This window comes from Rhinatrema bivittatum, chromosome 1, assembly GCF_901001135.1.
Source record: "Rhinatrema bivittatum chromosome 1, aRhiBiv1.1, whole genome shotgun sequence".
NCBI lineage: Eukaryota > Metazoa > Chordata > Amphibia > Gymnophiona > Rhinatrematidae > Rhinatrema > Rhinatrema bivittatum.
The window spans coordinates 196336408-196855640 of record NC_042615.1 but is presented as its reverse complement, the minus strand read 5'-3'; the positions used below and the strand labels follow the sequence as shown (position 1 = coordinate 196855640).

At 43.6% G+C, this 519233-nt stretch overlaps 3 protein-coding genes, 1 long non-coding RNA gene and 5 other non-coding genes across 15 annotated transcripts; 2 read left to right on the top strand and 7 right to left on the bottom strand.

Moving 5' to 3' along the window:
* Positions 1–300: 300 nt before the first annotated feature.
* Positions 301–373, bottom strand: TRNAK-CUU. The gene has a single exon. It is a non-coding gene; the product is annotated as a tRNA-Lys (tRNA).
* Positions 374–2790: 2417 nt separating this feature from the next.
* On the bottom strand, positions 2791–2863 carry TRNAK-CUU. Its single transcript has one exon. It is a non-coding gene; the product is annotated as a tRNA-Lys (tRNA).
* A 2420-nt stretch (positions 2864–5283) lies between these two features.
* Positions 5284–5356, bottom strand: TRNAK-CUU. The gene has a single exon. It is a non-coding gene; the product is annotated as a tRNA-Lys (tRNA).
* A 10688-nt stretch (positions 5357–16044) lies between these two features.
* TRNAK-CUU lies at positions 16045–16117 on the bottom strand. The gene has a single exon. It is a non-coding gene; the product is annotated as a tRNA-Lys (tRNA).
* Positions 16118–43075: 26958 nt separating this feature from the next.
* Positions 43076–44957, bottom strand: FGFBP1 (fibroblast growth factor binding protein 1). Of its 2 annotated transcripts, none has more exons than XM_029590679.1 (2): positions 44880–44957; positions 43076–44277 (listed from the first exon to the last, which is right to left on the bottom strand). In XM_029590679.1, the coding sequence occupies exon 2, from the start codon at positions 44258–44260 to the stop codon at positions 43523–43525; it is 738 nt and encodes a 245-aa protein (XP_029446539.1). In that variant the 5' UTR covers positions 44261–44277; positions 44880–44957; the 3' UTR covers positions 43076–43522. The 2 variants fall into 2 exon arrangements, with proteins under 2 accessions (XP_029446539.1, XP_029446546.1); XM_029590686.1 differs by having other exon boundaries at positions 43076–44274; positions 44880–44951.
* A 31174-nt stretch (positions 44958–76131) lies between these two features.
* Positions 76132–76735, bottom strand: FGFBP2 (fibroblast growth factor binding protein 2). The gene is given in 2 exon segments (XM_029606211.1): positions 76132–76318; positions 76320–76735. Coding segments are annotated over 2 exon segments (603 nt in total).
* Positions 76736–100116: 23381 nt separating this feature from the next.
* Positions 100117–442638, bottom strand: PROM1 (prominin 1). 6 transcript variants are annotated; one of them, XM_029590622.1, is made up of 28 exons: positions 442562–442638; positions 412536–412960; positions 341647–341705; positions 336935–336961; positions 324257–324462; positions 306443–306563; positions 298033–298096; positions 274569–274658; positions 263477–263694; positions 255080–255154; positions 244966–245029; positions 232888–233047; positions 213885–214037; positions 195128–195251; positions 181295–181398; positions 167606–167690; positions 164456–164602; positions 160015–160086; positions 149683–149775; positions 142605–142658; positions 129856–129936; positions 129699–129767; positions 128127–128219; positions 124401–124516; positions 118541–118564; positions 112196–112264; positions 101764–101803; positions 100117–101398 (listed from the first exon to the last, which is right to left on the bottom strand). In XM_029590622.1, exons 2-27 carry the CDS (start codon positions 412750–412752, stop codon positions 101785–101787), a joined length of 2604 nt encoding a protein of 867 aa, XP_029446482.1. In that variant the 5' UTR covers positions 412753–412960; positions 442562–442638; the 3' UTR covers positions 100117–101398; positions 101764–101784. The 6 variants fall into 6 exon arrangements, with proteins under 6 accessions (XP_029446482.1, XP_029446474.1, XP_029446501.1 ...); XM_029590614.1 differs by lacking the exon at positions 442562–442638 and adding an exon at positions 413281–413417; XM_029590641.1 differs by lacking the exons at positions 112196–112264; positions 442562–442638 and adding an exon at positions 413281–413417.
* Positions 268901–275486, top strand: LOC115085081. The gene is made up of 3 exons (XR_003854708.1): positions 268901–269104; positions 274434–274552; positions 275413–275486. It is a non-coding gene; the product is annotated as an uncharacterized LOC115085081 (long non-coding RNA).
* A 48850-nt stretch (positions 442639–491488) lies between the features above and the next one.
* On the top strand, positions 491489–491583 carry TRNAI-UAU. Its single transcript has 2 exons — positions 491489–491526; positions 491548–491583. It is a non-coding gene; the product is annotated as a tRNA-Ile (tRNA).
* The last annotated feature ends 27650 nt before the right edge of the window (positions 491584–519233 follow it).

Sequence of the window (519233 nt, the reverse complement as noted above, 5' to 3'; positions counted from 1 at the left end):
TTGTGATTTTGAACATGGATTCCTTTTTCTGAGAAGCATATGAAGTTGTCATTTCTGCCTCTGCAAGGTTGGAAACTGATAGTATATTTTTCTGGCACCTTAAGTTGCTTAATGTTCAGAAAAGGAGATACCCATAAGGACATGCCATACTGGGTCAGACCAGCCATACATCAAGAACAGCATCCTGTTTCCAACAGTTGCCAATTCAGGCCATAAGAACCTGCCAACCACCCAATGCTTCACTAACATTTTTGTAGGTTTCCTAATGAATTACTGAAATAGAAAAAGTGAATACCCATTCGCCCAACATGGGGCTTGAACCCATGACCCTGAGATTAAGAGTCTCATGCTCTACCGACTGAGCTAGTCAGGCTTGGAGAACAACAGTTTTTTCAGCAGAAATTGGCTCTCACAATCTTTGCCTAAGTCACATTCATACAGCTATAGGGATTCAAACAACTCAATATTTGCACCCATGTCGTAGGACACCTACCGAGTAGGAATAGCTGATTCAGCTCACCTTAATCTAAACATGATATTTTTGTGATTTCTCTGGGTTTGAGTTTCACCTCTTCTCTTATGTGTATAAAAGTCATATTTCACTTTTGTAAAATTATTCTTTCAATGAAGACACTGTATTACGATTCCTGTCTAAAACCTTTTTTCTGAGCATCAAGTGGCAATGGCATTTATGGCCACGAGGTTTCAAGCTGTTATTATATTTATTTCCAGTATTTTAATGAGCACAAGTTAATCAGCAAGTAGATAATAATATGGGCCATATACATTTGTACCGCAGGTTTGTTCTGCTAGAGAAAATTGACTGTGAAAATATTGACAGGATATTTACACAAGAAGGATTACGATTTTTGATATATTCTAGAAAGTGCTTCCAGTTGTGTGAATTATTTGGACATTTCAACATGGTTTAATTGTCATAAGAATAAAACATTTTTTTAAGCTGTGCACTCACAGTTGACACTAATATTAGATTTTGTACCTGCCAATTAGATCAATGGTAATTGTTATATGTTATTTCTGACATATTTTCATGGAGACCTCTCATTATAATAGTCATGCTGGTTATTATTGGGTGAAATGCTTCACAAAGCATGATCAGAAAGTTCACCTGAGAAGAATTACATTCTTTCTGAGAATTAAAGAGAATACTTCCTTCTCATTTGAACTATTTGACTAAATTCAATTTCAGGTGACTATATAACAAAAGTAACCCCCTATGAAACATAGTTATCATGTATCATCACCTTCGCTTAGCTACCGTTAAAAACTCCATAGAGAGGGGGTCTCTGTTCACTAGAAAAATAATACTTCTTTTAAACACTCATAAGGGTGCTGAATTTAATGCTAAACTGAAATTGAATTAAAACCTTTAGAGATTACTTTAAAGAAAACAGATGAGCTTGCAGAAACTATACCACATTGATCATAACAAACTGTTGCATTAAATTGTAAGCAAATGGTTAAAATCTGGCAAAATAGGTTTAAAATTAATATTCACTTTCAAGGTATTTCTCAAAGAGAGAAAGTGTGTTGAATATTAGCATTCTGGGTGCTAAGTTCATTGTCCATTCTTTGAGGCTTAATTAACTACCTTAAAAAGCATTTCACTGATCTTCATGGCCATTCACAGATATTCCTGGACCTTCACATCTACAGGATGTGATTCTGATCATCTTAATTAAGGGAAAAACCTGTAAAGTATCACAGAGCTTTGCAAGAGAGGGTCAAAGCTTCTCCATAAGAAGCCTTTGCTCTTCATTCATTATGAAATGGGTGGGTCCTACTTTAAGATCCTCTTTCATTCCCGTTTTAGCTGCTTGGAGGATCCTGTATATTTTCTCCCAAGTACTGAGGACATTTTACTCATAATGCAGCATGAAGATTCCAGGACGTCCACGACAACTACGGAACACAATGAGTGAGGAAATTCTCCATACTGAGTAGAAGCACCTCTGATTCAAAGTCACTGAGAATGAAAGTTTTGTGAACATTGAATTTTTCTTTGAATGTTTGAATTTTTCTGCTTTCATTATTTCAGTTTATGCTTCCTTGTAAATTCACTTCTAAGTTCATCCTGCCTTGTTTTCCTTTCTCAGTATATGACTTAATTTTTCTTCTCCTTTCTTCTCATTTTTATTAGATGTTCATGCCTTTTTCATAACACGGAAAGGTTTACAAAAATCTTGTAATCTTTTTTTTTCTGTAAATTGGTCCATCAATAGAAAGCAGCCCAGTATGGAGAGACTGAAATAAAATGTCAGAATTCTCATGGGAATACACAGTATTTCATTCAAGACACCATACTAGCTTTCCGGTCAAAATAGATTCTAGTAAAAGCCATATATTATGTATTGCAGATTTGCTCTGCTATCGCGAATTGATTGAGGAAACAGTGACAGCATGTTCACCCAGGAAGAAGTACAATTCCTTGCTAATTTCTAGAAAGTGGTTCCCCTTGGGAGAATATTTGTGATTTTGAACATGGATTCCTTTTTTCTGAGAAGCATATGAAGTTGTCATTTCTGCTCTGCAGGTTGGAAACTGATAGTATATTTTTTTCTGGCACCTTAAGTTGCTTAAATGTTCAGAAAAGGAGATACCCATAAGGACATGCCATACTGGGTCAGACCAGCCATACATCAAGAACAGCATCCTGTTTCCAACAGTTGCCAATTCAGGCCATAAGAACCTGCCAACCACCCAATGCTTCACTAACATTTTTGTAGGTTTCCTAATGAATTACTGAAATAGAAAAAGTGAATACCCATTCGCCCAACATGGGGCTTGAACCCATGACCCTGAGATTAAGAGTCTCATGCTCTACCGACTGAGCTAGTCAGGCTTGGAGAACAACAGTTTTTTCAGCAGAAATTGGCTCTCACAATCTTTGCCTAAGTCACAATTCATACAGCTATAGGGATTCAAACAACTCAATATTTGCACCCATGTCGTAGGACACCTACCGAGTAGGAATAGCTGATTCAGCTCACCTTAATCTAAACATGATATTTTTGTGATTTCTGTGGGTTTGAGTTTCACCTCTTCTCTTATGTGTATAAAAGTCATATTTCACTTTTGTAAAATTATTCTTTCAATGAAGACACTGTATTACGATTCCTGTCTAAAACCTTTTTTCTGAGTATCAAGTGGCAATGGCATTTATGGCCACGAGGTTTCAAGCTGTTATTATATTTATTTCCAGTATTTTAATGAGCACAAGTTAATCAGCAAGTAGATAATAATATGGGCCATATACATTTGTACCGCAGGTTTGTTCTGCTAGAGAAAATTGACTGTGAAAATATTGACAGGATATTTACACAAGAAGGATTACGATTTTTGATATATTCTAGAAAGTGCTTCCAGTTGTGTGAATTATTTGGACATTTCAACATGGTTTAATTGTCATAAGAATAAAACATTTTTTTAAGCTGTGCACTCACAGTTGACACTAATATTAGATTTTGTACCTGCCAATTAGATCAATGGTAATTGTTATATGTTATTTCTGACATATTTTCATGGAGACCTCTCATTATAATAGTCATGCTGGTTATTATTGGGTGAAATGCTTCACAAAGCATGATCAGAAAGTTCACCTGAGAAGAATTACATTCTTTCTGAGAATTAAAGAGAATAATTCCTTCTCATTTGAACTATTTGACTAAATTCAATTTCAGGTGACTATATAACAAAAGTAACCCCCTATGAAACATAGTTATCATGTATCATCACCTTCGCTTAGCTACCGTTAAAAACTCCATAGAGAGGGGGTCTCTGTTCACTAGAAAAATAATACTTCTTTTAAACACTCATAAGGGTGCTGAATTTAATGCTAAACTGAAATTGAATTAAAACCTTTAGAGATTACTTTAAAGAAAACAGATGAGCTTGCAGAAACTATACCACATTGATCATAACAAACTGTTGCATTAAATGGTAAGCAAATAGTTAAAATCTGGCAAAATAGGTTTAAAATTAATATTCACTTTCAAGGTATTTCTCAAAGAGAGAAAGAGTGTTGAATATTAGCATTCTGGGTGCTAAGTTCATTGTCCATTCTTTGAGGCTTAATTAACTACCTTAAAAAGCATTTCACTGATCTTCGTGGCCATTCACAGATATTCCTGGACCTTCACATCTACAGGATGTGATTCTGATCATCTTAATTAAGGGAAAAACCTGGAAAGTATCACAGAGCTTTGAAAGAGAGGGTCAAAGCTTCTCCATAAGAAGCCTTTGCTCTTCATTCATTATGAAATGGGTGGGTCCTACTTTAAGATCCTCTTTCATTCCCGTTTTAGCTGCTTGGAGGATCCTGTATATTTTCTCCCAAGTACTGAGGACATTTTGCTCATAATGCAGCATGAAGATTCCAGGACGTCCACGACAACTACGGAACACAATGAGTGAGGAAATTCTCCATACTGAGTAGAAGCACCTCTGATTCAAAGTCACTGAGAATGAAAGTTTTGTGAACATTGATTTTTTCTTTGAATGTTTGAATTTTTCTGCTTTCATTATTTCAGTTTATGCTTCCTTGTAAATTCTCTTCTAAGTTCATCCTGCCTTGTTTTCCTTTCTCAGTATATGACTTAATTTTTCTTCTCCTTTCTTCTCATTTTTATTAGATGTTCATGCCTTTTTCATAACACGGAAAGGTTTACAAACATCTTGTAATCTTTTTTTTTTCTGTAAATTGGTCCATCAATAGAAAACAGCCCAGTATGGAGAGAATGAAATAAAATGTCAGAATTCTCATGGGAATACACAGTATTTCATTCAAGACACCATACTAGCTTTCCGGTCAAAATAGATTCTAGTAAAAGCCATATATTATGTATTGCAGATTTGCTCTGCTATCGCGAATTGATTGAGGAAACAGCGACAGCATGTTCACCCAGGAAGAAGTACAATTCCTTGCTAATTTCTAGAAAGTGGTTCCCCTTGGGAGAATATTTGTGATTTTGAACATGGATTCCTTTTTTCTGAGAAGCATATGAAGTTGTCATTTCTGCTCTGCAGGTTGGAAACTGATAGTATATTTTTTTCTGGCAACTTAAGTTGCTTAAATGTTCAGAAAAGGAGATACCCATAAGGACATGCCATACTGGGTCAGACCAGCCATACATCAAGAACAGCATCCTGTTTCCAACAGTTGCCAATTCAGGCCATAAGAACCTGCCAACCACCCAATTGCTTCACTAACATTTTTGTAGGTTTCCTAATGAATTACTGAAATAGAAAAAGTGAATACCCATTCGCCCAACATGGGGCTTGAACCCATGACCCTGAGATTAAGAGTCTCATGCTCTACCGACTGAGCTAGTCAGGCTTGGAGAACAACTGTTTTTTCAGCAGAAATTGGCTCTCACAATCGTTGCCTAAGTCACATTTCATACAGCTAGGGGATTCAAACAACTCAATATTTGCACCCATGTCGTAGGACACCTACCGAGTAGGAATAGCTGATTCAGCTCACCTTAATCTATAGAAACATAGAAACATATAGAAACATAGAAATGACGGCAGAAGAAGACCAAACGGCCCATCCAGTCTGCCGAGCAAGCTTCACATTTTTTTCTCATACTTATCTGTTTCTCTTAGCTCTTTGGTTCTATTTCTCTTCCACCCCCACCATTAATGTAGAGAGCAGTGATGGAGCTGCAACCAAGTGAAATATCAAGCTTGATTAGTTATGGGTAGTAGGGGAAGTAACCGCCGCAATAAGCAAGCTACAGCCATGCTTATTTGTTTTACCCAGACTGTGTTGTTCAGCCCTTATTGGTTGTTTTTCTTCTCCCCTGCTGTTGAAGCAGGGAGCTATGCTGGATATGCTTGTAGTATCAGTTTTTCTTCTCCCCTGCCGTTGAAGCAGAGAGCTATGCTGGATATGCGTGAAGTATCAGTTTTTCTTCTCCCCTGCCGTTGAAGCAGAGAGCTATGCTGGATATGCGTGAAGTATCAGTTTTTCTTCTCCCCTGCCGTTGAAGCAGAGAGCTATGCTGGATATGCGTGAAGTATCAGTTTTTCTTCTCCCCTGCCGTTGAAGCAGGATATGCATTGAAAGTGAAGTATCAGGCTTATTTGGTTTGGGGTAGTAACCGCCGTAACAAGCCAGCTACTCCCCGCTTTGTGAGTGCGAATCCTTTTTTCTTCTCCCCTGCTGTTGAAGCAGAGAGCTATGCTGGATATGCGTGAAGTATCAGTTTTTCTTCTCCCCTGCCGTTGAAGCAGAGATCTATGCTGGATATGCGTGAAGTATCAGTTTTTCTTCTCCCCTGCCGTTGAAGCAGGATATGCATTGAAAGTGAAGTATCAGGCTTATTTGGTTTGGGGTAGTAACCGCCGTAACAAGCCAGCTACTCCCCGCTTTGTGAGTGCGAATCCTTTTTTCTTCTCCCCTGCCGTTGAAGCAGAGAGCTATGCTGGATATGCGTGAAGTATCAGTTTTTCTTCTCCCCTGCCGTTGAAGCAGAGAGCTATGCTGGATATGCGTGAAGTATCAGTTTTTCTTCTCCCCTGCCGTTGAAGCAGAGAGCTATGCTGGATATGCGTGAAGTATCAGTTTTTCTTCTCCCCTGCCGTTGAAGCAGAGAGCTATGCTGGATATGCGTGAAGTATCAGTTTTTCTTCTCCCCTGCCGTTGAAGCAGAGAGCTATGCTGGATATGCGTGAAGTATCAGGTTTTCTTCTCCCCTGCCGTTGAAGCAGGGAGCTATGCTGGATATGCGTGAAGTATCAGTTTTTCTTCTCCCCTGCTGTTGAAGCAGAGAGCTATGCTGGATATGCATTGAAAGTGAAGTATCAGGCTTATTTGGTTTGGGGTAGTAACCGCCGTAACAAGCCAGCTACTCCCCACTTTGTGAGTGCAAATCCTTTTTTCCACATTTCCTCTTGCTGTTGTAGCTTAGAGCGATGTTGGAGTCACAGTAACCATGTGTATGTTTATTGAATAAGGGTATTGTCTCCAGGCAGTAGCCGTCATTCTGGCTAGCCACCCACTCTTTATTGACGGCCTCTTGATTTTATGGATCCACAGTGTTTATCCCACGCCCCTTTGAAGTCCTTCACAGTTCTGGTCTTCACCACTTCCTCTGGAAGGGCATTCCAGGCATCCACCACCCTCTCCGTGAAGAAATACTTCCTGACATTGGTTCTGAATCTTCCTCCCTGGAGCTTCAAATCGTGACCCCTGGTTCTGCTGATTTTTTTCCTATGGAAAAGGTTTGTCGTTGTCTTTGGATCATTAAAACCTTTCAAGTATCTGAAAGTCTGTATCATATCACCTCTGCTCCTCCTTTCCTCCAGGGTGTACATATTTAGATTCTTCAATCTCTCCTCATAAGTCATTTGATGAAGACCTTCCACCTTTTTGGTCACCCTTCTCTGGACCGCCTCCATCTTGTCTCTGTCTCTTCGGAGATACGGTCTCCAGAACTGAACACAATACTCCAGGTGAGGTCTCACCAAGGACCTGTACAAGGGGATAATCACTTCCCTTTTCTTACTCAATATTCCTCTCTCTATGCAGCCCAGCATTCTTCTGGCTTTAGCTATCGCCTTGTCACATTGTTTCGCCGACTTCAGATCATTAGACACCATCACCCCAAGGTCTCTCTCCTGCTCCGTGCACATCAGCCTTTCTCCCCCCATTGAATACAGTTCATTCGGATTTCCATTCCCCATATGCATGACTTTGCACTTCTTGGCATTGAATGTCAGCTGCCATGTCTTCGACCACTCTTCCATCTTCCTTAAATCCCGTCTCATTCTCTCCACTCCTTCCGGCGAGTCCACTCTGTTGCAGATCTTAGTGTCATCCGCAAAAAGACATACCTTACCTTCTATCCCTTCCGCAATGTCGCTCACAAAGATATTGAAAAGGACCGGTCCCAACACCGATCCCTGCGGTACACCGCTTAAAACCGCTCTCTCTTCAGAGAGAGTTCCATTTACCATCACACATTGTCTTCTGTCCGTCAACCAGTTTGCAATCCAGGCCACCACCTCGGCACTCACTCCTAAGCTTTTCATTTTATTCACCAGTCTCCTGTGCGGGACAGTGTCAAAAGCTTTGCTGAAATCCAAGTAGATGACATCGAGTGCTCTTCCTCGATCCAATTCCTTGGTTACCCAGTCAAAAAAGTCAATCAGATTTGTCTGACAGGATCTTCCAATGGTGAATCCATGCTGCCTCTGGTCCAGCAATTCTCCCGACTGTAGATAGTTCACTATTCTCTCTTTCAACAGTGACTCCATTACTTTTCCCACCACCGAAGTGAGGCTAACCGGTCTGTAGTTACCAGCCTCTTCTCTGTTCCCACTCTTGTGAAGCGGGACCACCACCGCTCTCCTCCAATCATTCGGCACCACTCCCGTTTCTAGGGATCTATTGAATAGGTCACACAGCGGACCCGCCAGCACATCTCTGAGCTCCCTCAGTATTCTGGGATGAACTTCATCAGGCCCCATGGCTTTGTCCACTTTCAGTTTCACCAGCTCTTCCCATACATTTTCTACTGTGAATGGAGTTACATCTACTCCATTCCCCTCCAGTTTCTTGTTAACTAGTGTTGGTCCTTCTCCAGGGTCCTCTTTAGTGAACACAGAACTGAAGTATTCATTTAATATTTCTGCCATTTCTTCGTCTCTCTCCACACATTGATCCTTTCCACCTTTCAATTTCACTATACCACTTTGAACTTTTCTCTTTTCACTGATGTATCTGAAAAATGTTTTGTTACCACTCTTTACCTCTTTGGCAAACATGATATCTAAACATGATATTTTTGTGATTTCTGTGGGTTTGAGTTTCACCTCTTCTCTTATGTGTATAAAAGTCATATTTCACTTTTGTAAAATTATTCTTTCAATGAAGACACTGTATTACGATTCCTGTCTAAAACCTTTTTTCTGAGCATCAAGTGGCAATGGCATTTATGGCCATGAGGTTTCAAGCTGTTATTATATTTATTTCCAGTATTTTAATGAGCACAAGTTAATCAGCAAGTAGATAATAATATGGGCCATATACATTTGTACCGCAGGTTTGTTCTGCTAGAGAAAATTGACTGTGAAAATATTGACAGGATATTTACACAAGAAGGATTACTATTTTTTATATATTCTAGAAAGTGCTTCCAGTTGTGTGAATTATTTGGACATTTCAACATGGTTTAATTGTCATAAGAATAAAACATTATTTTAAGCTGTGCACTCACAGTTGACACTAATATTAGATTTTGTACCTGCCAATTAGATCAATGGTAATTGTTATGTTATTTCTGACATATTTTCATGGAGACCTCTCATTATAATAGTCATGCTGGTTATTATTGGGTGAAATGCTTCACAAAGCATGATCAGAAAGTTCACCTGAGAAGAATTACATTCTTTCTGAGAATTAAAGAGAATACTTCCTTCTCATTTGAACTATTTGACTAAATTCAATTTCAGGTGACTATATAACAAAAGTAACCCCCTATGAAACATAGTTATCATGTATCATCACCTTCGCTTAGCTACCGTTAAAAACTCCATAGAGAGGGGGTCTCTGTTCACTAGAAAAATAATACTTCTTTTAAACACTCATAAGGGTGCTGAATTTAATGCTAAACTGAAATTGAATTAAAACCTTTAGAGATTACCTTAAAGAAAACAGATGAGCTTGCAGAAACTATACCACATTGATCATAACAAACTGTTGCATTAAATTGTAAGCAAATGGTTAAAATCTGGCAAAATAGGTTTAAAATTAATATTCACTTTCAAGGTATTTCTCAAAGAGAGAAAGTGTGTTGAATATTAGCATTCTGGGTGCTAAGTTCATTGTCCATTCTTTGAGGCTTAATTAACTACCTTAAAAAGCATTTCACTGATCTTCGTGGCCATTCACAGATATTCCTGGACCTTCACATCTACAGGATGTGATTCTGATCATCTTAATTAAGGGAAAAACCTGTAAAGTATCACAGAGCTTTGCAAGAGAGGGTCAAAGCTTCTCCATAAGAAGCCTTTGCTCTTCATTCATTATGAAATGGGTGGGTCCTACTTTAAGATCCTCTTTCATTCCCGTTTTAGCTGCTTGGAGGATCCTGTATATTTTCTCCCAAGTACTGAGGACATTTTGCTCATAATGCAGCATGAAGATTCCAGGACGTCCACGACAACTACGGAACACAATGAGTGAGGAAATTCTCCATACTGAGTAGAAGCACCTCTGATTCAAAGTCACTGAGAATGAAAGTTTTGTGAACATTGAATTTTTCTTTGAATGTTTGAATTTTTCTGCTTTCATTATTTCAGTTTATGCTTCCTTGTAAATTCACTTCTAAGTTCATCCTGCCTTGTTTTCCTTTCTCAGTATATGACTTAATTTTTCTTCTCCTTTCTTCTCATTTTTATTAGATGTTCATGCCTTTTTCATAACACGTAAAGGTTTACAAAAATCTTGTAATCTTTTTTTTTTCTGTAAATTGGTCCATCAATAGAAAGCAGCCCAGTATGGAGAGAATGAAATAAAATGTCAGAATTCTCATGGGAATACACAGTATTTCATTCAAGACACCATACTAGCTTTCCGGTCAAAATAGATTCTAGTAAAAGCCATATATTATGTATTGCAGATTTGCTCTGCTATCGCGAATTGATTGAGGAAACAGCGACAGCATGTTCACCCAGGAAGAAGTACAATTCCTTGCTAATTTCTAGAAAGTGGTTCCCCTTGGGAGAATATTTGTGATTTTGAACATGGATTCCTTTTTTCTGAGAAGCATATGAAGTTGTCATTTCTGCTCTGCAGGTTGGAAACTGATAGTATATTTTTTTCTGGCACCTTAAGTTGCTTAAATGTTCAGAAAAGGAGATACCCATAAGGACATGCCATACTGGGTCAGACCAGCCATACATCAAGAACAGCATCCTGTTTCCAACAGTTGCCAATTCAGGCCATAAGAACCTGCCAACCTCCCAATGCTTCACTAACATTTTTGTAGGTTTCCTAATGAATTACTGAAATAGAAAAAGTGAATACCCATTCGCCCAAAATGGGGCTTGAACCCATGACCCTGAGATTTAGAGTCTCATACTCTACCGACTGAGCTAGTCAGGCTTGGAGAATAACAGTTTTTTCAGCAGAAATTGGCTCTCACAATCTTTGCCTAAGTCACATTTCATACAGCTATAGGGATTCAAACAACTCAATATTTGCACCCATGTCGTAGGACACCTACCGAGTAGGAATAGCTGATTCAGCTCACCTTAATCTAAACATGATATTTTTGTGATTTCTGTGGGTTTGAGTTTCACCTCTTCTCTTATGTGTATAAAAGTCATATTTCACTTTTGTAAAATTATTCTTTCAATGAAGACACTGTATTACGATTCCTGTCTAAAACCTTTTTTCTGAGCATCAAGTGGCAATGGCATTTATGGCCACGAGGTTTCAAGCTGTTATTATATTTATTTCCAGTATTTTAATGAGCACAAGTTAATCAGCAAGTAGATAATAATATGGGCCATATACATTTGTACCGCAGGTTTGTTCTGCTAGAGAAAATTGACTGTGAAAATATTGACAGGATATTTACACAAGAAGGATTACGATTTTTGATATATTCTAGAAAGTGCTTCCAGTTGTGTGAATTATTTGGACATTTCAACATGGTTTAATTGTCATAAGAATAAAACATTTTTTTAAGCTGTGCACTCACAGTTGACACTAATATTAGATTTTGTACCTGCCAATTAGATCAATGGTAATTGTTATATGTTATTTCTGACATATTTTCATGGAGACCTCTCATTATAATAGTCATGCTGGTTATTATTGGGTGAAATGCTTCACAAAGCATGATCAGAAAGTTCACCTGAGAAGAATTACATTCTTTCTGAGAATTAAAGAGAATACTTCCTTCTCATTTGAACTATTTGACTAAATTCATTTCAGGTGACTATATAACAAAAGTAACCCCCTATGAAACATAGTTATCATGTATCATCACCTTCGCTTAGCTACCGTTAAAAACTCCATAGAGAGGGGGTCTCTGTTCACTAGAAAAATAATACTTCTTTTAAACACTCATAAGGGTGCTGAATTTAATGCTAAACTGAAATTGAATTAAAACCTTTAGAGATTACTTTAAAGAAAACAGATGAGCTTGCAGAAACTATACCACATTGATCATAACAAACTGTTGCATTAAATTGTAAGCAAATAGTTAAAATCTGGCAAAATAGTTTTAAAATTAATATTCACTTTCAAGGTATTTCTCAAAGAGAGAAAGAGTGTTGAATATTAGCATTCTGGGTGCTAAGTTCATTGTCCATTCTTTGAGGCTTAATTAACTACCTTAAAAAGCATTTCACTGATCTTCGTGGCCATTCACAGATATTCCTGGACCTTCACATCTACAGGATGTGATTCTGATCATCTTAATTAAGGGAAAAACCTGTAAAGTATCACAGAGCTTTGCAAGAGAGGGTCAAAGCTTCTCCATAAGAAGCCTTTGCTCTTCATTCATTATGAAATGGGTGGGTCCTACTTTAAGATCCTCTTTCATTCCCGTTTTAGCTGCTTGGAGGATCCTGTATATTTTCTCCCAAGTACTGAGGACATTTTGCTCATAATGCAGCATGAAGATTCCAGGACGTCCACGACAACTACGGAACACAATGAGTGAGGAAATTCTCCATACTGAGTAGAAGCACCTCTGATTCAAAGTCACTGAGAATGAAAGTTTTGTGAACATTGATTTTTTCTTTGAATGTTTGAATTTTTCTGCTTTCATTATTTCAGTTTATGCTTCCTTGTAAATTCACTTCTAAGTTCATCCTGCCTTGTTTTCCTTTCTCAGTAAATGACTTAATTTTTCTTCTCCTTTCTTCTCCTTTTTATTAGATGTTCATGCCTTTTTCATAACACGGAAAGGTTTACAAAAATCTTGTAATCTTTTTTTTTTCTGTAAATTGGTCCATCAATAGAAAGCAGCCCAGTATGGAGAGACTGAAATAAAATGTCAGAATTCTCATGGGAATACACAGTATTTCATTCAAGACACCATACTAGCTTTCCGGTCAAAATAGATTCTAGTAAAAGCCATATATTATGTATTGCAGATTTGCTCTGCTATCGCGAATTGATTGAGGAAACAGCGACAGCATGTTCACCCAGGAAGAAGTACAATTCCTTGCTAATTTCTAGAAAGTGGTTCCCCTTGGGAGAATATTTGTGATTTTGAACATGGATTCCTTTTTTCTGAGAAGCATATGAAGTTGTCATTTCTGCTCTGCAGGTTGGAAACTGATAGTATTTTTTTTTCTGGCACCTTAAGTTGCTTAAATGTTCAGAAAAGGAGATACCCATAAGGACATGTCATACTGGGTCAGACCAGCCATACATCAAGAACAGCATCCTGTTTCCAACAGTTGCCAATTCAGGCCAGTAGAACCTGCCAACCACCCAATGCTTCACTAACATTTTTGTAGGTTTCCTAATGAATTACTGAAATAGAAAAAGTGAATACCCATTCGCCCAACATGGGGCTTGAACCCATGACCCTGAGATTTAGAGTCTCACGCTCTACCGACTGAGCTAGTCAGGCTTGGAGAATACCAGTTTTTTCAGCAGAAATTGGCTCTCACAATCTTTGCCTAAGGCACATTTCATACAGCTATAGGGATTCAAACAACTCAATATTTGCACCCATGTCGTAGGACACCTACCGAGTAGGAATAGCTGATTCAGCTCACCTTAATCTAAACATGATATTTTTGTGATTTCTGTGGGTTTGAGTTTCACCTCTTCTCTTATGTGTATAAAAGTCATATTTCACTTTTGTAAAATTATTCTTTCAATGAAGACACTGTATTACGATTCCTGTCTAAAACCTTTTTTCTGAGCATCAAGTGGCAATGGCATTTATGGCCACGAGGTTTCAAGCTGTTATTATATTTATTTCCAGTATTTTAATGAGCACAAGTTAATCAGCAAGTAGATAATAATATGGGCCATATACATTTGTACCGCAGGTTTGTTCTGCTAGAGAAAATTGACTGTGAAAATATTGACAGGATATTTACACAAGAAGGATTACGATTTTTGATATATTCTAGAAAGTGCTTCCAGTTGTGTGAATTATTTGGACATTTCAACATGGTTTAATTGTCATAAGAATAAAACATTATTTTAAGCTGTGCACTCACAGTTGACACTAATATTAGATTTTGTACCTGCCAATTAGATCAATGGTAATTGTTATATGTTATTTCTGACATATTTTCATGGAGACCTCTCATTATAATAGTCATGCTGGTTATTATTGGGTGAAATGCTTCACAAAGCATGATCAGAAAGTTCACCTGAGAAGAATTACATTCTTTCTGAGAATTAAAGAGAATACTTCCTTCTCATTTGAACTATTTGACTAAATTCATTTTCAGGTGACTATATAACAAAAGTAACCCCCTATGAAACATAGTTATCATGTATCATCACCTTCGCTTAGCTACCGTTAAAAACTCCATAGAGAGGGGGTCTCTGTTCACTAGAAAAATAATACTTCTTTTAAACACTCATAAGGGTGCTGAATTTAATGCTAAACTGAAATTGAATTAAAACCTTTAGAGATTACTTTAAAGAAAACAGATGAGCTTGCAGAAACTATACCACATTGATCATAACAAACTGTTGCATTAAATTGTAAGCAAATAGTTAAAATCTGGCAAAATAGGTTTAAAATTAATATTCACTTTCAAGGTATTTCTCAAAGAGAGAAAGTGTGTTGAATGTTAGCATTCTGGGTGCTAAGTTCATTGTCCATTCTTTGAGGCTTAATTAACTACCTTAAAAAGCATTTCACTGATCTTCGTGGCCATTCACAGATATTCCTGGACCTTCACATCTACAGGATGTGATTCTGATCATCTTAATTAAGGGAAAAACCTGTAAAGTATCACAGAGCTTTGCAAGAGAGGGTCATAGCTTCTCCATAAGAAGCCTTTGCTCTTCATTCATTATGAAATGGGTGGGTCCTACTTTAAGATCCTCTTTCATTCCCGTTTTAGCTGCTTGGAGGATCCTGTATATTTTCTCCCAAGTACTGAGGACATTTTGCTCATAATGCAGCATGAAGATTCCAGGACGTCCACGACAACTACGGAACACAATGAGTGAGGAAATTCTCCATACTGAGTAGAAGCACCTCTGTTTCAAAGTCACTGAGAATGAAAGTTTTGTGAACATTGATTTTGTCTTTGAATGTTTGAATTTTTCTGCTTTCATTATTTCAGTTTATGCTTCCTTTAAATTCACTTCTAAGTTCATCCTGCCTTGTTTTCCTTTCTCAGTAAATGACTTAATTTTTCTTCTCCTTTCTTCTCCTTTTTATTAGATGTTCATGCCTTTTTCATAACACGGAAAGGTTTACAAAAATCTTGTAATCTTTTTTTTTTTCTGTAAATTGGTCCATCAATAGAAAGCAGCCCAGTATGGAGAGACTGAAATAAAATGTCAGAATTCTCATGGGAATACACAGTATTTCATTCAAGACACCATACTAGCTTTCCGGTCAAAATAGATTCTAGTAAAAGCCATATATTATGTATTGCAGATTTGCTCTGCTATCGCGAATTGATTGAGGAAACAGCGACAGCATGTTCACCCAGGAAGAAGTACAATTCCTTGCTAATTTCTAGAAAGTGGTTCCCCTTGGGAGAATATTTGTGATTTTGAACATGGATTCCTTTTTTCTGAGAAGCATATGAAGTTGTCATTTCTGCTCTGCAGGTTGGAAACTGATAGTATTTTTTTTTCTGGCACCTTAAGTTGCTTAAATGTTCAGAAAAGGAGATACCCATAAGGACATGCCATACTGGGTCAGACCAGCCATACATCAAGAACAGCATCCTGTTTCCAACAGTTGCCAATTCAGGCCATAAGAACCTGCCAACCACCCAATGCTTCACTAACATTTTTGTAGGTTTCCTAATGAATTACTGAAATAGAAAAAGTGAATACCCATTCGCCCAACATGGGGCTTGAACCCATGACCCTGAGATTAAGAGTCTCATGCTCTACCGACTGAGCTAGTCAGGCTTGGAGTGCAACAGTTTTTTCAGCAGAAATTGGCTCTCACAATCTTTGCCTAAGTCACATTTCATACAGCTATAGGGATTCAAACAACTCAATATTTGCACCCATGTCGTAAGACACCTACCGAGTAGGAATAGCTGATTCAGCTCACCTTAATCTAAACATGATATTTTTGTGATTTCTGTGGGTTTGAGTTTCACCTCTTCTCTTCTGTGTATAAAAGTCATATTTCACTTTTGTAAAATTATTCTTTCAATGAAGACACTGTATCACGATTCCTGTCTAAAACCTTTTTTCTGAGCATCAAGTGGCAATGGCATTTATGGCCACGAGGTTTCAAGCTGTTATTATATTTATTTCCAGTATTTTAATGAGCACAAGTTAATCAGCAAGTAGATAATAATATGGGCCATATACATTTGTACCGCAGGTTTGTTCTGCTAGAGAAAATTGACTGTGAAAATATTGACAGGATATTTACACAAGAAGGATTACGATTTTTGATATATTCTAGAAAGTGCTTCCAGTTGTGTGAATTATTTGGACATTTCAACATGGTTTATTTGTCATAAGAAGAAAACATTTTTTTAAGCTGTGCACTCACAGTTGACACTAATATTAGATTTTGTACCTGCCAATTAGATCAATGGTAATTGTTATATGTTATTTCTGACATATTTTCATGGAGACCTCTCATTATAATAGTCATGCTGGTTATTATTGGGTGAAATGCTTCACAAAGCATGATCAGAAAGTTCACCTGAGAAGAATTACATTCTTTCTGAGAATTAAAGAGAATACTTCCTTCTCATTTGAACTATTTGACTAAATTCAATTTCAGGTGACTATATAACAAAAGTAACCCCCTATGAAACATAATTATCATGTACCATCACCTTCGCTTAGCTACCGTTAAAAACTCCATAGAGAGGGGGGTCTCTGTTCACTAGAAAAATAATACTTCTTTTAAACACTCATAAGGGTGCTGAATTTAATGCTAAACTGAAATTGAATTAAAACCTTTAGAGATTACTTTAAAGAAAACAGATGAGCTTGCAGAAACTATACCACATTGATCATAACAAACTGTTGCATTAAATTGTAAGCAAATAGTTAAAATCTGGCAAAATAGGTTTAAAATTAATATTCACTTTCAAGGTATTTCTCAAAGAGAGAAAGTGTGTTGAATATTAGCATTCTGGGTGCTAAGTTCATTGTCCATTCTTTGAGGCTTAATTAACTACCTTAAAAAGCATTTCACTGATCTTCGTGGCCATTCACAGATATTCCTGGACCTTCACATCTACAGGATGTGATTCTGTTCATCTTAATTAAGGGAAAAACCAGTTTCCAAGTCCATAAATCCTTCTGTCCTGCAAAATGGGGACCTTGTTCTCCCACAAGGTAGATTCCCAAAACAAGGCCCTACCATCCAGATATGAAAGGATGTAGGTCGTCTTGGAAAGAGCCGTTGGAAATAAAGATGGCTGGAAGGCAAAGTGCATGCAGCACTGGTTTAAGAAGCCCCTGGCATTCTGAATTTCACCGGAAAAGCGGATAGGAGCCGCCAGTGGTACAACAGTTTTTAAAGTTGCCTCCTGTAACTGACCTTCTTGGTTGGAAGCTATGCCTTGAATCTTCTGTGTGTGTAGCTAATGAAACGCTGAAGTAAGTTTCTCCAAGGTGTCTTGCTGCTCCAGAATGCGCTGGGCCAGGCCCGGTATGGCCTGCAAAGCACTGAGTTGTGCTGGATCCATGGAGTTAGCAATCTGTTGGTGTTTGAGGTAGATGTGGGTGGATCCTTGGGCTGGTGGCAGATGACCATGCCCCCGGGGGAAGATCCCTAGAGGGACCACCAGTCAGGCTCAGAGTATGGAGACAGACACACACTAATTCTTTTATTAAACAGTATATTGAACCACCAGAGGTGGCAGTAGTGAGCTGGAAGTGCCCGGCAGGGCTGTAGTCCCTCAGGTACTGGAACAGTGATCCTGGATAACTGAGCCGTAGAGAAACTGAATATAGTGAGTAGGCAGAGTATGCAAAGTTCAGGGACAGAACCTTGATGGTAACACTCACACAATAGTCTCTAGAAGTAGTCCAGGTGTTGGAATGAGTTAGGCCCTCGAGGAGCGAGTACCTGGTTCCAGGGAATGCTCTGAGAGAGAGAGAGTAACTTACTGGTGTAGTAGGCAGCGATGACTTCCAGGCAGAGTAAGCATTCAGTAACCAGTCTGGGAACATGGGCCCTCAATGAGCGAGTGCCGGGTCCTGACTGTGACCTGAAAAACAAAGAGAGAGCGAGGACCCCGAGGAGCGGGTACCCCTGGTAAGTCTGAGGAGGCAGAGTAGCTTAGGTAGAGTAAACCTTTCCTTTGCTAACTCGATTCGTTAGCGATTTCTAAGACCTTATATATCCGGTACTGCAGACATCATCTCAGGGGGACGCCCCTGAGGTTCATGCCATTGCTGGTACATCAGTTAGGGTCACGCCGCGCGTGCGCCCTTAGGCCCTTGTGAAACATGGCGGATTGCAGCATTGAGCCGCTCTGGAGACGCCAGAGGAAGATGGCAGAATGACGCCGCGGCAGCCAACCTTCCACTTGAGGAAGAGGGAGTCGCCAAGGAGGTGAGGGCGGAGTGGAGACATCGGGCAGCGATGGTCGCAACACCTAACAAATCTGCTTCATTTTTTTGAAGGGGTTAATAAACATGTGGATAAAGGTGAACCAGTAGATGTAGTATATTTGGATTTTCAGAAGGTGTTTGACAAAGTCCCTCATGAGAGGCTTCTACGAAAACTAAAAAGTCATGGGTTAGGAGGCGATGTCCTTTCGTGGATTACAAACTGGTTAAAAGACAGGAAACAGAGAGTAGGATTAAATGGTCAGCTTTCTCAGTGGAAAAGTGTAAACAGTGGAGTGCCTCAGGGATCTGTACTTGATCTGGAAAGGAATACGATGAGTGAGGTTATCAAAGTGATGAGTGAGGTTAGAGTAGTTAAATCACAAGCGGACTGTGATACATTACAGGAGGACCTTGCAAGACTGGAAGATTGGGCATCCAAATGGCAGATGAAATTTAATGTGGACAAGTGCAAGGTGTTGCATATAGGGAAATAACCCTTGCTGTAGTTACACGATGTTAGGTTCCATATTAGGAGCTATCACCCAGGAAAACAGATCTAGGCATCATAGTGGAAAATACTTTAAAATCGTCGGCTCAGTGTGCTGCAGCAGTCAATTATTAGGAAGGGAATGGTTAATAAAACGGAAAATGTCATCATGGCTCTATATCGCTCCATGGTGAGACTGCACCTTGAATACTGTGTACAATTCTGGTCGCTACATCTAAAAAAAGATATAGTTGCGATGGAGAATGTACAGAGAAGGGCAACCAAAATGATAAAGGGGATGGAACAGCTCCCCTATGAGGAAAGGCTGATGAAATTAGGGCTGTTCAGCTTGGAGAAGAGACGGCTGAGGGGGGATATGATAGAGGTCTTTAAGATCATGAGAGGTCTTGAACGAGTAGATGTGACTTGATTATTTACACTTTTGAATAATAGAAGGACTAGGGGGCATTCCATGAAGTTAGCAAGTAGCACATTTAAGACTAATCGGAGAAAATTCTTTTTCACTCAATGCACAATAAAGCTCTGGAATTTGTTGCCAGAGGATGTGGTTAGTGCAGCTGGGTTCAAAAAAGGTTTGGATAAGTTCTTGGAGGAGAAGTCCATTAACGGCTATTAATCAAGTTTACTTAGGGAATAGCCACTGCTATTAATTGCATCAGTAGCATGGGATCTTCTTAGTGTTTGGGTAATTGCCAGGTTCTTATGGCCTGGTTTGGCCTCTGTTGGAAACAGGATGATGGACTTGATGGACCCTTGGTCTGACCCAGCATGGCAATTTTTTATGTTCTTATGTTCTTAAGACTCAGTTATACATGCACAGTCTGGGGAATTTTGTTCAGCTTTGATCCAAGCATGTATCCTGTTGTTGAATCTATTTATGCCTGTGAGATGCATAAATGAACTTGAGTGTTTTTTGGATATTTTCTAATTCTGTTTTTATGTGCATACAAAAAATAAAAATAAAATAAGTACACCTTTCAGGACTTCTGATTTAAAAACCTAGATGGGTATTTATTCTGTGCACATATAGGCAATAATATATTTTATGAGCATCCCCAACTTTTCTAGAATTCTAACTTGTGTGATACTACTTTTGCCTGATGCCTTGGTTGATATGTGGTTTTTATGGCCTAGTTTTGCTTGTGATTTACTGATATCTCTATCAGACAGGGCAACATACTCAAAATGCTAATTTTGAGCTGACGCATCATGCTGTCCTTTTGTCACATATTTATTCATGACACTGATGGCAAATGGATAATTTTGCTCAACCATATTATTTCTGCTGCCCATTATTCCTCTTCCAAGCACATTTAAATTCTGTCACAGTATTTGTTTCCACCGCCTCTGTTAAGTTATTCTCGGCATCTGTCACCCTCTCACTAAAGAAGTATTTTCTCCTATTTCCTCTGAGCCTTCCTCCCACCAACTTCATATCATATAACCTCTTGCCCTTCAATTTCATTTTCTGTGGAAAATTACACTTTTTGGTTCTTTACTGAAAATCTGCTAAATATTTCTGATATATCTCCCTTCCCGTCTTTTCTCCAATAAATACATTTTGAATGTCTTAAGTCATTCTTTGTAAGGTCTGTGTTGCAGACCCTGTATCATTTTAGCAACCCTTCTCTGAGCTACTTCTTTCATCTCAATGCCCTTATTAAGGTATGACACCAGACTGAACGCAGCGCTAAAAGTGGGGTCTCTCTAGCGACTTATACAGGAGCAATATGACCTCCTTTTTCCTGCTGATACCTATAGATGTCAGTTCTGGGGATGCAGTGGGAGTTTGAGCACCCCCAATATTGAGCAAACTCTTTCACTGAGTCTAAGGAGGGATAATTTGTGTTGAGTTTAGCACGCCTAATTGTTTTGAAAAGTTGACTCCTGTGCCTCTCCTTATGTAACCAAGCTTTCTTTGTTGCTTTATTATATTACTGGCAATTTGCGGGTCATCTGAAAAGATCACTCCTAGGTCTCTTCCCTGTTGAACCGTTGCCGGTTCTTGTCTTTCTTATTGATAAGTAACTAATGGGTTTGTGTTTCATAGAAGCAGGCTTTCACTCTTTTTTGCAACAAAGCAGTTTCCAAACTTTTAACCATTCTTCCAGTTTTTTTTCATGTCCTCTTTCGTTTTCCACATCATTGGTGAGTCTATCCTGTTACGGATTTTTTTATCAACTGTAAACAAGAATATTTTTCCTTCATGTCACTCTGCAATGTCACTAAAAAAGACAGTGGCATAAACTGCAGTGCAGGGAGCTCAAGAAGAAGGAGGCCCACTTTTAACAGGTTCTGCATCATCCGAGGTGGTTTCTCCTGCTCTGGGGGCTCATTCTAATGTTGCTTGGGGGCCTTTAATTTGAACTTATGCTAAGTGCCTGATTCAGACTTTGGCATCCGAATGGAACTAGGCAATGTTTACAACAGGTTCATTTCTAATGGTGATAAACATAGAAACATAGAAATGACAGCAGAAAAGGACCAATGGTCCATCCAGTCTGCACAGTAAGCTTATGGTAGTTTCTGCTGCACCAAACAAGTCACCCCTTACTTATCAGTTTCCTAGACCATCAAAGTCAGGGCCCCTGTTGATTGCTATTTGAGTCCAATTTCCCAATACTTCTTGCTGTTGAAGCAGACAGCAATGTTGGAGTTGCACGAAAAGTATCAGGCTTATTAATTATGGATAGTAACAGTTGCATCAGCAAGCTACCTCTATGCTTTTTTGTTTTCCCAGACCACAAAATTCTATGTCCTTGTTGGTTGCTGTCTGAATCTAATTCCCCTTTTCCTCATTTCCCTCTGCCATTGAAGCAGAGAGCAATGATAGAGTTGCATCAACAGTATGAAGTCTTATTGGTTAAGCGTAGTAACTGCCACACCAGCAAGCTACCCCCATGCACTAATTTCTTCATTTCCATCCTCTAGCCTTTAGGGATCCACAGTGTTTATCCCATGCCCCTTTGAAATCTTTCACTGTTTTGTCTTCACCACCTCCTCCAGAAGAGCATTCCAGGCATCCACCAACCTCTCTGTGAAGAAATATTTCCTAACATTGGCTCTGAGTCATCCTCCCTGGAGTTTCATTTCGTGACCCCTAGTTCTGCTGATTTATTTCCAATAGAAAAGGTTTGTTGTTGATTGTCCATCATTACACCCTTTCAAGTATCTGAAGGTCTGTATCATATCTCCCCTGTACCTCCTCTCCTCCAGGGTATATATATTTAGGTCCTTCAACCTCTCCTTGTAAGTCATTTGATGAAGACCACCCACCATTTTGGTCATCCTTCTCTGGATCGCCTCCATTCTGTCTCTGTCCCTTTTGAGATGCGGGCTCCAGAACAGTACTCCAGGTAAGGCCTCACCAAAGACCTGTACAAGTTGATTATCACCTCCTTTTTCTTACTAGTTATTCCTCTCTCTATGCAGCCCAGCATTCTTCTGGCTTTAGCTATCGCCTTGTCACATTGCTGTCTTCAGATCACTAGACACCATCACCCCAAGTTCCCTCTCTTGCTCCATGCACAACAGCCCTTCACCCCCATCACATACAGTTCTTTTGGATTACCGCACCTCAGATGCATGACTCTGCACTTCTTGGTATTGAATCCCAGCTGCAATATCTTTGACCACTGTTCTAGCTTACTTAAATCACATCTCATTCTCTCTACTCCTTCCAGCTTGTTCACTCTGTTGCAGATTTTAATATTATCTGCAAACAGACAAACTCCACCTTCTATCCCTTCTACAATGTCGCTCACAAAGATATTGAACAGAACCAGTCCCAACACTGATTCTTGAAGCACTCCACTCAACACCACTCTCTCTTCAATGTAGGTTCCATTTACAATTACAAGCTGTCTTCTGTCCTTCAACTAGTTTGTAATCCATGCCACCACCTTGGTGCTCACTCCCAAGCTTCTCATTTTATTCACAAGCCTTCTATGCAGGACCATATCAAAAGCTTTGCTGAAATCCAAGTAGATCACATCGAGCGCTCTTCCTCGATCCAATTCTTTAGTCACCCAATAAAAAAAATCAATCAGATTTGTCTGACAGGACCTTCCCCTAGTGAATCCATGTTGCCTCAAGTCCAGCAATCCTCCTGACTACAGGTAGTTAACTATTCTTTCCTTCAGCAGAGACTTCATTAATTTTCTCACCACCAAGGTGAGACTAACTGGCCTGTAGTTTCCAGCTTCCTCTCTCCTACCACTCTTGTGAAGCATGACCACCACCACGCTTCTCCAGTCACTTAGCACCACTCCCGTTTCCAGGGATCTATTGAACAGGTCATGTGGTGGACCTGCCAGCATATCTCTGAGCTCATTTAGTAAACTTGGGATGAACCTCATCCGGCCCCATGGCCTTGTCCACTTTCAGTTTTCCTAGCTTTTCCCATACATTATCTTCTGTAAACAGAGTTTCATCTACCTCCATCTCCATCCATAGTCTTGTCAACCTCTCCAGGGTCGTCTTTAGTGAACACTGAACTGAAGTATTTGTTTAATATTTCTGGTATTTCTTCATCTCTCTCCAAACATTGAACATTGTTACCTATAATTAATTTCACTACACTACTTCGGACCTTTCTCCTTTCTCTGATATATCTGGAAAATGTTTTGTCACCTCTCTTTACCTCTTTGACAATCCTTTCTTCTGCCTGACTTTTAGCTTTCTTGATTTCCTTCTTTGTCACCCTCAGTTTCACCAGATATTCTTGCTTGTGTTCCTCATTTTGGGATCCTTTATATTTCTTGAACGTTGTTCTTTTTGCTTTTATTTTATCAGCCACCTCCTTTGAGAACTTGATCGGTTTCTTATTTCTCTTATTTTTGTTTACTTTTCTGACATATAGATGTGTTGCCTTTATAATTGCGCCTTTTAGTTTGGCCTACTGTTGTTCCACCTCTCCCATTTTCTCCCAGCCTTCTAGTTCTACCTCCGGGTATGTCCCCATTTTGACAAAGTTCATATTTTTGAAATTTAAAACCCGGGTCTTCTTGTGACTTCTCTGCATCCTGTTTGTGATCATCAAATCATACAATTTGATGATCACTAGTGCTGAGGTGGACACCCACCCGAACATTGGAGACATTATCCCCATTAGTGAGCACCAAGCCAAGTATCACATCTTCCCTAGTGTGTTCCATTACCATTTGTTTGAACAGAGCCCCTTGCAGGGCATTCACTATCTCTCTATATCTGGCAGATTCTACAGAAGAGATTATCCAGTCTACATCCAGCAGATTAAAATCTCCAATAAGCACGTAACACTGCTCCCTTCTTTCCCACCTTCTGGATGACTTCGACCAGATCTCTGTCTAGTTCTTTCATTTGAGTCAGAGGCCTGTAAACCACTCCAGTAAAAATGAATGCACCATCATCTTTTTTTAGGACGGTCCATAATGCTTCTTCTCTACCCCACCTTCCTTGCAGTTCAGTTGCTTGCATATTGTTTTTGACATAAAGAACTACTCCTCCACCTTTTCTGTCCTCTCTGTCCTTCCTTAACAAGTTATAGCCTGGTATGGCCGTATCCCAATCATGAGAACCTGCAAACCATGTCTCCATGACTGCAACAATGTCCAAGCCCATCTCCACCATTAGGGCCTGCAGATAAAACATCTTTCCCCACAAAAGTAGAAACATGCACATTCCAGACAGTCCATTGAACTCTATAAGGTTGCCTATTCTAGACAGACAAGGAATACTTTCAACAGAGACCTCAAAGAACAAGAGACCAGCCTGCCTGAAGAAATTTCAATGGAATTGTTTATATGTGCAGCAAATGAATAGGGTTCTCTTTGTAACCCATAACTCAGAATGCTCTGTTTGACCAGAAATTATCACTGAAGAATGAGGTCAATGGGTCCGTGCTTTCCATGTATAGTTAGTACAGCCTCTAGAGTATCCACTTCTTCAGCTAACCTAGGGAGTGGGTGTGGGTTTGAACCCAGAGCTTTTCATTCGTTAGTGTTGACATGGAGGCTGTGGGAAAGCTCCCTTCCTCCAAATGTTATTGTCTCTTCATGTTTTCTTTTACATCTCATTCTCTCTCTCTTCCTTAAATCCTCTTGATTTCTTCTTAAGAACATAAGAACATGCCATACTGGGTCAGACCAAGGGTCCATCAAGTCCAGCATCCTGTTTCCAACAGTGGCCAATCCAGGCCATAAGAACCTGGAAAGTACCCAAAAACTAAGTCTGTTCCATGTTACTGTTGCTAGTAATAGCAATGGCTATTTTCTAAGTCAACTTAATTAATAGCAGGTAATGGACTTCTCCTCCAAGAATTTATCCAATCCTTTTTTAAATACTACACTAACTGCACTAACCACATCCTCTGGCAACAAATTCTTCTCTCCTTTCTGCCTTCTACTACCTAGGTGAACACTATATGTATGCATTTGCATAGCAGTAATACTGGCTTGCCTTGCCACCAGTGGAATGTGGCGGATTAACTGGCATTACCGACTGCTTTGCTCATCACATGAAATGAATGCTAACAGCATATAGTACCTTTGTGTTCAACATACTGTGACTTAGGACTCTGTGGTCATATTTTTGTATTGTGTGTATTTAATCTCTGCTACTTAACCTCTATCATAATGTTTTATGTGTAGTTGGTTCTGCAGTTCAGAGTTGTAATTATATGACTATACCTTTAAGTGAGCGTGACATAAAAGATATCCTCTAGATGGGATATATAACACAGAGTCAGAAGGGTAGAAAAGGTTATTATTCCAGTGTTGTAGAATCCAGTCTCAGATCTGAGTTCAATAGAATCATGATGTGGGTGTCTGCTGTGGTTCTCTACCTGTCTTTTTGTTTTCTGTCCTCTCTGGCTTTATTTATTCTGTCATTGATACTAGATTGCCAAGACGAAGTTTCTAGGTGCTATTGCCTAGTTTTTCCTTATGGAACCGTAGGAGGAGGCATGGACATGGACTTCAGTCAGAACACTTTTTCCTTTTGGGATAATTCTCAACTTAATGGACTCATTATTCATGTGTGAGTATTTCTTGGTTTATTCTGAGATTGATGTTTATTGGTATCTAGATTAAAGGATGCTTTATTTGTTTTGCTGTTGATGTGTAGTGGACTTTTATTATTCTGTTTGTGTGATTATTTCTCTGTTTGAAAAACAGAGGCAAACCAACTCCAAAAGAAAGAGTACAAACAAAGAGTGGAGTTAACTGGCAATTGGGATTTCATATTGAATATTAATAAATCTGTATACACTCAATAGAGACCCAGCGAGGAAGACCACATCTTTATTTTAAGACTTCAAAAATGATAAAAATGAAAAACATAAAACCGGAGGCAGAGGCAGGAGTGTTCAGGGAGGCACTTTTTAATTTAATTTTTTAATTTTAATGTTTTTTGGAATCAATTGAAAATATCCCAAAAGTTTTTTGGGATATTTTCCAGCAAGTATATTTTCAGTTCATTCTTTTTGGAATGAACTAAAAATAGACTTTTTATTCCAAAAAAACATTCATCTACAAATGAATACACATCCTTATCTCCTTGCTTATTGGAGGAGAGGATAACTGTATGCATGCTACTTTACCCATCAAGGGCATTTTTCAGCCAGTAATGTTACCTGGTTAGCTGCTTAGTTAGTTTGAAAATTGTTCTCATGGGGATAAGGATGGAGCAGTTGCAGGAAGCATTCAATAGTAGGTGAGAGTATAATGTTTCTCCTAAAGAAATTAGGTCAGACAAGGCTTGAGGGTAAATGGTGGAGGGGCTGGAATACTATAGGTGGAAGTGAGTTCTAATAATGTGGTATAGAAAGGAAATGGAAATTCTTCATGACATCTGAGAAGGCTTAGTGGTGTAACCGTCTCTAAAAGTCAGGAAGAAGGTCCAGACAACTGATCCGTAAAGATAGACTTTTATTGCCAGCAAGATGCAGCTAAGACAAAGGCTTAGTACAACTGCATGCCACGCCCCCTCAGGAGCGGGCTCTTATACAGTCTAGATTTCTTATCTCTTACACATGCATTCTACTAAATTGCTGAGCAAGCATTTTCTAGCGTGGTTTTCAAGTAGGTGTAGCTTATAATCAGGCTATTGTTTCGTCATTTAATTGACGTGTTAGACATTTTATAGAAATGATCGTATTAATACAATACAAACTACTAGAATTACAAAATGGTGGTGCGTTCCACTGAATGTCAGTTCGTTAGCACGTAATTGCGTAATGCATGTCATTGCGGTTCAAATGTTAGTACATTCAAGATGGCTGTGCGTTTCAATGCGATCCATTGCTGGCAGTGTTAATAGGAAGGTCTCAGTGTTCTCATTCAGTGAAGGTCCATTAAATTGAACTCCTTCATTCCCCCCTTTGATACTTCAACTTCTTTAGAAGGCGCAAGTATCACTTCATCTATGAGGTAACTGAAAGACAAATAAAAATTAGTATTGAAGTCACTCAATGTGGGCCCTATTATGTTTGCTAGGTTGTTGGTTTCTTCACGGGTTTGAGACGGATGGGCCCTATTGGCTGCACCCCCCTTTGTAGCCCGACTTACCCCAACAAACAAGATGGCCCTGATTGTTAGTAACATGAATGGCATTATAGGTTAGTGTCAAGATATTCATCCTCTGATTCAGATGAATCCGATGAGGAAGATGTTGAGACTGAAGTATATTTGTTCATCATCATGATCTGGGCTGCTGCTCTCCGATCAGCAATAGTTTCAATCATTGAACGTAGACTTCTAAAAATAAGAGGGAGACATAAAGGAAATAAAATACAAGAAATTAAAAGAAGTAGCAAGGGAATAAAGAGCTCCTTCAGCCCTGGAATCGAGGTCAGCCAGCTGGGCAAGGATGCTGTCCAGTCAAGAACTCCGGACCAGGTTTGCACAGGAACATGAGCTAGTCGTACCATTCGATCAGTGATCTCCTCAATAACTTTGCTCTTATCATCAATCTGTAAACAACAATTAGAGAGATTAAATTTTCCACATACACCACCTTCCTGTGCTAGGAGATAGTCCAAGGCCAACTGATTTTGATAAACGGCTGTAATGATTTTTGTGTTCTGTTTGGCTAAAATGGTGAGAGCCAGGGCAGAATCATTGGTCAAGAGTTCTAGTACCGCTTGGAGTCGGATGATACGATTTAACATATAGATAGGGGTTCTGTATCCATATGATCCATCTTCTGCCCATGTAGCAGGTCCATAATACTGCACAATGCGCTCAGGTGGCCATTCTTGATCAGTCCAATCTCCTATTGAAACCTTATTACTCCTTCTGCGTCTGTTTGGCTTCATTGGACTATACACAGGGACTCCTAGTGTTTCACCAGCTGTAACTGGTAGGAGGAAGAAACTTGGGCGGATTGTTGCCAAAAAGCATGTTCCATACCAATTTGAGGGTAATTGTTCATAAGCCCGTCGACCGCATACAAAATAATATCCATCTGGGGCTATGAAGGAAGTTGAAGGTGTTCCAGCAACTGCCCATGTTTTATTCAGAGTTGGCTCAGTCCAAAAAGAAGCAGGTATGGTAAGGTTTTCTGTCTGCCACCATGTACGATTATCAGTTGTAACTGTAAGAACTCCTGTACACGGTGAATTCCCAATAGGTACCTTGTATAGTTTTGAATATTGTCGTGATATACACTGTCTTCCAATAACATCAGTCTGGAGGGCCCATTCATATGGACTGTTCTTGCGTTTATAGGTTATAGTTGTATTCAAAGCATTGAGGTCAGATTGGAATACCTCTTTGGCTTCCCACGGCCATTGCTCTCCCGTATTGTTACCTCCACATACAAAACAATTCTTGACTTCCAAGGAGAGAGCTATATTCTCAGCCAAGTTTACGAACATGTTCTTTGCTTGGTGTGAAATTGTATGTTTCTTTAATTCCTCAGTCAATTGGGATACTTCATCGAAGAACGATTGATAACCAACTACAGTGGTTTGATGGATGATTGGACGTGGTTTGTCTCTTCGCTGCGTGATTGTGATGTAAGTCATGGGATCTCTTCCGGTTCCGTCGATTCCGAATCCCCAAGTGTCCTGCCATAGAGATCCTTCACTTCGGATTGGCCATTGTAAAGAAACAAGGTTTCCAGTTTCTTTCACCAGTTTACCCACTCCTTGGCAACCTGGGTATCCTCCTCCAGTATAATCACATACTAAGGCCCATCCAGACAGGGTAAGGTCCCCCACGCATGGCAGCCAGCTAGATGGGTTAGCTGCTCGATTGTATGGGCAAAGGTATTTATGGTTGAGAGCATAGGAGTCTTTCCATGATTGAGACCCACAGTGGAGAGCATTGGGATGTTTATCAATCGCTTCACAGGCATCGAAGGTGAGTGTAACACTAGATCCTCCTCCCATGAAGATTTTGGTAGAGTTGATGTAGTACAGAATTCCTTTTCCCTCCGGTATGATACTAGTTGTGGGACTCTGGCAACCCAGCAGTGAGAGTAATGTTGTAGTATTTAGGAGTGGCTGGAGAATGGCAAATGACCTTGCTGTCAAGTAGGCATCGATGAAAGGATTGATATCCTTGAGTTGTATTTAAAGCACAGGCAGGTTGTGTTGTACAAGATGGTGGAGGTTGAGATTGATGTATGATTGTAGAAACAAGCTGGAATCCATCTTGAGTAGTAGTGCGTATTTGTTTGATACATTCGGTGCAATTCTTGCTCAAGGGGAGTTTAAGGGATGTTGTTGTTGTACATGTAATTAGTACCAGGATCTGCAGAATTCTTGACAGTCGAAGGAAAGAGTTGGAAGTAATGTAGGTCTGAGGATGTAGGCTATGGTGACATACCATTTCCAGAATTCCTGAAGCAGCTATTTAGCACTTAGTATTGTGATAAGGAGAGCTGGATTCATGTATTATAGCGCCTGCAAGGAAGGAAAGAAATAGATACATTAATATTTTTGCAGTATCCCACTTGGGTCTTTTATTCAAGAGTAACTCTCGGCCTGCCTCGGGTGAATTTCAATTTGTTGTCCCCAGTCCTGGAGACTTGCCAGCTAGAAGAGGCAGGTTTTAGTCGAGTCCAATGAATCCATGATGGACATCCAGAAACTTTCACGGCAGTAGGAGTGGTCAATAACACAGTGTATGGGCCTTTCCATCGCGGCTTGAGGAAATCAGATTCATCCCACTCTTTTATCCATACGGAATTTCCAATTTGAAATTGATGAGTTGGCGTAAGTAGGATTAAAGGTTCAGTTTCACAAGTATAATTACGGATGGCGACAACTGTGTCATACAGTCCTTTTAGTTGGTTGCTGAGAGACATTTCTCCTTGGATCTGCAAGGAGTCAGGAAAATATGGAAGAGGTGGAGGTCTTGCATACATCATCTCATAAGGTGTCAAACCAGATTTTCTGGGACTGCATCGCACATGTAGTAGAGCTAAAGGTAGGATGTCTGGCCATTTGGTCTTTGTTTCTTGACACAATTTAGCTATTTGATTTTTCAAAGTTCTGTTAGCTCGTTCAACTGCTCGTTCAACTGCTGTTCTGTTAGCTCGTTCAACTGCTTTGTGGTCTCCAGGCACAATGCAACTGCCATCTGATGCCCAGAGTTTTGCTTAATTGTTGAGTGACTTCACAGGTGAAAGCTGGTCCATTGTCAGAATTTATCTGTCTTGGTAATCCGTAGCGTGGTAGAATTTGGTGAAGAATTAGTGACACCACCTCTTTAGCTGTCTCAGTTCGTGTAGGTATAGCTTCAATCCATCCAGTGTAAGTACAGACTGCTACTAGCATAGCTTTATATCCTTTTGAAGGGGTCATGTGAGTGAAATCAATTTGACAAACTTGAAATGGTGTAGTTCCTCGTAAGATATGTCCTGGGGCAGGACCAGGTCCACTCCGAGGATTGTTTTTTGCACATGTGACACATTGGTTAATTGCGTACTTTGTTAACTGAGTAACTCGGTTGATGTAGTACGTTTTCTCCAGTAGTTTTGCTAAGGAATCTCGGCCAAGATGTGTCTTATTATGAGCTTCTTTAACTATAGTCCAAGCAATAGCTTCAGGTATCCATATTCGACCATCTTGTATAATCCACCAACCACTTTGCTGGTGAAACTGTTCATTTTGCGCCCATTCATTTTCTTCTGTGGAATAAACAGGACTTTCATTCGGGAATTGTAAGAGAGGGCATGCTTTTGTGGTTATTTGAAATGGCTGTTCACGTGCTGCTTCTTTCGCTGCTTTGTCTGCTCTTTGATTCCCTTTTGCAATGGGATCCGACTTCCCGGTGTGTGCTTTGCAATGCATGACAGCTACTTTCTTTGGTGCCCAGACTGCATTTAGTAAATCGTGTACTTCTGATGCGTTTGTCAGCTGCTTTCCTTCAGCAGTTAGAAATCCTCGTTCCTTATATAGAGCTCCATGTACTTGGATGGTGAGAAAAGCATACTTAGAATCAGTATAAATATTCACAGTTTTTCCTTCTGCTAACTGCAGAGCTCGAGTAAGGGCAATTAGTTCAGCTTTCTGTGCAGATGTACCAGGGGGAAGAGGTTCGGCCTCTATGATGTCATCTTCAGAAACTATGGCATATCCAGCGACTCGGATCCCATTTACAACCTGGCTACTTCCATCAGTGAATAAGGTCCAAGCTCCTTGCCAGGGTTGATCTCTCAAATCGGGTCGACTGGAGTGTACTGTAGCCATAACCTCTTCACAATTGTGAGCAACTGGTTTGGGTGCTGGCAACAAAGTTGCAGGGTTTAAGTTTTTACTGTCTTGTATTTGAATTTCAGGGGTTTCACATAACAAGGCTTGATACTTTACAAGACGAGAATTGGTCATCCATTTTGGTCCATGAGTTTCTAGCAATCCTTGGATAGTGTGAGGAGTTGTTACTTGCAAAGTTTGACCAAAGGTCAATTTAACAGCTTCTGGAATCAATAAGCATGCAGCAGCGATACTCCGAAGACAACCTGGCCATCCTTTTGCGACATTATCCATTCCTTTTGATAGATATGCAACAGGTCGTTCCCATGATCCTAAAGTTTGAGTCAATACCCCAATGGCCATGCCTTTTTTCTCATCTATGAACAAATGGAAGGGTTTCATTACATCAGGTAGTCCTAGAGCAGGGGGTGAGATCAAGGCTTCTTTCAGTTGCTGCAGGTTGGCTAGTTCGTGCCTTTCCCATTGAAAGGGTTGAGACTCTGCTTCTTTCCCCCGCAGCTTGTCGTACAGGGGCTGAGCAATAATTGCATAGTTTGCAATCCACAATCTACAGTATCCTGTGGCTCCAAGGAATGCACGAAGCTCTTTTTTACAAGTAGGTACAGGTTGATTTCTTACAGAACTAGTACGAGAGATTCCAAGACGACGAGTGCCTTCACGGATCTGGAAACCCAAATATTCTACTTCCAATTCGCAAAGCTGTGCTTTCTTTTTACTTGCACGATATCCTTTGGAGTACAAAGTCTTTAGTAGGTGGAGGGTGGATGTTGCACATTCAAGGTAAGTGTCTCTGAACAACAAAAGGTCATCCACATACTGTATAACCGGCCCGTACATGACTTGATACAGTTTTAAGTCTTTTGCCAATTGCTCGCCAAACAGAGTAGGTGAATGTTTGAATCCTTGAGGTAAGCGAGTCCAGGTGTACTGCTGCTTTATTCCAGTGGGGGCACTCTCCCACGTGAAGGCAAAAATTTTCTGACATTCCTCTGCTACTGGAACAGAGAAGAAAGCATCTTTGAGATCAATGACACTGTACCATTTGGATTTAGGAGAAACTTGAGCCAAGATTGAATATGGATTTGGCACGAGAGCCACTAGATCTGCTACTTGGTTGTTGACTTTTCTCAAGTTCTGTACTGGGCGATAATCATTAGATCCTGGTTTCTTTACAGGCAGTAAAGGAGTGTTCCAAGCAGATCGAATTCGCCGAAGAATGCCCAAATCAAATAGTCTTTGCAGATGTACTTGAATGCCCTGCCTGGCCATATACGGAATGGGGTATTGGGTTTGATTGATCACCTGTGCATTTTGTTTCATCTCTATCCATATAGGGGTAGCATCGATAGCTAATCCTCCTGGGTTATTTTCAGACCACACTTGAGGTATACTATCCATCAGTTGCCTTCGTTTCTCATTAAGGGGTGTGTTGTCTTCATAGCGGTGTTCAATGGTTCTTTCGACAATGGGGAGATGCAATCTCCATTCTTCTTGAAGGGGACAGATGAGAGAAACTGGGTTATCAGCAAAGGATGCCTTGATTTCACCACTCGAGTCAAATTGTAAGTTTGCTCTCAATTTGCAGAGAAGGTCTCTCCCTATAAGTGGCACTGGACATCCTGGGACGTAGAGAAACTGGTGGGACACTAATTGCCCTCCCACCCGAACTTGTCATTTCTGAAGGATGGGAGCTGCCAATGGTTTTCCAGAGGCTCCGACTATGGAGATACTTTTTGATGTGGGTGTGGTTATTGCGGTTGTCATTACTGATCTTTGTGCCCCAGTATCCAGTAATCCCTTGAATATTTTGGTTCCCACCTTTATTTCCACCAATGGATCAAGGGGAAGATTCTCCTTCTCTAGTCATGCCTCACTTTCTTCGCCAGATGTTTCATCCACTGCCATTTGCCACTCAGCCTCTTTTAATTTGGATGGAGTATATCCTTCCTGCTTCGGGTGAGGGTTCTCCGGACAATCAGACTTCCAATGTCCTTCTTGTTTGCAATATGCACATTGATTCATTCCCAGAGGCACTCTTCCTCCTCTGAACGGTCCTCCTCTACTCGGTCTTCCTCTAAACGGTCCTCTGGCTGGCGATCTGCCTCTCCCTCTGTATCCAGGATATCCTTGATAGTGCCTGGTCGAGTTTCCAAAATTAGTCTCCTCCAGTGCTGCGGCGAGCAAGCTAACACTTTCTCTTAACTTTCGACCACTTTCTTTTTTATCCTTCTTTACTCCGTCTGTTTCTCGATTTCCATAAACCTTATCTGCCATGACTTTTAACTGGCTGATGGTCATTCCCTCAAAACCCTCTGTCTTCTGCAATTTCCGGTGTATGTCTGGACAGGATTGTCCTACAAAGCTCATTACTATGATGGAATGATTTTTGGAATCTTCAGGATCAAACGGACTGTACTGACGATAGGCGTCCATCAAACGCTCCAGAAAATCTCCGGGAGTCTCATCCCTTTTCTGTACTACGTCCTGGATCTTTCCCATGTTTACAACCTTCTTTTTCCCCTTCTTCAATGCCTCAAGGAAAGCTTTTTGATAAGCAGCGATATGCTCTCGTCCCGTCGCGGTCTGATAGTCCCAGGCGGGATCTACAAGCGGTGCGAGTTCCTTTACTGTTTCATCGGGGTTCCCATCTGACCCAGCTCCCTCCCGAGCTGACTCTTCCATGTTTAATTGTATCTGTCGTCGTTCTTCGGTAGTGAAAAGGATGGAGGCTAAATGCCGAATATCAGCCCAGTTAGGATTATGGGCTGTAAAAATCCCACATAAAAAATCTATCAACTGATCAGGTTTATCAGCATAAGAGGGGCCGAGCTGTTTCCAGTTAAAAAGATCACTAGAAGTAAAGGGTATATATGTGAATAATTTTATAGTCTGTGTAGTGCGGTAATCATTTTCTTCGGTTGGGGCCACGGGCACTACTGTTGAAGTTTCCCTGATTGGTAATTGTAGACTCGCGGCTTGAGTCTTGCTGCGAGTGCTATCAGCAACAGACGGCTCTCCGCTTTCAACTTTCGCCGTTTCAATTTCGGGTCTTGCTTCGTGTGACGGTCCGGGTCCTGGAACAACTTGTTCAGTGGCGGGAGCCAGTGGCAAATTATACAATTGAGGATAACTGGGAACGTATGGAGGTGGCAAGAGATTTTCGGGTTCGGTTGTCAGTATGGACGGCGCTACGGGCAGCAGGGGTTTAACTTTTTTTTCTTGAGTCTCTAGATTCCCTTGCACTACAAATATGGCCGCCGCTGATGACGCATCTTCCTTGATGTCCAAAATGGCCGCCCTTTCCTTTCTCTTCCGGTTTGGGGACTTCCGGTCCTTCATTTTATGTGCCTGAGCCACCATTACGAGGGCGGCTCCCTCTACTAACTTCTTTGCCCACGACGGAGGATCTAAGATGACTACAATCCACGCCCTTATGTACGGTATGTCTTCGGGACAACCCGGATTCCCTTCTTTAATTACTATATTTTGGACTCTTGTGGCAGTTTGGAAATCGAAAGTCCCTATCGGAGGCCAATTCACACACAGACTAGGCCACTTATGGGTACATCGCTGAATCATTCCGGATTTTGTGCATTTATGTCTATCGAACACTTCGCCATAATGCTTCGTCATAGCTTTTAACGGAGTTGAACAGCTCCCTCCCATTTTAGGATAGAATCACAGACAGAGGAGGGAAGGGAAGACGGATAGGTAAGGGGTCCGTATCCGTCAGACACAAAAGGATCACACTCGCCTCGACTAGGACGCGGTCGCCCGGCCTAGAACTGCGAGGCCTTTCACTCTCTTTCACACAACAAGAAACCTGTTCCCGCTAGTCTATATGTATTATTAATTTTATTCCCAAGCGCGTGGCCTTCAGAGCGGGATTCCTACTAACCACTGCGCGGGGCTTGATCAAGGCCCCCTCGATTCGCTTGGTGACGAATTGGCTAGTAATTTAACTCCACCTAATCTCTAATTCTATTTCTTATCTCAATTATTATTTCCCCAAATACTCGCCTGCGAAGCTCTTCCGATCGTCGCGAAAGCCTTCTTCCCGGATCACCGGCCCAGAGGTCTCAGAAGATTTCCTGCGGAATGGTCCCCTCAGAAACCTGATCGCTGAACTCAGCGGTGGCCACTCACCAAGTAAGTCTGGGGGATTGCTCCGCTGCCAAACTACCGGACCAACTGGGGGGCTAAAATAGCGTCCCCGGTACCTCCTGGCTGGCTCGCCAAATGTAACCATCTCTAAAAGTCAGGAAGAAGGTCCAGACAACTGATCCGTAAAGATAGACTTTTATTGCCAGCAAGATGCAGCTAAGACAAAGGCTTAGTACAACTGCATGTCACGCCCCCTCAGGAGCGGGCTCTTATACATTCTAGATTTCTTATCTCTTACACATGCGTTCTACTAAATTGCTGAGCAAGCATTTTCTAGCGTGGTTTTCAAGTAGGTGTAGCTTATAATCAGGCTATTGTTTCGTCATTTAATTGACGTGTTAGACATTTTATAGAAATGATCGTATTAATACAATACAAACTACTAGAATTACAAAATGGTGGTGCGTTCCCCTGAATGTCAGTTCGTTAGCACGTAATTGCGTAATGCATGTCATTGTGGTTCAAATGTTAGTACATTCAAGATGGCTGTGCGTTTCAATGCGATCCATTGCTGGCAGTGTTAATAGGAAGGTCTCAGTGTTCTCATTCAGCGAAGGTCCATTAAATTGAACTCCTTCAGTGGCAGAACTAATGTTGCCCTATAAAGCAATTTAGAGGGTAATAATGTGAGTATAATGAAGAATGCTCTTAAAAACAGATTATCAAACAATGAGATATGCAGACCCAAGAATTTCATTTTGTTTCATTTTTTTTTGTTTTTTTGGGTGGTGCAGATTCAGTTTTTGGTTTGCTTTAACGTTCATTTTGGTTTGGTTTATTTGCTGAATTGAAATAAACATTAAAAAACAAAACAAAACAACCGAAATGGGACCCTCACAGGCCCTTGCCACCACGTTCTGGGGTATCCCCAGGCTCCACTCAGTTTTCACTGCTTGCCACTAAGAATGAGCTCAAGCATACCGTGTTGGGCTTAGCAAAGCCCAGCTGGGGCCTCCTTGGGCCCTTCCAACCCCTCTTACCCTCCCCCTTAAAGGAGCCAGGGCTGGGGACCTCTCCAGCCCCTATTTATCCCTTAGAGGGTCCTGTAGATGAAAGGGGCAGGAGTGATGCTAACTCACTTCTACCCCACCACAACTCTCTAAAAATGGCACCTGATCCTGAGAGTGGGGCCAAGATATGTCAAAATGGTTCAGTCTCAACGTGTCGCTGGTGCTATTTTTCTTGTATAGCTATAAAGCATACAGCCATTTAAGAAAATGGTGCCAGGAGTCTGAGACTGGTGCCATTTTGACATCAGTTTGGCACCAGGCTCAGGGCTGGGCACCATTTTTAAACAGTTATTTCAGAGTAGGTGTGAGTGGGCATCATGCCTGCTTCTTTCTTGCTACAGGACTTACCTGGAAGGGGTAAGTGGGGGCTGGTGAGGTCCCCTTGCTCACCATCCTTTAAGGATGGTGAGGAAGGGTTTGGAGAGGCACAGGGAGGTCCGCTGACAATTCCAATTGTGAACGTGTATCATTTTAGACTTACAAAAATTAATGTTTACCTGAACCATGCTTGCACTCTTTGTAATCCATAGTAGTAACAACTAGTCATGTGTCATTGAAAAGAAAAGTATGTTGGCAACTTATAAGACTAACAAAACATTAGAATTATTTTTTTCAAAAGTCAGATAGCGCCAGAAAGCTGCAGGTGGGCTCAAACTGCTTTCTTTTCTCTGTTTTACTTCTGTGAAAAAACAGTGGTCACCATAGCAACTTTTCTTTGTGAATGAATGAATAGCTGGAACAGGGCCAGGATGGAAGACTACACCAATACTTATCACTTAGCAGCTACAAAGTTGTAGGGAACCACAAACATTTCAAAGAAGATACACAGTGAACTGGTATTTTCAATTACAAGATATATAGGAGGAAAACCTTTACTTGCCTCTATCTCCACCAAATAAACTCCAGTGGCAAGAAGCAAACACAAATTTCATGCCAGATGTCAGTTTGTCATTGTTTACATGCTAGCAGCCAGCAGGATCAAACCAAAGGAAAAGAGAAGTGGCACCATGGATCCAGAATGAGTGGACAGCCAGAGACTAATGTAGCCCCCCCTTCTAATAGCCCATCCCATCCCAGAGCTGCGATTCAGAGGCCGGAGCTCCACACTTGACCCAATACAAGCATCCATTAAATAAAATAACTATTAGGGTCATTCATCAAAATGTGTTATGGCATTAATGCCTGCGATAACACCATACTGCCTGTGATACCATTAGTATCTCATTGTGTGAATGCAAATTTTTAAAGGGTGTAGGATAGGGAAGGGTTTGGGTGGGATTAATGAAAATGAAGGTTGCTTTTGCATGGTATGCTGGAAGTAACTACACATTTTGTCCTGGCATTAAGCTGTGTGAAATGCCAGAAGCAGCTGTAATGCAATTTGTGATAAAGATTGCACATTCTATTTTGGCCTTTTCTGGGCTTGGGAAGGGGAGTGGGGAGTAAGGTTGGGGGAGGGGGAGATGGAGATGGAGATGGAGATGCTTTAGGGATGCAGTCACAGTATTAAATTATTTATATCAGTATAAGAGGGCCAGCTAGTAACTCAAGGTGAGGTTTTGGTAGTGGTTTGGGGTTTTGGAGCCAGTTTTACATGCAGAGTGAGACGTACGAACAGCACAGTACACCTCAATGAAGATTTGACGTCATTTGGCGTGAGGAAAGTCTCACAAAGTTGAGGTTTCTACAATGATCTTTTGCCCTAGCTTGATAGTACCCTGGTAGGGAGCCCATCAAGCTAGGACGACAGCATTGTAGAAATCCCAACTTTATGAGACTTTCCTCACTCCAAATGACATCAGATTTTCACCGGGGTGTACTGTGCTGTTCGTACATCTCACGCTGCATGTAAAATGGCCCCAAAACCCTAAACCACCACCAAAACCCCACCTTGAGTTATTAGCTGGCCCTTCTCTCTCTCTCCTTTTCTTTTGCTCTTTCAATGGCGCTGGGTTATGACATCACACAAGAAAGTTGGCTTCTGAGCTGGGTGAATGTTCTGCCAGTGAATGTGGATAAATCACAGGCAGCCTCCATCTGTCACCTGGTAAAGAAGTCGCACAAACACTGTTCACGCCTACTTTCCACTCTCCCCCCACTTTGCAGAAACAGTGCTTAATAGCAGAATGTAATCTCTGAAGAGCTGTCACTGAGTAGGAGCTCCTTGAAGGCTGTGTTTCAAATTAAAATAATTTAAAATAAATAAATAAACTTATTAACTAATAAATGAATGTACTATGTTTTGTTGGGCCAAGGTAAAACTTACTAGAAAATGTACATGAAGTTTTTGGTCCACGCAGAGCTCCCTCTCGTGTCCTGATGTGGAGTTGACACCCTTGTGGACTTGGCACTCTTACATGATGTCCTCTTTGGGTAATATCTGTATTGGTCCAGTGTGCAGGTAGAATATGAAGCTTTCAACAAATACCTTCCCACAAAAAGGTAGAAAATATAGATTGTGGTAGCAGAGAGAAAATAGTGAAATTAGCAACAACTTGAAACAGATGGATAGTTACTTATTAAATAAAGGACGTAATTCTGGTAGGTAAGTGTCAGTTGGAGTATGCAGAGTAAATACCCTTAACTAATGCTATCCCAAATAAGTGCAGGCAAATGGAGTTGGTAGGTGGCTTATGCCTGCACATTCCATTGATACCATACTACCAACATACACCATGCTGAATAGCTGGCACACATTACAAAGGACTTGACCTGTCCTAACTATCTGTAAAAATGTGATCCCTCAATAGAAGGAAAGGCCATTGATATCAATGAACCACTAACATCCCTGTATTATTTCTAAGTCCCTATTGCTTGTGAGTGGGCTGCAAATAGTGATGCATTATGCTAAAAAGCCATCGGCTTGTGGGTCTTCTGCCCTTAGCACATCTCCATCCTGGGGATTCTCTGCCTGCACCCTAGTATGGAGTACTAGATTTCATGAGTACACTGATGAGATCAGCTATACTGGTGGTAGTCAGTCACTGCCATGGTCCTATGCTGAAGGAATGATGCATCTTGTCAGTGGTGCAAATTGTTGAGGGACACAAGGAGATATGACACAAAAAAATACTGTTTTCCTTTGTGTGTCTTATAATGCATCCTCAGTCTCTCTGTGATCTTGAGAGCTTATGTACACCCTCTTTGGATTGTTATGTTGATCGAAATGAAAGGTATCCTGCCAAACAAAGAATCTAGCATTCTCTGGGCAGGCCTGGATTTCTGCAAAGACCTAATGGACCTGTGCCTGGTATGTCAACATGCTGGAGGGTGGTGTGTGAAGTCTGCCACAAGGCTGAAATCTGCTTGCTTCCTGGCACCAGAGTTGTGCAAGAAGCAGCTGCTGGTACTGTGAACAGTGAAGTCTGAAAGGGGAGTGGGGGCTGGGTAGCACTGGAGTTGTGCGGGGAGTAGAAATAGAAAAAATTGGTGGTATGCAAGTGCTGGGGTAGCACCAGGTGACGGAGCAGAGCTGCCCAGCACTAAGAGTGCCTAAGGGAAGCTGACATTGAAATCTGCAACTGTCTCCAGGACCAGTCCAGCTCCTAGAGCATTATTGTATAATACTGAAATTAGCCTGTTTAATTGTTTTCCTAACTTCTGAAATATATAAAAGATAAATGGTTCCTTTCTTTGTAAATTGGCAAGAATGAGTGTCTTCTTATGTAATGAACAGATGAACGAGTGAAATATCACTGATGCAACAGTGTGCTTGAATTAGTCAACCCTGGAAAAAGAAAGATTCACCCTGAATGTTCACACGCATGCTTTCTGTGAAAAAGGTAAACCTATTTCTTTAGCAGCTTGCACAGATACTTCACCTGTTTCAGCTTTCCTCTATCTCTTCACCATTATTTACCAAATCAATTACCAATTAAATAGTTAGGAAGACACTTCTTATTTCAGTTTCTGAATTATTTATTTTGGCTTAGTTCACTCCTAAATGAACACCAAACATATGTCTTTTTAAATAAAAAGATACCCCCCCCCCCCCCTTTTTCCTCTGTGGCAGTATAAACCAATTAATCTTATAATATAGCACATGGCAAATATAAATAATGAGAACCACAAAATATTATTGAAAAGATTTTTTGAGACCATCATAAACAGACAGATCGTGTGATTTCTCACCAAACTCTTGTTGACCACACAAATGGTATTCCGCTCAAAAATCTTTAATCCTAGGTCTCTCTAGGTTTTTTTCAAAGTTTTTTATGCAATAAAAGAGATTTTAAAAAGAGTGACACTTATCTGTGTATAGAGTCGGTTGGAAAAAAAATGTGGTCAAGAACGCCAACCCGACACGAGCCATGTTTCATTGCTTTGTAAGGGGCTGTGTTTGACCAAGGATTAAATCAATGTTGCAATCTCAATACTACACATCGTCATCTTGAATCAAAATTTGTGTCATGTATAGCAGTTCACTGGTTTGTCGAGCATACGTTGGATGGCCAACAAGAGTTTGTAACCACTATTAGGTGAGAAATCACACTCTCTGTCTATGATGGTCTCATAAAAAAACCCTTTTTCTATAAAGTTTTGTGGTTCTCATTATTTATATTTGTCTGTGTGCTATATTATAAGATTCTTTTTAGATCAGTCAAATTTTTTTTAGGCATAAATGCGCTTTCAGTTTCAGAATTACAGTTTTTTCATTTTTTCAGGCAAATGGTTTATTTTTCGGCTTGACACAGATTGCTGGGATGTGTTGGGGGGCCGCTATTTTTCTTGTCATGGCAGGAGGATACTAATAGCCTGACTAGTAAACAGGGGACCGACTACCATTGCTCCTCTCCTACTCATGTCCTCACACAAACAAAAGAGAGGGCTTTTGTTTGGGGGGGGGGTGGCGCATCTTTTTCCTTCACCTGCTTGATTGTCCCTGTGGCTCCTCAAAAACAAAAAACAAAAAAAACCTAACACGCATCCTTCATGTGAGTACCAGCACCTTTTTTTTTTTTTTTCCAGAAAGAAAGCACCGCAAAAGAGGATTAATATGAGATAGAAGTTCATTGTATTGGAATACTGCTTGCAGGAAAAAGACAGAGGCACAGTATTATTACTATTTATAATTATTAAAACAGCATTTAAGTATGGTTTATGACAATTCCACTACAATTGCACTGCTATATTGTCATAGTCTGGAAATAGGAATATTATTGTTACATGCCAGTTATCACCTACTAATGCTGAAACTATTTTTCTCTTGTATTTTGGGAGCTGATTCTGGATGCTGCCTTTGGTGAGCCTTATCCCTCCTGCCCAAGCCCTCCCCTTCTTGTTTCATTTATGGTGTCTTGAAAGGGGTTTGGGGGTTTGAGAGTAGGAAGGCTCCTGACATGTGCTAACCCTCCCTCTCCCAATTAAGGGGGGAATATTTAGCAAGAGTGCTAATAAAGCAGCTGTGGTGAAATGGTGCCCTAAAACACGGAAGTGAAAAATTGATCAGAACTGTGGCCTTATCTCAGAAACATCTGTGTCCAGTAGATGAGGTGGAGGTTTGAAGCAGTGAGGCATGGTGATTAATATGCTTCCAGAGTGTCATGATAGTAACTAGAGCAGACTTTGAGATCTGTTATGCCTGACAATTGCTGTACATGTTGCAACAGTCTTGCACTTTGCTATTTGATTGCCTAAACATAACTTCCAGGAGGACCAGATACCGAGAGCAATCAGTAGTGCATGCAGCCAGTTTGCTCCAACACAAGTACAAAATTGTCAAAATGGTAAAGTTTTTTTTTTATTTTTCCTGTTTTACAATTGAAATACTTTTCTTGGCAATGTGCACAGTAAACTGGACACTAGCGGACCAGGAGTCTCTTCCTCTGAGTATAGGGTACTACTGTCTAATGTTAAAGGTCTTTTTGAAATAAGGCATTTATTGTTCCAGCCAACACAGAGAGAGAGAGAGAGAGAGAGAGAAAGAGAGAGGAGTAGAAAACTGTGCATGTATTTAAATATATTTAGAAAAGTTTATTCAATTTAGTTGTGCTGATGTTCATCAAAGTACTTAATGTTTAATACAAAAAAAGTGCATAGCACTGGAATCATCACTTTGGCTAATATACTGTAGCACAAAGAAAAATATTTCGTATACATTCCTTATGCACTACACATGCATCATGAGTCCAGTATCTGTTAACTATTGAACTATATCATATACGAAAATAAAAGGTAAAGCATCGTAAACCCTATGTGGCAAAACCATCCAGAAAATACAACACCACAAATAGATCATTCAGTGCAACACTGCACTCCTTTACACTTTTACAGGGTAAGATTCCTCTAAAATGCTGTGTAAAGCCTGAAAATCTGAAACGGTCGGAATGTACAGAGGAGCTTGAATGAAACAAGAAGCTATTGCAGTGCACAAGAGCTCAAGTGTGTTGGAGCTGTCAGCACTTTTTACTCTGCACCATTGAGAAGAAGACGGTGCAGACCGAGCCCCACGTTTTCCCACAGTACTCCTCAGCCAACTTTTTCTGGTCAATGGGATCCTCATCTTCAGAGCACTTGGTGTCATCCTTCACTAAGTCCTTCTCCATGGGCTCTGCATTGTGAGGTTTTGCTTTCTCATGGGCAGTTGCTTCATCTTTGTTTAGGTTTCCCATCTTCACAAGACTGGAGCTTGTGAGGCTGAGATGTGCCTCCTGTGGTCCTTTCTTGCACACTTTAGATTTCAGAACACTTTTTGGACTTTTGCAGAGCTGCTTCTGCTTCTTTACGGCTCGGCCAATCTGCTTCCAGTAGGATTTCGAATCTGCTTTAAAATGCATGCAGGAGGAAGGGTTTCCTGCAAACACACACCAGAAGCTGGCATTGCCCTGGGTGCATTCGACTTTCAAGTGAACAGTGTCCTCTCCAGTAACTGACCAGGTACACTCAGCCTTATCTTTGCTGGAAAACTTGCCATGCACTCCTTTTCCCCTGTTTGGTCTTTGCCCCTTTTCATTCTGGTCAGCTCCAACTTGCTTTCTTTCACCTTTCCCGGTACCTTTCTGTTTGCCAGCATCCTGGGGCTTTTCCTTATTTTCTTTTTTCTGCTTTCCTTCTTCGTGTTGGTTGCAGTTGACCAGGAGAAGCTGTGACAGCAGCACTAGGATGCACAGAAACGTGAGACTTCTGATTTTCATCCCTTCCACTCCTTCTGCTGTAACACAGACAAGGAAACATGAAACTTGAGCTTGTCAAATTCAAAGATCCTTTGAAGGTTAGAGAACAGCATGGTGTGAGGCAATGGGTCAATCCTGAACTAAGTATTTCTAGTACCAGTTGCATAGTGGTAGCCTAAGTGATGGGATATAGCAGGATTCATCTTGGTAGCATACAGGCTTTTAAAGGACTATTCATTTCAGCTTTGAAATTATTTGTGCTGCTTAGTTCAAGCTTATTTTACAGGAAGCCAAGCAGCTTGTTTCTAGGAGTAGTAACCACAGAAAGAAAAGCAAATGCATTTTTTGGTGCATTGAAAAGATTTGTCCTTAAAAATATATCAAGTTCTGGCATAGGCACAGCTGAGAAAAATTTAGTTTTAGTGTGTATAATTTCAGCTGGATTTTGTTGAGGTTTTATGAATGCTAACAGCCTTACCTGCCACACAACTCTTCCTTAGGTTTACGTATAAAAGCAATCACTAATATCAGGTTCAAGTAATGTGAAAAAAGCCCCCATGTAACAAAGTTTCCTTTAAGTTCTGAGACATCAGCATGCTTAAGTACAGATATGATGTCGAATATGAAATAAGCCACGTACCTTGCAGTCGCAGTTTATGGATATAAAGTATAAATCTGATCTGTGAAGGTTGTAAGGCAATGTGCTACTGAATATAAGATGGTATGCTATTTATAATGTGCCAGCAACACACCTACATAACAGTGTCGCAACACAACCAAATAGTAGCTTAACCCCTTCACTGCCAAGATTTTCAAACCAGAATTTCCATGCCTTATTTGGCTTGACAATTCGTGCAAATTTTTTTTTTCAGTGAAATGTTCACTGGCTGGTGGTTGAAACACAGCTCAGGGTTTGGTCACATGACCAAGATATTGTACAATAAGGGCCTGATTTTTAAAAGGATTAACAAAACAGAAACCCTAGGTTCTATATGTAAATCTCCATTTGAAAATCAGTCTAGGATCTATATTTATAGAAAAAAAAAAAAAGGGGGTGTTATTTCTGGTGCTACTGTCGGCAATAATGTGTAAAACATTATCACCCGCAGCGGTACTGGAAATATATTTTTTTTGCCTGCCCAAAGACAGTCCTAACCCTGCCCTAACCACTCCCCTTTCCTGAATTTAATAATACCGACACGATACGGTAGTTATCACATGTGTTAGGGCCCTAACGCATGCGATAATCTCCTATCGCGTTTTAAAGAATGAACCCCTAAATGTGAACAAAATTTTAAAATATGGGTTACTTTGCCAATCATGATACCTGCTATTGATCTACCATAAGAACTATCCAAGTTTCTTGCTGTACATGAATTTCAGAGACTAGACCATATGTTCTGACAAGATTATTTACAACACCACTATATAATTATAATTCGTTTTTTTTTTGACATAGCAGTTTCTTCCGACTCCTTTATTCTTCCAGCTCAGGTGAAACCAGAGCTGGGAGCAACTACTAATTTTTTTTTTTTTTTTAGAAATACACAAACAGTTCTTTTCAGAAATCTAATAAATCGATTTATTTAAAATTTTTTCTATTCCACCTATAGCGACCAATTGTACTAGGCGGATTACAATTAAATACATAACTAACATACATTCTTAAAAAATGTAACAATAAAATTAAACATAGTACATTACTAAATAAATCCCTGCTGAACATCAGTGCACAATATTTATCACTGCAATTTATATGCTTCCATAAATAGATGAGCCTTCACCTGTTTCATGAATAAACCAATATCTTTAATGCCTCACAACACTGGGGTCAAAAATTCCATATTTCAGGCCCTAACACTGAGAAATATCTAAGGCGTGGCTCTTTCAAATGTGCTGTCTTAAGTGACGGGACCAGCAATAAATTTTAAAGCTCGACCAGATACTTATTTTTGTAAGAGATTTGCTAAATAACCAGGGCCATCCATTTTTAATACCTTAAAAATCAAAACTAACATTTTAAACTTAATTCTGTAACCTACAGGAAGCCAATGGAGCTCAATCAGCTTTGGGGAAATATGCTCTCAGCGTTGTGTGGATGACATTAATCATGCAGCAGAATTTTGCAGTACTTGAATTGCCTGCAATGAGATGGCTGGTAACTCCATAAATAAAGAATTGCAATAATCACTCAGTGGAGCACAGCACAAATGCTTGAACCACAGTCCTAAAAGCCTTCACTTCCAGTACATATTTTAAATGTTTCAAAAGTTTATAATATCCAGATTGTATAACATAACAAAGATGATCCTTAAAGCTCAATCTATTATCAAATATTACAGAGGTTACGTACTTAGGGCCGGATTTTAATATCTACGCCCGATTTTATAACATGCGCGTGCAGGGGTAGATTTTCAAAGGGTTATGCACGTAACCCCTGAAAACCTACCCCAAACTGCCCCTGCGCGCGCCGAGTCTATCTTGCATAGGCTCGGCGGCGCGCGCAAGCCCCGGGACGCGCGTAAGTCCTGGGGCTTTCCTGGGGGGCGTGTCGGGGCGTGTCGCGGCGATGCGTCATCCGGGGGCAGGGCCGCGGGCGTGGTTCCAGCCCGGGGGTGCGGCCTCCGGACCAGCCCCCGGACCGGAACATGGTGTGCCGGCAACCGGCCTGCGAGCGCGAGTTATGCCTGCCTCGAGCAGGCGTAACTTCTGGAATAAAGGTAGGGGGGTATAGATAAGGCTGGGGGGGTGGGCTAGGTAGGGGAAGGGAGGGGAAGGTGCGGGAGGCAGAAGGAAAGTTCCCTCTGAGGCCGCTCCGACAGATGGGTTTAAAAAAGGTTTGGACAAGTTCCTGAGGGAGAAGTCCATGTTATTTACCAAATAGACTTGGAAGTAGCCACTGCTTATCCCTGGGCATTAGCAGCATGGGATCTATTTATTGTTTGAGATCCTGCCAAGTACTTGTGACCTGGATTGGCCACTGTTGGAAAAAGGAGCCTGGGCTTGATGGACCTTCAGTCTGACCCAGTATGGAAATTCTTACCTTATATTCTTATCTGCTGAGTGTTTTCGAGGTGGAAGAACTAAAAAGGAGAAAAAACTCAAACAATTGGAAATGGATCCTCATTGGTACCATAACTGAGATTGAACCGGCCCTCACTATGTCATACGGGCCGCCCATATGACTTAGTGAGGGCAAAGGTAGCGCCGGCGCCATTTTGAATATTGGCAATACGGCCCGTGTGCAGGAGGTCGCTCCCGGACCCCCGCTGGACTTTTGGCAAGTCTTGTGGGGGTCAGGAGGCCCCCCAAGCTGGCCAAAAGTCCCTGGGGGTCCAGCGGGGGTCCGGGAGCAATCTCCTGCACTCGTGACGTCAGGAGCCAAGAACCAAAATGGCGCCGGCGCTACCTTTGCCCTGTCACATGATAAGGGCAAAGGGCCACCGGCGCCATTTCTATTAACGCAGCCCTGGCCAGAGAGCGGGAGATCGCACTGGGACCCCCCCACTGGACCCCAGGTAATTTAAAACATTTTGGGGGGTTCGGGAGGGTGGGGGATTTATTTTAAAGGGTCGGGGTGGGTTTTAGGGCTGTTTTGGTGTGCCGGTTTTCCCCTCCCCCGATTTACGATTTTTTGACGATAAATCGGGGGAATTGCTATTGTATCGCGGCTCTAACGATTTTTGACGATTTAAAATATATCTGACGATTGTTTTAAATCGTCAAAAAACGATTCACATCCCTAATATATACTTCCTCCTAAACCATTGCCCTTATTGGACTGGGCCACCCTATCTGTCAAATGAATAGCTTACACATCCACTGGCCTCTTGCTACCCTTCCTATCCAGAAGCTTCCCAGTCTTAAAGTATAGGCACCCTTTGAATGAACTTTCCTGAAAAAGCAAATATGAGGTTAGAATTTGGGCCTTTCAAAGAATAGATTCCATAAACTACAAGTATCCAGATGCCATCTAGTGGCTAATAAGATTATTAAAAAGAATTTAATACTATATAGATCCAATTATTGACCTCCTGTCAATAATGGCAAAGAATTACAGAAAGATAACTTTAGCTTTCTCATTATGAAATTTTTCAAAAGGAGTAAATAACAAACATATCCCTTAATGCTGTGCTTAATACTGCACATCATGGACAATACTTTGAAATCCTCGGCGCAGTGTGCACAGTCAGTCAAAAAATCAAACAGAATGTTAGGAATTAGGAAAGGAATGCTGAATAAAATGGAGAATATCTAATAGTCTGTATTGCTCCATGGTGAGCCTGTACTTAGAGAACTATGTGCAATTCTGGTCGCCACATCTCGAAAAAAAAATATAGCTGAACAGGAAAAGGTACAAAGAAGGGAGACCAAAATAATAAAGGGGATGGAATGGCTCCCCTATAAGGAAAGGCTAAAGAGATTAGGGCTATTCAGCTTAGAGAAGAGACAGCTGAGTGGGATATGATAGAGGTCTATAAAATCATGAGTGGAATAGGATGGGTAAATAGAATTGGTTAAAAGTATCTAAAGAAGTGATACCCTTTAAAGTTCAGGCATACTATCTTCCCAACTATACTGTGGGCCGGATTTTAAAAGGGTTACGCGCATAGAGGTAGATCTTCAAAACATACGCGCGTGCGTACTTTTGTTCGCGCCGGTGGTGCGAACAAAAGTATACCAGATTTTATAAGATACGCACGTAGCTACGTGTATCTTATAAAATCCAGGGTTGGCATCCCCCCACCTTCCCCTCCCTTCCCCTATCTACCCCACCCCCCAGCCCTACCTAAATCCCCCCCCCTACCTTTGTTGGGCAAGTTACGCCTGCTTGAAGCAGGCGTAACTTGCGCGCACCGCCCCGGCATCTCCCGGCACAGGCCGCAGTGCCAGGGGACTCGGGACCGCCCTCCCGGCCCGCCCCGGAACCGTCACCACGCCCCCGGACCCGCCCCGGACCGCCCCTGCCCCGGACCGCCCCTGCCCCCGGACACGCCCCGGACCGCCCCTTTTACGAAGCCCCGGGACTTACGCGCGTCCCGGGGCTTTGCGCGCGCTGGCAGCTTATGCAAAATAGCCGCGCCGGCGCGCGAGTGCCCTGCACGCATAAATCCGGGAGGATTAAAAGTATCTAAAGAAGTGATACCCTTTAAAGTTCAGGCATACTATCTTCCCATCTACTAATCCGGGAGGAATTATGCATGCAGGGGTTTTAAAATCTATCCCACAAGGTATGTGCGTAACCCTTTTAAAACTCCCCTGCGTGCGCTGAGCCTATTTTGCATAGGCTCGGCGGCTTGCCTGGGGGGGGGGCATGTCGGGGGCGTGTTGGGAGTGACGCGGTGTTTTAGGGGCATGTCCGGGGGCGTGTTTCCGGCTCGGGGGCGTTTCACGGGCGTGGCCGAGTGCCCCAACACAGCGGCCTGTGTCGGGGCCTGCTGCGCTGGCACGCGTAAGTTACTACGGCCCAGAGGCAGTAGTAACTTTTAAGATAAAGGTAGGGAGGGGGTTTAGATAGGGCCGGGGGGGTGGGTTAGGGAGGGGAAGGTGCGGGGGGGGGGGTGAATGGAAAGTTCCCTCCGAGGACACTCCGATTTCGTGGCTACGCGCGTATCTTATAAAATCCCACGTACTTTTGTTCGCGCCTGGTGCGCGAACAAAAGTACGCACGCGCGTAGATTTGTAAAATCTACCCCTAAGGTTTCTTCTATATCTGAAGGTTCTCATGCTTCTGTTAATATGGACCTTGCCTTAAAAAGGTTCTAGCTCTGAAAACCTGGAAAGCGCCACTCTGCTGGTTATCTACTCTTAGGAGGTTGATAATGACTGGACCCTGAGATTGTTTTTCTGCCTCAGGGATAAGTCCTTTCTAGGTCTTCCTGTGGCTTCTTTTCCTGATGTGGTTAAAAATACCCAACAAAGAAGGAAGGTTTTTCTTGAAAAGAAACAAAGGGTACTGGATAATATATAGGATGTACTTTTTTACTTACATTTCCATGCAAATGTATTCAATATCAAAATGTTAATGTTTTATTTGATATTCCTCAGATTATTTTCTTCAGAATAAGACTATTCTGAGTCTGTATGCTCCAAAAGGATTTTCTGGACCTCTAATGTATTGGGTAATGAGTTTCTTTGTATTTTTCCTCTTTCTTTCTTCCCCAATATTTGTTCTTATGTGCAGTTCACTGCATTTTCTATTGTCAAGAATTCCTTGATGATGTATATTCTGCATTTATAAATGTTTTGTTTTGGGGTCAAAAGATGAGTATTTCCCCCAATGTATCTGAAATTACACAAAGCAAGTGTAAGCATTTTTTTGCAGATGTGCCAAGAATTATTAAGTATTGGCGTTGAATTTTTCTTACAACTTCCTTATAAATGTATTTTAAAATTTTAAAATAGAAAATAGATATTTTTTGACCCAGTAGATACCATTGATAGCAACGAGCTAATAGTAAATAATATGATAATGCTGCAAACCCAGAGGCTATATTTTTTGTTAATTTTTCTCTTGTTCTATTTCTTTTAGGATCTCCTTAAATTTATTTTGGGTTACATCGTTGGATCACAATTTTTTTAAATTTCCTTTTATTTTGTCTGGGTTGTTTCTTTTGGGGTTTCTAAATTTCTTATTCAATTTGATATTGAATTTGTAATGAAAACTATCAATAAATAAATAAAAGGTTTGCTTTGAATGGAAGTACCCAAAAATAGACTTACTCAAAAATATCTGAACATTTTCGGTTTGTTCCAAAATAGAATTCAAAATTAATACAATTATAAAGAGGCCTTCCCAGGTCCTCCTGGTGCTTCCTAAGTCTCAGAACCTCCTCAGTCCCCCTTTACTACCCTATACCCTCACCAATAACCCTAGGCTGGGGCCTTAGTGGCCCCTCTTTTTCCCTCTTGTGAGGTGTCTTGATACACGAGACCAGTACCAAATTTGACATCAACAAAATGGTATCAGTCATAGGGCTGGCTGGTGCCATTTTGTTGTATGGCCATATGTTTGTGTATGTATATATGTGCACATCTCTACTAAGTTATGCTGAAAAGCAAGAGTCCATCCGAGATAGTGATATAACCCATAACAAATTGGAAACACTGCAAAACTCTTCTAGAAGGCTCAATTTAAGGCTCACTTACTTTTCCAGTGCCCTGTTGTGGATTGGTAACTGGATAGTAGATGGGAAAAAGAGGGTAGGATTAAATGGTTAGTTTTCCAAATGGAGAAGAGTCATTAGTGGAGTGCCTCAGAGGACTGTATGGGGACCTGTGCTATTTAGCATATTCATATATGATATGAAGAAAGAAACAAGTGAGGTGACAAAATTTACAGATGACACAAAATTGTTTTGAGTCATTAAAACAAAAGCAGACTGTGAGGAACTGCAGAAGGTTCTTGTGAGACTAGGAGACTGGGCATCTAAACATCAGATGCAATTTAATGTGGAGAAGTGTAAAGTAACGTACGTAGGGAAAAATTATCCCAACTACAGGTACATGAGGCTGGGTTCCATGTTAGGAATCATCACCCAGGAAAAGGACCTAGGAGTCCTTGTGGACAATACCTTGAAATCTTCAGCTCAGTTCACAGCAGCGGTCAAAAAAGGCAAATAGAATGTTAGGAATTATTTGGAAAGAGAAAAGAAAACAAATCTGAAAATATCATAATACCTTTGTATAGATCCTTGTGTGACTGCACCTTGAGTATTGTGTGCAGTTTTAGTTGCCTCATCTCAAAAAAGACATAGAAGACATAGAAAAAAGTATGGAGAAGGGCAAAAAAAAAATAAAGATAAAAGGTACGGAAAAGCTCCCTTATTTAACTTAGGCCCAAATTTTCAAAGGCCTGCGCACGTAAAATATGGGGTTCATGCACGTGGCATGGCCATGAGTGCACCGCACGTATTTTAAAACGGGCCCAGCCACATGAGTAAACCCCGCTACGTGCACAAGTGCCAGGCCTCTCCAGGGGGGCAGAGGGTGGGCTGGAACAGCACCATTGTACGCTATCCTGTAAGTTGCTTCTGCTCTGGAGGAGCAGTAAGTAGAAAATAAAAAAAATTGTAGTAGGTTGGGGTAGAGAGGGGAAGGGGAAGGGGATTAGGGAAGATCCTTCCCATTCCGCAGACATGTTATAAAATTGGGACGGCTATGAGAGCTTGCCGGGAACCATGCGCGCTCCTTTTAAAATCAACCCCTTAGAAAAGAGATGACTGAGAATGGGTATGATTGAGATTTATAAAATCATGAGTGGGGTGGATCAAGTTAATTGGGAATGATTATTTATCCATTCACACAACACTGGGACAAGGGGATACTTCATAAAACTAGCAACCAGCATATTTAAATATTTAATAAAACTATATGAGCAATAAATCTTTACTATATAAGCAAGCCTCATATATGCAAAGCCTACCTACACGCCTGAAATTTCCAGCTACTGCAGCTACCAGGTTCTATTGAAAAAACTTGAGATTTCACCTTGCTAGAGGTTCCTACTCATACAACTTAATGGTAAAAACAACACAGATTTCTTTTCTTTCCCAGCATCTGCCCAACACAACATTGCCAGATAAAATTGTTAGGATTTGTGGGTTTCATGGACCCTTGGCCCGAGGTGATGGTTGTTACAGCCTGAAGGGTGAAGCCCCACAGGTCCACCCCATCGGGAGGCGAGGTCAGCTGCAACAGGGAACACAGTAGTAGACAGAACGTCCTGCGTCACTACCACGTGATCGCAGAGTAGGCCAGAGCACTGCCGTGAAGCAGACCCTGAGGAGCGGAGAGCACAAAGACAGAGTCTACTGTTGGCGAGTTGCAGAGGCTGTCCCGAGGGGCGGGACAGTACAGTAACAGAGTCTCTGGTATGATGACGTAGGGGCTGCCCCGAGGAGCGGGGAAGTGCAGAATCAATCTTGGCAGTAGTGACGTAGGCTGCCCCGCGGAGCAGGGAAATAGGAGCAAGTCACTCGTATGGAGACAGAGACACTGCCCCAAGGAGCGGGGAAGTGTAGAGCAAGTTGCAGATATAGAGATGTAGGCATTGCCCCAAGGAGCGTGGAAGTGCAGAGTGAGTCACTGTTGCAAAGACATAGACAGTGCCCCAAGGAGCGGGGATGCGTGAGCAGGTTGCAGGTGTAGAGATGCGGGCACTGCCCTAAGGAGCGGGGAACTGTGAGCAGGTCACTGGTGTACATATGAAGGCCCTGCCCCGAGGATTTGTGTATGATTGAGATTTATAATCCTGGGTATGGCAGAGCCAAGTCCAAGTTTCCAGTGGCAAGGCAGTTCTCAGGGCAACCTCGAGGAGCAGGGAGGCCAGCAGGCAGGACTTCTGAAAGTGCAGGGACCACCCCGAGGAGTGGGGAAGCCTGGAGACAAGACTCCTAAGGAAGCACATGTAGACCCCCAAGGAGCGCGTACCCGAGCCAGAGTCCAGCACCACAGGTAGAGATCCAAGATAGGCATCGATGTCCGAGGAGACAGGAACAAGCACAGTAGTGAAGGAACTCGATGCCTAGTCGATTAGCATAGGCTAAGGGAGGTGCTTATAAATCCCAACTTGTAATGTCATCAAGGTTCCCACCATAATGTCATCAAGGATCCCACCATAATGTCTTTAAAAAGAGACTTGGTGGTGTGTGTGCACACCTAGGAAGGCCCGGAGGAGGCATGGAGGTCAGCGGTGTCCCAGTCGCCATGAGAATTCTTGGGAGGCAGATGACATGTGGTGGCAGCGGCTAGCCACAGCCGCGAGTTCACTCCCTGGCAGTCACATCACTAACAGATTGTTATCCTTCTATTCTCAAGGAGTGATTTACTATAGATTACTATTCCTCCTGGCGGGGTTATCTATAACAGATGATAGCTCTTCTCTCTACAAGAGTATTCAGCAGCTAGATCATTACAAGATTGTTAACTCCTCCCCTTTGGGGAGTAGATCCATAGCAGCTCGCTAACTCCTCCCTCCTGACAGGGTGATTGACATCAGATTGCTAGCTCCACCCTTCGGGCTGGGAGATCAATAACAGTTTGCTAACCCCTTAGCAGTTTCCATAACAGATTACTAACTCCTCTCATCTCGAGGAGAGATTGGTAACAGATTGCTACTCCCTAGCAGATTGGTAACAGATTGCTAACTTCTTAGCAGATTGGTAACAGCTACATTCCCACTGCATCTCTGCCTCTGGCACTCCTGTTCATGTACCCTAGCTGCCAGTATCTACTTCATTTTTGTGAGATACTGGGATTGGAGAGCAAGACTCCCTTTCACCCATGGATCACTAAGTGTGATAAGCAAATAAGTATTGTTTTCTGTTAGCGGTGTCAGTATGACTTGTATCTACTGCTGCAAGGAGTCCACAAACTGCAACTCCTTTGCTTCCAGTCCCTTATTGAAATCCTCTGACTTTTCTTCCATAAGTTTTACTATGGGGATGCCCCTGCCCAGATTAGTACTTGTTAGGATATTGCAAGCCCACTGGTACCCTAATGCGCAGTCCCAGCTAGAACTGCTGTCTGCTTCTGTCTGGTCCAGTAGAGGTGTGCAGAGTCAAAACATTTGTTTTTGTTTTTATTTGTTAGTTTCATTTGTTTTATCATTTTACATTGAAGTCAATGGGGAAGCAATCCATAGCCCCATTGATTTCACTGTAAAAGAAAAAAAATAGAGGACAGAAAATATGCGGAGTAAACAGCACACACATATAATTAAATATCGAAGACAAAATAATGTGTGGCTTAAAAAATAAATCACTGTTTAATAGATGAGTCCCCGATTTTATTTGGTTAGAAGCAACAGAAGAGGCTCTCAAAATACAATGCACTTGGAATCAGGGAACCCCAACCAAGCAGTGTTTCACACCAAGGCTGTGTCAGGGGGAATGGCGAGCATTCATGTTGTCTGCAAAAGAAAATATTCATAGGTACTGAACAGTAGGCTAGTACAAGGGCATACTAACAATTTTAAGAGTTTAGTGCAACAAGAGGAACATACCAAGCGAAGAAGGTCTTATTGTAGATCCTGAAAAACCAGCAGTAACTGGGGTTTTTTAGGAGCAGTTGGTTTGCTTGGCTTGGCCGTTGGCCTGTGGATGTTATGCGGTTGTAAAGTCCAGTGTTATATTGAAGTTTTTATATAGAGATTGTCAGAATCAGGCTCTGAATTGGGAGCTTCGGTCAGAGACAACATGCTGGAGTAACACATGAAGGAAGAAAACATGCTGAGAGAAAAGTCAGGCAAGCTTGGGTGCTGTAGGGAGGCCCGGTAATAGGACAAAATGGGCCATTTTAGAGAAACGGTTGATCATGACCCAAATAACAGAGTAGCCATTTGAGAGATGGAGATCCACCACAAAGTTGGTAGACAAGTGGGTCCAGGGTTTCCTGGGTGCCGGCAATGGCTATAACAGCACCCAGGGTCATCCCGCCATCGGTTTCTGTTATGCACAGGTGGGACATGAGCCCACATAGGCTAAGACAACATGTTGCATTTGAGGCCACCAATCGTAGCACTGGAGAAGAGCGAAAGACCTAGCCCAACCAGGGTGACCTGCTACATAGGATTTGTGGGACAATCTCAAAAACAGAGAGCTATGCTGGATAAGCGTGAACTAATAATTCACGCTTATCCAGCATAGCTCTCTGCTACAATGGCAGGGGAGAAGACAAGCAACCAATAAGGGCTGAATAACATAGTCTGGGTAAATAAATAAGTATGTGCGTAGCTTGCTTATTGCAGTGGTTACTACCCCTAACTAATCAAGCTTGATATTTCACTTGGATGCAGCTCCATCACTGCTCTCTGCATTAATGGTGGGGGTGAAAGGGAAATAGAACCAAAGGTTACTAGGAGCCAAGAGAAACAGATAAGTATGAGAAAAAAAGAAGTGTGAGGCTTGCTGGGCAGACTGGATGGGCCGATTGGTCTTCTTCTGCGGTCATTTCTATGTTTCTATATGTTTCTATGTTTTCATGGAGCCTGCAGGGCATGACTGTTTTCCCCGGATGAACAGTCAACAAAGGAGACATGATGATTCGTGCTGAATCTATGATATGCTGCGGTTATTCAGGGAGATCCTCTGGCAGAAAGGAGTGGGAGAGTGCATCAGCCCGAGCATTCTTGTTCACCGGACGATACCTCAAATTGAAATTAAAGCGAGTGAAGAAGAGTGACCAGTGGGCCTGTCGGGCATTCAAGCATTGGGCTTGTTGAAGGTGTTCCTGATTCTTATGATTGGTATTAAGAACATAAGAAGTTGCCATGCTGGGTCAGACCAAGGGTCCATCAAGCCCAGCATCCTGTTTCCAACAGAGGCCAAACCAGGCCACAAGAACCTGGCAATTATCCAAACACTAAGAAGATCCCATGCTACTGATGCAATTAATAGCAGTGGTTATTAGGGATGTGAATCGGGCTTCGGACGATTGAAAATATCGTACGATATTTTCAAAATTGTCAGACATCGGGGGCTCCCCCAAAACAATAGGAAAACCCCACAAAATTGTTCGTGGGGGTTCTCTTATCATTTTGGGGGAGGGCGGGAAAAACGACATACAAAAATAACCCCTAAACCCACCCCGACCCTTTAAAACTAATCCCTTAGCTTCCCCCACCCTCCCAACCCCCCAAAAACGTTTTACAGGTACCTGGTGTCCAGTGGGGGTCCCGGGAGCGATCTCCCGCTCCCGGGCTGTCAGCTGCCACTAATCAAAATGGCGCCGATGGCCCTTTGTCCTTACCATGTGACAGGGTATCCGTGCCATTGGCTGGCCCCTGTCACATGGAGGGAGCACTGGATGGCCAGCGCCATCTTTAAAAATGGGGTATATGGACTTGTTGATCATGTGGAATTCGATTTCCTTGATATGTAATGCCCCGATGCACACGGTTACGGGGACCATGGTGAAGGTAATCTCTCCAGGCAAGGGATCACCTTTGTTCAAGGAAATGACCAGGGATAGTTCCTTAAGAATGATCAGAATGTGCAGGTTGTCCATAAGAGACTTCATAAGAAAATTCCCTCCTGCCCCCGAGTCCACGAGGGCTAACAATGGGAAGCTTAGATTGGCCAGGGTGATGGTTGCAAGAAGGGTTAGTTGAGTGGCTTGCGTCAAGAAGCCTAGGTTCAGGCCCCCATTATACCCTAATCTGGGAAGTTTCCCGGACGGACTGGGCATTGTGAGAGTCGGTGTCCTGCTCTGCCGCAATACAGACATAGACCTGCCTGTCATCTCCAAAGGTGCTTCTCAGAAGAAAGACGGCCATGACCCAATTACATGGGTTCCTCCATCGAGTTTGCTGGAGGAGGGCCTGAGGTGGAAGCTGGGATAGGTGTGGGTGAACGAGGCCTAGTTGTGGAGGATCTGTGGGAGGTCTGGAATTCTCGGACATGCTCCTGGAGATGGCGATCAATCCTTCCAGCTAGGGTGATTAAGTCTTCCAAAGGTGCTGTAAGGTCATGAGCTGCTAGTTCATCTTTGATACAAGCCAAATGTCCCTCCAACTCATCTTTGATACAAGCCAAAAGTCCCTCCAGGAAGTTGGGGTGTAAGCAATTCTCCCACCAGCCAAACTCTATGGCTAGGGTACAGAACTTTATGGTGTAGACAGTCAGTGAGCGATTCCCCTGAGGAAGATGAAGGAGATCCGCACTGGAAGTTGCTAGATGACCGGGGTCATGGAAAACCTTTTTGAAGGAGGAGATGATTTGAGATAGATCCTGCAGGAGCGGGTCAGAATGCTCCCAGAGTAGAGAGGCCCAAGCCAGAGCCTTGCCATCAAGGTGAGAGAGAATAAAGGTGACCTTTGTGGTGTCATCCTAGAAAAGAGTCTGCTGGAGAGAAAAGTGCATGTAGCACTGATTTATAAACCCCAGCACTGTTTCAGATCTCTTCCATATCATGGGGGTGCCAGCAAAGGAATCGAAGGATGAGGAGGTGTCACCAGATTTGGAAGATTCACTGCTGGAGATGACAGGCGGCCTGGATTGCAGTAGCGTCCAGCTGGGCATTGAGGCGTTCAATGGAGGCCACCAGAGCCACTAGGAAGAGCTGCTGATCCTGAACCTTATAGGCGAGACCTGGAATAACCTGAAGATCGGAAGCCATGGACTTGGCAACAGGTTGCCAAGTCCATGGCCTTGGCAACCTGTTGCGAATTGGGTCCTTGGACCGAGGGGGAGTTGACGCAACCTGCAGGAAGGAGCCCTGCAGGTCCCCACCGTTGACAGGTGGAGTAAGTCGAAGTGGAGGCCCAGCTGGGGCTTCATCACAACCAGCCCATGTTCCCCTTAGGTTGAAACTTCGGGTGCCAGGGCCGGCTGGATTTATGCTCGGGCCTCTGGGTAGATGAATCCTACGTAGTGCAAGATGGCAGGCCAGGACCTGAAGCAATCCAATGGTGACAAAATCCAAGAAGAAGGTCAGGGCCAGTGGCAAATCAGACAAAGTCAAAGAACCAGGCTGAAGGTCAGGATGGGTGGTGATCAGACGAAGTTGAAGAATCAGGCAGTGGATCAGCCAGAAGATCAAAGCATGGAATACTGGAAGCTGGAAGCAGGGAGCAAAGGCAGGAACCAGAGTGACATCCCAGGGGACCAGCGATGCAGGAAGCCAGCAATCAAGAGCGGAACCTGGTTGCCAAGGCGCTGGAAAGGGGGAGAGCTGGCGTTAAATAGGCCAGCTCTTCTGACATCAGAAAGGGAGCACCGCCAACCATTCCCGCCACTGGCCTTTAAATGTGAGGGACTCGGCCACGTGTGCACCTAGGAGGCGGGCTTAGCGTCGGGCCGTGCAGCAGCCCCGACGGCATCCTGCAACAAAGGAGGAGCACGGCTCAGCCTCCTGCTGTGCTCCGGAGAACCAGTCACACCGGGCAGGAAGAGCACGGCAGTACGAAACCACACAGTCAGGCCTGGCGAAAGTGTAAGGGCCGTGGTCTGAGGGTTGGCCCGCGGACCTCCACACGTAAAATGTAGATAGAGCATATTAGCAAATTTTATCCAGCGTTGTTTGGTGTGTCTGGTCAATAACAGCTTGTGGGTATATGTGCACTCTGTGTTTGCCATAGCCCTGTTTGTAAGCCTGTGTTTGTGTGCCTGTGTTTCCTGCTATCACCCAGGAAAGAGAACTAGGCATCATAGTGGATAATACATTGAAATTGTCAGCTCAGTGTGTTGCAGCAGTCAAAAAAGCAAACAGAATTTTAGGAATTATTAGGACGGGAATGGTGAATAAAGCAAAAATGCTATAATGCGTCTGTATCGTTCCATGGTGAGACCGCACCTTGAAAACTGTGTACAATTCTGGTCACAGCATCTCAAAAAAGATATAATTGTGATGGAGAAGGTACAGAGAAGGGCAACCAAAACGATATAGGGGATGGAACAGCTCCCCTATGAGGAAAAACTAAAGAGGTTAGGACTGATCGGCTTAAAGAAGAGACAGCTGAGGGGGGATATGATAGAGGTGTTTAAAATCATGAGACATCTAGAACGGGTAAATGTGAATCCGTTATTTACTCTTTCGGATAATAAAAGGACTAGGGGGAACTCCATGAAGTTAGCATGTAGCACATTTAAAACTAATCGGAGAAAGTTCTTTTTTACACAATGAACAATTAAACTCTGGAATTTGTTGCCAGGGGATGTGGTTAGTGCAGTTAGTGTAACTGGGTTTAAAATAGTTTTGGATAAGTTCTTGGAGGAGAAGTCCATTACCTGCTAGTAATCAAGTTGACTTAGAAAATAGCCACTGCTATTACTAGCATCAGTAGCATGGGATAGAATTAGTTTTTAGGTACTTGCCAGGTACTTATAGCCTGGATTGGCCACTATTGGAAACAGGATTCTGGACTTGATGGACCCTTGGTCTGACACAGTTTAGCATTTTCTTATGTTCTTATGGTGGGAAGGGGCATGTATATGTGTATGTTTGGGGGAACCTGTGTGTTTGTGTGCCTGTGTGTGTGTGTGGTGCGTGCGTTTGGGGGAACCTATGTGTTTGTGTGCCTGTGTGAGTGTACGTGTATGCGTACATGTGTGCCTGTATCCGTGTGTGTGACTGCCTGTGTTTGTGTGTGTGTTTGTGTGCGTGCCTGTGTTTTTGTGACAGTATTTTGGAGACAGAGAACTTTGCACTATCCACTGTTCTGGGGCCACAGACAGTTATGGGGATTTCTGATCAACTGATGGATCCAAGCCTTTTAAATTTAGATCTAGATGTCCGTTTGTATTCTATAATTTTGTGGACAAGAAATTTTAAAAAATAAATATATATTTTTATTTTTTGTGTAATTGGAAATGAATGGGCCGGTATGGATAAAAATCCTCCGGACCAATATTTTCCCACAATCCGCCCTTAGGGTGATGTATGGATGTGCAGTAAATTAAAAAGGATATGGGGATTGATCATATCTGATGTTCAAATGCGCTCACTCTGCAGCTCTTCATTACTTATCTTCTGATCTCTCTCCCTACACACTTGCTCAGGAACTTCATTTATTGGGCAAGTTTCTCTTATATGTGCCCTTCTCCACCACTAACTCCAGACTCAGTGCTTTCCACAATGCTGTGGCATATGCATGGAACAGACTTCCTGATTCGGTGCATCATGATCCATCTTAGGCCATTTTCAAGTCCAGTGTAAAAACTCACCTTTTAAAGCTACTTTTAAATCCTAAACACTACTCTACAGTAAATACATTTATTTATTTATCCATTTATTTATTCAATTTCTATTCCGAGATCTGGAAATCTCGGAGGATTACAGCTTCACATACATAGTTATACAACAATATAACTGCTTTGCATTGTGAACTATGATAAAACACGACAATACAAACAACACAAAACAATGCAATAATAGCATAATATTTACATAAGAACATAAGACTTGCCATACTGGCTCAGACTAGTCATCATGCCCAGTATCCTATTTCCAACAGTAGCCAATCCAGGTCACAAGTACCTGGCAAGATCCCAAGGGTTAGATAGATTTCAAGCTGCTTATCCCAAGAATAAGCAGTGGATTTCTGCAACTCTACCCTAATAATGGTTAATGGACTTTTCCTCCAGGAACTTGTCCAAAACCTTTTTAAATGTAGCTATACTAATAGCTTTCACCACATCCTCTGGCAATGAATTCCAGAACTTAATTATACATTGAGGGGTAGATTTTATAAATTTATGCGCGTGCGTACTTTTGTTCGTGCACCAGGCGTGAACAAAAGTACGCTGGATTTTATAAGATACGCGCGATCTTATAAAATCCGAGCCCGGCGCGCGCTGCCTGTTCCCTCCCCTCACCTTCCCCTCCCTTCCCCTACCTAACCCACCCCCCCCGGCCCTATCTAAACCCCCCCTACCTTTGTTGGCAGATTTACGCCTGCCGAAAGCAGGTGTAAATCTGTGCGCGCCAGCGGGCTGCTGGCGCGCCATCACCCGACCCGGGGGCTGGTCCGGAGGCCTCGACCACGCCCCGGTCCCGCCCCAAACCGCCCCCTGACACGCCCCCCTCCCCCGCCCCTTTTACGAAGCCCCAGGACTTACGCACGTCCCGGGGCTGTGCGCGCACGCCGGGGCCTATGCAAAAGAGGCTTGCCGGCGTGCGAGTGCCCTGCGCGCGTAAATCCGGCCGGATTTACGCGCGCAGGGCTTTTAAAATCCAGCCCTGAGTAAACAAATAGGGGTAGATTTTATAAATTTACGCACACGTACTTTTGTTCGTGCAGCTGGAGCGAACAAAAGTACGCTGGATTTTATAAGATACGCGCATAGGGCTTTTAAAATCCGGCCCATATTTTCTCTTATTAGTTTTAAATGTACAACTTAGTAACTTCATTGTGTGTCCCCTAGTCTTTGTACTTTTTGAAAGAGTAAACAACTGATTAATGTTCCATTCCTCTCATTTTAAAGACCTCTATAATATCTCTCCTCAGCCTCTCTTCTCCAAGCTGAAGAATCTTAACCTCTTCAGCCTTTCTTCATAGGGGAATTCTTCCATCCCCACTATCATTTTGGTCACCCTTCTCTGTACCTTATCTAATTCTGTTATATCTTTTTTAAGATGTGGTGACCAGAACTGCACACAATACTCAAGATAAGGTCGCACCATGGAACGATACAGAGGCGTTATGATATTCTGTTTTATTCTCCATTCCTTTCCTAATAATCCCTAGCATTCTATTTGCTTTATTGGCTGCTGCTGCTGTACACTGAGCAGACGATTTCAACATATTTTCAATGATGACACCTAGATCTTTTTCCTGTATTGTGACTCCAAATGTGGAACCTTGCATTATGTAGCCATAATTAGGGTTACTCTTCCCTAAGTACATCACTTTTCACTTGTCTACATTACATTTCATTTTCCATTTGCATTCCCAGTCTCCCAGTTTTGCAGTGTTATCTTGCAATTTCTCATAATCCTCTTGTGAATTAACAATTTTGAATAATTTTGTGACATCAGTAAATTTGATCACTTCACTTGTTATTCCCATTTCCAGGTTGTTTATAAAAAGAAGTGGTCCCATAACAGATCCCTGGAACACTTCACTATTCACCTTTCGCCATTGGGAACATTTACCATTTAACCCCATTCTATGTTTTCTATTTTTTAACCAATTGGCAATCCACAGTAGGACACTGCCCCCTATCCCATGACTTTTTAATTTTCTAAGAAGTCTCTCATAAGGTACCTTGTCAAATGCTTTATGGAAATCCAGATGCACTATATCAATTGGCTCACCTTTATCCACATGTTTATTTACTCCCTCAAAAAAATGTTGCAAATTTGTGAGGCAAGGCTTCCTTTGGCTAAATCCTTGTTGACTTTGTCCCATTAAACTATGGCTATTTATCTGTTCAGAAATTTTGTTTTTTATGATAGTTTCTATCATTTTGCCTGGCACAGATGTCAGACTCACTGGTTTGTAATTTCCTGGATCATCCATTGATCCCCTTTTAGAAATTGACATTACATTGTCAACCCTCCGGTCTTCAGGTACCATAGACGATTATACTGATAGTTTATACATTTTCAATAGCAGGTCTGCAATTTAATTTCTCAGTTCTTTCAGCACTCTGGGATGTATACCATCTGGTCGATGCGATTTGCTACTTTTTAGTTTGTCAATTTGCACTGGTACATCTTTCATGTTCACTGAGATTTGTTTCATTTCCTCTGAATCATCACCTTTGAATATCATTTTTGGCATAGGTATATCTCTTATATCTTCCTCAGTGATTACCGCAGCAAATAAGTAATTTAATCTCTCTTTTAGACTGTCTTTTATATGTATCTGTACAGTGCTGAACATATCTAGAAGTACTTTAAAATGATATGTAGTAATAGTAGTGAAGATCTTAAAATTATCAAAAAGTATAACAAGACAGTGGGGAGACCAATAGGAATGTTAGGGTCAGGGCAGAGGTGTCCCAATAGGTGAACTAGGCGGTTGCTTAGGGCGCCAGCCATTAGGGGGCAGCAAAGAGTAACCAAATGGGGCCGCAAGAGGAGTAGAGACTCGGCGGGTCACGTGCGGAGCCTATCCCGCTCACAGCCGAGAGGAGTAGAGACTCGGTGGGCTGTGAGTGGCAGAGACTCAGTGGGCTGTGAGCAGCACCCATCCAGCTCACAGCCGAGAAATGCAGACACTTGGTGGGCTGTGAGCAGCATCCATCCTGCTTGCAGCTGAGAGAAGCAAAAACCTAGTGAGCCACAAGCAGTGCCCATCCTGCTCGAGGTCGAGAAAAGCAGATACTCAGCAGCAATAAAGTACAAACTGGGCTGGCCCTGTGGCATTGCAATACTAGACACCGCTATATGGAAGGGCCTGGAATTGATTCCCAGCTCAGCCAAGAAAGCTGGGGAGGCAGCATTCAGAACATCTAGGGTGAGGTGGGGCCCAGTCATCATGCAACAGTGACATCTCCTGTTCAGGTTTAGGGACCATGATGGCAGGGTTTCGAAAGCCGCCCTGGCCAAGGACTGCTGCTGCAATGATTGGACTAAAGTAAGCTGACAGGGAAAATAAAATAGGGGGAACACCCCCCTGGGTAGTTGCACATGAAGTCTCATGGTACCAGATCTCACCCCTGGTTACAACTGAGCTGCAGGCCCAAAGGAACAGGAGGGAATTGCCAAGTAAAAAAAAAAAAAAAGAATAAAATGCAAACTAAAAAAAATTGCTTGCAATGATTCAGTCCTCTCCCAAACAGCCGTGTGGAGTGTGATAACTAAATATCTCAAACCAGAGAATAGTTCAGCTATTCCAACAGGAGACCCACCTCCCTGACAGGAATGCTGAGTGACACATACTTTCTCTTTCCCTGGATACCAAGCAGAGACAGAAAACACAGCAAAACAGTAACACTGCCTCCCTCCTCAAATCTGTCTTTGCTGTAGCAAAGCCTGGTGATCCTGCACACGCCTTCTTCTCTCACAATGGGAAGGCCAAGCTGTTTACTTCTCCGAGGGACTTTTCTGAATGCTAAGGACCCTAACCACGGTGTCTTGGGTACAGGCCATTTACTTACAGAAAACCGCTGTTGCTTTCTAGTGCCTTTTGGAGAAGGCGAGCTGATAATAATGACATTCCTCCGATGCGTATGCAAACCTCAAGTGCTAAGTAACGATTTGGTAGGGGAGCTGCAGGAAAGCTCAGTGACTGTCTTAAGGACACAGGGTAGGTGGCCAGGGTAATCTCTAACCTTTGTGCTGTGCTGTCAGACCTATCACTCAGAAATCTGGGCTCACAATAGAAACCGTAGACCTGATTTACTAAGGCTTCCCCCCCCCCCCCCCATTCCATGCCTATGGAGGAAAAGTTTAGTAAATCAAGCCCTGTGTAAGGAATTGTAGAAAATACAATCGTGAAGCTCATTCTTGTTTCACAGAATTATGCAGGTAGCACGATAAAGAAGAAAAGCTGCTCATGAAGGAAGCCAAAATCTGAGGTCCTAAAAGTGCTTCCAGACATGATGCACTTTAGCTACGTCACAATGCAGCCTATTTAACCAGGAGAACCCATACGGCATTCATTCCAGATTGCCCATTTCCACGAATGTCCTAGAATAAACCAAAGAGCTTAAGTTTATTTCAAGATCAGTCAGCGGTCTTAAAAAAAAAAGATCTTTTAGTTTCTAGGTTTCAGTGCTTCTATGCTCAAAACACTGTGCAGACCTGCTGCAGTCTTTCAGATATTTTTTTTTTCCGCTAACACGAAGGTCATTCATAGGATTTATCTGTCACAATAGGATCAATCGGAGAACAGTGGACTGTTAATGAATTGAATAATCTCTTACTTTCATCACACAGCTGACAATCCATTTTGCCGAGCCCCTTTATGAATATATAGTTTTTATTGTGCTTTGTCTTTTAGTTCTTTTCTCTTCGTCTCCATCTTAGAACATGTATAAGGTACCCGCATCTTCTTTATCATTCTCTGCGTCACTCATTTTCCCTGTGTGTACCCCTTACATTTTCCTAGTTTTTAATTCAGTGCTGTTGCTCTTACCCTGTGATAACCAAGCATCAGTTAAAGCAAGGGGAGGAGTAGCCTTGTGGTTAGACCAGCAGGCTGCACAGCAGGGAAACCAGGATTCGAATCCCGTTGCCCCTCCCTGTGTCTTTGGGCAATTCACTTCACTCTCTATTTCTTCAGGCACCAGCTTAGATTGTGAGTCCTGTTGGGACAGAGAAAATACCTCTGCACCTGAATGTAACTCACCTTGAGCTACAATGAAAAGGCACAAGCTAAATAAAGTATCCATGTCACAATGCAATTTTTAGGTTTTCTGAGTGATAGATTTTGAAAAAACTTGCACATCAAATGCATTACTTTATTGAATTGTTCAAATCCGGAAAACTTTTGTGGGTAATGGCGCTATGCAAGGTACTGATTTAGGGGTGAATTTTAAAAAGAGATTTCTGCGGACTTGCACCTCATCAAAAGCAACAGTAAAACAGTAATTATTAGAGATGTGCTTCGGGTAAAAATTTGTGTCAGGCTTCATTTCAGGGGCCTCCCATTGGAATTTTGTTTTTCCCGTGGCTCGGGATTTTTTTTTCCGGGGGCCCCGATTTTCGGGTTAGTGCGCACTATTGGGAGTTAGCTAACATCCCTAGTAATTACACACTGCTAGCAAGCTGCTGCGCACTGCGGCCACCGGATTTAAAATATGGATTGGACATTCGTAACTTTTGGGCCTGCCTTGGAACGCCTCCGACATGCCATAGCTACGCCCTTTTTTCTTTTACTCGCTCACATGCATATTCGCACCTAATTTGCAGCTTTTAAAATATGTGTTGCTTGTGCAAGGCCCAGATACTCGCATATATGGGCCTTTTAACGTGAACCATGCTTTTAAAATTCACCCCTTAATGTGTAAAGTATATTTGTGCACCCTATGTAACTTAGGAAACATGTAAAGAAAAGTTAAACTGTAATCACATTTCAATACATATACATATATATTACTAGGGGCTGTGCCCCTGCTTGCTTCGCTGGCCAACCCCTTTGATGTTGGGGGGTGCAAATGGTAAAGGGGTGGGGGGGATGTACATGTGTAGATGGGTGGGTGCATTATTTTCCCCTTGCAATCTCCACATTGTCCTCCCCCCATTTCTGTGGGGGTGGTTAGTGGTGCATGGGGCTGGTAGGCGAGGGTGGGAGTGATGTAGATGGGGTGTGGGGGTGGACATGTGTGCTTGCACTCTTCCCAGCTCACACTCTCCACTTCCCCCCTTCCTTCCCCAATGGATGTGTTGATGTGGGGGGGAAGGGATGCGAAGGCAGGGAATGATGTAGGGGTTTGTGTGGGGTGGTGATACTGGTGTAAAGGGTGTGTGTATAGATGGATGGAGGAGGGTGGTATTGGATATGCTGGGGCTTAGGGTGGTGACTCTGTGTGCGTGCTTTCCCCCCCTCCCCCCGCCCTGTCCCGCTGTACCCTGACACTCTCCAGTTCCTCCCCCTCTCTTCCTCCCCTGTGCGGGGAGAGATGGTGTACGTGGTGACGGTGAGGGGGTTGAGGGTGATAGGCATGTGCACAGAGCGGGTGGGTGAGTTTATGTAGGGGCGGGGGCATAGTGAGGGTGTGAGTGTATGATGGGGAGATGGAAAGCTTTGCGCGTGTGCATGCACAATTTCCCTGTCATATTCTCCATTTGTCCCCCTTGATATTCCCTCTCCTCCCCTACTTAAACCTCATCCCCTCCCATCTCATCCTTGTAACTCACCCTCCTCCTATCGTCTCCTCTTGTCTCTCCCTTTTAACTCTTCTAATTTATTTATTTGTTTATTTATTTATTGTTTATTTATTTTTTATATACTGACATTCGATCTGACATATCACATCGGCTTACAGACAATATAAATGGTTTCATACATTAAAACTTAGAATTAACTTTAGTTGAACAAAGGTTAACTTTAGCTGAACAAAACAAGTTAACAAGAAATTTAAAGGTGTTAGTGGGAACTTAAATGAAAATAACATAGGCTAAGGACGTTTGTCATTATAGGATTTATCATAAGGTTTCAGTAGGGAGACAACATCGTTTTTTTTTTTTACAGGTAAGCCCTATATTCATTTTCAGTGTTTGTGATTGTTGGGTGGTTTTGATTGGCATCATGTTATTGATACAAAGGCTTTTTGAAAGAGCCATGTCTTTAGGTTTTTCTTGAAAGTTTGGGACATTGATTCTGTTCTTAGCTCTGTTGGTAGCTTGTTCCATAGGGGGGGTCCTGCCAGGGATAGAGCACTATCCCTTGTTGTCATAAGGTGCGCTTTTTGTGGTATTTGTGGAGCGGAGGTTCCTTTGGGGGGGGGGGTGAAAATGTAATGCAGCATTCATCCAGTCAATCTTATCATTGTGAAGTGTTTTGTGTATGAGGGTTAGGGCTTTGTACTGGATTCTATAAGGAATGGGTAGCCAGTGTAGCTCTTTAAGGATTGATGTGATGTGGTCCGATCTTTTGCTGTTTGTGAGTGTTCTGGCAGCAGCACTTTGTAATAGGGTGGCTGACAGGAGGCCCAGTAGTAGGGTGTTGCAGTAGTCGAGTTTTGAGAAAAGTAGGGCCTGCTGTACAGTTCAATAGTCTTGGGTGTATAGGAACGGTTTGAGTTTTCTTAAGACCTGGAGCTTGTGGTATCTGTCTTTTATCATGGTGTTGATGTGTTTTTTAAGGTTTAGTTCAATATCTAGGACAATGCCTAGATTCTTTACTGTCGAGACTATTTGGTTTTTTGATTGGCATAATTTGATGTTGGGGTTGGGTGGTGAGGAGAGTTTGTTGGATATGTATAGGATTTTCGTTTTATTGTGGTTGAGAGAGAGAGGGACATTTGAGATAGTAGGTGCCTTATTGCTGATAGATGAGTATCCCACAGTTTTAGTGTATTCTCAAGGGAGTCTTTTAGGGGGAGCAGAATTTGGACTTCATCTGCATATACATAGCGGGATAGTCCTAATCTGTTTAGGAGTTTGCATAGGGGCATCATGTATATGTTGAAGAGGGTAGATGATAGGGCTGAGCCTTGTGGGACGCCGTGTGGGAGGGGAATCTGTTTGGATTCTGCCGAGTTTAGTCTTACTTTGTACAATCTGTTAGATAGGTATGAGTTGAACCAGTTGATCGTAATGTGGCTGGGGCGGGCCTCTCGGTCGAGGGTTGGGCAGCGCGGGTTGCGGCTTGGAGGGCCATTGGTGAAGAAGGTGTTCGCTGGGACTCGATGGGCTCGCTGGCTCGGGACCCCGGCGGGTCAGTGAGGCCACGCAGAGCCTCGAGGATGGTGGCATCGGCGAGGCAGTGATGTTGAGGTGAGCTGGCGCCTGCACTTTTGGAGGCCTCGTGGTTGACGGTGTCGAATGCTGTGGAGATATCAAGTAAAATAAGTAGATAGGAGTAACCGCTGTCTAGTCCTCTGAGGATTGTGTCAGTGAGGGAGAGTAGTAGAGTTTCTGTGCTAAAGAATTTCCTGAATCCGTGTTGAGCCGGGGATAAAATATTATGGGTTTCCAGGTGCTCGGAGAGTTGTTGGTTTACAATTTTTTCAAGGATCTTGGCTATGAAGGCAAGAATAGAAATGGGCCTGAAATTTGCTGGGTCGGAATCATCAAGTTATGGTTTTTAAGGATAGGCTTCATGACGGCACATTTTAAGTTATCTGGGAAAATACCTTGTTCAAGTGATAGGTTGACTATGTCGGCTATGGATTTGGCAATGATGTTAGAGACTTGTTTTAGGATTTTTATTGGAATGGGATCGAGGGGATGTGTGGCAGGATTGATTTTTCGTATGATTGCTTTGATTTCTGTAGATGCAACGTTCTCAAATTGTGTCCATCTGACGTTTGGTGTACTTGATAATTTTGTGGTTTCATCGTTCGAGTTGGGTTTTTTTGCGATTAGATTTGAAATTTTGTTGCTAAAGAATTGGGCAAGTTCTTTGCAGGTTTTTGTTTGGCATTTCTGGGTGAGTTTTGAATTGGTTGTGTAAGATCATTGACGTATGCAAATAGTGTTCTGGGGTTGAATTGATAGTTATGTATTTTCTTCGTGTAGAATTCTTGCTTGGCTTTTTCGGAGTCTGTTCTGTATATATATAGAATGGTTCTGAACCTGTCTTTTAGATAGGGGGTTGGGTTTCTCCTCCATTTTTTTTCATTCTGTCTTAATAGTCGTTTGATATATTTTAATTCGGGGGTATACCATGGGGCTTTATATTTGGTGTCTGGCTTAATTTCTTTTTTGATAAATGGGTATTTGATGCTTGTGACTTCTGCATTGATGTTGATCCAGGAGTTTACAGTGGAGTTCGTGTCATTCTTGTTTAAGGATTTCAGAGTGTCTGGTAAGATTTCAGTTAAGTCTTCGCTGGTACATGGTCTATCGAATTCAATGTATTTCTTGATATCATTTGGTTCTATGAGGTGTAGCTTGGTTTGTATTGGTTTGTGGTCTGACCATGGAATTGTGGAAGCTGTAGGTGGGTCATTAATTGTAATTTTTTTATTAATAAATATTAGGTTGAGGGTGTATCCTGACCTCTGGGTGGAGGTGTTTATTAGTTGTTTGAATCCGATCGCAGTCATGGTGTCCAGTAGAAGTTCGCAGGTGGTTGAAAGAGGTGTTTTATCTATGTGTAGGTTGAAATCACTCAGGATAATTGTGGGGTTGTCCATGTTGATGTTGTTTGTAATGGTTTCAATTAGTGTGGATAAGTTGTGTTCATGGAGTCCAGGTGGTGCGTAGAGAAGAAGGATTTGCAGGTTTTTTGATTTGAAAAGGCCTATTTCGAAAGGGAGTGGAAGCATAGTGGGGTGGCATTTAAATTTGAGTTTCTTTAATGCTAGGAATAATAAACCTCCTCCTTTTCATTTTGGCCTAGGTAGAGAAAAAACATTGTAGATTTTATTTGGGTAGTTGGTTGACTAGGGCTATGTCAGAGCTTTTGAGCCATGATTCAGTGACACAAAATGTATCTGGGCGATTATCTAGCAGGTTATTGTGGATTATCTAGCAGGTTATTGTGGATTATTGGCATCTTTTTTGTCACGGATTGCGCATTGAGCAAGGTCAATGTTAGGATGGTGAGGGCTGTAAAATGTGCGTTGGGATTGATTGGGATTGTGGTGAGGGATCGTGGTCTGCTGGGGGTGTTTGTTATTCTTTGTATACTATTCCTGTCATGAGGTACAGCTGGGATTTTGTTGATCAGTTCCATGTTGGAGTTTCTATATTGACAGTGATTTGCGATTGCAGATAGTTGAGATAGAGTAGGATACTTACAGATATGTTATTCTTTGAGATGCTGGGTATTGTGGAAGGAGGTGGATGTTGGGAAGATGAGATGCTGTTATGATGGGTATCCTAATGAATATTTTCCAGTTATGTTAGGTGGAGGCAGTACAAAGGAGGCAGCACAAAGGGGCACACCAAGGGGCAGGCCCCTTGGTCGTGCTCCTTAGGCGCGCGACGCCTGGTGCGCAGCGCCAGCTGCTTGTACCTGCGCTTTTGGAGGCCTCGGCGCATTGTATGATGTCTGCTGGGGTGGGCCTCTTGGTCGAGGGGCGGACAGCACAGGTTGCGGCTCAGAGGGTCCTCGGTGAAGAAGCCTTCCACTGGGCCTCAATGGGCTCGCTGGCTCGGGACCCTGGCGGGTCAGCGCCGGCCGCACAGAGCCTCGAGGATGGCGGCATCAGTGAGGCAGTGATGGCGAGGTGAGCTGGCACCTGCCCTTTTGGAGGTCTCGGCGCGTTGTCTGATGTCGGCTGGGCCGGGCCTCTCGGTCGAGGGTTGGGCAGCGCGGGTTGCGGCTCGGAGGGCCGTAGGTGAAGAAGCCGTCTGCTGGGACTCGATGGGCTCGCTGGCTCGGGACCCCGGCGGGTCAGTGCCAGCCACGCAGAGCCTCGAGGATGGCGGCGTCGGCGAGGCAGTGATGGCGAGGTGAGCTGGCGCCTGCACTTTTGGAGGCCTCGGTGCGTTGTCTGACGTCGGCTGGGCAGGTCTCTCGGTCGAGGGGCGGGCAGTGCGGGTCGCGGCTCGGAGGGTCATCGGTGAAGAAGCTGTCCACTGGGGCTTGATGGGCTCGCTGGTTCAGGACCCCGGCGGGTCAGCGCCGGCTGCGCAGAGCCTTGAGGATGGTGGTGACAGCAAGGCACTGATGGTGAGGTGAGCTGGCACCAGTGCTTTTGGAGGCCTCAGCACGTTGTGTGATGTCGGCTGGGCGAGCTGTTGGTCAAGGGGTGGGCAGTGCGGGTCGCGGCTCAGAGGGTCATCGGTGAAGAAGCTGTCCACTGGGGCTCGATGGGCTCGCTGGCTCGGGACCCTGGCTGGTCAGCACTGGCCGCACAGAGCCTCGAGGATGGCGGCGTTGGCGAGGCAGTGATCATCTAATTCTTGCCTGCCCTCCTTTTTCACTCTTCTTTTCCCAACGCAAGCCTAGTCTTTCTACTGCTGAAGGGGCCTGGGAAACCTCATTAGCCTTTCTACATCTGTTGTTCCCTTTTCTCTTTCTCTGGTGTGGGTCTGGGAAACCCCAGAAGCCATTTCGTTTGCTGCCCCCTCCCCACCACTGCTGCTGCTACAGTGCTGATTGTGCCGGCCATGTCCTGCATTAACTGAGGTCTCCTGCCATCGCCTACAATAATGTGCCGGTTGTCCTTCTGATCCAGATGAGCATTAATATGCATGCCCATGCACAGATGTGCTGTACTGCCACCTTGGTTTTAGATTGTGAAAGTGGAGTGTGTGCCACAGAGGATTTGTGGATGGTGTGGAGGGTATATGCATGTATTTAGAGGGAGGTTATATGGGGGCATTGGACTGTATGCATGGGTGGGCATTGGTGTTGTGTGGTTGTCAGGGCCGGTGCGTTCCTATAGGAGAAATAGGCAGTCACCTAGGGCGCCAGCCATTAGGTGGCATCAAAGAGCAGCCATGTGGGGCCATAAGTGTAGCCCATCCTACTTGTGGCCGAGAGAAGCAGAGTCTCAGTGGTCCAAGAGTGGTGCCTCTGTTTGTATGTGTGTGTAAGTGAGAGGGATGGTGTGTGTACGAGACAACAATGTTGTTAGTGAGAGAGGGGGAGGGAGCCTGTGTAATGAGATTGTGTGTGTGAATGAGAAAAGGAACCTAAGTGTGTGTAAGAGAGGGTGCCTGCCTGAGTGAGTGAGGTTGGAGCTGGAGCCTGGACCGGGGGGGGGGGGGAGGGAGGGAGGGAGGGCCTAATACTCTTGCACCGGCCCTGGTGGTTGTTATGATGGTGTGAGTGACAATGGAGGTATGGGGTATGTGTGGGTGGTGGTGGTGTCAGTGGTGTGAGGGTAGAATGGGTATTGTATGTGGGGTAGAGTAGGTGTGTGGGACAGAGCATTACAACTGGGCTTATGGTTGTGTTCTTGTGGAGTAGGTCGTAGGGTGAAAATGGAAGTGTGTAGAGGTGAAGGGTGCATGTATGGATGGCATGTGATGCTGCTGGGAGGGGTGAGTTGGTGTGTGAGTGATGAGAGTTGATACATAGTTTTCTGAGGTGTGAATGGTTGTGGGGGTTGTGTGTGAGAAGATATGTTTTTGTGGTGTGGGTGATATGTATTGCTGTGTGTGTGTGTGTGTGGGGGGGGTGAGTGGCTAGAGATGAGCAATGAGGTTGAGTGTTGCAACTGGCTTTGCAGGGATGTGCAAGTGGAGGTATGGGTGACATGTAGTGATGGTTTAAGTGGTCTGAGGGGTTGAGTATATGGTGTGAAAGTGTGTGTGGGTGTGCAAGGGAAGAGGTAAGAGTTGTGGCAGGGTTTCCAGTAGTGTGTGTGGTATAAGAGACTGTGTGGTTAGGGGTGTGTGGGTAGAGATGTGTCTGAGGATATGTGTTTGTGGTGTGAGTTTCCAGGGTGGGGAAGTAGGTTTGCGGAGGGTGGAGTGTTGCAACTGGGTTCATGGTGGTGTGTATGCCAGGATGAAGAAGGAGGCTTGCAGCGGAGGGACAGAGACTTGTGGTGTGGGTGGTTGTGTAGGGGTGGAGGTATGGATTTGTGGTATCAGCGGTTTGAGAAGGTGAGTGTGTAGAGTATGGTGGTAGTGTGAGTAGTGTGCCGCAGGGTGAGTGTTGCGAGTTTTCTGGCGGTTCATGTGTTGTGAGTGGCTGTCGGGAGGTTGCGTGTAGTTGGAGGTTTGGGGAAAAGTGTCTCAGGATATGTTTTTGTAGAAGTGGATGGTGTGAGTGGGTGTTTGAGGGGGGAACGGTGTTGGGTGGGGGCAGAGGTGTGTCTGTGGGTTGCATGCATTGAAGGTGTGGGAAGGACTATGGAGTGTGTGTGGGTGTACTGGAAGGGTGTGGAGTGAATGCAGGAGCGTGGATACCCTTTTCTCATTGCACTCCACACTTTGTCATCCTTCCTACTGTTTACTTCCTGACCCTTTTCCCCCCTTCTCCTGTACTCTCTCTACACCCGTCCTGTCCGCCCTCTCCCTTCCTCTCCCTTCTACTGTCTCCTGAGAAGCTGATTGAGGCTGAAATGTCAAAGGCTTTGTCTGTGGAATGGTTCTCTGCCTACGGTCTCCCCCCTCCCCCCTCCCCCATACCTTCACTGACTCTGGGGAGGTTGTAAAGTGCTGATAGGAGTTTGAATGTTTTGTTTGCCTGCTTCTCCTCTTCTGTTGAAGCCTGTCGCTTCTGCTGGCCCCTCACTGTCTCTATGGGTGGGTGAATCCGCAGCAGTCGCGCCCTCCCAGACTATTTGCCGATCTGTGCGTGTATTGAGGCATGCGCATGTGCAATCATGCTGAAATGACCACCCAGAGTCCCTGATATTCTTATAATTCAGAGATAGTTTAATTTATTTAATTTGATTAATTGCTTTTCTGTAACAATGAAATCAAAGTGATGTACAGGTAACAAATATACAATACATATCAGGTAGAATCAGACAGGTTCTAGAGTTGTTTTGCGTTTGATTCAGGACAGTCATTCTAGTTTTTCAGAACAGTATATAAAGCATTACATTCAAATAAACGTTCATAGCAGGGAAACAGTAGCAGCATATTTACATAGAGAGAGTCCTGTTTCCAAACCAAACCGAGAAGCGTGAAACACAATACTGAATCGCACACACACATACACAGCTGCAATGGAATGCTCTCTTTGTCTCATAAAAATGATTTTGTAAAAATGTAGAGATAAAACTAGATTTCTCAGCACGTCCTGTTCACTGTGTGCGCTGCATTTCCGTTACTCCTCAGTCAGAAGGTGCTGCATGCCTTTATTTTCCCAGCAGGTTTCTACGGTTTTGTAGCTGTCATCTCTAAAGGACAGGCCAAGGACGTGAATCTTAAGCTTGTCACTGTAAAAGAAACGATAGTGTCTGTTAGCCTCCCCACAATTCCTAATAGTTAATAAATACCTAATAGTAAAAAAAAAAAAACCATACCTCAATTAATTAGTTCAGTTCTCTGGGTAAATACATAGGCACATGCCATTTGACCTTTGCACATGTATACTGTCAGCAGCAAGCTAAGCATATGTAATCAGATCACAGTCAAGCACTGTATTTTACCTTTGGTGCATGGATATTGACCAAGTACAGTAAGAGCCATATCAAATATATTACTTGGATAGTCAGGATATGTCAAGTGTTGATTCTTTTAAAAGGAGATGTAATTAACTTGATTATAAACAGTCGTTTAAAAGCACTTTTACCATACACGTTTTACTGCACATAGTTTATTTCATTCTATTACACACACACACACCCCTAAACCTATATATATATATATATATATATATATATATATATATATATATATATATATATATATATATATATATATATATATATATATAGTATGCATGCTGCATTGATAAGGCTAAAAAAGTTTAAAGCATTCAAAGTACTTAGGTCTGTATATTTCTCTCTCTCTCAATCCTGCTAAATGTCTGTATGTTATGCCACAGCATGTGCACTTTTAGCCAAACCAAGAAGAGCATTTCTGGGGACATATTTAGATCAGAGGAGCATAGAATTGAAAATACAGTCTATCTTCCCTAGAAAAAAAGTAAGCAGGTGCAAATGTCTATGGGTACAAATTTGAAAGTAAGAGCACGTGAGTACTTCTGCTTTAAAAATTGGTGGAAAGTCTGCAGGTTAAAAGTACCTGTGAACTCTGTCCCAAAGTGAACACTTTGAAAATAACCCCCTCAATGTCTCATCTATGACACTGATGAACAAGTTCTCCTCGCTTTCAGCTCTACCATTACAACGTATGTAAGGAAACCCTCTCCTTCTTTGCCATAATATGCACTCCTTGCTTCTCCTATGTGGAGTCCTTCTCCCACCCCCAACCTTCACTCACACACACATGAAGAACTTTACCTGAAGTTATCTTCATCCTGAAAATATGCTGATCATGTAATAGCACAAGGTCTGAAAAGCTGCCCAGCAGTGCTTCTCTGCCTTCTTCTTTGCTTCTTTATCCTCACCATAATTTGGTTCTGTTGGTTTAACCTTGAAAGACGCAGGTTTAGGTTTCTCTAGCTTTTTGGCTGGAGTTTTTTTGAGTTGGCTTGTCTGGCTTGGGTGGATCTGCTTGCTTGCTTGGCCCCTGGCCAGAAGCGACTTTCTTCATATGAGAAGCTGCAGGAGCTTTTGGACAGAGAGTGCTCTTTATCAAGGTGGACTCACAGGCATTAGAGACCTTTTTGAGATCAAGGCTCATCTGATTCCAGAACACTTTTGGATTGTTATTGAAGGCACGGCAGTGTGATGGCTTTCCAATATATTCACACCAGTAGGACTTGCCTTGATTTTTGCATTCAATCCTGAGCCTTACTTCACCATGTCCACTGTTGGTCATCATGCAAGAATCTTTGTTTTTTGTTTGAAATTGAATCTTATCTTCAGCCTTGCTTCCCTGCTTTGGTGGTGCTTGCTGTCCAAAAGCTCCAAGGAAGCAAACATTTATTAGGAGAAGGAAGGTGGCAGTCTTCATCGTGAAACTCAGCTTATCAAATCCCTCAATAACAGACTATGAAACACTTAAAGAGATCCAGGCTATTGGGCTCTTTCAATTATAAAAGGTGGGGCATACCAAGAAGCTTCTCTCTTTGAAGGAGCGCTGCACTTTGCAAATAAACTACCTCAGTACAAGAATGTGCTCACAATTTATAGCTCATAGCAGTATCAAATATCCTGATATGATCACACAAGAAGGTAACAAGACACATCTTGCTGTATGGAACAAGATAGTTGAATAACCAAAAGCACATTTCTAAACAATCTGTGCATGTCATATATTCCAAATTTTTGACAAGAGATATTTTTTCTGTTTTCCAGCTGTCCTGCAGCTGCCTTCATGTTAGGTCTTGCACTATGAGAGCAAAATTACATAAAATTGTGAATCAAAGTAATGATATACAATATGTTTTCAGTTTCAGTCACACCTTTCTACTGGTAAACCAGTACTCAAAGCATGTTACAATACAAGATCAGTAGCAAAAATATAATTCAATAATAAATAATAATAATAATTCAGTTAGTACAGGCAAGCAAAATATAACAGTATATCATTAAATATGCAACAAGATAATATCACATTAAAACATAAAATAAACATTTACAACAATTTTATTGCTCACCTGTTTTCCATAGACATTGGTATAAATCAGCCACACAAGTGGGTGACATCATCCAATGGAACCAAGCCGGAAAAGCACTCTCAGCTCAGAAAGACCAAATAGATTTTTCTGAGCATATGGGGGCTTTCCTGCACAGCTGCCCACTGTGTGAGTCTCAGTCTTTATAGCAAACTACTCTTATCTCTGGGGGAGGTGAGAGGGTTTCTGTGGCTGGTTTATCTGGCTGTATACTGAGAATACCTGTTACAGCCGAACAACCTAGCTTTCTCTGTGGACAATTTTAATTTAGTTTAGTTTATTTCTTGATTAATTGCATATAAAAAAAAAGAGACCTGTGAGATGTACAATTAAAAAAAGTAGCAACAATCATAATATGCCAACAATTAGCAAGATTAATCAATCCTAAAACAAATTTAGAAAATAACATGATAAAAGAATTAAAATATAAACAAGAGTAAGAAATTAAAATAAAGCAGCTCAAACAGACTAAACTGAGAAGTAAATATAAGAATAGTACAGATGTGTGAATAAATGAAACAATAAAAAGGCAGAATAAAAAAATAAGAGTAGGAAATTAAAACAAGGCAACTCACATTAAACTAATAAGAACTAAACACAAGACTAGTACAAATATATAAACAAATAAAAGAAGAAATAAAAAGGCAAAATAAAAAACAATAGTTAAAATAACATATCCACAGAATGAGAATATAGCATCTTCTAAATAGATCTATTAAGATGTATAAACTAGGAGTAAAAAAAGAAATAATAACATAACCACAGAATGAGAATAGAGCATCTTCTAAATAGATCTATTAAGATGTATAAACTAGGAGTAAAAAAAGAAATATTTTAATTAGATGGAAAAGCCTGGAGAAAAGTATGGACTTCAAGGTCTTCCTGAATTTAAGATGTCTTTCTCCTGCTGTAAAGCAAGAGGAAAAGAATTCCACAAACATGGGGCAAGATACGAAAAGCTAACTTCCCTGGTCCTTTCAAATCAAATATTCTTAGAAGAAGGTAGGTCTAGTAATTCTTGTTGAGAGTATTGCAAACATTGTCCTGAGCGATGAGGAACTATAAAGCTGGAGGAGAAATATAAAAGAATAACCCAGGACAGCATCTTAAAAGTCAAGCAACCTATTTTAAATCCAATACGTAGAGAAACTGGGTGTTACGCCCGTGGGTCGCAGACGGCTGCAACCACTTATGCTCACCTCTTTCTTTGCTGCACCATCAATCCTAGGAAGAATGGCAGCCTCCGCCAGCCACCGTCAACCTGCCTGGCGTTCCCAGGACGGCGTCGGTGCTGCCGACCGCCATCTTGTTTCAGGGATCACCTAGCTGCGCACGCGCAAGGGCCACCTTTGTACACGTCATGGCGGGAACCTTGGGGGCGTCCCCTCCGAATGACATCATCTCCCTGCTGTACTTATACTGACTGGCCCTATGCTTTGACGAGTTAGCAGAAGTTTCCTCGTTGCTGAATTCCGCTCCATCCTTGGGCGTCCGGTTCCAGATTTCTTCCTTGGTGTGAGATGCTCTGGGTACACGCTCCTCGGGGGCCCTTCCACGTTCCTGGCTATCAGCTCCTCGGAGGGCCTTCCTGCCTTGGACTACTACCTGTCCCACTTCCCGGGGCGCTCTCCTGGAACTACCTCTTGTGAGTACATGACTATGAACTTCAACGATACCGAACCTATTGTGGGATTCTCTGCAGTGTACCCCATGCCTCGGGCTACTATCGTATCCTCCCCAGTAGGAGTCGCTCCGGTATACCCTGCGCTGCAGATGTACCGCACCATCTACAGGAGCTTCTTCCGGGTTCCTGCACCTCAGACTACCTTCTCATCATCAACACAGAACAGACATCTTCGGCGTATCCCGCTCTGCGGGCCACTACTGGATCTTCACTTTGGGGGTATATCCTTGAGCTCAGAACTTTGCTTTTCCTTCCTTCATAATAAAGTCTCTACCATACAGCTGTGTTCGAGACTACTGAGACGTCGCTACCGACAGTGAGGCTCACAGGGTTCCTCCCTGTGAGCAGTGACACCTCTCACCTCGGCCCAGGGTTCGCACTCTTACAAAAACATAACACTGGGAGCTAGTGCAGTGCAATAAAAAGGAGAGTGACAGGATCATATCAGCTTTTACCAAAAATTAATTTGGCAGCCATTTTCTGAGCTGTCTGAAGTCTCCTAATTTGTGTGGTTGAGAGGCTATAGAACAGAGCATTACAATTATCAAGTCTAGATAAAATAAGAAAGTGAACTAAGGTTTTTAAGTTTTCAGAATCAAGGAATGGTCTAAGATGACTGATAAAATGAAGACAGATGTAATTGGAGAAGCTAAGTATTGAATCAATTCGAACACCCAAAGTGGTTAACGATGCTTTTAAGTTGAATAGGGTTTCCTCCTGACAACCTGGGTGAAGGAAACAGTGCAGTGATATGTTTACTAACGAACCACATTGCCTCCAATTTTTCTGGGTTAATTTTGAGTTTGAAATGTTTCAGCCAACTGACCCCTTCAGCAAGACAACTATTGAACTTGGTGAGGGAAGGAGTTAACTTCTCATCATAGCTTACAATTATTTGTAGGGATGTGCAGCAGGGATGGATTCATCCCATTTGGTATTTGTATTCGTCTTGACCCAAATCCGTTGCATCCATTCTCGGGGGACCCCGATCCATTCATTAGTTACATATGTATTCGTTCCCCCAAAAAACCTCATCCCAAACCTTTAAATTTAATTAACTACAACCCCCACCCTCCTGACCCCCCAAGACTTGCCAAAAGTCCCTGGTGGTCCAGTGGGGGTCCTGGAGCGATCTTCTGCACTCAGGCTGTTGGCTGCCGGTATTTAAAATGGCACTGATAGCCTTTGCCCTTACTATGTCACAGGGGCTACCGGTGCCACTGGTTGGCCCCTGTCACATGGGAGGAGCACAAGATGGCGCCGGCCGTTCATTGCTCCTAGCATGTGACAGGGGCCGACCAATGGCACTGGTAGCCCCTGTGACATAGTAAGGGCAAAGGCTATTGGTGCCATTTTGAATACCGGCAGCCAACAGCCTGAGTGCAGAAGATCGCTCCAGGACCCCTGCTGGACCACCAGGGACTTTTGGCAAGTCTTGGGGGGGGGGGGGATCAGGAGGGTGGGGGTTTATTCGTTAGTGATACATTGTATTCGTGGGGGTTCGCCATACATTTCGTGACCCCTACGAATACAACGAATATGGCATATATGTTGCGGATTGCCAATATGTTGCAAACGAATGCACACCCCTAATTATTTGTATACCATCAGTGTAGAAATAACTTGTGAATCCTAAACTTTGAATAAGAATGAGCAAAGGGGCAAGATAAAAATATAACAAGATGGGACATAGGACAGATCCTTGAGAAACATCACAATTGAGGAAACTAGGACCAAAGTGGATTTCCAAGTAAAACAGCATGATCTGGATTCAAGAAAAAATTTAAACCAATTAAGGGGTTTATACGATTACCAATATCATGCAGATGGTCTAACAGTAGCTGATGATCAACAGTGTCAAAGGCAGAACTTAAATCCAGATGCACCAGCAGGACAGATTTCTCCTTGTTAAGATGTAGATGTTGAGACTGTGGACCCTTGGACCAGGACAAGAATTGGTACTACCTCTGAGGGATGACCCCCAATGATCCTCGTCACCAGCTGGCAGTGCAGGTGACAACAACCCGGCTGGAGCTTCACCTATACCAACCCTCGTTCCCCTCAGGTTGAGCCCTTGGGTGCCGGGGCCGGCAAGTCTTAGGTGCAGGTCACCTCGACGGGGACTGGAGCAGCAGCACAAGGGTCAGGACGGGCAGCAGATGAGCAGAGACGAGGAAGCAAGCTGAAGTCAGAACCTGGAAATCAAGCCAAGGATGGAAGCACAGGAACTAGAGGATGAGGAAAGGAATGGAGACAGGAACACTGGAACAGGCATGGATGCAGGAACTGGAACACTGGAACAGGGCTCAGGAACCAAGGACAGGATCAGGACCAGGATCAGGATCTGGAACAGAAGACGGGGACTTGAAGACATCAGGAAAAGCAACTAGCACTCCGAGGAAGTGACCTGTTGCCAAGGCAAAGATATGGGGACTGAGACAGGATTGAAATACCCCTCTGTCCTGACGTCATCCATCTGGGCGGGGCTGAAGTTTCACGCCGCGGCCCCTTTAAGAGGCGGGATTTTCTGTGCGCGCGCGCCTAGGGAGAGATGCACTGGAAGGAGGACAGTGGCGTTCAGAGCCACGTGGGAGGTCTGTGGCCAGCCAGCTCTGGAGCGGAGCTTGCTGCGCCTACCGGAGGAGCAACCACACCATGTCAGAGGAGGTAGGGGGGATCGGCCATGGCTTGCCGCAGCCAGGAGCCACAACAGTAACCCCCCTTACACTCCCTCACAGAAGGACCAGGTTTGTTGGGGTGAGTGCAATGAAAGTGCTGGAGCAAAGACTTATCCAGGATATTTGATGACGGCTCCCAGGAATTTTCCTCAGGACCAAATCCTTCCCAGGAAATCAAATACTCCCAACGTCTGTGACTTTGTCGCACATCCAGAATCTCTTTGACTTGATAGATGGGGTCTTCTTCAGAGACGACCTCCGGAGTCTTGGGTGGCGTGGCATGGAATGAGGAAAGCACGAATGGTTTTAACAGGGATACGTGAATGGAGTTATGGATCTTTAAACTAGTGGGAAGGCATAAGCGGTAAGTCACAGGACCCAGCCGCTCACTAATGGAAAATGGTCCAAAGTATTTAGGAGCAAGCCTCATCGAAGGGACCCGAAGACGAATGTGGTAGGTGCTTAGCCATACCTGGTCCCCTGGACTGAACAGCGGGGCTGGGCGACGGTGTTTATCTGACATTCACTTGGCAGTGTTGGCAGCCTTTAGAAGGTTGGCATTGGTGGTGTTCCACAAGCCGTGGAGTTGTTGAGCTGTGAGCTGGGCCGCCGGGGAAGGCATTGTTAGAGGCAAGGGCAGAGGACGTCTTGGTTGTTTGCCAAAGACCACCTGGAATGGAGAAGTCCCAGTGGCAGAGTGCACATGCGTATTGTGCGTAAATTCCACCCATGGTAATAGTGCCCAGTCATCTTGATGGCTCCCAACAAAAGAGCAGATGAAGGATTTTAACCCTCGATTGACTCGTTCAGCTTGGCCATTCCCCTGAGGATGGAAGGCAGATGTGAAGTCCAATTGCACCCCAAACGTTTTACATAAGGACTACTAGTATTTGGCCGTGAATTGGGATCCACGGTCAGATGCGATGTGTTGGGGAAGGCCATGGAGGCGAAAGACGTGCTGAGTGAATAGTCATGCCAATTCAGGTGCATATGGCAGCTTGGGTAGAGGAACGAAATGTGCCATCTTTGAGAATCTATCGAACACTACCCAGATCACCTGGTTGCCATGGGAAAAAGGCAAGTCTACCACAAAGTCTGTGGAGATTTGGATCCATGGTTCTCGGGGAGCAGGAAGAGGCTGCAGGAGCCCCCATGGGCAACCAAGCAGTGGCTTCTGTTGGGCACAAGACGGGCAGGAACTGACATAAGATTGAACATCCTGAGTCATCCGAGGCCACCAATAGTAGCGTGACAAAAGTTCTAGAGTATGGGCCCTGCCCGGGTGTCCGGCGGTAAACGAATTGTGAACCCAGGCTAAAGTGGAACCACTGTCATCCCCTGGGGCACCGTGTTGGTAGCTGCCAGGAAGACTCTGGCAGGATCCATGATGTAGGGAGGTAGGTCCGGAACATCCTCCGTCTCATGAAGTCTGGACAGGGCATCCACCCTGGAGTACTTTATCACTGGTCTGTAGCATATTACAAAGTTGAACCGACTGAAGAAGAGAGACCAGTGGGCCTGGTGCAGGTTCAAACGTTGTGCTTTGCTGAGATATTCTAGAATTTTATGGTCTGTGTACACTATGATGGGGTGTTGCGCCCCTTCCAACCATTGCCTCCACTCTTCGAATGCCATCTTTATGGCCAGAAGCTCTTTATCTTCAATTCCATAATTCCTCTCTGCTGAGGAGAATTTGCGGGAGAAGAATGAACATGTAAGCAAGGCTCCTTGAGTGTAGCAGTGGCTGAGAACTGCCCCTACTGCAACATCAGATGCGTCTACCTCCACAATGAATGGGCGAGCAGGATCTGGGTGACGAAGGCAGGGCTTTCACAGGAAGGCCCGTTTCAGTTCTTTGAAAGCTTGAACGGCTTCAGGAGGCCAATGTCTGGCATCAGAGCCCTTCCTGGTTAAGGCAGTGAGTGGTGCCACGATGTGAGAGTATCGTGGGATAAAGTTTCTATAAAAGATGGCGAAGCCTAGAAAATGTTGCAGTGAGCGAAGTCCCACAGGTTGAGACCACTCCCAGATGCTAGCCAGCTTTTCCGGCTCCATTCGGAAGCCTGAAGTGAAAACTGTAAACCCCAAGAAGGGCAGGTCTCCTGATCGAAGAGGCATTTCTCAAATTTAGCATATAAGTGGTGTTCTCTTAGATGCTGGAGAACCCGAAGAACCTCAGCATGATGGGTAGTCAGGTCTTAGGAGTAAATTAAGATGTCATCTAGATAGACGATCACAAGTCATGGAGCATGTCTCTGAAGATCTCATTCATTAGGTTTTGGAAGACCGCCGGCGCATTACACAACCCAAAAGGCATTACTATTTACTCGAAATGGCCGTCACGTGTATTAAAGGCGGTCTTCCATTCGTCCCCGGGCTTGATGCAGACCAGATTGTAGGCCCCACGAAGGTCCAGCTTTGTGAAGATTTTGGCTCCTTGGAGACGGTCCAATAGCTCTGGAATGAGCAGGAGCAGATAACGGTCCCAGAGATTAATGCCATTGAGCCCCTGATAGTCAATGCATGGCCTTAATGATCCATCCTTCTTGGACATGAAAAAGAATCCTGCACTCGCTGGGGACATGGAAGGATGGATGAAACCCCTCTCAAGGTTCTCATGGATGTATTGGGACATCACTTGAGCCTCAGGTAGCGACAATGGGTATACCCGACTACGAGGTGGCACTGTTTCAGGCAAGAGATCGATTGCACAATCAAAGGGGCGGTGCTCCGGAAGGGTCTCCACCTTTTCTTTAAAAAATACATCAGCGTAGTCAGCATACTGCGACGGTAGAGGCAGGGTGGTGGTGGCAAGCAGGAGCTAAGGTTGGGGCAACTCCCGAAGACAGGTGGAAAAACAATCAGAACCCCAGGCAGCAATTTGTAGGGTCTCCCAATTGATGGTAGGAGAGTGTTTCTGCAATCATGGAAGTCCTAATACCACCGGGTGGATGGCCACCGGGTGGATGGCCTATTCGAATAGGCCTATCCACCGGGTGGATGGCCTATTTGAAGAAGAAGAAGGAGATCTCCTCTCCATGAAGCACCCCGGTGCGGAGAGTCATGGGAGCAGTGCAGGAGGTGACTCGTTCTGGTAGAGGGTCTCCCTGCTGGAAAGTTTGAACAAACTGGGGCAGATCCCCGAGGATGGAATCCCCGTGCTACCACAATGGAGAGGCCCAGGCCAGGGCCTTGCCATCCAGCAAGGAGAGAATGAACGTGGTTTTAACCTGGTCGCTTGTGAAATTGTGTAGCTTGGAGGGAGAACTTCATGAAACAATGGTTTAAAAACCCACAGCATTGCTTTGGATCCCCTGCATATCGAGGGGGAGCAGGCAGATGCAAGAGAGAAGATGGTGGTGAAGAAATCGCCAGAGGAGGAGCTGAGGGCCCGGGCATGGGCAAAGAATCCAGGTGGTTGGCCAGGTGGTCGACCATAGCTGCCAAGACATCCAGGCATTGCTGTTGCTGCTGCAAACCTTGGGCCAGACCTGGAATGGCCTGCAGACCGGATAAATCCACCAGGTCCATGGCCTTTGCAAACTGTTGAGACTGTGGATTCTTGGACCGGGATGAGAGTTGGTACTACCTCTGAGGGACGGCCCACAATGGTCATCGTCGCCGGCTGGCAGTGCAGGTGAGGAAGACTCAGCTGGAGCTTCACCTATAGCAACCCTCGTTCCCCTCAGGTTGAGCCCTTGGGTGCCGGAGCCTGCAAGTCTTAGGTGCGGGTCACCTCGACGGAGACTGGAACAGCAGCAGGTAGAGACGAAGTCAGTAGTCTGGGTCGTGGCTGGCAGCAAAGGTGCAGAACGAGAGTCCAGTCCGAAGTTCCAGGGCAGGCGACAGATAAGGAAGGCGAAGAACCAGGCCAAGGGTCAGGACAGGCAGCAGATGAGCAGAGACGAGGAAGCAAGCCAAAGTCAGAATCAGGAGATCAAGCCGAGGATGGAAGCACAGGAAATGGAGGACGAGGAGAGGAACGGAGACAGGAACACTGGAACAGGCAGGAACACAGGAACTGGAACACCAGAACAGGACTCAGGAACCAAGGACAGGATCAGGACCAGGATCAGGAACAGAAGACAGGAACTTGAAAACGTCAGGAACAGCAACTAGCACTCCGAGGAGGTGACCTGTTGCCAAGGCAAAGATCTGGGGACTCAGGTAAGGTTTAAATACCCCTCAGTCCTGACGTCATCCATCTGGGCCAGGCTGAAGTTTCCCGCCGCGTCCCCTTTAAGAGGCGAGATCTTCCGCGCACACGCACCTAGGGAGAGATGCGCTAGAAGGAGGACGGCAGCTTTCATAGCTGCATGGGAGGTCTGCGGCCGGCCGGCTCTGGAGTGGAGCTCGCCGCACCGGCTGAAGGAGCAACCAAGCCACGTCGGAGGAGGTAGGGGGGACTGGCCATGGCTTCCTCACCTGCACTGCCAACCAGCGACGAGGACCATTGTGGGCTGTCCCTCAGAGGTAATCTTTTCAATAACCCAATTGTTTCGGGTGTAAAGCAAAAGTGTTTTCTAGAAAGCTGGAAAGCTGAGACTGCACAACCTTTTCCATGTTATTTGATAGGGTAAGTAAATTGGGAATGGGGTGACACTTCTCAGGAAGATCTGGATTCAAATGCATATAGGTCTTAGGTCTGCAGTCTTAACCTTCATCCTTCCAATTGGGGTCCAATTGGACCTCACACACTAATGTGCTTCCGCTATGTAAACACCAGAAATTATTTTCAGTCGTCATTTTAGGAATTTGTCACTTAGCCTATGGTAAGTCTGTTTCAAATGTTATTCTAAACTATTCTACTTTATTCTTCCTACAGCAGCTATTTATTATTTGGGGTCCAAAAAGACCAAAATGTTGTGATTTTCAATTAAGCAAGTTAAAAATGTATAACTACTGATTCTTTGCATTTTCAATGATTCTTCGCATTTTCAGTTGGTAAAAATGTCTACAAGATGGTCTTCTAAGCAGAAATGCGCCCGGTATTCTACTGCAGATGTTCTAAAAGTAATTTTTGAGGATAATGATGACTCTGATTTTATTTATTTATTTTATTTAACAGCTTTTCTATACCGACATTAAAGTACACATCATATCGGTTTACATTTCAACTAGAAAGGAGGAAAGTTACAATAAAACAGGGTGGGGGGGGGGGGGGGGGGGGGGGGGGGGGGGGGGGGGAGGGAATTGGACAACTGGCAGAAGAAGGTTTGAGGCTCTAAAAGTAGAGAGCATCGCACAGAATTGCAACCAAAAGGCGAGAAGGATAGCGATAATGGAACCAACTTTACAAGAGTTCAAAATTTAAACTTATTTACAGAGTACATGACATGACAAAAAATTTACAGATTACATGACCAAGACATTACAGGTTACATGACCAAAATTTACAGTATTTACAGATTACCAAATTTCAAGAGGTCGGAGTTGGTCATCGAGGGAGAATGGGGAAAAGGTACAGACAACTCTGATGATGAGGTTGATCACATATCAGAGCAATCAGAACATAGTGACACTGAATCCGGTATTCCATATTGAAATAAATAATAAGGCATGTTCAATGACAATGATTTTCAAGGTCAATCAACAAAACTGTATGGGATCCATTTGAACCCCAGTTGGTAAGATTGTGATGTAAAATATGTTAGTAGGATCAAGGCTATGAGATTGAGGAAGGACTCCAAGTTTTAAGACTAGAATTCATGATGTTAGCTAAGGAGGAAAGCAAACCCAATTCAGGATTTTTCACAAATATAAAAGGGAGAGGATTGAGAGGCGTTGAGGATGGATTCATCTGTTTCAAGGATTTGTAGGCTGGCAGGAGTAGATGACAACCTACTCACTGCAACAATTTTTTTTTTTTGAGGAAAAGGTGGTGAGGTGAAACTAGGTGCAGGGCTCAATGAAGAGGAACCGGTAACAAACTCAGGCCTGGATTTATCAAAATGCGGTAAGTACTGCATGCGATAGCAAAAGGGGCATGTTTTATGCTAATATAGTATTTATTGCAATTATTACCTGTGCGAAGAGCTAAGTTGGTGTGATACCATTTCAGATTCTGTGATAAGTGCCAAACCTGATGTATTTCCTGCATTCAACCACTGGGGGACCTGTTTTCCAATGATCCCAGACACATATATGAGAGAGAGAGAGAGACTGGCCATAATATCATGGCCCATAGGCAGGTATTTGTATCCCTAGGGTAGGCCCACCTAGTAACTCGAGGTGGGGATTAGGTAAGTGTGTAGGGGGTTAGGGGCCACTTTGACATGCTACGTGACACCTACGAACAGAACAGTGGTCTCTTGTGAAGATTAGCTGGCCTTCGGAGTGAGGAAACTCACTCCAAGATGAGATTTGGGCAATGTTCTCTCCACCTAGCTTGATCAAGCTAGGTGGAGAGAACATTGCCCAAATCTCATCTTGGAGTGAGTTTCCTCACTCCGAAGGCCAGCTAATCTTCACAAGAGACCACTGTTCTGTTCGTAGGTGTCACGTAGCATGTCAAAGTGGCCCCTAACCCCCTACACACTTACCTAATCCCCACCTCGAGTTACTAGGTGGGCCTACCCTAGGGATGCAAATACTTGCCTATGGGCCATGATATTATGGCCAGTCTCTCCTCTCTCTCTCTCCCCCCTCTCTCTCTCTCCTCTCTCTCTCTCTCTCTCCTCTCTCTCTCTCTCCTCTCTCCTCTCCTCGTCTCTCTCTCTCTCTCTCTCTCTCTCCCAAATGGCAATTAAACCTCAGTGCATGGTCACAGTCACTAATGCATTTGAAAGAGGTGTAGTTAAAATCTGCGTTATGGCTGTGCAATAGCTCTTCACAGACAGGCCAGCCCACTCCTCCTACTTTTAGAATTTGCATCGCACCATACGATATGGTGCGATCGCATGCAGTAAACCATTTTCGCATGCGATAAGCCCTTAACGCATGCGAAAACACCTTACCGCATTTTGAAAAATGATCCCCTCAGTCCTAGTGTTAAGAATCTTGGTATCAAAAGCACAAGCAAACTGATCAGCAGTAAGTTGATTAGAGAGGGACAGCTGTGCGGATAAAGTCAGCCCCGCAAATAGGGACTCCCAAGCTGACAGCTGCATCTGATTATTTTGTTATTGAGGCACTTTAGTAAAACATTGCAACCTGTAATTATTGGCTGAGGTTGCTGGACAGAGTTGAGAGGAATTAATTAAACTTTGAAGAACTTCCTGACCAAAACTTCTGTCTTGCTGCAAAGCATTTTCTAGCCAGTAATGAGCTGGGAAAGTTTGGATAGAACACCATATAGTCATGTTACAGATATCTTCTATTGAAGCAGAGCATAGATGAGCCAAGGAATCTGCTTGGCTCTAACGTGACAGGCTTTACCTTACTCTGAAAGTACAGACTTGATTGATTGTAATAAGTGATGCAATCAGAGAATCAAGTAGTAAGAGTCCTTTCTGTTACTGAAACCCTGTTCTTAACTAAGTTGAACAAAATGACAGTTGTAAGGTCTTTCTGTGTGATTTTAATCTTTCCAAATAGAACAAAAGAGTCTTTCTACAGTCCAAGGTATGTGCTCACCTTTGGTGGAAACTTAGGCCTAGATTCATCATTTTGCTATAAAATTCTGAAAAATAGCACCTGCGATAAAAAAGAGGCATGTTAGAGTAATTTTCTTAGAGAGAGAGGGGCTCTCATATAGGTAAACTATTTATACCACTGTAAGAGGGGCCATTCTGACCTCAGGGTGAGGTTTTGGTGGTGGGCTAGGTTTTGGGGGCAGTTTTACATGCACAGTCAGAGGTACGGACAGCACAATAGACATTAGTGAAGATTTTATGTGATTTGGAGTGATGAAAGGTACACAAAGATGAGATTTGTACATTGTACTCTTGACCTAGCTTGATAGCAGCTAGGTAGAGAGTGCAGCAAGCTAGGTCGAGAGTACATTGAACAAATCCCTGTCACTATGTTAGTGTCTACTGTGCAAGTAAAACTGCCCCCTAAAACCTAGCCCACCACCAAAACATCACCCCGAGTTAAGAATGGCCCCTCTTATAGTGGTGAAAAAAGTTGCCTAATATTTATTTATTTATTTATTTTTGGGTTTTTATATACCGATCTTCTTGCATTGGATGCAAATCAAACCGGTTTACAGTGAAACAATTTAACTTGCCTAGGAGCATTACATGGAACAAAGAACATCAAACCAATAAGAGTGCTTATGAGCATTACATAGAAACAAAAGAGGAACACTTAAACATTTAAACCTATAAAAAACCTTTGGTAACTATTCTTATACAAAAAGTGAGAAAAGAGCCATCAATGTTAAAACGAAATCAAGCGGATGATTGTCTCGATTGAGAAGGAATATTGGGAAGGGCGATTGAGGGCGGACACGGGGAATGGAAGAAGGGGTGGAGGGACGGGTAGAAAGAAGGTGTAGGATACGGGAGGATAAGAGGGTGAATTAATAATAATTAGAACCAATCAAAGATATCATGGGTAGTACATTATGGGCCATCAAGGAAACGCAAGGCTGAATAGCCATGTTTTCAGTTTTTTCTTGAAAGAAATCTGGCAGGGGTCTTGTCTGAGTTCTGGTGAGTTCTGAGTTCTTAGTTCTGTCTGTCTCCCCAGACAGTTCTGAGTTCTGAGTTCTGTCTCCCCAGACAGTTCTGAGTTCTGTCTGTCTCCCCAGACACTCTCTCTCTCTCTCTCTGTCCCCCCTGCCCGAAATGGGATTTGCCATATTTATCACAAATTCTGTTTCAGGCATAACACCAGGAAAAAAGATGTCGTTATTTCCGGAGTTAAATCCCATGATAGTGTATGTTACGCTATCGCATGCAACTTTAAGCACCCCTCATTTTCATAAACTCTTTCTATTTGACTAAATTTTTAAAATTTGCATACACATCTCGCGATGCATTATTTATCACGTGCATTCTGGCGTTAACACCCACGATAAGGCCCTTATGTGATTTGATGAATGACCCCCTAAGGCTGAGTTTTTAAACTACTTTGAGGCCAATATTTAGCGCTACTTAGCTGGATAAGTAGCAACTTATCCGGCTAAGTGGTGGCCACTGAATATCCTGCTATTTTCAGCAGTTGCCACTTAGCTGGATAAGTACTTTTCCGGCAAAGCAGATAGCCAGATATCTCGGGGCAGGGAATGGGTGGAATCTGTTGAACCTAGCCGTATAATTAAGAGATATTCACTCTTATCCTATTAATTGGTTAATTTAGACTTGTCATTGAGCAGGTATAACTTAGTTGAATATAACTTATCTGGCTGACTTAGCGGCATAGCTGTGCAGCTGAATATCATATCTAATTTAGCCAGATAAGTTATATCGTATGTAATTTAGCCAGCTATGTTACAAACCTTGTTATCGTTCAATATTGAGGCCTTTGTTGTTACAAATCTGAGTATAAAGGAGGGTAGGAGAGTAGGGCTTGTAACTCGCTTACTCTCTGAGCAGAAGTAGCTACTGTTAAAAATAACATTTCCAAGATAGATATTTTAGATTTGCTGTTGTCAATGGTTCAAATGGGGTTTTCATGAGCTATGCAAGAATTACATTTAGATCACAAGGAACAAGGGAATCTTTTATTGGAGGTTTTAGATGAGTGAGATGTTTCATGAATCTGGCAACTGTAGGTCAATGAGAAATAGGAGCACCCTTGTAGTCAGCACGTTATGCTGCTATAGCACTGATATAAAATCTGATGGAGTTAAGTTTTTAACCCTGGAAATCTGTCTGATGGAATTAGTTTTTTAAACCTGAATTAGATAGGTTTAGTAGACACTGAAGTAAAATGAAATAGGACATTTAAAGGAGTCATAACTAAAACGTGAACACCCAGACAAAACAATCTCTTCTATTTAAACCACTAAGACCTTTTGAAGCCAGCATAACCAGCTTCACTTCTATAGGCAACTACATAAATGAAAATAGCTGGCTTACAACTTTCAAGAAATTAGGGTCATGGACTGAAGGTGGGGATGGATGAGATTGGCAGTTACACTGGGTGATAAGAGTTAGAAATATTACTCTCAACCCTTTTGGTTGTTAAACAGCTAGGTGTTGTAGCGATGAAACTAAATTTAACAAGACTAAAAAGGAGCCATCAAAATAATTTGTATCCCCTCCCTTCTACACTTTTGGACTGTCTTGGATATCATGGAATTGAGGAAAATGTGTAAAGAAGTCTTAGAATCCATGATGTGAGAAAAGCATCCGCAGACAGTTTATCATTTGCTGGTCTCCTGGAGCAGAATGTTTGTACTTGTTGTTGAGGGACGTTGCAAAGGGATCTATTTACAGAGCTCACCCAAAGCTGAAAAAAGCTCTATGATATGATAAAGTATTGATTGATGGAAATGTGTTTTGGTATTTGCAAGATTCGTCATAAGAAATTTTGTAGTTTTATTTGCTATTGTCATTTATTATTCTTTTTATATATGATATGGTTTTATGTTTTTTTTTAAAAAGATTGTAAACCGATGTGAAAGTTAAGATTATATACAGATATAGAAAAAAATTGTTAAATAAATAAATAAACAAATACATATATTTATATTTGATCATTTTGTTGCTGTTGGGGAGAGGATAGTGAACCCTTGGGCCGGCCTGGCGGAGTAGGAAGTTGGTAAAGAGGGAAACTCCGCGGAGAGGCAGAAGGCCGGAGGCGGTGGCAGGCGACTCGAGACTGGTGTCTTCACCCTGGAAGCCAACGGACCCCCCGAGAGGGAGCTTGTGAGGTCCTGGCCGCTGGGACTTAGGAGATCTTTGGGAGAACCAGAGACGGCTTCACCCTGGAAGCCTGCAGACCCCCGAGAGGAGCTCGTGAGGTCCCGGCCACTGGGACTTAGGAGAACTGAAGAATCAACGAGAGATACCCGGTCCCGGGGTCGAGGCAGGAAGCAGACACGGAAGCCAGGAACAAGGCGGAAGTCAGGAACCAAGAAGACAAGCGAGGTCCGGAGCACAAGAATCTGGACCGGGAACTTGACGAGAAGACCTGGAGCAGGAACCGAAGACCCAAGACTGGAATAGAGGTCGTAGATCTGAAGCAGGAGCAGAGATCCGAGGCGGGCAGCCAGCAATCCGAAGTCAGAGCCGAGATCCAAACAGGAACGAGGTCCAGCAGGAACAGAGGCAGGCACTGCAGCAAGTAGGGCACTTGTTGCAAGGCGATTTGGTAGAGTCAGACGCCGGCTTATATACAAGCCGGCGTCTGACGTCACTTTAGGGGCGGTCCTCGATCTGGCGGGAAAAGCCCTTTAAAACAGGCTTCCCCACGTGCGCGCGTGCCCAGGAGGGGCAGAGCATCTTCAGGGAGCTCGGCGGCGTCTCCCTTGTGGAGATGCCGCCACGACCAGGCCCGAGCAGGCCCAGAACACTGTGCTCCCGGTCGGGGAGCTGTCGCAAGTCCCGCACAGCCTTGGAGCAGCTGTGAACCGGCCTCCCTCGCTCCCGGCCCTGAGGTAAGGACCCAGTCGCAATGCTTGCGACCGGGACCGCAACACATTTAGCAATCATTTGTGTGGGTGAAATTGGTGATTTAGGGTGTCTAGAGTAATCCAAAAAAGTTATCACTGTGAAAATTCAAAACCTTTAGAATAGTAAATTTCTCAGAGATTGAATATATTCAATTTTAAATGTTTATTATCCAGTGTGGCAATCTTTTAAGCAAGCACTTTTTTCAAATATAGAAAATTTGCTATCTCCTTAGAAGATTGCATCAATTTTTGAGACAAATAATTATGTTTACTCTATTATTCTATTTCTTTAAAGATTAGTAAACTTATTAAAAATAATTGGAATATTTTGTCTATATAATTGTTTTCAGACTTATGTTTCTTCTGTACAAGAAATCGTAATATTAAGGTCATTCCAGTTTCCTCAGCTTTACCACTGTTAGATTGTTCCTCTGGTATGACAGAAGGAATGAAGGTGTTAGGAGATTTTAAATGTGGTTGGAGCATTTTCTGCTCTATCACTCTTCAATTAAAAGAATTTGAACATCTTATCACTAAAGAAATTATTCAGTTGTGCCATTTTTTTTAAATTATCAATCTACTTTTGTTATGTATACTATATGTAAAGAACCTTGGTTTCCTTACCAGGAGGAGGTTCGGAATGATGCAGAAAGGAGTAGAGGTTGGTGTTGGGCTTCCCCATGAGGAAGAAGTAGATGGTTTGTGCTTGAATCTTTATAATTCCCTGCTGCCATGTTAATGTGAGGATTCTTCTTAGTTCAATTTTTCCTGTGTTGTCCTGTGGGAAAAGAACTCTGAGGGTCTTCTTCACAGAGACCTGGGTAATGACGTGGAAACAGAGGGGGGGTCATTTATCAAAAATGCAATAAGGTGTTTTTGCATGTGTTTAAGGGCTTATCGCATGCGAAAAGCCCCGTTAACGCATGCGATAGGCCCTTACCACATGCGAAAACGTGTTTAAAACGCATGCGATAGCACCATATCGTATGGTGCGATGCAAATTCAGAAAATAGGAGGAGCTGGGGGCGGAGAGTGGGCTAGGTTAGCCTGTCTGTGAAGAGCTTGATGGACTCTCTACCTGGGTAACATCAAGCTAGGTTGAGAGCACATTGCCCAAATCTCATCTTGGAGTGAGTTTCCTCACTCCAAAGGCCATCAAATCTTCACAAGAGGCCACTGTTCTGTTCGTAGGTGTTACGTAGAATGTCAAAGTGGGCCCCTAACCCCCTACATTCTTACCTAAACCCCACCTCGAGTTACTAGGTGGGCCTACCATAGGGATACAAATACCTACCTATGGGCCATGATATTATGGCCAGATGCGCTCTCTCTCTCTTTCTTTCTCTCTCTCTCTCTCACTCTCACTCTCACTAACAATGGTCCCCCAGTGGTTGAATGTAGGAAATACAACAGATCTGGCACTTATCTGAGAATGGGTATCACATTTGCACTAACTTACCTCTTCGCACAGGTAATTAGCGCAAATTGTGATAAATGCTATATTAGCATAAAATATGCCCCTTTTGCTATCGCATGCGGTACTTACCGCATTTTGATAAATCCAGGCCAGAGTGTTTTAATTGGTACAGAGTTTTGGAGATTTTTTGTTTCTAGAGAAGGAATTATGCTTTCATTCTTTCTTTCTCTCATTTGATTCTTCTTTTACATTATTAGGTAAATTTTGAATGATTGCTTGAGTAAAAAGGCCATATATGCAGGTATACACACAAAACTAAAATTTTAAAGGGGGGCAAACTAGACTCAGGTACAAAATTAGGCCTAGATTTATCAAAATACAATAAATATTGCATGCAATAGGAAAAGGGGCGTATTTTATGGTAATAGCCTATTTATTTCTCTCTCTCCCTCTCTTCTCCCCTCCCCTCTCTCCTCTCTCCTCCCCTCTCCCCTCTCTCCTCTCCCTTTCCCCTCCCCTCTCTCTCCTCCCCTCTCTCTCCTCCCCTCTCTTTCCCCTCCCTCTCTCCTCTCCCTCTCCCCTCCCTTCTCTCCTCTCCCCTCCCCTCCTCTCTCTTCTCTCTCCTCACCGCTCCCCTCTCCCTCTCCCCTCCCTCCTCTCCCCTTCCCCCCTCTACTCTCTACTCTCCTCCTTCCTCTCCTCTCCTCATCTTCTCTCTCCCCTCCCTTTCCCCTCCCCTCCTTCTTGTCAATTCTTGCTCTTGCCACAGTTATCCATTATTTTTCACGTTTGCTGCACTGCTCCATGAGCTTAACTGATTTCATGGCCCATTCACAGTTCCACTGTACAGCGCACATGGGGACCTATGAGGTGCATGGCTTAATCCGTGACACAAGCATATGCTACTGGACTGGTGGATCAACCAGGTGCAGCCATACTTTGACAGGGAGAGGCATCCTCCTCTCCAGTTGTCTGTATGCTTGAATGGAATGACTGGCATCTCCTATGCCCCTCTGCCTTAATGCTATGCCCCTCATCCTACACCTTTGGATCCTTGTGCTGCTCAGCCTTGCTGCCATGCACAGAATTTACACCTTGGGATTCTTAACTTTGTTCTGCCACCTTACGCATGTTATAAAATCGAGCGTAGATTTGTGCACGCCGGGTTGCCCACACAAATCTATGCCCGCGCGAAGCTATTAAAATCCGGCCCAAACTGTACATTCACAGGTGAGAAAAGATTCTGATGAGACCAGCATGTGGAAAAGGTGGCAGACCCCACCAGCTGAAGGGAGAGACAGAATTGAAGGCCAGAACAGCAAAGGTTACAGAGATCCTCGGGCCCTGCAGGTGAAAAAAAGGAGGAGCCATGAGAGCGCTGTAACAGGAATGGGGTAGTGAGTAAATGAGCTGAGTGGGGAAGGAGAGTGAATGAAAGGGTATGTAGAGCGGAGAGGGGGGAGTATTAAAGAAGAAAAGAGATCAAGGGGGATTAAGTGATGGGGAGAGCAGAAGGTAAGGGGGGAGTGATTGGGTGGAGGAAAGACTACACTGGGTGGGGGAAGTGGAGAGAATTGCACCAGAGTGAATGGGTGGGGATAGAGAGGACAATACCAGGATTGGGATGGGAAATGGAGGAGAATGAGAGGGCTGCAAGGGGTTAGGATGGGGCAGGAAGGCACAAGCCAAGAAATAAATAAATTAATTCATTAGTACTCCTTCCATCCATACCCCCCAAAAATATACTTGAGGGTGGGGGCTGGAGGTGGTGGGAGTATATGGCGAGTACATTTCATCCCTGGTGAGTAAGTGCTAGAGGTAAAGAATACCTTTGGAAGTTGTGTACTTCATGAATATACCGTTCCAATTTTCTCTTCTTATTTACCCTTTCACACAAGTTTTGTTCATGTCTTGTTTTACCCTTTTTTATTTAAAGGTAACACCTGGTAGTAGTGAGTGTGGATTGTTTTTTCTTGTAATGCTTACTTACTTGTAGCTGTTATTCTCTGCTAGCAGTAGAACAAGCCATACAGCTCACCTGCCTCTAGCTAGGTAATATGATCAACTGATCTGCAACAAGTCTGGTGGCACAGAATTCTATTTTCTTATTGAGTAGCGCTTTCTAAAATTTGTTTAGAAAAGAGTTATTATTAATTTTTTAAACCTCCTTAGCGAGCAGTAAACAGCTTTAGCAAGATTGAATTATGACTACTTCTGTCAATAATTTGAAAATGAATGATCTCATAAAAACGTCAATCCACATATAAAATTAACTTTTTTTTTTTTTAGTACATATTTTCTATCCATTGTATTTAGTCAGCATCAGGTAGACACATTCACACATTTTATGCTTTCAGTGTCTGCATTCTTTCTGTTTGTAGTAATGACTTGCTGGGTTTTTTTATGGTTGGTCTTTATGTGTTAAGAGACATTTACTTAAAATTCCATGAAGAGCTTGCTTTACTATTGATGAAAGGAGTTATTTAGATTTAAGATAGTCACAGAATGTCTTGTCTGCAAAAGATTTGACCTGAATGTAAACTAGTTCATTAGGAGCAATTGTGTTTCTTTACTGGATTGCCATATTATGGAAATATGTATTGATGGCACATGGACATGAATACTATTACTGAAAGGTTGCCTTAATACAAATCTGGAATAGATTTCCTATAAACCCATTATGAATTACTCTACAAAGTAGCAAGAGTTGCCCTGCCTTACCCCTAGCTCCAGCCAAATAATTACATTAGAGTACATACTAGCAGCTTAGCATCAATGTCCCCTGTATGGCTGATCCTTTTTCACCAACAGTTTTACAACGCACCAACAATGCCTGACAAGTATGATGCCTTGAGGGTTCAGGAAAGTGTCTTACCTCATGCAGATTTTGTTTCATGTTTTCAGAGATTATATTCCAAATGTATAACTTACTGCAATATGAAAAGTACTTTTTTTTAATATTTAGATGACAAAAAATCCCTCTTTTCCCTTTCATAGCTGGAACCCAGCAGGATGCTGTGCATATAACAAATTGTATAGCAGTATGCCAAGCATCAAGCATGGAGTTGGAAAATCCAAATCCAAACAATAAACGATAAAAAGCTTTCTAACCATCATTGACCGGCTCTGAAGTAGTGTTTGGTGGTTACTTTTCTTTTCCTTTCCTTTTGTCAGCTCACTTTCTTTTGTCAGCCCTCTTTTCTTTATCTCTCCTATTGATGTAGTTATCTCTTCACTCATTTTCATTTGTGCTGGTTAAATTTGCCCTTTCATTTTCACCTTTTTTTTTTGTTTTGCCTCAGCTCTGTTCTTTCCTTTTTTATACCATTTTCCTCTCTTGTTACTTTCTCCCCATCCTTCCATCCTTTTGGCCCGCCCGCTTCTCTTCTTCCATCTCACCCTGCCTCATCGCCAGTCTCCCCTTCTCCTCCCCTTCTCCTCCCATTTCGTTCCCTTCAGTCTCATGCATCATCCATGTACCCGCATCATTTTTCTATCCCTTTGACCTTCTAGTTTCTTTTCGTCTTCTTTCCCTATTTCATTCCCTTTTCTAGTTATTCTACCTAGACTGGCCCAGGCCTAGTAGCAAAAACTGAGGAAAAACCAGAGATGAACAAGAATGAAATTGGGCAGATTAGATGAGCCTAATGGTCCTTAGCTGCCATCCTACTCTTTGTTTCTATATTGATGTCCTTTTCTTTCTTATTCCTGCTATAGAAGTGTCACAAGAAGTCTTTCTTCCAAGCTCCCCTTACACCCGTCTGGATCTCTTTCAGTATCCCTCTTTCTTCCACTTCCTTCCACATTAAGCAATCATGATATGCATTATTTAGCATCCGATATGGCTGGTGATGCAGGGGGAAAATAGAGAAGAACAATAAAAGGTAGATTTTAAAAGCGTTGCTCGAGCCAAAAAAGGTCCCAATCACACGTATTTGGACTGCACGCAAACAACACAAATTTCAAGAAGCCAGGAAGTGCACACGCACATATCTGGGCACACGTCAAGAATGAGGAGGCAGAAAAGGGACATGGGCATTCCCAAAACATATGCAGGTAATCCCCGAATTTTGCAAGGTTGACCATGGCAACGTGCACCATGTTACCTGCGTAACTTTACTACTGGTCCTGATGGGGCACAAATGTGGAGATTTTGGGCCAGCGGGATCCTGAACATTGGGGGGGAAGGGAGAGAGAGAGAGAGAGAGAGAATCTGATACTCTACGGGGTAGATTTTCAAACTCCGGCACGCGTAAAAGCCCGGGGTTAGTGTGTGGCTGGGCCAATTTTCAAACAGCCCGGCCACGCACTAAACCCCGGAGACGCGTGTAAGTCCCGGGGCTTGAAAAAGGGGCGGTCTGGGGTGGGGTGGGGCTAGAGGCACCCGGCACAGCAGCCATTTGCTCCGAGGCAGGAGCAAAAGGTGAGATTTAAAAATCGGGCTAGTTAGGATAGGGATAGGGGGAGGGCAGGATAGGGGAAGGGGAAGGGGAAGGAAGGTTAGGCTAAAGGGTTGGAAAGTTCCCTCCCAGTCCGCTCCTTAATTGGAGCAGACTGGGAGGGAACTGGAGAAGGCCCCGATGTGTCGCTGCATATAATTGCATAATTCTACCCCCACTTGCGTGCGCCGACCATGCACATGTTATAAAATCACACATCCATGTGTGCGCGCCGGGTAGCACGCGCGTATGGACACACATGTGGAAGCTTTGAAAATCTACCCCTTTATGTCTCCCACTATAAGAGAGGAACATTCAAATCAGCGTGTGTTTTTTTTTTTTTTTTGGGGGGGGGTCAGTGTTATTTTTGTCTGCCTAGGGTGCAATGATCTGTAGACCCTTGTAATACCTTCCCCCCCAAAACCCACCCTGACTTGAAAGTGCCCCTCTTACAGTGGAAGATATATAGAGTGTCAGATTCTCTCTTTAAAAGAGATTCTGTCTCTCAAGGCTCCAATACATATGGATGGTAGGGATATCTTTAATGGTACATGTGTACTTGCACACATGATATAAAATTGAGCATACTTTTGCTCGCATGCTTATTGGCACACGCATGCTCCTTTTAAAATGTACTTGTAAGGGAACCGGGAAGGAGAGAGATAATTGGTGAGAGATTGTAGGGCTGAGAGAGATGACAGTGCAAAGAGCAAGGGAACAAGGAGGAGAGGGAATTATGGATTGGATGGGAATGGAAGAAGACGAAATGGAGGATCATATGTTTCAGCAGGAGAGAGTTTATGAGAGAGATGTAGGCACTCAAAGGAAGGGAGTAGGTGGGAAGAGATTGCTGGAACTGGAGGAAGTTGTGTACCACTAGAGAGTCAAGTACAGGCATTTATATTCTTTTTAAGAAACAGTGAAAACAAGAAATCAAATAGTGTAAACAAATCTTTTTTTTTTTTTTTACTGAATTGAATATATTTTCTCAAATTACAGTGAAAATAGAAACTTTTTATTAAATCTACAACTCTGAACATTATATACAAATATACTATATAACTTTTTGTCTAAACTGTAAATAATGTCACTGTTTGGTACAATAGTGAAAATTCTAACAATAAATAGCCTAAACAGGTATGAGTTTTCATTTTGTTCAGTACATTTTTTTTTTTCAAAATTACTGATTTGAAACTTCACTTTGTTTGGAAAGAACAAATTGCTAAGGTGAACATTGTCAGACTATACAGTAAGTATCCTGTGCAGCCAAGTTAATAGCCTGAACTCTAGTACGCCTCAGTTTGCCATTATGTTTGATACAGAAATTCCAAATTTGGTAGGCCCTTACAGTACATTCTGCTGAGAACTTTAAAAGTTACTACTAACAATTTATAAGGGAGGTGTGCTGCATCGGTTTTTCTCTCTGATGCAGGAACAATTGTAGTGTTGGCGGTGGTGTTTGTTCCAGATATTCCTTACATTTCAAGTTCTTGTTTCCAAAATGACTCACATTCCAATGCAATGTGTTCATTTGATTAGATGTAAGCTGTAAAATATGCTTTTCATCATAAAAATGTTTATATTCAGTATAACTTTTAAAAACGATACCTCAGTCCTCAGCAGTCATTTACAAAATAAAAAGGAGGTGACGGAAAAACCTCTTTTGCTGGATTTAATTTCCCAAAGTAACAGTAAGTCAGACATCAGAGATTCCTTGTATTTTAAGTTAAACATCAACATTGGTTAAGTAACAAACAGCACCAAATGAACAGGCACCAAGCTTGTGGGCTTATCAGTATGGTGTGAAATCAATTCATCATAAGCTATATACTTAGGATACTATAACAAAATATTTGTACATATTACAAAATTCCTTTTATACAAAGACTGTGGTTTGGTAAAGAATTAATGTAGTCTAAATGTTGTAGAAACTTAAGCCATCATGATAGATGAATAACTTATTTGGGTCAATTTACTATGATGTGACCAACTTCAGTGTAAACAAACAAATCCAAAAGTATTTGAAATCAAGGTTGTAATAGCCTTTCACAGATAGTGTTGGCGAGCAGAAGCGATGTGCTTAATACCTGAAAGATAAGGTGGACAAAAGGTTTATGGCATATCCCAAAATGTTTTTCTGAACCTAAGATCTTGATATGCATGACACATTCATGAAGAAATGCTTCTAGAGGTGGAAAAATGAGTGCAGATCCTCCCAATTTGATTGACAGGATGCTATGTTCTGTTACTGACAGAATTGCAGCGCGTTCTGATGCTGAAATTAAAGGTACAAAAGAAATTTACGACAACATACTTGAGAAAAGTGAAGGACAAATCACAACAGCCTGAGGCACATTGTACAACGATAGTGCTCTATAACTGACAGTGAAGCTGATGCGTGAACTTTCCAGTTAAATTCTAATTACTTCCACCTAACTGAGCTTTGCTAATATATAACGAGCTCACATTTATTTACAAAAAAATATATTTTAAAAATTGACTTTTCAATTTCTTACATCTAAAATGTTCTATTATTTGCCTGGATGCCTGGTAAGTGGTTCTTTCCTTATTTATAAGATGTTACATTTTTCTTTCACCAACGCAGAGTATTTCTTGAACATTAACCAGTTTATGACTTACCACAAATACTTCCTGCATTTTCTACCACTGTTCTACTCCACTGCAAAACAACAGAAAAATATTCAGCTTACTAAAAGATCTGAAATAAGGAGATCTCAAATATTGCTTGGTCTTAGAACTTGGGCATTCAATTTCCTGCCTATCCTACATCAAATTCCTCTAAAAAACAAAAAAAAAAACCCGAAATAAAAAATAGATCACAAAATAGTCTTCAATAAGCAAATGACTAGATGCCTGCTGCCATTAATAATAATTTTGGTGTCATATCACTGAATAATAAATAATAAACAGCTATTCCAGTGAAAATCATAAAACAAAAAAGAATTTACTATAGCCCCATAAAGAAATCCACCCTGAAAGTCTACTAGAGGAGCAAAAAGTCAGATTTCTTTATAGGAATGCAAAACAATCATTCCTCCTTAATAGGATTTTCACAGGAATGCCAATGTTATTTGCTTTTCAAATGAAGTTTGGGAGATTTTGGAAATATACTATACACAGCAGAAAGCATCCAAGGACAGCTAAGCAGATGGCTTGTTGATTTCTTCCAACATCATTGGCAGTTTGTGACTTTCTTCTAATATTACTGGATAATGTATGTCAAAGTTGCAACCATCCTTCTTCAGTTATACTTAACTTTCTAACAAGAATTTAAATACTCTTTATAACAAACAAAATATACACTATTATTTTTTTTTTAAGTTTTCTATTCTTTTTGCCATAGTTTTAAAAATGAATCAGTATAATATTGTGCAACACACAAATGTCCCAATCAGAATTATTTTCCAATAGTATACAGCATAGGGAATGCAGCAGAGGCATGGCTGCTTTCCAACATAGAATTGTAGAAGGGGGTGTGTGTAGGGTATGGTGTGGGAGTGTGTTGAGAGCATAAGTGTATGGGGGAGTAGGAGGGATGCATGGAGTGGAGTATGTGTAGAACTGGATGAGGATGTGTGTGTGGGAGTGGGTGTGGGTGTGGGGGGGTATATGTGGGAGCATCTGGGGGGATGGATGTGTATGCATGTGTGTTTTATTTGTGTGGGTGGGAGGGATTTATGAATGAGAGCTGTGGAATATGTTTTTTGGAGACATTTTTATGTTTGTAAGGAGTGGATGTGGTTGTGAAGGAATGTGTGCATTTGTAGTGTGTAAGTTGAAAAGTCTTTACGAGAATTTCCTGGAAAGCGTTGGAAATCGTTTGCTGGTGATTCACCTTGTCTTGAGAGAAACCACTAATTATTCAAATGCTGTCCTGGATACCCAAGAAAGTACAGAGGGCAGTTTTAGGTCTGAACTATGTGGATATGCAAATGTGGTAACATGTTATCTGTTAATAAATGCCATGATGTTCCTTTTTCAAATAAGTAATTTGACAGCAGTTGTTGAATATAAAATGGAATTCAAGTGCATTTTCACAGAAATTAATTTTGCTCATATAGGTTAATGAATTAAAAATTCCTAAAAAATATCTGAATATTTACAATATATTAATAAAAAAAAATCCATGTATACAAATTTAACAATAAATCACAAAACTGTAACCTGCATGGATTTTAGGTGCATAACATAAGAACATAAGAACATAACAATATGCTATTCCTTAAAAAAAGACCCAGTTACTGTGGCAATATGACATAGCAACAAAAAAAGCTCCAGGTGGAATCACATTAGGAGATACTGGGATCCCAGCTGAAGATGGCTATTTGACAAGGTCCTAGGAGGGTGGAGTAGGGTTGAGGTATGTGGAGGGGGAAGGGGGGAGGATGGGAACCACAGAAGGGGTAACTGTGGGCAAATACTCTGAACTGAGGAGTGGGAGGTGGGGGGAGGCCAGACTCAGGCCACTTGCTTTTAACACCTTTCAGAGGTGTTTGGGGGGTTTGAGTAAGCTTGGAGCAGCAGGGCAAATTTGAAAATTACTATCTGGTGGTCGGGGAATTGGGCCAGTGGTACTCTTTAATAATGTGGATAACTTTAATCGTGAATATTCATAGGGATGTTTATCCTGATGAATAGTACAGATGTACAGATCAGCTTATAATCAAAAAAAGTCTTAGAAAACAATATTAAATCTTCACTCCAACTGATAAATTCAAACACAGAAAACCACTAGTAAATATCTCTTTTTAACTAAGGATCTTCATAACATCTAGCAGATGCTGAGAAGAACTTTTTTCTTTTTCAGTATTTTCTCTGCTGACAGGTTATAGATAATTATCAGTCCAATGTTCATTCTAGTTCAAACAAAATTATTTTTGAAATTGTATATGCTCATAAAAAATAAAGAAGCATATTTCCCATTTGTTATGCCCGACATGATATCATGTTTCAAAGCACTGCTTCAGGGGCTTCTTGTTAATCGCAACACTATTAGTATTCTTGTTTATTGCAATGCCATGAACGAAAGTTTTCTCTAAAATGATAAAATCCAACATTAGAAAATAACATGGGAGAAAATTGCGGTCTTCACTTCAAACAACTTCTGAAAGGAAAAGTTAACAAAATGTACATCACAGTGAACATACAGGGACTTATTGCTGACAAACTACCTCCTTGTCAGCAGCCATTTTAAGTAAGGTGTCATTGTCAGTTACCTTATAAATGCACCCAGTTTATATATATTTATGAAACCTCATATATTTATAATTACGCCTGGAATAATCATCTGGTATGTTGGAAATGATATATTGATGTTTTTATAATATGGAATGACTCCCTACTGGTTGAATTCATTAGGCTCTTGCCTAAAATTTACTATGAATTTTCATCATCAAGAAATTGCTTATTTGGATATTTGTATCTGTAAGTGTCAATGATATTTGAAAACAAAAATTCATCACAAATCGAATGAATTGTAACAATTTGTTATGATTTGACAGCTTTCATTCCACTCAATTCAAGAGAAGTCTCACTGTTGGGCAATTTTTATGGCTATGACGTCTGTGCTCGGATAGAGACAAATTTAAATCCCAGGCTAAAAATATGACCAAATCTTTTTCTGGAGGCTACCCTTTAACTTATATTAAAACAGCATACCGTAGAGCTCTCCACATTAACAGAGAACTTTTATTTCAGAACATAAGAACATAAGAAATTGCCATGCTGGGTCAGACCAAGGGTCCATCAAGCCCAGCATCCTGTTTCCAACAGAGGCCAAAACCAGGCCACAAGAACCTGGCAATTACCCAAACACTAAGAAGCTACAACGTGATGAATTGGATTGGCAAATATTTGTTTTAAGACACTCCTTGGCATCTGGACATATTTACAAATCTTTTAGAAGGCATTGGTACATTTTACAAAGAGTACATCCAATTTTTGAGTCCATAGAAACAGAGAAACAGAGAAATGACGGCAGAAGAAGACCAAACGGCCCATCCAGTCTGCCCAGCAAGCTTTCACACTTATTTTTCTCATACTTATCTATTACTCTGACTGCTGAGGTCAGGGCCCTTATTGGTAACTTTTTGGTTCTAATTTCCTTCCACCCCGCCACTGATGTAGAGAGCAGTGCTGGAGCTGTATCAAAGTGAAGTATCAAGCCTAATTGGTTAGGGGTAGTAACCGCTGCAATAAGCAAGCTACTCCTATGCTTGTTTACCCAGCCTGTGCAATTTAGTCCTTGTTGGTTGTTGTCTGAATATAAATCCTCTTTTCTTCATTCCCCACATTTGCTTTTTTAAGAGGCCTGAACATTAGAGACCAGGGGGTCAGGTCTTGTCTTTATACCGCTCCTGTGATGGAGAATGACCCTCCAGTTTGTGATAATTGCAATATATGTTCTCTTAGACTTCAGTCCGATCATATCATCTCATCCACAGGCAAGAAGTTTTCTTTGATCACCAATTATTCATGTAAATATGTTGCATCCATCGGTCTTCGACGGCTTCGCCCTGCCTACCTCTCTCTACTTTCAGCTCCTCCCGCTCACCTTGGATTGATGGCCGCCACGGCATCTGCTTGCTATTCTCTCCGGCGTCTCCGGAGCAGCTTTGGTGCTGCCTCCCGCCATTCTCCTTCCAGGTACCTCTAGGGCGTGTGCGCGCACACCCTCAGGGGCGTCCCCCTGTTCTGACGTCATGACTTCCGGGTATATCTGCCTACAGTATTTGCTAGCTTGTTGATTTAGCAACAGGATTTCTTATGGATGGGATTCGCTCTCCGTTTCTAAGCTACTCTGCCACTCCAGCGCTATCTGGAACTCTTACTACCCTTCGGGGTCTCTAACAGGATACCTGCTCCTCGGGGGCCTCTTTGCTTCTTTTAAGTGTTATCAGGAAACTGGTACTCGCTCCTCGAGGGCCCATGTTCCCTGTGTCGCTGCCTGCAACCTCTACCCTTCTACTTGGAAGAACTAACCTACAGTTACCATCAGTGAGTACAGAAACCATCTCTTTCCACAGTACTGCTTCACTGAAATCAGGTACTCACTCCTCGAGGGCCTGCTCTCTGCTCCAGTGCCAGACCTCTCGTCTAGTGGAATCTCTGTTACTGCTAAGTGAGTACAGCGCTACCGAGTCTCTCTGCTCTAAGGGATCAGGTACTCGCTCCTCGATGGCCTGCTCTCCCTGCCCTTGGGACTCTGAATGTTATTCTTATTGTGTGCTCAAAGCTCTCAGTCTCTTTCCACTACAGCACTGCCTTGCAGAGGATCCGCTGTTCCAGCGTTCTGTATGAGACGCGCCCAGCCGGGCTCTACACCACTACTCACTACTGCCACCTCTGGTGGTCATTCAAACTGTTTAATAAAAGATTCAAATCTGTGTTTGCGTGTCCAAAGTCTAGCCTGACACCGTGGTCCCTCACGGGACTGCCCCCGTGGGCGTGGTCAGTTGCCACAGTGTCCAAGGATCCACCCAAACACCATTAACCAAAACAAAATAATCTTTTTTGTAGTCTACATGATTCCCTGCCCATGTGATTTAAAATAAATTGGTATGATGAAATGCATGTATAGATATGTCTTATTGAACATAAAAGCTGTATCAAGTCATAAAATGGAAGTTCCACTGGTCTCTCACTTTGTGGAACCTGTAGACACTCTTTTGAAGATATCAAGTGGACTATTTCGGATATGCTCCCTGTACACTGGAGGGGGGGGGGGGGGGGGGGGAGACAGGGTGCAAAGGTTGGCATCATGGGAACAAATGTAGATATATTGTCTACAAACTGTTGTTCCTTTTGGACTGAAGAAAGAAATTGAGTGGGTGGTTCTATTTGACTGACATCCTTACATTTAATTTACATCATCATTACATCACATTGATAGTTTCTAAACTGGGTGCATTTATATGGTAAACTACAATGACAGCTCACTTAAGATGGCCGCTGACAAGGAGGTGGTTTGTCAGCAATAAGTATGTTATTGCTAAACACCATATCGACTGCATACCCATACTGATGATCAAAGTCATCGAACCATCAATAACCAAAACATTAACTGACATTGTAAACCTTTCCCTCACAGAAGGAAACTACCCCGACTGCCTAAAATCAGCAATTACTGAAAAAGACCAACCTTGATCCAGAAAACCCACTAAACTACGACCCATATCAAACCTACCATTCATTGCCAAAAATTATCGAAAAAATCATCCACTTCCAACTCAGCGACCACCTGGAAGAAAACAACAGCCTACTCCCCATGCAATTTGGCTTCAGGAAACACCTGAACACTGAATCACTACGCCTATCATTAAACGACACAGTGCTCAAAGGCTTTGAAAATGGTCACAGCTACCTTTTAGTTCTGCTTGACCTATCAGCAGCCTTCGACACGGTAAACCACTCAATCATGATTGACCGTCTCTCCAAAATTGGTGCAAAACAAAAAACTCTACAATGGTTCTCATCCTATCTATCACAAAGAACCTACCAGGGGTCGATCAACGATACCCTCTCAAAGAAACTAAGCCTTGACACCGGAGTTGCCCAAGGCTCTGCTCTATCTGCGACACTCTTCAACATTTATCTGCTCCCGATATGCCACTTCCTCTCAGACCTTAAACTGACCCACTTCATATATGTGGATGATATCCAAATATTAATCCCAATACACAACTCTCTGGAAGACACCTACAAAAAAACAGCCACTTACCTAATCAAAATAAAGCAACTACTAACCAACATGAAACTCATCCTAAACTTCGATAAGACAGAAATAATCATACTCGATAGAAAGAACAACGCTGTCCAACTACCACCTCTCAACTTAATGAACCAAAAAGCTGCAATCTCCCCTGTCACTCATGCCCGCAACCTAGGAGTCATAATTGACAATGAACTATCCTTCAAGAACCACATCACTACTAAAACAATATATGAAAAACAAACAAACTGGCTAAGTACATCTATAAAACTACACTCTCCAAACAGAAACCTCTGCTCAGCTAATAAAGGTCTATTAAAGATTCCACCTGCTTGTTCTAAACAACTTACCTCAACTTGGAAGAGAGCCATATCCCTAGGAAGTCCCAAACTCTGGAACACCCTCCCAATTGAACTTAGAACACAGCAAAATTTAAAAACCTTCAAAAAAGAACTAAAAACCTGGATGTTTACCAAAGCCTACCAAAACACCCAATGATTCTCAGATATTACTTCCCTCCTACTGGCCATATGCAAACATGTGGAACAATGGAAGAACGTAATACAACACATAACTGAAACTGTATAGTGTGACATCCGAACTACGTTTATAAAGCCTACATTATCTATGTTAACAATCACAAGAATCTTTTGTAAACTCTGTTAAACATTGAAACTTTGTAAATTGTTGTGATGGCAAAACCGAACAACGGTATATAAAAACTCGATAGATAAATAAATAAATAAATAAATAAATAAATACAATGTTCACTGTGGTGTTTATATTATTAACTTTTTCTTTCAGAAGCTGTTTGAAATGAAGACTCTGATTGTCTCACATGTTATTTTTCTAGTGCTGGAGTTTATCATTTTAGAGAAAACTTTTGTTCATGGCATTGCAATAAACAAGAATACAAATGGTGTTGCGATTAACAAGAAGCCCTTGAAGCAGTGCTTCGAAACATGATATCATGTGGGAAGTATGCTTCTTTATTTTTTATGAGCATATACAAATTCTAAAAAAAATTTGTTTGAACTGTAATGAACATTGGACCAATGATTATCTATGACTTGGCGGTGAAAATACTGAAAAAGAAAAAAGTTCTTCTTAGTAGGGATGTGCAGAGCAAAATTTTATGTTCATATTTTTTATGTCCGAAAGGGGGTCCCACTTGCGGCCAATATGGACATAAAAAAAATCCAATGAGTTGGGTATATGTACATATGTGCAAAAAAAAAATTTAAACCCCCTCACCCTCCTTAATCCCCCCCCCAGACTTACCACAACTCCCTGGTGATCGAGCGAGGAGTGAGGACGTCATTTCTGCAATCCTTGGCGAGAAGCATGTGACGTCGGTGGCACGTCGAGTGACGCGGCGTCACGTGATTCCCGGCTCGTTCGCGCCGGACGGCTCGTTCGGCCCAAAAAGAACTTTTGGCCAGCTTGGGGGGGCCTCCTGACCCCCTCAAGCTGGCCAAAAGTTCTTTTTGGGCCGAACGAGCCGTCCGGCGCGAACGAGCCGGGAATCACGTGGCGCCGCGTCACTCAGACGCGACGTCACGTGATTCCCGGCAAGTTCGCGCCGGACGGCTCGTTCGGCCCAAAAAGAACTTTTGGCCAGCTTGAGGGGGTCAGGAGGCCCCCCCAAGCTGGCCGAAAGTTCTTTTTGGGCCGAACGAGCCGTCCGGCGCGAACTTGCCGGGAATCACGTGACGCCGGCGTCACGTGATTCCCGGCTCGTTCGCGCCGGACGGCTCGTTCGGCCCAAAAAGAACTTTTGGCCAGCTTGGGGGGGTCAGGAGGCCCCCCCAAGCTGGCCAAAAGTTCTTTTTGGGCCGAACGAGCCGTCCGGCGCGAACAAGCCGGGAATCACGTGACGCCGGCGTCACTCGACGTGCCGCCGACGTCACATGCTTCTCGCCAAGGATTGCAGAAATGGCGTCCTCACTCCTCGCTCCATCACCAGGGAGTTGTGGTAAGTCGGGGGGGGGGGGATTAAGGAGGGTGAGGGGGTTTATATTTTTATTTTGGCTCAACAATCGCGATTTCCCACATATCGAACATATCTATGTTCGATATGTGGGAAATCCGATCGTTTATGTCGAATCAATTTTTTAAGTAAAAAAAAATATGAGTTGCGTTTTACTAATGCGGTCAATCCGAATGCACACCCCTACTTCTTAGTATCCGCAGGGTGTTATGATGGTCCTTAGTTGAAAAGAAATATTTACTAGTGGTTTTCTCTGTGTGAGTTTATCAATTGGAGTGAAGATTTAATATTGTTTTCTAAGACATTGTTTGATTATATCCTATTGAATATCCAGTACTAGGTATCCTGCTAATCTTAGCCAATTTGTTAGGATTCATTGGTTTTGTGGACTCTTGGCCCGAGGTGAGGGTTGACGCAACCTGCAGGGAGGAGCCCCACAGGTCCTCTCCTTCGGGAGATGAGGCCAGCTGCAACAGGGGACACAGTAGTAGTAGTAGAGAGATAGAACATCCTGCGTCACTGCCACGTGATCGCAGGTACTTGCAGAGAGAGTACTGTGAGGTGTCCCGAGGAGTGGGACAAGAGGCACAGTTTGGAGGAGACACATAGTACTCAGGTAGGACTGAAGAAACAAGTACCAGAGCAGGAACCTCCAACAGAGAAGCGCTAGGAAGGCCCCGAGGAGCGGGGAACGCAAGACAGGAACTTCTGGAGGAATACTGCAGAGACTGTCCCAAGGGGCGGGACAGCGTAGTGACGGAAGCTCTGGTGTGATGATGTAGGGCTGTCCTGAGGAGTGGGAAGCGCTGAGTCAAATCTCCGAAGTAGTGATGTAAGCTGCCCCGAGGAGCGGGGCTGCGTAAAGTAGAATTTCTGGAAGAGAAACGTAGGCACTGCCCCGAGGAGCGGGGAAGCACAGAGTACAGTCACTGGTGTATAACTTAGGCACTGCCCCGAGAAGCGGGGGAGCACAGAGTTGAGTCTCCAATGCCGTAAGGTAGTTCAAGGAGCAACCCTGAGGAGCAGGGAAGCCGGCAGGCAGGACCTCTGGAAGGTGCAGGGGCTACCCCGAGGAGCGGGAAAGCCTGGAGACCAGGTCTCCTACTGGAAGTGTGAACAGGCCCCCGAGGAGCGGGTACCTGAGCCAGAGTCCAGAACTGCAGATAGAACCATGGGTCCAAGGAGACAGGAGCAAGCAATAGTAGGTGAAGGAACTTGTTGCCAAGTTGATAGTGTAGGCCAAGGGAGGTGCTTATGAATCCCAACCATGTGATGTCATCAGTCAGGGATGCCCCTGAGCCTTTAAAGGGAGGCCCGGTGGCACGTGCCCGCGCCTAAGAAGGCCCGGAGTTGGCGTGGCGGTCGACGGTGTCCCAGCCGCAATGAGGAGTCTCGAGAACCTGGAAATATGCAGCGGTAGCGGCTAGCCCTAGCCGCGAGTTGACCCGGAGAGGAAAGCTGGGCAACACATGACGTGAGTTGAGTCGGTCGTGGCTGTCTGCAACCGATGGTCATAACACAATTATATGAGCATTTGTAGGCTTACTAAATATTGGCCTTTGTATATACTTTCCATACATAGATGTTAGACTTACATGGGCTATTATAAAAATACCCTGCATGCGAAAAACTCTGCATATCCAAAAAGGCAAAATGAAGTTCCTGTACATTGTCATTCTGCACACTGAAGCCATCTTGGCTTCAAATGCCTCATTAAATGGCAATCACTGGCCAAATTGCTGCTATTCAGCTTCCTGTGTAGCTTCTACTCAACCTGTGAAGAGAGTTTCAAATGTTTGCTTGGTCCTTCCAGATTCATCTTTCTAGCCTCAAATTGGTAAATGGAGACCAATAGTTCCTAACATTCAAATGTTTGCTTGGTCCTTCCAGATTCATCTTTCTAGCCTCAAATTGGTAAATGGAGACCAATAGTTCCTAACATTCAGTCCTGCTTTTCAGACTGTGGGCAACCTTTTCTTTAATAAAGACATCAAACCAAGAAAGACTAAATGGATGCATCCACTTAAAACTGCTCATGCAAAGTATTTTACTATTAATACTAGGATTATGAAATCATGGAGATTTAAATGCATGTACATATATATATATAACTAAATGATTGCAAACTAGTTTGATAATTATATATTTAACCATAGACATATAAAATAATACAGTCAGAAAAGGCCAATAAAATACTAAATCCACAGAACAGATTCAAATGTCAAAAAAAAAAAGTTTACAAAAAATAAAATGATTTAAACATGCAGAAGCTGGATAACTGATTGATACACTCTACAATAACACACTAAAAATGGCACAAAGTACAAGGCATGCAGTATTAGTTGTTTTACCTTGTCATAACGGGATTTTGAATACCATATACATGCTCATTATGATAACCATTATTACCATTTTCCAGACTGTAACAAAATAATTACATGTAAAAATAAATACAAATGGACAATTTTATTTACAAAACAGTAGTCTTTACAAAATGCTCACAAAGGAAACTATGAATGGACGGGCATGAGAGTATCGAAGGCAAAAAGAAATTGGGAAACTAACTGTACAAATACTTTCTTTTTCTAGCAAAAGCCAGAAATAATTACAACTAAGCAATTTCAATTGAAGAAAAAAATGCTAAAACTAACATCTCATCTTATTATTTGTATGAACTTTATAGTTCATTTGAAGATTTAAAAAAACAAAAAACAAAAAACAAAAAAAAAACCCCTTTATAAACTACACAATTACTGCAACTAGATACCTCACTATTACAGAAAGAATACTGTTGCCTAAAATTAGAGAGGTGGGCAGATCTAACTTTTGTGATTCACAATTCTGGAGCCAGTGATTTGGAACTTGCTTCCATTTGTTTTTATCTAACCCTCATTGTATTTTTCATTGGGGAAGATGACATCTTTTTGCCATATATAGAAGTTAATCCCACTTTCAACAGGCAAAAACAACCAAACCAAATCTGTTGGCCTTAAAAGGACATATATTGAAAATGAAGTAAAATAAAATTGCGATCTTCCCTCATGTTTCATGTTTGAAAAACGATGGCTTAGTTGTAGATGTTGTTATTGTTTTTATAGTATTTGGATTTTCCCAGTGTATTTTCCCCGCATAAAAACTATGATTTAGCAAGGTCATGTCTGGTAAAAGATTTGAGACATCAGTACCATCAACTCAAAAACAGCCAAAAATAGAGATGGAGTAATAATACAAAATAAACTGTGGCAGGCCCGAGCATATATCATCATTTCAAGGAAATTATTATACAGACTAGGTCAGGCGTGGGCAAACGTTTTTGACCCAAGGGTCCCATAGGGGGCTTAGTCTGCGTAGGAGAGCCAATAAGGGTCTGGGAAGGGGCCTTGAATCCCCTCGAAATCTGAGGTGGAAGGGGGAGTCTACCCTGGATGTCCAAAGGCCAGTGAAGGGGTTGATTCCAATGATGAAATCACTTCCAACTGGAAGTAATATGCTCTCACCACCACAGATCCTGACTTGCTGCCATGGACTGGATGTGGCTCCCAAACTGAAGTCCGATCACTTTTAGACTACTATAGAAGTGTAGTGATCAAAAGAAGAAAATACCATTTTCTCACAGATAGCAATGGGGCCAGGGGCCAAGTAGGATCAAAAAGTAGAGTAACAGCTTCTTCATCAGAAATAGTACTGTCTCTTTATCATTGTCATCGCATATGCATTACCACTAGAGGAACCAAAGCATTACAAAAAGCAAAATTGCTTGCTTTTAGCAACTGTTCTATGAAGTCAAAAAAGCAGTTCACCAGTTGCATAATTAAGTCATGTGACCATGCTGTGTGTCTAATGGACAAAACTTCCAGTACTTTCTGGAAAACCCTAAAGGCAGGAGTTTTCCTCAGTTCAAATAATACAGCTCTCACTGGAAAACAGAAGGAGAGGTGAGAGAGTTTCTGTGGCTGGTGAACTGTCTTCAGAGAACACCTGTTACAGGTAAGCAGCTTTACTTTTTCTGAAGACAAACAGGTTCACTGAGGCTCACAAGTAGGATTCCCTAGCTTAAAGTACTCTTCCAAAAAGGAAAAAAAAAGTTGGGGTGGGGGGTGAGAAAGGAAAAGTATGCAGAGGCATAGCGAGGGTTTCCAGCACCCATGGTCCAATGCATTTATGTTGCGCCCCCCCCCCCCCCTAAATCCTCCTTGTAGAAATGCTTAAGGGCAAGAAAGTCACACTAATAGAAACCCCAAAAAAGAAATGAACATAGGAAATTGCCATACTGAGTCAGACTGAAGGTCCATCAAATTCAGTATCCTGTTTCCAACAGTGGCCAATCCAGGATACAAGTACCTGGCAAGTACCCAAACATTAAATAGATCCCATGCTACTAATGCCAGTAATAATTAGTGGTTATTCCCCAAGTCGACCTCACTAATAGCAGATTAAGGACTTCTCCCCCAGGAACTTGTCTAAACCTTTTTTAAACCCAGATAAGCCAACTGCCTTAACCACATCCTCTGGCAACGAATTCCAGAGCTTAATTATGCATTGAGTGAAAAAAGAATTTTCTTTGATTTGTTTTAAATGTGCTACTTGCTAACTTCATGGTGTGCTCCCTAATCCTTCTATTACCCATTCTAGTCCTCTCATGATGTTTTAGAATTCTATCATATTCCCCCTCAGCCATCTGTTCTCCAAGCTGAACAGCCCTAACCTCTTTAGCCTTTCCTCATAAGGGAGCCATTTCATCCCCTTTGTCATTTTAGTTGCCTTTCCCTGTACCTTCTCCAGTGCATCTATATCTTTTTTGAGATGCAGTGAACAGAACTGAATACAGTACTCAAGGTGCGGTCTTCACCATGATAAGAGGCATTATGACTTTCTCCATTTTATTCACTATTCCCTTCCTAATTTATTTATTTATTTTATTTATTTAGTTAACTTTTCTATACCGGTGTTGGTACATACCTTCATACCGGTTAACAGAGTGTCTTAAAATAATAATAACATAAAAACTTAAAAAGAAGATAAGATACAATACATTTGATAAAAAACAAACAAATCCATCATATAAGAGTAATACATAAAAATAATACATAAAAACTCATATTAAAACCAAAATTATAAAACAGATAAAATAAAATAAAAATAGAATAATATTTCTAAGTGGCTGCTGCTTGGAAAGCTTGCACATATAACCAGGTTTTTAGAGCTTTCTTGAACTCTTTTACATTGCCTTGGAGTCTTAATTCGACAGGTAGTGAGTTCCAAAGGCTTGGTCCCGCTAATGACATTGCTCTCTCTCTAACTGATGTAAGTCTGGCTGTAGAAACCGAAGGAATTATAAGAAGTCCTTTGCCTGCTGATCGCACATTTCGTTGGGGAGTGTGAATTCGAATGACTGCATTCATCCAATCAACTTGTTCGGCATAGACCGCTTTATGTAATAAACATAAAGTTTTGTATTGAATTCGAAATTCTATAGGTAACCAATGTAACTTGGCAAGGACTGGAGTAATATGATTTTTTTTGTTAATGCCAGATATAAGTCTGGCAGCATAATAATTCCTAACATTCCTGTTTGCTTTTTTTAACCCCCACAGCACACTGAGCTGACCATTTCAAGTATTGTCCACTATGACACCTAGATCTTTGCCTGATTGGTACTCCTAGCATGAGACCTATCATTGTGTAACTATAGCACACACACTATCCCTTACTTAAGTAAAATTATTTATTTCCCAATTTTACAGGATTCTTAACATTGACCAAGTTGATATCTGCTAACTCCAAATTATTCCTTCCATTGTAGCAACTATATCATATGCCCTTTTGGCAGGGAGATGGGTCATAAGTAGTTAAGCGGCCAGGTGGTGCCATTATTTTTTTCAGATAGCAGAAAGCCTGGAGGCTAGAGGGTGCTCCAGACTCCACTAGCCACCAGGGATTGGCAGAAATAGTTTTTGGGAGGACTGTGGATGGGCCCGGTGGGTCCTTTGGAGGCTGGGGGTTTAATTTTTCAAAGGGTTGGGATTGAGAAGGGGGGGGGGCCGTCACTACATAACTTTAATTCTATTATTTTTTTACTTGTGATACTTTGGAGAAATCTGCACAGATAGTGGTGGTGGTGGTGGGGGGGTTTGGAAAGGGGTCTTACAAGACCCCCAGAGGGGTTTCATATGTTGGGGAGGGCTTTCTTTTGGGCTGTTCTGGCCTTTTAAGTTATAGCCTGGGAGCATCAGGACTCATGTTAGGGTCCTGTGCTCCCAGGGAAAGTAAGCTACAACTCCTGAATTGTAGCTAACTTTCTTGACAATAGCGGGCCTTGCGATTTTTTAGGAAAGCCCCGTTATTTTATTACCATAAATTTACTAGAAATAAGCTGCTTTTGCATTTGCATTTGTAAAGCATTTGCGTTATTTGGGCTAAAATAAATACCACGTGTTATCACTGCTTTAAGGCATTTACCATGTGGTAAATGGCTTACTGCATGCTAACTGTCAAACACAGTTTAGTAAAGGTACCCCACAGTGAGGAAAATAGACATAGTAAAATCAAATAAAGATATTTTTCTCTTAAGAAAGATGACCAAAGCACTTGAAAAAAAATCAACCAGTCTGCCCACCGTGCCATGATTGTCTAAAAGAAAATATTCTGCACGTCAGCTAGCAAAAGATTCATAAAAACCAGTAGGCCCACTGAAGAAGCTTATGACATTCGACATCTTTGGAAGATGAAAACAAACCAAGAGGAGCCCCCAGGGCAGCAGCAGCATGGAAACTCCCGTGCACTTGTGGTAAAAGGCCATAAGGCCCTTCTAGAATGCTCGTGAATAGCTGGCAGTTGAGTACCATTGCAGCCACTTGTGTGACTCAGTGAACCTACTTTTCTTCAGAGAAGGTGCATTATCCCAAGCCCATCCTGTCATCCAGGGGTATGGTGAGCCCGACTAGGATTTATTTTGTAACATTATCCTGCTCAAAGGATGAATGTACTACACTATGCTGTGCTAATGTCTTCTTTCTTTGAACTGGTGACACATTCGTAAGCAGCATACTGCTCAATGGATATTCCTGAAGAAAGGGCGCAAAAATCCCCAAGAAAGAGGGAAATAACTTTGGGGGGGGGGGGGGGTTCTTTCATTTTGCTGTAGTTTTTCATGGCAGGTTTTACTCTAACTCTTTCTCCTCTGTCTCAATGCTAGCTCTTGTATCTATTTAGATGTATTAACTAGAGATGTGCATTCATTTTTGCCGAATTGGAGAATTTCAACGAAATTCTCCAATTCAGCATGTTTCAGGGAGCCTGAAAAAGATCCGGATTTTCCCGTTTTTTCACAAAAATTCGTTTTTCCGATCAGTGCGCACTAACAAAAACTAACAAAAAGTAACAAAATCTAACGGTTTTTGTTAGTGCGTGCTATCGGGGAGTTAGCGCGCACTAATGGGAGTTAGCGTGCACTAACTAAAAAATCAATTTTTTCGCGAAAAAAAAGACCCAAACCGAAAAAAAAACCGACATTTTCCATGGCAGCTGAAAAATGAAGAATGACACGAACACAAAAAATGATGCACATCTCTAGTATTAACTATGTTATTACCCCCATAATCAAAGAGCTGCACTGTAGCAGAAGAGCCTGATTTGCCACTTCTCTTGTTTCTGACGTATTTCCCTAAATCTTAAGGCCTGTCCTTAGATGAACAAGCTGTGCTTTCTATAACCGACTCTTCCTAGTTTCACCAGGCATTCATATGGCAGTGCTTTAGCTGTCAGAGTAATGGTGCTTGGGTCCCCACAGATCTTAGAATGACTCCATAAGGGAGAGGAAGGTCTGCTTTCAGAAGCAGGCAGAAGCAGCGTTACCTGAAGTGAAAGGGACTTGGGAACATCTCATTTTCCTTCTCAGTGGGGGGGCCTGAGCAATAAGGCCTTCATATTATTTTCTTTTTTGTTTTTTTTCCATAAGTGCTGTTACTAACCATGTAATTGCCTTTCTAGCTCATGGGGTTTAGATCCTGGCAGAAAATAACGGTTTGATACCTGGGTCATACAGATTCATGTTGTCATGCTCATACTATTCTTGGGATTTCGATGGTGTGTGTGTGTGTGTAGAATTACTGGCTGCAGTGTCATCAGTTCTGCATATGCCAGATTCAGTTATTTTTTATTCTCTCTTTCACCTGCCTACTCCAGAACCTTTACTCCTATTGATCTTATTGCTGCTGCTGCTGCTCATTTGCTAGTACATTACTACGGCTGTGCAAACAGCAAAGCGATATAATGTCACACTGTCTGCTGAAACTGTAAGTCTCTCTCCTTTTAACCACAACAGGGAAATACAAGTCAAGAAAGTTAGTTTTGTGTGATTCAGGATACTGACCCTGTAAGCATACAGGCATCACGTGCCTACTAGTACACTAGATTGATTCATTTAGCCATGGTGTTGTCCTGTTGCATAATGTAATAGCCCTAATCCACTATACTACAAGTGAAAAAATCCCAACTAATTCCTCTGGGATGGGACATGCTTTGGGCCAGCAATCACCTGCCCACAAGTAAATTAGTGTTTAGCACTGGATTACAACTCACAAATCAAAGGAGCTATGGATTTTTTAAATTGTGCATATCTCTTTAAAACAATATATAATCCTTTTCACTAACAGTAGAATAAATTTTATGAATATCAGTAAAGAAAACAGTCTTACTTTTTCATGGGTACAGTTTCAATGCTACAAGATATAAAAAGGGGAAACATGATTAAATTTAAAAATATGAGCCAATGAAGATGGGTCTCCCCACGTGTCCCCGTTTTGGTGTCAACAAAACACAGAAGGGTACTGTTATCATTTACATGCTGAGCTGCTGTGCGATCAGGACTATTAACAAAAAAAAATAGTCTGAGCAAACAATGGAAAAATCAAAGTCTGAAAAGGGCAATGTGCAAATTCACAAAATGATTACAGACAGTGAAAACAATATGACAATTAAAGAAAATAAGTAAAAATAGTTATCATAAAGTAAAATGCCAAGTCCCTGCGACAGAGGAACTGCAAGTGAAGAAGGAAAGGCTGGTTAAGGGATATTTAACAAGCAGCAAAGGTTAAGATAAGCAAAATGGAAGGCAAGCTTACAATACAGGTCTTGCTCTCTTTTGCAACCGTAAACACAAACTTAGGAATAGCTTATCCACTTAATATATACGCTGACTTACACCATTAAAATATAAACTTCTAAGTGGTTAGAAAATATATTATTGTAGTGCTGTTAGAATTCACCTATTTGAACCCAGAGGGATTTCTCAATTTTTGATCACGTAAGAAACAAGAAGAAGCTGTCAGCAGTTACTAAACCAAGTGTGGAAGAAACTGCCCACAACATTATCAAAGATGTAAATCAGCATGCAAATGATTAAGAGGGCAATGTTTACATCTATTTCCAAGGGTAAAACAGTGCTTTTACTCATGGAAATGGGGTCTTTAGAAAATGCCACCACTACACATAGAATTTTATCCACAGAAATAGGCAGTGCTCCTGGGGCAAAGTTAGGGAGGGGCTTGCCAGTAGCCTAGTGCTTACAGAAGCAGGCAGGAAGCCAGGATTCAAATCTCACTGCTACCCTTTATTTATTTAAATCAATTGATATTCCGCCAATCTGAAAAGCTCAGTGGATTACAGTTCACATACATAGTTTTATAAGTAACATCAAATAACATGATATATAGAAGGAAAGGCAAGTCTCTTCACTTTCCATAGCCTGAGGTACAACTTTAGATTGTAAACCCTCTGGGGATAGGAAAATGCCTACAGTATCTGTATGTAATCTGCTTTGAAGTGGCTGACCAGTCACAGTAAAGTAAATAAATACATTTTCAAACGCATGCATATTATTTTACCCAGAAAAAGTATTCACACAAAAAGAATGTGCAAAGATGTGTGAGCTCTTTTTGTTAGGCAATAGAGATGGGAATCGGGTGCCGGAATTGGTTCCAGTTTCGGTATCGTGGACCCGTGGAAAATTTCGTTTCCTGCGGTCCGGACGGGGTTTTTTTTTTTCGGCTGTCCCGAATCAAAAAAAAACCCATCCCGACCCTTAAGATCTAATTATTTACAATCCCCCACCCTCCCGACCCCCAAAAACTTGCCTAAAGTCCCTGATGGTCCAGCGGGGGTCCCAGGAGCGATCTCCCACTCTCGGGCAGTCGGCTGCCAGTAAACAAAATGGCGTTGGTGGCCCCTTTGCCCTTACCATGTGACAGGGGCTATTGGTGCCATTGGCTGGCCCCTGTCACATAGCCGGCGCTATCTTAAAAAATGGCGCGGGCCATCCATTGCTCCTACCATGTGATAGGGGCTGGCCAATGGCACTGATAGCCCCTGTCACATGGTAAGGGCAAAGGGCTATCGGTGCCATTTTGATTAGTGGCAGCCGATGGCCTGAGAGGGGGATATCACTCCTGGGACCCTCACTGGACCACCAGGGACTATAGGCAAGTTTTGAGGGGGGGGTCGGGAGGGTGGGGGATTGTAAATAATTAGATCTAAAGGTCAGGGAGGGTTTGGGTTTTTTTTTTCTGTGTGCCCTTTCTCTCCCCCCCCCCCCCCCAAAACAGTAAGAAAACCACACAAAAATTTTGTGGGGTTTTCCTATCATTTTCGGGGACCCCCGATATATGACAGATTAGAAAATATCATACGATATTTTCATCCATCAAAAAAAATGATGCACATCCCTATTAGGCAATCTGTAAAAGGAATGTTTTCCCTTTGAAAACTGGTGCAAAGTTATGCCACTGGCTTTGCACTTTTGTGGACAGTTTGAAAATCGCCCTCCATGGGGTTAATTTTATAATAGGCTGCATATATATGCACACCATTACATCTGCATTACATCTGCAGCTTTGGAGAGAGAATTTATGTGCATACTTTTGAAAATCAAAGAAGTATCCCAACCCTACCCAAACTCTACCCCTGGAACGCCTCTCCCCTATGCATGTAAACGTTTGTATGAACAGTATATATGTGCATAATTTAATGCACATATTTGTTGTGCAATTTTCTAAAGAGCCATTTCTGAGGGTAAAACACTACTGTACCATAGAAGTCTCTTTGAATATTATCCTCCCTATAGGTAAATTCTTTAGAACAGTATTTTACATGAGATCTACTTCTTAATACATCTCCCATTACTTAGTAATACAAGTTATTTACTTTCTTTTTGCAATTCAAGAGACAATCACAAAAACAAAATCATTGCCTTTTGTTTAAACTTTGTTTCCATTCCTGAGATGCCAATTGATTTGAAATGTTACTTGAGTATATAGCAATAAAATATAATAGAGTATGTATGCTCCAACAGTTTAAAAAAAAAAAGAACAATTTTTAAATTAAATGATTTGCTCTGAAATTTAGTTCTAGCACCTGGGTGTTGCGTCCTCAGCTGCGCTCTAACTCCCTGACTAACTTAGCAGGGAGCTGCACCAGCTTGAAACACCAAAGAGGAGGAAGCAAATATTTTCTTTTAAGAATGCCAAGCTTAAACTTTCAGAAAAAAATAGGCTAAAGAGAACACTACAGTGCTGCTGGGTGTGGAACTTAAAAGCAAGAGCCAAATTTGGAAACAATAACACAAAAGTTACTGTAATGGTGCACTAAAGTCCTCCACCTCCTTGTGTAACATGTGTTAGATGGGAGAAATGCCTTGAAGTTGTTACAGTTCTGACTGCTGTGCAGCCTCCCCTCCACCAGGGGACCTCAGTGAGCTCCTCTCTGAATTGTACTCTTCAGAACGTCCCTAGTCTCATACCTCTGCCAGTCTTACATCCTCTGCTCCAACAGGGGACCTTGACAAACACACTCCCCAGTCTGGCCAAGCTCCTCTTGCCTGCCTGCACCATACCCAGACTCCAGCACTACTTAACCCTGTCTGACCCTTGCCTCAGTACTTCAGCATCAAGTTCCATTTGGCTACTTGCTCTGGCCATTTCGGCCTTGTGGCTTTCTCAGACCTTTCCTTGTTTTGCTTTGTGGCCATTGGACCTTCTGATCTCAGCTTTGCATTGTCCTGTCTTGTGGCCTTTGGGTCTTTTAACCATAGCAATACCTTGTCTTACCTTGTGGCCTCTTGGCCTTCTGGTCCCAGTCTAGCTTTACTTTGTAGCCTTAGGGCCTCTGCCCTTTCTTTGCTTTTCCACCTATCTAGGCCATCCTTGACCTCTGTAGCTATTCTTGGCGTTTCACTGTTTCTAGGCCTCTCCTGTCTTGCCCCTTGGGACCTCCCTTGTCTGTGCTGCCTTCAGGATTTCTTGTTCAATGTTCTCTATTGTCCTTGTTTTGTCCTTTCTCATTCAGTCACAGCTCCAGTCTGTTCCTGAGTTCCTGTTCACTCTTACCTGCACACAGCTCCAGTATGTTCCTGAGTTTTGGTTCAATCTTACCTGCACACAGCTCTAGTCTGTTCCTGAGTTCCAGTTCACTCTTACCTGCACCCAGCTCCAGTCTGTTCCTGAATTCCAGTTCACTCTTACCTGCACATAGCTCTAGTCTGTTCCTGAATTCCAGTTCACTCTTACCTGCACCCAGCTCCAGTCTGTTCCTGAGTTTTGGTTCACTCTTACCTGCACCCAGCTCCAGTCTGTTCCTGAGTTTTGGTTCACTCTTACCTGCACCCAGCTCCAGTCTGTTCCTGAGTTTTGGTTCAATTTTACCTGCACCCAGCTCCAGTCTGTTCCTGAGTTCCAGTTCACTCTTACCTGCACCCAACTCCAGTCTGTTCCTGAGTTTTGGTTCAATTTTACCTGCACCCAGCTCCAGTCTGTTCCTGAGTTCCAGTTCACTCTTACCTGCACCCAGCTCCAGTATGTTCCTGAGTTCCAGTTCACTCTTACCTGCACACAGCTCTAGTCTGTTCCTGAGTTCCAGTTCACTCTTACCTGCACCAGCTCTAGTCTGTTCCTGAGTTCCAGTTCACTCTTACCTGCACCAGCTCTAGTCTGTTCCTGAATTCCAGTTCACTCTTACCTGTACCAGCTCTAGTCTGCTCCTGAGTTCCAGTTCACTCTTACCTGCACCAGCTCTAGTCTGTTCCTGAGTTCCAGTTCACTCTTACCTGCACCAGCTCTAGTCTGTTCCTGAGTTCCAGTTCACTCTTACCTGCACCAGCTCTAGTCTGTTCCTGAATTCCAGTTCACTCTTACCTGCACCAGCTCTAGTCTGTTCCGGAATTCCAGTTCACTCTTACCTGCACCAGCTCTAGTCTGCTCCTGAGTTCCAGTTCACTCTTACCTGCACCAGCTCTAGTCTGTTCCTGAGTTCCAGTTCACTCTTACCTGCACCAGCTCTAGTCTGTTCCTGAATTCCAGTTCACTCTTACCTGCACCAGCTCTAGTCTGTTCCGGAATTCCAGTTCACTCTTACCTGCACCAGCTCTAGTCTGTTCCGGAATTCCAGTTCACTCTTACCTGCATTCCGTTCCAGGGTTCCTGTTCCATTCTTACTGGCACTCTGTTCCTGAGCTCCAACCTTGCCTGCACACTGTTCCTGAGCTCTGGTCTTGCCTGCCTTCCTCCAGCCTCACCGGACTGCACAAGTCTAGCCCTAGTCTCATCTTGCCATCCTGTGCCACTCTGGAGGTGGTGTCCACCACCTTCCCTCAGCACAGGACCCACAACAGAAGTACATTTAAGAACACTACTATATAGCCACCCTTACAATTTGGAATCTGATATGATTTACAGGAATCAGTGTAAAAGGGACAGTGGGATACAACACATAACCCTGGTGGGTGGGGGGCATTATTTTAAAATGGGGTGTAGCAACAATAGCTGCTTTTTTTTAGAATTCCCAAACAGTCCATTGAAATGAAAACAAGAAATACGAGGTCCATTTCAGGCAACTTTTTTTCCCCTAGGTTTGACACTTAGTCGGACAAAAAGTCAAGATTCATAAATCTCGCCAGTCTGACTGCCCTAGATGTGACCGGATAAGTGTTTAGCTGATGAAAATTGTATTCGGCTATATAAGGAGTGGTCTGTGTCATTCTGGGATGGTGCTGCAATATCCTGCTAAGTTAGTTGGATACTGCCAATTTTCGGTGTTATCCAGCTAATGTAGCTGGATAACATTAGGGAAACGAAAGAGTATTTAACTGGATACATTTAACTGGCTAACTTTCAGATAGCTGGGTATATTCAGCAGCGCACCCACACTGAGAAATAGCGCAGCAAAGTTAGCTGGATAGGTTTACCCAGCTAACATTGTCAGCTGCCCAGTGGCTGAACATGAACCACAATGTATTTTTGGACAAAAAAAAAAATAGAACTAGAAATGGGACCAAAAGAGGACCAAACAGAGCCAAGCAGCTCTTGAAAAGATAAATACCTTATTAAAAAAATAAATAAATGAAACACAGCATTAGTGACAACAAAAACAGTTATCCTTATAAGTTAAAAAAAAAAAAAGTTACATCTATACACAAACCTCACTGTGAAAACTATATAATACATTCGGTATTTGAAGCATTTTACATTTTTTACCAGTTTCAATGCAAAGTCTCTAATACATACTTACTCATCATATACATCTTCTGTATCCATTCTACGATAGAATTTGGCTAATTTTATAGCACAAATTATGGCAGGTATTAGGAAGATGGTAGCAGCTCCCAAACCAAACCAAAAGGTGTTCTAAAATAGAAAGTAAAAATTCCCATGAAGTCCTACACAAATCATTGGCAACTCAGGAGATTTGACTTTTTTAAATCAAGTCCTTTATAGAATCATCCTTATATTACAGTATATAAGCCTTTCTGTCTGCATAATTAACTTCAATAGTGTTCTAAAGAAAGAATTTGTGATGTTCAGTGTGGCACATGCACACGCACTACACACAATTTACTGACAAATATAGCCAAGGGACAGGCAAATTTGTTTACCAAGTGCAGTTTCAAATTATGACATACACATTACTCTGTTTGTGCCGTTAATCTAAGCATACCCAAATTAGCTTTCATCGTGCTCTCATTTACTCCATAGGGCTCAATTCTTCCAAATTTGGGACCTCAAAGCATTTTTGGCAGAAATGGACACGCCATCTTTAGAGAATAAAGTCATTACATCTTTTGTTACAAGGACAGCTACAAAGCCTTGAATATCTCAGAAAATTGGTGAAAATCCAGTTAATGCATATTTTTAGACTGATCCCCAACAGAAATAGCGTAATATATTAGCTTCATTATCCCTTTCCTGATATGTAATCTTGAAATATCAATTCAAAATACAAATTCAAACCACACACAGTTAAATTATATGCTAACCTCAACCAACACATCAGCGAGGTTCAGAACTCTTTTAGGTGAATTTTAAAAGCCCGGCATAGGCCAAGACCGGGTGCATGTCGAGAGGATTTTAAAAGCCGCCCAAATATGTGTGTATCTCCTGCTACATCTACAACTAAAAAATTTACAAAAAGGGGCAGGGCATTGGCGTGTCAGGGCATGGTCAAGAGACGAGTGCAAAAATACGTTCACTGGCACGTGCTGGGATCCCCTGCCGCGTAACTTCTGCTATGGATGATGTGTAAATTTTAAAACAAAACAATTTAGGAAAGTCAATGGGCTTTTAAGGGTCTGTGCTAACAGGGTGAAGGGAAGCTAGTAAACTAGAAGGGTTTAGAAGTCCTATCCCTTAACTGGGCGAACTGGAATGAACTGGGAAAATGGCGAATGGCGTGCATGCCTTGTAAAAATTTCCCACTTATGCGCTAGGTATGAGATTTGAGCACACATGTGTGCATTCATTTAAAACTGAGTGCACATGTATGCTCATCCAGGCTATTTTATAATGTGCACATATTCGCACATATGTTATAAAATGGACGTGTCCTTGGGCATGGGCCAACGAACACTCACATGTGTGCCAGTGCGCCTGTTTAAAAGTTACTATCTTTATAACTATAGGTCCAAAGTCTACTTTTTAGTTTTTATAATACCAGATGTAACATATATCCTCAATAAGAATGCATATCGCCCACTCAACATATGTTCTGATGCACTGAAAATGGCTGATATACTTTTAAAAATATTTATATTGCTGTAAAGTCTTTCAAAAGAACTTGTAATGAAATCCAACTTAACTGACAATCAGTTTCCGACATGAATTCATGTTTTGAAATGACTGCATCAGGAGAATGGAATTAGGTCCTCAATATCACATGCTCTCTCAGGCGCCAAAGTTTTATTTGAATGTTTTCAATGGTTTTTTGTAACATCAGTAAGATGATACCTAGCGCATGAGTAGTCAATGTGGATAAATCATGCTTGCTAATATGTCCTTGCATTATATGTATGTTGTGATATCCTTAAAGGATTGAGGGACATAGTCCAAGGGATGCATGCAGAATATATAAAAAGATGAGAGACGAAAAATGATAGAAAGAGATAGAGTAAGAAATAAGGATTTGGATACTATTTATTTATTTATTTATTTTTAATTTTTATATACCGGTGTTCCTGTATGACATACAAATCACATCGGTTTACAATGAAACATTGAAACAGAGAAAAAGAATTCGTCCGGAGGTGGTACATGGAACAAGGGGTACATAAAACTTGGATAGGGGAAACTATTCTAGCTAAATTATGGATTGGTCCATAAAAATAAACAAACAGTTAACTGTGTAAAGTAATCTGTACAATGATAATGGGGAGTAGATGAAAAATACAGCTTGTGTGAGTAACAATCAGTAATCTGCGGCAGTGAAATACTAGTAGGGTACATTGTACTAGTGTACTAGTGTACTAGTAGGGTACACCGAGGATAAATCTATGTTTTTGTCTCGCTACTCTACTGTCCTTCGTTGATTATTTTATCGCTCTCCAGTTGTTATCTTTTAAAATCTTTCCTGTCTTCCATCTTCCAGGTTTTTGCTCCCTGTTTAATGTAACTTTACCTTCTTCTTAAATTGTTAATTTGGTTTCCCCCCTGTTCCATTGTAAACCGGTACGATAAGACCTTCGTCTTGAGTATCGGTATAGTAAAAGAATTTAAATAAATAAATAAATCAATCAATCGTGCCTAGAACGACCTTAATTAGGTATAAACTAGGTCTGGATAAGAGATCTGGTATATATTTGGTATAGAACAATTTAGGCATCTGCATAGGCAAAAGCAGTTTCCAGCTGAAAAACATGGTCACACAAGGCCTCCCCATTTTTATTTTTGCATCAAACAAGTTTAAAAGATATTTATTTCAAGGAGTTCCATCCAGACTAATTCCTGTTTCAGGGAGAAGTAACATATTTAAGGTCCAAGGGCTCTAGGAGCAAATAAAATATGCATATGAAATTGAATGAATCAAACTTTGTGGGTATGTCTGGGGAACGGAGTCTAGGGGATTATTTATTATATATTTATATGTCTATTATTTATTTATTTGGCATTTTTATATACCGGTATTTATGGGAACATCATATCGGTTTACATATAACTTGTAACAAAAGTACATTGAACGGGGAGAAAGTAACTTGGAAGGGGAGAAGCAGAGCTTAACACAAAAATGTTGCATATATTATTTACAAGCGGCAGCAGATAATTTTTGGTGGCGAGGGGGAGTAGGGGGAGAGAAGAGAAAGGGGGGAGAGGGGTGGAGGATTGGAGCCTTAAAGAAGTGGAGTGGAAGGAAGTGGAGAAGGCAGAGAGATCAGTGCCTAAGGGTATTGCTGTGAGATTGCGGTGGGCGCAGAGTTTAATCTGGGAATGCTTGTTGAAAAAGCCATGGGCCGGATTTTATAAATTAGCGCGAGCGCGTACTTTTGTTCGCGCCCCAGGCCTCTTTGTTGCTCTTCTTTCTGTGTGCTCTAATTTGTTGTGAGCCATGCTTAATATTTTTTTGGTACTATTTACCAAATATCTTTTCCTATAAAAGTTACAAATCAGCTTTTTTCCAATACTTGGCTTTCAGAGCCCAAAATAATTTAGATGAATCAAGCCAATACTAAGAACATAAGAACATAAGAAAATGCCATACTGGGTCAGACCAAGGGTCCATCAAGCCCAGCATCCTGTTTCCAACAGTGGCCAATTCAGGCCATAAGAACCTGGCAAGTACCCAAAAGCTAACTACATACCAGTTTATCTTTGTAGTGATTTATATTTTTCTCTGTTTGACAGTGATGCTATATATTGATATTACCTATAGCCATATATTAAATACAAGCGCTGAAGGCACATTTATTGCATTTATTCCTTGTATGCTTCATAATGCTGACACCATATTGAAAAAGAGGACATTTCTTACCATAGAGTCTACTAAGTAGCTGCATAAAAAGACATCTACTGCTGTATCTATGAAATTGGCAATGGGCTTGCATGCTGCTACATCCATGGCAATCTACAGGAAGAAAATATGTGTTAACATAAAACCTTTACTATAAATGTTTCCGAATTCATATTAACAATTCTACTTATTTTACCATCCAGAAATTCCTGACCTCACAACTTGTTTGTACAACAACTTGTTTATGCTCAGAAAACCAAAGTCTAAAAACAGAAGAATCAGAGGGAAAAATGTTGTGTCCAAACTTGAAAGTTAAACTACTTTTCTGCTAAGCAAACACTTTCAATGGGTTGGAAGGAAAAACGTGACTGTATAAAATGTGCATTGTGAAAATTTTCCCCATGGCTATTAATAATGTTAGCTATCTATATGCAAAGTACAAATTACTGTACCATGGTAGCTGTACTATTCACTAGTCAATACTGTTTGTTGAAGTCAGCTATTTCTTTAGGTAAACTGATTGAAGAAGAATGAAAGAACATACATGTCTTGTATCAAAGGACACCAGATGTGGCATCATGGGTTCTGATGTCAGAGGAAGCCCGAAACAGCATTAAATGGCTCTCATTGCACCGCTGCCCATGTTTAACCTGTTATATATCCAGATTTTATAGAATAAGCTAAATCCCTCAAACTATCCACTTTCTTGTTTATTGGCCTTATTGCTTTCTCATTAGGTCTTATTCCTATATCTCTTTTTCCTTACAAATATTATTTCTTATGGTTTTACAGGCATTTGAAATAAAAGATGTGTACCTTTCATTATGATCAGACTTCATTTTATTTCCCTGGGCCTATGCTTCAGATGCTCTTGATATACTTATGCCATACATATATAAGTGCAATACCTGTATTGGGTTGTAATGCGAATCAGCATTCTAGTATAGCCACCTAGCTTTATGATAGCTGGATATATTCAGCAGTGCAGCCACACCTCTGACTATATGGGCTAAGGAAGCTGGGAAAGTTTATTCTGCTAACCAGCTGAGCTGCACAGCAGTTGAATATGGACCTCCTCAAGCCTTAATCAAATGATGTCCATGTGGAATAGAACTGAAAACCTTCTATCTACCTCCCGTTTGTGACACAACATAATTAATGCATCTTGTGATACTGTCAAGAGGGATAGAAGTGAAGAACGGTCTAAGCAGTAGCAGGCAGACAGATGATTGTATTACCAACAGTAGCAAGCATTTGCACTCTTCCATCAGTGTCTAATCAGTATGCTAATGAAACAGCATGCTTTTACATACAATGAAAATTTCCTTCATGGCTTCTATGAACCAATCCTACTATTTTGACAAAACAGAGTACATTTGTGTGGTGGCCTGGATTTAGATAGGTAGTCATTCACAGAACGTTCAGTCCTGTTTGGAGATATTAAATAAGTTATGCAACTTTCTATTCATATTAAATTCATGACTTATTTACACAGAAAATTAACCATGCTTCTAACTCTCCACGTGTACACATTGATACATTATACTATTCAATGCAATGTAGTTGTATTTTCAATTAAAAAAAACTACTTACAGAATCCTTAAACCATTGAATATACAGCACAAAATAGCCAATAATTGTTTCCATGTACTTCTTTGTTTCCTTAAAAAATAAAGAAAACAACTCAAAATGTGTCCATAACAGTATACTTTGCTATATACAATTCATATGGTTATTATAGGACTTTTACCTGAATGACCACAGAAGAAGCGTTGTCCCTTATGAGCATCTGAGCTGCATCTACAGATGTAATCACGTTTGCTATTTCCCCCTAAAGCAGAACATATATCATGCAGACAACTTTGTTACATTCTGTTTGGCTATTGTAGCAGTGACTTTCACCAACAGGTGTATTTCACTCCTCTTTACTAAACTGCTTTTGCTGCTGTTTTGACTGTGACAGTGACAGATACATTTAATTCAAAACACTGTACAAGAGTAATAGTACCATGAAGAACAGTATCTATCAATTCCTGTCTAAACACAAATTGGAGTACCCAGGCTTAAATTTCAGTGTGGAATGAATTTTACATGATTTTAGGAAAACTCAGTTGTATGATATGGTTGTACACATTAATGTGGTAGATAAAGTACTCTAAAATACTGTATTGATTTCAGTTATTAAATTAACTTAAATATGGAACACTGAAACAAAACTAATACACTGTAATCTCAAAGCATTTACAAAGTATAGATCTCTGTACAATGTATTTATTTAAAATATTTTTTGTCTGTCTATATTGGCTTACACTGTCTTAGGCAAATAAAACTGCAGGATGCCACTACCCAGAGCTCTCCTGTAAGGAGAAGAATTATCAGTATAGTCTGACCAGGGTCTCCTGGCTAAAACAGTTTCAGGAGATCTTAATATGATAGACAGTGTGTGTGAATGAGATGTTGTAGCAAAGGTGAAAATACAGGCAAAGGGTCCCCAAATCCACCTTTCCCTGTGCTATTTTACTCTTAGCGGTTGAAAACATTACACTCCATTAAAGACTGAGAACAGAAGCAATAGGAGTAAGAACTGTCATTTACAACAATCATCTGTTATAGGAAGATGGTATCCCTATCTTCTACAGCTGCATCTCGCCTACCCTACTTATTATTCATTTTATCATTTATGGCCTGCACTTTAAAAGAAAGACCGAGCCCCATTCAGAATCAGATTCTGAAAGAAGACTGGTTTCCCAGTTCAGAATGAGCATTGGTTCATGGTCCCTTCTTTGACAGTGCAGTCACCAAATTAATAATAATAGGTAAGCCCATTACCCTCAACTGTAGAAATACCCTTATCCTCCTGCGCAGGGAGGAAGAGAGGTCCTTCTGACTGGAAGGAGGGAATGTAGTTCTGGGATGGGATATGATCCACCCCACAAGCCAACCTCTTACTCTAGCCCCCCAGCCCCCCCACACGTTAAATTCTTCACTTCCCTATTATGATCCCCTAGCCCCTTAAGCACTCTTACCATTAACATACTCTAATGATGCCCCAATCCATTAAAAAACTTCCATAAAGTCCACAGCTGGCCAAAACACCCCAAATGCTCCATAAAGACTAACACACCTCATTGTCCCTAAAATCACAATATACCTAAATGACTATACCTAAATGACTAACACACCTCATTGTCCCTAAAATCACAATATACCTAAATGTTTTCTAACCCGCTAGAGATGCCCACATGCCTCCAACTAACATACCCCATTGTGCTCCCTAACACACCAAATTACCCCAACCAATTTGTCCACCACTCCACCTCACTGTACTCCCAGAACTCTAACACCTTTAATATGTCCCAATTCACTAATGATACTCACCGTGCCACCAAGTCAACAATCCTACTTTGCCCCCAACCTAACCTCTATGTGCCCACCCAAAACTCTTATATATACCTTAATGTGCCCCCAACCTACTAATAAAGTCCACTATGTCCAACAACCCATTACGCTCTCCCACACTATTTTCTGAAAGCTTGGTTTTTATACTCTTCTTTATCAGCTATTTTTATTCTAGTCAGAGCTGGAATTTGTGGTCAGTCTAAAAAACCCACAAGTACTGCCTGGAGAATACATCAATTAGTTCAACTCGATGTTGAAGATACATCTGTGAAGTGCACGTAGTATATATATATTTTTTTCATTATTATTACATATATATTTTCTCTTCTTTCTGAAGTTTAACGACTGAACCCACCTCACAGAGATAGTCAACATCTGCTTTTTGTCCACATACGGTAATTTCTTGTAGATCAGTTTTAGGTCTCTGTCTCTGTCTCTTTCTCTCTTTGCACACACACACACACACACACACACACACACTTATATATATAAACTTAGCAGAAAGCCGTAAAAGCTGAGTGGAGGGGGATAGGCTTGAGTTCAGCTGACCAAGAATGTCTATGGTGATCAAAAATATATTAGAGACTGTCACAAAAGAGATATGCACAAGGAGGTAATATGGACAAACAGATATGAACTCAGCATTCAAGCTGCAAAATGTCAAACACATTAGCTGCAGACTAACTTCTCCTGATTTCTGATCCAAAAACCCCCAACTGCTTTACACAGGAGCAGGAGACTTATCAAAATTCAGACCCTCTCCATTGGGAAGTGTCAATCCTGCTAACATACTCCCACCTGCCCTACTGGAACACCAAGTCTGAGAGACCACTGTGACCATAAAAATTAAGGGCACTGTGGGATAGCCAAGTAACTTTCATAGGTTGAAGGCAGGAACCACACTGATTCTAGTCTTTCTTCTTGCAACTTTTAACTTTATTACCCATATCAATTTAAAAAAAACATTAGATTACCTACCTTCCAGCAATGTATTTATACCATAGCTGTCCCAAAGAGGGTTCAGGACCTGGCTTCTCCTGGAGATGTGGGGTCTCCCTGTTCCCAGCTGGGCTTCACCTCTTATTCTCCCCAGTATGTTCCCACCCACAGAGCTCTCTCCCTCTATGGGATTTAAGGTGGACTAGACCTCTAGTCTGGACCCGCCAGATTAAGGTGGAGTAGTAGGGCCACTCCTTTACAAAGCCTTCCCCTCAACACAAACCCATTGGGCCGAGTGTCTTTGCTACCCCTGGATCCCATCTAAGAAAGTGACACCATTCACCAAGACCTTCTTTCTGGCCTCTGCCAGCTAGATTCTGGGTTAGGGTTATAGGGTTAGACTCACCCCCCTCTCCTTAGGGTTACCCCAAATACCATGATTATCACCACCCACTGTGCCCTTTGCCCAGTGTCTACCCTAGTCCTTGAAAGGAGTCTTTTGTTGCCCTGGGTTCCACTCCTCCTCCAGCCAGACTCTCTAGACTCTATTTATATATAGACTCCGCTGCTAGAATACTCACAAATACCTGCAAAAAAGATCATATCACCCCCATCCTCAGAGATCTTCACTGGCTCCTCATCTCCTACCGTATCATCTACAAAACCCAACACAACCATCTCCTACCGTATCATCCATAAAACCCTACACAACCAGAGCATGCACTGGCTAAATGACTCCATACAATTCCACACCCCTAACAGACTAACCAGATCCTCCTATAAAGGCATTCTATGCATACCCTCACCTAAACTTTCCCACCTTACTACCACAAAAGAACGTGCACTCCATTGCAGGTCCATCTTCCTGGAATTCCATGCCACCCAATCTCCAACAAGAACAGTGCACTCAGAAATTCATGAAAAAACTCAAAACCTGGCTCTTCAAACAAGCTTATGCCTAGTCCATAATTACTTGATTAATATCTTGTTTGATGCCTAATTCATTGTTTTTATAACCTCACAGTTGTTTCACCTCCCTCATTGTTCTCATATTGTTATCTTATTGTTACTTTCCTTTCTCTTAAAATTCCTTAACTCTGTTTTTGTTATCAATGTTACAGTTTCATGTACCTTTCTTTTCCTGTTAATTCAGTTCTATGTAAACCAACATGATGTACCTAGGAATGCCGGTATAAAAAAACCCTAAATAAATAAATTTGTATGTTTCATGGTGGCTTTCACTCTTTTTCCTTTTTTACCATGGCATTTTCTGCCTTCTTTGCACCATCTTCATCTGTACCACCATGCTCTGGCCATTCTGCAGAGATTGCCTCTGGGTACTCTACACATTTCCTTCTGGCCTCTCTATAGTATCTTCCTCTGGCATCTCTGCAGTGCTTCTATCTGACCTCTTTGCAGCACCTTCCTCAGACCATTCTTCAGTGCCTCTCTCTGGCCACCCTGCAGCGTCTCTGTTGGACCACTCTGCTGCATCCCTCTCTGGCTCCTCCATGCTGCCTTCTAGGGATGTGAATCGTTTTCCATATCGTCTTAACGATAGAAATCGTGTGGCAGGGCAAGAAAATCATCTTAGGCACGATTTTTTAGTTAAAAAATCGTTAAAAATCGTTTTTTCCGATTAGTGCGCACTAACTCGAGTTAGTGCGCACTAACGGGAGTTAGTGCGCACTAACTGGGAGTTAGTGCGCACTAACTGAAAATGATACAATTTGACACTTTTCAGGTCAGTTAAGGTCAGTTTAGGAATGAATATGTATTCCTATTGGCTGCCCTCTTATTTATTCATGTTACCAAGTTTCCTACTGACAGTATATGGGGGATGGGAAATGGAAACAGTTGGTAGCTTGACAAAACAAGTAATGTGATCAGTCAATGTGACTAGAACTTGTGCCCTAACCCTGATACCAGGGGTATTGTGATCTCCTGCACACAGTGCCCTATCCCTATTAATACCAGGAGTGTTGTGATCTTCCTGCACACAGTGCCCTATCCCTAATACCAGGGGTGTTGTGATCTTCCTGCACACAGTGCCCTATTCCTGATACTGGGGGGTGTTGTGATCTTCCTGCACACAGTGCCCTATTCCTGATACCGGGGGTGTTGTGATCTTCTTGCACACATCCCGATATCAGGGATAGGGCACTGCATGCAGGAAGATCACAACACTCCTGGTATTAATAGGGATAGGGCACTGCATGCAGGAAGATCACAACACTCCTGGTATTAATAGGGATAGGGCACTGCATGCAGGAAGATCACAACACCCCTGGTATCAGGGATAGGGCACTGTGTGCAGGAAGATCACAATACCCCAGAGGAGTGAGGGTCAGGCAGCTCCCCCCTGTCTGTGAAGCCAGCCTCTCACTAGTAATGCAGGGAGGGAGCTGTCTCAGACTTCACCATCCTCCCCCCCCCCCTTACCCACACACCATTCACTAGCTGGGACATGGGGGAAGTCAGGAGTGAGGGTCAGGCAGCTCCCCCCTGTCTGTGAAGCCAGCCTCTCACTAGTAATGCAGGGAGGGAGCTGTCTCAGACTTCACCATCCCCCCCCCCCCCCTCACCCACACACCATTCACTAGCTGGGACATGGGGGAAGTCAGGAGTGAGGGACAGGCAGCTCCCCCCTGTCTATGAAGCCAGCCTCTCACTAGTAATGCAGGGAGGGAGCTGTCTCAGACTTCACCATCCTCCCCCCCCCCCCTCACCCACACACCATTCACTAGCTGGGACATGGGGGAAGTCAGGAGTGAGGGTCAGGCAGCTCCCCCCTGTCTGCAAAGCCAGCCTCTCACTAGTAATGCAGGGAGGGAGCTGTCTCAGACTTCACCATCCTCCCCCCCCCCCCCTCACCCACACACCATTCACTAGCTGGGACATGGGGGAAGTCAGGAGTGAGGGTCAGGCAGCTCCCCCCTGTCTGTGAAGCCAGCCTCTCACTAGTAATGCAGGGAGGGAGCTGTCTCAGACTTCACCATCCACCCCCCCCCCCTCACCCACACACCATTCACTAGCTGGGACATGGGGGAAGTCAGGAGTGAGGGACAGGCAGCTCCCCCCTGTCTGTGAAGCCAGCCTCTCACTAGTAATGCAGGGAGGGAGCTGTCTCAGACTTCACCATCCTCCCCCCCCCCCCTCACCCACACCACCATTCACTAGCTGGACATGGGGGAAGTCAGGAGTGAGGGTCAGGCAGCTCCCCCCTGTCTGTGAAGCCAGCCTCTCACTAGTAATGCAGGGAGGGAGCTGTCTCAGACTTCACCATCCTCCCCCCCCCCCCCTCACCCACACACCATTCACTAGCTGGGACATGGGGGAAGTCAGGAGTGAGGGTCAGGCAGCTCCCCCCTGTCTGCGAAGCCAGCCTCTCACTAGTAATGCAGGGAGGGAGCTGTCTCAGACTTCACCATCCTCCCCCCCCCCCCCCTCACCCACACACCATTCACTAGCTGGGACATGGGGGAAGTCAGGAGTGAGGGTCAGGCAGCTCCCCCCTGTCTGTGAAGCCAGCCTCTCACTAGTAATGCAGGGAGGGAGCTGTCTCAGACTTCACCATCCTCCCCCCCCCTCACCCACACACCATTCACTAGCTGGGACATGGGGGAAGTCAGGAGTGAGGGGTCAGGCAGCTCCCCCTGTCTGTGAAGCCAGCCTCTCACTAGTAATGCAGGGAGGGAGCTGTCTCAGACTTCACCATCCTCCCCCCCCCCCCCCTCACCCACACACCATTCACTAGCTGGGACATGGGGGAAGTCAGGAGTGAGGGTCAGGCAGCTCCCCCCTGTCTGTGAAGCCAGCCTCTCACTAGTAATGCAGGGAGGGAGCTGTCTCAGACTTCACCATCCTCCCCCCCCCCCCCCTCACCCACACACCATTCACTAGCTGGGACATGGGGGAAGTCAGGAGTGAGGGTCAGGCAGCTCCCCCCTGTCTGCGAAGCCAGCCTCTCACTAGTAATGCAGGGAGGGAGCTGTCTCAGACTTCACCATCCTCCCCCCCCCCTCACCCACACACCATTCACTAGCTGGGACATGGGGGAAGTCAGGAGTGAGGGTCAGGCAGCTCCCCCCTCTCTGTGAAGCCAGCCTCTCACTAGTAATGCAGGGAGGGAGCTGTCTCAGACTTCACCATCCTCCCCCCCCCCCCTCACCCACACACCATTCACTAGCTGGGACATGGGGGAAGTCAGGAGTGAGGGTCAGGCAGCTCCCCCCTGTCTGTGAAGCCAGCCTCTCACTAGTAATGCAGGGAGGGAGCTGTCTCAGACTGGTATCAGGGTTAGGGCACTGTGTGCAGGAAGATAACAACACTCCTGGTATTAATAGGGATAGGGCACTGTAAGAGATGACTGTAGTAGATTGAATAAAGATCTGATGTTTCTGCTCTCCTCACACCAAACAAAAACAACACACAAGCAGAGAAGCCCTTCTTACAAAGCTGAGCTAGTGAGTTAAGTAGGAGGAAACGTAAACATACTGGTGCCAGTGTGGCTACTTAAAAAATACACTTACCAACAATCAATTACATATATTTGAACTGTGTACAGTTCCAGCCAGGACCACCTTTCTAAAATGCACAGTGATTGGCAAATTCAACATGCACTAGCATTTCAGGTGCCTGCTAACAAAAATAATAAACAAACAAGTTCTAGTCACGTGAGTGCTGATCATTACATTACTTTTTTGTCAAGCTTCCAACTGTTTCCATTTCACATCCCCCCAACCATATTGGTAACATCAATAGATAAGAGCACAGCCAGCCAATAGGAATACATACATACATATTCATTCCTAAGTGACCTTTACTGACCTGGGAAGTGTGAACACTTTGTTTCATTTTCTGTTGGTGTTCGTTAGTTTCCAGTTCCATTTCTTATCCCCCCAACCATCACCTCAGTGGTAACCTTGGTAATATCAATAGATAAGAGGGCAGCCAGCCAATAGGAACACATATTCATTCCTAACTGACCTTCAGTGACCTGGAAAGTGTTTATTTGTATCATTTTCAGTTAGTGCGCACTAAATCGAGTTAGTGCGCACTAACGGGGAGTTAGTGCGCACTAACTCGAGTTAGTGCGCACTAACACGATTTAACGATTTTTAACGATAAATCGTTAGAATTTCTATTGTATCGTGTTCTATAACGATTTAAGACGATATAAACATTATCGGACGATAATTTTAATCGTTGAAAAACGATTCACATCCCTACTGCCTTCCTTAGACCAGTCTATGCTGCTTCCAACAGGTTACTCTATGCTACCTCCTTATTCAGGCCAGGCTGTAAAGCTGCACCATCATCATCTCAGTCACAGTTTCTGTAGGTTCATTCACCTGAGTCCTATTCTCTTTTCTTGCACTTTGCTGTGCCTGTCCTTGCCACTCAGACTTTTCTTTGGCCACCTGTTCCCGTGGTGTGGTCACTGATTCCATGCCAGTTTTTCCTGCCAGACCATCCACAGGCTCTGTTCTGGCTTCAGCACACTTGCACTGCACTTTTGTCCATCTGGAGGGTAAAACATCAAACCTGTGATTTATATTGCTGATGTGCTTCCTCTGCTTCTAGCTCTACTTCTGCCAGACTAGCAGCTATGTGTGCCCAGCTTGTTTCCAACTCTTTCTCAGCATTTATCCAGAAAATCTGGCTCCTTATAGCACAATCCTGTAGTTGCCTCTGTTCTTCCATGAAGCTTTGACACAGAGCTTGGGTTTCTAGTTCAGTCATGTTTTCTCTAGAGCAGAGTAGCTGGCTTGCTACTGGAAGGCCACACCCTGTTTCAATACTCACACCAACTCTGGCAGCTTCACTTTCTGCAGGGCCATGCTCCATTCAAACACAGTCTCTCTGCACAAACTGTTTCTCTCTTTTTTTCTGTTAAAAGGTAAAAGGAAAAAACCCCTGCATATCCATCTGCTAACGCACTATGTTCCCTCACTAAACAAGTGGAGCTTATCTCCTTACTTGCACACAAACTTTTACAGCCAAGTTGTCCTTCAGACCTCAAACACTGCTCTATGTATTAAAGGAAAAAAAATATTTTTTTTCTTTCTGTGCTCCTCCCTGAGCCAGTCTTTTAAAATCCTCAGTAGTTTGTCCACAAGTAACAACTTTGCTTCTTTTGCACCCTTACAGACTCGGTTTCTCTCTGTGCAGCTGCATAGAGGAGTAATTCCTGAACTGACACCATATATGGAATAACTGAGTAACTTTCAAAGGCTGAAGGCAGGAACCACACCGACTCCAGCCTTTCTTCTTGCAACTTTTAACTTTATTACCCTTATCAATATATAATAACAATAGACTGCCTACATTCAAGCTGTGTACTTACACCAGAGAAGGTACAGGAACTGGCTTCTCTGGAGACACGAGGGCCCCACCATTTCTAGCTGGGCTCCGCCATTTAATCTGTCCAGCAGGTTCATACTAGGGATATGCATTTGTTTTAAATGAATTTGCAAATGTGATGAATAAGGGCAATTCATTTCATTTGGAGGGATCATGAAACAAATTGAGGGGCCCCTGAGTGAAATGAACCTTGTTTCTGTAATTTGTTTAAAATGTGTGGTTGGGCCTAGGCCTGAGACCAGTGCCTCAACTAGGGCATAGGCCAAGGCCTAAAGCAGGGCCGCAGTAGGCCCAAGCATGACACCCGGCCCTTTGCCTAGGCCTGGGTGATGTTGGGGCCTTGGCCAAGACCTGAGCACTTGAACACTTACTTGATCAATCAGGTATCCGAGGAAGTGGCCAGGTATCCGGAGAAGTCTCCCGATGCTTGGGCCTTGGTTCAGGCCCAATGTCAGGGCACTGCATGGAGTCCGGGACCCAACATCTGGGCCTTGGCATAGACGAGAGCCTGGGCCCAGGCCTGACAACATGACCTGGCCTGGAGGTCAGGTCCTGACACTAGGACTTCAGCCCAGACCCAGGCCAGATGCCTGGGCCTCGGCCTTGGTGCTCTGAGGATCACATTCTCTTCTTTCTTCTTTAATAGATGCCATCTGCTGGGGTCGTACTGGATTTAACTCCAGCACATCTTCCCCAGTGAATAGCACATTTTTAATGTACGGCATTGTCGTACAATGCTGTATAGCAAAATGGTGCCCTCGGCCTGGGCCTAGGCATCACCGGCAGATCCCCATTGGATTGGGTAAGTCGTGGCCAGTGGGATCCTGGCCCTAGCATTTTTCCAGCTGGAAGGGATGGGTGGTGGCAACAGGAGTTTTTTTGATTTTTTTTTTTTAATGTTTAGTTTGTTTTTTTAAATGAATGAAATGAATCAAACATTCTGCAAAATTAAATTTATGGTGAAAAAAACACCTGAAAAAAAAACCCAAAAAAACCCCCAAATTTTTTTATCCCTGTACACCCCTAGTTCCCACCCACATGAGCTTTTTCCCTTTATGGGATTTAAGGTGGACCAGATCTCTAGCCTGGTCTCACACAGATTAAGGAGGGGTAATAGGGCTACTCCTTTACAGGTAACCCTACTAATAAAAGATACATTTGGAGGTCCTTTTACACTATCATTTAACACACTGTCTTTTTTAACCCTGATGTTTTGACTATCTAGTTTAGTATATCTTATTATCTTATTTCTTTGTAATTAATCAGTGCTAAAAGCTTAGAGACAAATATTTAAATAAACATATAAAGGATTACTTAATTAGCTAGGATTAGCCAGATAACTTATCGGAGATATTCAATGGGATAAATGGCCTTCTGAATATCCCTGAATAAAGTTATCTGGGTAAATCTATCTGGACAACTTTGAAATCTACCTGGACAACTTTGAATATGGCCGGTTAGGGTGCCTGAATACCCACAAAATTGACAAGCCCAAGCCAGGAGGTGGTAGAATCTTACCGTGCTCCTGGAAACAAGTTTTGCTCTGATAGCTATGCTGCTGGCTTACGCTTTCAGAGTACTGCTGGATACTGCCAGAAGGTCTGCAGTATATGCTACCAGCCTTATTGTCAGAATAACTATGTACGCCGGGAGCATGGTAACACTACCATCTTTCAGCTTGAGGATTGTGGTAGGGTTCTGGATGGGACAGGAGAGGGCCTGGAGACACTTCTACTTTGATGTATTTTTTAGTTTAATACTCATTTGCCTTTCGTGACATTTCAAAGCCACTTAACATTTAGGTCCTGTAGGTGTTTCCCTGACCCCAGAGGATGAGATACTTGTCCAGTGTCATAAGGAGTGAATCTGGGCAATATCTGGGGAGTGGGCCACAGGTCTGGAAAGAGGTGACCTGAGCATAACCTTATATCTTAACACTGGAGGATTGGGTGGGAGGGAAGGAGATCCTAGTATTGCACATTTTGCTTTATCTTATAGCAGGAAAGGAAGGGGAATCCCATGGGGACTGTTGGGACCCTGCATACAGGCAATACTGGGAAACTCCTCTCTCTCCTCTCTCTCCTTTCACAAATTGGCATCACCAGCACTGCCTTATCCTGGATACAATCATTCCTGAAAGATAGGACTTACAGTGTCAAAGTGGGACACCATACGTCAAAACCTAGAAATCTGTCACAAGGTGTCCCTCAAGGATCCTCACTTTCCTCAACTCTTTTCAATGTATATCTATCTCCACTCTGTAATCTACTGAAGAAATTGGATCTCCGGCATTTCATATACGCCGACGATGTCCAGATCATTATTCCAATCAAGGATTCACTTGCTAAGGCCATGGAAACCTGGGAATCAGCACTTACTGAAATAAAAAATCTACTCATGGAAAACTTTCTTGCAATCAACACCAACAAGACTGAACTACTCATTATAACACCACACAAGAACACTTCAACTAACATGCAACATGATCCCTCCTCAACAACAGACCATACCAAGCTAAAGCAGGTCTGCAGCCTTGGGGTCATTATTGATAATCATCTTACTTTGAACAATTTCATCTCAACCACAATCAAGAGTGGCTTCTTCAAGTTACATACTTTGAAAAGAATTAAACCATTATTACATCCTCAGGACTTCCGGACTGTGTTACAAGCCACAATTCTACCAAAGATTGACTATTGTAATGCACTACTACTGGGTCTCCCTAAAAGCACAATTCAACCTCTTCAGATGTTGCAGAATGCCGCTGCTCGTTTAATTACTAATACTCGACGGCATGAACATATCACTCCAGCACTCATGTTCCTACATTGGCTACCCGTATCCTTCAGAATTACTTTTAAAGTTCTCTCACTCATCCACAAATCAATTCACAACCAAGAGATGCAATGGTTCTCTGATCAGCTCATTTTTCGCACCTCCAACAGACCAATTAGAAATATTCACCAAGCGAAATTAGCTGTCCATCCACTAAAACACATCAAACACGTTTCCACCATAGACCGATCATTCTCCATAGCGGGTATCAAAATCTGGAACAACATGCCGTTAGACCTGCGTCTTGAATCCTGTCACAAAACCTTCAAACAAAACCTTAAAACATGGTTGTTTGAACAAGCATTCACTCTATGAATCTCATCTAACCTAAAAATTCAGCTATCCCTTATTATTCCTCACTGGCTCCAAATTCTTTTCCTCGCATTTTGTATTTACATTCTGCTATTCCATACCCCCCCACTGTTACTCAATTTAGGCTATTGTATGCAATGTGACATTGGTCTCGCTGCTGACAGTTAATTTGCTCCTGCGAATACATGGTTATTTATATTTTATTGTTTGATATTTTAATGATGTATGCATATTATCTTTAAAACCCTTGTTTCTGTAAAGCCTGTTGCTGTCAAACGTTTTACTGTTTTTTAAACTGTTACATGTAAAGCCTGTTGCTAATTTATTGTTTCACTGTAAACCGAGGTGATGTATGTCTATACGTACCGCGGTATAAAAGAATCTATAAATAAATAAATAAAATAAATAAAGCAGATGAAAAGCAAGGTAACCCTGATAAATGTATTCAGGTAACTTTAGCCACTTTATTCAGCTTGAGACTTATTCCACTGAATGTACTAACTGAAGTTACTCAGTTAACTTTAACCATTCACCAGCTTACTGAATATGAGAGACTGCACAATGACACTGTAATACAAATAAACTCAAGTAAAACAAATACTATAAACATATAGATATATTTACTTTTATAGATAGGGGAAAACCTACCGGGAACTCTGGTGCTGTCCTCTGTAATAACCGGATACTCTGATTTAAAATGCTCTGGAAAACCAAATTTACATATTAATATAAGTAAGCTCACTTTAAATGTTTATTTCATCACCTAAAACCAATGGCCGGCAGAAGTGTACCACAAAAGCAATCTGCTGATGGAAAACTGGTAACAGTCTATTTTCAGGGCAAGGGATAGAGAATCCCAAACATACACACAGTAAGATACATGAATGCACAGTCTAGCTGAGTGATACTCAACCACCGTCATGGAGTGAACCATGTTAACTAGACTGTAAGCTCCAGGCAGTAGGAATTGCCTCTTATGTATCTGTGCAGTGGTGCGTACACCTAGTAGCACTTTAGAAATGTTAAGTAGTAGATGTCCATAACTTACTGATAAATAGATTAAATGAGATTGGTATTGAGGATACAGTACTAAGTTGATTTAAATCCTTTCTAAATGATAGACCTCAGCAGGTCCACTTTGACAATTTTGCATCTGAAACTTGGCAGTTGTACTCTGGAGCTCTGCAGGGCTCAGTAGTGTCACTAATCCTTTTTGACATCTATACGGCACCTTTGGCAGAATGCATTTTCAATCTGATGTAAATTTACATTTACATTAATTTTAATTAAATGTATCTGCATTCATTATTTAGAAATTGATTCAATGGAGTCAGTGCATACAAATCTATTTCATTCATATTCATTGTGGATATTCTGAAAACCAGGCCTGTTTGTGGCTCTTGAGGACTGGATTTGGCCACCCCTTCATTAGAGCGTAATTTCTTCACCTGTTTATTCCTATCTCACTAGTACTACTCACTAGTATCTACAGCTTCTACTATAATTGCAGTTGTCTCTCCTTTGAATATTGGGCTTCCAGAGACTTAACAGCTCAACCAGGCACTGCTGTCTATATGGTTATTCTTGATACCCTGGCATACTCAGTGAGTTTGAACTGTTCAATTTTTTAATGTTATTTGGTATTCAAAAATTGAGTTCTTTGGGATTTGAAGATAAGAAAGGAACACTGACTGCTTAGCAATTCAAGCAAGAATATACAATTGTGACTTAGTTAAAATATTGCCGCCTGTCTGCTTTCTGGCATGTAGTCCAGGGATCAAATTATGCCATGTCTGAAAAATGTACATTGGCTACCAATGCTTTGTGGCCAAATTTAAATTATCCTTGACTCAGACAGCTTTGAATAAAGTTGCTGCTGGATATTTACTAGATCAGGTGTAGAATTATGTATCAAAATGGGTGTCAGGATCAGCACAGGGAGCTCTTCTTCAAATCTCACCTCTTTCTAAGGCAAAATTAAAGACAATATTAAATAGGGCCTTGTTATGCATAGTTCCATATTTGTGGGAATAGTGTATCATTGAAGGTGTGTTTGAATAGAGACTATCTTAAATTCTGTAAATTAACTACAGCCTGGCTTTTTTACTCTGGCTTTTGAGTGTGCCACCATTTTTTAGTTGCTGTAATAGAAAAACAATTGTGTTAGTAATCTTTATTTTTTAGCTTTTACAATTTTCTATGTCATCTCCATTTTTTGCTTTTTATCTGTTTATTTATATTATTATCTCATTTTGTGTTTATTCTTGATGGCCTACATTTGTTGCATTAACATTCTATTTTAGGATTTTGTTGGTTATGCTGATTTTAGTGATTTCATTTATTATGTTATACCATTTGATTATTCTGTTTTGTAAGTTGCTTTGAACATCTGTGGAAAAGCGATTGAAAAGTGAATAAATAAATACATATAACTAGTAATATTAACCACAATCTATGACTAAAAAGCAATACTTCATGATAGCTATTAAACATTAAGTTAAAGAATTCTGAATCAAGCATGTGCCCTTCTTATTTTCTCAAGTGGTTAAATGCTCATTGATAGTACCTGTACATTCCTGGTCCTACAGTAAAGTTTTAGCAGCTAAGAATGTCTACGTTATACTTAAAAAACTGCTATGATAATTATTATCATTAGATCCAATGGTTGACTATACCGGGGACTTATTACTCAAAATGTAATAACCTATTTTGTGGTGTTTTCAAAGTACTAAGGCCTGGATTTTCTAAGGTCGGTGGTAACGGGGGACGGGGAGGCGGGCCTGTGAAAGCCGGCAGCAATTGCACCTCTGTGGTGCGATCGCTGCCGGCTTTCGCACCCAATAGCGCCACCGTGAAAGGTGGTGCTATTGGGTGCGTTGTTGGCAGCGATAAGGTGTCCTACTTTTTTGCCATCAGCGAAGTCGTCACCGAGCTCGCCCCGATTCCTCCCCTTCCGGTGCAGACTCCACCCCGATTTAGGCATGAAATACTGACATCCTGATGTTCTACATGTTATCATGTGATTCTGGTGGAGTATCACTGTTCTCGTTATATCTGGATTAGCACTATTAATTTACTTGACTGGAAGTATTGTAAAAGAGGTATACTCAATCTTTTGCCAAATCAAAAGATTATACCATTTTAAATACCATGCATAACAGTTATGGTTGAAATACAAATGCTTACCCTAGCTTTAATATATTTCTTCAGAATCAGTTTAGAAAGAAGAGACATAAAATAAAGTTGAGAATAAGAATAAATCAGAAAAGAAAGGACACAGGAAATGAAAATATAAAACAAGACACCAGAACCAAAATTCTAATTTTAAGAGGTCTAAGCCCTTTTCCAACAATACTGCTACAGAACAATTAAAGAAGCAATACATCAGACAGAAATAACAGTATGGAAATATCCACAATGTCAACATTAACATAAAATTATGTGGCTGCTATGTTAGTCCACATAGATTCCTAAAAATAAGGTTCAACAAACAATATCTTTTTCTAGGACTACCTTAGTACATTTAGGACTAGTTTTTGAATTATAGTCTCTTCATTAGATCCACAGCCTGATGAAAGGAATACAATTTTTGACAGCCAGTCATAAATGTATTAAGTCCAGTCCTAGAAAAAAGTATCAACAAATCTTGTTTGTTGACCCTTATTTCTACATATTACGACAGAAATTCATCAAAATATTCCAAGTAGACAAGAAAAAAAAAGCCAATATCTGGGAAAACAAGAGCATGGTAACAGGTGAACATACTACTGTATTAAACACATCTTCTATATGCATTGTGAGGAAATCAGATTTCTGTTGGGCTTTCAGATTTACAAGGAGTGAATTTATTCCAGTAAACATAATCTACAATATGTTTAGCATGCCGATAAAGTCTCTGCCTTTACTTTTTACCAGTGAATATTAGAAGCAGGTTCCTAATTGACTCACATAAGCGTATGGCATTATTGTTCCCAACAATGAGAAATTCGGAGCTAATGGCAGTTGTAAAGAGGCACCTAATTCTGGTATTCACAACCCCTTCAAAAAAACACAAAAAAGGGGGTTAAATTAGCCCAAGTTTGAAACTTGTGAGTAGTAGCACCAATTGTGAAGGCTTCAAACCTGGATATTGTCCATTTACACATCTTTCAGATACATTCATTATTCAATAATCTTTCTTAAAAATTTAAAGTCAAAAGTATATTTTACATTTACTTATCTCATATTTGAGCATTCAGGCTCTTAAAGAATTTCCATGGGAAATTTTAATATCAGTAGTAGAAAAGGTTTAGAGATTGATGTGATAGAACAGGAAAGGGAGAAGGGGGAGGATATGGCCTGGGAGAGAAAGCCAATAAAGCACTATTAACAATCCGATCGGTAAAAACAGCGAAACTAACACAAGTCAGAGAGAGAGCACTATCCTTGCCCGGTCCAACATTATGGAACACATTGCAACTAGAGACAAGATTACAGAGTGACCCAAATATTTTCAAAAAAGTCTAAAAACCTGGCTATTCAGAAAAGCATTTCATAATGAGAACAGCGAATGAAAAAACTCAGTACAAGGTTACTGAGATGAGTGGTCCCACAACTTTTATTTTATTTTATACTCAATAATTAAGTTAGAGAACTCCAGCTTATGCATAACCTTTGTATGATTACCATATTAATCATATATGTGGACTAGATCCATGCCACATTTCTTATACTTTATTTTATACAAACATGTACTGACATTATAATGGCACTTTTGTAAATTTCATTTGTAACCAAACCAAATATATGTGCCCATATGTAAACCGTTGTGATGGTGCATTACTAAACGACGGTATATAAAAGATTTTAAATAAATAAATAAATAAATAAATACTTTTCACTTTTACATTTTTAAAAAGATGACTGAATCACGAATGTGTCTGAAAGATGCACAAATGGATAAAACTTGATGATTGGTACTACTCAGTGGCGTAGCCACGGGTGGGCCTGGGTGGGCAGGTGCCCACCCAACTTAGACCCAGGCCCACCCAACTGGCACCGGAACTGCAAGGCTGTCGCGGGATCCCATCCCCGCGACAGCGAACAAGAGAACCCACGCCTCGCGCGCCATCACGGCACACGTGGGGCAGCGCTGCTGCGGCCGCATGGCCAACCGGTCTTCCTGTTCGGGGGGGAGCGGAAGCGCCGCGCGCAACTTCCGCTTCCTCCCCCAGAGCAGGAAGATCAGCTGCCTCTCCTGCTGCCACCCATTCTCCTGCTATCTTCGGACCAAACGGCCTGCCGAACTTCCTGTTTGGGGGAGCGGAAGCGCCGCGCACAGCTTCCGCTTTCTCCCCCAGAGCTGGAAGATCAGCTGCCTCTCCTGCTGCCACCCGTTCTCCTGCTATCTTCTTCGGGCGTCGGGCCGTACTGCGCGCCGATCTTCCTGCTTGGGGGGAGGGTGGAAGCGGACGTTGTGCGCTGCGCTTCCGCTCCCCCCCCCCCCCCCCGACAGGAAGTTCGGACGCCCGAAGATAGCAGGAGTCCGGTGGCAGCAGGAGAGGCAGCTGATCTTCCTGCTCTGGGGGAGAAAGCGGAAGCTGTGCACGTGCTTGAATGTGTATGTGTGGATGAGAATGGGAGTGTGTGTGGGTGAAAACTGGAGCCTGGGTGTGTATGTGGGTGAGAATGGAAGCTTGAATATGTGGGTGAATGGGAGCTCGAATGTGTGTATGTGTGGTTGAGAATGGGAGCCTGGGTTTGTGGGTGGGTGAGAATGGGAGCTTGAATGTGTGTATATATGGGTGAGAATGAGAGCCTGGGTTTGTGTGGGTGGGTGAGAATGGAAGCTTGAATATGTGGATAAGAATGGGTGCTTGAATGTGTGTATGTGTGGGTGAGAATAGTACCTTAAATGTGTATATGTATGGATGAGAATGGGAGCTTAAATATGTGTGGGTGAGACTGGGAGCATGGGTTTGTGGGTGGGAATAGGAGTCTGGGTGAGAATGGGTGCCTGGATGTGCGTCTGTGTGTGCATAAGAATATAAGCCTGGGGAGGGGTGAGAAAGTGAGAACTTGAATGTGAGCTTGTGGGGGGGGGGGGGGGGGGGGAGAGCATATGAGAGTGACAGCTTGAGTGTGTGAGAGGGAGTCTGTGAGAGAAAGCGTGTATGTGTGTGTGTGTGTGTGTGTGTGTGGAAGGGAAGAAGACAGTAATAGGAGAAAGACACTGAAAAGGAATTAGGAAATGAGCTATAAGGGAAAAAATGGGAAAAAGAAACCAGGACCAACTGATTAGAAAAATACAAAGATCAGACAACAAAGGTAAAAATATATATCTATATTTTGAGATGTTAGCAATTTAAATATAAGCAACACAACCGCTCTCTCAAAATTTATGGACAGGTAGGAGCCGTGTATAAAATTGTAATAATAAGAAGGCTAAAGTACCACAAATCACCGTGAATTATGTTTGTATCATTAAGTAAACCTCATACTTAGGTGTAGATGTGAATGCTATGCTGCATAATTTGGCATTATTTATCAGTAAAAAAAACAACTAGTAGACCTGCATGCCTACAGCCCACCCATGTTAACCTTGTGCCCACCCAAAAAATCAATTCTGGCTACGCCACTGGTACTACTGCTCACAAAGTTTCAAACCTGTTCTAATTCAAACCCTTTCTGTGTCTGTTGCTACTTGTCCAATATATATGTGCCCATATTTTTATGTTCAAAAAGAGAATTACTCAGTCATATACTATAATATTCCAAGAGGCTTATATGTCAATTACCCATCTAGGGTAACATTTCAAAACATTTATGAGTGTAAAATTAGCATACATGCATGTACAGTAAGTAGCTTGCACTCATGTGCACGCTTTTTATGAACATCAAATGTATGTGCGTTTTTTTGGTCTTGCACACACATTTACACACAAAAAAATGGCGATCTAAGGGCATTCTGTGACAGGTGCAAGTTGCTATTTTGAATTAACCCTCGTGTGTATGTTTGTCAACTTATTCAGGTAAGTTTACATCTGCTAATTATGTCACGCAATTGATTTCAGATTTGTCTATTGTTTATTATTGGTTGGGTAGGAGGTCTGAAGAACTAGGAGTGTCTCGATGACCTGGAGAAGCACTGGATGAACTGGTGGAAGTTTCAGCCAACTGGTGATTCAATTACGCATGCATGTTTTAACTTTCATGCATAAAAAGGGTTTTAGGAGAAGAAGTCACAATTTTTTTTGTGTGTAAAATATATGCGTGAATGTTTTTAAAATAGGTAGGAAATATAGGTGTTTTCAATGTATTGCAGACATTCGCACATAAGAAAACATATGTGCAAATGTTAGGGGTAGACATACACGTATTTTATAATCTGCGCATGCCTGATACATGGAGGCTATAAAATATTGTAGTAGATCTCAGCGATGCCATATAGGTGCGTTTATAGGGCCACACAGAGTTGTTTGAAAGTTACCCTCCCTGAATGCTTTTTATTTAATTTCAAAAGGTCTATTCTGAATTTTTCAAAAGAAATTTTGGAGAAATTGGATCACATAAATATGAACAAAATAATTTCACAAAGAGCCATCTCTTCCCACCCTCAAACTACAAAATTCTTCATTCCCTTAACAAGTCCATAAAACAAATTAGTATACCACATGTATAGACACAGCAATCTTTTTTTTACTTTGTGAATTACCAATGAATTGTGACATTAACAATTGATTTTTACCATGGATTGCTCCAGGGGAAGAACAAGTTGAATGTGTATCATCCGAATACTGTTTGCATGCCCTTTTAAAGCATTTTCTAGTGCTCCTTTTGGCTAAAAAACAAAAACAAACTATTTTATTGTGTGTTGTAAATAATTATTACTGGTGTTTAAAGGAACATTAGAGTTAAACATTAAGTATTTTTCAAAGCAAAAAAAGAAACTAATGTAGTTATATTTCATGACAGAGACATTTAAATACCTCCAGAGCATCAATGCACAGGAAGTGGGCATCTTACAATAGAAAGGAGGATCTGGAATGAGGGTTCATGGGATGAGGGTGAAAGGGGGATGAGGATGAAAGGGGATAGACTCAAGAGTAACTTATGAAATATTTCTTAACAGAAAGGGTGGTAGATACATAGAATAACTTCCCAGTGGAGATGGTACAGAAAGGGACAGTATTTGAATTTAAGAAAGCATGGGACAGGCACAGCAGATTTCTGGAGTGGTAGGGATTGTAGAGCTGAGCAGTTGATGTGGATCGGCAAACTAGCTAGGTACTATCATTCTATGTTTTGACTGCTGCAGGACAAGCTCCACAGCGGTCTGCATCATCTCAGACTCTGTTTCCAGCTACTGCAGGATGAACTCCGCAGTGGCCTGCAGCAACTCAGATTTTATCCAGCTATCTTTAGGACTGATCTTTGGCACATTTAATGTTAACTGGCATGATAGTCAGAAAGTGCTAAAATTAGCATTTATCTGGCTAACTTAGGGCCTGATTTATAAGGCTTTTTTTCCTATTCTTTATCAATGGGAAAAAATAAGGAAATAAGACCCTTAGTTGGTTCATCGGCTGTGCCATGGAACATCTCTACCCTCAAGCTAGACATATATAACTTTTAGCCCGATAAAACGTTATCCAGATATTTTGGAGCAAGTCATCACAATTTATCCAGCTAAGTCTAAACTTATCCAGACAAACGGCGCTGAATATGGACATTTCTGTCTTCATAGTATTTTCAATTTTAATTATCCTTGAGGATGAAGACGATGTGCATGAATCTTTCTTGAATCTACACTGAGTGGTAGAGCAGGAAGGCTCCCTGATCCTGAACCTCTTCTTAGGATGCTCATCAACACCTTGATCTCAATGGACTGCTAGCAGGCAATGGGGCTTCCTGGTCCTTTGACACTGATGCCATCAGCACTGATAAGGGTGCATTGGGCTTCAGAATCAAGCCAAAAGTTATTGAGAAGCTTCAGTCTTTGATACTTGAATACTCTAGGCAACTTTTTTCATTCCACATTTAGGGACATCATATTAAAGGCTCAGACATCTTATGCAATCTCTGTGATTGTCAGTAGGGACATCTTCTGATTGCAAATTGGGCACCACTTGAAGCCACTAACTTTCTTCTCTTTCACTGTGAGGAAAAAGCAAGATTGCTTACTGTAAACGGTGTTTCTGAGGATAGCAGGATGAATTAGCCATGCTGTCATGGGAACTGTCAATCAGGGCCCGGGAGGCGGAGCTTCCAAAGACGAAGTCAGAGCTTTGCTCTGTGCGGCTGCGCGTGAGTTCCTGCGCAGGAAACAGAAATCTCCTCAGTCTGTAATTGTTATAATGAGTGAGGTTTGGGTGGACCCTTGGACACTGTGGCAGCTGAGCACGCCCACAGGAGGAAGTCCCGTGAGGGGCCACAGGTCAGGCTCAGCTCCGGACACACAAACACAGATATTTCTTTATTTAGACAGTTTGAGAAGCCACTAGAGGTGGCAGTAGTGAGTAGAAGATGTAGCCCAGCTGGGCTAGTATTCCCCAGGGTGCTGGAACAGCGGTTCCTCCAGTATCAGTGCTGTAGTGGAGAGAACTGAGAAAGTGAGTACAATAGAACATTCACACAGTCCCAAATATGGAGAAGCCCCGAGATAGGGAGAGCTGGCCCTCGAGGAGCAAGTACCAGATCCCTGGAAGCAGAGAGACTCATTGGCAAAGTACTCACACAGCGGTTCCATGTAGGAGATGGCACTGGCGCTGGAACGGAGGCAGGCCCTCGAGGAGCGAGTACCTGGTTCCAGGGAGACAGCTCTGAGGAGTGGATGATAGTGGTACTCACTGATGGTGTCTGTAGCAAATTCTTCCAAGTAGAAGAGGAGATAGATGCAGGCAGCGGGTCAGGGAACATGGGCCCTCAGGAGCGAGTACCGGTTACCTGATAGCACCTGAAATAAGCAAAAGAGGCCCCTGAGGAGCAGGTACCCCATTATCAGAAAGAGTCCAATGGAAGTTGGAAAGGCAGAGTAGCTGGGTACGGAGAGTGAATCCCATCCGTAAGAATTCCCCTTGCTAACTCACCGGCTAGCAATAAACTATAGGCTTAAATATCCGGGCAGCATGACGTCATCACAGGGGGATGCCCCTGAGGAATGCACCAATGAGGAAATAAGAATGAGGGCCGTGTGGCGTATGCGCCCTAAGGTACCTGTAGAACATGGTGGGAGGCAGCGCCCAAGCCGGTCCGGGGACACTGGAGAGGATGGCAGGCGGACGCCGCGGCAGCCAGGCTTCCGTGAAGAGCAGGAGGAGCCGCAAAAAAGGAAAGGTAGGCGGAGTGAAGCCGTCGGGAAGTGATGGTCGCAACAGTAATTAAGCAGTATATGAATGGAAGTGGACATGTCGACTATCCAGGGAGGCGGGTGTGTCAGCATGGCTAATTCATCCTGCTATCTACGGAAACACCGTTTACGGTAAGCAAAACTTGCTTTTTCCCATCAATAGCAGGGCTCAATTAGCCATGATGTCAAGGGAGTCCATAGCTCCCGATCACGCTATCTATTTGTGTCTGATCGTCATATTCGTGATCTATAGACAGTGGAAAGTCGACTAAGGTATTAAGTTGATATAGAGTGAAGAATTGCTTTCTCCATCTTGGCATCATCAGATGCCTTTGGTCTAGGCAGTAATGTGACGTGAACGTATGAAGGGATGGCAAGGTGGCCGCCTTGCAAATGTCACTGGGTTGTATATTTCTCAGATGAGCTAGCGAAGTTGCCATTGCCCTCACCTGATGAGCATTTGGCTGAGAAGCGAGAGACAAATTTTGCTTGCTGTAACAGAATTGAATACACTGTGTTATCCAGCTGGAGATGATCCTTTTAGCTACCGGAGTACCCGGTGTTTCTGGATGGAAGGAGACAAACAACTGTGATGCTCACGTTGGTGAATGAGTCCGTGTTTTGTAGTAGGCTAAGGCACATTTGCAGTCCAAGGTGTGCAACGAACGTTCCCTATCATTGCTATGTGGTTTTGGGAAAAACGTCGGAAGTTCTATTGATTGATTTAAGTGGAATTGCGAGACCACCTTTGGGAGGAATGATGGGTGAATTCGAAGTACAACTTTATGGTGATAAAATTGAAGATAGGGACTATAATGGACCAAGGCTTGCGGTTCACTAACGCGGTGTGCCGAGGTCACCACTACTAAAAACACGACTTTCCATGTGTGGTATTTCATGTGGGCTGAATCTAGTGGTTCAAAGGACGAAAGCATTAGCTGTTCCAAGATAATGTTGAGGTTCCATGGTACCGGAGGCTTAGAAATCGGTGGACTAAGTTGAAGTAAGCCCTTGAGGAATTGGGATACCAATGGATGGGACGAAATTGGATGGCCTCGATGCGGCCTATGATATGCCGCTACAGCACTAAGATGGACCCTTATTGAAGCAGTTGCCAGTCCTGCTGTGTATAAGGTATGAAGGTAGTCAAGTAGGGATTCGGGCGAACAGACTAAGGGGTGTAGTCCCTGAGATGTACACCAAGCCGAGTATCTATGCCACTTGAATCGGTAATACCATCTAGTGGATGGTTACCTTGAGTGTAACATGATTTCTTGTGCTTCTAAGGATATGCCCTGTTTGGTTAGGAGGAGCCGCTCAGCCTCCATGCTGTCAAGTGAAGGGAGGAGTGCATTGGGTGCTGAAGAGTCCCAGCGTCCTTTGTTAAGAGATCTGGTAGATCCAGTAATTGGATGGGTTTCACGATGGAGAAGTCCAGCAGAAAAGTGTACCAAAGCTGCCATGGCCAAGCAGGGGTTATTAAGATTAGCTGTGCCGCATCTTGTATACACTTTTGAATCATTCTGGTGATGAGAGGAATTGGGGGAAATGCATACATCAGCTTTTCTGTCCAAGGGAGGAGGAAGGCATCTTGCGCTATCCGTAGGTGACTGGGCCAAACTGAGCAAAATCGAGGAACCTTTGCATTGTCTTCTGTGGCGAAGAGATCTATTGACGGGACTCCCCACTGAGCAAAAATGTCGTGAATCACCTGGTGGTTAAGTGCCCATTCATGAGGGTAGAGCACCCTGCTGTCTGCTCAGGTGTTGATTACTCCCCGTAAATAAGTCACTTGCAGTTAGAAGGAGTGGCAGTGTGCATGGTTGAAGATGAGAAGTGTTTCCCTGCTGTTGTGTCCGTCGGTTCCCGATGCCCTCACTCCACCATCCTCACCTCTTTGGCGCCTCCCTCTTCACCTGCGGGAAGATTGGCTGCTGCGGTGTTTCTCTGCCGAGGTCCACCAGCGTCCCCGGACCAGCTCCACTCTGCTGACCACCATGTTTCCTGGAGGCCTAGGGGCGCACGCGCGGCGCAGCCCCGCCTGAAGTACCAGCAATGGCGTGAACCTCGGGGGCGTCCCCCGAAGATGACATCACCCACGACGGATATTTAAGGTCTTAGAATTTGCTAACACATCGAGTTAGCAAGGGTTTTGCTACCTAAGCTACTCTGCCTCTTCGGACTAACCAGAGGTACCCACTCCTCGGGGGCCTCGCTTTCTCTCTTACTTTGTAGATTGTAGTCTGGAACCGGTACTCACACCTCGAGTGCCCTTGTTCTCGGACTTCTTCAAATTCACTTCTGCCTGGAAGTCAGCACTGCCTACTACATCTGTGAGTTACCATCATTCTCTCAGAGCTTCCCTGGAACCAGGTACTCGCTCCTCGAGGGCCTATACATTCCAGCTCCTGGGCTTCTATGGGATTATGTGAGTCTTATCATCTGGTTCGGTACATGAACACTGCTTACCCTGCCTACTCACTATATTTCAGTTTCTCTACAGCTCAGCCTCCAGGGATCGCTGTTCCAGTTTCTGAGGGACTACAGCCCAGCCGGGCATCCCAGCTCACTACTGCCACCTCTGGTGGTTCAGTATACTGTCTAATAAAAGAACTAGTGTGTGTCTGTCTCCATATTCTGAGCCTGACCGGTGGTCCCTCTTGGGGTCTTCCCCGGGGGCGTGGTCATCTGCCACTGGTCCAAGGATCCACCCACAACTCTCCTATATACTACAGATTGCTAACTCCCAGCAGACTGTTCACTACTTTCACATTAGATTGCTAACTCCTATCTGATTGCTCCTCCCATCAGATAGTTTCATTACAGATTGCTAACTCCAGCACAAGTTTCATTACACCTGCATTGGGACCATGAACCTGACCCTCCTTGTTTGTTGATGTAGAACATTGCTATCTGGTTGTCAGTGTAGACCATCACACAGCGACCTTGAAGTTGAGGGAGAAAAGCTTGTATTGCATTCCGAACTGCTCTGAGTTCTAACAGATTGATCTGTAGATTCTGTTCGCGATGCGACCATTGTCCTTGCATTTCCAGATGGTCTAAATGCACTCCCCAACCCTTGCAAGAGGCATCGGTGGTAAGTACGGTGTTGTGAGGGGGTGTGCTGAAAATGGCGCCCTTGGTCAGCACCGTTTTGTTGAGCCACCAAGTTATGTCGGCTGACATTTCTGGGGTGAGGGTTACATTGTGCATTAAGGGTTGACAGTGTTGTTTCTACTGACGCTTCAATCCCCACTGTAGTTGTCGCATATGTAATCGTGTGTTGGGTACCATGAAAATGGCTGCCGCCATGTGTCCCAGCACTGTTAGTATTTGACACGCTGAAGGCTGCTGCGTTGATCTGAGTGCAGGCAGCAGATGTTGCATCTCCAATCGTCTGTCCTCTGGCAGAAAAGCTCTGCTCTGAGTGGTATCCAATCGTGCTCCTATGAACTGCTGAATCTGAGCTGGGGTTAAGATTGACTTTTTGTAGTTGATGAGAAGCCCCAACTTGTCCAAGCACTGTTGCAATTGCTGTAGAAAGATCGATGGCATCGATGCCACCAGAAGCCAGTCGTCCAGGTATGGGAAGATTCTCATACCCTTCTGCCGGAGGGAAGCCACTACCACCGCCATGCACTTCATGAAGGCTCTGGTGGCCGCTGATAGGCCGAACAGAAGAACCACATATTGGTAATATTGGTCCCTGAATTGAAAAGTCAGGTAATGCCATGAAGACGGGTGGATAGGGATGTGTGTATAAGCATCCTTCAGGTCTATGGAGCACATGAAGCAGGGGTAGTATGGCCTTCAAGGATACCATCTTGAATTTATCTTTTACCAAATGTTTGTTCAATTCCAGGAGGTCCAGGATTGGTTAAAGGCCTCCGGATTTCTTGGGAATTAGGGAGTATGGTGGATAGAAGCTCTTGTTGTGGGCAGACAGAGGAATAAAGCAAATGGTTCCCTGTTGTTGCAACGACAGTATCTCCATCGCTAGATGGGTTTGATGCACCCTGTAGATTGTTATTGTCAGATGAGGTAGGAAGGGCACCTGCGAAAAGGGAAGTTGGTAACCATTCTGCACAATGTCCATAACCCAACGATCGGAGGTTATTGCAGTCCATGCCACCAAGCGGGATGTTATTCTGCCTGGTGGTGTGGCGTGTGGTGATGGCAATAAAATTCCTAAAATGACTGAGACATCTTGGCTGGAGCAGTAGGTTGCTGTCCCTGGTTATGCTGGGATTTAGCACGTCCCCTTCCCCTTTGCGACTGTTGTTGCATTCTCTGTTGCGTCTGGTAGGCTGGAGACCAGTATGAGGTGTAGGGCCGATAAGGGCGTCGGGAAAAAAACTGTCTACGTCCCATTGCAAAGTATCTTCTCTGGGAGGGATATGGCGACGGGCCCGCTAGAGACTGAACAGCAACTGCCTGTTCTTTTAGACTCACTATAGTCTCTTGAAATCGATCCCCGAAGAGGTTCCCACCTTTACATGATAGGTTTGCTAACTTACTGTGGGCATCCTCTCGAATTGCGCTAGCATGGAGCCATGCTATCCGGCGAGCAGCGATTACTGTTGCGGAAGACCTGGAGGAGGACTCAAATGCTTCATAGACCGTCCGAAGCAAATGTCGAATGCCTTCTTCTATGTCCTGAATTGGTTGTGGTGTGGTCTGAGCCATGAGTTCTGAGGTAAAGAGCATGCCTTTGACTGCCTGCACGCACTCGTACAAGTATTGTAGGATGTAAAACTGATTTTGATGTATGCATGCAGACAACATTGCTGCCTGGAAGGTTTTTCTCGCAAATTCATCCAAACAGCGATTGCCTCTATCTGGGGGTGCTGATGCATGCAACTTAGATTTCTTAGCCCGTTGCATGGCAGACTCTACCACGATGGAATTGTGGGCAGCTGTGGTTGTGTGTAATAGGGTGATTGTTTCATTCAAAACTTTAAGTCTGCTTTGTGAGACACAGGCGCCGTGGTGAAGGGTGTCTCCCACGATTTTTCTAAGACAGCGTTGAGGACCTTGTGAGATGGTAAATATGTCGGTTCAGCTGTTAAGTCAAAAATCTTGAGGATTCCTAGTGTCTCTGCCTGCAGATCGGGTACCTTTTGGACGTCCAACTGGAGGATGGACCCCACCTTCTCCAAAAGTTTAGGGTAGGACAAATCTTCTGGAAGGGAATATGGCTCAGGAGAATCATCTGGTGAGTCCAAGGGGTATCCCGTGGACATGTCCGGGGATGTCTGAGGTGATTGCAGTTAGACAGACGAAGGTAGGAGCGTGACAGGTCGTGGCGGGCTTGGTGGAGGGGTTTCATGGGGGTTTCTGGAGTCGGCTCTCTTGATGGTGTTGCTGAGTGTAGTAAGCTCGTAGCCAGGGAAGGAGGGAGAGCAAAACTGGACTGTAACAATTCAAAGAACCCCGAGAGCGCTTCTGATAATTGTGAAAAAGCCTGAGGTGCTTGAGGTGGCATGCGAGGCTTTGACTGTCCTTGATGATTCCGTGGAGACAGAGCTGCCACTAAAATATCCAATTTATCTTTTCCCACTGTTTGTGGTTGCAGTTGTAAGTCCTCAATGAGCTTCCTCTTTTTTTTATGAGAGGTTCCTATAAACTTCGGGTTCGGTCACGACGCCTCGACACCGAAGAAAGGTCGGAGTATACCTGCAAGGCTGATGAGGAAGAGGAGGACCGAGACGGTACATTAATCCAGTCATCCTCTGATGGAGACACTTGACCTGGTGTATGCTGTCCCATCGACGAGGTCGAAGGTCTCGATAATTGAGGGCTCGATATGGGCGAGCGGTTTTGCATGGATGCACCTGAGTGTTTTGTGCTCCGGTCCTTTGAGCTGAACCTCCCATGCTTCTGTGGGAGATTGGTCCCAGTCTCCATTGATTTTGCATGTAATCTGTCTCCTATTATTGAAGTCAAATGCGTCGACTCCTTAGGTCTGTGAGACGATTTTGACGTCTTTTGCATTGATGATGTCCTGAGCTCCTTTCCAGCGTCATGAGTTGAATTCGGCGCAACCCTTATGTCGTGCGTCGGCGTCGATTTCCTATCATGCTTCATCTCTTGCGTCGATCGCATGCCGTGCGTCGGCTTGTGCGTCGAACTCCCTCCGTGCACCGACGTCGGCGGCATGGTCGTGCTCTGCATCGAGACGTGCACTGTCCCTGCGCCATGCTTCAGCTTCTGAGATGGGTCGATGCAATGCTTCGATGTTTGCGTCGTTGTCGACGTAGCCACCATCTACTTTGGCGTTGACGGAGCATGCATCGGTATAATAGTCGCTCATGCCGAATCCGATGCTGGTGGTTGACTCTGAGCCTTCGTCTGTGCCATTGGCGCCATTGATGCATGACGCTGAGACCCGATGGGGTTTCGACTTTGATTTATGAGGTTCTCTGCCCCTGAGGATCTCTTTAGGATGGTCGTGCCCTCCAGGTCTGGAGGGGGATGGCTCCATCACGCAGCCCATCTTACCTTCAGACTTTGAGATTTTGCAGGGCCTGGTGAAGAATGGGCCTCCGACAGTGGGGCATAAGAGCCCTGAGCTCGGGCCTTGAGATCCTTGATCTTTTGTGCTCGCTGCCTCTGGGCCCTGGGCGACATTCTACCGCAACGTTCGCATGCTCCCTGATCGTGGTCAGGGCCCAGACATTGGTAGCAACGATCATATCCAACCATGATGGACATGATCTTGCCGCATAGGCAGGGTTTGAAGCCAGATGGCCTTGGTGCTTTTTTAGACATTTTCTATTCTTAGTATGAAAAAACAGTTGAGAGAGAAGCTCCGCATGCGTTCCCGCGCGCGGAAAGAAACAGACTGAGGAGATTTCTGTTTCCTGTGCGGGAACTCATGCGCAGCTGCCCAGAGCAAAGCTCTGACTTCTTCTTTGGGAGCTCCGCCTCCCAGGCCTTGATTGACAGTTCCCATGACAGCATGGCTAATTCAGCCCTGCTATCAACGGGAAAACACTCAAAGCGAAATCAGAAAAAATTAAATGTGAAATAAATAGAAGAGTCAACTAAACTTGTATATAATTATCCTCCTCTATCTCTTTATTTCTTATAATCCCAGTTCATGAACCCTTGTTAATTGTAACTGCTTCTCTTCTCCATGTTTATTTATGTTTTCGGTTATATTTTTGCACCCCTGTTTTCTGTAAACCGACATGATGAGAACGAGTTCTTGAATGCCGGTATAAAAAAACCTTAAATAAATAAATAAATAAATAAATTTGCTGAATAGGCCTCACCAAGATAAAAAAGGAAGGATCCAGAAGTACTGCATCTGTCATCAATAAAATAATAAAACTTAAATAAATACTGAATAACCTATCCTGAGAATAGGGGAAAGTTGACCAAGGAGGCTGAAAACCAAAGCAAAACATTTCTGAGGAGAGAGAAAGTGGTCAATCAGGTCCAAGAAAAAGGACTGAGAGGGTCCCGCATGCAGTGACAGGGCAGAAAGTCCCAAAGAGGTCAAATAAAGCCATCTAGGCTTATCTGCAGCTTGCTATACAACACTTCTTTGTCAGTACCATTGGATGACATCACCCACCTGACATCAGTGTGTTGCTAATTCATCCTGCTTATCTACAGAGGCATCTATGTGATTTGTAGTTACCATTTATTTTAATCATTGGTATACCGTGCAATTTTTATGTACTGTCAACATAACAGAAAAAATAATATATGTTTTAAACTTACCAATTGGAGAGCACTTGTCTCCAAACTATTAGCATAGGCTAAGAGATCCACTTTTGTAATGTTTTTGCCGATCTAAAAAAAATAGAAACTACTTATATCACATCATTGCATGGCATAGGTATTTCACCAATAATTATCAACCTCCTCCCCAGTGGTGCTCTCTTTTTGCGTTTTAGTGCTTCCTTTGAATTTGTTTACAGTCTACAGTTAGAAATATAACACCTGAAGCAGGATTTCAGCCACAGAGCCTGTTTTGTTTCATGGATCAGACTCCTGCCTACAATTAGTATTTAGTTTAGTTTGATTTATCTATTTCTTAATTAATCACAATTCTTACAATTTGTAAGCCAATGTGATGTACAATAAAAGTTAAAATAACTTCAATAACAAAAAACAATCAGAATCAAAACTTAATACAAATAACTATAAAAATAAGTAAAAAATAAAACCAAGTACAAACTTGCTATTGGGCAATTAAAATAATAAAATAATACAGCAAAATAGAATTCAATTCATAATACAATAATTAAAAACAAATCAATAATGCTAAAATAAAAAGCAGTAGTAATGAAAAAAAAAGCAGTGGACAAACATGATGTCAGAAGTTATATGAGCACTGGCATTTTCTCCATAGGATTCCTTTTTATCAATACTAAAGAGGCCTTAATAGGGAGAGACATTTTACAGTATCCATCTAGTGTTTTGACGAACTTAAAAAAAAATCAATATTTGATATAGCATAAAACAAGGCAAGTTAGTGCAGCTACATTTTATTGTTTTCTAGGTGAAAATGGTGCTCTCTTTCACAGCCAGGCAATAAATGGATGCCATTTCACTGCCAGGCAATAAATGGATGCCATTGTACTAGTGTAAGTGGTGATCAGCAAAGGTGGTTCCAGGGCAGTCACTAAAGAAAATAGAATCCCAAGCAAGGATTGCTTTTGGCATCCCCTTCCCTTTTGGGCTTGAATGCTTGCAAACTGATGGAAAAGGGTGTCGTGGTACTCCCCCATCTTCTTAGTGCTCAGGGCAATCACAAGACGTGGGCAAGAAGGGCAACTGCTCTAGGTGCTAAGCTGGGGGAAGGTGGGACCAGGTAGTCTTTTCGGTAAACCTGCACACACGTAAGCCTATAAGGGAAGAGAGAATGGGGTACTGAAAATAACTCTTGCTTAGGATACTGTTTCCCAGTAATTGCCTTGTACAATCATTGACAATCCCCACATTCCCCAGAACAACAGCATCACCACAACTCTCCTCACCACCTTTGATATAGAAGTTGGCAGTAAAGCCTTTTAATTTGTATGCACTTTTCTAATAGTGTTTTGCTACTATTTGTAGACTTTGTGGGGTAAATATTCAAAAGCCATTTAGACGGATAATGGGAAAATTATGTCTAAATGGCTTAGCCGAATATTTAAAAGACTTATCCACCTAAATAACTGGTTATCCAGCTAGAATTTAACTGGATAAGTTGGGGGCATTCTTGGTGTGGGAAATAGGCATCCGGGGAGAAGCGAAGTTAGCTGGTTAAGTTAAACAGCTAAGGGGGTTATTTTCTAAAGCTAGCGCATGCGAAAAGGGACTTTTCGCACTCAAAAAGTCCCTTTTCACATGCAATAGCTAGATCGGGGAGGAGTAGCCACTGGATGGGGAAGAGTCGGGGCAGCACCGGGGCAGATGCTGCGAAGGCAGCGTGGACGTCGAAAAGTTAAGGATCCTTTTCGCTTCCAGTTTCACGCCCAATAGCACCACCTTTTACGATGGCGCTATTGGGTGCGAAAGCCAGCAGCGCTAACACAGGCAGCGCTAATGCAGGCCCCCCTGCCCCCCCTGCACTGAGCGATTCACGACGCCACGGTGTCTTAGAAAATCTAGGCCTAACTCTAGACTCACCTTACGGCAGATCTAAAGTTAGCTAGCTAGATATATTCGGCTAACTTTAACTTAGCGGGGTATATTCAGTGGCGTGGCTGGATATGTCTATCCGGCTAACCTAGGCCCGGATAAGTTAGCTGGATATGTCTATCCGGCTAACCTAGGCCCGGATTTTCCTACGGCACAGAGCTCGTTGAATCACGTGGTAACGGGAGGTGGGGGGGGGGGGCGAAGCAGGGGAGGGGGAGCGGGCCTGCGAAAGCTGGCAGCGATCGCACCACCGCGGTGTTATCGCTGCTGGTTTTCGCACCCAATAGCGCCATCATAAAAGGTGGTGCTATTGGGCGCGCTACTGGCAGCGCTAAGGGTTCTTACCTTTTCACCGCCAGCGATGTTTCTGTCGTGTCCGCCCCGGTGCCGCCCCGACTACTCCTCTTCCGGTGCCAACGCCGCCCTAACTCCCCCCCGATTTAGCTTTCGCACGTGAAAAGGGACTTTTCGCGTTCGATAGGGTTAGAAAATAATCCTCTTAACTATCTGCTCAGTGGCTGAATATTGACCCATGTATGTTTTTTTTTATAATTTTTTGGTGTTATGAGGTTATTTCTCATTTTTATTTTTGCTTGTGTAAGACCCTTTGGGAATCATTATGAAATGACCCTAGCTCTCCTAGGATAGGAAAGAGGCAGTAGGAGGAACAGCTCTTCCACTTAGGTTGCTGGAATGGCCACCTCTCTAATGGTATAAAAGCAGCTTGAAACATTGTATGGTGTGGCTTGTTGAGTTAAGAGTGTTGAGAAGTAGGAGTGTTTCTTAGTTATAGTTTGTTTCCCTGCTCTTGGTACTAGGCCTCCCAGCCCAGAATAACTCCAGGTGTAGAAAGGGGATTAGTGCCTTCCGGTTGCTAGTTCCAGAAGTTTATTTAGGAATTTTTTAGTTATCCTTTTAAAGTTGTCTTCTTGTGAGAGCCCTGGTACCCCTGCCTGGAGGATTTTGGGGAGTCCTCTGGCTAGGTTAGCTCAGGAGTTAAGGAAGAGTTTGCTGCTCTTCATCCTACAGAAAGTGGGATGGATCAAGGGTGACTTGTTGCAGGAAATCTCCAGATTTTGCATTTTTTTGTGAACATTTTTGCCTTAAGTTTCTGAGAGGAAGTTTCTTGCCACCCTTCCTTCCCTGAAGAAGAGAAAACTGAGAGAGCTGCTGGGTTACTTACTGAATGGATCTTTCCTAAAACAGACCCTGTTTTGTTATATGAAGGAGAGAATAGGTATTATTCAAATACATATTGTTGCATTCTGAGACTATACCTTTATATTTCTTCCACCAGTAATTTGGAAGGGTATTTTCTTTTCTATATAATTAGGATAGCCCTATCCACCTAGAAAACCTTGCTCGTCCATGCCCTGGAGAGTACTTTTCTCTGATCCAGATACTGAGAGACACTTGCATGGATAGTTTAGAGAACTGTGATTTAAAAGAAATTATGCAAAGATCTGTGCTATTTTTGCCATCTAAGAACTCTTGCAGTAAATATTTAGTTTGGACACTCAATTTGAGCAACTAGAATATTTTGTTGCTGTGAAACTGAGTACCTCCTACCACCTTGGGCCTTGGAGGATTGTTTCCCCACTGGAAAGTAACCTTGCCCTGGGGCCCCTAGATTGTGCTGGAGTGGGAGAAAGATTAAAGAAGTGGCCTCAGGACCCACTTGTACCCCTGCCTTCCAGGTTCATAAGCTGGATCAAAGGTTACATTTGTAAGGGTTTTTTCATTTTTTGTGTATTTTTCTATGTTTTTTTATATTTTTTTCTGGCTTGTAAAATTTAAATTTTAAGTCACTTTATTGCTTTTTATTATTTGTAGATTGTTTTTGTTTGATTGTTAATTTTAATCTATGAGCCACAACACAGCATGACTACCTATTTATGACTCATACTATAGCTCACTGTGTAATGGTTGTTGAATGTCCAAAGGGTACTTGCTGGAAAACGTTTGAAACCCATCTCTAGCTACAGCACTATTTTCTGTTATTTTAGAACCTGAAAAGTTGATGGACAGCTTAATATCAATAAACTTTGTTAAAAATATGTAAAATAAGTTCAATAATAATTAATATCTAAGAGCTTTTTGGACCGATGAGTTAAAATGATCTCAGTACTAACCTAGGTTTTCTCCTTTACAAACATGAATTGCTGAATACTTTGGTACAAACACAGTAGTGAAGTTTTAGTAATCATATTGGTCCTTACGAAAATTGGAGTCTAGGTAGACTGCAATACCTTTAAAAAGGATCATCAAAGAAAGATATTTGACAATGTGAGCTTTCAAGACCTCAGAGGTCCCTTCTTCAGATATGATTATAATGCTGCAAGACAGAAGCCTCTTAGAGGATGGTATAGGGTGAGAATTCCTATGATAGTCTCACTCCAAACTCTAGATATAAAGGCTTCCTTCTTCCAGCATTAGTTACATCTGAGGTCTCCAAAGATCATAAATTAAACATGTTTTTACTAATCCTTTAAGACTTTGACTTATGTTAAATGTGAAGTGACTGTAGTTATACCTCAGCCAAAAAAGCAGCAAAATCTATCTCATCTATTTTTGTAGAACTGAAATTCTGAAGATTTTGTTTTCCTTTGTCATCAAGCAGGATTATATTGCTAAGATTGACATTCACTTTTTCAAATTTCTCAGAAATATCTTCTGTGTACTGTGAAAAAAAAGCATAAAACAGATTTTTCAGCAAATTCTAAATATTTTGGCTTTGTATTAACTGCTCCCTAGCATGCTTTACAATTGCAGTACTCCACAGACATATATGCAGCCATGTTTAGGGGAGATATCTTGAGTAGACATTTCTATTAACTGGCTAGCCTAACAGCTTCCAAAATATATAACTAATGATCTTATCAATGCCCAATTAGAAATGGGGCAATGAAGAGCTGAAGTGACTTGTCTGTGGTCACACAAGAGTGAGTAGCAAATCAAGTATTCAAACTTACATCAAAGGAATCTTGCCAACTCATTTCTATGCTCTTCCTAGTAGCTCAAACTTCTCTTCTTATTGGGCAAGATTCATTCATGAAAGACAAAGCACCGCTTGTAGACCATACAGTACCAACAAATATAGGGGTAGATATTCAAAGGTACGCGTGGGCATATATGTGCGCGCGCTACCTGGTGTGCACACATGGACGCCCAATTTTCTAACATGCGCGTGACTGCACGTGCAAGAGGGTGCACATTAGTGCATCTTGCGCATGCCAACACCTGCGGCCTTCCCCCGTTCCCTTCCCCTTAATCTAACTTCCAACCCCTTCCCCTAACCTTTCTACCCCCAGTCCTATTCTAACCCCCCCCCCCCCGACCTTTATCTTACCTTCTGAGCCTGACTCTGGGCAGGCGCAAGTTGCATGCGCCGGCAGCCTGCCAGCACGTGATCCTCCGACACAGCGGCAAATGACCGCTGTGCCAGAGGCCTCTGGCCCTGCCCCACCCCGTCCCCACCCCACCCCTTTTTTAAAGCCCTGGGACGTAGAAGCATCCCGGGGCTTTACGCTCGTCCCCAGGCCTTTATAAATTAAGGCCCGGCATGCGTAACCCCCTCTACACGCATAAATCCACTGGATTTACACGCGTAGAGCTTTTAAAATCTGGCCCATATTTGATAACTCAGTGTTTTCTAATCCTGAGGCAATATCATACATGAATGTGATGTAATAGGAGGCCCACACATTCTTTCTAATATAGGTGGTTTCAACCTCATTCTTGAGTGTCACCTAGGCAGTCTCATTTTTCAAGATATGCAGAATGAATATGCAAGATATAGATTTAAATACAATGGAGGAAGTGCATGCAAATCAAATGTATACTTTCATTGTGGGTATCCTGATAAGCAGATTGGCTTTGGGGGGGGGAGGGGGGGTAACTCAAGAACCAGGCTGAAAACCATTGTTGTAGTACCTGAATTTTGAGTAAAATGAATAGTCAAGAATTGATTTCCGGGAGTTGGCAGTTGCCAGTGTTGCCATAGGTTCATAAAAAAAAAAACAAACAACTTCTGGGTCAGCTAGAAAATGAACAATTTCAACAAAGGACAGAGTTCCTCTTTAAAGCAAGTGGGAGGAGTGACAATAAAAGTATCTGTTTTAAAAATGAATTATAGCAGAACTTGGCTCCTATAACAAATGGTTTATTAGAATTATTTGGGGAGGAGGGAACAAACATTTCAGTTTATTATAATCATGACTGGAATAAAAGGGACCACTAAAGTGATTTATCTACTATGCCAAATACAGTAGTTTTAATTATTTATTAATTATTTTGTAGGTCAAACTTTCCAAGATATATTTTTGGAATTTTCAGCATACAAATTAAATCATTAAAGAGACAGTATAAGCCAGCTGGATACAGCTGCATAACTCAGAGTTAGCCAAATAAGTTATAGCCATCTAAATTTTAGTTGGAAAATGACTTACCTGGCTCAAATTGAGATGGATAAGTGCAGGGAATATTAAAAAATAGGCATTTATCCGGATAACTTTGAATTCCAGCCTCCTTAATTTTCAACTGAAAATTCACCTAAATTTAGGAAACCTAAATCTTGGGAAACTAGATACAGGCACTTAAGTTAGATACCTGGTGTTTAAAATCAGTGCTAGGTACCTGTTTTTCTCTGTTCTAACTCCAATCCTGTAGCTGTTCACGTTTTAGGAATCTAAATTTTCAAAGGGGCCAATTTAGGCATTGATCTTCCTAAATTAAGCTCCTAAACACTTCGAGGTGAATTTTAAAAGCCTTACGGGTGCCAATGCCATGCCGAAATCGGGCTGGCACATGCCACACGGATTTTAAAAGGTGCCTGTGCACATGCTTATTTTCCAATACGCAAACAAAAAGGAACTGAAAAAAATGGGATGTGGGCATGTTCTTGCTTGGGACATGGGCAGGGCAAAGGCATTCTGGGACTTTAAAATGAAATGTTCGTGTGTGTATTTACATGCAGAAGCGTGCGCCGGGGCTCCCTGCCACGTAACTTTACTACTGCTATGGATGGCATGTAAGTGATAAAATAAAAAAAAAATAGGCTAGTCAGTGGGATTTTAAGGGTTGGTGCTAACAAGGTAAAAGGAAGGCTAATTAACTAGGGGGTTGGAAAGTCCTATCCATTATGTGAGTGAACTGGGAACAAACTGGGGAAACTGGTAATTGCATCAGCACGCATCCCTTATAAAATTCCCCCACTTACGCGGTAGAAGTGGAGTTTGCGCACACATGCGCGCGTCCATATAAAATTGTATGCACACGTACACACGTGCAGCCTATTTTATACCATGTGCATGTATATGCACTTATGTTACAAAATGGCCACATCCTTTGGCGTGAGCCGGCATATGTGTGTACATGTGCACCTGTGCGGCTGTTTAAAAGTTACCGTTCCTGAAAGCTGATCCCATAGTAATGGATTTACAAGATCTTAAAAACTCAAGTCTGATATTTTTGGATAATTGTTATGTCAGTCATTACAACAGTTGCACAAATATGGTGCCATATAAATATTAAAACTGTCATTAGTAATTCCTATGTTCTTCTGCTTATAAACAACCATACCACCATCATGCCTCTGTTTTGCTTAATAACAAAATCCTACCTTTTTTTACACTTACGCTGAGAAAACCAATGAGAATGAACAAAAAATGTAATTTTTACTTACCATGCTGACATTCAATAAATCATTTATATTAAAAAGATTATCGATGCGAAGTGCACTATAAATGCCTTTATTTTCCTTGCAGTCACTAAAGAGAAATAAATCACTATGTAAAGAACAATTCACTGGAGAATGTTATGCCCCAGAATGGAGCAACAATATGCGTGTTATTTCAAACCCCAATCCAACCTCAACCCCAGGAATGCCTCCCCCAAATGCCGGTAACATTACACATGCAGTGGCACTGTGAGCTTAGTTTCACCCGCATACAGGATGGGCAGTTTTCTAAAAGCCCAGTTCCACAGACACAATGCTGTTTTAGCCACTGAAAGAGCTCAGAGAGGGCAAAATTGAAAACCATTTTACCCGGGTAAATTGCGATTCAGCCAGGTACAATAAATCGCTACCTCTGCCTGGCTAAAAGTATATGTGAATTTCCTTAGCGTGCCTACTTCTAGCAGGGTTAAAAAATAGAGATGCTTCTTTTGGGTACTTGCCAGGTTCTTATGGCCTGGATTGACTACTGTTGGAAACAGGATGCTGGGCTTGATGGACCCTTGGTCTGACCCAGTATGGCATGTTCTTATGTTCTTATGTTCTATGAACATGTTTAGGTCAGGGATATCCGAACAGTGCAAATTCATTTGAATTTCAAATGTGTGCATACTATTTTTCCATTCTCCCAGCCCACCCAGCCCCCACCATTGTAATCCACAAAAATAGCAGGTGTAAAGTATGTGGATGATTTTAGTGCACCTATTTTTGTGGCTGCTAACATGCATGTGGATTCCACTAGAAAACTGGCTGCAGTGAATGTGGACTAAAGAAGCCTATGTATATTGAAACCGCAGGCTGTTCAAACTTGCCCTCATAGATAACAAAAACACAAATATGTTTATTTACTACATATATTGGCTTGGTTAATTATTAAAGCCACGGCTTGAAATGAGGTGAAACACACCATAGGTGGTGTTAATTTGTTTCAGGGTCAGCAGTATATGGCAGCAATCACATCATGTCATGGGTAGAGGAAGAGGATCGTGTGCCAGTTCGGGCTCATATGAGACCAGAGAGAGAAGTCTGTCTCACAGGGGTGGGTGGCAATGGTTTCTGGCCGGTAACTTGTGAAAGACTCAGAAAAAAAAACCCCCAAGAAGGTCCAAACCACACAGGACCCAGAGAATGCACTTGCAGTATGCATAAGAGAATCAGAGAAGAAAGGAGGACAGAGGGAAGATGGACAAAAGGGGAGGAGAAGAGCAGTGGTGGAAAAGAGATGAGATGGAAAGAGGGGGCAGAGGGATGGGAGATAGGTAAAGATGACAGCAGGGGCAGAGAGGTGGGACAGACGTGAGGACGATAGCGGGGGCAGAGGGGTGTCAGATGGGCAAGGATGACAGCAGGGTAGGAAAAAAGGAGGTAGATAGTAGGGGTGTGAATCGTGCGATCGATCGTCTTAACGATCGATTTTGGCTGGGGGGGGGAGGGAAATCTGATCGCCATGTTTTTATTTTTTTTTTTAAATCGTTAAAAATCGTAAATTGGGGGAGGGCGGGAAAACCGGCACACCAAAACAACCCTAAAACCCACCCCGAACCTTTAAAATAAATCCCCCACCCTCCCGAAACCCCCCCAAAATGTTTTAAATTACCTGGGTCCAGTGGGGGGGTCCCGGCGCGATCTTCAGCTCTCTGGCCACGGCTGCGTTGAGAAATGGCGCCGGTGGCCCTTTGCCCTTATCATGTGACAGGGCAAAGGTAACGCCGGCGCCATTTTGAATATTGGCAATACGGCCCGCATGCAGGAGGTCGCTCCCGGACCCCCGCTGGACTTTTGGCAAGTCTTGTGGGGGTCAGGAAGCCCCCCCCTAAGCTGGCCAAAAGTCCCTGGGGGTGCAGCGGGGGTCCGGGAGCAATCTCCTGCACGCGTGACGTCGGGAGCCAGGAACCAAAATGGCGCCGGTGCTACCTTTGCCCTGTCACATGATAAGGGCAAAGGGCCACCGGCGCCATTTCTCAACGCAGCCATGGCCAGAGAGCTGGAGATCGCGCCGGGACCCCTCCACTGGACCCCAGGTAATTTAAAACATTTTGGGGGGGGGGTTCGGGAGGGTGGGGAATTTGTTTTAAAGGTTCGGGGTGGGTTTTAGGGTTGTTTTGGTGTGTCGGTTTTCCCGCGCCCTATTTAACGATACAATACAAATGCCCCTGACGATAAATCAGGGGCATTTGTATTGTATCGTGCACTCTAACGATTTTGGACGATTTTAAAATTATCTGATGATAATTTTAATCGTTCAAAAACGATTCACATCCCTAGTAGATAGAGGGGAAGCAAAGAGTGGTAAGGGGGTACAGGGACAAGAAAATGGGAAGGAGGTTAAGAGTGTACCAGGACAAGAGAAAGCAGAGGGGAGAAGGAGAGGACAGAGAAGAAACAGAAAGGAGATGGGAGGCAAGAACCAATAAAACTTCACATGGGCATTCCAGTTCCTGCCCAGACACCTCCTCTCAGCTTATCCCTTTAGCCTCGGGGTTCAAAAGGGAGCAGGAGTGATCCCCTATCACATTTGTCCTGCACCATACTCCAAAATGATATTGGCTGCCCCCAAGCTTTCCTTTTCTTTGCAAAAAGAATACAGAACCGGCAAGGCAGAAGCAACTGGGGATTGTTTCTGCCCAGGCTTATGGGGTAAGCTGGAGGTGGGGGAACTGGGAGGGTGGGAATACTTTTAGTGAGGATGGGGTTATTGGTCAAGAGTGCTATTTTTTCTATGGAGCAGGGGAGCTTACTTCAAAAAGATTCTGGTATGAATATTTATGTGCCAGGTGAGTGGGAGGGAGACTCAAGGACTTCATCTTGCTCCCACTTATTACCAAGGTTTTTTTCAAGAGCATGGGATGGGGGTGGTGTGAGGTTTACTGTCCCATTGAAATGGAGGCCTTGGATGAAGCCGCTAGTTACAAATCCGGAGGTGGACCCCTGTTCCGAGGTAAGTTAGCGCTACCAAAGAGAGTAAATCCTCTCTGGCCCCTACCATCGGCAGGCAAGGCTTGAAGGTTCAGCAGTCGAATGAAGACTTCACCCTGGAAGCTCATGGTTCCCCCAGGAAGAGCCTGTAAGAACCCAGCCACTGGGACTTAATAACTCCTTAAAGACTGATTCAGGCACCTCCTGCAGGTCGTGGATTCCAGACGGCTGGTGCCTCCAGCAGGTTGAGTCAGTCTAGGAGTAGAAGCTGAAGAATGATCAGGAGTCATTCCGAGGGTCGAAGCCAGGAGAAGAGTCGAATACGTTCCAGAAGCAATGCAGGAGAATGGTCCGCAGCCAGTCCAGAAGCAAGCCAGGAGAAGGGTCCGCAGCCGAACCAGGAGCAAGACAGGAGAAGGGTCTGCAGTTGATCCAGGGTCAAGCCAAGTGAAGAACGACAGCCGGTCCAGGGGTCAGAAGCCAGGAATCAATCCAATGAGAGAGAGAAACAGAATCAGGAACGAAGGCCAGGAACGAAGACCAGGAACTAGGAACACCAGTACAGAGACTGAACAGCCCGAAGTCTCAATACCAAAGCAAGGTCTGAGGAGCAGACCTTGCCTTAAATACCCAAAGTGAGGGAGGAGTCTGGGGAAGGAGCCACGACACTTCTTGTCGTGGCCCCTTTAAATCTCTCTTCAGCCATGCGCTCAGCCCTATAGTAGACAGAAGGGGGAGGAGTAGTTCTGGTTTTACAGAGCCCAGCGGCCGGCCTCAGCAGCAGCCATGGCCACAGGAAGAGCGCTGAAGGGGCCTGCCTGCTCCAGCAAGGGCCTCGGTACTAACCCAATGCTGCGGGTAAGTACTTGGTCCCGGCCGCGGCCGGCAGCCATGACAGTCGGCCCCGGTTGCGGCCCACTGTGGCCGACGGCCATAACAGTACCCCCTCCTTTAGGCCTCCCTCTAGAAGGCTTGGGTTTACCTGGATGTTCATTGTGAAAGTTCTTGAGAAGAGTTTTATCAAGGATGTTCTTAGCAGGCTCCCAAGAATTCTCCTCAGATCTGAATCCTTCCCACGCTAGGAGGTAATCCCATGTGTTGCCTCGTTTATGAACATCTAGTACCTCACGCACTTGATATATAGTGTCCTCCTCTGCCCTGAGCTGAGGTGCTTCAGGAACTTTCCGAGTAGGCCAGGTGAGGACCAAAGGCTTCAAAAGAGACGTGTGGAAGGAGTTGTGGATTCTCAATGAGTTTGGCAGACAAAGTTGATAAGTTACCGGACCAAGCTGTCGTAGTACCTGAAACGGTCCAATATAACGGGGAGCCAGTTGCATGGAAGGAACTCTCAAATGGATGTGCCTGGTGCTAAGCCACACCTTTTCTCCCGGATGGAACCGTGGAGCCGGTCACCGATGTCTATCGGCAAATGTCTTGGCGGTATGAGCCACTTTATGAAGCATGTGTTAGGTATGAATCCAGAGTCGTCTTAGTTGTGTAGCAGTGAGCTGGGCTGCTGGGGATGGAACCGGTAACGGCAAAGGCAAGGGTGGCCTGGGTTATCGTCCAAATACGATCTAAAAGGGAGAGGCCCCCATAGAAGTACATGCATGAGAATTATGGGAGAATTCAGCCCATGAGAGAAGAGTCGCCCAATCGTCTTGATGAGAGTTGACATATATTCGCAGTAATTGTTTTAGGGTACGATTCGTACATTCAGCCTGGACATTGGCTTGCAGATGAAACGTGGTGGTAAAGTCTAATGAGATGTGAAATTTTTTTACAGAGACTACGCCAGTAATGTGCTGTGAACTGAGGACCACGGTCAGAAACAATGTGCTGTGGTAGGCCGTGAAATCTGAAAATATGAAGCATAAACAGTTTAGCCAGACGAGGAGCCAACAGGAGGGAGGGTAGTGGGATAAAGTGGGCCATTTTTGAAAACCGGTCCACTACTACCCATATTACTGTGTTACCCTCCGATGGCAGAAGGTCCACAATAAAGTCCATGGAGATGTGTGTCCAAGGCTTCGAGGGTGCCGGTAATGGTTGTAAAAGTCCTTGAGTTTTCCCCGTAGGAATCTTATGTTGGGCACAGGTTGGACAAGAAGCCAAATATGCTTGTATGTCTTTGCACATTCCAGGCCACCAACAGTACTGTTAAAGAAGTGTCTGAGTCCAGGCTCTTCCTGGGTGCCCGGCTAGCTGGGAATCGTGCCCCCAGGCCAACACTTTGTTATGTAGTCTCTTAGGTACCACCATTTTACCAGGTGGAACAGTGAAGGTTGCAGCGAGCGTGATGCAGGCCAGATCTATAATGTGTTGAATGGGTTCCTCAGTGTCATCCATAGAAAAAGATCGGGATAAGGCATCTGCCTTCATATTCTTGTTCGCTGGGCAATATTGAAGTTCGAAGAAAAGCAAAGGCGATGTAAGGCAGGCCTTTGTTTATATTGTGGAGGGTCGGGTCATCTCATTGCGCGTTGTCCTACGCGTCCGGGAAACTACCAAGCCTAGGCTCTTTTGGGGGAGTAACCCTAGGCATCACTATTCCGGCTCCTCACTCACTCTGCAGATAACTCTGCTTCTAGAAGACCACAAATTTTCTACACTGGCATTAGTAGATTCCGGGGCTGGAGGAAGTTTCATCCTGCAAGATGTGGTAGAACAACTGCATATTCCTACCTGTCTGTGCCCAAGACCATTAATCATCTCTTCCATCCACGGAGACCCTCTGCCACACGATTCTCTTGGATTGCCATATTGCACCGAATCATATGGAAAGCATCACCTTCTATATTATCCAGAAAGCCATTCATCCAGTTATTTGTGGGATTCCTTGGTTGCAACGTCACAACCCACAGTTCGACTGGACATCACTAAGACTGGTCCGTTGGGGTCCAACCTGCCGTGAAACCTGCATTAAAAAATCTAATGCCTCTAGTACCCTTATCTGCACCACTCGTCTGGAGGGCTTTCCTTCCCAGTATGAACAATTCACCAATGTCTTCTCTAAGAAGGCCGCAGATACGTTGCTGCCACACCAAGAATTAATTTGATTCCTGGAACTACCCCGCCGCGTGGTAGGGTTTATCTGCTATCCGCATTGGAGACTCATGCTATGACTGAATATATCCAAGATAATCTACAGAAGGGATTCATTCGACGATCCAAATCTCCAGCAGGAGCTGGGTTTTTCTTTGTTGGGAAAAAAGACGGTACATTACGCCCTTGTATTGATTACTGTGGGCTCAATGTGATCACCATCAAGGACCGATACCCTCTACCGCTGATAGCGGAACTGTTTGACCGCCTTCAGGGAGCCAGAGTGTTCTCTAAACTGAATCTTCGAGGACCATATAATCTAATCAGGATTCAGGAAGGGGATGAGTGGAAGACTGCTTTTAACACCAGAGATGGTCATTATGAATATCTTGTTATGCCTTTCGGATTGACTAATGCTCCTGCAGTATTCCAGCAACTCATTAATGAAATATTCCAAGATCTACTTTGTGTGCGTAGTAGTCTACCTCGATGACATTTTGATTTTTTCCTCCAATCTACAGTCACATCGGCAACATGTTGTTCAGGTGTTACAACGCTTAAGAGAGAACCACTTATAAGCCAAGATCGAAAAATGCATTTTTTAACAGGAATCCTTACTTTTTCTAGGGTACATCATTTCCAAGCATGGGTTCTAGATTGACCCTTCCAAATTAAAGTGTATCCGAGAATGGCCCCAGCCTAAAGGATTACGTGCACTGCAGCACTTCCTTGGATTCGCAAACTACTATCGTAGTTATTAAGGACGAAATGGCGGCCCATGAGTTGCCTCACTCTCTGGATTCTTTGATTGACTTAGTCACTAGGATTGATCGCTGTATTCAAGAAAGAGCTCATGAAGGACTTAGTACCAGAAGACACACGACTGCGCCTAATCTTGTTCGTTCTTCTCCTCTGGCGGCTCGATCATCATCCATCACAGAGAGGTCGGGTGAAGAACCTATGCAGTGGACCTCTCTCTCCAGAAGAAAAGTCGGCCCTGGTTGTGGCCCGCCTCAGCCAACGGCCATAACACCGCCATTGCACACTGCTATGGCCAGGTATGCACAAATTTCTCAGTCATTGCAATACAATAAAATTCCCACAGGACATAATAAACTGCTAAACTTAGGTACCGCAGTTTCGTACAACCCACAGAAATTTTACAGGAATGCAAGAATGTGTTGTTTTACCACATCTTATTAAATATGGGGTAGATTTTAAGACCTGCGCGCAGGCGTACATGTGCGCGCACTACCCGGTGTGCACATGTACGCATGATTTTATAACATGCGCGTGTAGGCACGCGCATTTATAAAATCGGGGGTCAGTGTGCGCAAGGGGGTGCACAATTGTGCACCTTGTGTGCGCCGAACCCGCACTGAGCCACGCTGCCTTCCCCCATTCCCTCCCTCGGAGGAAACTTCCCTAACCCCCCTACCCCACCTTCCCTTCCCCTACCTCCCCCGCCCGTTCCCCCCTACCGTTTTCTTTGTTTTTCTTTTGACTAAAAACTTACTTCAGCCCTGGGGCTGAAGTAAGTTGCGCATGCTGGATGACTGCCGGCGTGCAATCCTCGGCACAGCAGCAAATGGCCGCTGTGCTGGGAGCCTCTGACCCTGCCCTGCCCCCTCCCCGCCCCTTTTAGTAAGCCCCGGGACTTACACGCATCCCGGGGCTTTACGAGCGTTGCCGGGCCTTTTGAAAATAGGCCTGGCGCGCGAACCTTTTAAAAATCTGCCCCTATATATTTAAGACAGAAATTTGAAGGGAAACATAATACAAATTATATACAAAATTATCTCAAGTTCATATTTTTTGTTCCTATCGACTCTTATTTAGTTGGGCTAAGGATGATATTTGGAAATCCCTTGGTTCTTAAGAAAACTATGAAATGTCTTACATCAGGATTGATACTGACCAGAGAATAAAAATGAATTGTGGTTCCTGTTCCCATCATTCTAAATGAATGCAAAACAGGCAAGAATCTATTAGGATTTGACTTTGGATTTCACCAAATTATTTCAGAAAATGTTCATTTTTTCTTTTGCCACAACAACTGATGGTTACTAAAGGTCCCACTTCAGTAATATGAAATTAAGTTGAAAAATATTATTTATTTAGATTTTTATATTCTGCTTTTTGGTACTTCAAAGTTTACATCAGATTACATTCACGTACTATAGGTATTTCCCTATCCCCCATAGGGCTTGCAATCTAATTTCATGCTAGATCACAAGGAGCAACAGTGAGATTTAAACCGTGGTTTCCCTGGGCTGTAGCCCACTGCTCTAATCACTAGGTTACTCCTCCACTCCAACTGCTTGCTGGTTGACAAGACCATAGATAGGAGTGGAGTAGCCAAAACTATTTGAAGAAGAGAATGTATGGGAAGAGCTAGGAAAAGTGAAAATGGACAAGACCATGGGACTAGATAAGGTACATCCCAGGATGCTAAGGGAACTCAGAGATGTGCTGGTATGTCCGCTGAAAGACCTGTACAATGGATCCCTAGAAATGGGAATGATGCCACAAAATTGGAGAAGAGAAGTTATGACCCTGCTTCACAAGAGTGGTAGCAGAGAGGAGATTGGAAACTACAAGCCGGTTAGCCTCATCTTGGTGGTGGGGAAATTAATGTAACTTTGCTGAAGGAAAGGATAGTGAACTAACTACAACCCGATGGGTTACTGGACTTGAGGCAGCATGGATTCACCAGGAGAAGGTCCTGTTAGACAAATCTGATTGATTCTTTTGATTGGATGACTACAGAATTGGATCAAGGAAGAGCGCTTGATGTGATTTACTTGGATTTGAGCAAAGTTTTTGATATTGTCCCACATAGGAGGGAGTGGGTGCCAAGGTGATGGAGTGGATTACAACCTGGTTGACTTACAGGAGACAGCATGTAATGGCTACCCGTCAAATTCAGAATACTTTTCAAAGTGCTCTCATCAATCCACAAGGCACTACAAAGCTTGGCCCCACTCGAGCTCAAAATCCCTCTCCAACTCCACACCTCTACCAGACCAGTGAGACAAGCCTACAGAAACAACCTTCAGATCCCACCGATGAAGTCAGCATTAAGTAAAAGAGCTTTCTCCACAGCCGGTCCCAAACTCTGGAACACTCTCCTTTCAGAACTCAGATTAGTGCAATGCCCCACTATATTTAAAAAAAGACTTAAGACTTGGTTATTCAACCAAGCTTTCTCATAACATCAGCCTGCGGAATTTCCCTGCCAATGATCCCTGTTTTGGTAACTACTAGAGAACTATACAGGTCATCTCTAGAATTCCCTAGAACCCCCAAAGAATTTCTCAGGTCAACTACGAATCCTTGGCAGTCTAAAATCAAAACCCAGCCCTATACCCTTCACTTGTTTCTTTAGCCTACATTAGGCTCCGTATCATTTACTTTATGTTGTTAACCCCATATATCTGTATCCAAGTTCTTTCTACCTGTTCATTGTAAGACATGTACTTGTCACTGTTATTGTTTAGAATGTAAACCGAATTGATCAGTAATTCTGTTATTGGAAAGTCGGTATATAAAAGTGCTAAATAAATAAATAAATAAATAAATGGAATCTACTCTGAAAAGAGAGCAATGTTAAGCGGAGTGGCACAGGGATCAGTTTTAGGAACGGTTTTGTTCAATATCTTTGTGAGTGACACTGCGGATAGAAGGTAAAGTTTGCCTGTTTGTGGACTGGATAATACTAAGATCTGTAACAGAGAGGAAATGCCTAAAGGAGTAGAGAGAAAGAACAGTGATTTAAGAAAGCCTGAAGAGTAGTTGATGATTTGGCAGCTAGGATTCAATGCCAAGAAGTACAGAGTCATGCATCTGGGGTGCGGTAATACAAAACAGCTGTATGTGATGGGGGGGGGGGGGGGGGGGGCGCGTTGAAAGTCTAATTTGCACAGACTGGGAGAGGGACCTTGGGGTAATAGTGTCTGGTGATCTGAAGGCAGTGAAGCAATGTGACAAGGTGATAGTTAGCTAAAGCCAGAAGAATGCTGGGCAGCATAGAGAGAGGAATACCCAGTAAGAAAAAAGAGGTGATAATGCCAAAGTACAGGTCCTTGGTGAGATCTCACCTAATGTACTGTGTTCAGTTCTGGAGCTCATATCTAAAAAAGATAGAGACAGGACAGAGGCAGTCCAGAGAAGAGCAACCAAAATGGTGTGAAGTCTGTATCAGAAGACTTATGAGGAGAGGCTGAAGGATCTGAATATGTATACCCTGGAAGAGAGGAGGTGCAGGGGAGATAGGATACAGACATTCAGATTCCTGAAAGGTTTTAAAGATGCACAAACTTTGAACCTTTGTGTTGGAAAAGAAACATTAGAAGTAGAGGGTCACAAAATGAAACTCCAGGGGGGATGACTCGGAACCAACATCAGGAAATATTTTTTCATAGAGAGGGTGGCGGATGCCTGAAATGCCCTTCCGGAAGAGGAGGTGAGGATGTAAATATTAAACAAATACAAAAGGGCATGAGATAAACACTTTGGATCCCTAAAGGCTAGAGGTGGAAATGAAGGAAAGAGTGCATAGGGCAAGTGGTGGTAACTACCCTTAACAGAAGGCATGTGTATTACTCTTAACCAATTAGCCTTGATGCTTTTGACGCAACTGCAACATTACTTTCTGCTTTGTTGGCATGGGGAAAAAGGGGAATTAGATTCAGACAATAGAAAATGCTGGGCCCTAATTTTTATGATCCAGATATTAGGGAAAAAGCACATTGAAGCAACATTGTCTGAATTATTAAGAAGGCTGCTCACCCTGCAAAATGTTGCTAGCAGTAATTTTGTAATGGGTTTAACAGTTGCTTGATTTCGATTCTGTGTGTATGTGTGTGTGTGTGTGTGGGGGGGGGGGGTGGAAATTTGGAAGGGCATGGAGAATCAATGAACTTGCTTGATTTTCAAGCAAGAAAACAGACACAATGCTACTTGGCCATGCTGCAATGGGAATTTTGTCATATTGGCAATTATTGCTCAATTAACTCTTGCATAGTCTGCAATAAGGGTGGTGTATAAAGATCATGGTGAAGTGAGACAATAGTTTCTTCCCCAATTAGGGTTTGAGACTTCTTCTCATCCTGGATTGAGCTCATTTGGGTAAGATATACTGCAGAATCCTTCCTATCCAGTTACAAGTACTTCACTAGATCTATCTTGGGTGTTCACCACTTTAAAAAAATATCATCTTTTCCACTTCCTGACTCAAAGATCACTCATGGGGGTCTAGGATCTAACTCTGTCTGTCTGCCTGAATGTTCTTTCTCCCTGCCAGGTATGAGACACTTAAGGTTTGCCCAACAGAGAAAGGCAAAAAGAAAGAGGAGGGAGGAGAGGGCAAGAGAAAAGGCAGTATCCCCAACCGCAGCTGACCCGGGGTTCAGAAGACCACATTGAGCCAGTCAGCCAAAACGGAAAATGTAGTCATTGCTGCTATAATTGAAGCCTTGTTATAAAAGTCTCTTAATTTGCCAGCTTTCTCAGTTGTTCATAGCTGTTTTGAGCTGCAATGACTTTTCTGGCTTTCTTACTACAAAACAGCCCAAACCAGGATCATGATTATGACAGCTTACTTCAAGCTGCAATTTCCCCCACTTCTATTTAACTCAAGGGTGGGGTTTTTTAAAGCCACTTCTTCTATCAGTGTTCTGAGAAGCAAGGCCCATGTGGTCCAGTCACCGAGGAAACCAAAGGAAAATCTAGACAGAAAGCTGTCTGCAGCAGGACATCATCCCCTAGCTGTGCTTGAGCCAGGATGAGATGTCAGAAGCCTCAACAGAGAAGGAAGCTTTAGTCTCAGTTCATCGTAATCTATACACACAATACCCTTGGTGCAGAATATGAAAGTGAAAGACAATCTCTCTCTTTATCTCCCCCTTTAGCCAACCAAGACCCTACATTCTTCTCCCACCCTCGTTACCATCCCATAACTCTTCACCGTGTCTCACATGAAAATAACTCTTTTCCCTTTGTCATTCTTTCTTCCTCCCAACTTAATCAAAAACAAACATACTACTCTTTCCTTACTCCTTCCAGATATTAAGAAATTTAACATCCAGACCCTCTACTGTAATTATTAACTCTGTAGAGTAGGCTATGGGAAACTTTGAAGATCGTGTTTTTCAGCAATTCAGATGGAGGAAGGCGAGACTTCCCTCGGCTCAGTTCAACAATGTTTGCAGCACGTTGGTAAAATGCATGCATGCACATGTTAAGAAGCCACACGGGAAAACAGTGCCTCAAGGACTTTGCATAAAAAAAGGGTCTGTTATGCTGCTAGTACAGTATTTTCTGAGAAAAGCACAGCTCTGAACCTACTAGTTAACTGTTTCATCAGACTGTCTTGAGCACTTCCCTTGTCAGATAGTAAAATTTACTTACCCCAGGCTACCAAACTGAATATTTCATATCCCACAACTTTGTTTTTCATAATTGAGAAAGGAAAAAGATCATGTGCCAGTCTTTGCTCTCACAATATTGCAACTCCTTTCAAGGGCACATAAAATAAAACCACTTGCTGAGGGGTTTCTTTCATCCCTTGGGACTAGTGAGTGGGTTCAAAATTTTGGCTGGGTAAGATGTTGGATTGGACCAGACTCAGAGGTTTAAGGAGTGGGGATCTCTTGCAGAACAGGGAAAAATAAAAACACTTCCCTGCCCCTCGCCTCCTATGACCATCTAACTGCCCCTTAGTGGAACTCTTGCTTTCCTCTTCAGATTTTCCTTTGGTCACCTCCGCTGCATCGAACCCAGGACCCTGGCGTTCAGGGCCCAACTTATCAAACTTTGCTTTAAATCTTCTGGAGTACTAGCAGTAATCAAAAACAAAAGAGTGAGTCACAAGATCCTAACAGCCTTAGATATACAGATCCCAATTCTTGACAGTAGTAAAAATAATTAGAGCTCCCTCAGCTCTAGGAAAAACAGAAAATCCTCTACTTTGACTCCCCCCCCCCCCCCTCTAAGCCAATTAGTACTCACTCCATCAGTCTAGGATAATTCCTGATAGAAAATTGCTCTTGCAGCTAGCTATGTCCATTCTTTCTCCTAAGGATCTGATTAAGAGACTAAGAGGAGACCAGATTTGCCTAGGAAAAGTCCTTTGGCACACCAGCCTCCACAATAAAATATGAGGCCACTTCTCTCAGTTCACCTTTACAGACTCTCATTCTCTCAGAAACTCAGACACATATATGCACACACACAGCGCTATACCCCCTCTAGTAGTTCTCTTCCAATTCTTTTAAAAGCATAGACAATCAAATGTTGTCCTGTTCTGCAGAACCACCTACTCATAACTAATCATGTCAATCAAGCAATAGAGGCAAAGTGAAATTAAGGGAAAACTCTGATCTTCAAATTTGGACCAGGGCAACAATAAATAAAAAAAAATTCTACAGCTTGTTTTTTGTGATATCAACTGAAAATGTTCAGAACTCAGCATTGTTGCTGGATATTAGTGCTGCAATGCAAGAGCTCTGGATTTGGATCTAATGCCCATTAGGGGTAGAGGGTTCAGGCATATCATGGAGGTGATGCAACATCTATCACAAACTGTCAGGAGATGAGAACACAGAAGAGAAATCATAGGAACACTCAACCGCACCCCTCTCCCTGACTAAAATATATAAGTGATTATTTTTTTACCTGTAAACTTTTTCAAAAGTAAGATTTATGTCAGGATTCTGAAGCAAAATACCAGAAAGGTAATTTCTCCACTGTGAATTTATTAGGTATGGCATATCTAAAACCTAGAGAAAAAAAAAAGATACATGGACTGTCTTGTACTTAATGCAAATTAAACCACCGGGGCTAATTGCGAAACAAGTTTTAACAGAGGGAGAATGGGAGAAATGCTCTTACATCAAGGCTCAAAGGTGTTCAATTTGCTGATAAACAACATAATTGTATAATATAAATGGAAATTGCCATATTATAAATGTTTATGTTGGTCATTTAATATTAATTGCAGAACTGAAAAACAGTTTAGATTTTACTGGAAAATTGCATCTCCTGGGTAGATTTTGAATTAGTACAAGTTTGAAATTTGAATGAAATAGCATCAATTAAGTCTTCATCTTTAGCCTGGCCAGTTGGCATTACTGCTCACAAATTCCAAACTCATGCTTATTCAATCTCTTTGTCTGTTACCATGTATTCAATATATTTTTGTGCATGTATTTTTCTGTGTACCGAGGATGTGTGCCAGGGGCATGTACCCAGAAGGGAAGGGTTAGGACAGCTGTTGTAGTCAGTGATTCCATCACTATAAGGTAGATAGCTGGGTGGATAGTGGACGTGAGGATTGCGTGGAGACTTGCCTGCTTGTTGTGAAGGTGGCAGACTTCACTGTCACCTAGATAGGATTTTAGACAGCGTTGGGGAGGAGATTGCTATTGTGGTACATGTGGATGTCAATGACATAGGATGGTGTGGGAGGGAGGGTCTGGAAGCCAAATTTAGGCTTTCAGGTAGAAAGCTGAAATCCAGAACCTCCAGGACAGCATTCTCAGAAATGCTCCCCATTCCACTGAAAGACCCTGAGTCAGCTAGAGCTATGGAGTCTCAATGCATGGATGAGACAATGAGGCAGGGAAGAGGGATTTAAATTTGTTAGGAACTGAGCAATATTTTCTGGAAGAACCAGCTTATTCTGAAAGGATAGGCTTCTCTTAAACAGAGTGAAACTAGGCTGCTGGTACTAACATTTAAAAAAGGAGACAGAGCATCTTTTAAACAAGAATATGGGGAAAAGCTGACAGTTACTCAGGAACACGTGGTTTGCAGTGAGTTATCTTTAAAGGATATTGACAAAACGAGGATGTTAGAATGTCCCAATAAAGCAGGGCTTCCTAATCTTTTCCTGGGGACCCCACAGCCAGTCGGGTTTTCAGGATATCTTCAATGAATATGCATGAGATACATTTGCATACCATGGAGACTCGGTGTCCTGTCCCTAGCAGTGGGTACATCTTTGTGTCTGTATATACGACCGAGATGATCAGGAACTCCCTTGAACGTCGAAAGATCCAGTTACAATGGACTTTGCACTGTTGCATAATGATATAAGAACTGATATAGTGGTATCTTATGATACTAGATGGGGAGTGTTCTATCCCCAGCAGTGGGTACATGTTTGTGTCTGTATATACTGTACTTACTGGAAACACCCCTTTGTAACCCACGATAAAAACCTGTGAGCCTTGCCTTTAAGGGAGCTTGCCCTTAAGAGAAGTTCCCTTCATCCTTTGCTTTCTCTCACTTGGGAGGGGTCTGTATGCCCTCTCAATCTAGCTTGAGTCTTCTTAAGTGCCTTATTGACTCAAGGGACTGCCCTTCATGTTCCCTCCTGTGTCACATGGATCCTAGGCTCGCTACCATTGGATCTCACCCTCTAGCCTCAGCTTGTGGAGACGTTTCCTATAATCACTCTCCAAGACTGTTAGTCAGTCTCAACCATACTGCCTCAAAGCTAGAGGTGCCTGCAACCTCTGTGATACAATTAGCCTTTTTACATTTCTTCTTACCGCTTTAATTCTAAAGATTAAATCAGCTTCAGAAACCCCTTGTCTTCTCATCCTGAATCCCAAGAAACTCCATTCTACCTTCTTCTGCCTATCTCAAGCTACAAAGATCTCTGCCTGGCACATATACGTTTGGAAGCAACAATTGTAAGTAATGGAAAATTATCTGTGCAATAAATAATTTCAAACTTAAAAGATCTTTGCCTGAAGACTGATTGGGAAGGAAAGTTAGCTGTCTGGAAGAGGGAAACCCGGGTGTTTATTACTGAGCCAGCACAGTAAAAAGGCTAATTAGATAACAGCAAGTAAAAAAGCTGTATCATACAGAAAGTTGTAGAAAAGCTCGCCAGTGGTTTGAAAGTAAAAGCTCAAATTATACAGAAGATAATAACAAGTGAGAAACCAGCAAGTAGAAACTCAGTACAATTCATTTGTACAGTCTGTGAAACTTGTTTGAACTGAAAACATTTAAAAGAACTGTATGCAGTACAATGAAACAGGGATTTCAACACAGTGGTGCTACAGAAAGGCTTGCATTAAATGGAAATCATTAAAGACTGCCTTGCATTTGAATGAACCTCTCATGCCCTCAGTGTGGGAAGAATCAAGCATAAAAAACCCTAGATTGTAAAGATTTACACTTTGGAAGTAACTTTGAGTCTGCAAGGCATTTAAGAAGTGAAAGCAGATTTAAAAGTCAGCCTATACTGTAAGCAAAGAATACTGGGAGCAGTAAAGAAGCATTTGGCTTTGTGTAACTTGAGCTTGTGGCGGGAAAAAGTCCAGGCTGGGAACAAAAGGCTTAATGACAGTACTTAAACCTATTCAAATTTCCCTCTACCACTGCTACAGGCAGAGAGCAATCAATAATATTGATTATTATTATTATTATTATTATTATTAAGGGCTCTTCCCTTTGTGCACCCCTTCGTGCAAACCTTTGTGTATATGTAAAAATTTATTTTTATGTTTCCTTTGTTAACTAAGCTGTTTCATTGTATTCGACTAAGGAATTTTTTCCTGCTTTTTCTGTTTCACTGTAAACCGGCATGATTTGCATTTAATGCAAGAATGTCGGTATATAAAAGTTAAAAATAAATAAAAATAAATAAATCAATCAATTGTCATAGTAGCCGGAGCTCTGCCGACTTTACTGACTGAGCAGCTAAACACTAACAATAAAGAACTGAGTAATTGTGAAGATTTCATTAAGAATTATTAAAGGGTTATGAAGCAAAATGCTGGTGAATGTGTGGAATTGAACTGAATAAAAAAAAAAAAAAAAGACTGAATTCAACTGAGCACGCACCACTTGGGAGATTGAGATTGAAAGGACAGAGTGAAAGCTGCTCTGCTCCTCCCCCATCCCTTTATTACCCACCTTGCCACCAAAAGGCAGAAGCCCTCCCATCTCCACTACGCTTCAGCAGGCAGGAAACTGAAAGCAATCAGTTGTCATAGATACCAGATTCCCGCCCACCCCAAGGCCAGGGAACGGAGAGCCTGAGGCAACAAAGTATTAATTAGCCTGGTCCTGTTTCTGAAGCTATTCAAAGTTTATTCCCTTTAACTCAGTAGCTGAAATAAAAAGTGTTTGCAACCCATATGGCCGAAGCAGCTTCAAAGCAAAACACCTCAGAACAGCCAGCCAAAGCCACTGAATTAAAAAATGACACACAGCAAATAGGGGAGAAAGGTGAAGGGAAAGATGAAGGCAGTAAATCAAATAGACTATACATGCCAACAGAGAAAGGTGTGGAGATGTATGAGAAAAGCAAACAGGGGCATGACCACAATATAGAAAGGGAATGGCATAGGATTAAGCAAGCCAGAGTGAAGGTCACAGAAAGACCCACCAACCTCAAGTACCACGTAGAGCAGCTGAGGCTTCATTTCAAAACCTACCAGCTCATTACAGAGGAGAATGTCAAGTTCTTAACACGAACCAACACTATAGAAAGCCTCGAAGAAAGAGGCCGCCAACAGAATTTATACCAAATACGCCAGGGAATGGTAATGGATACCATTAATTGGGCAGAAGTAGATTACCCAATGAGCGAGACAGGCTCTCAGCACTCTCGCGCCTCTAAGGGTACATCAAGGTCCGCAAAGTCACATGGGTCAAGAGGCTCGAACCGTTCGCGACTCAGCTCAGTTGCTACCCAAAGGAAAGCAGAGTCTCTAGCAGCCACAGCACGCATACAGTATGCTGAACAAGCAGCAGCCCTAAAAAGGGAAGAGCTCAGAATAGAAGAGGAACAACAGAAAGCAGCTGCTGCTCGGGTATGCAGAAAGACCGAACTAAATATCACCCTAGACTTGTTGCAGCAGAAGGGAGAAGCAGCGGCCCTTGAAGCAGAAACCAAAGTATTCGATGCAACCCTAGGCCAGGACGGCAGGGAGGACCTACCCAGCTCTATGGCCCAACAGGACCCAGCCTAGCGGACGCTGGAGTATGTCATAGCTCACTCTCTAACTCACGCCAATGCCAAAATGCCACCTCCCCCAGAGCAACCCTCGCACCAGGAAAGGGCACGTTCTCCCTCACAAATAGCTGCCTTGAACAAAGGAATCGGACCTGAACCGCAAATTGCCACAAATACCAAACCCCATGGCAGCGATCCATCGGCCCTAAATCGCATGGATGCATGGCAGTTAACTCATGCGCTAGGCAAACGCCCCAAAGCAGACACTCTCGTGCAGCCATGGATCCCAATGTCCTATGGACATCAGGAATGAGAAAAAACTGGGCAGCCACACTCAGGAAGGGCCTCAGCTGAACACCCTGAGCCTAAACAGGAGATAGTTGACCAACCACAACCCGAACCAATGCACAACAGGAGTGATGAGCATAGTCAACCACAGGACATCCACCCAGCAAGGCCTGCTACCTTTCAGGACGAGTCTTCAGAAAGAGAAGACTTAGCAAGGTACATGACTCTCTCTCTCTCTATGAGTTCAACGACCGCCCTAAGAGTTACAGGGCATGGAAATCTGACTTTAAAGATGCTGTGAAGGATATGAGATTGACCCCGCAGGAAGAGATGAACTTGAAGATGAAATGGATGGGACGTAAATCGGTCGAACACGTGAGAAGATTAAAAAAGTCTACCCAGAGGATCCTCCTACAGTGCTAAAAGAGGTGTGGGAGAGACTTGAGCGATATTATGGGGACCCAGTCGCCATAGAGAATGCGTGGTTTGAGGAATTGGAAATCTTTCCAGAAATATCCAGAAAGGATAATCGAAAGTTACAAGAACTGAGAGATCTCCTCCAAGAGGTGGAGAAGCGAAGGCTAAACTAATTTATCCGGGTCTCAACCTTTTGGACACATCACGAGGCATGAACGCCATCATAAATAAACTGCCACATGATATACAAGATAAATGGGCATCTCATGGTGCACAGTACAAAGAAGACAACAAAGAGTACCCACCTTTCCATGTCTTCGCAAAGTTCATACGAGACTTAGCAAGGCGCAGGAACGACCCTAGCTTCTCATTCAGCACACATGAGATACGCAGAATCAGCCACCGAGTGGGCGAAAGGCCAACCAAGGAGCATGGCGGCAGCAGGAAGCCCATTTCCGTACACAAAACGGAAGGGTCGCCTACAGCATCTACATCAGATCAACTTCCCGATATGGATAGGGCAGAGGACACAGACCGGCAGTGCCCAATACACAAAAAACCTCACCCACTCAGAAAGTGCCAAGAATTCAAAGGGAAACCTTTGAAAGCGCAAAGAACTGTTGAAAAAGTACAGAATTTGCTACTGGTGCTGTTCTTCATTTAACTACAAGGCTAAGGACTGTGAAAAAGCCATTAAGTGTTCAGAGTGTGGGAGTGACCAACACGACAGCACACTACACCCTGACGAAGCAAGATCTCACCCTTCGGGAACCTTACACCCCAGTCCAAACCATGGCGGGGAACAGAAGGACGAGCAAACGCCAGAACCTGAAGTGATCCCCAAATACACACAAGTGTATGCGAGAAACAGCGATGGGCAATCCTGCACAAAAATATATTTGGCCAGAGTGTATCTCGAAGAGTCACCTGAGAAGGCAGTCAAAATGTATGACATCATAGATGAGCAGAGCAACAGATCCCTGGCAAGGCTGGAATTCTTTGACTTGTTTGGCATCCATCACCACTGCTCTCCGTACAACCTCAAAACCTGCTCAGGGGTCACCTGTGTGACAGGGAGGAGAGTAGGCGGATATGTGATAGAAGCGATAGATGGCAGCAACAAGTCAAACTTGCCCACGCTCATCGAGTGCAACCAGATGCCTGACAACAGAGATGAGATTCCCACACCAGAAGCCACTCGGTACCATTCTCATCTAAAGTCCATAATGCACCAGCTCCTACCATTAGACCCGGAAGCAGAAATCCTGCTGCTATTGGGCAGAGATGCGCCAGCACTGACCAAGGTCTTGGAGATGCGTGACAGTCCAACAGCCGGTCCCTATGCTTACTGACTCACCTTGGGATGGGTGATAGTCGACAAAGTCAGCTTGAATCGAATAGGGAGACCAAGCATTCAGGCATACGCCACGAATGTCTCAGAGGATGGAAATCCTACCTATTTGAACCATGTCCTAATCACCTAAGCACCAAGGAGATCCTAAGCTGCGAAGAACCGAATCTCAATTCAGCTACCAGTCGGATCGCCCCCCCATTATATGCAGAGGAACATCTAGGGGACCCAGTGCTTCAAGTCACCAAGGATGATGACAAACCTACCCTTTTGGTAGAAAATAATAGTCCATTGCTTGCAGTGGCCAAGCCCGGGCTCAGAAGGACAGCCCAAGAAGGAGATAAAGAGTACGACGCAGATGCCAGACGTCTCTTGGAAAAGGACTTCTACGTAGATGACGAGCTAAGGTCCTTACCCACTGCAGATGTTACGCTTGGGCTGAGTTCAGGGGTAGTGAACACCACCCAAAAGGGTGGCTCCAGGTGGAGAGAGACAGGGAGGGCTGGAAACCGTGTCTGGGTCCCGGCTGGGACAGGGCAGACAGCAAGTAGCAGTGTCTGGGTCTAGGCTGGGTCAGGGCAGACAGCAAGTAGCAGTGTCTGAGTCTAGGCTGGGTCAGGGCAGGCGGCAGTAGCAGGGTCTGGGTCCAGGCTGGGTCAGGGCAGGAGGCAGAGCAAGGCAGGTCAGAAGGCCCGTAGGCCACACACACACAGAAGGCCCGTAGGCCAGACACCGTAAGCGGGGCAAGGCAGGTCAGAAGGCCCGTAGGCCACACACACACAGAAGGCCCGTAGGCCACACACCGTAAGCGGGGCAAGGCAGGTCAGAAGGCCCGTAGGCCACACACACACAGAAGGCCCGTAGGCCACACACCGTAAGCGGGGCAAGGCAGGTCAGAAGGCCCGTAGGCCACACACACACAGAAGGCCCGTAGGCCACACACCGTAAGCGGGGCAAGGCAGGTCAGAAGGCCCGTAGGCCACACACACACAGAAGGCCCGTAGGCCACACACCGTAAGCGGGGCAGAGAGCCCGTAGGCCAAACACACACACAGACAGTAGAGCAGAGGGCCCGTAGGACCGCACGCACAGTAAGCAAGGCAGGGCAGGGCAGAAGGTCCGAAGACCATACACAGCACAAGGTAGAAGGCCCGAAGGCCGCGCAAGGCAAGGCAAGACAAGACAAGGTAGAAGGCCCGAAGGCCGCGCAAGGCAAGGCAAGACAAGACAAGGTAGAAGGCCCGAAGGCCGCGCAAGGCAAGGCAAGACAAGACAGGGTAGAAGGCCCGAAGGCCGCGCAAGGCAAGGCAAGACAAGACAGAAGGCCCGAAGGCCGCGCAAGGCAAGGCAAGGCAAGGCAAGACAGAAGGCCCGAAGGCCGCGCAAGGCAAGGCGTCTTGCCTTGCCTTGCCTTGCGCAAGGCAAGGCAAGACAAGACAGAAGGCCCGAAGGCCGCGCAAGGCAAGGCAAGGCAAGGCAAGACAGAAGGCCCGAAGGCCGCGCAAGGCAAGGCAAGACAAGACAGAAGGCCCGAAGGCCACGCAAGGCAAGGCAAGGCAAGGCAAGACAGAAGGCCACGCAAGGCAAGGCAAGACAGAAGGCCCGAAGGCCGCGCAAGGCAAGGCAAGGCAAGGCAAGACAGAAGGCCACACAAGGCAAGACAAGACAGAAGGCCCGAAGGCCGCGCAAGGCAAGGCAAGGCAAGACAGAAGGCCCGAAGGCCACGCAAGGCAGGGCAAGGCAAGACAAGGTAGAAGGCCCGAAGGCCACGCAAGGCAAGACAAGGTAGAAGGCCCGAAGGCCGCGCAAGGCAAGGCAAGGCAAGACAGAAGGCCCGAAGGCCACGCAAGGCAGGGCAAGGCAAGACAAGGTAGAAGGCCCGAAGGCCACGCAAGGCAAGGCAAGACAAGGTAGAAGGCCCGAAGGCCGCGCAAGGCAAGGCAAGACAGAAGGCCGAAGGCAAGGCTAGGCAAAGCAAGGTCAAAGGACCACACGCACAGCAAGCAAGGAAGGAAGGCTAGAGCAGGGAGCCCAGGCGAGCTCGATGCCGAAGCCCCGAGGGAACTGTCAGGCAGGGTTATAAGGGAAAGCCCAGAACATAGAGAGGAGAAGGGAGATAGACTGGGCCTGTCAGGAGAGCCAGCTCTAGAGGGACCCCTGGTGGTGAGGCGGTTGCACAGCAGCCATAGCCGTAACAGCAGAGGAAGCAATACTGGCAAGCGCCAGTTTAAAGCTCCACGAAATAGCCTCCAACAGTCCTGAAGTAACGAAGGCAACTTCTTCAGAGGATCATGCTAAAGACTCAGAGAACTCGGACCTGAGAGTGGACATACCTCCTCTCCAACGAAGCCTTGAGTTGAATTGGGATCCAAAGAGAGACGTCTTCACATCCCAAGTCTCGACCCAAGGTAAACCGTACACTCACCGAGGCGTCCCGTCCACAGTCAACAGCCTGCAACGATCCACTGGGGTTTGAGACTCCAGCCACGATACAAGGAAGAGCCTTGTTAAGAGAGCTTTCATCAAATGCTACCGAGTGGGACACCCCACTGCCTCAAGCAAGGAAGCCAGAATGGGAAAAGTGGAAGAGCTCCCTAAAAGTGCTTGAACAGCTCCACATACCACGTGCCCATGTTCCAGTACCACTAACAACAGCCAGCCGCAAAGAGATCTGCATCTTCTCAGATGCATCTGTGAAGGACATAACTGCGGTAGACTTTTTGAGAGTGACAGACGCAGAAGTAACAGGGTGTGAGGACTTCGGCAAGGCCAAGCTAGCACCACAGCCTAACCTCACCATACTATGTCTAGAATTGTGCGGAGTGGTGCTAGCAGTGGAAACAGTTGAATTAATGAAAGCCGAAATGGACATTCAAATTTATGCTATCCATCTTCACATGTACAGCAAAGTAGTACTGAGCTACATCTACAACCAGACAAGAAGGTTCCATGTATACACTCAACTCTGGGGTTCAGCCACCCAGACCCGCTCCGACTGTGGAACTGACTTCGTAGGAACCCGTAAAGAGTTGAACACTGCATCTGTCATGCCTGCAATGCAAAAGACTATGAACATTCCTGCTCCACGCGGAAACTTGATGGTGGGGAGCGTTACAAGTGGCGAAGGAAACAAGTCCAACAGCTTGCCAACTCCCTCCGGATCCGTCGGAAGAAAGAGTACTTGCCGACTCTCCAGTATCGAAGCAAGTGGCGATCCAAGGTCTTCTACAGCCCATCAATGAGGTGGTACTCCTCATGCCGCATGAAGAAACTTGAACTCCGGGGATCGTTGTCCACACCAAAGACTCTTTCTCTCTTTGTGTTGTCTGTCTTTCATTTCAGCTTGGTGAAACCCTGTGAAGAAGACATCGCCTATCGCCTGGACAACTGGACGACCGAGATGATCAGGAACTCCCTTGAATGTCGAAAGATCCAGTTACAATGGACTTTGCACTGTTGCATAATGATATAAGAACTGATATAGTGGTATCTTGTGATACTAGATGGGGAGTGTTCTGTCCTCAGCAGTGGGCACATGTTTGTGTCTGTATATGCTGTACTTACTGGAAACACGCCTTTGTAACCCACAATAAAAACCTGTGAGCCTTGCCTTTAAGGGAGCTTGTCCTTAAGAGAAGTTCCCTTCATCCTTTGCTTTCTCTCACTTGGGAGGGGTCTGTATGCCCTCTCAATCTAGCTTGAGTCTTCTTAAGTGCCTTATTGGCTCAAGGGACTGCCCTTCATGTTCCCCCCTGTGTCACATGGATCCTAGGCTCGCTACCATTGGATCTCACCCTCTAGCCTCAGCTTGTGGGGACATTTCCTGTAATCACTCTCCAAGACTGTTAGTCAGTCTCAACCATACTGCCTCAAAGCTAGAGGTGCCTGCAACCTACATTAGCCTTTTTACATTTCTTGTTACCACTTTAATTCTAAAGATTAAATTAGCTTCAGAACCCCCTTGTCTTCTCATCCTGAATCCCAAAAAACTCCATTCTCCCTTCTCCTGCCTATCTCCAGCTACAAAGATCTCTGCCTGGGGCATATACGTTTGGAAGCAACAATTGTAAGTTATGGAAAATTATCTGTGCAATAAATAATTTCAAACTTAAAAGATTTTTGCCTGAAGACTGATTGGGAAGGAAAGTTTGCTGTCTGGAAGAGGGAAACCCGGGTATTTCTTACTGAGCCAGCACACTCGGTATATGCAAATTTATCACATGCATATTCATTATGGATATCCTGAAAACCCAACTGGTTGTGGGGTCCCCAGGACAGGTTTGGGAAGCCCTGCAATAGAGAGAATGTGATAAAGGCAGCTGTAGCTCAGGATGAATTTAAATAAAGAGCAGATAGAAATACATTATTCCAAACTACTAGTCAGGCTGTGACTATAATTAAAAATCATACTATAAATTGTCTGTAAGTGAATATAACATTTCTAAAAATAAGACTGGAGAGTTAGGATATATGGCACTGAATGGAGATGTAGACATAACAGGCATCTCAGAATACTGGTAGAGAGGATAACCAATAGGGACACTGATACCATGGTCCAAATTATATCAAAATGATAGGCCAAGTCAAATTGGTGGAGGGTTGGTGATATACAGTATGTTAAGGATGGCATAGATTCAAACAGAATAAAAATCTCCAGGAATAAAATGCACTGTGGAATCTCTCTGGATAGACATTTACTGTGTGAATGAGAGAAATATAGCTGTGGAGGTATAGTATGTCTACCTGGCCAGGATGAAGGGACAGATAGTGAAATGCAAAAAGAAATTAGGAAAGCTATCTTATTACACAATACAATAATAATGGGAGACTTCAATTATCCCAGTATTGATTGGGAAATGTCTCTTTAGGGACATGCAAGGGTGGTAAAATGCCTAAATGATTGCTTCATGGAGCAGCTGGTCCTGAAATTGAGAAGAAGGGGGCTACTAAAAAACAAGGAAGTTAGAGAATCCTAACAGAAAGGATAGGGCTGTTTAGCTTGGAGATGAGACAGCTATGGGAAGATATGGTAGAGGTCTATAAAATCATGAGAGGAGAGGTCTAGAATGGGTAAATGTGAATCGGTTATTTACTCTTTCATAAAATAAAACAAACTAGGGACACTCCAGAAAGTTAGTAAGTAGCACATTTAAAACAAATTGGAGAAAATTATTTTTCATTCAAAGCACAATTAAGTTCTGGAATTCATTGCTGGAGGATGTAGTAAAGCCAGTTAGTGTAATTAGGTTTAAAATAGGTTTTGGACAAGTTCTTAGAGGAGAAGTCCATAAACTGTTATTAACCAGACAGACTTCGGAAAAGCTCTATTTACCCCTGGGCATTACCAGTTTGGGATTTAGCTACTGTTTGGGATCCTATCAGGTTCTTGTGCCCTGGATTGGCCACTGTTGGAAACAGAATACTAGGCTTGATGACGTTTCGGTCTGACCCAGAATGGCAAATCTTATGTTCCTATGTTAATGGTGCAACTGCAACTTGAGGACTGGGTGCAGTTTTGGTGGCCCCATCTCAAAAAAGATAAAACAGAACTGGAAAAGATACAGAATAGGGCAATAAAAATGAGAAAGGAAATTGAACAGCTCCTCTGTGAGGAAAGGCTAAAGAAGTTAGGGTCTTAGCTTGTAGAAAAGACAGCTGAGGGGAGATATGCCAGAAGAAATAGATCAACTATTGGGGTCTGCCAGGTATTTGTGACTTGGACTGGCCACTTTCAGAGACAGGATGCTAGGGTGGATGGACCTTGGTCTGACCTAGCATGGCACTTTTTGTGTTCTTATGATCTTAGGAATATAAAATCATGAATGGAGTGGAATGGGTAAATGCAAACTGGTTGTTTATTCTTTCAAAAATACAAAGACTAGAGGACACTCCATGAAGTTACTAAGCAGCATATTTAAAATAAATTGGAAAAAAATTGTTTTCATTCAGCACACAATTATACTGTGGAATTTATTGCCAAACGATGTAGTGAAAGCATTTAGAGTAGCTGGGTTGAAAAACCATCTAGAGAAGTTCATGAAGGGAAAGTCCATAAACCACTAGTAGCAATGGAGACTTGGAAATGCCATTTCTTATCCCTGGTTATGAGCAAGAAGGACTGGACTTATTCTTTGGGATCCTATCAAGTACTTGTGATATGGATTGGCTACTGTCGGAAACAGGAAACTGGGCTTGTTGGACTTTTGGACTGATTCAGTATGGCATTTCTTATGTTCTTACATGTAATCTCTATACTATTGAATGCAATGCAGGTTGTGAAAAGTTATAAGATAAAAAATCCCCCGCCCCCCCCCCCCCCCCAAGTAAGCAAAAAATAAAATTTTCACATATACATCAGCTTTCAAGGTCTTACTGATCCCTTCCTCATATGACTCTATAGTAAACATTCGTATAAGCTAATGTACATTGGACAAACCATTGAAAAATATAAAACATAAATAGTTCAGGAATAAAGGAATAATTAGTTTGTGTAGATCAAAATTATGGAAATCACCCCTTCATCTGAAATGTGTATAATCACTCATCTAATGAAAGGTATGTTAATGATTTAAAAGTTGCTTTATGAAAGAAAATCATTAAACTGCAAAAAGCCCAAGAATGACAAGCTAGTCTGTTTCAAAGATAACTAACACTGTAGCTGCCAGCAAAGACAATACAGACAAAACTGTTCTTACTTCAGTGTCTAACAGCAGTGAGATACAGGCGTTTTATCTGAATGGATGATGACCATGAAAACCCATTATCTTCTCTGCGGTGTGTCATGATAAATTTGGACAAAACAATATATCCCTACACAAGTCAATTATATATAGCTGTATGCTTTAATAATTTATTTGTTACCCTGAAATATTTGTTCCTAATTTCCATAAACTGGTTGCCATTGGTTGTCATTTTTAATTCAGTGAAAGATATCAAAATCTACAATGTATCTCATTTTTTTTCCTGGAATCATGATAATAAGCATTTTAATATTCATCTTCAGTATGCTGAACAAAGTTATTAGAAAAATGCTATAGTAAATTTATTTTCATGCAGACTTGCTTGATTAGGACCTGAGTAATATTTTTGCATAATATTTATTTATCTTTAGCTTATATCTTTTCATTGGTAGCTCAAGGTAAATTACATTAAGTACAATAGGTATTTCTCCCTGTCCCAGCAGGCCTGCAATCTAAGGGGGTCATTTACTAAGCATTTCACCTAATATATACAAAATGGGAGAAAAGCCTTAGAAAATAGGGCCCTAAGGTTGTACCTGATACAATGGAATGTGAAGTGACTTGCTCAAGATCACAAGAAGCATCATTGGGATTTAAATTCTGGCTTACCTAGTTCTCAGTTACTCTAACCACTAGACTACTCCTTAATGAACAGAATTCCTGTATTTTTATTACTTTATTTGTACAAATTTTTAAAATTTATATCCATAATTATGGAAATGTAGGTCCCCCACCTTAAATAAAGCTCTGTCTTCGAAGGGTTCACAGACCAATTTTTCTATGTTTCCTCCGGCAATGAAAGTGACCACCACTAAAGTCATCAGAACCCACGAGAAAATGAAACTAATTCCAACACCACTGAAAAATATAAACACAGTAGAAACATACATCAGCAGAAGGTTTAAAATGCATGGATAAATGAAAAGCAAAGGAAAACTTACCTAGAATTATTGTTTCTAATTCTACTATAAACAGGTATATGTATAGCTATAGAACAGCCCACCAAAATCCAATTAGTACAGCCTGTGACTTGTTGCATGTGGCCAGGCACAAGAGTTTATGGAAGCCATGCCTATTTTAGATTTTATCCAGGTAGTGGCAGAATCTATACACTATAGCTGGCCACTGTATGGATCTGTTTTTATATTCTATCGATAATTTGGAAAATGTGGTAGACAATATAGTGGTACAATCTGTCCAATGGACAGACCACTATTTAATAAAGTGTGTCTTATGAAATCTTGTTTTTAAGCAAAGACTAGGAGGACAACCAGAAGAAATATCTGGCAGAGAGAAAATTGATCCATTAAAGTTTGAAAAAGAAATTCAGCTTCATATGAATGAAAAAAATAGCCACGCTATAAAAGATTTGGGTGGGAACAATGTCCTATAAAGGGCTCTAGATGAGCCCGGGTTTCTCATAGACAGAGACTGGTTCCATGGTTTATTAAGTAAGTGAAAGTTATATCAAGAAATTAGAACACTGGTGGAGAAAATCAAAATCTTTGATGGACAAAGTAAAATATCTGGACCATATGCTTGATCAAGTCATTATTTCTGGGATAACATCTTATTAAATCAAATCAGTTCCTGGGAACTGTTTGGAGTAATAAATGGATTAATTAAAGGTTCCTCAATTGATGGTCAAAAAACAACAGGATTACAGTGGGCTCTGGTAGAATTAGACCTGTAATGCGGAGACACACACTGTGTCAAGTGCAACAAGTACAAAAAGCCTTCTCTGTATTAAATACTGAAGAAGTTCTTGAGAAAAAGATTGAAGTGTTATCTGAAAAGAAAGCAGAAACCCAATGCATACAGAAATTCCAGATCAGTAACCAAAGGAAAAAGCTCATTGTGATGGATGACTCTGTCATCAGAGGCACTAATCTTTTCCTTTGCACAAATTCAAAAGGAAAGGGTAAAGTGGATAACAAAACTCAACTAAAGTCACAAAAGGAGTCCAGGAAAAGAAGTAACTTGAACAAGAAAAGCTGGAAAGCTATGAGCACAAATGCTAGTAGTTTGGGCAATAAAATCCCAGATCTGCAAGCTCTAATGGTGGAGGCGGACTTGGACATTGTTGCTGTCACGGAGACGTGGTTCACAGAATCTCATGATTGAGATATGGCAATACCGGGCTATAACTTGTTAAGGAAGGACAGAGAGGATAGGAAAGGGGGAGGAGTGGTTCTTTATGTCAGGAACAATATCCAAGTATCTGAGCTGCAAGGAAGATGGGGCAATGAAGAAGCACTATGGGCCGACCTAAAAAAAGATGATGGGGCATCCATTTATATTGGAGTGGTTTACAGGCCTCCAAATCAAAAGGAAGAGCATGACAGAGATCTGGTTGAAGACATCCAAAAGATGGGAAAGAAGGGAGAAGTGGTGATCGTTGGAGACTTTAATCTGCTAGATGTAGACTGGAGAATCCCTTCTGCAGAATCTAACAATAGTAGAGAAATAGTGGATGCCCTGCAAGGGGCTTTGTTCAAACAAATGGTAATGGAACCCACGAGCGAGGGCGCTATACTCGATTTAGTGCTCACTAATGGAGATAATGTCTCTGATGCCCAGGTGGGCGCCCACCTCAGCACCAGTGATCATCAAACGATATGGTTTCATATCACACAAAGGATACGGAGAAGAAGCACAAAGACCCAAGTTTTGCAGTTCAAAAACACAGACTTTGATGAAATGGGGAAGTACCAGGAGGAAGAACTAGAAGGCTGGGAGAACAAGAGAGATGTGGAACAACAGTGGACCAAAATAAAAGGAGCAATTACCAAGGCAACTAATCTATATGTTAGAAAAGTAAAGAAAAGCAAAAGAAAAATGAAACCTATCTGGTTCTCAAAGGAGGTGGCTGACAAAATAAAGGCTAAAAGAACAGCATTCAAGAAATATAAAGGATCCCAAAGGGAGGAGCTCAAACAAGAATATCTGGTAGAACCGAGGGAGACAAAGAAAGTAATCAAGATGGCAAAAAGTCAAGCAGAAGAAAGGATTGCCAAAGAGGTAAAGAGAGGTGACAAAACATTTTTCAGATACATCAGTGAAAGGAGAAAAGTTCAAAGTGGTATAGTGAAATTGAAAGGTGAAAAGGATCAATGTGTGGAGAGAGACAAAGAAATGGCAGAAATATTAAAATAATACTTCGGTTCAGTGTTCACTTAAGAGGACCCTGGAGAAGGACAATCGCTAGTTAACAAGAAACTGGAGGGGAGTGGAGTAGATGTAACTCCATTTACAGTAGAAATGTATGGGAAGAGCTGGGGAAACTGAAAGTGGACAAAGCCATGGGGCCTGATGAGGTTCATCCCAGGATACTGAGGGAGCTCAGAGATGTGCTGGCGGGTCCGCTGCGTGACCTGTTCAATAGATCCCTAGAACCGGGAGTGGTGCCGAGTGATTGGAGAAGAGAGGTGATGGTCCCGCTTCACAAGAGCGGGAGCAGAGAGGAAGCTGGTCACTACAGACTGGTTAGCCTCATCTCGGTGGTGGAAAAAGTAATAGAGTCACTGCTGAAAGAAAGAATAGTGAACTATCTACAGTCGGGAGAATAGCTGGACCAGAGGCAGCATGGATTCACCAGGGGAAGATCCTGTCAGACAAATCTGATTGGCTTTTTTGACTAGGGAATTGGATCGAGGAAGAGCGCTCGATGTCATCTACTTGGATTTCAACAAAACTGGAGCTACCACCCAGGAAAAAAACCTAGGCATCATAGTGGATAAAACTTTAAAATCATCAGCTCAGTGTGCTGCAGCAGTCAAAAAAGCAAACAGAATGTTAGGAATTATTAGGAAGGGAATGGTTAATAAAACAGAAAATGTCATAATGCCTCTATATTGTTCCATGGTAAGACCGCACCTTGAATACTGTGTACAATTCTGGTCGCGGCATCTCAAAAAAGATATAGTTGCAATGAAGAAGGTACAGAGAAGGGCAACCAAAATGATTTATTTATTTATTTAAATTTCTATACCGATATTAGTGGGGACATCATATCGGTTTACATCAAAAACAAAAAGGTTGGAAATTACATAAAACAGGGTGGTGGGGAGGGAGAAATAGGAACTATAGAACGCAGAATAGGAAGTACATAGGAACAGGCTACTCGGAGAGTGCCACAACAGTTCAAACTGAGCAAAAAACGTAAAAATTTGTGGAAAACAAGGGGAACTTTATACAATATTCATGTAGGGATGTAGGGGGATAAGTTTCTTTCAAGGGTGAGTGAGGGATGATGTTCTTGATGGGCATGTTGAGTGGCCGGAGGAAGAATTAATTTTGATAGGCGTGTGCGAATAGCCATGTTTTTAGATTGGCTCTGAATTTGGAGCTGCAGGTCTCGAGCCTAAGGTTGGGAGATAAAGAGTTCCAGAGGGTAGGTCCAGCGATAGATAAGGCTCGTTCCCTTGTAAAGGGGATGCAACAGCTCCACTATGAGGAAAGGCTGAATAGATTAGGGCTGTTCAGCTTGGAGAAGAGACGGCTGAGGGGGGATATGATAGAGGTCTTTAAGATCATGAGATGTCTTGAACGAGTAGATGTGAATCAGTTATTTACACTTTCGAATAATAGAAGGACTAGGGAGCATTCCATGAATTTAGCAAGTAGCACATTTAAGACTAATCAGAGAAAATTCTTTTTCACTCAACGCACAATAAAGCTCTGGAATTTGTTGCCAGAGGATGTGGTTAGTGCAGTTAGTGTAGCTGGGTTCAAAAAAGGTTTGGATAAGTTCTTGGAGGAGAAGTCCATTAACAGCTATTAATCAAGTTTACTTAGGGAATAGCCACTGCTATTAATTGCATCAGTAGCATGGGATCTTCTTAGTGTTTGGGTAATTGCCAGGTTCTTGTGGCCTGGTTTGGCCTCTGTTGGAAACAGGATGTTGGGCTTGATGGACCCTTGGTCTTACCCAGCTTGGCAGTTTCTTATGTTCTTTTGATACGGTCCAGCACAGGAGGCTGGTGAATAAAATGAGAAGCTTAGGAGTGAGTGCTGAGGTGGTGGCCTGGATTGCAAACTGGTTGACGGACAGAAGACAATGTGTGATGGTAAATGGAACTTACTCTGAAGAGAGAGCGGTGTTAAGCGAAGTACCGCAAGGATCAGTGTTGGGACCGGTCCTGTTCAATATCTATGTGAGCGACATAGCGGACGAGATAGAAGGTAAGGTTTGTCTTTTTGCGGATGACACTAAAATCTGCAACAGAGTGGACATGCCGGAAGGAGTGGAGAGAATGAGATGGGATTTAAGGAAGCTGGAAGACTGATCGAAGATATGGCAGCTGAGATTCAATGCCAAGAAGTACAGAGTCATGCATATGGGATGTGGAAATCCGAAAGAACTGTATTCGATGGGGGGTGAAGGGCTGATGGAGCAGGAGAGAGACCTTGGGGTGATAGTGCCTAATGATCTGAAGTCGGGGAAACAATGTGACAAGGCGATAGCTAAAGCCAGAAGAATGCTGGGCTGCATAGAGAGAGGAATATCGAGTAAGAAAAGGGAAGTGATTATCCCCTTGTACAGGTCCTTGGTGAGGCCTCATCTGGAGTACTGTGCTCATCGAATGACTTATGAGGAGAGATTGAAGAATCTAAATATGTACACCTGGAGAAAAGGAGGAGGAGCAGAGGTGATATGATACAGACTTTCAGATACTTGAAAGGTTTTAATGATCCAAAGACAACACAAACCTTTTCCGTTGGAAAAAAATCAGCAGAACCAGGGGTCACGATTTGAAGCTCCAGTGAGGAAGACTCAGAAACAATGTCAGGAAGTATTTCTGTACGGAGAGGGTGGTGTATGCCTGGAATGCCCTTCCGGAGGAAGTGGCGAAGACCAAAACTGTGAAGGACTTCAAAGAAGCGTGGGATAAACACTGTGGATCCATAAAATCTAGAGGATGTGAATGAAGAGAGGGTGGCTTGTGGGAATGACGGCTACTACCTGGAGATAATACCCTTATTCAATAAACATACACATGGTTAATGTGACTCCAACATTGCTCTATGCTTCAACGGCAAGAGGAAATGTGGAAAAAAGGATTTGCATTCACAAAAAAGCAGGGAGCAGTTTGCTTGTTACGGAGGTTACTACCCCAAACCAAATAAGCCGGATACTTCACTTTCAATGCATATTCAGCGTAGCTCTCTGCTTCAACGGCAGGGGGGGGGGAATGAAGAAAAGTAGATTTATATTTAGACAACAACCAACAAGGACTGAATTGCACAGGCTGGGAAAACAAATAAGCGTGGGAGTGCTTGCTTACTGCGGCAGTTACTACCCCTAACCAATTTAGATATCTCAGCAGCATTCGACACAGTTGATCATCATATACTCATTTCAGGTCTTCAGGCTATAGGTATTACTGGTACAGTATTAAATTGGTTTTTATCTTTTCTTACTGACCGCCCCCAGCAGATTAATATCAACCATCAATCCTCCACCTCATACACAATCCCATCCGGTGTCCCTCAAGGTTCATCCCTATCTCCAATACTATTTAATATATATCTCCTTCCACTATGTCATATATTATCCTCTCTTAATCTACAATTCAAAATCTATGCAGACGATATTCAATTTCTTGTTCCCTATAAAACATCATGGTCTGATACTTTATCATTGGTTTCACTCTATCTATCTACTATCAACTCCTGGCTATCTCACAATCATTTGAAACTCAACCCATCAAAAACTGAAGTAGTACATTTAACTTCCATTACAGACTCTTCTATAGGTCCTCCTTCACACTTGACAATTAATGGTTTATCAATTCCAATAACTCAATACGCAACAAATCTTGGAGTAATCATAAACACTGATTTATCCAAGAAACAGCAGATCTCTTCCTTAAATAAATCATTCTACAAACTTCAACTCTTAAAGCGTCTTCACCCTCTTTTGTTTCATCGTGATTTCAGATCTGTTCTTCAATCTTTAATCTTTTCTGGCCTAGACTAATGTAATGCTCTTTACTTAGGCCTGCTCGACTCCTCTATTCATTCATTACAATTAGTTCAAAATAGTGCAGCACGTCTATTATCAGGTATCTCCATTCGTAATCACATTATCCCCATTCTACATTCTTTTCACTGGTTACCCATAAAATACAGGATAAAATATAAAGTACTTTCAATCATTCACAGTTTAATTCATAACCCTTCTTCCACTTGGCTTTGCTCATTACTTCGCATTTACAAACCCACTCGACACTTAAGATCGCTTTCCCAAAACCTTTTAGATACATCATCTCCACGACAGGCCAGATTAGACATCACTAGAAAGAGGTCATTCTCCGTAGCAGGACCATCCCTTTGGAACTCTTTACCCAATCCTCTTCGCCTTATATCAAATCCCCACCACTTCAAAAAATCTTTAAAAACATACCTTTTTCAACTCGCATTTAATATTCCATCACAACATTCTTCTACCAAAAATCTATCTCTCACTACCACAATTCCATCCATCTGACATACATTCCCAGATTCCGTATTCTAATCATGGCACAGTCACCTTTTCTTTTATTTTATAAAACAATTTTGTTTACGCTAGTATTCTATCTAGCTATTACTATTTTATGTATATTTTATTCTTAATTTTATTTTCATTGTTTTTTATTTATATTTGTAAACCATTTTGATAAAACCCTATTTGAAAAGTGGTATATAAATACTTTTAAATAAATAAAATAAATAAATAAAAGCTATATAGTTCACTTATATGCAGTTCCAGCACTGCTCTCTACATTAATGGCAGGGGTGGAAAGGAAATAGAACCAAAAGGTTACTAAGGGCCAAGAGTAACAGATAAGTATGAGAAAATAAAACAAGTGTGAAAGCTTGTTGGGCAGACTGGATGGGCTGTTTGGTCTTTTTCTGCCGTCATTTCTGTTTCTATGTTTAATAAGGAAATCAGAGGGGGCGGAGACAAGATGGCCACGTAAGAGGATACTGCATGGCTGAGCTTTTCTGGTTTCCTTTTAAAAAAATTTTCCTGTTTGAATCGGTATACCTCATAAGAGGAAGGTTAAAGTGAGGGTCTTCCCTATCATACCCTTCACCCCTTCAGACCAGCGAACCTTCTACCAATACGTGGTTCCTACCCCGGAGTTGAGGGCATCTTCTCTCGCTGGCGAGGTAGCGAGAGGAGCGCAGCTGTCACTGGGAGATGTTTCTCTGACCCCTCCTGACTCATGTCAACCACCAATGGCTTCTCTCTTCGATACTGCCGGCGTCGCTGGGACGCTCTGCAAATGCGCAGTTTTGTTTCCCCAGCCAGATGGGGTCTCCAACAGATTACCGGAGTTGGAGGCAAGCCTGGATGGACCCCCGGTTCGGAGGATCCTTGGAGAGAGAAGAGATATGGTTGGAAACTCTCCTCCTATTTTGCCGCTGGAGAGTGCGGGTGCATATGGATCCGCTCCCCCAGTTTTACTATCTGCGAATCCCAATTATGCTTGCCCCAAGATAGAGATTATAAAACCGGCGGTTGTAACTTTGGAATCCTTTTGGGATCTCAATGCAGGAATGGTGTCAACGTTCAATGATCATTCTCAGAGTCTAGATCAAGTATCAGGAAAATTAGACTTAGTCGCTCAAGACCACAAATGTATTCTTCAAGAGCAAGCTTTATCTATACAAACCATTGGAGAGGTTGTGAAAAATCTACATTCTTCTAAATCAGCAATAATGCATGACTGCACATATACATTGAGAAGGCTTGAAACACTTGAAAACTCTTTAAAGCATTGAACTTTAGGTTACTTAATTTTCCTAAAGTTCTTGGAGAAATAACTTTGATTACTTTTAAAAAAATTACATGACTGATGTGCTAAAAATTTCCTCTGACTCTATTCCTTCGATTAGGAAGATTGTTTTTCTTCCTCGCAGGTAAAGAGTGCCACAATCTGATATACAGTTGGAAAGGAGTAATATTTCTAATTTGTCCGAATATTTGGAAAGTTCTGATGTTGAACTGGTTGATAGATCAGTTTTACTTGTTTCTTTTTTTACTGAATAAGATTTAAGTTTTGTCATGAGAAAATATTTTAGGAATTTAGAAATAGCTTTCATAGGGGACAAGGTTCAAATATATCCTGATCTAGCTAGACCCACGCAATTGTGCAGGAAAGCTTTCCTGAATATGCGCTCAGAAATTAATAACTTAGGAGCTGGTTATACCTTACGTTTTCCATGTAAATGTATAATTAAGTATCAAAGTAATTCCTATATATTCTTTGCTCCCTGAACAACTCCGTGAATTATTGAATGCTAGAACATCAGTTCCTGCTAATAATGTTGACGGGTTTTAAAATTTTAAACCGAGATGTTCCACGTGTGATTACTGATAATATGTGTATTTCCTTTTCTCTCCTCTGACTTACCATCACCATCCCCCCATCCTATTATTGCTTTATGATAGATGAGAGATTATTTCTGGATAATTATTATATATAATGCTGGTTTGTAAAGTTGCCTTTGTTCTCTCAATTACCAGTACAAAGTTTTGCTTTGTTAAATTTTGAGAAATTCTTCAATAAAGAAAATTAGTAGGCAATAATAACATTTTTAGATCAGCAATCACTCGTAGCTTATAAAAACCAGATTGAGTAATGGCTTTAATTTGTGGTTTAAAAGAGATTTGAGAGTCAAGTAAAATGCCTAGGCTTTTAATGAAGTCAGATGGATCAAAAACACAGTTACCCAAAGCAACAGAAGGATATTTCTTCAAAGAATATGATTATTTCAAAACCAAGAATTCGGTTTTAGACATATTTAGAGACAACTTATTGTGATGTAACCAGGACTGAATCTACGAAAAACAAATTTGTAAATGATCTAAAGTTTCTTTCCAAGTTGATAGAATACAGTTAAAAAACTGTATGTCATCAGCATAGATCTTATACCCATCACACGTCGTAGCAAGCAATTTTGCAATCGGGGCTAAATAAATGTTAAACAAAACAACTGATAAGGCTGACCCTTGAAGAACACCAGTGTTCATTCAAACAAATGCACATCCCTAATACTGGACCTGATGTTCAAAAGATTAGATGCAATATTCACTATGGATGTGATTTACCCACTAATGAAAAATTCCATGTCAGTCTAGTACCTAGGTTTTCAGAAAACACTATCAACAAGTCACCAGGTCAGTCAATTAAGTAGGCATTTTGGGAGTAATTTTTTAACAGTGTGCATAAATTAGAAGGCAAATAAACAGTAGGGATCTGAATCATTTTTTGACGATATTTTTTAAATTGTCAAAAATCGTTAGAATGCGCGATACAATAGAAATTCCCCCGATTTATCGTGAAAAATCGTAAATCGGGGGAGGGCAGGAAAACTGGCACACCAAAACAACCCCTAAACCCACCCCGGCCCTTTAAAACTAAACCCTTACCTTCCCCCACCCTCCCGAACCCCCCAAAACCTTTTACGAGTACTGGTGGTCTAGTGGAAGCCCCGGAACCGATCTCCTGCTCCTTGGCCATCGGCGCCATTTTGATGCCACTAATGAAAATGGCGCCTATGGCCCGATAAAAAAAAAACCCACTGACCCTTTAAAAATCGACCCCTTAGCTTCCCACACCCTCCCGACCCCCCAAAAAACATTTTAAAATTACCTGGTGGTCCAATGGGGGCACGGGGAGCTTGAGCGCAGCCGATAAACAAAAACCCAATCGGGCCAGACGATAAAAATGTTAAGATTTGAATTGGAACCGGAACTGATCAGATTCCGGTTCCGATTCACATCTCTAATAAACAGTATAAGTTATATCAATTTTCAACAGTAAAGCATGAAAGTTAACTTGCCAAAATTAGTGGCACACAATTACACTTGCTAATTTGTGTGCAGAAAGTTTTTGAGCCATTTTAGTATATACTTCTGAAAATGCAGAAATTCTACTTTGCAAAATGCCTCATACAAAGAGAAAAGCCAGGGTGAGAGACGTTACCTCGACTCCAGTTTCCAAATCATGACAGCTGCGGATAGAGGCTATGTTCTCGAGGACCCCGCAAGTACAACCGGGGGGAGGGGTCGCTAGGGAGGTCGGTGAGGAGCAGTTGTCGAGCCCTTTGACTCACGAAACATCCCTTAGCACCGGCGCGCCAACAACTCCTGAACCACTGTCCGGAATGCTTGAGACAGAATTGCCACCTGAAACGATGAAGAAATTACCTGCTTCGATAAATTTTGGTGACCAGAGAAGAGCTGAGGAAACATCTAGGTCTACGGTGAACTTGGAAGTCCAGGGTTCCAGGAACCAAAATGAAGAGATGATTGTGGAGACGATTGTGGAGAGGGCCCGGAGGAAGTAGGAACAGAGGACTATAAAATAAGAGTTATATGTAACCCCCCCTCAGAAAATAACGCTAGAAGAAATATGGAACATATTGGTTGTAATCGATAAATCTATTAATACTCTAACAATGATGGTACAAGAGGGTACTAATAAAACTCAGAAACTGGAATGTAAAATTGAAAAGATAGAAACATCTGTTGCGGTCCCGGTCGCTAGTCTAGCGACCGGGTCCTTACCGGCTGCCTCCCGTTGTGGGTCGCAGCGAGGTGTGGCGCGTCCCGGGCCTGCCGGGCCTCTTTGCGGTGGCGTCTCCGCGAGGGGGACGCCGCCTAGTCTCGAGCAGCACTCCGCCCGTTCCGGCGCTGTTAGTTTAAAACCTACTGTTTTGATCCTACCGGTTTTTGAACTTGCTGGTTTTTGATCCTGCTGGTTTTTGATCCTGCTGGTTTTTGATTCTGCTGATTCTAATCCTGCTGATCCTGATCCTGCTGTTCCTGAATCCACTCCGCTACCAGATTCTCCTCGGTTAATTCCTTGATTTTTGACTTTGGCTTCTGATTCTCCATGTCAGCTGCCTGCCTTTACTTCTAGCTTGCCTTCTCGTCTCGTCTCGTTCCTTCACCTAAGTACCAGCGGTCCGGGTCCTTACGAGCTCCTCTCGGGGGGACTTCAGGCTTCCAGGGTGAAGACTCCATCTACTCTTCAACCTCGCTACCGTAACCTAAGTCCCAGCGGTCCGGGTCCTCATGAGCTCCTCTCGGAGGGACTTTGGACTTCCAGGGTGAAGACTCCACTTTCATCTCCATCTTGGTTCCGCCTCCTGGCATGTGCCATTTCCAAAGAATTTGCTCTTCTCATCGGCGCATTCCGCCAGGCCGGCCCAAGGGTCCATCATCCTGTCCGCAACAGTTTGCTAGGCCATGGACTCGGCGGACATCTCCGGACTGCAAGCCATTCCCGGGATGGCCCAACGACTGCAGCAGCAGCAACATTGTCTTGATGTCCTGGCTGCCACCGTAGAGCGATTGGCGAATTGGATGGATGCCACTCTGCCAGAGCCACCGCCGGTACCTCCTTCGGTTCCCACAGTAAGCATAACTGCGCCCACTCAGCTTCAAGCCCCTTTCAGCTACACAGGTGATGCCAAGGGTTGCCGAGGATTCTTGAACCAGTGTTACATAAGGTTCTCGCTACTTCCGGGATAGTTCCCGTCAGATTCAGTGAAGGTTGCCTACATCGTGTCGCTACTGGAGGGGAAGGCGTTGAATTGGGCTTCACCGATGTGGGAGCACCAGGATCCTTTGTTGAACAATTTGCAGCAATTTGTATTTAACTTCAAGCAAGCCTTTGATGAACCCGCACATTAATAACCTTTCCTTTCTCTTCCTTCTCAGCCAAGTTCTTATCACCCTGTTATATGTAACTGCCTTTTCAACACCATTGTTATAGTTATGTTTACTATGCACCCCTGTTTTATGTGAACCAGCACGATGTGACTGCTGTCTCGAATGCCGGTATATAAAAATCTGAAATAAATAAATAAATAAATAAATAAATAAATAAATAAATAAATCTGCCTACAGCTACATCACAGTTGTTACAGCTAAGACAGGGATCTCGGTCTTTGGCAGACTATGCTATTGAGTTTTGTACTCTTGCAATGGAGGTAGGCTGGCGCGATGACTGCTTGCGGGCAGTCTTTTTGGAAGGCTTGTCTGGTCACATCAAGGATGAGTTGGCCAGAGACATTCCTGATAATCTTAACGACGTAATCGATCTAGCCGGTCAGATAGACCGACGCCTCCAGCAAAGGGCCAAGGAGGGCCGTTCTTGTCGTTGGTCTATATCTTTAGCACCAGTCTTCTCTAGACCCATGACAATGCCTTCAAGTCACGGGACGGTACAATCAGAGCCACCAGATGAAGAACCTATGCAGTTAGGCCGCACGCCGTTGACTGCCAAGGAGAGATGAAGACGCCGCACACTGGGATTATGTCTATACTGTGGCAACAAAGGCCACTTTCTAGCCTAGTGCAAGGAGCGCCCGGAAAATGCCAAAGCCTAGGTAGTACAGGGGAGCTACTCCTAGGTTGTGTTAATTCTGCTCCTCAATGTACTGTACCAGTGACTCTAGAATACCCAGGAGGGCCTTTTCACACTCTCACCTTCATAGATTCTGGAGCAGGTGGAAACTTAATTTTATCGGATTTGGTGCAACAGCTGCGTTTGCCTACTGTTCCTCGAAGCCCCCCGCTACGCATCACTTCTATCCGAGGAACAGTTCTTCCTGGGAGTATTTCTGACTCTACGGTTCCTCTGACTCTTCGGACCAGAGTGCTACATTCGGAAGAGATTTCTTTCTTGATCTTGGAGAAAGCTGTGCATCCGGTGGTTCTGGGGTTGCCGTGGTTACAGCAACACTCTCCCATAATTCATTGGGACTACTTACAAATAGCTCAGTGGAGCCCCTTTTGTTTTTCCAACTGTCTCAAGGTGCCGAGGCCTTCTGTCATGCACATGCTAAGTACTTTATTGCACATGCTAAGTACTTCAGTATTACCTTACATGGACTTTGCAGAGGTTTTTTCAAAGAAGAAAGCGCCATAGACTTATTGCCCGGTACTACGCCGCCGCGTGGTAGAGTGTATCCTTTGTCTCTGCCGGAGTCATGCACAATGTCCGAGTACATCACTGAGAACCTCGCCAAGGGATTTATTCGCCCTTCTCGATCACCAGCTGGAGCGGGGATTTTCTTTATGGGGAAAAAGGATGGTACACTCAGACCCTGTATTGATTACAGAGGTTTGAACCCATTACTAAGCAAGATCGGCACCCCCTTCCTTTAATTCCAGAACCTTTGCACAGATTGCAGCGGGCAAAGATTTTTACCAAGCTCGATCTACGGGGAGCTTACAATTTGGTTCACATCCGTCCTGGAGATGAATGGAAGACTGCCTTTAATACAAGAGATGGGCATTATGAATACCTAGTAATGCCATTTGGATTGTGTAATGCTCCGGCAGTTTTCCAAAATCTCATGAATGAGGTGTTGAGAGAGATGCTACACTCTTATGTCATAGTGTATCTAGATGATGTCTTAATTTATTCCCAAGATCTGGAGTCCCACCACCAACATGTTAGACAGGTGTTACAAGTCTTGAAAGACAATCACTTGTATGCCAAACTTGAGAAATGTATGTTCAAATGTGAGTCGCATCTCCTTCTTGGAGTACATCTTGTCATCCACCGGCTTTCAAATGGATCCAGAGAAAGTATCAGCAATCACAAACTGGCCTCGTCCTGTAGGGGTGAAAGCCTTACAGCGTTTCCTCTGATTTGCGAATTTCTACAGACATTTTATTCCTAATTACTCATTAAGAGTTGCACCCCTCACTGCACTGACTCGTAAAGGGGCGGATGCCAAGGAATGGCCTGAAACAGCTTGTCGAGCTTTTGAGGATTTAAAACAAGCTTTCTTGATGGACACTTGTTTGTATCATCCGGACCCGCAATGCCCTTTTATTGTGGAAGTAGACGCGTCCAGCATCGCAGTAGGAGCGATACTCAGTCAGCATTCAGACACAATCAAGTTGCTCCCATGCTCCTATTTCTCCAAAACGTTCTCTCTGTCCGAGTGCAACTACAGTATAGGGGACATAGAGCGGTAGGGATGTGAATCATTTTTTGATGATTTAAAACAATCGTCAGATATATTTTAAATCGTCAAAAATCGTTAGAACCGCGATACAATAGCAATTCCCCCGATTTATCCCGATTTGTCCTCACTATGTCGTATGACATAGTGAGGGCAAAGGTAGCGCCGGCGCCATTTTGAATATTGGCAATACGGCCCGAGTGCAGGAGGTCGCTCCTGGACCCCCGCTGGACTTTTGGCAAGTCTTTTGGGGGTCAGGAGGCCCCCCCAAGCTGGCCAAAAGTCCCTGGGGGTCCAGCGGGGGTCCGGGAGTGATCTCCTGCACTCATGATGTCGGGTGACAGGAACCAAAATGGCGCCGGCGCTACCTTTGCCCTGTCATATGGTAAGGGCAAAGGGCCACCGGCACCATTTCTATTAACGCAGCCGTGGCCCGAGAGCGGGAGATCGCGCCAGGACCCCCCCACTGGACCATAGGTAATTTAAAACATTTTGTGGGGGTTCGGAAGGGTGGGGGATTTGTTTTAAAGGGTCGGGGTGGGTTTTAGGGTTGTTTTGGTGTGCCGGTTTTCCCGCCCTCCCCCGATTTAAGATTTTTTAACAAAAAAAACCATGACGATCAGATTTCCCTCCCCCCCAGCCAAAATTGATCATTAAGACGATCGATCACACGATTCACATCCCTAGTATGCGGGGTTAACTACACAGCATTTAAGTATTTGGATTTTGTTCCTATTTTTCTTTGTATAACTGCTTCAAATACATCTTGGTCTGTGTATGGGATGGCTTCTGGAATAGAATAGAGGCTAAGAGAGATTTAGGAACAGAGGCCCTCGTGGAGCGAGTACCGGTTTCTATATGTAAATCTGTAATAGTAATCCATAAGATATAGGTAGGCAATAACTTCTGAGGAAGAAGAGAGTCTGAGAAAGGTATTAGGAACATAGACCCTCATAGAGCGAGTACCGGTTCCTATTCTGCAATCTGCAATGGTAACTTACAATCTCCATACCTGCGATAACGTCTTAGCCTGAAGGGAGTCTTAGAGATTAGGAACATGGGCCCTCATGGAGTGAGCACCGGTTCCTGTCTGTAATAGGACTCACTGTGTTCACATTTGCAATCACCTCCAGGCAATAGGAGTCTTCTGAGTCTTCGGGAACGTAGGCCCTCGAGGAGCGAGTACTGGATCCCGTCCAACAATCTGAAATCAAGAAGAGAGAGAGCGGGGCTCCCGAGGAGTGGGTACCCCTGGGTGAGTTTGTAGAGGCAGAGCAGTGGAGAAAGAATTCCCCGAGAGTTGCAAGGAAGGGGTTCCTACCCTTGCCCTTGCTAACTCAATTCGTAGTAGCAATCAAAGACCTTTTATGTTGGAAGCGGATGATGTCACTATGGGGGGACGCCCCCGAGGTTCGCGTCCTTGCTGGTACAAAGTCTGGAGCATGCGCGCGAGTGCACCCTTATGTCATCAGGAACATGGAGGATCCGTAGCATAAGGCCAGCCCGGGGATGCCAGGAAGAAAATGGCAAGAAAAAGCCGTGGCAGCATCTGTCCGTCAGACCCAAAGGGAGTCACCATAAGGCAAAGAGAGTGGAGCAAGGGCGAGAACAGGCACGAACACAACAGTACACCAAGGTGGCTCCTCACAATAAAGCTGGTTCTGTAGTAGTCCGTGGAGTCAAGGTACTCACAGAGTGATAGTTCCAGGAGAGGTCCTGGGGAACGGGAACAACCGCAGTCCAAGGCAGAAGGCCCTCCGAGGAGTGGCTACCCAGAGCGTCTCATGCCGAAGTGCAGGAACTGGAACAGGAAGTCCGTACGAGAGAAGCGGATTCAGCAATGAGGGAACTTCTTGCTAACTCGTTGATAGGCAGGGCCAGGCAGCTTAAGTACAGCAGAGTGTAGACGTCATCCGAAGGGGACGCTCTCGAGGTTCCCACCATGGTGTGCTTAATACTGGCCCATGCGCGCGCTCGCCTAAGTGATCCCATGAAGAAGATGGTGGTCAGCAGCACCCACGCTGTCCTGGGAATGCCAGGGAGGTCAGCAGTAGCTGGCGGAGGCTACCACTTTCTCCAATGATGTCAGGGCTGCATAAAAAGAGGTGAGCATTAGTGGTCGCAGCCGTCTGAGACCGACGGGCATAACAAGCTCATGGGCAGAAGAGTCAAATCTCATAAAGTATAAGTTTTACAAGTGCTTTGGAATCACAGAATTTAAAAACATAGGGGCTACGCATGTAAAATTAGCAAATACTCCCGTAAGTAGTTTGTACTTGCGTATTTGCTATTTTATAAACACCAAACATATGCATGTATTTTTGCTTTAGTGCACATATTTAACTGCACAAAAAAGGGGTGGGGCTAAGATGTATGTATATAAGTTTCTGTTTTATAAGGGACTTACAAAATACATGTGGTGTCTTATTCGTGCAATTTTATGCCTGCTAATTATCTTGAGAAATGATATCAATCTGATCTGTTATCAAGTATTGGTGGGGGTGGGAGGTCTGGGTGAACTAGGGGGAGCTCAGGCTGAAGAGCTAGGCTAGTCTTGACCTGGAGAAGGACTGGGTGAACTGGCAGACAGGTGATTTTAATTTTAAAATGTACCAACTTACACGCATAAATCAAGGTTTTACACTAGCAAGTTGTATTTTCTTCCATATGTAAAGCATATGTGCAAATATTTATCAAATTGGTAGGAAAAGTATGTGCTTTCAAGGCATTGCAGATATTCGCATGTAACCATACATACGTGCAAATGTTGGGGATAGATATAGACATATTTAATAATCTGCGCAAATCTGATACACGCAGGCAATAAAATACTGTAGTAGATCTCCGTACGGCCATATGCAAATGAATATGGAGCTGTGTGGAGTTGTTTGAAAGTTATCCTTCCTGAGGATCTCTGGAGACAGAAGATAGTAATAAAGTACTAGGCAATCTGCTTGGCTAAGTTTAACTGGCTAACGCTGAATATCAGTGCTAGTTGGATAAAGTTCATGCCCTCAGAGCTCCCTGCCCTGCCTTTTTTATCCAGTTAAATTTTAGCCGGGTAATGGGGTGGGAAATTAAATTCTTGGGATTTATTTAGCTAACTCAAAAGTTACTCAGACAAATCCTTTTAAACATTGACCTCTATGTTTCTATTTCCCAGTATGTATGTGCAGCAGGTTGTGCCTAAACTGGCATGAAATGTGTACACTAGTTTAAAGCTATGAAAATCCAAATTTTGTTGTGACTTGATTTCAACTATTTTCTTTGTTTAATGTTTGAATACATTTTATTTATTCTATGATTGCTTGATAGATTCTAGCTAATGTAACACATTCATTGCAGATTGTTCAGAATTCTGCAGCCACGATTTTGACTGGCACAAGATTAAGGGACCATCTTACATCTGTTTGGTTCTCTTTACATTGGCTTCCAGTAACATGGTGCATTCAATATAAAGTTTTAATGATTATTTTGAAATGATTAAATAAGGATTCTTCAGCCTGGCTAAGTACAACTCTTTGATTAAACAGACCTACAAGGCAACTGTGATAGGCACAAAAGAACTTGCTAGAGGTCCCCTTAAGAGCCTTTTCAGTGACTGACCCACATCTGTGGAATTCTCTCTCGGAGCAGCTGCACACCATCACATATCTGAGATCGTTTAAGAAGGCATTAAAACATTTTTATTTTCTTAAGCCTTCCAACTGAACTCCCGGATGGATGTCCTTGGATCATAACATTGATCGAAGCTTGATTTGATATACATGGAGGCAGTGCCTATGTTCCACATGTTTATTTGTTATTTATTATTGTGAATGTTTTTCTCGTAATTTGCCTTGAACTCTGCTTTGCATGAGTGTGGAATATACATTTTTTAAATAAATAAATAAAATGACATAAATACATATATTGTAGAAACTGCTTCAGCATGTTTCATTTTGTGCTTACTTTAATGTATTCTATTTAAATGCCTTTAAGGGATCTTGAACTGATAAAAGCTAACATACAAAGTATGATACATTCCTACCTCTTCCCATACCAAACACTGACAGTTTAATATAACTTTTTTTGAAGCCTACAGGGTCTAAGCATACAGTACTTCATCTTTTTTACTTAAAAAAAATAAATTCTTGCATTGCATTGCACTGATCTTGGCATTTTACCCACAATTTATTCAGAAAACGTGTTTACTATGGATATCTATTAGTTATAACATCGGCAAACATGCCATGTCATGTTCTGCTGGAATGTAAAGTGACTTCCTAGTAAAGATAAATTATCCTCACAACCTGAAAGATTCAAGAGAACACATATGCAGGAGAAGAAAAACCCAAAGCACTACTGATGAATTAAATCCTGCTAATGTACAAATACATACACTTCACAGTTCATTATTCTTTTGCTCTCAATTCAATGTCTAAATGAAACATTTTTTGAATATTTTCAGCTGACAACTGCTCAAGAGTTCCACCATACAAAATAGTCAAGCAGAACATAAACACTCACGCCATGAGGAAATTGCCTGCAGTGTTGGAGATGCAGCCTCTGGTTGTTGGAGAAGATTTTTTGTCATATCCGCAGGCTCCGCACATTAAACCCAGATAGTAAAAGACCAAAATCAACATCACGGTGCAGCAGAGGACCAAAAAACCAAGCCACCTAGCATCAATACAGACAACAGCAGAATCAGCATGGACATCCTGACTTGTAGCACAAATACACACAATTAGGAACATTATGAGGGTAATTTTTATTAGTGTGTGTAAGTAAGCACATACGTGCTTAAGTCAGTATATCTAAAGTTAAAGTGATATTTTATAAACCACGTGGTGGGAACCACACAGTTTATAAAGTACCGCATATTTCTGCCCCTTAAGTAAGCATGTATGTTTCAGTATGTGCATATAATTGTAATGCAGGAAAATGCATTTATTTTCTGCAAATAATTAAGGGGTAGATTTTCAAAGGGGTACGCGCGTAAGATACGTGCGTACCCCCCGAAAACCTACCCCAAACCTTCCCTGCGCGTGCTGAGCCTATTTTGCATAGGCTTGGCGGCGCGCACAAGCCCCAGGACGCGCGTAAGTCCCGGGGCTTTGCAAAGGGGCGTGTCGGGGGCGTGTCGGGTGGGCGACACGAATTTCGGGGCGGGGCGGGAGGTGTGTCAGGGGCGTGACGCCGGCCCGGGGGCATGGTCGAGGCCTCCGGGCACGCCGGCCCGGGGGCATGGTCGAAGCCTCCGGACCAGCCCCCGGGTCGGGTGATGGCGCGCCAGCAGCCCGCTGGCGCACGCAGATTTACGCCTGCTTTCGGCAGGCATAAATCTACCAACAAAAGTACGGGGTGGGTTTAGATAGGGCCGGGGGGGTCGGTTAGGTAGGGGAAGGGAGGGGAAGGTGAGGGGAGGTGGAAGGAAAGTTCCCTCCAAGGCCGCTCCGATTTCGGAGCGGCCTTGGAGGGAACAGGCAGCGCGCGCCGGGCTCGGCGCGCGCAGGTTGCACAAATGTGCACCCCCTTGCGCGCGCCGACCCCGGATTTTATAAGATACGCGCGGCTACGCACGTATCTTATAAAATCCGGCGTACTTTTGTTTGCGCCTGGTGCACGAACAAAAGTACGTGCGTGCGTATATTTATAAAATCTACTCCTAAGTGCATATATTATACGCATGTAATAATTGTAATGTGACTGTAATAACCCTGAGTTATTTGTGGAGGCATGTATTTTACAAAGAATGCACATGCTCCACTTATGAAATATTTGTGTGTATACATGCAATCACCAGTTGGCTGACACCCCACCAGTTCATCCAGACCTCTACCAGTTAGTCAAGACTCTCTAGCGCTTCACCTGGACCTCCCACAATAACTGCAGATAAAATGCAAGTGCAATTTCAATTCTGTGACATAATTAACAGGTGTAAAAGCATACAGACAAGTTTGATAAATACTTACAAAATACTAACTCGAGTGCCAACTTCCAAACCCTGCTCTAGAATGCCTCGAAACTGCCCTTTTTTTTTTATCCTTTCATGTTTATGTGTCACAATGCTAGTGCACACATACTTCAGGCTCTTGCAAATACTACTTACACACGCACATGCTATTCACACGTGCAACTTCCAAGTTATACATGTAAACATTTTGAAAATTTCCACCTCTGAGGTAATTTCCAGGTAGCCTGCTTAGGCTACTTCTTACCCACAGATTTTAGCCTGAATTTTTAAAGCTGAATTAAGGGCATAAATTGGTTTGAAAGATTCACGGCTTTCGGCTTTGTGCAGAGGACAGGGTGGCATACCTACTTGAGAGCATGTGTAACATTCTGCATATGGATTTAAATACATGTTTTAGAAAAATAAAAAATATGGAGGTAATTTTACGTGGGTAAATGTAGCATATATCATAAAAATGTTCAAAAGCCTATTTATGCGCATAAAACCTTTTGACAATTCAGCACTATTGAGTGAATTTTCCAAGGAGTTAATTTTCAATTACAAATTGCAATTTTCAAAAGTCCATTTATGCTCGTAATACCAGGTTTTACAGATGTAAATATTTCTGAAAATACCTCCTATAACAGTAACTTTTAAAACAGTGCAAAGGTGCACATATGCACAAATTTATCGGCCCGTGCCCAGGGACACAACCATTTTATAACATATGCGTGTATTTTATGCGCATGTTATAAAATAGCCTGACCGCGCGTACATGTGTGCACAATTTTAACAAAATTAACAAAAAAAAACACAAAAATAAGCAAAAATTATATATACATCTCAAACAAGTGACCGATGATTATAAACCTTTAAGCTTTATTCCGGGTGAGTTATAGTCACGTGTGATTAATAACCTGAGGTGAAAGATGATCACTTTGAGATATTATACAAATATTTGCATAGTCTATTTTTGAATTGTTAGCTGTATAGTATGAGCAAGATTATACACTTCTAAGTGGATGCATGCCTATGCATGCAAATGCTGCTTCTACCTCATAAATGGGGGGATTTTAAAAGACATGCTCGCCAATGCCATTACTAGTTTTTCCAGTTCTGTCCCAGTTCACCCAGGTATGGGATAGGATAGCTTATTAGCCTCCCTTTTCCCCTGTTAGCCCCAACCTTTAAAGCCCCACTGATCTGCCTAGAAGTTTTGGTTTTACAACTTATATGTCATCCATAGCAGAAGTAAAGTTACATAGCAAGGGACCCTGGCGCACATCAGTGCACGAAAGTATTTAGGTGCAAATTTCAAGTTTGAATCCAAGAACGCCCATGCCCCACCCAGACCATGCCCACATTCCACCCCTTTTTTTGAACTTTTCATCTATGCCTGCAGTGGCAAGTACACATGTATCTGGCCGGCTTTTAAAATCTGCTTGGCGCACTCCAGTCCAACATATTTGCACATCCCCTAATTATGGTGAGTGTAGGGTTTTTAAAATTCATGTTTATATTGCATAAATCCAAATCCTGCCCTAACTCTGCTCCTTGTATGCCTATTTAGTATGTGTGCAAAAGTATGCATAAAATTGTATTCCTTGTGTACTGTATGTGCATACCTTCTGGGGCTATTTTCAAAGAGCCACTTACTTTCATATCAGGTTTTATGCATGTGAGTGCCTTAGAAAATTAACCTAAATATGCATCACAAGAAATATGTTTTATGACAAATAGAGTAAAAGTCCATTTCCAGGAGTTCAGTAAGCAGGCTGTTTCCTAATAATCATATAAACATTGCTAGGTAGCAGTAACATCAATAAAAATCATAAACCATTTTAAAAAATGGCAAATCTTACAGTTAAATAAAAAAGCATTCTGAATGATTTTACTTGATGGTGGTACAACACAAACTGTAATTAATTGGGTTCTGGTGTAGTTAAAATAATCTCGTGTTAATGAGATTATTTTAACTATAGTGACATTAAATTACTAAGCAACTATCTTTCAAAAAAAGGTAGGAGTTGAACAAAAGTAAAAAGACAATTGGTGAAGACATTTCTATTGAAATTCAAAGACTTTTTAAAACTGAAAGTGTTCACTCAGTTTTAGGATAGTTGTGAACAATGTTTTAAGGTAATAACGCATGAGGACAAAGTTTCTGCTGTTTCTAATGTATTACTCCAATCTCCACTGGACACCTCTGAATGACCTCTATTGTTTGAATTCCTGCCCCACAACTTCCTTCAAATATGCAAGCTTTAGTTAGATTTGAAGAAGGCACTTGTGTGGTCTCAAAAGCTCAAGTACTATAATATTTTTGAAGACATATTAGCCTAAGACTCTAGCTATGGAAAAACCTAAATCAGACTAACCAGTCTGACTTTTTTCAACATATACATCAAACTTTTTGGGCATATACATAGCCTGCCAAACTGGAATCAGACTGCTTGATTCCAAAACTAGCACTTGGAATAGAATGCTTTAATATGCTTGCATAAGAACTTCTGAAGGATACATCCAGATAAATATATTTCACACTTATAACCTTAGCAATGAAGCTACTATAAATCAGTTTATTGCTCCAATAGGTTTATCATGTGTTGGAACATTACAATGTGGACCAAGCTGCATCTGAATCTGAATGATGAGTTTTTGATCCATCAAAAAGGGATTTTCAATCCTGCACAGTATGCAAACCGCTGCAGACAAGGTAAAGGAATATAAAAATATATTGAAAACCCTTGTGTGCTCTTCTGTGAATCACAAATGTTCTATAAGAACTAGCATCTAGCACTCGCAGTATTAAGATGGGAAAAAGGTGTACTGTTTAGCCTGTCCAGAGAATAGTAATATATAGCCAGCAGAAAAGAAAGCCAAAGGAATGCTGAGAAACCATTTAAGGTAGAAAAGGTGCAATTTGGCTGGTTCTGTCTGTGTGTGAGGGGTGGGGATGGTCAGGAGTTGGAGCTAGGAACCAGGAAGAGAGGAATGCATTGTTATGGTTTCAAGGTGTTTGAGTGGATTTTTGGGTACTGTGGGAGATGACCACGCCCACGGGGAGGAGCCCCGTGGGGAGCCACAGTACTGGGCTAGACTCAGGATGCACAAACACAGAGTTTTGTCTTTTATTGTACAGCTGATGTATACCACCAGAGGTGGCAGTAGTGAGTAGATCCAGAGGTAGCAGTCCAGGGACCCTCGGCAGAGGGAACCCATCTCACCAAGATGGTATAAGGATATCCAGGTGTAGGTTTCCCAGCACAGCAGAGCTGTAGATGAGACAGAGAATTAGATTACTCACTAGATGGTAGCTGTAAGGTTGATGATTCCACCAGGCAGAAGTTGATGGTAACAGGCACCAAGGCAGGGAGATCAGGCCCTCGAGGAGCGAGTACCTGATCCCAGTAAGGCACCTGAAAGGAAAACAGAGGGCCCTCGAGGAGCGGGTACTCAGGTTAGCGTATACCCCGAAGGGCAGAGAGAGCTTCCAGCGGCAGCACAGAAGCGACAGAGTAGCTTAGACAGGACGAGTCCAATCCTTGCTAAATCAATGAGCTAGCAAACAAGCGTAGGCTAAATACCCGGATGGCGTGACATCACTTGAGGGGGACACCTCCGAGGTTCGCGCCATAGCTGGAATAAAGACGTGGGTAGTGCACGTGCGCGCACCCTAGGAAGCCCTTGGGAGGAACATGGCGGGAGGCAACACCATAGCCGTTCTGGGGACGCCGGAGAGAGAGGCTTGCAGATGCGGCGGTGGCCATCTTCCCAAGACTAGTGGGGAGAGCAGAGAAAAAGGTGAGGCACAAGGGTCGAAGCCATCTGAGACCAACGGACGCAAGATGAATCTGGCAGCCCTGCAATCAGTTCTTCTTCTGAAGAGCTAATCATCGAGATGGAGAGACAGAAGTCTGAGCTCTGAGGAAATAGAGAAACAAACAGCTGTTCTTGCTTCAAAGTCGAGCTACATGTAATCCAAACAAGGGTAGAGGAGCGAGAAGCCGAGAAACAGAGACTGAGAGACTTCCTTTCCAGAGATATTCAGGCCCAGGAGTACATAGCTGGATTACCCTCCTAAGAGACTAAGTTAAGTAATCTAAACTTTGCATAGAGACTATCTTAGCAAAGGAGGGAGAAGGTTTATTTCCTTGCCTTTTTTTCACAAATTCAGTACCTCATCTTAACTGCTTCAGTCTCTCAGCTGAGGTCAAGCATAAATCCTTGCTGGCAAGTACAAATACACGAGATAGGGCTGGGACAGAGAAGCTAATGGACTGTGCTCTTTCTGTAAGTGTTACACACTGACTCCGACAAAGGATCGGTGAGTTAAAGAAAAATACAATGTGAGAAGCAAGAACTACTCTACTGGGCTATCTTCTATGCAACGGGAAGGACTAGATGATGACTATCAAGCAAAATAGCACTTTATAACACTTTGCCGAAGCCAGCTACCAGTCCTTGTGTAAGGGGACATGGAGTGATTCTCAGGTAGACCTAGAACAAGGTCAACTGGAATGCCATAACATAGAGCAAGATAATGAAATACATGGCAGACAAGCACTATCTCTGCTGCTCTGGCTGGGCCATACATTAAAGCTCTCCCATTTTATCCAAACAGTGAAATCTACTTTTTAGAACTCAAAAAGTGTATTCAGTGACACACTGGGCAGAACATAAGGCCTTGTTGTAATTCATCTCTGCTGGCGTGTTGGGATTAGCTACTTCTCCTTTGTATGTTTGGCTGTCCAAACCTTCTTTGAAGATTACAAAGTTTCCAAAAGCCCGGGGTCGGTAGTTCTCCTTTTCAATTACAAGGTTTTCTTGTTTCCCCATTGAGTCTCATGATTTAAAGCTCATATACTCTCTTCTAACCATGGTGGGATTTCCCCTCATACCCGCGGTACGTCATCCGACTCCTATCGCTAGAATTAACTAGCACCTATCGGAATTATTCGCCATAAAAATTGTCCCTCACTAACAAGCGGCTCTGACGTGTTTTTCCCATGCAGTCACGGCTTCTACTAAATTTTGTGAATTAAGGCTCCCTTATGACATTTAACCATTCATTTTAGGTTGTTTTTCTCTTGAAACTTCTGATGCAAGATTATTTACGTGCTTGGTCCCCCCTGACGCAGCCCGATGTGAAACACGGCCATGTCGAGGCCCCTGTTTCAAAATTGTGAACTGTAATCTGTTAACCAATGTACACCACTGGTGTGACTGCATTTTCAATAAAAGTGTGTCCTTTTGAGATATATTGATCAGGTCTTTATATTTGCCATGCATTAGTTCTTGTTGCATTTGCTATTGTATGTGTGTGCTATTTACTCTGCCCTTTTTCGTGTATGTTGGGATTAGCGACAGGTGAGAGAAGCCAGGTCCTGCAGCCATATCCTGTATCTCCTGTGGAAAAGAGAAAACGGCTGCATCACTCACACCACTGTTATGTCACTGCCAATCCACAGCATGCTGTAACTCACTAGATGCTATAAAAGGCTGTTTTAGAACCATAAATCCATGCTGCCTTTTACTGTTATATTATATGTACACCATAGCACGTTGTTAGGCTGTGTCAGATCTTTATGAATGGAAAACTGTATCTGTGTACGTCACTCACAACCAATCAATCTCTACCCAGTTCTAGCACTCCTATAATACTGAAGCTTTACATCACAGCTCCCACACATGTCACTGCAGAAAGACATCAAGCCTGTTATGTGACTGATAATGTCCCAGTCTATCCTCCAGAGATACACATTTGTCAGACATGACACAGTGAATAGAATTGGCCCATAAAGCACATCCCACAGCTTCAATTGAACCTATGTTCCCCTGTGATGGTCAAGACAAACTGTGGCTGACATCCTGGCTGTCAGAGCACAAGTGCTGCAGACTGGATACTGACATGACCATCATTAGCTAAGGACTGACAGAGGACTAACAGGGCACACCTGACCTGGAAGTCCCTGCACTCTGGACCCAAAAAGGTTTTGGCTGACAAGTGACATTGCAACAGGTCTAAGAGAGAAGATTTAAAGAGCTACTTGTTTAAAGTTATCAAGTGGAAACTCTATAGTGCTTGGTAACATAATGTCCTTAGTGGAAACTGCATTGTAGACGTATGCAACATTAGCAGGTAACAGCATGGAGAGAGAAGCCTAGGCCCTGCCACTATGGCTTGTTGACCTAAATGTGCAAGTTACTTATCATCTAACTGATGCAGTCACATCCCTGACAGCCCCCTATGCCACTACTGTTTGTGTAAACACATAGATGGAGAGTGATGATAGAAAGAAGCACTGCACTTACCTATTAGCCAACTGTCACCACAGAGGCCGTCTTTAAATTGTTCAAACAGTCCAGATTTCCTAAGTATAAATAAATCGTGTGCAGCTCCCAGAAACCTGGCAACTACATCAAGAATGCACAGTCCAGTATCGCAGACCACTTGCACATAGATGGAGTAAAAGAGCCTTCTGTTGCAGCAGATCTCCTCCCTGAGACGGGGTAGGGATGATGGCTATGTGAGTGCAGTCAATAACTCCCAGAACATGTGGAAAATTTGCTATATCATAAAAACCTCTCTTCAAGTCCAGAAAGTCCTTCCTTTCACGAGGGAGTAGATGTAATAATGAATGTGGTTGCGTACAGCTCTTAAGACCTGGCCCAGACAGTGGGAAAATGGTGTTTGTGACATTCCCCAGATGACCCCACTTGTTGTTTGGAATGAGCCAGATGCCATAAAATGCATGGTGCATAATAGTTTGGCAAGGCCTAGTATAGTGTGAGACCTTTCTATGACTGGATCCAGCTCCCTTCTGAGTTCTTGATATAATTCCATTATAGCCTGAGAGCTTAGGTGATACATCTTAATCACGTGCTCCTCCAGCATCCCAGTAATGAGGTGCGGGGATGAAATGTGCACTTCTTCTACTGCCTGCATTCCCTCCTGCATGGCAAGCCATGATGTGACCCACAAAATCAACCCAATAGTAACACTGGTAGAAATATTTCAACTTCATAGGTTTTTGCCAAGTAATATATGTAGGCCCCTCACTCTCAGGGTCTGAAAAATCAAACAGACTCCTAAATTAGGTACGAGGCCACCTTACTTTATAACATTTTTTAAGATTTTTCTCTTTTTTCTATTAAAACTTCCCTATATCAGTTATTCAGTAATCCTCTTAATTTTCGCAAACTGTACTCAAAAGGATACGAGAGAACTTATCACTACTTATCTTTCCAGTCTTGAGTAATCACCCGACACGTGCGTGTTTCGAACCACAGGTTCTGCTTCAGGGGTGTTTTCTTCCGTATCTGTCTCCTGGACATGCTTCTCAACTTCAGTCATACGATTTAGCCAAGAGAAGACATATGGAAGCCTCAAAATCGTATGACTGAAGTTGAGAAGCATGTCCAGGAGACAGATACGGAAGAAAACACCCCTGAAGCAGAACCTGTGGTTCGAAACACGCGCGTGTCGGGTGATTACTCAAGACTGGAAAGATAAGTAGTGATAAGTTCTCTCGTATCCTTTTGAGTACAGTTTGCGAAAATTAAGAGGATTACTGAATAACTGATATAGGGAAGTTTTAATAGAAAAAAGAGAAAAATCTTAAAAAATGTTATAATTAAAGTAAGGTGGCCTCGTACCTAATTTAGGAGTCTGTTTGATTTTTCAGACCCTGAGAGTGAGGGGCCTACATATTAGGGATGTGAATCGTTTTTCAACGATTAAAATTATCATCTGATAATGTTAATATCGTCTTAAATCGTTATAGAACACGATACAATAGAAATTCTAACGATTTATCGTTAAAAATCGTTAAATCGTGTTAGTGCGCACTAACTCCCCGTTAGTGCGCACTAACTCGATTTAGTGCGCACTAACTGAAAATGATACAAATAAACACTTTCCAGGTCACTGAAGGTCAGTTAGGAATGAATATGTGTTCCTATTGGCTGGCTGCCCTCTTATCTATTGATGTTACCAAGGTTACCACTGAGGTGATGGTTGGGGGGATGGGAAATGGAACTGGAAACTAACGAACACCAACAGAAAATGAAACAAAGTGTTCACACTTCCCAGGTCAGTAAAGGTCACTTAGGAATGAATATGTATGTATGTATTCCTATTGGCTGGCTGTGCTCTTATCTATTGATGTTACCAAGGCTAACACTGAGGTAATGGTTGGGGGGATGTGAAATGGAAACAGTTGGAAGCTTGACAAAAAAAGTAATGTAATGATCAGCACTCACGTGACTAGAACTTGTTTGTTTATTATTTTTGTTAGCAGGCACCTGAAATGCTAGTGCATGTTGAATTTGCCAATCACTGTGCATTTTAGAAAGGTGGTCCTGGCTGGAACTGTACACAGTTCAAATATATGTAATTGATTGTTGGTAAGTGTATTTTTTAAGTAGCCACACTGGCACAAGTATGTTTACTTTTCCTCCTACTTAACTCACTAGCTCAGCTTTGTAAGAAGGGCTTCTCTGCTTGTGTGTTGTTTTTGTTTGGTGTGAGGAGAGCAGAAACATCAGATCTTTATTCAATCTACTACAGTCATCTCTTACAGTGCCCTATCCCTATTAATACCAGGAGTGTTGTGATCTTCCTGCACACAGTGCCCTAACCCTGATACCAGTCTGAGACAGCTCCCTCCCTGCATTACTAGTGAGAGGCTGGCTTCACAGACAGGGGGGAGCTGCCTGACCCTCACTCCTGACTTCCCCCATGTCCCAGCTAGTGAATGGTGTGTGGGTGAGGGGGGGGGGGAGGATGGTGAAGTCTGAGACAGCTCCCTCCCTGCATTACTAGTGAGAGGCTGGCTTCACAGACAGGGGGGGAGCTGCCTGACCCTCACTCCTGACTTCCCCCATGTCCCAGCTAGTGAATGGTGTGTGGGTGAGGGGGGGGGGGGAGGAGGATGGTGAAGTCTGAGACAGCTCCCTCCCTGCATTACTAGTGAGAGGCTGGCTTCAGAGACAGGGGGGAGCTGCCTGACCCTGACTCCTGACTTCCCCCATGTCCCAGCTAGTGAATGGTGTGTGGGTGAGGGGGGGGGGGAGGAGGATGGTGAAGTCTGAGACAGCTCCCTCCCTGCATTACTAGTGAGAGGCTGGCTTCACAGACAGGGGGGAGCTGCCTGACCCTCACTCCTGACTTCCCCCATGTCCCAGCTAGTGAATGGTGTGTGGGTGAGGGGGGGGGGGGGAGGATGGTGAAGTCTGAGACAGCTCCCTCCCTGCATTACTAGTGAGAGGCTGGCTTCACAGACAGGGGGGAGCTGCCTGACCCTCACTCCTGACTTCCCCCATGTCCCAGCTAGTGAATGGTGTGTGGGTGAGGGGGGGGGGGAGGATGATGAAGTCTGAGACAGCTCCCTCCCTGCATTACTAGTGAGAGGCTGGCTTCACAGACAGGGGGGAGCTGCCTGACCCTCACTCCTGACTTCCCCCATGTCCCAGCTAGTGAATGGTGTGTGGGTGAGGGGGGGGGAGGATGGTGAAGTCTGAGACAGCTCCCTCCCTGCATTACTAGTGAGAGGCTGGCTTCACAGACAGGGGGGAGCTGCCTGACCCTCACTCCTGACTTCCCCCATGTCCCAGCTAGTGAATGGTGTGTGGGTGAGGGGGGGGGGGGAGGAGGATGGTGAAGTCTGAGACAGCTCCCTCCCTGCATTACTAGTGAGAGGCTGGCTTCACAGACAGGGGGGAGCTGCCTGACCCTCACTCCTGACTTCCCCCATGTCCCAGCTAGTGAATGGTGTGTGGGTGAGGGGGGGGGGGGAGGATGGTGAAGTCTGAGACAGCTCCCTCCCTGCATTACTAGTGAGAGGCTGGCTTCACAGACAGGGGGGAGCTGCCTGACCCTCACTCCTGACTTCCCCCATGTCCCAGCTAGTGAATGGTGTGTGGGTGAGGGGGGGGGGGAGGAGGATGGTGAAGTCTGAGACAGCTCCCTCCCTGCATTACTAGTGAGAGGCTGGCTTCACAGACAGGGGGGAGCTGCCTGACCCTCACTCCTGACTTCCCCCATGTCCCAGCTAGTGAATGGTGTGTGGGTGAGGGGGGGGGGGGGGGAGGATGGTGAAGTCTGAGACAGCTCCCTCCCTGCATTACTAGTGAGAGGCTGGCTTCACAGACAGGGGGGAGCTGCCTGACCCTCACTCCTGACTTCCCCCATGTCCCAGCTAGTGAATGGTGTGTGGGTGAGGGGGGGGGGGAGGATGGTGAAGTCTGAGACAGCTCCCTCCCTGCATTACTAGTGAGAGGCTGGCTTCACAGACAGGGGGGAGCTGCCTGACCCTCACTCCTGACTTCCCCCATGTCCCAGCTAGTGAATGGTGTGTGGGTGAGGGGGGGGGGGGGGAGGATGGTGAAGTCTGAGACAGCTCCCTCCCTGCATTACTAGTGAGAGGCTGGCTTCACAGACAGGGGGGAGCTGCCTGACCCTCACTCAAGCAGAGAAGCCCTTCTTACAAAGCTGAGCTAGTGAGTTAAGTAGGAGGAAAAGTAAACATACTTGTGCCAGTGTGGCTACTTAAAAAATACACTTACCAACAATCAATTACATATATTTGAACTGTGTACAGTTCCAGCCAGGACCACCTTTCTAAAATGCACAGTGATTGGCAAATTCAACATGCACGTGTCTGCTAACAAAAATAATAAACAAAGAAGTTCTAGTCACGTGAGTGCTGATCATCACATGTCAAGCTTCCAACTGTTTCCATTTCACATCCCCCCAACCATTACCTCAGTGGTAACCTTGGTAACATCAATAGATAAGAGCACAGCCAGCCAATAGGAATACATATTCATTCCTAAGTGACCTTTACTGACCTGGGAAGTGTGAACACTTTGTTTCATTTTCTGTTGGTGTTCATGAGTTTCCAGTTCCATTTCCCATCCCCCCAACCATCACCTCAGTGGTAACCTTGGTAACATCAATAGATAAGAGGGCTGCCAGCCAATAGGAACACATATTCATTCCTAACTGACCTTCAGTGACCTGGAAAGTGTCTATTTGTATCATTTTGAGTTAGTGCGCACTAACTCGAGTTAGTGCGCACTAACGGGGAGTTAGTGCGCACTAATCGGAAAAAACGATTTTTAACGATTTTTCAACGAAATAATCGTGCCAAACACAATTTTCTTCTCCTGCCACACGATTTCTATCGTTAAGACGATATGGAAAACGATTCACATCTCTACTACATATATTACTTGGCAAAAACCTATGAAGTTGAAATATTTCTACCAGTGTTACTATTGGGTTGATTTTGTGGGACATTTTTGAAGGTACACTGGATTACAGTTGTATACGGGTATAAGGTTGTGATTGATAAGCCATGATGTGAGCCATCTTGTTCCACTGATGGGGCTTGCAGCTCTAGCTCGTGCGGGTACTTCCCTAGGAAGAGTTTGAACCTCCCTTCCCTGTTGTTGTTGTTGTGCTTGTTGTTGTTGAGTGGTGTGAAGCATTCAGTGTCCCTCTACTACTACTACCCCTGCCCGTAACATTCTGGATTTAGGAAGTCAGGGCAGGTGGCTCACCAGGGCTGTGTAGGTATGTCAAAGAGAAGGCCTCATTTTATCACATGTGATAATTGCTGCTATCCCGCGATAATGGTTGTTATGGTGCAAGAAAATTGTTTTGCCACCATAATGCAAATAAAAAAGGTGTTTTAATTTACTATGTTAAATCCACTGTTAATATGCAATATTTTATTGCCCATTGCAGTACGAGTCCTTCCTTTGCACAATTTTCTTGATCTTGCATATTCATTATCATATTTTAATACTAACGCACATTGCGATAAGCATCGTGCATTAGTACCGCTTTATTGCAAGATAGCCCTCGTTTAACATGCCATAATGCCTTAACGTGGCTTGATGAATGACCCAGTTAATGTTATTTGATAAGTACTATATGTGCACCCTCGAAAAATTTGTTTCAATTCATTATTTCATGGGTACCCCAATTTGTTTCATGAGTTTTCAAAAGAAAAAAAAAAAGTGTTCATTCATTCCATTTGTTTTTCATTTTACATTGAAGTCAATGGAGGAACATAAGAACACAAGAACATAAGATATGCCATACTGGGTCAGACCAAGGGTCCATCAAGCCCAGCATCCTGTTTCCAACAGTGGCCAATATATGTCAGAAGTACCTGGCAAGTACCCAAACATTAAATAGATCTCAAGCTACAATTCTGTTACACTGAAGGATACCTTACCAGAACTGCCTGTTTACATGTTTGTGTGTCAATAGGAGCAAAGCAGACAAAGAGTCATATGACTTAAGCCCATAAGCAAGTGTCAGGGATAAGCCAAGGTGAGTTCATAGGTTAGAGAAAAATGATGATATTGGCAAGACAGCTTGACCTACAGACAAGAGAGTTCTCCCCCGGAAGAAATGGGGAGGGGAAACAAGACCTACAATGTGGCAGGATCCCTCCCAAAGTATTGGAAAAGGGGGAAAAAGACCTGCAATGAGGCATAGACCCTTCACTCACCACAAGGTTATGAATGAGATTATGCATATTCATCAGCTGGGAAGAATAAGACAGGGGGGCAAAGAAGGAAAAAGGGAGAAGAACACTGAAACCAAAAGAAGGAGAAAGGTTGAAGCAAAGGACCCCCTGAAAGGAAGGGAGAAAGAGAGCATAAGCCGGGGAGAAAACCCGGAGAGCGAATCCTGAACATCCCTGCAAGTGAAAGGCTGCACTCCTTGCTATCAAAGGGAAAAGCCAGGGTGTGGCTCGGAGACCTGAGAGATGAGGTGCATGCTCAGGTGCGGACAGTAGGACGAAGTCTGAGACAGTGAGGGGTGAGAGCAAGCCCAGACAGCCGACAAGTACCAGAGCCAGAAGCAAGTCTCCTTCCGGGATTACCTGCCCACTCTGCCAGTACCAAGCCCAGGAAGCAAGCTCTCCCCTGCCCACATTCTCCAGCCCTCCAGTCAGAGCCTGCTTCAGAGGTGAACAGAGATATCGCCTGAAGCCAAGACCAAGGGTAAGTAAGTTAGCTATAAGTATGAGTATAATGAGCAGTCTAAGGTTTATGACATGTGTGAAATCACCCATGATACAGAACTTTCTTTAGGGAAAACTGATGCTTAGTGGCCAGGATGTTAGAGATAGGAATTGTCATTATTCTCTAAATGCTATATCCTGCCAAATCTGATAAATAAAAGTCTATTTCTGAGGAGAATACACGGGATCTTTTCCTAAGTTAGGATCGCAAGTAAGGTGGGAGGGCAGCTGGCAGTGTCTTGTAGCAGACAGATCTCTGCACCCCTAAACCTAATTACATTACTTCTTAGATTTTTGGACTTAGCATACAAACATTTCAAAGTGTGTTTTTTGTTTGCACTAACATTTTGCTTTTCAGTTGACAGGGAAATAATGGAATCTTTTAGCTTAGGTGAGTCTTTAATTATAGGCACTTGAACTACTTTTCTTATTATTGGAATCTCTCTTTTGGGATGCCCTAACTCTAATGCTTCATTAGTATCCTTCGAATATACCTCCTTCCGAACCATGCGCTGCTGAGTGACTGTCAGCTTTCCCTTTTGATGTATTTTAAAAGATGCTCCATCTTCTTTAAAGGTTAGCGTCAGCAGCCTGGTTCCACCCTGGTTAAGGTGGAGCTCATATCTTTGGAAAAGACTCCCCCTTCTCCAAAAGGTTCCCCAGTTCCTTATAAAACTGAATCCCTCTTCTTTGCACCATCGTCTCATCCACACAATGCACTAAATATTGCAAAAATAGGAATGTGTTTTATGGTAATAGACAGTTTACTGCAAAGTGCTATCAGGGCCCTGGGAGGGAGAGAGAGAGAGCCTAGCTGTAATGAGAGAGCCTAGCTGTAATGCCCTCACACTAGATTGGTATTTATATCTCTATGGGAGGCCCACCTAGTAACTCGAGGTGAGGTTTGGGTATTAGTGTAGGGGTTAGGGGCCATTTTGACATTCAAAGTGAGATGTATGAACAGAACAGTGCTCTCTTGTGAAGATTTGATGACCTTCGGAATGAGGAAACACGCCCAAAGATGAGATTTGTGCAATGTTCTCTCAACCTAGCTTGATGGACTCTCTACCTGGGTTGAGAGAATATTGCACAAATCTCATCTTTGGGTGAGTTTCCTCACTCCGAAGGTCATCAAATCTGCCCGCCTTACCTCTTTGGCGCCTCCCTCTTTGACCTCTTTGACCGCGGGAAGATTGGCTGCTGCGGCGTCCTCCTGTCGAAGTCCTCCAGCATCCCTGGACTGGCTAGATGCTGCAACCCGCCATGTTTCCTGGAGGCCTAGGAGCGCGCGTGTGGCGCGGCCCCGACTGAAGTACCGGTGATGGTGTGAACCTCAGGGGCGTCCCCCTGAGATGACGTCACACATGATGGATATATAAGGTCTTAGAATTTGCTAACAGATCGAGTTAGCAAGGGTTCGGGTTACACTACCTAAGCTACTCTGCCTCCTTGGACTTACCAGGGGTACCCGCTCCTCGGAGGCCTCGTTCTCTCCTTTGTTTTTCAGGTTACAGTCTGGAACCGGTACTTGCTCCTCAAGGGCCCTCGTTCCCAGACTTGCTCCGTATTCTCTTCTGCCTGGAAGTCATCACTGCCAACCACATCTGTGAGTTACCATCGCTCTCTCAGAGCTTTCCCTGGAACCAGGTACTCGCTCCTCAAGGGCCTATACATTCCGGCTCCTGGGCTTCTATGAGACATTGTGTGAGTGTTACCATCAGGTTTGGTACATGAACTCTGCATACCCTGCCTACTCACTATATTTCAATTTCTCTACAGCTCATTCTCCAGGGATCGCTGTTCCAGTATCTGAGGGACTACAGCCCAGCCGGGCATTCCAGCTCACTACCTCCACCTCTGGTGGTTCAGTATACTGTCTAATAAAAGAACTAGTGTGTGTCTGTCTCCATACTCTGAGCCTGACCGGTGGTCCCTCTTGGGATCTTCCCCCAGGGGCGTGGTCATCTGCCACTGGTCCAAGGATCCACCCACAACTCTCCTAAATAACAACAGATTGCTAACTCCTAACAGATTGCTAACTCCATGGATCCGGCACAACTCAATGCCTTGCAGGCCATACCGGGCCTGGCCCAGCGCATTGTGGAGCAGCAAGATGCCTTGGAGAAACTTACTGCAGCATTTCATCAGCTACACACACAGAAGGCTCAAGGCACAGCCTCCAACCAAGAAGGTCAGTCACCGGAGGTAACTTTGAAGACTGCTGTACCACTGGCGGCTCCAATCCGCTTTTCCGGAGAAATCCAGAAGACCCGGGACTTTTTGAACCAGTGCTGCATGCATTTTGCCTTACAGCTCTCTCCAAGACTACCTACATCCTTTCATACCTGGATGGTAGGGCCTTGTCTTGGGCATCTACCTTGTGGGAATGCAAGGACTCCATTTTGCAGGACATAGAGGGATTTATGGACTTATTTAAATCTGTTTTCGATGACCCTGCTCAAACTGCTGTAGCCGGTTCTGCTTTGGTGGAATTGAAGCAAGGCAGCAGATCAATGGCTGAATTTGCCATTGAGTTCAAAACTCTTGTGGCAAAACTTCGTTGGGACCCCAAATGTCTCAAGACACTCTTTTGCAGAGGCCTGGATACCCGTTTAAAGGACGAGCTGGCTGCTCGCGAAACACCTGTCTTGCTGGACGAATTAATAGCCTTGGCCACTCGGATTGATCACCGGCTCCGGGACAAGGTGAAGGAACTCTGGCCTAAGGTGTTACCTGGGTTGAAACAGGCTAGTGCTGTCTCTACACCTCGGATGGTTCCAGTAATCCCTGCTGCTGATACAGATGAATCTATGCAACTTGGTCACGGTTGCTTGACCTCCAAAGAGAGAAGATTTCGGAAGAAGCGCGACCTTTGCATGTACTGTGGTCAGCCCAGCCATAATGTCTTCACATGCTCCATTCGTCCGGAAAACGGACGGGCCTAAGTCCTGCAGGAGGACTGTTCTTAGGCCATACCGCGACATCTCCTCCGCTCTCTCTCCCAGTCTCTTTGACCTACGGACCGATCAAGGTTCAGACTCCTGCCCTGGTGGATTCAGGGACAGGAGGCAACTTCATTCTCAGATGTCTAGTGGAAGACCTGAGGAGTCCCCTCATCAAATTAGAAGATCCACTATTGTGTTACAACTTAAAATTTCCCCAAGCAGTACTTACCGATTCTTTTCAGCCACCAGTAAGGTGATTCTCTCCTCTCAGTGCTTCCACTGGATTGTGGGAGGAAGGTCTCATTGACTTGACTATAAAGCATAAAACTAAATGGGGCCAGGCCCAATGCAGTTCATGGTCACCAAGGCCCAGATTTCATCCAACGCTAGGGCCTGATGCTGGGGCCTGGACAAGTCCAGCTCCTGGTTGCCAAGGACTGGGCCGAGAACTTTTGCTTAGGCCTGTACTCAATGTCGGGGTCTGGTCAAGGCCTGGTCCCAGTCACTGAGGACCAAGAATGAACTTAGGCCTAAGCCCAATATCAAGGCCAGGTCTGAGACTGAGACCTGGTTGCAGATACCCAAGCCTCCACCCAAGACTTAGGGCCATACTTTATTTATTTATTTATTTATTTATTTATTTTATTTAAATTCTTTTAATTATACCGATGCTCAAGACCATGTCTTATCGAACCGGTTTACAATGTAACAGGGGGGAGAACCAATAAACAAACAACTATGTAGAAGATAAAGTTACTTTAGCCCTAGTCTGATGCCAATGTACTGCCAAAACTTGGTCATGGTCACTAAGTCCTTAGGCCTTGGATTTGGGCCTAGGCCCAAGCCCAAGGCTTGTTCTCAGGTCCTTAAGCCCAGGTTTTGGCCTAGATCTATGCCCAATACTGTGCCCTATTCGCTAATGTCCAGACCTAGGCCTAGGCTTGAAACCAGGGCCCAGCTGAGACCACAGTCCATCACCAGGGCACAAGCAGAGAATGTCATTTTAAATCACCTGATCATGAAAAAAAAAAATTGGAAGTCCTTTCCCTGAGATTTCAAGGCTAGGCCTTGGGCCTGGACCTAGCCTAGGTGGAGCCCCAGTGACAAGATCCAGTCTTGGGCATGGGTCTCAGTGACCAGCAGTCAGCCTTGGCTGGTTTGGGCTTTGTTGGGCCTGGTGCTCATTGAACAGAACACAACCTTGACTGGGCTATGATGTTGGACCTGTATCTAGGCCTGGGCCTCAGTGACTGGAACCTGGCCTCAGTCCATACCCAGTGTCAGGCCTGGGCTTAAGTGACTGGTACCCAGTTTCAGGCCTAGGGCAAAGTCTCAATGACTGGGATCTGGCCTTTGTCTGGGCCTCAGTATCTTGCCTAGGCCTAGGCCTGGCTCCAGGCCACAGAGACATGACTAGGTTGAGGCCTGCTCAATTTTTGCTGTTATATCACAATGATAATAACTGCAATAATTTTACAGAGGGCTTGGAAAATCTAAAATAAGAAACATACAACAAGGTAATATTCACATGGGGAATTTAGAATCCACTAATATTTTCTTAAGGATATTCATGTACTTACCTATAGAAATCATACTGTTCCACTACAGGGAAATAATTCCGGATATATGTTTCACTTTTAGAAATATGCACTGTTAAATTGGACAAAAGGTGATGCAAAGGAATCACTTTAGAAAAGTTGGTGATATTTGAACCAATGGACTCAAAAACATTCTTGATATCTAAAAATAAAACACAATAATTATCCAATAAGTCTAAAGGTCTAATGCCATATATTTCATATATGGGGGAAAAACATCATAAACATATTTCAGACTGAATGCCATGAGTTGAGGTATGAAGAATACATATTACACAGAATACAAATAACAAAATTAACTGGTAACGTTTAAAACAACACAGAAGGTGCTTTAAAACACACAATTCTGACAATGATTCATCTTAATGGTAATGAATATTTGTGAATGTTAAGCCAGAGTTTTCTTTTTCTACTTATCAAACATTTGATGACCTATTTCATCATGCTTTATCTACTTCAGGGTTTAGAATCTGGTTTTCGGTTCAGATGTGCTAATCAGTACTCAAGACTGGAACACCATTTTATACTGGTGGAATTTGAACTTTAAGATGAGCTCACACTGTTTGTTTATTTTTGTACCATTATAGTAAGCTACTATGATCTTAGGCAAGTCACTTCACCTTCCATTGCCTCAGGCACAAACTTAGGAGGTCATTTATTAGCTGCATTAGGTGTTTATCACATGGTAAATGGCCTCACACAGTGATAGTGTGCAGTATTTCAAATACCATGGGATATCTTTCCCAGATACCCCAAGTATGGAATACCACATCTTAGTGAAATATGTGGTATTTTCCCCTCTGGAAAAATGCCATGGCTTAGTAAATGAGTTCTCTTAGACTGTATGCTCTCTGGGGATAGGGAAATACCCACAGTACCCGAATGTTACTTGCCTTGAGTTATCAATGAAAAAGGGTGGGCTAAATCTAAAATATAATAAATCTTATAGAAAATTAATTACACCTTAGATATGTTAATATTCTGTTTAGATGAAAACAGATATAGGATGGGAGATGGGTGGTGGGATTGGGAGGAATTCATCATTTAGTTATGAGCACCTGAAGATGAGCGATCTGAACCATATCAATTACTGGAAAAAATCCACACATTTTGATTCTGCAAAGAAAATGATACAGTGTAAGAAAACTCTGACTTTTTCACTTTAGGCAAATTAAAACACAGTATGATAGAAGATGTTTGATATACTGTGCACTCTTTTGCCAAACTTACAAGGAATGGCTGCTTATAATTGAAGAGTAGGTCCACAAAATAAACAAAAATGAAAAAAAAAATCATTAGTTTATATAATACAATAGAAGATATACCACATGCTTTTAATCACAGTTATATAATAAGAAAAAATTAGGAATACAGTTCAGGTTTGGTCTCAATATTTAATATTTAATTTAATTTTATTTAATTAACGAAATAAAGGGATGACAAGACACTGATCCACACTGCTGTTGGTAACTCACTATATATAATTTATCTGAATATTATAAGAAAACATGCATTCTTATTATCTTTTTAGGTGAAATATAGAATCCACTGGGAAAATGCTTATATTAAAATGTTCTTTTCCCATTGTTTTGTCGTATCTAGTTCACCACTGTTGTGGAGGATTGGAAGATCAGACTCATGGATATTGTTGCAGAACCACAGTGGGGAGAAAAGGATTTTCTAAACTAGAATTGTGAGATGCATGGGCACCAATACATTTGTACTGAATAAGGCAAAAACCTAAATTCTTGGTATAGGTAGGATTTTTAAAAATCTGGGAAGTTGGACTGAATGGCTTGGATTACATGGCTTTGTAATTGATAGTTCAGATAAGGATAAAAGTTTGGGTGTTGTTTTAGACTATAGTTTTACCATGGAGGTTTATGGTCAGCAGGTTGTATGATGTGTCTACTTGCAATTATTTCAGTGGTTACCAATAACGGATAGAATAAAATTTAAACTGTTGACAGTGGTCTTTTGTTGTATTCAAAGTAATGGCCCAGCATGCCATGATCCCTATGTCCACAGGGGTCTCCCTTCAGTCTCGTTTGTAGCAAAAAAAGTGCAAGTGAAAAATAAAATAACAAAACGTAAGCGGACCCAACTCCGCAGGGTGGCGGGTGGGTTTCGTGAGGACTACATCCTACTGTCCTGGGAGAACACCTGTTACAGGTAAGCAACTCTGCTTTCTCCCAGGACAAGCAGGATGGTAGTCCTCACATATGGGTTATTAGCAAGCTACAGGCTGACTCATATTACAACAGGCCAATAGCAGACAACTCGTGCAGCAGGCCCAATAACTGGGGTGCTATTGGCAATGATGAGGCAGCCTGAAATCACAGCAGGTGGTTGTGGAAGGAGTTGGGGATTATACTGGAACAAAGCTCTGCAAGACAGATTAGCCAAAGGCAGAGTCTTGATGGTCTTCCTTATCTAAGCGGTAGAGGGCTGTGAATGTGTGAAGAGAGCTCCATGTCACAGCCTAGCAGATATCGGCAATTGGTACTGAACAATAATGTGGTACGATGTTGCCATGGCCCTTACAAAATGTGCCTGCACTCACCTCTGGATAGGAAGCCCTGCTTTCTCATAGCAGAATTGGATACAGTCTGCTAGCTAGTTGAAGAGAGTTTGTTTGCCCACTGGAACTCATAGCTTATCTTTGTCAAGGAAGCAAAGAGTTGGGTGGATTTCGTATGGAGTGCAGTGTGGTCTAGGTAGAATGCAAGTGCATGCTTACAGTCAAAGGTGTGCAACAACTTCTCACCCTGATGAGAGTGAGGACTTGGGAAAGAGTGGGCAGACTATAGACTGAGTAAGGTGAGAGGCTGTGTCCACCTTAAGAAGAAATTTAGGGTGAGTACGGCGGACCAGTCGGTCACGGAGGAACCTAGTGTCGGGTGAATATGCAACAAGGGCTTGTAACTCACTGACCCTTTTAGCAGAGATGATGGCTATGAGGAAAATAATTTTCCATGTTAGAAATTTAATATTATAGGAATGCAAAGGCTCGAACGGGGAATACCTAAGCCTTGTAAGCACTACATTTAGGCCCCATTCCATAACTGGTGATCGTAGAGGAGGCTTAAGTTGCATAAAATCCATGATAAGCCGACTCATAAGGGGTTGAGCCATTAACAGGGCATCCCCTACTCCCTGGTGGTATGCTGAGATAGAACTGAGGTGTACTTGTGCGGAGGATGTCTGGGGATCAGAATCCGAAAGGTATCCTAGATAGCCCAATAGAGATGGAGTGGGGCAGGAAAAAAGGGGCCAATACCTTTTTATGCACGTCATTTGGTAAATCTTGCAATTTCGAATGGTAAGATTTATGTGTGGAAGGTTGTCGTGAAGCTACAAGTACCTGAGAATATCAGTGAGTCTGTGGGCAGGCAAATTGGTTCCTAGAGTGATAGGTTGAGAAGTATGGGAAAACATACTTGTCAAGGCCAGTACAGGGTTATGAGAATCATTGAAAACCAGTACTGCTGTAGCTTCACAAGAGTTTTGGCTATGAGCGGTGTCGGAAGAGACGCCTATAAGGGGCCTTTGTTGCAGGGGCGAGCAAAGGCGCCCATGGCTAATGCATTTGTATGCCTGTGTAGGGAGCAGAATCTGTCCACTCTGTGGTTTGATTCGGACGCAAGAGGTCAAAGGTTGGTTGACCTCAGCACTAGAAGATTTTGCTCGCTACACATGGATTCAGAGGCCACGTGGGAATGGAGACATCGATTGAGATGGTCTGTTAGTATGTTCGGTATGCCTGTTGGATAAGTGGCCCAGAGATGCATGGAGTGTGCAAAGGCCCAGGCCCAGAACTGTGCAGCTTCCTGGCAGAGCAGATAAGAGCCTGGTGGTCCCTGTTTGTTCGAGTACCACATTGCTACTATGTTCTCTGTCTGTATCCTCAAGGTTGTGTGTGAGAGGCAGTGTTTGAAGGCATAAAGGGCATAACGCATGGCTTGATGCTCCAGGAAGTTGACCTGAGACTTTTTATGGAGCAGAGTTGACACATTTTGGGTTTGGAGGGTATTGATATGAGTTCTCCAACCCAAGTTGGATGCGACCGTGACCAAGATCATCTGAAGATTTGGTACTGGATCGGTGATATGGAGCAGGGATGAAAGTGGTGGAATGGCTTAGAGCCACTGAAATTTTAAAATCCACTGAGTTCTTCTCATGTCTGACCATAGGAGTGATGTGGATCATGGTATCATGTGGCCCAGCAATGAAAGTTTGATGGGCTGAGGCTATGTTGCATGCTCGCAGAGATGTGGACAATTTGATAGGATGTCTGGGTAGGAAGGCCGTTGCGACTGTTGTGCCCAGATCTGCTCTAGATTTATAGTGGGTCTTAGAGGATTTAGAGCTTCTTGTTTGGATTGACTCCTTATTAGGCAGTTGTCCAGGAAAGGAAATGCATGAATGCTGTTGTTCTTTGTAGATGAATGGCAGTCACTGCTAGGTATTTGGTGAAAAACACAAGTTGTCGAAGCTAGTTCGAATGGCAGAACTTGGTATTGAAAATGTTACTGACTCACTATGAAGTATATAGAAAGTCCAGAGAATAGAGGCAACCCCCTTGTTGTAGTAAGGGAAGCATGGTGCCAAGAGACACGATTCTGAACTTTTCTTTCTGAAGAAATTGAGATTTGTGAGGTCCAGGATGGTCAGAGGTCATCTATTTTCTTTGAAAGTAGGAAATAGTGGAATTAAAAACTTCTGCCTTGTTGTGTACGGGGAATGGTATCCCGAGCCCTAGTCCTCGGTGGGGTGGACTGTTCTGTTCTCTGGCAAGGTAGAAAAATCCAGGAGCCTGCCTGACTGGCGGAGCTGGTGTGATCTGGATACCCGTTGGTCTCACACGGGAGCGGGGGCGGTAAAAGGTCCTTCTAGCATCCCACTTCGCTGGTTTTCTAGCCAAGGAGGGAGGATTTGCAAGAAACATAGAGAGCTATTACAGGGTCTCGCAGTGGTCTTGCAATTGAATCGCTGTCTGCTGGAGCTTGTGCATGAAGAGATTATCTGCGGTGCATGGCAGATCAGCTAGATTATCTTGGACTTTAGGCCATAAATCAGAGGCCATAAACCAGGTTACCATCTAGTACTGAGTCCTGTTGCTGGCAATGGGAGGACGTTTCAAAGCAATCACATGCTGCTCGAATTTCATGTGGATGGCAGAGAGGTTCCCTTGGTTTTGTGTCAAACATAGCTGGTAAATTGCAATATGTGACACCAATTTGGTTCTTGGAAGATATTAAGACCTAGAACCTCCCAAAACTTCTGGTCCTTTTTAGTGACCAGGTTGAAAGGGATGGTTTCAGGCACATCCTTAATTTAGGTCTCAATGGGATCCATGCCGAAATGGGATTAGAGTGCCCATCACTCCTTGAGGATCCCATGGAGGCTCAGAAGGACAAGTCGGCGTCGATGACTTAGACTGTCGTTGGTAGGTGCCACAACAAGGCAGTGCCACAATGGTGCGAACATCGATGTTAGTAGATTCTGGAAGGCATCGATGACAGCCTGATGGACGAGGACATCCAGCTCCTCCCTGGAAGCTGGTATAGGTAGTGCAGGTACAGGGGGAGACAGGCTAGGCATTACTGGCACTTCCACATGAATCTGTGGTGGCTCAGTACTCGGCACCGGTGTCGGTGGGGAACGCCTTGGTACCTTGTGTACAGAGGAGCATGGAGACTCTTGTACCCAGACCCGCTTCGCAACTGGCTCAAGGGACATTGATGCCGGTGTGGTATCAGTGCTGGCACTGAATGTGGAACCACTTCGGTGCCGGCGACGATGTTTCCCTCGGTGCTTGGCCCGGTCATTCTCCAGCACCGAGTAAACTGCCACCAATGTCTAGAATGGCAAAGGTAACAGACGGTTACCATGGCAGTAACAATCTTTCCCTCGTTGCTTGGCCCGGTCATTCTCCAGCACCGAGGAAGATGCCACTGATGTCTTGGATGGCTTTGGTGACGGACGGTCACTGTGCCTCTACTGCTCTTGGCATTGTTTGTTGCCCAAGGATTACAACGGGCTCTGGTTTAGAACCTGAAGTGTGGAGTGTTTTCTTTAGTTGAGGGCATCGATGGAGGTATCGATGGCGGCATCGATGGAGGTATCAATGGCGGCGTCGATAGTATCGATGGCATCAACGATGGCATCGGCGAAGGCATCGATAGATGCATCGATGGCATGGACGGAGGCACCGATGGCATCGACGGAAGCACTGATTGCATCGCCCGAGGCATCGATGGAATCGATGGCATCGACGGGGATATCAATGGCATTGACGGGGGCATCGATGGGGGCATTGACAAAATCGATGGAGGTGTCTACAAAGTCAACAGGGGATCGATGGCATCGACGGGGGATCGATGGCATTGACGGGGCACTGACAGGGGATGGACAGCATCGACGGCGGCCCTGGAGGCAACAGGAACTGTGGACATCCCAATCCCTCTAATCCCAATGGACCTGGTAGAGGTTCACAGCAAGGGCACTCGCGTGTATCGTGGGGTGGATCAAGGGTGAAAAGAAGGCCGCAATTCTGTTGGTAACCCTGGGGAACCGTTAGTGAGGTGACAGGAACCGACCGAAAAAAAGGGCATAGTACTCACTGAGCATCAATGAAATGTATGCGAAGGGAGACCCGTGTAGGGAAATTATTTGTGAAGTAAAACTTCAAGTGTTTCTGTGAGGAAAAGTTGTGAGAAAATCTCACAGAGCTCCTAAACACGAGGCAAACTGCATCATGGAAAAAAAGAGACTGAAGGGAGACCCCTGTAGACACAGGGATCATGGCATGCTGGGCATGCTCAGTATGCCAGTCAAAGTTTTCTGTGATAGGGCTCCATCCAGTGATGTCACCCATATGTGAGGACTACCATCCTGCTTGTCCTTGGAGAAAACACGTACCCCTAGATTTATGAAAATGCTATATTTATAGCAGAAATAATGCCCATGATAAAAAAAAAAGGGGCGTAGTTAGGCTTATTTCTCTGCTCCTGTATTGCATAGATAATTTCCGCAAGGCGCGATAAATTTATCACACCTGTGCTAATTTTCACTTTGTGTGTTGATTAATCCACTGTGGGGGTGTTAAAGTGAAAAGGTTTTTATCGCACATGCTGTTGGGGGAGAGAAAGAGAGAGAGGGACTGACTGTGTAGAGAAAGCAATATGTCACTCTCTATTTAAACCACTGTAAGAGGGGGGCACTTTTAACTCTGTGTGGGGTTTAGGGGGGGGTAGGTTGGGGGGGTCAATTTTACATATATACAACTCCGCTTGTAAATTTCATTGATTCAAACAGCAGAAAACCTTCAGTGATGTCAACTTTGCTGTTCGTACCTCCTACTGTGTACGTAAAACTGCCCTCCAACCTACCCCACCCGAAACCCCACCCCAAGTTAAAGTGCCCCCTCTTACAGTGCTATAAATAGAGAGTGACATATTGATTTCTCTACAGTGTCTCTCTCTCTTTCCATGTGTGATAAAAATCTTTTTGCCCTGGAACATACAGCTAATGCGGGCATAATGCACAGAAAAAACGTGTAGCTATTTCTGGCATTAAATCCCATATTACTCTATCACATTTGATGTTAGGAGCCGCTCATTACCATTAACTTCACCCAAATCCCTCCCACTTGCATAGCTAATGTCACATTTGCATACTAGCGCACGATATAACGTTATCACGTGTTAGGACCTTAACACGAAATGATAAACGACTTGTATGTGGGCTCATTGGCATAGCATATCTGAATTTAGATTCTTTGTACCACAATGCAGTGGTATCAGTAAGTCAGTCATCTTTTAGGTAAGATAGCTGGAGAAATCTTCAAAGGCTAGTTATCTGAAGATCTTACTTATCCAGCTAATAGCACTCTTCTTTTACTTAACCAGCCATGTTACTTAGTTGGATAAGTCTTGAATTGCACTATATAGCCAGATAAGTAGCATTGTTTAAGATGTATCTTGCTAAGTAGCAGCTTTACCACTACTTAACCAGATAAATTATAACTTATCCAGCTTTGTTTAAAATACATGCCATGTATCTTTTAGATATGCCAACATTTTGTTGGGTAGATTTACACATATTTTATATAGTGTACGTTAGGGATGTGATTCGGCCAAACCTTTAGGTTCAGCCTTCATTATTGGCCCGCCATGGGAAATTTCATTTTCCCACGGTTCAGGCCGATTTTTTTTTGGCCGCCCCGAAACGAATTTTCCTGAAATTTTGGGAAAATCTGCTTCACACATCTCTATAATCCCCCACCCTCCCGACCCTCCCAAGACTTACCGAAAATCCCTGGTGGTCCAGCCAGGGTCCGGGAGCGATCTCTCCCTCTCAGGCCGTCAGCTGCCAGTAATCAAAATGGCGCGGGCCATCCATTGCCTCTACCATGTGACAGGGGCCGACCAAGGGCACCGGTAGCCTCTGTCACATGGTAAGGGCAAAGGGCCCACCGGCGCCATTTTGATTAGTGGCAGTCGATGGCCTGAGAAGGGGAGATTGCTCCCGAGACCCCCGCTGGACCACCAGGGACTTTCGGTAAGTCTTGCAGGGGTCATGAGGGTGGGGTTTGTAATTAATTTAATTTAAAGGGTTGGGGTGTATTTGGGGTTGTTGTTTTTTTTAAGTGTGCCCTTTCTCCCCCACCAAAAAAAAACGATAGGAAAACCACACGAAATTTCATGGGTTTTCCTTTCGTTTCATCAGGCCCCCGAAACGCAATGAAATAGGAAATAAAGATGATATTTCCTATTTCGTTGCAAACAAATGCACATCCCTAGTGTACGTGCATTTGTGCACATGAAATAAAATACATGTCCATGCACACTTGTTTTAAAGTTATCCTCTTAATGTGTTATTGAGGTTTAAGCATTGATTTTTGTGATAATGTCAGGGTAATTTTGTTTATATAACCTAGGCTTTGGTAATTTTATATACTGAAATGATTTTAACTTTGTAAACTACACAGAACAATTTGTGGGTAAAACAGTAAAGAGATTTTAATATTCTAAACTTTGAAAGCATCTCCTTTGAGGAAGATACTACTACAGAAAATTATTTTGGCAGGCTTGGGAGTACCTAAGATCACACAGATAATGCAGCTGAGAGGGCCTGAAGCATGGAGTGGTCTTATTTTATGACGTCTACTGCTACATGATCTTAATTCCAAAGAGATTGTCCCTGCTGCACAGCACATTAGCAAGCCTTTACTGCACATCTTCACAAAGGCCTGAAGCTTGTAGCCATGAGAATCTATGAGTGTCTATGGCCATTACACAGACTTGTGATCCCATCTCGAAAACATCGTAGCTTGTACAAACTAGATCTTTCTCACATTCTTCCTTTTTCCATAAAAGGTGACTCTTGCAAAATGTTATGTATCGTGGTATGGCAGTTGGGGCTTCTCAAATCCTATAGCTTCCTAGATTAATACTTTTTTCTCACCAGTATGTGGTCTAGAGATTTCCAGATCCTCATATACACACCCTGGAAGAGAGTGGATGGATATGGCCGCTGCTGCTAGTTGTGCTTTTCACAACCAACAGTGTCATAGTCTTTCTCCAAGCAGGCATAGATCATTTTGTGATGGTCAGTATGCAATTGGGACAGAATATGAAGCTGTTGGCCTGTATCTGTGATGTGATGAGAAAAATTGTTGATGCAAATCCAAAAAAGGAAAATAAATATTCTCTTTAGAGATAGCAGATGCCTATAAGAGAAGAAACAATCTGATGCTTGCTCGATGCCCTGATTCCTGCTTCAAAAAATCAGGGTTGCAAGGTGTTGGGAGTGATCAGAAACTAAGATAAAACTTAATGTAGAGCTGAAATCCTGATTAGGAAATGAGAAAAGAAAAACTAATTAAATTGTTGGCAGAAGCCAGAACAAAATACGGGTGCTGCTGGAAAAAAATATAACTGGGCCAGCAGACAGAAGGAAACAAAGAAGATGTAGAGCCATGGCAGAACAAGAAGGTCTGTGCATGAGCAATAAAGACTTCTGGTCTTTATCAGAAAGTTCAGGCAAGTATGTTCTGCATAGTGCCATGGATGGCCATGCAACCAACTCATGAGACTGGTGAACTTCCTTGTCTTCAGAGAAATAAACCATAGAAGGTCACCATCTAGCTAGTGGCAGAGAAAGGATTGGTACTCAATAGTTCATAACAAAGTCCAAAGTTCTAAACACTAAATAAAGCCTGTTTTGAAAAGATACCCTACTTTCCCCACCGTTACCCTTACATAATACTTATTTTGCACTGGATAATGAAGAAGCGAATGGAAAATGAGGTGATGTCAGAAAGGGTTGTAGTCACCCAGTTTATCCAGAAATCCTTAAACTATCAAAGATCATAAAGGGAAACTGATTCTGCTGGAGAGTCAGCCATCAGAGGAACCAATTTGGAAAATAATTTTGATGGGGACACAACAATTAAATGCTAACACAGGATCTTCAGGCAGTAGAAATACCAACCAGATAGTCAATGCAATCATAGAAGAAAGTAGAGACTCTGATATCAATGTTATCATGTATCTGGGAACCAATGACATTGCTAAACATGGTATCCTTGCAGTACAGAAAGATTTCCAAAATCTAGGAAAGAAGATTAGACACATAGCAAAGTAGTATTACTTGATCATGAAAAGGGGAAGGAAATACTCTGCCATATAGATAACTTCAATGTCTGGCTCAAAACATGGTGTAAAGCAAGTGGTTTTGGTTAGATTGGTGGCTGGGGCCATGTATGGAGCAGTAATAGGTTATACTGTAAGGATGGTCTTGACTGGAAAAAGGATGCTAAGCGAGAAATTCATTATCAGGCATTTAAACTAGAAGGTGGGGTGGCAGGAGGTGGCCAATGAAATTGCCATGTTACTCCCAAACATTGGGAATTAGGAGGAGAAAACAACAAAATCAATCAGCTCAAAATAGCAGAAAAGGTGACTAGGAAGAGCAGCAAACCAAGAGAGAAAAGTTGATTGCAAATGCTCGTAGTCTAGGCAATAAAATCCCAGACCTGCAGGCCTTAATGGTAGAAGCGGACTTGGACATAGTTGCTGTTACAGAGACCTGGTTCACTGAGTCTCATGGTTAGGATATGGCCATCCCTGACTATAACTTGATAAGGAAGAAGGACAGAAAAGGTGGAGTAGCAGCTCTTTATGTCAAAAACAATATCAACAACTGAAATGCAAGGAATATGGTGTAGGGAAGAAGCATTATGGACTGTCAAAAAGAGAGGATGGTGCTTCATTTTAAATTTGTATAGCCTACAGACCTCTGACTCAAACAGAAGAACTGGATACAGGTCTGGTTGAAGACATCCAAAAGATGGGAAAGAAGGGAGACGTGTTGCTCATTGGAGATTTCAATTACTGGATGCGGGAAGTAGAGAGATAGTGGATGCCCTTCAAGGGGCTCTGCTTAAACAAATGGTAATGGAATGGAACCTACAAGTGAGGCTGTGACTGTGGGGATGAGGGTGGGGGAAGGAAGAGAAATTGGATTCAGATGATAAGCATCATGGGCCCTGACTTTTACGGTCTGGGGTACTGATATGCAGACATAAGGGGAAAAGCACTAGACTGCTGCTTCTACGATCAAGTCCATAAGTAAAGCACTTCAAGTAGCACTGTCTGAATTTTCAAGAAGGTTCAACATCCAATAAAAATTTGCTTGCAGTAAATTTTTTATGGGTTATCATAAGGTTTGCGAATAACTGCATGGAATGGCAGTTACTACCATAAGAAGCTTGCTGGGCAGACGAAATGGTCCATTTTGTCCTTTTCTGCTGTCATTACTGTTAATATGTTACTATGTAATAACTAGATGATAATTTGTGGATCAGTGGACTATAAATTATTTAAATAATTACATTAATTCTTCCCAGTAATGAGTTCAAATTTAATACATGGATTCTTAACATTAAAAGAAAGTTGCTGCTTATACAGGATTCAAATACGTTTTTCATTTAAAAGTTGAACATTTTCTGATATTATATACTTGACAGAAAATTTTGATATGAAATCTTACCTGATTTAATATTTTTAGTCTGATTTTGCACTAATTCTGGAGTATCATTAAGTGCAGCATAACCCTAAAACAACAAATATAAAAATCTCTATAAATAGCAAGTTGGTGAAAGTGAGTTTGTTTATGGAGTTTATTTAACTGTTCAAATATGGTCAAGAAATTTAGGAGGTGATTTTCCAAGGGACTCAGCTAAAGCAATCTGCTTTCAAAAACATATAACAGTTTAGGTTTGAACTCATCATTGATAAGTGGGTCAAGACTTACAGTAAAAACAATACAAACAGAATTTGACAATTGAGATTTTAAGGTCCATTTAAATTCAGGCTGTAGTACCTCCAGCTTTATCTTTACTTCCTCATAAATAAGGACATAGAAGAAGGCATGATTATCCCATGCTTCCTTGCATTGAGATTCAGATTTTGCTCCACCATCTTCTTTGACAGGTTGCTTCATTTATCTATTTTTATTTATTTATTTATTTTATTGGTTTTATATACCATCATTCGGCAATGCCATCACAACGGTTAACAGAATAGTTACCCTCTCTGAAGAAATAGTTCCTTTTGTTGCTGTTCAGTGCACCAACTGAAGCCTCAAATTGCGAGCCCTTGCTCTGTAACTACTTTCCTACTAAAAAAAAATACTTTTTATTTGTGCTATATTTATACCTGTGAGATATTAGAATGTCTCTATTATAGCCTTCCTTTCTCTTTCTTCTTTCTTCTATAGTTTGTAATTCAAGTCTCATTTCAAAGGGCTAATGGCACAGGCCCTGAACCACTATGGTACCCTTCTCTGGACTTACTCTACATTAGTGCATATCCCTTTGTTGATATGATTTCCAGAACTGGACACAATACTCCAGACGAGGTTTTACCAATGATTTGTATAGAGGAATTATTGCTTCCTTTTTAATTCTGGATTATCTTTTTCCTGTGGCTCCTGCCTCTGCCTTGTTCTACTGTTTTGTGACCACAAAATCAACAGATATGATCAATCACCAAAAGATCTCTTTCCTGTTTTGCATTTATCAGCTCTCTCTTGGAGTTTGCAAACTATGTACATTGTACACACTTTCTGTAACTGCCAATCTCTTGACTATTTCTCAAGCTGTTCCAGATCAAACGTTATCTATTCTATTTCATCCAGAGAGTGACTACCTTGTTGCAGATCTTAGTATCTAAAAAATGATAAATCTTTCCTTCAAGCCTCTCCACACTATCATGTATGAAAATATTGAACAGAATTAGACCCAAAGAGTGATTCTGAAGGCATACCAGTGGTAAGTCTCCTTCCTTGTGCAAAAATGAGAATTTCAGGTGCTATCTCTGGCTGCCACTGGACTTCCAGCTCATGTCTGCTTAGCTCTCTGGCTACAATCACTTCTTTACATATTTGTGGCCCTATTTACTCAGCATTTTTGCCATAGATTCAAAATGTGAGAAAACCCCTACGAAATAGGTTCCTTGGTTACTTGCCCATTTACTGGCTTTCTGAATATTGATCTCATAATAGTAAGCACTGAACATTGTATTTATGCATTAGCTTGTTCTCAAAACTACTTGCTTCAGGAAAACTTTTCTAGTCAATGAAATGAGTCCATTCATATTCACCTACTGAATCCCTTCTTGTCAAGTTTATATACTGAATGCTGCATAATCCGTCTTGTGTTCAAAAATCCTGTGTGTACAGATGCTATTTGCATTAATTGTGTCTTCTGTTTCCATGAACTCAAAAGCAGAAATAATCACTGCTCTTTAGTTCACAAAGACTAATAATGCCATTCCTTATGTCCTACATTTTTACAAATATTGCCCAACCCCACCCAGCTGCACCCCTGGTTATCCTCTACCTGCTACTCTTTTCCTTTCCCTCCCTTCTGTTTAGATCGTAAAGAACAACAAGGAAGCTTTGTTGGCATAAGCACCTGGCCACAGCTTTTATTTATAATTCAAATCTTTCACAGTAATAAACAATTTGGAGTTTCATCTGGGTCTTTTGTTGCTAAATTCAGCATAATGTTGGTAGCTACACCCCAAAAGTAGGAGCTGGCATTTCTTCTGTTGAAAAGAATGGAATACATTAATGTTTGCATGATAATTTGATTGTAAAGGATGCCTAGACCTTACTACTAGAATGTATGCTTTCCTATTCTTAAAAAGGGGAATCTTCTAGAATTAGGATGTTCAGAAGGTGGCCATCCCCCAAAGGGTGGCTCAGATTCAAAAGGTTATAAAAAGAGACACTCCATGGAGTTCATCAACTAGGGAGCTTAGGAAAAGCAGCAGAGAGTTTGTGCTCTCCCAGAGCTCGTTCCTTTTCCTTTGGGAGAGTGTGTGTCTCCCATCTGCTTGCGTGTCAGAGCTGATCCTTCTACCCCCAGGACTCGGTATTGGGAACTTGTCTGGGAGGCAGTTTTCACCAAACATTTCTGAATAGGGAGAAGATGATTCCTTAGAAATAGAAGGCCATGTGAGAGTAGGGGCAGATTGGCCTATTGGGGGATCGGGCTTCCCCCGGTGGGCCAGACTAGTGGATCATGTGGCCTCCTCTGCTCTGGGACATTGAGGGCACCGGGCTGAAGAAATGAAGAGACCAGGCCAGCGGGGCCAAATAGAAAAGAAGATGGCCGCTGCCATTCGCCACTGCCGGAGAAATGAAGATGGCCGCTGCCAGCCGCTCCTGGAGAAATGAAGACTGGCGCAGTCAGCTGCCGATGGAGAGCAGGCTGGTGGGGCCGAAGAAAACAAGATCGGCGCAGCCCGAGACTAGGCCGAAGAAAAGAAGATGGCCACTGCCAGCCGCCACCGGAGAAATAAAGACCGGTGCAGCCAGCCACTGACGGAGACAAGCTGTTCAGCTGGGGGGCCTTTGTGTGTATGTGTATGTGAGAAAGGAATGGTGCTTCTCTGTGTGTGTGTATGTGAGAAAGGAATGGTGCTTCTGTGTGTGTGTGTGTATGTGTGGTGTGTATGTGAGAAAGGAATGGTGCTTCTGTGTGTGAGACAGGGAAGGTGCTTCGTGTATGTGAGATAGGGAGGGTGCTTCTGTGTGTGTGCATATGTGAGAAAGAAATAGTGATTCTGTGTGTGTGTGTGTGTGTATGTGTGGTGTGTATGTGAGAAAGGAATGGTGCTTCTGTGTGTGTGTATGTGGTGTGTATGTGAGAAAGGAATGGTGCTTCTGTGTGTGTATGTGGTGTGTATGTGAGAAAGGAATAGTGCTTCTGTGTGTGAGACAGGGAAGGTGCTTCATGTATGTGAGACACGGAGGGTGCTTCTGTATGTGTGTGTGGTGTATATGTGAGTCAGGGAGGGTGCTTGTGTGTGTCAATGTGTGTGTGCGAGAGAGAGATGGAGCATGTTTTTTTTTTTGGCTGGCTTGTGGCTGTGAGAGGACATGTGTGTGATTGAGCTTGTTTGCAAGTGAGATAGAACATGTGTGTGATTGAGAGCTTGTGTGTAAGTGAAATAGAGAGAGCCTGTGTGTGATTGAAAGCCTGTGTGTAAGTAAGAGAGAGTGAGAGAATTGTGTGATTAGAGAGACTGGCCAGAGAGGTGACGTGTGTATGTGTGAGAAAGACTGATCAGGGAGATGACTGGTGTGAGAGAGAGAGAGAGACTGGTTGAGGAGATGATGGGTGTGTGAGAGACAGAAACTGGTCCTGAGGGTGTGTCTGGTGTGTGTGTGTGAGAGACAGAAGAGACTGGTTGTGGTCCCTAAGGAAGAGGATTGTGAGCAGCTACTGCTGCTTCTGGTTTGGTCTGCAATGGAAAGGAGTAGGAGAACTGCTGGAGAGGGTAAGTAAAGGTGGCTTTTTAAGTTCATTTTTCTTGATTGACTAACATTTTAATTATTGGGTAGTATGTGATGTGTCTGCTGTTTGAAATATTTTATTGGTGTTTGGTAAAGCTTTCAAAATTTGCATGCGTCTTTAATTATTGGATATTCTATTCATCAGCTGTTTTGAAATTATTTTATTAGTATTATTTACTATTATGATTAATGATTTATATATCTTGATTTTATTGATTGTTTCATGAGGAATGGTGAAATTTTTGTTTTTCCATTGTTGCACTGTATAGAGTCTGGCATGATGCGTTTTATAGTTCAATTGTTATCTGCACATTTCTATTTATACTTTATGTGGCTTTATTCTGTATTTGGTAAGGGTTTGTGTTTTGCATGCAAAGACCAAGATGAAGCATTCTTTTAATATGTGTTTTTTCTGTAGGGATCTGTATTAGCTTTAGCTTGGCCTGTTCTGTTTTCCTGATAGGAGGTGTATTGATATTTTAGATTCTGGTGTAATATTTGTGGTATTCTTTTTCATAGGTAGGGTTGTTATTCTTTGAGTGTTGGCAGATAGTACTGTGTTGATATGGGAGGACCATGCTGAAATATATCACAATAGGTATGATGCCATATGAATTCTAAGATGCAAAGTTTTCTTGTTGGCATCACAACAGTGCATGAAATTATCACAATAACATATATATTAATTTTACCTCAGAATGTCACTTTTCATGTAAAATATGTGTTAAATGCATAATTTAAAATTGTGTATGGGGAGGTGGGGGTAGGCTGTAAAGTTTGCCTAGGGTGCCTAATACCCTTGCACCAGCCCTATGCACAGCAGCAATGCTCCACCCCACCCAGGCATAGTTCATCATGTTTCAGGTCCTAGCATGCATGTTAGACTCCTTGGTCCGTGTTTCAAGATGGGTCGGGTGGACAGTATGCCCCAGTTGACAGTCGCGCCGCATGCTGAGCCTCATCTTGTCTTGGCTCCTTGTCTTTCCCTTATTAACACCACAGTGACCTGACTACCTCCGCTCTGTCAGCCTGTGTTGCCCCTATCAAAACCACAGCTACCTGACTACCTCAGCTCTGCCAGTCTGTCTAGCCCCTATCAAAACCACAGAGACCAGACTACCTCTGCTCTGCCAGCCTGTCTTGCCCCTATCAACTTTCTGCCACTCTGCCTTGCTGCCATACACCAGATGACTCACAACTCCTTGTGGTGTTCTTGCCACTATCATGATTCCTCAGTATGTTGGTGCTAGTCTTTCTGCTTGCTATGTTCCCCCTTCATTGAGCTGTAGGATATTGATGCCACTTTTCTTGCCACTTTGCCTGTCATGCTGCCTTCGAGGGTTCATGCATCTGTTATCGGTGCTCTCTTTTGAAGCTGTGGTGTGTTTTTGATACTCTCGCTGCTGCTTTGTACCTCTGTTAAAGCACTCTTGCCACTCCTGGTACCCCTTTGCCCCTTTAAAGTGCCTTAGGCTATTCATGCCACTTTGGTGCCACTTTGCCACAGTCTAAGTAACTTGGAGCTCTTTTCTCATTCTGATGATTGCTCCCCCGAAGTTTTATCAGAATTGATAAGAAAACCCCAATTCTGCAGCCAAAAATAGGATGCAAATACTTCCCCCATTGACTTTAATGGGAAAGCAGAAAACGAATAAAACAAATCAAATTAATTGGTTTTTTCCCCATGAAATGAATGCAACGAATTTGGGTTCTGGTGACACGAATAAGAATCAAAACAAATTGTTTCCTTCTGCACATCCCTACTAAGCATTGCCACGTTGAGCAATAAGCATGACTTCCCCCACTGGAGCTGTAAACATAACCTCCATGCATTTCCGGCCCCAGTCATCCTGGGGAGGAGAAGACCCAACTTGAAAATTAAACAGGGGATAGTCTGTAAGCTAGTGCCCAATAGAGATGTGAATCGGAACCGGAATCTGATCGGTTCCGGTTCCGATCCAAATCTTAAAATTTTTATCGCCCAGCCTGATTTGAGTTCTGATTATCGGCTGCGCCCGATCCAATAATCAAAACACCCTCCCGAACCCCCAAAAAAGGTTTCAAAATTACCTGGTGGTCCAGCGGGAGCGCGGGGAGCGATCAACGGCTCTCAGGCCATCGGCTGCGTTAATAAAAATGGCGTCGATGGCCCTTTGCCCTTACCCTGTGACAGGGCAAAGGTAGCGCCGGCGCCATTTTGAATATTGGCAATACAGCCTGAGTGCAGGAGATCGTTCCCGGACCCCCGCTGGACCCCCAGGGACTTTTGGCCAGCTTGGGGGGGCCTCCTGACCCCCACAAGACTTGCCAAAAGTCCAGCGGGGGTCAGGGAGCGACCTCCTGCACTCAGGTCATATTGCCAGTATTCAAAATGGCGCCGGCGCTACCTTTGCCCTCACTATGTCATAGGGGCCCTAGCTTGATGGATTCTATAACAGGGTACCATCAAGCTTGGATAAGAGAACATGGTACAAAATTTCATCTTTTTGAGACTTTCCTCACGCCAAATGATGCCAAATCTTCACCAAGGTGTACTGTGCTGGTCGTACGTCTCACTCTATATGCGAAACTGGCCCCTAAACCCTATACCACCACTAACACCTCACCTTGATCTATCAAGTGGCCCTCCTATAGAGAAATACTTAACTAGTATGAGGGCCTTGTCAATGGTCCCTCTCTCCCTCTGAATTGCATTATGGCCAAATCACACAGCTTAATGCTATGGAAAAAGGTGTAGTTATTTCCATGTGATATGGCCCCTAATTCCTCCCCACCCCAAAAATTTGCAGTACAGTGTTTTTTGCATGCGAAAATGCCATAATGCATGACCACCATAATTGCTGCAATTATTAGCAAGGAGACATGCTCAGCATAATGGAGGATTTGAGAATCAAGCATAAATCCTATTCAGCCTGCTCTGTATTTTTTTTTTAAGAAGGCAGACTTACCTGGGGTCGAAAAAGCAAGAAGACATATTAGCGAGTGGGCTGCAAAAGAGATTGAGCCTGCACTTGCTCAGTCCCTTATTCCTGCTGCTGGTTGCACCTTAACCACCCCAACCTCCATCTGTCCAGACCCTGCCAACTCCTTTCCACAGGTCCCTTGTGCCAGCTCAACTTTCACTGATCCCATGCAAGATTCCCCTGGGTTGGAGGTTGGGCTGCTATATTGCTTCCAACCATGAGAAGCCAGGCCATGCTGTGGCAGGCAAGTGGTGTTCTCATTTGCATGGGATGCCACAATTTCAGGGACTTTCTTAATTCAACACTTTGGATCAAAACTGTATGGATTTTGGCTGGATTCATCTTACCCTTATTCACTATTGTGGTTCAGAAGAAGCTTTCCCTACCTTTGTGTTATTGTTTGTAATCATTTTCAGGAAACAGACAACATTGAGTTGCTTGCTGAGATTTTTCTTCATAAGTATAAAAGATATTGCTGCTACTCAATGCTAAATAATGGGTGCCGGTATAGGTGACAAACACAGGGCTATTCTATTGATTGATTGACCACAGTATGATGCCTGTGGATGTAGTAGGGGAAACACCTTGTGTTGCGCCAGAGGTGGACCCTTGGGCCGAGGTGGGGTTGGCGCAGCCCATAAGTAGGGACCTTTGGGCTCTCACTGTCGGCAGGCAGAATGGACTAAGGTACAGAGGCCGGCTGGCGCTTCACTAATACCAGCCCTCGTTACCCGCGGGTTGAGCCTTTGGGTGCCGGGGCTGGCTGGACTTAGGTGGGCCTCCGAACGACATAGAGGATGAAGACACCAGGGAGTTCAGCCCTGAGGCAGCAACAATGGAATAAAGGAGTCTACACTGGATGAGGCGGAGTCCCGGAGACTCGGGCGCCAGTAGGAGCACAGTTGGAGAGGAAGCACCCGAGCAAGAGCAAGCCGAAGCCTGAGAAGGCTGAGTCCAAGATGTAATCTGAAGAGGCGTAGTCGTACAATGCAGAGGTCATGGCTCGGAAAGAATCAGAGGCATGGTCAGACAATGCGGAGGTTGTGTCTTGGAGAGTATCAGAGGCGTAGTCGGACAATGCAAAGGTTGTGGCTTGGAGAGAATCAGAGACGTAGTCAGACAATGCGGGGGTCGTGGCTTGGAGAGAATGGGAGACGTAGTCAGACAATGCGGGAGTTGTGGCTTGGAGATAATCAGAGGCATAGTCGGACAATGCAGAGGTCGATCCTGGAATCAACAAAGGCAAGGCAGGAGCTCAGGAACACGGAAGAGCCGAAGGCAACAAGCAGCAAGGAGACCTGTTGCGAAGGTAATCAGCAAACACTGGGCCCGGCCTTATATTCCGGGCCCCATGACCTCACTGCAAGAAGGGCCGGCAGCCTCAGCGTGCTGCGGGCCCTTTAAATAATCTAGAAAGACGTGCATGCATGCCTCCACATTGCAATGGACCAGAGCCTGTCCCTGGGGCGGTGAAGGGTAAGGAGGACCAGTCACAGGTACCATGGCCGGCCGACGTAACACCTTGTGGATATGATGGTGAGTAGGAATAAGTTTGATCTAACTAAAATCTGTACAATTTGATCCAAAATGATGAAATGGAAAATCTACAATCTCTGTAAAAAAAAAAAATAAAGGAAAAATGGATTGCATATTAGACAGTGAACGAGGTAACAAGTAATCACATGAAACTAATTACATCTGCCTTTGAGCTCCATGGAAACAGAGGACCTGATCAATGCAAGCAGCGTCCACAAGGGAATATTTTACAACACATTTTTGTGTAGTGTTCTCTGACATAGAAAGTAATTTTTGTGAATCAGTTAGTCAAAAACATAATTTACAGCAATTTTAAAAATCTAAAAATTAAATATTATTTTTAACCTTCCTGCATTATGTTTTCTCTTCTCTTCATCTCAGTTATGTCTCATCTAAAAAGTTAACTATTTAAACCACTGAAAATTAAACAGCTAGCCATTCAAATGATATATACCTAGAAGATTCACCTACAGTTGCAGAGGGAGGTAGGTAGGAGAATACCCCCCACAATATGCCCACCCCTTCCCTGACATGCCACTTGCTCTCCAGGCTAACCAATAGCAGCCCAGTCTGCCACAACATGAAGTGCCATGAAGCATGCCAGGGAAGGGGAACCTAGAATTAAGCTGTAGGTTAACTTGAGAAGGTCTCTGGATCACACCAGTAAATATTAACATTCAAATACTTAAATTGTAAGATTTTTCTTAGTGTTTAATTATTTAAATGGTTAATAATTTACATCTCTAGTCTTTCCATCCCTTTATTCTTAAAAATAGTGAGGTCCATATTCAGAAGCATTTAGACAGAAAACTCAAAAAATATAGCTAGCTATATTTTAGCTGGCAAGTAAGTTAGCTGGCTAGAATTTAGCCAGCTAAGGCCTAGATTCATCATTCATCGCTGAATGATGAATTCAGCGAAAACAGGGGGTGGGAGGGTGAAGGGGGGGGGGGCAGGTCTGCGAAAGCCTGCAGTCTTCGCACCAAATAGCGCCACTGTGAAAGGTGGTGCTATTCGGCGTGCTACTGCCGACGATAACATTGGTAACGTTTTTGCCGGCAGCGAAGACACCGCTGACTTCTCCCTCCCCCTGCCCCGACTCCTCCCCTCCCTGACTCCTCCCCTCCCCCTAATTAGCATTATATCGATATGGCCTTATCGCGGGCATTAGGGCCCTAACATACGCGATAAAGCTTTAGTGAATGACTCTATAAGTTAGGGGCATTCTGGGGACATAACTGAGAGGAGATGAGTTAGCCAGCTAGGGTATCTTGCTAGCTCCGACATTCAAAGTTAGTTGCAATGAAGTATGGTTGGGTTAAAGAGCTGTCCTAAAGTTAGTCAGCTAAAGTTAGCCGGCTAACTTTAAGATAGCTGGATGTATTTAGTAGTGTGGCTACACTATTGACTATACCTCCAAAGTTAGCCAGATAAGTTTATCTGGCTAAGGACCAGATTCATTTTTCTCCCACTTTGTGTCTATTGTAAAAACCCTTAGTGAATCAGGTACTAACTTTGCTGTCTGAAATGGACCTCCCTGACCTTTTTTTCATTCTGTTTCCTGTCTTCTCTCTCTTTCTTGATGTCTATGGGAGCGCTTTCCATAAATAAATAAAATTTTGTAGGAGAGCTGAGACCTCAGTTAGAAATTCTCCTACAGAATTTCAGTTGAACCTCCCATGGATTGGGCCCTCGATGCATGCATCTTTAGGAATGGACACTGTGATGACAATAGATGACTTTCACTAATGAACTGCACCCAAAAAAAACCCCCTATAAGGCCATTTTAAATAATTTACCTTTTGAACCAGATTAGTGAGGTCTGTTTTGAGTACATCATTTACATTGGCAAGCTGGGGGCTCACATCAGGCAACTAGGGAGAGAAAAAGGCATGTTAATATTGAAAACCCAATACTGTATTTCAAGATGAGAGTAAATCTTTGACATACTGCTCTTGGGATCGTCAGTTTTGGTTCTGCTGAATTATGTATTGTACATGATGCAAGTTTCAGGTACAATTCTACATAAAGGCCATGAAAACAGTCACTCATGCTAACTTATGCCAACATCTGTCAACCAAGATGGAATACTGCAAATACTGATGCTAGTGAAAAACCAAGATCAAAGTACAGTATTTGCAAGTTTCTATAGCTTTGTGTGTACAGTCACTGCAAGGTCACTCTCCTGTTTTACCAAAACAATTACAGACATCTCTTTGTAAAGCCACAATAGTTTTGGACTGGAAAGTTACAGTGACTCTGTCTGGAATGCTTGCAACATGACCCATGAGTGACAGGGATGACATCTCCCATGGCTGCCAGAGACACTGTTTTTTGGTTATAACCGATTTACCCAGAAACCGACTTTTGTTGCTGACATCATCCATAGCGTAATACGGCACATTTTCCTGTGCTTCCCCTGCAATTGAGGTCATCTTTCCTAGCCCCCCCTGCTCTTGGGAGAACAGAATGATGACAAAAAGGAGGAAAGATTGTGGGCACATTCCCTTTGCTGCATGGGACCTGTCCCTCAGCCCCTGAAGAGAAATGTGCTTCTGCCATTGGAAACAGGACTGTGAGAGCGGAGCAGAAACCTAGGACACATTGTCTTCCTACGCTGTTGCCTCAAACAAACAGTTAAGTACTTTTTTTTTTTTTAATTGCTGCTGCCGCAGAGAGAGCAGAGGAGGAGGTGAGAAGGAGATGGAAGAAGCATGTTGTTGGTTTTTTTTTTTTTTTAACTGTTTTTGCAGATGCAAACCAAGAACAAAGCAGAAAACCAGCTTATGTTGTCTCCCTAGCTGATAAAATTGCATGTTTAAGTAGGACCAGAGAAAGCCTCTTGCTGTCTGTCCCTTTGGTCCTCCTCCTGCCTCCTTCATTGAAGAAATAGACACGCAATAAGTTTTTTTTGCCACTGCCTCTGCCCACACTTGCAATGCCTTTCCTATTTTTATTGCTGGAGGGATTAAAAACAAGGGTACACTGTAATTGCATTTTTTTTTTAAGACCTGAGAAAGCTGTCTGCCCTTCTGCAGCCCCTCCTTCCCCAAAGGCAAATAAGGAGCACCTTGTTAGAACAGTCAATAATGAAAGTCCATGTTTTTTTTTATTTTAAGTTGTTAGTGCAAAAGTTGTGGGAGAGACCAGCTGACAAAAACAAAATAAAAACCCCAATATAGATTTTTTTTTCTAGACCTTATCCAGAGAGGAGAGAGAAATCCGGACAGGAGGGGAAAAGGAGGCAATCACTTCCACTGTTGTTCCTGATTTCCCACTCCAAGTACAGCAGAACTCAAAACCCATTGGTGTTATAAGTTACTATGAAAATGGTAATTTTGCAAAATGCTTTGTGACATGTAAAGCCTTTCTGACATAAAACATTTGCACTTCACAGAGACAAATCTTTTCTGTTGACAAACATTTGCACTTGTCACATTCAAAACTTTCTTTCTGTGTCTAACAAAAATGTATGCCTAGGGCTTACAAAAGTCTGGATGCATATGCACTGGGCTTGAATGCTGAAGAATTAAAAGGGAAAATAAAATGCTTGCATGCAAGTACCACAAGGTAACCATATACACCATGCCACAAAAAAAAAATAGACTAGAATAGTGTAGGATAAACACCAGTGACCCTAAACAGGATGTGCATCATGAACCTTTGAGGCCTACTCCTATGCACACAGGCTGAGTAAAAGGTGCAGGCCTAAAGCAATATAGACATGGAGTTTGTAGCTTTGTGATTCTGAAAACTTTATAAGAAACTGTTTTTCACACAGAGGAGAAAAGACTTTGCTTGTTTCTTCATATCAGAGGGTTGACATCATCTCCCATTGGAAAGTAGAACCTTGATCCAGAAATAAGAACATATCCTTTATAAAACTTTGTATCCAGCCTGAGACCAGCTATGAAGTGGGTATTGTTCGAAGATCTGTTTTTGCTAATGGACTCTAAGGAGGGTATGAGAATATTCTTATGCATTGGGACCTAGATGACATCATTTGAATCACGTGTCTATAGGAGGTGACAATATCCAATCTGGATCAACATTTAACCCTTATGGAATTGAATATTCAAGAAAGACTCTGAGTTACCCAGACAGACTTTGACACCTGACATTCTTTGAATGGACATTATCCTGGGGACACTATCTGAAAGAGCCTTTTCTAAGGGCTTTTCCCCTTGACTTTCCTCACAGACTATCCAAAAGCTGGGTTTGAGAGCCTTGCTGCCAGAACTGCCTGTGTAGGTTGCTATGACTGTGACTTTTAAGCTAAAACTGAGTTCATACTCAGCACAGTTGTTCAGTGAATGTAACTGTTTGCCAAATATTCCCTTGAAGAACTTTTGGCCAATTAGTGAATCTTATTCTTTTTCTGCCATCATATCTCACTGAGATGTCTGTGAGAACTTTTTGAGTTTTATCTATCATTCATCAAAAGGGGCTTCACTGGATTAACCCTTGGTATCAAGATAGTTTCATTCTACAGGAGTGACCCTGGTCTTGTGCAGTACCTTGAAGGGTGAGAACACTGGCTTAATTACTTTTCAGCTGGGCTAATCTACAGGCTGATTCAGGGGTAATAGCGCGTCAAAAACCGCTATCCAACCCCCCCCCCCCCCCCGAACCTAATAGTGCCTGCAACATGCAAATGCATGTTGATGGCCCTATTAGGTATTCCCGCGCGATACAGTAAGTAAAATGTGCAGCCAAGCCACACATTTTACTTTAAGAAATTGGCGCCTACCCAAAGGTAGGCGCTAATTTCTGCGGGCACAGGGGACGTGCACAGAAAAGTAGTAAAAACTGATTTTCTGTGCACCCTCCGACTTAATATCATGACGATATTAAGTCGGAGGCCACAAAAGTTAAAAAAAGTAAAAAATAATTAAAAAAAAAAATTTAAAATGGGCCCGTGGCTTGCGGGTTGAAAACCAGATGCTCAATTTTGCTGGCATCCAGGTTCCGAACCCGTGGCTGTCAGCGGGTTTGAGAACCGACGCCAGCAAAATTGAGTGTCGGTTGTCAAACTCGCTGACAGCCGCCACTCCTGTCCGCGGACTCTAATTTAAATAAATTAATTTACTGTTTCGCCCGCTCTCCCGTGATTTTTACTGTATCGGCCCGCTTGTTTGGCAATTGTGTAATTCTTAAATGCAAAGTTGAGTTTAGAGGAGTTTAAAGGAGATAGAGTGGCTTTTAAACTAGAACAAAGGGGAAAGCTGACAGTTGCTCAGCAGTGCATGGTTCAGAGGGAGGTATCTTCAAAGGAGGGCTGTCTGCCCTTCTGCAGCCCCTCCTTCCCCAAAGGCAAATAAGGAGCACCTTGTTAGAACAGTCAATAATGAAAGTCCATGTTTTTTTTTATTTTAAGTTGTTAGTGCAAAAGTTGTGGGAGAGACCAGCTGACAAAAACAAAATAATGATGCATTAGAATTAGGGAATTTCTAATGATGCATTAGAATTAGGGAATTTCAACAGTGAGGTTCCAATAATAAGAAAAGTAGTCCAAGTGCCTGTAATTAAAAACTCACCTGAGCTAAAAGATTCCAATTTATCCCTATCAATTAAAAAGCAGAATGAAAATACAATCAAAAAACACACTTTGAAATGTTTGTATGCTAATGTCAGAAGTCTAAGCAGTAAGATGGGAGAATTAGAATGCATAGCAGTGAATGATGACATAGACTTAATTGGTATCTCAGAGACATGGTGGAAGGAGGATAACCAATGGGACAGTGCTATACTGGGGTAAGAATTATATCGCAATTTCAGAGAGGATCATCTGGGAGGTATAACAAAGATTAAAAGAAAAAGAGATGAAGAGATGGTTATAACATATTAATTTACAAGGTTTTAGTACAGTCTGGAATTTCCCTATTCCCTGCAGATGGCCCACTTGGAACACTTTTTCGTAAGAGAGCACCATCAGCTATAACTATTCCAAAAGCTGCACAGCTTTACAATAAATACCTTCCTGAGATGTTTGAAGTGGACCTTCAGCACTTAGCCAGATAAAGTTATCAGGCTAACTTAGCTGAGATATTCAGTGGTGCAGTTGCGTCACTGAATATGCTTGGCTATTTAATAAATATATCTGGCTAACTTTAGACCAACTGAATAGCAGGTCTAATTTATTTGGCTGACTTAGCCAAATAAGGCTGAATATCAGCTCTTATCTGGCTAAGGTCTAGATTTAGCACATTGTTATAAATATCGTGGAAATAGCGCCCATGATAAAAAAGGGGGCATGGTCAGGCTAATTTTCCTGATACTGCATCGGTATTTTCTGAAATGTATGATACATTTATCATACTGTATGCTATTTTCACATCGAACGCTGAGTAATCTGCCGCATTACCTATCGTGAATGGCATTTTGGGCCGTGTGAGAGAGAGAGGCTCACATAAAAGTTAACTATTTATGCCACTTTAAGAGGGGGCACTAGTAACTCAGGGTGAGGTTTGTGGGGTGGGGTAGGCTTTGGGGTGCTATTTTATGTGCACATTCCTACGTACGAACAGCATTGTTGCCATCAGTGAAGATTTTATGTGATTTGGAGTGATGAAAAGTAAAAGAGTAGATTTGTATAATTTACTCTCTACCTAGCATGATTGCAGCTAAGCAGAGAATGCATCAAGCTATGCGCGTATCTTATAAAATCCCACGTAATTTTGTTCGCGCCTGGTGCGCGAACAAAAGTACGCACATGTGTAGATTTGTAAAATCTATCCCCATGTTTCACAAGAAACCCAAAATTTCACCCAGCAACAAGATCAAGTTCAAGTAGGGAATGTAATAAAAGTTTATGTCACAAAAAATAATAATGACATTATCTTGTACTAAATTCTACAAGTGGCAAGTGCTTCAACAGGAATACAGACATCTCCCATGCCACTCTGCCATGCTGCTCCATCCCTTATCCTACACCTTAGAAATACCGTGTTTCCCCGAAAATAAGACAGTGTCATATATTAATTTTTGCTACCAAAGATGCACTAGGCCTTATTTTCATGAAGAAGAATTCATATATATTGTTGAACAAAAAATGAACATTTATTATATTCTGAATAGTTGTCTGGTTATGCTGGTTTGTGAATCCTGCAGGGTAAAAAAATCACAGCTGTATGCTCTGGTGTTCTGTGCGACGGGCATGCTCCCAAATAAAAACTTTGCTAGGTCTTACTTTCGGGGGAGGTCTTATATTTAGCAATTCAGCAAAACCTCTACTAGGTCTTATTTTCGGGGGATGTCTTATTTTCGGGGAAACAGGGTATTTCTTCCACTTAGCATTAACTTTCCACCTTGAGGGTCTTGCTGTCATTCTGCCTTGCTGTCATACTACAGACTCTACATCTTGGTGTGTTCTTGCTAGGGATGTGCATCCGTTTTCCATGGATTTGTAATCCACAACTTATTTTTTGCTATCTGTTAAATACGTGGGGAGGCGAAACGCATCGCGACTCCCCCACGTATTAAACAGATTTCTGTTTTATTCGGCCTCCTAAATAAAAATTTAAACCCCCCACCCTCCTGACCCCCCCAAGACTTACCAAAAGTCCCTGGTGGTCCAGCGGGGAGTCCGGGAGCCATTCCTTGCACTCTCACACCCTCGGTGCTGGTTTCATCATGGCGCCGATAGCCTGTGTCACAGGGGCTACCGGTGCCATTGGTCAGCCCCTGTCACATGGTCACCGGCGCCATATTGTACTCCTACCATGTGACAGGGGCTGACCAATGGCACCGGTAGCCCCTGTGACATAGTATGGGCAAAGGCTATCGGCGCCATTTTGAGTCCTGGCATCGGACGGCAGGTCACTCCGGGACCCCCGTTGTACCCACAGGGACTTTTGGCCAGCTTGGGGGGGCCTCCTGACCCCCACAAGACTTGCCAAAAGTCCAGCGGGGGTCCGGGAGCGACCTCCTTGCACACCGGCCGTCCGATGCCAATACTCAAAATGGCGCCGATCGCCTTTGCCCTCACTATGACACACATAGTGAGGGCAAAGGCGATCGGCGCCTTTTTGAGACTCAAAATCGCCGTCCGATGCCAATACTCAAAATGGCGCCGATCACCGTCATAGTGAGGGCAAAGGCGATCGGTGCCATTTTGAGTCCCCCGCTGGACTTTTTGCAAGTCTTGTGGGGGTCAGGAGGGTCCCCCAAGACTTGCCAAAAGCCCCTTGTGGTCCAGCGGGGGTCCAGGAGCGATCTCCTGCACTCGGGCCATCGGCTGCCAGTAATCAAAATGGCGCTGATAGCCTTTGCCCTTACTATGTCACACGGGCTACCGGTGCCATTGGTCAGCCCCAGTCACATGGTAGGAGCACAAGATGGCATGGGCCATCCAGTGCTCCTACCATGTGACAGGGTCCGGCCAATGGCACGGATACCCTGTCACATGCTAAGGGCAAAGGGCCATCGGCGCCATTTTGATTAGTGGCAGCCGACGGCCCGGGAGCGGGAGATCGCTCCAGGGACCCCCACTGGACCACCAGGTACCTGTAAAAGGTTTGGGGGGGGGGTCGGGAGGGTGGGGGAAGCTAAGGTATTAGTTTTAAAGGGTCGGGGTGGGTTTTTTATATCGGCTCGGGTGCAGCCGATAAACAAAACTGCATTGGGCCCGATGAAAAAAACCCCACATGTGAATTGGAACCGGAATCCGAACCGATTCTGGTTCCAGTTCACATCTCTATTAAACATTCTATTTCTACTCCATCAGATGACATCACCCACATATGTCACTAATTTCATACTCCTAGTCCATAGAGAAATGTTAGCTTCCTGACTATATGAAAGGTTCTCATTATTAACTATTTAAGATAACCAGATATTTTTTTTTATCTTTCTTGATTGCAAATATATGCTGCAGAATGGAACCAAATAAAAGAACCCAAGGTGAACCAAATCATTGGTGAAAAATTCAAGTGATATGATTGCTCCGTATCAAAAGGCTGAGCCAATCCTGGTTTCACCCAATTATGGGCCTTATTTTCTAAGTCTAACGCAGGCTTGCGCTAACAGCTAACAGCACAAGCCTGCGATAGCTAGCAAAGGTAGCGCACGCCTGCGCTACCTAAGAACATAAGAACATAAGAAAATGCCATACTGGGTCAGACCAAGGGTCCATCAAGCCCAGCATCCTGTTTCCAACAGTGGCCAATCCAGGCCATAAGAACCTGGCAAGTACCCAAAAACTAAGTCTATTCCATGTAACCATTGCTAATGGCAGTGGCTATTCTCTAAGTGAACTTAATAGCAGGTAATGGACTTCTCCTCCAAGAACTTATCCAATCCTTTTTTATACACAGCTATACTAACTGCACTAACCACATCCTCTGGCAACAAATTCCAGAGTTTAATTGTGCGTTGAGTAAAAAAGAACTTTCTCCGATTAGTTTTAAATGTGCTACTTTCTAACTTCATGGAGTGCCCCCTAGTCTTTCTACTATCCGAAAGAGTAAATAACCGATTCACATCTACCCGTTCTAGACCTCTCATGATTTTAAACACCTCTATCATATCCCCCCTCAGTCGTCTCTTCTCCAAGCTGAAAAGTCCTAACCTCTTTAGTCTTTCCTTCATCGGGGCGGAGACGGCCCCGAAAGAGGAGGAGTCGGGGCGTCACCGGGGCCAACCCTGCGAGGGCGGCATGGACAGCGAAAAGGTAAGGAGCCTTTTCGCTGCCTATTTTGCACCCAATAACTACACCTTTTATAGTGTAGTTATTCGGCACGATGCCGGCAGAGATCGCACCACGGCGGTGCGATCGCTGCCGGCTAGCGCAGGACCGCCCCTCCGTTCCGCCCCCCCCCCCCCCCCCAACCCCCTGTGACCACCGGATTTTCTAAGTTCTGCGAACTTAGAAAATCCAGCCCTATATTTGTGGATTTGAACTTACAATGTCTTTATGAAATCAGGTCCATAAATACAGATATATAAATTAGGACTATCGTAGCCTGTCTCTGAGCATAATACACCAGTGCTCTGGTTTGAATTTTAATATTAAGTCATGATTTAACACTCCTTCATTGTTCTTGTGGAAAGCAGAGCTGAAATGGAATGTATAATTAGACATAAATGCAGAATAATATTATTAGCTTCTCCCACATAAGATTTATAAAAAGTTAAACAGTGCCATTGAGATAAATTAATGAAATTGTACCACAGAGGGTTAAAAAATATTGTCTTACCCCACTGAAATTTGCATTGATATTCAGATGGATTAATGAGCTTTTGATATTGTTGCAAGTTGTAACAGTTTTATCTTGAGCACATGCTGGGTCATTCAGTGTGTTGCTTAGATTTGTTTTAGCGTCCTTCAGATTGGCTTGCAGACGCTCAGTCCCTTCTTGTAAAATCTCCACAGATGCACTCACATTCTCCAGTGCCTCCTTTGTTTCTCTGATTGCTGTGAATTCAACACAGTTTACCATATGCAATTTATATTTAGAAAAATCAATCCAGTTCAGATTTGCAACAAATACACATCCACTGCATGATATACTGTAAAAATAAAGGCCAAAGATATGTTACTTGCTACAGATTTTGTAAAATCTAGGTACACACTATGATTTTTTTATTTTTATTTTCTCATTGTAATTCTCTTGTTCCAAGGTGCTTAATGAAAGGACTGGTGAATAAAAATGTAATTGTTAAATAAATTATTGCACTGATACGGTAGATTTCAACACAGTAAAATCCTAGGAATTCGACCACTATTTAACTATTGTATATTAGCATAAAGGTATGTTACTGTTGGTTATAAATAACCACCTTCTCAATTTGAAGGCAAGCACACTAGATAACTAATCCTTGGGCTCCCTTGCTAAACCATGCGTTCAAGTAATAACAAGCATCATACTGCACAAGTGACACTATTGACTGAATAGGGAATCTCAGGTCAAGGATTCTGTGTGGTAGTATTCAACATGCACAACTTTCTCATTTGCAGTCCAATTACTGCTCTCGGAGTTGCATCCTGGAACTATACCAAAGTCACCTGATAAAAACTAAGATGGCAAGATGCAGAAAAGCCATAGACCACAGTTACCACAACTAAAAATGAACACAGGAAAATAACTGGGCTAAATACTTCACATCACATGACAAGGTTCAACAAGTCTTTTACCTTTGATAGACCTTTCCACATTGACTTCAGGTCAAATAAAGCAAAAATAAAAAAAAAAAGAATGATGATGATGATGATGGTAATGATACAAAAGAAAATTGTGATGATGCAAGTAAACATGCAAAGAATGAGTAAACAAAAAACAAGCAATTGAAGTTATCACAGCCAAATTATAACCAATATTCAGTTGCAAAGACTGCATGCTTTGGTGGCAAAATGGGTTCTTTCTAGAAAACTTTCTTTTGACGCAAAAGAAATGGAGGCCTATATTTACTAAAGGTTTTTTCTCTTTCTATGTCTCTGGAAAAATGCTTAGTAAATGACTCCCTAAGAGTGCTATTCTAATAGTAGAGCTTGATGAAAGTGTAAACCAAGATGAAGAAGCCCAATAAGAAGTATTACTATGTTCCAGCAGCAAAGCCTCAGGAGTTGCATCACAATGACCGTCAGCATCTCCCATGATGAGATTCCCTATTTCAATTATTAAGTTTTGCCGTTAAAGCATAATGCTCTAACCGTGAACCTAAATTTCAAGTAACAATAAAGAGTTAAAATCCTTAGTATTAAAATGTCACCTCTTTGAAATATAATACAATATGCAGTGACATGGAAAAGTTCACCATTCCACTGCCAAATCCTGACACATGGCGACACAGGACAACATAATAAAAAATATTACAAAGGAAATACATATCTGTCATGGCATACATAAATACAAATGAACAATGTACAACAGAACCTCTCCCCCCCAGTGGCTGAATTAATAAAGCTCAAAGGATAATCAACCAATCAGTATACATGCTAGCACAATTATTTCTAAAGATCATTACAGAATACAGCTGGCTGAAAAATTTTAGTTAAACCTTGTTAAATGTGCTAACTGAAGTGTATGATTAATTGAAGGTGAGCAATAAAAGAAGAAAGAGAAAACACATCAGGAAGACCAATGCTTACAAATGTAAAAAGTAATTATAAAGCTGCATGTTGTAAAATTGCAAATTCCAATGCTGAAGAATATACAATATTCTGGCTTGTTAAGGTGCACCATATAATTTACATAGGTATCAAAATTTGCTCCAGGCTATTAATTCTCTTTCTGGATAAGTAGCCATGTTGTAAAGAGCAATTAAATATCACACGATCAGGAACAGGGTGGATAACCATTAAAGAAGACAATGCATTGTCCAGGTTCTCTTGTTCCCCAGGTAATAAATCGCTGTTAATAAGTGTAGGGGCCAACGCGTGCTGAATCTCCAGCACATTAATATTCCTCGGATTATGAGAGTCATTCTGAGAAAAATTTAAATCAGACAGAGATGCACCTGTTGAAGGTTGTTGCATGGGAGGTAGAGAACGCATTTCTAGGGATAATGAAACCCAGCTAATTCCATACTCGGTTCCCGCAGTGGCGAATTAGCTCTAATTACATGTGAGTCCATTGGGCCATAAGCTGGAGTAGACGTAATTGCCGTTGTTATAATTTTTCCCTTCCTTTTTCTTCCCATAATGAGTAAACAAGGGAGGAAAATTTTACAGAAGGGATGTGCCGGTAGCAGCGCGCCACAGCGTGCCTTGTTTTTATGGTCCTCGGGGTCCTCTGGGGCAGGGTGTCTCACCAAATGCCCACGCTGAAATCAGAAACCTCCGAGTTCTGGCACAGAAGTAATCAAGGTCCCCCATGTGAATGACATGCTGATCAGAACCTGTTCATACAGAAAACATTCCGGTGGAGTGCACTGTTAGCCCGGGTTTGGCCGCGCGTTTTTGACACGCTAGCTTTACCCCTTATACAGTAAGGGGTAATAGTGCGTCAAAAATGCGCGGCCAACCCCCCCAAAACTAATAGTGCCCGCAACATGCAAATGCATGTTGATGGCCCTATTAGTTATTCCCGCGCAATCCAGAAAGCAAAATGTGCAGCGAAGCTGCACATTTTACTTTAAAAAATTAATGCCTGCCCAAAGGCGGGTGTTAATTTCTGCCGGCACCGGGGAAGTGTACAGAAAAGCAGAAAAAACTGCTTTTCTGTACACCCTGTGACTTAGGGCCTCATTTTCCAAGCACTTTACCGCGTGCGATAAATTCGCGTTAACGCGATTTGCGAATGCAAATTAGTCATTTGGTAGTCAGGGGGCGGAGCATATGTAAAGCGGGAACCTGTGTATCGTGTGCGGCGAAACAGCCGCAGTGTTAGCGCGGCTGCTAACTACAACTCCAACCTCGCGTTATGGACCTGAAAAGGATTACCACCGAGAGAGAGAGAGAGAGAGAGAGAGAGAGAGAGAGAGAGAGAGAGAGAGAGAGAGAGAGAGAGAGAGAGAGAGAGAGAGAGAGAGAGAGAGAGAGAAAACCTTACTATAGTGCCTGTGCCCTACATAGGTATTTTAACCCCTATGGGAGGGCCACCTACTAACTCGGGGTGGGGATTAGGTATGAGCGTCGGGGGTTGGGGGCCACTTTCGCATTCCACATGAGACCTACGGACTGAACAGTGGTCTCTAGTGCAGATTTGCTGGCCGTCGGAGTGAGGACGCTCACTCCAAGCGGAGATTTGGCCAACGTTCTCTCCACCTAGCATGTTGTTGCCCAGGTAGAGTGTCCATCAAGCTAGGTAGAGAGAACGTTGCCCAAACCACTTCTTGGAGTGAGCGTCCTCACTCCGACAGCCAGCAAATCTGCACTAGAGACCACTGTTCTGTCCGTAGGTCTCATGTGGAATGCGAAAGTGGCCCCCAACCCCCGACGCTCATACCTAATCCCCACCCCGAGTTAGTAGGTGGCCCTCCCATAGGGGTTAAAATACCTATGTAGGGCACAGGCACTATAGTAAGGTTTTCTCTCTCTCTCTCTCTCTCTCTCTCTCTCTCTCTCTCTCTCTCTCTCTCTCTCTCTCTCTCTCTCTCTCTGGGACTATCGTGCACTGCGATAAAAGACTGAAAGAATCATCGTGCACTGGGAAAACATCGTGTGTGGCGCTAATGTTTTCGTGAATGGCGAAAACATCGCCGCACGCGATTTTTCCCCACTGCACGAAAGAAGCCTCATTTGCATTGGTAACGCCCCCTAATGCGATATTGGAAAATAAGGCCCTTAATATCATAGCGATATTAAGTCGGAGGCCCCAAAAGTAAAAAAAAAATGTAAAAATTAAAAAAATAAAAATAAAAAATCTGCCCGCGGCCTGCGGGTCGGAAGACGGACACTCAATTATGCCGGCATCCGTTTTCTGAACCCATGGAAAAACCCACTGACAGCCACCGCTCCTGTCAAAAAGGAGGCGCTAGTGACACACCAGTGTCCCTAGCACCTCCTTTTACCGCGGGCCCTAATTTGCATAGGCTACCCTCCTGAATTGCGCGCCCAGGAGAGTGGTCTGTGTGCGCACTGGGAGAGCGGGCGCTCGCCGGCTCTCCCGCGCATTTTTCTGTATCGGCCTGATTGATATAGTGCCGGAAACACAGTATTCAGGAGCAAAAAACAAAGGAACTACTTATTATATTTGGTTATCAAGATATGAAAGTAGTCCAGGGTGCATTAATATTCTTGGAATGATCTGAGTCCATCTTGAAGTAGCAAAACTTTGCTTAATATATTTAACCTTTTACAATCAAGGATAAGGCAGAAGTCTCTGAATATTTTTATAATTTGGATATAATTTGAATAAATTTCCCCCAAAATTTCTTGTGCCATGGGGGATAAAGCCTTGATTTCAAAAAGGTGTCAAGTTATTCAGAACAAAATAGCAGACAATTATTTCCTGTGGAATTCTTGAAAATATAAACAAGCAAAGTAAGAAACAAGAATTCTGAGATAAACATTTTGATGATACCTATAACCCACTTGTTTGTCATTGACTGGGCCTAAGCAGCATGAAAACTCTTAAGTCTCTCTTTTGTTTCTCTCTAACACCTTTGGAACTGAAGCTTATTGCTTTATTTGACTCTGCTCTGATTTAATCCCCTTGCCTCTGAGGTTAGAAAAACATCTTCCTGTTGGTGTAGAGTTGCACTAAGAGCTCCTGAAAGAAAATATAAAGCTGTAATGTCAGTTATTTGATTTGTCTTGAATAAACACTTCTACTCTTCTTTAAATCTTTGACAATTCTGTCCAACTGAAGTCCAAACACACTGTCTGCTTCAAAGTCAATGCCTAATAAATGTCTCTTAGAAGTGTGCAGTTCAGAAAGCGGGAGGTGTTGGGGATTCAAAGATGGCACACTAGCGTCTCGGCTGTGAGAGTTCTTTTTACTTTCTGCTTTTTTTTTTCTTCCTGAATGCCACATTCTGCTCGTAAACGGAGGACGAGAGAGCGGGTTGGCTCAGCTGCTCTCTCTTCTACCCATCTGATCGGCCCGATGGATGCTCATGTCCAAAGGGGAGCCTTTACTGTCAGCTCGCTGGAGGAGAGACAGGGGGAAGTTGAACCCTATCCCCTCCCTGAGCTATCTGCATCGGAGAGGACTGCCCCTGTTAATCCAGCAGAGGCACAAGTGCAGTCCCAGCAACAAGATCGGGAACTGATTGAGGATGTGGGCAGCGACCGATCTAGTTATGAGCCTGAGGGTCTGCAGGAAAGCGCCTCAGCCTCGCAGAAGATCTTCAATGAATCAGGGGAAGTTGCTAGTTGTGCTGCCCTGCAACAGGTCCGAGGAAGCCAGACTGAAGTTCCACAGTTTCAGCCTGTTGAGCTGGTAAGGCTTGCTATATTTAATTTGGAGGTAATTTGGGAAGCAATTCAAACTCTAAATTCCAGCATTATAGCTCAAATGAATCTTTCTTTGAGAGTGTTAAAGATTTGGACTATCGATTAAATAATGTGGAGAAAGAATCCAGGGAAAACAAGAAACTCTTGGAATCTTTTATTTATTTATTTGTTTGTTTATTTAAATTCTTTTTTAATATGATTTTCATATGATTTACAGAATAAATTCCAAATATTCAAATCTTTGGAAATAATTGAAAGAAACAATACAAATACAGGAAAAATATCACCAATCAATTATTTCCATCTTTCCCCCATTATCATATTTAACTATTTAAGTGGCAATATTGAGGGATCCAAGATATAAAGGAACAATATCTATGCAATTATTTAGAAATCAGAACATTAAGGAGGATATTAATCATTCTATTTAGCTCGAGATTTAGGTCACACTCCCCACACTCTTATGGCTATCTATGAATATAAGTAGATGGTCGGGTTCAAAGAAAATGTAGTGGGCATTATTCCAACTTAATATGTATTTGCAAGGATATCTTATAGTTTTCCTGGCGCCCATCAACCTTGCCTCTTGGCACATCTCAAGCATCTTTTTTCTCTAGAATTGCGTTGTTTTTGTAATGTCTGGGAAAATCCAAATTTTTTGCCCGTAGAACATCTTTTCTCTATTTCACAGAATTAATTTTAAGATCATATCTCTGACCATTAGGAAAATGAAGGAAACAGAGACTGTTCCTCGTGACTCAATTTGGTCCTCCGTAGATGTCTCACGAAAATCTGTTAAATTACTGCCAGACTTGGTTTATTTACGAAGTATATATTTGCAATTGGGGGAATCGCTTCTGGAGAAACTTGGAGAATTTCTGTCAAATATTTCTTGAATTGATCTCTCAATAGAATCATCCTCACTTGAGGGAAATTTAAAACGCTTAGGTTCAGATATTTTGTGTATTCTTCAAATTTTCTAATTTTCTAGTAGTATCCAAGTCAGATTTTGCAAGATTTAGAAGTGCCTCTTGCATCGCTTCCAATTTAATGTCCAATTCTTTGAACTTTACTTCATGCCGTGCTACCAAGAGTTCAATTTTTTTTAATGCTTTCCTGGTTATTTAACAACGCCTGAGTTAGCAATGTAATTGATTTTTCTAAAATTACCAGGGCACTTCAGACAGTTATTATTATTACAGTTGGTTTAACCAGTTTTTGAATGTGGTTTGTGCCTACCTTGGCTCCTCAACAAACTTCTGAAATTCTCTCATTTTCGTTAGTCGAGTCCCTTTCCCCTGTCAGATTGAAACCGGTAGCACTTGGTTTTTCATCAGCCCATCTCTCCCTTCTAACTTCCAGGCTCTGTTGTTCCTCCATTACTGCAGTGCTATCCTCAATTGCACTCACAGCAAACAAACCTCTCCCCGCCTCAGTTGCCGCGTCCTTCTCCAGTAACAGCTGGTGGGCAAGCCAGCCCAGGTCTTGGATGTTGCTGCGGGTCGGAGGCAAGGGCATCTCGGGCGCTCCAGGACTCAGTGACATTTGTATGTCCAGGGGTGAATCAGCGTGTTCCCCGCTCGACACCCCAGTGGACCCACCTGGAGTAGAAGCTGCAGTCAGAGCAAAGAAGCCCACTATCATGGGTTGGGAAGGCGTCATCATGGCAGGCACCGAGGAATCCTATCGGATCCTGCCTTTCCTCTTGGTATGTGTCATGAAAAGTTGGGGAATGATTGTTATCTAGCGGAGCCAACTTTATTGTGACCTCTCCCTAGGTCACCATCTTGGATCTCTTGGAATCTTTTAAAGTTAGATCTGAAAGCTTTTCAGCTTTACAACAAGCATTAATTAAGGAAAACCAGGTTCTTCAATTTAAACTAGAAAATATGGAAAATCAAATAAGGGGAAGAAATCTTCGGTGTATTAATTTTCCTAAACTACCGCATGTCCTTCTCAAAGACATGTGGAAAAGGTACTACTTAATGGAAATACTTAAGGTTCCTGAACAGATTCTTCTCTTAACTTCAAGGGTATATTATATCCCACCTTTCAAGAGAAGCCCTCCTGATAAGGATGATATGCAAGTTCTCTCTCCAATAGAAACATCCAAACTGGACATTACATCAATATGAAAACTTCTGAAGAAAATTTGGCTACACCAGCCACATTAATTGTCTCCTTTCTACGTGAGTCGGATAGAGAATGGGTTCTTAAGAAATATTTTAAACATCGTATGGAGCCCTTTTTAAATAATAGAGTCCAAATTTTTCCTGACCTTGCTAGATCTACACAGACAAGAAGGCGTCGATTTCTTTTAATGAAGCCCAAGTTTCTAGAACTTGGAGCCTTTTTCTTGCTCAAATTTCCATGTAAATGTGTGGTTAAAATGTCTGGGGCTTCATATGTTTTCTATCAACCCTCTCAATTGTCAACTTTTCTATCAAATAAAGTAGAAACTCAGCCTTGCTCCTCTCCTGTATTTGCATGTTGAGCACATATACTAGCAACTAGTCCTCTTATAATTCATAAGCTACCCTATGAACTAGTTTTTTTCCTGGTAGTAGGAATTGACTTTATTATGCCACTGATCTTGGATCCCCTAATTTGTGGACTTAAGAAGCATGTAACATTTATGATTTTATTTTACTTTTTATGCCTCTGTAAAATTTCTTTGGTTATATGCATTGTCTTTCAAGAGTATTCTTGGAATTGCATTTGTGAAAATTCATTAAAAAAAAAGAAAAGAAGTGTGCAGCTCAGCTTTTTAACCACAATCTCTTCCTGCCTGCTACATTACAGGCATACGGCCAATACAGTACAGTGCACTCCGCTGGCGCGCACTGTTAGCCCGCGTTTTGACACATGTTTGATGCGCTAGCTTTACCCCTTATATAGTAAGGGGTAATAGCGCGTCGAAACGCACATCCAACCCCCCCGAAAACTAATAGCGCCCGCGACATGCAAATGCATGTTGATGGTCCTATTAGTTATTCCCGCATGATCCAGAAAGCAAAATGTGCAGCGAAGCCGCACATTTCTGCTTTTCTGTACACCCTCCGATTTAATATCATAGCGATATTTTTAGGAGACCCCAAAAATAAAAAAAATAAATAAAAATTTAAAATTGGCCTGTGGCTCGTGGGTCGGAAGACGGACGCTCAATTATGCTGGTGTCCGTTTTACGAAGCCGTGGCTGTCAGCGGGTTTGAGAACCGAATCCGGAAAAATTGAGCGTTGGCTGTCAAACTCTCTGACAGCTGCCGCTCCTGTCAAAAAAGAGGCACTAGGGACACACTAGTGTCCCTAGCGCCTCTTTTTACCGTGGGCCCTCATTGGCATATTCTTCCCCCTGAATCACGCGCGCAGGAGAGTGGCCTGTGAACGCGCCGGGAGAGTGGGCGCTCGCCGCTCTCCCGTGACTTTTACTGTATCGGCCCGATAGTCTGGAAAAGAGATATATTTATCGTATGCAGGACCAGCAATAAAGGTAGAGGTAATAGATATAGCTGACAATGAAGTAGATGGCAAGTCCATGCCCGTTTTATTTATTTTTATATACCATCATTCGATCTGAGATATTACATTGGTTTACATTCAGGTACTGTAGGTATTTCTCTATCCCAGAAGGCTTATAATCTAAGTTGTTTTTTTTTGTACCTGAGGCAATGAAGGGTAAAGTGACTTGCCCAAGGTCAAAAGGAGTGACTGCAGGACTCAAATGCTGGTCTCTTGGTTTGTAGCCCACTGCTCTAACCACTAGGCTATTCCTCCTGCCCTTGTCAGCCCATGGAGATATTCCTTTTCCATATATGTATCTAGCTGGTTAGAGGATTAGGTTATTAGAACAATTTTGTCCTGCAGTCTTCATTTCCTATCCCTTCTTCAAGGGTTTGTCCCATGTATCTTTCTATTACATCATTAAGGAAATTTCTAGGAAAAAAGTGTTACCAGCAGAATCTACCTTTGGGCTCTTAGTCTAGAACTTTATTATTTTCAAGTTGTCTTTCCATCCTTAAGGTACCTTTCTAAATGTGAACTTATTCCTTAGAAATTACATCTTCAGTTGCCAGGCACACATGAAAATCATTCCTTTCTTTCAAATGAGACTCTAGGAGTTTTCTAGGCTGTCAATTGTTTTACAAACATACCATGTGCATGGCTCCTGCAATTTGCTAGAACAAAGAATTATACCTAGACCCTTGGATGAGACAAATTTCTCCTCCAAATCTCATTTTGGCTCTGAGTTATACAAATCAGAATGAGGGGGAGTGTCTTCCCAAAAACTGAGGGAGCCTTAAGTCAGGAAAAGGAAGAATCTGAAGAGGATATACTTGACCACCTTTATCACTTAGGATACTTAATCAGTTCTGCAAGAGCAATAGCCTGTTTAAAATATGAAGGGTTCTCATCAAATCTTTCATTAAGTCATAGAATCGAAGCAGGATTAAAGAAAAAAGTCATACTGAGTGAGGAGGAGCCAGAAGTCTACTCAGAGACAATGTCTCCTACCTCAAAGATGTCTTCAAGCAGTAGCATCCATTCCAAATGCCTCCCCCCACACATCAGACAGAATGAGTCAGCTTCTAAAGCCTGGACGAACAGTCTGTCACGGTGTTCTCCCCTCTGAGGGGCTTGCATTTATTTTCCAATTCCAGCCCTGGGCCATTAGTCAGCAAGAATACAAAGGTAGCATATCTAGAATGGTCCTGCCTGGCTAAAGCAGCAACTGAGACTGTCCTGTAGCCTGGATTTCATTTTGAAAGTTTGCCTGTGGGGCCTACAGCCAAAAAAGAAAAAAAGCAAATTGGCATTTCCCACCCATCCTTGGCTATCTGCAATATACGCACAAATAAGGTGCTTTATGTGCTGCTGGCTTAAACTTTGTTCCACTAAAACAAAAGGAAATGAGGCAGAAAGAACTTGCCGGAAAAGTACAAGGCACTAAACTCTCTAGCAATGTGGTTGCTCAATTACACTCATTGAGCTGAAGTGCCCATTGGTACTGATAATTGTGAAACCGAAGGCCAAAGTGTTGACAATATTTTCGATGAAGATAGCAGGATAATGTGATGTTGCATAAGATCAGGCGGCATGGAAAAGAGGACACACCCAACAAACCTCTGTGTTACATCGTTAAGGCCTGTAAAATCTGCAGGCTTTTCAGTCATACTGACACATATTTCAAAGTTTTCTATTATTACCAAAATAAAAGTTAGGTTTGCTCCTTTTTTGCTCTTATTTTCTTATATTTTTTGCGAGTTTTACTGTGCTGAATTGCTAATGTTTAACGTTTTGTTTGTTTTTGAACACAGAATGCAAAGAACAACTGTATTATAATACAAATACTTTAAACATATCATGGCACTTGATGTAGTGAGACTTCATGCCATATTTTTGTTATGAACTTGTGCTTGACATTAAGCTATAAAAGGTAAGATGCACGTTACCTCCAGCCATAATCAATACAGCATCTAGTGCAGGGTGCACTTTTTTCGTTAACTGCTCATGAATTCTTTTTCCAAGCAAAGGACCAATATCTGTTTAATAAAACAAAATAAAAAAAATCCTATGATCTTTTCACCTATGGCAATATATATTACTGTACTATTAACTAAATAATTGTATCCAATAATTAATATGCAGTTACAATAAACTATTGGAACTCATTTGATGATGGAGCACTATACCATAACACAACCAATTTTAACATTCAATTTAATTTACTGTAGTAGGACTTTACATTAGATTATTAGTATGAACTGCTGCTTGACCTTTAGGTATAAATAAAGATGTAATTCAATATCTCAATCAATATTGCAACATACTAGGGGAGTGGATATGACAGATGGTATGACCTCATTTCATTATTCAATTTGTTCAAATTAGTGCTATACATATACAGGCAAAAACTCTTGGCATATACAAATGCTAAAAGCAAAAAGCCAATGCCAGAAAATCTGAAAAAGCAAACACGTGGGAAGACTGCAAATACAAAAGTGAAAGTTTGTAGTCACAAAATTTCACTAATAATGCACAGGTCTTATGATCAAAAATAGTAAAAGACCATGTATATCACCAATTATAGTCATATATATGACATGTATAATATTCTGATGACATGTTTAATCATCCCTGAAATAAACTGTATAATAAACAAATCATTATTTGTCCCAATTTACTTTTTGTAAACTACTTGAAAAATAATCTCCCCAAAATTTGACTATTGTAATGTCTGTATCAAGGACAAAAAATTTATCAAAACATGCACATGTATTCCATCTTTTTCTCTAGAAGTCCAGCATAGATAAACAATTGAGGACATCAGCTGACATCAGCTACCCGAGAGTGAAAATAAAATGAAGTTGATGACCCTACACCTATACCAAATTCTGTGTGATAATTAATTTATATTACTTGGGTATGATGTTTGATCTTCAAATAATAAATCAATTTATGCTGCTTATTAGCCAGTCATCGGTCATTTGTTATATACAATACATGTATCACTTTGTTCTTCTGTGCTAACATAATACATAATTTGACTCATTATCTAGAGGTTGGAGTCAGTTGGACAGATTCTTCATATTCATATATTCAACATAATGATGCAATTGGGTCATAGTACAATTTCTGGACAAGAGGTGATTCTCACATTATCCTTCAACATACTTTGGCCTAGATTCATGGCCCGTGAACAAAAAGGGGCGGGGGATGATAGGCTGCAGCCAGCCGCATCGTGGCAGTGTGGTTTCACCCACCTCGGTGCCGTACATTATTGTCCCCATAGCGCCACAGGAAAAGATGTAGTTATTGCCTGAGGTGCTGCTGGCGATAATGTGAAAAACATTATTGCATGCAGTGCTGCCAGGACATAACTCCACCCAAACCCCGCTGACACACCTCCCCTTCCCTGCTGGTATCACATGTGGTAGGGCGTTATCACACCTTCATGAATGAACCAGTTAATTAGGAATCTAGTAGATATAGTCATGTAAAGGAATAGGTTCAAATAATTGGGATTTTTTTCTTTTTTTTTTTTTTTTTTTACCAGAAGGCTTGTGGCACTACTATAGGGCAACTATAATATACAAAGTAATACATTTGTATATTGGGACTTTTGAATATGATGTGATGTACAATGGTCAATAATGGGCATACATTCGTTTTTGGATCCATTAAACATTATAGTATATAAGATCAAAAGTCCATCCATATCTCCTGCTCAGTTTTATAGTCCGTTTCTCTCCCTCAGAGATCCTCTATGCTTGTCCTATTTTTTTTTTTTTATACTGCCTTTGTCTCCACCACTTCCACTAGGAGGATATTACATGCATCCACCCATCAAACTTCCGCCCCATCTCCAATCTGCCATTCATCTCTAAAGTCATGGAGAGACTAGTCAACACACAACTCTCTGAATTTCTAGAAAACCACAAGATACTATTTCCCGCCCAGTTCGGATTCCACAAATCATTAAACACAGACTCCCTCCTAATTTCCCTCACGACAACCTTCTCATGAAAATAGATAAGGGACAACCTCACCTACTGGTGCTACTCTATATTTCCTCAGCGTTCGACACTGTAAACCACTCCATCCTCCTCAAACGCCTTGCAGACATAGGCATCACTGGTACAGTCCTCAGATGGTTCAAATCCTTCCTTAGTAACAGATACTACAAAGTCAGAACAAACAACAAAGAATCCCCCCCTATCAGCTCCATCCTTGGAGTACCCCAAGGTTCATCCCTCTCCCCTACCCTCTTCAATATCTATCTTCTACCCCTCTGCCAGCTCCTCTCAAACCTCAATCTAACTCACTTCATTTACAGGGATGTTGTGCAGATACTCATCCCCATAACAGAATCCATATCAAAAACCCTCAAGTTCTGGGACAACTGCCTACACTCCATCAACCTCCTACTTACTAGCCTCAACCTAGTCCTCAACACCTCCAAGACTGAACTCCTTCTCATCTCCTCTAACCCCAATACTCATCCCCCAACCAGCCCTATTACAGCTACAGTTGCCCATGTGAGAAACCTAGGCATCACACTGGATAACCATTTGAACTTTAAAAAATTCATTAACAACACGACCAAAGAATGCTTCTATAAACTTCAAATACTAAAAAAGCTCAGACCTCTCCTCTACTTCTGGGACTTCCGGATGGTTCTCCAAGCTACCGTGTTCTCAAAAATTGACTATTGCAACTCCCTCCTCCTGGGCCTCCCTGCAAGCACCACAAAACCCCTACAGATACTCCAGAATGCCTCCGCTAGAATCCTAACAAACTCCAAAAGAGGCGACCACATCACACCCATACTTAAGAATTTACATTGGCTCCCCATAAGCTTCAGAATCATCTATAAGTCCCTTACACAAAACTATCCACAATCAGCACTCACTCACACTAAAATTCCCACTCCGATTCCACACCTCAAATAGACCGGTTAGAGAGGCCTATAAACAAACCCTCCACACACCCCCCCTCCCACCAAACACACCATGCACTCCCACACTAACAAACGGGCCTTCTCCATAGCTGGACCAGCCCTTTGGAGCAACATGCCCCTTGACCTCTGCCAGGAAAGCTGCCCACTGTCCTTCAAGAAAAAACTTGGCTGTTCACTCGAGCCTTTCCCTAACATCTCAAACGTCTTTAGATACCCATCATACCTAATTCGATACCCCACAAATGTCAAGTGTTACCCTACCATGTTATGTATGTTACTCGGCAGACACTATAATGAATGCTAATGTATCATGTTGATATGATTCTCAATTTCTGTATCTCTAGTTCCTAGTTATTACCTCCTCGTTCTTCATTCCTCTTCGTTAACTGACTAGTTTTTTGGTTAATCCATCTCTGTTTGATGTAACCTATCTCATTCAATGTAAACCTTCATTTGATGTAAACCGATGCGATATAACTTGTGCCATGAACGTCGGTATAAAAAAGAACTTAAATAAATAAAATAAATAAATAAATAAATCCACCACCTTCTCTGTAAAGAAATGTTTCCTTATATGACGCTAGAGACTAATTTCTTATCTCATGGCCAAAAGAGTCCACTGCTATGCATTTATTCCTTGGAGGTATTTAAATGTCTCTGTCATATCTTCTTCTTTTCTTTCCTCAAGGTTATACATGTTTAGATCTTTAAATCTGTCCCACTGGCTTTTAGTAGCTGACTTCTGACTATTCGATTATATCATTTGAAGGAGTTGTCTCCAGAACTGTTCACAGTACTCCAAATGAGGTCTCACCAGAGACTTATACAGAGGCAATATCACCTCCTTTCCCTCACTGGCTATTCCTTTCTTTATGCATCCAAAAAAAAAAACGTTTTGACTTTTGCTATCACCTTATCTACCTTTTTGGCTGCCTTAAGATCATCGGATATGATCACCACCAGATTCCACTCTTGTTTTTTGCACAGAAGAAAATTGCCTCTTGTATTCTACTACTACCTTGTATTTTTCACCCAAATGCATGACTCTGCATTTTTTAGCATTAAATCTTAGCTGCCAAACTCTAGACCACTCAAGCTTCAATAGATCATTTCTCTTGTTTTCTACACCTTCCACAGTGTCTACACTGTTGCAGATTTTGGTATCATCTGCAAAAAGGTAAACCTTTCTTTGATAGCCCTACCACAATATTGCTTATGAAAATATTGAACAAAACCAGATTGAGGACAAATCTTTGTGGCACACCATTTAAAACTATGCTTTGTAGAGATGTGCATTCATTTTTGCCGAATTGGAAAATTTCAACAAAATTGTCCAATTCGGTATGTTTCAGGGAGCCCAAAAAAGATCGGGATTTTCCCGTTTTTTCGCAAAAATTCATTTTTCCGATTAATGCGCACTAACGGGAGTCAGTGCGCGCTAACTCCCCGTTAATGCGCGCTAACTCCCCGTTAGCGCGCGCTAACAAAAACCGTTAGATTTTGTTACTTTTTGTTACTTTTTGTTAGCGAGCGCTAACGGGGAGTTAGCGCGCATTAACGGGGAGTTAGCGCGCACTGACTAAAAATCAATTTTTCGCGAAAAAATAAGATCCGAACTGAAAAAACCCCGACATTTTCCATGGCGGCTGAGAAACGAAGAATGACACGAACAAAAAAAACGATGCACATCTCTAATGCTTTGTTGCCTCCCACTCAACCATATTACTAACCCAGTCAAGCACTTTGGGACCCATACCTAAGGCTCAGTTTGCTTATGTCACCTTTATGGAACCAAGTCAAAGGCCTTTCTGAAATCCAAATAAACAATTTATTATTTTATTTATATTCTACTTTTTCAGGCACTTCAAAATGGATTACATTCAGGTACTGTAGGTATTTCTCTGTCCCTTGAAAGCTCACAATCTAAGGGGCTCATTTACTAAGCATTTTTCCCATAGACACAGAATGGGAGAAAGTCTTAGTAAATCAGACCCTAAATTTGTACCTGAGGCAATGGAGGATGACGTGACTTGCCCAAGGTCAAAAGAAGCAGCAATGTGATTTGAATCCTGGCTTGCAGCATGCTGTTCTAACCACTAGGCTACTCTTCCACTCCCTTTATTCTTCTTCCTCTATTGATTATGTTAAATTTTATTGAACACATTGTGTGCATATGTGGAACAGGAGTGAGGGAAGAGGAAAAGGCTCAGCCATTGTGTTTATTCAGAGGGTAGGGGGGAAGAGGGAAGTTGCATACAGTTAGCATGATATTCAAAGCTACTTAGCCAATAATTAGTGATTTATCTGGCTAAGTGATAGTGGTGAATATTTGGCTACATTCAGTGGTTGTCACTTAGCCATATAAGAACATAGAACAGAAATATTTGTTAAACAATTCTGTTTTTTACTCTTCAGCTTCTATATATTCCCCTTTCACTTCTGAGTTTTATAAGTCAATTATCTGGCTAAGTAGATAGCCAGATAAATCAGGAGTGGGCCATGGGATAAGGGGGCAGCACTACTCATTCAGTTAATTTAGGCCTAGATTCATCATTCTGCTATAAATATAGCAGAAATAGCACCCACGATTAAAAAAAAAAAAAAGGGCATGGTTAGGATAATTTTCCTAGTTCCACACCCACGATATTTTCACATTGCAAGCTGAGAAGTACTCAGACAGGCTTTTATCACATTTTTAGGCTGCTGCTGGAAAAAGAGAGAGCGAGAGAGAGAGGCTCACAAAAAAGTTAACTATTTATGACACTGTATGAGGAGGCGCTAGTAACTCAGGGTGAGGTTTGTGGTGTGGGGTGGGTTCTGGGGGGCAATTTTACATGCACAGTCATACGTATGAACAGCACAGTTACCATCAGTGAAGATTTAATGTGATTTGGAGGGATGAAAGGTGAAACAAGATGCATCAAGCTAGGTAGAGAGAACATAAGAACTGCTATACTGGGTCAGACCAAGGTCCATCAAGTCCAGTATCCTGTTCCCAACAGTGGCCAATCCAAGTCACAAGTACCTAGCAAGTACCCAAACATTAAATAAATCTCAAGCTACTATTGCTTATTAATTAATAGCAGTTCATGGATTTTTCCTCTAAGAACTTATCCAAAGCTTTTTTAAACCAGGTTACACTAACTGCTGTAACCACTAGAGATGTGCTTCGTTGTTCGCCTGAAGTAGGAAATTGCCCGAAATTTCCTACTTCGGGTTTTTTTCGGAGGCCCGAAACCCGAAAAGAATTTTCCCCGACTTTCGGGGAAATTTCGGTTTTCGGGTTTGCCTGGGGGAGGGGCACACTTTTTTTTTTTTTTTATTAAAACCCACCCCAAACCACCCCAAACATTTACCTTAACTATAGTTCACCACCCCCCCCCATCCCGATCCCTCCCCAAGACTTACAAAGTAGATCCCTGGTGGTCCAGCGGGGTCCCGGGATCCATTTGCCCTCCTCCGTGCCCATGTTTCTGCAGCCGTGCTCTTTAAAATGGTGACGCGCAGCCTCTGAACACCATGTCACAGGGGCTACCGGCGCCATTGGTCAGCCCCTGTCACATGGCCATCGGCGCCATCTTGTGCTCCTGTCATGTGACTGGAGCTGACCAATGGCGCCGAAAGCCTCTGTGACATAATATGGGCAAAGGCTATCGGCGCCATTTTGATTACTGGCAGCCGACAACGAAATGGCTCCCGGACCCCCGCTGGACCCCCAGAGATTATTGGCAAGCCTTGGGGGGGTCAGAAGGGTGGGTTTTAGGGGGTTTTAGTGTGCCGGTTTTCCTGCCCTCCCCCTTCCCCCGATTTAGCTATGGACCGCCGCTGGACCCCCAGGTAATTTAAGGCATTTGGGGGGGGGGGGGTTCGGGAGGGTGGGGGATTTAATTTAAAGGGTCGGGGGTGGGTTTTAGGGTGTTTTAGTGTGCCGGTTTTCCTGCCCTCCCCCTTCCCCCGATTTAGCTACGGACCGCTGCTGGACCCCCAGGTAATTTAAGGCATTTGGGGGCGGGGGTTCGGGAGGGTGGGGGATTTAATTTAAAGGGTCGGGGGTGGGTTTTAGGGGGTTTTAGTGTGCCGGTTCACAATTTTAACGATTTTCACGATACTCTAAACACCCAAACGGCGACGATACGATTCCCTCCCCCTCCCAGCCGAAATCGATCGTTAAGACGATCAAGGACACGATTCACATCTCTACTATGTATGTAAACTTTTCACCCCAGAACTCACCCCACAAATCTTACCCCGAGTTAGTAGTGCCCCCTCTTACAGTAGTATAAAAAGTTTGAAAATCAGTGGCCCTCCACAGAGTTTCTCCCCCCCCCCCTCCTCCTGACATGGAATTTGTGACAAATCCTGTTTCGGACATAATGCACAACTATTGCAGGCATAACCCCCAGAAAAAAGGTGTAGTTATTTCTAGCATTAAATCCTATAACAGTGTGCGTAACATTATCTCATGCAACATTAGCCAGTCCTCATTTCCATTTACTCTGCCCAAACTCCTCCCAGTTGAATACAATTTTCAAATTTGCATACGCATTTCGCAATGCAATATTTATCACATGCATTACAGCGTTATCGAGGGAGTTAGGGTGATAGTGTTCTAGTGCATTTTGATAAATGACCCCCTTAGCTGATAAGTGCTAATATTCAGATTTATCCAGTTAAGTTAACTGGATAAATAAGTTAACTGGATAAGTAAGACCTGCCATAAAGCATGTCTAACTTAGCCGGATATAACTTAATCTGGCTAAATAGTGCTGAATATGGGGATATTCAATAGCATAGCCGTGCTGCTGAATATCCCATGTAAGTTAGCTAGATAAGTCTTATCCGGCTAACTTACCTAAAAGTTTTATTTTGAATATTGGGTCCAGTGTGCATACAGAGAGATAGGAGGAGGTAACATACAGTATTCACATATGTGGATGGAGGGAGGGAGGTCACAAACAGTGAGTGCAAAGAGGATTTGAGAGGGTGTTGCACACATTGGGGTAGATCTTAAAAAAATAAGCGATCGCGTACTTTTGTTCGCGCACCACGCGCGAACAAAAGTACGCTGGATTTTATAAGATACGAGCGTAGCCGCGCGTATCTTATAAAATCCGGGGTCGGCGCACGCAAGGGGGTGCACATTTTTCAACCTGCGCGCGCCGAGCCCAACGCGCGCTGCCTGTTCCCTCCGAGGCCGCTCCGATTTCGGAGCGGCCTCGGAGGGAACTTTCCTTCGCCCTCCCCCCACCTTCCCCTCCCTTCCCCTACCTAACCCACCCCCCCCCCTATCTTTGTTGGCCGGCAGCCCCGCTCCGTGTTCCGGTCCCGGGGGCTGGTCTGGAGGCCTCGACCATGCCCCCAGGACGGCACGCCCCCGAAACGCCGCGTCGTTTCTGGAACGCCCCCGACACGCCCCCTCCCCGCCCCTTTTCCAAAGCCCCGGGACTTACGCGCGTCCCGGGGCTTTATGCGCGCCGAGGGCCCTGCGCGCGTAAATCCGGAAGGATTTACGTGCGCAGGCCTTTTAAAATCCGCCCCATTGTGTACGAAGTGGATGCATCAAGGCAAAAATCAAGTCATAATCCCATTATTTTCCCTTTCACAGCCCTTCTCAATGGTCTTGGCATACTGAACAGACATAAAAGCTACGCAAGAAGAGACAGAGACTCTAAGAAGTCCATATTCAAAGCCATTTAGCAGAACGACTCAAAAGTTATCCATCTAAATGAAAACTTTTTAAATATGGGGCCACTTGTCCAGCTAAAATTTAGCTGGATAAAAAAGTGGTGTTCTGGGATAGGCCTAAGTTATCTGGCTAACTTGTCCATTTTTCAGCTGTAATTAGCTAAATTAGCCAGACAACACCAGACCTGCTTTAGAGAACTTTAAAAAAAAAATTAACATTGCCACCCAACAGGACAACTTTGAAGATATCCAGTTATGTGGCAGGTTATCCAGCCACACAAGGCCTGATAACTTAAAAACCCAACTGGCCATAGTAAAACATAGCCAGTTAGGTTTTAGCACCTTCCGAAGATCTAAATCTCTGGTCACCCAATCAAAAAATTGGTTAGATTCGTCTGACAAGTCCTACCTCTGGTAGAACTATGCTGCCTCATATTCTGTAATCATTAGATTCCATAAACTGCACTATAGCAGCAATTCCATTAATTTACTCACCACTGAGGTCAGACTAACCAGCTTATAGTTCCCAGATTCCTCCTACTTTTGGGAAGTGGAACTACATCTGCCTGTCTCCAATCCTTTGTTACCACTCTTGATTCTGAAGAAGAAAAGGTTAGAGTGGAGCTGCCAGAACCTCCCTAAGTTACCTTAATGCCCTTGGAAGTATTCTGTCCAGTCCCATTGCATGCTTTATCTACTTTTAGTTTTGCTAGGTCCTCCTGCACTGAGTCTTCTGAAAACTGAGGTCTTTTTCACTTCCATTCTCTGTTGTGGCAGGTTTCTGTGGTCCTACTGCAAGAACTTTCTCAGTGAACATGGAACAGAAATATGTCTTAAACAATTCTGTTTTTTTTTTTACTCTTCATCTTCTTTATATTCCCCCTTCACTTCTGAGTTTTACAATCTCACTGCTGTACTTCCTACTGTCACTAAAAAAAAGTCTTGCCCCCTCTCTTTTACTATATTACATATTTTTCCTTCCATTTCTGTTGCAGTTCTGGCTGTGAGCGCCGCGACCAGACCCTTACCTCTGTGTTCCTGGATCTACTCCCGCTTCTGGAGGCCTGGTTTGCGCCCTGTTTGGCAGTGTCCCCGTGGGGGCCGCACTGCCAGGAAGCTTCCCATGGATGCCCTGCTTCTAGGCACACGTGCACGTGCCACTTGGACGCTTTTCTAGGCCGTTTCCTGCCAGTGGTGACTCCGCCCAGTTCCTGATGTCAGATGCCGCGTCCTTGATAAGCTGGCCACGGACACTCAGTCTTTGCCTTGCAACGGGTTTACCTTCCGGTTCCCTGTTGGTCATGCCCCGAAGTGAACTGCCTTGCTACTCGCTCCGTTCCTGCTTGCCTGCTACAATACCTGCTTGGTTTCTGCTTGCCTGCTACAGTTCCTGCCTGGTTCCAGTTCCCGAGTCCTGCTACAGTTTCTGCCTGGTTCCAGTACCCGAGTCTTGCTACAGTTCCTGCCTGGTTCCAGAACCCAAGCCCTGTTACAGTACTTGTCTACTGTCCTAGTCTGGTTCCAGTTCTCAGCCCTGATCAACAACTCGCCCAAGTCCCAGCGGCCGGGTCCCTACGAGCTCCTCCCGGGGGGGCTTCGGCTTCCAAGGGTGAAGCCACCTAAGTCCCAGCAGTTGGGCTCCTACGGGCTCCTCCCGGGGGAGTACCAACTTCCAGGGTGAAGAGCACCTCTACGTCCTGCCTGAACATCTGCCTCCCGGCCTGCCACATACTAGAGACATTGACCTCCTTTCCCAGTCTCCTGCAGGTCGGCCCAAGGGTCCACTAAATTGAGACTCCATAACAGATTGCACATCCATTCTCCTGAGTACTTCCCCAGCTTTTCCAGAGATTGCTGCCTATCTTTCTTTTTCTGTGATCCCTTGTAGTTTATGAATGCTAAACTATTTCGCTTACCTTTTCAGGTCATTTCTTTGAAAAGCACATTGTCTCGTTTGCCACTTCCTTTATTTACTCTCTGAGCAAAGTAATTTTTGCCCTTACAGTATCTCCTTTTAATTTTGACCCCTGGCTCTTCTAACTTCCCCTAGCTTATCCCATGCAGCTAATGACTTCCTAAGGTACTCTCCCACCTTAACAAAGTTGGACTTCATGAAAACTAGGACTCTGACCTTTGAGTGAACCATCACTCTCTATTCTCTTAAACTGAACCATACCAAGTAGTGATCATTGGATCCCAAGTAACACCTTCTCCATTTGGAAGCACCAGGTTCAGTATTGTTCCCTCCCATATTGGTTCTTTTACCAGTTGCCAGAACAATTCTTCCTGCAGTCAATCCAGGATCTCTTTGCTTCTAGATGACACCATAGCTGAGATACCCCAATCAATATTCAGTATGAGATTAATAATATTTTGTTATGGGATGTCCTTTTTCCCTTTTTTTGGAATTTAGAGTGGATTAATTAATGTTGTGCAGTGACAAAAAGTATATATAGGAGACTACATTCTGTCTATTCATGCAGATGCATGTGTGCACATACTGGAACCTGCTCAGGTATATAGCATGTGGTTATACAAGAAGAAGAAAAGAATAAAAGAATGGACAGTGTTAACAACAGCTTCCATTAATGAATTTTCTATAGAGATTTGCTAATGGGATCGTTCTTGTGTCTAAGAAGAGAGTGGAGTAGAAGGTCAAAATATAAAAACTGAAATCTATAGTGATAATTAACCAGTTTGAAATAAAAGAGGCTTCCCAAGGATATCTCTGGGCTGTATACATTGACCATGAAATACTTTCAACTAGTGGACTGTGGAATTAATGATCAGTTAATCTTCAGTCTTCAAAATTCACCATCAGCCAGTCCTATTTGGAAAATTATATTGAAATACTGGAGAATGCTATTATGGAAAAATAGAGATTTTAGCTGTCCTGTGTATCTCCTTTCCTGTTAGCTGTTCTGTGTATCTCCTTTCCTTTTAAAAACTATTTTCTAATGGTTCTAAACCACACAGCAATACAAAAGTGTTGAGTTCTACAGTCACTAGTTGCTGAAGACAACAGGGTCAATTTCCTGAGACAGCAGCTGACAGTTAAACTGTTAGGAAATGGCTGAGACAAGGAGAAACAGTTACAGCTTATACGAAAAGCTGGGAGAAATATTTTTTTTTACAGACAGTGTCAGTTTCAAAGTGCTGTAAAGCTCTTTTTTCTGACTAGAAAGTATGCTGATCTGTGATTGTCTCTCAGTTCAGACAGTGACAGGAAGATTATGAGGATACTCAGATCTGACTGAGAAATGCATAGTGCTAACTTTGTAGATAAGTTAATTTATGTATATCAGTTAGTGTTAATTGTAAAAATCCAGTTTCTTTTTCTTGTCTGTTCTTGCAGTTTTTAATATTTGTGTTCAGTATAAATCCTTGTTAATAATAAACTTTTAATTTATTAACTATGTGTTTGAATCTAGTCAGTAACCCAGATAAAATGGGTGTGTGGTCTTTCTATATGTTCTGTGTCTTGGATGCTTAGAACACTTTCCACTATTTTTCCTGGCACTGAAGTCAGGCTAACCAGTCTGTAATTTCCCAGATCGCCCCTGGAGCCCTTTTTAAATATTGGGGTTACATTAACTATCCTCCAGTCTTCAGGTAGAATGGATAATTTTAATGATAGGTTACAAATTTTTACTAATAGGTCTAAAATTTCATTTTTTAGTTCCTTTAGAACTCTGGGGTGTATACCATCCAGTCCAGGTGATTTACTAATCTTCAGTTTATCAATCAGGCCTACCACATCTTCTAGGTTCATCGTGATTTGGTTCAGTCCATCTGAATCATTACCCATGAAAACCTTCTCTGGAACGGGTATCTCCCAAACATACTCTTTAGTAAACACTGAAGCAAAAAATCATTTAATCTTTCCATGATGGCCTTATCTTCTCTAAGTGCCCCTTTAACCCCTCGATCATCTAACAGTCCAACTGACTCCCTCACAGGCTTTCTGCTTCGGATATATTTTTAAAAGTTTTTATTGTGAGTTTTTGCCTCTGCGGCCAATTTCTTTTCAAATTCTCTCTTAGCCTGTCTTATTGATGTCTTACATTTAACTTGCCAACACTTATGCATTATCCTATTTTCTTCTGTTGGATCCTTCTTCCAATTTTTGAATGAAGATCTTTTCGTTAAAATAGCTTCTTTCACCTCCCCGGCATGGTTAACCATGCCGGTAATCGTTTTGCCTTCTTTCCACCTTTTTTAATGTGTGGAATACATCTGGACTGTGCTTCTAGGATGGTATTTTTTAACAATGACCATGCGTCTTGCACACTTTTTACCTTTGTAGCTGCTTCTTTCAGTTTTTTTCTAACAATTTTTCTCATTTTATCAGTTTCCCTTTTGAAAGATTAGCACGAGAGCCATGTATTTGTTTACTGTCCCCCTTCCAGTCATTAATTCAAATTTGATCATATTATGATCACTATTGCCAAGCGGCCCCATCACCGTTACCTCTCTCACCAAATCCTGTCCTCCACTGAGAATTAGATCTAAAATTGCTCCCTCTCTTGTCGGTTTCTGGACCAATTGCTCCATAAAAATGTAATTTATTCCATCCAGGAACTTTATATCTCTAGCATGTACTGATGATACATTTACCCAGTCAATATTGGGGAAATTGAAGTCTCCCATTATTACCGCACTACCAATTTGGTTAGCTTCCCTAATTTCTCTTAGCATTTCACTATCAGTCTCACCATCTTGACCAGGTGGATGTCAGTATACTCCTATCACTATAGTCTTCCCCGACACATAAGGAATTTCTACCCATAAAGATTCAAGTGTGCATTTAGTCTCATGCAGGATGTTTATTCTGTTGGACTCTATGCCATCCCGGACATAAAGCGCCACACTGCTCTCTGTCATTGCGATATAATTTGTACCCCTGTAAAAAACTGTCCCATTGGTTGTCCTTCTTCCACCATGTCTCTGAGATGCCAATTAAGTCTATGTCATCATTCACTGCTATACATTCTAATTCTCCCATTTTACTTCTTAGACTTCTGGCATTTGCATACAAACATTTCAAAGTTTGTTTTTTGTTTGTATTTTCATTCTGCTTTTTAATTGATAGGGATAAGTTAGAATGTTTTAGCTCAGCTGAGTTTTTAGTTACAGGCACTTGGACTACTTTTCTTATTATTGGAACCTCACTGTCGGGATGCCCTAATTCTAATGCATCATTAGTGTCCTTTGAAGATACCTCTCTCCAAACCATGTGCTGCTGAGCAACTGTCGGCTTTCCCCTTTGTTCTAGTTTAAAAGCTGCTCTATCTCCTTTTTAAAAGTTAGCGCCAGCAGTCTGGTTCCACCCTGGTTAAGGTGGAGCCCATCCCTTCAGAAGAGACTCCCCCTTCCCCAATAGGTTCCCCAGTTCCTAACAAAACTGAATCCCTCTTCTTTGCACCATCGTCTCATCCACGCATTGAGACTCCGGGGCTCTGCCTGCCTCTAGTGACCTGCATGTGGAACAGGGAGCATTTCAGAGAATGCTACCCTGGAGGTTCTGGATTTAAGCTTTCTACTTAAGAGTCTAAATTTGGCTTCCAGAACCTCCCTCTCACATTTTCTTATGTCGTTGGTGCCCACGACAGCTGGCTCCTCCCCAGCACTGTCTAAAATCCTATCTAGGTGAGCGTGAGGTCTGCCACCTTCGCACCAGGTAGGCATGTTACCAGGTGATCCTCATGCCCACCAGCCACCCAGCTGTCTACATTCCTAATAATCGAATCACCAGCTATGATGGCTGACCTAACCCTTCCCTCCTGAGCAGTAGGCCTTGGGGAGATATCGTCGGTGCAAAAGGACAATGCATCACCTGGAGAGCAGGTCCTTGCTACAGGATCCTTTCCTGCTGCATCAGGTTGGTGCTTTCCAATCATGAGACCTTCTTCCTCCAAGGCAGCACCAGGGCTGCCAGTCTGAAGTTGGGAGTTGGCTACTATGTCCCTGAAGGTCTCATCTAAAGTGGCACCTGCCACTTTAAAAAAGGATGAGCTAAGGGTGGGTAGGCGAGGGGTGGGAGGTTTGGGAAATACAAACAGTCTAACTTCAGTTAGTCAGCCAGAGTGACTCACTACTCCCTTGATTAACAAATGTTGGTACCTATTCAAACCAAATCACACTACCTCAACACTTTTCCAAGGTGAGTAACTGAACTGAACGTTTCAACCTTTTTACTTAGGTATACACTGCTCCTAGCTTATTTCTAGCTTCTGGCTCCTTTTTTTTTTTTTTTTTAAAGTATACAAACACTCTAACATCTGCTTACTAGCTGCCTTACTGACTATTTAAAAATACAAACAGTCTAACTTCTGTTTATTTGCTGCCTTACTGACTATTAAAAGCACAAACACACTAAATAATATTACCAAATAGTTAACTTTGCCCCAAAACTTTTAAAAAAGACAATGTCCCAAGCAAAACCTTACTGATTCCTTTCAGCCACCAGCAAGGTGATCCTCTCCTCTCTGAGTATTTTTCTGGAAGCTATATAAAACCATGTTTGTGGAGTCACAGAGTCCCCAGAAACCTACAGTGATTAGCTTAGAGCAGGGTATTTGCCCAGAGGAAAGCTGGAACTCAAATGGCAGGTAGGTCACCAGGACAGGTGCACATGTACAGATGCAGGCAAGGCTTATGCAGAGCTTGTTGGGACTCTCAAGTGGCTGAGGACTGATACCTGGTGGACATTATATGACACTTGTTCTATCAGAATGCATTTAAGCACTGCCTCATTTTCTTTTACCTAGGGAAGGATCATAAAAAATTAATTGGCAAAGTCTATGCTAACTGTTGGACAACAGCAAAAAATGCAACAAATAGCATTAGTGCTATTTTTTCCTTGTAGATACTTTTTGGTTTGTCCTATAGTTAGAAACATTTATAAATGTCCATCTGATTACTGGGAAAGATTTTATTTTTTTTGTCAAATCTGTAGCTGTTTTTTCCAAGTTCCCACACCTGTATCGCAAATAGCAAACTGTGGGTAGCACAAAGTCCCACACCAGCCTACGGACTGTAGGGGCACCTCCTTTGAGATGAGCCTTAATGCCTTCCCTCTCTCCCACCTATGCAGTATGGCCAGGCATGGCCAGGTATATACAGGGGTTCCTTCATACCTCAACACTGTGACTTGAGCCACAAGGCCAACTCCAACAAGTATTTTATTTTTAGAGGGTTTTTTTCCAATTGTATTTCCTTTTATGGGGGTTACTGCTATGAACATGTATCCTTGCAATTTTATGTATATTATGCAAGACCTTGAGAGTGGTTCAAACAGAGATCATAAAGCATATTAGCCTGATCCAAAGCAAAGGTTCCAGTGCAGTACTGGTACAACATTTCTCTCAGATGGGACAAACAGCGGATGATATTTCTATTTTTCTTTTGCTAGTCTCTGCTCTCTTTTTACAAGTTTTGAACAGGTCATTGGATGACATTACCTGTTTCAGTTTTCAAATGTGAGGAGCTCTTTCAGGTGCACAGAAGGGCGGAAAAGTTGAGTATTTTGCATTAGGAAATGCATTGGGATTGTAAATGAGGCTACTTTGTTTTAAGAAATGTTATTGGGTCTTTGTTAGGGAGGAGATAGAGATTGACTTCTGAGACAGGCATTCTGGATTTACATTGATTATAGTGTTTTTCTGTAAACATGCACTTTCTTCAGGATAATGGAATTCTTTTGTAAAACATTTCTTTGATATCATTTCCCCAAAGTTATTCACTGTGTAGGGGTTTACTATTTATGAAAGTACTGATATGTGATTATTTCCTTAAAAGCTACATCTTTCTTCGACTGAAGAGTTTTGTATATAGCAGTTAATACTGGTAAATGGCAGTTGCTTGATTGCTAAGGTTTTCTTATTCTTGATAACATGTGACTTGCATATCAATTTAAGAATGTAGGCATGAATAAGCATTAATATATTATCATGGAATCAGGTCATATGGTTATGAAGAGAATAAGCCAAATGTATTTCAGGCCATATTCAATTCTTGTTTGCAAACAGCAATATGCTGTTATGAACTCATGTTTATTTGTAGTTCAGGTCCTGTCTTTCTCCATTTGTGATATAAAGTATTGGTTATTTTAAGCATGTGATGTTTTTATGAATGAAGGAATTTCTTCAATATGGATAAGAGCCATATGATGGATACACAACTATGAATATGATTAATAGAGGTTATAAATATTGCCATTTATGACTGTACAGTATTTATAATGAAATATGTACATCAATTTAATACTGCAGGATTAGGCCTGGATTTATCAAAATGCGATAAGTATTGCATGCGATAGCAAAAGGGGTGTGGTTTATACTATTAGACAGTTTATCACAATTTGCGCTAATTACCTATGCAAAGAGCTAAGTTAGGACAAATTGCAATAATGTTTTCAGACTTGGCAATAAGTACCAGGCCTGTTGTATTTCCTGCAAGCAACCCTGGGGGAAGAGGGAGGGAGGGGGGGAGGGAGAGAGAGAGAGAGAAGCCATAATGCCTTCTCCCTAGATAGGTATTTCTATCCCTATGGGAGGGCCACCTAGTAACTCGAGGTGAGGTTTAGGTATTAGGGATGTGAATCGTGTGATCGATCGTCTTAACGATCGATTTTGGCTGGGGGGGGGGGGGAAATCTGATCGTCTTAGTTTTTTTGGTTAAAAAATTGTTTTATCGGGGGAGGGGGGAGGGCGGGAAAACCGGCACACCAAAACAACCCTAAAACCCACCCCGACCCTTTAAAACAAATCCCCCACCCTCCCGAACCCCCCCAAAATGTTTTAAATTACCTGGGGTCCAGTGGGGGGGGGGGGGTCCCGGCGTGATCTCTCGCTCTCTGGCCACAGCTGCGTTAATAGAAATGGCGCCATGGCCCTTTGCCCTTATCATGTGACAGGGCAAAGGTAGCGCTGGCGCCATTTTGGTTCCTGGCTCTCGACGTCACGAGTGCAGGAGATCGCTCCCGGACCCCCGCTGGACCCCCAGGGACTTTTGGCCAGCTTGGGGGGGCCTCCTGACCCCCACAAGACTTGCCAAAAGTCCAGCGGGAGTCCGGGAGCGACCTCCTGCACGCGGGCCGTATTGCCAATATTCAAAATGGCGCCGGCGCTACCTTTGCCCTCACTATGTCATACGGGCCGACGTCGCCCGTATGACATCCTGAGGGCAAAGGTAGTGCCGGCGCCATTTTGAATATTGGCAATACGGCCCATGTGCAGGAGGTCGCTCCCGGACCCCCGCTGGATTTTTGGCAAGTCTTGTGAGGGTCAGGAGGCCCCCCCAAGCTGGCCAAAAGTCCCTGGGGCTCCAGCGGGGGTCCGGGAGCGATCTCCTGCACTCGTGACGTCGGGAGCCAGGAACCAAAATGGCGCCGGCACCACCTTTGCCCTGTCACATGATAAGGGCAAAGGGCCACCGGCGCCATTTCTATTAACGCAGCCGTGGCCAGATAGCGGGAGATCGCGCCGGGACCCCCCCCCCCCACTTGACCCCAGGTAATTTAAAACATTTTGGGGGGGTTCGGGAGGGTGGGGGATTTGTTTTAAAGGGTCGGGGTGGGTTTTAGGGTTGTTTTGGTGTGCCGGTTTTCCCGCCCTCACCCCTCGCCCGATTTACGATTTTTTGACAATAAATCAGGGGAATTGCTATTGTATCACGGCTCTAACGATTTTTGACGATTTAAAATATATCTGACGATTGTTTTAAATCGTCAAAAAACGATTCACATCCCTATTAGGTATTAGTGTAGGGGGTTAGGGGCCACTTTGACATTCAACATGAGACATACGAACAGAACAGTGGTCTCTTGTGAAGATTTGATGACCTTCAGAGTGAGGAAACTCACTCCAAGATGATATTTGTGCAAGGTTCTCTCCACCTAGCTTGATGTTACCCAGGTAGAGTGTCCATTAAGCTAGGTTGAGTGTGTAATGACCATTCATGCAGTTGAAGCAGGCCACTTAAGTTATCTGTAATCTGATTTTGATCTCCAGGAAGATAGAAAGCCAGAAGAAACATTCCTTGAGAAATCGCCCATTTCCACATCTTTGCATTTTCCAGGCAAAACCTGTAAAACTGTTCCCCTCTGCTTGTTGATGTAGAACATTGTTACTTGGTTGTCAGTCTGGATCAACACCACCTTCATCAGGCATGGACCGAATGAATACTATTAGAGCACTGAAAATTGTTCCTAATTCTAAATGATTTATATGAAGCATCTTCTGTTTGACTGAAAACATCTGTGGCAAGAATTTGTCTGCCTTTGCTGAGGCAGAATTGCTTTCCCCTTTAATGTGTTTATAAGTGCTGGCTTTTGAAAGATTGTTGGGAAAATCTAGGGACTGAAGAATGGTCCTTGTATGGAGGATGGAAGAATGGGCCTTTTTAAGGGTATGACTTGATATGAGCCAATCACCAGGTAGGAGAAAACAAAAAACAATGCTCACTCTTAGGTGAGCAGCAACAACTGCTAGGCACTTCGAAAAAACATTCTAAGTGCAGCTGAAAGATGGAGGGGAGAACATGATATTGGTAGTGACTTTCTACTATGATAAAACAAAGAAATCTCCTATAGGCACAGTGAATCAATTCAATATGCGTGTGTAAGAATCTTTGAGATATAATGAAGGAATGCAACTGTAGCTTGTTTTCTTTTTATCTGGGGAAGGATTGTACCCAGAGAATTCATCTAGAATTTTCTTTTATTTTTTTATGAACGTGATGAGATTCCTGAGATCCAAAATGGGTAGAAAATCACCTGCTTGTTTTTGAATCAGGAAGTATCTGGAATGGAATCCCAAGTTCCTTTCCTTTAGTGGGACCATATATTGGCTATTAGTAGATATTCCAGCTCCTGCTGAAAGAGTAGTTGCTGTTTAGTCTCCAAGGAATATTTCTCTGGAGGGTTATTTGGTGGAAAACATCTGAGATTTAATCTGTAGCCTTTTTGATAATTTTCCATTGTTATCAAGGACCATGCTAGACTGAAGCATTGCAGTTTTCTCCCTACTGGAAGATTAGTCAGATTAATAGAGAAGATTTGACTAGATGGTAGTTAAAAATTCTGATTAGATTTGGGTTGATTTTTCTGTAAATGTTTGAGCTGTGTTCTTTCCCTAGCCCTTAGTCTGGATTCATGCTACTACTGCTGCAGCAGACAATGGCATTAGTAAGGATACTAATAATATCATCTGGAATAGAAGTATTATCTTCTGTATGGCTGTTGCTGAAACCTTCTGGAAACAGAAAGTTGCTCTATAGAGACTGCTGAAAGGGTGAGCAGAATAGCACAGTGATCTTTGATGGTATCCACTGTTTCTTTTACTTTTTACCTGAAGAGATTGCCACCTGTGTATGGGACTTCTTTCAGCTTGACATGCACACCCTCCTCTAGGCCAGAAGCACACTGTCAAGCAAGTCTTATGACTCCAATAATGACTGCTGATGTTCTAGAAGAAGTGTCACAGGAATCATTGACAGATCTAATAACATGCTTGTCACATTCTTTGACTTCTTGAATTACTAGTAGAAACCATTCTATCAAGTCAACTGCAGGGGCTTTTGTGACGTTTGCAGTTTTTTAAGGGAAAAATACATATATTGAACCATATATAATTGATGAACAACTATTCTTGAATTAAGCATGCCAACTGGAAAACCTTCTTTGCTATATTATCTAGCATCCTGGCATCCTTAGTTATAAGAGCACTTGAAAGTGTATTTGAGCATTTTGATCTTTTTGTCGGCGCCATTACTACTGACTGGTGTACCTGGAGCTGGTTGCACCCTCTATTTGATGTCTAATTTTCTTATCAGAAGGGTACATAGTGGAATCTGCCACATGCTGGCTTAAAGTTCTTGTATGAACTGAACCGTTACTACTTGCTGGGTATCTAAATGTATTTAAGCAACCAAAACATATCTTCTCTAGGGTCTGCATTTTGTTGAAGATTAAAGGGTATTTCTCTTGCCTTTTTATGAAGAAAAGCAAAATAAAACATACTCCAGGTTGTGATGTGCTGCTGGGATGTTGAAGAGAAGGATCTGATGGAATACCTATTGATTGTAACAAAATACAAGAGCCTGGAGTTTCCACCAAAAATGACACTAATTCCAAGAAAAAGGAAATTCCAAAATAGGAGAAAAGCCTTCACCAAAAAATCTTAGTGAAATATTTCTATAACCAATACTGTGAGCTTGTGAAAATGTATATTTAGATCGTCTGAAGAGACGGAAATGTCCAGAAGATTGGGTAATTGCTTTTACAACAAAGATAAGTATTGTGAGCTTTTTTAGTTTTCTCAAATAATTGTGAATTGATATGCTCTCTTTTGAAGGAAACTGGTTACTATCAAATCATTTAAGATTGGCTTAAAGAATATTTGGAAGAAAGCAATTCGACATTAAGATCTAAGTGCTCCTGACGAAGCGTGCAGCGAAACATCGCTCCGTGTTGAGCCCAGATCCTAGTGTCAGAGCTCTAGGTTTTTTACATGCACATTAAAAAAATTAGACATAAAAAACTATCCTTTCTGCACATATGATGTAGAAGTCCGGGCAACTCAGATTTAAAAAGGGTATGCCGTCAAGGCTTGCTGATGCGTTTTCTAAATATACATTTTCACAAGCTCACGGTATTGGTTATAGAAATATTTCACTAAGGTTTTTTGGTGAAGGCTTTTCTCCTATTTTGGAGTTTCCTTTTTTTGGGGATACCTGTTGATTGCTCATTATCCACGGGATGGGAAAAAGAATCACAGCAGAATTCTGAACCTTCTTGAGTGGGCCCAGATAATACAATAGGAGGGTATTTTGGCATTGATCTGTCCTTGGAAGTGACCTATTCATGGGCCTGAAAATGGACTTGAATCTGGATCTTTTTATTCCTTCCCTGATAAGGGGGGCTAGTTGACTGAGTACCTAACCTGGTAGGCATCATGTCCAAAATGCATACCTTAATTCCATTCAAGGAGAAGACAGTAATTTTAGCATACTTTTCTGCACATTTTAACCACATTTTCTAAAAAAAGGAATGATGTTTCTCGCCAAGACAAGTTCAGTACTGACAGACCTCTTATTGCTCTGTTAGCCCACAGCACTAAGAGACTGCACCAAAAAGGGATTCTGCTGATTGCGTCATAATTCACACTGATTTATTTCCTGTATCTACCACTGAAGATGGTCCTTTTCATTTCACTACACTGAAGCCTTGGGATGCATGGCTCCAGTTTGTTTCTGCACCCCATGGCATGATTTACCCTCTCTTTGCTTGAGAAGGAATGGTGCTGTGCGGAGAGTGTGTTGACTCTGCCTTTTTAGCTTAGATGAATGTCCCTCAACTTTCAAAGGTATCCTCTACCTTCTGAGGCTGATGGCTGAGAAGATTCTAGGAAATCCTTCAGGGTCAGACTTTTGTATCGTCTGGCCCTCGGGGACATAGGAGCACAGGCGGCAGCATGATTAAGTATATCATGGGAAGGGCCCAAATATTTCACATAGCAATCACAACAGGCTGTGAGAGACTTCTTTATGTCACAGAGTGGTCACTTTTTGAAGACTGGCATAGTGAAAAGATGTGAGACTAAGTAGACGCAATTTTTAAAAGAAATAAAATTAGGAAAAAATAAAAATAAAGTTTAAGGAATTTCTTTTTTCAAGGAGACTTACAAAACTTAAAGAGAAATATAGGAAACATAAACTGAATGCAAAAAAACTACGAGAGGATTTGAGAATAGAGCAAAACTTGTATTCATTTACACGAGTGGAAGAAACTCAAACAGCAAGCGGCTGCGCGGTAAGGCCCATGTATGCTTAGAAGCCATGAAGGATTTTCTGAGCTTTGAGAGAGCTTTCCATTCCAGCACCATCAGGATGACATCATCCTGCCTGCCTATGGAGAACTACTTTCGATCAGGATGGCTTAATACTGCTGGATCAAAGTTGTCTCTTTCTGCTTTGTTTAAACATTATGAATCACACACTGTGATGGCTGTGTACTCAGTGATTGGTTTTCATTGTTTAAACAGTGCGGAATGAATAATTTAGCATAACGATTTATTGTCTGTTAATATGGATGGAAAGAGTATTTCTTATATGAGCACAGAAGAAAAAAAGTGATACAGATATACACAAAATAACTATTGATTGGTTATTGGGAAAGCGATCAATTGATTTATTGTTTGAAGATCAAGTGTCATGTTCAAATTAATTTCAGTTGTTGAACTCACATAAATATTTATTAATGGATCTGATAGTGAGTTCTTCCCTCCATTTTGTTTTTGCTTGTGTTTACATTAACAGTGTCAGCTACCATCCTGAGATGTTTATCCACTTGGGACTTCTACAGAAGAAAGAAAGAAGTTTACAGTTTTATGAATTCTGCCCTTGATGTAAATATTGCCATATATTGAAACTCAGTAAATATGGCTACTTGAGCTCAACAGGTTATTTTTAGGGGAATGAGAGCATTTTTCAAGTGGTTAAGAAAAATAATGCTTTTTTTTTTATCTTTACACTGATTTGGTGGTGTTTACTTTGGGATGATTAAACAAATTATAAATGTCATGTATAAGACTATTGATGATATACTCAGTTTTTCATGCTTTTAGTAGATAGAACTATAACTTTATTTATGAGATTTTGAGGGTATGAATTTTGACCTTAGTGTTTCTAGTATGTACCAAATACTGCTATGAGGGTTTAAAGAAAATCTATAACAATTATTTTATATGAAGTATCTGATGTCTACTTACTATTAAGATCTGATATTGCTCTGTTCTTAGTAGTGTTGTATTGGTTCACCAAATAGTCAATTTGCTTTAAAAAAAAAAGGGAAAAAAACACAACATACTGAAGTCTAAAATATAAAAACACATTGTGTAAACTATACATGCCATATACATGACCAATACTTCATTTCTGCATCAAGCAGAATGCAGAAACTGTATTTTAACTCTGGACTATTCTTAACATTTATAAAAAAAAATTATATTGATTTTAACATTTAAAATAAATACAAATATATTCCTGGACATTTTAAGAAAGAAAAAAAATGTAATATTGTCATAATATGTTCAGAGATCAAAGAAAGCATTGTTTCCTTATTTGCTTCATTATTAGGATATCATGAAATTATGTCCATAATTAAGGGAACCAATTAAAACCTGATGAAGGTTTTACAACTCATAAGAACATAGCTCCTTGAGTTGTAAAACCTTCATCATAGCTTCAAAAACCAGTCCCCAATTAACTCCTGCTACTGCACCAAAAAGAAGAAGTTAGCACTAGTCAATTAAATAGGGGAAGATGCAGAAGACAGATAGAAAGAAGAAAATAGAGGAATAGGTGGAAGGAGAGAAAGAGAAGAGGGAAAGTTGAAGAAATAAAGAAAACAAGAGGAAAAATAAAGAAAAGCAAAGGAAAGACAGGGAATCAATGACTATACAAAGACATAAGGAAAAGCAGAGTAAAAAAAAAAAAAAAGAAATACCAAGAACAAAAAATAAAGAAGGCAGTAACACAACAAGCAAAATATGCAACAGAATAGATATGAAAAAGTCAAAACAATTTTAAAACATATTTTATTTAAAAATAATTAAAATATGGGCCAGTCCAATAGCTTGGAGGAAATTATGTACCTGTCCATGCAGGAGACAAGGATTCAATTTCTGAGTCCACCTTCTGTTCCCCAATTGGCCAGGACTGGAGGGATGCTGCAGAGGTAGCATTCACAGCTCCTGGGATTGTGGGAATCTCAGCCTTCGTACAACACCTACTGAATAGACTCTATGGGCCTGATATTCAAAGCACATTCAGCGCTCCATAGCCAGATAAGTAGGACTTATCCAGCTATCTCTTAGCCGGCTAGATAGTGGGTGGGCAGTCGGCGGATCAGGGTGGAACTACTTAGCCGGATAATTTATCTGGCTAAGTAGCAATATTTAGCCTTAGCTGGATAAATTATGCAGGTAAGTTATATTTATCAATGAGCAGGTTTGACTTAGCTGGATATAATATATCTGGTTAAATAGCGGCTCATACACAGATATTCAGTGACAGTCATGCCGCTGAATATCCAGCCAGCTTTGAATATCTGGCCCTGGGTGTATACTAGATTGCAGAGGAAGCTACTATCTATGGATCCTATTTTGTGCCCAATAACTACACCATAGAAGGTGTAGTTATTGGGCACAAAATAGGCAGCGAAAAGGCCCTTACCTTTTCGCTGTCCACGCCATCCTCGCAGAGTCGGCCCCGGTGATGCCCCGACTCCTCCTCTTCCGGGGCCGACTCCGCCCCAATGTAGGTAGCGCAGGCGTGTGCACTACCTTTGCTAGCTATCGCATAGCCTTGGAAAATAAGGTCCATTGTGTTGTACTCCCAGTAGATGTTGGTTCCAAATGAGCTGAATGTCCAAAGGAGGAGGAAAGTGCTGGGCCGGAAACAAACACAACATTTTTTAAAAGAAGCTTTTCCAGTAAGGAATGGGGGATGATTTGAAGCAATCTCCCTATCTGGAATTTTGCATAAGTGTTACATATGGAGTGGAGGAATAGGCTATAAAGCAGGGAAGCCTGAGTTCAAGTTCCACTGTCGCTCTTTGTGACCTTGGGTAAGTCACTTTACCCTCCATTGCCTCAGGTACAAACTATGGGGGACATTTTCAAAAGCATTTATAATGCTTAAAACTGGGTTTTACACATTTAAGTGGGTTTTTGAAAATTGCCAAAATATACGCCATTGTATTATCAACAAGTTCAAATAAGAGGTGAATTTTAAAAACCTAGCATGCACATTAATTAGGGGATTTGCAAATAAGTTGGGATCCCGCACGCGAGCAGATTTTTAAAGCCACCCATATATGTATGTATCTCCTGCAGCACGCACATCGCCAAAAATTTCAAAAGGTTGGGGGGGGGGGGGAGGGGGCATGGGCATTGAGGATGTGAACAGAGATATGCACATAAATACTTATGCACCCTGATGTGTGCCGCTGTCCCGTGCCACATAACTTTACTTCGGCTATGGATGACGTGTAAGTTAAAAAATAAAAGGATCGAGCCATTTCTGAGGGGTTTAACGTTCTTGAATAACTGGGGGGAGTTCAGGCCATCAAACCAGGGAGTTTAGAGGACCTCTCTCTTAACTGGGCGAACTGGTGACAGATTGGTAAAACTGGCAATGACATCGGCACGCGCCCCTTTTAAATTCCACCAGTTTATGCGATAGAAGCGGGATTTATGCACATAGGTGCGCACCCACTGAAAATTTGGCACATACATGCGTGCGGCCAGGCAGTTTTTATAACATGCATGCATATGCGCATGTATGTTATATAATGGCCTCGTCCCTGGGCGCAAGCCGACGTACATGCGCCGATGTGTGCCCGCACGCTGGTTTGAAAGTTACTGCCACATGTGTAAATGGGCTTTTGAAAATTGCTATGATAGTATGTCACATTTACACACTTAACTGTTATGAAAATTACCTCCTTAGATTGTATGCTTTCTGGGGAAAGGAAAATATCTAGAGTATATGATTGTAATCTGCTTTGAAGTGCTGAAAAGTGGAATCTAAATTAAGTAAATAAATAAATAAATGTATGGAGATAGCTCAAGATAAACTAATGCACTCTGGCTTGCATGTAAAAGGCAGTGGCAATGTAGTGGCAACTCCTTACCACCACAACAGGTATTGTATCAGGTACAAAAAAAAGAAAAGAAAATGAAAAGTTTAGAATGAAAAAAACAAAAAAACCAAGAGACAGTAGAGATGTGAATCGTGTCCTCGATCGTCTTAACGATCGATTTCGGCTGGGAGGGGGAGGGAATCGTATTGTTGCCGTTTGGGTGTGTAAACTATCGTGAAAAATCGTTAAAATCGTGAGCCGGCACACTAAACCCCCCTAAAACCCACCCCGACCCTTTAAATTAAATCCCCCACCCTCCCGAACCCCCCCCCCAAATGCTTTAAATTACCTGGGGATCCGGCGGTGGTCCAGAACGGCGGCGGTCCGGAACGGTCCCCTCAATAGAATCGTGTTGTCTTCAGCCGGCGCCATTTTTCAAAATGGCCGCCGCAAAATGGCGGCGGCCATAGACAAAAACGATTCGACGGAGGAGGTCGTTCCGGACCCCCGCTGGACTTTTGGCAAGTCTTGTGGGGGTCAGGAGGCCCCCCCAAGCTGGCCAAAAGTTTCCTGGGAGTCCAGCGGGGTTCCGGGAGCGATTTCTTGCCGCGAATCGTTTTCGTACGGAAAATGGTGCCGGCAGGAGATCGACTGCAGGAGGTCGTTCAGCGGGGGTTCCGGACCGCCGCTGAATGACCTCCTGCACTCGATCTCCTGCCGGCGCCATTTTCCGTACGAAAACGATTCGTGGCAAGAAATCACTCCCGGAACCCCGCTGGACTCCCAGGAAACTTTTGGCCAGCTTGGGGGGGCCTCCTGACCCCCACAAGACTTGCCAAAAGTCCAGCGGGGGTCCGGAACGACCTCCTCCGTCGAATCGTTTTTGTCTATGGCCACCGCCATTTTGCGGCAGCCATTTTGAAAAATGGCGCCGGCTGAAGACAACACGATTCTATTGAGGGGGCCGTTCCGGACCGCCGCCGTTCTGGACCACTGCCGGATCCCCACTTAATTTAAAGCATTGGGGGGGGGGGGGTTCGGGAGGGTGGGGGATTTAATTTAAAGGGTCGGGGGTGGGTTTTAGGGGGTTATGGTGTGCCGGTTTTCCTGCCCTCCCCCTTCCCCCGATTTACGATTTTTTAACGATAAATCGGGGGAATTGGTATTGTATCGTGGCCCTAACGATTTTTTGACGATTTAAAATATATCGGACGATATTTTAAATCGTCAAAAAACGATTCACATCCCTAAGAGACAGTAACATTTTTGTAGGTGGAGAAAGGGACAAAAAAAATAATTATTCTGATGAAGCAAAACAATAAATAAATAAAAAGGGCATAAGAAAAATGACAGCAATAAAGTAACTTACAGCCGGATCCAAAATTGAATGACATTTAAGTCTGAATGGAAATTCAGTTTGTAGTTTTTGGTGGTGACTCCTATTTTGGCTCATTGAGTTAATCAAACCACTCTGCTTCACTCTGGCTCACTTGTACATCCAGTTTCCAAGCTTGCCACTATCATTTGCATTGCCTGGATTCAATTTATGGTTCAAACTCTTGCTTCACAGGTTGGCTGAGAGATTTGGTGCAATACCATTCAAAGCCCTCAAGAAAGTGAACAGAGTTAAGTACTGAGAGCTATGACTGTAAGGAGAGCAAAAAATGAGTGAGAATGCAGATTAAGCACGAAAAGGGTAAAGTGCAGGCCAACGACAGAGGATAACATTCAGAAACACAGAACAGAAATGTACAAGAGATGTGATTATCAGACAGTTTAACATTTTTTCTGTTTAAGTAGACAAAATAATCTGTTGATTGACTTATCAGAGGGTGCAGACAAGTATGAAAGAATAAGAATAAAGAGAACTAAAAAGAACAGAGAATCAAGAAAAACAAAGCTGATTATGAACTTCTTTTCTGATTTTGTAAATGAAAAGAAAGAATGACAGAAAGGAAGGTAAGCTAACGACTTGGTTTTTATAAAGATAGAGAAAATATAAGGTGAATTCTCAAAGCGATATGCGTGCCAAAACCAGGAGATGTATGTGCATCTAGCACATTCGTGTGTCCACCTGATTTTATAAACCTGCCACATATGAGCAGAAGTACGGATGCGTGCATATCTCACATCGAGGAAAAAAGGGGCTGAATGTGGGCAGGGCATTGGCATTCTGTTGCAGGGCCAAGAGATATGTGCACATGTAGCTAGATGCAGGTCCATTTCAGCGCAAAGTTACTTCTGCTATAGATGAGGTCTAAGTCTGAATAAAACTATTAGTAGCCATATATGAACTGCTTGAGGGGTCTGGCTTAACTGGGGGGAGTGCAAGCTAAAGAATCAGGGGGGTCTTGAGGACATAGGGATACACTGGGCAAACTGGTGGATGAACTGGTTAAACTGGTCATTTCCTGGATGTGCGCATGCTATAAAATTCCCTCACTTGTGTGTGTAAATGCCGACATTTCCCTGCGGTTCGCATATACGCTTAAAATTAGGAGCACACTTACACGTGCTTGGCCTATTTTATAATGTGCGTATACCTGCGCGCAGGATATAAAAATCCAGTAATTATGGTCGGGCGCTCATAGTCACATTTATATGGGTGTGCATGTGCACGTTTTAAAGTTACCATCCCTGTGTGCATATACTGAATGCATAGTGGTAGACACCATAGATGACAGAATTAGGGATGTGAATCGTGTCCTCGATCGTCTTAACGATCGATTTCGGCTGGGAGGGGGAGGGAATCGTATTGTTGCCGTTTGGGGGGGTAAAATATCGTGAAAAATCGTGAAAATCGTTAAAAAATCGAAAAATCGAAAAACCGGCACATTAAAACCCCCTAAAACCCACCCCCGACCCTTTAAATTAAATCCCCCACCCCCAAATAACTTAAATAACCTGCGGGTCCAGCGGCGGTCCGGAACGGCAGCGGTCCGGAACGGGCTCCTGCTCCTGCATCTTGTCGTCTTCGGCCGGCGCCATTTTCCAAAATGGCGCCGAAAAATGGCGGCGGCCATAGACGAAAAAGATTGGACGGCAGGAGGTCCTTCCGGACCCCCGCTGGACTTTTGGCAAGTCTCGTGGGGGTCAGGAGGCCCCCCACAAGCTGGCCAAAAGTTCCTGGAGGTCCAGCGGGGGTCAGGGAGCGATTTCCCGCCGCGAATCGTTTTTGTACGGAAAATGGCGCCGGCAGGAGATCGACTGCAGGAGGTCGTTCAGCGAGGCGCCGGAACCCTCGCTGAACGACCTCCTGCAGTCGATCTCCTGCCGGCGCCATTTTCCGTACGAAAACGATTCGCGGCGGGAAATCGCTCCCTGACCCCCGCTGGACCTCCAGGAACTTTTGGCCAGCTTGTGGGGGGCCTCCTGACCCCCACGAGACTTGCCAAAAGTCCAGCGGGGGTCCGGAAGGACCTCCTGCCGTCCAATCTTTTTCGTCTATGGCCGCCGCCATTTTTCGGCGCCATTTTGGAAAATGGCGCCGGCCGAAGACGACAAGATGCAGGAGCAGGAGCCCGTTCCGGACCGCTGCCGTTCCGGACCGCCGCTGGACCCGCAGGTTATTTAAGTTATTTGGGGGGGGTTCGGGAGGGTGGGGGATTTAATTTAAAGGGTCGGGGGTGGGTTTTAGGGGGTTTTAGTGTGCCGGCTCACGATTCTAACGATTTATAACGATAAATCGTTAGAATCTGTATTGTATTGTGTTCCATAACGGTTTAAGACGATATTAAAATTATCGGACGATAATTTTAATCGTCCTAAAACGATTCACATCCCTAGACAGAATTACCATATGTTTGGAACTTGTGAGCAGAATGTCTATCGGCAAAGTTTCATCCCTAGCTACTGTCTGCCTATACATCTTTCATAGACATTCATAATGCAATCACTGTAAGAAAAAATCTCTCTCGAGGAGAGTATCTCACGTTTACGTACCTCATGCTTGGATCAGAGATGGCTGCAATCTGTTACAGAGTTTCCTTGGGAATTTTAAATGTGATTAGGGGAAAACATTTGTAGGTGGATGTAACTTTGGGAGACGGAAGGGAGGGAAGGAGCAGGCCGGGAGAGAAGTTAAAGTCACAAAAAATGTAGCAATTACACATGGCCACTGATCCTGCCACTGTCTTCATCCTCTTCCCATATTAATTCTTTTCAGGCTTTCAGACTGTCCAATTTAATTAAAAGTACTCCTGGCACCCTCACAGCCAAGTAAATGTGCCAAGACTACATTTAATTAAATTGGACAGTCTGAAAGCCTGAAAAGAATTAAACAAGCTTTGAAATTTATATGGGAAGAGGATGGGGATCATGGCAGAATCAATGGCAATATATAAAAGCTATATTTTTTGTGATTTTAACCTCAGTCCATCCCAGCTACTTTTTTTTTTTAATGCACTTCTCTGCCTCCCTTCCTCCCTCTGATCTCTCAACAATCACATCAACCTACAAACCTTTTCCCCCATTCAAATTTAAATTTCCCAAGGAAACTCTTTAAAAGGTGATAGCCAGAATGCCATCCCTGATCCAAGCATGAGGTAAGTAAATGTGAGGTACTCTCCACCTGAGATAAAATGTTTCTTAAAATGGTTGAATTGTGAATGTATCTAAATGATGCGCAAATGCACAGTAGCCATCTTAAAGCTTGATGACTGATGCTGTTGCTCAGGATTTTCAAACTTGGGCTACTTCAACCCCTTTTTGTGTCTATGAAAATGTGTGAAACTAGAGCATTTCTAAAGTTCTTAAGATAATGCCCTGACACAAAAGAGGATATAAAGAAGGTAAGGAATACTAGTAAGAGGAAATGAGAGCAGATGGACAGGAAAAGAGGCCTATGGATAAGTTACAGGATAAAGTCTTCTTTTTAAGGCTGAAGATGTAGCACATCAAAAAGAGGATGCTGAAAGAAAACAGGCAGGACTGGAAAGATTAAGCTAGAAGGGCAAAGCAAGGAAGATTACCAGAAAGAAGATGGAGACAGCTAAGATTTTTGTAGGGAAAAAATATGTTCCAAGATTCATCTCAGAGAAAAGTGGTACAAGAAGAAGAATGGTGTAGTATTCCAGCAAAGTGAGGGTAACAAGCTAAGACAATACTGAATTAATATTTTGTACAGTAAGACAAGTAGGCATTCCTTTCCACTATCCTATTTACACCAAGTGCAATACACCCTACATAAAGGTGGGCAGAGGAACACTACAGTGCTTTTCTCAATATTCATCATAAAGGACCTTAATCTCATGATTCTATTCTACTTCCAGCCACCTTACTTACAATTTTAAATACAACTTGGCTCTACAGTTTATGTATAAACTCACTTTAGTTTTATATAACATAATGTCAAGTAAAACTCTTTGCTATGGAATAATTTCAGACAGATGCCTAAGTAAAAGCAGAAACATTAATAAGTCATTGTAATCAGTGTCAGAACTATGGTTACTACAATATCTGAACTATAAGCAAAAATCTCTTAAATAAGGACATTTAAAAATGAAAACTTTTCTCTTATTATTTTTTTTTTTTACCATTGGCATATCATTAATTAAAGTTTTCAAGTCTTTGAAGTTGCTGTTCACGAGTTTCTTTGCTCCCCGAACTTGATTGGTTAGGTGCTCATTTGCAGCATAAGCACAAAGAACGCCAACACTGTGGAAGAAAAGAAGAATGAGTCTTTTATTAAATGAGGATGCATTCAGCAACATGTATTTTAAAAATCATGCAGTATAACCCTTTATTAACAGCACTATTTAAAATAATTGCCTTTAACACTATTTGCCTGTGCCTTAGTATTTATTTAAGGAGTGGCAAATGTTTATTCTTGAACTGATCTGTTACCAACTATTCTAACAGAGATTATAAAAGTATTAAAACTAAACCATAAAAAGGGACCAGGATGCAATTTATTTCAAATAATGAAGATCATAATTTAGAATAAATGGGAGAGAGGATTAGAGGAGAGAGAAAGGAGGAATGGAGTGGAATGAGTAAATATTTATAGATTGTTTACTCTTTCAAAAAGTACAAAGATTAGGGGACACACAATGAACATAAGAAATTGCCATGCTGGGTCAGACCAAGGGTCCATCAAGCCCAGCATCCTGTTTCCAACAGAGGCCAAACAGGCCACAAGAACCTGGCAATTACCCAAACACTAAGAAGATCCCATGCTACTGATGCAATTATTAGTAGTGGCTATTCCCTAAGTAAACTTGATTAAGAGCCATTAATGGACTTCTCCTCCAAGAACTTATCCAAACCTTTTTTGAACTCAGCTACACTAACTGCACCAACCACATCCTCTGGCAACAAACTCCAGAGCCTTATCGTGCGCTGAGTGAAAAAGAACCCTCTCCAACCAGTCCCAAATGTGCCACCTGCCAACCTCATGGAATGCCCACTAGTCCCTCCACTAGTCCTGCTATTATCTGAAAGTGTAAATAACCAATTCACATCTACTCATTCAAGACCTCTCATGATTTTAAAGACCTCTATCATAACCCTACTCAGCCGTCGCTTCTCCAAGCTGAACAGCCCTAACCTCATCAGCCTTTCCTCATAGGGGATTCCGGATTTGTTTCATCCCCTTTATCATTTTGGTTGCCCTTCTCTGTACCTTCTCCATCACAACCATATCTTTTTTGAGATGCAGCGACCAGAATTGTACACAGTATTCAAGATGTGGTCTCACCATGGAGCAATACAGAGGCATTATGACATTTTCTGTTTTGTTAACCATTCCCTTCCTAATAATTCCTAAATTTCTATTTGCTTTTTTGACTGCTGAGCACACTGAACTGACGATTGTGTAACTACAATTGTAATTGTGGAACCTAACATTGTGTAACTACAGCAAGGGTTATTTTTCCCTATATGCAACACCTTGCACTTGTCCACAATAATTTCATCTGCCATTTGGATGCCCAATCTTCCAGTCTCACAAGGTCCTCCTGTAATGTATCACAATCCACTTGTGATTTAACTACTCTGAATAATTTTGTATCATCCACAAATTTGATAACCTCACTCGTCGTATTCCTTTCCAGATCATTTATATGGTTATTCAAGCAAGCCTTTCCGGACACAACTCAATGACACAATCCAATAACTCCTAAATCACCTTGCCGTTTGTTTATAACATTTATCTATTTTGTATACTACATTTAAATTGTATATTGTTTAACCATTTTCTATCCTCTTTTCTATTTTTCCTACTCCAAGTTTGGCCACCTTGTTAAATGTAACTGTACCTTCTGTCACCACAGTTCTAGTTCTTTGTTCTTAAGTTCTATGTATTTTATTGCACCCCCATTCTATGTAAACCAGCAAGATATGATTGCCGGTATATAAACTCTAAATAAATAAATATTGAAAAGCACCGGTCCAAGTTCTGATCCCTGAGGCACTCCACTGTTTACCCTTTTCCACTGAGAAAATTGACCATTTAATCCTACTCTCTGTTTCCTGTCTTTTAACCAGTTTGTAATCCATGAAAGGACATCGCCTCCTATCCCATGACTTTTTAGTTTTCGAAGAAGCCTCTCATGAGGGACTTTGTCAAACGCCTTCTGAAAATCCAAATACACTACATCTACCGGTTCACCTTTATCCACATGTTTATTAACCCCTTCAAAAAAATGAAGCAGATTTGTTAGGCAAGACTTCCCTTGAGTAAATCCATGTTGACTGTGTTCCATTATACCATGTCTTTCTATATGTTCTAAGATTTTGATCTTTAGAATAGTTTCCACTATTTTTCCCGGCACTGAAGTCAAGCTCACTGGTCTATAGTTTCCCGGATCGCCCCTGGAGCCCTTTTTAAATATTGGGGTTACATTGTCAACCCTACAGTCTTCAGATGCAATGGATGATTTTAATGATAGGTTACAAATTTTAACTAATAGATCAGAAATTTCATTTTTTATTTCCTTCAGTACCCTAGGATGTATACTATCCGGTCCAGGTGATTTGCTACTCTTTAGTTTGTCAATCTGGCCTACAACATTTTCCAGGTTCACAGTGATTTGGTTCAGTTTGTCTGACTCATCATTCTTGAAAACCATCGCCGGAACTGATATCTCCCCAACATCCTCATTAGTAAACACAGATGCAAATAATTAATTTAGCCTTTCTGCAATGGCCTTATCTTCCTTAAAATCCCCTTTAACCCTCGGTCATCTAATGGTCCCACTGACTCCCTCATAGGTTTCTTGCTTCGGATATATTTTAAAAAGGTTTTATTATGAGTTTTTGCCTATACGGCCAACTTCATTTCAAATTCTCTCTTTACCTGTCTTACCAATGTTTTACACTTAACTTGACATTGTTTATGTTTTATCCTATTTTCTTCAGATGGATCCTTCTTCCAATTTTTGAAGGATGTTTTTTTTGGCTAAAATAGCCTCTTTCACCTCACCTTTTGACCATGCCGGCAATCATTTTGCCTTCCTTTCAAATTTCTTAATGCATGGAATACATCTGGACTGTGCCTATTGAACACTTTTAACCTTTGCAGCTGCACCTCTCCGTTTTTTTTCTATTTTCCTCATTTTATCAAAGTTTCCCTTTTGAAAATTTAGTGTTAGAGCTGTAGATTTACTTATTGTTCCCCTTCCAGTTATTAGTTTAAATTTGATCATGTTATGATCACTATTGCCAAGTGGCCCCATCACCGTTACCTCCCTCACCAAATCCTGCATTCCACTAAGAAGTTCCTAGTGATACACTTAAAGTCAATAAGAGAAAATATTTTTTTACTCAACATATAATTAAGTTCTGGAATTCTTTGCCAGAAGATATGGTAAAAGCTATTAGTGTAGCTGTGTTTAAAAAAGGTTTGGATAAGTTCCTAGAGGAGAAGTCCATAAACCATTATTAAGATGGAGTTGCAGAATTCTGCTTCTTATCCTTGGATAAGCAGCATGGTATCTATGAACTCCATGGGCTCCTGCCAGGTACTTGTGACCTGGATTGGCCACTGGGAGAAATAAGATACTGGGCTTGATGGACTTTTGGTCTGACCCAATATAGCAAGTCTTATGTTCTTATGAGGAAGGCTCTCCTATGATGCTGAGATATAAAGTTGAAAAGGAAACATCAATGCCAAACATTTAGAATTTGATCAAAGATAGTATATTTATCCACTGGACAAATTTCCTTTTTTGTCTTCTAATCTAGCTAGCTCTCCTAAAACACCTCTACCTATAGCTAATTTTAAACCAATTTGCTTCAGATCTGACAGCAAAAATCCTACACCATGTACCTGTACAGGAAATCCAAACATGCTAGAAAACAAACTTATAACACACACATTCACTGTAAAAAGCCTGCACCTTATTTCAACATATATGAAAAAGTACTTCAACACTACAAGCCTGGCATGACTTGAGAAGCCATACCTAACATTTCAAGGAATTTATTCAATGCAAAATTACTAGTACAAGCTAGCTCAAAGGTTACAATGGTATATCATGAGCCCAACAGTGTATAAGCAAACATTACACTCTATAAACGAGAAAAGAGAATATAAAGCATATTTCTTTGTTAATTAATATATAACCATTTTTGCATACAAAAAGAGTCAAAGCCCCAGGGAAAAAAAGAAAGTTACTAACTTACCTAGTAAAAACAGAGAGAAAGAAGAAAAAGAAAAAAAAATGTTTCCAAGCAACCAGTCAGCCTAAGGATGCCAGAAACAGAGCCTGGGTCTTTTAGAATCCCTCCAAGCTGTTACTCTGCTCTGCTGTGATCTTTTCTATAGTAGATACATTCCATAATCTGACTTTGCAATTCAGCATGCTAGGTGGAGTATCTATTTTCCAGAAGGCAGCTATATAACGATGAGCTTCAGTTAAGTAATGTCCAATCAATTTTTGCTTTCCTTCACCAACAACCAGTGGGAGCTCATTGTAAAGATCCCAGGCTCCCAAAAAAGATCTGAGCTCAGCACATTTAAAACAAAATGATGCACCTTTTCTTTTTTAAAGGCAGTAATCTTTGGGCATAGGCATCAAATGAGGAATATTGCACAGACTCCTCCATAATTCCTCCAGCATTTTTGGAAGCATTAGGGAGAACCTTATTTATTCTTGCAGGGACAAAGTGCCAGTGATACACAATCTTCATGCCACATTCTAATATGTTGTTTGGCACTGAAGATTTTCTTAAACCTATTGCATTTTGGCCCCAGTGCTCATCCAGTTCCTTCTCCTAACTATGCATTTGTCTATTTTTTGTTTATGGAGGCCTTGTTAACCTGTAGTTTATATAATTTGAAGATTAAACCTTTGGTACTAGCAATTTCTAAGCATATGGTAGTAATGGTTTTAACATTTTTCTTAATGCCATTTTGTTCTACAGTGTATTTTAATTGCAAAAAAGGGGAAGAGTCTGAAAATAAAAGACCAAACTTACAATGTAAGGTTTCAAAGTTACAAAAACCACCTTTGTCAATCAATTGGCCCAAGTAATTCAAACGCAAGTCATCTCATCTCTAGAAGCTTTTAGAGGCCAATCTGGGGAAAACTGTCTGACAAATTACTTTATTTACTGAATCCCATATTCTCAGTGAAATCTATTAGATAGATATGGTCTAGTGGTTCTTGGATGCAGTGAGTTAGGATTAAAAAATAATATCAAAGATCATTAATGTGCTATTACCATTATAGCCAACTGTCTTCTTCTTATTTTCTTTGCCAGGCATTCTGCTTTTGAAGTACAATAATGATTATATTATACACTGCATTAAGACTGCCACAATTGCTTTGGCAAGGATATGGACTAGACCCACAATTGCAAGGGAAGTAGATTTTTATTTTTTTCAGGGGGTTCACAAAAAGAAACAGCAGTCCCAATGCAGCGGGGACCATACATAACTCCAAAGCAGAGTACATCAGTACGCTAGAACTCAGGGACACAGTAGATCTAGCACAGCATACAAGCAAGAGAAAAGTGCATTTGGGATATGCTATTCCCATCGCGAACCCCCATTATAACACCCCACTTCATGCAACTTCCTACTATATATCCATTCACACATCCATACATTCCACCCTCCCTCCCAGGAGACCAAGCGAATCCCACATCTCAGTAGCACCAAAGGTAATGTACATGTAATTCAAGAGTTAACGCCAGTCCAGGGTATATCCCGCAATACGTAAGCTGTTTTGCATGTCCTGGGGCAAAAGGCCGTAGAAAACGACCCAGCAAGCACAATATACTTTGTCAGATTTACGACGGCCAACAACAAAGTCCAATGTTCCAGCTGCATGAGAGACGCCATCCGCTGATACCAAGCCGTAATAGACTGTTGCGTAGTTGTTTCTATCCATACAGAAAGGATAGTGCGGCATGCCAGTAAGACAGCACATTGGCCAAACCGGTCCAGCGAAGGATGATGTGGGTGGGAACCATGAAGGAGGACCGCACCAGTTTTAGTGACTGGTGTTCCAGTACACTTGTCGATGACCGCCAGCACTGAAGACCAAAACCCATCCAGGGTCGGGCAGTCCAGCAGGCGGTGCAGCAAAGCATCCATCCTGAAACTCACATTTTATACAGATTGTTGTTATGGATAGGGGAAGATAAACGTTTCATGCAGAACCGCCGGACATCGTCACAGATGGTATGGTGCAAAATATGAAATTGTAGCTCCCTCAGCCCAGGAACCGGAATATGAGAGTATGTTTATTTATTTATTTGTTTGTGTGCTTTTATATACCGAAGTTTGGAGCAAGCCTTCACTCCAGTTTATGTTGTTCTGAAACATGTGGAAAGTGCCCGGATCATCAGCAGGTAGCCCAGCAAGTTCGTCCAATATCGAGCCAGCACTTGCAGTGGGGGCAGAAACTTTTGCCCAATTTGCTCCAGCCAGTAATTGTGTTAGCAACACAGGAGTTATCAAACAGAATGGTTGCAAATGAGTGTTCTGAGGTAAAGATTTCGGCTGTCCAATGGAATCCCTGGAGGTAGTGTTGAGCTTGCAAATAGGCAAAGAACTGCCGGGGAAAATCTGAAAGGTATGCAGCAATGATTGAAATGCTCAGATTGCATGTGCTGCATCATCGTAGGGAAGTAGATTTATTAATTAAACTCTGGGTGGTAGCTACTCTGGAGCAAAAGTGACTACATCTATACATGGCAGGCTGGGTTCAGGCATAGACTGAGACAGGCAGAGGTTGAGGCAGGCAGCGTTCAGATGTGTTTGTGAGTTAGGCAGTGGACAGTGGCAGGCAGAGTTCAGGGGTAGTCATGAGTCAGGCAGAGATCAGGCAAAGTCGTGAGTCAGGAAGTGGTCAGTGGCAGGTGAAGTTCAGGCATAGTCATATGTCAAGCAGGCCAAAGTCAGAACTAGAGTTCCATCCGAAGGAAGGCGGAATTGATAGGCAGGCAGGGAGGCGAGGAACAGCACAGGTGGGCAGGTGATGACACCAAAGACACTGAAGAACTAAAGACTGACCACAAAACAAGGAGCTGACAAGGAACTGAAGAATGAAAACCAGGATCACAGGAACGAAGACCAGTAATGCGCTGAGGCAACTTACTCTACTATAGTAGTGGACCTATTATGAGGTGTGGATAGCAGGGAACAAGGCTCTTTTATGGGCCAGAGGCTGTGATGTCATCAGTGGATGCCACGGGGGATTTCCTGCTGTGGGCCCTTTAAATCAGGGGAAGTCGGGCGTGCAGCACAGTAAAGTCAGTGGCATCCAGCTGCGTGGCATTAGACTGAGCGCATTGGTCTGCCATATCATGGTTTGCAGCGTCCGGGGCAGTGTCAGGAACCAACAAACCTGGCTCGGAGCTGGAGGTAAGCACGGTGTTCCACAGCTTTGCCTCATGGACTGCCAAATGCAACCCCCCCAAAGCCCTGTTTGAGATTCTCCCAGATATAGTCTGACATTGCTCTGGTCTCGGGGAGATGATGGGTAAACCCTGCTCTGTAGAAGTTTGGTATCAGGGAGCAGCTCAATTCCACAGTTGCATGACCAATGGGAATGTAGAGTTTCGCCTTTCATTTGGAAAAAATGTCCTCTTAGTTGCTGTACTGAGGAGGAAGGCTCGAGAGTGTGGTGGCCCGTATTAGGCAGAGTGGGGGTTCTATCTGCTCCAGGCACGAGTCATGGCATTGTCAGCTCCAGCGAGCAAGCTGCAGCGTGGCCCAATCAAACTGTTGGGGACTGCTTCTGGAGCCAGGGAAGTCCCAACACAATTGGGTGAACAGCTCAGGTGAGGACATGAAACATTATCTGTTCCTTATGGAGCAAGCCTGTGCATAAGGGTGATCTGGTCAGGCAAAGGATCCCCATAGATGAAGGAGATAATTAGTGGAGACTTCCTTTGAACAATGGGAATCCATATATGGTCTACCAATATCTTCATTAGGAAGTTTCCCCAGCACTGGAGTCCATTAGCACTAGGGTGGTGAAATTCTTCTTGTCCACAGTGATTGCCACCGGAAGAGTTAATTGGGGAGCAGGAACGAAGACCAGAAACACACTAAGGCAACTTGATCTACCACAGTAGTGGACCTATTGCTCAGGTGTGGATAGCAGGGAAGAAGGCCCTTTTATGGGTCAGAGGCTGTGATATCACCAGTGGGTGCCATGGGGGATTTCCTGCTATGGGCCATTTAAATCAGGGAAAGTTAGGCACGAGCGCACCTAGGAGCAGTATGGGAGAGTTGGCGGCATCCAGCCATGTTCCATCAGGCTGAGCGTGGTGGTGTGCTGTGCTGTGTCGAGGTTTTCAGAATCTGGGGTGGTGTCAAAAATAGACAAACCTGGCTTGGGGCTTGAGGTAAGCACAATGGTCCGCAGCCTTGTCCCGCAGACCACTAAACACAATACCATTTTCACTTGTTTTTGTTGTTTTTACGGTCTAGAAACAATAATAATGAGCTCTAGAGTGATGGAGTTGGATTCTAAACCTCAAATAGATTCTTCAGGACAGACTGACTAAATCTACTTTAAGCTAGAAATCTTTAGCTAAACAATAATGGGATGTGAATGTGTGGACTGAACACCACAAAACAGCCTTAGAAATCTCCATGAAGGTCAGTTTCAGGTGGGCCACAAAACACTGCCATACCTCTAACACTATAAGTCTTGATAGGCCCATCCAGAGTCAGACTTGCCTGAGGATAACAGAATGAGAAGTAATCTGCTATCCAATTAGAAAAGGTGCTCTTGGCAATGGCAGGTCCAGGTTTGTTGGGGGTTAAAAGAAACAAAAAGCTGTGTGGGTTTTCTAAGGGCTTCGGTCTGCTCCATATAAAAGGCTAAGGTTCTTTTACAATCCAAACTGTGCAAGGCTTGTTCACCCTTGTGGAAGTGGCCTAGGAAAGTATGTGGGAAGGACAATTAACTCGTTAATTGTCCGTCCGACTACCTTAGCCAGGAACTTAGTATATGGGTGCAGAACCATCTTATTATTTTAAAAATAAACTACTTAGGGCTGAATTTTAAAAGCATTGCTCAAACTAACAGGCCCACATATGCAAGTACGTGGACTGCATGTGAGCAATGTGGACTTTAAAAGCAGCTAATTATGTACATATATACGAGTGCACAAGTTTAAAAAAAAGGGGGAAGGAAAAGGGACGGGACATGGGCATTTCATGGCAGGGCTAACAGTTGCACGTGTAAATCTGTATTTTAAAACCAGAGACTGCAGTGTTCAGCGGCTTATTAGCCGCATATATTTACTGCTGCTCCAGAAATCGTGTTTTTGACCTAACCCATCAGGGTGAAGGATCCAGTTCAACCGGGGAGAGTGCAGGATGAAGAACCAGAGGGGTCTGATTGAACTTATTTAAACATTTTTATATACCGGCATTAGTTGTGGACATCATGCCGGTTTACATCAAAACTGGTAAAGTATGGAAGTTACATTTTAACAGGGAATTTCATACTGACTGGGTAAACTGGTGGAATAATTGGAAAAACTGGGAATGTCCTTCACGCAAGCATGTTTTAAAAATCGCTTGCTTATGCGTGTTACAGTCAACAAGGTCCTAAAGAATATATGCAACGTACATTTGCTTGAATAATCGCTTAAAATTAGGAGCATACTTACGCATGGAAGGCATATTTTAAATCTCATGCCTGCAAGTGCGCGCATGATTTAAAATTCCAGTTTTTGACTGCTCACGCACCCATACTCACATTTATTGGGTGCCCACATGCTCGTGTTAAAACCATTCAGATAGTTTAAGGTACATAAATCACTAGGACCTGAAGAAGCTCACTGACTCTGCATGCCAAAATGACCTCCAACAAAACATGTTCGTATCTGTGCATGTAAAAGTGCCCCCCAAAACCTAGGCCAGCACCAAAACCTCACCCCAAGTTACTAGATGTCCCTCTTATAGTGATATAAATAGTTTACTTATGAGAGCCTTATCAAGTGTCTCTCTCTCTCGCTTTATCATGGGTGTGATAAATTTAACACACATTGCACTAAAATAGCATACATTATGGTATATCCAAAATTATCCTAACCACAACCCCTTTTTTTTTATATCACAGGTGTTATTTTTATAGCAAAAATGATGAATTTAGGTAAAAGTAAGATAGCCAGATAAGTCTTAAAAGCGCTAGGATGCATATATATCTCCATGTGTATATTTTTTAAATGAAAAGTAAAAATACTCTTGTACAGCATTTCAGCACTACTTAACCGGATACATTCCAATTTATCCAGCTAACTGGCAGTTTTGCCACTACTTAGCCAGATAAGTCTTAAAAGTGTTGCTTATCTGGCTGGGTACTATCTTAGTTAGCCGGATAATTAGCAGTTTTAAGACTTATCCAGGTAAGTGGTAGCAAACAGATAAGTCAGATTTTATCGAGCAAATTTTACACCTGCTTTTTTTTACTTGAAAACAGTGCTATACAATTTTTTCCAATCCACCCTAAAAATGCCCCTGGGAACTCCTCCTCTTCATCCAGCTAAAAGTACATGAACTATAGAATCCCACATATACCTTTAACTGGAATGGATGAAGGCAATTTTCAGACAGACTAATTACCCAGATAAAAAATGGCTTTGACAATTTCTTTCTTTCTTTATTTAGATGTCTATATTTGGCTTTTCGGCACTTCAAAGTGGATTACATTCAGGTACTGTAGGTAGGTCCTATCAATGTAAAAAAATGTCAAAAACATTATGAAAATCTAGATTATACTTCAGGTTTATGAAGCAATGAGGAAATATTTTTATAAACATAGTCAAATGTAAGCCTTAATAAAAAAAAATGCACAGCTATTCATTTAATGTTAATAATTCATTACACCACTAGATGGTAGAAAAGATCTATGTTTTAGAATGACTGCAGTAACAAATCAAGTTCACCTTAAAATGAAAACTTCTCAAAGTTAAGTTAACATATTATATAATAGAAAACCAGTAGTAATGATGATGCAATGCAGTCATATATCATTGCAAATTTAATCCTGAGAATTTCACCTGTATTTTACACAAATGCAGTTTGATTTCTTCTAAAACAATTCTGGCCTGAAAGTTTACAGGAGAGAAGTATATGTACACTGAGTTTATTCCTAGATAAACTGCATAGTAGCTGTTTTTTCCATCTGTTGTCCATCAGTTCTCTTTAAAGTAGATAATAGTATGGATTGATATAGGACATTTCATCCATATTTGGTCCTATGACAAATTTTCAGTCACAATCTAAAGGAAACATACTTATATACATTTCTTAGGAAAGTGGCCAGAATCATATTTTTAAAGGACCAGAACAAATGATAATTTCCAAATAACAAATCTAATAAGAATATTGAGGTTACTAGACATCTACAGCTGGGAATACAGAGATGTGGAAGGTCATACTGAAAAAAAAATGAAAAACACAATTACACCGGATGCACAAAATTCTCTTCAGGATGCCCAGTTTATGCTAATAATTTTTACTGGAAAAAAAACATTTATGCCTGCACACCTAGCTTGGTGTTCCCAATGGAGACAGAGAATTGCTGGTTAGCATTTTCAAGAACAAGTCAATGGACTAAACTGGCAATTTTGAGTTTTGCAATTTGATCACAGCTCTGGCACCCTGAAAATCTTCCAACTCCAGCAGCAGTCTAATAACATTGAGATTGTGAGGTAACGCATAATCATGGTTCAAGGAAAGAGAAAGAACCACCAGAGGGACCCAAGAGCTTGGGCGGTTCCCATGCTACAGTCAAAACCACTGAAATCCCTGTGCAGTCATATCCTTTACTAGCTTTCCGTTGCAGCTAGAAAACCCAATTAGACAGCCCTAAGGAATTAGCCTCAGGGCCCTCTGGAGGGGGATGGTTGTATGACATGAGGAGAGCTGGGACAGGAAGAGAGCAGGGAGAATATGAGATGGGTGAGGTAGGGAGGAGAGAGAAAAGAGGAGGGAGATAAGAGACAGAATGGGGGAAGGAGATGAGAGGACGATAAAGGCTTGCCATCCCTTCACTATCAATTTCTTGCCCCTCGTCTGTCACTCTTTGTCATTTAGTGGTGAATGATAAGGGCAAGTAACTCCAGAGTCTACCCTTCAGTTAATCCTGCTACAAAATAAGCTGTACACATATCAGTGTGATGGCTCCAAGTGATTCTGGAAAGGGTAGGAGGAATGTTTTCATTCACTTCTGAGTCACAGTTGCAAAAGCAGCTGAGTAGAAGCAGCTTTCAAAAACTAAACACTAATATATTCAAACAATTGCAAATACAATCCTCAGTATTTTTCTATCATTAGGCATTGGGAGAGGAGTTTTGCATTTTCAAATTCTCCCCTTGGTGAAAGGGACATGGACGATGAAACCATTTTTTTCAGTGTGATTATTGGTTGATGCTGATTTAGATTTTTTGTGATATTGGATTGGATGCTGCTTTTATAAGTTGCAGTAAAGACTTTATTTTGAACACGTTAGCGTCCTCGCTTTAAGGTGAATTTTAAAAGCCCTGCAAGTGCCAAAAGCAGGAGATATAGACACAGGTTGGACTGCTGCGGGCTGAGTGGATTTTATAAGCCGCTCATGGACGCACGTATCTCTTGCTGCGCACAAGTGAAAAGATTCAAAAAAGGGGTGGAGCATGGGTGTGATCTGGGCAGGATGAGGGCGTGTTGGGGTCTGGCCAAGAAATATGCGCTGAAATATATACCCGTCCTTGCATGCCGGGGTCCCCTGCCATGTAAATTTACTTCTGCTATGGATGGCATGTAAGTATTAAAACAAAAAAAATCTACGCTAGTCAGCAGGGTTTTAAGGGTCAGGGCTAACAGGAGGGAAGGGTGGCTATTAAATTAGGGGATTGGAAGTACTCTCTCTTAACTGGGCAAGCTGGGAACGAACTGGAAAAATGGTGAATGGCGTTGGTACGTGTCCCTTATAAAATTCCCCCACTTACACAGTACAAGCGGAATTTGCACACACATGAGCGTGTCTGTTTAAAATTGTGTGCACTTGTACGCACATCCAAGCTATTTTATAACATGTGTGCCTGTTTAAAAGTTACCTCCTTTGTTTTTGAGACTGCACTAGAGGCCCTTGAGATTAACTTTTCCCCCATCCAAACTCGAACCCGAACATAGACTTGTGGCATCCCTGAATGATATTCACAGCACAAGACAGGGGTCGGCTACACATGCGGATCTCAGTAGATATACCAGTTTGCATCCTAGTGTACTCATTTTATGTATCAGTTTAAAACCAACACTATTTATAATTTTGAAAGTCAGGTGGGTGTGGCTTGTTTGACTACTACAGTTGTTCTGGGTTAATTTTCTTTTCAGTTCTAATTTTAGGCAGTGGTAAATACATATGCTAAATCTATATGTTTTACAGCCCAAAAGGTACCAATGACAACTCTAAACATGAAATAAAAAAAAAATAAGTATAATACCTTATATTAAATAATGAGTCAATGGTAAGAGAAAAATATTAAACTATGCTTTTATTATATTATTGTTTAAACAGTTTTACAAAAGCTACATATTTATCTTTTAACCACAATGTTTTATAATCCATTTGAAGCCTGAAGTCAGAATTTTGGAGACTGTGTATTTTTTAAACCTTCAGAAAACTTCTAGGGGCCAATATTCAAAGAGCTCTAAAACAGATAACGTAGCCAGCTAAAATTAGCCAGATAAGTTGGACTGGATTTCAGTGGGATACCATCCCACTGAATATACCCAAATAAGGTTATCCAAGTACCTTTAGCCAGTTAACGCTAAAAACTAACCGATCATCTTTTGAATATGGCTATTTAGATTAAACATTTTCCAGCCTTGTGTGGTCAGATAAGTTTAGCCTTAACTGGCTATATTCAAAATAATATAGACAGTTAAGTAGAAAAGTAGAGCTAAAAAATAAGTCTGGCATGGATCTGAATTATGCCTCCTACCCATTCAATAACCCTTGGTCTCTGCCAAGCCAAGATTGCCCACCCGCAAATCCCTCTGATTGCAATATATATTAAAAAAAAGAAACAGCTAGCGATTCTGGGCCTCTTCCCCCCACTCCTTGGAGCATCATGATTTTCAATGAATCAGTCCCCCTGTGCCTCCCTCCCTCCCCCTACTCCAGATCCCTTCTGAAAAGTCTGACGTCCGCTGGGATTGCTAGCCTGATCCTCAGCCACAGCTGTCTTGGCTGTTATGCCAGCAATGCTGGAAGCTTAAGTTACACTCCCAGTGTTGCTGACATAGCAACCACAAAGCCTTGGCCGTGGATTGTGTAGCAATCCCAGAGGAAAATAAACTTTAAAGAAGGTAACGGGTTGGAGAAGGGAGAGGGACTGAATTATGAAAATGATGATGATGTACTGGGGAATGGGCAGCTGGAGGAGGCCCTGAACCCCTCGCTATTCTTTTTTTTATACTACCATCACGTCAATCAGAGGGTGTCAGGGGAGGAGGGAAGGCTCAGAGCAGGATCCAGGGGTTTTTGAAAAGGTCGGGGAGTGTGCCTGGTGCTCTGAGGAACCTGATAGAATTTCTCTTTTCTTTATACTCTGCTTCCCCACTTAACCTGCTCTATTGCTTTGCAGGCTAAAGGCATCCAGTCACATGAGGCCAGATAAGTTTAATACTGCTCCAGAGCAGCCTTAAATGTATCTAACTAACTTAGCCAGCTACATGGTGATACTGACTAAGGGCCTCATTTTCTAAAGTATCGCAGGCCTGCGATACTTTAGGGAATGAGGGGCGGGGGCCGAAACAGGGCGCGGGCCTGTGCTAGCCGGCAGCGATTGCACCGTCGCAGTGCGATCGCTGCCGGTTTCACACTCAATAGCGCCACCATAGGAGGTGTAGTTATTGGGCGCGAACTCGGACGCGAAAAGGGCCTTACCTTTTCATCGTCCGCGGCATCTTCGCGGAGTCGGCCCCAGTGACACCCCGACGCCTCATCTTCCGGGGCCGACTCCACCCCCATTTTGGTATCGCGTGCGATCCGGATGGAAAATGAGGCCCTAAGTTAGCTGGATGATTTGACCCCATGCCAGAACGCCTCTGGAAAGCTCCCAACTTATCCAGCTAAATTTCAGCTGATAACTCCTGTGGTCCCAATATTCAAAAGTTGGCATTTGACTGGATAACTTGTGAGCTATCTGGCTAAGTGTCTTTGAATATCGATCCCATAATGTTCAGAAGAAACTTTTATTTTTATGCATAGTCTTCTGGTCTTTTCACAGAAATATGGTAAATGATTGTGAAATTCATTTACAGGATAAACTATTAAAGAGAAGCAAATTGTTTTATCTACCTTCTTGAGACCAACAGAAAAAGCTCATAATTTTCCAGAAAATCGAAAACTGCAAAATTGTGTAGCTTCTCAATGGTTTCTCTGTTTTCCCGCTCAGATTTTCAGTAGCAGAGGTCAACACATTCAAAGCCCAACAAAGGTTCATTGAAAAGAAACTGTCATTATTTCTCCCCCATTCTCTTCCCAAAACTAGTCTCAAGGGTAAGGATTACAATACAAGTGTACTACAGTATGCAGTCGTATTCAGCACCTGCCCCTGAGGTTCAAATACAAAACAAAAGATGCGATCAGGAAAGCGTCAGCAAACGTCTAATATCTCAAGGTCCCAGAAGATCATGTTTCATTCAGCATGTTGCTGGCCTTGGTTGCTCTAGGGAAATTTGATTCATAATAAAAACTCTGCTGATCTCTACATTAGATATTATGAGGCTAATACTGAAAGGCATTTAGCTGGATAACTTGTGAGCCAAATTTTGGAGGAAATGAAGATTAAAAAGCTAGAGAGAGATGAAATAGTCCCTGTGACACTGCAACAGGAAAGGATAATGGGTACACTGAGCCAGGTGGTCTCTTTATCTAATGCCATATTCTATGTTTTCTATGTAAATTATGAGCAGTTAATTAATTAATTAATTAATTAATGTAATGTATTTATTGACTATTACTAAGTTATTGTTCTGATTCTATTTTTTTACTGTTATACTGTTATGGATTTAAATGTAACTGGTTTGTTATAATGTAAACCGGAGTGAAGGCAATGTCTGCTATACCTCGGTATATAAACGAATGCTAAATAAATAAATAAACAATTATGCCTGACTAAACATTTGTTATAATTAAACTTACACTCAGAAAATCAATTGCAAAAATTAAGGACTTTTTAGGGCAAAATGAACAGCTGTAGAACATTATTTGATAAACTCTTGCTTTGATTTCAGAAGGAAGAAGCGTGATGACAGTATGATTGCTCTTTGCATTGCATGCACATCTCTCTACGACTTTCAGGTTACATTTACTTAGAGGTGCTGGTGTTAAATCCTGATCTTTGCTACCAGCTGCGAGGGGTTATTCAAGGGACAAATGGTGGGTCGAACCAAGAGAAAAAGCAGGATACTAATCAACCACAGTTTTATTTTAAAAGAAGAGGGACAATTTTATTTTTACAAGGCAAGCATGAAGACTGTGGCAAGAGTTATCATCTTGCGATACCTTGGATTTTCAAAAATAAAAAGGACATACTTCTAGTTTCTAAAAATTTTAATTAATATAGGACTGTAAGAGCAATACAATCAACATTGAATATTTGGAAAAACAGGCCGAATTAACATGATACCAAATGTCTTTTTCAGTTTCTGAACTATGCTGATTGCTCTGCCTAAAAATTATTTGTGAACTAAACTGTTTTCCACTGCTCATATTATTAGTAATTACACAGAAACAAGAATATGATAGCGAATAAAGACCAAGAGGCCCAGTTAACTACCCCATCTAATGCTATGTATCATTTCTATTGTGTTACTAGAACTGCTTGATTTCTCTGGCTTTCCCTTCATTTCAACTCCACTAAGGAGAAGCAGTGCTTACCCCATGCTTTCTTGAAATCTCTCTCTGTTTTTGTCTTCAGCACCCCATTAGGATGCTTCCACTGCCCCTTAGTTCGCATTGCCAAGATATTCATAATATTACAAAACACAGAACATACAAATGGTTTTACCAAACATTTTCACTATACAAAACTCAGTAAACAAATGTTGCCCAATATTAAAATGAAGTAATCATGAACTGAAAGGTAAACAAAATATCCAGTGCTGATGACTGAGAGCAATGGAACTTAACTGTAAAGGCACCTGGAGCTCCTGCGGGTAGTATCAATTCAAACACCTGCTGTTGTGATATTCACAAATCTTAGCTTTTAAAAGTGGCTTTTAGCAGCATCTTTTAATGTGGAGCAGATATTACAGCATATCTAATTAGATGTCTATGGGGGTCACTATCAAACATTACACACATATAAAAGCCAACCTCTGATACATCCTGTTATACACCTTGTGAGCAACAGTGGAAAAGATCAATGTAGCTTATCCCCTTCAGCCAACCTTGGCTCTAAAAAACCTTGGCTCACTCACCCAGGGCCAAATCACAATAGTTATAGTGAATGCAGGTTGTTGATTTCATCCCATGATGTTTTGTGTAAGCTACAGGGCCAGATTTCAGATTTTGGACCCATAGGCAGAGTGCCCCGCTTTGAAGCTCTGCCAGCACATGGCCCTAAACCAAGCAGAAGCAGGCTCCTCTTTTGCCTGGATATTTGGCGTCTTCAAAATTTGTCGCTCTAGGCAACTGCCTATGCTTCCTATACCTAACTCTGGGCCTGGTGAGCCAGAGGAGCAAAGAATGATCGGATGTGCACCCTGCAATACCAGCAAACTTAGCTAACCTTACAGACCAAACATTTTATGTATTACGGAAGTGGAAAACAATATCAGAGCAGGAAAGTGCAGTAATGGGTAAGTAGATCAGCAGGAAGAACACACTCCTAATACTCTACTTAGTTGATTAATGAAGAGACAATGCATTTTTACTTACCTCATCACTACAGAAGAGGCAAAAAGAAATGTTGCAAAGCATCCCCTCTGACAGTCTGCATTTTTCTTCTGTCGCTGATGCATTTCTCCACCACAGTTGCCACAGCAACGACACATACAAAAGCATAGACCCACCAGAGGCATTAACAGAACAAACAGCAATCCAAGAACAGCAGCGATAATAAAACCAAGCTCATAGTAGATAACCTGTAATTCAAATATAAAACATTATAAGAGTATATTACCCAGGAAAAACAGACATTATTTCTAACATACATTGATAATCTCCTGATTGGATTAATATACACTTTATAATTTATTGTGAACGTTTTTGGATACTTAGGGCCTGATTCACTAATCTATTTTCTCCATGGATCAGGCCCTTAAATAATAGATTTGTAAAATTTTCCATACAATAAAGACCAGTGTTATTTTCTTTCAGTTTAATTCTAAATTATAAATACTAGAAAAATATATGCTAGAAAACCATAATTCAGTGAAGTTTTGTTGTGATATTGACTGCTATCGCTCTCTGCATTTTGATAATAGGAATGCTGACTTACTTAGGTCAATTACTGTTTTACCAGTTCTTCCTACCAGGCTGAGTTCTGTCCACACTTTAGGGCATAGACCAACACCATGTTCTCAGATATCATGAGATCAGCAAATATCAGCATAGGATGGGAAGTCCAACCTCATTGGTAGTGGGGACTTCCAAAGTTTTAACACTGAAAAACATTAAACAGATAATTTGGGGTAGATTTTAGAAGGTTGTGCGAGGGTGTACATGTGCGCGTGCTACCTGGCGCGCGCATATGTACACCCGATTTTATAACTTGCGCACGCCAAGCCGCACAGCCTTCCCACCTGTGAGGGAACTTCCCTTCCCCTTAACCTGATCTTCCCACCCCTTCCCCTAACCTTTCCCACCCCCTAGCCTTACTTTAATCCCCCCCCCCAAAATTTTTGTTTTACCTTTTGCGCGCGCCGGCCGATTGCCAGCACGTGATCTCTGACACAGCAGCAAATGGCCACTGTGCCAGTAGCCGCTGACCCCGCCCCCAGACCGCCCACGCCCCACCCCCTCGCCTTTTTGCAAGCCCCGGGACTTAGGCGCATCCTGGGGCTTTACGTGCACCGCCTGGCCTTTTGAAAATAGGCCCGGCACGTGTAACCTTTTGAAAATCCGGCCCTTTGAGTATAATGTCATCAATTTGAAAACATGGAAGATTAGAAAGGGAAAATTTATCCACACTGGTTTTCGGAAAACTTACATAAAAAGAATTGACCAAGGTAAACCAAAATTCCCATTTTGTAACATTCTTCCCACCAGACTGTCAGCTAGGGCATACCAAAGTTGTATCCTGACGAGTAGGAAATAAAGCCTCCTAGATCACCATCTATCAAAAGAATTCATCTCAGGAAGCCCACTTATCCAGTCTATAGTGTGAATGTCATCAACTCCTAGTCTTCAAGATCCAGCTGCAAGCCTGGTTTCAGGATATATTTGCATGCAAATGATAAAGTGTGTGCAAATATCTCATACATAATCATTGTGGATACATTGAAAACCAGACCTGTTGTGGATCTTGAAGACCAGAGTTGGTGACCCCTGCAATAGTGCTTGAAGAAAACGTGTAGGGAACTCCATGTTGCAGCCTTGCTGAGCTGCTCTGTGAACACTCCCGACTTTTTCAACAATAAAATGTTAATATAGCTCAAGTGGAATGTGCTTTAACTAACTCTTGCAGTTCCTTGTACATTGCTTTGTAGATTTCTGAAATACAGTGCTTCAGTTACCTGAAAATAGGTGGTTTTATCTCTTACTGGCTAAAAATAAAATGAAAAGCTATATAAAATTGCAAAAGTTTTTTGTTCTGTCCAAATAAGTGTTTTTTACTTGGCATTGTTTAGATTTGTGTAGAAAGTTGACAAACTACTTGAATAGGATGGAAAATGAAGGGCCAACCCAGTGGAAATGCTGTGTGCAGCCATGAAAAGGATGTAACGGTGTTGCATTTGGCCGACCGCGGGCTCACCCCATGGCCAGCCACCCTTACCTTTCCCAGCCAGGGTTCCTGACACTGCGACGAAGACACAGCAGGCCTCAGTGTGGGCCTAGCTGCACTGAAGACGCTGCCCGAGCAGGGAGCAGTCTTAGGCATGTGCACGTTGCGGTCCTATTTAAAGGGCCCGTGGCGGGAAAACTTCCACAGTGCCCATCAATGAAGTCAGCGGGGCTCGGGTATTTAAACCCGGATCTGCCCAACATCAGATGCCTCAGCAACAGGTTCTCTCATGGCTCCTGACTCTTTGGCTCCAGATACTTCATCTTCTTCTTGGATTGATGCCTGGCTAACCTTGGACCTCCTCTGCACTGAGCCTGTCTTCTGCCTGCCCCAACCTCTGGCCTGTCTTTGTTCTTGCTATCGGCTGCCCTGACCTCTGGTACCTCTTGACTCTGCCTGTGGTCTATCCAACCTTTAGCCTACACCAGCTACCCTTCAGCGGATCACAACCTTCATCAGATTCTCCACTATCCAGAGACCTGCACCTAAGTCCAGCTGGTCCCAGCACCCAAGGGTTCAACCTGCGTGGAATGAGGGCTGATATTTGTGAAGATCCCAATTGATCTCTGCTCCAGCAAGATTCGCCTGTTGATGGTGAGGACCTGCAGCGCTCCTTCCTGCAGGTGGTGCCAACCATGCCTCGACCCAAGGGTCCTCTACTGTAACAGTTTGCTGAGGCCATGGACCTGGAGGATCTCTCTGGTCTTCAGGCTACATCCGATCTAGCCTAGAAAATTCAGCAGCAACAACAATGTTTGGAAGTAGTAGCGGGCACCATGGATCATCGTAGCGCCCGTCACGATGCCCTCACCACCATGAATAGCACCCCGACACTGGTTGTTCCGACTTCCGCAGCAGCTGCTCCCATAGCACACCTTCTGGTACCACTTGGTATGCGGGGGACCCTAAATGTTGCCAAGGATTTGTGAACTAGTGCTTGATGCACTTCTCGCTTTAACCTGCGCAGTTCCCGACTAGTGCCACTAAGACCACATTCATTGTTTCCTTATCTGATGGCAAAGTCCTGGGCTGGGTCACCTCTCTTTGGGAACTTGGAGACGCACTGCTCCAAGATATATAGCATAAGAACATAAGAACATGCCATACTGGGTCAGACCAAGGGTCCATCAAGCCCAGCATCCTGTTTCCAACAGTAGCCAATCCAGGCCATAAGAACCTGGCAAGTACTCAAAAACTAAGTCTATTCCATGTTACTGTTGCTAGTAATAGCGATGGTTATTATCTAAGTCAACTTAATTAATAGCAGTTAATGGACTTCTCCTCCAAGAACTTATCCAGTCCTTTTTTAAACACAGCTATACTAACTAGCAGTTCATGCAGACGTTTAAGTATTTGATGAACCCGGCCAGGTGGCCACTCTTGGCTCCAATCTGCTGCACCTTCGGCAGGGCTCACGGCCATTGACTGATTACATCATTGAATTTCATACCATTGCCACGGAGCTGAATTGGCAGGAGAACAGCCTGTGCAGTATTTTTCTTGAAGGACTATTCTCATGGATTAAAGATGAACTCGCAGAAAGGGAGCTCTCCGAATCCCTTGATGCCCTTATTGACCTCACCGGAAGGATTGACCGCCATCTTCAGCAGCAGGATCAGGAATCACGGGGTCCCTGCAGGCAAGTACTATTGGCACCGGCATTTTCCCGTCCCCTTGTTCCACCAGCAATGGTGATCTCAGCCCCAGAACCCTGGCAATTGGGACAGACTTGACTCACTGTGGAAGAGAGGCTCTGCCGCCGGAGGCTGGGTCTATGTTACCATTGTGCCAGGAAGGGGCACCTTCTGGACTGTTGTCCTCTGAGGTCAGGAAACAAACAAGGCTAGGAGCCAGTGGGGAGATGATCGTAAGCTGTACTAATTCGGCTCCTCAACTCACCCTTCCAGTAATGAGCTCCATAGGGGACCATGAATTTGCCACTTTGGCACTGGTGGATTCCGGCATAGGAGGAAATTTCTTCATGAAAGCTTTGGTAGACCATCTGAAGCTACTGATGGTCCCTCAAGAGAAGCCTCTTATCTCCTCCATCTGTGGAGAACCACTTCCTGGTTGGATTAACAGAACGACGGCTGCACTGTGCCTCTATACTGGTCTCCTGCAAGTGGAACAAATAACTTTTTTTTTTTTTATCATCGACAAGGTGGTATACTCCATAGTTTTGGGACTACCAAGGTTACAGCATCACTCCCTCCGATTTGACTGGGAGACACTGTAGCTTACCTATTGGGGCTCCCACTATCATGGCTCATGCCTTCCTCAAGTTAGACCTCCAGCAGCGGTTCCTGTGGTCATGACCTCAGTAGGGCCACCTCCGCAGTATGTGGACTTTGTGGATGTATTCTCTAAGAGCAAGGCAGAGGTGTTACCGGAACATCAGCCTTTCGACTGTGCTATCAATCTCCTGCCGGGGGCTATCCAACCACAGGATAGGATATATCCCTCATCTCTTCCAGAGGCTAAGGCCATGTCTCAGTACATTAAAAAAAAACCCTTGACAAGGGATTCATCAGACCTTCCATCTTGCCAGCAGGTGTGGGGTTCTTTTTTGTGTCTAGAAAAGACGGAACGCTACGCACCTGCATGGACTACCATGGACTCAAACTATAATGAAAAAGGATCAGTACCTCTTGCCTCTCGTTCCAGAACTTTTTGACTGGCTTCAGGGCACCAGAGTATTTACCAAGTTGGACTTACGTGAAGCATATATCTTTGTTCACATCAAGCCAGGCAACAAATGGAAAACAGTTTTTAACATGCAGGACGGTAATGCCCTTTAGACTGAGCAATGTCCCCGCAGTGTTTCAAAACATAATGAATGAGATCTTCCAGGACCTTCTATATGTTTCTGTAGTAGTATACCTCGATGACATCCTCGTCTTCTCACAGGACCTTCAATCCCATCGGTGGGACATCCACCAGGTCCTGCAGTGCCTATGGGCTCACAAGCTCTATATCAAGCTTGAAAAATGCTCCTTTGAGAAAGAAAGCCTACCGTATTTGGGGTATATAATTTCTAGCAGGGGCTTATGTATGGATCCCGAGAAAGCACACTGTATTTAAGATTGGGTGCAACCATCCAGCCTCTGAACCTTACAAAAATTCCTGGGATTTCCCAATTTCTATCAACACTTCATTCCCAATTGCTCTTAGATTGTTGTCCCCCTCATGGCACTCACCAAGAAAGGAGCCAATACCAAGACCTGGTCACCCAAAGCAGTCATGGCCTTCCATTGCTGAAACAGGCTTTTCTTTGGGAACCTCGTCTCTGCCACCCGATTCCACGCGTCCTTTTTTCTTAGAGGTTGATGCCTCCTCCCTGGATGTGGGAGCCATGTTAAGTCAACATGCAGACTCGGGGATCATCTGACCCTGTTCATTTTTTTCTCGAAAATGTTCATCTGCCAAGCAAAATTACAATATTGGGAATAAGGAGCTCCCAGCCATAAAATTGATACTCGAGGAGTGATGACACTGGTTGGAGGGTGCACAACACATTATTACAATATACACTGATCATAAGAACTTGGAACATCTACTCCAGGCCCAACATCTGAATGCTCACCAAACCTGGTGGTCCCTATTTTTTGTGCAATTTGATTTCAAACTGAGATACTGGCTGGCAGACAAGAATGTCCATGCGGATACTCTATCCCGGTCCTTTGAGGGAGAGGTCATCCCCGATCCACTGACACGTATCATCGATCCCACTTGAATCATCCTGGCAACTTCCTTGACCAACCCTGCAGGAAAGATGGTCATCCCAAGCCAACTCCATCAGAAAATTCTGAATGGTCCCATGACTATTATAATCACAGGACATCCTGGGTGGTCCCAAACCCTGGCACTGCTACAATGGTATTATTGGTGGCCCCAGATAAAAGGCAATGTTAAGGCCTATATGGACTCATGTCCTACTGCACTCAATAAAATCCTGTGGTAGGACAACCTTGGGGGCTGTTATAGCCATTGCTGGCCCCCAAGCATCCCTGGACACATTTGTCCACTGACTTTGTGGTGGACCTCCCTCTTTCTAATGGTTGCCATACTATATGGGTTATAATTGACCAATTTTCTAAGATAGCTCACTTCGTGGCACTTCTGGGCCTTTCCTCTGCACCTGAATTGGCTCGTCTCTTGACTTCTCACATTTTTCATCTGCACAGTCTCCTGCAAAATATAGTCTCCGACAGAGGTGTCCAGGTTCATGGCCAAATTTTGGCACTCACTCTGGAAATTCAATATTATGCTCATCTTCTCTACCACTTTTCATCCACAAGCTAACGGTCAGGTGGAACGCACCAACCATACCTTGAAGACATTTTTTAGAGCATTTATTAATGCATGGCAAGATAACTGGGCTACACTACTCCCATGGGCCGAGTTCTCTCACAATTCCCACATTAATGCTGCCACAGGATCCTCCCCATTCTTGATAGTGTACAAGAGACAGCCAGCTCCCCCTCTCTGTCTCATCAGCTGCAGCACAGCTGACAGCTAAGGAACTAGACACCCTCTGGCTCCAAACTGAGGACATGATTTGGAAGGCGTCCCAACAAGCTAAAAAGACAGAAGACCTTCATCGGTGACCGGCTCCCCAAATAGGGTCTGGCTAAGTACCCACGACATCCGGCTCCAAGTACCTTCCATGAGGCTCGCACCACGTTACATCGGACCTTACACCATTACGCGTCATGTTGGTCCTGTCTCTTACCCATTGCAATTACAGACTTCTCTGAAGATTCACAATGTGTTCCATGTGTCTTTGCTCAAACCCTAAGTGCTCTCCTGGCCCTCCCGAAGAGTGCCGAAACCGACAGATCTATCTCTAAAGGGAATCAAGTTTACCAGGTCAGGAAGGTGCTGGACATATGATGAATGGATCACAAGTGGGAGGACCTAATTTCCTGGGAGGGCAATGGCCCCGAAGAGAACACATGGGAACTCACCTCGGACATTTTGGATAAGGGTCTTTTAATGACCTTCCATGCAGCTCACCCCAGAAGACCTAAACCTCCTGGGAAAGGCCCTAGAGGAGGGGGTACTGTTGCATTCAGCCGGCTGTAGGCTCGCCCCATGGCCGACTGCTCTTACCTCTCCCAGCCAGGGTTTCCGATGTCTCGACAAAGAAACGGAAGGCTGCCATATAGGCCCAGCCATGCTGGAAACACTGCCCTGAGCAGAGGGAAGTCAAAGGTGTGCGCGTGCACGTCACATTCCGATTTAAAGGGCCTGGTGGGAAAACCTCCGTGGCACTCACAGATGACATCAGCGGGGCTCGGGTATTTAAACTTGGATCTGCCCAACACCAGATGCCTCGGCAATAGGTCCTCTTGTGGCTCCTGACTCTTGGCTCCAGATACTTTGCCTTCTTCTTGGATCGACAACTGGCTGACCTTGGACCTCCTCTGGACTTTGCCCACATTCTGCCTGCCCTGATCTCTGGCCTGCCTTCATTCTTACTGCTTTCGCCTGCCTCGACCTCTAGTACCTCTTGTCTCCACCTGTGGTCTATCTGACCTTTAGCCTGCACTGACTATTCTTCAGCAGATCATAGCCTTCATTGGATTCTCTATGATCTAGATACCCACACCTAAGTCCAGCCAGCCCCGGCACCCAAGGGCTCAATCTGAGGGGGAACAAGGGCTGGAATTGGTGAAGGTCCTGTTGGGTGTCTTCTGCAGCCAGGTCTGCTTGTCAACAGTGAGGACCTGCAGGGCTCCTCCCTGCAGGTGGTGCCAATCTTGCCTCGAGCCAAGGGTCACTACCATAACAGACAGGTTCAATTTATGGGTCAGGACAGGTCTTCCACTGCCTGGTCCAGCCGAGGCTGCAGATTCTGTGAAGATGGTGCTCATAGCCCCTTGGGGGACAGTGACACCTAGTGGATGAATTTAAGGCCATTGATTGCAGAGTTACAAAAGGAATCCTAGTGCATGGCACAAGCCAAGGGCTCTCACTGCAATGACTACATTAAGTGAGTTGAGGATATAAAATATCCCTTAGTAGTTGGAAATAAGGGCATATGGCAGTAGATCCTAGCTCACATTCTGATAAAACTGAAAGCCCAGAAGAGCAGGAGGAAATTGCTGGGACCATCTCCCCTCCCCTTCCAAAATAAGATGGCTACAGCCTTAACCAAAAAAATAAAATCTGGAGAAACAAAGAGGATACAAGTAGCATATCAAGATCACTTACTCTTCTGGCTGAGCTTATGGCTACTATAAATGATTTTAACGGTCAAAAAATACAAAGAAACAAAACCCATGGATTCAAAGGGTGAACCAATTGATGCATTTAAGACCATGTTCATGATCCATGAGCTTATGGTATCACTGGTTTATCTCCGGCCTTACCTTCCTTCCAGCTTGCTTGCAAGCTTCCAAGTTCTCTCCCCCTGTTGATTGTAACTTTGACTTATTCCTACCTATTGTTTATCTTTCGCTCACTTGAATTTGTTACTCCTTTTTATACCCTTGTTAAATGTAAACCGATCCGATATGGTTATTCACTATGAAGGTCGGTATAAAAAACTGTTAAATAAAATAAAAATAAATCCAAGACTGTAATAGTTTCTTAAAGTTAAGAATACCTAATAAAGCTGAAACAATAATTAAGGGCCGGTAATAATATCAATTATAGTGTTAGTACCTCCAGTCACTATGCAACATATACTGTAGCTTTCAAAAGACCATCATAGCTAGGTACTACCTGCTGAAGCAGCCTTCATATTGCCTTATATATAATCATATGTTCAAGGCTTAGTGCTTTTTTTGTTTTTTTGAGAATGTATTTCAAAATTGAAACACAACTCTCCCGGTAATATATGGCCATTTAACTGTCACTAAGCTTTGACTTTATGATTATATATAAGGCAATTTGAAGGCTGCTTCAGCCGGTAGTGCCTAGCTATGATGGTATTTTGATAGCTATATGTTAAATGTTCTTAAACTTAGGTACAAGCCCTTAGACAGAGGGGGATGGCAAGCAGGGCAACTGACCTAACTCCATGCTCAGAAGGGACTTAAATTTGCTGCTTTGGATGAAAAAGAAGATGGGAGTTGTGATGCTACAGTCCACATGCATGCAAATTAGGCACCAGTAGGGTGCATGGGGAGACACATGCAGCAATCTCCGTTAGGCATCATTTTGCATTCTGCTGACAGCCCTCTCTCAGACATATACCCTTATCCCTAGACTAGAGACACCATACTGACATAATTGCCTACAGCCTTGGACCCCCTAGGGCCTGCCTTTTATGGGTTGACCAAAAGTATTGTGTCTAATACTTTAGTAATTATTCTCCAAGGTGCAAAAACTGAGGAGTCCCTTCACCATTTCAGTGTTTGTTTTCTTTGCTAGAGTACCTCACCTCTGCTCGTGAAGGCATCTCAGTTTCCTTTTGTGGCAGGATGCCCTAAAGCCCATTCTGGAAATTCCCCCACGAGAAAAGGCCCAATGGAAGACTTGCTGATTTAACTCCCATTCCCAAGGACCTAAAGTTTATCTGAATGACCAGTTGGCTGGCATATTATTCTTCCTTGATATATGTACTAAAGACAGACTGAGCACAAATGATTTTGCTCATTGTAAAAGTCTACTAAATTCCTTCAACATTTTCTGACTTCTTATGCCTCATTGTTTATATACATAACTGAGACAAAATTATCAGATCTGATCCTAACATTCTTGTCTGATGTAACGGAAATGCATAATAAAATTGCTCTCATCCCTGAAATGTTTATTTGAGAGAGGACTCCTCCTGGGACCCCAACACCTTGTATTAAAACCACATCCTGCTCTGCTTAAATCTGTGGTCACATAAGTGAACTGGATCATCCCCCAAAGGATTGCTCTTGCTTAGATTGTCCTGAAATAATTCAAGGACTCTTACTTCTAGACAAAGCAATATCCACAGATCTAGATTCAATCTTGACACTAGTTACTAGGGATGTGAATCGTTTTTGAACAATTAAAATTATCGTCAGATAATTTTAAAATCGTCCAAAATCGTTAGAGTGCACGATACAATACAAATGCCCCCGATTTATCGTCAGGGGCATTTGTATTGTATCGTTAAATAGGGCGCAGGAAAGCCGGCACACCAAAACAACTCTAAAACCCACCCCGAACCTTTAAAACAAATCCCCCACCCTCCCGAACCCCCCCAAAATGTTTTAAATTACCTGGGGTCCAGTGGGGGGGACCTGGCACGATCTCCAGCTCTCTGGCCACGGCTGCGTTGAGAAATGGCGCCGGTGGCCCTTTGCCCTTATCATGTGACAGGGCAAAGGTAGCGCCGGCGCCATTTTGGTTCCTGGCTCCCGACGTCACGTGTGCAGGAGATCACTCCCGGACCCCCGCTGGACCCCCAGGGACTTTTGGCCAGCTTGGGGGGGGCCTCCTGACCCCCACAATACTTGCCAAAAGTCCAGCGGGGGTCCGGGAGCGACCTCCTGCACGCGGGCCGTATTGCCAATCTTCAAAATGGCGCCGGCGCTACCTTTGCCCTCACTATGTCATACGGGCGGCGGTCGCCCGTATGACATAGTGAGGGCAAAGGTAGCGCCGGCGTATTGCCAATCTTCAAAATGGCGCCGGTGCTACCTTTGCTCTCACTATGTCATACGGGCAACGGTCACCCGTATGACATAGTGAGGGCAAAGGTAGCGCCGGCGTATTGCCAATCTTCAAAATGGCGCCGGCGCTACCTTTGCCCTCACTATGTCATACGGGTGACGGTCGAAAGAGAGAGAGATAAAGGGAGAAAGAGGTGGAGAGGAGGAGAATCTGCTGCCACTGCAGGGAGGAACAATTTGAGACTCAACATTGGGGAGCACATGCAGAACTAACTCCTACATTCATTAAATTGCAATGTGTCTTTGCAGGAGGTGTCCCGATATTGCAGGGGGGTGTTGCCATGATAGTGGGGCCCCTCCCCTGAAAACAAATCACAGCTCCATGGCACGTTCTTTTGTGACATGGCCAAATGCTGTTTACACAAAAGTCTGCAATGAGTGACCCTTTAACGCGATGGCTTCCCCAACCTCACGGGTCCAGCATTGACTTAAAGGGCTGCTGGCTGCGGAAAAAAACCCATGGCCAAACGAGGAGGTTGAGCAGGGTTTATTGCTGACTCCCGTTTCAACCCAGGGCTGAAAACAAAAATAACAATGACAGTAAGCACACAGTGGCAATGGCCACTCTCCCCCAAACCCTGCTAATATCCATCTACAAATCCCTCCTCCCCCCAGCCCCCTGATATCCTCAGCCCCTTCCCACCTCCGCCCTGACTCCCCAGAGAGTCAAAGACCAATCCTCCCTCCCCCCAGCCCCTGATAGCCAAAGACAAACCCCCTCCCCATGGCCCTCCGATATCTTCAGCCCCCCTCTTCCCTCCCCCTAACCCTTGATAGCCAAAGACCAATCCCCCCCTTCCCCCTGACATCACAATATCCTCAGCCCCCTTCTCGCCACTCCCTGGCCCCCTTCCAGATACCTCTTTACCTTACGTTTGATCCCGCAGCGGGGGCAGGCGAACCTTCACACTTTATCTTCCTATGTGACTGGGGTAAAGTCCAGGGATCGGACTCAGGCCACGTGGCCAGGGTAAGGTGATGATATTGTGATATAATATGAGTTAGAGTCTATTATCATGCGTTAGAGACTATTATTACACTTTGTTGCCCTAACATGATTTGAAAAATGACCCTGTAAGGTAGATAAGAGAAATTATAGAGGGAATGGAAAGAAATGTGTGTGTGTGTGTGTATGTAGTAGGGAGGGAATATAGAAAAAGGAGAGGAAAAGTAAAAAAGAAAAAGAAGCAGAGCATTACCCAGTATTTTTTGGGACATATAAGAGTGCCAAAATCATCTTATGTACAGCTGACTGATCTGCATTTGCAAGTTCTCATCTTCTGACCATCACTGCTATGACTTTCAATTAAAACTATTAACTTAAGAAGTCACAGAACTGAAAAATTGAAAGCCTTAATACTTATCCTGTGATGGAAACCTTTCTGAACTATATCAACCTGCCTGTGTTTCTAATGGATAAATACCTTTTGCTGATTGAATGGAAAAGGAGTTTGAAAGGAAAGCATTATCAGTTAGCTAAGACGGTATACAAAAAGGCGAAGGAGAAGCAAACTAAAGCCTTATTTTTTATTTTCAATTTTCATATGGCACCTTATCCAAAGTGTGATTTAAAAGACTGTAAATAATACTGCTGTAACATCTTTTGATGTTATCTATTTGTTATGATGGTATAGGCATTTTATGTATTAATTTTATTAAGTGAACTGCTTTGATTTTATGTAAGGCAGTATATTAAAAATGTATTAAACCTACATTTATATCATGCAATCAGAATTGTTAACATATTAAAAGGGATGATCTATCACCATTTACATTCAAATCAGATATATTTATCCAGGTATCCAGAAACATAACATTACTGTATGAATGGGGCACTGCTTGGCTTATAATAAATATTTGCTCATCAAAACCAGTTGATACCATTTGTTTGTAAGCTCCATCTTGCAAAGGATGGAGCACCACTAGCAAATACTGTTAAAAGGCATTAATTACCTGAAGCGTCAGGACAACATTTTCTGGCTGTAGAAGTCAAAGCAGATGGAGGCATGTAATGTAGAAGCAGCATGCACAAAAAAACAAATCAGGTGAATAACAAATGATTAACTCAAGGTAAAACTGCTCAACTGAAGGAAACAATGGAATCAGAGAAGTCATCTAAACAAGGATTAGTACTATCTTCATACATTTCTTTCACACACATGCACACCCTAAAAGCTTATTTATTTCTACCACCTTTTAAACCCTAAAGTGTGCATTTTATTACAGCAACTAGGATAAACTCTAAAAAATGAATGAGGAGGTGAGAGATTTCTCAACAACAGTTATGATTTCTAGGTGTCTGGCAGTTGTTACCAGCTGTTTATTATTTTTATACTCAAGCAAGTTCATATACAAATCTGGAGGATTTAAATTCCTCCTCCCCCCCCCCCCCACCTCAGTCTGAATGCCCCCAAGTTATGTGGCTAAGTGATTAGATGGATATAATTTATGCAGAAAGCTTAGGGGTGTTACAGGGGCAGGCCAATATTCTAGCGATAGAGCTTTGCTCTTGATTTTTGTTGATTTACTATTTAGATCGCTGAATTTTGTGGTGATTTCTTTGATATAGTTGGTTTGTCACAATATTCTAGTTAGCCAGATAAGTTATCCAGGTTGGTGTACTCAAGTAACTTTAACCCTACTTAGCTATATTCAGAATATAGCAGGTAACTTAAAAAACTCTATCAGGCCAGTAGACCTAATCCTCTCATCCCTACACTCAAAATAAGTAAAAATCATACTGGGAATTTATACTCAATCCCCATCCCCCGCCGCGTATCCAACCCCACCAAAAGATTAAAAGAAGTTGTGGGTTATGGAGGCATGAGGAGCATCCCCCCCCCCCCTTTCCTGCTGATACGAAAAATCCCATGGTGCTCCAGGCTGCCTTCTACCCCTTACCCCAACTCTCACACTCCACCTAGAGCCCTCCCAAAATCCCCTAGGCTGCCAGCAACTAGGGGTGTGCATTCGTTCCCTACGAATTTGGAATCTACAATGTATAGGGCCTTATTCGTTGTATTCGTGGGGAAGCAAAACGTATCGCAATTCCCCACAAATACAACGAATCTTCGCTGAATTATTCGGCCGCCTAGGAGCCCCCTCACCCTCCTGACCCCCCCCCCCCCCCAAGACTTACCAAAACTCCCTGGTGGTCCAGCGGGGGGTCCGGGAGTCATCCCCTGCACTCACACCCTCTGCTGCCGGTATCAAAATGGCACCAATAGCCTTTGACCTACTATGTCACAGGGGCTACCGGTGCCATTGGTCAGCCCCTATCACATGGCCATCAGTGCCATGTTGTGCTCCTACCATGTGACGGGGGCTGACCAATTCACTATGAGGGCAAAGGCTATCGGCGCCATTTTGAATACTGGCAACTGACGGCCGGAGTGCAGGAGGTCGCTCCCGGACCCCCGCTGGACTTTTGGCAAGTTTTGTGGGGGTCAGGAGGGTCCTCCAAGACTTGCCAAAAGTCCCTGGTGGTCCACCGGGGGTCCGTGAGTGATCTCCTGCACTCAGGCCGTCGACTGCCAGTAATCAAAATGACGCCAATAGCCTTTGCCCTTACTATGTCACAGCCCCTGTCACATGGTAGGAGCACAAGATGGCGCCGATGGCCATTTGACAGAGGCTGACCAATGGCACCGGTAGCCCTTGTGACATAGTAGGTCAAAGGCTATCGGCACCATTTTGAAACCGGCAGCCGAGGGTGTGAGTGCAGGGGATGGCTCCCGGACCCCCCGCTGGACCACCAGGGAGTTTTGGTAAGTCTTGGGGGGGGGGTGTCAGGAGGGTGGGGGGTTGTAGTTAATTTAATTTTAGTGGGGAAACGAATAGGAATTGATGTATAGAACATATCGGGGAGCCCCCTTGCCGAATGCAACGTACCTGCCCCCAGACGAATACGAATCCCGAATGCAACGTATGGCGTCCCTCTGCACATCCCTACCAGCAACACGGTACATTCATTGGTGTTTCTTGGTGTTTTTGTAGCACAGGTACAATTGTTGTGTACATTTTCTGGTTTAATCAACTATATACATTGCTATAATGTAAATGTACTGCCATAACAAATCAATATTTGCATTCTCCCCAGTAATTAGCACAGCTCTTGCTCCCTAGCCATCAGCACATATCTCCCCACCTAGTACTTCCTTCCCACAGCCCCTCCACTCTCTCTCTCTCTCTCCACCAGCCAGTCCTCAACTTTCTCACTACCCCTATTTCTACCACTCTTAAACCCCCAAGGCTTGCTCATTCTCTTCTAGTACTACTGGCTCCACTTGCAGCTGTGCAGCGGAGTTAGCAGGAGGAGGAGGACAATGAAGGCTGATCAGTTGTTAAAAACTGGTGCAGCTCAGGAGTCATCAGAATGGCGAATCCAAAGCAGGCAAGATTAAAAAGTTCTAGTGGCAGTATTGCTTTTTAGATGTTTATTCAATAAACATTTTATTTTGTTTTTTTGCATCAGAGGTGTTTTATCATTGTTTATAAGTTAAAACCTTAAAAGAGAAGCTCTAATTTTAAGCTTAACTATGACATGTTGCAATTGACTGCTTGGTATTAGAAAAGTATAAAAATGGTTAAGAAATCCCAAGAAGTGCAGTTTTCTAAGCCTCATGGAATATGTAATTCAGGAAGAAATTACCATCAGTGGAAATGAACTGTAGCAGGCTAAGGAAACTGAAGGGTTTATATATATATATATATATATATATATATATATATATGTATGTATGTATGTGTGTGTGTGTGTGAAAAACATCTTCCTTTAGTACAGTCTATGCCAGTGGCAACTGCAGAACTATAAATTTGTGCATACATTGCAATACATATCAGGGATTCTAGTGTTATGTGATACAGCTCATAAGGTAACCTGCACAAGGCAGGGCTTCACAAACCTGGCCTGGCGACCTTGCAGCCAGTCTGGTTTTCAGAATGTCTACACTGATTAGGTATGAGAGACGTACGCATGCATCAGAGACTACAGTATTTGTAAACTTAATAACATAGCTCATGCCTATTCAATGGGGATATTCTGAAAACCTGACTACCCTAAAACCCTGTGGGATCACAAGGTCAAGTCTGGGAGGCCCTGGCATTTAAGTGCTTATTTGCTTAGGTACAGCTTATTAGGATACAACATTGAGCCTGCAATAACTCATATTGTTACACAATGGAAATATTCATCCTCCATTACCTCAGGTAGAAACATAATTGTAAGCTCTCTGGGGACAGGGAAATACCTACTGTATCTGAATGTAACTCACGTTTAGCTACTAATAAAAACATGTAAGCTAAAGCTACATAAATAGATATAATGAATACATTTTAAGCTTTTCCCTGCATAATCATTTGAAAAAAAGAATGGATTTTCTACAAACACACACCCTTTCCCTCCAAAATGAATATACTGCTCTTCACAAATCCAAGTTTTTACTACCTGGGGAAAAAGAAAACCATCTTACAGAGGAAATACATATCAAAACAAAGTTAACTGTATAAATCCTCACTTTATTAACTGTATATAAAAGCTACAGCAAAAATCATACACAATAATAAATTAGCACTTTTCATCCAAACAGATTATCAGTAACAAATACATAATTCAGATACATGCAGCCACTTCAGGAATGGATGATCTGGCAATAAATTAATGCTGTCCCAGCAACATAAAAGCTTCCAGAAAGGTAATAGGAGAAAGAATAATGCTATTGTTCCTACCCAAATACACATATGCATATTTAGGAAAAAATCAAAGATGATAAATTCCAGATTTATTTTATTTTCAGTATTTATGTGGCACCCTTATTCAGTGCTCAAATGAAGGAGAAATTGTCTGGATAATTATAGTGAATATCCAAACATAAAAACGTGGAAAAAAAATAAGAACATGCCATACTGGGTCAGACCAAGGGTCCATCAAGCCCAGCATCCTGTTTCCAACAGTGGCCAATCCAGGCCATAAGAACCTGGCAAGTACCCCAAAACTAAGTCACAATCGATAATCGACACAAGAGGTAATAAAGTAAAACAAATCTTCAAATCCCACAGGTTCAGAGTAGAAAGAGTTCCTTTATTTAATTAGAGGCACTCGAAGAATATAACATAAAGATTAAAAAACCATAGGACCCCTCGACACAAATGTGTTTCACTACAAAGCTGCAGTCTGTCAAGCACTATGCTTTATTATTCATTTAATATGCTTCTTGCAGTGTTTTGTCCCTCCCAATGCAGCTTTGTAGCAAAACACATACATGTATGAATTTATTACCTCCTCACCCTTTGTGTTGGATAATTATAGTTATACCTACATATCTATCTATAGTATATACATACACACACACACACACACACACACACACACACACATATGAATATGGGTGCTAGCCTTGCGCAAACACAATGCTAGGCCCAGACATTTAAAGAAAACTAATGAAAAGGGCATAACGGAAATACTTTAGTCTCAACAGTGACAACTAAATAGAAAATAAAATTTGCCAGTTGCAAAGTGTAGTACAGTTCTTATGATTAATTACAGTAATGCCACTACTGTTTACTTAGATGAAAATAGAGGATATAAGGGTTTAATTATTTAGTAGCACAGGATATTCAAACTAAAAAAAACTGTATCTACTACCATTTTTAATATAAGAAATTACCTTTTGATAATCATTGTGTACTTGTCCGAACTTTTGTTGTGCTATTTTTCGGATGAGATCTGAAAAATAATACAGAAAAGCATTGTTTTAACAAATTACTAGGTATATGCATCCAAAGATAGTGTTAGAAAGGAAAAAATTTTTAAAAAGTAAAAGTGGAGTGGAGGAGAAGTGCAGTGGAGGCAGTGGCAGATTGGCCTATCGGGGATCAGGCATCCCTCGGTAGGCTGGTCGCTCTGGTCACGTGGTCTGCCGAGCGCGACTGCGACAGAATCGGCCTGGGTGGAAAATCCTTGGGCCTATCTTTACCCAGAATCCTCACCTGAGTGGAGGAGTAGCCTAGTGGTTAGAGCAGTGGGCTATGAACCATGAAACCAGGGTTCAAACTCCTGCTGTCGCTCTTTGTAACCTTGGGCAAGTCACTTTACCTTCCATTGCCTCAGGTACAAACTTAGGCCTGGATTTTCTAAAATCGCATGGTTTTCTGAATCCCACAGTAATGGGGGGGGGAAGCTGGGGACAGGCCTGCAAAAGCTGGCAGCAATCACACCACTTTCACACCCAATAGTGCCATTGTGAAAGGTGGTGCTATTGGGCACTCTACTGGTGGCAATAATGGGTCTTACCTTATCGCCACCAGTGAAGTTACCCTGCCCTGATGCCACCCCGACCCCTCCTCTTCCAGTCCTGACTCTGCCCCGCCCCTATCTAGCTATTGCACGTGTGCGATATCGATAGAAAATGACCCCACTTTGAAGCACTGTGAAAAGTGGAATATAAATCTAAATAAATAAAAGAGTAAACCATATATTTGAACAGGAATAGTCATGAACTTCTCCCCAGATGTGCTTTTAAAACCTACCTGCACACTTTATAAAATAGCACGTGCGTTTATGGGTGCATGTGCAACCCTTTTTAAAATCTACCCGACAGGTAAGCAGATTTTGAAAACATCCTCACTTGCAGGCCATAGCCTGTTTTACCAATTGGTCCACCAGTTTGCCTTATCTATCTCAAAGTCATCCAGACCCTTCTGGTTCTTCATCCTGCACTCCTCCAAGTTGACCCAGATCCCTCACCCTGCCATGTTAGGCCTAAAAAGCAATTTCTCCAGATTTAACCTCACCAGGAGTGGCAGAGGCTAACAAGCAGCTGAGTGCTGAGGTAGCTGCTTTTAAAATACAGTTATACAGTTATGCATGTAACTGCTGGCACTACCCAGAATGCCCATGCCCTGCCCCCAACTCCATCCTGTTTCTTTTACTCACACATGCGTATATACATGCATAATTTCTGGCTTTTAAAATATGCATTGCTTGCGCACAGCCAAGATACTTGCACATATGGGCTTTTTAGCATGAGCAACACTTTTAAAATTCACCCCTAAGTCTTCAGTGGGCCATAGAAATGAATGGGAAACATAAAATATTTGTTTCATTCATGGGACCCCCTGCATTCATTTTGGGTGACCACAAATGAAACAAACAGGGTCAAATTTGTTATGTTTAACCCATTTACCTCAAAACAAATGCACATCCTTAATAACTATGTAAAACCCACATCAAAGATATCTGCACTGTAAGAGAAATGTTCCATCTTGTACTCCATAAGAGTGGAAAGTTTTCCTGTGAAGATCTACCTCATGGCACACCCGGGGAGGTGGCAGTCCAGTGGCAGCAGGCCAAGCTGTGGGCCACCATCGGAGCCTAACCTGCTGGTGATCCACGGCCTCGCCTACTGTCAAACGGCCACCGATCTTCCTGCTTGGGTGGGGGAACGGAACCTGTGCATGCCCGGGCACAGCTTCCGCTCCTTCTTCCCTCCCCAAGCAGGAAAATCGATGGGCCATATGGCCCGCTGATAGAAGGAGGCCTCTGGGCCGTGGGGAAGCTCATCTCACCACAGCCCAATGATAACAGGGGACCATGATGTGTGTGAGCTTGTTTGTATGTGTGAATGAGTGAGAGCCTGGGTGTGTCTGAGAGCCTGTTTGTGTGTGCATGTGTGTGTGTCTGTGAGAGATCCTATGTGTGTAGGTGCAGAGTTCGTGGACCCTTGAGCCGGCTAGAGATGATGATGGTGCACTGTGAGTAGATCCACAGTGGAAGTCGTAGCCGGGAAGCGGTTCAAGTCAGGAGACCAACTGGAACTTCACCACTGGAAGCCCGAGGTCCCCCCAGGAGGAACCCGTGAGGACCCAAGCCGCTTGGACTTAGGTGAGGTCTCCGGGACGGAGCTACCCAGGAGTCGGTGCAAACGGCAGACAGTAGAAATCCAGGAGACGAGCCAAAGTCATGAGCCAGGAGACGAGCCGAAGACAGAAGCCAGGAGACGAGCCAAAGTCAGGAGTCAGGAGACAAACCAAGTCAGGAACCAGGAGACGACAAGGAAGACTGAAGAGGGAACAAGGCAGGAACAGGAAGGGACTGCAGCTAGCAAGACTCAAGCGAGCGAACCTCGTTGCAAGGCAAAGTGATGTCTGGCTGCAGGGCTTAAATCCCTGCCGGCGTCTGACATCTTCCTGGGGGAAGAGCCATCATTCCCACGCTGGTCCCTTTAAATTAGGAGCCCCTGCGTGCACGTCTAAAGGGGCAGGGCCAGCCAGAGGATGTCATCGGTGTCTCCCTCGCAGAGGGAGCACTGCGGAAACAGGCCAGCCAGGCCCGAACAGGCCCCAAACACGCCACAGCCTCTTGGAGCGGCTCCGAGGTAGGATGGGGAACCGGAGCACGGCCCAGGATCCTAACAGTAGGTGGGTGAGAATGGGAGCTTGAATGTGTATTATGTGTGGGTGAAAATGGGAGCTTGAACGTATGGTATGTGTGAGTGAGAATGGGAGCTTGAATGGGTGTATGTGTGTGAGAATGAATGCCTTAGTATGTGTCTCTGATTGTATAAAAATGGGAGCCTGGGTGTGAGTCTGTGTGTGCATAAAAAAGGGAGCCTGGGGGGGGGGGGTGAGATAGTGAGAGCTTGTGTGTGTGTGTGTGTGTGTGTGATAGAGCATATGAGTGAGAGCTTGTGTGTGTGAGGGAGTCTGTGAGAGAAAGCATGTGTGTGAGTGTGAGGAAGGAAGGGAAGAAGACAGTAGGAGAAGAGAGATACTGAAAAGGAATTAGGAAATGAGAGACAAGGGAAAAATGGGAAAAAGAGACCAGGACCAACTGATTAGAAAAATACAAATATCAGACAACAAAGGTAAAAAAAAATAAAATTATTTTGATTTTAGCAATCTGAATATGCCATCTTTGGGAATGTGCATTTCTTATATTTCTGTATTTTGCTCTTTCTTCAGTATTTCACTGTTCAGAGTCTAGTTTCTCAGGCTTTCTATTTTGGTTTTATCTGCATGTTTCTGTTTCTAATTTGTAGTCTCTTATTTCTAGATTAGATAAAGGTCAGTCTCTGTTTTACCTGTCAGGGCCGCCATCAGGGCAGTATTCTTGGGCCTGCAGTATGGGGCCCCAGGATCTACTGCCACATATGGGGGCCCGCAGCCGCCAGGCGGCAGGTGCGCTTGGGGGCCCAGACATTTTGGCTGTATGGGGCCTCAAAATTCCTGATGGCGGCCCTGTGTGTGTGTGACTGAAGTGCAGCATTTCTGCTCGCATGTAGTTATTTTCTCTGAAGTAGTCCAGTTTGTTCTGTTATTCCAGTAGGTGATGAATTAATGTTCTTGGGCCTGGTGTAGTATTTGCATTGCTGCGTTTTCATAAGGTTGCTGTTATTTGAATTTTGAGAGTGTATGGTATGGCAAGGTTCTAGATGTCTCTTTCTTTGCAGGAGTTTGTGTTACTTCACAAAACAGCAGCGGAGAGATATTTTTTGCTGAGGTGACACCAGAATTTGAAAATTTTTTTTTCATGTTAGTTGTATTGTGAATTGTCCTAGCTCTGCTCTGCACCTGTTCTGATGATTAATGCTATTTTATTGTAGTTATGATGATTTTTGGCTTTCTGCAAAGAGGATTCATGAAAGAATTCATTAATATTTGTTTTATTACATGATTGATTGGATCTGATTGTTTGCTTTTTAAATATATATTTGTGCATTTATAAACTGCAATAAATATAAAATAAATTAATACAGATTAATAAAGAATTTTTAATGCTGGTAAGTGTTTGAAATAATTGAGGTAAAATATTTTGAAGTTTCATGCATGAAGCATAATGGCTGTTGCAAACTACTTAGAAAGCCATTTTAGGGTGCAGTATATGGCATTATTTATCAATAAGAATACAACTAGTAGAGATGTGAATCGTGTCCTCGATCGTCTTAACGATCGATTTCGGCTGGGAGGGGGAGGGAATCGCATTGTTGCCATTTGGGTTTTAAAAATATCGTGAAAAATCATTAAAATCGTGAGCCAACCCCCTAAAACCCACCCCCGACCCTTTAAATTAAATCCCCCCCCTCCCGACCCCCCCCCCCAATGCTTTAAATTACCTGGGGATCCAGCGGTGGTCCAGAACGGCGGCGGTCCGGAACGGCCCCCTCAATTAAATCCTTTTGTCTTCAGCCGGCGCCATTTTGCAAAATGGCTGCCGCAAAATGGCGGCAGCCATAGACAAAAACGATTCGACGCAGGAGGTCGTTCCGGACCCCCGCTGGACTTTTGGCAAGTCTTGTGGGGGTCAGGAGGCCCCCCCAAGCTGGCCAAAAGTTTCTGGGAGTCCAGCGGGGTTCAGGAAGCGATTTCTTGCCGCGAATCGTTTTCCGTACGGAAAATGGCGCCGGCAGGAGATCGACTGCAGGAGGTCGTTCAGCGGGGGTTCCGGACCACCGCTGAACGACCTCCTGCAGTCGATCTCCTGCCGGCGCCATTTTCCGTACGGAAAACGATTCGCGGCAAGAAATCGCTTCCTGAACCCCGCTGGACTCCCAGAAACTTTTGGCCAGCTTGGGGGGGCCTCCTGACCCCCACAAGACTTGCCAAAAGTCCAGCGGGGGTCCGGAACGACCTCCTGCGTCGAATCGTTTTTGTCTATGGCTGCCGCCATTTTGCGGCGGCCATTTTGCAAAATGGCGCCGGCTGAAGACAAAAGGATTCAATTGAGGGGGCCGTTCTGGACTGCCGCCGTTCTGGACCACCGCTGGATCCCCAGGTAATTTAAAGCATTTGGGGGGGGGGGGTTCGGGAGGGTGGGGGATTTAATTTAAAGGGTCGGGGGTGGGTTTTAGGGGGTTTTAGTGTGCCGGTTTTCCTGCCCTCCCCCTTCCCCCGATTTACGATTTTTTAACGATAAATCGGGGGAATTGGTATTGTATCGTGGCCCTAACGATTTTTGACGATTTAAAATATATCGGACGATATTTTAAATCATCAAAAAACGATTCACATCCCTAACAACTAGTAGGTCTCAGACCTGCCTACCTACAGCACACCCATGTTAACCATGTGCCCACCCAAAAAATCAATTCTGGCTATACTACTGGGGCATCAGCTCTGTGTACCTTGACTACAGTTAATACAGAATAGCACCAGAACCTGGTAATTGTCCATACTATTAACCATTCTCTACTATCATGTTTTTATATTTTTTCTTCTTTTACCCACATATACATTTGTCATGACAACGATTCTTGAACTGAAATTTGAGAAAAGCCCCAGTGGTGATTCTCTCCCTTGCAATCTCGTTCTCCTACTGGTACTTTTCCCTTGCCATGTTGATGGCAGAGGAGGCCCAGCATAAAAAGTGCTGCCCTCTTATACTATCTACCTGTGGAAAAAAAGGATGGGATTGGGAAAGGATCATGCCATGACTGAACCCTGCATCCAGTTGCAGGGACACTGGACCATTGCCCTGATTTTCTCCCATCCCTGCCTCTCCATCCAAGGATGGCCCTGCATCTCAGTACCAGCACCTTTCTTTCTAGAGAAAAAAAAAAAGCACTAGCTTAATCTGAACCTGGGGATTTACCTAGAAAACAAGCAGAGATTCTTGTCAGTTGCTGCAGTGGCAGCAGGATCCCTGGAAACTGCAGTGTCCTGGGATTGTTTTCTTCTGTTTCTCTTAGCCTTAAAGGTACAGAGCTTATTTATTCTGGTAAGATCTTATCTTCCTTTATAAGGTCTCATCTACTATAGTGAATATTAGAAACAACATTGTGAGTGCTCATATTTGGTTGCTTTATTATTTATTACATATTTTGTTTTTATTTTTGAACTTTGTTTTTTTCAGATATTTATCGTGATGCTGTAAGAATTCCCCAGAGGCAGCCCATGAGCTGGCTGGCAAAACATCGCTCATGTTGAGATTTTTTGAAGAGAAGTTCTCAGACTTTTGAGAAGCTTTTTGCTTTCCAGATCTAAAAGATGCTTTACATATAAGATTATTTCTGAATACAATTATCATTTACATTAAGCATATTTTTATTGGTTATTGTTGAATTCGGGTGTTTTAGTGTGCCCTAGGGCCTCGGGCCAGCCCCCGATGGATCCAGGACCGAACCGAGGGCTGACGGTGTGTTCCACCATGGCTGACTGTCTGACCCTCTGCCAGGTCGGCAAGCTCCCATGGCCAACAACAAGATGATGTTGGAATGTGAATGGTCCTCCGACCATTCCGAGCCCTTTCGGACCTGCTGCATGGAACAGCATGGAGCAGCAGGCCTGGCCTGAGGTCAAGGGCAGATGGGCCTTGACACGTAGACATGACAGCAGACTCGATGCAACGGCATCGCGGACGAAGACTTAACAGCAGGATCGATGCAATGACATCGCAGATGAAGACATGACACCAGGGCTGATGCGAAGACATCCCAGACCAGTGGTCAATGTGACGGCATCAGGAACCAGACATATTACCAAGAGTGATGCAATGGCATCCAAGACGAGACGAAGAACTGACGAAGTCCATAGGAGATGAGAAGCTGGGCGGAAGCACATTGGCACTGTCTCTCAGGGCGCCCTACTCAGCCCACCCACGGGACTGAGTCACGGACCACCCTGTCCCACTGCGTGCCCTACACAGCCCGAGGAGGCTGGTCATGGACCACGCTGGGAGCAGGACAAGTGTAGGGAAGGATCCAGTCAAAGCAGAACTCCAACGACAAAGCCGCTGTCGTCCGAAGCTCCACCAACGGCTGGCAGGCCATGACGGCTCAGGAGCACAGGACACTTGTCCACCAGTAGGCTAGTCCACTCGGGCACAACCTCATCCGAGGGACTCCCGGCCTAACAGGTACCAGAAGGCTCAAGAGTGCTGAAGACGAAGACACAGGAGCAGGACATCAAGGAACCTGGAACATCAGGAAACAGAAGATCAAGACGAAATACCAGGACACCTGGACGGGGACCTCAGGCAACGAAGACGTAACTTGGCATGACGAGACGAAGCAACAAGAACTCCATGGAGAAGACAAGAAGACCTGACGGAGCTCTGGCAGGCAGGAGCCTCCACAGTGAAGCAACTCCGATGCAAGGCAAAGACAGACTGATGGAGCAGCCCTTTTATAGGGCTGGTAGAGGAAGTCCACTCCCTAGGTGGGGCCAGCACACTTCCTGTGCCTGGCCCTTTAAATCCAGAAGAGAAGTGCACGCCGGCGCCTAAGGAGCAGCAGGAGAGCTGAGCAGGACCGCAGACAGCGACCTGCACCGACGTCAGACACCAGGAGCACAGTGCTGGGCCTGAGGAGCAGGCCCGACTTCGGCAGCGGCTCTTGCCGCTGCAGGGAGCCCTGAGGGCGGCTCCAACTGCCAAGAGAGTCCCGGGGCTTGCGGCCTATGCCACGGGGAAGGTGGAAGTCGGCAGCGGCTCTCAGCCACGAAGATGGTGAAGTGAAGTCCACGGCTCCTGCCACGGCGAAGAAGGACATCCGGGGCAGCCTTCGGGCCACGTGGGCGATCACAGTCCGTGGCTCCGGCCACATAGGCAGGCTTGACAGCGGTGTCCTTGCCGCGTTGGGTAGGAAAACAGCGTGGGTGAGTGAGCCTGCTCGCGGGGAAACCCGCGGGCAGCGCGTTCATAACAGTTATTAGGTGTTAAGAAGATATTTGATGGTTGGATTAGCAACTGTATCAAAGCTTACTCATAGATGACTATGATTATTCTTCAAATTGAATCTTATTTACATCTTTTATATCCCGCAAATATAATTTCAGTTATTAGTGCAGCTTACAATAATACCATCATAAAATCTAGACAAGACATAAAACAAACACTCTACATTTAAAATATAAGCTAATAAAATAATCTTGGTAAAAACTTAAAAACAACTGTTCATCCATATTTAGTCAAACACCTGTTTAAAAAACACTGCCCCTTCAATTTCTTCCTAAAACTCAAGTAGTCAGCTTATAATGAAACAGGTTCCTAGTCTTATTTCCTGGAATCTAAATTCATGGAAGAAAGAAACTACATGCAAATTTTGAAATGATCATATCGGGGAATAAGATGTGGCTAGCTTGGATAAACAGTGGATCACAATGTACAACTTTGTGCATAATAGTTACAAATTTAAAGTGTTCTTAACTTAATTGGAAGTCAGTGCAATTGTTTCAACTGAGGGGTGATTCTATAATGATACACTATTCCCGTAGTGAGCCTTACTTTTCCATTTTGCACTTGTTGCAATACTATTAATAACCTATCAGAAAGGCTCAGAAATAATGACTTTCCCTAGTCTGATCTACTAAGAACCAGAGCCTGAAGAATGGTTCTAAAATTCTCCTTTGGGATATAATTTTTTAAAATGTCTTAATTGATGCAGTTTATTAAAAGAGGATTTTGCCACTATCCTAATATGATACTTCAGTGTTATCCTGGAATCTAACAGAACCCCTAAATCACATATTTCCCACACAAATAGGAAAGATGCATCATTTATGTTTTAGCACTAGCAACTTTTCAGGTACAGTTCTTTCTAGCCATAAAATTATTGATTTTTGCGTAATTTAGAGCCAGCCTATTTTTATACATTAGAACTTGCCATACTGGATCAGACCAAGGGTCCATCAAGCCCAGTATCCCGTTTCCAGCAGTGGCCAATCTAGGTCACAAGTGCCTGGCAAGTCTCAAACAGTAAATAGATCTCAAGTTGTTATTGTGCCATTTCTTAAGTCTACGTGGTTAATAACATTTTATTGATCTCTCCTGCAGGAACTTGTCCAAACCTTTTTTAAACTCCACTACATCCTTGGGCAATGAATTCAAGAGCTTAATTTTGTGTTGAGTGAAAAAGAATTGTCTCCAGTTTTGTTTTAAATATGCTACTTATTAACTTTATGAAGTGTTCCCTAGTCTTTGTATTTTTTGAAAGAGTAAATAATCAATTTACTTTTATCTGTTCTATTCCACTTATGATTTTATAGAACCGTATCATATCTCCCCTCAGTTGTCTCTTCTCCAAGCTGAACAGACCCAAATTCTTTAGCCTTTCCTCACAGGAGAGCCGTTACATCCCCTTTAACATTCTGGTTGCCCTTCTCTCTACCTTTTCCAGTTCAGCTATATCTTTTTTGAGATGCAGCAACCAGAACTGCTCACAGTCCTCTAGGTGAGGCCTCACCATAGAATGATACAAAGTAGGGATGTCCAGGGGGATGCCATACATTGCATTCGGGATTCATCAGGGGGCAGAAACGTTGCATTCAGCAAGGGGGCCCCTGATCCGTACATGCATTAATTCTTATTCGTTTCCTGGCTAAAATTGAATTAAGTACAACCCCCCACCCTCCTGACCCCCCCAAAACTTACCAAAACTCCCTGGTGGTCCAGTGGGGGGTCCAGGAGCCATCTCCTGCACTTACATCCTCTGCTGCTGGTATTCAAAATGGCGCTGATAGCCTTTGACCTTCTATGTCACAGGGGCTACCGGTGCCATTGGTCAGCCCCTGTCACATGGTAGGAGCAATGGATGGCCATTTTGAATACTGGCAGCCGACGGCCCGAGTGCAGGAGGTAGCTCCCGGACCCCTGCTGGACTTTTGGCAAGTCTTGTGGGGGTCAGGAGGGTCTCCCAAGGCTTGCCAAAAGTCCCTGGTGGTCCAGCGGGGGTCCAGGAGCGATCTCCTGCCCTCGGGCCGTTGGCTGCCAGTAATCAAAATGGCGCCGATAGCCTTTGCCCTTACTATGTCATAGGGCTACTGGTGCCATTGGTCAGCCCCTGTCACATGGTAGGAGCACACGATGGTGCCGGCCATCCATTGCTCCTACCATGTGACAGGGGCTGACCAATGGCACCGGTAGGCCCGGTGACATAGTAGGTCAAAGGCTATTGGTGCCATTTTGAATACCGGCAGCCAAGGGTGTGAGTGCAGGAGATGGCTCCCAGACTCCCCGCTGGACCACCAGGGAGTTTTGGTAAGTCTTGGGGGGGTCAGGAGGGTGGGTCTTGGGGCTGACTAGACTAAATAAGTGGTATCAGCTTTTCTGTTGACTGGAGCAACAGAACCAGGGTGTTCCCAGTTCTTTTTGAGGAGATCCAAAAGAACCTGGTGAATAGGGATGGAGGTTATTTCCTTGGGAGCATCCAGGAATTGTAACAGCTCCATCATTTGATGTCTGTCATCTTGTTCAGTCTGCAATTGGAAGGGAACCAATTCAGACAATTACTTCACAAAATTTATGAAGGATAGGTTCTCTGGAGGAGAATGCTTCCTGCTTTCAGTAGGATAAGGTGGCGATGGCAAGTCATCGGTGTCTTGAGAAGAATCGTCGGTCCAGGTGTCATAGGGATCAGGACCTGCCCCTCTAAGAACCTGAGAAGTACAGGACAATGGTATTTCTGAAGGTCCAGGTCTAGGCTCCGAAGGCAACGAGGGAAGTACTGGAGGCACCGATGAAGGCATCGAGGGCATCGATGGATGGATCGGTGGCGCCGATGGGCGCATCGGCATTGATGGTTGAGGCATCGGCAAAACACCCAATGGCGGAATGCGGAACGGTGTTTCTCCTCCCGATGACAGAATAAGCGGGGAAGGCACCAGAGCCATCGGTGACCCAGGATCCATCGGTGGAAAAGCGGTTATAAGCGCTTCCATCTTCAAGAGCAGTGGTGCCAATGCTGCTGGAATGTGATCGATGGTCAGTTCCGCGACTGGCACCGATTTCGGCACTGCGGGACCTTGGAGTCTGTGCATCGCCTTATCGATGGCCTCCTGAACCATCCGGTCCAGTTCTTCACGGAGGCCTGGAGCAAGCAGCCCCGGCTCCGGAAGGAAAGAAGGAGGCAGAGGCATAGCCGGAGGGACCACTGTTAAAGGTGGAGTCGCAGCTCCCTATCCCCTTTCGGATGAGGGTTGCCTCGGTGACCTGGTCGCAGAAAGGGTTGGTGCCTTTTCTGGACGGGGTTTCTTCGATGGCAGCTCGGAAGATGGAGAGGTCGATGGCTTTCCTTCATCGATGGTCCGAGACTTCCGGTGTCGATGCCAATGTTTCTCTCTCCGATCCCCTCGGTCCTGAGAGGGGGTAGAGGTAGTCGAAGGCCGAGAAGTCGTCGATGCTGGGCGGTCACTGGCCAGTGGCCGATACTGGCGCGAAGTGGACGGTGCCGGTTCAGACGACGTTGATGCAATAGACGGCGTTGGGGTTTGAGAACGGAAGAGAAGTTCCATCTTCTCCATTCTGTCCTTGCGATCTTTAGGTGTCATTAAGACACATTTGGTGCAGGTCAAGATATCATGCTCGCATCCAAGACACATTACACAGAATTTATGAGGGTCTGTTATGGACATGGTGTGAGTACAGGCCGGGCACTGACGGAACCCTGACGCCATGGCCTCTGAAAAAAATTGAGCCGTGGTACGGTCGATGGCCAGTAGGCCGCGAGGGCCAAACTCGATGGGAATCGACCGAAAATGGGTAAAAACTTACTAGAGTACTGTGGAGTCAAAAATTAGAAGGAGGGACCCCTGTGGGGTATGAAAGTTTTTAGTAATTCCGTGAGGAAAATTACTGTCAGGAATCTCTGTGGAGCTCCTTAACCCGCGTGGCTACTGCTGCGCGAAAAAAAGAAGACTGAAGGGGGACCCCTGCTGGCTGCAGGTTTAGTGCCATGCTGGGCATGCCCAGTAGGTGCCAGTCAAAGTTCTAGAAACTTTGACAAAAGTGTTCCGTGATTGGGCTCCATTCTGTGATGACACCCATATGTGAGGACTACCATCATGCTTGTCCTGTGAGAAATGGTTATTAAACTTGGCATACAATGAAAATACAGCTTAAACCCATTCAGGGCAGATTTTTTACCCACGGATTAACAGATACGCAGTTTTTGTCATTTTATTTTATTTTTATTTATATTGTATTATCTGTTTTTATTATAATGGAGTTGATTTTTTGGATTTTATAATGTTTTAAGTTTACTTTAAATCAGATTTCATTTAACTGTTGATTTGTTTGTGTTTGACTTTGAATTATGAATGTTTTATCTGTAAATCACCAAGACCATTGGAACAGTAGTCGATAAATATTTTATAAATAAATCATTAACTCATGAGATAGTGTATCGAAGGCCAAAGATCCAGCTGAATTAACAGTGCAGGAGCTCCTCAATCTAACTGATGCCTGAAAGCAGCAGTCAAAGACAGTAATAAAACTTTACTTCTATGATGTTTTCTAATTCCATACTGATTGGAGTCTAGAATTGTTACGTTTTCCAAACTTCACCTTCAACAATATCCAAAATGAAATTGAAGCTTTTCAACCTTGTCTAGAAAATAGTTAAACAACATCTCGCAATCAATAAGATATTCTTCAACTTTTTCACAACCAAAAACAGCTCTTTAGCTTGATTTTAAATCACTTTTAATCTGGGCAGTATAATAATTCCTTTTTGCTTTTTACACTAATCTGTTATAATCTTTCAGTACTATTATGAGCACTTCTTTGTCCTCTTCCTTTTTCTTTTTTCAAAAAAGGCATTCTTTTCTCTGCATTTCTTGCCTTTAAACATTTAATTCATAACTAAACCAGAGAATATAAGATGATTTAGCTTTTTGTTGTTTCATCTTCAACCTAATCATGAATTCTGGTTGTCACAGCATATCAGATTTCCACTAATTCATCAACATTATCAGTTTCTGATTGAACTATAATTTGCTTCCAAACATCCTTAAATAAATCTAGATCAACATTTGGCCTATAGACCTTATCATTCATACCCTGTGGACCATCCTTTTTATTTATCTATTTATTTATTTATTTGTATTTATATGCTGCCAATGCCAGGGCCTGCAGCAGCTTACAATAAAAACATATACAATAATATTACCCATCACGTAAAACAAATCAGAAATGAAAGAGACTATGCTGCGGCACATGCCATCAAGCAATATTTTTTAAAAAGCTTGCTAAATATGAAAGTTTTTAGAGAGCTCTTAAATGCCTTTGAACATTCTGTATGCTTGAGCTCCTATAACAGAGAATTTTAAAATATAGGTGCAGCAATTGTAAAAGCACATTTTCTAGTGTCAATATGTCTTGTCTGACAAAGAGTAGGCACATCCAACAAAGCTCTCTGAGAAGAGTGGAGTGACCTGGTAGGATTATATATCTGCAGTATATAATTTGGTCAGGGAAGTGAGGTAATAGCCAGTAATTTATGTACTAACATAGAAATTTTATATTTGACCCTCCACTGGATTGGAAACCAGTGAAGGCCAAACAGGACTGGAGATACATGAACCTTTTTACTGTGATCTGTGATGAGATGAACTGCAACGTTTTGAAGTTACTGCAATGTTTTTGTCATTGAAACTGGCAGGCTTATATACATGGAATAACAGTAATCTGTCATCATTAGAAAAGCTTGTACCACAAAACAGAAATCTCCAAATTGTAAAAATATTTAAGTCCTCCGCAACACAGGTCTAGATTTGGTAAGCTGTGATAAGGCAATATAGTGAATTAAATGGTGTGTAACTTGCGTTAAATACTGTTTATCACACATTATTACCATATCGCGGCACTATAGCATAATATTGCAGAAGAGTTTCTGCCCCTATGGAAATAAGCTGCTTTGCATGCATTTACGTACATAAAATCGCTTAATGTATGCAAAGCATCTTATACATAGGCAATTCTATATTAATAAAATAATGCAGCTGACTTTTAAAAAAAGTCATTCCCATTATTTTAACATGTTTGAGGGAGGTGTTGTTTTTTTCCCAAGGAAGCAACGGGATGCTAACTGGGTCCCTGATTGTCCCACAGGAAACTGTAAAGAACCAAAGAACCAAAGACCCAACCCCCCCTCCCAAAGTTCAGCAGTCACCCTGTGGGGGATTTTTGGAGAACTCGCCCATCTCCAGCTGCCTTCCGAAGTGGTGCTGAACCCTCAAAATTTAAAAAAAATGAAAAGGCAAACTACCTGGAGACAGCCTGCTCCCTTCCCCACCCCCTCCACGTTTTCCAGAAAAGTTCCCCCTAATACTTATGACCCCACTTCCAAGAACCCCCCATCAGCCCCCAATTCCTTCCCCCTCTTGCAAAGAATAAAATATTCCTGGGGTCTAGTAAACTCTAAGCCCCAGCCATAAAAAAGGAAACTGGTGGTCTAGTGGGATACCTCAACACTCCCAACGCCCCCCCCCCCCCATTACTCGAAACTTCCTCATTAGTGGCCAGTGGGGGCACAGAGTGCTCCCTAGCTCTGGGTCTGTTGCCACCATTTTTTTAAATGGTGTCAACTTGACCTTGCCCCTATCATGTGAAAGGAGCAAAGTCTGGGGACCAAAATGGCATTGACAGATAGGAATGTGCATTCTTGTCAAACAAGTTTTAAAAATGCAACAAATAAGAGCAATTTGTTTCATTCGAAGACCCTGAAACAAATCGAGGCCCCCCAAATGAAATATATGTTTGAAATTATTGCATTGGGCCTAGGTCTAGGCCCAAAGCCGGGGTCTCACCTAAAGCATAGGCCAAAACCCAAAGTAGGGACTGCGGCCTACACTCTAGTGCAACACTGGTGCTTCAGCCTAGGCCTAGGCCAGAGCACGATGCTGGGGTCTCTTACCTGATCTATCGGAGTATCCAATGGCAAGACTGAGTCTCATGCCAGAGCCCAGACGCAGGCCCAATGCCACGACCCGGACCAGAGGCTGGGTTCTGATGCTGAGGCCTTGATCTAAGCCAGAGCCTGGACCCAGGCTTGACACTGCAAGCCGGCCCAGGCATTGGAACTCGGCTTTTGGTTCAGGTTGCGGCATTGGGCCTGGGTCCTGACCAAGGCTCCAAGAGTCACAACCTTATCTCTGGGCCAGGTCACGGCCATCATCCAGCCAAGGTGTTGGCCTTGCATAGTTCGAGGGCAGCTAGGTCACCGCAGTCTTGACCAGTGCAAGCTGAGGCTTCAGCCTGGGCCTAGGCCTCACCGGCAGATTTTCTCTGGACCAGGTAAGAGGGGGCTGGGAGGATCCTGGCCTGGCATTTTTCTGGGAGGGCGGGAGCCTCCATTTTTGATTTTTGACTGTTTCTCCTTTTTTTTATTGCTTGATTAGTTTTTTTTTCCTCATGAATTAAATGAATCAAGCAATCCACGAACTGAAAAAACTCCCAAAAACAAAAACAAATGTTTCCCCTGCACATCCCTATTGACAGGCCAGAGCTAGGGGGGTATTCCAGGCCCTAAATGACCACTAATAAGAATGTTTGGAAGTACAGGGGAGTTTTGGGTTGGGGTTAGGGGTGGGAATCCCACCAGGACCACCAGGGTCCTTTTTCCAGCGGCAGGGCTTGGGAAGGCCTGTAGACCCCAAGGATATTTTATTATTTGGATCAGGGAGAAGGGATTGGGGGCTGATGGGGGTGTTCTTGGAAGGGGATTATTAAGGCTTAGGGAGTACTTATTTTGAAAAAGGGGAGTGTGGGATTGTAAGCTTAGCTCCTGAAGAAGTATCTCAGGGGTTAACTCTAACTTCCCTCTTTCTCCGGCATACACTGGAGGCAGCAGAATTGTGCAAGCTTTATCCTGCCACTAACTGAGACAGGAAATCTGTCTGCCAAACAACCTGCCTGCCCCAGGAATAGATCTCAAACTGTAGCAACCTGAAACTGCTCTCTGCTTACTTCCTCTTGCACTTAGTCAGCTAGTTCAACACATCTTAAACTGCTTCAATGTTCAGTCTTATAACTTTTCCCCTCCCGGCCTGCCAGCTTACGCGTAGTCAGCATAAAGGCCAGGAAGGACATTTATGGTATGACGCTGTAACATCCAATGAATGATGCATGTATTTGCAAGGACCCAATGATGTTATGACAAATCTGCATGCATGCTATGCTATGGAATGATGGACAATAAAAGGGGCTCCGGGGAAGGAGGAGGAGAGGTGACCTTCCCGGGGACATGCTTCACCACGAATCCTGTCTGTGTCTTCATTGCAATAGGGAGGGGTCGGGGAAGGGATTGGGCCATTACCATGTGGTTTGCTTTTAATTTTTTTTAACTTTTAGGGGAAAGAGTTGCTTTGGAAGATATGGTGGGGTGAAGGGGTCTTCAAAGGCCACCATAGATGATATCTGAATTTGGTAGTTGGCGTAGATTTGGGCCACCTGGCTTTTTAATGTAATGGCAGCCCCAACCGCGGAGTGACCAACCATCATGTGATTAGACCCTGTACCGTGGCACAATTTTTGCACAATAAAAAATCAGGCCATGGTATTGCCATGATAGTGTGTCAGGGAGGGACTCAATATTGTGGGAATGCATCTCCTCCCATGATATTTGAGCTCTCCTGTGACTTAGTAAATGTCCCTTATAGTTTGTAAAAATTATACCTGGCAGTTTCTTTTATCTGGGGAATACATGATAGCCTGGAGTCAATTATCACTCCTAAGCTTTGGACCTGAGAAACAATTGGGAAGTCAGTACATTCAATTCTTACAGTTGATGGAACTGACATTGTATTACTATACTGAATAGCCAAGATTTCTGACTTTGACAAATTTAAAGCAATCTTGTTATGTGTAAGCTATGGCTTGATGGTGGTCAAACACAGCAAGATCATAGAGATGGTGTAAGACCATGAGGTGGTCATAGGAATATAAAACTGTATATCATCTGCATAGAGGCAATACCCCTTGCAGAGGGTGGCCAACAGTTGGCAGATGGGCACTAATTAGATATTAAATAACAGCACAGACAGCGCTGAGCCTTGTTAGATGCCTGTATGCATAGAGAACCAATCAGAATTGATCTCATCAATTTTTGCTCTTTGTTGTCTGCTGGATAAAAGGATTGAAACCATTTCCCGACTGTGCCTGATATACCTGTCTCTCTTAACTGATATGAAAGGATCTTTTGATCAACTATGTCAAAGGCTGATGAGATGTCCAGCATGATCAAAACATATCCTGGACAAGCTTCAAGGTCTATGCTGAAGGAGTCAAAAAAAGAAATAGCAAGCTTTCTGTGCTCAACGAGCACCTAAATCCAAATTGTAATTGATTTAGAATCTAATGATATCCAACAAATTTGGCCAACTGTTTCAGTACAGTGGATTCAGTAATCTTAGTGACAAAACAGAGATGAAATTGGCCAACAGTAGACCAACTCAACTGAATCTAAGCTATACTTCTTCAATAATGGTCACATGGAAACTTGCTTTAACATCTGGGGTAGATATCTGTCAGCATGACAAAAGATGTCCAGATATGTTAAAAATGGAGCAATAATATCCTTCATAGCTTTCAGAATGTTGACACTGAGGGAGCGTGAAGGAGGAAGGAGAGGGCAGCTAGCCCCTTCCTGAGGCTTACCAAGCTGCAGAGAGTCCCTGCGATCCAACTTGCCAGTGAGAGCAGCTGAGTCGCATTCGGCGACGTCAGAGAGGCATGGCTACAGCCTATAACATCTGCTGTAGCGCGGCACACCGTCACCGCTGGCGCGATGCCTAAGCCGCGCACTCCAAAGGGGTGCGCGGCTTGGTTTGGCTAGTTTGGGTGAGTCTGGGTGTCTGGAAGGAATACTACGCCATTTTCCTTTCTCTTGGATGGGGAGAAAAAGAAAGGCAAAGATTTTGACATCGACCCCAGTGCAGCAACATTGCACCGGCCCTATGGACCATCATATTGTAAGATAGATGGTAGCACCAAATGAGGATGTGTTGGGAGGAACGTCATTGGCCTCCCTTAGTCCTGGCGAAGGACCTTTGTCTCCATCTCAGACAAATAGGAGCCCATCGACTGAATTGGCACAGGAACTGGTAGGGATAGTCCCTTTGGAAGTAAGCTTGGTAAAACAAGCAGAAACTAAAGGGACTGAGAAAGTTATTTTATCTGTGAAAAATGTGTTAGATATACCACCAGTAATTATGGGTAATAACATTAATCCAGTAAAACCACCAGATAATGTTACTTTATCTGATTTATGGCAAATGATATCGAAGCTTGATAATAATATTTCCTCAATGAATAAATCTTTGTCAGCTGTGATAAAAGTAAATAGTGGTTCAATTAACGAACATGTAATGAAAATTGCTAATTGTGAAAAAGAGATATCTGCTTTAAATAACAAGGTTCAGTTGATACAGAATTCTGAGAATGTGATTATGCATAAAGAAACTGAGCGAATGGAGAATTTATTAGGATCAAAAAATTTGGGAATAGTAAATTTTCAATTGACATGTTTGTTGTCTCCAATAGAGAAGTTTAAAAAATTTTTGAGAGAAATTTTACTTTATAAAGAAGATGAATTTCCTAAAGTATCTAAGATATACTATTTCTCAAAAAAACCTGGAAGAAATATAGAAGAGCAAAACATAATCTCAGAGGCACCTCCAAGTTTAGGGATAACAACCTTCCTGGAGGAGTCTATAGATAAAATTGACAAAAGAGCAACTCTTTTTGTTTCATTTTTAGCTGAGCAGGACAAAGACAATTTATTCAGGACGTTTTTTAGAATCAAAGACGTATCTTTTTGTGGACACAAAATCCAAATTTTTCCAGATGTCGCCCGTGTAGGGGTGTGCATTTGTTTGCAATGTATCACGAATCTGCTCGTATATGGCCGGATTCGTTGTATTTGTTGCATCACGAAACGTATCACGATTTCCCACGAATACAACGAATCGCGGCTGAATCATTTGGCCGTCGAAATGGCAATTTTAAACAATGCCCCCACCCTCCTGACACCCCCCCCCCCCCCCCACAAGACTTGCCTGAATTCCCTGGTGGTCCAGCGGGGGTCCCGGAGTGTCTCCTGCCCTCCCTCCGTCGGCTGCCGGCGCCATCTTGTGCTCCTACCACGCGACAGGGGCCGACCAATGGCAGCGGTAGCCCGGTAGTAAGGGCAAAGTCTATTGGCGCCATTTTGATTACTGGCAGCCAACGGCCCGAGTGCAGGAGGTCACTCCCAGACCCCTGCTGGACTTTTGGCAAGTCTTGTGGGGGTCAGGAGGGTCCTCCAAGACTTGCCAAAAGTCCCTGGTGGGAAATCATGATACGTTTCGCGACGCAACAAATACAACGAATCCAGCCATATACGTTGCGGATTCGTGATATGTTACAAACAAAGTGGACAAAGATGAATTGGTTGATATAGTGTATCTGCATTTTCAAAAGGCATTTGACAAACTCCCTCATGAGAGGCTTAATCAGAAATTAAACAGTCATAGTATAGGAGACAATGTCCTGTTGTGGATTAGCTTCTAGATAAAAGATAGGAAATAGAGAGTAGGACTGAATGGTCATTTCTCTCAATAAGAAAGGTAAATGGTGGAGTACCCTAGGGATCTGTACTAGAAACAGTGCTTTTTAATATATGCTTAAATCATCTGGCAAAGGAAGTAGTGAGTGAGGTTATCAACTTTGCATATGACACAAAATTATTCCAAGTAGTTAAATCACAAGCCGATTATAAGGAATTGCAAGAGGACCTTGCGAGACTGGAAGACTGAACATCTAAATGGCAAATGAAATATAATGTGGACATATGTAAAGTGATACATATAGGGGTAGATTTTCTAACGTTAAGCACGCGCGTCCATGTGCATCTGATACCTGGGGCGCACATATGGACGCGCGATTTTATAACATGCGTGCGGCGATGCATCGGGGCCTTCCCCAGTTCCCTCCCACTCCACTCCAATTAAGGAGCGGAGTGGGAGGGAACTTCTCAACCCCCTAAGTTGAACCTCCCTTCCCCTTCCCCTTCCCCTATCCTGCCCTCCACCTATCCCTATCCTAAATACCCCCACATTTCTAGTCTAGCTTCTGGAAGAAAAGTTCATAAACTATTATAATCCATGTAGACTTGGGAAGGTTATGAACAAGAAAAATTAGACTTATTCTTTGGAATCCTACCAGGTATTGGATTGACCACTGTCAGAAACAGATGCTATGCTTGATGAGTCTTTGATCTGACCCAGTATGGCAGTTCTTATGTTCTTATAATATAAATAAATAGGGGCATTATTATTTGCTATTCATTATCAGAACATCTTACAGGCATCACATCTATTTGTATATTAATAATGTAGCATGAGAAACTAAAAAATGGACTGAAGAAAGGCTTATTTTTATATTCAGGTGTACTGACATAAAAAAGGTGCACATAAATGCATACAAACAAGAAATTCACGGCTAAACTTTCAAAAGAGAAACTTTGATAAAATGCTAAAAATAGAAAAAAACTGAAAGGTGCAGCTACAAAGGTAAAAAGCGTGAAAAAGGCGTGGACATTGTTAAAAAATACTATCATAGAAGCACAGACCAGATGTATTCCATGCATTAAGAAAAGTAGAAGGAAGGCAAAACGATTACCAGCATGGTTAAAAGGTGAGGTGAAAAAGGCTATTTTACCAAAAGATCTTCATTCAAAAATTAGAAGAATCCATCAGAAGAAAATAGGATAAAGCATAAGCATTGGCAAGTTAAATGTATGACATTGATAAGCAAGCTAAGAGAAAATTTGAAAAGAAGTTGTCCATAGAGGCAAAAACTCACAATAAAAACTGTTTTAAATGTGTCCGAAGCAGAAAGCCTGCAAGGGAGTCAGTTGGACCATTGGATGATCAAGGGGTTAAAGAGACACTTAAAGAAGATAAGGCAATCGTGGAAAGATTAAACAATTTCTTTGCTTCAGTGTTTACTGAGGATTTTGGAGAGATACCTATTCCAGAGAAGGTTTTCATGGGTGATGATTCAGATCAACTGAACCAAATCATGGTGAACCTGGAAGATGTGGCAGATTGACAAACTGAAGAGTAGTAAATCACCTGGACTGGATGGTATATACCCCAGGGTTCTGAAAGAACTAAAAATGAAATTTCAGACCTATTAGTAAAAATTTGTAGTATCTCATTAAAATCATCCGATATACCTGAAGATTAGAAGATGGCCAATGTAACCCCTATATTTAAAAAGGGATCCGGGGTGATTCAGGGAACTATAGACTGGTGAGCCTGACTTCAGTGCTGGGAAAAATTGTGGAAACTGTTATAAAAAATAAAACCACAAAACATTTAGATAGACATGGTTTGATGGGACACAGCCAGCAGGGATTTACCCAAGGGAAGTCTTGCCTCACAAATCTACAATTTTCTGAAGGGGTGAATAAACATGTGGAAAAAGGTGAACCGGTAATGTGGTGTATTTGGATTTTCAGAAGGTATTCAACAAAGTCCCACATGAGAAGCTTCTAAGAAAACTAAAAAGTCATGGGATAGGAGGTGATGTCCTTTTCTGGACTGCAAGTTGGTTAAAAGATAGGAAACAGAGAGTAGGATTAAATGGTCAGTTTTCACAGTGGAAAAAGGTAAACTGTGGAGTGCCTCAGGGATCTATACTTGGACTGGTGCTTTTTAATATATTTATAAATGATCTGGAAAGGGGTAAAATGAGAGAGGTGATCAAATTGGTTTCCCTTATCCCTCCACCCCTCCTTCCCAGCTCTCCCAATATATTCCTTTTACACCCCTTACCCCCTCCCCCCCCTCTCTAGTTACTTTACTCAGTTTCTATGTAAAGCCCTGTTGGCTATTTTTGTTCTATGGAAACCGATGTGATGTCTTCCAAACGAATGTCGGTATATAAAAATTGTTAAATAAATAAATAAATAAATAAATTTGCAGATGACACAAAATTATGCAGAGAGTTAAATCTCAAGCGATTGTGATGAATTGCAGGAGGACCTTGTGAGATTGGAAGATTGGGCTTCCAAATGACAGATGAAATTTAACATAGCCAAGTGCAATGTGATGCATATAAGTAAAAATAACCCTTGCTCTAGTTACACAATGTTGAGTTCTATCTTAAAAGTTACCACCCAGGAAAGAGATCTAGGTGTCACAGAGGATAATAGATTGAAATTGCTGGCCCTGTGTTCTGTGGCGATCAAAAAAGCAAACATTATTATTAAGAAGGGCATGAAACATAAAACGGGCATGAAAAACAAAACAGAAGATGTTATAATGCCTCTGTATTGCCCCATGGTGAGACCACATCTTGAATACTGTGTGCATTTCTGGTGACCGCATCTCAAAAGGATATAGCTGCACTGGAGAAAATGCAGAGAAGGGTGACCAAAATGATTAGGGGCATGAAATGGCTGCCCTATGAGGAAAGGCTAAAGAAGTTAGAGCTGTTCAGTTTGGAGAAGAGACGGCTGAGGGGGGTTATGATAGAAGTCTACAAAATCATGAAAGGGCTTGAACAAGTTAATGTAAATTGGTTATTTACTCTCTCAAATAATAGAAGGACCAAGGGGCACTCCCTGAAGTTAGCAAGTAGCTCATTTAAAACAAATAAAAGAAAATTCCTTTTCACTCAACACATAGTTAAGCTCTGGAATTCATTGCCAGAGGATGTGGTTATAGCAGTTAGTATAACTAGGTTTAAAAAAGGTTTGGATACGTTTCTAGAGGATAAATCCATAAACTGCTATGACGGTAATTAATAAGCAATAGTAGCTTGTGATCTATCTAATGTTTGGGTACTTGGCAGGGTCTTGGCCACTGTTGGAAACAGGATACTGGGATTGATGGACACTTGGTCTGACCCAGTATGGCATATCTTATGCTTTTAGTTTCTTATGTTCTTAAATAAAATAAGTTTAGGACAGAAAATAAAGAAAATCCAAGAATAAGACTTGGGGAAAGCCAATGATTTACCCCTGGGCATAAGCAGCATGGAATCTGTCATCTGGGATCCTGTCAGATACTTGTGATTTGGATTGACCAGATTTGGAAAAAGGATACTGGGCTTGATGTTATCTTGGTTTGACCCAGTATAGTGGTTCTTATGTTCTTAAGACCTATGGAGAAAGCAGGGATACTTTATTAGAAACCTGATATTTTGCCAGTGCTGTTGAGCTCTGTTGCTTTAATGGCCAATGAAAACAAAATAATTAGAAGCAGCTTTTACTTTACCTGACTCCTTATAATTGTCTCCAACAAAGCAAAAAAAAAACTTCACCAGGTTCTAATTTTAGAACCTATTTCTATCAAAACATCTGCCATTAATTAGCTTGGCATGTGATAACACGTTACATGTATTTCCTGGAATTATGCCATTAGTACTACTGAAAGTTCCTCAGAAGCTGTTGGGCTGGACTTTAGCCAGCTGGTCAGAATTAATAGTACCCTTTCCCTCAGTGATAAAAACAAATTAGAGATGAGTATGCTTCCAGCATAACACAAAGTAGGCATGTTACATCGTCTTCTTGTTTCAATATTTTATTGATCTTCCAGCAAACTCAAACAGTGGAGTGTACGGTGAGGGTCAGGTCCCTTGCTGTATGGGAGTGGCTAGCAGAGTGACATTAGCAAGCTGTAAATATCCTCAGGTAGCAGAGAGAATTGCATGTGAATTGTTCTATATGAACAAAACATTAATAAAGAATCATTTTAGATATATTTTTCAAAATATAGTCTCATTTTGGTTTCCCACTTGCCTAATAGCTAATCATGCACTAATTGGTGCATTTTCATTGAAGCAGAGACAAAGCAAACTATATAAACCAGAAGGTGCTTTCATACAATATGAAACATGCCTAAAAAAATTACTTCCCTGATATTCTCAGCTTTTGTTAACCCAAAGAAGAAGAGCCCTGGCCTCTCCTCTATATCCTGTTGAGCAGTAACATTGTAGTGGATAAACGTTAGCTTGTTAGATCGCACTTCTGTATATGCAGAGAGAATGGGAATGACAAAAATAATTCCATCACTTATTACCAACACTGATACATTTTTTAACTGAGAATCTAAACCAAAGTTTCTGCAGTTAGTAAAACTACATTTCCATTTTGCATCCTACCATCTTTCTTTTTGGCAGATTTCCCCCCCAAAAAATCTGCTTCACCCTTGGCTACCATGTTGATAGAAAAAGGCCAAAGCTAAAGTGCTCCAAGCAATTCGTTCTCACTTGCTTGTTTACCTCATATGTAACTTCTTGTCTAGTTTGTAAACCTAGAAGGCAGGGGCACAGGAGGGTCCCGGGGCCACTCCTTCACTCTTTCTCCCACTCCAGCACAGTCCTAGGGTCCCGGAGCAAGGTTCTTTTCCATTGGAGATAAGAAATAAATCCTCCAAGGCCTAAGGTGATAGGGGTGACTCTTAAGTTTACAGTCCTGGGGGATATCAGTTCACTTTCAGCCATAAGGGATGTGAGTACCAACTAAATTCTCTGGAGGCTCAAGTTGAGTGTCCATAATAAATGTTTACTATAGAAGTTCTTAAATGGCAAAATGGCACAGTTCACATCAGTTTCTGGCCCAACTGATAGAAATCACAAGTCCCTAAGTCTCCAACCCTTTCTCTATCCGGGCAAGGGTCTCTCAGTATCTGGGCCAGAGAAAACTCTCACTCTCCATGGATTGAACAAGTCAGGCTTTTCAGGTGGAAAGGGGTATCCTAGATGGGTGGAAAAAATCCCTGTCCCAAGATACTGACAACAAATATATAATGTCTCAATCTTTGCACAGTCTCCCAATTTACCTCTCCCAGGGTGAAGACTCTGAGTAGGTGTCCTCAGATGTATAAAACAATTCTTACTCAGAGTTCATTCTCTAAAGATGATTCACAGGATCTCTAAGATGAATGTTCCAGGCAGCAGAGACTAGTAGCTCTCTTGATCTTCTTCTTAGGGCCTGAAAGATGGCCACAAACTTTCCCCCAAAATACAAGACAATAATCTTCACGAAAAGGTCAAAAGTGGAATTCTTTCTGCAGCAAGTCACTTCTGATCCAGCCCACTTGTATGGGATGGAGAGCTGTGGAATCTTCCCTACCTCCTAATCTAACCTAACCAGGGATTCTCCGAAATCCACCAGCCAGGGATGCCATGGCTCTCACAGAAGAAGATCTCAAAAACAAATCCAAAAGTCCATGAACAACCTCTGAGGCTAGTACCCGAGGAGTACTTGCCTCCTTCCTTTTCCAGGCAAGATTCCAGGCTGTGAGGCCTAGTGCCAGAACAGGAGAACAAATTTTAATTCAAAAATACAATCCTTCACCTCTAGCTGCTAACTAAAGTTTCCCACACAGTGCAATGTTGCAAGCTGCTTTCATACCATTAGGAGTTGGCAGGGCCGGAGGAACCATTAGGCGAGCTAGGCCTATGTCTACGGCGCCTCAATTTAGGGGGCGCCATGGCAGGCGGCAAAATTTTGAAAGGGCAAAAAGTGCCATCTCACTGTGCCACCCTCCTGATGCCCCCTTGTGGTCCAACGGAGGGCCTGGGAGCAATCTGCCACTCCCGAGGCCTCGGCTTCCACTAAGCAAAATAGCGCCGGTGGCCTTTAGCCCCTACCATGTGACAGGGGCCAACCAATGGCACCAGTAGCCCCTGTCACATGGTAGGGGCTAAAGGCCACCGGCGCCATTTTGCTTAGTGGAAGCCGAGGCCCCAGGAGCGGCAGATCGCTCCCGGGCCCCCACCTGGACCATGAGGTATTTTGTAAGTTTTCTTTTGGGGGGGGGGGGAGGAGGAGTCGGGGCTGCGGCTGGGGGCAGCGCAAGGCTGAAGGTGCCTAGGGCACCCAATCCCCTTGCACCGGCACTGGGAGTTGGCCATTCCAACAAGCTCAGTAGAGGATCTGTTACAAAATGGTGCACCTCTCCCTCTACTACCTCTTCCTATCCTAGCTCAAAAGGATTTAGAACTAGAGCCATTTTCTAATGATTCCCAAATAGTCATTACACATGCATTCAGCATGCTTAGGAGGGGAGGGAGGACTCCTTGGGCTAACCTCCTCACACAAGTAGCGTTTAGTACCCACCTCAGTAAAGCGGAAAGTTTAACTCCTGCTTCTGACCAGAACTTACATTTCCTATGGTAGGAGGTGGAATGCTCAGCAGCCTCCCTACTATGCGCCTCCTTGCATTGCAGGGAAATAGTTAATAAGACTTATTACCCTGCAATTAGCATGAGACAAGCTAACCTTGCCATGTATTTTATAGTGTGGGTTTTTCTGGCACTAAAACTCCTATAAAAGAGAAATATACTGGTATAACTTATATAGCACCCTACTACCGAATTTTTGTTGGCCCTTTCAATCTCGAGTCAAGATTAATAAACAGACTCATTTGTGATAAAGGGTCACTTTACTTTTTTTTATTTTCCTAGCATTTCTATTTGATGCATCTTATTTATATATTTTTGATTTTTCATAAAAGTTCAAAACACAAAAGTGCTGATGAATATGCAAATGAATATGGCAAGCAATTCACTGGGTCACAATCCCAAAAGTTTTTAATATATTTTATAGAAATCACTGAAAAGGAGTCCCGAAAGTCCCGACATGGCCATGTTTCGGACCGAAGTCCTGCTTCAGGGGAACTGCTCCAATAATCCAATCCAAAAATATCAATCCGTCATTACACTGCTCATTCCATCAGCATCTCAAAGCAGTTAATCCTGTGCAAATATTTTCTTCATGCGGTCTGAACGAGTCACAAACGAGTCTGTTTATTAATCTTGAGTCAAGATTGAAAGGTCCAACAAAAATTCGGTAGTAGGGTGCTATATAAGTTATACCAGTATATTTCTCTTTTATGTTTTTTTTTTACAAATTTGTATACAGGAATACACTTCTCGGTGTATGTGGGCTGGTTTATGATTGATATACTAAAACTCCTATTACATACCAGGGTTAGGTTAGCCCAGAAAAGCTTGTGTTAAAACAGGCGGTATGATCAGTACTGCTTATTATATCAGCTCCCTCTTGAGTATGCGGATTCTTAGTTTGGTTTTGGAGGAAGCAGAAGTGTTGCTCTTTAGTTACTGTTTTTTGACTTCAGTTTTTTTCAGAGTAACTTATTTTGCATTTTTGGGGATTCAGTTGAAGGAAGTTTTCAACCCACTCTTCCTTCTGTTTGAGTGTAGTTGACCGGTATTGTACTTTTGCACTATTCTGAACCTCTCCTTCTGAGAGATTCAATCACTCACTGAAGGTTTGGAAGGTGCCTTCATCAGCTGTGCTAAAACCACACTGAGACCCATGACACTGCAGGTATCTTGATGAAAGGCTTAAAATGAAGCAAGCCCCACATAAATCTAACAATGAAAGAATTCATAGAAATAGGGCTACCTTCTGCATGATGGTTTTATGTACCAATTGTCCTCAGGACAAATTGTGTTAGGGTACACCTAAGTACAGACTCAGAAAAACACAGAAGGTATTCAAGAAATTTGTGTGTATTACAGGACAAAGAATCTAGGACTTTGACATCCTCACACCAAACAAAAAACCATCACTAATTTCAATTATAAGATGTTTTAGTGGATTCTTTTTTAAAAACCAGAAGTACTGGGGATACTATATCTGATCGAGCATAGGAGTATAGTACTTCCCTCTCAATATCTAAGACAGATTGGATACTGGAATGAAGTAAAATTCCTTGGTTCTGCTTTATCAGAGTTGGAAAAATGTCCAATTTGACAGATTTCTGGTGGATGAATCCTAAAAAACTGAAACCAAATCTATTTCAGCCAAGAAGTAGGCTATTAGAATTTTAGTTCCCTGGTCTCTTCAAAGTTTTAGTAATATTTTTGCCAACAGAAGTATTAACATAGAAACACAGAAACATAGAAATGACAGCAGAAGAAGACCAAATGGCCCATCCAATCTGCCCAGCAAGCTTTCACACTTATTTTTTTTCTCATACTTATCTGTTACTCTTGGCCCTTATTAGTAACTTTTTGGTTCTATTTACCTTCCACCCCCGCCATTGATGTAGAGAGCAGTGCTGGAGCAGCATCTAAGTGAAGTATCTAGCTTAATTGTTTAGGGGTAGTAACAGCAGCAATAAGCAAGCTACTCCCACACCTATTTACTCACCCAGCCTGTGCAATTCAGTCCTTGTTGGTTGTTGTCTGAATATAAATCCTCTTTTCTTCATTCCCCCTGCCATTGAAGCAATGAGCTGTGCTGGATATGTATTCCAAGTGAAGTATCAGGCTTAATTGGTTCGGGGTAGTAACTGTCGTAACAAGCAAGCTACAACCACGCTTATTTGTTTACCCAGACTATGCAATTCAGTCCTTGTTGGCTGTTGTCAGAATATAAATCTCTTGTCTTCCTTCCCCCTGCTGTTGAAGCAGAGAGCTATGCTGGATATCCATTGAAAGTGAAGTATCAGGCTTATTTGGTTTGGGGTAGTAACCACTGCAGCAAGCAAGCTACTCCCCGCTTTGTTGTGAATGCAAATCCTTTTCCCCACATTTTCTCTTGCCGTTGAAGCATAGAGCAATGTTGGAGTCACATTAACCGTGTGTATGTTTATTGAATAAGGGTATTAATCTCCAGGTAGTAGCTGTCATTCCCAGAAGCCACCCCATGCCTCTTCTCTTCATTCACATGCTCTAGACTTTATGGATCCATAGTGTTTATCCCACGCCCCTGTGTATTGAAGAATATGTGTACAGGAGTCTCTTTCACCAATGAAAGGAAAATGCATCAGATACTAATCTGCTTTCTGAACTCCTTCTGAAGAAGATTGCTGGAATCTTCCTGTTCTGAGCTGCTGCAAACAGATCTCTCTCAGGAGTGCTCCGCCAATTCTGTTAACTACATTGTGACTCACAGATCACTCATGAGGGTCCATGTGTCCATACAACCTGTCTGTCAGAGGTTTTTCCATTCTGCCAGATAAGTGGCTCTTAGAGTTGTTCCATCTGAGATGGGCCACTTCCAATCTAACAGTTTACCAACATTGTAGAAAGTGTTCAGTTCTTCCCTACTTGTTAAGGAAGAACATGGCTACTTGATTTTTGGTCTGGATCAGATTTCTGAAAAACTAGAATTTAGAACATTGCATGAAATCCCAGAAGGTTCATGTGCACTATTTTTTCCTGGATGGACCATGGACCTTGGATGTTCAGTCCATTTAGGAAAGTTCTCCACCCCAGGATGAACACATCTGTGGTTAAGATAACTGAATAAAGTTGAATTTGAAAGGGCATATCCTTGGTCAGACTGGAATGGAGTAACCACCATGATAGGTAGTCTCTGAGCAACTCTAGTACACTGATGCATTCCTGAAGCCCTTCACTGGCTTGGCTCCATTGACACTTTAATGTCCATTGGATATATATCATATGAGGATCTGCCATGGGAATGTACTCAACATTGTTCAGGCTTATGTCTGGTGACTTTGCCTCAAATTTCTCCACTTCAGATGTAAAATCCATGATTTTTTTAGCAGAAAGAACAGCTAGAGATTGTGTTGTATCAAACAGAGTACCTATGAATTCCATTTGAGATGTCAGGCTCAGGTTTGACTTATGGTGGTTGATGACAAACCCTGGTCACTCCAGCACCCAAATGATGCAACACATGTATTTATCTGTCTCTGCCCTTAACTAGCCTGACTAGCTAATGATCTAATTAATAAAGCCCGTGAACTCCCAGTTTTCATAGAAATGCTATAATGACAGACAATTTATAAATACCCATGGAGCTAATACTAGTCCAAAAGCCAGTACTGTATGTACTAGTGGAGGTGATGTTTCCCTATGTAACTCTGCCTCGAGGAAGGAAGTCACACTTCCATTAGGGGTGTGCATTCGTTTCCTAGGTATTTGTAATCCGCAACGTATAGGGCCATATTCGTTGTATTCGTGGGGAAGCGAAACGTATCGCGATTCCCCAAGAATACAACGAATCTTCGCTGAATTATTTGGCAGTATAAAGGATCCAATTTAAACAAACCCCCCACCCTCCTGACCCCCCCAAGACTTACTAAAACTCCCTGGTGGTCCAGCAGGGGGTCCGGGAGCCATATCCTGCACTCATACTCTTGGCTGCCGGTATTCAAAATGGCGCTGATAGCCTTTGACCTACTATATCACAGAGGCTACCGGTGCCATTGGTCAGCCCCTGTCACATGGTAGGAGCAATGGATGGCTGGTGCTATCTTGTGCTCCTACCATGTGACAGGGGCTGACCAATGGCACCGGTACCCCCTGTGACCTAGTGAGGGCAAAGGCTATCGGTGCCATTTTGATTACTGGCAGCCGATGGCCCGAGTGCAGGAGAAAGCTCCCGGACCCCCAGCTGGACCACTAGGGACTTTTGGCAAGTCTTGGAGGACCCTCCTGACCCCCACAAGACTTGCCAAAAGTCCCTGGTGGTCCAGCTGGGGTCCGGGAGCAATCTCCTGCACTCGGGCCGTTAACTGCCAGTAATCAAAATGGCGCCGACAGCCTTTGCCCTCACTAGGTCACAGGGCCTACCGGTGCCATTTGTCAGCCCTTGTCACAGGAGCACAAGATGGCACCGGCCATCCATTGCTCCTACCATGTGACAGGGGCTGACCAATGGCACTGGTAGCCCCTGTGACATAGAAGGTCAAAGGCTATCTGCGCCATTTTGAATACCGGTAGCCGAGGGCGTGAGTGCAGGAGATGGCTCCTGGCCCCCCCCCCCCCCCGCTGGACCACCAGGGAGTTCAGGAGGATGGGGGGGGTTGTACTTAATTCAATTTTAGCCAGGAAACGATTAGACGGGGCCGACTCGCCTCGTGCGGGGAGGGCCCCCCCTTAACATGGCGTCTGCCGAGGGGGGGACCCCCCACCACCCTACCTGGCGTCCCGGGGCGATCTCCGCGGCGACGCGCGATGCCCCACAGGCGGGGGGGTGGCGGACGTCACCTCGTTGATGACGCGCCGGCGCGGCCACGCGCGTCATCGACGCGATGACGTCGGCACGGGGTCGCTCGGGAGTCCCGGGGGGGGGGCCTTTTAAGGAGCGGCGAGCGCGGGCCTCGGCCTTTTCCATTGCCCGCACTCGCCGGTTCGTGAGCCTGGAAGTGAGCCGTTTTCGCCCGGAGCATTGGGGGGCAAGGCAGGAGGCCGCGCGCAGGATCGGCGGGACAGTGAGGTGTTCGGAGGGTCGGAGGAGCGGGAGCAGGCGCCGAGCGGGTGCCCGAGACGATCGAGGACACAGGAAGTAATTTCGAGTGAACTGCTGCGTTGGGGCGGTGTCCTCGGCACCCGGATCAGCTGCGGCCCCGGGATCGAAGCGCCGGTCACACGGGCAGCACTGCAGCATGAGCAGCTGCAGTGCGGAGAAAGGAATTTAAAAAAAAAAAAAAAAAGCGGATCGCGGCACGTGGCAGCTTAAGGACCTCAGCCCTGCAAGGTTAGGGCAGCGAACCCACGTGGAGCCCAGGCGACTGGGACCAGGAGGAGAATCAGCCATCGGGTGGCTCTGGAAAGACAGCACAGTTCTCTGAGTCAAGGAGCTACAGGATACGGAAGCAGTGCCGAGGAGAATTTGGGAGGCAGCTGATTGAATTTCAAGAGGCAGGCGGAACTCCCGGCACAGCCGAGCGCAGGGCACCACGTGGACAACCGACCGCAAGGAATCCGGAGCTGACTGCAGGAGCAAACAAGGAAGCCCCAGTGCTCCCTCCCCCATCGGTTGGAAGCCAAAACCGTGAGTAGACAATCATAAACTGTGAATAAAGACAGAAAGCAGTCCTGTGTGTTGATTGGGAACATGCCAGGGAAAGGACCAGCGAGAGCCCGGGGGGGAGCAAGGCAGAAGAGGGGTGAAGAGCCACGGGATGGACCGGAGGATCCTGCCCCAGGAAATGGAGAGGGTGGACGGGAGGATGGCAGGAGGCGAGGACCACTGACGAGGAGCCACAAGGGGCCACGGCCTGCGGACAAGGCCAAGAAGGTGCAGGCAAAGAAGAGCGGAGGGGGACGGCAGCAGGCGAAGCCAGTCCTGGGCGAACAAGACAGCCACCACGGACCTACGGGCTCACGGCGTGAGTTGGGGCAAGGAGGCCCACTGCAGTGGGGGTGGCCCACATGGCCTACAACAGGAGTGGGAGCCGTGCCACCCCCGGGAGCATCCGGCCCAGTACCAGAGACGCCGTCACAAGGTGGGCTGGGAGGAACCCAGCAAAGTGCCCAAGCATGGTTGGCCACATTGGCTAACCCTTATCAACAGCACATGTACCCACCATGGTGGCAGGTGCCTCCGCCATGGTACAATCAGGCGGCCGGGGGCACGATGGTCATGCAGGACAGGATCGTCGGAGCTCAAACGGCTTTGGAGTCTACACAAGTGCGAGAGGGACAGAGCAAATCGGGACCGCAGCGTAAGAAACGAACCGCGGAGAGCGTGGCCAGCAGAGGCAAAGTCACCCCGGGGACTGAGAGTCGAGAAAGCGAGACGAGCTCCGGGGAGGACAACGGGACATAAGTGCAGGGAGGCGCAGCGGACGTGGTGGTCGGAGCGGAAGCACCCAGCGGGCGAACCAGTGGAGAGCGAGTCAAGGAGGGAGCGGCGAATAAGAAGGGTAATAAGAGAAGGAGGAAGGTCAGCGAATCCTCCACGGACTCGTCGGAGGACGACTCCGAAGGGAGTGAAGGGGAAACTGTGCACTCAGCGGCGGGCAGGGGCACAGGAGCAGGCGCAACAGCTACCTCGGCACTGCCGCCCTTAGCGGAATTGTGGGAAAGTGTTCCGAGGGCGCTGCGCAGCAAAATAAGAAAAAGAGAGTACATAGATATATTCTCAGTATTGGAGGGTAGGAAGGGTGTTGTAGAGAGAAGGAAGAAGGGGAAAAAGGAAGAGAAAAAGATGGGCGAAGCAAAAGTGGCAAAAAACATAGTGAATTGGGCCAGAGCATTCTTGAGGATGATTAGTGTAACAGGAAGGGCAGACCCGGCACAGTATGCGCCCATGCTTAGCTATGCAGACGCAATACTGGAAGGTTATAAGGAGTATCAAGGATGGTGCTGGTTGAATTACGACGAGCATTTTAGGGATAAAATGGAGGACAATAAGGGCATGTCATGGGGAACGCAGGACGTCGGCCTATGGCTACGTCAAATGACCAGCAAGGTCCTTGACACAAGTGGGGCACATGGGAGCGGAAAGGCGGCCAACGGGACACCAACGCCGGGGAGTAATTCCTGGGGGGAAAGCGGGAATAGCAAGGACAAAGTGTGTTGGAGATACAACAAGGCGGGTTGTACATTCCACGAATGCAAATTTAGGCATATATGCTCCGTGTGCTCCGCGCCGCACCCGGCCAGCAAGTGCAGTAAGAAAGGGCAGGGGCCGACTAGTACTCCCGGTGGGGGGGGAAGGCAATAGCCTCCTCAGTAAAGCACCGTCGCCGATACACCTGGCGAGCATGTTGGAATGGCTGGCAGACTACCCTAAAAGAGAAGAGGCTGCCAGGCTTAGGGAGGGTTTCAGATACGGTTTTAGGATACCATTTCAAGGAAAAATTAGGAGCGCGAGATTAGGTAATGCCGTCTCTGTAGTGAGACACGCGGACATAGTACAACAGAAGGTACTTAGAGAAATCGAATTGGGAAGGATGGCGGGTCCATTCGCGGACCCACCTTTCCGGGACATGATGGTTTCACCGTTGGCAGTAGTCCCTAAAAAAGAACAGGGGGAGTTCAGGCTTATTCAGAACCTGTCTTATCCCCCGGGCGAGTCGGTCAACGATCATTTACCGGAGGAGGCTTGCAGGGTCCAATACGCATCTTTCGATGCAGCGATCTCATTGGTAAGGCAATGCGGCCAAGGGGCTCTCATGGCCAAGGCGGACATAAAGTCCGCTTTCAGATTGCTGCCCGTGCATCCTGACAGCTTCCCGCTCCTAGGTTTTCAATTCAAAGGCAGATACTACTTCGACAAGTGTATGCCCATGGGGTGTTCTATATCTTGTGCTTGTTTCGAGATGTTTAGCACATTCCTACATTGGGCACTACATAAAAGGACAGGGAACAGGAACGTGGTCCATTATTTGGACGATTTCTTGTTTGTGGGACCGGCCAACAGGGCCACCTGTGCGCAGACGTTAGCCGGATTTCAGGAAATGGCCCGAGAATTTGGTGTCCCTTTGGCACAAGAAAAGACTGAAGGTCCAGCTACCACTTTATCTTTCTTAGGTATAGAGTTAGATACGTTGACAATGACGTCGAGACTGCCGTTAGAGAAAGTAGGTAAGCTGCGGGACTTGCTTAGAAAGACAATGACATCTAGGAAGGTCACCCTAACAGCGATGCAATCATTGATAGGAAGCCTCAATTTCGCGACTCGGGTAATACCCATGGGGAGGGCTTTCTTACGACGATTGGCAGTAGCGACGAAAGGGGTGAAGCGGCCGTACCATCACATTAGGATATCGAGACCAGTAAGGGCTGAAATTGTAACGTGGCTACAATTTTTGGATAAGTTCAATGGAGTGGCAATGTGGCAGGAGGAGACCATGTCCAACAGGGACTTAGACATTTTCACGGACGCCTCGGGAGGATGGGGATTCGGGGCGTATTGCCAGGGTTCATGGTGTGCGGCACCGTGGCCGCAGGCATGGAGGGATGACGGCTTGGTGAAGAACATTACCTTCCTCGAGCTTTTTCCAATTTTGGTGACAATCACTGTTTGGGCCCATAGGTTGCATAACAAGCGGATAGTTTTTGGTGCGACAATATGGCCGTCGTAACAGTCCTGAACAAACAGGCGGCCCACTGTCCGCGGGTGGCGGGGCTGTTGAGGGAAGTGGTTCTGCAGAGCCTGCGGTTGAACATGACCATAAGGGCAAAACATGTGCCGGGCACACGGAATCAGGTGGCGGATGCATTATCACGGGCTAAGTGGGCTCTCTTTCGCCAACAGGTGCCAGAGGCAGAGGCGGAGGGAGTCCCAATGCCGGAACATCTATGGCAAATTGGAACAAGGTCGAACAGGGATTGCTGAGGGCGTCGGTTGCCCCGGCAACGTGGAAAGCCTATTGCCGTGGTTATGCTAAGGTGCAGGAGTTTATGGGGGGTCAGGGTAGTGCCACAAGGGTGGTGGAGGCCAACCAGATAGTCCGGTTCATATCATGGTCAAAAGAGACAGGAATGTCCAGAGGAGCAACGATCAACCACCTGGCCGGTTTCGCCTTCTTTGCCAAGGCACAAGGTTTGGCCGACCCTTTCAGCTTCTTCATAGTCAAGAAGATGCTAGCGGGGTGGGCGAGGGAGGTAGCTTGGGAAGGCGATAAAAGACGGCCCATCACGCACGAGTTATTGGTCAGATTGTGCGACGCGGTCCAGCAGGTCTGCAATGACCCATTTGAGGTGGGATTGTTCAGAACAGCCTTTTGCATAGCGTTTTTTGCGGCATTAAGGGTGAGCGAGTTGGTGGCCCCATCCAAAAGCGATAAGGGCCGCAACGGGTTATTGTACGGCAACGTACAGGTGCAGGACAGGCTCGCGAGAATTCGGGTACATAAATCAAAGACGGACCAAAAGGCAAAAGGGGTGGAAATCATATTGGCAGCAGGGGGGTCGCTGGTGACATGCCCAGTGCGGAACCTAGAGAGATATCTGAAAGTGCGACCTGCAGGCGGGGTGCACTTGCTGGTGCATAGAGATGGTGTTCCGTTGACGCGGTACCAGTTCGCAGCGGTGTTGCGCTCGGCTTTAGGAAAGATAGGGTTGGACCCGAAAGAGTACGGAACACATTCCTTCCGGATTGGGGTAGCGACTAGCGCGGCGCAAGCGGGTATGCCAATGGACGTCATACGTAAGATTGGTCGTTGGCGATCAGCAGTGGCTAAACGCTACGTGAGGCCGGGGTTCGCGCAAACGGGTAACTAATGCATTTGATTTCACCCGCAGATCCACGGAATCTGAGGAGAGTAGCGTGGTTAATAGGACATTCATTCGTGAGATGGGCGGCCAAAAGGGCGCAGGAGAGACCTTACGGTGTACACTTGGGGCTGGCTCCGGAAGGAGTCACCCTGAAATGGATGGGAAGGTCAGGAATGAAATGGGAACACCTGCTGTCGGATCTGTGGCACAAACTATCCACGTCTCGACAACCGGAGGCTATAGTCATCCATCTCGGGGGCAACGACCTGGGGTCCCATTCGGCTAAACAACTGATAGAGATGATTAAAAGAGACCTAGATGCAATTAAGGGGTTGGCACCAGGAACCGACATTATCTGGTCAGATGTTATACCCAGGATCAAATGGCAGAGTAGCAAGCTGTGGGGCAGGGGCAGGAAGAAGATTAATAGACAGGTCGGGGTATGGGCCCAACAGAGGGGCATTCACCAAATCAGGCATGCATGGGCAGACGAGCCTTGCGCCGGCCTGTATAGGCCGGACCAGGTTCATTTGTCCGACATTGGTTACGATCTATTCAACAACCCCATACAGGAAACTCTTGAGCGGGTACTCTGCAAGGTTCGGCCGCAGCATTAAAGGGGGGAGACTGGGACAAGTGGGGCACTGTCCCAGTCTGGTGGCGGGGGTACCCGAGTCGGTAGGTAAAGGGGGACCTCGAGGACACGGTCAGGCGGGACCGGAAGTCTTCGGGAAAGCAAAGTGCGTGTATTCAGGCGTGGGCGGCCTGGAGGAATGGTCCCCTGGCTTGGTCACGGCGGGGGGCCGGCAAGAGAGTGGCGGACTGGCTTAAACGGCGGACGCTGGTTTCGACGCCCGGAACGCACTAGGGTTGAGAGCACCGACGGCTCGGGTACCGGTAATGTAATTATGTTGATTCATGTTAATTAATGTTAATAAATGCTGCGGCCTTGTTTCACCAAAGACGGAGTGCGGTGTAATATGTGGGGCGTTGGGGGGAGGAGACTTTGGGGGGGGGGGGTGCGGGGGACAACCACGGAAGTGCAGACTGCCAATGTTAAGAATTAACGCATGTACATATCGGGGGGCCCCCCTTGTCAAATGCAACGTATCTGCCCCCCGACGAATACGAATCCCAAATGCAACATATGGCATCATTTTGCAAATCCCTAACTTCCATGTCCTGCAGATCACTGGTTCACTAATAGCAGGGATGGGAACATGGGTTCTGTGGTTTGGGGGCAGGATTCAGCCTTTAGAGCCACTAAGAGGTTCACACACAGTCCAATAGACTGCATCAAGGTCCATAATTTATAAAGTTACAAGTTTATTTAAAACAGGGATGCTATATAAGCCTGCATCTTTGGTACCACAGACTGAGTAATTGTGAGGTGAGATCCATATGAGATCAATGTTGCCTAAAATAGTAAATCTACTTCTGGTTCCACCAAATGTGCTTCCTCAGCTGTGTTTACTCTGCAGTGCACAGGTACACATATTACTAGGAAAAATTCCAGCTTCCTTCCAGTTACTCACACTATGATTCTGGGATACCCAAAACCTGAATACTACTGCCTCAAATATAAACAGTTCCTATAGCCTTCTCCCCACCACCCCCAACCAACACCTGCCCCAAGTGCTCCTATAATTATAAACACAGTTCTTGTGGTCTTTCCCTTCAAATGCTGCTGCAGATATAAACCTAGTGCTTCTATGTTGACTTTCAATTGATAAGTCTTTTCACCTTCAACTTCCGGTTGCCCTCTGCAGTTATCCGAGACTTCCTTTTCTGCTATTTTTCTAAAACGCTGTCTCTCACTGGCATTTCTATTTCATTGTGGCCCTCTAGCCTGTGAGCCTGGAAATGTCCTCCTCTTTCCTTCTTTTATCCCATCCCATCTGTTACCTGATGGTTTGGAATCCTGCTCTCTCCTCACTCCAGAATCCCACTTCTCAGAGCTCTTTATTGACAGTCACAAATCTATCATAGTATTTCTAATTCCATTTGCTATTCCTGGGGAGAGCAGGGAATAGGGAAAGTTTCCATATCCTATCTTTCTGCTTCTCTTATCATCCCTTAGAGATATGCATTCATTTTAAACAAATGGGTAAAACCCAAGTTGATTTTTGGTTCATTATGAATGAAATAAAATGAAACTTCACTCATTCTAAAAATTCAGAACATTTTTGGGTTATTCGTTTTTGGCAACTCGTGCACAAAAATTGCAAACTGCATGCACAAAATGCTGAAAATAAATAACCCCAGAAATCTGAAGAAAAAAAACCCAAAATTAAATTCAGACACAAAATGTGCTGCAAACCAAAGAAATGTACCAAAAATGCTTTCCCTGCACATCTCTATTATCCATTCCCTTATCCTCCACTCTTCCTGGTGATATTGGGATATATACAGTGTATTCCAGGAGTGATGTTACAGGATGTGGGAGCGGCTAACCTGCTAGTTCCTTACCATATGTGAAATTTTAAATATTTATATATAAATTTTTGATTTGTCCCTATAGAACCGTGGAACACAAATAGAACACTGTCTCCTTTGCTATTGATATATTGCCTTTCTTTTAGCAAATATTTGCTATAACTGACAAATCCAAAATAATAAAGAAAAAAATTATTCTAACATTACCCTCTTCTCATGATTTCCAAGGGAAGATCTCTTGTACAGAGCCACAGGTTTGGGGATTTACAAAATGAGTAGAATTGGAGCTAGATTATTCTGTAGTAATGAAGCTGTGGAAGCCCTGAGGGATTTTCAGCATTTTATCATCCATATTTTTATAAAGTAGATCTTGTACAATTAAACGTTCTTTAGATCATATTTCATAAAATAGGCACTTTATTTGTTCAGGTGTTTGTCATCTTTGTGCCACTCTGTGTGCATGTGAGAACGGACATCACGTATTATGCGGTGCTATGTGCAGTCTGCCGGCAGCACAAAGCAAAGCTGATTGCAGGGAGGCCGTACCGCAGCAACAGAGAATACCCCAGTATCAGAAGAAAAGAGGCAGGTCGGTGGTGGGGAGACTGAGTTTAAACTGCCATCTAGGTTTCCTGATACTTAATGGCGGGCTTTCCCACTAATTTTTAAAATGATACACAGTTGCAGTACTAGAACCAAATATGACAATATGCTTTAAATTAGAGAACCTGAGCAAAGTTATAGCTGGACTATCTGTTCATTGTGCTGAGAACCATCTGAAGAGCAGTTATCAGCGAGTTCTCAGATATACTTTTATGCAGAATGATGCATTTTGTTTTCACAGTGCAGGGACAAAGTTCAAAAAATAGGAAAAAGTTTAACCATTACATAGGAGCACAGGAGCAGCCATACACATTTCAATAGAATTATTTGTCTTCCCCAAAGAGATTTATTATTGAAGACCCTCTTCTCTTGCATTGGTCATTATGATTAATTTACTGCAATGGTTTACAGATCCTTTCTATAATCCTTTGCATTGCAGACATTTAAACTTGCTTGGCCAAGGCAGAATGAAATAAATGTTTTTTAAAAACAAAACAAAGCAGCCCTGTTTCTTTTCCTTAGCTTGCTGTCTGCATTTGTCTGCTCAGTTTAAATATTGAAGGCAGACTATAGAGCTGAAGATTTGCTGCCTATATCCTGCTGACAAATGAATCCCAGAATAACATCAGATTACAGGGACTAACACCTGGTTGCCACGACAACAGACAGAAAGCAGGAGGAACATGGATCACTTTGACCCTATACAGGCTATATCAACAAGGTTCAGCCACAGCCTTCACTAGAAACAACTCACATGTCATAGGAAACATTATTTGAAATTTGGTGGTAGTAAAAATCAGATTATATGACAGTTTCTCTAATTATGGAAGCCTCCTGCTCACAGAGAATTGGCAGCTATAAATATGATAAGAGAGCCATTGACCTAATGAAGGAAGTATAGATTTTGAAAGCTAATCTCAAATATACTGTTAATCCAATAAGATGTTCTATCTTACAACTTGTTTCCTGACCTTTATTTTTCGTTTTTCATTATTTAAAATGCTAGCATTATGATTTGTAGCCCGATTAATCACAAAGAACCCCCCCCCCCCCTTTCCCTCTTAATATATGTTATTCTCTATCGTATGGAGTGATCACTAAAACCATTTCCCCTAATATTGTCAGTACCCAAACAGGGATTCTCCCCAGTGCTTTCTGTCCCCATACTCAGCACATCCACCACCACCTCTCTTCCCCAGAGCTCAAGCATGAAACCTCCATGATGTACAGTATCTTAACGGCTATTAATCAAGTTTACTTAGGGAATAGCCACTAGGGATGTGAATCGTTTTTTGACGATTTAAAATATCGTCCGATATATTTTAAATCGTCAAAAATCGTTAGGGCCACGATACAATACCAATTCCCCCGATTTATCGTCAAAAAATCGTAAATCGGGGGAAGGGGGAGGGCAGGAAAACGGGCACACTAAAACCCCCTAAAACCCACCCCCGACCCTTTAAATTAAATCCCCCACTCTCCCGAACCCCCCCCCCCCAATGCCTTAAATTACCTGGGGGTCCAGCGGCACACTAAAACACCCTAAAACCCACCCCAGCACACTAAAACCCCCTAAAACCCACCCCGACCCTTTAAATTAAATCCCCCACCCCAAATGCCTTAAATTACCTGGGGGTCCGTAGCGGCAGTCCGTAGCTTAAATTACCCCTGGGTCGTAGCTAAATTGGGGGAAGGGGGAGAGCAGGAAATCCGGCAACCTAAATCGTGGTGTCTTCAGCCTGCGCCATTTTGCAAAATGGCCGCCGCAAAATGGCGGCGGCCATAGACCAATACGATTCGACGCAGGAGGTCGTTCCGGACCCCCGCTGGACTTTTGGCAAGTCTTGTGGGGGTCAGGAGGCCCCCCCCAAGCTGGCCAAAAGTTCCTGGGGGTCCAGCGGGGGCCCTGGAGCGATCTCCTGCCACGAATCGTTTCCGTACGGAAAATGGCGCCGGCAGGAGATCGACTGCAGGAGGTCGTTCAGCGGAACAGCCTTCACTACCTCCTGCAGTCGATCTCCTGCCGGCGCCATTTTCCGTACGGAAACGATTAGCGGCAGGAGATCGCTCCAGGGCCCCCGCTGGACCCCCAGGAACTTTTGGCCAGCTTGGGGGGGCCTCCTGACCCCCACAAGACTTGCCAAAAGTCCAGCGGGGGTCCGGAACGACCTCCTGCGTCGAATCGTATTGGTCTATGGCCGCCGCCATTTTGCGGCGGCCATTTTGCAAAATGGCGCAGGCTGAAGACACCACGATTTAGAGTGCCGGATTTCCTCCTCTCCCCCTTCCCCCGATTTAGCTACGACCCGGGGGTAATTTAAGCTACGGACCGCCGCTATGGACCCCCAGGTAATTTAAGGCATTTGGGGTGGGGGATTTAATTTAAAGGGTCGGGGTGGGTTTTAGGGGGTTTTAGTGTGCCGGGGGGGGGTTTTAGGGTGTTTTAGTGTGCCGCTGGACCCCCAGGTAATTTAAGGCATTGGGGGGGGGTTCGGGAGGGTGGGGGATTTAATTTAAAGGGTCGGGGGTGGGTTTTAGGGGGTTTTAGTGTGCCGGTTCACGATTTTAACGATTTTAATGATACTCTAAACACCCAAACGGCGACGATACGATTCCCTCCCCCTCCCAGCCGAAATCGATCATTAAGACGATCGAGGACACGATTCACATCTCTAATAGCCACTGCTATTAATTGCATCAGTAGCATGGGATCTTCTTAGTGTTTGGGTAATTACCAGGTTCTTGTGGCCTGGTTTGGCCTCTGTTGGAAACAGGATGCTGGGCTTGATGGACCCTTAGTCTGACCCAGCATGGCAATTTCTTATGTTCTTATGTTCTAACCCTAATGGCAGCGATAGCGGTTGTTGTACTAACGTGCCGGCTCCGGGTCAAGCCCATCTCCTGTGCCGGGTTTCGAGACCAGAGGGCGCCTATTGCAGCTAACGCCGGTGCAGGGCCTACGGCGTGCAGGACACTGCCGGCTCTGCCCCCAGCTGCTTCCTGCTCTAGGCGCGCATGCCTTCTGCTAAAATTTAAAGGGCCTGTGGCAGGAAATCACCGCCGGCCCTCCCCACTGACAGAGGCTCTCCACTACTTAAACCCTTAGCAGACATCCCTCCAACGACTTGGCAACAAATCTGCTTCACTTCGGTGAGTCTTTTGTGCTTCGTTGGTGTTTGATTCCTGGTTCTTGCATTCTGAGTTCTGTTCCTGCCTTCCGAGTCCTGTTCCTGCTCCTGCTCCTGCTCCCTTCCTTGGTTCCTGTGGACGGATTTTCTGGTTTCTGACTTCAGACTGGCTTTCAGTGACTCTTCTGGTTTCTGACCTTGGACTGGCTTACAGTTACTCCTCAGACTTCGACCTTGGACTGACTATCGATGACTCTCTGGCTTCTGACCCTGGACTGGCTTTCAGTGATCCTCTGGCTTCTGATCTTGGACTGACTTCGGACGATTCTTCTGGCTGCTACCATATCGTCTTCACAGGGGCCCACCTAAGACCAGCCGGCCCCCGCATCCAAGGGCTCAACCTGTGGGGAACGGGGTTGGTATTGGCGAAGCTCCAGCCGGCCCCTGCAACAACCTGGCCTCACCTCCCAATGGTAGGGATCTGCGGGGGTTTCCCCTATCAGGTTGCGCAAACTTCACCTCGGGCAAGGGGTCCACATTCTCATCGGTCTACTCAACAGATTGTCAAATCCATGGACCCGGCAGACGCCTCTCCCCAAAAGGCTATACCTAGAGCAGCAAAATGTCCTTGAGTCCCTTGCATCGGCCATGGATTGCCTCAGTCAGTGTCTGGAGTCCTCCATCCAACAGGGGACCTCTGCCCCTCCTGCTGGACATCTCTCGCCTTCACTGCCCTCTGCAAAACTGGTCCTACCACTCCCGGCTCCTCCACACTTTACTGGGGACCCTCAGCTGTGTCATGGCATCATTAATCAGTGCCACATGCACTTCTGTCTGCAGTCTCCTCTCTTTCCCACGGACTTCACCAAAACCACGTACATGCTCTCCCTCTTGGACGGTAAGGCCCTGGTCTGGGCCTCCCTGCTTTGGGAGTGAGACAACCCAGTTTTGTTCAAGCCTTCCTAATGTTCTTCCGAACTGTATTCGAAGACCCCGGACGGCAGACGAACTCCAGTAGCACCTTGGTCCACCTGCGCCAAGGGTCCCATCCCCTTACAGACTTTGTCATCCAGTTTCACACCCTGGCATCTGAACTTAATTGGAGTGAGGACTGCCTGTGCTTGATTTTTCTGGATGGATTAAACCCACGGATAAAAGACGAACTGGCGGCCTGGGAACTACCTTCTTCTTTGGATGCCTTGATCGATCTAGCCGGCCGCATTGACCGCCGGCTCCAAGAGAGGTCTTGTGAATTATCGACTTCTCGGAGGACACCACCTACAACTCGGCCCTCTCGCCGTTCACCTTCTCCCAAGTCCGTGCCCGCTGCCTCCAAGGATACTCCGGAAGAAACCATGCAGTTGGGTCATAGTCATTTGACCCCCGAAGAACACCTCCAACGGCGCCATGCAGGACTCTGCTTGTACTGCGGAGGAGTGAGCATCTCCTCGTCCATTGCCAGAATGTCCGGGAAATCTCCGGGCCTAGGGCAAGTCAGGGGACTTTCCCTGGGCCTAACTTCTCCTGCTCCCCCACTTACGCTACCAGTCACCATCCTCGATGAAAAGCAGGATTTTCACACTCTGGCCCTAGTCGACTCCGGTTTAGGCAGTAACTTCATCCTCAGACGACTGGTCCAACACCTACAGATTCCCACCTGCCTCGCAACCACGCTGTTGATAATTTCTTCCATCTCAAGCGAGCCCCTCCCGGGGAAAGTCACCCATGTTACATTACCCGTTACTCTGCACACCGGCAGCCTCCACGAGGAAAGCATCACCTTTTATATATTGCAGCGCATCATTCATCCCATAGTCCTGGGGCTGCCCTGGCTTCGGAAGCATTCCCCTCAAATTGAATGGACCTCCATGCAATTGTTGCAGTGGGGACCTTCATGTAATTTCTCCTGCCTGAAGACACCATCCACCCAGCGTTGTCTCTCCACCATCCTGGCAGCTGCCGGTCTACCTACCCATTACGCATCCTTTGCAGACGTCTTCTCGAAACAAGGGGCGGATGTACTACCACCCCATCGTTCATACAATTGTGCCATCAATTTCTTGCCTAATACTGAGCCGCCCCATGGACGCGTTTACCCGCTCTCCCTCACAGAAACTAAAGCCATGTCTGACTACATACAAGAAAATTTGGCTAAGGGATTCATCCAATGGTCTACTTCCTCGGCTGGCGAAGGATTCTTTTTTGTGGGGAAAAAGGACGGGTCTCTATGACCTTGCATAGACCACAGGGGTTTGAACACCATCACCTTAAAGGATCGCTATCCACTGCTGCTCATATTGGAGTTATTCGACCGTCTGCAAGGAGCCAGAATCTTCTTGAAGCTTGATCTTCATGGGACTTACAACCTGATTCGTATACGAAAGGCAACGAGTGGAAAACGGTGTTCAATACTCAAGATGGACACTATGAGTACCTAGTAATGCCGTTCGGTTTATGTAATGCTCCCGCTACTTTTCAAAACATAATGAACGAGATCTTCTATGATTTGTTATACAGTTGTTTCATCATTTATTTAGACGATATTTTGGTTTTCTCTCCACCGTTGTCTCTCCCAGCATTGTCTCTCCACCGTCCTGGCACCCGCCGGTCTACCTACCCATTATGCATCCTTTGCAGACGTCTTCTCAAAACAAGGGGTGGATGTACTACCACCCCATCGTTCATACAATTGCACCATCAATTTGTTGCCTAATACTGAGCCACCCCATAGACGCGTTTACCCGCTCTCCCTTACAGAAACTAAAGCCATGTCTGACTATGTACAAGAAAATTTGGCTAAGGGATTCATCCGACGGTCTACTTCCTCGGCTGGCGAAGGATTCTTTTTTGTGGGAAAAAAGGACGGGTCTCTATGACCTTGCATAGACCACAGGGGTTTGAACGCTATCACCTTAAAGGATCGCTATCCACTGCTGCTCATATTGGAGTTATTCGACCATCTGCAAGGAGCCAGAATCTTCTCGAAGCTTGATCTTCATAGGACTTACAACCTGATTCGTATACAAAAGGCAACGAGTGGAAAACAGCGTTCAATACTCAAGATGGATACTATGAGTACCTAGTAATGCCGTTCGGCTTATGTAATGCTCCCGCTACTTTTCAAAACATAATGAACGAGATCTTCTGTGATTTGTTATAAAGTTGTGTCGTCATTTACTTAGACGATATTTTGGTTTTCTCCAAGGACCTACAAACCCACCGCCAGCATACTCCAGTATCTCCAAACCAACCATCTATTTGCCAAACTAGAAAAGTGTCTATTTGACGTGCAAAGTTTACTGTTCCTGGGTTACATTGTCTCTCACCATGGGTTCCAGATGGACCCAGAAAAACTTTAAAGTATACTGAACTGGCTCCAACCAGTCGGTCTGCGGGCCCTGCAGGGTTTCTTAGAATTCACTAATTATTATCAGACTTTTATCCACAATTATGCTAAACTTGTGGCCCTCTCACTGCCTTGACCCGCAAGAAGGCAAATCCTAAGCAGTGGCCTGCTGTGGCCGTATCGGCTTTTCCAACGCCTAAAATCTGCTTTTCTCCAGGACATCCCAATCCAGCATGACCGTTCGTAGTTGAAGTGGACACCTCCTCAGTGGGTGTAGGGGCAGTCCCAAGCCAGCACTCTCCTACGGGCACTCTTCATCCATACTCTTTCTACTCCAGACAATTTTCTCCTGCAGAATGCAATTACAGGATTAGCGACAAGAAGCTTCTGGCAGTGAAACTTGCTTTCGAAGAATGGCAGCCTTGGCTCGAGGGGGCACAATTTCCCATCACGCTATACACGGATCACAAAAACCTTGAGTACCTGCACCAATTCCAGAGATTGAATCCTCGCCAGGCTCGCTGGGCCCACTTCTTTGCCCATTTCAACTTTTGCCCACATTATCGTCCCGCTACAAAAAACCTCAAGGTGGACGCCCTTTCTCGTTCCTTCCTTCCGGAAGGCTTCGAAGAGTCCTCATGCCATGTTATCGACCCAGCTCAGGTCATTCTTTCTGCCACCACCACTGTGCCTTTGGGGAAGACGGTTGTCCCTTGTCGACTTCGGAACACCGTCCTGCAATGGGCCCATGATGCCCGCACTGCGGGTCACCCCGGAGAGCACATACACTAGTGGTGTTACAATGCTTCTACTGGTGGCTCACAATCAGACGTGATGTAAAAGATTATGTGGACTCCTGCCCGGTCTGCGACCAGCAAAAACCACTTGCAGGTCGACCCTGGGGCTTACTAGAACCTCTTCTAGCACCCACAAAGCGGTGGTCACACATCGCCATGGATTTTGTGGTTGACCTACCACCCTCTGAAGGTAACACAGTCATATGGACAATAGTAGACCGATTCTCAAAAATGGTGCACTTCGTCACTCTGCCCACCCTTCCCACTGCCCCACAGTTGGCACAACTTTTTGTTCAACACATTTTCAGTCTCCATGGTCTTCCACAGCATATTATTTCAGATTGGGGAACACAATTCACGGCCAAGTTCTGGAGAGCACTCTGCAAAACATTTAGCATATCGCTAGACTTCAACATGGCCTATCACTCGCAAGCTAACGGACAAGGGGAGAGGACCCATAGAAACCTGAAACAGTTCCTTCATAGCTATGTCAATGCACGTCAAAGCGATTGGGCATCCCTCCTGCCATGGGCAGAATTTGCGTTGAATTCTCACGTCTCCTCAGCCGCCAAGTCGTCTCCGTTCCATTTGGTGTATAGCCGACAACCTCTTCCTCCACTACCAGTGCCATTAGCGGTTCTGTCCCCTGCAGCTCAACTGAAGGCCCAAGAGCTACACACTCTGTGGAAAGACACCCAGCAACTTCTACAAGAGTCCAGTCACAGGGCCAAGAAAATGGCGGACACCCACCGGAGACTGGCACCTGAGTTCTGGCCAGGTGAAAACGTCTGGCTCAGCACTCAAAACATTTGTCTAAAACTGCCGTCCATGCGCCTTGCTCCACGATACATTGGACCTTTTTCAGTCCTTCGACTTCTAGGTGCTGTCACTTATCAGCTCCATCTACCACCATCTCTTTGAATCCACAATTCCTTTCATGTATCGCTCCTGAAACCCTTAGTACTCTCCTGGCCCACTAGGAAACAACCAAAGCCACAACCAATGGACTCTGACAATGATACTACCTATCAAGTCTGAGAAGTTCTGGATATAGGAAAACATGGTCATAGGTGGGAATATTTTCTCGCTTGGGAGGGTTTTGGTCCTGATGAAAATTCCTGGGAACCCGCTACCAACATTCTGGATAAAAACCTACTACTTCAGTTCCACACTTCTCACCCCAAAAAACCAAAACCCCCTAGAATGGGGCCTAGGAGGGGGGGGTACTGCTGTACTCAGGTGCCGGCTCCGGGTCAGGCCCATCTCCTATGCGGGGTTCCGAGGCCGGAGGGCCCCGTTGCAGCTAACGCCGGCGCAGGGCCTCTGGCATGCAGGATGCTACCGGCTCCGCCCCCAGCTGCTTCCTGTTCTAGGCACACGTACACTCCTTCTGCTAAAATTTAAAGGTCTCGTTGACGTCAGAGGCTCTCCACTACTTAAATCCTTAGCAGACATCCCTTCAACGACTTGGCAATGAATCTGCTTCACTTCAGTGAGTCTTTTGTGCTTCGTTGGTGTTTGATTCCTGGTTCCTGCCTTGTGAGTCCTGTTCCTGCCTTCTGAGCCTTGTTCCTGCAGACAGATTTTATGGTTTCTGACTTTGGACTGGCTTTCGGTGACTCTTCTGGTTCCTGACCTCGGACTGGCTTATGGTGACTCCTCTGGCTTCGACCTCGAACTGGCTTTTAGTGATCCTCTGGCTTCTGATCTTGGACTGACTTCGGACGATTCTTCTGGCTGCTACGCTATCGTCTTCACAGGGTCCCACCTAAGACCAGCCGGCCCCCACACCCAAGGGCTCAACCTGCGAGGAACAAGGTTGGTATTGATGAAGCTCCAGCCAGCCCCTGCAATAACGCGGCCTCACCTCCCGATGGTGGGGACCTGCGGGGGTTTCCCCTATCAGGTAGCGCAAACTCCACCTTGGGCAAGGGGTCCACATTCTCGTCAGTCTACTCAACAGTGGTTGACCTGATCCCATGAAACCCATGTCACATGGCTGCCAACACTGCGCTGGCTATGAACTCACCTCTAAGGTGACACACTACTCTTTGGATAATAGTTTATTCTGATCCATACTAACAGTACATCCATATGTAGGGGTGCTGTGCCACAGTGCATTAGTCACAACTGCATGTTGGGGATCAGAGCCGAAGTCCATTGTCCATATGAGGCAGAGGTGACACATTTACATAGAGAAAAAAAGGTCTATGACCTTAAGTAGGTTTTACACTCCAACTCGGCTTCCCTTCCATCTCCTGCCAGTAAAAAACTTGGAACACCTAGGGTGAATTATCAAAGAAAGTACAAAGAAAGGGTGAGGGTTAGGAGACAACCACACATATCATTTTAAAATATTTTAATTTGTGTTAACCACCATTAAATCCCACTTTGTTTAAAAAAAAAAAATCAAGCTAAATTAATGTCAGGGAGGGTGGCTGACCTGTAACTGTCAAACCTTTCCAAAGACTCTGCACTCCTTAAAAATAAATAATTATAAAATACATCTGCCATTACATTATTTCACCCCTGATGGGTTTCAAAGCTCATAATGTGAAATGATCTTATTTACAACAAAAAATAGGATCAGTGCTTTCGTTTATCACAATCTTTTGTGTCATTCATTCATATATATAAATATATATATCCATTAAAAATATCTATATTTAACACAGAACTTGTCATAAATACATTCAACATGGTTATTGAGCCACTGTCTATTCACATCTAGTGTATCAAATCTCAGACACAGTTTTCAATCCTGGCATTTCAGGATGGATGTTTTTTTATAGTCCCAGTATTCTGGGATTAAAGAAACTCAATATTTAGACTACGGCGGTGACTCTTTCTGTAAATCTGTGGTGATTGTGTGGATGCTGTGGAGAAACCTGAGCTGTGCCAGCAGGCCCTGGGCTTCTGGAAGCTTCCTCCTCTCAGAACAGGCAACTCCACAATTAATCCTGAGTCAGAATCTCCTGGGCAGCTGGGCTCCATTGATGTGGAGGGTTGGGGAAATGCCAGCTATTCCCTCCCCAGCTGAAGATGGTAAACCCGGATCGCTGCTCTTCCTCCCTTCTGACTGTTTCAGTACCTCTGCTACTCAAATTGCTTGAGCAAACAAGAAAGCAGTGCTGATGCTGAATGGTTCCAGAAGAAATCATGTAAGTTATTCCTCAGAAAAACTGCTAAAATGTAATAGATAGACATGCCATCATTGATGTAAATCTAAAGTTTCATATATTTTATGTCTGAATTATGCTTATCCAATTTGCTAACTCTGGTTTTGTTTTAATTTAGTCCGCAAGCTTAATTTAGAGAGGTTTTCATGTCTAGATATTTCATGATTTAGTGCTACTATGTTATGATGTTTATTAAATATATTTGTTTTATTCTTTGCATTATTATTACAGATGTATATTAAGCATTTCTTATTTAAATATGTTTGCCACCTTGAACATCATTGGAAAGATGGGTTTAAAAAAGTACAAAGACACCAGATCAAATTCAACAAAACAGCAGCAGCAGGTAGCTGGGGCCAAGAGTGAAACCCCAAGCATCTAATGCGGACCAAAAAGGAACAGCTAAACTTGGCTATGCAAAACAGCATGAGCAGTATAGCTACAAGAACAACAAGGCCAGCAGGGACCAATTTGATAAACTGCATCTAAATATTCCTATCACTCTTTGAAGATGGTAAGAGACAGGCCTATGCTTGCAGGCAGCTTATGACTATTTTATTCATTTCACAGGCTAGCATGCAATCAAACTTTTTTTGGCTGCAGGTATTCTCTGAACCATATCATGCATGTGCTTGAAAGACGAGATAATTGATATATTTAACTTTCTTTGCTCTTTCTTAATTGTTTAGGAAAGAAATACATAGTTATCCTGCACATGCTTTTATAATTCTTTTAGTAGTTTGATCTATTCATAGTGATATAGTAAATGATGGCAGAAAAGTCCAAAATGGTCCATTCATTCTGCCTAGTAAGGTGTTTCAGGTTTCCACTATGCAAATATTCTGTATTTTTTTCAATGCTACCACCAATAATTTGGAATTTTGACAAGTTTAAAGAGTTTTAATTTTCAGTGTTTTGAAATCTGCTAATTCTTCACATTAACTGCTTTATTTTTTACTATATTGTTCTGTATAGATATGTCCTCAATTCCTTTATGACTTGTTCAGTGTCCCAGAATAGCAGTTACTCCTCTGCTTATGCCAAATAAAACTTTTCCTGCTTAAACCAACATTTCAGTTTATCACTGCAAAATCAACTATCTGGGGCCTAAACGTGTTGATTTGGCTACCACAGATAGCTGAAATTGATGCCTTTCCACAATTGCTTGATGCATCTGTTAGGTGACCTTTCCGATATTATCTTCAGCAAGGAAGCAGCTGCATAAGCAGCTCTTATAAATGGAGCCAATGACACAAACCTTTTTAGAATTATTCATTCCTACAATGATCTTTGATGTTTAGTATCTCAGCAAAATTAATTTTAACCAATCATATTTCCTAAGATCTATGAATAGTTTTTTTTAGCTTTTTAAATGTAAACCAAGCACAAAAAACAGTGTACAAATAAATACTGAATTACTGGGACTAAAAACAAATAGACATATTATATAATAACACTGGCAATTGCCCTTAATATAAATAATTTATTTATAAGTAATTGATAAACAATTGCCAATAAATACTTTAGTTCTTCTGGCAGGAATTTATTATCTTTATAGTAGGATCCCTTTGAGGCTGTTATATTCAAGTGCAGTGACTTTCACAAAGAAGATGTGATTTTCCAAGCACAAGTTTTCTACCTGAAGTCATGTGCAAATAATCTTGGTAGAAAAAAAAACATGCATGCATAAGTTTTCTGCAGGAAACTTCACAAAAAAGATAACCACCTGCCCTTTGAGTATATTTTAGCACTATAAACATAGTTAATGAGCTGTTTTGCATGATTTTGCATTGCACCAGCTCATTAACATTGATTTTGCATAAAACTGCATAAATGTAAACTTACACGTGCAAGTTTACTACATGCAAAGCCAAAGCATTTTGCAAAGTCACTTAGGTGCAGAATTTGACAGTTTTAGTCATAAAACTCACTTTGCAAAATTCTGTGCACTTTAGTACATTGACCTCTGAGAATGAAGTTTACTGCAGTTTCAAAAAACATAACAGCTCAGAATGGTTGATTCATAATCTCAGGCCAAGGTACTAACAAGTGAAAAACTTTTCAAACAGCAATTCAAGTACTAAACCTCAAAACAAACAAGACATTCTATTTGTAACAATATGCAATATTTCGTGTTTTAGCAGGCAGCTCTATTTACAAGGTCTTTCAACTTTGCAGTGACTAAAATTCACATACAGTCTGCATGTAAAATTTAATTCAAATTAATAGTTAATGAGCTGCTGCAATGCAAAATCATTCAGGGAAGCTCTAGGTAAGCTACCTGTAAATTTGTGTTTGCGGACCTTTTTTGCAAAAACAAATAACTACAATTCAATGAGGTATAGTTTTTTTGGTGTGAAATTTTGCATAACTAATTTTCACCAGCATGTTTTTCTATGGGATTCACTTTTATATGTACAGAAAAATTGCACACAAAAACATGCATTTTAGTACAGGAGCCAGCCACGCAACACACAGATGGGGACTATAATCCATCTGAAAAGTTTTCAGGATATCCACAATGAATATGCATAACATAGTTTTGCACTCAATGGAGGCAGTGCATGCAAATCTCTCATGCATATTCATTTTGGATATTCTGAAAACCTGGCCTGTTTGTGGCACTCGAGGACTGGAGTTCACCATTACTGGACTAGAGGCATAATAACTAACATCTACTTCTAGGATGGGATAGGCAACTTCAGTTCTCAAATGCCACAAGCTGGTTGGGTTTTCAGGATATACAAAATTAATATGCATTAAATCCATTTACATGCAACAGAGATAGTGTGTGCAAATGAATCTCATGAATATTCAGTGTGGATTTCTTGAAAACCTGACTGGTTTGAAGCACTTGACAACCAGAGTTACATACTCTTGCTCTAAATGATCTCAATGCAAAGAATTGTCCTTGAAATACTCCTCACACTAAAAGATGTGTTAGATTATTATTTCAACCATGGATGAATACACTAAGAAACATACGCATGAGCAACTATAAGCAATGAAGAAGGTATCATCTTGGAATACACATATCCAGTGATGTAAAATAATTAGAAAACAAGGGAGCCAGGCAAAAATAGTGTGTGTGTGTGTGGGGGTTATCCTTGTAACCTTTTTTTTATTGCTTGTCTTTGTCTATTTTTTCTCACTTTGCTCAAGGTTGTTTGTCTTTTTTAAATTATTATTTTGATCTCCCCTCCTTCCTTACCTTTTCTCTGTCTTTCCATGAAGAGATCCTTTGGGTCTCCACTAGATAGCCCTAGTCTAAACCCTGGAGTTAGAGAGATTAGGAAAGGAGTGTACCATTCTGAACAGCATGTCCTCTGAGGTTTGCAGGAGAGGAGAGGTGAACTCCTATTTGGATAAATGGGGAAGGTGCATATAGTATTGTGACATTTTGATTAGCTTTCAAAGTGGAAGGAGTTGCTTCTATTTCTGTCTTTTGTTTTAAGCCTCACAGCCTAACACTCTTGGAGAAAGAGGGAGATTTTCCCTGCCCAGTGCACTCCTTGCCTGGAAGGGTTTGCCTAAGGTTGGATAAAGTGAACTGTTTTTTTTTAAAGTCATTTTTGGAGGGGTTTTTTTTTCTCTTTTTGCGAATCCCTGGTCCTGGTTGGAGAAGAGAAAGGGCCTACTTCAGGAGGACAGGGGTAGAGAAGACCTCTGGTGTCCCTTTCACAACCAGTAGAGCGAATTTGTTGCCAGGGGAGGTGGTTAGTGCAGTTAGTGTAGCTGTGTTTAAAAAAGGTTTGGATAAGTTCTTGGATGAGAAGTCCATTGCCTGCTATTAATCAAGTTGACTTAGAAAATAGCCACTTCTATTACTAGCATCAGTAGCATGGGATATACTTAGTTTTTGGGTACTTGCCATGTACTTGTAGCCTGGATTGGCCACTATTGGAAACAGGATGCTGGACTTGATGGACCCTTGGTCTGACCCAGTATGGGAATTTATTATGTTCTTATGTCTGTAGTGAATTGTCATAGCCTTATCCCTAGAGGTGATGATCAAAAAAGGAGGAGTCTGAAGTTGATCTTGGTCATCCTAGAGTTGGATGCTCAAGAAGAGAAGAGGATTTTCTAGTGAGAGTTTTGGAGTTTGACCAATCTGGAAGGAAGGGCATCCCCCTGGTATCCAGAAGGGCTGGGCCATTGATCTTTTTGTCCAAGCTGCAAGGAAAAGGCAAGGATGAGAAGAAAAGATTATTTCCAGTTCAATGGAGTTTTGCTGGAAGTGGTTGGAGTCTGAATATCTGTTTTTGGAAGTTTGAGAACTGTTTGACTTTAAAAGTTGTTTTTGAAATTGGGATTTTTCCATCTTTTACCTAGCTTACGTTGGACTTACATCAAGCTACCCTACCCATCATGGGGAAGGACTTTTGAGTATGGATGGTGGTGTAGAAGTGCAAAGACTAACTAGGAGGACCAAAATGAACAAGGAAACTATGGTTTTTCTGACATTTCTGATGCTGTTTTTGATTTTTACCATATTGGCTTGGATTCGGATTTCTACATTGGCATAAACTTTATTTTGAACATGATTTGGATTCTTATTTGGTTTTGTTTCTTTTACTCTGCCCTTCCTGAATGGATGGTAAGTTGGCTGACTGTTATTTGCCCTTTTGTAGATTCTTCTATGCCTTATTATCATCACCCAGAAAACTTGTGGACTGTTTGAACTGTGGGGCTACTGATCATGCCAAGAGCCAGGAAATTATCTTCCCCCCTCCCCCCACTGGATTTGAACCATAGCACCACTAGAAGACACATACAGCCCAGATGAGAGGCCTGTTATGCTGGAATTTTCAAACCCTGCAAATATTGATTTAAACATATCAATCAATGAATAGTTTATTAATCATTCTAGTCACATGTTCTTTTTATTTACTAATTGTGGGACTGTTCAGTCCCTAGCTCAGAAGTCCTCAACCCAATCCTCAGGGCACACCTAGCCAGTCAGGTTTTCAGGATATCTGTAATAAATATGCATGAGATATATTTGCATACAATGAAGACAATACATGCAACTCTATCTCATGCATATTCACTGTTGGAAGACAGAGCTGGCTGGAACAGAAGCCCAACTGGAGCTTCACCAATACTAGCCCTCATTCCCCTTAGGTTGAGCCATTGGGTGCTGGGGCCGGCTGGACCTAGGTATGGGCCTCTGTGGAGGTGAAGATCCATCATGAGGAAGAGGTTGCAACCCAGTACAGTGAAGAAAACGGAGTCAGGATGAACAGCGGTCAGGACAGGCAGCAGACAAATGGAGACAGGTTCAGGCTGCGGTCAGAGGTGAGGGGAGGTCTTGCAATGTCGTGGTTCAAGCAGTGGTCAGGGCAGGCAGAGATCTAGCAGTAACTATGAGCAGGCAGAGGTGAAAGGCAGGCGGAAGTCAAGCAGCATCGAGGTCTAATCTGAGGTCAAGCCAGAAGTCCAATCCGAATGAGATGAGAAATGAAGAGGAAGAAGGAGGGTGAGGAACCACAGGAGCAAGACGAGACGCTGAAGACAGACGAAGGGGAGATTGACCATGAAGACAAGAACTCAGAAGACAAACCAGACTGCCAAGGAACCAGTAACAGGACACAGGAACTCAGGAAGGACACACAGTGGAATCAGGAACCATGAAGCAAGGACAGGGAACCAGGAACCAGGAAAGAGGGGAAAGGCACTTCTCCAATGGAGTTGACCTATTGCTGAGGCATTGAGGAGGTGTTCTGGCTGGCTTTATATACCAGAGTCTTGTCATCAGGTAGCACCAGCCATGGTTTCCCACCACTGGCCTTTTAAGAAGGGTAAGATCGGCACATGCGCGTGTCTAGAAGGACCCGGGACAGAGGCAGCGTCGGAGGATGGATCGCTGTGGCAGTCTGTTGCACTGATGGGGAAGAACTACATTGGAAGTCCCAGGAGCAGGGAAAGCCGGCTGCTCACAACAGGCTACCGTGTGAGAGTTGGGAAGTCTCCCTCAGCGTCTGCTGGGGCTGACTCAAATCCAGGGCTGGAGGTAAGAGCAGTGACGCCAAATGCAACTGGGGTTTCAGAAATAGCGGGAGGACTACCCTCTGAAAGCGCCCTCAGTGATCTTACCATTCAAAAAGGCATTTAATTAAGAACGTTACAAATATATAGATGCAATACTTGACACTGACATTTCACGTTACATCTGCAAGGAAATTTTAAATAGAAACAGCCCTCCTAACTGTAAGATTTGGGGTCTCAAAAGCAAACACTGCTTCCTTTTCTGCTGAGGACTTAAAAACTTTAGGAAACGTGCTAATTCTACTTTTCATAAACAATACATCTCTAATCTTAAAAAATGTCTTAAGAAGCCAGTCTGTCAGGTTTTAGTCTAGCACAAGGCTAACAATCAAAGTAGCAGGAGCGCTGAGTCCAAGTCTGAGGTCACCAGAAAATCAGATCTAAACTATCAGGACAGCTGTGAAGTGAACAAATGCCCTTCTAAATTGTTCCTTTTGAAAGGAGGAAGATAGAAATCCTGGAAAGAGGAGGAAATGATTCAAACAGTACTTTTAGCATTTTAAGCATATGTATAATGTTTAAACAGAGAATAAGAAAACCCTAAGGAAATTGATGAGATGGAGATTACATTTTCTCACCACATTCACTAGGAACTCAATTTTATTGTGGATCATTTGATTATCCTTAAGAAACGTTTCATCCTCTTGATATTTTTCATCTCATCTTTCAGGCAGGCCTTGAATTTTTTAATCTCAGAAATCTTAGTCTTAATGGTCTTAAATTTTTCCCAAAAAAATCTGTCCTGAAAAAGACTTCTCCATATTCACAATACCTTTCCAGATAGTATCAAGATTAGGTCTCAACAAAATGAGTCCTAGGAATGATTGGAGGCTTTGTTCCTGTGTCAAGGCCAAACCTGAAGCCAAGGAGGATTTTTCAAAATTGCTAGACCCAGCCTTCTTCCCTAGATCTTCTACCACCTTTACCTTCACAAAGCAGTTTCCTGATCCTCTGCCTGCAGCCCCAATGTCGGACACTCCAGCCTGAATCCCCCCCCCCCAGCATAACAACTCTTTTATCTCCTCCACTGGTCTTTCCTCCTGCCACTGCGCTCACCCTATGACCCACAAGCACTAGAGCAGTGAAACTGTCTGAGTTCTCTCCAGACAGTGTGGCAGTGGATGGTGGAAGATGAGATCTGAATATCTGGCTGAACGATACAGAACTGGCTGGAGAAGCCAGCGGGTAACCTTCCCCTGCTAGAATCACCAAGGACTATTCACTAGAGGAAGCTGCAGAAATTGCCAGGTCACAAGCTTGTCCATCAAGCAGCAACAGTGAGATTTTCAGATTCAGAGGCTAAAGTTGGGGGTCTTTCTTTACCCTTCATCATAGGTAAAATAATTAAGAAATTTGTCCTGGGTATACAGCAGGTACAACCAATCATCGATTCTCCGCCATCTTGTATCCTCCTTCCTATAAACTTTTAAGTAATCATTTAGACAACTGTACTTCCTGTGAATCCAGGGAGTGGTGGAGTAGCTGCAGGCTGCAAACCCAGGAAGCCAGGGTTTGAATCCTGCTTCTCCCATAGATACGCCTTGTGACCTTAGGCAAGTCACTTCACCCTTCATTGGCTTAGGTAAAACTAAGATTGATTATTCTCCTAGTTAGAATTATGTTGCTGCAAGTCAACTAATTAAACAGCCAAAGTAGGCTAAACTGCCTGAAAGCTACACATGTGCATAAGCATCCTCTGTTAGAGGGCAGACAATAGCTATGGTTGTTGCATTGTAGCTTCTTCTCCACAGATTAGTTCAACTGTAAGCAAAAATAAGAGCTGATAATCAGTATTCATCTGACTTCTGTCCACACAATCTGAGAGTTCAAGGATGAGTGGAAATGAAGGTTACAGGGGGGACATATCCCTCTGATGTCCATAAAAAAAGTTTACTTGGTCTACCCAGTTTAAATATCTCACCATTTGTATGTATGTCCTTTCCCACAAGTTCCTTCTTCAGCTGTCCACGCTTTACAGCATACTTTTGCCTATGGTTCCTGTAGAGGTCTGCACAACAGGTGTACCATTTACTTCAATTCAGAACAGCGGAAAAAGCTACCCAGGAGAGCTTTCAAAAACTTCCAACACTAGGATCTCCTCAGAAATAAAACCATTAAGACATCTAAGAGGATAATTTTAAAGATGGTATGCTTTGATGCTAAATGAAATATTGACATTGTTCATTTTTTGATGGACCAGCAGAAGTAGCACAGAGCAGGGTTCCCAGGTGTGATTTCCAGACCAGACTCCTGGTCCTCAGGCCAGCAGGGGATGGAGATGCTGTGAAAGGGCTGGAAGCTCTCAGAATAATCATGATCTAAAACCAGGAATGACCCACCTGCTCCTTATGACCTGACTATTTAACTTTCAATCCAGAAGTGTTTTTTTATTGGAACAAAACAACTACCTTTTTAACAGCTGAAGTTCCATCAAACACAATAACCTGCTAAATTGACTGGTGCAAATGTATTTCTTTGAAATTTGAAAAGCTGTTGTGCTTCAACATATATTATGTTCTCTGATTTATCTTCTTTCTATGCCTTATCCATTTTTCAGAAGGTAAAGGTACATAGGGTAGGTATTTGGTTGAAATCTTGCCTTTGTATGTGTAGCAAGCTACTATAAACCAGGTTCCTGCCTCTACAAGTTTATTATGTGCTGGAGCCTTACAATGCAGACTGAGCTGCATCTGGATCTGAGTGTTGTGTTTTGGACCAGCTAAAAAGGGTATTTCAACCCTGCAGAGACTGAAAACAGCTGCAGCCAAGATGAAGGAACATAAAAATATGTCAAAACCACCGTGTGCTCTCCTGTGAATGACAAGTCTTGCCTCACAAATATGCTTCATTTAAAGGGGTTAATAAACATGTAGATAAAGGCGAACCGGTAGATGTAGTGTATTTTGATTTTCAAAAGGCATTTGACAAAGTTCCTCATGAGAGGCTTCTAGGAAAAGTAAAAAGTCATAGGATAGGTGGCGATGTCCTTTTGTGGATTACAAACTGGCTAAAAGGCAGGAAACAGAGAGTAGGATTAAATGGTCAATTTTCTCGGTGGAGGGGAGTGGGCAGTGGCGTGCCTCAGGGATCTGTACTGGGACCCGTGCTTTTCAATATATTTATAAATGATCTGGAAAGGATTACGACGAGTGAGGTAATCAAATTTGCAGATGATACAAAATTATTCAGAGCAGTTAAATCACAAGCGGATTGTGATAAATTGCAGGACGACATTGTGAGACTGGAAAATTGGGCATCCAAATGGCACATGAAATTTAATGTGGATAAGTGCAAGGTGATGCATAGAGGGAAAAATAACCCATGCTATAGTTACACAATGTTAGGTTCCATATTAGGAGCTACCACCCAAGAAAGTGATCTAGACGTCATAGTGGATAACACATTGAAATTGTCGTTTCAGTGTGCTGCGGCAGTCAAAAAAGCAAACAGAATGTTAGGAATTATTAGAAAGCAGAGATTAGGGATGTGAATCATTTTTCTGATGATTGAAAATATCGGAATATATTTTCAAACTCGGCAGAATTCGGGAGGCCCCCGAACCCGATAGGAAAACCTCACAAAGTTTTTTGTGGGGTTCTCTTATCGTTTGGGGGGGGGGGGGGGGGAGCGGGAAGAAAGGGCACTTAAAAATAACCCCCAAACCCACCCCGACCCTTTAAGTTTAATTCTTTCTAATCCCCCACCCTCCCGACCCCCCAAACTTTTTTAAAGTACCTGGTGGTCCAGCGGGGGTCCCAGGAGCGATCTCCCGCTCTCAGGCCATTGGCTGCCACTAATCAAAATGGCGCTGATGGCCCTTTGCCCTTAGCATGTGACAGGGTATCCGTGCCATTGGCCGGCCCCTGTCACATGGTAGGAACACTGGATGGCCCACCCCATTTTTAAAGATGGCGCTGGCCGTCCATTACTCCTACCATATGACAGGGGCCGGCCAATGGCACAGATACCCTGTCACATGCTAAAGGCAGAGGGCCGTCAGCGCCATTTTGTTTACTGGCAGCCGATGGCCCGAGAGCAGGAGATCGCTCCCGGGACCCCTGCTGGACCAACAGGTACTTTAAAAAAGTTTTTTTTGGGGGGGGGGGTCGGGAGGGTGGGGGATTAGAAAGAATTAAATTTAAATGGTCGGGTGTTTTGGTTTTTTCCGGCACGACACAGCCGATTTAAACGAGTAAAAACTGCGGGAACGAAGATTTCCCACGGTTTTTACCTGAACACGATACCGGAAACGAGTCTGGTATCGATTCACATCCCTAGCAGAGTTGCTTACCTGTAACAGGTGTTCTCCCAGGACAGCAGGATGTTAGTCCTCACATGTGGGTGAAATCATCAGATGGAGCCCTGTCACGGAACACTTTTGTCAAAGTTTCTAGAACTTTGACTGGCCAACTGATCATGCCCAGCATGGCACTAACCCTGCAGCCACCAGGGGTCCCCCTTCAGTCTCATTTGTAGCAAAAAGTACGAGCGAAAAATAAAATAAGAAAACGTAATGAACCCAACTCCATGGGGTGGCGGGCAGGTTTTGTGAGCACTAACATCCTGCTGTCCTGGGAGAACACCTGTTACAGGTAAGCAACTCTGCTTTCTCTCAGGACAAGCAGGATGGTAGTCCTCACTTGTGGATGAATAACTAGCTACAGGCTACCTTATAAGAATCAGGTCAAGCAGCACCCAACATGTGCAACAGGCACAACAACTGGGGTGCTGTTGGCAACCAATGAGGGAGCCTGAAATTCACAACAGGTCATGGTAGGTCGAGTTGAGTTTTCACACTGGGAATAATTTTTTTTTTTTTTTTAAGGACAGACAGGTCAACGACAGAATGGTTGCATTTGGCCTTTTGTAGGTAATAAAGGGCTGCGAAGGGGTGGAGAGAACTCCATGTCACAGACTTGCAGATGTTGGTATTCGGTCATGAACAGTAGAGTGTTACTGACGTTGCCATGGTCTGATGAAATTCCTTCACTCGTCCCCAAAGTGGAAGGTGCACTTGCTGATGGCAGAATGCAATGCATTGTGCAAGGTAAATGAAGATAGGTGGCACATCCACCGCAACTCCAGGTTGCTGTTGTTGAAGAAACAAGGAGTTGGGTGGAATCCTGGTGGACTGAGGAATGCGCCCAGGAAATGGAAGTGCACATCTAAAGTCCAAGATATGGAAAAGCCGCGCATTCAATTGAGTGCAGGGCTTTGGCAGAGTATGTACAGATTTATGTGGAAATCAGTTAGCATCTAAGGAAGGAATGTAGGTGAGTGCATAGAATACCAGGTCATGGAGGAATGTTGCGCAGGGTGAGTAGGCACAAGGGCCATAAAGTCACTGATTCTGCGAGTAGTTGGAATGGTTACAAGGAAAAATAATTTTCCCTGTAAGATATTGGAGTTCGCAGGAGCGTAGTGTAAGCACAATATTCTAGTGCTATGTCATGACAGGTTGCCATGAAGAAGCTGAAGCTGAGGTATGGTTGTAAAACAACTCACCAGGGGCTAAATGGTACAAAGCATCCCTTACATCTTTATGAAATATGTGAAATGGCAGTGAAGTGAATCTGCATAGAGGAAGTCTGGAAACCAGAGTTCAAGCGGTGCCATTAATTGTAGAATAGGTGTGATGTGGACAAGAAAGGGAGCAAGCCCTTCTGTGTACATCATCAGGTAAAGTCTTCCATTTAGAGCAGTAAGAGCTCTGTGGAAGACTTTCGTGAAGTTACAAGGACTTGAGTGATGGTCATAGATGGATGGAGAATAGACTTGCCGCCGTCCAAAGGGTTCATGAGTGTCATGTAGCCTTTGGACTGTTGTGCCTTCACGAGAATACTGCTAGGAGTAGTAGCTTGGGGGTACGTTATAGCAGTCATATGTAGCAGGGACGATGAAGGTATCCATGGGTGTTTTCTTCAGTCCCTATTTTGGGAGCAGAAGAGATCATTCCATAGTTTAGGCTGGATGCAAGAATCAATGGTTAGTCGATATCAGCGGTGGGAACTCTGCTCGCGACAGAGGGATCCTAGGATCACTTGTGGAGTTAGAAATGTTGGCTGAGTTGGTGTTCCATTGTAGTCACTGTGCATGCCAGAAAAAAATGGCGCGCAGTACCATGGAGTGTTGCATGGCTAACACTTAAACTGTGCTGATACTTGATAGAACCGAGAAAAGCCCGGGCTGCATTGTGTATACAGTCAATAGAGCGTTACTTGGTGGTCAACGAGTATTAAGAATATCTTGTTGAAGAGGCACTCCAGAAATGCATAGAGGATGCACCGACTCGACCGAAACTCCAGGAAGCTGAACTATGAGTTATGTCAAAGTTCTTTTAGTTTAAAGGCCTGTGACCTGGGCACTCCAACATAGGGTGGAGATGTCAGTGGTCTCAGTCACCCAAAGAGCTGAATGCCAACAGGGTAGACCTGTTCAGAAATTGGCCCTGTGTATCTGCAAAGTAAGAGACAATGGAGTGGACTGATGAAGTAGATAAGAGACATAACAGCTGAGTAGCTTTATGTCACTGAGACTGCAAGTCCATAATGTCAGTTTTCTGGCTAGTTATGGCAGTAGGGTGACATATTGATGTTATGTTGTCAACCTTCGACTGTGGATAGCTGAAGAAGTTGGACAGCGTGGATGCACAATTATGAGGGATAACTATGTGGATACTGTGAAGTCTAGGTCAGCTGTCAGAAAAGAGAGGTGAGAAGACGGTGTCAAATGGGATTTCTGGTAAGTGATTAGAAAATCCCAGAGTGCACAAGAGCCACATAATGAATCCAAGAGAGTCGAAGCTTCATGTGTGGACTGAGTGTTTCGGATCTGACAGTTGTCCAGATCCGAAAATCATACATGACTCTATGGAGTAATGGTGCAGCCACTATTGTCAATCCCTTCAGTTACATTCGGGGCATGGAGGCGGGGCCAAATGGCAGTGTTGTGTATATGTCAGGGATGCATGTATACGAAGGACAAAGAGTAGATCTAATGCTATTGATATATCGGAGGAAGCTTGGTGCCCAATAATACCATCATATACATGCTTTGTAAGGAGATGTGTACAGGGCACAGAAGTGCAGAAGAAGTCAGAAATCAACTGTCTTCTTTTCATTTTTTGGGGGGTGTTTTATATGCGGAATGGAACCCAGTCTCCTGCTGGATCAGGGAACCAGTAGTATGGTTCTGAAACTCAGAAGGTTTGAGGGTTGCCACTTAAGAAGGAAGGTAAAATGCTCCTGGCTCCATGCTGAAAGGTGGAGAATTCGGGGCATAGATGAAATTGTGACAGTTTCCTACTGAAAATATGAGGAAAACTGCTGTCTGGAAGGATATAAAATGTAGCCGGAGGAGCAGCCTGTGGAGTTGGCTGCGCTCTAGGTGTCCTTACTTGACGTGAATTTCCTGTCTGAGGAGGCTGAGTTCCTCGAGTAGGGGACGCAGGAGGATAGTACCTGCGAGGCCTGTAAAATTGTTTCCTGATATCTCTTCATGTGCCCCTGCGGGCTTCAGAGGGTATATCTGGGGAAACAGTGGATAACTGATGCAGGGTCTCGTGATGGTCCTTTAATTGGGCCACTGCATCCTGGATTTTGTCCCTGAACGGGTTGTCTCCTGTACAGGGAAGATCTGCAAGCTTGTCTTGTACTTCTGGGCCTAGGTCTGAAGCTTTGAGCCATGCCCACTGTCTAGCACTGATGCCCGCTGCTGAGACTCTAGATGCTGTTTCAAACAAATCATAAGCAGCTCTGACTTTGTGCTTGCCCGCTTCTAGCCCTTTTCGTAGGGTGGAAGATAGGGACTCTTGTTGTTGCTGTGGTAAGATTTCGCAATTTCTTGCACCTGCTTCCACAGATTTCTGTTGTATTGGGTCATGTATAATTGATATGCCACTATTCGTGCTATCAACATGGACCCCTGAAAGACACTGCATCCCAATGCATCCAATGCTTCTGGTCTTTACCAGGAGGAGTAGAGGAATGTGGATGCTATCTTTTCGCTTTTTCTGGGCTGACTCTACCACTACAGAGTGGTGGGGCAGCTGACTTTTCTGAAAGCCTGGGGCTTATTGAACCAGGTACGTAGCATCCGTCTTCCTGTTAACTGGTGGTACAGTACCTGGGTGGTCCTAGAGGCGATGCAGAAGATCAAGAAGAACCACATGTACTGGTATCACCATTATCTCCTTTGGAGGATCTACAAATTCTAATACCTCCAACATCTGGTGGCAAGCGTCTGTCTCTGTAACTATTGGAAAGGGAATAGTTTTAGACATCTCCTTGACAAAGCTTGCATAGGAGAGGTCTTCTGGAGGAGAACATTGCCTTTCTTCTGGGGGTGAAGGTTCTGAGAGCAAGTCCTCGGAACCGTGTGAAGAACTATCAGAGGATTCATCGTCCCATGGCTTATAGGGACTTTCCCCTTCACCTAGTGGACCTCCTGGGGGAGGAAGTACGTCAAACTCAAGAGGGCAGCAAGGCCTCGATGGATGACGAGATGGCTTCGATGGAGGCTGCAGCGGCATCGATGGAACCGGTGCTGGCATCGAAGGCATTGAAGTGGACGAGGTGCGTTTAGGTACCGAGAGTCCCGATGGTCCTGGCATGGGTTCCGGCATCAGTGGCTCTGATGGAGGGATCTGGCCGGGATCTGCATCTTCCTCATCCAAGGAACCCAGTATAGGAATCGGGACCTGCAGAGGCCTCAATGGATGACTTGATATCATCGTGTCTGATGGCAGAGGTTGGATCATACTGCACCAATGAGCGTGTCTAGGCGCTGGAAGAGTGGTGCAAACATCGAGTGTGCCAGGTCCAGTGTCGGTATGGGGGCCAGCACCAGTGGTGGTTGGAAGTCTCGGAGAGCTTTTATCACTGCCTCTTGGACCATTGCGTCCAATTTCCCCTTGGAGGCTGGCATAGAGAGCACTGCACCTGGGGTAGTAGGCAGGCTAGGCGTTACTGGCAACTCCACAGTAATTTGTGGAGGCTCAGAACCCGGCACCGTTATCGGTGGGGAATGCCTTGGGGACCTAGCTCCAGAGGAGGAAGGGGCTACTCTCCCCAGGTCCGCTTCATAGGCAGCTTGATGGGTATCGATGCCACTGTGTTATCGGTGCCAGAGCCGGTGACAGTGTTTCCCTCGGTGCTTGGGCCGGTCTTTCTCCAGTGCCGAGGATGATGACACTGATGTCTTTGAAAGGGTCAGTGACGGACGGTCACCCGCTCCATGATGGTACTTGCTGGGCATCTCCGAGGTCAATGGACACTTTTTAGTAGGCAATACTTGCATTGGAGACAATTGAGCTGTGTGTTTTGGACCAAATAGCTGCTCCATCTTATCCAATCTAGCTCACCAGCCCTTAGGGGTCATCTGTACACAACTTGGGCATCAATAAACTTCATGCAAGGATCCTAAGCATAACCCGCAAACTTTGTGTGGGTCTGTTATGGACACAGTCCTCAGATACTCGGGGCATTTCCTAAACCCAGTCACCATTAAAAAATTGGCACGCATGCGATCGATGACCATCGGGCATCAAAAAGAATGCTGCCGGGAATCAACCGCAAATCACGGGGAATACACTTACCGAGTGCCCGATGGAAAGGATCGCGATGGGGGACCCCGGTGAGAATGATTTTATGAAGATAAACTTCAAAAGTTCCGTGTGGAAAGTTGTGAGAAAATTTCTCACACAGCTCCTAACCATGAGGCAACTTGCTGCACGGAAAATAAAAGACTGAAGGGGGACCCCAGGTGGCTGCAGGGTTAGTGCCATGCTGGGCATGCTCAGTTAGCCAGTCAAAGTTCTAGAAACTTTGACAAAAGTGTTCTGTGACAGGGCTCCACCTGATGATGTCACCCACATGTGAGGACTACCATCCTGCTTGTCCTGGGAGAAAGGGAATGGTAAATAAAACAGAAAATGTCATAATGCCTCTGTATTGCTCCATGGTGAGACCGCATCTTGAATACTGTGTACAATTCTGGTCACCGCATCTCAAAAAAGATATAGTTGCGATGGAGAAGGAACCGAGAAAGGCGACAAAAATGATAAAGGGGATGGAACAGCTCCGCTATGAGGAAAGACTAAAGAGGTTAGGACTGTTCAGCTTGGAGAAGAGATAGCTGAGGGGGGATATGATAGAGGTGTTTAAAATTATGAGAGGTCTAGAACAGGTAAATGTGAATCGGTTATTTACTCTCAAATAATAGAAAAACTAGGGGGCACTCCATGAAGTTAGCATATGGCACATTTAAAACTAATCGGATAAAGTTCTTTTTCACTCAACGCACAATTAAACTCTGGAATTTGTTGCCAGGTGATGTGGTTAGTGAAGTTAGTGTAGCTGGGTTTAAAAATGGATTGGATAAGTTTTTGGAGGAGAAGTCCATTACCTGCTATTAATTAAATTGGTTTAGAAAATAGCCACTGCAATTACTAGCAACAGTAACATGGGATAGGCTTACTTATTGGGTACTTGCCAGGTTCTTATAGCCTGGATTGGCTACTGTTGGAGACAGGATGCTGGGCTTGATGGACCCTTGGTCTGACCCAGTATGGCATGTTCTTATGTTCTTATTTTCTTAATGTTCTGCAAGCACCAACATCCAGCACTCACAGTGTTAACAAGTCAGGAAAAGGGCTGTACTGTTTAGCCTGCCCAGAAAATAGCACTACATAGCCAGCAGAGGAGGAAGCCAAAGGAATGCTGTGAGGCCATTTAAGGAAGAAAAGGCACAATTTGGCTGGCTCTGTCCATGTGTGCAGGACAAGAATGGCCAGGAGTTGAAGCCAGGAGCGAGAAAGAGAAGAATGAATCTGGCAGCCCTGCAATCAGTTCTTGTCCAGAACTAATCATCAAGAGGGAGAGACAGAAGTCTGTGCTCTGAGGAAATAGAGACAGACAACTGCTCTTGTTTCATAGTCAAGCTACATGTACAATCCCAACAAGGGACAGAAGAGCCGGGAACTGAGAGACTGAGATTTTCTTTCCAGAGATATCTAGGCCGAGGAGCACATGGCTCGATGACCCTCCTAAGAGATTGAATTAAGTAATCTAAACTTTGCATAGAGAGTATCTTAGCAGAGGAGGGAGAAGGTTTATTTCCTTGCCTTTTGTCATTTAGCCAGCTCCCCCATCAAGAAGGACTTCTTCATTTTCTTGATTGGTTTTTTTTTACATAGCTTTGGGCCGGATTTTAAAAGGGTTACGCATGTAAATCCCTGCTCAGGCTGGTCAAGAAGGGCTGTGCACCTTTTCACCCAGACAAAGAGAAGGTTACAGTGCCCATACAGAGAGAGAACAGAAGTGTTTTGTTAGAGACTGAGCTTTTTCACCGAAAAGGAAGGAAATATTTTGTCACTTTTCCTTGCCCAGATCTGGAAGCTGTGAAGACAGCTTTCAGTAGCTGGCCTTTCCTCCAGGGTCAGAGTCTGACTTTGAAGAGGAGTCGAGAGAAGAGGAAAAGGTCATCTGGAGACCCCTAACTGAGTTTCCACCCCTAGGACTCAGGACACTGCCAGGTTGGAGTTCGGGATTCAATGTGGACCTTAGGTACTGGGTAAGGGATCCAGTTATGGTTAGGACACCTTCAGCCCACGTGGGACAATTATCAGTCCACTCCCTGGAGGATAAACATGTTCCAAGCCCTGCCTGGAGGGACGTATCCACAGAAATGGATATCATTTAAATCTTACCTCTTGTACAGCTGAGGGCACTACATGTAAATGGGCACTTTATTTTTTGCACCTATTGATTTTTTTGAATTCAATCACAGCAAACTTTAATTTGAACACCCAGCCAGGGAGTCCAGCATGGTTTGTAAGTCTATCTGTCCCGAAGAGCTATGGTAACACACACACACATGGGAAAATACTAGTGCCTGGGCCAAGAAGGTCTGCCTTCACGCCCAGAGAAAGTACCCATAGCATGGGATTAAAGGAGAAGGGGATATGACAGCTCTAGTTACAAATTCTTTTGTGACCTCTTTGAAAAAGTGACAGTACAAAGAAAAGAGTTACACTATAATGTACTATTACAATGAAATCTGTTTGCACTACTGTAATTTCAATGGCAACCATTTGGTTGCTATTTGGAAGGGGAGTTATTGCTATGTCAGGGTTGGGTTAGAACGTATCTTAGGTTATCTATCCTTGTGAGGGTTCAGTTGCTTTAACCTTGTAATGTCTATATTTTTTATTTATGTTGTTCTGAACTAAACAGCTGTAATTCCATTTTATGGAAATTTATCATGGTACACTATGCTTAGAGTGCAATAAATAAAATAATTGAAACTTCTTGCTTTGTATCATGAGATATTCACATTGCAATTATTATGATCCTATCCCAGGAGCCTACGCTAGTCAAAGTATTGTAATAAATTATCTCAGCACAGACAAGTAAAAGAAAGGCTTCAGCTATCGTTCTGTTATAGGATCACTTGCATTTAGTTGCAGAATCTGTGCATTTATTTGTTCAGATGAAAGCATGTGGTTTATCACTGCCCTAGGCAACTCTATATTTGATGCAGCTTCCACCTCCTTGGTCTCACTGTTCTTGTCCCCCACTTCATCTCCTTCCTGATGAGGCAGAGATACTCAGCTAATAACAGCAGCTGGAGCTCTGTCAATAAACCCAAGGACTGTGAGCCAGCATGAGCTCACAGTCCCCATGACAGCCCCCTCCTCCTCTGGCACGGAATTCTGGAATGGGCTGCTGCAGGGACTGTAAACACACACTTGCTCACAGTTCAGCAGTTGCTGTTGTTCAGAGGTAGCACTCCATGGCTGCAGCAAACAGTTTTGCCACATAAGAAAAGGAATGAGGCAGGTAAAGGGAGTAGAGACGAGCAGAGAGTGAACAGAAGCACATTAGGCAGGGGTGGGGTGGGTGGGGCGGAAGATGCTGATAGCTTTTGCCACATTAGGTGGTCACTTGTGCTGCCTATACAGCAGCATTGTCAGTGCTGTCAGAACAGCACTGAAAGTGACTCCTAATGGCACAGGTAAACACAGGCAAAAATATTGCTATTAGGAATCACAAATGAAAAATCCATCAATCAGCTGGATATTACTGGATGAGCTGTTTGGCTGGATTGTCTTCCAACACTGAATTTCTACAATGAGGCATTTTTTAAAATTAGCAACGTCATCAATATTCATTATATTCTGCTTTTTGGTACTTCAAAGCAGATTACATTCAGGTACTTCCCTAACCCCAGAAGGGCTTATAATGTAAGTTTGTACTTGAGGCAATGGAGGGTAAAGTGACTTAGCCAAGGTCACATGGAGCAGCAATAGGATTTGAATCCTGGTTTCCGTGGGTTGTAGCCTGCTGCTCTAACCACTAGGCGACTCCTCCACTTACAGCATAAGCTTAAGATCACATTTGCAATATTTGAGATAATCTCTGTTCACAATCTATGTCCAGAATTCAGAGAAGATAATTTATAACAGCCTAAGCTGGGCAAAAGTCTGCACATAGAAAGTAGCCACATACTTTAGCCCAAATTTTCAAAGTGAACTTATGTGCACAAATCCACTTTGAAAATTAGCGGGTGTTTGAGGAACTCTTTGTGGCATATACACATACACAATCACATTTGCTAAGAAGCAGGTTTAAATGTGCAGATTTACGTGCATACATTCCAAAACAGAAAGTATGTGTACAAATTCTTTCCCTGCCCAGACTCCTTGTCCCAGAATGCCTCTTTCTAGTGCACACAAAAGTACATGCGACATCGCTTTGGGGAGTACTTTTACATGTACAACCCCTAAGGCAATTTTCAAAAGCCCATTTACGAGCATAAACTTAGGTTGAAAATTCAGTCCTAAATGTTCTTCATTAGGGACCATTTTCAGATGACCTTCAAAAAATTGTTTCACATAGTATTTAAATGCTGGGATTATTCTTGGTTATTGAAGCATATGCTACAGCCTATTAGTATAATGAAATTCATAAAAGCAATTATTGTAAACAAATAATATCATTAAATAGGAAAACTAACTGAGTTTATGGCTAAAAAAGTTCATAATTATTTTTTAATTCCTCTCCCACAGAGCAGTCTACTAAGGTGAATCAGACAGCACTGTGATGTCTGTACCACCTACCAAGAATGGGCTTACCTACGTTTACTGCAGAGTAATTACCTGCTTAGCTCAATGAATTCTCTCTGTTCAACTTTAGGAAAAATTAAAACAACAATAATACTAATGTGCTGAAAATTAAAATACAGCAACATATGGTAAGAGAGATTATGGGATTAACTAATTAGATGGTATAAGTCAAAAACTCCATATGATCCTTAGAATCTGTACAGAGTGGGGGCTCTGAATAACAACTAGTCACTAGTCAGCCTGCTCTCGCCTCTCCTAAAGATCGTGTACAGCTGTAACAGTAACCTAGTTGTGTTCCTGAAATTTCTGTTTAATAAGGAGTTTAACATATGTACCGTAAATCAGTATTTAGAGAAAACATATAGAAGGCAGCAAGTAAGTTCAGCACTATACCTTGCTCTTGTACACCTATATTGGTGGCTTGCATTCTTATTCATTTCGCCTTCTGTATACTTTTCCAGAATTACAAGTTTGTTTTCCGCTGTTGATCAGAACCAGTTTGTTTTGTTGTCTGAGTGAGAGGAGGCTCTACGACTGATCTACGTTAATTTTGTTCTTCAATACACAATATCATAATTAAACAATAGGCAAAACATCATGACGTATATAACTATGCATTGTTGCCAGTTTATCTTTGAATTCAGGGCCATGTATTTAGTACTTCAGTAGAATAATACTGAAGAGCCCATACAAACAGTAACTTTCTGCAGAAGAGACCCTTTTACTAAAAGATTTAAGGTTTTGCTAGCAGTGAAGTGCACAATAAATTTGATAAACAAAACAGCATCCTGAAAACAAACTACATAGTTGTGTTGTGCATTATTTTATTATTAGGTGACATTTATATTTCTACTGGCATTTCTGTTGTCAATATGATTTGTAGACTGATGTAATAATGTAGGCTGCAAAATAATATGAATCCTGAAGAAAGGTTCTACTTACTTTGCATTTCAAATTCATAATGCACAGAATTTAATAGTCAGGTACTACAATATGATAATATTATTTCAGGTTTTCATTTTAAGGGGCTGAACTTGTTCTGAGTAAACCTGCCCATCCTGTTTTTGACTGAAGCAGGGTTCCTTAGCTGGTTAGTAGGGGACTGGCAGTACTGAAGTCCCGACTGAGTTTACTCACTAGAAAAATAATGCCACTGGTATTTAGGGGTCATTTCGAATTTTAAAAAGCATATTTTGTTTGCTTTAGAGTTACCATCTCCATGACTGGCTCTTACCTTCTGGGAAAGAATGTGGCTGCACTACATAGAGAAAAGTCTGGACTACTCCGAACAGTAATCCAATGGCTCCCGGTTCGTAGTATGCTTGTGTGTCATAGGTCCCAGCAGGTACAGGACCAAATTCCAGCGGTGCTGACGTCTCGTACAAAGGTTGCATTTCAGAAGCAGCGCTTCCATAAACCAGCAGCAGCATCAAGATCGGCGTGACGGCCATAATCAGCAGAAGGAGATGGACAAAGGGGAGGAAGCAAGTCTTGAAAACTTCAACACATTAAGGGAGCTTCTTTACTGCCGGAGGCTGACTGACTTGTCTATTGGCAGCTGGGAAGCAGCAGCAGATGTCCTCAGTCCCTTGTTTAGTTTCTTGAATGTGCCCTCGCTTCTTTGAAGCTTTACCATAAGCTCTTCTCATTGCACCATCTCTGGCAGAAAGAGAGAAAACAACTGTTAAATAAATGCATCTCCTCCTCCTACTTAAAGGGACACTGGCAAAACTGAGAAGCCTGCAGCATCAGGCAATAAATCTGTTCACGGGCTTCGCATTAACTGAACTTGTTACACCTACTTTGCAAAGCAGGATGTGAAACCAGAAAGGTTTTCAGAACGAAAACCTATTTCAGAAGGAAGGCAGAGAACTCTCTCGATAGTTTCCTTTTAACAAAATGCATCACAGAGAGGTATTTTGTTCTGCCCAACCTGCAGTCTTGCCGCCGTGAAACAGGCAACCGAGAAGACAATTTACCTTGTGTGTGTGTGTGGATTCCTGGGAAAAGAAAGGTGGATTAATTAGAATTGCTGTTCTGCCTGCTGGAGGGAGGGAGGCGAGAGCTGCCAGCGTAACTGCTGCTGTTTCTCCTGTCCCGCAGCCCTGGATGCCCCTTCCATCAGCTGTAAAGTCAGGGCGAGAGAGCCAGGGAGACTGCCCCCTCCCACCATCTCCTGGCAACCAGCCCGTCACCCCTACTCACTTCTATTTTTTTTTTTTTTACGATGGGCTTTCCATCTGATTCTTATTCATTTGGTTTTTGTTTGAATTTATTTACATGATGACAGTCATATTGTCCTTTCATCATGCCTATAAAGAATAATAATAATAATAATAATAATAATAATAATAAAAACTGGATTAAGCAGAATGGTGAGGTGAGAAGGGGCAGACTGCAGGAAAACATCAGCCCCGGGCATATTTTTCAAAACCAGCCCACAGAGTATTTGTCTGAATCCCTTGGGTGCTTTCTGCAGTAGGTATCAAAAGCATGCTAAACCAGCTTGTGACCTGGTGCATGGCAGAATTGAGCCAAAAAATCAACATAAATTTTATATATATATATGTGTATCCTGGATTCCTGGTCTGCTGTTAAAGACTCTTGACAACCAATTAGTTCTTGAACCAGTTGCAAAATAATGAGATAATCACACTACCAGCCGGTGTCAGGCACATATACAGAAACTCTTAAAAACATACACTCTCAGACACAGACAGACACACACATGGATTTTCAAATTGAGGAAATTTTATTGGAATAAGTACATAAGTACATAAGATTTGCCATACTGGGTCAGACCAAAGGGCCATCAAACCCATATCCATAACACTGGCCAATCCAGGTCACAAGTACCTGGCAGGATCCCATGGAGTACATAGATACATACAATACTACTTATCCTGGGGGATAAGATGTGGATTTCTGCAACTCCACCTTAATAATGGTTTATGAACTTTTCCTCCAGGAACTTGTCCAAACCTTTTTTAAAGGAGCTACACTAATAGCTTTTACCACAAATTCCAGAGCTTAATTATGCACTGAATAAAAAAATATTTTCTCTTATTAGCTCTAAATGTATCACCTAGTAACTTCATTGTGTGTGCCCTAGTCTTTGTACTCTTTCAAAGCGTAAACTGATTAACTTTTACTCATTCCACTCCACGCATAATTTTATAGACCTCTATTGTATTTCCCCTCAATGGTCTCTTCTCCAGGCTGAAGAGTCCTAATTTCTTTAGCCTTTCCTCATAGGGAAAATTGTTCCATTCCCCTTTATCATTTTGGTTATCCTTCTCTGAAACTTTTCTAATTCTGCTATAACTTTTTTGAGATGTGGTGACCAGAACTGCACACAATACTCAAGATGAAGTCGCACCATGGAGCGATACATAAGCATTAGGGATGTGAATCGTTTTTTAACGATTTAAATTATCGTCCGATAATTTTAAAATCATCATTAATCGGTAAGGGACTCGATACAATAGGAATTCCCTCGATTTATCGTGAAAAATCGTTAAATCGAGTACGGGAATTATTTGGGGGGAGGGCGGGAAAACTGGCACACCAAAACAACCCCTAAACCCACCCCGACCCTTTAAAACCAATGCTTTACCCTCCCCCACCCTCCCAAACCCCCCCAAAATGTTAAATTACCTGGTGGTCCAGTGGGGGGGGGGGTCCCAACGCGATCTCCCGCTCTCGGGCCATCGGCGCCATTTTGGCTACCACTGATAAAAATGGCGCTGATGGCCCGATAAAAAAAAAACCCACCCGACCCTTTACAAATTACCCCTTTGCTTCTCCCACCCTCCCGACCCCCCCCCCCCCAAAACCTTTTACATGTACCTGGTGGTCTAGCGGGGGGTCCGGGAGCCATCCCTTCAATCATACCCTCGGTGCCGGTGCCGGTGCTGGACTGGTTTCAAAATGGCGCCAATGGCCTTTCCCTCACTATGTCACAGGGAGCGACCATCCTTTAATCTATAGGCAGGTGCCACTTTCACATACACACACACACACACACACACACACACACAAAAACCTTATTAAGAGTTTGATCATCACCAGACATAGTGAATTCACAAATACATTTAAAGGGTGCTAATTAGACACATTCCTACTCTTATACCAACCTAAAACATTAACTAGGAACTGAACAAATTGTTATGACTGTCGCTGCCCGACATCTCCACTCCGCCCACCTTACCTTTTTTGCGACTCATCCCGCGGTTGATGGACGTCTGGCTGCTGCGGCGTAGGCCTGCCATCCTCTCCGGCGTCCCCGGTCTGGCTTGGGCTCTGCATCCCGCCATGTTGTCCAGCTACCATAGGGCGCATGCGCTGCGTGGCCCTGCTTCTTATTCTCTCTTTGGCGTGAACCTCAGAGGCGTCCCCCAGTGATGACATCACACATCCCGGATAAAAAAAGCCTAAACATTTGCTAGCTAATCGAGTTAGCAAGGGATCTCCTTATGGATGGGATTCGCTCTCTGCACCTAGCTACTCTGCCTCTCCAACATTTGGACTTTATCCTAACGGGGTACCTGCTCCTCGGGGGCCTCTCTCATTTCTTTCAGGTCGCTATCAGGAACCGGTACTCGCTCCTCGAGGGCCCATGTTCCCTGACTCGCTGCCTGAACCTATCGCTTCTGGTTAGAAGAAACCGCTGCCTACATCATCAGTGAGTTATCAACTTTATTTCCTCAGAGCTGTTCCCTGGAACCAGGTACTCGCTCCTCAAGGGCCTGCCTCTATTCCAGCTTCTGTGTCACCTTCCGGGAGAAACTGCAGTGTGAGTAACTTTACCAACGAGGCTCTATACCAGAACTCTGTGTATGTTCCACTGTACTCACTATCTCAGTTTTCTCCACTACAGCACAGCCATAGAGGGAATCGCTGTTCCAGTATCCTGAGGAACTCTAGCCCAGCCAGGCTTCATCTCTACCTCCTACTGCCACCTCTGGAGGCTTCTGAACTCTGTCTAATAAAAGATATAACTCTGTGTTGTGTGTCCCAAAGCTGAGTCTGACCTGTGGCCCCTCACGGGACTTCCCCCCGTGGGCGTGGTCAGCTGCCACAGTGTCCAAGGGTCCACCCAAAACCTTACAAACAATAACAGATTGCTAACTCCATGGATCCAGCTCAGCTCAATGCCCTGCAGGCCATTCCAGGCCTAGCCCTGCACATTTCTGAACAGCAAGACGCATTGGAGAAATTCTCTTCAGCGTTTCATCAGCTGCACGCACAGAAGACCCAAGGCGCTACTTTCAGTAATGAAAGTCAGTTATCTGAAGTAACTTTAAAGACTACTGTACTGCTGGCTGCTCCAGTTCATTTCCTGGGAGAGATTCAGAGAACCAGGGGCTTTCTAAACCAGTGCTTCATGCATTTTGCATTACAGCCTTCTCACTTCCCCACAGCTTTTGCCAAGACTACTTACATTCTATCTTATCTTGATGGAAGGGCCTTGTCTTGGGCCTCAACACTGTGGGAATGCAAGGATCCTACTTTGCAGGATATTGACGGATTTTTGGACTTATTTAAATCCGTTTTTGGCGATCCTGCCCGAGTGACCGTTGCCGGTTCTGCTCTGGTGGACCTGAAGCAAGGCAACCGACCACTGGCTGATTTTGTGATAGAGTTCAAGACTCTTGCTACAGAACTCTGCTGGGACCCCAAATGCCTGAAAACTCTCTTCTTGAGAGGCCTGGATACTTGCTTGAAAGACGAGCTGGCCGCTCGTGAAACACCTGACTCACTGGATGAACTAGTGGCTTTAGCTACTAGAATCGACCACCGGCTTCGTGATAAGGTGAAAGAACTCCGGCCTAATAGAGGACCAGGTCAGAAGGAGGCTAGTGCTAAACCTGCACCTTGGATGGTTCCAGTAATTCATGTTGCCAGTGGAAATGAACCGATGAAACTTGGTTGCAGTCATTTGACTTCTAAAGAGAGAAGACTTTGGAAGAGACATGGTCTGTGTATGTATTGTGGACAGGCTGGTTACTATGTCCCAACATGCCCAATTTATCCGGAAAACGGACGGGCCTAAATCCTGCAGGAGGACTGTTCTTAGGCCTTACTACGCCCTCTCCTCCGCTCTCTCTCCCAGTCTCCTTGATCTGCGGACCGTCTGAGTTTCAAACTCTTGCCCTGGTGGATTCAGGGGCAGGAGGCAACTTTATTCTTCAACGCCTAGTGGAACATTTGAGGATTCCCCTCGTCACTTGGAAGGTTCCACTACTCCTATCTTCCATCCATGGGGAACCCTTACCAGGTGACGCGACTTGCCAAACTGAACCGGTAACTCTTCGCACCGGAGCTCTCCATACAGAGTCAATTTCCTTCTTTGGGTTAGAGAAGGCCATGCACCCTATCGTCCTGGGGTTACACTGGTTGCAGTCGCACCAACCCCAATTCGATTGGGCTTCTTTGGAACTCTCCCGCTGGGGCCCAGGTTGTCATGGAAAGTGCCTTAAGGAGATTGCTCCTGTCCTCTGCATCCCTACAACTCCAGCAATGCAGGGACTGCCACCTCAATACACATCTTTTAGTGATGTGTTTTCCAAAGAAGCTGCTGACATTTTTCCTCACATAGGTCCTATGACTGTGCCATAAGAATGAAACCCAGTACTGAATCTCCTAAAGGACGTGTCTATCCACTCTCAGTGACTGAGAACAAGGCTATGTCTGAATACATTGAGGAGAATTTATAGAAGGGGTTTATTAGACCATCAAAGTCTCCAGCTGGCGTAGGCTTCTTCTTTGTGGGGAAGAAGGACGGTACCTTATGTCCTTGTATCTATTACCGAGGTCTGAACGAGATCGCGATTAAAGACCACTACCCCTGCCTTTAATCTCAGAGCTGTTTGACCGGCTTCAGGGGGCCAAAATCTTATCAAAACTTGACCTGAAGGGGGCCTACAACTTAGTTCGCATTCGCAGTGGTGACAAATGGAAAACAGCCTTCAACACTTGAGATGGCCATTTTGAGTACTTAGTAATGCCCTTCGGCCTGTGCAACGCACCCGCTGTATTTCAGAACATGATGAACGACATCTTGCGGGACCTGCTTTTCAAGAGTGTCGTGGTATACCTGGATGATATCCTGATATTTTCTCAGGATTTGCTCACTCATCTAGAGGATGTCAAGCAAGTACTTCGCCGACTCCATGAACACCGGCTCTATGCCAAACTATCCAAGTGCAAATTTCATAAAGACTCTGCGCTTTTACTTGGCTATATCGTGTCTAAAAATGGCTTCCAGATGGACCCTCAAAAACTAGAGAGTATTAAAAATTGGTCCTAACCTACCAGCCTGAAGGCCCTGAGATGATTTTTGGGGTTTACCAACTATTATAGAAGCTTTATAAAGAACTACTCTTCTTTAACAGTGCCCTTGACCGCAATGACCCATAAGGGTGCCAACGCTTCAAAATGGTCTGCGGAGGCCATTTTCCACGGAACCATGCTTGCGTCATCCTGACCCCAACAAGCCATTCATCGTAGAAGTTGACGCTTCGGATGTCGGTGTTGGGGCTGTATTGAGCCAAACTGGAGACTCCAAATCCTTACGTCCCTGCTCTTTCTTCTCACGACGTTTCTCCCTGGCAGAGAAGAACTATTGGATCAGAGATAAAGAGCTCTTGGCTATTAAGCTAGCATTCGAGGAATGGCAGCCTTGGCTCGAAGGCACTCAACATCAAATAACTGTATTCATGGACCATAAAAATATAGAGTATCTCCGCCATGTGCAACGTCTTAACCACAGACAAGCTAGATGGTCCTTATTCTTCAATCACTTTGACTTTGTGCTTAATATCGCCCCGGAGACAGAAATACCAGAGCCGATGCTTTGTCACACTCCTTTCGGAGGATGTGCCTGAAGAACCTCAGCACATAATTGACCCGAAGAAAGTCATCTTGGCGACTACACATTCTGTGCCAGCTGGTAAAACCATCGTGCTTAAACACCTCAGGAAAAAAGTGCTCTTTTGGGCACATGATTCCAAGCTGGCTGGCCATCCTGGTCAACGCCACACCCTGCTCAAGATCCAGAAGTTCTATTGGTGGCTTACTATCAAAAAACATACACTATCCTACGTGGCATCTTGTACCAACTGTGCCAAAAACAAACCCACTTCTGGCTAACCGTGGGGTTTGCTGCATCCGCTGCCAGCTCTGGAACAGCCCTGGTCACACATCGCTACTGACTTTGTAGTCGATTTACCCCTTTCTGGAGGAATGAATACCATCTGGGTAATAGTCGATCGCTTCAGCAAGATGGCCCATTTCGTGGCGCTGCCTGGCTTACCTTCAGCCTTGGAGACTGCGAAGCTCTTCATATTGCACATTTTTCACCTTCATGGCCTACCAAAACACGTTGTCTCAGACTGAGGATCCCAATTCACGGCAAGATTCTGGAGGGCCTTGTGCAAGCTATTCAACATCTCTCTAGACTACACTTCAGCCTATCATCTGCAATCAAATGGCCAAACAGAACGGATGAATAGAACCTTAAAACAGGTCATTCGAGCCTACGTGAGTTGCTGTCAGAATAACTGGGCTGAACTGTTACCTTGGGCTGAATTCGCCATCAATTCTCATCCAGCAACATCAACTGGATCAACACCTTTTGAAGTGGTATATGGACATTCACCAGGTACAAACTTAGGGGGTCATTTATCAAAATGCGCTAAGGTGTTTTCGCATGCAATAAGCCCTGGGTAACATCTCTACCTGGGTAACATCAAGCTAGGTGGAGAGAACATTGCCCAAATCTCATCTTGGAGTGAGTTTCCTCTCTCTGTCAGTCCTCAGATCTTCACAGGAGACCACTGTTCTGTTCGTATGTCTCACATGCCAAAGTGGCCCCTAACCCCCTACACCACTATCTAACCCTCACCTCGAGTTACTAGGTGGACCTACTATAGGGATACAAATACCTAATCTAGGGAAAGGACACTATGGTTAGGCTCTCACTCACTCATATCCCCCAGTGGTTGAATGCAGGCAATACATCAGGTCTGGCACTTATTGCAAAGTCTGAAAAGGTTAGCGCAATGTGCACTAACTTAGCTCTTTGCATAGCTAAATAGTGCAAATTGAAATAAACTGTAAATTAGCATAAACCACACCCCTTTTGCTATCACATTTTGATAAATCCAGGCCTTAGATTGTAAGCTCTGAATGTTAACTGATGCGATATCTCAGATCAAATGTCGGTATATAAAAAATAATAAATAAATAATAAATGAGTACAACTGAACCTGTTGTACTTACTTTGGAAAGGAAGATGTGAAATACAAGATCTTATTTTAAGAATAAAGGCCTGAATTGGGAGGGAAGGCTGGAACTCAAACTAAAACCTAGCCTATGAAAATATGGCAATGCAAATATTGCAATTTGCCCTAGAACCCCAGTATACTTGCTATTGGGGAGAGCAAATTGGAGAACGGAGCAAGCTGGACTGCTACAGATCCCTTCACAGAAATCCATGCTAGCAGAATTCCTTACCTCAGTCACAATTCAAATAAAATACAGACTCTCACCAAATACAGAAAAAGGGAACACAGACAAGAAATAGAAAGATTGAGACTAAAACTAAAATGGAAACTCCATTAAGCCAGACGCAATACAACACCAGAGAAATTGTACTGTGCAAAATACAAAGAGGGGTGTATTCAAAAACAAATGTCTAAGTGAGTTAGCCAGATAAGATTACCATCTAACTCAGACAGGATATCCAGCAGCACAGCTATGCTGCTGAATATCCCTGAATAATTTGCTAGTTAGCCGAATAACTTTAGACCTGCTATTGAGCAGGTCTAACTTATTCAGTTAACTTAATTGGATAGGTCTGAATATTGAAATTTATCTGGCTAAGGCCTTGAATCATCAAATTGCTATAAATATCAAGGAAATATGGTGCGTTAGTGGCTGCAATAAAAAAAGGGGCATGTTTAGGGAAATGCTTTAAATACCACATCATGTAGGTAAAATAAGTAATCCGCGATAAAATTTTACATCGTGGGAAAACCAATCGTGGTATGCAATGCATTGGTGCGTTACATGTTCAAACCGGAAAATACGAGCAAAACTCAGGCTGGTACATGTAGAATGGGTATTAAAAGCCAACCAAGTATGCACATATCACCCACTATGTGCACAAGAGGCCAATAGAGGTGCATGTGTATACTTACATGCACTTGTACATGTCCATTTCATGTGTGCGCATGCAGCCTGTGTTATACCAGTGTTTACAGCCTATACCAATGTATTTACCTATGTTATAATGACCAGAGGTGCGTATATGCATGCATGGTATAACATAGGCTGTACACGCACATATGTGCCCTATTTAAAATGGATGTGCATGCAACACCCGCTTCCATCGCATAAATGGACCGGTGAGGCCGCCACTATCCTACTATTGGTATACTTCCTCCTAACCTCAAAGATTTAGGGAGTCAGGGCTAGTAAGAAAAGGGTTGTTTGTGTTTTGTGTTTTTTTTTCTTGGCCCAGCAAGGCTGTGTAGGTGTGTGTCAGAAAAGCCTCACTCTATTGCTCGTGATAATGACCATGATAACAGCTGCTATGGTGTGATATAAACATTAAAGCTCACATTAGTGTGCGTTATTTTTCTACACAGTAGGAGTTATTCACTTGCATAATTTTCCAGGTTTTGCATACTCATTATCATATTTACATGGAAACGTGCAATGTGATAAAGATTGTGAGATTATCACGTTAGACTGCTTTTATCATGCGGCACGGCCCTAACAGCAATTTGGAGAATGATGTTGAAAGTTAGCTGGATAAGTAACTTCCCCCTGAAATGCCTATTTCCCACTCACCCTTAGCTGGACAAGTAATTATTCGGCTACTTACTTATCCAGCTATGTGGCTGCCACGAATTGTGGACAGATATTCAGCCTCCACCACATAGCTGGATAAGTCCATCCAGCTAAGTGGTGCTGAATATTGACCTCAGAGATGCACAATTCCCAAGGTTGACAGAGAAAAAGACTCTCCACAAAAAAATGATGCAGGAAAAACACTGTATAATTCTGGGAACAGGGATTTCTCTACCAAGCTCAAGAATTCCTCTTCTTCAGACAGAAACATCCACTCTATTCTTCCAGTCCACACCTCAGCTGCTCCCACTGGGGGTCCCAATTCTGCCTTACCCTGGACAAAAGTATCCATCGGATTTACTGGTAGAACAACAGTCTGGGTAGTTGAATCTTGCCTTTTATGCTAATCTTACCCATAGGGGGCAGATTTTAAAAGTCCTGCGCGCGTAAATCCAGCCGGATTTATGAGCGCAGGGGACTGCCTATGTTGCATAGGCCGCCGGCGCATGCAAAGCCCTGGGTTGTGCGTAAGTCCCGGGGCTTTGATTGGGGGGCGTGTCGGGGCATGTCGGGGTGGCGTGGCATTCGGGGACGTTCCGGGGCGGGGCCGTGGGCGTGGTGCAGGCCCAGGGGCATTCCAGGGGCGTGGCCGAGGCCTCCGAACCAGCCCTCAGGCCGGGGAATGGCGTGCCGGTAGCTGGCCGGTGCACGCAAGTTACGCCTGCCTTGGGCCTCGGAGGGAATGGAGGCAGGCTGCTCGGTTCGGTACACGTAGGTTGCACAATTGTGCACCCCCCTATACGCACCGACCCTGGATTTTATAACACTCGCGCGGCAGCGCGCGCATGTTATAAAATCGGGCGTAGATTTGTTCATGCCGGGTTGCGCGAACAAATCTATGCCCGCGCATAACTTTAAAAATCTACCCCATATTGTTTATCCCTGGGTCAACTGAAGTACTAATGGTAGCTAGCTTTCTGCATCAACGATTATGTCCCCCAGGATTGACCAATCCATTAAGTATTTAATGTTTGAACAGTTTATCGAATAAAGAAAAACATTAATACAAGTAAACGTGTAATAAACGGTGGTTTCTGACGCAGACCACATTGAACAGCATAACATTACATATTTGACATTTTCACCCCAGTGGAAAATCAAGTCATTAACCATAAATGACAATTACTCTTCTTCCCCATAACTTTACCCTCCCATCCCTTTCCCCCATAATCCACCAAAGCTTAAAAAAAAAAACTTTTATAAGTCAGTAATTTTCAGCCCTATCCAGTGCTGGCTACAATCTTAAATAAAACGGTCATAAGTGAATATCATACACTACCAAAGTCCGAACTCTTACTGGTAGTTCCTGAAGATATTCTTGCCAGACCTCCAAAAAGAAATACTTACATTGAAATGACTGCCCCACTGCTATTTTTCCAATAACATCAATTTGTGAAAAGAATTCCTCCACATCTGTTACGCGTCCCAGCAGCGGTAGGCCCACATCTGGGCCTACTCACCCCAGAAATCCAACTGTAAGCCCAGTTCACCTTCACTCCCTGAGCCCCTGCAGCCTCTTCTTCCACTTCCGACTCCTCCGTGGTTCCTCTCTGTGCCTGGTGGGCCTCCCCGCGTGGGCCGTGGACTGACTCCGCCATCCTGCTTCCTTCGGTCCCTGGCTTAAGCACGCACGTGCATGACTCTCACACTCTTAAAGGGGCCGTGGCGGGAAAGTAGCCCGCTGCCCCGGATGATGACATCACTGGGCCTTTGTATATAAGGCAGGGCCCAGCCACTTGTTCCCTGCCTTGGCAACAGGTCTCTACGATTGCTCTTGTGCTCGTTGCCCCTTGGTCCTGGTTCCTGTTTCTGTCATTGTTCCTGGTTCCTGTACCTGTTTGCTCCTTCGTCTCCTCTTCGTCCTCTTGGACTGATTCTCTGGTATTGACGCCTGCTTCGTTGGACTATGCTTGGACTGATGCTCTGGCTCTGACCCCTGCTTTGTTGAACTACACTTGGACTGATCCTCTGGTATTGACCCCTGCTTCGTTGAACTACACTTGGACTGATCCTCTGGTATTGACCCCTGCTTCGTTGAACTACACTTGGACTGATCCTCTGGTATTGACCCCTGCTTTGTTGGACTACGATTGGACTGATCTTCTGGCTCTGACCTTTGCTCTGCTTCCTGGTACCTTGCCTGCATGCTGCCTGCTCTTCAGTATCCTATGGAATTGGCCTTTCAAGCTTCGGCCTATTATTACCTGGATGCCTCCTGTCGGCATCCGGGACTTTGGAACCCTGCCTTGTCCGGACCATCCTTGGTCTTCTGATTCCTCTGTTGGTCTCTGGCATACCCTTGTTATCACCAATTGGGAGTCATCATACGGAGGCCTGCCTAAAACCAGCCGGCACCCAAGGGCTCAACCTGCGGGGAACGAGGGTTGGTATTGGTGAAGCTCCAATCAGCCTCCATCTCCTAGCCTGCTCCACCTCCCGACGGTGGGGACCCCTAGGGCTTGCCCTGTGGGTAGCGTCAACCCCACCTTGGGCCAAGGGTCCACCACCAGCACAATAGATTGCCAAGGCCATGGACTCGGCGGAGCCTTCCGCCCTCCAGGCCATTCCGGGTCTGGCCTTGAAGATTCAAGAACAGCAGCGGTTCCATGTGGCATTGGCCTCCTCCGTCAAACGACTCTATGCTTGACTGGATACCCATGCAAGTGCTACAGCACTGATGTCTGCACTAGTCAGCCCACCGCCCGCAGCCTCGCCCACCAGGGCTTTGCTGGCCCTACTCGCTCCACCCCATTTTAATGGGGGCCCTCATCTCTGCAGAGGGTTTATTAACCACTGCTATATGCAATTTGCTCTGCAGCCTTCTATCTTCCAGGATGAATTAACGAAAGTTACTTTTATTCTCTTTCACTTGGAAGGCAAGGCTTTGGCGTGGGCTTCTCCCTTATGGGAGTGTTTGGACTCTCTTCTACAAGAATTGTCACATTTCATGACCATCTTCTGTCGGACCTTCGATGATCCAGGCAGGCAGGCTGTAGCCAGTACCAATCTCTTACACTTATGGCAAGGTCAGAGAACCCTCAATGACTATACCATCAAGTTTCAGACTCTAGCCACTGAGTTGGCGTGGCAAGAAGATTGTCTTCGAGCCATTAACTTGGATGGTCTTTCATCCCAACTGAAAGACAAACTCACAGCCTGTAAACTCCTATCCTCCCTAGAGGACCTTATCGACTTGACAGGCCGGATTGATCATCGCCTCCAGGAGCATCACCGTGAAGTTCGGACACCTAGGTTTGTTGCAGTGGAGTGATCCCGCTCTTCTCCTACTACAAAACCCACTACCATTGGAGTTCTGCCTACCACCAAGATGGAGGAATCTATGCAGCTGGGTCAAGGGTGCCTTTCTCCGGAGGAATGTCTTTGATTGAGGGATTCTGGTCTGTGCCTGTACTGCGGGGCTTCCAGCCTCTGCCTCCAGATTTGTCCCATTCGTCCAGGAAACTCCCAGGCCTAAGTTTCGTTGGGGTCCTGAACTTGGGCACTACTACTTTGGCCCCTCAATTGTCTTTGCCTCTCACTCTAACCTGGAACTCCCATTCCTTCCCAACCATGACTCTAGTTGATTCCAGAGCTGGTGGGAGTTTTATTCTGAATGACCTGGTACATCTCCTAGGTATTCCCACTCATGCCATTGAAGTCCCGCTATGAATCACCTCCATCCATGGCGAACCACTACCCGGGCAGATCTCCCAGATAACAGCACCTGTTCGTCTACTCACCAGAGCTCTCCATGAAGAGAAGCTTGAACTCCTTGTGTTGGAGAAGTCTATACATCCAGTAGTCTTGGAGTTGCTGTGGCTCCAGCACCACTCTTCCCAGTTTGAGTGGGGAGCTTTACAGCTCATCGAATAGAGTTCTGCTTGTCACCAACAGTGCCTGAAGAAGGCGGAGCCTTCTCCTGCGGACCCCCTTGCAGTAGCCATTTCTGCCCTTCCACCTCCCTATGTGGACTTCGAGGACGTCTTTTCTAAGCAGAAGCAGATATCCTTCCACCCCTGCACAAGTTTGACTGTCCGATTAACCTGTTACTGGGTACTACATCTCCCAGGGGTAGAACCTACCCGTTGTCTGTGCCTGAAACCCGAGCTATGACTGAATACATCCAAGAAAAACTGGCTAAAGTTTTTATCCGACCGTCAACCTCGCCTGCGGGTGCAGGCTTTTTCTTCATCATGAAGAAGGATGGGACTTTGAGACCTTGTATTGATTACCGTGGCTTAAACACAAAACCCCACAAGGACAGGTACCCATTGCCGTTGATCTCAGAATCATTTGATCACCTTCACCAAGTTGGTCCTGCAAGGTGCCTACAATCTAGTCCGTATTCGCATGGAGGAATTTTGGAAAACAGTATTTAACACGAGAGATGGGCATTATGAATACCTCATCATGCCTTTCGGACTTTGCAATGCCCCTGCAGTATTTCAACGGATAATTAATGAGATCTTTCACAACCTCCTATACACTAAGGTCGTCATGTACCTGGATGGTATCCTTATCTTCTCAAAGGACATGGATTCCCATCGAGCTGATGTCCGCACTGTTCTCCAGTGGCTTCGAGAAAACCACATATTTGCCAAATTGGACAAATGCCTATTTGAAAAGACCAGTTTGCCTTTTCTAGGCTACATCATCTCCCAGCGAGGATTCACCATGGACCCTAATAAGTTAAAGGGTATTCGTGATTGGCCTCAGCCTGTGGGGCTTCGGGTGCTCCAAAGGTTCCTTGGATTCACCAACTACTACCTTCATTTCATAGCGAATTACTCCTTGCTGGCTGCACCCCTCATGGCCATGACTCAGAAGGGCAGCGATACAAGAAACTGGTCCCCTGAAGCATTGGCTGCCTTCCAAGACTTCAAGAATGCCTTTCTCACCGGACCTTGTCTGCGCCACCTGGTCCCAAATCGCCCCTTTGTTGTCGAGGTGGATGCCTCAGCTATTGGGGCTGGGGCAGTCCAAAGTCAGTACTCTACTCGAGGAACTCTCCACCCTTGCTCTTTTTTCTCCCATAAGTTCTCCCATGCTGAACAAAACTATAGCATTGGAGACAGGGAGTTATTGGCTATTAAGCTCGCCCTCGAAGAATGGCACTCCTGGTTGGAGGGTGCTCAGTTTAAGTTTACCATCTATACTGAACATAAAAATCTTGAACACCTTCAGCACGCCCAGCGTCTAAATGCTCACCAGGCCCGCTGGGCTTTATTCTTCTTTCGATTTGATTTTGAGCTCTGATACCGTCTGGCGGAGAAGAACCTCTCTCGTTCTTTTGATCCTGATGACTTCCAAGAAGACCCCAGTCATATAATTGACCCTGCTTGCATCTGTCTATCAGCCACCATCACGGTTCCAGCTGGGAAAACTATTGTGCCTCGCCGGCTCCAAGAAAGGGTCTTGTGCTGGGTGTATGACTCTAAACTTTCCGGTCATCCAGGACGTGCACGAACTCTATGGTTGCTCCAGCATTACTATTGGTGGCCCACCATGGTCTCAGACACCCGTGCCTACGTGGACTCATGTTCCATCTCTGCCCAGCAGAAGCCTCCAATAGGCTGACCTTGGGGCCTCCTCCAGTCATTGCCTGCACCTGAAGAGCCGTGGACTCACCTATCCACAGATTTTGTCATAGACCTACTGCCATCCAAGGGAAATTCACTAATCTGGGTCAACATAGACCGATTCTCCAAGATGACTCATTTCCTGCCTTTGCCTGCATTTCCCTTGGCTCCCCTTATGTAAAATGTTCGGTATTAACATTAGCCTGACAACTACACACCATCCGCAAGCCAATGGCCAGGCCGAATATACCAATCACTCCCTGAAGAACTTCCTGCAGTCTTATTCCAATAATCAGCAGGATAACTGGGCGGAGCTCTTACCATGGGCAGACTTTTCTCACAACTCCCATGTTGCAGCAGCCACCAGAGTCTCTGCATTTTCTATAGTATACAGCAGACTACCTTGGCTCACTTTACCAGTTCCACTGTCGGTGCCTTCACAGCCCAGGCCATAGCCAATGCTCTACATACTCTTTGGACTCAGACGAATAAACGCTTTCGTCTGGCCGCTGTATGAACAAAGAAATCTGCTGATTCACACCATCGTACAGCTCCAGAGTTCCAGCCAGGCCAAAAGGTCTGGTTGAGCACCCATTGCATCCGGCTGAAGATACCTTCTCAGAGGTTTGCACCCAGGTACATTGGTCCTTTTCCAGTGACCCGGCATATTGGACCAGTTACGTACCAACTCTGGTTACAACTCACCTTGGGTATACAAAACACTTTCCACGGATCTTTGCTCCTGCGCCATCCCAAGTTTCTACTGAGACCGATACCACCTATCGGGTCCAAGAAGTACTTGATGTTCAGAGAAGAGGTCACCGTTGGGAGTACCTTTTCTCATGGGAAGCCTATGGTCCAGAGGAAAACTCCTGGGAACTAGCAAATAACATCCTGGACAAGGGACTCCTCCTCCAGTTCAACCATGCCCAAGAGGAGGGCATAAAGGGGGGGTACTGTTACATGTCCTGGCTGCGGTAGGCCCGTGTTCAGGCCTACTCACTCCAGGAATCCATTTGTAAACCCTGGTTCACCTTCACGTGGTAGTGGGCAGCCGCCATCATCCCCGAGCGCCTGCAGCCTCCTCTGCTGCTTCTGACTCCTCTGTGGTTCCTCCCTGTGCACGGCGGGCCTCCCCACATGGGCCATGGAGTGACACCGCCATCCTGCTTCCTCTGGGCCCTGGCTGAGATGCGCGCACGCAACTCTCGCACTCTTAAAGGGGCTGTGGCGGGAAAATTGCCTGTTGCCCCAGATGATGACATCACTGGGCCTTTGTATATAAGGCAGGGCCCAGCCACTTGTTCCCTGCCTTGGCAACAGGTTTCCACGATTGCTCATGTGCTCGTTGCCCCTCGTTCCTGGCTCCTGTTCCTGTCATTGTTCCTGGTTCCTGTTCCTGTTCCTGTTTGCTCCTTTGTCTCCTCCTTGTCCCCTTGGACTGATTCTCTGGTCTTGACCTCTGCTTTATTGGACTACGCTTGGATTGATCCTCTGGCGCAAACCCTGCTTTGTTGGACTATGCTTGGACTGATCCTCTGGGATTGACCCCTGCTTCGTTGGACTATGCTTGGACTGATCCTCTGGTATTGACCCCTACTTCATTGGACTACACTTGGACTGGTCCTCTGGTATTGACCCCTACTTCATTGGACTATACTTGGACTGATCCTCTGGTATTGATCCCTGCTTCGTTGGACTACGCTTGGACTGATCTTCTGACTCTGACCCTTGCTCTGCTTCCTGGTACATTGCCTGCTTGCTGCCTGCCTTGACTCCAGCTTGCCTTCATCTTCTCTTCAGTATCCTATGGACTTGACCTCTCAGGCTTCAGCTTCCTGTCCTACCCTGTTCCTGTCTGTGTCCGGGTCTTTGGGACCCTGCCTCGTCCGGACCATCCTCGGTCCTCTGATTCCTCTGCTGGTCCCTGGCGTACCATTGTTACCACCATTTGAGAGTCATCATACGGAGGCCCGCCTAAGACCAACCGGCCCCGACACCCAAGGGCTCAACCTGCGGGGAACAAGGGCTGGTATTGGCAAAGCTTCAGTCGGCCCGTGTCTCCTAGCCTGCTCTGCCTCCCGATGGTGGGGACCCGTAGGGCTTGCACTGCGGGTAGCATCAACCCCACTCAGGCCAAGGGTCCACCACCAGCTCAACAACATCCAAAAGGATGGAGCATGTTTAGACTTCCACATGGTGAAAATGCTCTTCTTCCCTAAAAGTCAAGCTTTGCATACAAGCAGTTGGGTACACTTGTTCTGTACTTGAAGCACCAAAGGTTCATCAAATAGAACACATTTGTTGGTAGAGATGTGAATCGTGTCCTCGATCGTCTTAACGATCGATTTCGGCTGGGAGGGGGAGGGAATCGTATTGTTGCCGTTTGGGTGTGTAAACTATCGTGAAAATCGTTAAAATCGTGAGCCGACACACTAAAACCCCCTAAAACCCACCCCCGACCCTTTAAATTAAATCCCCCACCCTCCCGAACCCCCCCCCCCAAATGCTTTAAATAACTTGGGGATCCAGCGGTGGTCCAGAACGGCGGCGGTCCGGAACGGCCCCCTCAATTGAATCCTGTTGTCTTCAGCCGGCGCCATTTTGCAAAATGGCCGCCGCAAAATGGCGGCGGCCATAGACAAAAACGATTCGACGCAGGAGGTCGTTCCGGACCCCCGCTGGACTTTTGGCAAGTCTTGTGGGGGTCAGGAGGCCCCCCAAAGCTGGCCAAAAGTTCCTGGGAGTCCAGCGGGGTTCAGGAAGCGATTTCTTGCCGCGAATCGTTTTCCGTACGGAAAATGGCGCCGGCAGGAGATCGACTACAGGAGGTCGTTCAGCGGCGGTCCGGAACCCCCGCTGAACAACCTCCTGCAGTCGATCTCCTGCCGGCGCCATTTTCCGTACGGAAAACGATTTGCGGCAAGAAATCGCTTCCTGAACCCCGCTGGACTCCCAGGAACTTTTGGCCAGCTTGGGGGGGCCTCCTGACCCCCACAAGACTTGCCAAAAGTCCAGCGGGGGTCCAGAACGACCTCCTGCGTCGAATCGTTTTTGTCTATGGCCGCCGCCATTTTGCGGTGGCCATTTTGCAAAATGGCGCTGGCTGAAAACAACAGGATTCAATTGAGGGGGCCGTTCCGGACCGCCGCCGTTCTGGACCACCGCTGGATCCCCAGGTTATTTAAAGCATTGGGGGGGGGGGGGTTCGGGGGGGGGGGGGATTTAATTTAAAGGGTCGGGGGTGGGTTTTAGGGGGTTTTAGTGTGCCGGTTTTCCTGCCCTCCCCCTTCCCCCGATTTACGATTTTTTAACGATAAATCGGGGGAATTGGTATTGTATCGTGGCCCTAACGATTTTTGACGATTTAAAATATATAGGACGATATTTTAAATCGTCAAAAAACGATTCACATCCCTATTTGTTGGAAAAAAAAACAATAGCTTGTCCTGTGATTAATTCCAAAAATGTATGAATTCCACCCCACAATTTACTTATTTCCTCGCAGGTCCAGAAACTGTACCCCAAAGCTCCTCGGGCTACCTGACACTTCTGGCATTGATCAGTATTTACAAATATAGAAAGGAATGCCTATATAGGAGAAATATAGGGCTATTTTAAGAACTTGTATTGTGTCTCATGCAAATCAACATTTACAATATGAACAAAGTTGTGTTCAAAACTGACTTGTAAAAGTAAGAGGCAAGTTTCTCTTCAATTTGTCAAGCAGGGAGTTATAATCCTGCTTTAGATGAATCAAAAACAAAAATTTATATAATCTAGAAATTGTCAACCTCTCAAACTCTTCACTTCTAAATAACCCCTCTAATCTTTCATAGAATGCATCTGAGAGACTGGATGAGTTTAAACTCTTGACTAAATGTCTGAATTGCAAATAAGCAAAGTAGTCTTTAGTGGTAAACCCAAAAGATTGCTTAAGGTCATTGAAAATAGAGATGTGCATTTGTTTTAAATGAATTAGACAATTCCAATGAAATTGTCTAATTCGTCATGGTTTGGGAGTACCGAAATATGAAAGGAATTTTTCTGAAATTTCGGAAAAATTCATTTTTCGCCTTACTGCGCACTAATATGTAGTTAGTGCATACTAAGTCCCGTTGGTGAGCACTAAGTTAAGTTGTAGGCTTAGGGGTGGATTTTAAAAGGCCTGCGCGCGCCGGCGCGCCTATTTTGCATAGGCCGCCGGCACGCGTAAAGCCTCGGGACGCGCGTAAGTCCCGGGGCTTTCGAAAAGGGGCAGGAGGGGGCGTGTCCGGGGGCGTTCCCGAAACGACGCAGCGTTTCGGGGGCGTGCCGCGGCATTTTGGGGGCGGGCCCGGGGGCGTGGCGCCAGCCCGGGGGCGTGGTCGAGGCCTCCGGACCAGCCCCCGGGACCGACAAAGGTAGGGGGGGGGTTTAGATAGGGCCGGGGGTGGGTTAGGTAGGGGAAGGGAGGGGAAGGTGGGGGGAGGGTGAAGGAAAGTTCCCTCCGCGGCCGCTCCGAAATTGGAGCGGCCGCGGAGGGAACTCCGCGGCTACTTTAGTTAGTGCATGTTAACAACTAGTTAGTGTATCCTAAGTCCAATTAGGGCACACTAACTCTGGAATTAGAAAACTAGGTAGTGTGCGCTAACGGGACGTAATGTGCACTAACATTAGAGTTAGTGTGCTCTAAGCCCCATTAGGGTGCACTAACTTCGAAATTAGAAAACTGGTTAGTGCACCCTAATGGGGCTTAATGTGCACTATCATCTAGTTACTGTGCACTAAAGTCCTGTTAGTACACACTAATATGAAATTTGGGAAACAAGAAAAAAAAAAACGAACTGCGGGAAAAACAAAATTACCCACCGGGGACCCGATCCGAAGCATGAACCAATAAAATAAAATGAATTACATCTCTTATTAAAAGATAACAGCAAACCTTCTGCACCAAGCATATGTCGGAGTTAGGTAAACTCTTTAGAGACCCATCCATTAACTATCTTTTACTGAGATCTTGGGAACAAAATTCAGATTGCCTTGTATTGGTAAATACAGAGAACTATCCTAGGGATGAGCCAGAGCCTCACACAAGTGTTGCTTTGAGAATAATCAGAGAGAGAGAAGCTGTGACAGTATTATTTAAATATTATTATAAATCAAGATTATCCTTATAATATTTTGATTTGTGAGTTTTTATCCTGAAGAGGTTCAAAATTTACTCACTGTTACGGTGGCTGGCTGCGGGGCACCACGGCCGACCACACTCACCCCCCGGGCGGCCCCAGGTTGCCGCCGCCTCTCCGTGGTCTTGCGGCCTGCTCCTCTTCGGCGTGGCAAAAGGGTCGGCCCCGCCGTCGCAGTGCAGTGAGCTGCGTCTGATTCTAGGCGCATGCACGCGCGTCTCCTCCTCCTCCTTAAAGGAGCCGTGCCGGAAATGATCTTCTGCGGAACCCGGAAAAAAAAACCATGCATCTATTAGCAACCCGTGAGAGAGCTATATCTATCGCCAACCCCTCTCTAGGAACGTTTTACCTTGCAATCTAAGAATTCAATCCAACATCAAAACTTTCAAAAAAGAGTTAAAAACCTGGCTATTTACCAGAGCCTACTCAGATGTACTCAGTCATCAACACCAACAGACTCCCAACCAATACAACACCAACCCATGAAATCTAAACACAACCACGAAACCCACGATTTGTTGATCAAGAACTTTTCCAATATATAATAACTATCACCCTTCCTGTTAATTCCACCAATGTTACCTAACTTGTTCAACTATTTTACTCTATGTAAAACCCTAATGTTACTTTGTACTCATACATTATTACTGTAAACCGTTATGATGGCGAAACCGAACGATGGTATACAAAACATGTTTAATAAATAAATAAATAAATAAATAAATATAAGGCAGTCCCTGCTGGCCTATCGATGCCTCAGCAACAGGTCTCGCTCTCCGGAGTCTCTAGTTGCTCTTCGGTTCCTGCCTCCATGTCTTCAGCTCCAGCCTCCGTGTCTTCAGCTCCAGCCCCCATGTCTTCAGCTCCTACCTCTGTGTCTTCAGTTCCAGCCTCCATGTCTTCGTGCCTGCCTCCATGTCTCCCAGCTCCGTCTTTGTGTGTTCCTGCTCCCTCCAACCTTCGGCTTGCTTCTCTGGTTTCGACTCAGCTTGTTTTTGAATTCTGCTCTCACCTGCTCCCTGCCCCAACCGCCTGCCTGTTCATCGTTCTGCTGACCACCGCCTGCCTCGATCTCTGGCCTGTCCTAGGATTCCATTCCTGCTGCCAACCCTGACCTCCAGACCGTCTAACCTGCCTACGCCTCTCACCTCCAGACCAGCTCACAAGAGACCCGCTCCTAAGTCCTGCCGGCCCTGGTACCCAAGGGCTCAACCTGCAGGGAACGAGGGCTGGTAAAGGTGAAAGTCCTGTTGGGTCTCCACCACCTGCATCTGCCTACCAATGGCGAGGGCCTATAGGGCACCCCCATAGGCAGCACCAACCTCATCTCGGCCAAGGGTCCACATCTCGACTCAACACTCACAGCTGAATACTAAATCTAAATGCACTACTTATGTACAAAATGTCAAACCTTTACCTTTTTACTCAGATTTAACCAAATTGCTTTTTACTGATTCTTCCGTTTTCACCTCCACATTAATAATGCAAACCAGTGTCCATCATTATAGAAGTATGTTATTGCCAGCCACTATGTCTATCATTGGAAATACTGCAAGGTAATCTCTGCCAGTTTGTGCCAAGAGCTTCTGATGCCTTACAGATAGGATCTTCACATTCAGCCTACAGAGGATTCATAAGCAATTTCACTGCTGGCTGATCAGTCACAAAAAATAATAACTTCTTCTAAGCCTGTGAGGTACTACCTTGAACTTCTTACCATCGTAAGTATTAAATCTTATAAACTTCATGGGCAACAAAGCCTTCTGTCCTTCAGAAACTTAGAACACTGTTTGAGCCATTCAACCTGCATGCACAGCCAAAAAAACCCCTTACAGAATATTAATCATAGAACAGCACTATGCGATCACAGAATAGATGTTAGTCAGGTACTCGAGCATTGTGGCACATTTTGTTAATCTTTGCAACAGAATACAACCTGATATACAGAAATATGCCATTTTTCAAGGTAACAACAAATAGATCTCAAGTTTCTAAAAACACAACACGCGAAAATCCTTTTTTAATGAACTGCCTGAATATTTCCTATTATTAAATCCTGACTATCTAAACTTGCAGTTATCCAAGCAGATTCTGTGTCTGTGAAGCAGTTTAGATAAACAAGACTATACTATGTTTAATCCCTGTTCCGGTTTTGGGCACAAGTGGGCCAGTTCAGTTCTCAATTTCTCTTCCACTCAATACAATCTAGGAGTCCGGGGACAAGGCTTTGATCTAGAATGTGTGGGGGGTGGGGTGGAAATAAATCCTCCAAGGCCCAAAGTGGCAAGGGTGACTCTTAGTTTACTGTCCTGGGGAGGTACCAAGTCACTTTCACCATTAAGAGATATGAATGGGAACAAAATACTCAGGAGGCTCAGGTTGCGTGTCCAAATGAATTCTTTACTGTAGAAATTAATTGGCAAAATTGCACAGTCACCATCTACTCAGCCAAATTGGGAGATTTGAACCCACAGAGGCTGGTGCCAGGACCACCAATCCCCAATATCAGACACTCTTATTTTATGTGCATGAGGAAGTTGCAGTTCTGCGCAATGGTCTCTCTCTGTATCTGAGCCAGGGAAAACTCGTACACTCTAGAGCATAGAAAAGCAAGGCTTCCCAGGTGGGCGGAGGTATCTTAGATGGGTGGAAAAATCCCTTTCTAGCAAATACAGGTATGCAAAAATATAAGCTCTCAGTCTTTGTTCAGTTCCCAAAGGTATCTCTCTCCCGGGATAGAGGTTTTCAGGTGTATTACAAAGGTTCTACTCACAGTTCTCCTTCTTCAGATGATAAAAACAGTAGGGATGTGCTGGGAAAATTTTTTTTAATTTTAATTTCATTATGGGAGGTAGGGGTTTCCACTAATTAAGCTTCATTTAATGTTTATCTCATTTTCTTAAGTTTACAGAAACAAAATAAACATTCTTTTTTAAACCCCCCAAAATGGACTTAAAACATGAAATGAGGCCAGTATCCTTCCTGGATCCCACTTACCTGGTCTAGAGGAGGATGAAGCCTTGGCCTTGCATAGGTCTAGATTCCAGGAGGGTGTAGTGACCATGGCCTAGGCCCTACACTAAGGGGCAGATTTTTAAAGGAGCACGCGCGGGGTACATTTGTGCGCGCTACCCGGCGCGCACAAATGTACACCTGATTTTATAACATGCGCGCGCTACTGCGCGCATGTTATAAAATCCAGGGTCGGCGTGTGCAAGGGGTTGCACACTTGTGCATGCTGAGCCCTAGGGGAGGCCTGATGGCTTTCCCCGTTCCCTCCGAGGCCGCTCCGAAATCGAGGAGCGGCCTCGGAGGGAACTTTCCTTTCGCTCCCTCTCACCTTCCCCTCCCTTCCCCTATTTAACCCATCCCCCCCCTACCTTTGTTGTCTAAGTTACGCCTGCTCGAGGCAGGCGTAAATTGCGCGCGCCAGCCAGCTGCCGGTGCACCATCCCCCGGCATGGCCGCTGTGCCGGAGGACTCGGGACCACCCCCAGAGCGCCGCCTCACCCCGGACCGCTGACACGCCTCCTGCCCTGCCCCCTTCCTGCCCCTTTTTCAAAGCCCCGGGACATACACGCGTCCCGGGGCTTGCGCGCGCCGCCTAGCCTACGCAAAATAGGCTTGGCGCGTGCAGGGGGGGGTTTAAAGGGTTACGCGCGTATATTACGTGCGTAACCCTTTGAAAATCTACCCTTAAGGCTGCTAGAGTTCTTTTGGAAACAGATATCAGAGATCACATTGGTCTGTTTTATTTAACTTACTCTGACTGCCTATTTTTTTGGTGCATTAATTTCAAGAATTTATTGCTTGCATTTACAGCCTTTCATAAAATAGCCCATCATATTACAACAGTATTGACTCCATATATCCCTGTTCCGCAGTTTAGATTCTTTCAAGCAGCACTTCTTATAGTGTCATCATTAAGGATAGCTTGCCTAGCATTTGCCATGCAACAAACTTATTTGTCCCATTTACCTGAATTATGGAATACCCTTCCAATAGACACTAGGACAACAAAGAATGCAAGCCAATTCAATAAAAAAATAATTGAGATCTGGTCTTCCAAAAGGGTTTTGGTTGTGATGTAGAGTAGTTGCAGAATCTTCAAATGCAATTGTTCTAACATTCCAGATTGCTTCTAAACTTCTTTGAATAGTATTTTAGAGACAAATGGTGTATTGCATGCACAATGCATACTAATATGATTAATTGTATTATGTAAACCAGTGGCTTATTAAATTGTTTTTTCCTGCCCAGTTAAGGTAATTTAAGTAACAAAGGAGATAGCCCTGTCTATTCCTTTTGAAGTCAGGAAATATCAAATGGTAGGATATCAAATGTTCCTTTTGAAAGAGAAAGGAAGCTATTAACTCCTGGTAATAGTAGATTATTTGATGGCCCTCACATCCTTTTGAAGTTCTTGGGAAATCCTTTCGTCATAACAGGGAGTCTTTTGGCTGGGAACCAGTGCTGTACTATTTGAAACAATACAATACCCCCATGAGGGAAGCCCAGTGAAGGGGAGAGGGGATAAAATAACTAACTATTCTTTGCTAATTTATGGGATATTGGTAAATTTAAATGGACAAATGAGATACCTATGCATCAGATTTTAGGTAAGTGATGCATTATGTATTCATTACAATAGCCAATAAAGGACAAGGGACTGAATTCTTAATTATGTATAAAAAGGATGACTCTGCCTTTGAGACAAACAGAGAAAGGGAGAGATACAAGGATGTAATCCTGAGAGGAGACTTTAATTGTAGACTCCATCTTGCTGCCGAGCACAAAGAATAAAGACAGTTTCTGGTAGCTGGAAGTTTTCTTTATTTAATTGCACTGAAGAAAATTATTTATCAAGTAGTAATAAGATGGATAATTTTTTTGTTATTTTGTAGCAATGAAAACTAAGGTCATTTTTTAATATTTCCTTATTTTCTTTTATTACAACTTAGGTAAATAGTATTAATATAGTGCCTGTATTTTATGTGTGTTAGGCAAACTTAGTTTTAAGGAAAATAGAAGCCTTGTCACAATTTTATTCAGAATAAAGAGGGATTGTTTATTTGATTTTGCTGAGGTTTTCCTGACTTCTCCATGAAGCAAGTTAAATGCCAGACACCTGTGAAACACAGGAAATCATAGCAGATTCCCCAGAAACCCTGAAACTAGACAGCAGAGAAATTCATCTAAATATTCAACAATCATTTAAGGTTGAAATAAAATTTTGAAAATTTTAACTTGCTTGTATTTTATGTATTGCTTATTTATGTATGTGTAAATATGTAAACCGCCTAGACGGATAGTCCCCTACCCATTGGGGTAGATTTTAAAAAAGTGCGCCTTCGCGTACTTTTGTTGGCGCACCAGGCGCAAACAAAAGTACGCTGGATTTTAGTAGATACGCGCGTAGCCACGCGTATCTGCTAAAATCCAGGATCGGCGCGCGCAAGGCTGCCGATTTTGTGCAGCCGGTGCGCGCCGAGCCGCGCAGCCTGCCTCCGTTCCCTCCGAGGTCGCTCCAAAATCGGAGCGGCCTCGGAGGGAACTCGCTTTCGCCCTCCCCTCACCTTCCCCTCCCTTCCTCTATCTAACCCACCCCTCCGGCCCTATCTAAACCCCCCCCTACCTTTGTCCGGGGATTTACGCCTCCCGGAGGGAGAAGTAAATCCCCGCATGCCAGTGGGCTGTTAGCGCGCCGAGACGCGACCTGGGGGCGGTTCCGGAGGGCGCGGCCATGCCCCCGGGCCGAAACCATGCCCCCGGGCCCGCCCCCGAAATGCCACGTCCCGCCCTCAAAACGCTGCGCCGATCGGCCCCGCCCCCGACACGCCCCCCTCGAAAAACCCCGGGACTTACGCGAGTCCCGGGGCTCTGTGCGCGCCGGCAGGCCTATGGAAAATAGGCGCGCTGGCGCGCAAGGCCCTGGTCGCGTAAATCCGGGCGGATTTACGCGAGCAGGGCTCTTAAAATCCGCCCCATTGTGCGGTATATAAAACTTTTAAATAAATAAATAAATAAATAAATAAATAAATAAATAAATCAATCAATCAATCAATCATTTGCTAATATTCTAGCCAGAGTTCAGATGATATGTTTGGAACACATTTTTAATTTGCCTGATTTCAAAACTGAGAAAGAGGGTGGGGTATGTGGTTTTTTTGTGCATAATCTATAGAAAGCTAATTTCTTTATTTTTTCTGCTATGCTAATAAATTGTGCTTTACTGTATTGCCATTGGTTTCTGTTTGTGTCTTTTCTTCCTTAAGTGGTTGCCCAGCATTCTTTGAGAAGAAAAGGCACAAACTGGCTGGCTCTCTCTGGGGCCGATGCAATACAGTGCGCTCAGCTGCAGTCGGACGCGCGGGTTAAATAGGCGCTAATCCACCCCCTAATGCAATACGGGGATTAGCGCCTATTTAACGCACGTGCAATGCGGAGTGAATGGGATATAGCTCTCCACATGCAAGGCTATTACTCATTCATTCCAAATGCAGGCGTTAATAGCTGAGCGCATTGAAAAGAAGTAAGGAAAAGCAGAAAAAACTGCTTTTCTGTTCTTCTTTTAAAAGTTTTAAAAAAAACCAAAACTCAGCCGGCCGCATTGAAGACCAACGCCAATATGCTCGGCGTCAGTTTTCATAGCCGGCCGGCTGCGTTATGAAAACCTACGCCGATGGGGTTCATAACCGGCAGACCGCTGGTAACCATGGGGGTCGCATTAGCAAGGAGGCGCTAGGGTCTCATGTGGTACTCCCCACCCCAAGCATAGGGGTAATTCATAGTCTAGACCAAGGGGGGGGGGGGGGGGAGGGAACGACACAGAATGATTTGTTTAATATGTCTTGATAATCTTTATTTTATATCATTATTTTAACCTTTTTAATGCACCGTGCTATGAGATTTTTTTTATTTATAGCATTTCTAAAGCTGTTATTTATTTATTATTCTACATAACTATATTGGAGTGCCCCAAAGCGGATTACAATATTACAAAAGCATTACCATAATAAATAATATTTAAGGAGTTACCAGATTTTCCCTTTACTAGAGTGCATCAGTATCTCACTAGACTCATTAAGCAAGGAGTAACATACAAAGGAGGATTGGTGGGTAGGGGACACTCCTCAATGGGAGGTATCAGAAGTTTAACAAAACTCCTGTGCCCATGTGAGTACATTGTTCTTCAGGAAGCCTGTTTTCAAGAGAGAAGCTCTGTAGGTCTTTTATTCCCAGGGAAATGTCATGGTGGATGGGTGGCTCTCTCAAGAGAGAGATGCTAAAATGTGCATCTTATACTGGGAAGATAGCTGGGGCTCAAGGTTGGAGTGTTCAGGCCTTCAGGATTGGGGAGATTTTGTTTTGGGGTCTCAGAGTGATTCCTGAGAGTTGTGTTGAGAATTTCAAAGTTTCCTGAAGTTGCATGTCAAAAGGATTGCTTCAAAGGATTTTCCCTTTTATGTGAATTAGAGGAGAAACTATTTAAAAAGGGAAGGTCCTAAGAAGCATAGGAGCCAACTTTTCAAAGTGATTAGGGGTGCCAAATTCAATTTAATTTCTCTTCCTTGGACACAGTGAAGGAGTTTACTCAGTATTAGAGGTACTCAAGCACCCACTGCACCCATAGGGGTAGATGTTCAAATCTGTGCGTGGGCGTACATGTGCGAGTGCTACCCGGCACGCACACATGTATGCCCAATTTTATAACATGCGCACGCAGGATTCAGATTGAGGCTCATCTATTTATGAGAATTTAAGAGAAATTGAGTGATAAAGGAGAAGCTGCATCCAATGAAACACATACCAGGGAAGAGCTCAGAAAGGAGGGTTCTTGATCCAGACAGCTTATCTTCCTAGGGTGTGCAACCCTTGCTACGGTTTGAGACTGAGTTTATTTTTATTGCTAATGGACTTTTGGACATCTACGGTGTTCTATTCTGAGTAGACTGGTTTGCAAAAGAGTCCCAGGGGAGGAAAAACTCCCAAGGGCCTTGAAAGAATGACTCATTTCCTTTTCTGAGAGGCATGGGGCCTGTTCTTGTCCATGACCTCCACAGTGAGCCTCAGTGCCCAGCCAGAAGTTGGAGCAGATGTTACAAATACAATTATAATTCTGTATCATATAATCATATAACATATACTTTTAAAACACAATTAAAATAAAATTAGCTTAAAACTAATAGAATAAGGCTAATATATTTCTTCAAAAAGTGAAGTGTACCAACTCCTAACAGCATAAATTTGAATAACACAATTAAATATCGTAAGCTAATATGGAGATTTCCAGCAGTAGGTATAGTAAGGGGAGTATAGATAATAGTGAGGGATTGACATAGTCCAGCCCCTCCTTTTCGCAAAATATATTTAGCCGACTTCATCAGATACTAGCAGGGATTCAACATCCTAGAGCCGTGGTTCCCAATCCTGTCCTGGGGACCCCCCAGGCAGTCAGGTTTTCAGGATATCCACAATGAATATGCATGAGAGCCATGCTCATGAATATTCATTGTGGATATCCTGAAAACCTGACTGCCTGGGGGGTCCCCAGGACAGGGTTGGTAGCCACTGACCTAGAGGAATGGAGAGGGGCAGCAAAGGTACTGGCCTGCTCTCTGGAGAGGTTTCTTCAACTTTTCACCTTTTCCAAAAGCCTGAAACTGACTATTTTTGTTTTCTTTCTACGTTGTAATGTTTTTCAGTAAAGTTTTGGTTTTAGAACAACACATTTGGTGTGATGATTTTCTTTTGGTGATTGTGTGTGATCCCCTTAGGCTTTATAGCATGAGCTGTCCCCAGTGGCGGATTCCCGATGAAGACCGGCCCGGGGATTCGCCGCCCAGGCCGGCCCAGGAGATTCCACGTGGTCTGCCGAGCGCGGCTCTGTCACGGCCGCGCTCGGCAGACCACGTGACTAGCGCGACCGGCCCACCGGGGGATGCCCGATCCCCCGAAAGGCCAATCCGCCCCTGGCTGTCCCCTGCTGGAAGAATGCTGCTCCAGGACTGCAGCCAGTTTTTCTCTACTCTGCAGGGAGCCCCTTCCCTAAATAGGGAGTGCCCTGGAAAAGAGATCTTACATTTTGGCACCCAACCAACAGGGACCCCTAAGGAATTTAAGAGTATTTCAGAAAACATTTTGAGTGTTTTTCTAAAAACGCAACATTTTTTCTGACTTTTAAAAAGTTTTTTGTGCTTGACTCCCATGTAAAAGGGATTTACGTCAAGTGCATCTGTGTCTGACACCATCATCAACTTGACTGGCTAGAGAAAAAAACCGGAAGTGTCGACTGACTGCCAGAGGCCTCTGTGGATGCATGCTAGTCCCATTCTGGAGCAAGATGGTGCAGTCAATGAGCCTGTGAAGCAAGGCGCCGAGAAGAGGCCTTGAACGCGTTCCAGCAGCGGTGCAGGCCTGTAGAGGTGAGCGTTCCGCTACCGGCTCAATGGTACTTTAGCTCCAGTACCTCGTCCAATTCGCGATGCGCAAGAGAGGGTGCCGAGAACTATTACTGGAACTGTTACCCCAGTTTACCGGTAACAAGGGGACGAGGGGGGGGGGGGGGGGGGATAAAGATTTGATTTACTTACTCATCGGCTGTCAGTGGTACTTTCCCCCTCAAGGGGACTGAATGTTTCCTGCAGCCTCCATGGATAAAAGAAAAAAAAAAAAAAAAAGGAATGCAGATCTCTCTGCGTTGCTAAGCAACATAGAAGCTTTGGGGGGGGTTGAGAACAGAGCGAGGGGCTGAGAGAGGGAAAGAGAGAGAGAGAGAGAGAGACAGCTGAGGCAATGCAGCAGGGAAGAGTGCATCGAAAAGGCTGATTCACCTGTGTGTATGGGTGAAGCCTTGAAAACTGGGACAGAGAAAAGACAGATGGAGAAGGAGGTTGAGGGGCTGTGAGGCCCTGTCCATGAAGGCAGTGGCAGGGGAAGTGCTGTCCCTCAGCCAGGGCCCACCCATGTGAGAGAAAGCGGCAGGCGGGAAAACGGATAGGGCAGGGGAAGGAGCGGCTTAAAAGAGAGAGCTGCCCGCTGTCCCCGGAGGAGACAGGTTGGCAGGAAGTGGGTCAGCGGGACAGAGGCCGCTGCTGCTCTGTGGGTGTGAAGAGACAGCAAGAAAACTGTCTGTGGTTCTCAAAATAGGAGAAACACCGGCGAAAAGAAAACATACAACTGGAAAATAAGTGAGAAATGAAATAAAATACTAAAAGAGAAGCGTGAATGAGCAACTCGTGTGTTTTCTGTGTAATAAAAAAAACGTGTGTGAAAAGCTGTTAGAGATTGCTGTCACACAGTGGGGCAAAAACTGGATTGTGGAGCTGAAAAGGGATTTTTGTACACAATAATAATATTTATTTTTATGGCACTCTCGGATGTACACAGACTTGTACAATGGTGAGGAGTATTCAGGTATGATAAGTCCCTGCCCAAAGAACTTGCAGTCTAAGTGGGCACCTGAGGCGATGGGAGCTGACAGGATGTAAGGACAGTGGGACAGCAGCGGCTTAATTAGTAGCTGTGTTGTCTGAAGAGAAGTAAACAAGACATTTGACTATTTTGTGGAAAAACTGGACCTAGCTTCACAGAAAAAAGTAGCTTTAACTCTATGGAAACAACTGTGAAAAAAAAAAACAAAAAACGGGGTGAATGAAGACTTACAGGGAAGTGAGAGTGGGATGGAACTAACAAAACACTCATAAATAAATTAGGGTCTACAACAATTCTCTAAAATAAAAATATAAGATTGAGTCTGAGTGCAGAGAGATGGCTCCATGATCGATGTTTCATAAAGAGAACCACTCAGATAATAAATAAAGAAAACCTGTCCAATCTAGTCCTGTGCACAGGGTGGCCTCACAGGGAGGCTCACAGACCAGGCCCAGCCCCAGCCTCACGACCTCCCAGGGGTGCTTGTACAGAGGGAAAAAAAGGTCTTCTTTTCAAAGCACTTAGGGTTTCTCCTCTGTGGGGCTCCTCTGCTCATCAGTCCAATGAAGGTAAAAATCAACACCACACTGCAACTGCAACTGTTGTACAAAATAAAAGTCCTTATTGGCACTGATGGCAAGAGCAAAACCAGTCCAAATAATGATACATCAATTAAGAGAGTCACACAGCAAAGCAAAGTCTAAAAAGAGCAAAACAAATCTCAGTCTCTTTCAAAAGCAGTCTGCTATACTTATTGACAAGTCACATCTATGGAACAGGAATTCTTCTCCCTTGGGTCTCCCTAGGTACCTTTTCTGTAGAGCAGCTTTGTAGCTTACCTCTTTCTCTCTCTGGCAAGCTACTGGCAGACTCTTCTGACAATCAGGAACTTCTTTGGGATCCTTCCTTAGACGGTCATTTACTAAAGGTTTTCTCCCATTCTGTATCTATGGGAACAAGGACAAATCCTTTCTGGCACACACATCCGAAGAACTCTCAGGAATAAAAAATGAGGTATATTTATTGACTTCTCCTCAGAAGAATTCTTTCTTCCAGCCAAAGCTCTGAGTGCCTCAACCTGGCCTCAGCCACCTTTCCTGAGCTGCACTGTTTATAAAACACTAACCTCAATCTCCGTGGTGTGTCCCCTTACACATGTAAATGCTGTACTGCAGATAGGATTGAAAGTTAGGCTCCCAGTGGGCACTAAATAGAAACGGTGCACACTAAATGCAATTTAGTGCATACTAAAGAATTTTAGTGCTCACTAAATCAAAACAAAATTTAAAAACATGATGAAACAAAACAAAATTAAAAAAATGAAAATTAAATGAAAATCTTTTGGCCTCACACCCCTGGCCCTTATAGCACACCCATATAAATAGACGTTCCATTCTCTCTTTCCAAATTAACTCACAGAATCTCCACTTTACCTCATTAACTCTGCAGTACTGTTGTTTTTGGATCAACACATTTGGTGTGAAGATTTTTCTTTCCGTGTCTAAGTGCGCTCTCCTTGGGCACCTTACAGCTTGAGCTGTACCCCAGTGAAAGAATGCTGCAGACAGTTTTTCTCTGCTCTGCAGTATGCACAGTTAGCCTCTTACCTAAACAGGGAGTGACCTGGGAAAGGGGGCTTCCATAGGTAATAAATTAAACTGTGAAACTGTTATATCACCACCAAAATCAAGGCCTCCCCACCTCCAGCAAAGAAAATGAATGATCCTTCTTTCGCTTATTTTCAACTTCCCACTGAGGCACTGGAGACATTGTTTGGAGTTCTTTCTGCATCACATCATCCCTTCCTTCTTTCTCTCAGGGTGCTATCTCCAAATGGGTTTAGTTTTACGCATACAATGACAGGAACGACCCTAGCTGCACACCGGCTGGCAATGCCTGGCATTCATCTTCTATTCTTTCCCAATCTGAACTATACAGGTTCCTAATAGAATTCAGATCAAATCAGAGTGTCAGTCATAACAGTCAAAATGCTGTGCTCTGTTATCCGCTCTCTTTTTTCTGTCTCTTTCTCTTGGAATTATTGCACTCCACCCCCTCACATTCCTGTATTCTTAATTCCCCGGAGAGCCTCCTCTACATCCCTTATGTGATCTGTGAGAAGGATTAATGAAAAGATCAGCGTATCCATCTCATTAAAGTCTCAGATTGCAAGAGAAGGCACAGTCATTTGCAGAATCCCTGCATTTCCAGTTATGCATCAATAACATCTTTTTTTTCTGTGGATTCAGTGTTCCCTACAGATCTTTGAAATCATTAGAGGGGAGGAATCAGGCCAAAGGTTACCTTTGTTTACTGAGCTATTATTAGGCCAGAGGTTTGTGACTCCCCAGGCCTAATAAGGAAGGCAGAAATAGAAATTACTCTTCATCGGCTCTGATATTTTGTTTCTCTCTTTCTTCTCACTCCCAAATGATTTTCTTTCCACACAGTTACATATTTGGTTAGGGTAAAAGAAAATCTAACAGTTATTTATATGTGGTAATTCAGCAGAAGGTGAACATATCAATATATATCTATCTGCAGGGACCTACATTTTCATTTTTTATGTTTTAAATTTTTCCTGGTAATGTATTAGGGTTTATTATGACAAGAACAAAAAGAGGAGACAATCAGTCGAAAAATGTTACCCGTTACTTAGTTTTCTGTATAAATATCGGAGTTTATTTTGGTGGACAGAAGCCAGGACAATAAAACAATATTAAGCAGATTCTCACACTGTCTCACACTGTCCCTTTCTCTTCTCACAACCCCCAAAAAGAATCTCTCTCTCTCCCTACTATCTCAACAGCATTCGCCCTTACTAGCGGGGACTCCCAGCGTCTCTCCTTCGACATCTCCCACATTCTGCGGCACTGCATTTCTGCTTTTGTGTGGGACCAGGGAGCCTGCTAGGAAACGCTTCAGGTGGGCATGGCCCACTTCAAATGCTTCGCTGGTGGCACCAAGCAGCAGGCACTTTGGCTGCCTGGGAGGAGGGGGGAGGGGCGGCGTGGCTTAGATTTGTCACATCGGGGGGCACTGGAGGGCGAGCGCTTTTGCTGGTGGGGGGGGTAGGGCTTGAAACGCTGCAGGTGCTTTGGTCCGCATTAGCTTTCAGCAGTTGCTCGAGGCCTTGCAATACTGCATCTGCAGCTCTGGGGCTGCTTTTTAATCATCCTAAAATTAGGGTGAAAATCAGTTTAAACCGATTGTCACTTTTGGAAAAAAATCCAGGAATTTATGGGTGAAAATCGGTTTAAACTGAAAACGAAGGAGTAGCCAATTCTGCACCACTATGAAAAATATCCTTCCCAGTCCCAACTACAGATTCAGATTCAGGTAGCTTTATTGGCATATTAATTTATATGTGTTGCCAAAGTAATGTTTAAAGAAATTAAAATGAAGGGATAAACAATAAGGGAGTGATAATAACAATGAAAATACAATTAAAGTACAGAAAGCACATTAGCAAGGACAGTTCTCGGGGTCTGCTGCTGGTCAGTGTTGTCTCTCATCAGATTAGGGCTGGCCTGGTGACAGCATACAATATATTTTGCTGCTACAGTTTCTGTTTCTCTGTTTCCCCCATGATTGCATGGCGTTTTTACTGTTTATTCTTTTTGTGGAAAGTCTTTGATTTTCATTGTTACTTTTAAGAAATGTGCATCTCTGCTACCTTTTATTATTTGCATTTTGTGCAGTGCAGGAAGAAATGCATTTCCGTTTCTCTTTCTCCAATGAGTCTGGCTTCCTGGGAGTTCCAGCACAGTTTTATTTCCTGCATAATTCTCTTTCTAATTTGTGGTCAGTTATTCTGTATTTGCTGAGGGTCTGTCTGTGTTCTGCATGTGTGACTGAGGTGAAATATGTTGCTAGTGGGTAGGTATCGGTATCAGTCCAGCTTGTTCTGTTTTCCAATCTGTACCTCCCAGCAGGAGGTGTATTAGTGTACTAAGGCACCTTGCAACATTTGCAGTGCTGCCTTTTTATAGGTGAGGTTTTTGCTGTTTGAGTCCTGGAAATTAGTGCTGCTTTGGTATGGCAGATTTACTACATAGTTGCTTAGTCTGTTTTTTACTGGTGCCTCGTAATAGGGGGGAGTTACTGACGTGACATCAGACTTTGAATATTCTTTCTTGTAGGATGAATAATAAGGGGAAGCATCCTAGTTCTGCTCTGCTATAGCTATCAGCTTAAGTCCCTGGATCAGCTCTTTCCTGTAGATTCAGATTACATCATTCTATCCAACAATCTCTTTATCCTCCTAAAGCTTGTCCAGGCAGATGGAGATGATGATGCAGTTGTCACTTTTTAGTTTTAACATTCATTTGGTACAATGCAGTTGAATGAGAAGATACGTAAAGACCTATTTAACGATGCAATATATTTTTCATGTCAAAGAACACCATCTGCATCTTTTATAGTCCAGAAAGCTTCATCCCTAGTTCTTGGTTGTGGCGCTACATGTGTCACAATGCTGTTAAAAAGTGAAAATTTTGTGGCCATCTGCTTCGGTCTTTATTACCTTCCTTCATGCTGACATCATGCTTTAAATATGCTTCTTGTGTTTTCTCCATCCCTATTCCAGATGTGTTAGATGTCATCTAGGATTGACAGTAGGAACAAAATTATACTAAGTGGAAAAAGAGATGCTGATCACGTATCACATGCATCAGCGTACAACCTATGCATTGCTTAAACCCTGCATAAATGTCAGTTATGCAACAGTACTGAGGTACATACACCCTTTGGCATTATTTTTTAAAGGTAGAAGGAAATTGTATGGCTAGCAATTTTTCAGACTCCAAAACTTGGGCGAATCAGTTCCTAAGGGAACAATGAAGCTTAAATCATTAAGCAACATAAGTGGGACCTTGAAACTCGTCCTCATATAACCAGTATGTTCATTTTAGTACAGAGATGGGGCAATTTTCAGAAGTTTCTACACATGTGCGAAGTATGTTGGTACTACTTTTACCCCTAGGCTCTGCTCCAATTTTCAAAGTGAAAGAGTAAGCATATCTTACCTTGACAATTGAAAATTGCCAAGGGAAATAGTACCAATGAGATTTACCTGTTCTTTTTCTATGGTAAAACATTATGCACTGCTTTAAAAATGCAAACCTGTGCACGTAGTTGCCAGCTACTTTTTCCCGATAAACGCACACATGTTCTTGATTCCTGTACATGCTTTTACCCGGGGAAAGTGGGGGCAGATTTCAAACAGTCAACTTTTAGGGGTAAATAGTAGGGATGTGCATTGATTTTTCATTTCGGGTCATTATCTGTTTGATTTCATTTTTAAAACAGTCCGAGGGGTATTTATTTTGGGTTTCCCTAATTTTGGAGTTAGTACGCACTAACGAAACTTAGTGTACACTAACTGAAAATGTTACCAATCAGTTAAAAAGTGTCAGTTTGGGAGGAATTTGTTAGTTAGATGTATGGCTCTGCATTCCAATTGGCTGCCTCCTTAGTTACTTGTTTGTGTTACCATGTGTGATTTCAAGGTGGTGTTTGTGGAGTAACAAGTGTAAACAAACAAATGATATAATAATAGCATCAAGTTCTAGTCAGCAAAAGCATGTAATGCAAATGCATATTTAGAATCCACCAATCCCTTTGTATCTTATGAAAGGAGCCCTGGCATTTTGGGATATGCATACTTTGAATTCCCGGGTGTGAGTCTGTGTGTTTGGATAGGTGGGGGGGGGGGGGGGGTTGACAGGTGGGAGAGAGTCTGGTTGGGGTGGTGATTGGAGGGACAGAGAGAGGCAGCTTGGTGTGTGTGTGTGTGTGGTGACCTGTCACCCCATACAGTTACCCCAGTCACTCCCACCCACCCCCACACACACACCAGCCTGCCTCTCTTTCCCACATGTCACCCCAGTCACTTCCCCTCTCACTAGTCCCACACCACACAAGATGGCGCCATCCTTCCATTGCTCCTACCATGTGACAGGGGCTGACCAATGACACTGGTAGCCCCTGTGACATAGTAAGGTCAAAGGCTATTGGCGCCCTTTTGAATACCGGCAGCCGACGGCGTGATTGTAGTAGATGCTTCCGGACCCCTGCTGGACCACCAGGGTGTTTTGGTAAGTCGTGGGGGGGGTCAGGAGGGTAGGGGGTTGTAGTTAATTAAATTTTAGGCAGGAAACGAATAAGAATGGAACGCATGAATGGATTGGAGCCCCCACTTGCCGAATGCAACATATCTGCTCCCACCCCCCCATGAATACAAATACCGAATGTAACATATGCAGTCCCTCTGCACATCCCTATAAAATACGCATATATATTTGTACTTAGCCAGATTAGTTATAACCATCTAACGAAGCTGGTAAACTTATGCGGCTAAGACCGAATATTGCTACTTAGTTGCATTATTTATTTTATTTTATTTAAAAACTTTTCTATACCGTCATTCAGTTAGGTACCATCATAACAGTTTACAATAAGGCACAAATATCAATATTGGAAACAGATAATAAATTCTATCACTAAACATGTGCCAAGACTTTACGGTAACATAGATCGTTATAAATATTCACAATTTGATGTGTTATATAATGTCCATTTTTTGTAACAGGTTTAAAATAGGTAGTTTACATAAACTTAATCTTTGGTGAGCAAAAATATTTAAAAATAAAAATAGAATATATACCCATGTAGATTGGGGTAGTGTGCTTGGGTGTTCTGTAGATCGCTTTCCTTTTTCCCCGTGTTCTACTCTCCTTTCTCTTTGTTGTACGTTTGTTTAAATAACCATGTTTTTAAATGTTTTCTGAAGGTTTTGATGTCTCTTTGTAAGCAGATCTCAATAGGCATGGAGTTCCATAGCATTGGACCTGCTAAGGAAAGTGCTCTTTCCCTTACTTGGGTTAGTTTAGCTCTATCTGTTTTCTCTATGTTAATCACTAATTCCATCTGGTTTAGTAATTGTCTGATGATATCCAGATACATGTTTGCTATGTTCAGTGTCTTTTCAATTGTGCCATCAATTGGTAGGATTATTTGAATATCATCAGCATAAATGTAGTGTGAGATGCTTAGACCAGCTAGTAGGTGACATAATGGTAGTAAGTATACATTAAATAGGGTGGCCGATAAGGCTGATCCTTGAGGGACTCCTGTTTTAAGGTTTATTTTATTTGACATTACGTCTTTTATCTGTACTTGGTAGTATCTATAGTCTATGTATGATTGGAACCATTTGATTGTTTTGTTACTTAATCCTATTTCTTCTAATCTGTTTAGTAGGATGTTGTGATTTACCATATCAAATGCTACTGATAGGTCAAGCATCATTAAGATGTATCGCTTACCGCTGTCAAAACCTCTCATGATGTTATCTGTCAGGGCAAGCAGAAGAGTTTCTGTACTATAGTTTTTGCGAAATCCATGTTGTGATGGATATAGGATATTGTTATTCTCTAAGGGGTAGATTTTATAAATTTACGCGCGCGCGCATACTTTTGTTCTTGCACCAGCCCAGCGCGCGCTGCCTGTTCCCTCTGAGGCCGCTCCGAAATTGGAGCGGCCTCAGAGGGAACTTTCCTTCCACCTCCCCTCACCTTCCCCTCCCTTCCCCTACCTAACCCACCCCCCCGGCCCTATCTAAACCCCCCCCTACCTTTGTTGGCAGATTTACGCCTGCCGAAAGCCCCAGAAGATAGAGTGTCCCCCCAGAGTCCAGTGGTCCGGGGATCCCACACTTGGGAAAGGTGTTGTGGAGATCTTCAAAGAAGGTCAAAGACCATGGACGTGTTTTACTAGCTTACGTAAATGTGAGTTGCATTGGGTCCCTTTTAGATATGAATTTTGGTATGGATATGCTGAAGTGTAAACCCCATTCTTTGCACAGGGTTTGATTTGAAGAGGGTTAACAGCAGGTCAAAAGTTTGGATTAACAGTCATGTTTGGTCCAAAGGTATATAGTAATGGTGTTAGCAGGGGATGTAATTATTATGTTTCCAGAAATATCTGGTTAATAAATGGACTTACCCAGCAGTGAGATCCATGCAATTCTGATACATTCAGCAGTTACATGTGTAATATTCTTTCACATCCATGTATATAGTTGCTGGCTGGCCCATCCAGAGAATAAAGTTCAAGTCTGGTGTTTAAAATATAGTGTCAGTTCCTTTCTTTAGCCAGCATTATTGGAATACCTGGGAACAGAGTTTTCTGAAGAAAAGTTGATGGGAAATCCTTCCACTGTTAGGGTGTCCTGCAAGGTATCTATGACGATGTACTTGTAAAAAGTATATGTTAATGCGGTGAAGAAGCAGAGAGCAGCCAGGGAATAAGCCACATTGTAAGTCCTTATCCTTATATATAAAGCATTACATTTTAGCTTAGTATTGAATGCATCATTTGCCACATACAAAAAGAATGAGAGAGATGTTTAAAGAAATGACTAGTACTAGAAGCTTACTGTGGAAAAGTACTGAAAAGAATGCAGATGTGCAATAAAGGTCAGGAGTGCAGTGATGTCTGCAGTCCATTCTAGTTCTAGGTGCATCTTTCAGGTTGGTAACATTTGCATATTAAAGATAAAGGAATTTGCATCTATCACTTAAACCAGGGGTGGGCAATTCCGGTCCTCAAGGGCTGCAAACCAGTCGGGTTTTCAGGATATCCTTAATGAATATGCATGAGAGAGACCTGCAAACACACTGCCTCAGTTGTATGCAAATCTATTTCATGCATATTCATTAGGGGTATCCTGAAAACCCGACTGGTTTGCAGCCCTCGAGGACCGAACTTGCCCACCGCTGACTTAAACAAATGTTTTGCTTGTAGTAACCACTTAAAGACATGTTTTTATTAATTGAATAATTAGATTATCATTGGTGTGTAGGATGAAGGTGGTGATATATTTAATCCTCTGTATCAGCAAATGATATCTGAGAGAGCTGTTTCGGGTCATTGCATGCTATATTGATCTCTCCATAAGATATCTTATTAACTTTGCTTTTCTGAATAAAAAAAAATAATTCTGCAAGCTGTTGGTATTAGGGATGTGAATCGTTTTAGGACGATTAAAATTATCGTCCGATAATTTTAATATCGTCTTAAACCGTTATGGAACACAATACAATAGAGATTCTAACGATTTATCATTATAAATCGTTAGAATCGTGAGCCGGCACACTAAAACCCCCTAAAACCCACCCCCGACCCTTTAAATTAAATCCCCCACCCTCCCAAACCCCCCCCAAATGAGTTAAATAACCTGCGGGTCCAGTGGCGGTCCGGAACGGCAGCGGTCCGGAACGGGCTCCTGCTCCTGAATCTTGTTGTCTTCAGCCGGCGCCATTTTCCAAAATGGCGCCGAAAAATGGCGGCGGCCATAGACGAACACGATTGGACGGCAGGAGGTCCTTCCGGACCCCCGCTGGACTTTTGGCAAGTCTCGTGGGGGTCAGGAGGCCCCCCACAAGCTGGCCAAAAGTTCCTGGAGGTCCAGCGGGGGTCAGGAAGCGATTTCCCGCCGCGAATCGTTTTCGTACGGAAAATGGCGCCGGCAGGAGATCGACTGCAGGAGGTCGTTCAGCGAGGCGCCGGAACCCTCGCTGAACGACCTCCTGCAGTCGATCTCCTGCCGGCGCCATTTTCCGTACGAAAACAATTCGCGGCGGGAAATCGCTCCCTGACCCCCGCTGGACCTCCAGGAATTTTGGCCAGCTTGTGGGGGGCCTCCTGACCCCCACGAGACTTGCCAAAAGTCCAGCGGGGGTCCGGAAGGACCTCCTGCCGTCCAATCGTGTTCGTCTATGGCCGCCGCCATTTTTCGGCGCCATTTTGGAAAATGGCGCCGGCTGAAGACAACAAGATTCAGGAGCAGGAGCCCGTTCCGGACCGCTGCCGTTCCGGACCGCCGCTGGACCCGCAGGTTATTTAACTCATTTGGGGGGGGTTCGGGAGGGTGGGGGATTTAATTTAAAGGGTCGGGGGTGGGTTTTAGGGGGTTTTAATGTGCCGGTTTTGCGATTTTTAGATTTTTAGATTTTTCACGATTTTTCACGATATTTTACCCCCCCAAACGGCAACAATACGATTCCCTCCCCCTCCCAGCCGAAATCGATCGTTAAGACGATCGAGGACACGATTCACATCCCTAGTTGGTATTAATAGCTGATTTATAGCCCACAACACAAACCAGACAAAGAAAAATGTGATTGGGGATATTCATGCTATAACGACACAGGTCCACTTCATCATCTGCATGATCATATATAGTGAATCCACCAAACTAATCTGTGATTGAGGACCCTAAATCAACAGGGAAGCTCATCCCATCATTTTATGTACCCCATCAAGAGGAGGGGGGGGGGGGTACACAAGCTGCAAGCATTTGGAGATCTACTACTGGAACTCAAGGCAGCTAAAGCAGACCTATATTTTCCAGGCCTGAGCTTTCTAGACCCTGCCTATGGAGTAAAACCAATCTTAAAGAAAATGCCATATAGCCTGCAAGAAAAATGAGTTTCCCAAGGTTCAAAATATAAAATAGACAATAATTGTTGCGATCCCCCCTGCTGCTGCGCTGCAGGAGGTCTCTTACCTTCCTCCAGAGGCCGCCTTGAAGCCTGGGCCTCGCCTGCGCATCATCCAGGACTTGCTCCAGGGCCTGAGAGGCCTAGCTGTGCCTGTGGCTTGCATGCCTCAGCGTTTGGACTTCCTGTTGGGCAACGCCCTTCCCTAGGGGCTGGCCCGCAGCTCTCTACCCTAGTTATAGGACCAGCGGTGGGCGGTCCTGGCAAGCTCCTCCCAGGGAGTTGCCTTCTACCTCCAGTATTTAAGGACTTTCTGTTCACTGTGTCTGGGCCTTGGATCTGAGCATTACAGTCGCCTGTAACCTAGCCGATCCAGGTCCTCCATGTTTGATGGCGCCTTGTCCTGTCTCTGCTTGATGTTCCTGATGTCCAGTGTCTCTGCCTTGATGCCTGTCTCTGACCCTGCCTAGATGTTTGTTCCTGTGCCTGCCAGCCGTAAGGGCTTCGGATGTGAGTTTCCCAGCATCGGAGTCCTGTTCGCCTGGGTCTTCCCCGCGCCCTCCTTCTCAGCGTGGTCCGCGACCAGCCTCCCAGGGCTGTGTAGGGCGCGTCTGGGACAGGGTGGTCCGTGACTCAGTCCCACGGGTGGGCTGAGTAGGGCGCCCTGATGGACAGTGCAATGTTCCCGTCCAGCCTTGTCTACAGTGTCTGCTTCCGCCCGTACCCTGATGTCTTCCTCTGCCAGCCGAGGGGGCTTCAGATGTGAGTATCCCAGCATCGGAGTTCCTACTCGCCTGGATCCTTCTAGTGTCTCGCTTCAGCCCTTGTCCTGATGTCTCCGTCTGCTTCAGCCTGCTTCTGCCCTGTCTGATGTCGTCTGTTTAAGGACTCTGTCTGCCCTCGCCTCTGTCCGGCCTGCTGCCCATTGCCGTTCCCTGCGGCGGGTCCGAAAGGGCCGGGAACAGTCGGAGGACCGTTCACTAGTCAACTTCCCCGTGTTGGCTACCATGGGCATGCAGGTCCGGCTGAGGGCCGGACTCCCTGTTTCTGTTCCTGCCTGCCTGGCTCACCATGCCTGCTCAGCTCACCTCCCACGGTGTGGCCTTGGGCTCCTCCTGGGGTCCTGCCGTGGCCCAAGGGCTCACCACCCCGCCCGAGACGACCGCACCCGCGCGCGCTCGTAACAATAATGTTGCTTTTCCACCTTTTGCAGCTTTTTCCAAGTTTATCCAGGACTTAAGATTGATGATAAATGATCCAAGTTTTAAGACCTGCCCAAGCCACCCCTGGGATGAATGGCCAACCAAAATATATGGTAACACAAAAAAACTGTAGCTGTGCACAAAACAGAAGATTCACCCATGGTGTCTTCACCTTCCACCCTTCCTACTGCCACAAACAAAAAGATCCAGGCAGCGCCTTGGTCTCAGCTGGGACCTCAAGAAAGATACATTCACCTTTCAGGTTAATCCAGGAAAAACCATATATCAGACATTGGATCCTATCAATGGTGAACAAACTACATGATCCACTTGGATTTTTTGCCCCAACAGGGAGCTTTCAGCAGAGACATCTGTTGGATGTCAGCAACTACAGCAACAGACTCTTTTCTAAAGTGAATCAAGACTCTTAAAAAGCTATTTGTTAAGTCTGGTCCAGTAAGAAGCACATCATTCAGAGAAACACTTTGAAACTGAACACGTCAATCAAATACAATCCTGATTTGACCAGGTTTCTGAGGATGGGATATATGCTGCCCCTAAGCAGATATCCCTAAGCAATAAAGGATAGTGGGAGAGGCATGGAGAGTCTCCCTATAAACTCCTTATTAGTTCCAGATTCCACATACATAAACCTTTGTGTCTTTCAACAGCTCATTTCAGGGAAATCTGTGTATTTTCAGATCAATTAGTAAAAGCCATAGCTGCAGTGGCCAACTTGAAGACAATAGACAATGAAGGTAAGCCCCATGTGGAATTAATCTTTGGTAAAATTAAATTAGCTCCACAAACTAGCCACACTATTCCGAGACTTGAGTTGTGTGGTGCAGTGTTAGCTCTGCAAATTGCTGAACTGGTGCTAAATGAAATAGACTTACAAACTGACATTGTTAAATTTTACACTGACAGTAAAATGGTTTGGGATTATATATATATTTCCAACTTTGGTTTTATATAAACCGACGTGATATGTACCAGTACATGAACATCAGTATATAAAAGCTTTTAAATAAATAAAAAATAAAAATATACAATCAGAGCAGGAGATTTTATGCATATGTAAGCAACAGCGCTGAACGCATCAGAAAATCAACCTGGCCAGAAGAATGGTGCTACATTTTTACTGAACTGAACTTGCTGACCATGCCACAAAGTCTGCCTGCTTTGAACTGGTAAATCCGGAGCTGAATACAGTGATCTGTCCTCAACTGACTGCTCTGGTTATCAATGTTCTAAGTAAAAATCCATTAAGACTATACCATTTCAATCAGGTTTCAAGGACCATTCTGATCATTCTAATGGTTGTAATCCATCAGCGCCAGATCCTTATGTGACATCTGTGATGGCTGAACCCAGATAACAGTTCCACAGGCCATATCCACATTTCTGTTTAGATGGACACTGTTCTTATTCCATTTGATTTACTTCCATGGTTTTCTGTGTGAGGGGAAGATCTCTTTCAAGGCCCTCACATTGCTCCTTAAGTTCTCTCTTTTAAGTTCTTGTACATAGCACTGATAACCACAGCATAAAAAATAGTGCAGTCACTATGCAATAAATCACAAGGAGCATTGTTTGGTTATTTCCAATATTTCTCTCTTATTGATAAGATACAATCATGAGTTAAGGTCTTTACAGTAGTGTTCTTCACATTCAAGTCATTACAAGTGTTTTTAGTAAGTTTGTGACTTCTCACATTATTTTTTAAATATAGACATTTCTCTAATTAAATCAATTATCTTTATTATTGAATTTCTTCCCTCACATTGGGTCCTGGGCAAAGCTTTTGTGCTTCCCTCCCATGGTAGTTGAAGTATCAAAGCTGTACTTTTAAAGTGTTTACCTATTCTCTCCTACCTCTTCTTGTAGTATCAAGGGTGATCCAATCCTCTCCTCATCTCTCAATCTTCAGTAGATGTTCATAGTCCACTGAAGTGGTCAATCTCCTCTCCATTTCTCTCCTTTCACAGGGTGGCTGGAAGTCATCCTCTCCTTGGATCTTGGTGATTTCAGCTTCTTCTTGCTGGAAGGGAACCTTTCCCATTTGTTAGATGAGCAAAATTAAGTAAGCTTAAATGAGTCCCAAAATATGGGCCCTCCAAAATCAAATACTTAATCAAATAGCTAAGAATGGAGTAAGAGGGTGGAAAGAAATTCTCATCCAAAATAAAGAACTCCATGGAGGTTTTAAGTTAAGACGTAGACTAAGGAGAGCACAGCAGAGACCACGCTGCCTCTTTGAAAGCAAAAAGGATCCACGAGGGTAAAATGCTGATCTCTCTAGAATAACACTGGGATAGTAGCACTTGCTAGCTTCCAAATGGGGGCGTTGCAAACCCAATAAAGCATCAATCTATCTACTCCCAAACCCAAATGATATATTCCTGATCTAGTATTAGTAGGGGACTTGCAGAATCTTTACACTTAGTTCCTATAGCTACAGACCCAGAGTCTTCAACTATCCTGATTCCTGCCTCCATTCTTACCCAAATGACTGGTGTGAATCTGGCACTGCCTGGAAAATTCATCATAAAGACAATACCCAATGGAGATGGAAGATCCATAAAGTTGAAATACAAACTGCCAGACAAAGGACTGTAAAGAAATTTATTAGACCCATCACTGAAGCAGTGCATCTCATTACCCATGGAGCAGCGCAAGTTCTTTGGATTCCTTATACTGACTCCAATATTGTTAGTGTTTAATTAAAAGAAAAGATCTATTTATTTATTTATTTGAAAGCATTTATTACCCGCCCTTCCTACATTCAGGACGGGGTACATTATGAACATACATAGATCTGAAGAACAAAATAATACAACACATTACATATTCTTGAGTCAGGAAACATTGCCTATCAAATGACAACATATTAAAACAAAGGTGTTAACTCCAGCACGACAGCGCATTCTCTGGTTTCATCAAGGTGGGTAAGCTTAGGAGATAGGACATCTGATAACATTAGGTTTGCCGATCTGAGGGACCGGGAGGGAGTGGGGATTTTAGAACCAAGGAAATCCAGGTGGAGTTTAAGTTGTAAATAGTTGAGTATATGATTATGGCGAGCTTGTATTGTATACAGTATGCTATAGGGAGCCAGTGTAATGTTTCAAGAACAGGAGTGATATGTTCATGAATGGGAGTGCCAATTAAAAGTCTTGCTGCTGAGTTTTGGATAAGCTGCAGTGGATGAATAGCATATAGTGGGAGATTTGTTAGGAGAGAGTTACAATAATCAATACCAGAGAATAATAAAGATTGAAGGACAGTTCGGAAATCAGAGTGTTCAAGAAGGGGCTTAAGATGATAGAGTAGATGTAATTTGTAAAAGGATGAGTTGGTAATGGTTCCTTCTTATATGGAGGGGTCGATGGTTGATGGTCGATGGTGACTCCCAAGTTACATACCATTTTGGAGACAGTGATGGAATGGGTGTCAAATAAGAAATTGTTGGGTGTGTTTTCAATAGGAAAATGTGATAGGACAATGATTTCTGTTTTAGAGATATTGAGTTAGTTCATTGCATGAAGTCATGTTTGCATGGTCATGAGACAGTGGGTAAGGAATGGTTCTGTAAGGGCCCATGTTTCTTTCAGAGGGAGAAAGAATTGGATATCATCAGCATAGATCTTATAATGAACTCCAAGGCCAGCAAGGGTGCAGCATAATGGTGTTAAATATATGTTAAATAAGGCACCAGAGAGAGCAGACCCTTTGGGTACCCCAGAGCTAAGGGATGTCATGGAAAAGGTAGAGAAATCAATATGGACTTGTTGGGTCCTATTGTTGGGATATGAAGAAAACCAGGATAGCACAGATCCGGTTATACCAATGGCGTGCAATCTAGAAAGCAAGATGAAATGATTTACTGTGTCAAATGCAGAGGAGATATCAAGAAGACATAGGAGGAAAGCTGAACCTCTTATGATTCCAGGCAGAGAGTGTCCAGCCTCCAAAGGTGTTTTCTTGTTTATTCACTGTTGTTCAGCTTCCACAGCAGCCTTTCTCTTTCTGTTACGAATGCTATTTTTCATGCTTTTATTCTGCTTAGTTTCTTGTTTGCTATTATACTGCCACCTGCTGGTCACTCTGCCTGTTCACAGCTTTTGCTCTATTCGGTCCAGCTAGCTCTAAAGGAAGCAGAGGATGCTGGATGCTTTCCTTGTGTTTTCAGTCAATCCTGATCAGCTCTGGATACATTTGTGTGATAAAACAGCTAATCTGGCCTATCCTTCATTTTACCTATTGTTATTTCTATGGTCTGGACTGCACTTGTTGCTGTTACCTCCAGTTCATGCACAGTAAGACTTGATTTGTTTTGCTTGTTAATAAAATTTGGAGTTTTTAAAGCAGCCTCCTCCGTCTGAAAGAAAAAACTGAGTTAAGCTATCTGTTTAAGCTGCGCATAAGAAACATGTAGCAGAGTCAAACTAGACTATGAATGAAGACTCATTTAACTGTAACTCCAGTCAAGGCTGATTTCAATTGAGCTGAAAGTTAAAGAAACAATAAAAAATGCCATACCAAAAAAATCTCAAAGACCCTTAAGAAAATCCATTCAAAACAATAATTTTAACAATTATCATTTCCTACATGAAAAAATGTCAAACTGGCATTGCCTAATGCCATTTTAACACGTGGGCAGGGTGGATCCTTTTATTTGGCACCCAGGGGCACATAGAAAGAAAATATAGAGATGGACCCTTTCTGCATACTCCCCTCAGTCTCAAATCAACTCCATCTCCCTGCTGGATAGCTTTAACCTGAGGCCACAAGTTCCAATTTGTGGGACGAAGAATAGCTCTTATATCAAGTTCCTTTTGCAATTATGACCTGCTTCCATCGTTAATGCACAGCAGCAATAATTATACAGTTTCAGCAGCCAAATAACACACAACAGAGGAATTGAGGTTTCCAGTTTCTTAACTGATAGTTTGTTCAGATGAGTTAATAATATTTATACTTGCTCTTGACCACGTCTGACCGCTGCTTGGAACCGACCTCTGCCTGTCCATTGACCTCGTCTGACCTCTGCCTGGAATCAACCTCTGCCTGTCCACTGACCTCATCTGACCGCTGCCTGGAACTGACCTCTGCCTGTCCACTGATCTCATCTGACCACTGCCTGGAACCTGACCTCTGCCTGACCTGACTATGCCTGGACTGACTACTGATACTGACCCCTGCTTCGGCTGACCATTCTGGACTGATACTCTGGCCTTGATCCTCACTATCCACTTGGCACTCTCTTCTGGCCTCCTGTGATACCTGAACCTGCTTGCTTGAACATTGACCACGCACCCTTGTTTGTGGTGGGCACTCCCCTGCACTTCCTCTCTGGGAGACCCTGTGAGGCCCACCTAACACCAGGCTGCCCGGGTGCCCAAGGGCTCAACCTGCGGAAACCCGAGTTGCTATTGGCGAAGCTCCAGCTGGCCTCTGTCTCCTCCTGTGCTCTGCTTCCTGGTGGCAGGCGCTCTCTGGGTCCGACCAGAGGGCCGTACCAATCCTGCACCAGGCCAAGGGTCCACCTCCAGCGCAACATAAACTCCTCCAATCATGCAGATTAAAGTTAGTTTAATCTTCTGTTACTTCCCAATTTACTTCTATTTGACTCTTCCCACTGGAGGTGGTTAGAATATACACACAGTCCCAGATTTAATACTTTTTCCTGAAATCCTTTTTAAATGCTATTAGCTCTTTATGCAGCACCTGAAGGGTATCTTACTTACTTTCTCTCTCTATCTATCTCTCTCTCTCTCTTGATCATTGTAACTCCGTGGTCAGTGCCTGGTGGGCACCTCTCACCCCTTTATATTGTATCATGCATTTCCCCACTTTTTAGGCAGCTCCAGGTGGGCACTTCTCATACCCTTAAATGACTTTCCCTAATACTAAAAAAGTTCTTATTATCTTTATGTTGTATATTCTTTGCTCTCCCATCAGTGCACTTTATTGGAATCCCTTTCTTTAGATGGTCTTGGTAATTCCTCTGTGTCTCTCTGGAGGAAAGACTCTCTCTTCAATAGGTTTAGGATGCTGACTCTTGGGTTGTCAGCTCCAAGTGGACAAAAACATTACTTGAAACCCAAAGGGGAAAAATTAAGCAAGAAGCAGAAAGGGTGTAAAAACTTCCATGCCTCATAACAGAGGAGATAGCTCAACACAGTTAATGCAAAAATATTCTTCCTCTGGAGCAGGTCACTGTCATTGTGTATGCTCGTTAGGAGACATAGCACAAGCAGGATATCCTTACCCCATATCCATCCTTAAATACAGGGATGTCCCAATCTACTGCAACAAGGGGGATGTGCTCTCACAGGGAATCCTCAAAAACTGACTTAAAAGAGTCCAAAAAATCTTTAAAGACTTTATTTGTTTTGCTTGTTAATAAAGTTTGGAGTTTTTGAAGCAGCCTCCTCCATCTGAAAGAAAAAAACTGAGTTAAGCTCAGTAGAAGAGGACCAGAAGGCTCCTCTGCATACTGCTCCCAGTATCCCCTGGGAGAGGAGTCCAGAGGTCACCATAAGCGATCTAGGGATTGCATTCCACAGCCCCAGCTTCTAGAGGCCCTGTCCCCTTTGCAGTAGAAGAAGACCGGAAGGCTTGTCTGCATACTGCTCCCAGCATCCCCCAGGAGAGGAGTCCAGAGGTCACCGTAAGCAAGCCAGGATTGAATTCTACAGCCCCAGCTTCCAGAGGCATCGCACCCTTGCAGTAGAAGAGGACCGGAAGGCTCATCTGCACCTTGGTATCCACTAGATGGCCCTAGTTCTCAGCCCTTGGTAAGACATCTGCAAAAGGACCATGCCATTCAATACTTCACCCCCCCCCCCCCCCCAAGAGGTTTGCAGGATTGGAAGTCCTTTAGGCACAAGGGGGGGGGGGGATGCTAGATCATCTGACTAAGAAGCAGTGTAGTTTTACTTCATGAAGGAACGATGTGGTTTCAGTGTGCTCTTCAAGCTAGGCTTCCAGTCTAGCACAGAGAGGGAGAAACACTGCCCTACCAGTCTTAGTGTTAGGCTGGAGGGAAGAGAGTGCTTTTGTCATTTTTTCTTAACTTGAGAGTTAGGATTTTTGCTGTTTTGACCTGTACCTCCTGGGAGGCTGAAATCCTCTCTCCAGAAGTACAGGAGGGGATCTTTACACCCCTTCACCTCATCAAAAGGAGGTTGCAGAGACCTGCAAAGAAAATCCAGTATTTTGTCAAGATTGAGTTTTACCATCTTTTGGGGATGGAAGTATTTTGCTGCTCCCTTATTTATCCCGAGCTGGACTATAAGAATTATTCCAGCATAGGTCTTTCCTTTTGAAGAGGAGACAAGAGAAGAAGAACATCAGATGACCCTTAATCAGAGTTTCCATCCCAGGACGCAAGACTCAGATAAGTAGGAGTTAGGAGTACCCATCTGGAAATTAGGTACTGTTGGGAAAAGGGGACATCCACCCAGATCAGGGCACTTCAGCCATCTTGGGACACCATTTCATTCTACAATATGGATGAAATACTGGTTCCAAGTTTCAATATCAAGGGACACTTTCACAATGGGGAAAAACACCTTAAAGCTGTGCTTCTTTAAGGACAAGGAGTCTGATGGACTTGGACAATTTTTGTGTCGCTCATATGGGGTAGATTTTAAAAGGGTGCGCGTGGGCATACATGTGCGCATGCTACCGACTTACACGCGTCCTGGGGCTTTACGCGCATTGCCACTGCCAGGCCTTTTTAAAATAGGCCCGGCACGCGTAACCTTTTTAAAATCTGGCCCATTGATTTTTATACAATCAAACACAGTAAACGTCATTTGAACACTCATGCACCGAGTCTTGCTTGTTTTGTCCAAGTACCTGCCTGAAGAGCAAAGGTAACACACATACACAGAAGGTTGGCTTTCTCCCCACAGAATAGAATCCGCCCCTTGGAGATAGAAGAGTTGGAGAAATGGCAGAAGAGCTAGCCCAGTCACAGAAATTCTTGTATGGACCCTTAGGAGACAATTCATCTGCCAAAAAAGGATTACATATGTTTCTTATTACACTGCCATTCTGTGTTCTCTTGTGATTTTGTTTCTGTAGAGTATAGGCATTTTACCTTGATTGGTTATTGTTACCTACTGTTTCAATGTTTTGAACTTCTTAATTGGATCTGTTCTTATTCTACCCTTTCTCTCTGTCTGTTCCTTTCCTTTTTCTGTTGCTCCTTTGATCCAAAGTAGCCTAGGACATTTTATTGCCCGGAGGAATTTTCAAATGGGGAAAAGACTCTTTGCTAGCTAACAGCTCATTCTGAATCCTTGTCCTTAAGCTCCTGAGAAAACATTGTTTATCATCACTCATTCTTCCACAGCTTTTATCACAGCTATAGTTTGCCTCTCTCAGACTAACTGGGCTTCCAGAGGAACTTATCACAACTATATTAGGCCCTTCAGTCTGAGCGGCTGCTCTTGATGCCTTCTCATTCACAGTGAGTGTTGAATTGTTCATCTTTCTAATAAATGTTTTGGTAATCAAGATCTGAGTTTATCTGGTATCTGAAACTGGTGAAAAGGTTAACTGACTGTCTATGAACACAAGCTAGAGATAGTGTTCTAAGGATTGCACAGGATCCTATGGATCTTCTCTATCTATACCCCAGCAATACCGGCCTGTATGGTACCCAAGCCACGGCAAAGCAATGCTAAGCTTCAAAAAGCCCCAAGGTGCCATGGAAGTATTGATCATATAGCCTGGTACCCCCAGAGTCCCACTCAGCCACAAACTCTTCAAACAAGCAAAAATTTCCAATGATGAGAATAACAAAGAAGAAACAAAATCACTATAAATAATTTAGAGAATTGTCTACGTTGGTTTTAATTTTTCAAAACAAAAGAAGAAGAGAAAAACTCAGCACTTGACAACAAGTCTAAATATACTGAAATATATGGGCTCCATCACTGGAAAAACCCTTCTAATATGTGCAATATGACTGTGCAAAAGTTACAAAAAATGCAAACACTCTCAAATCAAAATAATACCCAATATTATAAATGCAAGTGCAAAATACATAAGAAAAACTACTTGTCTTGAGGTCAAACAGTCCAAAAAATGGTTCAAAAAGTGTCAAAATAGACATTCCAAAGCAACAACAGGATTTGGAGTATAGAGCATGCTAAGCAAATTCTCCAAAACAGCCGATGTGGTCTACGTTTTGCAGTAAAATGCTTTAGGGCTGACTACTTGCATTCAAAGGATTACACAAAAGCTGCAAACTCCATAAGTTTTCAAAGGCAAACAAAGTCTGCCATGACATTAACTTCTAACATGAAAGACCTCACTGTGGAAAAGAGATCTGAGTCTGTTACATGTCCTGAAAATAATGTGTTAGATGTTGCGAGCTATGAGTATTTTTAAATAAAATAAATAAATCCCCTAAGTAATACAGGGTAGTCATAAATCAATCCCACCAACTCTAAGCAGCTAAAGCAAAACGGCAAAACGTAACCCTTCCTTAATATCACCCAGCACAAATTCAACCCAAAATCCACTTAGAACAAGTGGGAGTGTGAGAACGCCAACAAACATTATTCGAATGGGTTCCATGGGCATCTGATAGCCACAGAGCCCGCCAACACCAACGCTAACACCCAGAGGTCAGTGATTGGCCAGGTAGGTCCTGTTCCTAACTATGTCCCCATGTCTCATTCTCCACTGACACGAGCCTCCCTTGGCCAGCAGAAAAGGCATTTTCAAACTTTGTGGGGACAAGATGGGCAGGGGTTTGTCCATGTTATCCTGTCTCTGTCCATCCCGGGGCCCCCATCATGCAGGCAGCAAATTAGGAGTCCCGTTGAAAATGTACCCCAATGTGTACAAAGCTATACTAATTTCAATAACATCACATACAAATGTTAGTGTAATACTTAAGTCTACAAGTACAAATGACTTGGCAGTTCCAAACTCTTGTTTTCACAATTAGCCAAACATTGCAACGTTTTCCACTGAACTAAATTAATCCTGTTCGGAAAACAGCAATATGCTTGTACTATTGTGGTATATCTAACCAGCTTGCTATGTGTCAAAACACAGCAGTCATATCCTTCTGAAAGTCTTTTGGATGGCATTGTCTGTCTTTAAATTTTATGATTGTCATTTGTAATCTGCGCCAAACTATTGTATGGAGGCAGCGGAATAAAAGAATTTTAAATAAATAAAATAAATACATAAATTGCTTTAGCTTGAATCTTTAGCTTTTTGTGCTCTCTAACACATGAAAAGTTGAGAAGAATTATATAAAAGGGATCAATGTCCGTCCGTCTGTCTTTCTGTATGCAAAATAACTCTTCAAAAAAGAAAAGAAAATTAACCAGATTTGGCATGCAGGAAGAAAATGTGAATATCTTGGATAAGTTTGAAAACCAGAAACATCATCTCAGTATTTTCAAATAACTGAGCTTCCAAAAAAAAAAAAAAATCACATTGCTTTCTATGAGAAACTGGTAGAACTGTTAGAAAGCTGACTAGCGCCTCATTCCAAATGTGACCCCTCACCTTTCCAGCACTGTATAGAGCAGTACAGACAGACAGAAACAGGGAAAAATAATTGAAGCATCTGGCGATGGACAGAACCATAATGCACTTTCAAAGTCATATCCCCCCAATACCACTTTCATCCCCATGCACATCTCCACATACTCCCACAACACACTCACCTCTCCTCACAATGTCTCCCCACAGACCCCTACCCCCTCACATGCACATCCCTCCTCCTCCACCACCACCACCACCGAATAAGCTCAGAGGTGTGATAGAGAAGGCTCCTGGGATCTCACTTTTAATTGCATTATGAAAACAAAACTGAGTACAGTATATCTGCTGAAAGCCCTTTGTTAAGAAATTAGTAGCACATTCTGGACAGTCTCTGCATTTATTGTATCCTCCTGGAATATGTAGCATTATTTGAGATCCATTTTCTCAATGTCGGGTTTTCTTATTTAAAGATATCCATGAACTTGTTTTGTCAGATCTGTAGTAGGAATACTTGGTCTCCTAAACTGCAGAATCGTCAACTCACCTTCTAATGATCGTTTTGCTTTTCCTTCTTTTCTCTTTCACTAATTTTGAGTCATCTTGATTTATCACAGTTATTTCATGCACTTCACTCCTGAACTTTCTCCTGCAAAATAACTCAGACAAATTGAATGAGTTATGCTTCTGTAAGCTGTTAAGCATTCCTATAATATTTTTCCCAATCTACCTTTTGTGTCTGTTAACATGATTGACTTTAGCTGTGTTGTGTTCTGACAGGCAATCTCAGCATTTGCTTGAGGACAACATGGTGTCACTGTTCCATGATGCATTGTGTTTTGTTTAAATGATTCTGTTTGACACTGGTTTGCAGAGCAAACATTTCAAAATAATTGATACTCTACAAATGTTAGCAGAATCAGCTATATGAATTATTTCCTAGTGGCAATGGTCCCTTGATGTTGTAATTAAATCTTGCTATTGGACAACGTAAAGTTTTGTTCTGTTCATTACCGGTTGGTTTAAAGCTGATATTCATGGCATCTTCTGCATAACCTTTCAGCTTCTTTTTCAAAGCCTGTCCACCATACTTTTAATCTCTGTTTTTTGTTTCTCCCTGTCAAACCCCACCTCACCTCAGACAGCAAATCTGGACAACACTAGATGGCTTTAGGGAAATTTCCTTCAAGGCTACGTCTCGACATCACCTAATGTCTGCCAGCCTTATTGGATAGGAGACTTGAACTTGAATGTCCTTGACTGTGTAATGAAAAAGACTCCCAGGGGCTCAATGGAGTTTCTTCTCCCACACATTTCCCAAGCATGTCCAAGCCACCTTCCAAGCTGCCTGGTCAAGCTCAGCTCTCTTCTTTGCACTGTAGACCTCAAAATACTGGTGTGTAGTATTTATCCATGTTTTCTAAGTATATTTCCATTGGGTCTTTTCCCCGCTACCTTCCTTTCAATGTAACTTTAATTTCTTCTTTCCATGTGCCCGAACAATATCAGTCTTCCCTCCTCTTTTCTGCAGTCTTCACTGCCTTCAGCCTTTTCTGGCCTCTTCACTTCTGATTTTATTTATGAATTTATTTTAAATGTTTTGTATTCTGCCTATAGCAATACCCATCTTTATAGGTGTATTGCAGTGAAGAAAAATCAGATATAAAAGATTTTAACAATACAAGTCAAAACAACATAAAACAATTAATAAAATATTAAAATGAAATTAAATGACAGCTCTTTATCAAATTGCTTTGCCTGTAAAATATTGATAGGGTTAAATACACTCTAACACTCTAAAAAAAAAAAAACCTTTCTGAAAATATAGAGCTTTCAATTTTTTAAAAGTGATCTGTGTTCCTCAATTTCTTGGAGTTCTGTAGGGAGATCATTCCACAGTGTGGATCCCACCACTTTGAGGTGCTTGCAGGAGAAAGTATGCTTGTGAGGGTCTTGATTCTTTATCTGGGACTTTAAGGTCAGCTGAAAGCCTAATATAATTCCTGAATTTCAGTAAGACTTTGTAAGGGGGAAACTGCTACGCAATAAGCAGGGCAGGGCATCAGGAGAGGCAGCCCGACTAACCTAAAGAGCTTCAGTCTTCGAGATGTTGAGAACAAGTTTGTTCTGGCTTAGCCAGATGTTCACAGCCCGAATACAAGTAGAGATGAACTCAAATGCAGAAACTGGGCAGCCACAAACCAGCAAGAACAAATTTATGTCATCTGTGTTCATTCTGAACTGCATACCAAAAGAAGAAATTAGGGGACAGAATGGTTGAAAGTACTATATCTTTCAAAAAGTATGGATGACAAAGCTAACCCTTGCAGAATGCCATTGGAAACAGCTTTCCAAGAAGACTTGTCTCCCCAGCCCTGACCTATTGTTTCTGGTTATGTAAAAAAGATCCAAAACATTATAATACATTTGCCCTAATACCAATTTAGCATAGCTGTTCCAATAATATATAATGATTCACGGTGTCCAAAGTGGCAGAAATAGCTAAACATATAAAGATAACTGCCTGCACCCCTACCCTCCACCAGCCATCTAGTTCACCCAATAATGTAACAGTAAGGGACACTAGTAAGGTCTCCATATTGTACCCCTTATCTATCCCACATTTATATGGGTTGAAAATACTGTCATCCTCTTAAAGCTCATTAAACTGTGAAAAAATAGCTTTCTCTAAAATCTCTCTCAGAATATTTATTTTATTTATTTATTTAAAATCTTTTCTATACCGTCGTTAAGTTATATACCATCACAACGGTTTACAGAAAGGCACATATAGTAATGTTAATAATTGTATTGGGTGATACGTTCTATAAAAGTGCCAACAAGGTTCCGGTTACATAATTTCACAATAAAGACTATTTGATGAATGTCATAAATCTTGTCCTTTTATACATGTAACAGTTTATTTACATGTTTACTCTTTTATACTGTATATTTTATCTAATAGGGAAGTTCGATATTGGCCTATAACTTGGGTCCTCAAAAGGGCAATGCTGTTTTTTTAATTTTGTTTTTTTTTTAAAGACTGGACAAACTATGGCTTCCTTGAGTGAATCTGGTACTAAAACTTTAGATAAAGGGAAGATCATATTCTTAACAATAATATTAATGAACTTATACTTTAAATCTCACAAAACCCAAAAGGGCATGAATCTAGTGGACAAGTTGATGGTCTTAAAGCAATCATAATTATGTCAACCTCTAGTGTAAACACTGCATGAAAGCTGCCCCTTATGATAGGAGTATCAATACATGTTGGTTATGGTATTCTCCTGTGTGGAAGATAGAATAGAGTTTTTAAGAGTTAGTTGTTTTTCAGAACAAAAGTTAGCAAACCTTACAATCAACTTCACTGGGATTTGGATGTTGCTTAATATTTGTCTGTTCTATTAAGTTCTTAACAATAATGAATAACTCTCATAGGCAATTTAAAGAAGATTGAAACTGAGAAGTAAAATGAGTTTTTCTAGCAACTTCAAAATTAGTTTTATAAAGATGTTGTGTTAACCTATATTTTACTCTGTCTTTTCACAGAGAAGGTGGGGGATGCCTGGTATGCTCTCCCAGAGGAGGTGCTAATGTCAAGGAGAGTGGCAGACTTTAAAAAAGCATGGGATGAATACAGAGGATCCTTGATGGCAAGAGAATGGTAATGAGGGCACTAAGCAACCTTCATGGTGCAATGGTTGCAGCCCAGGGCAGCAGCAATATGGCTGTGTGGTGCTTCCTGGATAGAATGGGGTAACCTGCACAGAGCAGCAGTTGCTACCCTAAAGGGGACACATAGGGATTGGGGGTTGGGTTCCATGTGGGAAATTAATCTACTTTGCATAAATGCATATAAAATTGTTACTGGGCAGGCTAGATTTTTTATTTATTTATTTATTTAGATTTATATTCCACTTTTTACACTTTTTTCAGCACTTCAAAGTGGATTATATTCACGTACTGTAGGTATTTCCCTGGGCCTTTTTGGACTTTATCTGTGGCTATTTACTCTGTTACTATGTTATTATGCTGTATATCCTGAATCTTATGCCAACAGGTGCTCAGCTAGGCTAAGCTTTATTTTTAATAATATAAGCGCATAAGAAACACAGGGAACACAAGAGGAGACCCTGGAGACCTTCACTGTCTTGAAAGGAGCAAAGGCTTCTAAAGTGAGGACTAAATTAGCATTAAAGGAATCAATTAAAGAGAAGTGTTGCTAAAATCTGTATTATCTTGCAATTGAACTCATTGTGACTGAGGAAGATCATATTACCTCAAGCATCCTGCGAAGCATCAATATGTCAGTCACATCCATTACTTGTTCTTTCTTTTGCATTCTAGCTTTCTTCTCTATGTACTAATACTGGTCTTATTACCATCTAATACTGTACATAGAGACCTACCCAATTCACAAACAATTTATGCAGATGTTATGGTTTCATCTATTCAACAAAGGTATAAAAACTAAGAACATAAAGTAAGCATATATCTTTCAAATCAACAAAATATATACATTTGGAGTTCTAAAGTTAACATTTATTAGGACACACTTTGCAGAGTTTTCATAGTGAAGTCAGTAGTTAAATGCAAACATGAATGATGCAACTGGCACCAGTGTTGTATTCAGTTACTTGTCTCTGTGCCTATAAAAAAAAACACATACCCACATGTTCCTCCAACCTCACAGAAACACCAACCCATTCTGCAAACACCTACATATACCCCATGGATACAATGGGGAGGTACAACTTTCTGCAGTTGAATGAGAACATAGAGCAACCGGCAAATGTGCTCTTCATCCTCTGTTGCTATGGTGAAAAAAATCTGTCTACGTTGAGACATGGCTCACTCCGCATCCACCAAGTTTGTTGTCATTATCTTCAGACAGCTACAATCTAGATTTTGACTTCAAATGTCTTTTACATCATCTGCTGCAGTAATAATTGTGTATTTTTAAATTAACTTTCAATGCTGATTATTTTTTCGATGATTGCATCCTAGCAATGGCTATTCTTACCAGATGTGATATCTGTATCTCTGTAAGCCTCCCTAGAAATCCATATCTACCAATCAGTGTGTAGTGCACTGTGTGCACTTTTTACTTCTGTCAAATAACAGTACTGGTATAAGGGTCTGCAGCCGCCCTAGGCGGTGATGTCACCAGGTCACATGGTACTCTGTCTGTCTCTCTCTCCTACCCAAAAAGCCATTTTCACATACCACGCACCTCCATCCCTTGTGCCCGAAGTCTCCATATCTTCCACTCGACAAACCTCCATTTGCATGCTGCTACTTCACTCATCCCTCCTTCACACATTTGAAAAACATCACCCTTCCATCCACCTACAGTGTCCCACCAATGTCTGGTGTTACGATTGTGGACCCTTGAGCCGGAGCAAGTGGTGATGACCACTGAGGGTTTGCCCCCAATGGAACTCATTTCCTGGAAGTGGTGCTTGTGAGGACATCCCGACAGGACCTTCACCTATACCAGCCCTCGTTCCCCGCAGGTTCAGCCCTTGGGTGCCTGGGCCGGCAAGACTTAGGTGCGGTTGCCTCAGAGAAGCAAGTGAAGTAGATGACGGAGGCAGGGTCAGCAGTCCGGGTCTGGGCAGACAGCGAAGAAGGGGAACCGGCATCCAGGCAGAAGATCCAGGGCAGGCAGGAAAGAGGCAGAAACAGTGAAACAGGCCAGGGGTCAAGACAGGCAGCAGACAAGCAGAGACAAGAAGACAAGCCAAAGTCAAACCTGGACATCAAGCTGAGGACTGGATACAGGAGCAGGGATGAGGCTGGAAGCACGAACAAAGGCACGGACAGGCAGGCAGGAACTGGAATTAGGAACACCGGGACTGGACTGGAGCAGGAATGAAGGCAGGAACTGGATCAAGGCAGGAACGAAGGACGTCTGTAGCAACTAGCACTCAAGCAGGGAAGACCTGTTGCAAAGGAAATCTTCTGTGGCAGCTGTGGTGTTTAAATACCCCTCCTAGATGATGTCATCTTCCGGGGCCGGACTTGGCTTTCCCGCTACTGCCCCTTTAAAGGGCGGGGCCTCCCGCATGCACGCCTAGGGAGAGTCCCGCTGGAAGGAGAAGGATGGCGTGGGAGGCCTGCTGCAGAGCGGAATGCGCCGGGCTGCGGTAAAGAGAAGCAGAGGAGCAGGAAGGAGAGATCAGCTGGGGGCTGCCACGGCCGAGAGCCGCAACATCCAGCACTCTCAGTGGTTGCTTAGTCCCTACTAATGCTCATGCCAGGCCTGAGTACCATTCAATAAATCCTGTTTAATAAATCCTTTCCAATATGTAACTATTTACATAGTGAAGAATGGATTTCACAGCAGTGAATTGAGTAGGCTCCTACTCATACACTATGGGATCCATATTCAGGGCATTTAGCCAGATGGCTTGCGAGTTATCCAGCTAAAAGCTGACTTTAGAATATTTCAGCCACTTATCTGGTTAAACTTTAGCTGAATTGCATAAGGGCATTCTGAGGGCGTTTCCCAGGTAGATTTAAATTAGCCTGATAATTTACCAAGCTTACTCCGATATTCAGAGTTAGCTGGATTCCAGTCTTGACGCAGAGTAGCCCTAAAGTTAGCTGGATAAAGTTATCTGGTTAACTTTAAGATAGTTGGCTGTATTCAGTGGTGCAGATGTGCTGCTGAATATCCCACCAAAGTTAGCCAGATATGTTTATCCGGCTAACTTTGTAAGCTGGTCAGTGACTGAATATTACCCCATGCTCCTTTTAACCGGGCCAGGATTCCCATTTCTTTTCTATTTAGCAATCCCATCCTTGGTCCTTGTCTGACCTTTCCTGCAAGGGATCCACTTACATTGATTGTTGCTCCTAAATATCTAATCTCCTCAAATCTCTGCCATTCTCACACATTGTATTTCATTACCTTCATCACTAACTCTTACTACCATGTACACTATCTTCATTGTATTAATCTTCTTCTGTGTATCATACCCATCTTTTCAGATTTTCCTGCTTTCTACACTTAATGGCGGATTTTCAGAAGGCCATGCACACAAAATCCGGCCTTTACGCGCGTGGCCGGGCCTAGCACGTGCAGAGCCTATTTTAAAAAAGGCCCGGCCACGCGCGTAAAGGCCGGTACGTGCATAAGCGTGGGCCTTTCTGAAAGGGGCAGGCCAGGGGGCGATTTCGGGGCGGGGCAGGGCTAGAAGCTCCCGGTACAGTGCCCATTTATTGCTGTGCCAGGAGATCGTGCGCTGGCAGGGTGCCGGCGCATGCAACTTGCTCCTGCTCCTTTGCAGGAGCAAAAGGTTAGTTAAAAAAAATAAGGGGTAGTTAGGATAAGGATAGGGGGAGGGCAGGATAGGGGAAGGGGAAGGGAGGTTAGGGTAGGGGTTTGGGAAGTTCCCTCCTCCTTAATTGGAGCGGACTGGGAGGGAACTTGGGACAGGCCCGATGCGTCGCCGCACATATTTGCAAATTTATACACATGGACGCAAGCACGTACTTTTTGAAAATCTACCCTTTAGTGCAATATTCATCAGAAAATACCATGTATTGTACTGAAGGGGGTTACTTCTGGATGAAAAGGAAGAGACTCAATACTAGGGATGTGCAGAGCAAAATTTTATGTTCATATTTTTTATGTCCGAAAGGGGGTCCCACTTGCGGCCAATATGGACATAAAAAAAATCCAATGAGTTGGGTATATGTACATATGTGCAAAAAAAAAATTTAAACCCCCTCACCCTCCTTAATCCCCCCCCCAGACTTACCACAACTCCCTGGTGATCGAGCGAGGAGTGAGGACGTCATTTCTGCAATCCTTGGCGAGAAGCATGTGACGTCGGTGGCACGTCGAGTGACGCGGCGTCACGTGATTCCCGGCTCGTTCACCGCCGGACAGCTCGTTCGGCCCAAAAAGAACTTTTGGCCAGCTTGGGGGGGGCCTCCTGACCCCCTCAAGCTGGCCAAAAGTTCTTTTTGGGCCGAACGAGCCGTCCGGCGAGAACGAGCCGGGAATCACGTGACGCCGACGTCACGTGATTCCCGGCAAGTTCGCGCCGGACGGCTCGATCGGCCCAAAAAGAACTTTTGGCCAGCTTGGGGGGGTCAGGAGGCCCCCCCAAGCTGGCCAAAAGTTCTTTTTGGGCCGAACGAGCCGTCCGGCGCGAACGAGTCGGGAATCACGTGACGCCGGCGTCACTCGACGTGACGCCGACGTCACATGCTTCTCGCCAAGGATTGCAGAAATGGCGTCCTCACTCCTCGCTCCATCACCAGGGAGTTGTGGTAAGTCGGGGGGGGGGATTAAGGAGGGGGAGGGGGGTTATATTTTTATTTTGGCTCAACAATCGCGATTTCCCACATATCGAACATATCTATGTTCGATATGTGGGAAATCCGATCGTTTATGTCGAATCAATTTTTTAAGTAAAAAAAAAATATGAGTTGCGTTTTACTAATGCGGTCAATCCGAATGCACACCCCTACTCAATACTGATCTTTACTTACTCCCACTTTAACAGAAAAAACCTACTGGTTCATACACAATGTTCACTCTCTTCTTACTGTTCTTGTACATGTCCTTCACCAATCATATGTAAGTCTCAGGTACACATCTTTTTCTTATGTATCACCAAATCAGTTCTATGAGCACCCTGGCATGTACTTTTGCCAACTTGACAAACAACATATGCACATTTTTCTTCTTTTGTTTATACCAGTGGTTCCCGATCTATGGGCCGCAGACTCCTAGGATGCCTGCCAGATCATAACAGGGGGTCCCAGGAAGCAGAAAAAGATGCCTGCTCTGCAATAAGGCTGCTGCCGAGGAGAGAAGGAGAGGAGTATGGGGAATCCTGGTCAGCCCTGCCATGAAGAGGGAGGGGCAAGACTAATTGCTGCCACTAGCCCTCTAAGCACTGAGTAGAGAAGAACAGGAGCACTGCCACTGAAAGCCTAGGTCTGGAAGAGTGTGGTAAATCGTTGTTGCCGAAAACCCAGTCCTGCCACGAGGAGGCACGTGAAAAAGTGAAGCAAACCACCCTGCTGAAAGCCCGGTCTTGTGCTAAGAAGAGGAAGAGGCAGGGCACTGACAAGGAAAGAGGGCTGCTATGCTGAAAGCCCACTCCCGCCACAATGAGAATAGCTGAAAGGCTGGTATGTGCTAAAATAGGAGAAGCAGAGCTCCGAGAAGAGAAAAGAAGGAGGGTAATCCCTGAGAGCCCGGTCCTGCGCTGAGTAGAGGCCTGGAGGAGCCCTGAAAATTGCTTCTGCACAGACAACCAGCTACTCCGCTCCCTGTGGGCCTGACAGACTGAGAGAAAAAGTGAATACCTTTATTATGGGAAAGCAGGAAGAGGGGGAGGGGGGCCATAAAGGGAGGGCAGCAGAATGAGCATAGGGAAAGAGGCCATGTGGGCAGAGTGTAGGAGAGGGAATGTACTTGGGAAGGGGTCATGGGGGAAGGTCTGGAAAAAGAAGACAAGTAGGGTGGGGTGGGGAGGAAAAGGGTAGAAGGGAAAATACCAGGAATGGAGGGGAGAGAGTGGCACTCAAAAAGGAGCCATAGGTGAGGGGCAGAGAGGCCTAAGGGAAGGGGCCATGGGGAGGAGAGCAGGAGGGAATGGACCAGGGACAAAGGGCAGGAAGGAAGGTACTTGGGACGGTTCTAAGGAAACAGTACTCAGGAAGGTGCCATGGGAGAGGGAAGGAAGGAGAGGATGACACATGGCATGAAGGAAGGTACTCAGGAAGGAGCCATGTTGAGGGGAAGTGGGACAGAAGGGAAGATACTATGGGGGAAGGGCAGGAGGGAGAGGACAAGGGACAGGAGGCAGGAGGGAAGACACTTGGGAAAGGACCAGCACTCTTGAATGGGCTATTGGTGAAGGGAAACAAGGCAGAAGGGTTGGGACTATGCAGGAGATCAGGAGCGAGAGGATAGTGTTGTATTTACTATTTAATGGCTCCCAGGCTGCCCCCACAAGCCGTCACTCTCACCTTGGCAACCAGCATACTTCGGCCGGCCACCACTGTCCTCGGTGCGGCAGGACACTGCCAACTCTTCCTGCGGCAGGAGGCCACTGGCTGCTATGTGGCAAAATGCCAACAGCTCCTACTTCCCTCGGCACTTCTTGGGTGTGCGCTCAACACCGGCCCTCTTAAAGAAACCACAGCAGGAAAGACTCCATGGCTCCTGTGGATTACATCACTGTCTTTGCCCTATTTAAGGGCAGCTTCCCTGATGTACCCTGCCTCGGCAACAAGTCCAGCTACATCCTGTAGTACGTGTTACTTCCTATCTTCATCTGCCCAGCCTGTTCCAACCTTCGCTGCTCTGCCTGCTCCTGCCCTGTCTGCCTAGCCTGCCTCAGCCATATCATTCCTCTTCATCTCCCTCGGATGGTTACTTGGTTTCACCCCTTGCCTGGATTCTTGCTACGCCTGAACACTGCCTGCCTCGACCCTTGCTATGCCTGACCACTTCCTACCTCTGGCCATAGCCTGCACCTGGACCATGGCTCTAGTCATCTCCAGAGACTTCCTCCTAAATCCTGCTGCCCCAGCACCAAAAGGCTTAACTTGAGGGGAACAAGGGCTGGTATTTGTGAAGCTCTAGACTGGTTTCCTCACTACAGGTAGATCTGTAGGGCTCTTCATTATGGGTAGAGCCAATCTCACCCCAGCCCAAGGATCCACAGATGCAACAATTTGCTGAGGCCAAGGACTTGGCAGACTTGACCTCAATCCAAGCCATCACAGGTATAGCTCGCAGGCTGCAGGATCAAGAGGGAGGCTTGGAGCTCCTTGCTGCGGCTATGAATCACCTTACTACTCCCCTGGACCCGCTGACTGCACCATCTGCACTGCCTTCGCTTGTACTGGTGCCGCCAACTCCAGCATGTAGTCAGCCTGTTCCTCAGGTGCCAGCACTGCCCCAGTATGCAAGGAATCCCAAGCATTATGCACTTTCAGCTTCAGGCTCCCTTGATGATCAAACCAAGATGACTTATATCCTCTCTCTGCTAGATGGGGCAGCTCTGACCTGGGCCTCCCCCTCTGAGAGTGATGAGACTCCATCCTGCTCGACCACCAGCTGTTCTTGGAACAATTTTGTCTTCGAGGAGCCAGGTCAAGCAACCTCAATAGCTTCTAATCTGCTTCATCATCACAAGGGTTCCCGCATCTTAGGTGAGTATGCCATGGAGATTAGAACCCTGGCCTCCAAACTAAATTGGTCGCTATCTTCCTGGAAGGCCTCTTGGGGAAGATTAAGGATGAGCTCACTGCCCAGGAGCTCCCCAGCTTTCTGGAAGCTCTCATTTCTCTAATTGGGCTCTAATTGGGCTCTGTCCAGCTTCTGCAAGCTGGACAGAGCCCAAAAGACCTGTCCAGCTTGCAGAAGCATTACATTGGTAGCACGTTTCCAACACCCACTCTCGCCCACTACCACCATGCTCTCAGCCTCTCCAGCACAGGGACAAGCATTTGGGCTGATGCTGCCTGGCCCCAGAAGAGAGGCTCCATTGCAGGCAACAGGATATCTATCTCTACTACACAGCTTGGGGTCATCTCTTGGCTTATTGTCCTGAGAGGCTAGGAAACTTAAATGCCCAGGGTCACTTGGGGAGATGACCCTAAGCCTCACGTCTCTGCTCCCCAACTCCTACTGCCAGTTACACTGGAACTGGGTCTGACTTGTTTCTCTACCCAGGCCTTCGTGGATTCCAAGTCATCATCCAACATATTGGATCCCAATCTCCTGAAGGACTTCCACCAGCGATACCCTAGGAATCCCAAACCCAAAGCCTCAGGAAGGGGTGTTAAGAGGGGGGTATTGTTGTGTTTGATGGCTCACGGGCTACCCCTGCTAGCCATCATTCTCACCTCTACAGCTGGCACACTCCAACTGGCTGCCACCATCCTTGGTGCTGTAGGATGCTGTCGACTCGTTCTCTGGCAGGAGGCCACTGACCACCATGTGCAGGATATTGCCAGCTCTTACCTCCCCTGGTGCCAGCCCTCTTAAAGGGACCACAGTGGGAAAGGCCCCTCAGCCCCTGTTAATGATAACACTGTCTTTGCCCTATTTAAAGGCAGCTTTCCTAATGCACCCTGCTTCAGCAACAGGTCCAACTATGCCCTGTAGTGCATGTTGCTTCCTGTCTTCATCTGCCCAGCCTGTTTCAGCCTTCATTTGCCCAGCCTGCTCCTGCCCTATGTGCCCAGCCTGCTTCAGCCTTATCCATCTCTCTTCCTCTCACTCGGACGGATATTTGGTTTCAACCCTTGCCTGGACTCTTGCTATGCCTGAACACTGTCTGCCTTGACCCTTGCCTGGACTTTTGCTACCCTTGACTTCTGCCTGCCTCTGACCATAGCCTGCCCCTGGATCATGACTCTAGACATCTCCAGAGATCTCTGATTGTCCTGCCACCCCCAGCACCAAAAGGCTTAACCCGAGGGGAATGAGGGCTGGTATAGGTGAAGCTCTAGACTGGTCTCTGCCTCACCTGGGTCCACCTGCTGGTGGTGGGAACCTGCAGGGCTCCTCCCTGTGGGTACAACCAATCTCACCCAGGCCCAAGGGTCCACAGATACAACAGATAAGGAAAACAGGGACTGAGAGGGGAGGGAAGGAAGGTGAGGAAAGAGAAAGGGAAACAAGGACAGAGGATAGGAGGGATAGCATTCAGGAAGGGATCAAGGGGAGAGAGGTCCACATTTGTAAAGGAGCCTTTGAGTTATAGGGACTATATCAGACATCCCTTCTTCTTCCTTCCTTAACAGTCTCTCTCTCGCTCGCTCCCTGCCCTGCAGTCCATACCCAACAATTTCCCCCTCTCCATTCACCAACTGATCTCCACCAGTCTTTTTCTGCTTTTTGCTCCACAGTCCATCCGAACCAGTTCTCCTCTCTCCCTCCTACAGTCCATCCCTGCCTATCTCTCCCTCTCTCTCTCTCCCTTTCTCTCCATCCACCAGTCTATCTTAACCAGTCTCTCTCTCCCCTTCCAATAATCTATTCTGCCTGTCTTTCTCTCTCTCTCACCTTCCCCCTCCACCCCCTCCAGTTGTTTCAGATTTATCCAGCTGTGTGGTTGCCTGTAGTTATACTATGTAAGTTACTGAATATGAGTACATTTTTGCACATTTACTGCTGTGCCCTGCTGTTATATGTACTCAGTTTATATTAGTAAGCATTATTTAATAAGTTTTATATATTATGAATGATTCTGGTGTGCATATCAGAATTTCTTTGTTATTCCATTAATAACTTTTCTGTGTGTGGCATGTAATTGATGGTAAAATTAAGACATCATGTGGGGATCTGCTTCCAAAATTTGGAACCCCTACTCTATATTTTTCCAGTAAGATCTTCAGTTCAGAACCTCTGCTCTATATTTTTCCAGTAAGCCCAACTAGTTTTCACTAATCTTGAACATATTCTTTATTGTCTTCTCCCACCACTTCATAAATTGGACTTTCCGTTTTAATCTGTCTAGAGTTATTATAGTCCTGCATATCTGTTTTACTCTTGAAATTTGGGACTAGTATACTCTCACTTGATATTTTTCTTCTTTCAGAATTGCTCCATATAATTTTGTGAATATTTCTAATCCCTTTTCCCTCATCTCCTTGAACACCTCAATTAGTACTTTATTTGGACCTGCTGATTTCCTGTTCATCATCTCTTCACTGCCTCTGCTTATTTCCATATCATTTTCTGAAGGCCCTGATAGTAGCTCTTCCCATGGGCTCTTATTCAACCATCTGTGGTAACATAGTGGTCATGGCTTAGTAAACAGCCAAGAAGGATAAGGAGGCAGACTCAGGCTGTTTCCTTAGCTGAAAATTTATTTACAGTGCAAAACCAAACAAAGAAAACTTCTCACCTTGCAGTGTTGATGGCAAACAAACTCAAACATAACTGGTCTGTGCATACCCCAGCTTCCTGCCTGTATCCTGGGGCCTCTCTAACCATTCTGCCAAGAAGGCACAGAGCTGGGCAGACTGGATGGTTCATTTTTGTCTTTATGTATTTTCAATTTATTATGTTACTTTCTGTGCATACTTTTGCTTACTTCTTGCTTCAATTATATAAAAACAAAGCATTTGAAAGAGTGTGGCAGAGCTGTGAAAACATATTGATAAGAAATTGATAGCACAACACTGCCCATCAGTCTTACAGGCTGATATACTAAAATACTTTGCTCTGTCATGATGTCTTGGGCTATCCATCACTGTATATCAAAATAACCCTAATGTGATACTACTGCCCGGGGAATCTTCAATGTGATCATACAAAGAGTACCACAGACTATAGTTTACAAACTACATGAATTAAGCGGATTTGTCGGGCCATAAATGCCAACCTCAGAATAGAAAGCTCTGGGAGTGCTTTACTTTTCAGTCCTTATTTCTTTGATTGCATGTGTTTTTTAGTGCTTTTAAATAATAATAAAATCCACCTAGCTCAGTCCATCTGTGACAATTCTCCATTCAAAACCCCTATCCAGGTGCTAGACCCAATTTTGTTGAGTGCTCTTCCTTCTTCTGATGTCTATCCAAAAGTGTCAATAGAATTGATTTAAAAAAAACAAAACAAAACAAAACAAAACAGTTTTGAAGTCCTGAATAGAATGCATTGCTTCCCTCCATGACTTTAATGGGAAACGAATGAATAACATGAATAAATGGGAAAAAGAAATTAATTTGAAGAAAAAGAAACAAATTATGGAGGCATATAAAACAAATTAAAAATCTGAAATGAAAATCTTTTTTCCCCGCCCATGTCCTTTGTTCTTACTCTTCTTGCTGTCACTGTAATGTTGACTCCCCCACATCTAAACCTCACAGTTGACAAATGGATGTAAATGAGTCTCTTGTCTCACTGTAATGTCTGTACACACTTGATGTCAATAAAACAAATAAAATCTGACACCTGTTTCACATCCTTGCTTTCATCGATTATAATTCTCCTAGCCTTTCAACTAAAAAAATTAAATCATCTTATAGCTTGAACCTGCTCATAAAGTAGTGTGATTGCTGTGTTAGTCCAGGCAGATACATAGACATAAAGGACAACAAACAAGTTATACACGACACCTTTTAAGTTGGTCTAAGTTAATATATCTGTGACTAGCTTTCAAGACCGAGGCAGAACGAGTTAAGGAAAGGATGAAGTCACACTAGAAAAAAACATGAAGGCTACGGCTCAGCGTTTCAAAAAAAGGGTCCAATACTCATCTGAAAGCCTATGTACACAGTAGATAATTCTTAGGTTGGTCTAACGCAGAATAAATCTTTCTCTATACCATTTTAAAAAAAAAAGCTTTAATTATCTTATTTATATTCCAGCTCACCATTAGAAAGCCTTCACGCTCATTTTCCTCTTACTTGAATCCAAGCAGTAATTCTTTTTCACAAACACAAAGTTTGTGACCAGTATTGCCATTTGGCAAGCCTTCAACCTGAGGTCACTGTCCAGTCACACAGCTCTCATAAGCATTCATAAATCATGTACCTTAAAAGATACAAAAAAAAAAAATCCTATCAAAAGTAAGACACAGCAAAATGTGTTTACTCGCTTCCAAATGAACTGCAATGTATAAGAGAGTAATAGCATATGAATATGCATGGGAGAGTAGCAGCAATGAAAATAAGAAAACCCCAGAAATTATGAGCAGGTCACAAATGGATTTGGGAAATTATGACTCCTGTTCAGCATGGAAGCTTACAGCAGACTGTTTTTATCCACTACTCCAGGGCAATGATAACAAAATAGGACCTGGATGGCAAATGTATTTCAGATAAAGCATGGCAGGATTTCCTAGAGAGATTTGGACTCAGAACAGCATATACAAAATGTTAACAAAATCCTGCTAAAAAATTATGATGTGCTTTTATCAAGTAATTTTCTTTCCTGTAATACAATATCAGTAGAAGGAACCTGAGAAAACAACACTTTATGTCCTGAAATTCAAATACCACGTTATTGCTGCAGTGCCTGAGTAGTCTAATCATCTGTCTTTTATGAACATTATTATGGATATATGATATTAAAATTAGAGGAATGTAGTGTAGTTCTGCAATCTGTAGACTTAGTAAATACCCTGGAGAATAATTATCCCCCTGCTTCAATACTAATCTGTAAATCCAAGTAATGTACTGCTGTTCTGGAGGGTGCTCATTTGAATCCGATGCAAGTCTTAGTCTCAAGGAGATAATAAACAATAACTTTAACTCCTCTTCCGAACCCCTCCAGAATAGCAGTACATCAAATGTACATCCAATTTAATAAATCAACTTGTCTCAAAAGGAATCCTGCTTTCCATTAGCTTGCACAACAGCAATAATTTATAGATCTCATCAGGCTCTACAAGATTGTCTGTAGTGCATGCTGCATGTAAGGAAGTGAATAATGTACTGATTATAGACAGGCAGCAGAACAGAATGTGGGATCATTTGTCCACATCTTGTCAAGACAGATTTTCTCCCATTCTATGATCTTCTGCTTCTTTTTGATCTACCAGATGCTTTGTAAGCTATGGAGAGAAAGAAATCTCCCACTCACACAAAGAAAACAGAAAAAGGCAGCATTTGTGCAGAATATGCTAAAATAGTTTTTTTAAAAACATACATTTATTATACTAAAGTATTAAGAAAACAAAAAACTACTTCTGCACAAGAACAAACATCAGGGTTTAAGCAACTGTCTCATGCAAGATGAGTTTCTTCAGTGTCTAAATGGATACCATTCTTATATACCATTATCACACATAAACACTCATGAGTTTGGGAGATGCTTTTTAACACAATAGGGTACAATAAACATTGAGGGGCCTATACATTAAGCAGAATTACATTTGAAAGGTCAGTATCACATTGGCTGATCTTCCACATTTAGTGCACATGTTACAATGGATGTTAACATCAGTAGCACTGCGCAAAAGATATGCAAAGTGCAGCCATTTCAGCACAAACCCGGTCTGCATAGTCAGGTCAATGCAATATCGGTGCATGTTAAACGGGCGCTCATGATTGAGTGCCCGCTCTCTTAACACATGCCAATCCACCTCTCCCGGGTGCCCAATTTAATATTTAAATGAGCTGCCGCGGTAAAAAGGAGGTGTGGGGAAAATTGTGCATCCCTAGTGCCTCCTCGGCATCGGGCACCCAGGAAAGGTAGCTGTCAGTGCAAGTTAAGAAAACCGATGCTCAATTTTACGTGCATCTGTTTTCCCAACCTGTGCACAGCCATGGGTTAGTAAAACAAATGCTCGTTAATTGAGTGTCCGTTTTCCTAACCTGACCGCCAGTGACAATTTTTTTCCCGGTTCTCCTTTTTCGGTTCCTCTGACTTAATATCGCCATGATATTAAGTTGGAGGAAGTACAGAAAGCAGTATTTTCTGCTTTTTTTTTTAACTTTTGAGGCTCCTCAAGAATTAACACCTGCTCTGGAGCAGCCATTAATTTTTGAGAGTAAAAATGTGAGTATCGGATGCACTTTTTTTTTTTTTTTGCATCGGGGTAAAAGCTAATAGCCTTATCGACATGAATTTACCTGTGCTGAAGGCTATTAGCCACGCACTGGTTTGGATGCACTAATCTCCTTATTGCATGAGAGGTTTTGGACGCGCATCTAAAATGCATGTCCAAGCATGTGTAAAGCCATGTGCTCGACTGAGCACACTATATTGCATCGGCCTGAGTGTTAGTGTGGGGAGAAGATGGGTGAGTTCCTGCTAAATCCCCTCTCTTTCCAAGCCTTTAACTTAAGCCTCCCCAACTGGTGCTAAACGTTCTACAATTACCAAATTGGAAGATAATGCCTAAACAAGTCATTACACCTATTTACATGTTTAGCACATCCAGCTGTGATTATGCAATTTAACGCAGGCTTTTACCCATGCTAAATGGCTAATGTATAGCACACAACAGTGTGTGCTCTAAAAGCCATTAGCACACTTGCTAATGGTTAGTGCGGTTTGGTGCATAGTCCCCTTAATGTGCTAACAGCATATAGACACAAGATTGTTATTTAAATGCATTAATCAGCAAACAGTTTCAGCACCTATACTCCTAATAATAGATATTCTTATTCATCAGTATCAATTGTATTTACTTAATACACATTTATAATATTTGGAGGAACATTATCGAAAACAGTTTTAGCACATGACCAAGTGTGCTGAGGTAATAAAGTGCATTAACTTTGCTAGCTTCCTGTAAAATTTAGCAAAATTATTGTGCAAAAAATTGTCGATAAACCACTATGTACCAAAATATGTTTATGATGTGTTATTTTATGTTATTGTTTATTTTTATTTTTTTATATACTGTAATCCATCCAGAACATATGTAATGGTAATTGGGTGGAATATAAATTGCTGGTAATAAATACATAAGCTAATGTGATGTAAAATGTTTGCAATATTAGTCAGATTTATATTTCTAGTGCAATATTTGCATGCTGAAAATAATATTGTGGTCCGTTTGAAACAAATGAGACCTATGAAGTACTGCTGCAAAAAACACTGCTTTAGAAGAAGATGTAAGCCAGACCACTCGGGACAACTAACTGTAGTGTAAATCTCCAAAAGGATTGTTTGGTAGAGATGTGCAAAGCTTCATGGTTCGGGCTTCGTTTTTGGCCTGCCATGGGAAATTTCATATTTCCTGCGGTTCGTGCCTTTGTAATTCGGGGGACCCAAATTTCAGGTTAGTGCACACTAACGGGAGTTAGTGCGCGCTAACTCCCTGTTAGTGTGCGATATCCCTAAAACCAAATTTTCATGAAATTTTGGGAAAATTTGGTTCAGTTTTCAAGTTCCCCGAACCAGGAAAAATTAGGCAATTTTGTTGAAATTGCCTAATTCGTCCTAAACGATTGCATATCCCTATTGTTTTATACTAATATACCTTAGAAGCACAAGATATATTGCAAGGTAAGAGCTCAGTAACCCACATTCCTGTGGGAGCACTGAGAGGAGGGGATCACCTTGCTGGTGGCTGAAAGGGATCAGTAAGTTCTACTTGGGAAATTTTTTAAAATTATTGGGGAGAAGTAAACTATTGAGGTATATTAATTAGTGTATTTGTGTGTTTGTTTTTTAAATAGTCAGTAAGGCAGCTAATAAACAATTTAGTATGTTTGTTTTCCCAACCCTCCTACCCGTCTCCCACCCATCCTTAGCTCAGAGACATGATAGAAGGAGGATAACCAATGGGACAGTGCTATACCAGGGCACAAATTATATCGCAATGACTGAGAGGAGCATCTGGGAGGCAGGGTGGCGCTTTATGTCCAGGATGGCATAGAGTCCATTAGGATAAAGATCCTGCATGAGACTAAATGCACAATCAAATCTTTATGGGTCGAAATCCCTTGTGTGTTGGGGAAAAATATAGTGATAGGAGTATACTGCCGTCCACCTGGTCAAGATGGTGAGATGGACAGTGAAATGCTAAGAGAAATTAGGAATTAACCAAATTGGCAGTGCAGTAATAATGGGAGATTTCAATTACCCAAATATTGACTGGGTAAATGTAACATCAGGACATGCTAGAGAGATAAAGTTCCTGGATGGAATAAATGACAGTTTTATGGAGCAATTGGTTCTGGAACTGACGAGAGAGGGAGCAATTTTAGATCTAATTCTAAGTGGAGCACAGGATTTGGTGAGAGAGGTAATGGTGTAGGGCCACTTGGCAATAGTGATCATAATATCAAATTTGAATTAATGACAGGAATGGGGACAGTAAGTAAATCTATGGCTTCAGCTCTAAACTTTCAAAAGGGAAACTTTGATAAAATGAGAAAAATAGAAAAAAACTGAAAGGAGCAGCTACAAAGGTAAAAATTATGCAAGAGGCATGGAGATTGTTAAAAAATAGCATCCTGGAAGCACAGTCCAGATGTATTCCATACATTAAGAAAGGTGGAAGGAAGGCAAACAATTACATAATCATGGTTAAAGGTGAGGTGAAAGAGGCTATTTTATCTAAAAGAACTTCATTCAAAAATTGGAAGAAGGATCCAACTGAAGAAAACAGGATAAAGGATAAGCGCTGACAAGTTAAATGTAAGACATTGATAAGACAGGCTAAGAGAGAATTTGAAAAGGAGTTGGCCATAAAGGCAAAAACTCACAGTAAAACTTTTTAAAATATATCTGAAGCAGAAAGCCTGCGAGGGAGTCAGTTGGACCGTTAAATGATTGAGGGGTTAAAGGGGCACTTAGAGAAGATAAGGCCATCGTGGAAAGATTAAATGATTTGCTTCGGTGTTTACTGAAGAGGATGTTGGGGAGATACCTGTTCAGAAGAAGGCTTTCATGGGTAAAGATTCAGATGAACTGAACCAAATCACAGTGAACCTAGAAGATGTGGTAGGCCTGATTGACAAACTGAAGAATAGTAAATCCCCTGGACTGGATGGTATACACCCCAGAGTTCTGAAGGAACTAAAAAATGAAATTTCAGACCTATTAGTAAAAATTTGTAACCTATCATTAAAATCATCCATTGTGAGGAGTCCAAGATGGCTGCCCGCTAGAGAGGACGCAGCAAATCTCGCTCCGTGGAGAGATTTTTTCTTCTTTGCCTTTCCTGCAAAGTATTGCCTTATTTGCCAATAATGCCTCACACTAAAAGAAAGGCAAAATTGAAGCCTTCATTTACCTCTACGCCGATAACGGACGCTTTTCAGCCACGAATCGAGACGATGTTTGCAAGTACCTTGAGAAGTCAGCCGGCAGGAGGAAACGCGGGACTAACCGACGCTGAGCAGGCAACGGTAACCCATGTGGAAGAGGTATCCCTCAGTCCCGGCGCGCCACTTACCCCGGATCAACCGACCGATATCTTCAGCTTGTCCGGAGAGTTTACAACCGGACAGCTGGAAGGGAAAATGGAACCCGTGAAAATTACCACCCCGAGAAAGGAGGAGAGTGTTCTACCCCTTTCGGAGAGCCAAGGAGAACGAGGCTCCAGGGGCCGGGCGGCCATGGAACAACTGCCTGACGGTAAGACCGGGGACTTGGAGGCTTCAGGGAGGAGTGAGACTGGAATACATATTTTAGGAACTCTTCCTCTGGTAAAACCACAAGAAATAACTATTGAAAGTATTTGGAGTATGTTTGTTTCAATGGATACATCTATAAAATCAATGTCAAGTCTATTAAGGGAAAATTTGCAACATACAAGGACTATGGATGAAAAAATGTTAACTCTAGAGAAAAAAGTCTCCGAGAATGAGGGAAAAATTAAGGATATTAAGGAGATTCAACATAACTTAATAAGATCTGAGACTATTTGTTATAATAGGCTTGAGAGATTGGAAAATGAAAATAGAGGAGTGAACTTAAGGATTCTTAATTTTCCTAAAATGAAAGGACAATCACCACGAGATTTATTCAAAAGTTATCTTAATAACATCTTGAAGTTCCCAGAGGAGGGTATGCCAGCACTATCTAAAATATACTATTTACCTGGGTCTAAGGAAAAGACGTCAGAAAATAATCCACAATTACAAGCAAGAAAAGAAGAACCTTTGAATATTTCTGCTCTCCTGGAAATGACTTTAGAAACAGTAATTGAAACAAGAGAGACTTTGTTGGTAACGTTCTTGTTTATATCAGAAAGAGATGCTGTTTTAAGAAATTTTCTAAGAAATCAAGATAAAGTATTCCACGGTTACAGAATCTGGATTTATCCAGATGTTACTAAAGTGACTCAAGAAAAAAGAAGGAAGTTCTTGCAAATGAGATCTGAAGTGATAAACAGGGGAGCAAAATTTATACTACGCTTCCCGTGTAGATGTATAGTGATATTTCAAGAAAATAGGTATATTTTCCTAGACCCGGTACAGTTACGTGTATATCTGGACTCACATTCCTGACATGAGCCCCAGGCAATGGCAATAAGTTAAGCTCAGGTACTCCCTTTTAAGGGCATGCGTTTTGTTAGGAAGTATATGTTTTTTCTTCTGTGACTGCTCAATTTGATCAAGGACTCCCCTTTTTCCTATGATTGTTCAGATATGAAAATGTTCTTTAATAATTACTTTGTATATCTAATTAGATATTATTATTATCTGTATTTTTCTTGAACTAAAGTTCTGTATAAGTGTTTAAAATTCAATAAAAAAAAAAAAAAAAAAATCATCCATTGTACCTGAAGACTGGAGAGTGGCTAATGTAACCCTAATATTTAAAAAGGGCTCCAGGGGTGATCCATGAAACTACAGACCAGTTAGCCTGACTTCAGTGCCAGGAAAAATAGTGGAAAGTGTCGTAAAGATCAAAATCACAGAACATATAGAAAGACATGGTTTAATGGAACAAAGTCAGCATGGCTTTACCCAAGGCAAGTCTTGTCTCACAAATCTGCTTCACTTTTTTGAAGGGGCTAATAAACATGTAGGTATAGGTGAACCCTTGGATGTATTGTATTTGGATTTTCAGAAGGCATTTGACAAAGTTCCTCATGAGAACCTTCTAAGAAAAGTAAAAAGTAATGGGATAGATGGCAATGTCCTTTCATGGATTACAAACTGGTTAAAAGACAGGAAACAGAGAGTAGGATTAAATGGACAATTTTCTCAGTGGAAAAGGATATACAGTGGAGTGCCTTAAGGATCTGTACTAGGACCCGTGCTTTTCAATATATTTATAAATGATCTGGAAAATATTAAGATGAGTGAGGTAATCAAATTTGCAGATGATGCAAAATTATTCAGAGTAGTTAAACACAAGCGGATTGTGATAAATTGCAGGAGGACCTTGTGAGACTGGAAAATTGGCATCCAAAAGGCAGATGAAATTTAATGTGGATAAGTGCAAGGTGATGCATATAGGGAAAAATAACCCATGCTGTAGTTACACGATGTTAGGTTCCTTATTAGGAGCTACCGCACAGGAAAGAGATCTAGGCGTCATAGTGGATGATACTTTGAAATCGTCGGCTCAGTGTGCTGTGGCAGTCAAAAAAAGCAAACAGAATGTTAGGAATTATTAGGAAGGGGATGGTGAATAAAATGGAGGATGTCATAATGCCTCTGTATCGCTCCATGGTGAGACCACACCTTGAATACTGTGTACAACTCTGGTTGCCGCATCTCAAGAGAGATATAGTTGTGATGGAGAAGGAATAGAGAAGGGCAACCAAAATGATAAAGGGGATGGAACTGCTCCCTTATGAGGAAAGACTAAAGAGGTTAGGGCTGTTCAGCTTGGAGAAGAGACGGCTGAGGGGGGATATGATAGAGGTCTTTAAAATAATGAGAGGTCTAGAATGGGTAAATATGAATTGGTTATTTACTCTTTTGGATAATAGAAGGACTAGGGGGCACTCCAAGTAGTTAGCATGTAGCACATTTAAAACTAATCGGAGAAAATTATTTTTCACTCAATGCACAATTAAATGCTGGAATTTGTTGCCAGAGGATGTGGTTAGTGCAGGGTTTAAGAAAGGTCTGGATAAGTTCTTGGAGGAGAAGTCCATTACCTCCTATTAATTAAGTTGACTTAGAAAATAATCACTAGTATTACTAGCATCAGTAGCGTAGGATATACTTGGTTTTTGGGTACTTGCCAGGTACTTGAAGCCTGGATTGGCCACTGTTGGAAACAGGATGCTGGGCTTGATGGACCCTTGGTCTGACCCAGTATGGCATGTTCTTATGTTCTTATAACCTTCCCAGTCACCATCATTGCTGTGATGACCATGTGGAAAGCTCTTGAACCCAAGTATGAAGGACATGCTTGTAAAGAAGAGATTGATTTCTGAGGGTGAGATTTTGTCTTTGTCAAATTATTCTTGTTTTCCTACCTTTCTGACTTGTCTTTGTGTGCTAGATGCTTAATGAGAATGTCAGGAGGTCTAAAAACCATTGCACTATAAAAAAAAAAAAAGGTATTGCATTGCTTTTTTGTTTGATTCTGCTAAAATGTTCTTGTGCCCATGTCTGTGTAATTCACCCTGTAATAGGTGCGTAGATTAGCAGGCTGGAAAGGTGTTTGTTTCTGAGGGGGAGGGTAGGTGAAGGGATATCACAAGACGTTTGAATGGTAGGGGCATGTGATTTATAGAAAAAAAAACCCAAACAAACTGTTGTTTGTCAGAGATTTGAAACAAAAACCTCTTTTGGAGAGTTTAGTTCTTTACAGAAATGTGTGCAACTCTTCGAAGTTTTAAGGCAGAGTATAAGATCTGAGTAGGTGTATAAATGTTCTTCCCCTTTTCTTCCTTTCCATTCCCCATCTCTGTAATCTGGGACAGAGGGAAAACTATTCATCTTTAACAAACTTCTTCTGCTCAGTATGAAAAGCATTAACAAAGGACTTCTCTGCTTTGAGGTCAGGATTGTCGAATCCCACTTGTTTATCTTTGGCTCTGGAGAAGGAACAAGGCTGCACATGTTTGCAGCAGAGCAAACGCAGGGCTGGTGCAAAGTTTCTGGCTGCCCTGGGTGGCTTTGTAATTTGGTAGGGAGGATGCTTTCCTTGAGAATGAAAGAGAAAAATGTCACCAAAAAAAAATTCCTATTTTATTTTATTCATTTTGAAAATGAAATGAAAGAGAAAAATGAAGAAAGTTTTGTTTGAGTTTCTTTTTTGTGAAGTTTATTATTAGACTGCCTTTCTTCCTGCCTGCCTCTCCTATCCTGTGGTTAAATCTGCACTGCAAAATGTTTAACGGCCACCCCCGGGCTTCTCTGAACTTCTTTCCTGCCTCCCTTGAACTTGCTCCATCCCTAGAGAAGAGATCCCCAGTCACTCATGCCTCATGGATGCCATACTTCAAAATGGGGCCGGCTTCAGTTTGGCCAGTGCAAGTTTGGAGTACTGCACGAGCAGAGCAGGAAGAACTGGGGATTGCTCCTGCCCCACTTGGACCCAGGGAATGGGGTAAGTTAAGAGGGAGACTCACGGGGATGCAGGGCCAGTGAAAGCACTAGACAGACTAGCTGACCGCTTAGAGCACCACAGGTTTGAGGGTGGCGATGCCATGGCCTCTCCTCCTTCCTGCTTGCATGGCCCAGAAGAGAAGCTGGTATGGCGTGGGTCCGCATGGGTGAGAAGAAGGAGAGGCCATGCCGTTACTGACAGAAGCCGGAGGAAGAACAGCGCGTCCCCTGCTGCAAGAAGAGGCAGCAGGGGACGCGCTGCATTCAAAAGCAGGGGACCCAGCATTCAAAAGCAAGAGGAGGAGGAGCAGCAGCAGCTGCATGGCCCAGGTCCAGGACAGGCAGCATAGGCTGAGCAGCCATTACAAGTAGGATGAGGAGCAGAGCAACCCCCAGGGATGGATTGCAGGAAAAAATCGGCCCCGGGGGATTTTTTCAAAACTGGCCCATGAGGTATCTGACGGCCTCATGCACTTTCCCTGCAGCCCATGTATCTTCCAGCCTCGGGCAGGATGGGCTCTTCCCTGGCTTTGCAGGCCTCCAGGGCCGGTGCTAGCTTTTTTGCTGCCCTGTGTGAACAATTACTGTGCTGCCCCGCCCCCCACATCATTCAGTCTGAGTCCCGTGCCTATCAAAAAAAAAAAAAAAAAAGCCCAACTCCCTCCAGCAATCTATATTTTTAAAAACTGACACCCCCCCAATGGAACCCATGATCAAGCAATCCTTACAGCCTTGCACCCCCCCCCCCCCACACACACACACACACCCTCTACAGATGCACACACATAATTCAATTATACATTTATAACAGATTTAACATGAAAAAAAGAACATTCAAAAGTAGTCTTCTGAGGTAAAAATATCACTTACAACATGCAGATTATATTTACATGCACTGCTGTGAAGCCAACCAGAAAATCCTGCAAAAACTACACGTGCTCCAGTGGCGCAATTGGTTAGCGTGTGGTACTTATAGGGCAGTACTTGCATGGAGTTATGCCAAGGTTGTGAGTTCGAGCCTCACCTGGAGCAGGCTTATTTTAATGGTGAGGGTGGAAGGGAAATAGAACCAAAAGGTTACTAAGAGCCCAGAGTAACAGATAAGTATGAGAGAGAGAAAAAAAAAAGTGGAAAGCTTGCTGGACAGACTGGATAGGCCGTTGTTTCTATTAGTGATGCTGGACAACAGGCAACATTTAAAGAGGTTCTGATTCAGTAAAATTGGAAAAAAGTAGATTCTGTCAAATCACATTTAGCCCTCAAATTCTATAAGCAAATGGTCTTGTTGAAAAGTGAGTTAAGATCATGACATTCATTCTCACACCGCTCCCAGGAAGGCACCCGTTCATTCACCCACTCCCACCCAATCAGTTACACATACATACCCACACACAGGCTCTCACTCCTCCCCACCCCACCCCCGCACCAACACACACACAAGGTCTCCCTCACCCACACAGCCTCTCACCTACACACACACACAGGCTCTCACCTCCTTCCAACACACACACAAGCAGTCACCCATCTACCCAGGCAGGCAGTCACCCATCCACACATACACACACACACTCACACACACACACAGGCAGTCACCCACACATGTCCATAGGGCCTAGACATTTTTTCAGCCACCACATCCTTCTCCTCTCTTGGGTCGCCAGTCTCGCAACAGCAGGAGATGATGCGTAGTGTTTCTCCCGATGTCATCTCCTGCTGCTGCAAGGCCCGCGGCAGCAGGAGATGACGTCGGGAAAAATGTGACTCCTGCTGCCCAGGGTTGCCTCTGAGCAGATCGGGCAGGGGTTTGGTTTCTCCCTGCCCGATCCGATGCTTGACTTTGGAGGCAGGGTGAGGTGGTAGCTGTGGTACAGGTGTTTTGGAGGGGCATTTTCTGCTATTCCAAAATTCTGACGCCTGAGGCCGCCGCCTCACCCTGCCTCATGACAGAACCACCCCTGCTCACATACACGCTCACAGTTTCCCATGCTCATTGACTCATGCATTCTCACAGCACTCTCTGACACAAACATACTCACTCTCAGTGAAAAACACACATTCATTGACTCAGGTGTTTCTCTCTCTCTCTCTTCTCCCCTCTGAATAAATTAAAAAAAAATAAAGTTTTAACTTACATTGGTGGTCAGGGGGATCCAGGCTGGGCCCCAAGATCCAGGCTGCAAAGAGGAGACAACGATGGCATCGGGCCTGCTGCAACGAGGATGGCAGCAGGAATGGCAGGGATGATGGCAGCCAGGACTGGCAGCGGCACTCCGGCCACGAAGGGGCAGGCCACATCAGCAGTACTCCGACCACGGGCTGGGCGGCAATCAAGCCGGCATCCCGCCAGGGAAGGTGAGATGCCGTTCGCGGGCTTGTCCCGCAGCAGCAGCGGCACTCCAGCCGTGAAAGGGCAGGCTGCGTCGGCAGTGGCTCTAACCACGGGCCAGGGAAGCAGCCAAGCCGGTGACCTGCCAGTGGAAGGTCAGAGGCCACTTGTGGGCTTGTCCAGCGGCGGCAATGCAACAATGGCCAAGCAGCTGAGAGCAGCGTTGGCCTGCTCACTGCCTCCTGTCAGCTGCCGGCAGAAGCTTGTCGGCAGAGCTGCGTATTGATGAGCTTGAAGGCAGGGTGAGGCAGTCATGGATGGAGAGTTTGGAAGTGTAATTTTTGCCGCCTCAAGCCTCACCCTGCCTCATTATAGGACCTCCCCTGCTGTCTCGAGCGCATAAGTGGGAGGGCTTTTAGTAGATCCATGCGGCGACGCATTAAGCCTATTTTCCAGTTCCCTCCCAGTTCGCCCCAGTAAAAGAGAGGACTTCCTAAACCACCTACCTAACTAGCCTCCCTTTTACCCTACTAACCCCAACCCTTAAAACCCCGCTAAGTACCCTTTTTTTTTTCAGTTTATCTACTTACACACAGCCCATAGCAGAAGCAAGTTACGAGGTTGTGGGATCCCGACACACGTTAGTGCGTGTAACTGACTGCATGGTGCAGTCCCAGCCCGCTCATGCTCCTCCCATCCCCCTCCCAGACCGTGCCTCCATCCTGCCCCTTTCTTGGCAAACCTTTTTTTATCTGCGTACCTAGAGATACGCGCGTGGCCGCGAGCCTTTTAAAATCCGTGCGGTGCGTGCACGTCACAAGTGTATCTACCTCTACCTCTAAACTAATAAACGAGCGTATCTAATCTACCTCTAAACTAATAAAAAAAAAAAAGAAATATGGCAATTTATATCCCGCCAGTCTGAATGGCTTGCTCCTGGCAGGTTATAATTTTCAAAAGCACCGCCATGGATGCAGAGCCTGCGGGTTCTTTTGCCCAAGGAGTGTGCACCAGGTCTCAAAGAGAAAGCATGAGCATGCTTTACATTTTGAAAACTGCCCTGAGAAAAAGTACCCCGCAGAGATTTGCACCTGCTTTTTCTGCGGATATTTTTGCCCTTGAAAAAGACGTACGGAGATTTGTTGTTTCCTTTGCCCAACCAGACCACATCCCTGAGCCCACATTCTGTTTGCCTGGGTACAAGTCCATGCATTGGTCCCTGCACGTACTTTTACACAGGGAATGGGAGGTCAGTTTTCAAAACTGTCAATTTACTCTGATATATCGGGACTTACTTGGCAAGATGGCTTCTGAAAATTGTCATGAGTATGTCTGCCTTGCGGATAGGGATCATTATTTTATTTCTGTGGAATAAACTTCATAACAAGACTCACTTAGAATGAAAGAGTAGTCTAGTGGATAGAGCAGGGAGCTAAAAAAAATAAACCCAGCTAAAGCCAGAGTTCAAATCCTGTTTAAGTTCCTTGTGACCATGGGCAAGTCACTTCCTCCTCCATTGCCTCAGGAGCAAGTTTAGACTGCGAGGCATCTGGGGAGAGGCAAATACCTACAGTACCTGAACGTAACTCACCTTGAGCTACCAATGAGAAAGGTGTGAGCTAAATATAAGAAAATAATATATTGTGATTGAAATAATTCTTCCAGTTTTTTTTCTTCGCACGCTGCTATTTCTAATGAACATCTCATTTCTTTACACATTTATTATAGATCCTGGTCCTCAGCCAACTCCTTTTATATGATCATTCTAAAACTGAAAAGGCTTCTCCTCTTAGGCTCATCAACAATGTGGATCATGGTTTGAACTACAGCACTGCTGACGCCTGGGTGATCCACCAGACCCAACCGATGTTGAATGGCCCACACAGAGTCCTTGGCCAGTCAGAAACGATTTAAGAGTTGCCATGGAAGATCCAAAACAAATAGGCAGGTCTGAAATTAGGTAATGGCTTCTAATTGATTATTCACCTGCCACAGGGCTTTGGCTGTTACTTCTTGACACAGTGGACCTAGTCAAATGGGATAGCATGATGAAAGACACCAATGGAGAGTTAAGAAAATCATCCAATAAGGGCAGGTTTGAATGACATTGGCAGTAGTTCTTCTCCAGGAACTTTCTTATTGTGGTCACTGTTCTGATATACAGGTTTCTGTGTGTGTGTATGTGTGGAGGGTTGAGGGGCTAGGGTGGAGGGGAAAGAAGGACAATATTGCTCAGTACGGGTAGAAAAGGGAGATTTGTTGACTGGAAAGAGCCACTAATGTGCCTCAACAAGATTAGTGTGGGCTGACTGACACCATACCAGCGCCCAGCACTCTGCAGTGGCAAGAGCAGAAGTGCTTAAACTGCGGGTATCTGCCTCCCCCACCAAAATACCAGCCACTTTTACTAAAGGTTATTTTGACTTTAGATTTTCACTGCAGTCATTGTCAGGTGCTTTCTGTATGAAAGGATTCTGACTAAGGGTGATGCCAAAATAAAATGGATATACATCATGCTTCAGCTTCTGTCCATTTGAGAAAATGTTTAATTCCCTATTAACTGTGTTTCCTGTAATCAATGATGCTATATATCCGTCTTTTTCTCTCTCAGCACCATTGCCCCACATCAAGGCAAACTAACACGTTTAACTGAATGGTATTTTCTTCTCAGTTACAGCCCATGATGCTTTCTAAAAATGATCTTAACACTGACACAGAGTGGGAGAAAGATTTAAAAATAAAATACACTTTTAACTTACACTCCTTTCACGATATAGTACTTGATGTCTTATTCTTGAAATTTACCGATCACTGTTCTATAAATATTGCTTAGCTCTTTAGCAGAGAAAAGTGTAAATTGACACCTTGAGCTTACAGATGGTGGGGAAAAGCTCTCAGGCTAGTCAATTAACAACCACCTCGTAATTTAGGCAATGGTGAAAATTAATATGAACATTTCTAGTCTAGATATATCGTCAAAACATTAGGCATTGTAGGCCATCTGCACATCCATGCATGTAATGACGCACACCTGGAGCTGAGGGCAGGGCTGCCACCACAGGCCCTCAGGCAGCAAAGTGAGGCGCGGTGGGATCAGCGCAACTGGATCTCTAGTGGTGGCATTAGTGTCAGCAGCAGAAAAGAGGTGGAACAATGGAAAGAGTGGTGGGGTTTCCCAGGTCCTATAAGCAGCAGAAAGATGAGGTCTGGAAGGGGGAGGGGGATGGAGAGGGAGAGTAGGAGATTAAGTGAGAGGGGAGGAGAGAGGAGGGATGAGGTGAGTGAGAAACCTACCCCACACTCCTCCACCACAGCAGAGCAAGTACAAGATATCGTCTATATCTATACATATCCAGATCATAGTCATAAAACATGCTCTTTGAAGTTGGCATGCAAATCTCACCTTTTTGGGGGAGGGTGTCCTTAAGGTCTACTGACTTTTTTCCACTGGTGAAGGAGGAGCAAAGGTCTAGAATTCTATAGCTCTCTCCTTGTCCTTTCTTTCATTACATTACCAAGCAATCTATCAATACATGATCAGTCGCCCCACCCAGCAATTCCTTGCATTTTCCATCTAGGCGGAAACATAGAGTCCAGGACAGAAAGTCCACAGGCAGGATTAGTGAGCAGAATAAGGAGAGACACGGGCCCAGTTTTTTTTGGTTTTATTTTAATATTCCTCATTATATGAAGGTGCTTTTCTTCTCCTTCTTTGACAAAAGAATAACCAGTGTTAAAGACAGCCATTTTTAAAGGCTTATTTTGGTTCATTTAAAGGGAAGGTGTCACAATTTATTTTCTATTTTACATATATTGTGTAGCATATAAAATATAACTTAATATTTTTTCCTGCCATTTTAAAGTAGGAGAAGGCATATTCCCAGGTTCTCAGGAAAGGGGACCTAGGCATTAGGCAATGAGCAGCAGCATGTAACTCCTGAATTTGTAGCCTACCTTCCTAAGAAAGAAAAGTAGACTTAGGAGATTGGTGTATGCCCCTATTAACTTTTGTGTTTAGTATCTGATCCAGACCCTGTGACATAGCGAGGGCAAAGGCGATCGGCGCCATTTTGAATGCTGGCATCCGACGGCCGGAGTGCAGGAGGTCGCTCCTGGACCCCCGCTGGACTTTTGGCAAGTCTTGTGGGGGTCAGGAGGGTCCCCAAGACTTGCCAAAAGTCCCTGGTGGTCCAGCGGGGGTCCTGGAGCAATCTCCTGCACTCGGGCCGTCAGCTGCCAGTAATCAAAATGGTACTGATAGCCTTTGCCCTTACTATGTCACAGGGGCTACCGGTGCCATTGGTCAACCCCTGTCACATGGTAGGAGCACAAGATGGCGCCAATGGCCATGTGACAGGGGCTGACCAATGGCACCGGTAGCCCCTGTGACATAGTAGGTCAAAGACTATCAGCGCCATTTTGAAACGGCAGCCGAGGGTGTGAGTGCAGGGGATGGGGCTCCCGGACCCCTCGCTGGACCACCAGGGAGTTTTGGTAAGTCTTGGAGGGGGTCAGGAGGGTGGGGGGTGTTTAAATTGGCTCCCTTAGGCTGCCAAATAATTCGGCGAATATTCGTTGTATTCGTGGGGAATTGCGATACGTTTTGCTTCCCCACGAATACAACGAATAGAGCCCTATACGTTGCGGATTCCCAATTCATAGGGAACGAATGCACACCCCTAATCCACACTGCTGCTGCCTCCCTGGCTGGAAAAGTCAGTCTGAGACATGACTCCACTCAGTTCTTCTGCCTTCTTTTCCCTAAATGCAACCTCGGAGGCATGACTTCGCTGAGTTTCTCTGCCTTCTTTTCCCCAAACACCACCAGTGACGCTTAACTCAACTGACTTCCCCTGCCTGTTTCACCCCAAAAGAAGAAGCAGGAAGGGGAAGCCAGTGGAGTATGCAAAACATCATTGGGGCATGAGTCCTCTGAGATCCTCTGCTTCTTCTCCAAACACCACCACCGAAGAATAACTTATCCTTTATCAGCCTGTGTTATTCCAACCCTAACCACTGTGACCTGACACTTGCAGCTGTGGCATGCCATATTCCAACCATTACCACTGAGGCCTGACACAGCTTTGGCATGCCATTTTCAAACCAGAAACACTGTGGCCTGACACTTACAGCTGCAGGATGCCATGTTCGAACCATTACTCACTGAGGCTTGATGCTTACAGCTAAGGCATGCCATTTTCAAACCATAATCTTTGTGGCCTGACATAGCTATGGCATGCCATATTCCAACCCTAACCACTGTGGCCTGCCCCAACTACAGACTGCCATATTCTAATCATTTCCAATGAGGCCTGATACAGCTTTGGCATGCCATTTTCAAATCATATATACTGTGGACTGACACACACAGCTGGGGCATGCTGTATTTATTTATTTATTTATTTATTTAGGGTTTTTATATACCGACATTCTCAATAAAAATATCAAATCAGGTCGGTTTCCATAGAACAAAACTGTCGCTGGTAAGACGTTACATTAAACATTAAACAGAGTTTTGAACACAAGAACGTACATCATTAAATATTAAATATAAAATATAAAATAGACAACAATAATTCGTCCAATAACATGAATATGAATAAATGATAAGATTAACTACAAATAATAATTGGTAGATAAAGTAGCAATGTACTGGTTGGGGTATACATGTGACAGTGAGCACTATTGAAAGGGCATAAACATGGGAAGAGCATGAGCTAGTGAGCTGATGCATCAAGCTAATTAGTAGGTAAGGTTGAAATGTACTGGTTGAGGTATACAGGTGACAGTGAGCACTGTTGAAAGGGCATAAACATGGGAAGAGCATAAGCTAGTGAGCTAATGCATCAAGAAAGGGTCTTTCATAACAAGAGGACTGTCCATATAAGTCGTGTTTGGGTCCTAAGGGTATATGGGCGGTCGTGGTCTTTATATTGAGCTATTTTGCTCTTTGACCGGTGTCGGAGTGTTCCTGCGATTCCGGAAAGGCTTGCCGGAAGAGCCACATTTTTAGGTTTTTCTTGAAAGTTAGATGGCAGGTTTCTAGTCGAAGATCTGGCGGTAATGAATTCCAAAGGGTGGGCCCGGCTGTGGAGAGAGCTCGTTTAGTTAGTGAAGATTTGATCGGGGGAGCATGTAAAGAACCTTTGTAATTATATCTGATAGGTCTTTTTGATGAGTGAAAGCGGAGTTGCGAGGTAAGATTTAGGTGGGCGCTGCCCATAATATCCTTGTGGATCATTGATAATGTCTTGAAGGTGATTCTGGCTTTTATAGGGAGCCAGTGAAGGTAGTGCAGAATTGGTGTGATGTGGGCTCTTTTGTTGGTGTTGGTGAGTAACCTCGCCGCAGCGTTTTGTACCATCTGTAAGGGTTTTATAGATGAGATCGGAAGACCTAGCAGAAGAGAATTGCAGTAGTCTAACTTGGACAGAATTATAGACTGAATTACTAAACGGAAGTCACTGAAGTGAAGGAGTGGTTTCAGATTTTTGAGCACTTGGAGTTTGAAGTAACATTCTTTGGTTGTGTTGTGAATGAAAGATTTAAAGTTGAATTGATTGTCGAGGCGCACCCCTAAGTCTCTGACAGAAGGTGAGTGGTTAATGGGTGGTATTGGGGATTGTGTTGGGCTTTGGACGTTGAAGAGAGTGTGGTTTTCGTCAGGCGAGATGATGAGGATTTCTGTTTTATTTGTATTGAGTATAAGGTACAGGCTGGATAGCAGGGAATTGATGGATAGTAAGCAGTTGTTCCAATGAGCCCAAGTTTTTTGCAGTGATTCTGTGATGGGAAGAAGTATCTGAATGTCATCGGCGAAAATATAGTGTTTTAGCTTAAGGCTGGAGAGTAGGTGGCAGAGTGGAAGTAGGTAAATGTTAAAAAGGGTAGGGGAGAGAGATGAACCTTGAGGTACTACTCTGATTGATTTGATAGGAGGTGATTCTACGTTATTGATCTTGACTTTGTAGGATCTATTTTCTAGGAATGATTGAAACCAACTGTGAGCTTCTCCTTGGATTCCTATATCTGATAGCCGCTCTAGAAGGATGGCATGATTAACTGTGTCGAATGCGGCGGATAGGTCGAGAAGAGCTAGGAGATATGATTGTTTTCTTTCAAGGTTGAGGAGGATGGTGTCAGATAGTGATGTTAGTAGAGCTTCTGTGTTTTGTGATTTCCTGAATCCGAACTGAAAAGGGGAGAGTATATTGTTCTCCTCCAGGTAATCAGACAGTTGTTTGTTGACGAATCTTTCCATCACTCTAGAGATTAGGGGTAGGTTGGCGATAGGGCAGAAGTTAGCAGGGTCTGTTGTTGACAAGTTGGGTTTTTTTAGTAAAGGTTTCAGAATGGCTATTTTGAGTTGTTCTGGGACCATTCCTTGAGTTAAAGAGCAGTTTATGATGTTTGCTAATGCTTTGGAGATGGTGTTGGGAGATGATAGCAAAAGATTGGAGGGTATGGTGTCCAGTGGGTGGGAGGATGGTTTAAGTTTATTGAGGATGATTTCAATTTACAATGATGATTTATTTATTTATTTATTTATTTAATTTCTTTTCCTATACCGATGCTCAAGACTAGGTCTTATCGTACCGGTTTACAATGTAACTGAGGGGAAACCAATTAACATCAAGGTAGAAAGTAAAGTTACATTAAACAGGGAGCATAAAACCTGGGCAATGGAAGACAGTGCAGAGTTTAAACTAAGAAACAATTAGAGAGAGATAAATATATAAATCAACAAAAACTGTAAGATACAAAACATAGGTTTGTCCTAGGCAATACTGATGGGGTCTCGAATGATGGGGTCTCGAATGATGATAAGCTGCATTTTTTGTTGTGTGGTGAGGTACTAGGGGGCGTTGCTGACAGATGTTGGGTGGAGATTGGCTTAAGGAGGTTGGTGATCTTGTTATCAAAGTAAATTGCTAATTCCAATGCTTTGTTGGCTGCTTGTTCGTCTGGGATGATAGGTGGAGAGGGTTTTGTAAGGGATGAAACAAATGAAAATAGGGCTTTGGAGTCGAATGCGAAGTTGTGGATTTTTTTTGCAAAAAAGTCTTTTTTGGCCTTGAGGATAGCTAATCTATATGTGTTAAGGTGGGATTTGTAGTTTAGAATAGTGGTGGTGGATGGAGATTTGCGCCAGCAGCTTTCTTTTTTCCTAAGCTCTTGTTTAAGAGTTTTTAGTGTCGGGGTGTACCACGGATGTGTATTGGCTTGGGGTGGTTTCAGAGATTTGGTGATGGAGGGGCAGGATAGATCTGCGACCTCGTTTGTTATCTTAAGCCAGGAGTTGATAGCTGATGAAGCGTCTGTGAGGTCCAGTCGGTCGAGTTCTTTGGTGACAATTTACTAAGACTGTCAATGGAGCAAGGTTTCCTGTAGTGAATAGTGGTTGCTGGGTAAATAGGATGAGGCTGGTCTTTGATTTGAAGATCGGCAGAGATGAAGTGATGGTCTGACCATGGAACCGGAACACATGTAGAGTTAGTGGTCGAAGTTATGCCGTTGTTGAGAAAGATCAGGTCTAGGGTGTGACCTGCTTTGTGCGTAGGATCTTTGACAATCTGATTGAAGCCAAGGTGTTTTAGCGCAGTGAGAAGGATATCACAATTGTGGGTTAAATGAGCGCTATTTACATGTAGGTTAAAGTCTCCCATCAGTATAGCTGGTTTGTCCTGTTTGAAGTGTTTAGTTGTGAATTCAATTAAAGGTGAGGGGTCAGTATCTAAGGTACCTGGTGGTGAGTAGACTAGGGCTATTTGTAGATGGTCCGAATTGAAAAAGGCAATTTCAGTATTGTTTATTGTAGTGGATAGTTGTAGTGAAAGCCCAAGGCCCTTTTTGGAGGCTAGCAGGATCCCTCCACCCCTTTTTTTGGTTCTGGGGATTGAATGTAAGTCATAGAGGTGGTTGGGGAGCTGGTTCAATAGAACTGTGTCAGTGGGTTTCAGCCATGTTTCAGTAATGGCGCAAATATTGGGGTTGTTATCAGTCAGGTGATCGTTGAGAAGGTGGAGTTTTTTAGTAATCGATTGTGCGTTGAACAGAGTGAGCGTAAATAGAGTTAGTCCTAGTGTTTGAGAGATTGGAGAGATCATGATTGGAATCAATCTCTGTTGCCGGATGCCTAGAATCCTGGGTTTGTTGGGTGAGAGTTTGGGATTGTAAGGGATTGTAGGTATAGGGATTGTGAGCATGATGAGGTGCTGATGAGGTGCTGGTGAGTAGTATAGTATCCTTGTGTGAGATCAGTGGATGAGGTAGGTATGGTAGGGTGATTTCACTTGTGCGAGTTCAGTAGATGGGGTAGGTATTATAAGGACTGGTATAATAAAGAACTAATAGAGGGTTTCGGTGGAGAATTGGTTGAATCTGTGTTGAATTTGATCCCGGTCCGGAACCTTAAAATGTCTGTCTAGAGGCTGTAAGATGGAGATTAGAAGAGTGGCTGCTGGATGAGGGATGAATGAGTGGCTACTGGATGAAAGATGGATGAGTGGCTGCTTGAAGAAGAATGGAAGAGTTGCTGCTGGATGCAGAATGGAAGAGTAGCTGTTGGATGAAAGATGGATGAGTGGCTGCTGGATGCAGAATGGAAGAGTTGCTGCTGGATGCAGAATGGAAGAGTAGCTGTTGGATGAAAGATGGATGAGTGGCTGCTGGATGCAGAATGGAAGAGTTGCTGCTGGATGCAGAATGGAAGAGTAGCTGTTGGATGAAAGATGGATGAGTGGCTGCTGGATGCAGAATGGAAGAGTTGCTGCTGGATGCAGAATGGAAGAGTAGCTGTTGGATGAAAGATGGATGAGTGGCTGCTTGAAGGAGGAGTGTGGCGGTGGAATACTTGCTGTAGCCTGCGGTGTTGCTGGTATATATGTATAAAGGTGAATGCAGGCGTTTGGTGTGATATATACAAGACCGTCTGGTGGATGCTGTGGTGTGGCTGTTTGCCTCTGGATGTCTCTGCCTGATCTTGGCGGTTTAGAGTATGGAAATAGATTCTTCCGCGGGTATGGCTCGGGGCTTCCTCGGGGCTGAACGAAGGGGCGAAACAAAGGGGCCTGCCCCTTTGTCGCGCTCCTTCGGCGCGCGACGCCGGACGGAATCCTGATTTAAAGCCCCTCAGGGCTGGCTCCTATTGGTGGAGCTGGATCGGGGGCGGGGCTCCCTTTCGGCGCGGTTTTTGTATTTTTTTTTCTTTCTTTTAGGCTTTCAAAGACGCAAGCTTTACTTAGCTTTGTTTTGCCGCGTTATCATCGCCGAGTTCCCCCGGGTGGGGAGAGTGAAGCCCAGACCTTCCCCCGGCGGGGCTCGGCGCCGGTTGCGCAGGCCTTCTCCGATCGTGACAGATGAAGAGGGAATGGCGCCGGACGGAATCCTGATTTAAAGCCCCTCAGGGCTGGCTCCTATTGGTGGAGCTGGATCGGGGGCGGGGCTCCCTTTCGGCGCGGTTTTTGTATTTTTTTTTTCTTTCTTTTAGGCTTTCAAAGAAGCAAGCTTTACTTAGCTTTGTTTTGCCGCGTTATCGTCGCCGAGTTCCCGCGGGTGGGGAGAGTGAAGCCCAGACCTTCCCCCGGCGGGGCTCGGCGCCGGTTGCGCAGGCCTTCTCCGATCGTGGCAGATGAAGAGGGAATGGCGCCGGACGGAATCCTGATTTAAAGCCCCTCAGGGCTGGCTCCTATTGGTGGAGCTGGATCGGGGGCGGGGCTCCCTTTCGGCGCGGTTTTTGTATTTTTTTTTCTTTCTTTTAGGCTTTCAAAGAAGCAAGCTTTACTTAGCTTTGTTTTGCCGCGTTATCGTCGCCGAGTTCCCCCGGGTGGGGAGACAACCATGTTCCAACCATTACCATTGAGGCCTGACACTTCGAGCTATGGAATGCCATTTTCAAAGCAAAACCACCGTGGCCTGACATTTACAGCTGCAGCATGCCATATTGCAGCCATTACTGCTGAATACTACCACTTACAGCTATGGCATGCCATGTTCCAACCACTACCACAGAGGCATGTCACTTGCAGCTATGGCATGCCATTTTCAAACCATAAATACTGTGGCCTGACACTTACAGTTACGGTATGCCATGTTCCAAAAATTATCACTGAGACCTGTTACTTACAGCTATGGCATGCCATACTCCAACCATTACCACTGTGGCCTGACACAGCTGCAGCATGTCATACTCCAACCATTAACTTTGTGGCCTGACACTTCCAGCTGCAGCATTCCATATTCCACCATATCCACTCAGGCCTGACATATGCTGCATATGTCTGTCTTGCTGCAGCCATGACCTTCATGGCCTGACACTTCCAAATGAAACATTCCATGTTCCACCATATCCACTCAGGCCTGAGGTATCCAATACAAGCCTAGTTTGCTGCAGCCATAACCTTGTGCAGATTTTCCACCTTGGGGTTCTTCACTTCTTTCTGCCACTGTACCTTCCTGTCTGTTACGATCAGCAATCTGTAGGCTATTCCACGGACTGCTGCTCTCAACTTTACCCACTCCAATCAGAAGCACCATGTCCCAGTGTGGAGAGGCATCCATGATGCACCATGTTGCTGCCCGTGGCAAGATGCCACCAGCAATCGTCTCATGGCAGGATGCCACTGCCGAGTCCTGCAAGATACAGCCTTCTTGCGTGCATTCCTCCTTTCTAAAATTAAAGGGATCAAGGCAGGAAAGGCCCTGCAGCCCTTTTGATGACCTCAGAGCCTAGGCATTTAAAAGGGCCTCTCTTACTGCAGTCCTCGCCTCAGCAATAGGTCCACTACTGTAAGAAGCGTAAGTTGCCTGAGCGTGTTCTTGGTCTTCGTTCCTGTGTTCCTAGTCTTTGTTTCTTTAGCTCTTGGCCTTGATTCCTCAGTTCTTGATCTTTGTTTTCATCCTGTAGTCAGTCTTCAGTTCTTCAGTGTCTTTTGTATCATCAACTGCCTGCCTATGCTGTTCCTCGCCTCCCTGCCTGCCTGTCTGTCCCACCTTCCCTCGGACAGATCTCTGATTCTGACTTCAGCCTGCGGACACTCAGTTCCGCTTGTACTCCGCCTGCCACTGACCACTGCCTAACTGACAACTACGTCTGACTATGCCTGACCCCACCCTGTCCCGGACCCTGGCCTATAACCTGACCATTTCTGCAAACATCAAGCTCATCAGAAGAGGCCCCCACCTAAGATCTGCTGGCCCCAGCACTCAAGGGCTCAACCTAAGGGGAACGAGGGCTGGTATAGTTTAAGCTCCAGTTAGGCCTCTGCCACAGCCAACTCTACCAACTGATGGTGGAGACCTGCAGGGTCCACCTCGGTCCAAGGGTCCACACCTGCAACTGATTGCTGAAGCCATGGACCGGTGGACCTGTCTGCATTAAAGGCCGTTCCTGGCCTAGCCCAAAAATTGCAGGCGCTACAGATGAAATAGTCTTGCTGTACATTTAGACACCTTGTCCATACCAGCTGTCCTGCCTCCACAAGTAGTGGTACCAAAACTGCCCCCAGTGACTAACCATCCTATACCACAATTACCGACTCTGCCCAGATATGCCAGGGATCTGAAGCAATGCAGTGGCTTCTTGAACCAGTGCCATATGCATTTTACCTTGCAAGTGCCATTGTTCCCTGACTATTTGAGAAAGATTATCTACATCCTCTCGCTATTGGTTGGGAAAGTCCTAGCATGAGCGCCTTCCCTTTGGGAGTGCACAGACCTTCCATTGCATAACTTGCAACAATTTACAAATCTATTCAAGACCATCTTTGAAGAGCTTGGTTGCATAACTACCCTGAGCTCTGATCTAGTCCCCTTTTGATGACTTCACAGTCTAGACATTTAAAAGGCTCTCTCTCTCAATGCAGTACTATCCTCGACAATAGGTTCACTACTGTAAGTAGTGCAAGTTGCCTAGGTGTGTTCTTGGTCTTTGTTCCTGGTCTTCATTTCTTCAGTTCCTGGTCTTTGTCTTCATCCCATGGTCAGTCTTCAGTTCTTTATCAACATCTTGCCTTGTGGTCATTGATCAGTTTTTCAGTCTCTTCTGTGTCATCACCTACCTGCCTGTGCTGTTCCTCATCTCCCTGCCTACCTATCCATCCCATCTTTCCTCGGATGGATTTCTGGTGCTGACTTTGGCCTGCTGACACTCAACTCTGCTTGAACTCTGCCTGCTACTGACCACTGCCTGACTCATGACTATGCCGGAACTCTACCTGCAACTGACCACTGCCTGACTCACGACCATCTGAATGCTACCCACCTCAACCACCACTTGCCTCTGACTATGCCTGAACCCAGCCTGCCCGACTCTGGCCTGTGATATGACCATTTCTGCAGACATCCAACTCATCAACAGAGGCCCCCACCTAAGACCTGCCAGCCCTGGCACCGAAGGGCTCAACCTAAGGGGATCAAGGGCTGGTATAGGTGAAGCTCCAGTTGGGCCTCTGCTACAGCCAGCTCCATCAGCTGACAGTGAGGACTTATAGGGCTCCTCTCTGCAGATTTTGCCAACTCCAGCTCGGTCCAAGGTTCCATGCCCACAACACTGCCATACTCCAGCTCTTACACTCTGAAATCTTGCCAATCTGAGTTAATGCTTTGCACCTCTCCTATGTTTTTGAAATCTTGATACCACTCTTTCTGATTCTTGGTTTCTTTATCTGTACCTTGTGATTTTTTCTGCCACATTTTCTGCTTCATTCCCCTTCATGGTGCCTTAGGGTGCTATTGCCACTTTTGGTGCCACTTTGCCTCTCATGATGCTATCAACTGTTCATAACACTATTGCTGGGCTGGCATCCTCTTTTTAAACCTTGGGGTGTTCTTCCTCCTCTTGCTATTTCTTTGCTTCACTCACATTGCCAATCCCATAAGCCTGTTACCACTTAGTGGAGCCTTATTCCACTATTTATGCCATGGTCGAATGCTTTACTAAAAATATATGAACTGTCTCATCAACTGAGATCTTCTCAACGAGGACTGCATGATGTGCCTTCGGTCAGACTTGCTCGCCTTAAGACAACAAGAGTGTCTGCCTTTTTGGTTGCAGCGCCTATATTCTAGAATTCTTTACCCATGGAACTCAGAATGCCTGAATGTATAAAAAAGTTCCGACTACTTTTAAAAAAGTTTTTGTTAAAACAGGCATTTAATTAAGAACTTCAGTATTGACTCTCCCATGTAATGTGGCTACTTGAGATATTGTGATGCTGTTTTTATGTTTCTTATATGTTTTTATTATGAATGTTTTATTCTTTGTACATCACTTATACCATACGTGTTAAGCGATAAATAAATTTTAATACATGAAATGAAAACTTTTGATGCTATTTTGCCATACTCTAAATACCTTGCAGTTCTTTCCCCCTTCTGATGATTTCTTCTCACAGGTTTCATTAGAACTGATTAAAAAATCACTGTTCTAGAGCCCTTAGTAGACTATAATACTTCCCCCATAATTTTTAAAGAAAACAAATTAATGAAATGAATAAACAAAAAAAAAAACTGTATTGAAACTAATGAAACGAATAAGGCTCCCAATAAATCTAATGAATGAACCAAAACAAATTTTTTTGTTCTGCCTATCCCTATTAAGGTATAGGAGGGATTGTTTGACAGCAGATAAGAGGTGTTAAAAGTGGAGCGGATTTTAAAAGGCCTGCGCGCCTATTTTGCATAGGCTGCCAGCGCACGTAAAGCCCCGGGACGCGCGTAAGTCCCGGGGCTTTCGAAAAGGGGTGGGAGGGGGCGTATCCAGGGGCGTTCCCGAAACGACGCAGCATTTCGAGGGCGTACCCTGGCGTTTCGGGGGCGGGCCCGGGGGCGTGCCACTGGCCCGGGGGTGTGGTCGAGGCCTCCGGACCAGCCCCCGGGACCGGAGGACGGAGCGGAGCTGCCGGCGACACGCGCAAAGTTATGCCTGCTTTCAGGGCTTTCAGGGGGAGGGCGAAGAAAAGTTCCCTCCGAGGCCGCTCCGAAATCGGAGCGGCCTCGGAGGGAACATGCAGCTTGCGCTGGGCTCGGCGCGCGCAGGTTGCACAAATGTGCACCCCCTTGCGCGCGCCGACCCAGGATTTTATAAGATATGCGCGGCTACGCGCGTATCTTATAAAATCCAGCGTACTTTTGTTCGCGCCTGGTGCGCAAACAAAAGTACGCGCTCGCGTATTTTTTAAAAATCTGCCCCAGTATGTTTTCATTATTCTCTATGGAGCAGGGGAATATAATTTTTTCAAAGCATATTTAAATGAGATCATGTTGTGAATGAAGTATGGGCGAGTATTTGTAGTTTCTTGCAATTGTCTTGACATTACACCGTGAGCATGCTACTTGTGTATTCTCTACCATTTCAGACAATGCTGTCACAGACACAGCTTTGCATTTCTAATAAGGGTTAAACGGACTCATGCTATTGTACTGAGGTTGCTGATGTATTTTGTGCTGGAGAACTAGATCCAGCTTAGAATCTTTAATAAAGAGAGTTTATTTTGTTTCTTCAAGATGTGCAAAGACAATCAGCAACTTTTATCAAACATGGAACATTGTATTTGCCTAATGCAACAAATACATTTTTGATAGAAATTTTTTTAAGTTATGTGTGGGGAGTGAATCAAGTTCATAGTGCATGCCAATTTTCTTTGTATGGATACATAATTCCATGTCAGAAGAGAGAGAATGGGTCAGTGCTGGTTTTATTACATCTATTTTATTTATTGAAAATATTTCTACCCAATCTATTGTGAATGTAGTATAAAATATATATGATTTACCTGCCCCGGGTGCTGAGTCCTACTTCTGCAGGATTCTCCTGGTATAGCTGACCTGTGGTGGACTCGATGGCTATGGGACCTGGGGGGCTGGGGGCTCAAGGGAGAGAGCCCAGGAAATTTTAAAAAATATCAGGAGGTCATGCAGTGGGCCTAGTGTTTTGGCTATGGGGGCCTAGTAGAGACTTGGGTGACAATTTTTTTTTATTAGAGCCAGAGAAGGAGCAGAATGGAGCTGTCTATAGTAGCTGTGAGCCGCATTAGAAATAAAAGCGGCTGTCGGTCACAAACTGAAGAGTGCCACAGAAGTCTGGGGAGCTCCCAGTCAGGCTAGTAGAGTGAGCCCATGCAGTTGGGAGCTGGAGCAGGGTGGTGCATGTCGCTGCTGCTCTGGAGCTCCTGACATTGGCAGGGGCTGGGGCAATTCTTTTTGCATGCACTATTGTGTGGAAAGGCAGAGAAAGGCAGTGGCAGTACTGGGGATGCTGCCATTGCAAGTCTGGGACATGCAGAGGCAAATAGGCCTTAGGCAAGCCTGTGGCATGTTGAACTAGTGAAGACCAGGTTCCGCTGTTGTCAGTGGTGATGTCAATGGGCAGCCACGTCACTGCCTGAAGGCAACTTTTTAAGTTTAAAACCTAAGGAAATAAGCAAGAACTCCAGCTCTCCCAGATCGTTATTATTACATGTATTATGCCCTAAAACTTAATAAAAATCGTTTAACAATAAAAATTTTAAAAAGCAGCAATTTAAGTGGGAAGCCTGTCGAAAGGCTTCCCACCGAGTTTTAACACCTGGGAAGCATATTAACGAACCTGGTGCCACAAGCATAAAAAACATCTCAAAATTAATAAAATGGTTTATTTTGATGGTTGTGGTCTGGTTATTTTAATAACCTGGACCCAGCCAAAGTTTGGAATAAAAAATTATTTTAAAAGGAGAAGGGAAAAGAAGGTCAGTCATCCTAAAAGATGAAAAAAGTTGAAAGTTCTGAAGCCGTTATCTACCAGACTCCTTGGACCGGATTTTAAGAATTACGCGCGGGCATAGTTTTGTGTGCGCAACCCGGCGTGCACAAATCTACGCCCGATTTTATAACATGCGTGCGCAGCCACGTGCATTTATAAAATCCGGGGTCGGCGCGCACAATGGGGTGCACACTTGTGCATCTTGTGCTCTCCGAGCCCTAGGGGGAGCCCCAATGGCTTTCCCAGTTCTCTCCGAGGCCGCTCCGAAATTGGAGCGGCCTTGGAAGGAACTTTTTCTCTGGCCCCCACCCACCCACCTTCCCCTATCTAACTCACCCCCCAGCCGTAACTAAATCCCCCCCCTACCTTTATTGAAAAAGTTACATCTGCCCGAGGCAGGCGTAACTTGCGCACGCCGGCGCACCATTCCCTGGCACAGGCCGCTGTGTCGGAGCACTCGGCCCTGGCCCAACGTCATGCCCCCGGCCCTCCATCACGCCCCCGGCCTCGCCCCGGACCACGGCCCCACCCGCGGCCCTGCCCATTTTTCGAAGTCCCGGGGCATACGCACGTCCCTGGGCTTAGGCTCGGTGTGCACAGGGGCAGCTTTTCAAGGGGTTACATGCATATCTTACGTGCATACTCCTTTGAAAATCTACCCCTTTATTCTGAGGCCTAGCTATAGGGAAAACACACTAATTAAAAAGGAAACACTTAGGGGTGTGTGTGTGTGTGTGTGTGTGTGTGTGTGTGAGTGTGAGTGTGAGTGAGAAAAATGATTATATAACAGAAAAAAAACTTTTCAAGAGAAGAAGCTGATAGTTAAAGTTAAAAACTGCTCATCCATACATTTATTAGCACATTTAGGCCTAGATTCATCATTTTGCTATAAATTTCACATGAATAGCATCCACAATAAAAAAAAGGGGGTATGGTTAGGGTAATTTTTGAGTTACCGCAATGTGCGCTACTTTAGCACTTTGCATAGGTATTTTACTGCAATGTGTATTACATTTATCACATTTGGCTGCTAAGAGAGAAAAAAAAGAGAGAGTGAGAGATAGAGACTCTTTCTGAGGCCCTCATGTTAGGAAACTATTTATACCACTGTAGGCTTAACACCAGGAAAAAAGGTGTAGTTAAAGCATGTATTACATTATCACATCAAAAAACAAAGCAGAAGCCGATCCAATATGCTGGTAAGTGAAAAGACAAAGGAGATCAGTATAAAAAGGTGCCTTTATTGAAGCTTGCCCGACTCTGGCCGAGTTTCGCTCTCTTAAGAGCTGCCTCAGGAGTTTCTTCTTTATATGTATCGGTTTCTTTAGATTTTGAAAGATTCAGTTGAAGGACATCACAGATTGTAAGTGGCCACTCTCAGTGCTGTTGATACAGTGGATCCCGCATATAATATTATATCTATATGACATCACATGCTGGCACACAGGAGCGATTGTTAATAAGTTCAAGCTGTTTAATGCCGAATTGCATCTAGTATAACAACTTTCTGTATTCAGACCGTCATTGTGAACATTGGTAGGAGACTCGGAGCTGTCTTGCCTAGTAGGCAGCTTTCTCATCAAGTTAGTGCCTCTATACATTTATAAAGCAGCCCAACTTGACGGGAAATCCACCTACTAGGCAAGACAACTCTGAGTCTCCTGCCGACGTTCACAATGATGGTCTGAATACAGAAAGTTGTTATGCTAGATGCAATTCGGCATTAAACAGCTTGAACTTATTAACAATCGCGCCTGCGCGATTAACAATGTGCCAGCATGTGATGTCATATAGATATAATATTATATGCGGGATCCACTGTATCAACAGCACTGAGAGTGGCCACTCACAATCTGTGAAGACCTTCAACTGAACCTTTCAAAATCTAAAGAAACTGATACATATAAAAAAAGTAGCCCCTGAGGCAGCTCTTAAGAGAGCGAAACTTGGCCAGAGTCGGGCAAGCTTCAATAAAGGCACCTTTTTACACCGATCTCCTTTGTCTTTTCGCTTACATTATCACATGCAATGTTAAACATCCCTTATTTCATAAACTCCTCCCCTTTGATTAAATTTTCTTATGTATCACAAGATGTGAAAGATAATGCATGTGTTATGGGGTTATCACAGACATTAGGACATTAATGTCTGCGATAATGCTATAATGCATTTTGATGAATGACCCTGTTAGATGCTTATAAGAGAGAGGACGAATGAAAGAATTGATTCCGTAAAGAATTTTGACACTTAAGATAAAAAGAAAAAGTCTTAAATTCTTCAGAGAGCATAACTCTTGTAGATAATAGGTTTATCTTGTCCTGTAGATAAAGGATAAGGGAAATGAGCATAATCCTCGCCATATTGTGGCTTATATTTTAGTTGTTGGTGTCTTGGTAAAGAACAAGTGGGGGAATAGATACTTAGGTTAGTTTAAGCCTGATATCAATGAGATTTTGTGAATTATAAAGGAAATGTCTATTAAAAGACAAGTATCCCTGATTGTGGATAAGTCCATAAACCATTCAGCTTAATTAATTTACAGTTTCTCTAAACAAGATAATATCCTAATAGAGAAATTAAAGTAGAATACCAAAAATTGAGACAGTGTGTAAGGGTGAGTGCATGTATGTGTACATAATTATCTTAACCTCCACTCACATCTCAAAGTTGTTTGATTCTGGTTCTTTCCAGAAATCTATGCAAGTAACCACTGATCTTATTATTACTACATGCCAGCTTATAATATTATTTCAGTTACATTAATCTCAGCTCCCTCTCAATTAATTAGTTATGAAAATGTAATTATCCTTTGTTTTGTATAGTTCAAATAACCAGTTCAAGTCTTCTGGACCTACATTGAGTTTACACTTAGGGGTACATTTTCAAAGCGTTATGCACGTAACCCCCGAAAACCTACCCCAAACCCCCCCTGCGCGTGCCGAGCCTATCTTGCATAGGCTGCCGGCACGCACAAAGCCCCGGGACGTGCGTAAGTCCCGGGGCTTTCCTGGGGGGGCGTGTTGGGGGGGCGTGTCGCGGCCGGCGCATCATCGGGGGCATGTCGGGGGTGTGGCCGCAGCCTCTGGACCAGCCCCCAGACCAGACCATGGCACGCCGGCGGCCGGCCCAGCGCGCGCAAGTTACGCCTTCCTCGGGCAGGCGTAACTTGTGCAACAAAGGTAGGGGGGGGGGTTTAGATAGGGCTGGGGGAGTGGGTTAGGTAGGGGAAGATGCGGGGGGGGGGGGGGGTGGAAAGAAAGTTCACTCCGAGGCTGCTCCGATTTCAGAGCGGCCTCGGAGGGAACAGAGGCAGGCTGCGCGGCTCGGCGCAAGCAGGCTGCCGATTTTGGGCAGCCTTGCACGCGCTGACCCCAGATTTTAACAGATATGCGTGGCTATGCGCGTATCTATTGAAATCCAGCGTATTTTTGTTTGCACCTGGTGCACAAACAAAAGTACGCACGCGCGTAGTTTTATAAAATCTGCCCCTTACTGAGCAGAAGATACCATGGGGAAAGGGAGTTAGTATTTCTCTTTGTGCTATTAAAGTCAGGATAGTAGGTGTACTCTAATAGGTGAATTTTAAAAGCCCAATGGGTGCCAAAACCGGGAGATATGGGAATATGTCAGGCTGACGCATGCCAAGTGGATTTTAAAAGCTGCCCGAGTATGCGTGTATCTCCTGGTCCATGAACAACTGAAAAAGTCCAAAAAAGAGGTGGGGAATGGGCATGGTCTATGCGGGATATGGGCAATGGACTAAAACAGGATTGGCTTAGTTTGTCCTTCCTGACATGGAACTAAATGATAACCTTAAGTATACCTCTTTCTTCTCTGTGCAAAGTGATATCATGACCTGTAATGCATTTAAGGCTATTGGAAACTGCAATGGTATCTCCATTTGCATTTCACTGCTCTTTAACTAACATTAGCAAATGAACAAAATACTCAAAAGATAAAAAAAAAACCCCAGAGAGTAAGGATTTTTATTGTATATGCTTATAATTATTGAGACTACCTCTTTTAACAAAAGCAGGGCATATATGTGTTGGGTGAGGTGGGAACAATGTTTTCTATATGGAATTCAGTTGTTTATAGATAGGGTCCTTCGTTTTCATTTTAATCCGATTTTTACCCATAAATTCCCGAATTTTTCCAAAGATGACAGTTTAAACCAATGTTCACCCTAACTTTCGGCTGATTAAAAAGTTTCTCCAGAGCTGCAGATTCAGCATTTCAAAGCCTCCAGTCACTACTGGAAGCCAGTGTGTGCCAAAGCGAATGCTGTGTTTCAAGTCCCATTCCCCATTAGTGAAAGTGCTCATCCTCCAGTGCTGCCAATGCCATGTTTCAAGTCTTGCCTTCTCCCCCCTCCCCCCCCCCCCCAAGCAGCCAAAGTACCTGCCGTCTGGTACTGCAAATGCATTTGAAGCAGGCCCTGTCCACCAGAAGCACTTCCTGGCAAACTGAGAGAAGCCCTGCACAAAAGCAGTCATGCAGTCCTGCAGAGTGTGGGAGCCTCAGTAAGTGTGCTGCTGCTGAAGGAGAAAGGAGAAGCCTGGAGCCATCACCAATAATGATGAATGCTGTTGGAGTGTGGGGGAAAAGGGGGAAGAGAAATTCTTGGCAGGATGGGGTAGGGGGAGGGAGGAACATGCTAGCAGGGGATGGGTGGGGGATGAGAAAATTGGCTTCATATTGTTTTATGTTCCTGGCTTCTGTCCACCAAAATAAACTCCGATATTTACGAGGAAAAAAAAAATGAGTTCAGTTCAGGCATAGATAACGAACTATGTAAACATTTTGCAGATAATCCTCCTTTATGGCATACACTTATTTCTAAATTTTGTTTTGCAGGCTTTGATGCCTTTTCTCCAATGATGATGTTATATAAGAGGTTTAGAGATCACATAGTCACATCTAAAGAACAGACTTGTATGGCCATGAAACCTCTTGTACATTAACAGTTTTCTTCAGATCAAAAGAACTAGTAGGATTCTTCTGTCCTTTTAAAATTATTTTAAACCATATTAGTACATCAAACATAGTACAATAGAATCGCCCATCATTTCTGTGCATCATCAGCACCAGCTCATTTCTAGGCTTCCATCTCCAACAGGCCTAATCTAGTTAGGCTACGGCACCATGATCTCTCAACATGCAGTTACTGGGATATTTCTGCCATTTTATCCCTCACTCATCCTAGCTATGGTCTAAGGGTGGGGGACAGGCTCCTTTCAGATCCTGGTACAAGTGTGCTTTGAAGGTGTTACTAAACAAAACACATGCACAATAGCTAGGACTCACTCCCAAGGGCTGTGAATGTTGTGTCTCTGCAGCATGCTCATTCACAGCCAGTCCAAAAAGCAGGAGCAAGGTGTGAGCTCGAAGTCTAGCGGTGCTGCAAGGTCACTTGGCCAGCCCCAGAGTACTGCACTTTCAAAGCTGGTAAGGTAGTCCGAGCTTCTTCTCTTACCCAAGATTTAGTAATATTGGATATTTCTTTTGATAATAGAAAAATGTCCTTACCATTTATAAGAAGATAAGATGTATTAAAGTAAAATAATAATGATAGCAGTCACCCTAGTAAAAATTACATTTTCTTATGCTTAGAAAGCTATATACTGATTAACAAAATGTAATACTGTAATATCATGAAGAGTAACTCCCTAGCAACCTCATCATGAAAGAAAGGTAAGCTGGAATTTCAATTGCTAGCAAATTACAAAAGAATGTTCTCTAAAATGAACATCTAAATGTAACTGTACCATTTATGTATTATGAATTTAAGGTCACTTTGAATGGGAATGGTTTGCTCTTGGAAACAAAAGGTGCTTTATGGATGGCCAGAATGAGATCTTTGGAGGAAGTCTCAATTTTCTAATATTTGTTCTGCTTTGTGTGCATCACAAAAGGTAAACTATTATTTACTGTTCATTCATGCAACATGCACTTGAGAAAAAAGGGAACACTGAGTAATCCATGTGAGACTACAGATCTATCTACTGTATATCTAACCATATAAATGGTACTGTATCTTGGTCCTCCTCTTCAGTAAATCATGGCCATGAATGTCCAAAGAAAGATAACTGGCCCATCGTCCTCTTTCTCACTCCAACCCCAAACACCTTGTGAAATCAGATAAAGGGAGGGGAGGATATGATTACAGCTAGCAGTCTCCAATTAAAGTAAGACTGCTACAGTATGGAGCAGTGCAAAAGAGAACAATGGGTGAGAGTATGTGGAGAACAAAAGGAGGTTAAGAGGGGTTTTTTTGAAGCCAGTAGCTCCTATTTTAAATAAATAAATATTGACACAACCAAAGGACCACCTCAGAGGCAGGGTCCTTTGAATTCTTCCCCCCCCCCCTCACGAATTTAAGCAGGCTGCTGGCCTATACCTGCTGAAGCCACACCGTGATCCTGCATGCAAAAATAACAGCCTGTGACTGGGAAGACCCAGGTTTGTACCTGGACAGAGTACTTTTTGTCCTGACATTAGCCTAGCCTCCAGGAATCCCAAAGATCCACCAGTCCTGAATACTCTCCAAGAGGTACTATCACCAGTAAACATTGTTTTATTTGGGATCACAACAGCCTTGTAAGGTATCACAGTAGCAAAATCTGGAACAGAAGTCTCTGGGGAAAAAAAACACATTTGTTAATTCAAAGCACATTCTAGAAAAATACCCCTATGGCTACAGATTTGGTCAAGACTCCAGAATCATTCTTGGCTAGCATGGATACAAGGTCAGGCTTGCCAGGCCTGGATTCAGAATTCAGCAAGGAACATTTTAAGAGCAGGCAGGGCCAGCGCAGAGTCAGGCACTGAAATCATCTCTTTTGGAAAGAAATGTAGGTTCTGGAGCATGACTGCCAAGGCCTTCACAAGATCAGGCTCCTTTGCTGGGTACAGGTAATGTACAGCATTCTCTACAGGTCTACTAGCTGCAGCTTTCACTATAGCCGACTCCATGGATCTAAGGTCTGATGTGGTTTTGGTTGGAGTGCACTCCGTGGGGCTACCCATGGCTCCAAAGAAAGAACTCTTCACAAACATCGGCTCTGGTACTACTCCATCAAGGATTGCCCTCTATGGCTTGCATTCCATTGCAGGTCTAGATGAAGCACCTTCTGTAGGCATTGAATCAGGCTCAATGTCTTGACAAGAGCAGAGGCTGTTTCTAGAGGCAGAAGAGTACCTTTCACAGGTACAAGCTAGACAACTTATAAAGAAAGGTAGACTCCAGGTTTATCTCCAACATGTTCAGAATACAGTCCAATTTCTTTAGAATGCTCTGAATATGCTGCATACTATTTGTCATTCAAGTAATGAGTTCGGCAAGGTCAGAACTGTCTTTTGCTAAGCCAGGTATAGGGTTAGGCTCCACTACTCCAGAAGTAACGGCCATCTTATTCTCTATAGACAGCAATATGGAGCACGGCTGGTGGGTAACTGCTGGCTTAATTTCTTTCAAGGCTTGTCCCTGGGTGGCTTGCCTTTGACAGGCTGTCAGACCAGAAATAAGGTTCAAACTCAGATATGGTAATTTCACCTGGTTTTCAAACTTTCTAGCCAGTGAACAAAATACCCTTTAAAGTTCTGCTTGATTGGATAGTTTTTCAGGGGTAAGAACCAGTTGAAGGCTTCACCTCGAAATATGAAGATTACTGCCTTTATGTTGATCATCTCATTTGTGAAGTGGGGTAGAGTACTCTGGACAGGTATAACATTGGTCAGTATACCCCTGGAGCAGTTCTCTGGTGCCAAAGCTCTTGGGGTATGGTGGATCTCTGTACTACTGACCCTAGCTTTGGTGGAGGAGAAGTATTTTTGCCTGAAAAACTGTAGGTAACAGTATTTGCCAGTTTCCAGTGGGCATAAAGGCAAAAAGAGCATTTGTGTCAGTGCTAGAAAGGTGTTTTTTTTTTTGTTTTGTTTTGCAGGCACAGGTTTTTCTTTATAAAGTAGAGCAGGGGCTGATCCGATCCTGGCAGTGCTTTAGGCTCTCTAAAGCTCTGCTTTGGGGCAACCAAGAAAGCTTTGGGATTTCTTCAGGCTGTGGACTGGAACCACTCCTGAGTCTGAGAATCTGCTGCTCTTATGATTCTCCTACAGATGCATCTCAGTTTGTGTTATCAGTAATAGTATTACTGAAGAAAGAGACCCCTTCAAAAACCAGTATTGGCATCCCTCATTAAACTCCTGGAGGTTTTCTTGCCTACCCTCAAATTCTGCTTGGTATGGGGGTAAGAAGCACCCTACCCAGGTCCCATGCTTGTGTTTCAAGGTGCTCGATATGAAGCACAGAAAGTCTCTTTAGAGTAAGATTAATGAGACCTCATTCAAATGTACTTCCTCTTGGTAAGACTAAAACAAGGTTTCAGGAACTGAACTGCATAACAGGTTTAATAGCATAGGCTTCAGAGAAAGCAGGTTTACAGGATGTGCCACTCTGCTTGTGCAGAGAACTGAAGCGACAGGTTTGTAAGTTCTCCCAGCACCTGGGGTGAAATCCACTTTGCATTTCAGAAATAAATCCTATCTCCTTGTTTGGAACACTTGCTATACTTTAATAATTTTAAGGTCCATATTCAGAGGCATTTAGACAGATAACTCAGATGGTGTTCAGCTAAATGAATATTTGGGAACTTATCTAGCTAAATGTTAGCCAGATACAGGGCCAGTGCAAGAGTATTTGGCACCCTAGGCAAACTTTTGGTCATGCACCCCCATACCTCCAACTTACCACCTATTTGTGCAACTCCAAAACAGTAGGGATGTGAATCGGGCTTCGGATGATTGAAAATATCGTTGATATTTGTTTATCGGGTGGCCTTTGCCCTCATATGTCACATAATGAGGGCAAAGGTAGCGCCGGCGCCATTTTGAATACTGGCAATGCGGCCCGAGTGCAGGAGGTTGTTCCCGGACCCCCGCTGGACTTTTGGCAAGTCTTGTGGGGGTCAGGAGGCCCCCCCAAGCTGGCCAAAAGTCCCTGGGGGTCCAGCGGGGGTCCGGGAGCAATCTCCTGCACTCGTGCCGTCTGGTGCCAGGAACCAAAATGGCGCCGATAGCCTTGCCCTTACAATGTCACAGGGGCTACCGGTGCCATTGGTCATCCCCTGTCACATGGTAGGAGCACAAGACCGCGCCGGCCATCCAATGCTCCTACCATGTGACAGGATCCGGCCAAAGGCACAGATACCCTGTCACAAGGTAAGGGCAAAGGATGGCCCGGTATGCGGAGGACGGACCGGAGCGGGAGATCGCGTGAGATCACTCCCGGGACCCCCACTGGACCACCAGGTACCTGTAAAAAGGTTTTGGGGTGGTCGGGAGGGTGGGGGAAGCTAAGGGGTTACTTTTTAAAGAGTCAGGGTGGGTTTTTTGTTTATCGGCTGGGCAGCCGATAAACAAAACGCGATCAGGCCCGATGGGGAAAAAACCCACATGTGAATCTGAACCGGAATCCGAACCGATTCCGGTTCCGATTCACATCTCTACAAAACAGTGCTCCATTCTTTGGCAGTACTGACTTTACCCCTCTGGGCCTCATGCTGTCTAAAAGTGCGGCTGCACTTTTGAATATACCTCCAAAATCCTGCTAACTTTGCT

Coding starts and splice junctions, on each gene's coding strand:
- PROM1 (XM_029590622.1), bottom strand. CDS start 412,752: ATGGCCGTCACGCCGATCTTGATGCTGCTGCTGGTTTATGGAAGCGCT. Junction 263,695..274,568: donor TGTATTGATTATGGCTGGAG/GTAACGTGCATC, acceptor TTGAATTCACAG/CAATCAGAGAAACAAAGGAG. Junction 167,691..181,294: donor ACTTTTGAAAAAGTTTACAG/GTAAAAAAATAA, acceptor ATTTCTCTTTAG/TGACTGCAAGGAAAATAAAG.
- FGFBP1 (XM_029590679.1), bottom strand. CDS start 44,260: ATGAAAATCAGAAGTCTCACGTTTCTGTGCATCCTAGTGCTGCTGTCA.